Here is a 487,587-nt window from a genome sequence, read left to right on the forward strand (position 1 = left end):
TTTAAACAAGTATGACAAACAGATGAAACCAAAACCATTCTGGTTATTTAATAACTTACTGAATGATATGCTCTCGAATGTACATGGACTGTTTGAATTACAACTTAAGAGATTTTTTCACAGTTTGTTCTGTTTGAGTGGCGTTTTTGCATTACTTTTGTGAACATTATTGACTGTTTTTTCTTTCCTAGCGCAAAAATATTTAGTTTGAAACTACTGGATCTCTTCTGCAGACTATTTGACTTAAATAAACGGTCCTAAATCAATTGAATCCTGTCCTCGGGCACCGAGGTACGCTTAAGCAAATAACATTTTATTAGCTAGACACATTTAGGAGCGTACTCTCTCCAAATAAATTTTTTAGGTAGTTAATATGTGTATTTTTTCTGATTTCACACTTGGGATATAATAATTATTGCTTATAGGTTCACTTTAGTTCAAAACACAAATGGGCGTTTTGTGCACTCTGAACTCTGATGTTTCTCTGGGATAAAACTCAAGGTTCGCTCTCTCTTTTCTCTTATTTCTTTATAACTATCACCATCACACCCCAAAACAGAGATTTCCATCCTGGGGATCTTTCCCCAAATCACTTCCTTCACTAATTTGTAGCAGGACTAAGGTTTTATATGCTGGTTGTTGTCTTATAGATTCCTTTTTGTCAAATTATATATACCCTGTGACTAATTGAAATAATTGAGAATGAATAGTGGTCTTAAAATATGTGTTTCTTAAACCTACAGCCTTGAAAAAGTTGTCAAACAACGAAACACGTGTCGGCTGTTTGTTATGTTATGTTATGTTATGTTGTTTACATTTTTAATGCGCACAGATGCTCCAGCGAAGGAGCGTCCTGGCGTTTCAGTTTTGGATTTCAAACAAATCGAGTGCCTAAAGAAAAAAAAAGTCTGGGACTTTCAGATCCACACAGTTTCTTCATACTTTGGACTCTTATTCATTGAATATCACGCTCTGCAAGCCTATCAGTTCAAACCGAAACATCTTTGGTGCAGAGTTCCTCATGGGTCAGCTTTGAGTCCACTTTTATTTAATCTTTATTTGGCTCAGCTGTTCTCGCTGATAGCCAATTGGGGGGTGAAGGCGATTTCGTACGCCAATGACACCCAGTTGCTTTTTTCTTTTAAAGAGTAGACTGAGGACTCCTTCAAAAGTTTCAAGGGCTGCATGAGAGACATTGTGCTGTGGATGGCCAATAATGAACTCAAACTTAACGCAGGAAAAAAGGAGGTGATGTTTTTTGGGAAGAAGTCGCCCCCAGCACCTGATCTGCAGCGATTATCAAAAACTTAGGAATGAAATTGGAGGCTGATCTTTCATTTTTGGCTCAAATACGGCAGGTGACAGCCACCTGCTTTAGTAAACTGAAAAACTTGTGGAAATTTCTGCATCTGTTGCAGAGGAGTGCCGTAAAATCATAGTCCATGCCATGGTGACATCTAGGCTGGACTATGCAAATGGCCTCTTTTTGGGCCTGCCAAAGTACTTAATCAGATGACTGCAGATGGTCCAACAGGCGGCTGTGAGACTGATTAGGCGTGTATTATTCCGCCATCATGTCTCTCCGCATTAAAAAGAGCTCCACTGGTTACTGGTGGCGAAAAGATTTGAGTTCAAGGCTCTGACTATGGCTTTTTGAGCTATGCATGGTAACTGCCCCAACTACTTGAAACAGAGGTTATGCTGTTACAAGCAGACGCGCTCACTAAGGTCCAACTCACAAAAGCTGCTCTGCATCCCTTGCTTTAGGAAGGCTCATTGAAGTGGCAGATCCTTCATGGTCGGGCAGCCAAATTATGGAACTCTCTGCCAATTGACTTCCGCAACATTGATTCAGAACCGCATATTAGGAAAGTGATCAAGACTTGACACTTTAGGTCAGAGTAGGGGTGGGCCTTTGCTCTAAGCTTTCCATCTGTGTACTACCTTGCGCTAGACCGCCGGGACACCTCTGTTTGAGGTAGCTGTTGAGCTTTACAAGTGTCATTATTATTAATATTCTTTTGTTCTTTGGATGACAATTATTGGACCTGTCGAATTGACGGGGCTTGATATTTGAAATGTTTCTGGTGCTCTGGAAATGTTTATTACTCTCTCAAATGGTGTTCTAAACTAGCCCCCAGGTGTCACTTTTTAAAAAGAACTTGGTCTCCCATCTTGAAGATCAGATGCTGTGTCTTCCAACACTGTGGGTAGATTAATGTATTTTTTTCATCTTTCTGGATTTGCTCACATTCTTAGGTTTAACTGCATTTTTATTTTCAATCTTTGACACATACCATCACCTATAACCATCAAGCCAGTGAGGAAAGCTGTTTTGTACTGTAAAGCAAAACCCAACCCAAAAGAACATCCCCTGCATACTGCCCCCTTTCCCATGGTCAGCTTATGTAGTCAATTCCACATATCTGGAGTACTTTCTTTGTGGTGACGCTGCCCCTAGGGTCCAGATCCCATCTCCCAGATGAAATAATATTATTGGGCGAGAGTGGGCCTGTGGCCTACAGTTAATCGTTTGTGTGGTATCCTCTGGTACTTTAAGCAGTACATTAAGTTACTTTGAATAAAGAAGCTCTATGAATTCATATGCCAACAGCTTTATATATGTTTGCCATGTAGTGTTGTGAATTTTGAGTCTGTTGGCCACTGAAAGCATTAACTTTTCGATAGATATGGGCTCCATACTTTTTGCAATGCTGGCGGAATGTGAGGGTATCTTGTCCGTAGCCAAGAATGTCTGTATCATCTGCACCACCGTCACAAGGGCCATTACCAGCTGTATACCTCAGACTGATTTCGGTGATCTACTGGACAGAAATGGCCTGTCCAAAAGAATCACTCCCAGATCCAGTGGAACCTGCACTTTAAAGACTCTATTCCCATTGGCTATTACAGTTTCCCAGAATCTTCATCATCTGGGGTATTTTCATAAGAGGTATAGAAGGGTTTCCACTGCCCGGCCAACCTTCCGTCAGGATGCCCTCTTAGAAGTAATCCACCTACCCAGTCTTTCTGGGGTTTTAAGCTAATAGGTCATTATGTTGTTGTAAGTGGACATATGTAGCAAGCATGCACATCCTTTCACAGAGTTTTCCATGCTTTTTGTGGGCTAATTCCTCTCCTGGAATGTACTATCAGTTAAAAATATATACAAGAAGGACATGAAGGTTTCAATATGAGGTCTGTCTATAAACCATTTCTCTAGCAGTGTGACAGAGCCCTTCTTTCATAGCCGGATGAAGAATCTAATGTCTGTACAGGTCAATTTGTCGGTGTCTGGTAGGCCAAACTGTTGGCGTAGGACCTTAAATGAAAGCAGGGACATAACACAGGCCCCCGCAGCCCCTGCGGAGCAGGGAGGCCCCTGAGTCTGGGGCCCCCTCAGCACAATGCAGACTGGCTTTACTCTGGGGCCAAATAAATATTAACTTGCTTCAAGGCAGAGGGGCATTTTAATATTGATAATGACCTGCCGCCCATGAACCGCAAAGGCTGGCTCGGTGCACGGGCAGCAGGCCATTATTAAAACAGGCCTTCGACCTCAGAGACAGAGGTTGGGCTCACACTGCCGCGCGCAAGTTCACATGTAGTGCGCCGCCTGCGGGCCATTACGCATTGCTCTGCAGGGTGGGGCAGTGTGGGTAATGTTGTAGCAGGGATTTCGTTCTCCTACAGAACTGTGCATAGAGACTTGGAACCTCAGTGAATTAGGGTGTGCCAAAACTCACCTTAGTACCCAAAATCCCCTTACCGAGCTAGCTACAGTGTCTCATTGGTCATTACAAACTCCCAATGTTTAGACAAACCAGAACATGAACTTAGAATACCTCAGGTCACGTGGAACACATGAACACTCTTTCGTTATACAATCATTTCAATCCAGAACAAGGAGTAAATGAGGACGCGTGCACATTTGAAATATTTATTTACTAATGCAGAATTCTCAAAAGCAGTATCTTAGATAATACAAGCAAACATATTATAAGAATCAAAGTTATCAGCATAGTTACTAGTCCATAGAATGCAAAAGGTGACAACATGCTAAAATGCTGAAATGAATAGGGTTTAACAACACCTAATTCTCACCCTCCCTATCTAGTATATTATATTATATCTAGGAAGGTCTCTTTGGGTTTTAGCAGGGCGGCCCCATACCTCAAGATCCTAGTGGTTAGGGATCACATCATCTTCCACCAGCTCTCTGCATGCGAAGCACCTACAAGTGCGTGTTTTGTGTGTTCTATGCAAAGCAATATAAAACGCGCCTAAAGCTAGATTTTCGCAGCAGCTGCATTTATGTTATGTCTAGGAAGGTGCGACGATCAGACCTCACAACAATACTGTGTCGAGTTATCCTTGAAGGCTTCAGCACTCACTGTACAGACACAGTTTACCAAGCGAAGCTGATATCAGAGCAATAACATATTATTCTCGTGTAAATCACAACGCTCTTCTAGGCTGAAAGCTAAAACAACAATTATGTGTCGTGTGCAGAAGCAGCAAAAGGTAAAATGGCGTTTAAACATTTAATAACTTAACACGTTATATAGGCAAGCAGTAACTATATGACATACCCCCATGATCCGAGCATGGATAAGACAAGATAAGATACGATAAGGCAAGGGGGAGATCATGAAAACAGAGTTCAAGAACGATGAGCCAGGTCAAATTTTAAAATCGGTTGAAAAAACGTTTTCATAAGTCAAATTAAAAAAATTCCAACTTGCCAATCCATTTTTCACTTTTACTCAAGTCAATAGGTCTGGGTGGTGAAAACATTCACGCATAATTTAAAAAAAAAATTGTAAGTAGAACGGTTTGTCATGAAAACTTCAAAAAGCCTTTAGGACAAGACTGAATATGCAAAATATGCAGCAACAGCCTCCAGCAGGAAGTCACTGTCATCATCCGAGAACAGTTCAGCCATCCAATTTAATAGTGGGAAAGAACATACGTGCTCATCCAGTACCGGAGCCTCTAGCATCATCAGAGGACAACTCAGTGGGTTCTCAATGAAACTGTGTGCCATGAAATCTTGCGCTGCTGCAAGTATGTTCCAACGACCCATTAGTCCATGCATCGCTGCCAAGGCCATAATCCTTTTGTCAGAACAAAACAACTCATGAGTATCTAAGGGACTCATTAGTTGATTAAAATCGACGTCCGGAGACACCGTCTTGCAGAGACACAAATCAAGGGCCCACTCGAAATCGCAGCTCAGGCAATGAAACACAGGCTGGACACATGTGAAATAGGAAAATTGAAACAATAATCCATATGCCGCGCTTAAGGTCGCAAGCGGCAACGTGCCATAGTACTCAAGCATCCTGTTGCGAAACATTGCCAGGTGGGGCTGTGCGGCGTGTAACACAGGATGGGCATTCATTTTTAATAAAACAAAATATCACCAGAACGCCTGCAGCCAGCGCCAGCAAAACAGGAAATAAACCAAATAGGCTTGAAAATATAGAATGAAAGAAAGCAGGAATGACTCCAAATATATTTTCAAAGGAAGTCACAAGCCCGCTGCTAACTATCTTAAAAAAGTGTGCGAGGCCAGAAGTGGAGGACGCGTTAAAGATTGAATGAATCAGCTCACTGAAATGCAATGGCAAGTCAGTATTTAATAGTGCCTGCACCTCTGTGCGGGTGTTAGCAACGTGAAGGACAAATGTTTCACGAGCCGAACTCAGGGTCACTTCTTTTTGGGACAAAAGGGCTCTTATTCTACTCATTCCATTGAACTCTGCCGTCAAGGTTGGAATTCGCGGCCAGATGGAAACATCCGAGTTCTCATGCGTGGGTGGGTACAAAACATTTTTGCAGCAAACCACACGTTCAGATACAGTAACCACATAAGCAACACCTCTAATTAACCCTCAACAATCCTCATTATTTAAAAGTAAATAATTGCCATTTGCCAGTAATGTGAAAGTGGGGACGATTGCGGAAATGGGAGTTCCTTTCAAAACACAGGCTAAATTTGGCCGTTCTTGGTTACAAGAACAGTGTAATTGAATATGTCTACACATTAATGAGTGATCCGGTGTTTCTGTACACTCTTCACCTTTAAGATACACTTCTTGTCCATCTTTAAGGCATCTGTAAGTAAAAGGAAGCGACCAGGCTTCATGGAGAAACAAACTACCCAGTGGTTCATATCGGCATATCGGCCTATCGCAATATATCGCATACAATTTGTGAATTTAAACAAAGCAAATGGTAATGTGATTAACCCGTGGACAAGCCACGTTGCTGCAGAGGCTTCTGCCACAGAGAATGTGTAACATGGAAAAGGATGCATCTCGCATTGAAAGTAAGCGCTGCTTGTCAGTCAAATTAACAGGGGCAAAGAGGGAGGACACGTTCATGTAATTCCAAGGAACTTTTCCAGATTTAAGCGTCTGCAGGGTCCACGCAAATTGCATAATGGAACGCAATTGATTTTGACCATGGTACAACACAGACACCTCATCCTGCACAATATCAACAACAGATGACACAATATTATCTAATGTGTAAATGCGGGAAGAAAGCATGTTAATGCTATTATCAACAACTGCAAGCACTTTTTCTAAATTAGCCTGATCAATAGCCCTAAGGCGTGTAGCCGCTTCAATCTGTGATGTTTTCCAGATTTCATTGTAAATCGCATATATCCATCTTTTTGATCTACCACTAGCCGGACCTTTTATGAAATCGTTTAAATCCACATCATCAGTCAGCTTAGATAGATGCAGTTTAACCGATGCCAGGGCAGAATGTTTAAGCCAATTCTGACATAATTTGCCTACTGAATAAGTGGTGACAGAATGGTCAGACTCACATCGGGGTTCTGTCCTGACTTGTGTAAAGCCATCAGCTAAACCCAGAAACCGACACTGGCACGAATCAGCACTCCTGTGCCACATCAGCCAACCTTTTGGGTCCAAACTGGATTAAAGGAAGAATTTAGCAACAGAGATTGTAACTCTCTGATCGAAAATGTTGTAGTATTACCCCAACCTGAATATTCCCTCAAATCAGGGAAGGAAGGAGTATTTAATTTTTTAGAAGTAGCCAATCCAAAGCATCTTGTTTGAGTAACGGTAGAATTCAAAAACAACATATGATTTGGGATGAGACATGCACGGTGCAAAGCCTCAGTTCCTCGTGCCTGCCAATTTTTAGAACCCCAAACAGATTTCAAGTCAATAGTTTCCTTCCACAACTCGTAGCCTCCAACAGCCAGCTGGTCTAGAGAGGACTTCGAGTACACTAACTTAGTATCGGTAAGTCTAACTTTGGACACGGATTTCCATGTCATTTTAAAATAAAACGAAGCGGGATTAGATTGATTAAAGTCAGTAAAATAAGTGTACTTTTTAAAAAAAGTATTCGAACTGCCTTGAATAGGCGCTGGGCAATGCTCCCACTGTGTATAATTTACAGCACTCCTTCTGGAATTTTATTTATGTAAGTAGTGATTGCCAAAATGTTGGAAGCAAAATAAATCCCCATAATTAGCAGATTCTAAGTACAAATCTTCAGCATCAAAGGCAGCATAATATTTCAAATCAGAAAACAATGCCTCTACGGCCTGAACATCCCAATCATCAGAACGTATGTTTTGTTTTACTACATCCCCCATGTTAACTCTGAGCACACTAGGGACATTAACAACCTCAATAGGGCCATGGATTTGAAATTTAACGCCATTCCACACAATCCCATCAAGGACAGGCCAAGCAGTGGTGTTAACAAAAGTCAAGTCTCTTTTCAGTCTGTGTGCTGAATGCGATGAGGAAAGGGGGGCCAAAGTTCCATTTAAATGTCGAATGCATGTTTTCTCTTCGACATAGTGTCCATTGAAGATTCGAAAAAAATAAAACACAAAACCAATTGACATAAAAAGGTAAATTGAAAAAAGTACCAGCCAAATATATGTCCAAGGGGGAATCAAAAAAATGTTTCTTAAACAAACTTGTATAAACTGCCAAACGTGAGGGTTTTCCTGAGATATGTGAAACAGAGTCAAATGAAAATCTGGATTCTGTGGCCAAACGAGTTTGTAAATCAGGCATCGATAAGTCAGTAGGATAAGTGTAATCAAGTTCATCAACGTTAGTACCAGGCAAAGTACTTAATAAAGGACTGGAAACTGCAGGCATCTCGATGGCCACCTCTGTCTCAGGATTATAAGCAGTGGCCAAAACAGAATTTCTCACAATCGAAGGACAGGAGACTGCCGGTGTCATACTAAGAAGAATCGGCCACTCTGTGTATCTTGACATTGTCAATAGAGATAAACCTGTTTTCCTTACGACTTGGAAGTGGTGGTAAAATGACTGTTCTCATGCCCTTCACACCAAGCACAGGAACCGGAGCTCGATAGGAGGGACCAAATTCTTTCTTGTTCTCGATCTTCTCCCGAACCAGTTCTCCAACTTGGGGTAGCCAGCCAACTACCGGGATCTGCAACGCATCATCCGATGTGGAGGGCAAATGTTCCTTTGCAAGACTGCCTCTGGTCTTTTGTAGATCCTGTAAAACATTGCAATGTTCATCTACGTCAAAGGTTGTGGCTTGGGCCACGCAGTCGAGACCGTCAAGGTCCGGGACATACATCTTGATACCAAAGAGCATTTCGTATGGGGTCCGCCCACCCAGAGACCTTCTAGGGAGGATATTAAGAGCACGCTGCACGCCATTGAGATGGGCCAGCCAGTTTCTGCCAGTGCCTATAACTAGAGCTGTCAATGAGTGCTTTAAGTCACGGTTCATTCGCTCCACTACACTATTACCCCCAGGTCTGAATGGAGACGAAAACTTGACTTGGACCCCCAATGACATCATGGCATCCTTGTACGCCTTAGAGACGAAAGCCGGACCCTGATCCGAATGGAAGGTACCACTGGCAAAAATCCCTACAAAGACGTGCAAATCTCTTATGACAGTCCGTGAATCAGTGCTACGAGGGGGCCAGACCCAGACAAAGCGTGTGCATGAATCAACTGCGACTAAGATATACTTATATGCAGTATCAGAGGAAAAAGGACCGCACTGATCCAAATAAATGCATCCTAGTGGTTTATTAGATATGTACAACTGTGTCTGTGGTGGACGCACAGCAGTTGAAGGCTTAATCTGCTGGCAAATGTTACATTGAAGGACATAATCGCGCATCTGTTTGTACAGTCCCCGCCACCAGAAACGCTGTTGTAACTGAGATACAGTGGCCGAGACGCCCGCATGCGCAGACGCCACACCTTCATGGGCCGCCGTAATCAACTTATTCCTGCGGTCCGAGTTGGGAATCAACCTCTCCCCAACTCCAGGAATTTTCACATATGGAACCTTATCGGGACTTAAGTGGTATGTGTACTTCGAAGGGAATCCCGTAGGATATTTACTTCCCTTCTCAGTGGCAGCAACAGCCACCAAGATATCGTCATCAATCTTACTTTTGGACCGTGTAACTGCTGCAACTAAATATGTCGATACTGCAGATTTCGCCGCTTCATCAGCAAGCGAGTTACCCACAGCGTGAACTCCAACACGCTGATGGACGAGAGTATGAATTACAAACACAAGTGGCAGCTGCTATTTAAGCTCAGCCACTCGGACCCAGATCATTTTATGTTTTATTGTGCTACCCTTGGAATCACGAAAGTCATTTTGAATCCAAAAGAACAAGTTTTCATTGTAAGACTGGACACAGTAATAGGAATTACTCACAATAAGAGTTGTCACACTAGGATCTGCGTACTCCAATGCAAGCATCAGAGCACGAAGCTCTGCCAATTGTGCGGTGCAGTCCCCTAGAGTCTGCGTGTGCATGACCCTGGACTTGAACTCATCGTTCACCATGGCACCGACCACAATGGCTCATGCGGAAACGTAGGCGTGTTCAGAGCCATGCGCAACCTGCGCCGACCCATCAGTGTAAATGATGCAATGGAAATCCTCCAACGGTCGCATAGCTAAAGGAGCTGGATGAACGAATTCATACTGTAAGTACTCCTGAGACCGTAAGGAGGCGTCAAAAATAAAAGTGACATCCGGAGACGTCAATGACGCAGCCCATTGTATCCACCGAGGGTGCAAAGCTTTTGAATTCGGTACACTGGCTTTCATAACTGCCTCCAAAGCAGGACATGGGGTAACAACCAACATGCGTTTTCCCTGTGACACAGCACGTTCCTTAAGAATCGCCATCTGTACAGCCGTTAAAACTTTCTCCACAGTGGAAAATCGCATTTCAGCCGAAGTGTACAAGTGTGACTTGTAAGCAATAGGTACTGTGTCTCCTTCGTTAAAAGTTAGGTAAGTGAAACCCACCGTCCCAGGGATGATTCTTATCACCAGGTTGGTGTGGTTGTCACAAGTCAGTAAGAATTTAGAAGCGAGCAGATCAGCTTGCAAAGATTTCAAAATAGCAGAGTGCTCAGGCAGCCAGCATGATTTGGAAAAAGTTGTTTGTATCAAAGCATACAAAGGCTTGATACGCTGGGCATATTCCGGAATGTATGTTCTCCCGAAATTAAAAAAACCCAGTAAAGACTGTAATTTTTTCAGAGTTGTCGGAGCGCGCAATTGTGCGCACTTCTCCAGGAAGTGAGGAGCCAAACCTCTACCTTCATTGTTGAGCTCGTAGCCCAGGAACAACACTGTATACTCTGCAATGTGCGATTTTGCAAAGTTGAATTTGTAACCCATGTCTGCAAAGCTACAAATTAAGCGGTCAACACGACACAGATGCTCCCAAAGTTCGTAGCCTGTGAGATAAATGTCATCCACATACGAGCATGCATCCGCGTTGACTCTCTCTAAAAGAGAAACAATGCGGGCAGTGAACACCCCTGGACTGTTCTTATAGCCCATAGGCAAACGCCGAAATTGTTTTTAGACACCGCCACAAGTAAAGGAGGTCCATTGGGAACTTAAACCATCCAAATGGTGGGCATAAAAACCGTTGGAAATGTCAAGCGTGGTCTTAAAACGCTTACGCACAAGACCATCCACTAAGGCAGAGCCGTGTGTATTCTGTACTGCACAGGTACGGCAATGCGAGTTTAAATGGTAGTAATCCAATACCAAATGGTACGAACCGTCAGGCTTGGTCACAGTAAAAAGAGGGTTATTCATCGGTGACACACATGTTTCAATTACTCCTTGATATTCCAATTGTTCAAGGATTTCCGCAACGGAAGCCTTAGCTTCACGTCTAATGGGATATTGAGGTTGAGGCTGTGGTTGAGACCGTAAAGGAATCTCGTGGTGGGGGAAAATTTATCCTAACCACAGTGTGTACGGTACAGAGCCGGCGCTAGGGCCTTAGCCCACTCTTCTGCAAAATTCAGCGCATGCTCCTTCGAGACTGGGTGCGCGAAACTGGGGAGGATCACCTCCTCCTCTCGCGGAGCTGCGAGAACAAAAGGTGGGGGCCAGTCAGCCTCCGACAACAAAATGTCATAAGTAGATGAAAGATTTTCCCAAAATATCCTTTTTATGGTACGCTGTATGTCACCTTCGATCAACAGGACAATTTCATAAAGTCTGTCATGGGGAGCAACTCTAGTGTCCGCTGTTTCCACTACAACATAACGGTCAGTCGCTGTCACCTTCAGTAGTGGACGCAGGGCCTCTCGTACTATGGTAATCTCCGCCGCGCTGTCCAACAAGGTCAGAGCCCATGTCAGATTCCGAAGCCGCGTTCTCACTATCAGTGGCATATCTCGCTGGTGAAGCGGCGACTTTCTTCTTTTGAAACTGTGGCCTCTTAGGCATAGAGCCGTCCTGTTTTCCTGCACCGTCTTTTGGACGGGGCTGGTCGCATCCTTGCTGGCCACCCCGACCCCTGCCGCCTCCTTCACCACCGGTCGTCGGAGCCGACGAATCATGAAAAGAACGAGGAGAGCGTTGATCAGAAACCTGAAAATGATCAGGTGATTTAATCTTCGCGCGATCACGCAAGTCATAAACACGTTCTGTAGGCGCAGGCAACGGTGAAGCAGGACGTGACTCCTGTTTCTGTTGTTGTGGCTGTCCCTGTTTTTGTTTTTTAGGCCAATTTTGCTTTTTGGTCTTGGGTTGGACATCAGTCTCAGACTTCTGTCCTTGGGGTTGGTTTTTCTCTTTTACAGAAAAAGGCTTAAGACCCCTACTGTTGCGACCCACGGTTTTATAGGCCGCCACAATAATCCTCGCTAACTGCTGGGGTTTCTCGGCATCGGGAAGTGCCTGCAATGCATTGGCTACTTGAAAGTTCACTGCATCTCCCTTGACATTCGCAAGAGCGAGATCGCAAACCACATCAAAGGTGCCACAAAGGCGCATACCCAATTCAACCGCAGCCTCAGGTCCGTAGGCAGGACAGTCATAGACGGAGTGCCGTAGCACCTCGCATAGACCGCCGCAAAAGTTCTACCCCAGGTCTCACAGTCACAGATTTCAGGGGCTAAGTCTTTGGGTAAGCTTATCATTAGAATCCTGTGTTTTTCACCAGGAGTCGTGTTAGGAAATACTGCTTCCAGCTGGTCAAATTTCTCGGCAAGCCAGAAAGGAAAATCATCCTTATCCTGGGGTCGCTTGCCCATCACGGCATTGACCATTACGGAACGGAACTTCATTCCGCCCTGTCCAGCGGGAAGCGCCGCACCACCCGGGGCCCCACCCGGAAGATTACGGGTTATGTATTGCACCAACGCACGAATAACGCTAATAGAGACTACATGTAGTCGTCTTAGCTCAACAACGCCACAATTGCCGTGCTGAGGGTGAGGAGTAAATCCAGCCAAAACAGGCCAATTTGCGCCTGGAATGGACAAAGGACCTAACCTCGCAGCTGTTAAAGAATGGGGGAGGGCGCCAACAAACCAAATGGGATGCTGCCAAGTATCTATAGGTACCTCCTGTGCCCTGTACGGTGTATATTCATTCGGCACAGGGGCAGGAGTGTACGTGTGGAACACACCAGTAGTTCCGTCCACAGCCGGAAATGTCATCCACGAATAAAAGATTTCATAAGGGTAAGCTGTTTCCGCACTCACCACCATTATCACGGCCATGCCATTCACGGGGACATTGTACTGCTGCAAATGATTGCGCACCGCAATGCGACTATGCTGCGGAATGTCCACGGCAGCGGCCATGACATCACAGAAAGGTTAAAGGACAAAGTAAACTTTGTAGCACAACTGGGTAGTAATTTAAGGAAACTGTTTAGAAAGATTCAAGCTTGAAAAGACCTATTTCATAAATAGGTAGGTTTTTTTCCAACACCACAGTTTTCCGGAAACAACAGTGAAGGGGTTAAGGATCGAATGATATACTACTCAAGTGTCATGATATAAGACCACCAACGGTTGGGCGCCATGTAGCAGGGATTCCGTTCTCCTACAGAACTGTGCATAGAGACTTGGAACCTCAGTGAATTAGGGTGTGCCAAAACTCACCTTAGTACCCAAAATCCCCGTACCGAGCTAGCTACAGTGTCTCATTGGTCATTACAAACTCCCAATGTTTAGACAAACCAGAACATGAACTTAGAATACCTCAGGTCACGTGGAACACATGAACACTCTTTCGTTATACAATCATTTCAATCCAGAACAAGGAGTAAACGAGGACGCGTGCACATTTGAAATATTTATTTACTAATGCAGTGTTCTCAAAAGCAGTATCTTAGATAATACAAGCAAACATATTATAAGAATCAAAGTTATCAGCATAGTTACTAGTCCATAGAATGCAAAAGGTGACAACATGCTAAAATGCTGAAATGAATAGGGTTTAACAACACCTAATTCTCACCCTTCCTATCTAGTATATTATATTATATCTAAGAAGGTCTCTTTGGGTTTTAGCAGGGCGGCCCCATACCTCAAGATCCTAGTGGTTAGGGATCACATCATCTTCCACCAGCTCTCTGCATGCGAAGCACCATCAAGTGTGTGTTTCCTGTGTTCTATGCAAAGCAATATAAAACGCGCCTAAAGCCAGATTTTGGCAGCAGCTGCATTTATGTTATGTCTAGGAAGGTGCGAAGATCAGACCTCACAACAATACTTTGTCGAGTTATACTTGAAGGCTTCAGCACTCACTGTACAGACACAGTTTACCAAGCAAAGCTGATAACATATTATTCTCGTGTAAATCACAACACTCTTCTAGGCTGAAAGCTAAAACAACAATAATGTGTTGTGTGCAGAAGCAGCAAAAGGTAAAATAGCGTTTAAACATTTATTAAGCTCATGCTAACTTAACACGTTATATAGGCAAGCAGTAACTCTATGACAATGTGCGCAGAGTAAACTGCACACGTCAGCAGCAGTCATCTACACCTGCTCCTGTGGACACTACCGAAGCAGGCCTCTCGTCATTTTGCCCGCCGTACCCAGGCCTTCATTTAATAACAGTTTCAGGAGGCAGACTGTGGGTGCGGGTGTGGGTGGTAGTCAATCAGTGCGCCCTTGTCGTGTAATCACTGAATAATCACAGGTGGTCATCGAACTCCCTTTTCCTAACTCCAGGAACGTCCACCACAAATGAACTGTAGTCTCGTGCCTTTCCATCCTACGCAGACCCCTCCTCTGCCCCCTCATTCCATGCTCAGTGCAAGGAGGGCCCCCGGGTGATGGCTACACAATGTTATTGTTCCCAGGGCATTATCCAGGTCAGACTCTGCCTGCAGTGACTTGACGGATGCTTTTGCTGCTGTGGGTGAGCCTCTGCGGGAGAGCTGTGGACAACCTGAGGGGACTCTGGGTGCTCCTGTGCTTCTTTTGACACCAGCTGAGTCGGGGCGCGCTCGCTGGCTCTTCCAACAACCACGAGGCATTCCACACTCTGGTGGGACTTCTAGTTCCAGAGTGCAACGTGGGGACTTGATCACCACCAGCTGCGTGGGAGGCACGGCCTGAAGCATTTAAAAACACCACGTACATCCCGCGGCACCGGACGCTTTTGCTGCTGTGGGTGAGCTGCTGTGGGAAAGCTGTGGACAACCCGAGGGGGCTCTGGGTGCTCCTGTGCTCCTTTTGACACCAGCTGAGTCGGCGGCGCGCTCGCTGGCTCTTCCAACAACCACCAGGCATTCCACACTTTGGTGGTACTTCTAGTCCCAGAGTGCAACGGGGGACTTCATCACCACCAGCTGCGTGGGAGGTGCGGACGACTGGCTGAAGATGGCTGATAGCCAGAAACCGGTCCTAGGATGCTTGATTACGGTACAGGGAAGACATGGCTTGGCAGTTCGAGCTGGACTGTTCCCATGAGGCACAGGGTCAAGATGGATTTGCATATGGCCATGTCTGAACTGGGGTGGTGTGGTGAGCAAAATAACAATGGATTAAACCCAGATCTGTGACTGGGGGTGAATGTTTTGCCATTGTGCAACATTCCGTCCATCAATTGTTGTTTTTGCATTTGTCACCCCGAGTGGGACTGGTATGCTCAGACGTGAGTCCCATGCTCTCCATGCCACTGTAATCATGCTACCCTGGCTGAAAACGGCTGATAGCCAGAAACCGGTCCTAGGATACTTGATTCTGGTCCAGGGAAGACATGTCTTGGCAGTTCCGGCTGGACTGTTCCCATGAGCACAGGGTCAAGGCTGATTTGCATATGCCATGTCTGAACTGGGGTGATGTGGTGAGCAAAATAACAATGGATTAAACCCAGATCTGTGACTGGGGGTGAATGTTTTGCCATTGTGCAACATTTCGTCCATCAATTGTTGTTTTTGCAGGAGGCGCGGCCTGAAGCATTTAAAAACGCCGCTTACATCCCACGGCGCGGGACGTGCCCGGGCGAAGTCCGGGCCAAGGGTGGGCACGTCCTGCGACCGTCATTGCCAGGAAGAGGCAGAGCAGGCCACCCCCCCTTCATCTGCTTTCAAGGTTCTTCATAAAGTTACTGTTGTACTTTTGTGTTACTAACAGTATAGGTGTTGCCTTCTGATTGCAAATTTTGAATGTTTCCTATCCAGACGGACAAAGTGTGATCATCCTGTTATTTCTTATTCTTGTTCTTGGAAGACATGTTGGACTAAAGACTCCGTTCTGAGTGCCTGGACTTTTTACATTGCACCTTGCATTTTATTGATATTTTAACGTTTGATAGTTTTTACTTTTGTCGCCGATCAGAACATAAGCACCTAGCATTTTCTGAGGATTGCAACAGCAGCTCTGTGGAACTTTTTGCTAGTTATTATTAGTAACTTGTGTCCCAGCTTTGATTTGTATTTTTGCACATTGCTTGTTGCACATTTGTATATTGTACTAAGTAATTGGTCATCTATAGTAGGTTTGCATTTTAATAGGTGTTTACAGACCAACTAACATGAGTAAGCGGAAAACAATTCCGGGGAAAAGAGTGGTTGGTACACTAGATGCCTTCATTTTGAGGGCTGAATTGGCCCTCATCCATGAAATACAACTGACAGAACGTAGGTTATCCCTTGAGCCACAATAGGTAGACTTTCCGTAACTCCTGCACTCCCCGACTCCTTGCCAACAATATCCCAGGTTGCCCCCCTAGTCAGGTTGAGCCCCCTTTCAACTGCACCCTCTGGCATAACGATAAATTCTGGCTCTTGCCCCCCTAGGGAACATAAACCTACACCAGCGAAAACAAAGGCGACAACCAGAGGGTAGAAAGCTAAGCTCAAATCAGGTGGCAATAGTGAACACCCTATTACAAAAAGAAAGACTTGAGGGTGTACAAAATCCAAATCTGCCCAGGGAACCCCAGAAGGGACAATATCATTTATCCTCCTCATTAGTGATGATAACGAGGGCAATCCCATTTGACGGACTCAGACTATTCCAGGCATTTTATTGATAGTATTGAGGAGGGGAATTTTTGGAGAAGGTTAGAAATCATTGTTATCCACCTTGCTAGAGCCCATGTTCCAAAAAATAAGTGTGATAGAAGCTAGGTTGGCCAAGCTAGAGGGATCCATTAGCTGTAACCTCCCAGCAGTCCCGGTAGTGAGCCCACCCATAAACACAGACGACTCAGCCAGGAGGGGCAAAAAAGATGTGGAGGAAGGGCCGAGGGGTGGGTCCACTGCAAGGATTATGGTGAACAGTGAGGCACCAGATAAGATCAGTGCAAATAGCACTAGGACCAGAAGATATGACATCGGGACTGCTTCATGCCAGCCACCCAGCAGAGCAGGTTCACCCAGGTTGTACAGGGAAAGGGGGACAGCGGATAGGATCCACCAACCCTTGAGTCTTCCGGGTATAGATCTTCCACCAGAATCTACCCCATATGTAGTGATATTGGGAAATGTACCCCCTCTCCGTCCTAGGGTAAAAGAAGACTATGTGCAACTGAGAAACAAACTGTCACACTGGTTCTCACATAATACCACCCTGGGTCACCGTGTAGTTAAAAACATTCTAATGGCACGCAGGGTTAGCTTGATAGGGAGCTCAAATAAACCGGACATTGGTGATTGTATTATTGTTAATTTTGATAACCCTTTCACTGCTGGACGTATCTTATCTAGGGACATCAGTTTCACTCCTCTAACCGGATCCGTTATAAAGGCTCTACCCCTGGGCTAGTTTTATAAGCCAGCCCCCCAAAGGGAAATGCCAGAAAGCGATAACAGGGCACGCCAACTAGGAAGCTGGTTAAACAAACAAGCACCCACACAACAGCTTTCAGCTCTAGCCCATTCCGCTCCTGTATATGATGGGCAGTCTAATAGTACCCATGCTCTAGCTCTAGATAATAGATTCGAAGTTCTATCTGGGCTGGAGAATTGTGACTGACTGCACGCCCCAGTACCTCCAGGACCATACACAGATACACCCCCCAGACCTTAGCTGTGAGGCAGACAGCTGTGAGGCCCAACAATTTGATATCTTTGAATATTGCAGGGTTGGCCAGCAAACTCCAAGACCCTCGTGGGTAGGTTATGTGAAACAATATTCTGTAATTTGCCTACAAGAAACGTGGTCGGTGGATTGCAATATTTTGCTTGAAGGTTATAAGGCATTCTTTGTCCCGGCCACTCCATCGGTGAGTGGAAGATCAAGGGGTGGTTTAGTTACTTATATTTCGGTGGCAATAGATTGCAAGTTGCAGGTGCTCCCAACTACACACCCGGAAATTTTGGCACTGTCAGCATCGAGGGGAGATACCAGATGGGGAATTTTTAACTTCTACAGCTGGGTGGCTAGATCACAAGAGAAGTGTAACTTTACTAACCTGAGAGCAATCTTAAAACAATCGATCGGCGCTGGACTTTATAACTTTATGATTTCTGGTGACTTTAATATACACCCTTGTGGTAACCCTTTTACTTCTTGCATCTCGGAGCTGGGCTGCCCCCGTATGACGGGTTTTCATTTTGAACACCACTCTCAAGGGGACCAACTGAATAATCTGTTAAATGAATTAGACTTGGTGGTCATGATGTCCCTAACTGACACATCTACCCATTTCCTTATACCAACTTTCAAAGGAAATGGAAGAGCATCCTTTTTTTGATTTTATCCTAATCTCTTCGTCGTTGCAATCCTCTTTTAACACTTTTAACATTTTAGAAAGTGAATTTAGTGACCACAATCCTCTAACAGTCTATCTGTCGGGCCCATTTTCGACAACAATTGGAGAGGCCTCCAGAAGAGGTACCCTGAAACTGACAGATGGAAAGCGTAGATTAAAGTGGTCCCAGGTATCTCCTGACAGTTTCCACGACAATGTGAAATCGTCCTGTGCAGATGAACTGTCATTATGTACATCCAAGAGGTGCACCCCTAATGAGATCCTTGGCGCCAAGAGATAATAGCGCAAAAAGTGGGCAAATTGCTAAGTGTTCCAGCCAGAGGTACTGCACCACATGGCCCAAGATGGTTTGACTCCCATTGCTACAAATCAGCTAAGCGGCTGAGGGAAGCTCTGGCGGCCAAACCAAGAGTACAATCCGAGGTCAGTGCATGCCGCAGGGATTAGAAACTAGCTCTGGCCGAACGAAAGGGTGCCTTGAAGAATGACGCTTGGAAGGAGCTAATTGATTCTAGTATCCTGAGGAATAGTGCAAGGTTTTGGAGTGTCATGAACGGGCCCCCGTTCGACAAAGAAGGGGGAGGGTTGGCCTGGTGGCACACATCACTGAGGAGGAGTGGGTACTTCATTTTAAAAGCATGTTTGACTGTCCGCTGGAGCCTACCCATAGAGAACCCCGGAGCAGCGAGGATGCTGTGATAAGTTTTGACAGGAGTGAAATCATGGACGGAATCCTGGGGCTTACCATCAATAAAGCCCCAGGCCCAGATGGGATCCCCCTGATTTATTCAAGTCAGACCCCTTGTTCTGGACCCCGATTATTGCGTCACTATTTAATGCTGCAGCAAAAAATGGGTGTCCTCAGTCTTGGGCTTCCTCAACGATAGTCCCAGTTTTTAAAAAGGGCGATGGAAGAAGTACCCACTGCTATAGACCAATTTCACTTATTGACTCAGTGGTCAAAGTGGTGGGTAGGGTCCTCTTACAGAGATTAACTACCTGGGCAGATGAGAACAGGATTATGTCGGATGTCCAGTATGGTTTCCAGCCGGGGCGCTCCACCGTTACCCAGTGTCTCAATTTATATATGGTATTGAGCAAATACACTGTTGCTCGTCCCGGAACCATCCACCTTGCCTTCATGGATCTGTCATCCGCTTTTGACTGTGTAAACAGGGCAAAGTTGTGGCAGTCCATGAGGGCAATGGGGGGTGGAAGATAGTATTGTTAACTTAATTTAACACCTGCACTCATCGACCAAAGCCAATGTCAGATTCTCACGAGCTCTGCAGGTAACAAGGGACTTTGAGATTAAGAAGGGAGTCAGGCAAGGCTGCATTCTTGTGCCTTTTTTATTTAATTATTATATTAACGAATTCGAAAGTGTGCTCAGGGCAACTGGAGATGACTTCCCGTATGTAGGACAGTGGGGCATTCCCGTTTTGCTCTACGTGGATGACGCCGTCCTAATATTTAGAACTGAACTGGGCTTACAAACCCTTTTAACTGCATTCTCGGGTGCTATGTCAGCACAGGACTTGGCTATCAATAACTCGAAGTCCTATGTTATGAAAGTGGGGAAACACACAAAAAAGAGTGTTCAATTCAGAACTGGCAATGATAAGATTCTTCTCCTATTTAGGGGTCTTATTTGATGATCAACTTAAAAGGGACCCCTAATTCAGATAAAAAAGGGGATCTGAACCCGGGTTAACGCAGCTATTTTAAATTTTGCCTCTAAAGTGGGGAAGAAACCGAAAGGAGCCATGCTTCAAGTGTACCAAGCAAAAAGCTTAGCCATAGCAAGCTACGGTAGCGAGATCTGGGGACACTCGGCAATAGAACCCCTCCAGGTAGTGAAATAAGGGTTCCTAAAAAGATTATTATGTGTCCCGAAAGGAACCTCGAAAATGGCAGTACGTGACGATTTGAAGGTCTCCTACCTATGTGACACTCTTGCTCTGCGCCCCTTGACTTTTTGGTTAAAGTGTTAGCTTAATGATGATTTAATCCTTACCAAATTGACCTTAAAAGAATGTTTGTCCTTAGATAACATGGCCCGTATTTCCTGGCTCAATTACATCAAAAGAGGATTTGAGTGGATAGAGAGGGGCGATTTATTTTTTAAGCCAGATGTTATTGCGAAAAAAGGACGTGGAACTTACCAAGGTAGGCTTTTTGAACCGAAGGTATGCAGATCGAGAGGCAGTAGAGGCCCGGAAACCGATGTCCGGGCATATCTTCTTTTTAAATCGACGCCTCTATCAGAACCATATCTTATGGATCATTGACGTCATATGAAAAATTTCTTTTAACAAGGTTCCGGTTGAATCTTTTTCACCTTCTGCTAGCCAGACCCAAGGGGGCTTCAAGAGGTCAAGTGCTAGCTGCCTGTGGCTGCGACAGTAAGTCTCCTCAGGATCTGCTGCACTTCATGTTTTTCTGTAGATTGTATGAAGTCCCCAGGAGCCATTTTTTAGTTCCTATTTTAAAGAAATTTAGGGCCATATGTAGGAGCCCAAATACCGACCGGTATTTAGGAATTGGCATGTAGGGGGCCAATTTTACCGATTCAGTAAATTTACCGAATCGGTAAAATACCGAATTGGTGTTTCCGGTCCAGTGAAGACATGGCTTGGCAGTTCGGGCTGGACTGTTCCCATGAGGCACAGGGTCAGACTGATTTGCATATGGCCATGTCTGAACTGGGGTGGCTGAGTGAGCTAAAGAATGGTGATGGATTAAACCCAGATCAGTTGACTGGGGGTGAGTGTTTGATTTGCTCAATCGCTCCGTCTATCATCCCCTTTGATATCGCTTTGTTCGCCCTAAGTGTGGCAGGGTATGCTCAGACGTGAGTCCCTTGCTCACTTGGCCACTGGATTCAAGATAGCCTGGCTGATGAGGATTATGAATCCGAAACCGGTCCCAGGATGCTTGTTTCCGGTCCAGTGAAGACATGGCTTGGCAGTTCGGGCTGGACTGTTCCCATGAGGCACAGGGTCAGACTGATTTGCATATGGCCATGTCTGAACTGGGGTGGCTGAGTGAGCTAAAGAATGGTGATGGATTAAACCCAGATCAGTTGACTGGGGGTGAGTCTTTGATTTGCTCAAACGCTCCGTCCATCATCCCCTTTGATATCGCTTTGTTTCAACCTCAAACTGCAGAGCTGCTTATAAAAAAAGAGTAAAGAAAACATACAAAACAAACGGTTTTTTATTTTTTTATACACATCGCGGTGTCCTGTGCACTCTAGGACACGTTAGTTTTGCTGTTCCTAACTCACGATTTTATAAACCAATGTGTTTCTGGATTCTTGCTGTGAATTAAAGCCTGTAGTAATGTTACTGAAGCTGCCTCTGTCTTGTAGGGGTTTCCCTAAGGCCGTCCCTAAATGCTGTGTTTGTATGTGTGTGTTTTTTCTAATGCTCCATTTGATGAAGCGTGCTTACGTGTGAAGTGTTGTTGTGTATCCTGGTGCAGCTAAGTAACCCAAACAATATCATCTTCTGACTGACTGTTTTTCCCCCGACAGACCTATGCCCCATCACCCTCTGCCCCAGGTGCCTTTGGCCACGAGACATTGGTACCGGAGCTCGGCCTGCCCTCCCTGTTACGATAATTAATGTTAATTGAATTTAATATACTAGCACGTGACTCAACCCGCAGGATCATCTCAGCCTGCTAGTATTTAACAATCCCAGTCCATTTGAGCCACCCCCTGTAAAATCTGCCCCCTCTACCAATGCGGCCCTAGAGATCGGCGCATGCACACAGGAAAGCTTCTGCCCACAGCAGTGCACTATAGCTCCTGACTGAGGACTGGAGCGAACCAAGGCCATCAAAGTGACAATCATAGAGAGCAGCTTAGCCCAGTGGCAGTGAGTGTCAGTGCATCAACCAGAGAAGCCAACTCTCAGCAGTACAAACAGCCACCTACAGCCAGTCTACAGCACTACTGCGTGCAGCTTGAGTGACCCTCTTTCCAACAACCTAGTTAAAGATGCTCTCTGGACCACCCTGGTACTGCAGCAGCACACATCATGGTGGCACAGGTGAGAGCCAACAGTGCACTTAAGTAGTGCAATGGGATGACTACGATTGTCAGAGTGGGAGCAAAATATTATATATTGTTCAGGAGCAGGATTTATGGGTCTTGGATGCAGGGTGGGATTGGGAATTCAGGCATTGGGTGATGGGCCAGCAGATGAGGCCCAGCTATTAGTCGGTGTGTTTTTACCCTCAGTGACTCATTTGCAAACCCACCTACCAGGAACACCTCATACAAACTAAAGCTGTTGTAGCCTTGGAAAGTTGTCTGCCTGCTCGGCCTACTCTCACGCACAGAACAACAATGGACTGTCCTGATTGAGTACCAAATGAAAGGCCTTTACCTCCTCCGAAATGATCATGTGTTTGGGCCTCTGCATCCTCTAGAGATGCCAGGAAGGGCACTCACTATGTATGAGGAGGTGTGTGGAGTAGGGTACGAGGTGGAGTAAAGCAGTTTTATTCCTCCGGTGCCCTGAGAGGTCAGCTAATGTTAATTGGGCATATCGCAGCCCCCGCGGGCATCAATGCCTTCTTGCATTACACTGGCCTCTCGGATTTCAAGTAGCCCACAGGGTTGTAAAGACTGAGGCCAGAGGATGATGTGGGACGGGTCCAGTTAAAAACAGTAACGGTCCCTAATAACTCCTATATTCATCTCCTTAACGATAGAAGTAAAACACAAGAGTATGTACAAGAACTCAAAAAATATGTCCGCCATGCAGTCCCATTTACATTTTACTAGTTTGATCTCATGTTGTATAGTATATGCAGGCCTGTTTCCTAAGAGTATTAAATTTTCCCATATGTGTTTTTTTATTAATTTATTTTGTCATGCATCTTGAGTCTTGTGCAGCGCATCACGCAAGTTGAGTTACTTCTAAGGGTTAGGGCCAGGTCAGATTGTGGAAGGGGTTCTTGACGGGGCAACATTGAGGGCTCCAAAGTTAAGTGTGAAAGCAGTGTGAGTTTCACTTTGTCATAAAGGTTTTCTGACAACACACTCATCCAATCTTTGGTCTCTCTGCAGAGCACAGAACGAAGGACACATTCGTGCCACCTGGAATTACAATTATAGTTGCAAGTGACTGCAATGCTTAGTCTAAACTGTATGTTACTCTGATTATTTCAGTAGTGGAGGGGCCCCAGACTTTAGTGGAGTGCCTTGGCACAGCTAAGAGTGATTACCTGCACGGGAATAAGCAGGAGCTGCTGGAGTTGGTTTAAGTACTGTATTTCAGGCATAGCTTTAGTGGAAATGAACAGGTAAAGTTATTTGAAGGTTACACCATTGGAGCAAGAGTCAGCAGAACCAGACAATGAAAGCACCTGGAGTGTGAAGAGGAAGATCACAAAAAAGAGCGTAGATTTGCTTATTTACGAGTCGAGTCGTATGTTGCACACATGCATCAGTTGATGCTCAGTTGCTTTACAACAAACCATATTTTGTCTCAAGTGGAGGTTACACAACCGAGCAAGTGCAAAAAAAAAGAATAATATGCAAAACTGAAAAAAAGAGCTCGGATTCAAAAGCACCACTCTTGGCATACATTGGCTTTACATAATGTGTGCAGTGCAGCATGTGAACAGCTCACACTCCGTGGGGCAACAAATGCACCACATAAATACTCATTTGACATGAGTTATGTCTTCTGCCTTGGGGTGCAACATACAGTTCCATCGAGGTCAAGGTGCATCTTACATTTATAGGGGGGATGCAGTAAGTGCAGGCCTGCATTTGGGAAAAGTGCCTTAGGCCAAGACCTGCCCATACAGAGAGTTCAGGAAACACACATCCGCTATGGGGAATGTCCCAGAAGAATGGTTCTGTCAGTCTGGAGGATGCAGGAAGCACACTCTTGTCACTGAGGACACTGCAAGAAGCACAGTCATGTCCGGAGTGAAGGCTGCAGAAAGAAACAGGGCTATTTGGTTCCAGTGGGAGAAGAGTGAGCATAATGGTGGAGAAGGCACACGCCTGATCTACTGAGAACTCCTAGGTGTGAACTGGTACAAACAAGCAGTCCTTTCTACTTGAATGCTTCCCATTGTAATTGTTGTCCTGGAAAAAATTCCTACAGTGACAGGCCCTACAAGTTTTAACACACTGAAATTACCATAAATGTTTCCAAAACTTAGCCACTGACTCATATCAAGCAAGGTTTCATGATAGGTCATGATCCACGAACATGGCCTGCTTTTTACGCGTGTCCAGGCCCCTTTTTGGTCCCAATCCAACCACTGCTTGGAAGCGCGCTTGAAACCTGGTCCTATCGAATTCGTGGGGCCCGCAGAGTCTTGGTCACTGCAGGAGGCCCTAAGCCTGCTCAGGAATGTTTCAGGACACCATGTAACTGATCCTCCCACTACAGGGCGGCTGGAAGGTTTATAGGGGTCCTTCTGCAAACACCTCCTCCAACATGAACCAGGTGCATTCGCAAAACTGAATTCTATGAGGATTAGCTGTGAGTTACTGCTTTTTACTATGTTAATGCTCTTCTATTTCTGGTGCTTTACAGTAGTTTTAAGATCCTCTTAGAGTTTCTCATTTCTCAAATGGGTGTAATTTCTGATATTTATATGCTTCCCTCGTCTAAATTGCTTAATTTTGCTCACGAGAAAGTCACTTATAGTCATTGAATGTCACTCAGAATTACACTGAAATTATGAAAATGTCACACATAGCAATCTGCAACCTTGGCAGCTATGTGAGTGTTAAAACCCTGCTTAACAAGCAGCCACCAGTCACTGGGGCCCGGATGCTTCAGAATTCACTTTTATGGCCAAACAAACACCCGAAAGCTGTCTGAGGCTCAATTCTGACTTTGAAGATGCCAGACCTGGATTTTTCTCAACTTCAAACCACTTTTACCCCCCACAGTTTAAATGATTTTCCGCTGATTTCTGGAGAGGAGGTTTTCCACTTTTTTATGCCAATATGCCCTTGTTTGAAGGCATGCGCCTACTGATTTTGAGTCTAAAGGGAGAGGAATTGTTCTTCGGCGTTGATGCTACAAAACCAAGTAATCCTAATTTCAGGATCCATCCCCTCTCCTATTTAACCACATTGTGTGACTTTGTTCAAATTTCTTTTTATAAATATTCCCTTATCTTCTAACAGTTGGTGTCCTTCGAAGCACGTATAGTCTGTTTATACTTTAAAAAAACGCACCTTTACTGTTACCAACAGAAACATGCATTTGCTGCCCTTAATTAATTATCAACACAGGTCTTAAAACAGGGTAAGCACGGAGGCAGCACTCCCAGAGCCTGGATCGAGGTCTGTGGAGCTCTCTGAGCCAGAATCTCAGCTTGGAATCCACCTCCATCAGTATTAGGACAGGTGTGGAAAAATCATGGATCTGGCACTTGTCATTTGTTTCCCGCTAGTATCTACTTTCCTTTCTCTCATGCTCTCTGCTTTCCTTTCCAGTATGCTCCATTTGTTTTCATTTCTCCGTGGTCTCTGTTTTCCGTTCTGCTAAGCTCTAGACACATAGGTGAGCACAGATCATGTGGGTGCGCCATGACACAGGTCTATCTTACGGTATGCGGTCTTGTTGGACCAGGAGGGGCTCCCAAAGTGCTATCCGTATAATGGTGGATGGCAACAGCCTTCGCCAGGTGTTAAGTAGCACAAGCACAGTGGTGGCTGCATACTGTGTAGTGATCAGTATTAGTGAATAGGTCCTTTTTACCCTGTCACTGAGTGAGGCTAACAGGCTCACCGTGTGCTTGACTCACCCTTGGCCTACTTCAGCTAGATGTGCAGTGCTGCGCAGGAGCAGTGACTCTGTGCTAGATGTGTGTGCCTGGGAAGGGTACACTACAGGGATTTTTATATGCTGCTGCCTGCTGTACTTTTTATTGTTTAAACAGTGACTTTGAAATATCTGCACCTTCATGTACAAACCAAAGGGGCATTGGTTGACTAAACTAGTTTGATTTTTGTATGCTGCTGCCTGCTGTACTTCTTATTGTTTAAAAAGTCATTGTGAAATATTTGCTCCTTCATTCACAAACCAAAGGGCCTTAGTCTGATTAAACTGGTTAGATTTGATTTTTGTATTCTGATGTGCTGGGAGACATCCATTACACCACAGGCATTGCATCGCAATGCCTTTACATCGCGGTCATTACAACGCAAGTCGTTATAGCGACTTGCGCTGGATGGCGCTCTAACCTAAGGATTATTATGATTTACTGTTCCAACACCTTCCCTACTGTACGTAGACTAGAGTTGGAATAGTAACTCAATCAATTCCTAAGTTTAGTGCCCTCCAGCACAAGTCGTTGTAATGACTTGTGTTGTAATGAACGCGATGTAAAATACCACGTTGTAAATGTATGCGATGTAACTTCATACATTCTGTTGTGCTTGTTATTGTTTGACCAACCTGGCTTCATTCCTGCATACTGCTGGATTTGTTTTTATCACTCACTTTGAAAGTGTTTTCACCTTGATGCAAGAAGAAAGGGGGATTGCTTTACAAAATATGCTTGGGTTTTGTATATTGCTGGATTGCTGATTCTTTTATTATGCACTTTGAGAGTATTTGCACTTTTTCCTTTGTTTCACCAGTTACAGTTAGTATAGATTCTGTCATTAGGTACTTGCTAATATGGTTTGTTTTTATCCTACATGATGCGTTATTGATGGTATTGCTTGCACCTGTCTATAATATGTGCACCTGAAATTGTTTAATTAGCTTTGTGTACAATGCAGAAATGGTAAATACAGACACACATCAGCATCAATGTACTGAAGCATCCAAGCAGTTTTCATCTTCAGCCTTGTGTGCCTGCCTGTTTATGCCCTGCTTACTAATAAAGCCCTGATGGTAGATATTGAAATTGCATCCTCAGTTCATTTTAAATACTATAGAGTGGTTAATATGATACCAAATTCCTGACAGACACAAGCGTGTGGCATGCAGATAATTCACACCAGTTTATTTCTCCTGGAGCTGGCAGGATACTGAGTTATATCTTGTGTACTGCTCATGTTTCAAGTTATATTCCATCAATGTCAATGCTAATTCAGACCCTATGTAGTTGTTCTTCAGTGATAGCCAGGTTCTCAAACAGTAGGACCGCTCCTTGGCATTGCTCTAATTCCTGTCTCAGTTAAATAATCTGCTCTTGACAATAATGTTGCAAATGGTGTAGCTTATATGTTAAAAGTGTTTCTTACTTTCTTATTGGAACTTTGAGTACGTGAATATACGAGACATTTCTTTAAATGTTAGCGGTTTCAATTCAAAATATACCAGATTTTTGGGCGGTGGGGCAATGTGTTGGGCGGTGGCCCGCCATGTACTTTGCTGGGGGGGGGCCTCAGGTTTCGTTACGCCACTGAATGAAAGAAGCTGTTGGTTAGAGAATAGATATCCCACAATAAGGCAGCCAAGGGGGCTACCATTTAGGCACAGAAATGTGTTGGGTCTTTAACTGGTGTCAATTCGGTATCATGGAAAATAGGGGAGGTAAAGGAGGCAAACCACTCACACATTGCAACTTTATCCCACACAGCAATAGTTAGTCTAGTTACTAGAGATGAGTGGAGTCCGCAGGCTCTCTCTGCTTTTTTTTAAACTATGGAAGCTCACTATTGAGTGTTCTATAAAGAAATATTGTTTTGAGGTCTCCTTTTTCACCCATTTCCACAAAAATCACAATGGGCAGCCTGGAAATATGATGTACTGTGTGGGATTTCCAATCCCTCCTTTGCTATAGGTCTAAACATTGTAATATATTAGCCGCAATCAATGGGGCCTTCCCCCACCAAATATAGGAGTTTATTGAGGTTTGGATTTGTTTAAGCTTAGTGGGTGGGATTAGTAGCATGATTATTTGAAAGAGATCTAGTATCTGAGGTAGAATCCACATCTTAATACCTGCCACCCTCACTATCCAGGAGAATTGTTTTGCATACCATCGCTGAAAAGCACTATCACATCTCCCTCAGGAGCTTAGCATATTTCAAGGTGACAGTCTGAATGGTAGAGCGGGAGATTGGGACCCCAGACAGTGGACATAATCAGATATCCACGATATATGGAAGATTTGTTGGAGGGCTTCTGCTTGGTGTGGAGGGGGTTCAGTAAAAGGACTTCTAATTTAATTCTATTAATTTGAAAATTATAATCTCTCTCGAAGGCATGCAATACAAGAAGGATGGCTGGAATAGAGTCCAGAGAGGGTACATTAGCGAGAGCACCCCCTCATCTGCAAACATGATGAGTTTAAAAGTATCATACACATATTAACCCTTCTTTTCTATGTCTAATCTCATGTGCAAATGTTTCCAGAGCAAGTGCAAGTATGAGTGGCAAAAGGAGACATCCTTACCTTCTCCCAAATTCTATCATGATAGGCTGTGAGATTCCCCCATTGAATCTTATCCTAGCCCTGGGGCTTTAGAGCTTTACTGCATACATCAGAGGAATAGGAGCCACAGCCCCACTCCCCTCAATAATTCCATCATATATGTACAGCCAACCCTGTTAAATGACTTTTTGGTGTCTAAAAACAGTATCAAGACATTCTTTAATCTTGTGCATTTTCAATGAGGGTGAGCAAATGTTTGGAACTGTCTCCACATTGCAATCCTTGTATGAATCCAGATTGATCAGCCTCAACCAACTCTGGGAAAATAGGTCCTAGCCAAGCCACTAAAATCCCTGCGAGAAGTTTAACATCTATATTTAACAAAGAGATATACGAAACCCCATTTCTCTGATATCATTGAAGAGTCTAGTGAGAATATAAATGCTTAAAATAAATAAATAAATAGTGAGAATTGGTGCAAGATTAGTCAAATAAAGCTTATAAAGTGTGGCAGTATACCGATCCGGGCCTGGGGATTTCCCTGAAGTTTAGATATTGCAGTTATAACTTCCTCTGTAGATATCTCTAATGGCATGGTGAGCAAAAAAAGGATGTATTTAGGACCAGATCGCTGACTGGGGGTGAAGTGTTTGACAGTGTTCAGCATTCTGTCCATCAATTGTTCTTTTTGCATTTGTCACTCTGAGTGGGACAGGTATGCCCAGACGTGTGCCTCATGCTCGCCATGCCACTGGATTCAGGCTATCCTGGCTAATGTGGGGGTAATACCCAGAAACCGGTCCTAGGATGCTTGTTTCTGCCCCAGGGAGGACCTGGCAAGGCAGTTTGGGCTGGACTGTTCCCATGGAGAGCAGGGTCAAGACTGATTTGCATATATTAGGATCCAAACTGGAATGGCATGGTGAGCAAATAAAATGATGGATTTAGAACCACGTCTCTGACTGGGGTGTTAGTGTCTGACATTGTTCAGCATTCCGTCCATCAACTGTTCTTTTTCCTCATCCTTTTGTGACTTGCGAGGCAGCTCAACCAGTCTTCATGTCTGTTTATTGCCTCCGCATTTGGAAGATGTCAGTTGTCTTTTTTCGCCCTATGTCCTACATTGGGTGCTCTGGTGATGCCATAATTTCTTGTTTTTACTGGGGAACCCCCATGACTGAGAAGTGAGTCACTGTAGATTGTACTGCCAGGCTTCTCCAAAGAAGCTTTTAGAATGTCCAGCTCTTCAACTGTCTTGAGAGAGTCTGTCAATTCGTTATTAAATCAGTAATACCCCAATCTGTCAATCTTACCTGATTAATATGCCATTTTAATATGCTCTCTGCTCCAGCTCGGACTCTTTTATTTTCCATTTTGGGGACACCTCTGTCCAGGATACCGATCCTCTTGGGCTCTTCTGCTGTCCAGCTGGGCTTCCCCCCCTTCCTCATCCTCTGTGCTCCTTCAATAAATGTCACTGTTGTATTTGTGTCACCATGTGTCACTCCAGTCCCAACCTCCAAATATGCCTCCCAGATGTTTTGTTTTTCACTTGGGCCTTAAGCCAGGCCCATCATTGGCCTGGGTTCCACCGGGAGGCCTGAGGGCATGTTTAGTATTTTAATGCAGGCTACAATGTGCTGTAAGTACGGAGATGGACAGGAGCACCTGAGATCTGCCCCTAATCTCTTCCCCTGCTGATAATACCCCTTTGCTCCCTTGTTTGGAATCACTATTAACCATTGAGGTGCTGTTGGAATTATGTCATTGACTTGCAAAGCAAACTTGAGAGTTTCTGGACACAGTGGAAAGTGCAATGCGCAGTCTCAAAAAGTTCTGTAATGTCCATTCTATATCCTAATCTTGTTGTACTCCTATTATCTGACTTTAGAATGGTAGATTATGCAATTCTTCCTAAATTTCTGTCTTAGATTATGTTCTCCTCCTATAGTAGAAATTGTTGACTAACATTTCAAGTATATCATGCATGTGCAAGAATCACACTTTTACCCATAACTTTGCCTTTGCTATAGCTATCCCCGGTGTCCTTGGTAAGGGAGTCTTAATATTCTGTCTTGAAGGGTTTTGAGCACTACCAATTTACAGCCCCTTAGCAACAATCCATCATCAGTGACACTCTCCACAGGGCTATCATGGCGCATTAGCTTTCTGTTCTCAATTTTTATTTCCGGTAGGAATATCTTCCATGAATTGTCTAGCACCGTGCTAAAGGCAAGTTGAAGGAACACATCCTCCTTTGCGTGCTTTCTAATGTTCTTCAGTGGCCTCTCCAGTGAACATGCTGCTTGATCCTGTCAAGGACTGGACGATGTGAAGGTGAATTAAGTTTCAATCATGACTGCTAGAGGGGAGGGTGACTCCTGTCAGTAGTCATCATGCCACCCTCCCTTTAATAATACACTCTCAAAAAGCGATGAGAGGAATGCTAGCAAATACTCTTACAACTGACAATCGCTCGAGGTAACATTCCAACCCATCTTTCTTTTGCCCTTTATGCCATCTCATACTAGACCTAGCAATATGCAAATCAGTGTTGGTCCTACTCCAATAAGAACAGTCCAGCTTGACCTGCCAAACCAGATTCTGTCTGATCTGAAACACAAGCAGCCCAATACAGGTTTCATACAGGTTGAACCTCCTCAGTCGGGCCCCGCTTAGTTTCAGTGATACAGCTAGCACAGGACTCATGTCAAATGATGTTTTTCTTTTCTTCCACTGTATGAACAGAAAGAAAATTAGAAGATAACCACACTTTAATTCCAGAAGCAAAAGGAGCAGATCCTAATATTGACTTGTCAGCAAATTCTTTCATTGTTTGTTTAGAATGAGGTAAGCTTTCCAAAATGAATTGTCTTTGTTTTTGTAAATGATTCATAAAGTCAGTAGCAGCTCAAACCAAATGATGAATAAAAGGTGAAAAGGAAAAGCTCTTTGGTGGAATACTTGTAAGCAAAATAATAGTGAAATCCTGGTGGCACCATGAGTTGCGTTGTTATAAGAAAATTGTGCTATCGGTAGATAAGAGGCTCAGTTATCTTCACTACCATTACAGTAGCATTGAAGATACTATTCCACACTTTGATTATTACAATCTATTTGTACATTCGACTGAGGGGAATAACCAGAATAAAGAATGGGTATGATACCAAAGTGGTCAGTAAAGTACAAACAAATGTTGGCTATATTACCAAAATAACAACAACTATACCAAAATGACTTAATATGATTTGTCCCTCACAGCTTTCTGTAGCAAAGTCCAACATGGACTGCCCCTACTTCTTCTCCAGCAGGAGCATGGCTGCTGCTGCATTACAGAGCAAGTGCATCACTGGCAGATATGCTGCTAACACATACGATCTCCTCACTATGCTGAGGGGCATCTCTAACACCACCTGCTATTTGTGTGTTTTGTAGCACTTCAACTGCAGTCGTGATCTGTTCTAGGCCCCTGGCAACGTCACCACTAAAGTGTCCCATTTCACCATGCAGGGTGACTGTTCTCATGGATATGGTGGAAGTGGCATTGACCATATGACCAATGGAACGAGTTAGGCCACCCATTTTAGCCACAGCACTATGGTCTCAACTCCTTTGATAGGCATGGGTAGCCCTCACGTGCTAGCATAATTTCCATATGCCGGTGGTGACGCTGACCATATTTGTGTTAATGGTTGCCATTGTGCCCCAATGTTGTCAAAACTAAATGAAATGCATTGCTGTATTTTCTGCATCTCCCTGTTTATGAGTTTCATCTGCTGTGTTACAGACACTAAATTTGGATCATGGACACCTCAAGGCCTCCAAACAACTGTGGAGTGGCTTCAGGATCTACAACGTGATGTGCCTCATCGCTCCAACTACGCCCATGGAGTGGAACACGCTGATGTTGTTGCCTCACACATGGGTGCTGGACAGTACTGATAAGAAGAGTGACTTCATTGTCTTCCATTAATTCTGCCTAAGGTGACAATGAGGCAGCGGTACATTGGGCTGGAGCTTAGGTGACTGGTAGTGGGAATGGTTTCCTCAGCCGCCATGTTTGAGTCTTCCACTTCCTCCACATTGGTGTAATCACTATGTTTCTCAGAGAGATCTGTGGGAAATAATGAAAATCTTCTTACTCACTGATATGATGAGATATCAATATGTATGTTTTGATAGCAGTACCCCAATAAATGTATAAATGTGACGCCAATGCTCACTTTTTGACTCCATGTCCCATAATGCACTATAAAAGTACTTTTTGGCTAACTTGAGGAACAACGGTCTGATGTAAACTACAGTTCTATGTGGACTTGGACATAGATGTAAGGTATAAGATGTGACAATAGTAAAGGATTCATGCTTACTTTGTGATGTTCCAGGTGCTGAGGAGTCTATGTTCTTGATTCCCACAACAGCCTCATACTCCAGGGTGGTCTCAACCAAGGTCTCCAGTGCAGTGGGTAGGGGTACAGTTAGGGGCCTACCTCCTGTTCCATGGGATTTCGGGAGTCGCATTGCCACCTCTTCTTTTGTACGTGACCGAAGGTCATTCCACCTGTTACATATTTCATCAATGGAACGGTGGGTGACTCCTACGGTATTCATTTTTTGTTGTATTTCCATCCATGTATTTTTCTTTTGAGAGTCTAGGACTGTCATGGATGCCCTATCAAACAGTTCCTCATAGTTGTCACAACACTCTTGAGTCAGGATTTCCAACTCCTTCTCTGAGAACTTCATTTTTCTTTTTCGTCTACTGCATCCTTTTCTTTACATTGGCTGGCCATTGGTTCTGATGGTCCTTTTTTAGGGATTGTGATAGCTGTGCTGGAAATTGCAGTTGCATTCCTCCTCCAGTCCACATCCACATCCACTCAGGCAGGTACTGTGAGGCACTTCCTGGTTCAGAGATAATCATCCATGAGCAGTAAGTGTTTTTCTCTATCTGGGGTCTGTTTGCAATTTGCAACTCAAGTCGCAATGTTGGAAATCCTGAATAGTGATTTTCAAAACTGTGATGCGACTTAGGAGTGACTCAAAATTTGTAGCATAAAATGTATGTACATAAAGATTTGCAATTTCCTAATTGCAATTCACAGAGATTTGTAAATAGGAAATCGCAATTCTTTATGTTCGTACATCTTGCTCATTATCTCCATAATTCAATGCAAACTAATATTAATACAGATCAAAAGAAATTGAGTTCATAAAATGTTTAAAAAATAGCAAAAACAAAGGGGAGCTCCTGGGACTGTGATCCCGCTTTGCTTTGTTGCAGACATTGTGGACTAAATGTACTTAATCTAAACTCGAATAAAAAGATTTTAAAAATAAAAATAGGGAAAGCAATTCACAACCCAAATGGCATCACTAGATATTCAAAGTACATAAAACAAAGTGTGGAATTCCATTTTCAACTCTGTCCCCTCTTTTACATGCTGGAGATAATAGGTACCTCACATTTCAGGTTTGACAAATAGTGCTCATTGCATAGAATCAAAAATATATTTGATAAGAGGTAAAGGATATCAGTCTTTTATAGTAATTTGTTTTAAACCACTAGAATCAGGACAATGTCAAAGATCTCTTTCATTCTTCCGAACAGAAAACAGACATGCTCTTAACAAGTGGGGGAACTTACAATCTATCCATTTTGTAAGTTGTTCTGCAAATAGACTTTAAGTATTGCCTCCTCAATTTTGACAGAGAAGAGATACATCCAAAAGGTACAATAGCATCAGGTTTAATTCCAATAGCGTAATCACATTTTTTATACAGAGAAACTGTACAGACCCCAGGCAAGGTGGTACAAAACTAAGATTATCCACAGTTAAATGTGATGGATTTGTGTAGTTCTTCAATTGAGGACCAATGACCAAAAGCATAAATATTATCATGACAAAACTGCCTCTTTAGCCAAGACATTCTAAACATCATAGAACAATTAGGAGAAGTTATGATAGCAAATTATAGTACTTCCATGTAGTTTTCAAAATAAACCTAAAATGGTAAAATATTCTAGTACTGGACCTCAAGCCAATGGTGACTGTCAACAGTTTGAACTGCCACAGATGTCTTCTTAGCTCTTTTAAAAATATTGTTTTCAAAAGCACAATCAAGATCCAAAAATATTTCCCATGTATGACAATTCAACAGTACTGGAACATGAAAAGTATTTCCTTCTTCAATCTTGAAAAAGATAGACAAAATAGATATCTGGATAACTAGACCTCTCTTGGACAACCCAAAATAGGGTAACCAATACACAGCTTCTCTTTTTACTGAAACCTGAAATGTATGCATATCCTTTTGAGGATGAGTAGGGCAAGCATGAGGCATAGGTCCTGAATCGCCATAATATAGAATCTAACTTTACCTTAGGCAGTGTTCCTTTTTGTCCTCTGTCAAAGGACTCTTAATCAATTCTGTGCAACGTGAGAGATGGTCTCTAGTTACAAGATATACTAGAGAAATCTTTGTTTCATTGTGTCTTTCCTGAAGTCTGTATTCTATAACAAGGCACAGTCAATTAGTTCAGTTTATTTAGTAGACCAATGAGAACTTGTCAACTGATCCTGAATCTCTACTTTCAGTCAATGATGAAATAACATCTTTTGAGTTTTCTACAAGTAATCTCTGATGCCAACTGGAGAAAACAAATAACTTAAATCGATATGTCCATTCCACTGTGCTGGATATCACATATTGCTTCTTCAACAGAATTCTCCATATCTGGACATTCAAACATGTTAAACACAAATTGAAAGTCATCATAATTATCCAAATGTTGGGAAATACATCTTTTTGTATGCTCACCCCCACATATTGGGACTGATGCTGCTGTTTTTTGACTCTGAGAGCACACTAAGACCTGCCAACCAAACCTCACTTTGAGTATAATCCTATAAGAAGTTATGTCAAATTTGATACACCCAATTGACAGGCACTGGCTTACTTAAAAGTCCTTTGTATAAGGCACCCAGATGCCTAGGGCATCTAAGACAGATTGTTCATCCAGAGCTGCAGCACTATTTGTGCCGCCCTGCATGTAACAGAGACAAAATGGACCCCAGCCTGCCACTGCAGACTCACAATACAGTGCCAGTTCGACTTTGCCATTACACCCAATGGGAAAGCCACCACTTACCTTTAGTAATATATGTAAGTCTCCCCTCATGAAGGCCTAGACAGTTCTTTGGCAGGGAGCTATATACTGCTAAGTAAGATATATGATTTTCTATATGTCTTGAAAGCAACACTTCCAAATTGTCATTTTGCTGAGGAAGGGTTAGGAGGTCCATTGGCTAACAAAGAGTTACCGGCTGGCAAATGCTGAATGGGACCACCTAACCAAGTTGAGTAAGGTAACATAAGGGGAACATTAAACCTGACCGGATGCCCATGTTGGATTCAAAGCCACCATTAAAGTTAGGCAATATTTAGAGAGTTGCCACTCTGCACTCCATCTAGTCCAGTAGCCTCACAAAGGTACTGACACACAGACAGGTCTCTGACCACCTGGGGAGACATGTGAATGACTTCCAGGCTCGGGAGCAAAGGTAGTTGCCATAGAGCGAGGTGTTACCTCCTCTCCCAGGATCGCCACTCAGTGTGGTAGCCCAACAGGCAGGCTTCAAATGTGAAGCCGCCTTTGGAAGGCTACTGTGACAACATCCCGAGCAGGATGCCTTTTGTTCCTGCAGATATTTAGGAGAGAGAGCCAAGGAAGGGCAGACCAGTGCCCAAATTGGTTTTCCCCTTTAGCGTGTAGCCCAATATTTGCTACACCTCTAGGGTGTGCTACCCTGCTCCTGACAACCAAGGATGGGTTTTGCCATCTTGAAGAAGCAAGAATGGGGCTCTCTGGGATGCCAGATGCTATACATCACAGGAACGTTGTCACTAGAAAGGAGGGCACCCAGTAGCCAATTGGCTAGTGACCGTGTAGTCCCCTCTGGCACTTTCCTGGGATAAGTAGGAAACCCCTGGCACCCTGCTCCTCAGTTCATGTTGGAGAAGAAGAGAGTACAGAAGAAGGACTGCCTGATGCCCTTAGACCATGCAAAGAAAGGCTGCACCATCAATAGGACTGCACTTGCTGTACTTTTGGGCTAGTGAGATTGGTGGTGTGCCTGTGGCTCTTGACCCTTGGGAAAGTTGATTTTTCAACTTCACCAAGACCAGTGACTCCGAGAATCAGTTTGCTGATCTCCTGGAACCAGCTCCAGGACAACAAGAGCTGAAAGAGCCCAAACTGACAAAGCGGTAGCCAGCGCAGAGGTTTTGAGGCTACCTATTGCCATGCACAACCAAGGCCAAATCTGAATTAGCCAGAACGTGCACTCGAGTCTGGCGGACTCTGGAGTGTTGTCCAAATTTGGAATCATCGTTCACCAAAGAGATTGCATCCAAACGTGGTGCAGCGTGACCAGTAGTGCAGCAGCGGCTGTCTGACCACTGCAATCTAGAGGATTTTGAGGGACCCTGAGCTCCATGGCCAAAGTTTCCCCACATCACCTGTGGTGGGAGGAACCATCCCTGAGACACCCCAGTAGACCTCACCACAACCGGAGCATCCTTTTGAGCATCTCTGCCTGCATCCCTCAGCATCAGGACCACTCCATTGACTTCTATGGCAATCGTGCTGTAGAGTTTGGAACTTGCCCTAAAAAGACTTTGATGGATAGGTAACTGCCCAAAGCATCCACACTGGGCTCCTACACCTTGCCCATGTCGGATTTGGTCACCCACCTCAGGCCGGAGTACTCGCACTAATTTTTCCAAAGTTTTGAAAAGTTTACTAACTTTTTGTTGACCTATGCTTGTTAGTGTTTGACTTTAAAAGTGATAAAAACGTCTAAAGTCTGTATCTACGGAAACCTCTGGTGGAATTTAAAGATCAAGGTCTCTAAAAAATTATATAAATATGCTCTATGTTTATAAATTGTTGTCATGTCATTTTATTGGTGTGTGATTTTCTTATTTTGTTGTTTGGTGCTGCTAAGTGCAACACACCAAGTTCCTTTGCCAAACCTTACTGCTCGCAGCCACAACTACCTAGGGTTGAGCTATGGTTAAGTCAACAATACTGACTGGACCCAAGTCAGCATCCTTGACTGTATTCCATAATAAGTTCCCACAGCCATATCATATAGTACACCTAGATCCTCACACCAAACATTGATCAAAAGTCATCTGCTCGCATAAAAAATTTGTTTTTGTTCCTTGCAAGGTTCAAAGTATTTCATTATAGCATCTTGTCGTAAGGCATCTTTGATAGTTTGAAAGGCAGATTCTTGTGCCTCTGACCACTCCCATACTAAGAGCGTCTTGGTGAGTGATCAAAGTGGTTCATTTAGAGTGGCTAGATTTAAGATTAATCGTCCACAATAGTTTGCCAAGCTTAAGAAACTGCAAACTTCTTTGGATTTCTGGGAAGCTTCTGAATGAGTTCCTTTACCTGCTCTGGGATTCATATGTGCAAATTGGGGCAATTTCCCTGGTTTGTGTGGTCTCACATGTGATTCACAGTATGCTGGTGGGGCCAACTCTGCCTCATTCTCTCTTAGCCATGAATCTCGACACATAGCTCTAGTGTCTTTTCTTCCCACCTGAGGGTGTACATACCGAGTCTGGCTACACTGCCACGAGGGAGTGGTCTGCCCAGGCAAATGGGGAGCCTGCCAGGCACAGTAGCACATGTCACTGTGGAGCAGGGTCAGTCAGCTAAGATTGCAGTGCTTCAACAATGAGTATTCACAAGAGAAGAGGATTGTCACCATTTGCATGGAGCGGCTTGCAGTAAACAGACCTGTAGTATTCCTTGTTGCCAGTGTTGTGGTGTGAAGTGGGCCTAGATCTTGGGGCTCAGGCCTCCTTTGTTAATTATCAGTAACTCACCCTACTCCAATATTCATTATCTTAGAACTCACCTCAAACAGTTGTGTTCCCTTTTATTTTTCCCTCAACTTCACTTTGCCTATGGGGTGAGTGAACATGTAGTGAAGCTAGGGATGCCACCTTTCCCAGAGCAAAATACCAGCCACTTGATCACATTTTAAGAGCTGCAAAACGCAATGGACATAATACTTAATTAAAACTATTAACGTTTCATTCCGCTTTAATACCATATTGTTCAAGCCAGGACTGATATGTTTTTGGCTACAAGTGTTGCCACAAATGTGATATGAAATTTTTGTAAAACACATGTTTGCAATGGCTTTGTCACAGATATAAAGTGAATCTGTAAAGACAATTTCAAAGTAACGGAAATAAGACAGAATGTGGAACACAATAGATGATTTAATGAACATTACTATTGTTGTAATTTCATGTTAAAATGTCCGCCATGTTTACATTGAGCACAGTGGTGTTTCCACTTGTTTGTTAAATGGTATTTAAGATGGCGAATCGTAACATATGGTGAGCGTGAGCAAGCCGTAAAGGCGAATCGCGCCGTTTTCCACTTGCCAGAGAATAAAGTTATTTTGCAAGTCAACCCGGGTGTCCGAGCCTTATCTCTGTATTGGAGGTAGTTTGGAGAAAAGATATTGGTACACCGGTACCGGACTCGGACCGCCCGTGACAGCCCAGGATCTCGTTCCCGGTAATGGTGCAAAGAATTCAAGAAAATGTTATATCAAATTGTCTGTATTCATTTTTAACATGCTATTTCTGTCTTTGTTCACTTTAATTATCAGTCAGGGATCGAGTTGCCTCCTTTCCAAAAGAAAAATATTGGCTATTTGTTCATGTTTTAAGAGTTTGCAATGGTCAGAATGTAATACTTAAATGGAACTGCATATAAAATCATCTTTATTTGTATCTTGACTTTTCTGTATATGTTTACTTTATCAGTCAGGGTTCATTAAAGCAGCTCTAGAGCACATGTTAAAGTGCTTTCTTCTTATATTTTCTGTTTGAAGTATGTAGTGAAAAAATACCGGCTTTAGGTCATTTTCCTATTTTTTGTACTGGCTAGTGATTTTTTTGTACTTGCTCGCTCATTCAAATACAGGTCATGCCAATTAAAAAAACACATGTAATCACCAAAGAAGAGTCAAGAGGAAAAAGAACCTAAGTACATCCTCCTGATTACAACATCATAACACATAAGGTATCCAGTCCTGTCAAGTACCACGCATCAGTGGTTAGACTAAAGCATTTTAATGTGGTGATCTGCATCACCACATTGAAATGCATAGTCATGCATTATTAGTGTCTTGACACCACTTGCAGCAACGTGCCGCGAGGCACAAGCTATTAAAAACAACAATTGCCTACTCAACAAACAATTATACACATTCTATATACATTTCTACATTAAACCACAAATTGCAAAAAAACAATCAATAAATCTTTGCAAGGTTTTTCAAAAAATAATCACTATACATTACACCAATTCAGGACGATGTAAGAGTCAATCTAAAGAAAGAGAGGAGATTGGTCAATTTAATGATCATGCACTGGTCGGTTTTCACTAGATGTTCCTACTCTCTCTTTCTCTAGCCTGTTTTTTTGCAATTTGTGGTTTAATGTAGGAATGTATATAGAATATGTATAATTGTTTGTACAGATTTTGTATGTATATATGTCAGTTCGTGTAGAACGTATTAGTTTCTTTCTCACATATGAAAAATTAAAAACATGAATATGAAGTTATAAAAAAAGTCGAGAGGGTAAAATAAAGGTACCCAAACAAACTTAGAATTGTTATTTGTTTGTTTATAGCGACTGTAAGCAAAAGTGGAGTAGGCAATTGTTGTTGTTAATAGATATTCAAAGGGTCCAGCCTACCCCACGTCCCAGGACCTAGCTCCATAGTGTGACATAGCGAGGCACAAGCTGGCCTACTGAGAGTGACCATGACAGATGAGAGGACTAAGGAGATGGATTAATAAAGCAGCACAGTGAGGGCTACTGTACTGGAGTAATGAAACCCACACTCTGCTTACTGGCCTCTGTAAGTTTAATTTGGCAGACTATCAATACATGATAAAACAGCCGGAATCTGTGGCATGGTCGGACTGGGAACAGAAACCAGTACTGGCAATTCCGCTCCACCGGCCTGAGGAGGGCAGGAGACAGGCAGGCAGGGGGGTGCTAGTGTCAAGCACTGCTACCGTTTTTGTAGCATGTGGCCGATATTGCAGCATTACTGCAAAACCGGCCCCCAGTAACAAAACCGGCCACCAAAGGTCAACAAGCATTTACATTGCAACGGTCTCGACTTTGCAAAAGTTAGAGCTATTGGCATTGTAAATGACACATTTTTTATTTATGTGTTGGTTTTGAAAACAGATAAATAAATGGCTTTGTCATTTACATTGCCAATAGCTTTTCTGGCTGCCTAACTTAGTGAACTATGTCGCATAATTTGGTCCTCCTCCGCCACATAATTCAAGGAGGCCTTGCCTTAAACCAGTCACCTTCGTGCATTGATCTAATTTTGTGTCATTCCCATTTTTCTTTCATTCACTACTGGTACAGCATAGTGCAACGTGTCAGCCCACTTCAGCCATTGTCTAACTTCCCTGAGAGCTCCTGCACGATGTGCACTAATTTAGAAAAAGTAAGGTCCTGTAATCTCAGCGACTAGTGGCTCGGTGTAGGCTTTTTATTAACAAGATCGATGAAGCAAAAAGGGTTATCTAAATAAAGTTTTACAAAACCCAACAAAAAAAGTAAGCATTCGCAAAAACAAAAGGTTGGAAGCAATGCAGACCTATGGACTTTGCCAATGCTTGATTTTATTAACACGTTCTTCTCTAGTCGACGAGGAATAACCATGCCGGGGAGCAGCCAGTCTACTCCAGCTCTCTGCCTGCAGCACGTGCTGAAAATGCTGATACCACATTTCAGTGACTTTCTAATATCTTACAGGACTACACTTGAAGAGATATGCTAGCACTGCCACCTCTCAAATTAAATAACAAAATGGTGCTGCATCCACATCTTTTCAAAACATAAATGTGTGTACGTTAACCGAGGGCACAGTGGCTACGAGGAAGGAACTTTCTACTAGAGTACAATATGGCCTAATGTTTATGTTTAAAGTGGCAACGTAAGAACACTAATGTATTTTAGATGATAAAAGAGGCATGTGAACTGCAAGAACGAAACAATGGTGCATTTCTTCTTCGTACTGCCACGGGCTGAAAAATAATAAAAAAAGATCACATAAATCCCTAATGGGCATATGATTTGAATAAGCGTTATCATGTTTCGAATTAGCGACACCCAAGAAAGACTATTTCAATATGGCAGCCATGTTTATAGCGATTAGTACATATGGTATTTTTGACTCTCGCTCCGTTTTTGGCGCTGTGTGTTGGAGGGGCTCAGCTCCAGCATAAGTCTCTGTCTCAAATCTTCTGCACTGCCGGTCACAGCTCAGAGCTGAGGATGCAGCACAACCCGACAGTATTTTCAATTAGGCGCCAATAAATACATGAACACATTCACTGAATAAGAACCACAGAATGCCATGACGAAAAAAGGGGCGGGACTTAAAAAAACACAGAAACGCTCACGAATCGCCTCCAGCCGGTGTAAAATCTCAGCTCCCCCACTTCTACACATTGCGTGATCCTGAGAGCACCGTGAGCTCAAAAACAAACTAAATGCCGATTTGTACATGTTATCAGAGCAGGGCTCGGGCCGGTGCGGGCTGTACCACTCGCCCGGGCGGTGTCACCAATCGGGAGGCGAGGCAGGGGGGGAGCGGCCGTGTAGGGCCTGCCCACAGCGGGATTAAGAAGTTTACAAACGCCCACAGAATGCCATGACGAAAAAAGGGGCGGGACTTAAAAAAAGACACAGAAACGCCCACGAATCGCATCCAGCCGGGGGAAAGAGTAATTCAAACGCCCACGAATCACATCTAGCCGGTGTAAAATCTCTGCTCCCCCACTTCTACACATTGCGTGATCCTGAGAGCACCGCGAGCTCAAAAACAAACTAAATGCCGATTTGTACATATTATCAGACCAGGGCTCGGCCGGTGCGGGCTGTGCTACTCGCCCGGGCGGTGTCACCAATCGGGAGGCGAGGGGGGGGAGCGGCCGTGCAGGGCCTGCCCACAGCGGGATTAAGAAGCTTACAAACCCCCACAGAATGCCATGACGAAAAAAGGGGCGGGACTTAAAAAAAGACACAGAAACGCCCACAAATCGCATCCAGCCGGGGGAAAGAGTAATTGAAACGCCCACAAATCGCATCCAGCCAGTGTAAAATCTCGGCTCCCCCACTTCTACACATTGCGTGATCCTGAGAGCACCGCGAGATCAAAAACAAACTAAATGCCGATTTGTACATGTTATCAGACCAGGGCTCGGGCCGGTGCGGGCTGTGCTACTCGCCCGGGCGGTGTCACCAATCGGGAGGCGAGGGGGGGGGAGCGGCCGTGCAGGGCCTGCCCACAGCGGGATTAAGAAGCTTACAAACGTCCACAGAATGCCATGATGAAAAAAGGGGCGGGACTTAAAAAAAGACAGACACGCCCACGAATCGCATCCAGCCGGGGGAAAGAGTAATTGACACCCTTCTATTCCAATGGCTAGTCTCCATTTATGGAGCTAGCCAATGGAAGAAGGGGCGGGTTCAAGTACACAATATTGAGATAACATAAAATCTCGGCCTGCGCCAACACTGCTGCGCAGTGTATGCTAGGTCGAGACCTAAAAAGCGTCCGCACACTTCTGGCCCACCGGGAAAAGGAACTGATCTGCAGTCTACTCAGCAACTGAATGCATTGAAACGTTCAGACCCAATTGCAGCCTCAGAGGCCGTATCATTATGTCACATGCCTTGCCAATCACGACCTCATCATCCTTTCTGGTGGTTTCAGTGTTATAACCCTGACAGTGACTAGCCTTATGTGAATCCAGGGACAGCGCCTAGTTGCCCATGTGTTGTATTTCCGGCATCTGGTGCCACCCCACCGGTGTGTCACTTTCCTACTGTGGTGGGCATTAATGATCATGGGAAAAACTTTTGTTTCAGAGCGCCCACCGTCAGAGAATTGGGTTGGCACTGCTCTAAGGTCCACATGGTGCATCACATCTTTTTCTTATGGCAGCCAGTGCACCACTCTAAACAGTGTAGCTAGCTGATAGTTTTCAGGCTAGAATGAAGAGGTCCAGTGGGTGCAGGCAGGAAAGGGGGAAGGAGGTAGGGGACAGGGGGTCAGCTTTGTGTCTGGTCAAGAGAGCAGGCACTGAGACAGTGTCCTTAAAAGGCACACGCCACGGACCACTCACTAGTCTGACAGACCAGCATCATCTGTGCCAGCCTGCCAACTGAGCTGCCCTCATACTGGAACAGATCAGAGAGGCCAATGTAATTTGTTATCTCCATATGAGCAGCTTACTCCAGCACTTAAGTGTATGAGCAACAGTCAGCAGTGAGTGAGTGTGAGCCCACAGACACACTGAAGCTACAGAGACAGTCTGATGAAACAAGTATAATTTTTCCCACCATTGAGTGTTGGTAAGTCAAGTGGCAAGTTATAAACTACAGGTGGGACAAACACTAGAGAGTGCTGTGCAAGGCACGCTCTAGGGTGGCACAAGTGCTGCCTCATCTGGTTCTGAGCTGGGGACGCTACTGGGTTTATGAATAATTTATGGGAAACACCTGCTGAAGTTCCTTGTGTTGCTAGCAGTTTTGAGGCAACAACAAAAATGTTTAGATAACCCGAAAAACTGCTGAAGTTCCTTGTGTTGCTAGCAACAACAAAAATGTTTAGATAACCCTAGTGATTAATGTTCCTGCTGGAGAGAGTTTGGAGTTTTATCTAGTGGCCGTTTTGACTCATCATAAGGTAGCACAGAGGGTTAATTTGCCTGCTGCAAATAATTTGCACCATGCAGATCACTGAATTCTTTTTTTATGTAGATAGCCCAGTTAGTTAATGGTTTTGTCACACAGAGATCCTTTTGTTATTGTGCAGTTGATAAGTTACAATCCTAATAACGCACAGTGACCTATGAACTGCCATCAAAGAGTTGCATGCAAACTGCATGGTATAGGTTAGAACGTTAGGTTCTTTCTCCGTCTTTCATTATCCTAATGTTGCTAATTGGGATTCATTTGGGTGGAAATGATTTTTTATTAGTAAAGCCAAACCCGAACTCTGTTATATTTTAAATCCAGAGTCAGTGCTTCTCCAGAACAAACATCCATACTGTTTAGTATGCATGACATGTGACTCCTGCACCTTGTGAGCCTCATTGTCTCATGTAACATTTACTGTAGACTAATTTAAGCATGTATGATGCATTGTCTCTGTGTAATGTGTCTGCAATGTAAAGTGCTGTGTCACCCTACACTGCTATGAGTAGTGCTATAAAACAAATGAGATGGGTATTATAGATGAATTAAGGAGAGATATGGGGCTGTGTTGGAGAGTGGTAGTGAGGGAATCCCTGGAGAAGTAGGTCATTGTGATTCTTCTGAGTCATGATTCTATGAGCTTGTGAGTCTGGCCTAATGAGTAATTTCTCCCCTCTACACTTCCAAAGCAGGTACAAATGGTCCATTGACCGAGGGTTCCAGCGTACATTGAGGAGAGGGAACTTGGTTCCATCATAAGCAATCTGAAAATGTGGCAGCTATGCTTCTTAGAGTTTCTCGTTTCTCAAAAGGGTGTTATTTCTGATATTTATGTTTCCTGCGTCTTCATTGCTTGATTTTTGATTGCGAGAAAGTGTCACTCATAGTTGTTGAATGTCACTCATAATTACACTTAAATTATGAAAATGTCACACATAAGCAATCTGAAACTTTGGCAGCTCTTCGTATCTTAACATGAGCCTGTAGATCAAGACAGGTTTCTATTTTGAGACATAGGACAAAATGTACTTGTCTCCTCCAGTACTCAAGTACCTTGTGTGCCATGAAGTAATAAAACACGGACAGGCGGCAACCCCAGTGGTGTCATCTCTCGTAGATATTGAGTGTCATAATTTAATTTTTTTCTTTTTTATTATGAGACTTGCAACCCTGGTTTTAGAAGGGAATAAAATGAGATACAAGTACATAATGCAACCAAAAACCTACACTGGATGACCAACGCACAAATGGAATGAGAGGATGTGGTCTGACGGCTAGACTGCCGACCTTAGAGCTGGGAATCCAAGGTTCAAGCCTTTGGGTCGACTCCACCTCCTGTTATTCTGGGCAAATCACTTAATCTCCCTGTGCCTACCAACACAATAAAATAATGTGTCCTTGTGTAGTATAACCAGTGCTCATGTAAAGCGCTCCAATACCATCGGGTCGAGGTCGCGCTATATAAATCTGCCCCAATTTTTAGGTCTCGCGCCTGCGATGCATATGGCGAAGCCATATGCATCGCGCAGGCGCGATACTATAGTTGCGGAGTCTGCTTCCCAGGAGACAGAGACTGGCGCGCGCACGCTCAGGAAAGCGATCGGAGCCGGCCGCGCGCGTTCCCAATCTCCTGTCTCTCTGGTTATGTCTAGTTTTAATTGCCGTGGCGCACACTTCTCAGGCCGCCAGCTTATACGTTTAATATGCACAGCGCACGCTTTCCTTATTGATTTCTTTTTACGTCTAACTTATGTGCATAGGCGCCGTGATTTCTTTCAGCACGGCACCGCTTTCATAAATTTCCAGAAGCCGACTGCTCAGCCTGCTTGTTAAAAATGTGTGCACTCCCGGCTGATATGTGCACAGAGAACTCCAGCCGCTGATTCATTCACTTGCTTAAAAGGAGTGAGGGGGCAGGGCTCGCGCTCACAGCAGCAATCCCGGCTGCACCTCCCTCCGTGCGTGCTCCATGTGGGCTCGACCTCCCACAGCAATGCGAGGTAAGCAGGCAACTTTTCCGTTTTTCACAAGTTTTTTTTATTTCAAGGTTCTCGTTGCTGTTGGCACAGACAGTATTTTAATCTTCAATTTTATTTGGTGGGGTGAGAAAAATAATTTTAGACAATGAAAAAACATAATGGGAAACGCATCTGTTTAAGTAGCAGTTTTGCACTCTTTGCCCGGCGGTCGTTTAAGTAGCCACAGAGTTCAATTTGAACCCAAGTGATAGCTGAGAGATTTAGAAGCAACACTCTCGGGCCCCCAATCAAATGTTTTTAGTCCCACTGAATTAACACTCTTTCTCTGGCTTTAATTTTTTAACCACAGGACCGCACACAAAACTTCACAATTAAGCGAACATATCTACAAAATCCTAATTAACATTTTTGTGGGTCTCCATTCAAAAGCTCATTGGTGCTGTGTAAACCAGCTTGCATGTGCTTATTAATATCTGCCTGTATAGCTGAAATATTTAATAGGAAGCCGCATTTCATAAAGTAGAATTGGGTAGCTAACATTTGTCCTCAAACAGTAGGGTCCTCATGCAGATCTCCATCACGTGTCACTTTCCTTTTATTAAGAAGTGTTCGTTTTTTTATTGGCTACAACACACCTTTTACAAATAACCTTGGAGTGATCTTGAATTCTAACTTAGGAATTCGGACAGTGTTGCTGCCTATAGATCCACGGGTCACTGTCTGTATTGGGATAGATTTAACAATAAAAGAATAATGGCGACCATACATTTTTTGCTGTAAATATACGTTTAATAAAACATGTTAAGTTAACTTGTTTTAAAGATCTTTCCTGCCCCGTGCCCCTCAATCCACTCAAATTGGTTTGCTTGCATTACTTACATTTCTTACACATTGAGTTGTGTGTATTCTTATCATAAAGCTATTCACGCTGATAAGAGGCCTTACCAGTACCTGATAGTGTTACTCATTTTATCTTAGTTAACAACGGTTCTCATTTTATCAAGTATGAAAGTTTGCACAGCTAATAAGGCCTTCATTCCAGCCTTGACACACAGGCTTGAAGTATGTACTACAACCCACTGAGTTATAATCTGGGAATGCAGTTGCACTTCTGTGCCGGTACATAGTCTTGTTAGGGATGTTGCTGTTTACTACCAACTCATAACCATTAGTGAAGACGTGCCTCAAAGGACCCGGTTCACAAAAGAGCAGGTGTGACTGAAATAAAAAGTGCCAACCTTTTATTTCATATGATGCAATGACTGAAAGTATCATAAACGCTGACCCCCTGCAAAGACTTGGATGCCACCAGCGCAAGCCATAAGCAAATAGTAAAGCACCTCCCTCACGGTCATGTTGATGCCCCGAACTGGAGTGACTCTCTGCCTTGCCTTATGTTTGTACACCCCCTGCCCCTGCTTAACCCGCAACACAGACAAGTGCTGATGCATGGGAGGAGACAAGTTTCAGAGAAAAGAATGCACACCCCGCCAGCCAGCATGCATCCATTTATCAGTGGCTGCCGTCTCGAGCAACAGAACAGTGATTACTGTATGTAAAGATTAAACACCACGTGAGTGAAATAAATTGTAAATGATAGAAGCAAAGGCACATAATAATGGTACCCTATAATGAATAAGGTTGCAAAGTGTTTGTTTTTTTTAAACATAGAAAAATCAGCAGCTATAGATATCACGCTTTCAAAACCCTGCATAATTTATGCGGCACTCCTGATTTGGCATAATGGGGTGTATTAATCTTGCAGCTGCAGACGTTACTCTTTCAAAGTACTGTTTGTTTTTAAAAATAGAAGACTTTCGTATCTGTAGGCATCACACTTTCGACGATGTGCATAAGGTATGCGGCATTTGACCATGTGCCCTGTGTTTTTAAGCTAGTAGAATCCCGTAGCTGGACATGTTACGCCTTTGACGTTTTGAATAATTTGTGAATCCTAATTTGGGCTCTTTACACAATTTACAAAACCTCATTTTTGGGGTCCTCTAAACTGACGTGTTTTAAAAACTGAAGGCTCCTGTAGCTGAAGATGATATTCCATTCAAGATTTGCATAATTTAGAGCACTCCGGGATTGCCACCTCATGGTAGTAAAATTGGAAGTATCCTGTCGCTGCAGACGTTCATCCTTCACGATAATCATCATTTAATGGCATCTTAAGTTTGTGAGGTAAGGTGTAAAAAACAGAAGAGTATTGTAGCTGGAGATGTCACCCTTTCTAAGGTTTGCGCACTGAATGCAGGGTGCTGTGCATTATACATGACGGTGACTGATAGGAGTTGCTCTGGGCCTTCACGGAATCACTGTCCGTGCTGCCCTCAAGAGCGGAGCCACCGCAGGCGTGAGCTCTGTGTGCCCCGGATGCGGCCCAGCGCCAGAGCCTGCTGTCTCGTGAAGGTGAGTTCAAGTTGCATTCTGTGTGGCTGTGTGTGTGGCTCTTTGTGTGTCTCGCTCTGTGTGTGTGTGTGTCTCGCTCTGTGTGTGTGTCTCGCTCTGTGTGTGTGTGTGTGTGTTTGTACACATGCAATAGGTCTCACATTTGCGAGAGATTAAGCTATTGGCATTGTAAATGACAATACCATTTATTTATCTGTTTTCAAAACCAACACATAAATAAAAACATTGTCATTTACAATGAAAATAGCTCTAACTTTTGCAAAGGCGAGACCGTTGCATTGTAAATGCTTGTTTTTTTGAAGGAACTGGGTACTTTGAGAGAACTCCTAAATAAATGTGCATGGGTTGGGGGGTGTGCACATACCAAGATCATGCGATGTCTGTCTGTCTTTTAAAATATGTTGTATGAAGATCTTCAACCAACAAAATAATGTTTCTATGTGTTCCGATTTCTATCTTTAAGACCCAGTGGACGTTTAAGAGAAAAGCAGAACTGTAGTATTGAATTCCTGGTGACTGCTGACCACAGTCCACACGTGACTCTTGAATGTAGGCTCTGGCTGTGCTTTAACAGCGCTGACAGTGGGCGTATATTGACACTGCTCGGAATGCTGCGGGCATTGGCTGCTGTGCTGAGATGTGCCCAGGGGCATGCGGGGGTACCAATGCCCTCCTTGCTCAGCCTTCCCCTTTCAGTTGAAGAAGTTCCCGCCCCTCATTCCAGTTGACAACAACGCTGATCACGCGACCCAGGTGGATGACGTCACCCCGTCGGCAGTGTCGCGCTGCGTGGGGTTGCCGGCTGGTAGGAACAGCGGCGGCTGATGGTGCACGCGCACAGCTGAGCTTCCCACGTCCAACGGCCCCGTGCTGAACCCGCAAGATGAGCGAGGGTCGCAAGGGTCCCGTCGGAGGCCGGGGATCGCCGCTCCGGCAGGTGAACGGATCTGCTGCTCCTGCAGAGCAGCGAGCTGCGTACAGAGGAGAGTCTGAGGTGTTTGACGACGGGACTAATACCTTCTTCTGGTAAGATGCTGGGTTATGGAAGGCGCAGGAAGGGCAGTGGCACAGGCACTCGTTTGACCCGGTTTCGGGCACTGGTTGAGAAAAATCTTCAGGTGCAGGATGTTACTTGTGGTGCAAGATGTCCTCTTGTTACATCATGCTGCCGGTGGGGTAATATTTGACCAGTAGAGACAGACCCTCACGCCGGTGACAGCGAGCGCATGACCTGCCTAGACTCCTGCGCTCTTTAATGGAAGAAGATTGCAGTGCACTGGCAGGTTGTGGCCCTGCACTGTTAGCTCAATAGCGCAAGGCTGTGGTTGGACATTACAATCCGGTGCAGCTGCAGGCCCTTGTCTCTCGAATGTATAGTGCAAGTCTCGCCATTTCACGGAGTGAAGGACGGTGACAGCCTCTTGCTCTCCCATAGACAAGTAGAGCTACAGTACACTCCCTTGTAGTCTCAAATTGTGATGCATACTGACTCTGACTTGTGATTTCAAGGCCTCTCGCAGATAATGCTAGAGACACAGCTCATTTCCTCGTACAGTGAATGATGTTTAGTTTAGTGACAGCTTTTCATTCCACTCCGGTGTTTGGGCAGATTTAGAGTAGTGCATAGAATGATGTACAGTAACTGAGACTAATTGGCTGTTGGTCAACGTCTAAGGGAACGGTGCACATTAGTTTTTTGTGCTCTTTATGCAACCGCAAGTTACACTGTACTGTGGAACAATGCACAGCTGCTTTTCATTTTATAATAGTACAATGAGTGTCTCGCGGTGGTTATGCATAGCGACAGGCTGCAAACTTAATCACTTTCGGTGACAAATAAGTTTTCAGGGCGGTACCTCACTATAACTGCTCTCCTTGGTATCGCTGCGATAGGTTTGTGAGACTCCTCACATGTATCCCAACAGCCTTCAATATCTTAATTGCATAGCATTGTGCTGCCCTTAAAATGACATAGTCCAAGTCCCGCTAGAATATGGACCTGTCTTGTATGTAGGACAGACGTCACCTGTAATCTGCGCCCAAGGCATGTGAGCTAGGTTTATAGTTTGGCATGTCCTCCCTCTCTGCTCCTGTAAATCCGCTCTGCTCTCCTCCCAGTTCAGTTTTAAGATGTTCAGCACCTTAAAGCCTTCTCCCCCAGTGTCGCTGTGTGATTCTTTGTATTTAATTTTGAACTGTATAATTGTTCTCTAAAGTAAAAGCAAAGTTATAGTTTTAGCTTGCCCAATATGTTGATACAGGCGGCGACTTACAGAAACGTTGTTACTTTCATCGATGCTTTCTATAGTTTGCCTTTTTCTAATGCTATTAATAAAAACGCATGTGCTCCACGTTTTAAGTGTTTATTCTAAGATTGCACTCCTCACATTGGTGTATCATATAGAATGCTGAATTGCTCTAACGTGCCCGTGGTTGGGATAGGTTCAACAGAAGGTCTAGAAGCAGAGGTATGTGGGATACTGTCAAACCTAGAGTAACCACAATAAGCAATTCTGGACGACTCAAGCAATCCCGGATTTGGTTCCGTAAATGAGCCGCCCATCTACACTATTCCTCACAGCCCTCAGTAGTCCTCAATGTCTTCTGGTAATCGAGACCTGGGTGGGACATGGGTGCTTGTTCTTATGTTCTCTGTAGCTTCTGTAGTCCTTCCTCAGTTCATTATATACCAATGCTCTTCTCCATGTTTACTTTGTGCCTGTTCGTGCTCTTTATGTGCTGATGTAGTTAGTTTTCAGCTCTGACTCACTCGGTCCCCATCCCCTTTTATTTTTCTTGGTGTTCTCTTGAGCGAGGCTTTGATGTTTTTCAGTGACGTTACAGTGAGAACAGGTTGATGTTTTCAAGTGACTGAGTAGTTGGATCTTAACTGCATGATGTAGTCTTCTATAAATGCACTATTCGTCTTGAGTGGGGCATTTTTGTGCGGTATATACAGCCTATCCTTAAACAAACTGTCCTTCATCAGAGCCCATTTTATTTGTGATTACTGATTTGACTTCAAGACCATGTTCTCCCAAGATCCTCTTAGTTTCGGAAAAACTGTTAATTAATGAATATAAAATCCCAATTACTTGAATGAGACTTACTTTTTTTTGTACATCTACATTCCCCAGTTGTCATGGGAATAAGTGTGAATAATGCTAGCATAAGGGCACATCTCCATTTGCTTTCTTGCCATCCGCAGAGAATGTTTGTAGTTATTATTGCATCAACTACTGAAAAGTACATAGAGTTCCACAGAACTCTTCATGGCAGTGTTAGCTTTGTAATTGTGGAATCAACCGGTCACGATGATGCAACAGGCATTATATAGCAGTGCAGTTCAATAGCACGTGTTCCAACTTAGTAAGCCAGCGCACGCTTGGCAGAAGCATCCCGTAGAAAAGTAAAGAAACACTCTGTACGATAAACAACACACTGCCCAACATAGTTTATTAGCCTGCAAGTTTTATTTTTATACGGTAATCTTAGCCAACTGCAAAGATGTGAATTACAAGTTGTCCTTTTTTTGATCCAGTGGAAGTGCCCCGTTTTTATCCGGAGACACGTTTTTAAAAACATTACAAAGTTGGGAGATTTTTTAGGTCTATAAACAGTATTGAGATTCACCAACACGGACAACCACCTAAACTACCATGAACGAATCAGCTCGACTCTTATGCAAATCGATGTATGAATGATTTAAAATCCTCCGATTCCCAGCTCACTAGAGATGTGAGATGGTGTACAGCATACATATCCGCTTTAATCTCGTCATTCTGAGGGCTTTCCTCCCACAGAGTTCGGTTTTGTTTATTTATTCTTTGAGCTTGTACCAGACTAGGTAAGGCGCCAGCACTTTAGCATCTGCAGATTAAACGTGTATATACCTTTTTATTTTCCAATGATATCACAATAGGAATCGGGGTTAATGGTTTGCTCTAGACCGGTTTCTGAAAATATCAGAAGACTAAGAATTATTATTATTTTTTTTTTTATTCTTTCAAACCATGCAATATTATTTGGAAAAATGTTGTCCTGTAAATCGTAAAAACAGAAGTTATTACTTTTGTAACATTTATGTACATTTAAACTTTCAGAAATAGTTATTAACTCAAATGAAGAGTTTTGAAGAGAGAAAGCTTTGAAAAAAAAAAATAGACAGATACAAACATTAAACATTTGTAAAATGTCAGATTCGTTTGCAACTGATAGTCAGCACCCCCTGTGTTTTGGCCCACCAGTACCTTCCTGTGTTGTGCACCCCAATCCCCTGAGCCACCCTCCCACACAGTGTTCTGGAAAAGGAATCATCCGCCCCTGCTGTCTGTCATGGCCCCTGAAAGCCTCCCTTAAGTATCAGATATATAGCGAGTAGCGCAATATTAAACCCCCAAAGATACAGGGAAGAAAAGCAACGTAATGTCAGGGAAAAAAAGCAAGAGAAAAGATAGAAGTAACAGCTATGTTTAGTAAGTGCTAAATGTCTTTTTGATAGCAGAGGTAACTGAGTCGTGGAATATATCTGCTAATCTCTTGTAAAGAAAGAGTTCATCCTGCTCAGATCATTCTTTAGGCTATTGCTGCCATGTACAGAGTGAAAGTTTTGCATCCTGATCTGAATAATAGATGTGTGAGTGGCCGTCCTTGATAACCTTCAAGCGAGCTGGTTCCTGCAAGTAAACCTGAGCCCGACTGCTGTCCAAGGGGGATTGAGCTGCCGCGTCTTCCATCGGGATCTTGCAGAGATCTGATCTTGCAATGAGGGAAACTGATTCCACAACCACAGGTGTAGTAGGTGTGGCTTTGATGGCAATAGCCTGGCACAATAAGAAGTTGCTAACATAGATAAGGATTGGAAATGGCCGTTGTGAGTTGGACTGTTCTGTTTGGTTCCGAAAAATTGGCAGCCCGTGAGCCCTTTGAATTTAGGAGTCCCAGTCCCAGTCAGCTAGTTCGGGAAAGGCCTTCTGGAACAACTGGATATTAAAAGCCAGTGGATCTGAGCCCTCCTTGCCTTCCTGGACTCCAAACACTATTAAAATTGTTCTGGCGCTGCCGATTTTCTATGTCCTCAATTTTCCCCTGCTAGGCCACAAGTTGACTATCGTGATCCCGGACAAGACTAGTGGAGTGTGTTACTGCCTCTTTATGATCTGCCAGCCGTTGCTGTAATTCAATCATGTCGTTAGTAAGTGTGCCCACCTTGTTGGTTACTGCTGTTAGTGATTGTTGAATCATAGCATTGTCTGCTCTGAGCTGTATGTAGTGCTGCTGCGCCTCGGTTCTTTGTGCCTGCAGAATTGAACTTGGTGATGGTTTAAGTGGTTCTACAATCCCTGGTGTTGCTGCGACTGGACCTGGCACCTTGCTTGAAGATGAGAAAGCTTCATATTCTGTTGGATTAGAATTAGCAGAAAGTAGAGGAGGAGGAGAGCCCGCTGTCAACAGATGCGTGCGTCATGATGTTGTTTGCAGTTTGGGAGGGAGAGGGATTTTGACTGTTAGCGAGTCCAGCACCCTGTCCAGTGTTAGAAAGTCTTGAGATGATAGCTTGACCTCTCCTTTGAAATGACCCGTTTATGTAAGGGGCTGCACTCTCCTTGCCTTGGAATGTACTGAAGCAGTACCTTGAGGTTGTGCCCTACTAAAAAGTTGGAGTCAAGCTATCCTGGCTGAAGACGGCTGATCGCCAGAAACCGGTCCTAGGATGCTTGAATCCGGTCCAGGGAAGACATGGTTTGCAAGTTCGGGCTGGACTGTTCCCATGAAGCACAGGGTCAAGACTGATTCGCATATGGCCTTTTCTGAACTGGGGTGGCTTCGTGAGCAAAATAACGATGGATTAAACCCAGATCTGTGACTGGGGGTGAATGTTTTGCCATTGTGCAACATTCCGTCCATCATCTTGTGTGTTTTGCTACTAAAAAGTTAAGCAGACTTTTTAGGACATCTGGTAAACTTACCAGGTTTAAAATTGCGTTTTTTTGTTTTTTTTAGCGGAAGGAAGGCTAGCTGAGCTTTCTAAGAAATGTACTGATGAATCACCCGTGTTCGGGGAGGGGAAAAATGAGGATGGTGAAGTGTCAACTAGAACAGATTGCTCAGGAGAACGATCATTAGAGTTTTATTGTCCCCTAAATCTGGTACATCAGCATACAAGGGCCGCATCGGCTCCAAAAGAGAAGTGTCTACCCATGTTACTTTTGCGCAGCACCGGTCGTCTTCAGGCAGTAGTCTGGCTTCCTTGTTTCCTGCTATATCAGCCAGAGCCAGCATCTGTGCTGTTGTCTGTGTTTGCAGAGATTATAGCGAGTCAGCAGTATTCAGGTGAATATCAAAAGCGCCAGCACTCGCCTCTGTCTGGCATTCCTGCAAAACCGGTGGCTGTTGCGGAGTCAGGTGTATTGCAGGGGCTGGTCCCCCCATAGAAAGCGACCCCTCCAGATGCTCTGTATCCGACTGTGTAAGTGGAAGCAGTTCTTTGCACCTAGCAGAATCTCCATTAGGCCGCCCCCCAAGCCCAAGTTGTACTGCCTCCAATAACATCTCCGCCATGGCCGCTTCTGGGGCAGCTGTAAAAGTCAGCTGCTTTCCCAGAGTGTAGCAATTTAAAAACGGTCTTCCTATACGTGGTGCTTTCTTCTTACTCTCACCCCCCACCGCTGTCTGCAAGTGCGGCTCCGTGATGCCATTAACCGGTGGGGCAGGTTTGAGCGCCCGCTCCTTGGAGCACAAACCTTAGGCGGGGCCATAGCATACGTTGTTGTCAGCAGGCAGGGCCAGTGGAGAGTGGAGCAACCAAAGCCTGTTCAACGAAGGAAGCAGCTCTGGGTATTCCCGAAAAGGAAAAGAAGGTGGGCGTCCTGTCGTAACATTGAATGCTGGTGTCAAAAAAGCAAGAATGCAAGCTGTGCCTTCTGTCCCGCTCTGTGTTGAAAAGGTGAGTGGTAAGTAACATGCACAAATAGGATAGTTAGAGGAGCTCTTGGAGCCTGCTCCTCACGGCGGAGTTAATCCGCCATCTTCCTTCTCATCCCATCGGACAATGTTATGGGGAGTGGTAAAGAAGCTTTGCAAGGTGTAGCTTTTATTTCGTATTGTATTGTTTGAAATCTCATTTGCTTTATAATGGGGATAATTAGATGTATAGGCTGGAATGTAGCCGGGTTAAATGCGGCATCTAAGCGCCATGCTGGTCAGAGAGGAGCTTAAGCTCTACAAACCTCATGTGGTAATTCTTGAAGAAACCGACTTGGCCTACAAGGATAGAGGCTTGTTGGAACAGTTACGTTTTGAACTAGTTGAATGTACATTACAGGGAGTATCAATCAGAGGAGTAGAGATACTCAAGGACAAGTGATTAATCTGCAAAATAATTAAAACCTCTTCTGATCAACGAGGTAGATGGGTCTTCGCACATTTGAAAATCTATGTTAAAAAATTCGTCTTCTATGCACTGTATGGCCCAAATACGGATGACCCCCTCTTTTTAATAAATTAATGCTTGAACTGCTTGACTGGCATGGGGAACTGATTATTATGGGGGACTTCAATTGTACACTAAACTACAACATAGATTCTACTAATAGGAAGGCTCACCCGAGGATGCTGAGGGTTCGAGAATAGATTTAAGAACTGGCTCAGATTCACTGGTTATCTGATGTGTGGCTGGCTTTACACCCCACGTCACCGGGATACACATATTATTCCACCCATCATCAGGACTACTCTAGAATAGATCTGGCCATGGCTAACATTAATATCTTAACAGCAGCTAAAATTCGAGGTGTGTCCCTGGACCACCTCTGATAACAACTCAGTTTTGTTTTGCTTTCAGCTAGGAGAGGCAGATAAGACCAAGCTGTCTTTTTCATTTCCCAGGAACTTGTTGACGGACCCAGAATTTATATCATGTACTCATTCAGCACTTAAATAGTTCTTACAGTCTAACGTTGACATTGCATCTCCTATTATAGTCTGGGATACAATGAAAGCTTATATATGTGGCACCACTCAACAGCATATTTATCTCTTAAATAAAACTAATGAGAACAACACTAGGCTATCTTGTAACGCACTAATACAATTAGAGATTCAGCATGCTGAGGAACTTTGGGTAGGAGGGCCAAATCAAGATCAACTGTATGCCTCTTTAATAGAACTGCGTCTACTTCTGGGCAGGATATTAAAAGACAAAATAGCAGCTGCTTATCACAAGAATTGCTCTCAGCAATATGAATATGGGGGATCTGGTTGGGAGAATTCTGGCGTTCCAGGTAGCGGACAAAAAATCTAAAGGGCGGATTGACGCGATAAGGGGCAGAGATGGTAGACTACATACTTCCCCATACTCTATCTTAGAGCAATTCACTCAGTTTTACAAGGAACTTTACACCTCATCTTGTAATATCAACCAAACAAGACTTGAAGACTTTTTAAAGCACTGCGACCTTCCGTCCTTGAATAGCAAGGCAGCGGACCTTCATCAAGATATCACGAATTAAGAAATTGTAATTGCTTTCTGGCAAGGCCTCTGGGGGTGATATCTTGTCAATTGAGTTTTATAAAACTTTTAAACTCCATCCTGCCGCTGCTGAATGATCTCATGCATCAGATAGGGCATCAAATGGAAGTCCCCAAATCTTGGGATATGACTAATATTGTCTTTTTCCTTAAAAAGGGAAAACCAGCTTATGATTACGGCTCTTATTGCCCAATATCTCTCATTAATTCTGACGCTAAAATCTTTGCCAAGATACCGGTTAATCGCTTAGCGCCTGTTATGCCAGATCTGGTACCCAATCAACAGCATGGGTTCATAACAGGCAGAGACACTACGGCCCATGTTAATACTGCTATAACTGCGTTAAACATCGCTAATAAGACATCTTGCAAGTTGGGGATGGTCCTATTAGACACTGAAAAAGCAGTTGACTGCGTGGTATGGGACGCACTATGGGCAACACTAACTGCCAACGGTCTACAGGGCCGTTTTTTAAAATGTGTTTGCGCACTATATAGTTATCCACAGGCTAAACGTATATACATTAACTTCCATTCTGCCCCTTTCAGATACTTGGTACCCGGCAGGGGTGCCCACTCTCCTCTATGCTGTTTACATTATATATCGAGCTGTTTATTAAAGCACTAAATCGGAACACCCACATTATTCCATTCAGCAAAGAGACATGCAAACTGAAAGTTATTGCGTATGCTGATGATTATTGAGGTTTTTTCACCTGATCCAGTAACTGCACTGATCTCAATTCAGGAAGAGGTGGAACATTTTGGCCGCCTTTCAGGGTATAAACTGTATTCTCATAAAACCCAAATTCTCCATAATTTAGATTCAGCTACACCTATAAGAGGCAGCTGTACTATCACAACTTCGGTGTACCGATTTTCTCCTCTAGTCGAACAGGTATGGAAACTTAATTATGAGACATTACTTCACTCGGTTACTCAAAACTTGAAGAAATGGACCAAACTTCCGATAACTATAATTGGAAGATGCAACATAATTAAAATGACTATTTTGCCTAAGTTTTTATACCTGTTCCGAGCTATCCTCTGCCTCCCCAATTTCTTCTTCAAAAAACTGGAAGGCGCAATTAACAGCTTTATATGGGGATATAAGCAAGCACGCCGTGCGATGCGTTTTCTCTAATTCCCCTTTAAACAGGGTGGACTTCAGCTTCCCGATTTTAAACTTTACTTCTGGGCGGCATTTACTAGGCGCTTTCAAAGCTTACTAACTGACAAGAAACCATACTTTGGCCTCTCTCTTGCGCTGGGTGCAGGCAGCAATATGTTTCTCTACAGGATCAATGATCCTAATTACTATAAGAGAGTCCGATTTAAGACTGTTAGGGACATGGTACATATATGGTTTGAAATTCTCGATCACTGTTCACTCTCCCCCGCGGATCTCACGCAACACATTCATTTTCAGCCTTGGAATAATCCAACTCTCTGAGATCTATTCCATGATTGTACCGCCCGTGTGTGTGCAATCTGTGGCATTGAACTGCTTGGCAAGCTCCACGATTCTGATGGTATTACACTTTTGCATCTTTACAATCTGCGTACGATCTTCCACAGCAAATAAAAAAAAAATACTTACAAATTAGGGATTAGTTCCTTAAATGACAACTTATGCAATTACCACAAGCCCATGAATTACTTACATGTTGGCTAAACTTTACGCTGAAATTAAGAATTATTACAATATACCTACAACTTTGCCAATTCAGGAGTGATGACACTCAACGCCTGTCGCTTAAGTGGAGTCCGGCTTTGCACAATTACGGCTGCTTCAGAAATTGTCACCGCTTTAGACACTCTATATAATTCTATCCCCTCTATTAATTTAAAGCTTCAACAATTCCGAACCATCTGCATGCTCTATTACACTCCTGAAAGGATTGGGAAATGGGCACAAAGGGTACAGGGGAGGCAGGCAAGATAGGTCATGCTGTCCAAAATGTGGACTGATTGCAGCTAACATTCTTATGTTTTGTACTTGTCCCAAGTTGGGTACCTTCTGGGGGAAAATTCTTCAATTCATACGTTTGGGTTACGACTTTCTCCCTACTAACCAAGAGATCATGCTAGGTTTTAAAGAGTGCTGACCGAGGCACAACATTTTTTTTCTTCTATTATTTTAGTTGTTGCCCGCCTCTGTATTGCAAGAGCATGGATCTCGCCTACCTCCCCTGTTCTTTCTGAATGGCTTGCTCTTATGAAAGACATATATGAGAGGGAACGTGCACTTGCTAAAATTAGAGTCATGCGGTCACTGCAAAAACTTGCCCGTATATAGGACTACTTTGTTTGCTTTAAAAAATATTCTCTTGCTTTTCTCTCCTCTTTTGCTTGATGTGATTGTAATCTACATGCTTGTAATTAAGGATATCTTCTTTATGTACCCTCTGTAAAAAATAAAAAAATATAAATAAAAAAAAAAAATAGTTATTAACTAAACACACTTCTGGGGTGCTGGCTCTCTATACAGTACACTAAAATGAAGCACACTGTGCAGAGAGTCCAATGGATCCCCAATAGGTGTGCAGAGTCAAAAGCAGTAATGTTCTGTTTGTGGTAGTGTGGGCGAGCAGTTAGGCTTATCAAAGGCGTAGTGTTAAGTATTTCGTGCCAGAAGCAATAAATGAGACACACACGCTCGAATAAATCCGAGACCAATTAGGAAAGTTAAACTTGTATCTTTATATATATTTTTAGAAACCAAGAACTTCGTTCAACAGTTAATAATTGCTTGTTATGTCAATTGTTAACCAAATGCATCTACAAATAAGGTACAATAGCAGTGTGGGCCATAGGACGTCGCACTAGTATATAGTAGTATTCATATAAATCTAATTGATGCTCAACTTCACATGACCCCACTGCTCAGCAATCACAAATATTCAAAGACCCACAAAAATGAAAAGGAGCATAAAAATATATGATCAATTTCGCTCAATTAGCTGCAATACAACAAATTCCATATGGTGTCTGTCTCCAAACATTAGTAATTCAACATCAAATCGTTTTTCTCAGGAGTCTTGTGCATCGATTTCAATCCACTTTATTGAAGTTTTATTCATTATAACAGTTGCACATCAGCCCAGCCAATGTGTTTCGTCCTTGCGGACTTCATCAAGGTTGGGTTATTGCTCACTTCCTAATACTGTACGGAATGCAGAAATATAAAAAAAACAATGTCCGGTGCAAGTTCCAGGAAGTAGGTTGGGTGATATAGTACCCCCGTTCAATCTTATTCATTCCAGTCAGTTCCATGCCAGGCCGTCTTGCTCCCGACATGAAACTTTGACTGGAATGATTAAGATTGAATAGGGGATACTATACCACCCAACTTACTACCTGGATCTTGCACCAGACATTGGCTTTTTTGATATTTCTGTATTCCTTGCAGTATTAGAAATTGAGCAATCACCCAACCCTGATAAAGTCCGCAAGGACGAAACTCATTGACTGGACTGCAATTGTTAAAATGAATAAAAGTTCAATAAAGTGGCTTGAAGGGGAACGGTGCTGCCTGCAGCTTCTCCACTGAAGGACAGACTGCTAAATGACTACTTAGACAAAAAAAAAGTGATCTCCCTAGTGTACCGTAAAATAATGAACAACACACTAGATCCCCTGTCAGGTCTCCGAACTTGTTGGGAGGGGGACCTGGACGGCCTAGAGGAAGAGGATTGGTTGGAACCAACAGCCTCTTCTAGAGAGGTGACCAGAAGCTTACGTTTTAGATTAGTGCAATTTAAGATTTTACACAGAGCTTACTTTGCATGTACCACCCTGGTTAGGATGGGAATAATGGACTGCCACTCTTCCCTAGGGGATGTGGACGGGCTGGTACTTTCTTCCTCATGATATGGGATTTCCCACCTCTTCAGGAGTACTGGGCGGCAATACTGGCAAACATGGGAGAAGTATATAGGGTGGAGGAGACCAAGACACTGAGATGGTGTCTGCTGAATATATGGAGAGACTCGGACCTCATTAACGGCGAGCGTTTATGGGTAACACTGGGATTTATGGTTGCAAAGCCTAACCGCGCGAAAGTGGAGGGTAGTGTTGGTCCCAACTTTGAGTGAGTGCAAGGGAGATATGGACTGGCTTACGCTTGCGGAGAGAGCAGTCTATGAGAGTAGAGGCTGTCCACAGAAATGGACTAAGATTTGGGGGATATTGAATGACTATTTAGGGATGTTGTGCAGCAGACCGGTTGAGAGATTTAGACAAGATAAAGAAGCTGTATAGCTGGATGATTGAGAGAAGAGTTGGGGGGGAGGGGGATGAACTGAACGAAAGTAGCTACTGTATGATAAATGTGCATAATCCACCATTATACTGATGTCTCATCGTACTATTGTGATGTTAAATATCTCATGAGTGGTATGTTTGTGCTTAAAAAATAAATAAAGTGGCTTGAAACTGATAAACAAGATTCTGGAGGAAATTGATTTGATGTTGAATTACTAATGTTTGTGGACAGAACATCATATGGAATTTGTTGTAATGTAGCTAATTGAGCGAAATTGATCATACATTTTTATGCTCCTTTTCATTTTTGTGGGACTGTTAACCAAATGCAATTCAAGACACAAATGCTTACAGGTTTTAAGCAACAGCGGTCAATACCATCAGGCTGAGGCCGTCGCGGTCAAGGGGAAGAAAGTGTATGGTTAATACTAGAGTACCTCCAACACATTTACCATCGTAGTCGATGGAAGCAGTACGTCACCATCGAGTTTTGGGGGACAGCGGTCGCTCAAAGTTCAGGGGATGTTCTACTGCAGTGGAGTGAGAAGTTTGGAAGTCCCGAGGCTCGGGCACAGCAGGCAGTTCTGGGTTACCTTGATCGGAAGTGCTGGAGGTCTTGATATGCAGAGTTGATTCTTCACTAGCGGCGCTTAGCTACAGGTGTGGTGAGGGCAGGCCATTGAGGTTGGGCCAGTCATGCCCAAGTTGCTTCTTTCACACAGTTGAAGCCACCAGGGTGTGGTTACAAGCCTAAGTGCGCGGGGCTGTTTCTAGCATTGGTCGCAGGTACTGTGAGAATCCCTCAGGCTGGTGGTTGTGTTGAAGAAATTGGTCACTGGGCCGGTAGCCAATAAACCTTGGCTGCTGCAACTTTTGATTGGTGGGTGAATCGCACCAAAACGCTTTGTGCTAGTCTTCACACCAGCAGTGTGCTGGGGTCTGGTACCACTTGTCGAAAGGGAGGTCTCAGGGAAATGGCAAAGGCTGGCGCGGCTCTGGGGTTCTAGGCGGTTGCACAGGTTTCAGGTAGGGATGGCAGGCCGCAGTTGTCAAGTTATTCTGCAGTTGGCAGGGTTTGGTGTCTGTTTCTTCTGCAGCAGGGCTCAGTTCCTGGTTCAGCATTGGGTCTTCTTCCTTAGTCTTCGTTTGGTCGATGGAATCTAAAGTCAAGATTTCTGGGAACCACCTAAGTGCTAAATTTAGGGGCGTTACAAGGGGAGCCAGGCAGTCGGGCTACTTACCTTTTAGGGTGTTTACACACTCTAGTCAACACTTGCAGTGGGAAGAGGCACTGCTTCAAGCCCTGACTGGAGGTTTTCGCACCATCTCAAGATGGTGGAATTTCAGGAGAGGGGTTCACTCCGCCTGCCGCGCCCTGATGGTGGTGCAGGCTGATGGGGGACCCTCCCTCATCTAACTAATTCCACCTTTCCTCCACCAAAAGTGGAGCTGGAAAGGGGGCTTGGCCTCACCCAGTATCTGGGGGTCCCTGGGTTGGATTTAAAAGGCGGTATCACCTTTTGAAGCTTCTAGCCTGGGAAGGCCATTCTGTCCTGGAGAAGGTGAGAAACACTAATGCCCACAGCAGGTATTCATTCTGTCCTCTTGAGAGCGCTGGCACTCGCCACAGGAGGACAGAAACACATCTGGTGGTGGCAGACTGGTGGAAACTGGCCAGAGACCTAGTAATATTTTGTTAGGTTTCAGTGGACCCTCTAAAAGGGTCTCCTGTCTGAATTTACTAATAAATGTACCAGTGGCATCAGTGGGGATTTATTAAGACAATAGTTTGGTACTAAACAGCTTTGAAATCAGTGAAGCCATATGAATTCTTTAGGGTGTTCCTCTTAGGATTTTCTTGCACCAAGACTCTTAGCCTGCAGTGGCAGTGTGTAGCCTTGGTGAGGAGGCCCTGGGGTAGTGCAACCAGTGCTACGGCCCCAGAGACCCTCTTCAGTACCCATACCTTAGGTGCCAGGGATACCATTTTCTAGGGACATACAGGCTTAGCTAAAGTTCTGCCATTCGTGGTACAGTGTTTTGGGAAAGATCTCGCACTTGAGACCTGGTTAGCAGGGGCGCAGTGCACGTACAGGTCGAAATTACATCAGGTAAAAAGTGTCGGCTAACCATGCAAATCGAGACTTTTTCCTACAACACTCCTAACTTTTTATGTGATTGTGCAATAGGCCCACTTTTAAGTCGACCTAGGAGATAATTATTGAACACATTTTCTGTTTCCTTTAATTCACAAGAGACTGAAAAAATAATGTTCTCCTAGCCAAACCCTAACCAATAGGATAAAAGTTCCCAGGTGTAATCCTACCTATTTGTGCAGCAGTTCCTGTGCGCCCTACTGCATACAATCCAACAGTGTTCTTCAATCACTCAATCCAAGATGGAGAAACAATTCTTCCCCTATGCAGAGCTTGTGTGCCCATCCAAAAGTGTGGCAAAGGTAATTGCAGAGTCGCCCCCAAAGGGGGCCCGATGGCCGGCGCCATAACGGACGTCAAATCCTCAGAAGGATCTGGTTTGGGCTGCCGGTAAGCGCCCCCAAGTAAGAGGGGGGCTTCCTGCTTCGCTCTGAAACTCACGGCAGAGAGGCGCCGAGTCACCTAGCCTATGGTGGGGTGGTGGATCAGTTGATGTTTGAACCCCCAATGGCAAGCAACCACCTTCTCTGGTGGGAAAGCTGCTGGGAGGGTTATAAGGCGCACCTCCCCATGTTGAAGCTCATTATTGCACTGTGGAGCTGGTTGCTACCACATTATCTCTCTCCAATATACGTGCAAACTTTGAATATCCACAACTTGCTGTCTCATCTAGCTACGATTGTCACGGGAGGGTTGTTGAAATCATCTGCTGGGTTATGTGGTTTAGAGTGCGAGGCACGGTGCATGGACAAAGACCGCATCGCAATCCTGAACTGCAGCGTCCTACGCTGCTTTGTGGGAGAGACTTTGACTGTTTTTGTCATGTCCCTGTGACCAGGCTCGAGTCTCGGCATAGACGGCCACATCGGGTGAAACTGGGCAAATCACTTCACACGCCTGCCCTCACCCACAGTGTGTGGGGAGGCTAACCTCTTTGGTGCATTAACTAGGCGGATATATATATCTTCTCATCCAGAATGGCGGACCCCAACAGAGGGGACCAACCATCAGAGTTAGGCAACCTGTTGTGGCAGATCAGGTCAGCATCTCGGGCGCACGGGACTAGCTCGCTGCAGTCGCACATGGAGGAGGAGGCCGGGGGAGGATCCAGTAAGCAGCCACCCAAGGACAACAGCCGGCCAGCGCCTGAGAAGAGACAGAGAGCGGCCAAGAAAGGGTGCAAGATGGACGACCTGTGGCCATCCCGGCGATGGCAGGACCGAGCAGAAATACCAATGTAACGAGTGGTTAGCATATTGGTGCGATAGACCAAAAATGCTTGTCATTTATACTTTTGTTATTCAATGACTTGGGCGCGCAGTGGTGGGGCGCGGCGGGCACTCCGTCTCAAGGGGGAGATATCGGTGCTACCATGGCACCTGGTAGATCCAAGCAGCTGCAACCGGAACGTGTACGGCGGCAGCCGTCGGGACCAACTGATCCGGGCAGTCAGGGCACAAAGGAGGCGGGTTGGCGGCACCGTGCAAGACAGAAACCATTGGCCTACATGTATATGTACCATTGCCCAGTATATTTCTCTTCGGTTTCTGCCGCCTTTTATCTTTTTTATATATTTGGTTTGGCTGTGTATATAAATTGTTCAATTTTTTTGTGAGTGAGAATGTGGAGTGTATGTCTAGTAAGATGGATGGGAGTATATGTGTGTTAGAAATGGGATCCCTGGCTGGCCAAGGCTTGCGCCAAAGTCAGTCAGAGACCACCACTTCCACGTCAGGGCAAGGGAGTTACACGCCAAGATAACCCCTGCTCACCCCCTTGGTAACGTAGCACGAGCAGGAAGGCTAAACTCGGAGGCAATGTGAGTTAAGTGTTTGCGCACGCACCCCCAGCAACAACACCCAAGGCCCACCACAAAGGAAACTCCACACAAGGTTATGTATAAAAATAGCCTTTGTATTACACCAAAACACATTAGATAAAAACACACACTTTACAATGTGCCAACAGGCACGGGCAGACTTTACAGGGTGTAGTGTAGTTCCTATCTTCCCAATAGGCTCTGCGCATTGGAATAATACCTACAGCAGTAAAGGCCTAGGCCAGACGTTAACTAGGCTAACTAGTGTCGATACTAGACTTAAAGTTTTGGGATTGCCAGCTTAGCTCAGAGTTCACTAGAAACTTTCATCGAATGTTCAAGGAGGAATTAACTTCCCTGATTAGACAAGAAGGGATTTAGTTTCTGACAACCATAGAACATGACAACTTTGCTCTCCCCTAATCAAGAGTCAATCTCGAGAGTCGTGTGAACAAAAGGCAAATTATTTTACTCAGTCAGTACGTGCATTCTTAGTCTCATCAGAATGTAGAGAAAAGGAAGAGACGGGCGTGTTCAATAAAAAGGTGTTATTTATTGATCAGTCTCTTTTCTCATACAAGAGAAATGGATCAATATTATTGCAATACTTATAGTTAAGTAAAGTGCATACATTAAAAGCAATAGTATAAAATAATACTGTAAAAACATTGATATGGTTTCTAAGCCATAAGATGTTTTAAAATGAATAAAATATATTACATACACATATACATTTGACTAAACGTACTCAACTGGTGTTTCTAGATACGCCTACCCCGTGTACCTGACCTAAGTCTAATACGTGGGCGGGAATAGATAGTTACAGTTTAAGTTAAGTTTGTTTTTGCCAAGTGAATAACTAAAGAATTCTCTGTGAGGGGTTATTCAGTTCTGTACCTGGAATTTAGGATGAATGAGGAATGGTATCTCTTTCTCTGGTCTCGATATTCCAGGCTGCCTGCGAGGGCTACCCGGAAACGCCGGTGCTGGATTCTCGGCAGGAGAAAGCAGCTTCTCTCAGCGCGTCAGGAAGGCGGGGCTGCTGCCAGCGGGGTCTGCTCTGCTCTTCGCTTCGGCAAGTATGGCTGCTCCGTCTCGTCACCACGCGTGTGTTTTGCATATGGCAAGATCGGTAATATTTATACCTTTAAGGTGCCGAGATTGACGTAAGGATGGACATAGATACGTCAATAAAGATGTCATACGACTTGCTCGTTAGCACATTCTTTTACTAAAGTTCTCGGTGAAATCAAAACAATGGCCGCAGGGTTTTGCCAGGTTGTCATAGGTTTGATTTGTTATGAGAACTCCGTATGCCTTATCAGGGGCTGGAGGAATATCGCTTGTCTAATTAGATCGCAAGTGTTATGACCTAATCAGATAACACGTTCCTGTGCCGTAGTGTGACTGCGTCAGATAACGGTATCTGCATCATGGGGGTTTTCTGCCTCATGGGCTGACTGCTAGTTAACTTGTTGGTTTGTTTAACTAGAATAGGGTCAGGAATAGGGGGATCGATTCAGGACCTATAGGAATACATGACACCCACTCCACGCTAACTATGGACATATTTACTAATCTAGGCATAGTATAACATAGTACAACATACTATAGAGTAGTGTGTATACCTTACCACCCCAAAATACATAAATGCATTTTGAAATTTTCAAATATACTGAAAAAAATTGCAGATATATATATATATATGGTATGCACTCAAGCTGTAGAAAAATGCCAAAGTAATCGCATTTGTATACATTATTGCTTATTTGGTATATGAGAATTACACATGAAATGGTTTCTTACAGAAAAAAGTTTCGAGACCATTCCATCACAGAATAAAATATCTTTATGAACAAGCCAGCGGGCAGCTAATGTCTATAAGCTATCTAAAATTTAGAAACCTTAGTTCTCTAAGAATAGTTCTTACTTTAAGCAGAAGATAGTGTCCCGAAAAATATGCAAAAATATTTGGGGCTGCTGGAAAAACTGCTGTCCGTGAACTGGAGCGAAAATGTTCATGTGACTTTATTTTTAAAGTTGAAGGCCGAATTCAGGGAACGCCGTGTGCGAGCTTGCTCAAAAGTCTCTATTTCTGTTCGGGTGAGAACATCATATCATTTAGGGTTTCGAAAAAACTGTCAACAGCTTCCTGGGAAAGTTCCACTAACTCGGAAATAGGTGTAATCATGCATTCTTGCGCATGATTGTCTCCATTGACATTCTGATTTGTATTACTGACAGAAGGTCGTACCTGTTCGATGCTGCTTTCTTCTTGAACTTCACTACCCATCAATCGTAGTGGTGAAGCTTCCACGAATGCCGTCATCAGGATTGGTAGCCTTTGAGGGCAGCACAAAGCATGAACCTTGATCGGGCTCAACAATGTTTCTGCATCCATCGGCGCATCCGATTGTAGCGTCAGACAGGTGTCTAACACGCATTCTTCTCCGCATAGCAGACACCTCAATACAGGTAAAACACATCTTTGCCACATTGGTCGAAATGATAGAAACCAAGTCATGTTCAGGTCTCTAAGCCGGGAGAGTCCCAGGATTTTTGATATCTGGTCCCGGTATCCAATGGCTAGGATTGTTTCTTCCCTTGTCGCAAGAGTTTTGTCTGTGACATGGGTTGCCATAACGAAAAATAAGGACTAAGAATAGGATTCCTGCAATTAGTCCCAGGATCAGGGGAAGTCCGCCAAAAATCGAATGGACGAAATCTGGAAAAATACCCAGTATGGCTTTGAATGGTGTTAATGCCATCGAAAATACTGTCTTAAATACCTTTGAGACCCCAGTGGTATCAGAAATATTTAAGATTTCATTCAGGATTTCCGCGAAATGTACGGGGGAATTAGTTGATAATAATGTATGTATCTCTGCAGTCGTCCTTGCGACTTGTAGATCATACGTTTCTTTTGATGACGAGAGCCTGGTAGGCGTCTGAAGAAGGACGTTTTCATTCTGCTTAAAGTATCTATTCGAATAGAAGTAATTTTCAAATCGGGCCATGCCCTTGCCTCCCTGTCTGGGAAGGAGCTGGGGAACAATGTGCGTCCACAGCACTTGACCTTCGCAGTAGTAGTTACTAGATAAGGAGTCCCGGGCATAAGACTACAACATCTGCGGTCTACAATAAGAATGTAACTCCCATTATAGAGTCTTTGAAAGAATGGTTCTATTTCTGTTGCAGGTGCGCCTTGCTGGTGACATGAAAGGTTGTATGAATTCCCTTCACAGGCTCCATGCAAACTAATTCCGTTACACAGAAGTGTGCCACTTAGTGACATCGCACAATTGTTGCCACTAAGAAACACTTTCTGTCCTTTATTACTGACACATGCATGTGAATAGGGCAGGTTCCATGTTGTTTTAAGGTACCCCTTTCCCAATTTCTCGTACATGCCAGCCTGTATATATTTTTGGCAGTATTGAAACCTGAAGGTTGAGATTGGAATATTTACTATCCCATGTATTATCCATTCATTGACAGGTCGTTCTGACATTGTCATTGGTAATCTTTCTAGTTTTTCAATGCTCAAGATTGTATAATCAGCACCCTTTTGCGCCATACTGATTTGTCTATCAGTAAGGTTAAAGATTTGGAATAGTGACGTTGTGTTGATTAAACGCCAAGGCACATAGCCTGAACGCAGATTTTGTAACGTCCAGCCAAGCTGTACAATAGAACGCAATTGTGACTGACCGTGTTGTAATAGTAGTAAGTCTTGCGATAATATATCGATTGCTGACGACACAATGCTGTCCAAAGAAAAAATTCTGGAGGACAGAGTCATTAACCCATTGTCCACTACAGAAAGTGATTTTTCCAAATGAATACGGTCAATTTCCCGTATTCTCTCTGCTGTTTCAATTTGAGTAACCTTCCAGGCCTCATTGTATGCTGCATATACAGAGGCTGCTATGAAACGCTTTTGACGCTGTTTGCGTGGTCCCAAAGTGAAATCACGCAAGTCAGCACCATCAGTAAGTAAAGTTAGGTGTTGCTTAATTTCTGCCAGTGTGGAAGTTTGTAGCCATTGAAGGCATAATTTGCCCACACTGTAGGTGGTTATTATCCCTGGGTGATGTCTTTGAGGATATCCAGGGTCTGGCCTGGTCATTTTGAACCCCTGTGTTTTGTTCAGGAATCTGTCTTGACAGTTATTAGTATCTGTGGGCCAGATCAACCACTGTTTCCAATCAGGATGTGTTCTGTTTTGGTTTAATATATGGTTTACGTCTATCTCTTCATCTGTATCAGAGTTATTGCTAAACATTATTGGCTTTGGAATAGACGGTTTATTTAAATCTTTGATTTTGGCTAAGCCAAGACAGGTGGTCTGTTGAACAGTGTCATTTAAAAATATCATTTGTTCTGGGATCATGCAGGCTCTAAACAAAGCTTCTATACCCTGTACTTGCCATTCTTTTGTACCCCAAACACTTTTCAATTCAACATTTTTGTCCCAATAATCAAATCCAAAAGTATTCATTTGTTCAAAAAATGAGTCTGAATATAACAATTTTGTGTTGGTTATCATGGTTTTGGTTCCTGTCTTGTTTGACAATTTAAAATAAAATGCTCCAGCATTACTTGTGTTAAAACCTGAAAAATATGAATATTTGTCGTAAACGGTTCTTGAGCTCCCTTTTGGAGGTGTTGCACAATGTTCCCATTGATTATAATTTAAAACATTTCTAGGTTGTGCAGATCTATGTAGAAAGTGGTTACCATAGTGGTTATAGCAATACATACTGTCATAATTTGTAGAACCCTGCAAATAATCATGTTTGGTAAATTTAGCAGACATTACTAAGTCAGACATCATGTTATTAATGCTTTCGAAGTCCCAATCATCAGCAAATGAGTTTGGTTTTGCAAAGTCACTCAATGAGATCTTAATTTGGTGTGGATATTTCAGGATCTCGACCGGACCATAAATTTCATAGTCAGTGTTGTCCCAAGCTACCCCACCAGGTATCGGATTGGCTGTGAAGTTGGCTGAAGAAAGTTCTCTTTTCTCGACGTGTGAAGATGTGTGTGGTTTGAGGATCAAGTTGATTTTCTGACTTGCTGTGTCCATTTTAGCATATTTTCCCTCAATGAAGCGTCCCAAAGTAAGTACCATGATGAGCCAAAGTATGAGGATAAATGCACCAAAACCCACCCAAAATTCAATCCATGGAGAAATCAGATATGTTTCTTTCAGTTGTCTCAAAAGTTCCTTAGCTTTGTCTTTAAAGGTTTTTGATGATGGCTGTGTCTTTGATTCGCTGAAGCCCTCAGAGGAATCATCGAAGTTAATGAAGTAGCCGGATGCAGTTCTGTCAATTGTTCCAATTGGTTCAGGATTTCTGTTTCTTGCATTTTCACTTGGTACTTCATTATAGATTGGTGTGTCTCTGCTAAATGTTTTTATTTGGGTTTTCAGAGGTCTTAGTTCTATTGCATTGTTGCATAGTCCTTGTTGTTCTTCTGTAGGCGTTTCGAATGTGATGAGCCTCTTCGTTAGGACCTCTGTACTGGTAGCAAACCTTGGTGTTCTGCTACTTATTGGGAGTCCACTTGGCCTACTGTTTGTTATCGGCCACATGTTGTGGTTTTACCAGGTCGATTGATACAACTCGGTTCTCCTTTTTACCAGCAAGTGGCGGTAGTACAACTGATCTTGTCCCGTTGACAGACAAGACAGGAACTGCTTTTCTGTAAGAAGGCCCAAATTCCTTCTTTACCGCGATCTTTTCCCTGACTAGATCCCCGACTTTTGGAATCCAGACAGGTCTTGCTGGGACAGGTGGTGGTTCTTCAGTGGTTGTTGGCTGTTGTTTCAACTTTATGTTGCTCAGGTCTTTTCTTGTTTTGTTTAAGTCCTGCAAAATAGCCAAACGGTCTTTGATATCAAAGCTTTTTTCTTTCACCACTGAAGTCTGACTATCAATGTCAGAGATCATCATCCTAGTTCCAAATAATAATTCGTACGCACTGAATCCCTTCAGAGAATTTCTTGGCAAGTTATTGAGACTACGTTGGACACTTATTAGATGTTTGACCCACCCAGCTCCCAAACCCAATATCCTTTCCGCTATAGATTGCTTTATGCCTTGGTTTTTTCTTTACACCGTCCCGTACCCTCAGGAAGGAAGTGAGAAGATTCCCGCTGGGCTATGCTCATTTGGTCATGTTTCCCCCCAGGCAGGATGGCTTGAGTGAAAACAATAGTCAAACGTAGCATGCGCTTAGCGTATATGCCATTTAGACCCGCAAATCTTTGTATAACAGTCCGGACGTCAGCCGAGTGCTGGTGATCTACATTATAAGTGGAACTAGCCTGTATATGTTAATCGCAACCCTTCCTTTTTACTCCTGATTTTTCCAGGAGTAGAACGACGAGGTATTAAACTTTTTCTCTCCCCACTGCGATCTCTGTTGCAGTTTGGGCAGTTTTTTACAAACATGGTATGACGCAGGCTCATGCCTGGCCACCAGTACCGTGTTTGTAATTCTTCCAGAGAATCTTTTATTTTAAGGTGTCTGAGACCCTCGCCCATGTGTGTGTCTGCGATTAACAAGTTTCTCCTGTCCATGTTTGGAATCACTCTATCCCCCACTCCAGGGATTCGAGCAAAAGGGACGGAGTTTGCATCGATTATGTATGTATAATTGAGTGGATAGTTGATCGGTAACGCTGAGCAGTCGCCTTTTGATGACGTTTTCACTGCCAGCACTGTTTCACCGTCAATGTATTTTAATGTACGCTTTTTTCGATCTACGGGAGCCGATTTAGTGGCTGCCGCTGTGGCTGTCTCAGCCAATGAATTCCCTACAACGTGAACGCCATCACGCTGATGACTCAGTGAGTGAGTCACGTGAGTCTTTGGTAGTTCTTTTTGTAAAAGAGCTATTTGTTCCCAGAGCAGTTTCTGCTTTATTGGTGCATCTGTGTCATCCTTGTAACTGTTTTGAATCCATGTCTGCAAATCGCTGTTATATGATTTGACGCAGTAATATGAATCTGACACTATAAGTGTCGGGAATTCGCGATCCGCATTATCTAGCGCCATTTTTAAAGCTAATATTTCAGTTTGTTGTTCTGAATTACTTTCTACTGAGTGTGTCTTTGTTAATAGAGGTTTTAGTTTACCTCCGCGCCGCACTTCTTTTGTAATCTCACATGTGGGGTTGTATGCTTGTTCTCCCCAAACGGAGGGTTGAGCATGTCCGTCTGTATAGATTACACAGGCGTAATGTCGTAAAGGCAGAATGTCGATTGGCAGAGGGTATGTTTCTTCATATTCTAGATTTTTTAATTCTTCTAGTTCTGGATCAAAGTAGTAGTATACTTTGTCCGTTGTGATAGAATTCACCCATTGTATCCATTCCGGATTCAATGCTGTTGTTGGTAAATTCCACGGTGTGGTTAGTGCCTCAAAGGCTGATTTTGCTGTTCTGACTGTGATATGTCTACCGTCCGCTTGATCTTTCTCTCTAGCTATTGCGGTTTGAACTGCATGAACAATTTTTTCTTTGTTGCTGAATTTCTGTTCAGCTTCTGTGTACAAGTGTGATTTGAATGCAATCGGTACCTTTTCTCCCTCATTAGAGGTCAGGTATGTGAATCCGCATCTCCCTGGGATGACTCGAATCACAAGATTGCGTGTGTTATCACGTGTTTCTAATTTTGTTTTAATTAGCATGTCTGTTTGTAAGGATCTCAAAATTTCTGTGTGTATTTGAGTCCAATTGGATCTTTTAAAATCTGGTTTAATTAGATCATAAAGGGGTTTGACCCTTTCTGCGTAATTTGCAATGTATGTTCTTCCGAAATTTAGGAAGCCTAGAATCGACTGTAAGTTTTTTAGTGTTCTAGGTGCTTGGAGTACGGCACATTTCTCTAGGAAATTGTCAGCCAGGCTTTTGCCTTCGCTTGATAATTCATATCCTAAGAACAGGACTGTTAGATGGGCAATTCTGGATTTTTTAAAGTTGAATTTGTAACCCTCTGCAGCGAACCCAAGTATTATGGTGTTCACTCTTTTCAAGTGAGTCTCCAAGTCATCATCTGTTAAGTAAATGTCATCGACATAAGATAATGCTTCATCATCATATAGTTGAAGTAATTCTGTTACTCTCGCTGAGAATACCCCCGGGCTGTTCTTGTACCCCTGGGCTAACCGACAGAATTGTTTTTGAGTGCCATTTACTGAGAATGCAGTTAAATATCTGCTCTCTGGTGCTATGTTTTGACAAAAGAATCCATTAGAGATGTCTAATGTTGTTTTGTATTTTTTGCGCACTATGTTATTCATTAGTGCAGCACTGTGTGAGTTTTGCACTGCAAAAGTTTTGCAACATGTGTTAAGGTGTCGGTAATCCAAAACTAGACGATATGAATTGTCTGGTTTGGAGACCGGAAACAAAGGATTGTTCATTTGTGAGGTGCAAGTTTCAATCACCCCCTGGTATTCTAGCTGATTTAGTATTTCATTTACCTGTTTTTTAGCTTCTTGCTTAATTGGGTACTGCCTTTGTGCAGTAGGTTGTGTTTTTAACTGGATTTTGTGAGGAGGGGAGTCCTCATCCCATCCTACATGATTTTTATATAAAGCAGGTGCTAGAGCCACTGCCCACTTTCTAGCAAGTGTGTATTTTTTATGAATTGGAATTTGATTTGAGAAGGCAGGCATAATTACTTCTTCGCCATGATGGCACTCCCTGACAAACTCTGGTGGCCAGTCTTTTTCAGCTAGAAGGATGTCATAGCCCTTGGAGAGATTATCCCAAAATAGTCCCCTTATTTTCCTAGTCTTATCTCCCTCTATACGTAATGTTATCTCGTATATCTTGTGAGGTTTGCTAACCCTGGTGTCTGCAGTTTCCACTTGAAGATATTCATTCGTGTCCACTGTCTCCAGATGATTCATAAGGACTTTGCGAGCTATGCTCACTTCTGCTGCGCTGTCTAGCATTGTCTGAGCCCACTCTCCGTTTTTCAGTTGTGTCCTCAGTATTCTCGGCATTGTTAACTACCTTTATACTGGCTACCTTCTTTTTTGGAAATTGTAATTTCTTTTTTAGCTGAGCAGGTTCCTTGTCTTTGGACTTGGCGTGCTCTTCTTTGTTCTGATCGTCCTCTTCTTTCCGATTTCTGCGAGGAAGTCTGAAAAGATTGAGAGGGACGCGTATCAATGTCTTGATATCTATCAGGTTTTTTTTATATTATCCCTATTTCTAAGGTTATATCTTTTCCCAGAGGGGTCACTCTGGGGTGACCTGTGTCTTTGGTTCGGAGATTTCTCCCTTCGCCTAGGAGACCTTCCTCTGGACTGGAATTTCTTTTCTTTAGGATTGGATTGTTTGTTTCCATCCCAGTTCTTTTTTGGTGAATTATTATTAAAAAATATTTTTTCAGGACTTTCAGTCAGTTGCGGTTTTACTGGTATTCCACCTAAACTGTCCCTACCTAGTTCCTCATAGGATTTTTCTATGATTCTGGCAATTTCAGCTGGTTGGTCTGCTATATCTGTCTCTTTTAACCTCTGGCGGATCGCCACGTTGGCTGCTTCACCTTTTATGTTGGCTAATAATATAGCCGAGACCTGCTTGAAGTCTTTCAGTAATTTCATACCAAGAGTTAAAGCGGGTTCTGGACCGTATTCGTCTTGAATTTGTTTTAGCACATCTGGTATCACCGAAATGGATGGAACACCGTGCGTTTTTGTGTAGATGGAAGCAAAGACTGTACCCCAAGTGTCACAGTCCTCTATGTGTGGTGCGATTCCCATTGGGAGACAGATAGTCAGAATCCTGTGTTTTTCTAGCGGGGTGGTGTCAGGAAACACCGCCTCTATTTGGGTAATTTTCTGTGCTAACCAGAATGGTATTTGTTCCCGTTTAGTCGGTACTTTACCTAGGCAGGATTGGATGTTCTGTGGTGTAATTTTATTTGTGTTCCCTTGTTGAGGGGTCAGCTGTGGAAGTTTAATCGCTGGCTGAATTGTTGATGTCCGCATCACATACTGAACTAATTGTCTATGAATTTTTATTAATTGTTTTAGCTGTGTTAACAGTTCTGCTGCAGACATCCCATTGATGTCTGGATGTGGTGTGTATCCGGCTAGGACCGGCCACGTTGCTCCTGGTCTACCTAAAGGACCGAGTCTGGTGATGTGATTATTATGTTTTAGGGCGCCATCGAATAAGAGCAAATGCTCTTGGAACTTGAGTGGTACTTCCACCTCCTCGAAAGGAGTGTACTCATTAGGAGGTTCCTCTATTTTGTAATAGTGGAAGTACTTTGTTACAGCATTTGCTGCTGGAAAATGTATCCATGAATAATATACCTCTGTCTGCCGATATTCGTGTGCCTCAATTACGAATATGACTGTGCCACCTCTAGGTGTCAGTCCATTTTCTATAAGTTTCAAGGTTATAGATTTTCTTTTAATGACCGGGATGAGTATTATATCCGGGTCTGCATTTTGTAGTGCAGTGTCAGCTTCTGCTATGTCAGCTGCTAATCTAACTGCCTCTTTCTTCTTCATTTTCTGACATTTTACTGTCCTGAAGGTTATTTTGTTTGTTTGCAGATCAGGTTTCTTATGGAAATAAAGATTAGATGCACAATATGTTGGAACTGTTTATCCTTCAACGTTGACTATACCAAGAACCATACATAGGAGTTCCCTCCTGCGAGGTCTGGCGGATATAACCTTTCACCCACTCCAGACGTCTTTGGAGTATTTGGGAAAAGGGGTCTGAGTGAGAAAGCACGACTGAGTTACTCTAAATGTCTTACGTTAGTTTTATCGCCCTTTCCAAACGCGTTGGGCGCCATGTAGTGTAGTTCCTATCTTCCCAATAGGCTCTGCGCATTGGAATAATACCTACAGCAGTAAAGGCCTAGGCCAGACGTTAACTAGGTCTACTACTGTCTATACTAGACTTAAAGTTTTGGGTTTGCCAGCTTAGCTCAGAGTTCACTAGAAACTTTCTCGAATGTTCAAGGAGGAATTAACTTCCCTGATTAGACAAGAAGGGATTTAGTTTCTGACAACCATAGAACATGACAACTTTGCTCTCCCCTAATCAAGAGTCAATCTCGAAAGTCGTGTGAACAAAAGGCAAATTATTTTACTCAGTCAGTACGTGCATTCTTAGTCTCATCAGAATGTAGAGAAAAGGAAGAGACGGGCGTGTTCAATAAAAAGGTGTTATTTATTGATCAGTCTCTTTTCTCATACAAGAGAAATGGATCGATATTATTGCAATACTTATAGTTAAGTAAAGTGCATACATTAAAAGCAATAGTATAAAATAATACTGTAAAAACATTGATATGGTTTCTAAGCCATAAGATGTTTTAAAATGAATAAAATATATTACATACACATATACATTTGACTAAACGTACTCAACTGGTGTTTCTAGATACGCCTACCCCGTGTACCTGACCTAAGTCTAATACGTGGGCGGGAATAGATAGTTACAGTTTAAGTTAAGTTTGTTTTTGCCAAGTGAATAACTAAAGAATTCTCTGTGAGGGGTTATTCAGTTCTGTACCTGGAATTTAGGATGAATGAGGAATGGTATCTCTTTCTCTGGTCTCGATATTCCAGGCTGCCTGCGAGGGCTACCCGGAAACGCCGGTGCTGGATTCTCGGCAGGAGAAAGCAGCTTCTCTCAGCGCGTCAGGAAGGCGGGGCTGCTGCCAGCGGGGTCTGCTCTGCTCTTCGCTTCGGCAAGTATGGCTGCTCCGTCTCGTCACCACGCGTGTGTTTTGCATATGGCAAGATCGGTAATATTTATACCTTTAAGGTGCCGAGATTGACGTAAGGATGGACATAGATACGTCAATAAAGATGTCATACGACTCGTTAGCACATTCTTTTACTAAAGTTCTCGGTGAAATCAAAACAATGGCCGCAGGGTTTTGCCAGGTTGTCATAGGTTTGATTTGTTATGAGAACTCCGTATGCCTTATCAGGGGCTGGAGGAATATCGCTTGTCTAATTAGATCGCAAGTGTTATGACCTAATCAGATAACACGTTCCTGTGCCGTAGTGTGACTGCGTCAGATAACGGTATCTGCATCATGGGGGTTTTCTGCCTCATGGGCTGACTGCTAGTTAACTTGTTGGTTTGTTTAACTAGAATAGGGTCAGGAATAGGGGGATCGATTCAGGACCTATAGGAATACATGACAAGGGGATATGTACAAGACAGGGCCACCTGGACCACTGTCAGGAATCAGCACTTTTAGAAGTAACACTTTTAGAACATAGCCCATAGAATGTAAAATCACTGTAGCACAAATTAGCACACAACCAGTAATCACTGGTAATGGTAAAAGTACCACCTACCCAACCCTGACCACCTTAGGAAAATGTCACGCAGGGAACTAGGACCTCACTAGCACCACCTGTGCTAGCAAGAACAACCACCTAAGTATCACAATACCTGTAGGGGTATCAGCATAGGAACATTACACATGATGCATTAACATTCACAGGTGTAGGAAAGAAAAACACATGATGCATCAAAACACATTCAGAGGTGTAAGGAAGGAAAACACATGATGCATCAAAACACATTCAGAGGTGTGGGGAAGGAAAACACATGATGCATCAAAACACATTCAGAGGTGTAAGGACAAGCAATTGCACAAAACTCACATGAGCCACAGCCTGTGGCAGTCCCTAGGCCCTCTGGCCTTGTTGGGGCTAGGACGCCCTGTGTCCCAGTGTCAGGGGCCTAAACGTGGCAGCTGCCCACTAAGTGCTGGGCAACTGTAAGGAATGATGTGGCCAACACGGTGGATCCTCGCAGGCTCTGGCCAAAGGAAATTCCCCCTAGAGCCTCTCTGGGCTTGCAAAACAAAGATGCAGCCTCACTGGGCGGGGGGGTCCCTCACGGGGGACCCGGGAACATTTGGGGCGCCGTGAGCCTCTAGGGGCTCTGGAAACAAATAGCGTGCCTCTTTGCTGGAGTCCCCCTCCTGGGGACTCAAAAGGACAATGGCCCCCGGAGCCCTCGTGGGCTAAATCACCAGAACTGCCCCTGAAGCCCTCGTGGCTTCACAATAACAACTAGCACGAGGTCGCACTACTGGGGGGGGGGGGCGGACACCGACAATGTGTCCCGGCGCCCCTCCCTTCTCCTCTGCTGCCACACTCCCCGGGTCTGGCGGCGGCTGGGGACGGAGAGCTCCCGCTCCTCGGGACTCTCGTGGCGGCGTCTCTTCTCTTTTCCCCCGGGGCTCTCCCTTCGCTCAGGAGCCTCGGCAGGACGAGCCTCGGCAGGACACGGCAGGCTGCTTCCTGCTCCTTCACTCCTCCCCCGATGACGCGGTGGGAGGCTCGGCCGGCTGGGCCAATCCCAGCGCGGCCTTGGCTGGATGTCCTCGGCTTCCCCGAGCACCGGCGGCGCTTCGCTGGATGAGGGCTAGGTTCCCTTGGGAAGCGTAGAACAACGGGGCAAATGCCGGGTGGGCACCGGCTCGTTTAGAATAGACAATAAATCGAGGTGGGCACTCGATTGGAATCCAAAAATAGCACAAGGTCCCTGGCAGGGTGGGCACCTGCCAGGGGACTTTAAAATTGGCAAGAAGCGGCGTGGGCAGCCGCGAAAGGGAAAGTAAAGCGCTCCCAGCGCTCCAGGACAATTCACAGCGCTCCCAGCGCTAGGGGCATGAATCAAGCGCTCCCAGCGCTATGGACTCAAAATAAAGCGCTCTCAAGCGCTAAGGGCAAATACAGCGCTCCCAAGCGCTCCAAGCAAAAATAGAGCTCCAGCAAAGTTCTGGCGGCAGGCAGGGGGGCAAGGCTGGGCCCAGAGCCAGCTCACTGGGCCTCCAGGCAGGGAGGCAGTCCAAGTGGCGGTCCTCCTGGCGCCCAGCAACATCTACAGCCCCCCTCAGACAGGATCCTGGAAGAGAACAACATGTAAGGGGACACAGCCCCTTCTTATACTTGAAAACCCTTTGTCTGTAGGTGCAGGGTGGGGGAGAAACCAGTCGCAGCTGGTTTTGGAGCACCCTTGATGTGCTCAACCACCCTTTCTATTCACTAGGCAGGCTAGTGTCATTAGACGCACCACAGGGGGCGGAGCCAGCATTGTGTGGGGAAAGCCCAGCCCTATTCAGGACCCAGGTGCACTCCTCCCCAGCCATCAGCATGCTAATCTCCACACTCGCCACCGGGCAGACCCATCCAGACTCCTGGAGCCAGGCTTGCCAGCCAGCTCCAGCCAATCACATGCCAGCACTCTCACTGCACACGCACACCCATGTCTAGAAGTGGCACTTCCCCCCTAGACACATACACGCCGCATATCTCATTGCGCAGCATTCAATCTCACAAGTTCGCACATACCAAACTCGGGCCTGCACTCCCCACACATCAGGAATTAACATGGACACACACATTCCCCATGCATTCCTATGAGAGGGCAGGCCAACCTTACTCCACGCACGCACTTTACCCGGGACCCAGGGAAAAAGTGCGCCAAGCCAGAAATCATTAACGCCAGGTCGCCATCAAAAGCAAAAAGTTCAGGGGTGAACCAGCCAAAGAGGCCCGGGTCCAACAATGTGTATGTGTCTTAGGTTCATTTCACTGTGTAGAGCTCTGTTGTGGGGATATAAGAGTTTTTCTGTTAATTCAATCATTCATAATAGTTCAGATATTTCTGAAAAATCTTTTTTGATTTTTTTTGTTGTTGTTCATTGTATATATGCTTCTGTGTTTACTGTCTTCTTTACTTGCTCTGTGATGTATTTTTTGAAAATTAAATAATATGTATGTCTAATATCTTTAAATAAAGATTGTATTTGTACTACATTTTTGTTTATATTTAATTTGCTGTGTACCATATTCTCCCCTGATCTAAGCATAGTGTTTGTTTGTTATACTTTGGAGACGTGGTTACGCTCCATTACTATTGTGTGGCAGGTGACACCCTTCTCCCTTGTTCGAGGGAGTGGATCTTTCTGTATTGGCGTCCCCCATACAGGCAAGGGATGGCGCAAGCGGAACGAACGACCAAGGCAGAGCAGGTCAACCCCCAGACTCATACACTAGGCCCTCACCAGGCCCAGCATCACTGATCACAAGGGCCACTGGGCCAGCGAGCATCACCCCCTCCTCCCCCAAGCAGTTAAGAGGATATTGAGAAAAGAATTCCGATATTTTCTCCTTGTTGGAGATACAATTCGATGGGCTGGATCTTACGGTGTGTGATTTAAAAAAAAAAAAAGAGGATAGGAGATACAGAAGATGGGAGAGCAAAGAAAGGAATTTTGATAACTGGTTAGATGCCTTTAATATCATGGCCTGCATTATTTTTGAGAAATCCCACACAAGGCAGCAGATCTTTGGTGGTACGTTGCCAATATTTACGGGGCACACAGGCAGTTCCCTGGGATGCATGGTTGGAATACGACAAGGGCTTTAGATTAGACTTGCAGACCCACCCTGAAATGGAATGGAACAAGGAGGACGTGGCCGGTTTTATACATAAAATGATGGTAGCAAATGATGTCAAAACATAAGCAGGGAAGAGCAAGCAGCCCTTTTTGGGTTCCTTGGGCAACGGCAGGTCATTTCACAGGCCCAAAACATACATTTGGAAGCCGCCACCAACTAGCGGGCTGGCGGCCATCTGCTGGAAAAATGAGTCCAATGAGTGCACATGGGGGGCCTCTTGCAAGTTTCAGCACATATGCTCAATCTGCAGGGGACACACACCCAGCAGCAGGGTTCAGAAGCAAGGAGCAGCGAGGGGACAAGAAAGTAAAGAAGCAGCACTGGCACAGACACCAGGTGTGTGGGGGGACTGGAGGAATTGAGCAACTACCGGCTAGCCCTGTCCCCCATTATCGGGCACCAGCTCAGGCAGCTAGCTAACACATATCATGACTAGGAGTGCGCTAGTACACTAGTGAGAGGTTTTGAGGAAGGGTTTGTTATACCATTTGAAAGCCCCATACTCCAGGGCAGCGTCAACAATTTAAAATCAGCATTGTAGCACCCAGAGGTGGTGTCAGGAAATCGAAAAAGAGAAATCCCTAAGAAGGATTGACGTCTCCCTTCCCCTCCCAGTACCAAAGGGATTGGTGATCCCCAAAAAGAAGCAGGTCAGTTCAGACTCATTAATCATCTTGCCTTCACAGAGGGGGAGTGCGTTAACGATGGCATCAGCTCAGAGGCATGTTCAGTGGGCTATGCGACGGTGGATGATGAAATTGACCTAGTAAGGGCGGCAGGCCATGGTGCACTCATGGCAAAGGCTGATATTGAGTCTGCATTCTGTCTCCTCCCAGTTCATCCAGTCAGCTTTCACCTGTTGGGCTTTCAGTCGGACAGGGCAACTTACTTTGACGAAGCAATGTCCATGGGATGTACGGTGTCCTGCGCATATTTTGAGCAATTAAGAAACTTTTTTAATGGGCATTGCATGTCCTGCACTCCCTCGACAACTTCTGTTTGTACGTCCACCAGGACGGAGGAGTGTGGGGAGACCCTAGCGGCCTTTCAAGAGTTAGCAATGAGTTGGGGGGGGGGGGGAGGGGGGGGGGTTCCATTGGAAGCCAGAAAAAACAGTAGGTCCCACCACCCGACTCACATTTTTGGGGATTGAGCTAGACTCAGTTGCAGAAACAGCCAGGCTGCCAGAGGTGAAAGTAAAAGAATTCAGGGAGGAAATAAAACGCTTGTGCGGTATGGAGAAGGCAACTCTCCGCTAGCTACAAAGGCTGATTGACAAGCTCAACTTTGCAGCCAGAGTCCTACCCACTAGCAGGGTGTTTGCCAGGCGCCTAACACAGTTGACAGCCGGACTCGTGCACAAAGACCACAACGTTAGGTTGGGGGCAGGGGTCAAGCGCAACCTGATGATGTGGGACACATTCCTAGCGGATGTTAGCGGCCTAGTGATATGGAGAGAGGGTTGGATGACAGCCAGGCAGATAGCCTTGTTCACCGACGCTGCAGGTAGCAAGGCTTTGTGGGGGACAAATGGTGCGCAGGGCCATGGCCAGATAGCTGGTATAAACAGGGCATCACCAGCAACATCACATTCCTAGAACTCTTCTCCATTGTAGTGGCCTTGTCAGTCTGGAAACTGAATTTGAGGAACATGAACCTGACGCTTTGGTCAGACAACAAAGGGGTAGTACAGGCAATCAATAGAGGCACAGCTAGGTACCCTGACACATTGAGAATAATGCGTCGATTGGTTCAATTACAGTTGGAAGTGAACCTAAATCTGAAGGCGCATCACGTACTAGGGGTGGAGAATGCAGTAGCGGATGCCCAGATTCAGGGAGCTTGCACTGGGGGCAGAGAGGGAAATTACTCCCTTCCCAGAGTACTTATGGTCTCTGGCGGGAGAGACTTTTCGATACTGGTGAACCAGGCCCTTACCCCTGATGCGGCCAAGCACTACAAGAAATACGCAGGACAGTGATGCAAATAGGAAAAATCCAGATACTGGGCGATGTAGGCGTGACAAGCAGGGCTGTTGAGCAAGTTCATTCAGTGGGCATTTACAAACAAAAGGTCAAGATCATGTGCCCAGGCCCACCTGCCCGCAATAGTACACTTCTCCAAGTTAATCGCGGGACAGGAACACACTGCCTCTCACTACATGAAAGCAGCAATGAAGGGGTGGAAGCTCGCGGAAGGGGAGAAAACGGACAACCGACGACCCATAGACTTCACAAGATTGTCCCTGCTCATGGATACATTGGGGGAAATAGCAAAGGTCCATATGAACTAAACCTGTTAAAAGCTGCCTTTGCAACCGCATTCTTTGGGGCATTCAGACGTCGCAAGCTAGTGACCCCAGCTAAGACAGGCCCTGCGATGCATTGCCTACAAGCAGCTGACGTCAGACCTGGTGTGGCTGAGGTGGAACTGTGACTGTGGAGGTCAAAAACTGCCCAGGACGGCAAAGGGGCAGTAGTGCGGCTGAAGTGCATCAAGAACCCCAGATACTCTGCAGTATGCTTCCTACTAATTTAAATGGCATTTTGGTCAACTGGGGAAGGCCCCTTGTTCAAGCATAGAGATGGAACCTCTTAAGTAAATTCCCGTTCACAGCAGTGATGTGCCAAACCCTTAGTAGATCGGGGCTCCCACCAGTCTCCTTTGGCTCCCATTCATTTACGAATAGGGCAGCAACCACAGCAGCTCAGCATGGGTTGACCGAGGCAGAGATCAAGGCTATCAGCAGGTGGCAGGTGACGGTCCAAGGCACACAGAACTTGCGTGAGACCCTAGCTGCTGTAGGCAACCCAATAATGCTGTGGCAGTGGGGGGAGCATGTGGGGGCACGTCCTCAGGAGTGCTTGACATTGTGATTATTGCCTCCGCAGGAAAGCGCCCCAGCAGGTATGGGTGATGGGTCACTCATTTGTTTCCCGGATACAGTCATGGTGGCTGCGGGGAGGCCATTAGCGGATGGGCAGGCCGGTTAACACATGCGTCTGATGGTGTGGTCGCCCGGGGAGGAAATGGGACAACCTAACAGTGGTACTCGAGGAGCTACTGGCGGACACCGACTGGCACCCAGACGTCCTAATAATACATCTGGGTGGGAACGCCATGGCCCGGTTGGGGAGGAAAGAGCTACTTGAGGCCATCCAGACGGACCTAACAGAGGCGGCGCAGTTCATCGGGAACACCACCATCATCTGGTACGAGTTGATCATCAGGCTGGTGTGGCGAAGGGCAGAGTCACATAAGGTGGTTGAGAATTCAAGCTGAATACCCGCACAGCAAGTTTTGCAAGACCAGTGGCCTGGAGAGGAGCAGGCATGGCCTCGTCCACCCTGGTCGCCCGTAGCTTTTTGGACGGACGGGGTTCACCTGTCAGAAGAAGGGATGCATGTATTGTGGAGCAATCTGTGGAGCGCAATGACGTTAGCAGGCTGCACCTTTTTAAAAAAAAAAATGCCAACGTGTTGGTGGGGAGTTGCAGGAAGACGTGAGCTCCCCTGACAGCGTGAGGGATAAGATAAGAAGGTTACAGTGGTTGGTTATGGAGGCAAACCGACATGGCGGTGCGTAGAAAGTGCCATTCACTTTGGGATGCCTTACTGTAGGCCGAGCAGGCCTGACAAAAGGGGGTAGCAAACAGACTGCTCTCGCAGCCCAGACCCTGCCAGACAGCAGGGCACAAAAGAGACTGGCAAGGTAGAGAGTTGGTACTTTACTCCGGGGAGAGGCTACCTGCCACACGTAAAGGGGCGTGGAAACCAACAGAACAATTTTTACCCCAAAAATGACAAGAACGGAGATACGCCTGCAAAAGACCAGAATAATGAACTATGTGGGTGATTTACGATTCTATGATGTGCAAATGATTTATGACAAACAGATGATTTATGACAAGCCACTCTAATGATTTATGACACCTCATTTATGACCGTCCATGATCATGATTTATGATCCTGGCCAAAAAACGAAGACTAGGGGATTGTGAGAAAAGAGGGGTATGCATATGATGGTAATAAAACTGCGGCCAACATCGACCACAAAAACTACTACGTTTGTTGGCTGTCTTATGGTTATACATGTGTAAGAAAGTTTGCATGCCATCCTGGAGTGGCCACAGTGCGGGTGGTATGAACAGCCCTTCCTCTGAGGTCAGTGCAGAACAGTTCTGCTTGATGCCTGCCTGACCAGGAGGATAAATGAAGGGGGCTGTTCATGTATTATCCAACATCTGTTTGTGGCATACAAGGCCCCTTTGAAGTACATTAAGTTCTTTGCCAAACCGGTCTTCTGCCACGGAAATAAAAATACCTCCCCACATCCAGGCCATTGTCTGTGTTATGGGAGCACTTTCCACACCTCATCAGGCTATTCACCAGCAGGGTGACAGTTGGAGGGTGATGCAAATTAGCTTCCAGGAGCTTCACATGGGGAAAATGTAACTTAAAAAAAATAAATAAATCCTATTAACAATTCGACTTCACCATAACATTTAAAGGGGTGTCTTTCTCTTGCCAAAAAGGGTCATTCTGACAGCCGGGCACTGTTTTAAAGCTACAGCAGCCAGGATACAGTGGTAGGCATTGAGGCATATTTGACTTTGCACTGCAGTGGATGGTACAGTAGTGCTTTAGTCCAGAAGTGAAATTTAACTTTCTATGCCTTGGATCTATTTAGGGACACAATATAATATAACCTTATAGGGAGTTTAAATAAGCAATTTCCACAAGTATTGAGCAAGCCACTGTCAACATGCTTTAGAGGTCGGAGCACATACACTGGGGCTAGGCTAGAAGTGTCCCAGTCCACAGAGTTGAAGAAGCAGCACTGAAAGTCCACAAAAAAATGGAGGTGACAATACAAGAAGCTGCACTTTTTACACTGACTATCCGGTGTGCGTGGTTGGGGTGAGAGTATGATGTTCCTGTTTTGGTGTGAATAAAGGTATTGCATTTGTGAGTGCAGGGGCTACCTGTAGGGAGTCAGGACAGAGTGTGCCTGTAGCTGGTCTGTGCAGGAGGTGACTGAAGAAGGTCGCTGCATTGGTTGGCTGTAGGGATGAGCGGCTGGAGATGCCAGTATGGAGTGCCTGTAGAGAGTGAATGCAGGAGTGCCTAGGGGGTGAGTGCAGGTTGTGCCTGTGGGAGAGCGCAGGATATAGCTGTGCTTAGGTGCAGGTGTGTGTATGCAAGGGGTGCCTATGTGACCTGGAGATATGTGTGTGAATGTTTATGCAAGGAGTGCTGGTGTGTGTGTAAAGGTGGTTCCTGCTGGTTGTAGTTGGTGTAAGGATGCATGTAGAGGGTGTGCGTGGCATGAGCACTTTGGAAAATGTGGGGGTGTATACAGGAGTAGAGTTCAGGAGGTGCCGTGTCCTGCCCATGTGTGTATTCAGGTTGTGCCTCTTTATATAGGGTGTTCTTGTAGGATTGCCTTTGTGAGAGTGGAGGAGGGTTATGTGCAAGGGGAGAGATGTTTCTGTGTGCGCAGGGATTAGTAGGGCTGAGTGCAGGGGAGTTCTTGTGAGGGCCGCTGGGGAGCCTCTAAACTAGGATATGATGGGTACCTTTGAGGGAGACCCACTCTTTTTTTTGGCCAGGCCCTGGGGATGGGGTCTTCAGGTAGAAAATGGCCCATCGATGGGGGCTGTACAGCCTCCCTCCCTCTTTAGTAATTGACTGGGTTGCAGGGATGGGTTCCCCAGGGCTGCGCTCCCCCCACCCCATTAAAAATGGTGTTGAACCCGAAAGGATGGGCTCCCTGGGGCTGTTATCTTCCCGGGGAACGGAGCTGTGTGCCCCCTCCCCCTTTACAATATGGCCAGAGCATGGGAGATGGGATTCTCAGGGCTGAAATCGGCCTGGGGAGGGGTTCTGTTTGTCCTCCTCCATAAATATAGTGGTGGGCACAGGGGATGGGAGCCCTACGTCCAACCCCCCACCCGCTGCGCATGGCTGTGCACGGCATAGGGTTGGCTGCATACGGGGGTTGAATGCCAAAGGCTGTGCTCAGCAGCGGTTAGATCGACGTATGGTAAATAAAGGTTACTTTATGTTTGAAGAAAACCCTAAATATTTATTTAAGAAACGTGAGAAATGCCTCTCCATAATGCCTTAGAAGAATTTGTGTAAAATGCTCTGTTTCTGAATCACACCTGTCCAACCTCTTCAATCTTGTTTGCTAGTGGAGAATCATAGAATCATCGCATATATTCTGTTCAGAAGTATAATAATTACCATACAGTGGAGGTAGACAGACATAACATTACAATCTGTCATATAACCCTGATTACCCTTAGTCTATGCAGGAATCGTGTGTCTTTTGTCACTATCATGCAGGTGTGGTTCAAAGTCCCATTCTTAACTGTCCCTGTACTTAGGTAGGCTATTGTCAAATTCCATTCCTTCCATCTCTAAGCCATTGTGCCTCAGTCATGGTGCCCATATCTTAGTGAATTTTTTATGGTAACCTCTGGCTGCGTATGTTGTCTTTTCTGCCCCCATATAGCGGTCCATGCTGGCTCTCGACTCTTTTAGGGTGGGGATGTCCACTTTCCCCCAGTGCCTCGCCACTATCAATTCCAGATTATATAGTAACAGCTTATATCTAGGGATATCGACGTCTGTGGGGATTCCAAGTAACAGATACTTAGGTTCCCTAGCAACCTGTACTCCGAGCATATAATTTTCCTCTTTTTCTGTCTGATCCCAGTATCTTTGAATATTCTGAGAGTCCCATAACGTGTGTATAAATGTACCACAGAGGAGACAGTCAGGTGACTCCGCTCTTCCCATTGTGTGCAGTCGGGCCCTATCATAATAGAGCATGTGGAGGATTTTATATTGAATGAACCAAAGCCGTAGTTTAATAGCCACCTTCCTCCAATGCATCGGGCCCCTTCACAATCTGTGTCTTCCAATGGACCAGTGGTGTCTTCCCATTTGGAACGTAGAGGCTTCAAGTTATCCAGGATATTATTAATTAAGGTTCTATACTGTCATGAAACTACCTTGGAGGCGATTTCTTCTTGCGATCTCTTCCTCATTGTGTCCTGATGTGTCACTGTTGAGTGGCAACATTTGTCACATTGGGCTGCTTTTAATTACAGACCAGCACACATGCCCATCTAGTGATTAGCTTTAGCTATTGACCAGCTCCAGTGTGCTGGTTGCTGTGATCTGCTCATAATTTGACACAGACAATGCTTCTTCCAGCATTAGAGGATAATATTTGAGGTAGCATTGTCTAATCGTTCTATATATTGGGGGCACCATGTTTCCAGTTCTGGGTTTTCATTTAAATCATTGTCATCTGGTGTGTTAGGCTCCTTTGCTTCACTGAAGCAAACAAAGGCTAAAAGTCCAGATTACGCTAATTAGATGAACACCCCAAACTGGATACCTAGGTATCCTTTTGATATTGGGTGATGTGGCAATCACAGTGGGATTAAAAATAGCAGAACCCAGGTCCAATTATTATTGTTTTAAAAATCTTTTTATTAAACCATTGTCAGTTGAAGTTATAACTTCATTTGTACTGGTTCATTCTTAAAACTCTGAGTAATTACATGCACATTGTACATTTCATCTTTGCAGTCTAGCATCTGGGTAGAATCTGAAATGGTCATTCAACTACATTTAAACCACATGTTCTCTTCTAATGACCAGTGAATTATGGCCCCTTGCCAGGTCCAATTAGTGACTTGCAGTATGTATGTGTCGTGGCCAGGTTTAAGTATAGACCTTTTAGGTTTTGTCAATTTTTGCCATCCTGTGCCCCTCTATATGATCTACAGTAACGTTCCTAAATAGATCAACATTGAGCTTAGACCAACATGGCAATCTCCATCTTTATCTGAAATGTTTATTTAGTGATCCATAGGAAAATGAACCTCTAGAGGAATCCGAAAAATAGTGAATTGTCTCTAAAGTAAACGATTGCCTTTCTTGATTTAAATGTCCTGGGGATTGCTTCCTGTTTTCCCCTGGAATCTATAAATATATTCCTTCCAACCCCAGTGCACATGGAAAAGCAGCCATAGCCTGGTCACAAGTTTTTGTGGATGTCGTAGTGTGAAGTTGGATATTCGTTTACCAAATGTCATCCAATTTGAATATACAAGTCAGGAGAGACCAGAGATTGATCACGTTGAAATGGATCATTCTACTTTTATGGCAATGGATATCCTGCAAGATTTACGTTTGCAGGATGGGCCACATGTACAGGGTTGTCCATCTCAATTAACTGTTTTTAGGTCTCGCCTGTCGATGCGCATGCGCATCGAGCAAGCGAGACTATAGGGGCTCATCCACTCTTTATCCACACTGCAAGGAATCGTGGCGATTCCTTGCAGTGCCCGTGACTTTTAAGCTCAATGCGCATGCGCATTGAGCTTAAAAGCGCGTGCACAGCCGCCCGCATTCCTCCGACACCTTCGAAGTGAAGCTTAGCTTCACTTCAAAGGCCCGGCTTCCACGGCCGCCAGGCCACATCAAAGGCTTCCCCAGCACTGCCCCGCCCATCAATCACCCTCCCACTGCCACCCCCCTCCCTCTCCATATGGTGCGCTCTGCCTTGTTTCTCAAGCCGCCCCTCTTAGCACCCATATCAAGGCCACCGCACTGTCAGTAACTTTTAAAAACATTTTGCTTTCAGCATGGCACTCATCTAACGACCATCGCACTGTTCGGTAACTTTTAAGGATGGCGCCATGTGGAGCCACATGAGCAGTCATGCTGTAAAAGAAAATAAAGTGTGTGTACGTTTAACATACATACCAATATAAATTGTGCATGTTTAAAATACATAACGCAACTAAGTAGTGCAACTGATCTCTGATGCTGCTGGCTACACTCCTGTCTTTAGACGCTGCAGATGGTCTTACTCTGCTGACTGGTGTGGTTCTTCTAATGTGAATGTTATGAACCACCCTTTTCATGCAATTTCCCGTAAACAGCCTGCAGGCTCCTCTGCTGCTGGAATTTCCCCCTCCCTTCTCGCCCAGTACTTTGCGCGCAGACACCATCTGCCTTAAACAGCCTGCAGGCTCCTCTGCTATTGGCATTTCCCCCTCCCTTCTAGCACAGTCCTTCACCTCGGCGTGCACTCGCACCTCCTTTATCCCCTTTCGGCCGCTTAGATGTTCTCAGTTAGCCACGTGCTCTCAGCCTCCTCTATGCCTTTTAACTCCGTATTTCTTGCTCTAGGTCCATTCCGTTCTCCCCATTTTTTCCTTCCTCACTGACTTTATCTGCATCTTTCTCCCTATCCTTCCATCCTTCAACTTTCTCAAGCTTTCTTCCTCCGGATTTCTGCTCCTCCATCTCATGTGTGCTTTCTTCACGGGCTTCTGTCTCCTCCAGTGTTGATTTCCCACTCCATGCCTCTGACGCCTTCTGCTCGCAGCCAGACTGTCCGTTTCCTCTCTGACACTGTCTGATTGCTAAATATTGCATCTGCTGGTGTCATACCACCAGCCTGGCTGGGGCGCCTCCTGTGGAATATGACCGAGCCAACATTCCTCTACCAGGCTTGGAACTCGTCCTCACTCGTCCTCACACTACTTTATGACACACACACTGAGCCCACACACTACTTTAGGCCACACACACTGCGCCCTCACACTACTTTAGGCCACACACTCACTGCGCCCTCTCACTACTTTAGCCCACACACACACTGCAGCCTCAAATTACTTTAGGCCTCACACACTACGCCCACACACTCTGCACCCTCACACACCCTGCACCCTCACACATACTACACCCTCACACACACTGCACCCTCACACACTCAGTGCCACATAATTGATGTGCACGCCTGTGTGCACTGAGTAGACCTTCAAAACAATCCAAGTTCTCTACCGGAAAACTGCCAGTGAAAATTCATATACCAACTTCTAGCTCCGCTCCTAACCGTAGCAGACCTCACCTTGAACCGCTCCGCATCCCCACTGAAGCGTCGCACGTCAAACTTAGCCCCGGCTCCGAGCTTTCGGAACAGATCGAAGGCATCCATGTCGATCCCAGCATGCTCCGGGGCAGCCGCCGACCAGCCAGCATGCGAGCCACGGAAACTAAAGAAGGACTACAAGAACAGGCCAAACACTGTCTTAATTATTTGCATTTGGCACGCGACCTTCTAAATCTGCATCCTGTCAGGCAGTTCCATTTTCGGTGCGCCTTGCACCTTTTCCTGGAGTCTCCTGCGTGCATTGAAATGTACTTTATCCGTATTCTCTGAAGTTATCCAAGTTCTGGCAAGCACCATGCAGGAGTCCTGCAACACCGCCGCTGCTGCCGTGAGCAATTCACGGATTTCCGGCTATTTGCGCGTCCACAACACTGTACGCAGAACAAGAATATCTGGGGGCGCCGCCATGCTTTCAATAATCTCCAAATTCTCCACGGACCACCCTCTGGCGTTTTTCACAAAGCTGCTCCTATTTCACACTCCCCAGTCTCACGTGGTACACCCCTCCTACCAGCCTTAGTGGTACTCAACCCATACCAACCCCAGAGATCTTCTTGCCATTCCAGCTTCGCGCGGGTTCTCTGTCCTGCCACTGTCCCAGTGCGTTTCTACCCTGGGAATGCCCCACCGTGCGCCGGTCACAATATCTCACACAGTTCGCACCTTGCTGTCTCGCTGTGGTGCTCTCTCTGCCCTGCAAATCTCTGGCCGTTTTCCCGCTCTATCAACTCCCAGTGGTATTTATGCTATAGCCCCCTCCTGTGGTATTTCTGCCCCCCATAGCTTTGCGGTCCCTCACTCACCCTCAACCCCTCACCCTCACTCACCCTCACCCTCACTCACCCTCAACCCCTCACTCACCCTCAACCCCTCACCCTCACCCTCACCCTCACTCACCCTCACCCTCACTCACCCTCAACCCCTCACCCTCACTCACCCTCACTCACCCTCACTCACCCTCACTCACCCTCACCCTCACTCACCCTCACTCACCCTCACTCACCCTCAACCCATCACCCTCACTCACCCTCACTCACCCTCACCCTCAACCCCTCACCCTCACTCACCCTCAACCCCTCACCCTCACCCTCACTCACCCTCAACCCCTCACTCACCCTCAACCCCTCACCCTCACTCACCCTCACCCTCACTCACCCTCAACCCCTCACTCACCCTCACTCACCCTCAACCCCTCACCCTCAACATCAACCCCTCACCCTCACTCACCCTCACTCACCCTCACTCACCCTCACTCACCCTCACTCACCCTCACTCACCCTCACTCACCCTCACTCACACTCACCCTCACTCACCCTCACCCTCACTCACACTCACCCTCACTCACCCTCACCCTCACCCTTACTCACCCTCACTCACCCTCACCCTCACTCTCACTCACCCTCAACCCCTCACCCTCACTCACCCTCACCCACCCTCACTCACCCTCACTCACCCTCAACCCCTCACCCTCACACAGTGGAATAGGTCTCGGAGCATTTGAGTTCGAGCTTTTAGAAATGTTTATGTTTTTTTTTTTTTTAATTCTTTAGCATTGGCTACAGGAAACAAAAATGCTAAAGATTTACAAAAAAACCCATAAACAATTCTAAAAGCACTAACTCTAATGCTGCGAGACCTATTGCATTTCCAATGCTTGTTAAAAGGTAGCAAGTTTGTGTTCTGGCTTAAAAGTGTACCTTCGTAAGCAGCGGGATTCGTTCAAAGCCACTCATTGGATACTTGGGATTTTTTCCTTCCTTAATAGCATTCAACTGATAAAAACAGAGTTTGGGAGATGCTTGACAGAAGATCTGTGCTATCTTTCTACATTAAAATACATGAAGTGGCATAGCTCAGTTGTTTGCAAAACAGTGCCATTGCGCAAAGGCACAAGCATGTTTTCCCAGCTGTTTGACATAAATATGGGGAAAAGTATTTTTCATTTCTTCAAACTGGTGACATTTTAAGTTTTGCTAATTTAAAAACTGTTTTCCATTAAAAAAAATGGAAAAAAAATCCTAGAAACCGAATGTGTATGTTTAAGTTTTTAGTAACTACTTCTCTTTTATAAAACTTTTGCAGTGACATATTTGGGATGTCATATGCTGTGACAGTCCTGCCATCACATCAGGGGTAGCAAGCACTATATACATGCAAACCTTTTCCCCTCTTCTATCCCTCCACTATCCTTCTTAATCCAAATAACTGACTAACATATCCACCACTCGATTTACTTTAATATTTCACTATATTAATTCACCACTAATCCTTTATGGGTTCAGGAGTAGAGTGCAACTCACTGAAAAAGTGCTATAACACTTCGTCTGTGGTAATAAGCGCTATATAAATGCAATTACATTACAATACAATGAATAGCGCGGGCCGCTTTCACTTTAGCGACTGTGCTACAGCAGCTTTCTTCATTTATTTTTTTTGCTTTGGGTGAAAGCTCCGCATATGCGCTTTCACTTTAATGTTGACCGGGCCCCTTTCCTTATCCTCTGCACATTATAACCTTAATACGGCGAGCAGCGTCTAAAGAAAGGGGCACGGCCACCATTAAAGTGGTCTCGCATTTGCGTGATAGAGAGCTATTGGCATTATCCCAAAGATTGTTAATCCACAACAGCATGGATTTGTTTTGGGTAGGGACACAACGATACATATTAACACTGCCATTACTGTCTTTGACATGGCTGAGACGGAGTCCACCCCACTCGGCATGATCTTATTAGATGCTGAAAAGGCTTTTGACCGAGTGGGGTGGGACTATCTTTGGTCGGTAATGTCCTTCTTCGGATTTAAGGGCCAACTGGTTAGGTGGATAAAAGCCTTATATGATAGACCTAGTGCCAGTATAAGCTATGCTGGCCTGTCTTCTCCTATATTTTCTATCTCACGAGGCACCAGACAGGGGTGCCCGCTATCCCCCCTATTGTTTGCCCTCTCAATGGAACCCTTTTTAGCCGCTCTTCAATCTCAGGCACGAATAGTCCCATACACATCTGGATTACATACATTGAAAATTACAGCCTATGCGGACGACATAGCTATATATACCACTAATGTTGTAGAAGCACTGGTAGGTATAACTATAGAAGCGGACAGATTCAGTACTGTCTCAGGCTACAAGCTTAATATAAACAAAACTCAAATAGTGGCCAACTATAAATTACCGACCTCTGTTTCCGGAATTTGTCAAGCGGCTAATTATCTAGGGGTCAAAATCTCGGCTAAAATTAGAGACATTATCACAATAAATTACGATGTTCTAGTGAAATCCACAGTTTTATTACTTAAAAAATGGCATAAATTACCTTTAAACATTATAAGCAGAATCAACCTGATAAAAATGAAAATACTACCCAAATTTATTTACTTTTTTCGATCTATACCACTTGCTTTAAATAACCTTTTTTTCAAGAAACTTGATGGAATATTCAGCAGTTTCATATGGGGGTATCGGAAAGCACGTAGATCTTTAAAGCTGCTTAAAGGCACTTTAGATACAGGAGGCCTCAATTTCCCAGATTTTAAATTATACTTTTTGGCTACTTTTATTAGTCGTCTGCGCTCGTTGCTCATTCCAGAAATGCAACTCTTCTATCACATTATTTTGCTAAAATCAGACGCCAAAATGTTTCTGTTAAAACTGAATGATCCCAATTACTTTAAAAGGGTTAGATTTAAGACGGCAAGGGATATTGCGAAAATATGGTTTAATATCTTGTCTTTTTGTAAAACTTCTTTTTTTCACCCTAAATTACCTCTCTGGGGAAACCCTGGCTTTCCCGGGATCTTCAATGATGTTCAAGCAAAATCATGGTCTGTTTTTGGAATCACTACATTAGCGGATCTCTACGGTGCTCAGGGTTTTCTAGATTTTGTCACACTTAAAAAAATATATAATTTGAACGAGGAGATGAGGTTTAAATATATGCAGATCTATGATTTTTTGATTCGTAAGATGAAGATATTAGAGGTTTTAGACTCGGACATTTGGAATTATTTATACTCACTCAAAACAAAATCTCTTATTAGTGAAGGGTATAGTTGCTTTGTTTCATACGGAGTTGATGATTGCTCCAAATTGGCGGAGAAATGGAGCTCGAAACTGAGACTTTCGATTAACTCCAACCAGATTGCCCACTCTCTCTCTAATCTGAACAATCTGGTGCAGTCATCAAGTCTAAGATTGCAACAGTTTAAAACGACTTGTATGTTATACTATACCCCCGAAATAATTCTTAAATGGTCGGCAAATACTCTAACAAGTGATCGCACGAAATGTCCGAAATGTGCGTTGGTTGGTGCTAACATAGAGCATACGTAGTTTTCCTGTCCCATCTTAAATGATTTTTGGCTTGCCCTTGATCGAGCCCTGAAACTAAAATTGACTAGACCACCCTCTCTTTCTCCTTCTTTAATCTTATTAGACATACATGAAGTTTCTCTTCCCCAACAGTCCCTAATAACCATTCTGTTATCGTGTGCAAAACTGACTATCGCTCGTGCTTGGATTTCTACTCAGCCCCCACATATAATGGAATGGTGGGCCCTGGTCAACGAAATTTATAATATGGAGGCGGCTTTGGCTAAGCTTCGTGGGGTCCGATCTTTATGTAAATTTAACAAAATCTGGGGTAATTTTATTTAGAATGTTAGAATATCAAACTTTTTCTGATTTACAATGTAATATATCATTACGGCGTCCTGTAATATACATTTTTCTGTTTATTATATGCATTATATGTATTTTGTGCAAGAATACTCTTCCTTTTAAGTTTTGAAATGATTTGCTCCGTCTTTGTTTATGTATTCTTTTTTTTCACCTCTCTTGCTGTTAATAAAAAAAATAAAAAAATAAATAAAAAAAAAGAAATAACAATGCAAACGCAAGGAGATGATGGACGCAGTGCTTGAACTTTTCAGACACTCACTCCCAGTCACAGATCTAGGATGAACCCATCATCGTTCTTTAGAGCACTTCGCCACCCCAGTTCAGAAACAGCCATATGCAAATCAGTCTAGGCCTGTGCCTCATGGGAACAGTCCAGCTCGAATTGCCAAGCCATTTCTTCCCTGGACTGAAAACAACGATCGATTCAACCCAGATCGGTGACTGGGGGTCTGAAAAGTTTCAGTGCTCCGTCCATTATCTCCTTGTGTTTACTTTGATTAGAAATAACAATACCTTTTTATATATGTGTTGCTTTTAAAAACACAAAAATAAAAGGCATTGGCATTTACAATGCTAATAGCTTAAATGCTTGCAAATGCTAGACCTATTGCATTGAAAATGCTGTTTTGTAAAAGCGCCCCAGACCGCGATTTCACTTTAATGGCAGCCACGCCCCCTTCTTTAGTTGAGCAGGGCCTAAAGGAAGGGGTGCAGTCACCATTAATGTGAAAGCGCAGCATGGGACGAGTTTTCAGAAAATAGCATTTACAATGCAATATGTCTCGCATTTGTGAGCGTGAAAGCTATTGGCATTATCATTTACAATTTCAAAAAGAACAATTGATGGGCAGAATGCAGAACAATGTTATATATCTTCACCCCAGTACAGAGATCTGGGCCTAAGTCCATCGTTTTTTGCTCACCATGCCATTTCAGTTTTGACCCAGCCGTATGCAGATCAGTGTAGACCCTGCGCCAAATGGGAAAAGTCCAGCCCGAACTGCCAGGCCAGGTTTTCCCTGGACTGGAAACAAGCATCCTAGGATCGGTTTCGGTTTTCTTACCCAGATCTGTGACTGGGGGTGAGTGCCTGAAAAGTTTGTGCTCAGTCTATCATCTCCTTTTTTTTTTTTTCCTTTATCATTTACAATGCCAATAGCTCAAACTCTCCTAAGTGCGAGACCTATTGCATTGCAAATGCTGTATTTGGAAAATCGCCCCATGCCGCACTTTTGCGTTAATGGTGGCCGTGCCCCTTCCTTTAGACAAGCGGGGCCCAAAGAAAGGAGCGTGGCCACTGTTAATCTGATAGCGCGGCATGGGGTGCTTATCCAAAAATTGCATTTGCAATGCAATAGGTCTTGCATTTGCGTGAGTTTAAGCTATTTGCATTGTCATTTACAATGCCAATATCTCAAACTCTCATAAATGTGAGACCTATAGCATTGCAAATGCTTTTTTATGTATATCTATCTAGTTAACCGACGGTGAGTGGGTCTGCCATTGTTTGTAGTCCACGTCTGGCATAGTTTCAAAAAGCTAAATTTTACTTACAAAAACCTGCAGGGCAATGTGGTTCTGAAAACTAGAATTTCTTGTTTGGTGCCTGCCTTTGAGCATTTTACTGTTACCTTCATTTCACCGTACACCCATATTTTGCAAAACTATCTGTACATATCGATAAATACTTGAATGTAGCTGCAAAAGTCGTCGCCTAGCCAAAATTCCATTCGTTCCTTGATTGTATCCAAGTTCACAGACAGTCTACGCTCATATAGATGTATGGATATTCTCAGTCCCATCCGATGTGCAATAAGCTGTACTGCTCCTTCCACATCCTCAGTTCACTTGCTTTAGAAAGCAGTGGTTGCTCCTCCGCCTTGGCCCCTACTGCTTTCAAGCAGTGTAATACAAGGAAAAAAAAGTGAGAATAACTTGTTGTTGTGTTGCAGACTGTAAATTCACTGACCCAATGACTCCTGAGGCACATGAGAAGAGGTAGGTCATTGGTGAAGTTCTCCAATGGATGACCACGCTAGAATTTTTTTTTCGTTTTTCAAGGAGTTGATGACATCACCCTTATTGGGTCAGTGATTTTACATTCTGCAGGTTTACACTTGTAGGGTACTTAGTGTTTGGACACTACCTGTTGCAGACACTGTGTAGATTAGATATACATTTTTATGGTCCTGAAGAAATGCCCTAGATCACAGCTTGACTAATTGACGGCATGCAACATGGTGACCGTATAAGTCACCAGGGATCATTGTCCCCACTGGTGACATCATGTTTATAACAAGACAGGCATACTCTACGTTTCCTCAATCTACATGAAGGGCCCTTAACTTGCACTTCACATCACAGCTTTGGCACAAGATCACCGTTAAAGAGCCCCCTTAAGGATGCCCATCAGGCATTGAAGCGCCGACCCGACGAGGAGCAAGCCCGATGATGATGCATGACACCTGCAAGGGAGTGTGTGGGCCCCATTTCCAAACAAGCATTTGCAATGCAATAGGTCACACATTTACGAGAGTTAGAGCTATTAGCGTTGTAAATGGCAATGTCTTTTACCCATGTGTGTTTGTTTTGAGTGTTGTGGCTAGATGTGGTGAACTGTAATTGTAATTGCATTTATATATTGCACTAACAAGATGAGCCTGCAGTGTGCTTAGAAAAGAAGGAAGCAGGACGTGTTTTTTATTTAAAAGGGTGGAAGTGACCCAGGCCAGACGGAAAAAAACACATGCCAAAAAACGAAACCTTCTGAAAACTAAAATCAATTACAACAGCTTTTAGAATAAAACCACTTACTACCAGATTGGGTAACTTGACAGAGCTTTGGGTCAGTATACACAAACAGCATACATCCAAAAAAGTGTTTTAAAAACAGCTGGTGGGGGGGGGGGGGGGCACACCACGGTAGTAAAAGCAGGGGCACCGAAGACACTAGAAAAATAAAAAACACGATCTCGGTCTTTTAAGGAGCATCACTCCCGCCAATTGTTCGTTCGTGCATGATGCTCCTTTGCTGCTGGCAGGCAATGGAACATTATGCAGAGCAATTGCGGATTATGAGCCAAGTTATAGCGCCAAAGAGTACACTGTGAACCTGATAAGCAATCATCCATATTACTAACAGGAGTCTGGAGCAGTAGTGGAACTACAATATCCAACGTGCACCACAAAGAAGATGTGTAGCAATGATAGCACATACTGTGAAAGCGGAGCAAAAGAAATGCAAAGTAAAAAAATCCTGTCAGAAGTCAGCAACTCTATGGCTGCACATTAAACGACAAACCTTAAAAACAATAAGAGATAGGTTAGAGTTTGGTATCTGGGCATCGAGTCCATCTGACACACATGAAGTAAAATAAGAGTACCTGGAGAACAGGCTGTCTGTATGTGGCTGGGCGCATCCAGGAACCACGTGCAGAGAAGTCATCCCCACTGACCCTTGACCCGATGAGGTAGGTCTCTCCCTCTCCGCACAGCACCGCCTGCATCTCCCTGCCCCAGCTGCCGCTGCTGAGGAAGTTCAAGACCATCCACCACCTGTGCCTCATCCCAGGTGGCCAGTGGTAGGCTGTAGGTAGATTTGTTCATCCTCCGCTTTATTGCTTTTATTGTATTGCCTGTATTTTCATTGTTAAATGTAAATGTCATGGTACTTATAGAGTGCACTGTCACCAGACGGTCACCTTGCGGTGTCGCCTATTCGGCTTCCTGGCACTGATACTCATACCGCTGTGGAACCCCTCCTGACTTTCCCTGTGAAGTGCCCACTCCTGGGCACCCCCAGGGTGAAGCCAGGCATCGTTAGCGCTGTTGGGGCCAGTGTGGAGGCTAAGCAAGCTATTGCCCAGAGTTGCAGCGTGGGGCCCGTGATTGGAATAGGCACCGAGGCGAGAATTAACAGGTCCGAGGAAATTGAGCCCGAGACCCCGCCGAGGCGGGAATCGAACCCTGGTCCCTGGCCAGAACTCTGCATCAGGGTCTGCCGCTCTAACCATTGACATTCAAATTCAGGGTGAACCCGGTAAGCCACAGGCATCTGGGTAAATAATGTTATATATAAAGTGAAATGATGCCTTGGTCACTAATAATAGATTTTAGATTCATAGGTGAGATAGTGGAGTTATCTGACCTAACGACAACATAAATTGCCAGGAAAAACATCTATTTTTGTATTTATTTCAATAAAATAAAATTTCCCACCTCCACAGAGAGAACACCAAATCTTATTTTCCTTCTTGTTTTTCACTTTAATTGAAAAAGAATTAGAGTTAAATAGGGGCTTGTATAATTTGTCTGGCCACCTACTATAAACAAACACAACAACATATATATTTACATGTTACTATTTACATGGACATATACAAAACACATATATATACACATTAGTCAAAAAGATGTATCCTTATTCGAATATTGTGGCCCAATTTTTCTTACAAAAAAGATGCTTGTTATATGTACAGACTCCGCATTCCTTTCGAAGTAAGCTCCACCAGACCTAACACAAGAAGTATGAGTAGTCCATATCTATTTAGGCTCTCTTCAATCCTTTTGCTCCTTGTAAATAATACTTTTGCACAATCAATAATTTGGCTGGGGTCTCCTTCAAAAAATGTGTCGACGCGTTTCAGCCATCATAATTCTGGCCTCATCAGGACTAGGGCTAATAGATAATTCGGTCTTCAAAGATATATATTCTTGACCCAGTCTTATCTGGTAATTTTCATCAATTCAGGACTGTATATTTAACGGTGGTGAACTCTTTTAAATTCACAGTATGTCATCCTTCCTTATTAACGGTGATAGCGCATAAGTCACACTCCTAATTGCAGCCTTTCAATTCTCCCGGGTATTTAAATGTCGCCGCCATTTCGGAACTTTAAATGCCACGCCAAGAGCAGGATTACTCGGTTCGTTCACATCGGCGTCATAAACCCGACTTACACCGCTCGCATGATGCGGAAGTCATCTCTCCTGGCTAACCATTGAGCCACACTCCGCCACATTGTTGTGTCTGTGACTGCTGTTGTCTATCTTCCCCCGCTGCCTGAACGTGGTCTGTGCCCCTCTTTCTTCCCTCTGTTCCCCTCGCTGTCCCTGTACTCTCTCTGCCCAGTCTTTCCTTCTGTACCCCTCGCTGCCCCCATGTCTCTGCCCAGTTTTCCTTTCTGTTCCCCTCACTGCCCCCATGCCTCTCTGCCCGTCTGCCTTCTGTTCTTTGTTGCCCCTGTATTTCTGTGTTCTGTATTTTGCCTTTGTGCCACTCGTTTTCTGGTATTTCTGTGCCCTTCTGCCCTCTGTTCCACTCGTTTTTTTGTGCCCATCTGCCCTCTGTGCCACTTGTTTTTTCCTCGATTTTTGTACCCCTTTTTCCTTCTGTTCCCTTCGTTGTCCCTCTCCGCCCTCGCCGCTCAGTCCCCTGCGGGCCCGCATCCGCCACTACAATGCCAGCACTCTGCACGCTCTCAACTCCGGACGGAGCCACACCTGCTTCAAAGCCGCCCCGAAACATGCACACAGCCCCTTCACCTGCCGGAACTGCAGCTACACAAGCCTCGGAGCCGACAAACCAACAGCCAAGAAAGACCCCAGCCACCTCCGATGCATACTACTCAACACCCGCTCCGCACGCAGGCATGCCGTCGAGCTCTGGGACCTGCTCGACACAACATCCCCGGACATCGCCTTCCTGGTTTAACGACTCCTCCGCACCTGACATCGCCATAGCCATCCCAGACGGCTACAAGATCACCTGCAGAGAACGCACCAATGGAGTTGGAGGAGGAATCGCCATCGTCCACAAGAACAGCATCAGGGTCTCGACTAGCACCGACGACGCGCTCAGCACCGCCAAACACATGCATTTCCAGATCCACACAGACCTAAAATCCACCCTCGGAGGCACCCTCGTCTACCGGACCCCGCCCCCAGTTCAGCGACTCCATCGCCGACTTGATCAGCACGCACGCCCTAACCTCTATCGACTACATCCTCCACGGAGACCTGAACTTTCACCTTGAGAACAATAACGACAACAACTCCACATCCCTGATCGATAACCTCGCCAAACTCTGACTGAAGCAACTCGTCACAACGCCCACCCACTCCGCCGGCCACACGCTTGACCCCATCTTCTCCTCAAGCCCGCACATCTCCGTCAGCCACACCCCCGAACTCCTCTGGACCGAACACCGCTGCATCCACTTCGCCTTCCAGAAGCCCACCACACCCAACAGATACCCCGCCGCTGCTGGAGCAAAATCACCGAAGACTAACAACACGCAAGCCTCACTCTCAGCCCACCCACCGAACCCTCCAACACCGACGCTGCCCACCGCCTCAGACGCTGGATCGAGGACTGCGCCAACACCTTCGCCCCGATGAAGAAACCCCCCACAAACACCAGCAAGAGTGCTGGCTGGCTCACCCCAGAAGTTCTAGCCTCCAAGCAAGCCTGCCGGAAACTAGAGAAGAAATGGCACAGTGAACAAACTCCGGACAGCCACGCAGCGGCCAAGAGGACCTCCTTCAAAGACCGTCTCGACTACAACGCACACAATAGCAAGGAGCTCTTCAACATCGCGAAGAAACTCTCCAACTCCAACACCGACGACATCCCGCCATCTCAAGCTCTGTGCGACTCCCTCGTCACCTTCTTCCATCAAGATTGCAGACATCCACAACGGCTTCAACACCCAGACAGCCCCAACAGACAGCAACACAACAGACCCTGCGCACACCATCGACCACGACCCCCTGCTAGCCTGGGCCAGCGTGAGCATCGATGACACCATCAAGACCATGTGCACAATCCACTCCGGATCTCCGTCAGACCCATTCCCGCACCACGTCTTCAACAGAGCAGGCAGCTCCATCGGACCCCACCTGCGCAACGTCATCAATCTCTCCCTCGAGACCGCGACCTTACAAGAGATCAGGAAACACCCCGAGATCAACGCCCTACTCAAAAAACCTGAGGCAGACCCAAGAGACCTCAAGAACTTCCGGCCCATCTCTCTGTTCCCCTTCCCGGCCAAGGTCATCGAGAAAACAGTCAACAGACAGCTAACGCGATATCTAGATGAAAACAGAATCCTGGACCCTTCCCAGTCAGGGTTCCGCAGCAATCACAGCACCGAGACTGCACTCGTCGTCGCCACCGATGACATCAGGAACCTGCTGGACAACGGTGAGACCGCAGCACTCATCCTCCTAGACCTCTCTGCTGCCTTCGACACCGTCTGCCACCGCACACTACGCCCATGCCTCCACGTCGCAGGGATCCGAGACAGGGCTCTGGATTGGACCACCTCCTTCCTCTCTGGCAGAACCCAGAGCATCCGCCTCCCCCATTTTGGTCCAAATCCTCCGAGATCATCTGTGGCGTACCCCAGGGATCCTGCCTCAGCCCGACGCTGCTCAACATTTACATGACCCCGCTCGCACACGTAGCCTGACAGCACAACCTCAACATAATCTCCTACGCCGACGACACTCAGCTGATCCTCTCCCTCACCAAGGACCCCATCACCGCCAAAGCCATCCTCCACGAAGGAATGAAGGCCGTCGCCAACTGAATGAAGACTAGCCCTCTGAAGCTGAACTCGGACAAGACGGAGGTCCTCATTCTTGGCTCCAACCCTTCAGACTGGGACTCCTGGTGGTCGAAGGCACTGGGGGCAGCCCCGACACCCACCGACCACGCACGCAACCTGGGAATCATCCTCGACTCAACGCTCTCAATGACCAAGCAAGTCAACCCCGTCTCCTCCTCCTGCTTCAACACCCACAGCATGCTCCGCAAGATCTACAGATGGATCCCGATAGATACAAGAAAGACAGTCACCCAGGCCCTCGTCAGCAGCCGACTCGACTACAGAAACACGCTCTATGCGGGTGCCCCGACCAAGCTCATCAAACGACTACAACTCATCCAAAACACCTCGGCACGACTGATGTTCAATTTACCACGCCACATCACCCCCCCACCTGATAAACCTGCACTGGCTCCCCGTCAACAAGAGGATATCCTTCAAGCTCCTCATCCACGCACACAAGGCACTCCAGAAGACCGGCCCAGCCTACCTCAATAAACTGCTCTCCTTCTACATCCCCAACCGCCAGCTATGCTCCGCCGACCTCTCTCTCGCCACTGTCCCGTGCATCCGAAGAACAACCACCGGTGGGAGATCCTTCTCCCACCTCACCGCCAAGACCTAAAACACCCTCCCACTGAGCCTACGACAGACCCAAGACCTGCTGACCTTCAGGAGGATACTCAAGACCTGGCTGTTCGATCAGTAGCGCCCCCCCCCCTCCCAGCGTCTTGAGACCCTCGCGGGTATGTAGTGCGCTTTACAAATGATTGATTGATAACATTGAGAAATCCGGCTACCGGAGCGGCAGGCAATAATCCATTCGGACTGGCAAGTGGACATACAAGGAAATCCTAACAAATAAAGAACAAACGACAGACCAAGGTCCATCTTAACCAAAACACATGTACAATCCACAATCAAAGGCTGGTGCAAAACACTTCCTGCACCCGTCGTCCAAAGGTACAAATCAGGTCACAATTTTCATAGAAGAATGTAAGATGCACTCGTGGAAAGTAGACGCGTAAACAATGAGTCCAAAAAAAGTGCTTCTTTTTATTCAAGTTATCTTTAAAAACCGGCACACATCCAACGTGTTTCGTTCCCAGTTGTGCCAAAAGGGAACTTCGTCAGGGCTCTTAGGTTGATGGCCAAATAGGCATTGAGAGAAAGTGAAAGTTGCACGAGCAGCAAAATACCAATTGGTGCAGAGTCAGAGTAAGGGTGGGTTGATGGAAAGGAAAATATTCCTTGTGTATGATCAACCTCCCACAAATAATGGGATGTGGCCAGTGTGATGGAGTCTTGGTGGAACACAGTTTGGCAGAAACGAGATAAAAATTATTATCTTCGGAAAAGAATGGCGATCCCCAGCATGCTAACCAGCAGGATTCCATTCTTCTATGAAAATTGAGACAAGGAAATCTTGGTCAGACCTAGAGCGCTCTGTGAATACCAAACATTTAAGTGTGAATTAAGTTATTGAGGAAAGTAATAACTGAGCCGGTGAACCACAAGCATGACTGCATGCAACCGCGCATCAACGATAAGTGCATAAACTCTGTAATAACATAATGGTGAATGCAATTGTGGCACGCTATGGCCAGCAGCTGCTACGCTGGTGGTGCTATGAGGCAGCAGCGCTGTGCCCGAGTAGCGCAGGGAGTGGCGAAGCGTCGGTCCTGGGTAGAGTGTGTTGGAGCAAGGCCAACACGTGCACACTGAACTAGAGCTCAGCAATTTATGACGCGTCCTCATAGACTGAGATCCGGACACTGCGCTGGGGCACTGCACTGTGTCTACATCTTATAAGTGAATCAAATGACTGCTCACAGCAAAACACCTACACACTGCACACGGGCACTGCGCCTCAGTAATGAAAACTCTACTCACAACGTGAAAGCTACAAGCTGTGCTCAAGCGTTCGTGCCCATTAACTTCCAACCCGCTATGGAAATGCGAAGCGGCAATGAGAGTAGAAGGTTTTTACCTGGGGAGCTATTCCGGTACTCTGGACCCCGCTGGGGCGTTCAGCAGACGGGACTTCTCCTCCCTCGGAGGTGTCTCATGGAGGGGCCTGGCAGCATTCCCAACTTCGAGTGCAGCTCCTCTTCCAGTTGTTAACGTCTTGCTGGGCGGGGTGCAACGCTGCCGGCGCTTCCTTGCTGAGGTGTCCATGGTTACACAGCATCGACACGGCTTCTCCAGTGATGCGGTCCTCCTCCTGGAACTCTGGCCGGGGCGGTGATCGGCAGACAACAGCTGTGCGTCATGATGCGCACCAAGCCGCAGAGGTGATCCATGGTGACAATTAGGTGCAGGCAAAGCAGCCTCCATGACAGACACCAGCTGGGCTCAGGTTCAAACATACAACATCGCAGGGCCGCTTAGTACAGCACTAAATATGGTGTTGAGCGCGCATTCGCCGCTGCCATGTTTCCGTCGGGCAGAGATGCGTGAAGTGCGATATGGTGGACTACAACTGTAGTTAGTGGCTGCTGCTTCCGGACTACACGGAAGTCAATTTGACATGAACAGTCAGCTTGCTTTTTACTAACAGGAGCTGTGTCAACATTCAGCAAATGGCAAGTGGCAGGAGAAACTACCGGCTGCTTGCTACCATATACAGATTATTTGATGCCTCGCAGAGGCTGCGCATGCGCTGCCTATGCGAGACCTAAAAAGGAACTACTTCCCTTGTAGTGGCCCCTATTGCTGTTTTCAGCCAAACCTAAAAATTTATTTTTTTAATCTTGGTTCTGGCGAATGTGTGTCTTATAGTCTTTTCTTGCTAGGTTGGCATACATTATCTATTGACAACTAATTTCTGTAGTTGGGTGTAAACCTGAGGGAATAGTCTATTTCTAAACAGAATGTTGTCTCTCAAAGGGCTCAAAGAAGATCTGTTTGTGTGCCCTGGTCCTACTAGTGTGATTATGGTATAGCTTAGATTTAATGGGAACAGAGTTCACCGGAGTGATAATTTGTGTGCTTATCAGGTTTGGCATTACAGACACAGTTTGTGATTCATCTAAATACTTTATCTTCTTACCTACCCATGTAAGATATGTCAGTCCGTCAGCAAAGGGAGTTTAGCAGCTTGTGCGATGGCATATTTTATGACATTAAGATTTTCAAATGATTTGATGCTGTCTTATTTGTGTGATTTATTTCCTCATTTTAAAAATGAATGAGCACCTGTTGCATGTAGTAGGCCAATAAACAAAAACCCATAGAAGCATGCATACATATGTTGCATGGTGTGCCAGCGTCTGAAAGGTAGATTTATTTAACAGGGTGCAGCTTCAACCCGTACCCATCCATGTTTTTTAGGGAATGACACCCTGGGTAATGTTGTTTATTTGATTGTTAATTGGGATGTTATGTTCAGGAGAGTTGTAGTGCATAGCTTATTACCCATGAAGGTATCCAGACGCCAGATCAGGAGCGTTGGTCTGGAGATGCGCCTATTTGAACATGCAGGTCTTCGGCTTCTTGGGGAAGTTGAGGAGAGGAGTGGTGGTCTGGATATGTAGAGTGTGTTAGTTCCAGCTGTAGGTCGCAATGAAGGAACAAGCCCGTCCTCCTGTCTAGCTTCTAAGGATGCTCAGGATTAGTGCGAGGCAAACCTCACAAAATTGCCCAGGCAAAGCAGCCCACATTGGATTCCTCTCTGGGAATGCAGATATCTCTAAATTCCTTAGAAAACCTGCCAAACCTGCTAAGCCAGACCAAGGGTCCTCTCATATTGCACAAATCGACCAGGGCAAAGCCTAGGACAATGGAACCGATAATGCGGAGAAAAGTAACTGTTGTTTACAAAACATTAAAGTCTGCGACGGAAAGCCGACAAATGACACTACAACTCTAACATCTTTAACTTTAACTTCTGTGAAAGAAGAGGTTCGTCAAGGATTCGCTGACCTTTCTCTGAGTCCAAACGATCAAACGTCCTGTCAAATATTTTACTGTACCAGATATAAAATTTAACGAAAACGTATTCCAAATGGTTGATGAAGTAATAGCATAGACCCCGGGACCGTTAAATTGCACCCCTCAGAGATTATCCGCCTTAGAAGTGAATTACTCATCTCTCGGAACTACCATTTTAAAATAATATGCTATGATCTAATGGCCAAACCCCAGTGTCTGACTCATTATTGACCCTTCAAAAGATCTTGGAGTTAGTACTATATCTCCTAGGGAATATAATGGAAGATTCAGATCAAATGCTCGATACCCAAATTGGAATGCTCCAATTCCTTGTCAGTAAGAAAAATAAAAATCCACAATTGGACAAGCAAGTCTCACCTCTGAAAAGCAAAGGAGAGGTGGTAGGGAAATTGGACATCTCAAAAGAGAACCCTTTAACAGAAACTCCTACCCACCTAAAGAAAGAAAAGGCAACCCAAACCAACTGGAATTCTAAAGAAGGTAAGATAAAAAAAACTGAGAATGGAACAGTCTTTTTCCTTAGAAAGCTATTTGAAGATCCAATCAAGGAAAAAGTCTGTAACAAAGTAATTCCTCACTATCCAATCTCTTACCAACACGGACTAAAGGACCGACTCCAATCTCCTAAAACTGAGACAAGCAAAATACTCTCAACAAAGGATGAACGCCTCCTCAGCGCCCGACATCGCCATCGCCATCCCAGAAGGCTACAAGATCACACGGAGGGACCGCACCGCCAACCAGACGGGAGGAGGCATCACCATCATCCACAGAAACACCATCCGCATCACGACCAACACCGACGACACCCTAACCACCGCCGAACACCTGCACTTCCAGATCCACACCGACCCGAGGACCACCTTCAGAGGCACCCTGATCTACCGACCCCCGGGACCACGCACACGATTCAGCGAGGACATCGCCGACTTCATCAGCCCGCATGCCCTCCCCTCCGCCGACTACATCCTCCTGGGGGACCTCAACTTCCACCTGGAGAACAACAGCGACCGCAACACCATCACCCTGCTCGACAACCTCGCTAACCTCGGACTCAAGCAACTGGTGACCACCCCCACCCACCTCGCCGGACACACACTCGACGCCGTCTTCTCATCCAGCAAAGACATCGCCTTCAGCCACGCAACAGGACTCCACTGGACGGACCACAGCTGCGTCCACTTCACCTTCAAAAGAACGACGATCCACCACCACCAGCAACAGGTTGCCCGAAGAAGCTGGAACAAGATCACAGCCGACCAGCTCACCGCCTCCCTGAGCCAGCACCCTCCCGCCGGCTCAACGAACCCCAGCCAGGCCGCCGACAACCTCACGAAGTGGATCAGCAACTGCGCGGACGAACTCGCCCCTCTGAGGACCCCGCCCAGCAGACCCGGCAGCAAAAAAGCCCCATGGTTCACCGACGAACTCAAGAGCTCCAAGAAGAACTGCCGAGCCCTCGAGAAAGTGTGGAGAAGGGAACAAACAAGGGACAACATGGCTACCCTCAACCTCGCCACCCGGAAACACCACCAACTGATCCGCGCCACCAAGAAAAATGCATACAAGGACCGGCTTGACAACAACGCACACAACTGCAAGGAACTCTTCAGCATCGTAAAACAGCTCTCCAACCCCAACGCCGGAAACAACGACATCACCCCGTCGCAAGACCTCTGCAACTCCCTCGCCTCCTTCTTCCACAACAAGATCACGGACATACACAACAGCTTCAGCACCCAACCGACGCACGCCACGACCACAGCAACGCCACCCACCACCACTCTCCGCGCCTGGACTCCGATCAGCACCGAAGACACCATCCGCACAATGAACTCCATCCACTCCGGATCTCCAACCGACCCCTGCCCTCACCACGTCTTCAACAAGGCAGACGCGGTCATCGCACCCCACCTGCGGGACATTATCAACACTTCCTTCGACACCGCCACCTTCCCGGAGAGCTGGAAGCACGCAGAACTCAGCGCTCTACTCAAGAAACCCACAGCGGACCCCACCGAACTCAAGAATTACCGTCCCATCTCGCTCCTCCCGTTCCCGGCCAAAGTCATCGAAAAGACCGTCAACAAACAGCTGGCCGCCTTCCTCGAGACGAATGGATCCCTCGACCCCTCACAGTCTGGCTTCCGAGCCAACCACAGCACCGAGACCGCCCTCATCGCTGCCACCGACGACATCCGAACCCTGATGGACAACGGAGAAACAGCGGCCCTCATCCTCCTTGACCTCTCCGCGGCGTTCGACTCTGTCTGCCACCGCACCCTAATACAGCGCCTCGGCAACATCGGAATCCAGGAGAAGGCACTGGAATGGATCACCTCCTTCCTCGACGGAAGAACACAGAGAGTCCGCCTACCACCGTACAAGTCAGAGGCCACCGAAGTCATCTGCGGTAATTGCAAACACAACAGTGATGGACAGAATGTGGATCAATGTCACACATTCACCCCAGTCCAAAGATCTGGGCCCAAATCCATCGTTTTTCCACTCCACACCACCCTGGGTTAGACAATGGCGATATGCAAATCAGCGCTGACCCTGTGCCCCATGGGAACAGTCCAGTCCGAACTACAAAAGCCATGTCCTTCCCAGAACGGAATCAAGCATCCGAGGACCGGCCCGGTTTCGAGGTAACACCTCTCATCAGCCCGGCTAGCTTGACTCCAGTGGTGTGGAGTGCCTGGGACTCACGTCTGAGCATCCCCAGTACACTTAGAGCGGTAATTGCAAACACAACAGTGATGGACAGAATGTGGATCAATGTCACACATTCACCCCAGTCCAAAGATCTGGGCCCAAATCCATCGTTTTTCCACTCCACACCACCCTGGGTTAGACAATGGCGATATGCAAATCAGCGCTGACCCTGTGCCCCATGGGAACAGTCCAGTCCGAACTACAAAAGCCATGTCCTTCCCAGAACGGAATCAAGCATCCGAGGACCGGCCCGGTTTCGAGGTAACACCTCTCATCAGCCCGGCTAGCTTGACTCCAGTGGTGTGGAGTGCCTGGGACTCACGTCTGAGCATCCCCAGTACACTTAGAGCGGTAATTGCAAACACAACAGTGATGGACAGAATGTGGATCAATGTCACACATTCACCCCAGTCCAAAGATCTGGGCCCAAATCCATCGTTTTTCCACTCCACACCACCCTGGGTTAGACAATGGCGATATGCAAATCAGCGCTGACCCTGTGCCCCATGGGAACAGTCCAGTCCGAACTACAAAAGCCATGTCCTTCCCAGAACGGAATCAAGCATCCGAGGACCGGCCCGGTTTCGAGGTAACACCTCTCATCAGCCCGGCTAGCTTGACTCCAGTGGTGTGGAGTGCCTGGGACTCACGTCTGAGCATCCCCAGTACACTTAGAGCGGTAATTGCAAACACAACAGTGATGGACAGAATGTGGATCAATGTCACACATTCACCCCAGTCCAAAGATCTGGGCCCAAATCCATCGTTTTTCCACTCCACACCACCCTGGGTTAGACAATGGCGATATGCAAATCAGCGCTGACCCTGTGCCCCATGGGAACAGTCCAGTCCGAACTACAAAAGCCATGTCCTTCCCAGAACGGAATCAAGCATCCGAGGACCGGCCCGGTTTCGAGGTAACACCTCTCATCAGCCCGGCTAGCTTGACTCCAGTGGTGTGGAGTGCCTGGGACTCACGTCTGAGCATCCCCAGTACACTTAGAGCGGTAATTGCAAACACAACAGTGATGGACAGAATGTGGATCAATGTCACACATTCACCCCAGTCCAAAGATCTGGGCCCAAATCCATCGTTTTTCCACTCCACACCACCCTGGGTTAGACAATGGCGATATGCAAATCAGCGCTGACCCTGTGCCCCATGGGAACAGTCCAGTCCGAACTACAAAAGCCATGTCCTTCCCAGAACGGAATCAAGCATCCGAGGACCGGCCCGGTTTCGAGGTAACACCTCTCATCAGCCCGGCTAGCTTGACTCCAGTGGTGTGGAGTGCCTGGGACTCACGTCTGAGCATCCCCAGTACACTTAGAGCGGTAATTGCAAACACAACAGTGATGGACAGAATGTGGATCAATGTCACACATTCACCCCAGTCCAAAGATCTGGGCCCAAATCCATCGTTTTTCCACTCCACACCACCCTGGGTTAGACAATGGCGATATGCAAATCAGCGCTGACCCTGTGCCCCATGGGAACAGTCCAGTCCGAACTACAAAAGCCATGTCCTTCCCAGAACGGAATCAAGCATCCGAGGACCGGCCCGGTTTCGAGGTAACACCTCTCATCAGCCCGGCTAGCTTGACTCCAGTGGTGTGGAGTGCCTGGGACTCACGTCTGAGCATCCCCAGTACACTTAGAGCGGTAATTGCAAACACAACAGTGATGGACAGAATGTGGATCAATGTCACACATTCACCCCAGTCCAAAGATCTGGGCCCAAATCCATCGTTTTTCCACTCCACACCACCCTGGGTTAGACAATGGCGATATGCAAATCAGCGCTGACCCTGTGCCCCATGGGAACAGTCCAGTCCGAACTACAAAAGCCATGTCCTTCCCAGAACGGAATCAAGCATCCGAGGACCGGCCCGGTTTCGAGGTAACACCTCTCATCAGCCCGGCTAGCTTGACTCCAGTGGTGTGGAGTGCCTGGGACTCACGTCTGAGCATCCCCAGTACACTTAGAGCGGTAATTGCAAACACAACAGTGATGGACAGAATGTGGATCAATGTCACACATTCACCCCAGTCCAAAGATCTGGGCCCAAATCCATCGTTTTTCCACTCCACACCACCCTGGGTTAGACAATGGCGATATGCAAATCAGCGCTGACCCTGTGCCCCATGGGAACAGTCCAGTCCGAACTACAAAAGCCATGTCCTTCCCAGAACGGAATCAAGCATCCGAGGACCGGCCCGGTTTCGAGGTAACACCTCTCATCAGCCCGGCTAGCTTGACTCCAGTGGTGTGGAGTGCCTGGGACTCACGTCTGAGCATCCCCAGTACACTTAGAGCGGTAATTGCAAACACAACAGTGATGGACAGAATGTGGATCAATGTCACACATTCACCCCAGTCCAAAGATCTGGGCCCAAATCCATCGTTTTTCCACTCCACACCACCCTGGGTTAGACAATGGCGATATGCAAATCAGCGCTGACCCTGTGCCCCATGGGAACAGTCCAGTCCGAACTACAAAAGCCATGTCCTTCCCAGAACGGAATCAAGCATCCGAGGACCGGCCCGGTTTCGAGGTAACACCTCTCATCAGCCCGGCTAGCTTGACTCCAGTGGTGTGGAGTGCCTGGGACTCACGTCTGAGCATCCCCAGTACACTTAGAGCGGTAATTGCAAACACAACAGTGATGGACAGAATGTGGATCAATGTCACACATTCACCCCAGTCCAAAGATCTGGGCCCAAATCCATCGTTTTTCCACTCCACACCACCCTGGGTTAGACAATGGCGATATGCAAATCAGCGCTGACCCTGTGCCCCATGGGAACAGTCCAGTCCGAACTACAAAAGCCATGTCCTTCCCAGAACGGAATCAAGCATCCGAGGACCGGCCCGGTTTCGAGGTAACACCTCTCATCAGCCCGGCTAGCTTGACTCCGTCACTTGTTGTTTTTTGCAATTGCCGCCCTAAGTGCGCTGGGGATGCCCAGACGTGGGTCCCAGGCACTCCACACCACTTGGAGTCAAGCTAGCCGGGCTGAAGAGAGGTGTTACCTCGAAACCGGTCCGGTCCTCGGATGCTTGATTCCGGTCTGGGAAAGATATGGCTGTTGTAGTTCGGACTGGACTGTTCCCATGGGGCAACAGGGTCAGTGCTGATTTGCATAAAGCCATTATCTGACCCAGGGTGGTGTGGAGTGCAAAAAAACGATGGATTTGGGCCCAGATCTTTTGACTGGGGGAGTGTGTGACATTGATCCACATTCAGTCCATCACTTGTTGTTTTTTGCAATTGCCGCCCTAAGTGCGCTGGGGATGCCCAGACGTGGGTCCCAGGCACTCCACACCACTTGGAGTCAAGCTAGCCGGGCTGAAGAGAGGTGTTACCTCGAAACCGGTCCGGTCCTCGGATGCTTGATTCCGGTCTGGGAAAGATATGGCTGTTGTAGTTCGGACTGGACTGTTCCCATGGGGCAACAGGGTCAGTGCTGATTTGCATAAAGCCATTATCTGACCCAGGGTGGTGTGGAGTGCAAAAAAACGATGGATTTGGGCCCAGATCTTTTGACTGGGGGAGTGTGTGACATTGATCCACATTCAGTCCATCACTTGTTGTTTTTTGCAATTGCCGCCCTAAGTGCGCTGGGGATGCCCAGACGTGGGTCCCAGGCACTCCACACCACTTGGAGTCAAGCTAGCCGGGCTGAAGAGAGGTGTTACCTCGAAACCGGTCCGGTCCTCGGATGCTTGATTCCGGTCTGGGAAAGATATGGCTGTTGTAGTTCGGACTGGACTGTTCCCATGGGGCAACAGGGTCAGTGCTGATTTGCATAAAGCCATTATCTGACCCAGGGTGGTGTGGAGTGCAAAAAAACGATGGATTTGGGCCCAGATCTTTTGACTGGGGGAGTGTGTGACATTGATCCACATTCAGTCCATCACTTGTTGTTTTTTGCAATTGCCGCCCTAAGTGCGCTGGGGATGCCCAGACGTGGGTCCCAGGCACTCCACACCACTTGGAGTCAAGCTAGCCGGGCTGAAGAGAGGTGTTACCTCGAAACCGGTCCGGTCCTCGGATGCTTGATTCCGGTCTGGGAAAGATATGGCTGTTGTAGTTCGGACTGGACTGTTCCCATGGGGCAACAGGGTCAGTGCTGATTTGCATAAAGCCATTATCTGACCCAGGGTGGTGTGGAGTGCAAAAAAACGATGGATTTGGGCCCAGATCTTTTGACTGGGGGAGTGTGTGACATTGATCCACATTCAGTCCATCACTTGTTGTTTTTTGCAATTGCCGCCCTAAGTGCGCTGGGGATGCCCAGACGTGGGTCCCAGGCACTCCACACCACTTGGAGTCAAGCTAGCCGGGCTGAAGAGAGGTGTTACCTCGAAACCGGTCCGGTCCTCGGATGCTTGATTCCGGTCTGGGAAAGATATGGCTGTTGTAGTTCGGACTGGACTGTTCCCATGGGGCAACAGGGTCAGTGCTGATTTGCATAAAGCCATTATCTGACCCAGGGTGGTGTGGAGTGCAAAAAAACGATGGATTTGGGCCCAGATCTTTTGACTGGGGGAGTGTGTGACATTGATCCACATTCAGTCCATCACTTGTTGTTTTTTGCAATTGCCGCCCTAAGTGCGCTGGGGATGCCCAGACGTGGGTCCCAGGCACTCCACACCACTTGGAGTCAAGCTAGCCGGGCTGAAGAGAGGTGTTACCTCGAAACCGGTCCGGTCCTCGGATGCTTGATTCCGGTCTGGGAAAGATATGGCTGTTGTAGTTCGGACTGGACTGTTCCCATGGGGCAACAGGGTCAGTGCTGATTTGCATAAAGCCATTATCTGACCCAGGGTGGTGTGGAGTGCAAAAAAACGATGGATTTGGGCCCAGATCTTTTGACTGGGGGAGTGTGTGACATTGATCCACATTCAGTCCATCACTTGTTGTTTTTTGCAATTGCCGCCCTAAGTGCGCTGGGGATGCCCAGACGTGGGTCCCAGGCACTCCACACCACTTGGAGTCAAGCTAGCCGGGCTGAAGAGAGGTGTTACCTCGAAACCGGTCCGGTCCTCGGATGCTTGATTCCGGTCTGGGAAAGATATGGCTGTTGTAGTTCGGACTGGACTGTTCCCATGGGGCAACAGGGTCAGTGCTGATTTGCATAAAGCCATTATCTGACCCAGGGTGGTGTGGAGTGCAAAAAAACGATGGATTTGGGCCCAGATCTTTTGACTGGGGGAGTGTGTGACATTGATCCACATTCAGTCCATCACTTGTTGTTTTTTGCAATTGCCGCCCTAAGTGCGCTGGGGATGCCCAGACGTGGGTCCCAGGCACTCCACACCACTTGGAGTCAAGCTAGCCGGGCTGAAGAGAGGTGTTACCTCGAAACCGGTCCGGTCCTCGGATGCTTGATTCCGGTCTGGGAAAGATATGGCTGTTGTAGTTCGGACTGGACTGTTCCCATGGGGCAACAGGGTCAGTGCTGATTTGCATAAAGCCATTATCTGACCCAGGGTGGTGTGGAGTGCAAAAAAACGATGGATTTGGGCCCAGATCTTTTGACTGGGGGAGTGTGTGACATTGATCCACATTCAGTCCATCACTTGTTGTTTTTTGCAATTGCCGCCCTAAGTGCGCTGGGGATGCCCAGACGTGGGTCCCAGGCACTCCACACCACTTGGAGTCAAGCTAGCCGGGCTGAAGAGAGGTGTTACCTCGAAACCGGTCCGGTCCTCGGATGCTTGATTCCGGTCTGGGAAAGATATGGCTGTTGTAGTTCGGACTGGACTGTTCCCATGGGGCAACAGGGTCAGTGCTGATTTGCATAAAGCCATTATCTGACCCAGGGTGGTGTGGAGTGCAAAAAAACGATGGATTTGGGCCCAGATCTTTTGACTGGGGGAGTGTGTGACATTGATCCACATTCAGTCCATCACTTGTTGTTTTTTACCGAAGTCATCTGCGGCGTCCCCCAAGGATCCTCGCTGAGTCCCACCCTCTTCAACGTCTACATGAGCCCCCTCGCGGCCATCGCACGCAAACACAACCTCAGCATAATCTCCTACGCCGACGACACCCAGCTGATCCTCTCCCTGACCAACAACCCCGCCGCCGCCAGAACCAACCTGCACGAAGGGATGAGAGACGTAGCCGAGTGGATGACGACCAGCCGCCTGAAACTGAACTCGGACAAGACGGAGGTCCTCATCCTGGGCTCCTCGCCCTCCACCTGGGACGACTCCTGGTGGCCCCCCGCCCTGGGCACCGCACCCAAACCGACTGACCACGCACGTAACCTGGGATTCATCCTGGACTCCTCCCTCTCCATGACCAGACAAGTCAACGCCGTCTCCTCATCATGCTTCAACATCCTACGCATGCTACGGAAGATCTTCTGGTGGATCCCCACCGAGACCAGGAAGACCGTCACCCAGGCCCTCGTCACCAGCCGACTGGACTACGGGAACGCTCTCTACGCCGGAACCACCGCCAAGCTCCAGAAGAGACTCCAGCGGGTCCAGAACGCCTCAGCCAGACTCATCCTCGACCTCCCACGAAACAGCCACATCTCCGGACATCTGAGAGACCTGCACTGGCTCCCCGTCAAGAAAAGAATCACATTCCGTCTCCTCACCCACGCACACAAAGCCCTACACGACCAAGGCCCGAGCTACCTCAACAACCGAATCAACTTCTACGCTCCCAAGCACCATCTCAGATCAACCAGCCTTGCCCTCGCCGCCGTCCCCCGCATCCGAAGAGCGACAACAGGAGGAAGGTCCTTCTCCCACCTGGCCGCCAAGACCTGGAACTCCCTCCCGACTGACCTGCGCCTGACCCAAGACCACCTCGCCTTCAGGAAGAAGCTCAAGACCTGGCTGTTCGAGCAGTAACGGCAACCCCCCCCCAGCGCCTTGAGACCCTACGGGTGAGTAGTGCGCTCTAAAAATGTCGTGATTGAAGGTCAAATGCTGGCATGTCGCCAAGGATTCTTCAACTGACCTAATCATTTCCACCAGGTCCCTCGAACGACGCTCTTGTGGTCAAAGCTTTTGAAGAAATAGAAAGGGTGGTGGAAGAAAGAGCATTCCCATCTGTTTTCCTTATTGGAGACTTCAATGGGAAAATATCCAACAATCTCATAGAAAAATTGGAATATGAAGAACAAGTAGAAGCTTTATCAATCCCTACTCCATTATTCCCACCTGGGATCAAGGCAGACAAACGAGGGAAAATCCTATTATCTTCTCTCCCCACAATAAATGGTTTCATCCTAAATGGATGCACAGAAGGAGACATTCCGGCAACCTTCACAGGAAAAGGCAATTTCACCTCTTCTATTTTAGACTACATGATGAGCAGTCTAGAACTGTTCGGCAGAACGGCAAAATTAAGTACTAAATTTCATCATGGAAGGGATCACGCCACACCAAGACTCGAAACTGAAATAACATTGGAACGCACCTCTCCGGGGCCCATTATGCATTTACAAAGTTCGGTACTCGTGAATCAGGCCCAAAGGCAAATATTTTGGGCATCCACCGCTTTTAACAAAATCAATTACGCAATCGCACTGGCTCCCCTCCTTTTTAGGTCTCGGCTGGGCTCTACGAGAGATCTTGTAAATACAAGATTTGTAAAAGGGACTCTAAACCCCGCCCCTCTTTTCCATTGGGTAGCGACAGCGTTTATGGTAAACCCTGGCTTCCCATTGGACAAGAGGGTTTTTGGGTGCCACCCTGTCCGCTTTTCGTACTGCCCCTCCGGACACGATAGCCTGCTTGGCGACTGCCGTGAAGACTTTTCTTATCTGCTTGGTAGTTAATAAGCAGATAAAAAAATTCTTCTGTACAGCCTTGAAGCTGACGATCTGTGCACTCCCCCCCCCCTCTTCCACCCATCTCTGGAATTCCAGCACAGACGAGCCTCGGATCTGACCTCCCACGCCCGCCCCTCCCCTAGCCTGCTCAGCTGGCATGGAGTCCCGGGGCTAGTTATCAACCACTGTAGCCAACGTATTGTTTTCTGTCTGACACACATAGTTTATTGTCTAAAGCCCATATGATTTCCTACACCTGGATGAAATACATCATGAAGTCATCCACGATGTTCAGAAACACCCCGGAGAAACACGATACACAAATGTCATGGTGTTTTCTCTGATTTTTATGCACTTTGCTTGTACACAGTCACAGCTGTAATTATATATGTTTTATTATGTTTACATCGGAGTGAAGCACTCTGACATTAACAGTCAGTGGTCAACACTATATAAAACCTCAAATAAATAAAACCTGCTGCTGTGCGTTTTGCCTTTCTGTTTATGCAGTGTGTAATACTGCTTCCTGAGCCATGTCTCTGTTACACCTCGCACATATCTCTTTCTATTGGAAACATTTTGGAGACTTGAAGGCAGTAAGAAGCTAGGCTAGTTCCCAGTTTAGAGCAAGGCCTTGGGATAATCCTCACTGACTGTAATGTAGCATGTTAAACAGCTCAGTGTGCTAAGGCACATGCTGCAGGGAACTGTCACCCGAGTAATTTATGTATCGCAGGTTCCAGCCATAATGGCTGGGTCGAATTTACCAGCCATTCTTCAAGACCACACTGTCGGGTGGTAGTGGCATCCATTAACCCGATGCCTGCTTCCAAGTGTGGTCATGTATGAAAATGGAGTCTGTGGGGGAATAGTCCAGACGTCATAATACAAATCACTAAAGACAGGCTGGCCCCCCCACTCAAACATTCAATTATAGCAGGAAATGTGGTTCAGTGAGCTTAGACCTAAGGTCTAAAGTGACCCCGGATTTTTAGGTAGGAAAACATTTGTGTAATTCGGCCCAGGCTGCTTTTTCTCTCTGTTCTTTAGCTATAAATATGTCCAAGAAATGTACCTTTCCACTTATATGTTCCCAATCATCCGCAGCCTCACGCTCAGGCTTATGCAACTCAGATATGGCACACTACACTCACTATACAAAGGCATCAGTCAGAATTCGAAACGCTTTTTCTACAATATAAATACTATTTGGAAATCTGCTTTAAACATAGGTGCATTTTTAATCTGAGTCTTGTGTCCCCCCCCCCCATTTATCGTTGTATTCTTTCTGATTGCAAGTAACAAACAAATGATTTCCTCATTCCACGAGCATCCTCGTTGTAATCTGAAAATATGCTAGAAATGCAGTCGTAACTGTGATAATTATACATATCGTGTGGGAACAGTCTAAATTTACCCGACTGCTAGTGTGAAACAAGCCTGTGCCTCGAGGGGCCTCCAAATCCTAACTCACACCTCTGGCCAGTAGATTCAATAAACAAGCACGTGTTTTGTTTTGCGGATGACGCGGCCCTGGGTGTTGTGCACTACATGCTTCGCTGTTGGGACAAATGGTTGAAGTGACACCCGGGGAGGCCCGTGGGAACTTAAAGTGCACAGCCTTCTCTCTCCATCTGGCAAACAGCAACTGAAGACTCCGCCCTTGTGACTGACAGCTGACAGACCCGGGAAGCAGTGCCGTGGCGTGAGGTGTCAGAAAGGGTCACCCCCCCCCCACCACCACATCACACCTCCACACTACATACAAATGCTGCAGTTTACGTTGAAGTGGATGACTACCGCCAGGGTTGTGACATTAACGAGGTACCCGCCCCTTACATAGCAGAATAAACTCTTGCTGCACGTGGATTTCACAGATGATGCTGATACAATTATGTTATGCGCCATCCACCATCGAAGTGTTCTCTATTAACTCTTATGATAAATATGAAATCTCTGCGCTAGTGCCCATGTGTCTAGAGGGCAGGTCACATTATTCCAGATGGTGCCTTTTAGGTAAGATAGAAGTTTTCAACATGCACTTCAATCTCAAATTGTCCTCTTACTCTCTAATCCTGCAGGATAGACTACAAATTCTGAAAAATGGAAAAAGAAAAAAAACACCCCAACCATCCCCATTTGGCCGCCTTAAACCCAGGAATGGGAAGCCATTAAGAACATAAGCATCAAGCTGAACAGCATCAGTAAAAATAATAAATGCTTGTCTTCTTCTTATGAACGCCCCGCAGATCTGTTTTTGCTCCGAGTTGTTTTCTCCTCTGTTAAGCGTCCCCGTTCGTTAACCTGCACCAGCATCACTTTTGGAATTGCAAAAAAAATTCATCCTCATCCCATAAATTCGGTGTCCGTTGCAAGAGAGTGAAGTCGCACGGGGCAGTCATAAAAATCGGAGTCTGATCAATTTATACTTTCAAAACAAATTGGCAACAAGGGCAAAGGTGACAGAATCTGTTTTGGCTTACTTATTTGGTCACAAAGAGTGCATTTTAACATCTTAGGGTGTTAAAGCCCCAGCTGCGGAGATGTTTGTGTGCCCTGCAATTTTCAGGGAGCTACTGTGTTATGGCAACACTGGTATTTAATGTACTTGCTGGAGGGATCTGTGTTTTGTCTAGTAACAGTTTTGACTCAAAGGAGGACTATGGGCTAATGTGCCTGCTGCAAAGCATATTGTCTAACAGCAGATTGCACGTTCGTATTTTCTGTAGGTATGTAGAGGAAAAAGGGTGTGGGTCCCTGCCTTTGACCCAGAGGTTCTTATGTTACTTGCTCTTCATAATGTGCAACCCTTCGAATATAGCACAGTGAGCTATGACCCGGCTTCAAGGAGCTGCATGTAAACTGCAGGCCTTGGTTTAGAACATTGTTTTTTCCTCAGTCTGTAGGTATTCATATTTACCGGGCCCCGGGCAGAGATTCTGCATTTAAGGCCACTATGTGAACGAGAAAGGACACCCTATGATAACCAGGCCTGATAAATTTACACTTTATCATCTGCCTTTTGCAGGTTGTGATCAATATTGGAATTGCCGCGAGCAGCTGTGTTTACTGTCACTATTTAAACCTGCAGGAACGATAACTAATGTTTATACAATTACTGCACACTTTTACTGTTCTGCGCTGCTGTCATTTGGGGTACGTGCGTGCAGGGGCGTAGGAGACACTAAAATTCTGGGGGGGACAGGGACAACCTTGTGGACTTCCCAGTGACCTTATACAAATCACCGCCCGTTAAACAAATACAATCGCATACTTTCGAAGTGAAATTTTGAGAAAAGCAGGCATGTTGTCACAGTTTGCATGTATGCTTCTTTGTTATTTCATATAGTAATCAGACCAAATGTTAAAAAAACATGTATATGAATCTTGCATCTTCATGCACCAAGCAAACAAAGGTCGCAGACTTAGGGTGTGGACATCGTGTTTGCAAGTGCATTATGGTTTGAAAAATACCTGCTGCTGCATTCCTGGTATCCAGAAATTTTCAGGCAACAATAAAAATGTGAAGATAACTTTGGTGATTAATAACCTTTATTGAGAGAGATCGGAGGTTTGTCTAGTGGAAGTTTTGACTCTTGGTAAGGTAGCCAAAGTGGTGTAATATGCCTGCAGCAAAGAACGTGTACCACGCAGATCACAACATGCATATCATGTAAATAGGTTAGTGAGTTACTGCTTTTGTCTGAAAGATTCTTTTGGTATTTGCAGTTTATAAGTTAAAATCCTAACATAGAACAGTGAGCTATTAACCATCATCAAAGAGCTGCATGAAAACTTCAAGGTATAGATTAGAACGTTATGATTTTTCCCCAGTTAGAATGTTGATGTATGAATCACACAGTTGGGGAAGGGCTGAGCACCTTGCTGGCTGCTCCTGGTGGGGCTGAATACTAGTGTACTTCTGATCTCCCTCTTAACTTCAATAAATCCTCATGAAACTCATCTATCTGCGTGGAGTCAGTTACTACACACTGCTGAAGCCTGAGGTCCGTTTACAAGTAGCCCTGTGTTGTAGGACTGCTTTTAAAATGCTAATTGTGCCCAAACCTGACTTTTGGGTTTGGGGAACTTGCAAATTGATCAACTAAAATGCTGGGGCAAAATTAAGTTAAGTGGAAAAATATTTTCCACTTAACTATGGCTGTATCATATTTGCCACATAATACATCATCTGCTGCATAATCTAACAATTTCACCCAAAACAGTTTTGTTGCTCAAACGGATCAAAAATAACCAAGAGAAATGTGACTTATGTTGCTGTGAAGTGTAGGGCCCATTGCAAAGGTTGACTGGTCACCTTTCCCACTGCTGCATTTGTATGTTATACAGTTACTAATGAGGCAAAAGCTTTTCAGAGGCTGTTAGTATGTATAAATATGTCAAAATAATAAAGTATCATAAAATGCACTGCATTACGCTGCAGCCTTTTTATTGTTGCATAATTTAGTCAACACTGCAACATCTTTTTGCCCTGCATTGCTGCTTAACTCCAGTGGCCCGAAAGCAGGCTGCACATGTTAAAAGTGTTTGTGCATGAAGCAGATACCATGAAGTTTGCAAACTTAGGGGCTGACTACGATGGCAGGCGGACTTCAGTCCGTCCGCCATCGAATCGGGGAATGGGACAGCTGGCCTTCAAGGTGGCGGCCTCACGATAGGCATTACAATGCGACCGCCACTATGGCATTCGCAAGTGCCTATCTTTTACATTGTAGCAGGTACTGCTGGCTGCATCATCTGCCGCAATGTAAACAAGCATTTACAATGCAATGGTCTCTGCATTCTTAAAGTTAGAGCTATTGGCATTGCTCATGACATTATTTTTATTTATGTTTTTGTTTTTAAAACATAAATAAATGGCATTGTCATTTACAATGCCAAGAGCTTAATTGCTCGCAAATGCGAGACCTATTGCATTTGCACCCACACAGAACCGCACACAAAGCCACCCACACACATACAGAGCCACCTACACCGAGTCATTCACACAGAGCCACCCACACACAGAGCCACCCACACAGAGCCACCCACACACACACAGAGCCACCCACACATAGAGCCACCTACACATAGAGCCACCTACAAAAAAAGCTACCCACACAGAGCCACACACACACACACAGACAGACACAGCCACACACACAGACAGACAGAGCCACACACACACACAGACACACACAGACAGAGGCACAGACAGACAGAGCCACACATACACAGCCACACACACACACAGAGCCAGACACACACAGAGCCAGACACACACAGAGCCAGACACACACAGAGCCAGACACACACAGAGCCACACACACAGAGCCATACACACAGGGGACAGAGGCCAGAAAAAACGCTCACAACGAGGGAACAGGGGGCAGGAGAGCAAGCACAACCAGGTGGTAGGAGAGAAAGCACAATCAGGGGGCAGGAGAGAAAGCACAGCCACGGGGCAGGAGAGCAAGCCCAATGAACGAGGGGGCAGGAGAGCAAGCACAACCAACTAGGGGGCAGGAGAGCAAGCACAACCAACGAGGGGGCGGGAGAGCAAGCACAAAGAACAAGGAGGCAAGAGAAAACAATGACAAGCAAGGAACAGAAGCAAGAAAAAACGATGACAGGCTGAGAACAGAGGCAAGAAAAAACGATGACAAGCAGAGAACAGAGGCAAGACAAGTGGTGGTGTTGGGGGGGGGTCTGGAGGGGAAAGGGTGGCCTGACGCTGATGGAGGGAGTAGCTCACCTCGGAGCTCCTCGCGACAAGCCTGATCCAGCGACATCCAGAACCCCCTCCCTCGCCCCATAGAACTGCGGGGGCAGAGCGTTGTTGAGTGCAGCACAACCAATTAGAAGGTGCTCCGTGGCCTGGAATCCGCCCCACCAAATTGATTCACCCGTAGCTTCGCGTCCCAAGATGGCGGAGCCTGGAAGACCTAACAGAGTCTGGCAGAGGGAGTCAGAGTGCAGTGGGGACTGAAAGCGGCCTGAAACAAGATCAGGGACCGACCCACCCTGCCGCCGCAGTGAAGTGAGGCTGCCGGGGCTGACTGTGACCCCGAGGCGGAAGGGAAGGTGACCCGTGAATTCTAAGCAACCCATCTGCGCGGCGAGATCCTGCTGCAGGGGTGGCCACCGGGTGGGGGCCCCTGCGCTGGCTTGGGCACCGGAGAGATCGGGCCCAGCAGGGGTAACGTGCAGCGGCTTTGAGCTGATGCGAGCAGAGCTTATGTACAGGGGGGGCTGCGCTGCATACGCCTGGGACTTGTGTAGGGGGCAGAGCTGCTGTCAGGAGGTGAGCGAGGGCCCCTGCCACCATGAGGACAGCGGGGTCTTGCGGGCTCGCACGGGTGCCTGAGGCCTCACTTGACTAGTGACCCGAGAGGGAAGGACTGGGCTGTATATCGCCTGCCGAGTTGACCCACCTGGCGCGACGACTAGCATTAACCGCCTCAAGAACTGAGAGGCCAGCGGAGAGATGCCTACATTGCCCTGGGGGTATGGGAATGGGCCTGCGCGGCTGAGCGGCGCTGTCTGGATAAGTGGAACTCATGTGGCTGCCGCTCTAAGAGAGAGGGAGAGAGATCGTAGAGCGAAGCTACCCCTAGCCTGTGGGAGCTAAAAAAAAAAAAGCCGTCAGATTCACACGATGCCGTGAGCACAAGAGTCAAACACCACCACATTTCTCCGAGGCGAGGCAGAAATGCCTCGGAGAACCCAGCGTCATTTTTGGGATTGAGGGGCGTGTTTTCTTTCTCTCCTCTTCCCATTGGCTGGAATGTAAAATTCCAGCCAATGGGACGAGGAGAGAAAGAAAATAGAAAGAAATTAAAAAAAAACACCCCTCAATCCCAAAATGACGGGGCTTAAAAGGACAGATGCCCCTCTCGCCCAATGGCTGGCCTCTGTTTAGGAAGCCAGCCAATGGAGAGGAGGGGCAGGTTCAAGCCCCCATACTGTAAACAAAATTTCTCACCAGTGGGACTGCGCAAGCGCAGCCTACGCAGGCCGAGACCTAAAAAGGACATGTTCCATATAACACTGCACTACGTGGCAGGCACAATGAGGTGCCTGCCACATGGTGCAGTGATATGTAGGGGGGCATCTTAGAAACCCCCCCCACCGAGTTCCATGTCTGGGGGTTGGAGGGACAGGGGCCTGCTACGGGCCCCCAATGTCCCTTTCCACCAACTTTTCCATGGGGGGTGAACAGCCATGGATAGACTGGCGGGTAAAGGGTATCATTATCCCTACTGTGGTGGCTGGTAGGCACCACCAGTATTGTAGGAACCACGAGCCCTTCCGCCGCACTGGTGGGCTCAAGGCACCAGTTGGATGTGTGGCGGGGGTCTTTCCGACCGCCAGGGAACCACCCGCCATTGTAATATGGCTGGCGGTAATGCAGTCACCGATGGTGGTGGAACTGCCACTGACGGGGTGACGTGGCAGTCCCACCTCCATTATAATCACCCCCTAAGTTTGGTGTGCATGCAAATCCTTCATTGCTGATCCCTGGTGAGTTGCACACCTACTGCTGAAAGAGGCGAATGGAGGTACCAATGGGTGCGGTGGACTGGCCTCAAGGATCTTGTGACCTCAGTGACAGTCACTGTCGATGGTGTGTCTAGGGTGTGCTTCTTTGTATGCCTGCTCGCAAGACTGGAGGTGAACTGTGGTGGACAGGCCTTCAAGGTTAACACACACTTGCCGCCGTTAGGGTCCACCTGCGGGTGCTAAGACACCAGGGCTTCTAAGGTCTTGCGAAGCCTTCTAAGGTGTAGCATCAGAATGAGTTCTGTCAGGAGTGTGGTCTGGTGGACTGGTCATGAAGGCTGAAAATGGTGCTCACGTTCCAAATTCAGCAGCTCTGGCCAGAGTGCCACATCCTTTCCCACACTGAACACCATAGTGCCCCACTGAGAGAAACTTGCACTGCCTTAAGCTACAACTCAATTGTGCTGCGACTAAATTCAAATTATGCATTGGACAAGAGTAAAATGCTGCCTGAAAAAAACGAATAACACCCTGGAAAAAGCAAACGCTCATTAGGAATGCAAGAGTAAGCAAAGCATGTGAAATATTTTCAGGAACAACATGGTTACCTTAACAGTTTTAAACTCATTATTCAGAAATCAGTAAGTGATTTTTCCTGTAAAATTCAGGACATGGCTACAGGACCAGGCAGGAAGGGACCTGTTTCAATGTCCATTGCTTATATCCTTTCAAAATGTAAGCAGTTTGGTTTAAAAAACACCACATCCACGAACAGAGAGCCGCAGTACACATTTTATAAGCAAAAATAATTAAAACAGTTGAAAACGATCATATGAAACGTTTCTACTCCACTCAACCAGGTATTGCAGTCCCTTTAGGAATGGAGCACTTCCCCGCCCTGGAAAAACAATGTTGTTCAAAGAAAGAAGAAAAAAAGAAAGTAGCGCTTTCACTGGCAAACTCTGTAAAGTGGTGCTAATGGGTGTAAATAACAATCTGGCATGTCTGCTGACCACTCTGTATCGCTTTATTTAGGTATTTCATAATTGTTTCTCTCCGTTCCGAGGTTTTTCTTTGGAATTATAAAATCAGCAAATGAGGACATTTCCAGCCAGTGTTCTTCCTATTTTGGATCCATTTCACAAGGAAACAAATAAAGACTAGGAGAGGCAAGAGAGAGAACGTAAGAGCTGTCTCTTGAAATCAGAACGTAACTAGGAGGGAGACAGAGACGGAACGAGATAGAGGTAAAAGAAAGAGAGAGGGGGGGGGGAGGGTCGCGACGCGGCCAGAGGAAGATCAGGAGAAGGTGACACTCTGCTTGCCTTCTCTGGGTATGAAGGAAAAGAATCAGAGTTTTTTTCCTTCTCTGCCCTGAGGATGCCGAGCCTTCCTGCAGCATAACAAAGGGCAGAGGGCGGGTGGCCTCTCTGACTCCAGGCAGGTCAAGTGCAGGGCCATTAGAGAGCGCTTTTGCGCGCTAATGGCCCTGTGAATAACAGAAGGGCGAGGGGAAATTCTTTTGTCCCCTCGCCCCTCCCCATGCTTGTCCACCGTGTCCCCCCCACTTTAAAATCTGGGGGGGATATATCCCCCGCGTCCCCCACAGTTCCTACGCCCATGCGTGCGTGGTTTGAGCCCATGGAACGGTGCTGCCCTGCTTTCTCGTGAGAGTCCACGTCTTTGGGTGGTTAGATAGGCTCAAACTTTGGTCCTGGTGTGCAGACCACGATCCTCTCGACTGTATTCCCTTTACATACGGGAAACTCTGATTTGGGTGTCGTGACTTCATCTGATACTATATGTAGCAGGTGTGTTTTTTTTTCTTTTTGGTTTTTTGAGACGGGGAGAGTGAGAAAGTATAGACATTAAAATAATGTGTTCTTGTATTTCCTCAGCTCAATGGCTGCTATCCGACTCTCGTGTTTGCCGTACAGAAAAAGCAAAAAGTAAATAAAAAACTATTCCCCTAAGCACCTGTGTCGCTCTTTAATCACATAAATGCCTCTGACAGCGTTAATTTCATTGTTTGGGTCGAACATATTTGACGTTATAGAAGTGGACCAGTCCTATTCAAGTCAGTATTGGCCTCGCCTCAAAAGGAGGGGCTTTGCGGCCCCCCTGTAACTCATTCTTGAGTCTGGCTATACAATTACCAACTCTGTCCTAACCAGGGCACTAATCCTAAAACGAGCATTAAAAACGCAATAGATCTCGCCTTTTATTAAGTTAAAGCCATTTGCTTTGCTATACAATACCATTAGTAAAGCAAATGGCTTTAACTTAATCAAAGGCGGGACCTATTGCATTTTCAATGCTTGTTTCATTATACCTCGGTGACCTCCCGGAGAGTTTTCTGCAGGTTGTCAATTTTTCCTCCGAAGATTGCATCATGTAACATACACATAATGATGTATGCCGACGATGTAGTAATTCTCGATCTTAACCCTTTCGAATTTCAAAGGAACTTAGACGTGATAACAAGATATACAAAAGAAAATGTCTTTGTTTCAAATTCAACTAAAACAAAAGTAGTCCCATTCAGAGGGAAAACCCATTATACAAAATACAAATGGACATTGGGAGGAGAAACGTAAGAAGTGGTAAAAGAATATACCTATCTGGGACGGATTTTTAACCAAACACTACAACACTCTCCTCACCTGCAGCATTTGAGTCATAAAGCAGATTTTCACATGAGGGCGCTCTAACAGTTATATATTTCTCCCGGGCAAAGGCACTTCTATTCCTTGCTACAGGTTTACAGCTCTAAGATTCCCCCAATCTTATCGTATGCTCTGGAATACATTTCAATTACCCAGTGGCATCAAATACAAACTAAGGAAGGGAAAATCCTCAGCAAATTCGCTAATGTCCAACAAGCTGTTCCTGCCCAAGCACTGCGTTTGGAATTCTCTTTAGTCCGTTCCATTGCCAGAGCAATCACCAATATACTAAATGGGCGTACAATCTTTTACATGCAGGTCAAGGCACCTTAAGATTCTTACAAAAAATAGAGACATTTGAACCAGATTCTACAAAATATACTTTAAGCCAGAGTCTGATTATTGCTTTTAAATGATCAAAATGCACTACTGCACTCTTGTAATCATGGACTCTCACCCAATTGAAGCTTTTCCTGAAACATCTGACGCCAAGGATCAGCTAAGTCCTGGACATTTTGCATTGCTCCAAATTACACCATTATGAATAATATGCAGAATCGATTACATACAAACCGGCCCAACAATATATTAGTTCTACCTTCAGGCATGGAATTCGGAGGTGTATAATTTTACTGCGGATTGGGCTACTCCCTTTTAATTCACTGACTTTTTTAAATGGACCTACAAAGAAAATTATCTTTTTTTTTTTTTTTTTACTTCAAGATGAAGTAATGGCCAATGTACCCTAGTTGGTTAGGCTGCAATATTCAATCAATCAATCATTTATAGAGCTTGCTACTCACCCGAGAGGGTCTCAAGGCGATAGGGGGGGGGGGGGCGCTGCTACTGCTCGAAGAGCCATCTTTTGAGGTGCTTCCTGAATCCGAGATGGTCCTGGGTCAGTCGTAGGTAAGTGGGGAGGGAGTTCCAGGTCTTCGCTGCTAGGTAAGAGAATGATCTTCCTCCGGAGGTGGTTTTGCGAATTCGTTGGACGATGGCGAGGGCGAGGCTGGTGGAGCGAAGCTGGCGGGTGGGGGTGTATAACGAGAGTCGGCTGTTGAGGTAGTCGGGGCCCGTGTTGTGGAGCCCTTTGTATATTTGGGTGAGCAGTCTGAACGTGATCCTTTTGTTGACGGGGAGCCAGTGGAGGTTTCTTAGGTGGGTGGATATGTGGCTGTGACGAGGGATGTTGAGGATGAGACGTGCGGAGGCGTTTTGTATGCGCTGGGGCCGAGTCTGAAGTTTGGCGGTGGTTCCTGCGTATAGGGTGTTCCTGTAGTCCAGTCGGCTGGTGACGAGGGCATGGGTGACTGTTCTTCTGGTTTCAGTGGGGATCCATCAGAAGATCTTTCGGAGCATTCGCAGGGTGTTGAAGCATGAGGATGAGACGGCGTTGACTTGTTTGGTCATCGTGAGGGAGGAGTCCAGGATGAAGCCCAGATTGCGTGCATGGTCCGTGGGTGTTGGTGCGGTTGCTAGCGCCGAGGGCCACCTTGAGTCGTCCCAGGCAGATGAGGATTGCCCGAGGATGAGGACCCTCCGTCTTGTCTGAGTTGAGCTTGAGACGGCTGCGCTTCATCCAGTCTGCTACCTCTTTCATTCCTTCCTGGAAGTTGGTTTTAGCGGTGGCTGGGTCCTTGGTGAGGGAGAGTATCAGCTGGGTGTCGTCGGCGTAGGAGATGATGTTGATGTTGTGTTTTCGTGCGATGGTGGCGAGGGGGCTCATGTAGATATTGAAGAGTGTTGGACTGAGTGAAGATCCTTGAGGTATGCCGCAGATGATCTCTGTGGCCGCGGACCGGAAGGGAGGGAGGCGGACTCTTTTGGTTCTGTCGGAGAGGAACGAGGTGATCCATTCCAGGGCCTTTCCTTGGATTCCAGTGTTGCTGAAACGGTGTATTAGGGTGCGGTGGCATACAGTGTCAAAGGCGGCTGAGAGGTCCTGAAGGATGAGGGCAGCTGTTTACCCGTTGTCTATCAGGGTTCTGATGTCGTCGGTGGCTGCGATGAGGGCGGTCTCGGTGCTGTGGTTGGCTCGGAATCTGGACTGGGAAGGGTCGAGTGAGTTGTTGTCCTCGAGGAAAGCAGTCAGCTGTTTGTTGACGGTCTTCTCGATGACTTTAGCCGGGAAGGGGAGAAGAGAGATGGGACGGAAGTTCTTGAGGTCCTTGGGGTCTGCTGTGGGTTTCTTCAGGAGGGCGTTGATCTCTGCATGTTTCCAGCTCTCAGGGAAGGTTGCTGACGTGAAGGAGCTGTTTATGACGATCCGCAGGTGGGGTGCGATGGTTGTGCCGGCTTTGTTGAAGATGTGATGGGGGCATGGGTCGGAGAGGGAGCCGGAGTGGATGGTGCTCATGACATGGATGGTGTCTTCACTGCTGATGGGGGTCCAGGAGTTGATGGTGATGCTGGGGGTCGCTGGTTTGGTGTCCGGAAGTGGAGTTTGGGGTCGGAAGCTGTCATGTATGTCTGTGATTTTGCGGTGGAAGAACGTGGCGAGAGAGTTGCAGAGGTCTTGCGAAGGGGTGATGTCGTTGTTGCTGGCGATGGGGTTGGGGAGCTCTTTGACGATGCTGAAGATTTTCTTGCTGTTATGGGTGTTGTTGTCCAGTCGCTCTTTGAACGATGTCCTCTTGGTGGTCCGGATCTGCTGATGGTATTCGCGGGTGGCGGCTTTGAGGGCTGTCCAGTTTTCAGTCGTCCGTTCTTGGCGCCAGGTCTTCTCGAGTGTTCGGCAGGATCGCTTTGGGCTTTGAGGGCGTCTGTGAACCAAGAGGGTCTTCTGGTGTTGGTCTTGCTGTGGGGGTTTTTCAATGGAGCGAGGTGGTGATCCACTGTGCGAAGTTGAGAGCTGCATCGTTGGTGTCGGGTATATTAGTGTCGGCAGGGGGGTTTTGGCTCAGTGATGTGGTGAGCTGGTCAGTGGTGATTTTGCTCCAGCATCTGCGGGGGATCTGATGCGTGTTGTGGTGAGATGTAGTCTTCTTGAAAGTGAAGTGTATGCAGCTGTGGTCGGTCCAGTGTAGTCCTGTGGAGTGGTTGAAGGCGACGTCGTTACTGGCGGAGAAGATGGCGTCGAGGGTGTGGTCAGCGAGGTGAGTGGGGGTGTCCACCAGTTGCTTGAGTCCGAGGTTGTCGAGCAGAATGGTGGTGGTGTTGTCGTTGCTATTCTCTAGGTGAAAGTTCAGGTCTCCTAGGAGGATGTATGACGTTATAACGCATACTTTTACTCCGCAGACCATTACAACGCGACTTTTACTCCGCATACCGTTACAACGCATAGCGCCTTGGGGCGCTGGATAGTGGTAAGTATAATTTACTATTCTAACTCCAGTCCCCGTGGACCCTAGGGAAGGTGTTGGATAGTAAATTATACTTATTCCCTATCCTAGAGCGCCCCCCAGCGCAATGCGTTGTAATGGTATGCGGAGTAATGGTCGCGTTGTAATGGTAGTGCGGAGTAAAAGATCCGTTGTAACGGGTGTATACCCTCCTAGGAGGATGTATTCTGGTGAGGCTAGGGCGTGAGGGCTGATGAGGTCGGCGATGGTTTCACTGAATTGTGTGCGTGGGCCCGGGGTCTGTAGATGAGTGTTCCTCTGAGGGTGGTCTGGGTGTCGGTGTGGATCTGGAAGTGTAGGTGCTCGGCGGCGGAGTTGGTGTCTTCGGTATTGTCTTTTTATCTCGTAAGTGTCTATGCAGGCCTTCCTGAAGAAAGGCAGAAGATGACAACTTAGGTAGATATATCTAATGAAGTGCTCCAGGATCCATGCACACGGGCGGGACTATTCGCATGATTATGACTATCACGAAAATACCCCTACAAGAGAACTGGAGTTACAGGTAAGAAACTACTCCATCTTTCGTATATTAAAAATAAACCGAAATCATTAGCTTAAACAAGCATACTGTTGAATGTAAGACCACGTGTTGCTGAAATTTGTCCTCTTTTTCCACATCATCAGTTGTCTTACTGTATTTATCTTTACACTCTTTCTCAAAATACTTTAGCATTTTTTGTACCAATACGAATTTTCCTTGTCCCCCAAATATTTTTTATCAGTCTTTTATATTGCCAAGCATCCGGGGTTCTTGTAACCTTTTACTGTGATTTCTGCATAACAACCATGTTCCTCTTCCTTTTACCATTCCATACCTCTGAGGTAGTCTCTACCTTGTATGTAAGCATCTGAACGAGGAACTGTAAGACTAGGAATAATTACAATTACCTGTGAGAATCCATTGGTTTTTCATACGACTCCTCTTTAGGTTCTCTCTCCGCTCTCCGCAGCTCTCTCCGCTCTCCGCAGCTCTCTCCGCTCTCCGCAGCTCTCTCCGCTCTCCGCAGCTCTCTCCGCTCTCCGCAGCTCTCTCCGCTCTCCGCAGCTCTCTCCGCTCTCCGCAGCTCTCTCCGCTCTCCGCAGCTCTCTCCGCTCTCCGCAGCTCTCTGCTCTCCGCAGCTCTCTCTGCTCTCCGCAGCTCTCTCTGCTCTCCGCAGCTCTCTCTGCTCTCCGCAGCTCTCTCTGCTCTCCGCAGCTCTCTCTGCTCTCCGCAGCTCTCTCTGCTCTCCGCAGCTCTCTCTGCTCTCCGCAGCTCTCTCTGCTCTCCGCAGCTCTCTCTGCTCTCCGCAGCTCTCTGCTCTCCGCAGCTCTCTGCTCTCCGCAACGCTTTATGCCACTCTTTCTGCAACGCTTTATGCCACTCTTTCTGCAACGCTTTATGCCACTCTTTCTGCAACGCTTTATGCCACTCTTTCTGCAACGCTTTATGCCACTCTTTCTGCAACGCTTTATGCCACTCTTTCTGCAACGCTTTATGCCACTCTTTCTGCAACGCTTTATGCCACTCTTCCTGCAACGCTTTATGCCACTCTTCCTGCAACGCTTTATGCCACTCTTTCTGCAACGCTTTATGCCACTCTTTCTGCAACGCTTTATGCCACTCTTTCTGCAACGCTTTATGCCACTCTCTCTGCAACTTACTCTGCTCTCTCTCTGCAACTCTGTCCGCTCCCCTCTATGCTGCGCCTCTTGACGCTGCGCTGCTTTAGAACACGGCACTTTGTTATGACACTCACTTTGTTTTGACGCTCCACTCCACAACACGTCACACCACACTCCTCTTACATTGCCCTTTTTTTTGGAGGACTGATGATAAGGGTGGCCTTCCCCAAGTGTCTTATCACAGTCCTCCACAAGGCAATAAGCATGACTAAGGCAACATTCTCAAAGCGTTGTGATGCACAGAGAAAAATGAGTTGCTCCTTTAAGCAACAGCTGGTACGATAACCCCCACAATGACCCAGAGGAACATTACCACCATCTTACATTAATAACTGCCATACCACCATCTTACATTAAAACTGCCATGCCAAGAAATGTTACTTCCCTTACGAATATCCTTATGATTCAGATGTCAGGTGTCATCTTAGCAGATAATCCGGTAAATGATTTTGTCTACTCCTCCACCTCCATTTACCAAAAACCATAGAACAGAGATGTACAGGCATCTTTCTAAAAGATGGGGGGGTATTGTTCCTTATTTATTTGTAGAATGCATGCCCATTACATTCGTATTGCATTCTTGCAACATGCAAAACACCCAGGCTGCAGCCACTTGAAAACAAGGTGGCTTGTGAAGAAGTCATGCTGAGAAGCAATGTATGTGGAAGAACAAGCCTGCGGTGTCTCCACTCAGTCCTCTTTCCTTTTTAGGTCTCGCCTGAGCTAGCGAATGCGCTGCTCTGGCAAGACTTTTAGTAAGTGGGCTTTAAAAAGCTCACTACACTCTTTTGCTTGTGGCCTAAAGCTTGCGGTTACGCTCAGTTACACGCAGAGGCGCCATCTGGCTTTCCTCTCTTCAATCAATCAATCAATCACGGCATTTGTAAAGCGCGCTACTCACCCGGGAGGGTCTCAAGGCGCTGGGGGAGAGGGGTATGTTACTGCTCGAACAGCCAGGTCTTGAGCTGCTTCCTGAAGGAGAGATGGTCTTGGGTTCGCCGAAGGTGGGTGGGGAGGGAGTTCCAAGTCTTGGCTGCCAGGTAGGAGAAGGATCTTCCTCCGGCGGTGGCTCTGCGGATGCGTGGTACGGTGGCGAGGGCGTGGCTGGTCGATCGTAGTTGGCGGGTGGGCGTGTAGAAGGTCATGCGGTCGTTGAAGTACTTGGGGCCCAGGTCGTGGAGAGCCTTGTGTGCGTGGGTGAGGAGTCTGAACGTGATTCTCTTGCTGACAAGGAGCCAGTGCAGGTCTCTCAGGTGTCCGGTGATGTGGCTGTGTCGGGGGATGTCCAGGATGAGTCGTGCGGAGGCATTCTGGATGCGTTGGAGTCTTTTTTTAAGTTTGGCTGTGGTTCCGGCATAGAGGGTGTTCCCGTAGTCCATTCGGCTGGTGACGAGTGCCTGGGTGACGGTCTTCCTGGTTTCAATGGGGATCCATCTGAAGATTTTGCGGAGCATGCGCAGGGTGTTGAAGCACGAGGATGAGACAGCGTTGACTTGTCTGGTCATTGACAGGTAGGAGTCCAGGATGAAGCCCAGGTTGCGTGCGTGGTCCGTTGGCTTGGGAGCGGTGCCCATGGCCGGGGGCCACCAGGAGTCATCCCAGGCAGAGGGTGATGATCCCAGGATGAGGACTTCCGTCTTGTCAGAGTTCAGTTTAAGGCGGCTGTTCCTCATCCAGAAGGCGACGTCCTTCATCCCTTCGTGTAGGTTGGCTCTGGCGGTGGTGGGGTCGTTGGTGAGGGAGAGGATCAGCTGGGTGTCGTCGGCTTAGGAGATGATGTCTTGTCATGATGATGTCTTGTCATGGCTCACTAAGCGCATCGTTCGCCACTCACCAGACATGGGTTTCCTATGCGCACGCCTAATTAGTATTTATTTTTGCAAGCATACACAGACCCATTTGATGTCCCTTTCTATGCCTTACACACACACACACACACACACACATCTACATTACTTTGCACACTGTGTTTCCTTGTACCTACAGGTGTACACACGTGCAGCTCTTTAAGCTTAGAGCAACAACATATTTAGAGTACTGGTTTGTGCGCACGCCCCTTCTCTTTGGCACTGTTGGGGCTTATGGACACCTCTCGGCGCATGCACAAGCTTTTATGTGCTGTGTGCACACACTCTCTTGTGCCTCTGTTGTGCGCACATACAGGTGAGGTTTGTTTGCGTGCACGCACACATTTTTGGTACTCCTGTTGACCCATGGCCCTGCTCCCGTATACGCACACTAACGCCGTTGACCTGCCGGCCTGTCTCCACGCATCTCACAGCCACTGCAAGCCTTGCGTCCGACGACCCCAGATAAGCGCCTTGTAAACAGAGCTGTAATATTTCTATTCAAATAATCTCGCCCCCGTCCTGGCCAGAAGCAGCATTTTAACTCTTCCCAGTCAGGGAAAGTAAACACCCGCTGGCCTGCCTTGTATATGCCTCGGGCAACCAACCCGAGCCCGGCTTAGCACCTGCTTTGCATCAGGTATTGCGGCCTCCGAAGGTGGGCTGCGAGTTCGCCTGAAAGGGGCGGAAGGTTACACCTAACAGGTGCCTAAGCCCGGGACGGTAAAGAGGGACCTGCTACCCTTTTCCTTGTGTCCCAACCAACTCCAAATCTACCTCATCCATTTGGCAGTTACCAATTAACTTCAGCTCACTTCCCAGGTTAATGTTTTCATATAAGAAACATGTGCATTCTGGGACTTGTGGCTGTGGCTAATTTGAACTGAAGTAATACACCTGCAGACAATAATATGTAGAAAACAAGTATTGGCATAGCCAATAGGTCTCGCCTTTGGGACCTCATAAGTATTTAGCTATGCAGCACAATATCCTCAGTGCAACAACATTAACTGTTGCATGGCTAAACACTTATAAGATCCCAAAGGCGAGACCTATTGGCTATGCCAATGCTTGTTATGTTCTAGTTGTTTGGTAACTAGATAAGTGCTGTACTTAGAATATATTCATTGGAATGGAATTCTTAGAATTCAGGCAGTTAGATCGAAGAGAGAGAGAGAGAGAAGACAACCCATAGGAGGACTGGCATTGGCAGCTGTCCAGAGCTGAATAGAGTTTAAAGAGTGTACTCGCATTTGCTGATGTGTCCTGTGGTTTGGTACACAACAGTGCCCACTGCGTTCAACCACAGCAGAAGTGCAGTAGACAGCATGGTCACGAGTGCATGGAACAACAGTGTGAGGCCTTTGTGCAGCAGTTTAGCCAGCCTTATTATGGTATACCCCTCTTTAGCTTTTCAAATGCCTTAATTCCAATTCTCTTTAGTCTCTCCCCCTCCCCACACCCAGGTTCATGGCGAGCGCATAGCGTTATACTTTGTATATTTTAGTTTTTATGCCTGTGTTGTATTGGTATGAAACCAGTTTAGGGTTGTTTTTAAGAACCTGCTGCAGTGCATGGCGCCCAATCATTAGTTAGCTTGAACTGATTGTTGTCGGGGAAGAGGGGTGAATTGAGACCTCATGTACACAAATGTGTGAGAGAAGGCAATCCAAGCAAAACTAAGGTAGAGTATTGATTTGAATCTGTTGATATTTTCAAATTGATGGTATAGTAAATTTGTTTCAACTTTGTAGATCAACATGGTATTGCTTATTTATACTGAAACTAAGGTGGTAAAAATCTTGTTTTCACAAAAAACGATGCAGTTGCATATAACTACATTTTGCGTTTCTTTTATTCCATTTGTAGGCAAGCTCACACCTTAACAGTATTGTTCATCCTGACCTGTGCACTTGGATATGTTACCTTGTTTGAAGAAACACCACAAGATACAGTGTACAACACAAAAAGGTAATACGACCTCTAACGTGTTATCATTTTTTTTATAATGTTGAATAGTCCGTAATTATGCATTTTTTTTTTGTTTAGTTTTGTTTTATTTACCCAACTACAAAAAGCAAGAACGACTAGTTAATTAAGAAAGCAAGGCCATAAACGTTACATTAACTGGTCACCCATACTGTTTGCTTAGATTTATACTTACGAATTCTCAGAACCATAGCTGCCTAATTGGAATTGGCCCACTCATAATAGGGACATTTATAGAGCGCAAACAGCTACCTCAAACAGAGATGTCCCGGTGCTGTGCGGAAGTCGGGTGTGAAAACTGAAACCTAGGAGCTATCCTTGTCTAAAGAGCCATGCCTTCAAGATCTTCCTGAATTTGGGTTCTGTTTCCACCATGCGCAGTTACGATCAGGAATTCCATAGCATGGCGGTCCTTACTGTGAAGGACCTTCCTCCCATTCGGGCTTTAGCGAAGCAAGGTACACAAAGTAGATGCAGGGCGTTAGATCTCAACGTTCGTTTAGGTTGGTAAGGGCAAAGCCTATGTCTGAGGTATCTCGGTCCTTTGTTGTGCATGGCACGAAAAGCTAATGTCCAGGACTTCAACTCAATCTATTTTACTATCGGGAGCCAATGAAGAAGCCTAATATGCAGGGAGATGTGATGGCGGAATGGCACCCATTGGATGAGTCTCGTCGCATTTGTAACCATCTGAAGTCTGTGGATTAGGTGCATTGATAGCCCCAAGTACAGACTGTTTGCATAGTCCAGCTGGGAGGGCACAGTAGCATGAACTACTACCCTGCGGCTGTCCTCCCGCAAGAGGTGCAGGAATTTCTTTAAACTTTTCAGGACGAAGAGATGTGACGGATTTGAACTTCAAGGGATAGGTCAGAGTCCCACTTGATGCCCAGATTCCTTGCCGTCTATGCTGGAATTGGAGGTGGTCCAAGCTCAGCTGGCCACCATAATCCTGTGGGTAGGGGAGAGGCCTAGTAAAAGAATAGGCCTTTCATCTTATCCACATTCAGTTTGTTTGTTATTGTCCATCAAGCAGGCGATGTCCTTTAGGCACGCCCTTAATCTAGCAAACGTGTACTTAAAGTGGTTTTTGAATGAGAACACCAGTTGGTTGTCATCTGCATACAAGACTGCCTTCACTCCCCAGGTGGCAATGAGAGTGAAAAGTGGCACCAGGGAGAGTAGGGAGCTTGGGGCCGAGCCTTGTTGCACACCACACTGCAGAGGCTTTGGGGCAGATTGATGCGGTTCGAGAAACTCTTTGAGAGTGGTCTGTGAGGTAGGACTGGATTCATGCAAGAACTGCTCCCCGCAATCCCAGCTGTTTGAGTTGGTCAAAAAGAATAGGGTGTGCAAGGCTGTCGACAGATCCAAAAGGATCCAGTAAATGTCTATAGTTCTGAATCGTTGGATCGTCGTTGATGGTCTTGAACGTTGAATAATAATCCCTTGCTTGCATGAACCCCGGAACCCATTTTCTAATCCTGGTTTCGAAATAGTAAAACAGGCACTGACTCCATGGGATTTGTTGTTAAAAGAAAATCTTTATTCCATTCGATGAAACCCAGACGCGTTTCAGCGGACGAGTCCGCCTTGCTCACTACATCTGGATTCACTCAGGTAAGTTAGCATTTTATCATGTTACACTCGTGATCCAAAACAGAAGTGAATTGTCATAGCAACCGGACAGGGGGTGAAGTACATAGAGTTCGGGAAAAATGCAAGTCATACTTCAGTGTTGTACGAACAGACAAAAAAAATATAAATGATAATTAAATGGGATTGACCTCCTCCAGCTGCATACCAAATGTGGAAAACGTATTTGTTATATAGTCGCAATAAAAGGAACGAATAATAAAGAATAAATAAACCTGAATGAAATACACTCAACATAGAAAATGTTAGCAATGCATACTGCGTGCGCATCACAGTTTGAGGTTATGTGAAATTGGACCCATTTTGACATATTGCCTGTTTAGTCCTTCACTAGCCGTGTCGGTCATAGGTTCCGCCCCATATGTAATATATGCCTAGTGCCAGTATTATGTGCACTAAGGAAGAAACGCTAGTGCGTGTTTCACTATGTTTTTGGCCTGGTGTGGGGTTTACGGGGTCTAACGCGCTTGCATGTTAGTTAAGCCCAAGTGGGCCCTAATGTGGGTGTTAATAAATTCTGTATTAGTACACACTATGTGTAATTTCCATTTTCCTGGCGCTTGGTGGATGCGTGTGTGGTTGCTAATGTTGTGTTTAGAAGAGTCTAAGAGTCATGTGTAAAGTATTTACAAAAGAAAATGATGTGTGTGTGAATTACACGATTGGAGATTAAAACATTGTGAAAAGAGTGAGTCGGGTGTTACGAGGATTGGGTTTGGGAACAGAGTAGACAACTGCAGCAATCCCAGCACTATTACATCCTATCATTACAGATGTACGCTCATGGCCTCATCAGCATTCATGCCATTAGGCGTTTTGCAATCTAACAATTATATACCTGGATTCAAGTCGTCTTAATGCTAACTGTCTGTTTCCCCCTCTGATAATCTTTTTTCCACTATGACCAAATAGGTCAAGTCGTCTGCTTTGCCGTTATGTTGTGCGTTTATGTGGCGAGCCACAGGATACGTAGAGTCGTCGTTCCCGATGGCCCTAAGATGTTGTAGTATCCTCACATGTATGGGATGGATAGTGCTGCCCACATACATTTTGCAACGCAGCACATACACTGCAAAAACAGTTTTACAGGTGTAGTTCTCCCTGATTTCAAGCGGAGTCTTTCTAAGAGGGATGGTGACTGTTATGGTGTTAGTTCCGTGTTTGCAGGCGTTGCATTTTGTGCATTTATAGAAGCCTTTTTGGGATTTGAGCCAACTTCCACCTTTGTCCTGTGTGGGTGCATTGGACACTAGCTCTTGTTTTATGGATTCTTCTGAAGGTTAGCAGTGGCAGCTTGGTGCAAGATGGGCCTATGGTGGGATCACAAGGAACTAATGGCCAGTGCCTGTACATGATTTTTTTGTAGGTTGGAGTGGTATGTGCTGTACCCTATGATTAGCATGGGTGCGTTGTTTGTTGATTCCACTGTGGATTTCTTGCTATCTTTGCTTTTGAAGAGCAGATCCTCCCTAGTGGTGGCTGCACTCTTAAGTTTTGCTTTCCCTAGGGTTTTTGTCTTGTAGCCTCTGTTGCTGAGTCTCTTAAAGAGGCTCTCAGTGGATTCTTGCAGATCCTCTTGGGTGCTGCAGTTTCTCTTATTCGTAAAAATTCTGCGTAGGGAATGCTTTCAATAAGACTGGTAGGGTGAAAACTTTGGGCATGAAGAATGGCATTCCCTGATGTCGGCTTACTTAATGTTCTAGACTGTACTTTGTTGTCCCTGGTGTACAGTTCTAAGTCAAGAAACACTATTGACTTGTTGCTGGTGGTGCAGGTAAATTTAAGATTGAGGGCATTGATGTTAATACTGTCAGCAAATTCTAAGGCACTCTGTTCAGTGCCTCACCATAGAATAAAAATGTTGTCTATGTAGCGCTGGTACATTACTTCATTGTTAGTCATTTGTGTGGTGTATGTCTTCATGAGTACTTGCTCCTCCCACCAGCCCATATGCAAATTCGCATAGCTGGGGGCGAAGCAAAAACCCATAGCTGTGCCCTGTGTCTGTTTGTGTAGTAGCCTATCAAACATAAAAACGTTGTTGTCCAAGCACCATTCAGCCATATGTAATCACATCAGAGTGTGATAGTAAAATCCTATGTCCCTTGTGCTCAAATAGTGTTTCAGCGCATTCAGGCCATCCTGGTGCCTTATACTTGTGTACAGGCTCTGTACATCTAATGTTACAAATACATACTCATCGTACCAATTACAATCAAAGATTTTGGTCAAAAAGTCTCCAGTGTCTCTTTTGTAGGCAGGTAAGGCTTGGACAAGTGGTTAGAGAAAATAATCGATAAATTTACTTGTGTTTTCAAACCAGCCTCCAATGGCAGATCTAATCGGTCTGCCCGGTGGGCACTCCGCATTCCTGTGCACCTTTGGGATTAGGTATAGTTGCGGTGTCACAGGGTAGTCATTTTTCAAGAAATCTAGCTCTTGTCTAGTGATAAGGCCTTTCCCTCTCCATTCGTACGGACACGTGTGGTATCTCTCCTTGATGCTGATAATGTAGGTGGCACTGATGCGGGTAGAACAGTCTTTGTCCTGTAGTTGTATCATTGCTTCTTTGTTGTACATTTCAAGGGGCCAGAGCACAACGTTGCCCCCTTTATCTGACCACCGCACAACTATGTCAGGACGCTCTTTGATTTTCTGCATGACCTCTAACTTGGTTCTTTGGTTGTGGTTAGATTTGTTGACGTCATTACTGCTGTTTAGAGCGAATTCCTTAAGGTCTTTGATCACCTTGTGCGCAAATATGTTGATGTTGTCTTTAGACATTAGCGGGTTAAACAGAGATTTTGGTCTGAACGGTGTGTTTGAAGTTGCGTAGATATTAATGTCTGATCTCGCTTCTGTTTGGCCACTGTTTAATACACCTGTTTCATCACCAATGTCTAGCTCTGTCATGTCTTTTAGAAAAGTCATGTCTGCTACACTTTAAGAGTTTGGTGTTGCAGGCACTATCCCCCCTAAATCTCCTTCATTGGTTTTCTCTTTCATGTTGAAGAAGTATTTACGTAGTTTTAATTTGCGTGTAAAGTGGTACAGATCTATCCTGGTCTGCGTATAATCAAAGTTTGTTTCTCTGCAGAACGATAAACCTAGAGCAAGTGTTTGTTCCTCCTCATGTGATAAAGCCATGGTTGTTAGATTTATGACTGTGTTAGCTGTCCCTGTCAGATCTATTGTCTCCTTCTGTTCCTTCTGTATGTAGGTTTTGTTCTTTGTGCCATGTTAGCGCCATCGTCTGTTCTTCCTCCTTCTGCTCCTTGAGACGGAGTCCTGTTTTGCATTTGTTCCTGTCTTTGGGGTCTTGGGCGTAGACTCATCAGGCGTTCAACACATAAAAAAAAGAAGTCTTGGACCGGTGTGGGTACCTTGAGTGGTTGATTCCCACTTCCACTTGCTTCAGGGTCTGACTCTATTTCTGAGCTTAATTCAGATTCACTAGGCTCACGATATCCCTGTTGGTTGCTGGTAGTTGCTGACAGCTGCTGGTGATGGATATTTTTGAATTTTCGTTAGAAGGTATAGATTCTTCCATATAGGTAGTCATTCCTGTCACGCTGGAATTTGCTCGCTTTCCTTTCTTTGATCGTTTGCTCATATTTAAGAACCCAGCTTTTTATGTCAGCTAAACCTTTCTTTACGTCTTCTTGGTTGTTAATTTTTCCAAGCTTCCTGCATTTTAGATATATATAGATATAGATATACATATATATATATATATATATATATATATATATCAACCTTTCCCTTCGAGGAGAAATACGAGACGCACACACAACAAATTTGTTTGTAGCAGGTTTAATTTTCAGCGCTTGCAGTCCTGATGCATTTCGGTCTCCTGAACTTTTTCAAAGGAAAAGCCCAGCATCTTGCTAAACACGCAGCCTCAAGGTGATTACTTGCAGTTTATATTGTTCAACCCTCTGGTGGGCGGCCCTTGTTGAGCCTTCTTGTTGAAGCATTCTGGTCCCTGTGGTACGTGAGTAGTTATTTATTAACCCTCCAGTGGGTTGTGCTGTTAATGTTTTCTCTGCTTTTCTGCTTATCGTTGTTTCCTCGCAAATGCCCATTTATCAGCTGCAGGAAACCTGAGCCAAAGACAGTCCTTGGCGGCGTACTGCTGTCCCTTGCCGTTTTATCGGGAAAAACACAGGTCCTTTTTGTTAAATGGTGTAAATCCGTTGAGTAGTTCCTGAGAAAATCAAAAATAAAATCATAGCGAGATCTAGAGATGAAGTACAGCACGCGTACGGAAATCCGTACAATTATGAGCACGAGCTGCATGCTGATTGGATGTCAACTGTCTGTCAACACTCCAAACCAGGAAGTGTTGGCAGCCATATTGTGCCTCGGTAGCACCGAGTCACAAGGAAACAGTAAAACAAAGTTGAAAAATAAGGAAAGGGGGTAGGGTATAAACATGTTGACCCTCTAGGCCTGCTGGGGGGTCTCACATGGATGTTTAGGCGCAAATTTTATTATTTTTTTTAAAATGAAAAAACGCGTTGTACGCGTATTGTACTTGTACGCGGTGGAAAAGGAAAAAAAAACGACGTTTGTTTTATTCCTAATTAGCTCCCGGGGGGGGGTGGCAAATCCCGGGGGCAATTTTTTTCTATAATGGGGGGCTTGGTAGTGTCCAACAGGAAGAAAAGAATGAAGAAAAAAAAATAATGCCGAGGACAGTGATGCTACTGCTTCCTGCGTTTTATCAGGTCAATAGACTGTTTCCCATAACACAAAAGTTTATTGCAATAAATGTATAGAATTTGAACTTGAGCAAAATCAGGATGAATTTGTGTGCGTGGACTGTTTGCTGAAAATGCTGGTGCAAAAGTTGTTGGGGTGTAAGTTCTTTACGTGTCGCTCCATATTTGCTGTGCTAAAGAAGTATATTTGAGATGGATCACCCCTTGAAAGAGTTTGGAAAATTTTACAGGTTACTTTTGGAGCATTAACCTTTTTTTGCCCTTCTGGAAAAGTAAAAAACTGCCAAATTAGATCTTCTTTCCTCTTCTTTGGAGTTTCTACAGGAATGAAATATTCTTCTGAAGAATGGCTGGAAGATGAGTCCATTGCTGTTAATATGGTAAACTTCGTTCTATTTGACAAGATTCTCAGAAGAGATGTTTCTTTTTAGAAAATCAAAGTAGAATTTTTAAAATGGGACGGAAGTTTCAACAGTTGTAATAGTAAGTGTTATGAACCAATGAAATTTCTTCTTTTAAAGTCACATGGCTTTTCGTACGGTTACGCTGTTATTACAATGTTCTTAGGATGCGAGTACGCATGACTTTTCACCGCGATTGGTGTAATTGCTTTTAAAAGTAATGTACGATTATTGGAACTTAAAAAAAAAAAATTTTCATAATTATCCTAGATAATGTGTTCTGTTAGTATGTTCAATAAATACATGAATATATGTTTTTAAACAATTAAAAACATTCGCGTCTTTGCGTTCGGGGCGCCGTACATGATGTCACACGGAAGCTTTGATGCGACGCATAAGGTGAAAGCGTATTCGAAGCATGTGGTGAGAATGATTATCAGTACAAACTATGGTGCGATCACTCTCTCACTGTCAAATCAGAGCACAGGGAGCGCTATGAGAATGGCTAGAAGTGGTCACTCATTGGAAATCCGATTCAGCTGTGTGGCTTATCCACGGTATCATAACGTCACTTTTTAACCTGTTTAAGTTTGAGGTTTGCATGTAATACCATGGTATAGGCAGATAAGGATGTTTAGGCAGCGCTTATCTCCATTAAGCTTGGTTATTATCATTTACATATAGGTGTCTGAGGAAGGGAAAAGAAGTCTATGTGAATAGCGAGGATTGCACAATAGCACCAGATCACTCCTTAATTTGTAGACACATACAATTGCATGGCTCTTGTAATCAAGATGCGCCTAATTTGGTGTGAGTTGAAAGGCACTGCGACACCTGCTATCGTACCAACGTTCAGTTTACTGGAAACGTGAGTTATTTAATTTGAAATAATGCAGATTGTTGTGCAATGTTGCAATGCATCGGTTACATGATTACGGTAACTGAGCGTGTGGTTTGCTATAAAAAAGTTGTTTACTCCTCTGCATGGGAAGCTGGATGTTTCCATCTGGCCGTCGATTTCGACCTTGAAAGCAGAGTCAACCAAGTGAGCCGTATAAGAGCGCTTTTGTCTCAAAAAGAGGTCGCTGTTAGAGAAACATTTGTCCTTCATGTAGTAAACACCCGCATAGAAGTGTATGATTTATTAAATACAGACGTGCCTTTGTATTTTGGGGAGTTAATTCAGAGTATCTTTAATGCGTCCTTGACAATGGGGCTCTTACTTTTTTAAAGTTAGAAGCAGTGGTCTTGTGAGTTCTTTTCAAACTATAATTGGTGTCTTTTCGGCGTTTTTCCATTCGATGTTTTCCAGCATCTTTGGTGGATTCCCCTTAATAGTCGCATTAGTTGCCGGTGTGCTTCTATTAATTTGTTTATTTAAATATGGATGCACATCCTCCAGCACCCGACAATATGTACCGGCTGTTGCTGCAGAGGAACCGAATGCTTAGTTATTACGGAGCGCTGCCTCTGGCTACATTGAGTGCAGCTTATGGATTATCGTTTCGATTCTCCTTTTTTACATGCGTTCATCCTGTCTTCCATTGCCTGAGTTGCAATTTCGACTGGGCCCTGGATTTGTGTCTCTGCAGTACGGTGTCTCCCAACGCGGATTATGACCAGCTGATGAGCCCCTTAGTGGTTCATGACTAGCTCTGTTCTGGCGGCGGGATTATGGCCTTAGCAGCGATACATGGAATATTGGGACGTTGGAATTTTTTTGCAGCGGCGCATGACTTCTTGGCACGCAGTTACATTAAAGGTGACCCGAGTTTTCCTCCGATGGTGATAGAGGCTCCGGTCGTTGAGGAACATATATGTTCATTCTCACTATTGAATTGGACGGCTGAAATGTTTTCAGATGAGAACAATTACTTCCTCTTGGAGGCTGTTGCTACATACTGTGCTTTTAAGCTGTCGGATTAAGACTCTTTGATTTTTCTACCTATTCTTTATGATTTAGTTACTGTTTTGTATCAAACAGCAAATAATCTTTTATGCAAATTTGAACTTGACTCGGCTTTTCAGGCTTTGACTCTGCGTTCCTAGTTCGCCCACGTTTATATCACGTGGTTCTATCGAGGGAGGGCGTCGTGGGCTGAGCCTTGCACTCACACTGTGTTAACTTAGCATGGGTTCATTAGAAGCTTAAATGACATTTTTGCTTTCCTGCTCGGCTTTGCACATGACACACAATTTTGATATTGTTTAGAGAAGGCAGAGTATTTTGTTTCACATGAGAATAATTTGTCATGCTACATTTCTCGACTGCCCCACTAGTTTAGTGTGTATAGTGAGAGCATGGAACATCAAGGTTATCTTGGATACTGTGTTTGTTATTTGGAATGATCGTTGCACGTTCGACCTATAACACATATGCAGGTGTGGCCACGTCTGATACTGGCGCGTTTAATAATGCATTGTGGAGGCATAATTATCCAGTATTAGGGTATCTTTCATAGATTCACATGCCTGAATCACTCCCCGTCGTCGAGGCGGGAGTCCCACGGTAAATAAAATATATAATAGCAGTGCCTAAAATTTCTTGTAGTAGGCTGGAAAAGCCTAAAGGCCTAACTAGGCCTCAAAACTTAGCAGCCTATCTACATCATTATGTAAGAAGACCTGAAATATTAGCCTCAGCCAATCAGCTGTCCTCACCCTCTAGAACCTTCCCTGCTCAGGCAGTTCTCCTCAGATTTTCACCGCACTTTGTGTGTAAGGGAGTCTCCCTGAGTGCCTACTCAGTTTTTTGGATTTTCAAGCTTAAAATGTCTGAAAAGAAAGCTCTTTTCAAACCCTGTGGAACCTGCTTCAAGAAGAGAGTCCATGTGGATGACAAGCACTCGGATTGTATTTATTGCCTACATCCTTCTCATGTGGTGAAGGACTGTAGAATTTGCCGTACCTTCCCTCAGAAAACCATCAGGGATAGAGAGGCAAGGGTTCTTTTGTGGCTAAAGTCTTCATCTGCTGATGAGGAGGACAAAGCCTCAACTTCTAGCAAGAGAGCTAGATCCACGGACAATGCTTCTCCTGAGAGAAAGAAATTGTTGAAATCCTCTCAGAAAGCTTCAGAACCCTCTCAGAGTGCATCGGCTTCTTCACATGTGAGTACTACCCAGACCAAAACTTTAACTCTGGTGTCTGTACCAACTACTACTTGGACTTCTACCTCCTCTTCTACTTCTGTGGTTACCACTTCGGCTATCACGTCACCTTTGATGTCTGTTCCACCTTTAGTATCAAAAACCAAGTCACAGTCTGTGAAATCCTTCTCTGCGAAGGCTCCATCGACTAAAACGTCTGCTCCGTCGACGACCGCACGGCCGTCGTCGACGAAAACAATGTCTCCAAAGGATTCGTCGTCAAAGACATCATCGACGACCTCGTCGACGAAGATCTCGTCGACGAAGACGACACCATCAGACACGTCGACGACGGCGTCGTCGACGAGAACATCATCGACGACCCCGACGACGAAGGGATCGTCGTCGAAGACACCATCGACGGCCCCGTCGACGAGGGACCCGTCGACGAAGACACCATCGACGGCCCCGTCGACGAGGGACTCGTCGACAAAGACACCGTCGACGGCTCCGTCGACGAGGGGCCCGTCGACGAAGATACCATCGACGGTCCCGTCGACTAGGGACCCGTCGACGAAGACGCCGGCGACGGTCTCGACGACGAGGGATCCGCCGATAACTGCCTCGTCGATGACGGCGTTATCGACACTTTCAACAGCGAAGGACTCGTCATTGACGATACCTTTGACGGCCTCGTCGACGACAAAATCTTTGGCGTTGGCAGCGCCGTCGACGGAGAATCCGTTTACTGGGGCTTCTGCTCATCGGCTGCACGGTTCCCCACCTGCAAAGATACAATTCACTCATTTCCAAATGAAAACTTACAAAAGGCAGGATTATTCACATATATCTCCGCTTTTGCCATCACACATTTTGGAAACATACATGCAAGGAGAGTCAGAAGAAGGAGAAGAGGATGATGACCCCTTTGGGATTGCCTGTCACCCTTCTCAATTGCATATTAAACTTCAAGAGGATGATGATGAAGAGTTTCAGGAGCAATACACGCATGACGTCTACTCCACTCCATATCAATCACCTCGTTCTAGACTTCCTCGGTCTGAGGACACAACACATTTACCTACTTCCTTAATACAGGACTTGCAAGCTATGTTGGCAGATTATCGACAGAGATTTCCTCCAACTGAGGGTGCGCCCGCTGGTTCATCTGCTCCGGCGCCTGTGCCTCGACCTCCGTCGCCAAGAGCTCCTTTGTCTCCACAACCACGTACTTCACCAATTCCTCAGGTTTTGGACAGTTCGTCCTCTGATGGTGACGAAAGTAGAGAGGAGGGAGAATTACCGGATAACACTCCAGTTGACCCTTGGGAGGATTATGTCATCCCTACACCTTCTCCGCCTCCTCCCCGTCCTTCAGACTCTCCACCTGAAGATATTGGGGGTTTTCACAATATTATGCAGAGAGCTGCTAATAGATTTCAATTGGTTGTCACAGTTGAGCAGTCGGACTGCTTCTTACATGACTTTAAGGAAGGGTATCGGAGAGTGATCAGAGCCATACCTATTATTGACTATATCTGGAAGGAAGGCCTCAATATTATGAAAACACCAGCCTCCATTCCAGCAGTTCTACAAAGGATTGATAAAAAGTATCGAGCGCCATCCGATACACCTGCTTGCTTGATCGGCCATCCTCGACCGGATTCGGTCATTTCCCAGGCGGCGCAGCAAAAGTCCAAGAATCCTTCTGCTCCCATCTCAACGCCACCTGACAAGGAGGGAAGAAGGCTTGACGCCATTGGGAAGAAATTTTCTGCAAACGCAGCAGCATCCATTAAAGCAGCTAATTCCTTAGCTATCCTGGCTCGATATGACAGGCAGATGTGGTCGGAGCTTTCGGAATATCTTGAGCTGATCCCGGAGGATCATCAGATGGATGTACGCAGAATTGTGCAGGAAGGTGAAAGGGCGGCCTCAGAAATTATTGATTGCGCCCTAGACATTTCTAATACCAACTTTCGACAACTGGCTGGAGCAATTGTCCTTAGACGTCAAGGTTGGCTCAAGGCTACCACCTTTAGACCTGAGGTCCAAACCAAGATCTTGGACATGTCCTTCGATGGTGAGTCCTTGTTTGGGAAGCACATTGATGACGCTTTATTGGCTATTAAAACCGATACCGATACAGCGAAATCTCTAGGAACCCTGCAATACAAGAGAGGGTCCTTTAGAGGTGCAAGAGGTCGTGGTTACTCCTCCAGAGGAAATTATTCAAACCAACAAAATCGCCAGTATCAATCGTCCTACAACAAACCATACTATCAATCTTCTAACAGGCAGCCTGCCTCTGGTTCTTTCTCTCGGCAGGGAGGACAACGGCGCTCAGGTAATCAAAGGAGAGATTCTAACAAGCGCCAATGAGCTTTGCCGGATGTCGACCACTCCTCTTTCCCTTCCCGTGGGCGCCAAGATTTCCGCCTTTTACCATCACTGGAGGAAAATAACTTCAGATCAGTGGGTCCTGGATTTAGTCAGCAAGGGACACACTTTGGAGTTCTTACAGAAACCTCCCACAACGCCGCCCAGGGGTCCCCCTCCCCCTCGTCTGCGCTTACTCTTCAAAGAAGCCTTAAAGATGCTACACAAGAACGCTATAGAACTAGTCCATCCTTCTCAGAAAGGGCTGGGCTTTTATTCACGTTTCTTCCTTGTGGAAAAGAATTCAGAAGAGTGGCGTCCAATATTGGACCTGCGCAAACTCAACAAATATCTAAAGAAACAGAGTTTCCGCATGGTAACGTTGAAGGACATTCTGAATTGTTTGAACGAAGGAGACTTTCTGGCTTCTCTGGATATGCAAGACGCATATTTCCACATCCCTATTCACCCCAACCACCGCAAATTCCTAAGATTTCAAGTGGCCGGCGTCCATTTCCAATTCAAAGTCCTCCCATTCGGCCTCAAATCGGCCCCCAGAATCTTCACGAAATGTCTAGCCCCAGTGGCTGCAATGTTGAGGTCCCTGGGACTCCAGGTGTTCCCATACCTCGATGATTGGCTGTTGAAGGGTCCCACCAGTCATTCGACCATGGAGGCAGTCAACAAAACACTTTCACTGTTCTCGAACCTAGGATTGACCCTCAATTCTCAAAAATCTCAGCTCCACCCTCATCAACGACTAACTTTTCTGGGTGCAGTCTTGGACACATGCCAGTGCAAGGCATACTTGACACAGGAGCGTCAAAACAAGCTCGTCAAACTGGCAAAACAAATATCCGCAAAAAAGTCACTTTCAGTTCGGATGTATGCTTCCCTTCTGGGGATGTGTTCAGCTGCGATCAATCTCATTCCTCTGGCAAGACTCAGAATGAGACCGTTGCAGGAAGAGTTGCTTCGTCAGTGGAAGCAGATCGAAGGATCATTCGACGACCGCATCAAAGTCACGGTCAAAATGAAACAGGCTCTTCTCTGGTGGTCGAAGACACACAACTTGTCGCAGGGTCTCACCTTCCTCCAAGAGATTCCGGACTACACTTTGACTACGGATGCGTCCATGGAAGGTTGGGGAGGTCACCTTCAGGATCTTCAAATCCAAGGAAGATGGTCTCATCAGTACCAACAGATGCACATCAACATATTGGAACTCAGGGCCATTTTTCTTTCCCCTGCAAGCTTTCCTACCAAGGATAGTGAATTCGTCCGTCCTGATGCGCACGGACAATACCACCAGCATGTTCTACATAAACAAACAGGGAGGAACGAAATCTCTTACCCTGTCACTGCAAGCTCAGGAAATGTGGGAATGGGCCTTACAGCACAACATATCCCTCAAAGCGGAGCATGTTCAAGGGATTCGAAACTCTCTTGCAGACAGTCTCAGCAGAACTTTTGTGGACTGTCACGAATGGGAGCTCGAACAACATCAAGTAGACACAGTCTTTCGCCTTTGGGGGAGACCAACGCTGGATTTGTTTGCCACGCAACAAAACAGCAAGTGCCTGTTTTATGCCAGCAGGTTCCCAGAACGGGGGTCAAGAGGAAACGCCCTCCTCATGAGATGGACCGGAATGTTTGCGTACGCTTATCCTCCGATTCCGCTCATTCCGAAAGTCCTGCAAAAGATGAAGAGAGAACACTGCACTCTCATTCTCATTGCTCCACGTTGGCCGAGACAATATTGGTTTCAAGAACTTCTCCTGCTGTCTCAACAGCCTCCGTTTCGGCTCAAACCGACTATGTCGATGCTGACAAGAGACAACGGTCAGATTCAACATCCAGATCCTCAATCGCTGCACTTGCACGCTTGGCTCCTGATTTCCTAGAGTTCAAAGACCTAAACATTCCCTCGGAATGCAGGAAAATATTGTCACAAGCACGTGCACAAAGTACCATCAAAACATACCGTTTCAAGTGGAAGAGGTTTTGTTCATGGTGTGGAGATAATGATGTTCATCCGCTGCAAGCTCCTCCTGAAGCCATTCTTCCATACCTGCTTTCTCTGGCTAAATCAGGTCTAGCTTTTTCTTCCATTAAAGTACATTTGGCAGCAATCTCCAGATTCAGGAAGCACTCTAACAAACCATCCTTATGTTCTTCCTCTTTGATTAAGCAATTCCTTAAAGGTCTCTTCAGAGTTTTTCCGCCAGTTCGTCCTCCTCCTCCGGAATGGGATCTTAATGTAGTCCTTTCCCAACTTCTTAAAAGGCCCTTTGAACCAATCCATAAAGCGGAACTGAAATTTCTGACTTGGAAAGTTGCAATTCTGTTGGCTCTTACTTCTGCTCGCAGAGTTAGTGAAATACAGGCGTTCACTATTGCTCCACCTTTTCTGCAGTTTTCTAAGGACTTTGTTACACTTAGGACCAACCCTAAATTCATTCCTAAAGTGCCGACTCAATTCCACATTAATCAACCGGTCAAGCTTAGAACTTTTTTCCCGGATCCGAAAACTCCTGCAGAAAGGGTTTTACATTCTCTAGATGTCAAAAGATGTCTGAAATTCTATCTGCAAAAGACAAAAGACATGCGTAAATCTACACAACTGTTTGTTGCCTATGGAAGACCCACCTTCGGTCAAGCTGTCACAAAAGCAACTATTGCCAGGTGGTTGTCCTCCACAATTACCTTCTGTCACGACAAGGCCAATAGACCTTTATCAAGGAAGGTTAAAGCTCATTCCACGAGAACAGTGTCGACCTCTACGGCCCTTTTCGCTGGAGTGACTCTAGAGAACATTTGCCGAGCTGCTACTTGGAAAAGTGTGCACACTTTTACCGAACATTACTGTCTGCAGTCGGCAGTTCAAGATGACACAGCTGTTGGTGATGCAGTGCTGCAGCATCTTCTTCACTAAGGTTGGAAAGATTATATATTTTATACTTTACATTTTATAATGCTGTCCTATCTGTTATATTCGAAGGTTTTGATGCATATGTTATGTTGACATGTTTTGTACTCTATTACCTTCCTGGTTGTGTGGGGATTGATTTCTATTTTATTTGTCTCCCACCTTCCTCTATCGACAGACATGATGTTACTGCTTGCTATTCTGATTCAGGCATGTGAATCTATGAAAGATACCCTAATACTGGATAAGAAAACGAGTTACTTACCTGTAACTACGGTTATCCAGTATTGGTATCTTTCATAGATTCACATGCACCCACCCTCCTCCCCGGTAGGGCAGTTCTGACTATGGATACTACTTCTCACTTGTGCTGGGAAAATCTGAGGAGAACTGCCTGAGCAGGGAAGGTTCTAGAGGGTGAGGACAGCTGATTGGCTGAGGCTAATATTTCAGGTCTTCTTACATAATGATGTAGATAGGCTGCTAAGTTTTGAGGCCTAGTTAGGCCTTTAGGCTTTTCCAGCCTACTACAAGAAATTTTAGGCACTGCTATTATATATTTTATTTACCGTGGGACTCCCGCCTCGACGACGGGGAGTGATTCAGGCATGTGAATCTATGAAAGATACCAATACTGGATAACCGTAGTTACAGGTAAGTAACTCGTTTTCTTATACACTGTTGGAGAACATTGGTATCCTGACAGTTTGTGCTGAACTCAATGTGATCCACTACTGCTGAGTACCAGAGGTATGGGACCGTCCATGTAATCCTATGACACCTTCTGTAGTTATAAACTAACCTGGTAGGTAGGGAGGGTGAAATGTAGGTATATTTTAAACCTGTTTCCCGTTAGCAATATAAGATGCTTTCTCACTTTGTATTTTATGGAATAGTAACAATGCTGACAACCTTGTTTCTGATAATGTTTGGTTGTATTATCCAAGGTACTGTGCATGAGATTACGGCGTTAGAAATAAATATTTAAAACTTGCACGTGTCTTTATTTACTCCTTGTTTTGGACTGGTGTAAGATTATAACGAAAGAGTGGTCTTTTTATCTACCTTACTTGAGGTAATCTAAGTTGCATGTTCTGGGTTGACTAGTCATTGGTGTTTTTGCTATAGGACGAAGAACCAATGAGTCCCTGATTGCTAGTCTGGTAGGGGGTTTGGGTACTAAGGTGGGTTTTAGTGCACCGTAATTCACTGAGGTCCTAAGTCTTTATGCACAGTTCCGTGTAGGAGCAGAATTCTTGCAACAGTAGTTACAACAAAAAGGCTCGATAAAGTTTGAATCAGAACATGAAATTGAAGAATAATTGATAATCCCAGCCAAGAAAGGAAGCAAGTGTGCAAATTTACAATGTCTTCGGCTGGGGTACTTGTTACAAAAAAAATGTTCGATAATGGCCTGCACTTTGAATAGGTATATGAAGTAGAAGAATAGTTGATAATCAAAGCTAATGTATGCAGCAAGTAGTTCTGTGTGTGTGTGTGGATGATGTGTTGATTGAGCGGAAAATGAATAAGGTGAAAAATAAGAGAGGCTGCAGAGATGCAAACTTTCCATTTCTTTGTATGGGAAGTGGGTGTTTAGTTTTCCAGTGTGTGTGTATATATATATATATATATATATATATATATATAGATAGATAGATAGATAGATAGATAGATAGATAGATAGATAGATAGATATATATCTTCACTGAAAAAAACTTGGGTTTTAGGTATCTTACAGTTAGGAATTAGTATATAAAAACCTTGCAAATTCACTGAAAAAAAAACATAGGTTTCACACGTTATAGTTAGGAATTAGCATTTAAACACCTTTGAAATTCACTGAAAAAACCATAGGTTTCAGACACGTTATAGTTAGGAATTAGCATTAAAAAACCTTAGAAATTCACTGAAAAAAACATAGGTTTCACACATGTTATAGTTAGCTGGGCATTTCTCTATTTGTGAATGAGATGTGTATGTAGATTTTGGAATTACTGAATAGGTTGTTCGAACTGGTATTGGTATCTCCATTTTTTTGAAAATGTAAGGTTCTATTTTTGAATGTGGGTATCTAAAGTTATATTAGGGTGAGAGGAGGTCTGCCATTCTTTCACAAGGATGATGTCATCAGTGATGTCATACGTGATGTCACTGACCATGTCATGAGTGATGTAATATGTGACGTCATCAGCAGTGCATTGTGGGCGCGCGAGTTATAGTTAGCTGAACTAACTATAACGGGGGAATTTCAATGGTTTTGTATGAGAGAAATGTCCAGCTAACTATAACGTGTGTGAAACCTATGGTTTTTTCAGTGAAATATATAAATATATAAATATATATATATATATCCACAAAAACAGTTCGCACCATTAGGAGAGAGCCACACTGGTGAGTTAACCTTTCCTCTAGGAGAATGCAGTGAGAGGAACAGCGCTTCGTGCAAGGAAATGTTCAGCTGTACGCGTTTCAGGCTTGCGCCCTTGTTCACCAGCAACAGAGTGAAAACACGGTAAACAGTCACCACCTATTTTATTTTGAATAAGCCACGCCTTCTCAGGTCTCAAAGCATTCTGTTCTTTGTAGTGCTGTTGGTTATTCACTCTGCATTAAAAGGAAATAAAACCCCAGTGGGTTTGCAACAAAGTCTGCTACCTTTTCGCTGCCAGTAACAATGTCTCAAAGAGGCAGCCCACCAGTCAAAGTTTCACGATGTCGTGGCTTCCTGATCTGCCTTTTCGCAGCGGGCCTTCTCCACGACCGGGCAGGCCGTATTAAATCCACTAAAACAGTTCGCACCATTAGGAGAGAGCCACACTGGTGAGTTAACCTTTCCTCTAGGAGAATGCAGTGAGAGGAACAGCGCTTCGTGCAAGGAAATGTTCAGCTGTACGCGTTTCAGGCTTGCGCCCTTGTTCACCAGCAACAGAGTGAAAACAAGGTAAACAGTCACCACCTATTTTATTTTGAATAAGCCACGCCTTCTCAGGTCTCAAAGCATTCTGTTCTTTGTAGTGCTGTTGGTTATTCACCCTGCATTAAAAGAAAATAAAACCCCAGTGGGTTTGCAACAAAGTCTGCTACCTTTTCGCTGCTAGTAACAATGTCTCAAAGAGGCAGCCCACCAGTCAAAGTTTCACAATGTCGTGGCTTCCTGATCTGCCTTTATATATATATATAGTTAAAAAGTTAGCATTGAAGAGTGTTCCACATTCAAGCTAGGCTGTCAGTGATGTAATTTTTCTTTCCGAATGCTGTAAAAAAATTGACACGGAGTAGCTTTGTAAATGTACTTCATCTGCTATGGAAAAAAAAAAACTTTATTAGAAAGAACATGAAGGAAAAATGCAGCCCGTGAGGCTTACATTTGAGAGAAAATGAAGAAGGAGAATGTTCCTTTAAGGTCCTGAGAGGTACCCCTACCCACAATGCCTTGTGGTGGCAGTTTGCCTGCGAGCCTGTTCTTCTTTTCTATTTTTTTTTCCAGCTCCTTCAGGCACGATCCCTGAACACACCTCTGGTGTTTTCTTCACACCTTTAAAACCACTTATTCTAGCTAAAGCTTTTTTCAAAACCAATTTACTTTACGTTTTAACATCCCTTTAGCTGAGCAAAACTACTTTTACATTGATCCAACATTTTTTTCTAGTCGTAATGTCTTTCGTTTTCAATAACTGCCTTTCTTGTGGAAGAAAGAAAACAAGTTCTGAAGCGCATACGATTTGTGTGATTTTTCCTGTCACCATTACATTAGTCAAAACAATGAGACATTTATAGTAGAATGCCAAAAAGGACTCTTAAGTACGGGGTTGACATCAGATTAAGATGCAGGACATGGGAGCAGAGGAAGAGAAAAAGAAGATTGGAAAGATCTTAGTCTGTTCCTTCCTCTGAAAAAACATGTACATTTGACAGAGTCCCACAGAGGGATACCTACTGATTAAAGACCACCTCCCAGACATTGGCATTGACTTCATTCTTATCGAGACAGCAAGACCACAGATGTCACAGTCGAGAGGCTCAGAGCGACATGGTCCCCCCTTGATAGAAGGGTTATTGTCTAGACATCACTGTCCTCTCTCAATGCCAAGACTCTCATAGCTGTCGACTCAGAAGATCACGATGATGCCAACTCCACTGCCATCAAGCACTGTATTGATGTCAGCACACCCTACAACGTTGAAAAGGCATCTATCACCGGCGCAACTACAGTTATCGGCTAAAAGTCCTTGTACAACATTGATTCCATCTATCTCTGGGTCGAGGATCGCTCAGGTTAGACTTTCTTCTTCTCTAGAGTGAGCTGGCTTTCTTTCTGCCCACTCCACACAGCTTCTCAATTATCTGAAGATGCAGTGGCTCAAACAAATGAACCACTTAATCCACTGAGAGCAATAATACCTCCAGATCCTCTACAGACACCTTTAGAGTCCTTCTTTTTTTTTTCCTCCAGTCAGAACGGCCTCATGGGCAACCTCCATGTCTCCTATTAGAAAATGGAAGCCTCCTTCACCTATTAAAATAACACCACCCAGAACGCCTTCTAACATGAGGGATATGTCCAATTCTCATTCTAGATCAAGGTCTAGATCACCCTTTGCTGTTTCCATGCACTCATCTTATACTCCAACGTCTCCACCACAGTCAGAATCTAGAATATCACCAGTAGATGATATTCATATTTTTCAGGATGCTTTGATTAGAGGTGCTGCCAAATAAATATCAAATGTACTCCTCAGCCGACTGTTTCAGTCATTCTTGAAGCTCTACAACGAAAGGAAGCTCTGAAACCTCTCCTACCTCTACTACCAGGGACACTATACATTGTAAAAGAAACATTTCTTAACCTGGCTACTGTTAAAGCTGCTACGCCAAGACTACTTAAGAAATAAAAACCACCCCAACAGGATCCTGATTTTCTCAAAAGCATCCCAAATCAGATTCAATTATATTTACGGCTGTTGGATGAAAACATGCTTCTGCCCCATAATCCACAGCTTCACTTGACAGAGAAAGTAAAAAATTGGACACTATGGGAAAGGGAAAAAGATCTGCTGTACAGCTTTATTTTTAGTTTAAAAGGCTTTATTTGAAAATTTAGAACCATTGCGGAGAAAAAAAAATAAAAATAAAAAGATCAAATGGAACCGAACGAAAAATAATCGTAAGATAGTCCAAAGAGATATAAGACCTAAATAAATGTGAAATACAGTACATTAAATTCTCAAAGAGCATGCACAGGAATGAATCTGCATATGTAAAAAGTAGCATTTTAAAAACTAGGGTGCCAGGGAGAAAAGAGAGAGAGAGAAAACAAGCAGTAGAAGTACAAATTAGAGAAAATGAGGTGTGACGCATTGTTTCATGGAGGATTTAGAACCTCAACAGTTCTAGTGGCAAGTGTGTTATGCTGAGAGATGTCATAGGAGACCATTACCGGTCCTTTTTATGGCTTTGTGGGCGAATAGGCGGTATCCAATTTATGATTGACAAATCAAGTTTCACCAGGTAAGGAATGAAACGTTGTTAGAATTTTTCCAATTAGAAGTAATTACATGAAAAGCCATCACCAAGAGAAGATCAACCAACATACCCTGAAACTTATCACCCAACCAAATATACGAACAACCTCTGAGAAAGACATGAGTGGTATAAGGAGCAGTAATAGAAAACAATTGGGACAATTTGTGCAAAATGTGTTTTTCCAAAAGGTCACAAGAAGAACATATGAAGAAGACCTGCATGAGAGGCATGGCAAGTCCAACAATTGTCGTTGGGCAGTAATTCCATTTTAAAAAGAGAGCACGGAGTTGAAAAAACAGCCTGTTATATATAAAAATAAATACATGGTCTGAGTGGTAGAAGTATGATGAATTTTGTACCATATTTTGTTCCATAAGGGTATGAAGAAGCAAGACTGAAAATCGTGCTCTCTAGATTCCTCAATTTTAGATTTAATCCTGTAGTCTGAGGATGAAAACTGCTTGTATATAAAAGAAGCTTTAACCTCAACAGAAAAATCATGAAGGACAAGTGGGAGAGTTGATGATTGATAAGAAATTAAAGAAGCGTCAATGACACCTTGTCAAAGAATATCCAAGAGAGACATATTTAGCACGGAAAGACAAAGGAATGTGAAAACTGGAATGTTAATCATCTAAAGAGAGGAATCAATTGTCATGAATGATCTGGTAAAGTTAAATGGGACCATTAGTCAAAAAAGGAGACCATTTAGGACCCCTATGTGCCATATGTTAGGATTATACCAAATAGGAGTGAAAAGCAACAGTTGAGAGGAGGTCAATGTTTGAGAAATAGATCTTTTAAGCACTTTACTAGAGTGTTTCGGTAAGGGAGAAGATATAGATCTGGGTTTCTGAGCCATGAGAGAGAACTGGAGAAAAGAAAAAGGTGAAATTAGCGAAAGTTCAGGAGAATGCCAAAGTGGATGAGAAGTGCAAGGAGAACTATCCAATGAAGACCAAATCTGTCTAAGGGTGAAAGCAGAATGATATTGAGTGTAATTAGGGAAATTAAAACCACCAGAAGATTTAGAATGTTAAAGTTTGGAAAGTGAAATTCTAGTCGTTCACTTGTTACATAAGAATTTGGAAAGAAGACTGTCAATGGATCTGAAAAACAAAATAGGTAACCGAAGAGTAAGCATTTGCAAGTCAAAATTGATAGGTAACAACATCATTTTAATTGTATCCAATCTACCCCACAAGGAGAGGTATAGGGGTGACCATTGAGCAGATAAAGTGAGGATCTTATGTTTTAAAGTGACCAATCAATCAATCAATCAACAAAATTTGTAAAGCGCGCTACTCACCTGCTAGGGTCTCAAGGCGCTGGGAGGAGGAGGAGGAGACGCTACTGCTCGAAAAGCCAGGTCTTTAGTTGCTTCCTGAAGGAGAGATGGTCCTGGGTCAGCCGAAGGTGGGTGGGGAGGAAGTTCCATGTCTTGGCCGCCAGGTAGTCGAAGGATCTTCCTCCGGTTCTGCGGATTCGTGGGACGGAGGCGAGGGCGAGGCTGGCGGATTGAAGCTGGCGGGTGGGTGTGTAGAATGTGAAGCAGCTGTTGAGGTATTTGGGGCCCGTGTCGTGGAGAGCCTTGTGTGCGTGGGTGAGGAGCCTGAACATGATCCTCTTGCTGACTGGTAGCCAGTGCAGGTCTCTCAGATGGGCAGAGATGTGGTCGTGGCGGGGGATGTCCAGGATGAGTCGTGCAGAAGCGTTCTGTATGCGCTGGAGTCTTTTCTGGAGTTTGGCTGTGGTTCCTGCGTAGAGGTTGTTCCCATAGTCCAGTCGGTTGGTGACGAGGGCCTGGGTGACCGTCTTCCTGGTTTCGGAGGGTATCTACCCGAAGATCTTACGGAGCATGCGCAGGGTGTTGAAACAGGATGACGAGACAGCGTTAACTTGTTTGGTCATTGTGAGCGAGGAGTCCAGGATGAAGCCCAGGTTGTGTGCATGGTGCTTTGGCTTGGGGGCGGAGCCACCAGGAGTCGTCCCAGGAATAGGGGGGGAAGGTCCCAGGATGAGGACTTCCGTCTTGTCTGAGTTCCGTTTCAGACGGCTGAGCTTCATCCATTCCGGGACGCCTTTCATTCCTTCCAGGAGGCTGGTTCTGGAGGTGGTGGGGTCGTTGGTGAGCAAGTTAGCTTGTATAGTAGAGGGGGGAGTAAAGAATTCCCAAACATTTAATTTTAGAGTTCCACAGAAAACCAGTATTATTAAACATATCCTTGAGACAAAATTTGTTGAGTGCCATTACTTCTGACTTATCAATATTGAGACGATAGCCAGAGACTGCAGAATTGCAGGATAGACGCTGAAGAAACTTCGGAACAGAAACATGAGGATTGGAATTATAAAGTAAAATATAGTCGGCATATGCAGTGAATTTAATATGGAATTGATTAGGAATGTAACCAGTGAAAGCCTGGGATCTTATAATAGATTCTAAAAATAGCTCTAAAGCAAGAATAAAAAGTGATGGTAATAATGGGCATCCCTGTCTTGTTATTGTAGAAAGGGAAAACTAACATGGCTGTAAGCCATTGGTAAATACTGAAGTAGAAGGAGAGGCGTAAAGAATTTTAACATATTTAAGAAATTTCTGTCTGAAGCCATGCCATTTAAGGGCTCAGAACATGAAGTCCCAGTTAACACAATCAAACACCTTTTCAGCATCCAAGGTGACCACAGCTAAAGGAGTTTTGCAACTGAATGCCCCATATATAATACTTAAAAATGTGCTGGAGTTGGATATTGGCCTAAAATTATTACGTTCGGCCAATTCCTTATCCTTTTTTGGAATGAAACAGATGATAGCTTTAGAAAAAGAACCAACCGGGGAATCGGAAACCAAAAAATGCCGAATATGGGAAAGAAGTTTAGGGAGTAGTAGATGAAGTTTAGGGAGCAGTAGATGAGAAAATTTTAAATAAAATTAAATGGTAAAACCTTCAGGTCCTAGAGCCTTGTCCTTTGAAAGTTTGGAAATAGCAGCCACAGAGATATCTGCCTCAAGACCGGAGAATCAATCTGTGAAGATTGAGATTTAGGAATAGTACTGAAAAATGTGTCTAGAGAATCTTGATTAGGAAGAATGTCTTCATTATAAAGATTGGTATAGAACTCTGCGAAACGAGTGATAATATCCTGATCCTTAACTAATTGTTGATAACTTCAATTTTGGATTTCGTTTTTTTATTCTTGAGATAGTTTGCTAAAAATGTGCCAGTCTTATTGGAACCAGCGTAACATTTTCAATTGATTTTCAAGAGAGCATTATCAGGGCTCGAAAAATCTCCTCGTCTTTGCGAGCCAGATTCAATCCGGGTGATCTATTTTTAGGTCCTACTCTCCCTTTCTGGTGAGTAGAAAGGAAGACTGACATTTGACCTCTGTCTCTGAAAGCAGAGCAAATGTGATAAGATAGCAAGATTTAAAGGCATCTTTATTGCTCACAAAGCGAAGGGGCAATAAAAATGCCTTTAAATCTTGTTAAATTGTCACATTTCCTCCGCTTCCAGAAACTGAGGTCAAGTGCTTTTCAGTTAGGTCGAGTAAATTTTTTAGGTACTAGACCTGCAGGTCTACTAAAAATGTAATGATTTTTCGAGCCCTGATTACAAGCATTATTTATAGAAGATTTGTTAGAGCTGGGCTTAGCTTAAATGAGTCGGTCCAAAACCGATATATTGGATGAGGAATAGTATTCATGTTCTAATTTTTTTATGTGTTGCAAAAGAAATGAGGATTCTTTGGCGCAACCTTTTTCGTTTAGGAAACATAATCAATAATGTGTCCTCTTGCAGAGGCTTTAAAGGAATCCCAAACGTGGTGGAACTTGACGTCGAGTGGTATTATGAAATAATTCAATGATATACTGTTCAAAGCCTGTAACAAAATATTGATCTAGCAACAACAAATTATTAAAACGCCATCTGCAGAAACGTGTGGGGGAGTGAAGGAGCTCAAGGCCTACAATCACCGGGGCATGATCGAATATCAAGATGGGGCCAAATTCAGCATGGAGAAGATGTTGTGTAAGGTCTTTATCGAGAAACATATAGTCTATTCTGGAAGAGGTGTAATGAGTGGGAGAAAAAAATAACTATTCTTAGAGATCTGGGCTAAAAGAAACACGCCAAGCATCAACAAGACCTCTATCGAAATTGTTCTATGAAATGCCTTTTGCATATTAATAGGAATATACTTGTTAGCTGACTTCCTATCCAAGAATGGATCATACAACTGGTTGCAATACCTTCCAACAATAAAGTTTGCACTTTAGAGAGAACAATTTGGTAGAAAATAAAGCCCAAAACAGAGCATCCACATCAGTTGGTCCATGAACATTAATACTAGAATGAGGGCAATTATTAATACTAACATCCAAATGAAGAAATCGACCATTAGAATCACTGAGGTGACCCAGAACATTAACTGAGACTTTTATGGAATAATATATTCACACCAATTTTATGAGAAACAGTAGGACAGTAAACCGAACCAACCCAATTTTTTTTAAGCATGTGAATCTTTTTTCCAAAAGATGGGTCTGCAACAAAGGAACATGACAAAGTTTAGAAAGGTGTGTTAGAACTCTGTCTTTTAACAGAGCTGCGGAGACCCTTGACATTCCAAGAAATATAACACTTATGTCTACTTATTAAAACAATTGTAAAATGTGATCCATAACATTAACCTCCAAAAAGACCTAAATAAGCCAGTAAAAAAAGGTATGCAAACCAAATGTGCTATTTGTTATATGTTATGTCTCATATTGTAATGTGTAAATACCAATAAAAATATTTTTTTTTAAAAAAAGAAAAACAAGTCTAATATGGACAAAAGAAATAGAAAAGACAGATAAGGCTAGAGGAGTAGGAAAGAAACAAAAGGAAAAAAAGAGAAGGGGACACAGAAAAACAAAAAGGGAAATGGGTCTGGAAAAGACCCAAAAGATAAGATACCAGAAGAAATTGCCTGAGAATCCACAGGACTTGAGCCAAATGTAAAGGGACTGTCGGGCTGTCTTTTTATTTTTTCTACTAAAGGTAGCTTTTTCCATGGCAGATGATGTACATTTAAAAAGTCACTTAGTGACATAAATTTTTTTCCCCAGCATTCAGAAAGAAAATGACTTAACTGACAAGACTACACTGAGGATCCATAGGATATTAACTTGAATGTAGTACATTCTTTAATGCTAATTTGCCAAGGTATATATATATATATATATTAAAAAGGTGTTCTAGGGGCCATGCAAGCAGCGGGGAATTATTCAACATTTATGACTTCATTGAAGGTACGTACCATTCATAACTAGGACCACAGGTATGTAACGTTTTCTTATAAAAGATGGGAATTACAATCTACCTTGGTTTCTGCCATTACGTGCTTTTTGTACACTGTAGCTTTTCCAAGACTTATAGCTTGGAGCTGTATTTACTGTCAAGTTGGTACAATATTGGTAAATGGTAAGTAGCTATGCAGCCTTTTAGGAGTAAAGAATTTAGGTAGGTTTCTACACAGCCACTGCCCCACCTGCTAGACATCTAGCCGCAGATTCCTTACCTTAGAATTCATTTCACAGTAGTACCTCTGCGCGTTGGTATAGAGCGGCTCCGTAGCGATGTCGACCACTGGATGTGACGTTGATGGAGTCCATATAAGCACTCCCATGAGGCACTGATGTCCGTTTCTTTTTCTAGCTTCAAGGTTGATCTGGTAGCGATACCATTTTTCGGCCTACTTTGACTTCTTGTCAACAAAACAGTGTGCCGTTTCTAAATATGTCTTCAGGCTTCAAGCCTTGTGGGTCCTGTGGTTGACAAATGTTGTCTACACAATGGTGGCTAAAGTTCCTCTGGATTCAAGAAAGGTAAACCAACATTTTTTGGTACAGGAGGGGAAGGAATGGTTTAAGAAAGAAGAATAGCTTGTTAGTCACACTCTTGGATGGTTGGGATGCGGTGTAGTGGGAGAATTTCTCCTTGTGTCTCAAGTGCCCTCAGACAACCTTGAGAGTGTCAAATATCATCATTGGGCGTTGCTCCTCGTGTGGGTGGCACTGCAGTCCTTCACGGGCCCCGCAAGAGGGCTCTTTGATGGAGATCTTTTTAAGGAGATGCCGCAGTTGTGCTTGTGGGGGCCTGAGAGAAACGTGGTGAGTTAAAATGATCATACGGTGCCCAGAACCTGTTTATTCAAGGGTCCGGATGACCAACTAAAAAAGGAGTGGATCCTGAAGAAAACCTCTGAAAACAAATGAGAGGGGCGGTTGTGTAACTAGCCGCTACTCACAGGACAAGTGTTCTAGTGAAAAAAAGGGTAAAGTAGTACTCTGTCAACATGTTTCGCGCTCTTGTGGTCCCTACCAGATCCAAAGGCACTTCGTCAGGACCAGAAAATATATGTGAGTATCACTAAAGTAGTGATGAGTTAAATAGAGTGGCAGGTACCTGGCAGAGAGCCCGTGGACCTGTAGTACCTTATTCTTAAAGGTGTGTAGCGTCTGAGCGCTGATGGGTACCCTTATTCTTGGTACTCATCCCAAACCCCTTAATTGTTAAGGTGGGGGCTCCTTCGACAGCTGCTCGGTGGAGGCTTGGAAAAGTTTCCGCTGCTCCTGCTGCCGTGCGACCTACCCTTCCATGTCAGTGTCGGGACCATCCCGTGCCATGGCGACTCCTGCCATCATCTTCATCTAAAGTTGCTGAAGGAAATGATGGCTGAAGCTCCTGGTGGCACTTCTGTTGAAGCCTTCCAAGTACTACCGTCGTTCTGGGTCTCCCTCTTGCTTCACAGCCCGATCTTGGGCCTGTTCCCGGAACCGGAACTGTTCATATGGTGCCCTTTTCTATCTATGTCCCGAAGTACGTTTGAGCACTGGTGGTCGAAGGTGTGGTCTCTTCAGCCTTCACCGCTTTAGGCCTCTTCCTCTATGGTCAACGGTTAACCTAGTTGCCAGTTGGCTATATCAACAGTGCTTTTGTAGCCTATTTATTAGTCATACACTGCTTTTCCGCTACATCAATGTGATGGCGTGATGGCTCCTTAGTCATCGCCATAATTTCTTGAACTGGCAAAAAACTTTACCAGACTCTCAGCCTCTGGTTCCTTAAGACCAGAATTGTGTTTTGCTGATGAGGCTGCCATGTTCTGTTCCATGGTGAAATGATACCCTCTCTTACACCTGAATCTCCATTACATTACCCTCCGGTGGATAGTGGAGGATCAAACCTCCTCATGGAGAGAACGGCTGCTCGCTTTCATCTCCCCTCGTCACGAGGAAAGAAGCAGACCGTTTTTCTCTTTGATTTTACAATTCACTACATACACAAATTTTTTCAGTTCCTCTGATACCTTTTATTTGACAAGAGGTCTTTGACTCCTCCTGAGCCCAAGATCTGCGCTGGCGGTTCTTTCACGCCTCGAACACAAATTTAAAACGCCAGACAATTCACCAGCATTGTCTTGTCTCTCAACCACAACCTGACAATGGCTGTAACCACAGTTTCAGCAGGCAATTCTTTAGCCATTTTGGGCAGGTACCTCTGCCTGAGGTAGTCTGGCATGTTGGCGCAGGTAGCCCTTATTCCAGAATCCTCCTCGGCTGAAGCTTCAAGGATCCTGCAGAAGAATGGAAGGAGTGCATCAGAAACAATAAACCGTGCAGTGCACATTGCGTCTCTGAGTTTTTAGACAGCTCGCAGCAGTGGCAGTATAGCATAGACCAGGTTGGCAGAACGCTCGTTTTTTTCGACCTGAGGTTGAGATATAAATTAATGGATGTACCTTTTATGGGTATTCCCTCTTTGGCCAACATTTTGAGCGGACACTGCAGACACTGCCCGCGCCATTGGTTCTCTCCAGTACAGAAAGCAGCCCTTTCGTGGTGCCCGAGGTTGCAGCTCCACATCCTCTTTTCCAAGGAGCTCCACCCAGTATCACTCCTACAATCAGAACCAACTGCATTATTCGACTCCAACTCGTATACAGGAGGTAATTCTTCCAGGAAACAACGACTTGCCTTAGAACCCACCCTTAATCCATCCCAAAAGGGCTGACGGTGGAATTTCTCTCTTTTATTCCATTTGGTCAACGATGCCATTTGTCTGTTGGGGGTTCTAATAGTTGTGTCGGAAGGGCACGCTCTAGAATTTGGCAAATTCCCTCTTGCTACACCTTCAAAGGGGGAACTCTACCTCATCCTTTACGTGAGTCGTTTGCACAAGTGTCTATATTGATACACACCGGGACCGTCGGAGTGGTTCCGAATCTCCAACAACAGAGTTAGGGTTTACTCTCAGTTCCTCATCAGCAAGCAAGTCAGGAAGGAGGTGCCTGATTTTTGATCTTTGCGCAAACTTTTCAAAGGTTGTACCTCCAGAAGGTCCTGAAGTACTACTGCCAGAACGACTTTATAATTACACTAGACTTCCAGGATGTCTATTTTCATGTGCCAATCCTTCCACAGCACAGGAAGTGGCTACACTTTACAATAGGTACAAACCTTTTCAATTCAAGGTCCTACCTTTTGGACTTCTGTCCGCTCCACGTGTCTTTACATGGATCCTGGCACCAGTGGCAGCCTGTCTACGTCTGCAAGGCATACAAATGTATCATTACTTAGACGACTGTATCATAAGGGCATGCTCTTATCAACAGGCAATCAAGCACACCCAGACTTGTCAGTCACTGTTTCAAAACCTAATTTTCAAAAAATCATGACTAGTCCCTACTAGTCCTAGCTCCAATATGAACATTTCTTGGAGCATCAATCAATACAAGACTAGCAAAGGTGTTTGTCTCACACGAACAACAGGCCTGCATCTCCCACATGGTGGTTCTTCTACGTACAAAAAAGGTCCGTTTCAGTAGATCCTCAAAGTCATTCCTGGCCACGGCCTCGACCTGCATCCAGTTGGTTCCCAACTGCAGATTACACATGAGAAAATGCTAGAGGAGCTAGCCAGCTATCTGGCTCATTCGCCGACATCTTATTTGCCTTTCGAATGAGGACACCGCTAGGCTGGTTGGCCCACACTCCCAGTGTCGCAGCAGACCGCTCCCTCCTCGGACGCTCCACTGCTTACCCTTACCAACGATGCCTCTCCGGAAGGTTAGGGAGCGCACCTTCTGGGTTTTTTCCATCAAAGGCCGATGGATGCCTTTACAATGCACGTCACACACCAACCGCTTGGAGCTGTTATCCAGTTTCCTGGCTCTGAAAGCTTTCCGCTTCCTAGTGCGAGAGGAATCCGTGTTAGCGTGTACAGACAATACTATCACTATACACTATCTCAACAAGCAAGGACGTACGCGATCACTGTCGCCCAAACAAGCACAACACATTTGCAAATAGGCCATTCACCATCGCGTTGATATTTCTGCAATATATGTTCCGAGGGTCTCGAACGTCATGACTGACACCCTCAGCGGATCCGCCTAGGACAACCACGGGTGGGATCTCCACCAACGGACCCTGGACCACATCTTATGCCTGGGGGACAACCAGACCTGGATCTGTTTGCAACGCCACTCAACCGCAAATGCCTATACTATGCAATCTGCCTTCCCCACAAAAGATCGTGCGGAACTGCATTCGGTGAACTTGTCAACAGTATTTGCATTTGCTTTTCCGCCGATTCTGTTTGTGCCTCATCTCCAGCGGAAAATGAGGTTCTAACCATGTCACATCCCACTCTTTGTGCTCAGATGGCCTCGCCGACCGTGGTGCATGGGTCTCCTCCTACCACCTTGCTGCGAACCTATCACGCTTCGCCCTCTGCCGCACCTTCTGACAGTACAGTACAGACGGATTCACCATCCGCATTCCTCAGGCCTCCAGCTTGTGGTTTCAACCTGTGCAATCTGAATTTGCTCTCTTGTGCATTGCCGCAGACTGAAGGGAGGTTTCTCGCGAACGCAAGAGCCCTTCCACTACTTAGAAATATAAACTAAAATGTAAACGCTTTGGTATCTGGTGTGAGCAAGTCTGTCTGCATCAATTCTGTGCACGCTACACCAGAGCAAACCATACCTGTTTTCCTCCTTATGGCAAAGTCAGCCCTTTTCTCATTTCGACTTGAAAAGTACTGGCTGCACTTCTCGTTTTCGCCATGATGGATTCAGGTCTCTCTATTCCTCCCGGATTATTCGCAAGTTCTTTAATGGCCTCTACAGGATGTGTCCGCCCATCGGGCGTTCCCCGCCTACTCGGCGCCTCAACGTCGTATTAGCCCAGCTTCTCTAAGCTTCTTTTTAACCAATCCATTCCAATCCATTTTCGGATTCGACATTTCTCACAGGGAAAGTTTCCCTCCTACTCGCTCTCACGTCTTCTCGACGTGTGAGTCCTATTCAAGCTTTTACCATCAAATATATTTACCTTCAACTTCCAAGTGACTCTCTGGTGCCGCGCACCAATCCATTATTTATACCACAGGTCCTATCTGACTTTGACCTTTATGAACCAGTCATCCTATGAAACTTTCTTTCCAAACTCTCCGTCTTCAGCTGAGCGCACTCTACATTCTTTAGATTTCGAACGATGTATTACATTCTACATGCAACGGACAGCTGCATTCGCAAGCTAGACCACCTTTCCTGTCTATCAGCGGATGCGTTTAGTGCATCCAGTGACCAAACAAACCATTGCCCCATAGTTTGACATCAGCTATCTTTTTGTCATACAAAGATGGGCAAGCCCTTACTTACTCCGGTAAGGGCCCACTCGACAAGGGCAGTTTTCATACTTCACTGCCCTATTCGCTTGAGTGCCTCTTCTTCAGATCTGCTGAGTGGCAACGTGGTCCAATAGACATATGTTTCACAAGGCACTACTGTCTGGAAGTAATTGACAGCGCAGACACTGCAGTGGGTCAAGCGGTGCTTCTGAATTTTTTCAAGTAAGGTGAGCCTCTGTTGCTTCCCTCCTCCTGCCATAAAAGGTTTTTGCATTTTTGGATCAGTGTACCATTAATAGTCTTTGTTAAATATGCGATATGTTATCGCGTTCGGCCCCAGAGGTTGTAGGCCCTAAGCTGTGTTCGGATGATAATGTGCAATAAAGGTCTTCCAAAAAAAAAAAATATGCGATATGTTCATGCATTACAGTTGTAACCTTTTATGGATATATTGGCAAGTGCTTGCTATTCTATTCAAGCATGTGAATCTATGAAAGACACCCCAATACTGGAGAAGAACAAAAGTTACTTACCTGTAAACTGTGGTTCTCCAGTATTGGTGTCTTTCATAGATTCACATGCGATCCACCCTTCCTCCCCTCAGAGGCTCTCTTCTCCTCATCCACTCTTTTGTCACTCTTGTGCTACGAAAATCTGAGGGCCTGAGCTTCTGAGGAGAAGGTTCTAGAGGGTGCGACAGCCTGATTGGCTGGAATTTGGACTATCATAACGACATGGATATGCCAGTAAAGTGATTCTCCCTCAATGCTTCCTTATGTGTTAATAATATTCTATGGTACTTTCAAGCATTCTATTATTAAATTCTACTTTATTATTATTATTACTATGACATATATTTTTATATATGTGATTTTTTTTACTACTATTTTATGTACCGTGGGACTCCCACTCGGACGGGGAATATTCAAGCATGTGAATCTATGAAAGACACCAATACTGGAGAACCACAGTTTACAGGTAAGTAACTTTTGTTCTTCCCCTGGAGTGCCTAAGGGCCCCAATGAGGTAAGGAGTGCCTTTCCTGTATCCGTGCCGACTGGATCGCCTGCAGCCTCAGCTGGGCCTTCTGATTCGATTATCGAATCCGTTCTGGCGTCCGTGCACAGTCCTTCGGGGTTCACACCTACGGCACCTGTGCCCCTTCAGCCAACAATGCTGTTGGCAGCACACTACTTTCTTCTCCCAATGTGGCTTCAGTGCAACTCGGAGTTTGGCACGGCGTTGGTAATGCCGTCTAACTTAGACACCCTCCCTCTGCTCTCTGCGGTGCCCCCTCTGGTTTTTCCTACGGAGAAATGTCAAAGGAAGTTGCCACACAGTTGGGTCTCTCCACCACATGGCTGACACTATCCCCTGCAGAACAGCTGGTTAAACCACTGGCTTCACGCAATGCAGATAGTCTTCCCCTGTCTCGGGCCTCCTTTCCCCCCTGGCCTTGACTTGGAGTTGAGCTCCTCATTAGCGGACATGCTCAAGCATGTTTCTGTGGTGTGGGATTTATCTCTTCCATCTGTGGCATTGACTACTTAGCCCCTCATTGAGGTCCCCCCATCAGGGCCAAACGGTGGTGGAGCAAGCACTCCTTTATAGTGATGCTCTATATGATATCTTGTTGGGGGCTTAGACTGATTCACAGGGGCCACCACATAAGGTTTAGCCTATTTCGGATAGAGTCGTGCCCCGGTGATCCCCCAGTGATCCAGTTTATTTCTGTAGTAGGGGATCTCTGTGTATAGTCATAATCTAGTGAATAGTCCCGCCCATGTGCGTGGACCCCGGAGCAATCATAAAATAATCTCTTAAGGTGTCGAAAAATGCAGAACTGCACAGACACTTAAGAGAGAATTAAAGACAGATAATGCAGCCTATATCCACAGGCTACACTGTCCAGTACTTCAACTAGAAATTCCACCAAAAATCCACAAACAGCAAAGCCTGTCCAGATTTCCCTTGCTTTAACAGCAAAAACGCTCTGGAGTGATATAGAGGAAGACATGGACAGACAAGCCCCATAGGCTGCCATTATGTGGCTCAGAACAGGATACTGTGCCTTTAAGTGAACTTTCCAGAACTTCACAGTATCCCAGAATGCACTGCAGGTCCCTTTTACTTTCATTTCTTTTTTCCGGCTCCTGCAAACAGGACCCTGGAGCATTGAGCTCTCCCTTTTCAAGGGTTTATTTGGTGATTTGTTCACTATTTTCACTTTTTTGAGTACTTTTCTGAAGTACTTTGAGGCTTTGCTTCCTGGTGTGTGTGTTTTGGTGCACTCTTCAAAGTCAATATGCCTGCATTATTCGACAAATGCCCTGAGGGCTCCAGGAAGAAGGCCAAGTCGGACCCACACGAGGTGTGTATCATCTGCCTTCCTTCATCTCATGTCTCAGAGGAGTGTGACATCTGCCAGGGTTTCTCTAGCAGGACCCTGAGGGATAGGATGAAGATCAGGCTTCAGGGCCTCGAAGACAGAAGACAGAAGGCACAAGGTGGGTCTGGAGGGGCTTCCTCTGCCCCTGCTGAGGACTCTGGGGGGCTCCCCAGGGGCAGGAAGACCAGAAAACGTCCCCATTCTCCGTCTGTGTCAATTGCACCGACTACGGCGTCAAGAGGGATGACTGCAGTCTGCTCCCCGTCTCCCCAGGGCTCTGGGTCGAAGCGACGTCGACGTTCGGCGTCGAGGGAACTGAACAGACCGCTGTCGAGGTCTCTGGTGACTATTTCGTCGTCGTCGTCGAGTATTCGACGTCGAGAGGTGGCCCGGCGTCGGTGCTTGCTGTCATGGCGACACCGCCGTTCGCCGTCGTTGAAGAGGAGAAGGTCATCGTCGAGGGGATCCTCGGCGTCGAGGAGAAGGTCGTCGTCGAGGGGATCCTCGGCGTCGAGGAGAAGATCGCCATCGAGGCGAGGGTCGCCGTCGAGGCGCAGGAGGTGGCGTTGAGGCGTAAGAGATCGCCATTGAGGCGTAAGAGATAGCCGTCGAGGCGTAGGAGGTCGCCGTCGAGGCTTAGGCATTCGGCGTCGAGGGACAGGCGCTTGCCGTCAAGGAGACGAAGCTCGCCGTCGAGGGGCTGACGCTCGCCGTCGGGTCGCCGTTCTTCGACGCCGAGCAGGCGCAGAAGGAGTTCTGGCGCCAGGAGTCAGTCTGGCAGGCGTCAAGTGCCTATGAGAGACTCCATCGTCCCAGCCTAGTAAGGAGGGACGGCTCGCCGGGATCGGTGTACTCCGTTGTGTATACCCCTGCTAGGCTTAAGCTAGTTACGCCTCCTCCTCCTCCATTACCGAGAGGCCTTCCTCCGCGGGCTCCCACCCCACCTCCACTTCCACCACTTCCTCCTCAACCTCAGCTGCCGGCTGACACGCCTCCTCCGGTTCCTCCGAGGTCAGGTTCACTGCCGCGGTTTCCGACTCCTCCTAAGGGAACCCCTCGGCCGAGGGCCCCAGCCAAGCCGAAGTCGCCCGCCCCGGTGGAACCGGCGGGACGGCCGAAGCCAAGGAGGTCACGATACCGCTCCGGACAGAGGGGGAGATCGCGAAGTCGTCACAGGTCCTCCACAAGGTCGAGACGGCGCCACAGGAGGCACGGATCACGGTCCCTCACGGACTCTTCCAGGACCTACTCCCCGACTTTATCGGAATCCCCGAGGACGAGAGTGTCTCCTGTAGACGACATCAGCACGTTCCAGGATGTTCTCCTGAGGGGTGCAGCGAGATTGGGAATCACGGTCACGGCTCCAACACCTACGACGTCCGTGATTTTTGAGACACTTCATAAGAAGCACTTGTCTCGCCCTTTACTACCGAGACAAGAAGAAGGATTTCCAGGAGATCCTGAAGGAGGGGATGCTGGTTTCGAACCAGGTCACTTTTGACGGCCCATGGGTCCTGTCATGGGATCAACCAGCGGCGCCATGCTTGGCTCAGGCTCACATCACTCAAGCCGGAGGCCCAGCAGCGGGTAGCCAATCTGCCCTTCTCGGGGGAAACCCTGTTCGGCAAGCATGCGGACGATGAGATGGCCCGCATGAAAGCACAGGCCGAGACCCTGACGGCGGTTGGGTTGGAGAAGCCCAAAGAAAAGAAGGCCTACCGCCCGTTCCAGAGGTGGTTCGGGGCAGAGGGCAGAGGGCAAGGGCAGGCTTCGGGACAGCAGCAGCAACAACAGCAGCAGTTCTGGACGCCCTTCCAGAAGCGCCAGAAGGGTAGAGGAGGCCAGCAGTCCTCTACAGCGAACAAAGGCGCAGCCGGGTCTCGACCCTGAGCGGTTACTTTCCCTACATCCGTTACCCGCTCCGGTGGGGGGATGCGTTCAATTTTTTCTGGCAGAGTGGAGAAAAATTACTCCGGACAAGTGGGTGCTGAATATTGTTTGCAATGGATACAGTCTTCGGTTCACCCGCCCGCCTCCATCGATTCCACCGGTCAGCTCGCAGTTTCAACTGCGCGAGCTCCAGGCGGAGGCAGATATCCTGTTAAGGAAAAGGGCGATAGAAGACGTACCTCTGTCTCAAAGAGGAAGAGGTCTGTACTCCCGGTTCTTTCTGGTTCGCAAGAAGGACAAGAACGAGTTCAGGCCCATTCTGGATTTGCGACAAGCGAACAAGTGGATTCGCAGAGAGAAGTTTCGCATGCTGTCGATGCATCAGATTTATCCTCAGCTGCAACAGGGAGACTAGCTATGTGCTATAGACCTACAGGATGCGTACTTCCATGTGCCCATTCCACACAAACACAGGAAGTTCCTGCGATTCCAAGTCGGCGCCAATCATTATCAGTACACAGTACTGCCATTCGGGCTAAAGTCTGCGCCCAGAACATCCTCGAAGTGCATGGCAGTGGTAGCTGCACACCTAAGGAAGAACACGGTGTTTGTCTACCCGTACCTGGACGATTGGTTGATCAAGGCCTCCTCCTTCTCGGATGCTCAAGCGCACTTCCGGAAGACTTGCGTTCTCTTGAACAAGCTGTGGTTGCACATCAACATGTCCAAGTCTGTCCCTACTCCGGTCCAGTGCATACAGTACTTGGGAGCCTCCATCAATACGCTGTCGGCAAGCGTGTCTCCTTCGGAGGAGAGACGATTATCACTCCTTCGGAAGGCTCAGGCTCTTATGACCGCTCCATCTACAACAGTGAGGACGGTGTCTTCTCTACTGGGGTCGATGGCCTCTTGTATCTTCCTCACGCCACATGCACGACTGCACATGAGACCATTGCAGGAGTGCTTGGAGGATCAGTGGGATCAGAGGAAAGGATCTTGGGACGACAGGATATGACTGTCTCTGCATGCTCTTCAGTCTCTGAATTGGTGTTCAGCGGAGAATCTCCTCAGAGGGGTTCCCTTCCAGAAGGACATTCCCATGCAGACTATCGTGACGGATGCGTCGCTCCACGGCTGGGGGGCGCACTCCGGAGACTTACAGATTCAAGGGGCGTGGTCCCCGACGGAGTCCACGTACCACATCAATTTCCTGGAACTCAGAGCTGTTCACTTGGCACTGAAGGCCTTTCATCCGTCCTTCTGGACCAACTCTCTGCTTGTTCAGACGGACAATACGACCACAATGTATTACCTCAACAAGCAGGGGGGGTCGAGATCGCGCACTCTGTCGCAGGAGGCGCAGGCAATCTGGCACTGGCTCCTGGCCAGAGGACTGACGATAACGGCTACTCATCCACCAGGTGTGCAGAAAGTTCAGGCAGACGCACTGAGCAGACTGATTCACCGGGGCGCGTACCGGGGAGCGTCCCGAGAGCGCTATTCCCGCGAACGAAAACAACATCATGACGTTTCGCGTAGTCGCGTGATGCGTCATATGACGCACTGCGTAAGCGCACCCGGAATCACGTGATCGCATACGATCGCGCAACGTCATGACGCGCTTACGCGGCGCGCCCCGGGGCGCGTAGCGTAAGCGCATCGGGTCATGTGATCTGAAAATACCACTTTTCATTGGTGCAGATCAGTTTTGGTTTCCAAATGATGAAAGCTTGGATCATGTGACTTGAAAATAACACTTTTCATTGGTCCAGAACACTTTTTTTTCCCAAATGATGAAAACCCCACCTTTTTTCCTCACTCTGACTTTCATCTTTGTGAGAGGAAGACCTGTTTCTGCTTGTTCAGTCATGGCATCTGTAGTAGCTGCAGCTAGTGGACCCCCACCACCACCACAACGACCTAGGACAGTTCCTTCCAAACCCAGAGGAAGAGGAAGAAGAAGAGGAAGAGGAGGTAGAGCCGAGGCAGTTCTTGCGTGAAGAGCCCCGGCAATCCCACCACATAGACCATTTTATATGGCAATTTTTTTCTTACCCTCGAGAGCAAAAAAAGGTCAATGCCCGGTACGTGACATGCCTCATTTGCAATGCAGTTCTGTCCCGAGGCACAGACAAAAAGTATAGTTTTGGAAACTATACTATGCACCGCCACATGCAGAGGTGGCATCCAATCAATTATAGCGTTGCTGAGGTGCGTCACCTCCAGGATAACCCACCAACTCCTGTGGACAGTATATCGTCACAGGAAACTCTATCGGGACCAGAGGCGAGGGAGACGGTCCCAAGTATTCAAAAGAATTTTGTGCACATGAAGCTAGTGTGCATTTATTGTGGTGCACTAATTTCTTATGGGGAGAGGAGTATCATTTTAATTAATATTTTAATTAATAGAGCATTTGAAAACTACAAGTGCTCAAAACACCCCAAGAAGTAATTTTTATTTTTTTTTGCTCCTGTTGAGCCCTTTCTAATGCCTGTTTTTCGTTGTTCCGCCCAAACAAAACACCAAAAAAATATAAAATTGTTCAAAAAATAAAAAATAAAAATGTTCAGAAAAATATAAAACAACAAAAACAATAAAAGAAAAAGTTCTTTTCAGAACTACCTCCCATTTATAAAAAATTGCTAAAATGTTTAGCACTCTGGCAATCTTTTTTTTTTTATTCGCTCCCCGGTACGCTCCCCGGTGCGCGTACCGGGCGCTCCCCCCGCGAAAATCGAAAAAAAACATTTTTTTTTTTTTTTACCCGAGGGACCCTTTTATGGCCCCCACATCAAACCTAGAGGGTCAGGGGGGGTGTACCCTGCCCCCTTTTCATTATTTTCCCTTTTGTTTTTACCACCTCTGTGTCTCGATCCTACCGAGACACAAGATGGGGGCCGCTGCGAACTGTTTCGAATGTTTACAGACACCCGAGAGCCAATCCGCTTCCCGTGCGCAGGTCGCGTGGCGCGCCCGGAGCGCTCCCCGGTACGCGCACCGGGGCGCGCTTACAGATATATACATTTTTTTTTACCTAAATTACTCAAAATCCTCTGAACCACATATCTTGAGACATAGCAAAGGCACATCGGGCTACCAGTTCCTACAATTTTGCCAAGTTTGGTGAAAATCCATTCAGCCGTTCGAGCTAAAAGTGCGACAGACCGCCCTATGGAAATTAACATGGGGAAAACACGTTTTGGGACCCCCTTTTATCTCGGCCCCCGCTTGACGAATCCCCCCCAAACTTTCAGGGAAGGCGCGGAGCCCCGCGAGGAAAAGTTGCTGAAAGATTCAGGCAGATTCCTCAACCGGCGCCAAAGTTATTCCAAATAGAATGTTGCGATTTCCCTATGGAAATCGATACTAACTATAACTACCTACTGGCGACCGCCAGTAGGTAATATGTATGTATGTATGTGTGTGTATATATATATATTCGCTTCTGTTTGCCTTCTGTATCAATCGCCTCCACCTGAACGAGAGTTGCTTCGCCTGTCCTGACCCTACAAGACTCGGGTCCTAATTATTCTGAATTTCTTTCAGCAGAATGACGAAGCTGTGTGCGGTTCCATTAGATTTAATTATCGGCCGCTCCCAGACGCGTTTCAACTGCGTGGCAGTCTTGGTCACTGGTCACAGAGCCAAGGAACGCTACCATTTTAAAAATTATTCGTGATAACCCGTGACATGTTTCTGAACTACAACAAGTGATAGTGAAGACAGACTAGTATGGCCATGATATGTGAAACCAGTAGTTTGGAACTAATACGTAAAATACATTTATAAAATCATTTTAAACAACCAAGTGATTGCGTAAATCAAACTATATTTGAGCCCAAATTAATTTAGTGGCGTCACTTGCAGCGTATGGTACTCTAGCATGCAAATCTTATACTATGGGATTGCGCCCCAGTGGGCTCACAGACTTACATTATTCATAAATAATTCATACAAATAAGTGCCCAATGTATAACTTTTCCTTTTCACCTAATGTATTCTCTCATCACGCCCTAGTGGGCATATGTACATACGACATGACACTGTCTATGGAACTTCCCCTCATTGAATCTTACCATTTCTGTCTATAAAATATACCTAGAAATATATATACAATTATATTATACATGTATTACTGTTTTACTTTTTTAGCTCTTCTTACTGACTTCACAAGTGTGTGTATAAATCTTCTTCATTATTAAAATCTTCTGGCTGTTTGGATTTCAGTTCTATTATGTAGCGAGATTCCAACCTTGTTAGTCTCTTCTTACTAGGGTCATTCTCCACTGCATCAATTACATAATAGGTCAACCCGGGGGACTACTATGCCAAGGATGGGATCATTTTTTATTATGGGCCAGTGTTTATTCAGAATGCCTCTTATTGTATCTTTCTGTTTGCTAAATGTTATGAACCTGCACTGACTTGTTGTTTTCTTTGGTTTGTTTCATCTCCCTGTTAAATAGTATTTCCTGTCTTTTCTTTTTTAACACTGTTAATGGCCGTCTCGATCCATTGCTTTGGGTAACCTCTACTACTAAATCTGCACTTCAAGGTAGTGAGTTCTAAATTAGTTTGGGCGCAAATAGAGTTTGATTTACGCAATCAGTTGTTTGTTTAAAATCGTTTTATAATGTATTTTATGTATTATGTCCATGATACGCGAAACCTGTAGTTTGGAACTACTAGTCTGTCTTCCCTATCACTTGTTGTAGTTCAGAAACATGTCACGTGTTATCACGAATAATTAAAAAAATTGTAGCGTTCCTTGGCTCTGTGACCAGTGACCACGACTGCAACGAAACACGGACGAAAATAAAATCTAATGGAACTGCACATGGCTTCGTCATTCTTGTGAAAGAAATTCAGAATGTAATGGGAGTGAATCTGTTGAAGACGATCCCTTTCCCAAAGTGGAAACGCCTGGCTTAACGCAATTTAAACCCAAGTCTACCTTCAACCCGATTATGTTGCATGACAGCACCGACATTTATAATGAATTGGTGACCAGCCAACTAAAAAAAACTACACAGGTCCACTACACACATGCGGCGAAAATATAATAAACAAAAGTTATGGGCAACTCATAAAGAAATTGCAGGATGATGACAATGTAATCATCCGCCAATCGGATAAGGGTGGGAATGTTGTCCTGTGGCCGCGTAAGATGTACTTTTCCATTTAAATGATTGCCAGTGCTACAAACGTAAAACGTAGTGACTGGCAAACTGTTAAAGCAGCATGCTTGTTATCATGCTTGTTATCATGGAAAAGTGCTGGAGTACTGAGCATCGATGAATTTAAGTTTCTTAAGGTGAATCATCCCGTGATCTATCTAATCCACTAGATACACAAGGACTCAACCATGCCCCCCGGTAGGCCGATAATCCATCAGCAAGGAACAGTATTATGGACAATACCTTGCGATACATCGACTACTTTTTACAGGAGCATGTCAAGCGATTGCCATCTTACCTGCAGGATACAGGGGACTTTCTGAGGAAAATTGAGAACATAACTTGGCAGGATGGTTACTTGTTGATTACCCTTGAAGTCACTGCTTTATATACAAGCATACTTCACTTGGATGACATCAAGGCAGTTGAGCACTTTTTAAGGAGTAAATCCCTGTGCATGATGAACCGCAGCAACATGAAAATGATTTCTACTTGTCTAAACAATAATTATTTTTTGTTTGTTTCAGAGGAAAGTATTTCAACAAATGAGAGGTGTGGCAATGGGGGCTTGCTTCTCCCCCAGTTATGCTTGTTTGCATATAGGGATGTGGGAGGAGCAAGTCGTCAGCACCAGATACAAGCAAGTTCTTAATGATAACATTGTTGTCTGGTATCGTTACATCGACGATCTATTTCTCATTTGGAAAGGGTCTGAGATGGCAGCGTCTATTTTCATTCAAGAAATCAATGTTAACAGCCTCAATTTGCGGTTCACAGCACCAGCCAGCCAGATGTCTGTAAATTTCCAGGATGTGGAGATGTATGTCCAGAACAGTCAACTTGAAACTAAATTGCACCGCAAAGTTATGGCGGGCAATATGGTGCTTCACGCCTACAGTCACTATCCAGACCATCTGATACGCAGCATACCTTATGATGAGATGCTGTGCATCAGACGCATTTGTAGTGTGGATGAGGACTGTTTCTCAGCCCAAATTGACAGCAAGAAAAGGTTTTTGGCTAGGGTTTTTTTTGCAGAAATTATAGATAAGGTGATTATGAAAATTAGGTCTATTTCTAGGTCCACAGCCTTATGTCCTAGTGCTAGAGCTGATGTAGAAGCTACTGTACCTTCAACCTCTGCTTATCCCCCGAGATTGATAATAACCTACAGCCGCCAACATCGTGTGTTGCGCAAAATCTTTAACAAAAATTGGTCAGTAATTCGTAATGACCCTGTGATTGGTGAATCCCTGACAGAAGCTCCTAAAGTCACTTTCTGGAAAGCACGGTCTACGAGTGACACATGCTCGTAAAAAGCTGTCCGGAGGTAGTAACCAAAAATACCTGGTTACAGCCAACTAAAGGATTTATCAAATGCACTTGCAAACTAGGAAAGAGTACAGCATCATGCAGAACTCCCTTTTATGATGCTCCACAAACTATATCCAAAAAACTGACTTGCAAAACTGATTTTGCTGTTTATGTGCTGGAGTGTTCGTGTGGCCTGCGATATGTTGGTAGTACCAAGTTGCAGGTCCACAAACGTATACTCCAGCACATGAGGGCAATCAGGAATCAGAATGCAACATATCCAGTAGTCCGGCATTTTAAGGAGGTCCATGGCAGCCGCCGGTAATACCTTAGTTATTTTGTGGTCGATATGGTCCCGCCACTTAGACGTGGTGGCGACCTAGAAGCCCTGTTGAGGAAATTAGAAACCAGATATATCTTCGAGCTGGACACTAAGACGCCCAATTGGTTAACCTCGAGCGAAGATTTCTTTACATGCCTGTAATCCAGTTCCTTATCAGTTTTTTTCAACTTTAGCACTAGTTCCACAACATTAATGCATATGCCTGACCACCTCGATCTAACCAAAGGCAGTTTTATAATGATATTTTTAACACCCTCTTTTATTTTTTAGGCACAAGCACTTTTCCAGGCAGAGTACATAGAATAGCCTATCCGGCATGTATTTGGTGCTATATACAGCACGATGATGGGCAGTGATTGATCCACATAATTGGCAAATTCAACATTGAATCTGATTTCAGATATTTATGAGGCAATACATATTCGCGCTTTAGGTTCCTATTTATTCAATTGAACATGAATTGGATTATATTTTAAATATTTATGGGGCAATAAATATTGATTAGGAATTTAGGCCCCTACACATTTAATAGGTTTTAAGATTAATAGGATAGTAATAATAATCTATTTGTTTTCTATATATTTATGAATTAATAAATATAGGATGCAGTTTGTAAAATGATGTAAAGGCCATCACTGCCATTTCTTTTCTTTCCATTTTGGATATACTCGTGTATGATCTTATTATAGTACTTTACTTTAGACAGTACACTTCTATTTAATGGTAATTACCAACAAATTGGACCCACTAGGGTGGTATCGGAAGCATTAAATGCATGTACACAACGCAATGTCCAAGGTGTATCGCAGTCGACATGTGTCGAAAAGAACTCTGCCATTTTTTTATAATCCTGCACTAGGGCCCACTAGGGCTTTACCAGTGGACCCACAGTTTTTTCCAGATAGCTTCTGTTTTTTGCTAAGCACATCCAAATTGTCTTTTTGTGTACCATTGTCTTTCACATTGATAGGTCTATGCTGTGCTCTTTTTTGCCTCTGTACTGTGCTTAACATTAATGCTATCTAAATAGACTTAAAATGAACATAGCCTGTCTGTATGTACCTATGCACACCCTCGTTCATTCATCCAATTTTTCCATCCGTGTATTTTAATCACTTATTGACCCATCACATTCACCCTCTCATATATACTGCCACAAGCACAAACTTGACAGTTAATGAAGAATGACTTTCATTTCGCCAGACATGTTGGCCTTGCCAATGCTTTTTTGGATTATGAAGTAGTTGTTTAATTTCAGACCTTTGCCATGTATATTTCTCTTTTAGATGATTTTACTTCAAAAAGAAAACTGTTATTATTATATAGTGTCTGTCTAAGAGACATGTAGAGCAACTGATGCACCTAATAGTGTCATTTTACGTTTCAGAGGCATTGTTGCAAGTATATTGGTGTTCTTATGCTTTGGTGTCACACAAGCTAAAGATGGGCCGTTTTCAAGACCTCACCCAGGTAATTTCAAATAGAATTGTAATCTTTGCATTAGATCACATTGGCTTGTGAACACTAAAGGACAATATTGAAGTGGCGTTGTGTATATTGTTACATTTAGCAACTTTTCCTTCGATTTAGTCTGATCCTGGGGCAAAAGTGTATACTGTCATGTTAATCTTGATCAGTCAAGGCTAACTCATGTTTCTGATACTGATCATAAAGTAAACCAATTTAGAGCAATATATCAGAGTATGGTTGGAAATGCAAATACTACAAATTTACTTGGAGCCTCTATACATCTTTGCTACTGCATCAAATTACTTAAACGTGCATTTTATACCCCAATGGGAAGTTGTAGAGATGTTGTTTTAGGTTGATTTGCTATGGTAGGCTTTGTGCTGCCTTCAAATTCAACTGCTATCTTAGCACAAACCAAACGTGTTGAAACTCTAGGTTTTTTTTCTTTACTGATTTGTCCCTTTTACAACTGGATTTGAATCACAAATTGGACTTTAGCATTGGTTGCTGTATAAATTTTAATGTGTTTGAATTATACCAGATTGGCAGACTAGAAATTGTCATTATAGTCCTAACTGAAATTAGAATGGCATATTATTTGTGCCTGTTTTGTGTCCATGGATGTTGATAATCTTAAACAAGCCAGATTCCCCGCGAGGTGTCTGCATCATCATTTTGATGGAAGTACTTATGAAGAGCTTTATCCATGAAGATATTATTCTACTCCTTGACAAGGGAAATTCAACCAAAACCCACTTCAACCATCATCCGCACATGGCAGATATGATATTTTGCAAGGGAGAGACTTATTTTCTACTTGATCTGTTTCTACTCAATCTATATACCCCTTTAAAGTTTCTCCCCTTTTGACCTTTTCATGCGTGGGGAAAGCAGAAGGATAACTTCTCTGTGACTGGCTTTAGAAAATCTTTGCAAAATGTAGCTATTGTAGATTCACATTCTTTGTACTCTACTGTCATCTACTGTTGTGGGGATTTATTACACCAATCTGTTTTTCACATTCATTCTTTTCAGCTTCAGATATTGACTAGAATGATTTGTGTGTGCTCTGAGTGTAACCTATATGCAGCTCAAATTTAAGTGCACACTTGTCAGAGTCACTACCTTTGATCTGGTTTAACATGAGACTGACACTGGTTGGGGGTTGGTAAGGAGAAAACCCTGGTTAAATTTTGCATGTTCACCCGCTTTACCTCCAAAGACCTCCAGCCATATCGCATGGAGTGTTCGGTATGCCAGACAATCAGTGGAAAAGAAACCCCTATAAAATTCCTGAAAGAATGGCTGAGGTGTTATTACACCATGTTGGTGAAGAAGTGCTTCATGAGTCACCTTAAGCAAGCTTTATTATTTATTATTATTATTATTGAGTCTTGTATAGCGCATGGTTACCCTTGGGCATCCCAGCGCTCGTCCAGAGTATGCACCAAAACAGCAGAGCACTAAGCAGGGAACAGAGGAGTCTTTAAAAGTTTGCGAAATCGCAAGGTGCCAGTTTCAGAGCGAAGGGCATGCGGAAGAGAGTTCCATAACGCTGCCACGTTGACGGAAAATCTTCTGCCGCCAGTCCTGGCTTTTTTTACTTTCGCGACTTGCAAGAGATGTTGGTGGTCTGAGCGGAGGGCGCGAGAGGCCTTATAAGGTTGGACCATGCTCCGCAGGATAGGGGGCCCTTTTCCCTGCAAGATTTTGTGAGCCATGCAGAGTGCTTTAAACTTCACCCTCTCTCTCTCACAGGGAGCCAGTGGAGCGCCTTCAGCGCAGGTCGGGCTGACTGCCGCCTGGGAAAGTCCGTCAAAAGCCTGGCGGCAGCATTTTGCACTTGTTGCAATTTGTTTAGAGTGGATTCTGGAGCCCCCAGAAACAGCGCATTGCTGTAGTCCAGCCGTGAAATGATGAGACCCTGGATTAGTAACCTCCTAGTGGCCATCGGGAGGAGGGGTAGGATCTTCCGGGCTGACCGGAGCAGGCCGAAACACACGCCTGTGGTCTTTTTTGCGTGTGTCTTGAAGGATAAATCCTGCTCCAGCCACACCCCCAAGCTCTTAATCTCCTGTTTTGGGGTAGGTGGCTCTCCCAAACAGCTAGGCCAGCTACTAGGGGACAGGGAGGGAGGGGAGTTCCCCAGCATAATCAGTTCGGTTTTTGAACCGTTAAGTTTAAGTGCTGAGTTGCACATCCAGGTGAAGACCCTGGCTAAACATGTGTGCAGCAAGTCGGGTTGGTTCGCCGGCTGGGGGAGCCCAACCACCAACTGGGTATCATCCGCATAGCTAATGATCTTGATACCCAGTGGCAGTACCACACTCTCCAGTGGGGCCATATAGATATTAAATAGTGTGGGGCTCAACGATGAGCCCTGTGGCACACCACACTGGAGGGGAACCGATGTCGACTTCTCGTGGCCTTCCCAAACCTCAAACGTCCGATCTTCTAAAAAGGACGCGAGCCATTTCAGGGCTAACCCGGAGACCCCCACCCCCGACAGCCGCTGGAGTAACACCTGATGGTCTACGGTGTCAAATGCCGCACTAAGGTCCAGGAGGATCACTGCCTCCGATCCCCCTGAATCCAAAATGCTCCTGGCATTCTCCACGACTGCCAGCAGGGCAGTGTCCGTCCCCTGGCCAGGGCGAAAACCCGTTTGGGAGTCACCCAAGAGAGAGTTGGATTCCAAAAAACCCGAAAGGTGCCTATTCACAAGTTTCTCCGCCACCTTGCTAAGGCCGGGAAGCAGGGAGATAGGCCTAAAATTAGCAAGGTCAGCGGGATCCAGGCTAGGCTTCTTCAGGAGGGCCTTAACTACCGCTCCTTTCCAGCTGGGAGGCACAACTCCTTGGGTGAAGGATAGGTTCAAAAGGTCCGTCACTGGGCCGCCGATGGTAGAAGCTACCTTCTTCAGGTATTTCATCGGTACCGGATCTCTCGGAGACCCACTCTTCAGGGTCACCAAGACCCCAAGAGCCTCGTCCACAGTGACTGGACCCAAGGAGTCCAGTTCTGCTGTCCTCACCCCAGGCTGAGACCCAGGGTAGCATTCAGAGGATTGCTCCTGCGCTAACCGAGGGAGGGACGCCAAGATGTTTTCAATCTTAGATTTAAAGAACGAGGCTAATTCTGAGCATTTTTCACGCGGGTTGTCATGAGTGACCGGAGGTTAGGGGGTTCGCAGAAGTTCTCTGATGACCTTAAACGACTCTTTCGGGGAATTAGAAGAGAGTCCTATTCTCTCCTCAAAGAACTTGGATTTCGCTACCCGGATGGCGGATTTGTAGATGTTAAGTGCTGCCCGGTATTCTCTCCGGCTCACTTCGCCCCAGTCCCTTCTTCAGATCCGCTCCTGCCTCTTGAAACCCTTCCTCAAAGCTCTGAGCTCTGGCGTGTACCAGGAAGCTGAGCCCACTCTCTCACCCCTGGTGAGTAGTCTTTTTTTAGGGAGGATAGCATCGAGCGAGTTGGTCAACCAGGTGTGTAAGTTCGCATCAGCGACTAGCGGGTCAGGCCCGGGGGGGGGACATGTCGCCTCCAAGTGTACTGCCCAGGTGTCCACTGGGAGCCTAGACCAGGCTCTTTCCACCGTGTATACTCTAGGTGTAGATACCACTGGGACATCAAACTGCCACAGGGCCGGAACCATAAAATGATCTGTCCAGGGCAGAACCAGCGCGGGCAGTACTTTAAGGCGTTCCGAGTTCGAAAAAATGGGGTCGAGCAAGTGTCCCTTCCCGTGTGTTGCACCTGAATTGACCAGGTTAATCTCGAACGCTTTCATATCACCCTGAAGATCTACTGCCAGAGAGTCAGAGGGGTCATCAAAATGGATATTAAAGTCGCCTAGTGCTTTAAGAACGAGTTTGGGAAAAGCATTGATTGGACCAGGGAAAGTGTACATGTAGTTCATGCAGTTTAGATGAAGGACACTGAGGCCAATCTCACAGCAGAACTTCAGAGCTTTGGTCGAATGGTGTTTTATGCAGATAAAGTCTAAAGAAACCCACAGTGTGCGATTGGGAGTCAGCTTTCAAGCCACACCCGAAAACGAGCACAATGAGTCCTATTGATGCCATATTCCCCCATGCAAATTGATGTCTTGTATATCTGTATCAAAAGCTATATATGAAAAAATTTAGCTTGACTTGATTTGAATGGAGGACCACCCTCATAATGTGAACTGCCTTTGGAGGGGGGTGTACTGGTAGACACTGAGAAATATTAGGTTGATCCCCTGCACATAAAGGACAAGGAGCATTTTACATTCACCCTCATAGTGACCACAGAGCAGCCTGACAACCATTAAAATAGGAATGTGGCATTTTGAAGATTCCCCCATCATCAGAGCTGTGTACTTTACAATTTCTACATAAAGGAAAGTGGTTCAAAGTTGTCCATGAAAAGTCTCTTTCTTGACTCTCTTCCTTGACTTTGAGAACGTAGACGTCGAAGGCAAGAACACTGATGCATCACTGTCAATCTCTATTACTGTTGTCACTCCTGTATCACCAAATAAAAGTCAACTCACCAATGCCGTCACAACACAAATGTTCAAAGTCGATCGTGCCGGAGATCCCATGAAAACATTGACTCTCGTGTTCAGAATCACCCTGGGAGTCGAGGCAATGCGGTCATGAAGATTCGCCATGCATCACAATGGGTTCCTGTCTTCATCAATGGTGTGTTTTTTGATTTTTGCCAACCACTCCTTTGTAGACACACTGATGGAAAGCTTGTCACTATCGTCAATTTTATCTAGGAAGAAAAAAAAATCTAAAACACCATCCAAATACCTGACAAAAGATGGGGCCTCCCCTATCACCGAACCCTCATTTGATACTTTTCAAACAAATCACTCCACTTTTTGACTATACCATTCTCGAAAGGCTGTGTCCACTACAGTTCTCTCCTCTGAGAATAGTATCAAAAATAACTTCAATATTTCCACCATGTCTTCTTCCATCTAGAAGTACGCCAGAAAGAAAAATGCATAGATAGCCATTATGATTTTCATTCTCCAGTGATATCCATTCTTTATACACTCACAAACTTCACTGGCAGCATCCCCATCTTCTACATCTGGTGGATGACATTATTACTTTCTAAAATGTTCTGGCGAGTAGTGCTTCCAAGCTAAATATTCTGCTTGAAATTTCAAAAATGGTCCCTCAATTAAGAGCAGCTCCAAAATCAGATCTTTTGGAACATTTTTTGTTACCAGCATTGATAACATTTGCCTCACCAAGGTTTTTAAAAGAAATAGGACATCCCACAGCTAGTCTCTATTGTTTTTAGGTTTAACTTTGTTTTTATTGACATCTTTAGCATCAAAACAATTCTTATACCCGTTTCACAATCCGCACTGTTTCCCAGTGACCAAAACATACATAATTGCATTTGATATGATCTGCGAAAATACAAGCCAACATATTCCCCAAAAAGCCTGTGAGGCTTGCCCAATAGCGGTTTATGTGCTACATAGTGATAAGAAAGGCAATAGTACTCAACATTGTCAAAAAATATTCAAACCAACCTCACCCCCCCGCCTACTGATGTGCACTATGCCTAATTCAGCTTTCGCAGTATTACTCAAAGTTAATTCCGTAGCCGGTCTCACAGTCCAGTGGGAGGCCCTTCCGGTACCGTGAGTCGGAGAAGGCGGAGGTATTTTGGGCATGTGATTTCTTTAAATTTGATGGACAAAAGAGACCGCAGTGGCTGCCAGACTTCCTCAAATCCAGATGTTTACCAAATGTGAGCCCCCAAAGGGCTCACATTTGGTAAACATCATCAATGTGGGGTAGCACACCTATTCTTTCCACCATTTTCTATCTCTGCCTATAGTTATCAAAGTTCAACGAAGGACCGCTCAGGTCTGAACTGCATTGAGTTTTAATAAACTGCTTTTGGACCTGGCTCTTGTACGTGTTCTTGGGAGAGGTTCGGATGGCCCCGCAAGAGCATGAGAAACTTTGGAAATGGCCGTCCTTTGTATGAGGATGTCAAATTGGAATGAACTTTTGAAAAAGTGGGAAAATGAAAACAGGATAAAAGGATGAATATAAATTATAAGCAGTAAAGGATGAAATATATTGCAAATGCAGTTGCAAAATAATGCTGTGCCACGAGTTGGGGCCCGACGGTGCCCCCTTATGATGATGATTAGTTCAATTACGTGCTAGTTGGGGGTTAGCACGTCGTTATTGAGCACGCGATGTTGAACTTTGATAACTACAGGCAGGGATTGAAAATGGTGGAAAGAATAGGTGTGCTACCCCACATTGATGATGTTTACCAAAGTTGCTTCAGCTTTGGCATGGAAGCTGCCCTACATTACCCTGCACTTCCGTGTGCAACAGATTTTTCTGAAAGACTGTGACCTCTTCTGGTTTGCATGCACTGTAAGCACTGTGATCATTTGTAAATGTTCTGCACAAGATATGGATGTGGGCTTTTCAGCATCGTAATGTGCTCTGAAACAAGACAACAAAACACACAAGATGATGGATGGAATGTTGCACAATGGCAAAACATTCACCCCAGTCACAGATCTGGGTTTAATCCATCATTATTTTGCTCACTACACCACCCCAGTTCAGACATGGCCATATGCAAATCACTCTTCACCCTGTGCCTCATGGGAACAGGCCAGCCCGAACTGCCAAGCCATGTCTTCCCTGGACCGGAATCAAGCATCCTAGGACCGGTTTCTGGCTATCAGCCGTCATCAGCCAGGATAGCTTGACTCCAGTGGCGTAGTGAGCACGGGACCCACGTCTTGGCATACCCTTCCCACATAGGGCGAACAGCAAAACACACAAGATGATGGATGGAATGTTGCACACTGGCAAAACATTCACCCCCAGTCAAAGATCTGGGTTTAATCTATCATTATTTTGCTCACCACGCCACTCCAGTTCAGACATGGCCATATGCAGATCAGTCTTGACCCTATGCCTCATGGGAACAGTACAGCCTTCTGTATTGCTGCTGCTAATTTCAGCCTCTTAGTAAGGTTATACTTCAGGCCCAACCAGTAAAGAAGATAGCCACTAAACGCTTCCTGTTATAATTCACAGCTGGTAACACTTCATCAGGTGCTTGGGAGGCAAGCCTGAAAACGTGGTTTGGTTTGTTACTGTTACTGTTTTTAAATCCATGCTCTCACAAATGTATTTACTAATCTACTCGTCCATTAACTCGGGTGATTACTCATCGATGCGATGAGACACTCATCCATTCATACATCTAATCAGGCAGATATCCATCCATCAACCTGTTGTCCCTTTGAGCCGCACACATAAACATCGATATTCATAAGAATCTCTCTGTGTTATTTCAAAAGTGAAGCCTATTGGTTTTGGTAGTGCTTGTTAATTAAAGGCAGTCACTGTCTGAGCTCAGTGACATGCAGAGCAGAAACCCCACGAAGAATGTGGGAAAATACAAAAAAAGGCTCGCGCATCCAAAGCACAGTCCGGGGGCTTTCATGTTGCCGCGTCACCAAACCGGTGAGACGCTGTTCGTTCTTTTATGAACCCTCTGTGATTTCTCCCATATGGCTTTCATCAGACCCCGAGGAGAGTGCTGGCAGCCTGAGCTTGAGGCAGCTAGAGCGGAGGCTGACTGTCCCACACTCCAAGATTCCAGGGAATGGAAACAGCCCCTGACTGTTTAAACACGACTTAACTTCACTCACTCGTGTGAGGACGTGGTGGGCGGGCAGCAGCGGGGTAAAGCTATCAACAGTGCAGCAGGTAAAGTGGCACCGTGTTCTAGGATGCTAAGGCGCGCACTGCACCCCAATTGTGGCAGTGCTTATAACGGTCAGTCAAACCAAGGAACGCTGGATGGGTGCCCAGCAGCAAGTCGCTGGACTCTGATCTGGAACCCTGGCCTACTAAAGCCGTATGTGACAGCCTCAACTTTCTGACAGTGGCGTGCCTAGCCAGTGTGTCATGGGCCCGAGTGCCAGGGAGGAAACGATACCCCTGGTTGCTGCCTGAACTGTGAATCATAGCAATGACCAGGGTTCAGTTGGACCCGCAGGACTCTGGGCCCCGGTGGCACTGCACCTGCTGCATCAATGGAAGCCACTCCCAGCTTTCTGACGCTTCCATCTGGGCATCAACGTGTAAGTGGCTTCGGTCTCCCTCTCCCTCCGCACAGAACAAGTTGATACAGCTCTGGGAGGGAGGGGTGTGTCCCAGAAGCCCCTCCCTCCCAGAGCCAGAGGCTCTAGGAGCTGAGCTCTCACTACCCCAACCCCCACCCCCTGCCACGGCAGACACGCCCGGTGGCAGTACAACCAGAGCATTTATCTCAGAGGGAGCTTTAAATAGCTCCGCTGCACATGCAACTCCCTGTGCTGTATTTTTAACTGCCCGCGACATGGGGCTGTGACACCTCCCAAGCGGAGTGACTGGGAGACCACAGGGGACGACGCCGTCTCCAGGAATAGCGGCGCATTAACACCTCATCTACAAACTGAGTGTGACCCACACTGGCCTTTTCTCAAATGTACTGCATGCACTGTGGAAAAAGTGGAAGCAGCCGGTCAAAAGTGCTTTTAACTTAAAAAGTATTCCGCGTCGAATGCGCATCTGTCAGACTGCCCCAGAGGGCATTTTCTGCTTCACGGGAGCCAGCGCTCCTGTCGGAGGGGGGCTCCGGAAGTCCGAGTCTCTGTCATCCTGCTCTGCAGCCACCTCAGGCCCCGTGCCTCCCCCACATGATGTCTTTACATGACCACGCTGATAAAAGCACTGACACAACTCTCTCCCACTGGAAAGTTACTCGGGGAGGAGCGATGCTACAGAAAGTTTATTAACACACAACAGCTACCTGGCAGATGGTGAACAAATACATTGGCACCGGAGGTGCGGGATAAACCTCTGCTCAGCCAAGCATGTGCCACATTTTTGCATACTCACGTCTCTGATGTGGGAGAGATGTTTCCACTCCTTGTCCTTTGGGCTCCTAAATGCATTTGTATGCATTTGTCCAAGCAGCGAGGTTCAAAACGAAAACAGAAGCCGCGAGTGGTGCGCGCGCTGCCATATGCTTTCAATTATCGCGCCCGTGTCTGGGCACGATAATTGAAAGCATATGTCAGAAAATGCGCGTAATAGACACCAATAGGCCAGGGCCGGAGCTATGCGCCCGCCTCTGGCCTATTAGTGTCTCTTTCACAAAACAACACGCCGTGAAAAGCCAATAACAGGCTGGAAATGGAAATTCACACTCACAAGCGTGTGGAATTTCCAGGTCCATTTGCAGAACCCTGTTAAAAGGACTCTGGCTGCGCAAACACTGCTGCGCAGCTTATCGCTAGGCCGAGACTGAAAAAGTGGTCACAAGATAGTTAAAAATGCATGTGAATCTAGAGGGGAACATGTTGGAGAACGATTTCACTGCTAAGTAACTATTCTGTAATGTTCGTACGAACAACCTTATTTATTTTTTTCTTTCAGCTTACTGGAGATTTTGGTTGTGTGTCAGCGTGGTTTATGAGCTATTCCTCATCTTTATACTATTTCAAGTAAGTACGCTTGATTATCAAATACAAATGTGCTAAGTATTATGTTCATGTTTATTAATGTAAGGAATCTAGTGTACCAACAGGAAAAACCTTCATACTTAAGCATATTTGAATTTATCAGTCCCACACCTCAACAACTAATAACACCAGTAAATCTCTCTTGCTTCCTCCTTCCCTCTTTGAATCCACTTTCCACTGAGAAGTTCCCATTCTTTCACCCTCTGCTAAAGGAAAGCATGATCTGTGTAATCACCATTTGAACCTTCAGACCTTCATTTGGTGAATTCCCTCTGCGATCCCAAGTCAAGTCGTTCATCCGGATCGGGTGTTGGGCTTTGAATTCTGTTACTGCACTTGTCGTCCTGGATTTTGAGCAAAACGACAAGAATCCGAGCACAAAAAAAGCAGACTGGATGTGGTTCTCTCGGTGGAGAGTGGGCAGCTTGAGAGCTGCTTAAATATCGTGGTTGTTGTGTCCAGATCAGTTATGAAATTGAACCCCATGGCTGATGGGAAGCGGTGCATTTTGTAATTCTTTGAGCGTCATGGACTGGAGGAGTCAAAGAGCTGTTTTGGCGTCTGAAGTTTGACTGTGGCATGAGTTGGTTTGGCGCTTTGCAGCTGGGTGAGTGCTGATTTAACCCAAGGAATGAAGGTAATCAGTATCATTGTCTGATGCCATATTTGGTTGGAATGCTCATCGTAGCAGTAAACTACTTGAGAAGAAGTACTTCCCCGCATTGGCACCTGAAAGGTTTACAAAATAGCAAAATGTCTCAGTAATTTATTCTTATAGTCCAAAGAACCCTAAATTCAGGAAAGTTGTGGTTTGGGGCCCACGTTCTTAAATTCCTACCATGCATATTTAGTTAATTTACAAGTTAATATTGATGGAATCTGTAGTATGCTCAAGTGATAGGAAATTGTGGATGTGACCAGAGATGGGAACATCTGGAAAAAAAGCATTCCAAATATGCCCTGAATAAAGCATGAAGAGCTTCGGGATGATAAGGCTTCCATGTTTTCCAGTGTAGGGATGCTCAGACCTGGTTAATGGCATGTGGTGGCAGATAAGAACTTAAGAATATGACTGTGTGCTGCCTAGAACTATCTGGGGTGTGAGAGCCATTCAACTAATTCACAGAAACGGTTACAGTTAAAGCCCTGTATGTAACGTAAGCAACATTTGGTATTGAAGGGTTTTTTTCTCTGCCCACAAGTATATCATGTCTAATACTGGACATATGCGTAGCCATGATGACTTTAGAGCTTCTCTCTAGGTAAGATGCCAGAGATCCAGTAGGCTGGGTCCTCAGAACACCTGCAGCTCTTGTGATACATCTTCTGGAAAGCTCTCTGTCACTGTTATGACAAGCATGCAACATTCTCATCATAGGATTGAGTTGACCTCTGACCTCACACCTTTGTAGCTGGCACCCGAAGTCCTCGGCTATAACCCCTGTTAAAAACATTCTTGGTAAGGTGCGGCTGCTATTATTGGAACTAGTAGAGGGATTCTCACCCCAGCAACAAAACCCGTTAACATCTGAAACCCAGAGTTGAGTGTGTTCAGTCTACCCCTCGCCTCCTTGTTACACCACCCATCACCTACCCTCATGTCCCTTCGTCATAACAAATTAATCAACAGTGCCCTACCTCCCTGCGCCCTGTGTGCTTGGTGCACAGCATCTGAAAAGGGGAGAAGCGGGGGTTACCATTTGGAGCTCTTCTTTACATACTTTGCGACTGTTTAATACACTATTCAGCTAATGTAGAATTTAAAGGTGACTTAATATATGCGCTGTGATCTCAAACTACCCAGTAACTAGTACGTTACTGTGAGAATGACTTATAATGCTAAACTACCTTCAACTGCATAGGATACCTTCTAGAAGGGTGGGTAAAGTTTTAAACTATGCCCTCGTGGTTAAGCAAAGTTGGCAAACGTCTTTCAGTTCCCAAAATGTAGCAAGTTTGCTGAATTTATTCAACTTTTGAGATTTTCCACCCCTCAATAAGTTTGTGTGAGAATTCTCTTACAAAACCTTTTGGGGATAGAATTCTCCACAAAGCTTACCTCTAGTGAAAGATTTTTCCCTGGTTTGTTTAAAAAAATCAGCAAAATGTTGCACTCACAAATATTGTGAAGTTTAAATAAATTCACCAAGTTGCAGAGGAAAGTATTCTACATCTTCACTTCGCACACCTACAGTTGGTATTTGTTCATTTCTGAAGCTTGCCTATTCAAGATAAGGTCTTATCAAAGAGAGATAAATGGCTATTAGAGAAACCGGGAATTTCTTACCTCGTTTCGCATTAAGGGGTACAGCTTATCAAAAACGCTAATACTTTTTCCGTTTTAAGAAAAATAACTCGTGAGTCCCAGATGGCCAGGACTTCCTGTGGAGGATGCGGTCAACCCGAGTAACGGAAAGGGCTCCATTAGGTCTGCAGCACTGCTAGCACTGTGAAATACATAGGACCAAGGTGAGTGTATACAGTGCATTGTTGCACTCGTGTGTCTATTCAGGAAAACTACAGCAACAGAGAGTTAACATGAACTAGAATGCAGAAGAAACAAACCTTTGCAATGCAATAGATCTCGCAATTATGATATTTTGAGCTATTGGCATTGTAAATGGCAATACCTTTCTTAATAATAAGACATTGCCATTTACAATACCAATAGGTCAAAGTTTGGCAAAACCGAGACCTATTGTTTTGCAGAGTGCGGTGTCCTTAAATTTGTGCTGCGCTCACCATTGAAGTTAAAATAAATAAATGAAACGGAGAGCGGTGTCCTTGAAGCGGGCGCCACGCTCACCGTTAAAGTTTAAAAAAAAACAGAGTACGGTGTCCCTGAAGCTATGTGTTATGGAATGTATGTATGTGGTGTGTAGTGGAATTGTGTTTATCCAGTATTAGGGTATCTTTCATAGATTCACATGCCTGAATCATTCCCCGTCGTCGAGGCGGGAGTCCCACGGTAAATAAAATATATAATAGCAGTGCCTAAAATTTCTTGTAGTAGGCTGGAAAAGCCTGAAGGCCTAACTAGGCCTCAAAACTTAGCAGCCTATCTACATCATTATGTAAAAAGACCTGAAATAGTAGCCTCAGCCAATCAGCTGTCCTCACCCTCTAGAACCTTCCCAGCTCAGGCAGTTCTCCTCAGATTTTCACCGCACTTCGTGTGTAAGGGAGTTTCCCTGAGTGCCTACTCAGTTTTTGGATTTTCAAGCTTTAAAATGTCTGAAAGGAAAGCTCTTTTCAAACCTTGTGGAACCTGCTTCAAGAAGAGAGTCCATGTGGATGACAAGCACTCGGATTGTATTTATTGCCTGCACCCTTCACATGTGGTGAAGGACTGTCGAATTTGCCGTACCTTCCCTCAGAAAACCATCAGGGATAGGGAGGCAAGGGTTCTTTTGTGGCTGAAGTCTTCATCCACTGATGAGGAGGACAAAGCCTCTACTTCTAGCAAGAGAGCTAGATCCACGGACAATGCTTCTCCTGAGAGAAAGAAAATGTTAAAAACCTCTCAGAAAGCTTCAGAACCCTCTAAGAGTGCATCGGCTTCTTCACATGTGAGTACAACCCAGGCTAAGACTATCTCTCTGGTGTCTGTACCTACTACTACTTGGACTTCTACCTCCTCTTCTACTTCTGTGGTTACCACTTCAGCTATCACGTCACCTTTGATGTCTGTACCACCTTTGCTGTCAAAAACCAAGTTACCGTCGTCGAAATCCTTCTCAACGAAGGCTCCGTCGACTAAATCGTCTGCTCCGTCGACGACCGCAAGGCCGTCGTCGACGAAGGCATTGTCACCAAAGGACTCGTCGTCGAAGCCACCATCGACGGCCTCGTCGTCAACGAAGACGTCATCGACGGCCTCGTCGACGAAGATTTCGTCGACGAAGACACCAACGTCGGACCCGTCGACGAAGGCATCGTCGACGAAGACACCATCGACGACCCCGACGACGAGGGGTTCGTCGACGAAGATACCATCGACGGTCCCGTCGACGAAGGCATCGTCGACGAAGACACCGTCGACGACCCCGGCGACGAGGGACTCGTCGACGACGGCATTGTCGACGGTCCCGACGACGAAGGACTCGTCGACGAAAATACCATTGACGGCCTCGTCGACGGCAAGATCTTTAGCATTGACAGCACCGTCGACGGAGAATCCGTTTACTGGGACTTCTGCTCATCGGCTGCACGGTTCCCCGCCAGCAAAGATACAATTCACTCATTTTCAAATGAAAACGTATAAAAGGCAGGATTATTCACATATTTCTCCACTTTTGCCATCGCACATTTTGGAGACATACATGCAAGGGGAGTCAGATGAAGTGGAAGAGGATGATGATCCTTTTGGGATTGCCTGTCACCCTTCTCAGTTGCATATTAAACTTCAAGAGGATGATGAAGAGGAGGTTCAGGAGCAATATACGCATGACGTTTATTCCACACCATATCAGTCACCTCATACTAGACTTCCTCGGTCTGAGGACACAACACATTTACCAACTTCCTTAATACAGGATTTGCAAGCTATGTTGGCAGATTATCGCCAGAGATTTCCACCCAATGTAGGTGCGCCCGCTGGGTCACCTGCTCCAGTTCCTGTGCCACGACCTCCGTCGCCAAGAGCTCCATTGTCACCACAACCACATACTTCTCCAATTCCTCAGGTTGTAGACAGTTCTTCCACTGATGGTGACGAAAGTAGAGAAGAGGGAGAGTTACCGGATAACACTCCAGTGGACCCTTGGGAGGATTATGTCATCCCTACACCTTCTCCACCTCCTCCCCGTCCTTCAGACTCTCCACCTGAAGATATTGGGGGTTTTCACAATATTATGCAGAGAGCTGCTAATAGATTTGAATTAGTTGTCACAGTTGAGCAGCCGGACTGCTTTTTACATGACTTTAAAGAGGGATATCGGAGAGTGGTCAGAGCCATACCTATTATCGATTATATATGGAAGGAAGGCCTCAATATAATGAAAACACCAGCTTCCATTCCGGCAGTTTTGCCAAGGATAGACAAAAAGTATCGAGCACCATCCGATACTCCTGCTTGTTTAATCGGTCATCCTCGACCGGATTCGGTCATTTCTCAGGCTGCGCAGCAGAAGTCCAAAAATCCTTCTGCTCCCATTTCAACGCCACCTGACAAGGAGGGAAGAAGGCTTGATGCAATTGGAAAAATGTTTTCAGCAAACGCAGCAGCATCCATTAAAGCGGCTAATTCTTTAGCTATCCTGGCTCGTTATGATAGACAAATGTGGTCTGAGATCACGGAATATCTTGAGCTGATCCCGGAGGATCAACAGATGGAGGTCCTCAGAATTGTGCAGGAAGGCGAAAGGGCGGCCTCAGAAATTATTGATTGCGCCCTAGACATTTCTAATACCAACTTTAGACAATTGGCTGGGGCAATTGTGCTTAGACGTCAAGGTTGGCTCAAGGCTACCACTTTTAGACCTGAGGTCCAAACCAAGATCTTGGACATGTCATTCGATGGTGAGTCATTGTTTGGGAAGCACATTGATGACGCTTTATTGGCTATTAAAACTGATACCGATACAGCGAAATCTCTTGGGACCCTGCAATACAAGAGGGGGTCCTTTAGAGGTGCAAGAGGTCGTGGATACTCCTTCAGAGGCAATTATTCAAACCAACAAAATCGACAGTATCAATCTACCTACAACAAGCCCTACTACCAATCTTCTAACAGGCAGCCTGCTTCTGGTTCTTTCTCTCGGCAAGGAGGGAAACGGCGCTCAGGCAATCAAGGGCGAGATTCTAACAAGCGCCAATGAGCTTTGCCGGATGTCGGCCACCCCTCTTTCCCTTCCCGTGGGCGCCAAGATTTCCGCCTTTTACCATCAATGGCGGAAGATAACTTCAGATCAGTGGGTCCTGGATTTGGTCAGCAAGGGACACACTTTGGAGTTTTTGCAGAAGCCTCCAACAACGCCGCCCAGGGGTCCCCCTCCCCCTCGCCTGCGCTTACTCTTCAAAGAAGCCTTAAAGATGCTACGCAAGAATGCGATAGAACGAGTCCATCCTTCTCAGAAAGGGATGGGCTTTTATTCTCGCTTCTTCCTTGTGGAGAAAAATTCGGAAGAGTGGCGTCCAATATTGGATCTGCGCAAACTCAACAAATATCTAAAGAAACAGAGTTTCTGCATGGTGACATTGAAGGACATTCTGAATTGTCTCAACGAAGGAGACTTTCTGGCTTCTCTGGATATGCAAGACGCATATTTTCACATCCCTATTCACCCGAACCACCGCAAATTCCTAAGGTTTCAAGTGGCCGGCGTCCATTTTCAATTCAAAGTCCTCCCGTTCGGCCTCAAATCGGCCCCCAGAATCTTCACAAAATGCCTGGCTCCAGTGGCTGCAATGTTGAGGTCCCTGGGACTCCAGGTGTTCCCATACCTCGACGACTGGCTGTTAAAGGGTCCAACCAGAAACTCGACAATGGAGGCGGTCAGCAGGACACTTTCACTATTCTCGAATCTAGGGCTGACCCTCAATGCACAGAAATCTCAGCTCCAACCTCGTCAACGATTGACTTTTCTGGGAGCAGTCTTGGACACATGCCAGTGCAAGGCATACCTGACACAGGAGCGACAAAACAAGCTCGTCAAACTAGCAAAACAGATATCCGCAAAAAAGTCGCTTTCAGTTCGGATATATGCTTCCCTTCTGGGGATGTGTTCATCTGCGATCAACCTCATTCCTATGGCAAGACTCAGAATGAGACCGTTGCAAGAGGAGTTACTTCGTCAGTGGAAGCAGGTCGAGGGATCATTCGACGACCGCATCAAAGTCACTGTCAAAATGAAACAGGCTCTTCTCTGGTGGTCAAAGGCGCACAACTTGTCGCCGGGCCTCACCTTCCTCCAAGAGATTCCGGAGTTCACCCTGACTACGGATGCGTCCATGGAAGGTTGGGGAGGTCACCTTCTGGACCTTCAGATCCAGGGAAGATGGTCTCATCAGTACCAACAGATGCACATCAACATCTTGGAACTCAGGGCCATTTTTCTTTCCCTACAAGCTTTTGTACCAAGGATCGTGAATTCGTCCGTGCTGGTGCGTACGGACAATACCACCAGCATGTTCTACATAAACAAACAGGGAGGAACGAAATCTCTTACCCTGTCACTACAAGCTCAGGAGATGTGGGAATGGGCCTTAAGTCACGGCATATCCCTCAAAGCAGAGCATGTACAAGGGGTTCGCAACTCTCTAGCAGACAGTCTCAGCAGAACATTTGTGGGCTGTCACGAATGGGAACTCGAACAACATCAAGTAGAGACAATTTTTCGACTTTGGGGGAGACCAACGCTGGATTTGTTTGCCACGCAGCAAAACAGCAAGTGCCTGTTTTATGCCAGCAGGTTTCCAGGAAGGGGGTCAAGAGGAAACGCCCTCCTCATGAGATGGACCGGAATGTTTGCGTACGCTTATCCTCCGATTCCGCTCATTCCGAAGGTCCTGCAAAAGATGAAGAGGGAACACTGCACTCTCATCCTCATTGCTCCACGTTGGCCAAGACAATATTGGTTTCAGGAGCTTCTCCTGCTGTCTCAACAGCCTCCGTTTCGGCTCAAACCGACAGTGTCGATGCTGACAAGAGAGGGAGGTCAAATCCATCATCCAGATCCTCAATCGCTGCACTTGCACGCTTGGCTCCTGATTTCCTAGAGTTCAAAGACCTAAACATCTCCTCGGACTGCAGGGAGATATTGTCGCAAGCACGTGCGCTAAGTACCATCAAAACATATCGTTTCAAGTGGAAGAGGTTCTGTTCATGGTGTGGAGATAATGAGGTTCATCCACTTCAGGCTCCTCCTGAAGCCATCCTTCCATACCTGCTTTCTTTGGCTAAATCAGGTCTAGCCTTTTCTTCTATTAAAGTACATCTGGCAGCAATATCCAGATTCAGCAAGAATTCCAACAAACCATCCTTATGTTCATCCTCCTTGATCAAACAATTCCTTAAAGGACTATTCCGAGCTTTCCCTCCAGTTCGTCCTCCTCCTCCGGAATGGGATCTTAATGTAGTTCTTTCCCAACTTCTCAAAAGGCCTTTTGAACCAATCCATAAAGCAGAACTGAAGTTTCTGACTTGGAAAGTTGCAATCTTGTTGGCTCTTACTTCTGCTCGCAGAGTTAGTGAAATACAGGCGTTCACTATTACTCACCCTTTTCTGCAATTCTCTAAGGACTTTGTTACACTTAGGACCAATCCTAAATTCATTCCTAAAGTGCCAACTCAGTTCCACATTAATCAACCGGTCAAACTCAGAACCTTTTTCCCGGATCCAAAAACTCCTGCAGAGAGGGTTTTACATTCTCTGGATGTGAAAAGGTGTCTGAAATTCTATCTGCAAAAAACGAAGGACATCCGTAAATCTACACAACTGTTTGTTGCCTATGGAAGGCCCACCTTCGGTCAAGCTGTCACAAAAGCAACTATTGCCAGGTGGTTGTCTTCTACAATTACCTTCTGTCATGACAAGGCCAATAGACCTTTATCAAGGAAGGTCAAAGCTCATTCCACAAGAACAGTGTCGACATCTACGGCCCTTTTCGCTGGAGTGACGCTGGAGAACATTTGCCGAGCTGCTACTTGGAAAAGTGTGCACACTTTTACCGAACATTACTGTCTGCAGTCGGCAGTTCAAGATGACACAGCTGTTGGTGATGCAGTGCTGCAGCATCTTCTTCACTAAGGTTGGAAAGCTTATATATTTTTTCTTATACTGCTTTAAACTTTACATATTTATAATGCTGTCCTATCTGTTATATTTGAAGGTTTTGATGCATATGTTATATTAACAAGTTTTGTACTCTATTACCTTCCTGGTTGTGTGGGGATTGATTTATGTTTTCTTTGTCTCCCACCTTCCTCTATCGACAGGCATGATGTTACTGCTTGCTATTCTGATTCAGGCATGTGAATCTATGAAAGATACCCTAATACTGGATAAGAAAACGAGTTACTTACCTGTAACTACGGTTATCCAGTATTGGTATCTTTCATAGATTCACATGCACCCACCCTCCTCCCCGGTAGGGCAGTTCTGTCTATGGATACTAATTCTCAGTTGTGCTGGGAAAATCTGAGGAGAACTGCCTGAGCTGGGAAGGTTCTAGAGGGTGAGGACAGCTGATTGGCTGAGGCTACTATTTCAGGTCTTTTTACATAATGATGTAGATAGGCTGCTAAGTTTTGAGGCCTAGTTAGGCCTTCAGGCTTTTCCAGCCTACTACAAGAAATTTTAGGCACTGCTATTATATATTTTATTTACCGTGGGACTCCCGCCTCGACGACGGGGAATGATTCAGGCATGTGAATCTATGAAAGATACCAATACTGGATAACCGTAGTTACAGGTAAGTAACTCGTTTTCGTGTTGGACTGGATTAGTTAGTTGTGTGGCATTGAATTGTGTGGCGTTGCTTGGATTTGAGTAGTGGAATTATGTGGCATGGCGTGCACTGGAATGATATGGATAATAAATATGTGGTGTTGAGTGTACTGGAATTATGTGGAGTGGGATTGTGTGTTATGGAGTGTAATTATGTGGAATGATATTTTGTGTAGTGGAGTGGTATGTTCTGGAGTTTAATTTTATTATGTGCTGTTGAATCTTTTGTGGCATGATATGGAATTTTGTGGTGTGGAATGGTTGTATGTGTAACTGTTTTGTTGAGTTGTATTATGTGGTTTGGGGTCGAAATATGTGGTGTGGATTGCAAGTGTGTGGAATTGAATTGTGTGGTGTGGAACGAACGGTATGCATAGGATTTCCCGTTTGGTGACTAAAAAGAAGAAATAGATAGTAGCTAAGCTTCAAATCTGTGTGTTTGGGTGTAAAAAAAAAAGAAAGTTAGAGCTATTGGGATTGTAAATGTTTCCCTATATTTTATGGGCTGGAGTGGATGTATATGGTGTGTAGTTGAATTTTGTGGGTTGTGTTGGAATTGTTAGTTGTGGCATTGTGTAGCATGGAATTGTCTGCCATAGAGTTGATTTGTGTAGTGGAATTATGTGGCATGGTGTGCAGTTGTATTATGTGGATAGTTTTTGTCTTTGAGTGTATTGGAATTATGTGAAGTGGGATTGTGTGTAATGAAGTATAATTATGATGAATGCAATTTTGTGTTCTATAGTGGAGTTTAATTCTGTGGTGTGCTGGTGAATTTTATGGTATGATGTTGAATTGTGTGTTGTAAATTGGCTATATGTGGTGTATAGTGTAATTGTGTTGTGGGGTGGTATAGTGTTTTTTTCTTTTAAATTTGTGGTGTCGAATGGATTTGTGTGGAGTTGAATAGTCTGGCATGGAACAGTGAGGTATAGAGTGAAATTGTGTTGAGTGGAATTATGTGGCATGGTGTGGAGTGTTTTATGTGGATTGTTATGTGGTATAGAGTGGATGTATGTGTGGGTGTACTTATGTGGCATTGAGTAGTGTATAATCAGGTGGAGTTGAATTATGTGGTGCTGAGTAGTATGTGGATTGTAAATGTTGTGTGGTGTGGTTGTATGGATTGGCATTGTATTGAGTGGTTTTACGTAGAGGCATTGCGTAGAGTAGAGTGGTTTGGCGTGGAGTGGCGTAAAGTGGAGTGCAGATGTGTAGCTTTGTGTTCAGTGCAGTAGGTTGGAGTGGTGTTTCATAGAGGAGGGGGGTAGTGGTGCTGCATGGAGGAGGGGTGCTGCGTCGAGTGGTGCTGCGTCGAGTGGCATTGTGTGGGTGGCGCTGCATTGATTGACGCTGCATGGAGTGCAGTTGTGTAGAGTGGGGCGGCATCTTGAAAAGTAAGTTCCACTGCTGTGGAAATTGTCAACAAAACACAGATATGACAGTTTTAGCATTGATAATCTCAACAGTTATGCTAATGTCGTCTTTTATATAGTGTATCCATCGCCTGTTTAGTATACAATGTTCTTCCGGGACTGAAGACTCCTTGTCGCATCCTTTTCGCTTTGAATAAATCTAAGGTGCAAGTACTTTACAAAGTGATAGCGTGCTAAAAATAGTTTAAAGGCTTTAAAATACAGAATTGACTGGATGAGCACCTTTAGAAAGTTTGTAATCGCTGAAGAGTAAAGTAGCAAAATAGAAAGTCTGTAATGGTAGGAGACTGAAGAATCCTTTGTAGCTGTGCTTAGCTATTTATTTTATTTAGCTCATTTATATTGCGCAATGGTTACACTAGGAACAGTGTGTCCCCGCGCTGCGGTACAGTAGCCAAAGAGGTGCTAGCCGCCCCCACTGCCCTACATGTCACAAGGGAAGAGGTGCGTTTTTAAATTTTTCCTCAAGCGGCTCTCCTGGACCTCCGTCCGGAGATCCACCGGGAGCACATTCCATTGTTTGGTTGCCAATAGGCGGAAGGACCGACCCGCCCCCTCCCCATCCTCGCTTTCTTGGTGGCAGGTACACACACCAGACCCACCCCACCTGATCTTAACTGACGAATAGGGACATAGGGGATCAGAAGCTCAGATAGATAAGGTGGAGCGCTCCCCTGAAGGATTCGGTGACAGACACACAGTGCCTTAAATGTGACTCTCTCTTTAATTGGGAGCCAGTGTAGTGCAGCCCGAGCTACCCTTGCAGAGGACTTTCTAGGTCGTCTCAGAATTAAGCGGGCTGCCGCATTCTGAACTCCCTGCAGGCGGAGGATACTCTTGGTCGTCGCACCTAGATAGAGAATGTTGCCATAATCCAGGCGCGACGTCACCAGGGCATGGACCATGGTCTTCTGGCTGCCGCGGGTAGAAGGTTGAGCGTTTTCCTCAATACCTTCAAAACCCCAAAACAAGCGCCTGCTACCCGCCAGGTATGATAGTCAAAAGAGAGGTCTGAGTCTAGCCAGACTCCCAGATTTCTTGCCTGGACACAGGGCGTAGATGTTGGTCCCAGATCCTGGGGCCACCATGCTGAGGACCACACTGTCGGAGCCCTACCCACCACCAGTACCTCTGTTTTGCTGCCATTCATCTTCAGATAATTCATTGCCATCCATGTGGCCAGTTCTTGCAGACCGGGCATGAAGTTGGATGCCGGCATCTCAGGAGCCTGAGTCAGCGAGACCACCATCTGAGTATCGTTCGCATAGGACACGACCCTGATCCCAAACCCATCAGCAATCTCCGCTACAGGGGCGACATAGAGATTGAACAAAGTCGGGGACAGGGTCGATCCCTGCGGCACTCCCTGCCTCAGCCTGATGACTCTGGAATAGTGATCTTCCTGTCTCACCTGGAAGCAGCGACCAGACAGAAAGGATTTTAACCAGCTCAGGGCATTCCCTGTCACCCCTCCCTTTCTTAGGGGCTTGACCAGCGTGTGGTGGGCAACCGTGTCAAAGGCGGCACTCAGATCCAACAGGATCAAGGCCGCCGTTTGACCTGCATCCACCAGCAGCCTGATGGATTCGGTGGCAAAGAGCAGCGCGGATTCAGTGGAATACCGTGCTCGGAACCCAGACTGAGTAGGGTGGAGCAGGCCGCCTTCAATGTGCGCCGTTAATTGGCCATTCACCTCTTTTTCTGCCACCATCGCAAAGTAAGACAGCAGTGAAATTGGTCGTAGATTGTCTAATTAATCTAGACCAATATGCGGTTTCTTGGGGAGCGGCAGAACCACAGCTTCCTTCCAGTAGCTGGGGACTCTGCATGTCCTAAAAGATGTCTCCACCAGATGTCTTATGTAGGGTTCCAGGCACTCCAGACTCCCTCTCAGCCTTTTCGGCGGTGCCGGGTCCCTGGGAGAGCCAGACTTAATACTGAGGCAGATCTTAATAAGGTTCTCGGGGATGGGCATCAGAAATTACTTCAGCCCTTCTCCCTCCTCCTCCGGTTCGCTCTCCTCATTCCCTTCAACTCCTATTCTGGACGATTCCGGGAAGGTGGCATGTATTTTTTCCACTTTATCGGTAAAGAACTCCGCTATCCGATTACAGAGCTCCTCCGAGCCCACAGCCGGTGTCGTTAAGGCGGTAAGGGAGGATACCTCCTTATGAACCTTAAATAGCTCCCGAGTAGAGTTACTGGCTGAGTCAATTCTCTCCAGATAGTGAGCAGCTTTGGCCCTTCTGATAAGTGTATGATATTTCCTAAGTTCCACTTTATAACACTCTTTCCTCTGTTCAGAGAAGTCAACCCTCCACTGCCTTTCCAGCCGTTTACACCCAGCTTTTGCTACTCGCAAGGCATCCGAGTACCACGGTGCAGATCTCTGAGCTCTGCCTGATTTCCTCTGAGCCCGGGGGCGGTACAATCCAAGGACTGCGTAATCCTTCTCTCTAGATTCATGCATGCCACTTCAGCGTAAGTGCCACCCGGATTGCCTCCCTGAACTAGGTCTTTACTAAAAAGATCCTGCGAAAACCTCCCCCATCTCCGACTAACTGTAGTCTTATTTCCAGTGTTTTTATACTTCGATCCAGATCGTAATATAGCAAAAGGAACCAAGAAATGGTCTGTCCAGATGACCGGGACAGGGGCATGCACCACAATGCCTTCCCAGTTAGAAAACAGGGCGTCCAACATATGTCCCTTTATGTGGGATGGGGTGTTTGATCTGAGCCTGAGTTGCAATGTATCCAACTCTTGACATAACTCAGAGGCTGTGGTACAGGCACTATCCTCAAAGTGTAAGTTGAGGTCTCCAAGCACTATGAATTGCTCGTATCGCAGGGGTGGTTGAATAAGGTAGTCCATCAGGTTCACCGCGAAGCCCTTCGAGGTACCGGGTGGTCTATAAATTAGGACCCCCTTAACTGTGTATCTCTGGTCCACCTTAATCGTGAAAACCCCAACCTCACAGTCAGTCAGGTTAATATCTTCCAACGTACACTGAATGGGAAGTTTGTAAATAATTGCTACCCACCCCCCCTACCGATCCGTCTGTCGATTCGGCTAATAGCATAGCCCTTGGGGACCGCCTCTAAGATATCAGGGGCCGACTCCTCATCCAGCCAGGTCTCCGTGAGGAACATTAAGTCACATTGGGTGTTTACCAGCTGGTCCCAAACTTCCAATATATGTTTCCTGAGGGACCAGCAATTCAGTAAACAGCAGGTGAGCTACCTAGCCGCCTCCACCTCCTCCTCCCTTCTCCTAAAATAAATGGGCAGAAGCTACAGCCCCCACTTATGCTGTTACCCGCAATACTATGTTTGCAGCCATCTTGGATATGTGGGCGAAGATTGTATAGTTCCTGGCGGTCATAATGGTAGCTGACTCCGCCATGACCAGGGGTTCTGTCCCCGGGCCCCGTTCGGCCGCGGACAGGCGCAGACGGGCTTTCCTTTGGCGCGCCTTCGGATGCTGATACATTTCTGTAAATAGCTGTCTATTCCAGCAGCTAGACCGCTAACCGGACCCCCCCCCACCCCACCCCCCCGGAAGTGCCTGGCTCTCCCTACTCCGCCCTCTGCGCAACGGTACTGGTTACCGCGTCGGACCAGGGCGGGTAGGAGTGAAGATTGAGCCCAGGACAATTAAGCACCACTGTTTTAGCACAATATTCCCCAGTTCTAAAAGTGCACAGGTTTTAGAATGGTTAAAATACAGCAGTAATAGCAATAATAGCGCGAACAACGGCAACAGGGCTCTGCCACCACCCTACTCACCGCAACGCACCCTCGGCGCCACCTTCCTTTATTCCTGCCTATTCCAGCAGCTAGACCGCTAACCCCCCCCCCCCGAAGTGCCTGGCTCTCCCTATCCTGCCTTCCGCGCAACTGTACTGGTTACCGCGTCGGACCAGGGTGGGTAGGAGTGAAGATTGAGCCCAGGACACATGCCTCCAGGTAAGAATGTCCCCAGACTGCGATAGCAGTAAAGTCTAAAAATAACTATGTGCCGCAATTAAGCACTACTGTTTTAGCACAATCTTCCCCAGTTCTAAAAGTGCACAGGTTTTAAAATGGTTAAAATACAGCAGTGACAGCAATAATAGTGCGAACAACGGAAACAGGGCTCTGCCCCACCCTACTCACAGCTGTAAAGATTGTTACCATCTTTCTAACCTGCATATGATTTATTTATCGCCACATTTGTCTGTAAAGGTTCTCAACCACAAACACGTGCCAGGGTTGGGTGGAAGGGGGGTGTAGGGGTGTAACAGGGAAGGAAATTACAAAGATGCAAGAGTTTTTAATAATAAAAGTAGTTACTGTGCAAAGAATAAATAAACCAACCTGGCATGTTTTCTGGTGTAGCAGCAGCAGTGTTTTCTTTTAAAAGGTTTACAAAAGGGGGTGGTGATGGACGGTGCATCTGAACCAATCAAACACTCACACCCAGTCAACAGATCTGGGTTTAATCCATCACCGTTCTTTAGCCCACTCTGCCACCCCAGTTCAGACATGGCCATATGCAAATCACTCTGACCCTGTGCCTCATGGGAATAGTCCAGCCCGAACTGCCAAGCCATGCCTTCCCTGGACCGGAAACAAGCTTCCGAGGACCGATTTCTGGCATTTCAGCCGTATTCAGCCCGGGTTGCTTGAATCCAGTGGCACAGTGAGCAAGGGACTCACGTCTGAGCATACCCTGTCAGCTTATGGCGTACAAAGTGGTACAAAAGGGGGTGTGATGGAAGGAGCATCTGAACCAATCAAACACTCACACCCAGTCAACAGATCTGGGTTTAATCCATCACCTTTCTTTAGCCCATCACCACCCCCTTTTGTACCGCTTTGTTCACCATAAGTTGGCAGGGTATGCTCAGACGTGAGTCCCTTTCTCACTTTGCCACTGGATTCAAGCAAGCCTGGCTGAAGACTGCTGCAATACCAGAAACCGGTCCTAGGAAGCATGAATCTGGTCCAGGGAAGGCATGGCTTGGCAGTTCGGGCTGGACTGTTACCATGAGGCACAGGGTCAGACTGATTTGCATATGGCCATGTCTGAACTGGGGTGTCAGAGTGGGCTAAAGAACGGTGATGGATTAAACCCAGATCTGTTGACTGGGTGTGAGTGTTTGATTGGTTCAGATGCTCTGTCCATCACTAGGCAAGAGATGCAGCGGCAAGCACTGGAACCGGAGAATATCTTCGATGACAAACACGACCTCCCGGATGCAGTAGACTCGGATCTAGAAATCGTCACCGTCGAGGATCAGTCGGACTCCCATGACCAGATCACGCCGGGGCAAAAAGTGAGTACTCAGCTCCCAACCCCGCTCATTCCAAAACAAAAGGCTCCGGTCGACGCATCGCCTAAAGGCCTTAGCCGAGATCGACAAGTTACTTCAGAAGCCCCGCCTTCTGGCCCGGCTCCAAAGCCCAAGACTTTCGGTACACCCGGCCCAAGTAACACTCTCCCTAAAAAGGTTGTCGACCCGAAAAAGGTTGTCGAACCGACGGGCATCGAACCAAAGGAGGGTGTCGTCCCCAAAATCGTCGAACCGAAGAAGATTCTCGAACAAAAGAAAGTCGGCCAACCCAAGAAAGCTATCGAACCGAAAGCTCTCGAGCCGAAAAAGAGCTCTAAGCCACAGAAGGTCGTTGATCCAAAGAAGGTACTCAACCCGAAGAAAAAGCCCATCGACACGGAAAAAGCCGTTGACTCAAACAATAAACATTGAGTCGAATAAAGTCTTCGAGCACAAAAAAAAGACAAACGTATCGAACCAAAGACTTCGGTCGATCCGAAACAGGTTGTCGATCCAAAGAAAATCGCCGAACCAAAAAAGACTGTTAAAAACTTCGACCAGGACAAAGTCGTCGAACCGAAAAAGGCCTACGACCCTAAGGCAACAGTCGAACCAGACACAGCTCCTCGACCAAAGGCTCTCGAGCCAAAAAGTCACAGACTTGTCACCAAGCCAAAAACATCGGCACCAAGGCCACGGACAGTTGAGGAAGAACTCTTCCATCCTGATCCAGTGTGTGAGGAACAATCTAAACTGTACATAAACCCTGAAACAGGAAATTTTACAGTTTATCATCGGAAAAAGACCATTGTACACGGACACTCCTTCCCCTGTTCCTCCAAAGAAGAAAGACTTCGGGACATCTCTCTCTAGACCTTTCACTCCTCCTCCTCTCTATCCTAATATGCCTTTTGTGCCTTACTCTCCTACACATTCACAGTATGATGAGGAAGAGAACATGGGGGTAGATCCTCATTACGATTTTGATGACCCACAGGATCCAGACGCACAAGATCCTGATACACAAAATAACCCATGGGATGACCAAAACGATCCATATGATCCACAGCCCATCCCAGACACCTCCACATACCCTACAAAACCGTCGCCTACTGACGACACCATTCTTTTCAACCAACTGCTAGATAGGGCAGCAAAATATCACAATGTGGACATGCACACTGACCCCATAGAAGAGGACTTTTTATTTGACACCTTTCCTACTTCTGAGAAAAATGTCAGGACACTACCTATGTTAAAAGGGGTACTCAAACATGCGCCAGACATATTCAAAGATCCAGCCAGAGCACGTGTACTCAATCCCAGAGTAGAGCAGAAATAAAAGGCGGCCCCTTCCGACCCCGCCTATATCAAATCACAATTGCCTTTAGACTCACTAGTAGTGGCAAACGCCCGGAAGAGAGCCAACTCACAAACAGGAGATGCTCCCCCTCCTGACAAGGAGTCTAAGATCCTAGAAGCTTCAGGCAAAAGGGTGGCCTCACAAGCTGCAAATTCATGGAGGATTGCAAACACACAGGCTTTATTAGCACGCTATGATAGAGCGCACTACGATGAACTTGAAGGTCTGCTGCAACACTTGCCAGAACCTTTTAAAGCTAAAGCTAACGACCTCATTCAGGAAGGCAAATTTATAACTAATGCTTCCATTCAATGTGCGCTTGACGCAGCTGATACAGCAGCAAGATCCATTAATACTAGTGTATTACTACGCAGGCATGCGTGGTTACGCATCTCTGGTTTTAAGAACGAGGTGCAATCCACAATCCTCAACCAACCAGTCAACCCAGATTTCCTGTTTGGTCCTGTTTGGTCCAGCAATCTTAGACAAAATGAAAAAAGATACTGCAACTGCTAAGTCTATGGGCGCACTTCAGTTTCAACAACACAGAGGTTCCTTTCGTCGCTCCTCCTACAGAGGCTCCGCAAGAGGCAACACATCACAAGCTTCCTCTACATTCAAAAGTAACACCCAGAGCACCTTTAATAAAGGCTCCAACATAGGGGGTTATAGGGGAAACCATAACAAGGGCAGGGGACGCGGAGGCAACACCAGAGCCTCCACTGCCACCAAACAGTGACTTTATCACACTCCCTCCGGACCACCCAACACCGGTCGGAGGCAGAATAAAACGATTCCTACCAGTCTGGAATACCATTACCACAGACAGGTGGGTGAGACAAATTATCCAGTATGGTTACTGCCTTGAACTCACCTCTACTCCACCCAACATACCACCCAAACATCGTCCTATGTCCAAAGAACACATCACACTGTTACAACAAGAGGTCGCGTCCATGCTAGAAAAGGGAGCCATAGAGCCACTCCCTTTTCAACACCAGGGGACAGGAGTATACTCTCTATAGTTCCTAATTCCCAAAATGTATGGGTCTCTCAGACCCATTCTAGACCTCATACCGCTAAATCAATACATACTCTCAGAGCATTTCCATATGATTACTCTACAGCAAGTACTCCCGTTACTCCAGCAAAATGACTTTCTTGCTACGTTAGACCTCAAAGACGCATACTTTCACATACCTATACATCCAGCTCACAGAAAATACCTCAGGTTCACAATAGAAGGGCAACATTATCAATTCAAAGTTCTCCCCTTCGCGGTAACTACGGCCCCAAGAGTTTTCACAAAATGCCTAGCAGTTGTAGCAGCACACCTCAGAAGGCAACACATCCATGTGTTTCCATACCTCGACGACTGGCTAATAAAGGACAACTCGTACGCGCAGTGTGCAAGCCATACGTCTCAAACACTCCAGCTTCTGCACAGTCTGGGGTTTTCCATAAATTACCCAAAATGACATCTACAACGCTCCCACATACAGCAAAATCTGGGAGCCACAATAGATACCTCGGTAGCAAAAGCATATCCAAATCTAGCCAGGATAGCCAATATGCAGACTGTCATTCAAAGGTTTCAGCCACAACACTCCTTACCAGCTCGAGTGTTCATGCAGCTCATAGGCATGATGGCCTCCTGTATATTCATTGTCCCTCATTCCCGCCTTCAAATGCGTCCACTGCAAGTATGCCTAGCAAGGCAGTGGAACCAAGCACAAGGACAATTAAAAGACCTAGTGTTGGTAGACAGTCGCGCTTACAACTCTCTGCAGTGTTGGAACCCACAAAACCTTTCCAAGGGGCGTCTGTTCCAGGAGCCGGTCCCACAAATAGTAACAGCGGACGCATCACTGACAGGTTGGGGAGCCCACTTACTTCAATTCCCAGTTCAAGGGCTCTGGACAATCAAACAAAAAACACTGCACATCAACCACTTTTAAGTTGCTCGCAGTATTTCTAGCACTGAAAGCTTTTCAGAAGTACTTGTACAACAAGACTGTGTTGATCCGAACTGACAACATGACTGCCATGTATTACATACAAAAGCAGGGAGGGACACACTCTCCACATCTATCTCACCTAGCACAGAGCATATGGAGGTGGGCAATTCCAAAAAACATCTTTCTCCTAGCAGAACACCTACCGGGGAAAGACAATCAAGTAGCAGATCTGCTAAGCAGGCACAGCCAACAGCTACACGAATGGGAGATTCACCCTCAGGTTCTCAAACCATTCTTTCAGCAATGGGGGCATCCAGAGATAGACCTGTTTGCCACAAACGAAAACTCAAAATGCCAGTACTTTGTCGCCAGGTTCCCACATCCGTTGTCACAGGGCAATGCGATATGGATGAACTGGTCAGGCAGATTTGCGTACGCTTTTCCACCAGCCCCCTGATTCCGCTGGTGGCACGTAAACTATGACAGCAGTCACTCACAATGATCCTGGTTGCTCCCACATGGGCAAGACAACCATGGTACACAACGTTCCTAGAACTTTCAGTAGTTCCCCACCAAAGACTGCGCCTCTCGCCACATCTTCTAACTCAGAACCATGGAGAAATCAGGCACCCAGATCCCAATCGGATGAACCTAGCGATCTCGCTCCTGAAGTCTTAGAGTTTGGGAACCTTAATTTGCCTCCTGATTGCATGAACATTATCAAGGAGGCAAGACGTCCAACTACTAGAGCATGCTATGCAGCCAAATGGAAGAGATTTGTAATTTATTGCAAAAATTACCAAATCAACCCATTAGATGCTTCCATCCAAAACATTATCTGTTACCTATTGCACCTTCCAAGATGCAATTTGGCATACTCTACTATAATTAAAAAAAAAAAAAATTATTATGAAGTTTTCTATAGCGCTGTCAAGACCCAGAGGTAACAGAGCGCTTTACAGTAGAGAATAGCATATAATCAACAAAAGCATGACATATGAAGGGTTTTCGACAATCCATGAGTGTCACAATGAGCGCTGCATATGTGTACTGCAGAGCTTATTTGGTTTCAAGGGTTCAATACACTTTACAGAATCGCATATAATCACCAAAGGCAGGACATAGGAAAGGTATTGACAATCCACGAGTAATAGTAGGAGCTGCATAAATGTACTGCAGAGCTTCTTTGCTATCAAGGTTCCATGCGGGCACAAAGTTCTGGTGTTGCAGTCTGTTACATCTTATCCACAGCCAAGAGAACGGATGAGGAACAAGGACTTGAGGTGTGTTTTAAATTCCACAAAGGACGGTATGGTTCTGATGTGCGTGGGGATGGAGTTCCAAATATTAGGGGCGTTTCCCGTGAAAGAGCAGTCCGCTGTACTTTTCTTTCTGGTTTTAGGTATGATGAGCAGGAGGGAGTTAGAGCTTCTCAGATTCCTGGCTTGACCAGCTTTTTTGATTTTTTTTGCCAGGTATTCGGGTTTGCCGGTATGGAGGGCTTTGTGGGTTAGGCAGGCCGTCCTGAAGTTACTTCGCATTTCTACTGGTAGCCATTTGAGTTCTTTGAGTGCCGGGGAGATGTGATCAGATTTTTTGATGCTGGTGATCATTCTGGCTGCCGCAGGTAATGTTCTTTTGATCGGTGCCAGGTGTGATTTAGGAATACCTGTTAGAATTGCGTTCCCATAGTCCAGTCTTGACAGTACCAGGGATTGAGTGGCCAGTTTGAGATCCTTGTTATGAATGTAGGGTTTGATTTTGTTCAGAAGTTTGAGGTTAAAGAATGCGCTTTTGGCAGAGCTCTTAATGTGTTTCATCATGTTTAGTTTTGGGTCCAGGGTGACACCAAGAGATTTAACAGAGTCTGCTAGAGTAAGATTCCCTTTGAGTGCATCGATTGCCTTTAGCCATTCAGTGATTTGAGGGTTGTCATCCTTGTTCGAGATGAGGAGTGTCTCGGTCTTGTCTGGATTTAGTTTCAGATGGTTGTTTGTTAGCCATTCTTGAACATCTTTCAGGACATCATTTAGTCTTTGGATGTCAGTGAGAGAGGAGGTTTCCAGATAGATCTGCGTGTCATCCGCGTAGAGGTGGAAGCGGATGTTGGTTTTATTGAGTAGTTTGGCGAGCGGTTCCATATAGATGTTAAAAAGCTGTGGAGAGAGCACCGATCCTTGGGGGACGCCCTTGTTAACTTGCTGGGTTTCGGAGGTGAAGTTCTTGATTTTTATTAATTGGGTGCGGTTGTGTATAAAGGAGGAGAACCACTTGAGAACTACCTCGCCGAGGCCAGCTCTTTCTTGGAGAGCCTTGATGAGGAGTTTGTGGTCCACTGTATCAAATGCTGCCGAGAGGTCAAGGAGAATGAGGAGGCAGTATTGTCTGAGTCTAGAGAACCATGGATATGATGTTCAGCATCGCGGTTTCTGTGCTGCAGCCCTTTCTAAAGCCAGACTTGTGGGGGTCTAGAAGGTTGATGTTGTCCAGGTGCTGTGTCAGTTGATGAAGAACGCAGCGTTCAAGTGTTTTTGAGAGCAAGGGGAGGTTGGATATAGGTCTGAAATTGTTCAGATCTGTCGAGTCTAGACTGGGTTTTTTCAGCAGGGGGGTGACTTGTCCCGTTTTTAGGCAATCAGGAACCACTCCATTTTTAGGTCGAGCAGACCTGCATTCAATGCGAAGCATTGATTGCTGTTGTCTGCTTCTAGACCTATTGTCAGCAGTATTTGGGAATGTGGACACGAGAGGGGCACAAGCGCAGATTTCACCTCGTGGGCGCGCACGGCGCCGTGCCCCTCTCGTGCCTCATATTCCCATGCGCAAACACACTCACACAGCCACACTCACGCGTGCGCACACACATACAAACAAGCACACACACACACACGCGCAGGCACACATGCAGGCAAACACACACACACACGCAGGCACACACACACACACACGCTGGCATACACACACGCGCACACAGACACACATACTGCCGCCGCCCCCCACCCCACTTACCGGGTCAGCGGCCTCAGCCGCCACTCCTGACTTCTGCTGTGCGTCACGACTGCTCCTGGGCCATCCACTCCGTGGGCGCGGGCTTCGGGGAAGTCGGAAGCCCTGCCCCACGACAGGCGTGACGCTCCCGAACTTCCGGTTTCGGGATGCGCACGCTCACGGCTTGTTTTTGTTTTGTTGCTGGCTTGTTTTTCCTGTCTGCGCACTTGGCGTTTGGGGAGTTTATGACCCGTCTGACGTGTCGGGGAAGCAGCCATCTCAAACTCTCTGATTTGTAGGTGGCTTCAAAGACGGTTCATGAGGAGAGATAGGTGGAGCCAGGCCAGAAAACGAAGCTCCTCTTCCTGCAAGAAATTAATTCTTATTTCCCATTATTTTTTTTTTTTAAAGCACGCTCGCAGCTTCATTGTTTTAATTATGGTGTATTTTAATAGTGGCGGCGGTTGTTTTGGAATGTGTTTGTGGTCATGATTTTCTGCGGCCGTATTTGCAAAGTCAATAGGACCGGTATTGGGAGGCGGGAGATATTACTTTGTAAAAATGTTTTTGCATGCCTTGAACAAGTATTAGGAAGTGGAGGAGAGGCAAGATGGCTGCCAGGCTGCTGTAGAGTGAAGTCGCACCTATTCCTTCTCCTGGACCCAGGGAATAAATGGCTGGATACGGATTAAAAGCATGCTGATCCTACGGGGTTCACTCTGGACTGAAGGCGGCATTAGCATCAAGGCGCTACAAAAGGTGATTACAACCTGGGGGTGCTATTATCGTGAGCACTTTATGAAGGCGATTGCGGACAGTATCAATACAGCCTTAAGGATGTCGCAGCGCTCAGGTGCTGTACCAAAGGTCACACTGAGTAAACGCACAACATCTATGGCTACAAGCGGCACTTCCCAGAAAGCGCAGTTCAAGAAGAGCGAGAGATCTGTCAAGGATAAAGACAAAGAAAAGGCCGACTCCAAAGCGGAGATGAAGGCAGCCTCGCAAGCAACACAACCGGAGACTCCTGGAGGTAAAGCGCAGGCACAACAGAGGCGCTCTCACTCCGAAAGTGGAACAGCTAAGCATGTAATTACTGTACCTGTCGCTGGCAAGGATCGGCGGCAGCCCACTGTGACAGAGGCTTTCGCTGGAAGAAATCAGCAGCTAACCCTGGCCGCTGGAGGTGCCTCTGGTGCCTCGGGTCCAAACCCAAGTCTGAACGCGGAAACTCTCCTCGCTGACCGCGAGGACGCAAGCACGGCGGTTGCTAAGCAACCGGGGCCTGAAGCGCACACACCTCTAGCGGGAGACGCACAGGGGCTTGAGAATGCAGCGGAGGTTGCCGAGGAGGCTGTCGAGGACGCCAGTATGAACAAAGACGGTAATGCAGGCGGAGAAGCAGGATCAAAGACGGCGATTAACACAAGTAAGCTTAGTACTACCCAATCAAAGGAAATACTTGAAACAAACATTAACACTGCCCAAATGCTCGAAGCTCTGAATGAAGTAAATCTAGTGCCAACGCCCGCGGACAGTAGTGTAATGATACAGTCTACCTGGGGCAGTATGAAAAGTATTCAGAGCCATACAACAAAGGGGGCAAAAGGGAGGAGAGTATGCTCCCCGGAGAGGGAAAAGTTCTACTCCGTGACTGAGGGGTCAGACTCTTCATTGCTGGGATCAGAGGAAGAGGACTCTAATACAGACCTATCATCTGGGACAGAGTCTGAAAGATCCCTCTCTGGTGAGCACAGAAATAGGGAAACACAAAAGAGAAGAAGAAGAACAATGATAAGGCGGGACAGAGAGATGGACAGAGCAGCAACAAGTACAAACAGAAAGCTGTTATGGGACTATGGTAGTGCTTCCAAAATTTTCCAGGATCAAGATCTGGGAGTGGCACCCGAGACCTATTCCTTAAATGCCCCTAACGAGTTAAATGATATCCCGCCTCAAGCAACTTTGGATGGTATGTTCTCTATGCTGAAGCAAATGCACTTAGAAGCTCGCGTAGAAAGCAGACGAGCAAGGCAGGATTCAAAGAAAATACAAGCGAGCATCAGGAAAATGAACAGAAAATATCAGGAAGTTGAAAGCAGAGTGGAACAAGTAGAAGAAAGGACTGGGAAATTAGAGGACGAGGTTACAGATTGGCAGAATGCAAGAGCAGAACAAGGGAAGGCGATCGAAGACGTGCAGTGGAAGCTGGAAGCTTTTGAGAATCGCCAAAGACGGAACAATCTTCGCTTTCTAGGCATAGAGGAAGGACTGGAAGGGAAGGACCCAAGGGGGTTTATGGTTAAACTGTTAAAAGAGGCATACCCGGAGGCGCATTGGCAGTGGGAAGTCGAAGTGCAGCGAGCGCATAGATTTCCATTAACGCAGAAGGGGGGAAGTGGCAGTAACCAATACAGCAGTAATCAGAATAGATTGCCTAGGGCAATGCTGGTCTTTTTTGGTAATTTTTTGGCTAGGCAGGAAATCTTTGAGACTGCAAGGCCAGAGAGGAAAAAATCAGCTGAGGGGGTTACCTTTTTTACGAGGCCCGACTTCTGCCATATTACCGTGGAAAGGAGGTGGAAACTGAGACAGCTTATCACTCCTTTTCAACGACAGGGCTCAGAAGCATACTTGATGTATCCATCTAAGCTAAAAGTGGTTACAAGGGGCCGCACCAGAATGTTTTTCTCGGAAGTAAAGGCAGGAGAATACCTTGCAGAGATTACAGAGCTTCAGAAAGGCAGGATGAGCAAGGAATCAGAACCAGCATAGGTTAAATAAGGAAAATATTAGGCATATTGTATATATTGGGTTTCACGATGGTAATATGGTTAACTAGGGTGGGAGAAGGAAAGCGACACTACAGTAGCGCGCAGCCACACATAGGTCAAAATTGACCTATTTGCCTGTGACAGGGGTGGGGTTAGCAAGGGGAGGGGGGGAAAGGGGGGGCTGGGGGAGGGGGGGCAGGAAGGGGGTGGTAAAGAGATAAGGTTTTGTACAGCACAAAATAAAAAGGTATGTAGACACACAAAGGTGGCAGAAAAATATCTTGAGGATTTGTTTTTTGGTCTTTTTTATGAAAGCAGATGGCATTAAGAATTACTACAATCAATATATGCGGGTTAAATGATGGGGGTAAAAGGCAGAGAGTAGCGGCCATGTGCAGAAGGTTAAAATTGGATATCATATGTCTGCAGGAAACACATGTGAGGGGGAAGGATAGGTATCTTATGGATCAGCTGGGGTTTGATGTATTAGCACACACGCACCAGGATACCAAAACAAAAGGAGCGGCCATACTGGCAAAAAAAGGTTTGATGAAAGTAGAGAGAAAGAAGGAAGATGTGGATGGTAGATGGGTGATGATAGAAGGAGAAATAGCCGGTTGCCGCTACACAATTGTTTCTGTATATGGTTCCAATGAAGATGAGCCTGATTTATTTGAGTATCTAGACACCGAATTGCCGTTATGGACCGAGCCTATAATTATGTGTGGAGATTTCAACATCAATGGGCTAACAGGGTTGGGTTTGTGGGGAGGGGGGATGAAGGGCGAGCGTAAGAAGAGAGTAAGAAAAGCCATAGTCAATCTAATGAATAATAATGCGTTGGTAGACGTTTGGGCGGCTTACAATCCTATAGGGACAGGTAGTACTTTTTATTCGGCCCCTCATAAAAGTATAGCCAGATTAGACTACTTCTTAGTCTCCAGTCCATTAGTATCAGAACTGAAAATAGAAATATTACCCCGAGTTTCCTCAGATCATAATCCACTGGTGTTGACTATCTCCCGGAACCACAATATTAGTCACAAAGAGTACCTTTGGACATTTGAAAGAGGGTTGCTCAAAGAAGATGACTATGTTTGCAGAATGAAGGTATGGATTACACAGTTCTGGGAGGTAAACAGAGGTACGGCAACCGCAGGCATGGTTTGGGATGCATTCAAAGCAGGGGTAAGGGGGGAAACACTGGCTTATACTCTACATAGGAGTAAAAAGGAGAAAACGGAGTTAGCCAGTAGGCTACAGGATTTAAGGAACCTTGAACAACAGCTTATCCAGCATGTTATAAATCAAGAACCTCTTGAGCAGGTCTTACTAGAAATAGAACTGAAGAAGGCAGAAACTGGGGAAAGTTTAGCTAACAAATCTGCGGCTAATTATTTGGCAAGAAAAGTGTTACGAGTTCAACGAGAGGGTTGGACACATGCTCGCAGTGCGTATTAGGCAAGACCTGGCAGCTGGGAAAATTAAAGAAATTAAGAATAAATGTGGAAAGGTGGTAACCAAGGTGGAAGAGGTGAGGGAGGTGTTTAGAGAGTTTTATTCGGAATTATACGATCAAGACGTGGGTAGTAAGGGAGACGAGATAGAGGACTATTTGGCTGGCATCCCACACAAGGAACTGTCCTTGGAAGATAAAGAGACTCTAGAGGCACCACTAAGGTTGAGTGAAATACATAATGTGGTATCAAAACTCCCCCCGGGGAAGGCCGCAGGACCTGACCAGATACCGGCAGAATTTTATAGGACGTTTTGGGATACACTAGGGATAGATATGTTGGAAACTTTAAGGCATGCACAGTTAGGGGATAATACACCACAGTCATGGGCTGGTGCAAGTATAGTAGTTATTTTAAAGAAGAATAAAACACATCTGGATCCCTGCTCTTATAGGCCGATTACGCTTATGAACGCAGATGCAAAAATATACTCTAAGGCTTTATCACAAAGACTTAGTAGAGTAATTGAGGGGCTGGTATACACAACACAGCATGGTTTCATACCAGGTAAAGGCACTACGGAACACACAAGTAGAATGATCACCATATTGGATGTCACGGGAGCTGCAGGAGACCCTGCCTCAGCCATCTTTTTGGATGCAGAGAAGGCCTTTGACAGGGTCTCCTGGTGCTATTTGTGGAAAGCCTTGGAGTGGTTTGGGATTGGCACAGGCTATATACAGGCTATAAAGGCATTATATGCGGCACCAACAGCGAAAGTGAGGATTAATAGAGGGTATACAGAGGATATTCATATAAAGCGGGGTACAAGACAGGGTTGCCCGGCCTCACCACTGTTATTCGCCCTATATCTAGACCCTTTTTTGCGAAGGTTAGAAGGTAATTCGAACATCCTCCCGATTGGTCTACATGGCTATGCATACAAGTCACTTGCATACGCGGATGACGTGGCAGTGGTCACACCGGATCCAGGGTCAGCCATTATTGAAATTGAACAGGAGGCTACACTTTTCGGCACATTTTCAGGGTACTCATTAAATAAAGGAAAAACACAAATAATTAAAAATAACTGGGTAAACTATCATGACATAAGAATAGCACCTGAAGTCACTTATTTAGGGGTGAAGATTACATCCGAGTTAGATAGTTTAGTTGAAACCAATATGAGACCACTGTTGGAGAAAATTAAAACAAACACAGAAAGAATGAATAACCTGCATTTGACCTTAATGGGTCGAATAAATGTCATAAAAATGATAACATTTCCTAAAGTGCTGTATTTACTTAGATCCATTCCCCTATATTTTGAAAATGGTTGGTTTAGCAAATTAGAATTGATTTTGAATAAATTCATCTGGGTGAAAGGGAAAACAAGAAGAGCATACAGACACTTGACGGTAGATAGGGAAAAAGGGGGCTGGGGAGCACCAGACTTTAGACTCTATTATTGGGCTGCGGTATTACAATACAGTAAGGTGTTAATAGGAGGGGGAGGTCTGGAGCAAACAACGGACAGTGAGGTGGGCTTACCTAATGTGTATACCGTATTGATGGGGGAGGAAGCTGAGAATGGTTTTTTCAATACTACTGAATTTACGTATTTCAAACACACGAGATTTAAGACGTTGAATGCAGTATACAGGGTGTGGAAAGGAGTGGCTAAAAAATTAGGGCTAGGCAGATTTAATATCTATACAAGTTTGTACACAAATAACTCATTGCCGAGGGAGATCTTTAAGGATGCCACTATGTCTGATTGGTACAATAAAGGTATAATGCAGATAGGGAACTTATTGGATGTGCAGGGCAATATCATGCAGTTTGGAGCACTCAAAGCAAAATTTGGTTTAGAGCACAATAGTTTTTATAAATACTTACAAGTGAGGAGTTTTCTAACACAAAAACAAGGTGGTCCGCTTGGGATGCAGCACTGCAAGATTATGGATTATATAAAAATAACCACCAAATGTACAATAAGATATCTCTATGCAGAACTGAAAGGAACTAAGTCAGATGAAAGGGCAAAATTTTCACAAAAATGGATGGAAAAATTGGGCTCAGGCTCAGAAATTTTTCAGGAGTCACTAGATCTGGGTAGAACGGTGCTATGCTCGGCAACCCTTCAATCGCAACATTACAAAACATTATTTTCACTTTACCATACACCGGCTAGAATTGCCCAGTGGGGTGGAACAACAGGAATAACTTGCCCACGTTGTAATGCGAGCGGTGCAGATATTGTACATATGTTTGCGCAGTGCCCACAACTATTTACTTTGAAAATGGCGATTGAAGAATTTTTTGACAAAACGCTTAGGATTAAGATTAAGCTGCTAGATGAATTAATCATTTTAGGGGTGATAGGCATGAGGGAAGCTATGCCAGTAGAGTTTATTTTTGTTTCAATAGCAGTGTTTCGCATCTGTATAGCAAGAAATTGGCTGAATAAGGCTCCTCCACTATTTGCAGACTGGATTGCTAGTCTCCTCACTATATATAATTTAGAAAAGGCAATATACGACAGGAAAGGTAGAAGGGCTAAGGCCTTAGGCAAAAAAATATGGCAACCAATTATGACTTGGAAATCTAGCAGGGTAAATCTAGATTAGTGCAACAGAAGTTTGATTTGATTTGTTTTGGAGGACTGTCTTTTGGTTTATTATATCTGTTTATGATATGAAAATTTGTATAAAAACAATGAAATGTTTATGTACTATATATCCACCTGAGAAATTGGTATGTGCTGTAATACATATGCTGGAATATGTGGAAAAGTTGTGGGGGGAAAAAAATGTTTAAAAAAAAAAAAAAAAAAATATGTTTTTGCATGCGTGGAGCAAATAAAATACACTGGTGCCTAAACGTGGCTGCTATAGTCTTTCAATAACAATTTTAAAAAGTCACATTCCTCTTTTACGCGTGGTATTTTTAAAACGCATCGTTTATAGCAGTTGCACACCTTTTATTGTTCACGTTTGCAGAGCTTGAATGAAAATATAAAAGTGTGGATTTCCGGTTTGCTACTGAGAAGTGCTCGTACTCGCCATTTAGAAGTACACCATGCTTGAGCACTGCACACTCTTTTGAATTAAAGTGCATGTAATCAGTACCTGCTATAAGAGACAATAATAGGACACCACATGAAAGTATTTAAATTGCAGATTATTGAAACGTTGTTGCCTATTTTAGAACACCAACTTTAAACAAGATGTAACATAAACCACTATCTAACTGGGCTCCAAAAATACGCCCGAAATAGCCACTATTTGATTGCGATATATATATATATATATATATATATATATATATATATATATATATATATATATATATATATATATATGGTTGCACGTTTCTGTGTCCAAATGTAGGTTCCAGAACAAAAATTGGCTGGCACGCAGGTATCCGATTTTATAAATTTATTAACACCAAACCCCCCTCACCCCTTACAGACGCGTTTCGCCTTAGCAGGCTTCGTCAGTGTAACATAAGTGCATGGTTAATGTCGCCATTTAAAGCCTTTTGCCAAAAAACATTTCATAAACATGAAGAAAGGACATATATTGTGCAAAAATTCGGCGGCCATCTTGTAGTGTACAAATAACATTATAATCACAGGCTAAAAAGTGGCGAGTGCCGTGAAAGTGCATAGTGCTCATTAAAAACATACAGTGTAACCATTTTTTATGCATATATTAACTATATTTGTTACACACAGCAAAATTTCATTCATCCGTTATTGGATTGTTTGCACAGAGGAAATACTTTTTCTCTTTTTACTCGATGTGCAAGATGTTCGTTATTCAGCCCTGGATGGGCGATTTTATAAACAGTGCAGTTTATTCTGGTAAGGACTAACAGATTTGAAAAAAGAATATATATATATTCTGGGCATGTTTTTATTCCCACCTCTAGTGATTGCACAGGACCTATAGATGAACCCACAGTTCTTCATTATTGTTCAGCCCCCACGGAGTCATGGTTTTTGAACTGATGATGTGCTTTGACTCCAGGATACGTAGGGACTTTTCCCTATCACCACCCTGTTCTAGTTTTGGTACCTGATCCATGCAGTAAAAACTGAGTTTTTCCCACTTGCTTTGATGGTATTCAGCAAAGTGGCGGGCAACAGGATAAGATTTATCTTTATTTGTAATTGCCCGCATATGTTCAAGGATTCTCAGTTTTGCTGGTTTTATAGTGCTGCCGATGTATCGCAGCTTGCAGGGACAGGTCAGGCAGTATACAGTATACTCTGAATTACAATTGAGCAACTGTTTTATTTTTATATTGGGTTTTTTCTCTCCTGTGGGATTGGGATATTCCAACATTTTGCCACTGAATCTGCATGCCTTACATTTAAGACAAGGAAAAAAGCCAACTATATTTGATACTTTGATGGGTTGGACCGATGTCTTGAAATGGCTAAAAAATATATATATATATATATATATATATATATATATATATATATATATATATATATATATATATATATATATATACACAATACATAAAAAAAAGCACACTTTGAATCTGTTTTCTCACTGATAAATGTTGAATTATTTTTAGACGGATGTGCCCAGTGTACGCAAGTGTCTGGCAATTCCGGCTGGGTTGCCGGTGTTGGTGTAGGGTACTGGGTGTCCCAGAATCCAGAGGAATCCATGACCTGTTTTTCCTGTGCCACACGATTGAAGACACCCTCCTTCCACCAAAGCGTGAGCTGTGCATGGGCAAAGGGTGGGCCCATCCAAGCCCGGAAGACGCTGGGCAGGCCTCCCCTCTTGATTCTGGGCTCTGGCCATGAGTTTGCTGACCGGAGTCCTTATATTGTGATGCAGGATCTCTTCTCTTACCGTCCCCAGGCTGTCTGTTCGATATGGTAGAACCTGCACCATCTTACATTGTATATACTGCTGCCTAACTTACTGGATATTTACATTGGTCCTCTTGGCCACTCATAATTGGATATTTTTTAGTGGATAAGGAGTGATACCACGGAGTGGAACCATGCTTGCTCTATCCTAGTTGAAACATATTGGGGGAGCAATAAACAGGCCTGTTAAGGTTGGCTGACTTTCTCGACCATTCAGACGGGAGCTGTGTGAAAAATCTGGTCCCAGGGGTAGTACTTGGGTTTGTACTTGGCTAAACTCTGGTACACATGGGACAACACAAGCCCTGGTGGTTGCCACTAAGGCATGCACAAGCACGGTTGCCACCATGGATGCTTTACTGCATGACAGAGGGGTGGTGGGCAAGGAAATAGACCTGGTTACCTGTCGCCTTTCCTGTTCTCCCCTTTATACTCTGTCAGGCAATACTGCCCCATTGGTTATGGCAAAGGCTGACATGTTTACTTTGATGAATTCTTTCCATGATTTTTTAGGTCGAGCTGGAGCACAATGCGAAGCATTGTCCAGCTCGACAACTATAGTTGCCCGTCTCCTGGGAATCTGAGACAGGGTTCGGACATGCACGCCGATTGGTGTCTGTGGACGTGCACGTCCAGGCCGGCGCCGTGCACATCCCCTGCCTCAGATTCTCTGAGGCGCGCAAACACACACATACATACACGCAGGCACACAGACAGACACACACACACACTCGAGCGCACACATACAGACGCGCGCAGACACACAGGCGCTTCCACCCACCCCCCACTCACCGGGTCTGTCGGACTACTCGCGGTGACCGTCCACCCACTCACTCGGGCTGTGGAAGGAGCGAAGACCTCGGCGCTGCCCGGGTGTAACTTGGCAGCCTCTCTCGGCAGGTAATCTCCTCAGGCAGCCTCTATTCGCGGGAGGGAGTCTGTTGCAGTCAGAGCGACCACCACGGCTGATAAGAGCGCGCACAGGAATCCGGGGAGATGAGACTGTGCGCGCGTGGTCACGGGACCGCAGCGAACCAGAGCGCGACGTGACGTGGTAGAGGCCGGGTGGCTCTTAACCCACGGGTTGCGCAACAGAGAAGGTGCTGTGTAGTGAAGTTATTTTACTTGTTCTACATGAGGTGGGTGTGGAGGACCAGGTGTAGCGTTGGATCTGTGAGGCGCTTAGAAAAGTGGGCACTTGGAGCTGAGCCCTGTGTCAGCCACGGGATTAAGCGCAACTTCATCCTTCTTTCGGTGTCTTTAAACCTAGTATTATTAGAGGAACAAAAAGAGTGTGGTAATGAAGCCACGTATTTAATTCAGCAGAGGACTTGCAATGCTAAGCGGTGCCTACACGTGTGAGAAATTAATGCAGAAGGCTCGTGGCAGGGTCTCCCGAGGCTGTGAGTAAATGTATGATCAATGAGAATAAAATCTTGCAGAACTGCACCCCTGCCTTTCAGATCTTCCTGCGAGTATTGCATTGCGTCTAGGTGCTTGGCCGGCAGTCTGAAGCTCTCCTAGCATGCCAAGAGGAATGCCTCTGGCCTGCTTATGATCGCTCATACCCCGTCTCCCGTGTTTAGAATTCATTACCTGTGGCCCAATGATGAAGTCGATTTCATCCATATTGCAAAGCTTTAATGTCCTGTTGCCTCGAGCTGTTGTCACGATGGGATCCGGTTTAAGGGGAGAGGGGGCATCCACAGCGATCTAAGGGGATGGAGTAACAGTGTATGTACTACGGGGTAAAAAAAACAACAAACAATTAAACCGTACATGTCTTGTGCAATGTGCCCGACCGGGCGTGGGGAATTCCTGGTGCCTGTCCCCGAGCAAGTGTGTTATCCTGGGCAGTGGGGCGCACCTCGAGCGCTCTAGCGGAGGTGTAGGGAGCCCAGACCAGGCCCTCCGGATGAAGATGTGCCGGGCGGACCCTGGCACCCCCGCCCTGATGGAATATTTATTTGTCAGAGTGGAACTTTTCACTGGGCGCCTCGGAGGCGCCGCCCTCGGAGTGGGGTCAATACTCGCATTCTCCTCCACGCTGTGTGATTCGATATGGCGCCTTCCGCCTGATCCTCTACCACCGCTGTCTTCACAGCGAGTTCTTGGGTAAAGCCACTTCAATGCGCTATACCCAGATTATACAACTTCGGACAGGCATTGATTATTTTATGTTAATCCTAACCAGCGGGTTGTGTGTGTGATGCTGCTACTGGTGTGTATCACTTACAACGCAACTTTTACGTCGTAATGCTGTTACAACGCAGCTATTACAACGCAGGATCCATTACAACGCATGGCATTACAACGCATGGCATTACATCGCAGATGCTATTACAACGCATACCATTACATCGTAAGTATTGGTAAGTATATAATTTATTTTAATTTTATTTAATATTATATAAATGATTTAATTAATATTAATTATAAATAAAAATATTTATTTATGTTTTTAAATATTATAAATTAAATTTATTAATTTAAGTAATTTTTTAAATAAATATGAGTATAGGAGTATATGTATAAGTGTACTGAGGTTTGGGTTTTGGGGTACAGGGGTGTTTTTAGGTTTCTGGGTAGGGTTTGGGTTTTGGGGTACAGGGGTGTTTTTAGGTTTCTGGGTAGGGTTTGGGTTTTGGGGTACAGGGGTGTTTTTAGGTTTCAGGGTAGGGTTTGGGTTTTGGGGTACAGGGGTGTTTTTAGGTTTCAGGGTAGGGTTTGGTTTTTGGGGTACAGGGGTGTTTTTAGGTTTCAGGGCAGGGTTTGGGTTTTGGGGTACAGGGGTGTTTTTAGGTTTCAGGGCAGGGTTTGGGTTTTGGGGTACAGGGGTGTTTTTAGGTTTCAGGGCAGGGTTTGGGTTTTGGGATACAGGGGTGTTTTTAGGTTTCAGGGCAGGGTTTGGGTTTTGGGGTACAGGGGTGTTTTTAGGTTTCAGGGCAGGGTTTGGGTTTTGGGGTACAGGGGTGTTTTTAGGTTTCAGGGTTTGGGTTTTGGGGTACAGGGGTGTTTTTAAGTTAAATAAAATTAATTATATTATATTAATTACATTTCTTAATTAAAATAATTAAATTAAATACATTATTTTAAATTTATTTTAATTACAATCAAAAAAATATTTAAATTAAATTAATTTAATTATATTAATTAAATAAAATTAATTACATTTTTTATTAAAATTAATTTAAATAAATAATTACTATTATTTTGATTAAAATAATTTAATTAAATTAAAATAATTACATTTTTTTTAAAAAGGTATACTTACCTATACTTACGATGTAATGCCATGCGTTGTAATGCCATGCGTTGTAATGGATCCTGCGTTGTAAAAATTGCGATGTAACGGTCTGCGTTGTAAAATAACGCGTTGTAACATCATAGATCCGCAGCTACTGCACACCCTCCCTCGCATCAATATTGGAGAATGTCGATGAACCAGAGGCTGGTCTGGTTTTGCGACCTTGTGCTCCCACTTGAATTGAATTCCAAAGGAACGTTCCAAACGCTGCCATCAGCACTTAACGTGTTGACATTCTTGAAGCCCGAGCCGAAGTAATAAGCAGAGACTCCCACGGAAGAGGAATGTGCCTACATGGTACCTGATCGGCGCTTACACACCGCGCTTAGTGGCACGCATTCTATCAACCACTTACGGGTGAAAGGAGGCGCTGCTCTAGCCGGCTTGAAACTCGTGCACTTACTGCTTTGGAGGGCGCACAAATGCTTTTTTTTTTTTGCGATTTTATATAGCGCGAACTGGACCCGAAGGTATTGGAGCACTTTATATGAGCACCATCTACGTTAGTATACATTATAATTTTTTTAGTAGGCACGGGGAGATAAAGTGATTTGCCCAGAATCACAGGATGTTGAGCCCACACTCTGACTCGAACCTAGTTCCCCAGGTCCAAAGTCGGAGGCTCTGACCATTACTCCACATCCTCCCACAGGTTTGATTTTATTTGGCCTTCTTTGTGAACCACTTGTGCAGAACCAGCCCTCCCACGTTTGTGATGAGGGCGGGCAGCTCTCCATTATCATATTTGTGTGACACTTTGCACGCCCAGAGACATTTGAAGACATTTTAGGGGTTTTATCCTAAACCCCCTTTGAATCAGTGCACCTGAAAAGATATTTATCAGCCGCACACTGAGTGAGTTTGAGTGTGATCACACGATTGTCACTGAATGCGAGCTCCAATTCCCTTACCACCCCCTGGAGTAAGTCCCGACTGCTCTGTATGCAACTTCTGAGCGACAGCTTAGAATAACAAGCCTAGTTTTCACGTGGATTTAATTAGTCTTAAGCTTTGAAACGCCAGTGGTAAAAATCATTATCCACCAGGCATACTGCTATCTATCGCCCTCCCTCTATCTATCTATCGCCCTCCCTCCCTCTATCTATTGCATCACTCAGCACCACCACGGCATCACTCAGGGGCACCACAACATCACTATGCGCTACCACAGCATCACTCGTCGCCGCCACAGCATCACTCGTCGCCACCACAGCATCAATATGTGCAACTATTCAACAACAACTGGTTCAAATATGTTCTCTCAATGTTTCAAGATTTATTACAAATGTCACAAAAAGATGTTAATATTTCACTTCTGTTCTTAGATTTTCGTCACAATAAAATACACTGAACATAATCTTCACAAAAGTTATTTACAAAAGTTTAAGCTATTGCCAATATAAATTACAATAACTTTTATTTAAGTATTAATTATAAAAAAAAAAGCCATTGTTATTTGTTATATCAATACATCTGTCACGTAAAGACAACACATATTGCATTACAAATGTTCTAGGTGTCACATTTGCAAAAGTTAAAACTATTGGAATTGTACATGACAAAGCTATTAATTTAGCTATTTTCAAAACCAACACATAAATACAAAATTTGTCATTTACAATACCAATATCTCAAACTTTCCTAATGCGAGACCTATTGCATTGCAAATGCTTGTTTAAGGAGCTGTTTATGATTTTGCCCCAAATAGGTGCAAAAGCGTGTTTCAATTTCTTGATTAGTAGGGGAGGAATGGGATTAGAGATGTGGGCTGATGGTTTGGAGGACGCGATCAGCGAGATTATCTCTGATTCTAGAACGGGACGAAAGCTGAGCCAGGGGTTGAGAGAAGAGCCAGGAGAGAGGGCAGGGGGTACAGCCGAGCTGCTCTTCTTAGGGAGTGATTCATTGATGTCTAGTGATAGTTCGATTCTTGCTATCTTATCGTTGAAGAAATGAGCAAAGTTATCACAGAGTTCTTTGGACGCCTGTACAGATGAGGACACTGGTTTGGAGGTTTGTTGTCTGATGATGCTGTAGAGTTCCTTCTGTCTATTTTTGGCCTTGTCCAGTGCCTCGCGGAAGAAGTTGGATTTCTTATTTTTGATGTGGTTGTTGTACTTCCTACGGGCTGATTTCAGTTGGTCACGAAGGATGGCAGTCGGGTTATTTCTCCATTTTCTTTCTTTGGCTCTTAGGATTCTCCTTTCTGTGTTGAGGTCATCGTTGAACCAAGTTCTAGAAGGAGTGGTTCTGCTTCTTTTGAGCTTTAGTGGAGCTAGCTTGTCGAGAATGGACCCTAGCTCGGAATTGTACCGATCAGTGAGATCTTTGGTGGAGAGGTGGGCTTTGTTGTCCGGGAGGAGTGAGCTTAACTGCGCTGCCAGGGTATCCAGGGGTACTTGGGAGATGTTTCTCATCCATTTTGGGGGGTCGTGTGGAGGTTGGTAGGAGATAGTGGGGTGATTGATATGAAATAGGATCATGTGGTGGTCTGACCAGTCGACGGGAAGTATGTGGTTGATCGTGATAGTTCTTTTGCGAAATGATGGCATCCAATGTGGCTCCTTTGTAATGAGTTTCCGGAATGCAGTGTTGTTTAAGGTTGTTATCCTCGAGGAGGCTAGATAGCGATTGGATTAGAGGGTTGTGTGTCTCGTTCCATCGTAGATTTAGGTCCCCAAGAATTAGGCTATTGGAGTCGCCGAGTGCACCTTGTGTTATCAGGTCGGATAGTTGTTCTCCAAAAGCGTTGTTTCTGCCTGGGGGGTGGTAGAGCAGGTGACATGGTAAAGAATCATTGTCTTTGGTCTTGATGATGGCGGATAGACATTCAAAGGAATCGTAGTCGAACGAGGTGGTTTCCGAGATGGCCAAACTATCCTTGTGGATGATAGCTACCCCTCCTCCTCGCTGCTCTTGTAGTGTAGTTCCTATTATCCCAATAGGCTCTGCGCATTGGAATAATACCTTCAATAGTATAGGCCTAGACCAGACGTTAACTAGGTCTACTACTGTCGATATTAGACTTAAAGTTTTGGGTTTGCCAGCTAGCTCAGAGTTCACTAGAAACTTTCTCGAATAGGCAAGGAGGAGTTGAACCTCCCTGGATAGACAAGAAGGGATTTAGTTTCTGACAACCATAGAACATGACAACTTTCCTCTCCCCTAATCAAGAGTGTATCTCGAGAGTCGTGTGAAAACAAAAGACGACTTATTTTACTCAGTCAGTACGTGCATTCTTAGTCTCACCAGATTGTAGAGAAAAGGAAGAGACGGGCGTGTTCAATAAAAGATGTTATTTATTGATCAGTCTCTTTTCTCATACAAGAGAAATGGATCGATATTATTGCAATACTTATGGTTAAGTAAAGTGCATACAATAAAAGCAGAAGTATAAAATAATACTGTAAAAACATTGATATGGTTTCTAAGCCATATGAAGGTTTAAAATGGATAAAATGAATACATACACATTTACATTTGACTAATCGTACTCAACTGGTGTTTCTAACTACGCCTACCCCGTGTACCTGACCTAAGCCTAATACGTGGGCGGGAATAGAAAGTTACAGTTTAAGTTAAGTTTGTTTTGCCAAGTGACTGACTAAAGAATTCTCTGCAAGGGGTTATTCAGTTCTGTACCTGGAATCTAGGATGAATGAGGGATGGTATCTCTCGTCTCTGGTCTCGATATCCCAGGCTGCCTGCGAGGGCTACCCGGAAGCGCCGGAGCTGGATTTCTCGGCCGGAGAAAGGCAGCGTCTCGTTCTCAGCGCGTCAGGAAGGCGGGGCTGCGCCAGCGGGGTCTGCTCTGCTCTGGGCTTCGGCAAGTCTGGCTGCTCCGATCTCGTCACCACCGCGTGTGTTTGCATAGGGCAATATCGGTAATATTTATACCTTTAAGGTGCCGAGATTGACGTAAGGATGGACATAGATACGTCAATAAGGATGTCAAACGACCTGGTCGTTAGCACATTCTTTTGCTGAAGTTCTCGGTGAAATCAAAACAATGGCCGCAGGGTTTTTCCCAGGTCTGTCATAGGTTTGATTTGTTTTGAGAACTCCGTATGCCTTATCAGGGGCTGGAGGAATATCGCTTGTCTAATTAGATGGCAAGCGTTATGACCTAATCAGATAACACGTTCCTGTGCCGTAGTGTGGCTTTATCAGATAACGGTTCCTGCATCATGGGGGTTTTCGGTCTCATGGGATGGCTGCTAGTTAACTTGTTAACCAGAATAGGGTCAGGAATAGGGGGATCGATACAGAACCTATAGGAATACATCACACCCACTCCACGCTAACTATGGACATATTTACGAATCTATGCATAGTAAAACATACTGTAGAGTATCGTGTATACCGTACCACCCCAAAATACATAAATGCATTTTGAAATTATCAAATATACGGAAAAAACAGTCACATGTAATATATGCACTCAAGCTGTAGAATAATGCTAAAGTAATCATGCATATCTATACATTATCACTAATTTGTATATGAGAATTTACACATGAAATGGCTCTTAATACAGAAAAAAGTTTCGAGACCATTCCATCACAGAATAAAATAATTATGAACATACCAGCGGGCAGCTAATGTCTATAAAGTATCTAAAAATAGAAATTTTAGTTCTCTAAGAATAGTTCTTACTTTAAGCAGAAAATAAGTGTCCCGAAAAATTCCTAAAAATATTTTGGGGCTGCTGAAAAAATTGCTGTCCGTGAACTGGAGGGAAAATTGTTCATGGTATTTTGCTATTCTAGTATTTTGCTATTCTAGTTGAAGGCCAAATTCAGGGAACGCCGTGTGCGAGCTTGCTCAAAAGTCTCTATTTCTGCTCTGGTGAGAACATCATATCATTTAGACTGTCGAAAAAGCTATCAACAGCTTCCTGGGAGAGTTCCACTAACTCGGAAAAAGATGTAACCATGCATTTGTGCGCATGATTGTCTCCATTGACGTTTTGATTAGTATTGCTGACAGAAGGTCGTACCTGATCAATGCTGCTTTCATCTTGAACTTCACTACCCCTCAATCGTAGCGGTGAAGCTTCCACGAATGCAGTCATCAGGATTGGTAGCCGTTGAGGGCAGCACAAAGTATGAGCCTTTATTGGACTCAACAATGTTTCTGCATCCATTGGCGCATCTGATTGTAGAGTCAGACAGGTGTCTAACACGCATTCTTCTCCGCATAGCAAGCACCTTAATACAGGTAAAACACATCGATGCCACATTGGTCGAAATGAAAGAAACCAAGTCATGTTCAGGTCTCTAAGCCGGGATAGTCCCAGGATTTTTGATATCCGGTCCCGGTATCCAATGGCTAGGATTGTTTCTTCCCTTGTCGCAGGTGTTTTGTCTGTGACACGGTTTGCCATAACGAAATATAAGGACCAGGAATAGGATTCCTGCAATTAGTGGAAGGTACAGAAGGTCTCAGAAATACAGAGGGAGAGAAAAGAAAATAGCAAATCTCTCTATTGGGACCTAATAGTGTCCTCTTTACATGCCCAGAATACACAGTTAAACTGGAAACAGCCAAGAAAACAAAAACAAGAGAAGATACACAAGGAGAGGAAAAAGATACCCATCAGCCCACTCATAAGTGGAATCTCGTCATCTGGGTATATGTTGGTAAATGGTGTCCTCTAGGGTCTGCCTTGGAAACAATCCATAGGACTGCCTAGTGATGGACCCAGAACATTTCACCAACAGATGACAGTATATGAGCGGGAGGGGTTGAGGTTGCAGTGCTCAAAGAAAAGGAAGAAGAAAAGGAAAATAATCCAAGTGATTCTAAAAATACCTACGATGATGTCATGCAATACTTTATTAGGGCTGACCATCAAAGTGGTATGGTTAAAAACAGTATGCTGATAGCATGTAAGGAATTGCTACCCACCAATGTTGTTATTCGGTCAACATGTTTCAGCCTCAAGGGCTTTCGTCAGGACCTATGGTGCTACTGCAACACTTACTTAAGTGATGTGAAAGTGGGATCTACATCTGCTTTCCAAACTGAAAACAGTGTATCTTCTCCTGCATAGACACAATACAAAAGACAGAAACAGAGACATGGACAAATTATGTCAACAAAAAGAAGTGCACAGACTGCAAACTCTCGTTTCTATGGTCTTTATAATATGGCTATGAACACTTGAAAGACACTCACCCTTATTGTGGGGAGAGAAGTGTTCATGTCTCTGTTTCTGTCTTTTGTATTGTGTCTATGCAGGAGAAGATACACTGTTTTCAGTTTGGAAAGCAGATGTAGATCCCACTTTCACATCACTTAAGTAAGTGTTGCAGTAGCACCATAGGTCCTGACGAAAGCCCTTGAGGCTGAAACATGTTGACCGAATAACAACATTGGTGGGTAGCAATTCCTTACATGCTATCAGCATACTGTTTTTAACCATACCACTTTGATGGTCAGCCCTAATAAAGTATTTCATGACATCATCGTAGGTATTTTTAGAATCACTTGGATTATTTTCCTTTTCTTCTTCCTTTTCTTTGAGCACTGCAACCTCAACCCCTCCCGCTCATATACTGTCATCTGTTGGTGAAATGTTCTGGGTCCATCACTAGGCAGTCCTATGGATTGTTTCCAAGGCAGACCCTAGAGGACACCATTTACCAACATATACCCAGATGACGAGATTCCACTTATGAGTGGGCTGATGGGTATCTTTTTCCTCTCCTTGTGTATCTTCTCTTGTTTTTGTTTTATTGGCTGTTTCCAGTTTAACTGTGTATTCTGGGCATGTAAAGAGGACACTATTAGGTCCCAATAGAGAGATTTGCTATTTTCTTTTCTCTCCCTCTGTATTTCTGAGACCTTCTGTACCTTCCGTGTGTTTTAGTGTCTAGTTGGGGGACTAGGTACCAGTAGGTCTATAATAATTTTTTTCCCCTCGGACCCCCCCTTAACCGTTTATCTCTCTGTTCCTGCAATTAGTCCCAAAATGAGGGGAAGTCCGCCAAAAATCGAATGGACGAAATCTGGAAAAATACCCAGTATGGCTTTGAATGGTGTTAATGCCATCGAAAATACTGTCTTAAATACTTTTGAGACTCCACTGGTATCAGAAATATTTAAGATTTCATTCAGGATTTCTGCGAAATGTATGGGGGAATTAGTTGATAATAAGGAGTGAATCTCTGCAGTCGTCCTTGCGACTAGGAGATCATACGTTTCTTTTGATGACGTGAGTCTGGTCGGCGTCTGAAGAAGCACTGTTTTCATTCTGCTTAAAGTATCTATTCGAATAGAAGTAATTTTCAAGTTGGGCCATGCCCTTGCCTCCCTGTCTGAAAGGGAGCTGGGGAACAATAAGCGTCCACAGCACTTGACCTTCGCAGTCGTAGTTGCGAGATAAGGAGTCCCGGGCATAAGACTACAGCATCTGCGATCTACAATTAGAATGTAACTCCCATTATAGAGTCTTTGAAAGAATGGTTCTATCTCTGTTGCAGGTGCGCCTAGCTGGTGACATGAAAGGTTATTTGAGTTCCCTTCACAGGCTCCATGCAAACTAATTCCATTACACAGAAGTGTACCGCTCAGTGACATTGCACAATTATTGCCACTAAGAAACTCTTTCTGTCCTTTATTACTGACACATGCATGTGAATAGGGCAGGTTCCATGTTGTTTTAATGTACCCCTTTCCCAATTTTTCGTACATGCCAGCCTGTATATATTTTTGGCAGTATTGAAACCTGAAGGTTGATATTGGAATATTAATTATCCCATGTATTATCTATTCACTGACAGGTCGTTCTGACATTGTCACTGGTAATCTCTCGAGTTTCTCAATGCTCAGGATTGTATAATCAGCACCCTTTTGTGCCATACTGATTTGTTTATCAGTAAGGTTAAAGATATTGAATAGTGACGTTGTGTTGATTAAACGCCAAGGCACATAGCCTGAACGCAGATTTTGTAACGTCCAGCCAAGCTGTACAATAGAACGCAATTGAGACTGACCGTGTTGTAACAACAGTAAGTCTTGCGATATTATGTCGATTGCTGAAGACACAATGCTGTCCAGAGAAAAAATTCTGGAGGACAGAGTCATTAACCCATTGTCCACTACAGAAAGTGATTTTTCCAAATTAATACGGTCAATTTCCCGTATTCGTTCCGCTGTCTCAATTTGAGTCACCTTCCAGGCCTCGTTGTATGCTGCATATACAGAGGCTGCTATGAAACGTTTCTGACGCTGTTTGCGCGGTCCCATAATGAAATCACGCAAGTCAGCACCATCAGTAAGTAAAGTTAGGTGTTGCTTAATTTCTGCCAGTGTGGAAGTCTGTAGCCACTGAAGGCATAATTTACCCACACTGTAGGTGGTTATTATTCCTGGGTGTTGTCTTTGGGAATATCTAGGGTCTGGCCTGGTCATTTTGAACCCCTGTGTTTTGTTCAGGAATCTGTTTTGACAGTTATTAGTATCTGTGGGCCAGATCAACCACTGTTTCCAATCAGGATGTGTTCTGTTTTGGTTTAATACATAATTTACGTCTATCTCTTCATCTGTAGAGCTATTGCTGTTCATTGTTGGTTTTGGAATAGACGGTTTATTTAAGTCTTTGATTTTGGCTAAGCCAAGACAGGTAGTTTGTTGAACAGTGTCATTTAAAAATATAATTTGTTCTGGGATCATGCAGGCTCTAAACAAAGATTCTATACCCTGTACTTGCCATTCTTTTGTACCCCAAACACTTTTTACTTCAACATTTTTGTCCCAATAATCAAAACCAAAAGTATTCATTTGTTCAAAGAATGAGTCTGAATATATCAATTTCGTGTTTGTTATCATGGTCTTTGTCCCTGTCTTATTTGACAATTTGAAATAAAATGTTTCGGCATTACTTGTGTTAAAACCTGAAAAGTATGAATATTTGTCATAAACGGTTCTTGAGCTTCCTTTTGGGGGGGTTGCACAATGTTCCCATTGATCATAATTTAAAACATTTCTAGGTTGTGCAGATCTATGTAGAAAATGGTTACCATAGTGGTTATAACAGTACATACTATCATAATTTGTCGAACCCTGCAAATAATCATGTTTGGTAATTTTAGCAGACATTACTAAATCAGACATCATATTATTTATACTTTCAAAGTCCCAATCATCAGCAAATGAGCTTGGTTTTACAAAGTCACTCAACGAGATCTTAATTTGGTGTGGATATTTCAGGATTTCAACCGGACCATAAATTTCGTAGTCAGTTTTGTCCCATGCTACCCCACCCGGTATAGGATTGGCTGTGAAGTTGACTGAAGAAAGTTCTCTTTTCTCGACGTGTGAAGATGTGTGTGGTTTGAGGATCAAGTTGATTTTCTGACTTGCTGTGTCCATTTTAGCATATTTTCCCTCAATGAAGCGTCCCAAAGTTAGTACCATGATGAGCCAAAGTATGAGGATAAATGCACCAAAACCCACCCAAAATATAATCCATGGAGAAATTAGATATGTTTCTTTCAGTTGTTTCAAAAGTACTTTAACTTTATCTTTAAAGGTTTTTGTTGATGGCTGTGTTTTTGATTCAGTGAAGCCTTCAGAGGAATCATCGAAGTTTATGAAGTAGCCAGATGCAGTTCTGTCAATTGTTCCGATTGCTTCAGGATTACTGTTTCTTGCATAGTCGTTTGTTACTTCATTATAGATTGGTGTGTCTCTGCTAAATGTTTTTATTTGGGTTTTCAGAGGTCTAAGTTCCATTGCATTGTTGCATAGTCCTTGTTGTAGTTCTGTAGGCGTTTCGAATGTGATTAGCCTCTTAGATTGAACCTCTGTGTTAGTAGTAAATCTTGGTGTTCTACTACTTCTCGGGAGTCCACTTGGCCTACTATTTGTTATCGGCCACATGTTGTGGTTTTACCAGGTCGATGGATACAACTCGGTTCTCCTTTTTACCAGCAAGCGGTGGTAGTACAACTGATCTTGTCCCGTTGACAGACAAGACAGGAACTGCTTTTCTGTAAGAAGGCCCAAATTCCTTCTTTACCGCGATCTTTTCTCTGACTAGATCCCCGACTTTTGGAATCCAGACAGGTCTTGCTGGGACAGGTGGTGGTTCTTCAGTGGTTGTTGGCTGCTGTTTCAATTTTATGTTGCTCAGGTCTTTTCTTGTTTCGTTTAGGTCCTGCAAAACAGCCAAACGATCTTTGATATCAAGGCTTTTTTCCTTCACCACTGAAGTCTGACTGTCGAGATCTAAGACTAACATCCTAGTTCCAAACAATAATTCGTACGGACTGAATCCCCTCAGAGAATTTCTTGGCAAGTTATTTAGACTACGTTGGACACTTATTAGATGTTTGACCCACCCAGCTCCCGAACCTAATATCCTTTCTGTTATAGATAGCTTTATGCCTTGGTTTTTTCTTTACACCATCCCGTATCCCTCAGGAAGGAAGTGAGAAGAGTCCCGCTGTGCTATGCTCATTTGGCCATGCTTCCCCTCAGGCTGGAGGGCCAGATTGAAAACAATGGTCAAACGTAGCATGCTCTTAGCGTATATGCCATTTAGACTCGCAAATATTTTATAACAGTTCTGGCGTCAGCCGTTCGCTGGGGCCACATTATAAGTGGAAATTAGCCTGTATATGTTAATCGGACGCTTTGCTTTTTACTGTTGATCTTTTCTGGAGTGAAACGACACGGTATTACACCGTTTCTCTCACCACTGCGATTTCTGTTACAGTTTGGGCAGTTCTTTACAAAAATGGTATCATGCAGGCTCATGCCTGGCCACCAGTACCTTGATTGTAATTCTTCCAGAGAATCTTTTAGTTTGAGGTGTCTGAGACCCTCGCCCATATGTGCGTCTGCTATTAACAAGTTTCTCCTGTCCATGTTTGGAATCACTCTATCCCCCACTCCAGGGATTCGAGCAAAGGGGACGGAGTTTGCATCGATTATGTATGTATAATTGAGTGGATAGTTGATCGGTAGCGCTGAGCAGTCGCCTTTTGATGACGTTTTCACCGCCAGCACTGTTTCACCGTCAATATACTTCACTGTACGCTTTTTTCGAGCTACGGAAGCCGATTTAGATGCTACCGCTGTGGCTGTTTCAGCCAATGAATTCCCTGCAACGTGAACGCCATCACGCTGATGACTCAGTGAGTGTGTCACGTGAGTCTTTGGTAGTTCTTTTTGTAAAAGAGCTATTTGTTCCCAAAGCAGTTTTTGCTTTATTGTTGCACCTGTGTCATCTTTGTAACCGTTTTGAATCCATGTCTGCAAATCGTTGTTATATGATTTGACGCAGTAATATGAATCGGACACTATAAGTGTCGGGAATTCGCGATCCGCATTATCTAGCGCCATTTTCAATGCTATTATTTCAGTCTGTTGTTCTGAATTAGTTTCTACTGAGTGTGTTTTTGTTAATAGAGGTCTTAGTTTACCTCCGCGCCACACTTCTTTTGTAATCTCACATGTTGGGTTGTATGCTTGTTCTCCCCAAACGGAGGGTTGAGCATGTCCGTCTATATAGATTACACCAGCGTATTGTCTTAAGGGCAGAATGTCGATAGGCAGAGGGAATGTTCTCTCATATTCTAGATTTTTCAATTCCTTTAGTTCTGGATCAAAGTAGTAGTATACTTTGTCCGTTGTAATTGAATTCACCCATTGTATCCATTCCGGATTCAATGTTGTTGTTGGTAAATTACACGGTGTTGTTAATGCCTCAAAGGCTGATTCTGCTGTTCTGACTGTGATACGTCTACCGTCCGCTTGATCTTTTTCTCTAGCTATTGCGGTTTGAACTGCATGAACAATGTTTTCTTTAATGCTGAATTTCTTTTCAGCTTCTGTGTACAAGTGTGATTTGAATGCAATCGGTACCTTTTCTCCCTCATTAGAGGTCAGGTATGTGAATCCGCATCTTCCTGGGATGACTCTAATCACAAGATTGCGTGTGTTATCACGTGTTTCTAATTTTGTTTTAATTAACATGTCTGTTTGTAAGGATCTCAAAATTTCTGTGTGTATTTGAGTCCAATTGGTTCTTTTAAAATCTGGTTTAATTAGATCATAAAGGGGTTTGACCCTTTCTGCGTAATTTGCAATGTATGTTCTTCCGAAATTTAGGAAGCCTAGAATTGACTGTAGGTTTTTTAGTGTTCTAGGTGCTTGGAGTACGGCACATTTCTCTAGGAAATTCTCAGCCAGGCTTTTGCCTTCACTTGATAATTCATATCCTAAGAACAGGACTGTTAGATGGGCAATTCTGGATTTTTTAAAGTTGAATTTGTAACCCTCTGCTGCGAACCCAAGTATTATGGTGTTCACTCTCTTCAAGTGAGTATCCAAGTCATCATCTGTTAAGTATATGTCGTCGACATAAGATAATGCTTCGTCATCATATGTTTGTAGTAATTCTGTTACTCTCGCTGAGAATACCCCTGGGCTATTCTTGTACCCCTGGGCTAACCGACAGAATTGTTTATCAGTGCCATTTATTGAGAATGCAGACAAATATCTGCTCTCTGGTGCTATGTTTTGACAAAAGAATCCATTAGAGATGTCTAATGTTGTTTTGTATTTTTTGCGCACTATGTTATTTATTAGTGCAGCACTATGCGAGTTTTGCACTGCAAAAGTTTTGCAACATGAGTTAAGGTGTCGGTAATCCAAAACTAGACGATATGAATTGTCTGGTTTGGAGACCGGAAACAAAGGGTTGTTCATTTGTGAGGTGCAAGTTTCAATCACCCCCTGGTATTCTAGTTGATCTAGGATTTCTTTTACCTGTTTTTTAGCTTCTTGCTTAATTGGGTACTGTCTTTGTGCAGTAGGTTGTGATTTTAACTGGATTTTGTGAGGAGGAGAGTCCTCATCCCATCCTACATGATTTTTATATAAAGCAGGAGCTTGAGCTACTGCCCACTTTCTGGCAAGTGTGTATTTTTTATGAATTGGGATATGATTTGAGAAGGCAGGCATGATTATTTCTTCGCCATGAGGGCACTCCCTGACAAACTCTGGTGGCCAGTCTTTTTCAGCTAGAAGGATGTCATAGCCCTTGGAGAGATTATCCCAAAATAGTCCCCTTATTTTTCTAGTCTTATCCCCTTCTATACGTAAAGTTATTTCATATATTTTGTGAGGTTTGCTAACTCTGGTGTCTGCAGTTTCCACTTGAAGATATTCATTCGTGTCCACTGTCTCCAGAAGATTCATAAGGACTTTGCGAGCTATGCTCACTTCTGCTGCGCTGTCTAGCATTGTCTGAGCCCATTCTCCGTTTTTCAGTTTTGTCCTCAGTATTCTCGGCATTGTTAACTACCTTGATACTGGCTACCTTCTTTTTTGGAAATTGTAATTTCTTTTTTAGATGAGCAGGTTCCTTGTCTTTGGACTTGGCGTGCTCTTCTCTTTGTTCTGATCGTCCTCTTCTTTCCGATTTCTGCGAGGAAGTCTGACAAGATTGAGAGGGACGTGTATCAAAATCTTGATATCTATCAGGCTTCTTTATATTATCCCTATTTCTAAGGTTATATCTATTCCCAGAGGGGTCACTTTGGGGTGACCTGTGTCTCTGGTTCGGAGATTTTTCTCTCCGCCGAGGAGACCTTCCTCTGGACTGGAATTTCTTTTCTTTAGGATTGGATTGTTTGTTTCCATCCCAGCTCTTTTTTTGTGATGTTGAATTATTATTAAAAAATATTTTTTCAGGACTTTCAATCAGTTGTGGTTTTACTGGTATTCCACCTAAACTATCTCTACCTAGTTCCTCATAGGATTTTTCTATGATTCTGGCAATTTCAGCTGGTTGGTCTGCTATATCTGTCTCCTTTAACCTCTGGCGGATCGCCACGTTTGCTGCTTCTCCCTTTATGTTGGCTAATAATATAGCCGAGACCTGCTTGAAGTCTTTTAGTAATTTCATACCAAGAGTTAAAGCGGGTTCTGGACCGTATTCATCTTGAATTTGTTTTAGCACATCTGGTATTACCGAAATGGATGGAACACCGTGCGTTTTTGTGTAGATGGAAGCAAAGACTGTACCCCAAGTGTCACAGTCCTCCAAGTGTGGTGCTATTCCCATTGGAAGACAGATAGTCAGAATCCTGTGTTTTTCTAACGGGGTGGTGTCTGGAAACACCGCCTCTATTTGGGTGATTTTTTGTGCTAACCAGAATGGTATTTGTTCCCGTTTAGCTGGCACTTTACCTAGGCAGGATTGTATGTTCTGTGGTGTAATTTTATTTGTGTTCCCCTGGTGAGGGGTCAGCTGTGGAATTTTAATTGCTGGTTGAATTGTTGAAGTCCGCATCACATATTGGACTAATTGTCTATGTAATTTTATTAATTGTTTTAGCTGTGTTAAAAGCTCTGGTGCAGGCATTCTTTCGATGTCTGGATGTGGTGTGTATCCGGCTAGGACCGGCCACGTTGCTCCTGGTCTCCCTAAGGGACCGAGCCTGGTGATGTGATTATTATGTTTTAGGGCGCCATTAAATAAGAGCAGATGCTCTTGAAATTTAAGTGGTACTTCCACCTCCTCGAAAGGAGTGTACTCATTAGGAGGGTCCTCTGTTTTGTAATAGTGGAAGTACTTTGTTACAGCATTTGCTGCTGGAAAATGTATCCATGAATAATATACCTCTGTCTGCCGATATTCGTGTGCCTCAATTACGAATATGACTGTGCCACCTCTAGGTGTCAGTCCATTTTCTATAAGTTTTAAAGTTATAGATTTCCTCTTGATGACCGGGATTAGTATTTTATCCGGGTCTGTGTCTTGCAGTGCATTATCAGCTGCTGCGAGTTCAGTTGCTATTCTAACTGTCTCTCTTTCTTCATCACTGTCTACCATTTTACCGACAGGAAGGTTATTTAGTTTGTTTGCAGATCAGGTTTCTTATGGAAACAAAGATTAGATGCACAATATTTTGGAACAGTGTATCCTTCAACGTTGACTAAACCAAGGCCCATACATAGGAGTTTCCTCCTGCGAGGTCTGGCTGATATTACCTTTTACCCACTCCAGACGTCTTTGGGGTATTATGGGAAAAAAGGGGTCTGAGTGAAAAAGCACGACTGAGTTACTCTAAATGTCTTACGTTAGTTTTATCGCCCTTCCAAACGCGTTGGGCTCCATGTAGTGTAGTTCCTATTATCCCAATAGGCTCTGCGCATTGGAATAATACCTTCAATAGTATAGGCCTAGACCAGACGTTAACTAGGTCTACTACTGTCGATATTAGACTTAAAGTTTTGGGTTTGCCGGCTAGCTCAGAGTTCACTAGAAACTTTCTCGAATAGGCAAGGAGGAGTTGAACCTCCCTGGATAGACAAGAAGGGATTTAGTTTCTGACAACCATAGAACATGACAACTTTGCTCTCCCCTAATCAAGAGTGTATCTCGAGAGTCGTGTGAAAACAAAAGACGACTTATTTTACTCAGTCAGTACGTGCATTCTTAGTCTCACCAGATTGTAGAGAAAAGGAAGAGACGGGCGTGTTCAATAAAAGATGTTATTTATTGATCAGTCTCTTTTCTCATACAAGAGAAATGGATCGATATTATTGCAATACTTATGGTTAAGTAAAGTGCATACAATAAAAGCAGAAGTATAAAATAATACTGTAAAAACATTGATATGGTTTCTAAGCCATATGAAGGTTTAAAATGGATAAAATGAATACATACACATTTACATTTGACTAATCGTACTCAACTGGTGTTTCTAACTACGCCTACCCCGTGTACCTGACCTAAGCCTAATACGTGGGCGGGAATAGAAAGTTACAGTTTAAGTTAAGTTTGTTTTGCCAAGTGACTGACTAAAGAATTCTCTGCAAGGGGTTATTCAGTTCTGTACCTGGAATCTAGGATGAATGAGGGATGGTATCTCTCGTCTCTGGTCTCGATATCCCAGGCTGCCTGCGAGGGCTACCCGGAAGCGCCGGAGCTGGATTTCTCGGCCGGAGAAAGGCAGCGTCTCGTTCTCAGCGCGTCAGGAAGGCGGGGCTGCGCCAGCGGGGTCTGCTCTACTCTGGGCTTCGGCAAGTCTGGCTGCTCCGATCTCGTCACCACCGCGTGTGTTTGCATAGGGCAATATCGGTAATATTTATACCTTTAAGGTGCCGAGATTGACGTAAGGATGGACATAGATACGTCAATAAGGATGTCATACGACCTGGTCGTTAGCACATTCTTTTGCTGAAGTTCTCTGTGAAATCAAAACAATGGCCGCAGGGTTTTTCCCAGGTCTGTCATAGGTTTGATTTGTTTTGAGAACTCCGTATGCCTTATCAGGGGCTGGAGGAATATCGCTTGTCTAATTAGATGGCAAGCGTTATGACCTAATCAGATAACACGTTCCTGTGCCGTAGTGTGGCTTTATCAGATAACGGTTCCTGCATCATGGGGGTTTTCTGTCTCATGGGATGGCTGCTAGTTAACTTGTTAACCAGAATAGGGTCAGGAATAGGGGGATCGATACAGAACCTATAGGAATACATCTTTGGTGATGAGGGAGAAGCCAGGTGGTACGAGCATGTCTAGACAGGGAGAAGATAACTTATTCAACCAGGTCTCCGTGAGGAACGCAATGTCAATATCATGAGTGGGGATAGCCTCGGCTAGTTCCGTTGCGTGTAGTGAGGTCGATCTGCAGTTGATTAGTAGGCAGTTAGTGAAATGTATCTGATTTCTGGTAGTTCTATCTTTAGTCGCCCTTGGTATGGCGGTCAGGACAGGATGTCTCAGTGATTTGGTGCAGGGAAGGTCTTTCTGGTGTCCTGTGATCACTTGAATTTTGGATTTAGGAGAGTCTGAGGCGGGAGTGTGGTATGCAGCAGCTAGAAGGGCTGCTTCACAGTCTGACACTGGTGCTTCCGTTCTGGAGGGCCTTGAGGTCGGGAGTTTTGTATCTGATAGAGTATGGATCTTGGTCTTAGGGAAGGGGGCTCCGGTTTTTGGGGCCTTAAGTGCATATGATTCCGGGACCCAGTTAGGGGGACCTTGCAGATGGGTACTAGTGGATTCTGAGAGCCCAGGGGGGCGGTTGGTGCTGATGGCGTGGGGAGACCCGGATGGGGGTTTCAGGTGTTTACGTGCTATACCTAGGTTGGAGAGGATTTCCATTAGGCCCGGGAGATTACGTCTATCTGGCTTTCAAGAGCCGCGAGACGCTGTGACACGGAATCGAGGGAGGAGTTGGGGGCATCTAGGGTGTTGTCGTTTAGGTTGAGGAGTTGAGGTCTCTTAATGGTGGAACAAGTCAGGTTATCCTTTTTCGGGAACGAGTGAGAGGTCGGAGATAGAGGAGGGGAAGGGACAGTGAAAGGTTTTGAGTGTCTGAGAGCTGGGATGAGGCTCGTGGGGAGGGTGGTCCCTGTCGGCATATCGCATCTGTGGGTTTGCTGGGGAGGGATCCCATACGGAGGCAGGGTATCGTTATCCGTACGGAGCTGAGGGATATGGTAGGTGTGGGAAGTAGGATGGCTGGCATGGGGAATTGAGGATGTGGTTAGGGTTTTCTGTTGTGGTCGGTTGGCTGTGAGCGTGCATTGGGATGTGGTGGGGAGAGGAGGAGCGTGAAGGGCCGTGTCGGTATTGCGGAAGGGAGGGACAAAGGCTTCTCTGTTGGTAGTGGATGTGGGCGAGGTGCGGATAGGGGCGGGTGCGGTAGGGATGGGAGGGCTGATCTTAATGTGGGAAATAGGGAGTCGAAGCCTTCAAGGTTCTTATTGTTAGCCTGAATGAGGACCATGCCGTTCGTGTAGATGGTCACGGAAGTGTACCCTCTTCCAACCGAGCTCATAGGGAGTATAGAGGTTAGTTTGCAACTGTGGGAAGTGGATGTGGTTTTGGCGATATACAGTTGCCTTCTGATCAAGGAGATTCAGTCTTCCGGTCTCTCAGTGTGGAATATCAGGTCCATCTTAGTCGGGCCATTGGAGGCCGAGTGGTAGATGTCTGTGATTAGGGTTTCTTTGTGTTGGCGGATAAGTTTCTGTTTGAAGAGGCGTCTCATTTTTGTAGAGAGGTGAGGGGGGAAGAAGATGGTGAAAGAGTTCCGGCTGTGGGGTATTAGGTGGGGAGTTAGGGCTTGGGTGGGAAGGGAAGGCGCGTCACGAGCAATCGTGACGCTATAGTGACCGGCGGGGTGCACGTGTGGGGGGAGGTGACGGGATGAGAACGGGGGGTGGCAAGATGAGATGGGGGGGGGGCTGCTAGGGGTGGAGGGAGAGAGTAGAGTTCCAGTCGCCAGGGCTGAACGCCGGCGCGGCTCGCCTGTATCTGTGCTGCGGAGTCCTGTGGATCAGTATAGCTGGAATCCTCGGGCTGGACAGTCCTTATTGGTCCGCCATTATAGGTCGGGTGCGGGAGGGTGGAGGTGTAGTTCTTAGGAAGGGGCTGCTGGGTGGCCGGAGAAGGCAAGAGTCAGGTCGCCAGGGATTAGCGCCGGTGCAGCTCACCTGTGCCTGTGAGGCGGACACCAGCGTAGGTCGATCTAGGGTGCTCCAGTGAGGCTCCGATCAGGAAGAGTCCATGCGATCCGCCATTTTGAGGCCAGGCGTGGAGGTGTTGAGCTGCAGGACTTGGGAAGCTTAGGGGAAGTGCAGTGTGTGTGGAGGACAACAGCGTAGGTGGCTCCAGGGTGGCTCTGGTGAGGCTCAGGTAGGCTCCGGTCAAGTAGAGGTTGAACCAGGCGGCTCCAGTGAGGCTCCGATCAGGAGGAGTCCTCACGAACCGCCATTTTGAGGTCAGGCATGGAGGAATCGAGCTGCGAGATTCGAGCAGCTTAAAGAAAGTTCGTCGTGTGTGGCGGACAACAGCGCAGGTTGACCCAGGGTGACTCCGGTGTGGTTCTGGTCAAGAAGTGACGTTTCAGGCGGCTACAGTGAGGCTCCGATCAGGCGGAGTCCTCACGATCTGCCATTTTTGGTCCAGGCGAGGCGGAGCCGAGCTGTGCGACGCGGGCAGCTTGGGGGAAGAGAATCCGTCTATGCGGATTTCCTTTCACTGCGTGGTGGATATCCCGGTGGTATCGAGGAACGGGGAGAGGTCAGGGCGGCTCCGGTATGGTGAGGCTCCGATCCGGTGGTGTCCTGGGGTTGCGCGAGAACAGGCGAGTGTTGATCCCCAGAGGGGGAGATCCGGCGAGCAGACCCTGTTCTCCGTAGCGCGAGTCAGGCGGCACTTCTTGAGTCAGAGGATCCGTTGCGGGGCCAGGAGCTGGGCGGTGGGCATCGTAGGGGTGGGCCAGCTTGGGGGGGGGGGGGGGGGGGGGGGGGGCACTGCTAGAATAGTAATAGTAATTGTTCGTGTCCGTGCCCGGAGCTCGAATTCGGAGCTCTTGACCCAGCGGCCATCTTACTGTATCTTCTATAAGATTACATCTTGCTGCTATTGCAGCTTACCTCCAAAATAGACAACACATGTCTTTGTTTAAAGTACCCCCAATCAAAGCTTTTATGGAAGGACTTAAAAGGATAATCCCTCCTAAGCACCCACCTTCACCAGTCTGGAACTTAAATATAGTACTTACCAGACTTATGGGACCTCTGTTTGAACCACTACATTCATGCGAATTACAATTTCTAACTTGGAAGGTGGCATTTTTGATTGCCATTACCTCCCTTAGGAGGGTAAGTGAGCTACAAGCATTAACCATTCAAGAACCTTTCATGCAAATACATAACAATAAGGTAGTGCTTCGTACTAACCCTAAGTTTATGCCAAAAGTAATATCCACTTTCCATATCAATCAGTCCATAGAATTGCCAGTTTTCTTCCAAAACCCGCAGTCAGTGGCTGAGAGAGCCCTACACACACTAGATGTAAGAAGGGCTCTGCTATATTACGTTGACAGAACCAAATCATTCAGGATAACAAAGCAACTATTCGTTGCTTTTGCACCACAACATAAAGGGAATCCCATCTCAAAATCAGGAATAGCCAGATGGATAGTTAAATGCCTTCAGATATGCTACCAAAAAGCTAAATGCACTCTAACAGTTCCCCCAAAAGCACATTCAACGCGTAAAATGGGGGCATCCATGGCATTCTTAGGAAACATTCTCCTAGAAGAGATATGTAAGGCAGCTACATGGTCTACCATACACACTTTCACTAAACACTACTGTGTAGATGTGCAATCAAAGCAGCAAGCTGCTGTAGGCCAGGCTGTCCTTAAAACTCTTTTCCAAACTACTGCAGCTGGTACAGGTGACCACCGCTAAAGGAGATACTGCTATACAGTCTATGCACAGATATGAATTCAGCAGCCCACATGCCTCGAACGGAATATGCTACTTACCAGTATGCATCTGTTCTTGGCATGTAGGGCTGCTGACATTCATATCGCCCACCCTCCACCCCGGTGCCTGTCACAGCTGCAGTACTTTTCTACATACATTTACATGGACATCTCTTACTTTTCTATACTCCATCTTTGCCACAGTGGCGAAAAACAATTTTAGGATGGAGAAGATGCCCATGCGCATTGTAGTCCAGGGGAGGAGTCCCCTATCTCGTGATACTTCGAAGACTCTTCCAGGACAACAAAGTGCAATCATCTGGACCCAACACTAGGCGGCGATCTATGCACAGATATCAATGTCAGCAGCCCTACATGCCAAGAACAGATGCATACTGGTAAGTAGTATATTCCTTTTGCAGCCCCCCTCGAACATCAACAGAGTAGCAAATGATTCTAATGAAGCTGCAACACTCAAAGAAGTGGGCTTCTACCATAGGGTTTAAAAACCTAGTTGACCCTATCCATATTTAGAACAATGACTGGCTCAAAGGCCATTTCAGAGCCGATACCAGAGGAGACGATAACTCACCACATAAGCCCTTGTAGACCAAGGGACAAAAATCTCGGTCAAAACTATGAGGATCGCATACCTCTTCCACAGTGTCCCACTCCGGTGGGGGGCACAGTCAAATTTTACCTGGAAAAGTGGAAGAATATAACAGACAAATGGGTCCTAAATATTATTCAGAATGGCTGTGTACTCAGTTTCACAAGCATTCCACCACCAGTCTCTCCACAGCAAGTCATGACGGCCTATTTACGTGACCTTAGACAAGAAACAGCTCTCCTACTGCCGAACAAAGGAATACAAAAGTACCTCAACATCAAAAGAACAAACAGCCAGATGCATCAACAGATGGAATTGCGATTCCTAAATAGCGATTTTTAAGGAATCGCTATTTAGGAATCTCAAAAGCCTATGCATGTAGGAATCGCTATCAAAATAGCGATTCCTACACTTTCCTTAATTGTGACTCGCAAATTGCGACTTGCAATTAAAGAATACCTCCCCATTCACTCCTATGGGCCTAGAGGCCCATAGGAATGAATGGGAAGACATTCTCAATTTGCGATTAGCAATTAGCGAATCGCAAATTGAGAATGCAATTTCAAGGGTGCAGGGGTGTCCAAAGGACACCCTGTTGCACCCCTGAAATCTGCATATGGGTACATCTTGCACACACACATGCCCTAAGGGCATGTGTGTGTGTAAAATGGAACTTTGAAAAATGCCCTTTAGGGCATTTTTCAATGTTTTTGCAAATTACCATGAAGTTCAACTTCATGGTAATTTTCTACTCTTATTTGCGAAATCGCTATTTTTTTTTGTATGATACATTGCATTTAAGGAATCTCAATTTGGGATTCCTTAAATGCAATTGCAATTTAAGGAATCTCAATTTAGAAATTCCTTAATTGCGATTTTTGCATTTGGGATGATGCATCCCAAATGCAAAAATACCGGTCGCAAAGGGGAAGATTCTGAGAATCTGCCCGTTTGCGACCGGTTTTAAGGTTGATGCATCTGGCTGAAAGTGATTTACTTGAGGTATTTTCTTGTCATAAAGAAAAATCAGCTCAGTCAGTTCTGGCCAATTCTGTATCTCAGGTCCCTCAACAAATGTCTAAAGAAAGAGAAATGTTACTGCTCCCAAGAAACGATTGGCTCTGTGCAGTAGACTTTCAGGACATGTACTTTCACATTCCTTTACTACCTCATCACAGACTGTTTGAGGTTTGTAGTAGGTGCGCACCACTATCAGTATGTAGCACTTCCTTTTGGTCTAGTGTCCTCTCCACTGACTCTTTTCAAGTGCATGACAATGGTAGCAGCACAACTAAGAAATAAATTATTTTCGAATATTCATACCTGGACGACTGGCTCATAAGAACAGATTCTACTCACAAAGCGAAAGAAGGCTATACAACAACAACATTTCTTCTTTCAAAACTGTGTCTCCAGGTCAATGTAGAAAAGTCCATCTTTGGCTAATGACTCCAGACACTCAAAACGAAAGTGCGTATCCTTCGGAGGAGAGCAAGTTATCAATTCAAACGAAATGTATTCAAATCTTGCTGCGGACCAAATCAACGGTTCGCAAGGAAGCATCTCTTCTAGGATCAATGGCATCCTGCATCACTTTAGTCCCGAACACACGGCTGCATATGAGGCATCTCCAAATGTGCCTAGAATATCAGTGGTCTCAGAGGACCATTCTCTGGGGAAGATTGTATTCTCCTGAGAATCCATGCATATCTTTCTTTTGGTGGGCCGACTCTTAGTCTACTGATGGGGGTACAGTTTCAGAAAATAACATCTCAGTCTAACATTACAGATGCACCACTGACTGGGTGGGATACCTACATGAGCAATCTGGCTATTCAAGGTCTATAGTCTCAAATAGAAAAAAAACATGTATAAATCTGTTAGCACTGAAAGCAGTTCTTCAGGCTCTCAAAGCTTTCCTTCTGTCTCTACAATCAAAGGACCTTATGATTCAAACAGACAACACCTCCACCATGTTTTACATCAACAAACAAGGTGCACCAAGGTGATGTCTGTGCTTAAGAGGACCTAGTTGAGGGGGATAGTCCTTAAAATTCATATTGTATTGCCCACTGGTCAAGAAACTGCCCCAGAAGATCTGATAGCCTGTTCCACTAGGGCTAAGGCCTCTCTCAATGGGCAGGCACAAGGAGTGTCTGCCCTTGATAGTTGATAAGCTGCGTAGTGGATGTCTGTGCATATGCTGACAACCTGTTCCATCCAGAAGGACACTTAGATTGCAAGACATTCTGGTATGATCCCACTGCACAAACCCTCCGCCTTTGGGAGGTGCTGCTTTGATAGCTATTTCTATCTGCAAAGTCCTCAACTTAAAACAGTTATCAGAAAAACAAGTTAGTTACCTTCAGTAATGCTGTTTCTGGTGGGTACTCTGCCATCTGAAGATTCCTCACTGCTCTCTCTCGTCTCCCCCTTCTGTGGATTGTCCTCTTTTTAAGATCTAAAAAGATCACAACTTAGTACTTTCTCCCTTACTAACAATTTATCTCACTCAGCATCTGAATGTGCAGAAAGGGTGAGCACAAGAAACTGATATCAGCGTGAGTCAGTGCTGAGCTGTACGATGCCACCCATAGTCACGTATGACTGCCGCTGCAAAGTTTCCCTAAATCCTGTCTGGTGCTTTGGCTCTATTCTAAGGTGAGGAATCTATTTTTAGATAGATTATCCACCGGAAATAGTATTACCAGAGATAAGTAAGTTGTTCTTTGAAACTTTTGCCAGCTTCTAGTTTATTAAGCATCCTTCAAAAATCTATTTCTTTAATGAAAGGTTTCATCAAAAACTCTTAAGGCAGATACGTACTGCTTTTAGTCAGGTTAAGTGTACAAGGAATATTACTTAATGGGATTTTGTTCCCGGGTATATATATTTTTTTGCATACATAGAAACATCTTTTTCATGGTTGTGGATTCTGATTGATATAAAAAAGCATTTACAGATTTCCACAAACCACTTAGTGCTGGGAAAAACATTTTATTACGGTTCTGATCCTGTTGAGCATTTTTTCTGTTAGCAACCAATAACGTAGCAACCAGTCAAGATTTAGGAAAAGAACAACTTAATTTATTGCTCAAGTATGGGGCATACAAAATTTCCTTTTAATACATACCTCAATTATACCTTTTATAATGCAGTGAAATAACAATACATTATAAAATGCAAACATATGCTTCATTGTGCTTAGCAGTAGCTAGCTATTTCTGTTGAATTAAGTCCAAAATTAAGAACTAATACTTGTTAATAACCTTTGGTTGATTTTTGCTTTGTGAAACACAGAGTGGTATATTTCTTTTACAAAGAGGCAGTTTTTATACTATCTACCACTAACACAACTTACTTTTTCAGACTGTTCATGATGGAAGACAATTTATGAAGTTTATTGATCCAAAATTAGGTGTTGCCCTACCAGAAAGAGACTATGGAGGAAATTGTCTCATATATGATCCTGGCAATAAAACGGATCCATATCACAATCTGTGGGTAAGAATCTATATTCTTGTTCAGGTCTTAACAGATGCATTCACATTTCAATGTTGGGCACCTTGCTGATGATACTGGGAGAGTCTTTTTGCTTCCAGTTCAAGTGTTAAAATGATGACCTTAATACAACGTTTGTATGAGTAGCAATAATTGTTCATGAAATGAATATATGATCCAAAGGAATGCATCCTAAAACCCTGATCACTAATGCCTTTTTATGCGGTAGTGCTATATAAAACTGTTAAATACATTAAATGTTCACATCCCATTCTTCACATAAAATCTTAACCATTCTGCTTAAAAAAGTTAATAAGGAGCTGGGGAGGTAGTAAATTTGTGACTCAAGATCCTGCACGGAAATCCAAGAACCTCTGTGTGAGGGGGTGGGCGGTGGAGCCTGGTCTGACACAGGTACAACTAGTGGGCCCAAGAGGGTATCAAGGGAAGCAGAGTCGGCATAGGCAGGAATCCTTTTCAAAGAGGGTTTTATTTTAATTGGCACAGTATATGTTTTCCGTTGGCGGCTGGTTAGCCTTTCCCTCGCGAAGGCGGCAGGGTCGTAGGTGGTCCGGGCAGGATCCAGGGTGTCAGGGCTGGTGGTCCGGTCGTCCCCAGAAGGCAGCTCCGGCCGCAGCGAGGAAGGAAAGGAAACCGGAGGTTAGTGGCTGCTTTCTCAATGCTATGCAAGGACCAGGGGTGAGGGACACCAGTGCACTCGTGTGTTATTTTCAAAAGGCAGACAAGTGCTTAGTCGGTGCTCGTGAGGTCGGGGTTTGGGGATGCGGTAACAGGGACACGCGTGCAGGATTCTTTACGTGCTAGGGGGTAGCGGACTTTGTCCCAGCCAACCCGCCATACGCCCCCGTACCTGTTTGAGCCACACTCCTCCCGTGGGCGTGTGGCAGGGCGGAACGTGTCTCCTCGGCTCTCCTGGCCGCTGGCTTGCTTCTCCTGGGCTCCTCGAGGACTCGTCTTGTGGGCTCGTCAGGGAAGGTACAGCTGGGCTCGTCCGTGGTTCTCCTCCGCCGGGGTTACTCCTGGGAAACGCCTCGCGTCCTCTCGACTCGGGGCTCGCGTTCTCCGCCTCTTCCTCCGTCCAGGGCGCTTTTGAAGTTGCCTCTTCCTGTGCAGGGGGCGGGGCTACCGCGCCGGTCTCCCAGGCCTTAAAGGAGACGTGCTCAGCCTCCGGGTTCATAGGCCACCAGTATTCCGGGTCACCCGTCCTCCATTCCTCGGGGTCCAGATCGTCCTGGGGCTGCATGGGGGCAAGGGAAGAACGTAAACCAGGTGCGGTGGTCCACCAAGGGGTCATCGGCTCACCGTCCACGGGGTCAGTTGCCCCCGCCCCGTGACACACCTCCCCCCCTGGACTCTCCCGATCGGGGAGAGGCTGAACCCTTGACAAGAAGTCCGCATTCCCATTGTCCGTCCCCTTGCGGTGTACCACTGTAAAAGCATAGGGCTGGAGGGAGAGGAACCATCTGAGGACCCTGGGGTTGTGACTACCTTGTTGGTGCATCCAACGGAGAGGGGCGTGGTCAGTATGAAGGATGAATGGCCGGCCCTCAAGGTAATATCTTAGCTTCTCTATCGCCCACTTGATGGCGAGACATTCCCTTTCAATGGTGGAATATTTTGTCTCCCTGGGGAATAGCTTGCGGCTGATGTACACTACCGGATGTTCCCTCCCGTCGTCCCCTGTTTGTGACAATACTGCTCCCACTCCGGTGTTAGAGGCATCAGTGGCCAATGAAAAAGGTTTGTCGAACTTAGGGGATATCAAGAGGGGGGCCGTGGTCATGGATCTTTTGAGCATGTGGAAGGCCTGTTGAGCCTCAGGGGAGGGAGAGGCTATGTCCCTGGGCCGGACGTCCTTCCTTAGCAAATCGGTAAGCGGAGCGGCCACTTCCGCGAAGTTGGGTATGAACCGCCTGTAATACCCTATGAGCCCTAAAAAGGCTCTCAGCTCCCTTTTTGTGGTTGGGTAGGTCACCGCTGTTATGGCTTGTACCTTGGCCTCTTGGGGGGCTATCTGGCCGTCACCCAGAACGTATCCCAGATAATTCACCTTTGTGAACGCCACTCTGGATTTCCGGGAGTTGACATGTAGTCCGGCTTTCTGTAGAGCCGCTAGCACTGCTCTTAGATGTTCAAGGTGCTCTTCCCAACTACCACTGAATATCACTATATCATCCAGATAGGCGGAACAGTAACGAAGGTGGGGCCTTAGGACTTGGTTCATCAGGCGCTGGAAGGTTGCGGGGGCCCCGTGGAGGCCGAAGGGTAGGACGGTGAACTCATACAACCCCTGATCCGTTACGAACGCCGTCTTCTTCCGGTCTTCCTCACGGAGGGGCACCTGCCAATACCCCTTCGTGAGGTCCAGGGTGGTTATGTAGACGGCGTCCCCGATCTTCTCGATCAGTTCGTCCACCCTTGGTATGGGGTATGTGTCAAAGGTGGATATGGTGTTCAATGCCCGAAAGTCCATGCAGAACCTCTTCGTCCCGTCCGGTTTGGGTATCATCACGATGGGCGAGGACCACTCGCTGGTCGAATGCCGAATCACCCCCAAGTCCAGCATGGCTTGGACTTCCTTGTTCACCGCGGTTCTTCTTGCCTCGGGGATCCTGTAGGGTCTCTGTTTTACAGTCTTCCCGGGTTCGGTATTGATGTGGTGCTCTACCAGCGAGGTTTTACCGGGGAGGTCCGAAAATATGTCCGAATAAGAATGTAGGGCTTGCCTCAGCGAGACTTCCTCTTCTTTTGTCAATGCGGGGTTCACCACCAGTTGGGGAATGGTCGACGTCTCCGCATGGAGGACTCCCCGGGGAGCCGGTCCCAACCACTCCTTCAGCATGTTGATGTGGTAGCTCTGGGTCTTCCTGGGGGTCAGTTGTAGGCGATACGTGGTGTCGCCGAGGGCTTCCACCACTTTGTAGGGACCCTGCCACTCCCCCTTGGATTTCCCGCTCATGGAGGGCATCAGGACCAGGGCCCATTTCCCCACCGCTATGCTTCTCAGTCTTTTTCCCCGATCGTAGTACCTTTTTTGTTCATGTTGTTTCTGTTCGAGGTTCGAGGAGGCGAGACCGCGTAGTTTCCCCAGTCTGCTCTTTAGGTGCCTGGTGTATTCGAGGACGGATTGCTGTTCCTGTATTTCCTCGGCTTCCCAAAGGTCCTTTGTGATCTCCAATAAGGTTCTGGGGTGCCTTCCATACAACAGTTCAAACGAAGAACACCCCAAACTGCTCTGTTTTTGGGACCGTAAGACATAAAGGGCCAGGGGTAGCAGGCGATCCCAATCCGGTCCTTCTGCTGTCATCATCTTCTTCAAGACGTTCTTTAGGGACTGGTTATATCGCTCCACCAGTCCGTCGGTCTGGGGGTGATAAACCGACGTTTTCAGATGTTTAATGTTTAAGGCCTTGCAGACTTCCCTCATAAGCTTGGAGGTGAAGGGAGTCCCTTGATCGGTCAGCACCTCTTTCGGGAAACCCACTCTAGCAAACAACTCCACAAACCGATCTGAGATGGCTGCGGTGGTGGGGGCCCTCAGGGGAAATGCCTCCACGAACCTAGTGGCATAATCCACGATGACCAAGGCGTAGACGTGTCCTTTTGCTGTTTTGGGCAGGGGCCCTATGAGGTCCATGCCGACTCTCTCAAAGGGAGTGCCCACGATGGGCAAGGGTCTAAGGGGCGCGGCACTCGGCCGGTTGGTGTTCCTTCGTTGACACACTTCGCAGTGGGAGCAGTATTCCTGGACCTCTTTGTATATGCCGGGCCAGAAGAAATACCTCAGGATGGTCTCTGTGGTTTTCTCCTTGCCCGTGTGTCCGGCAGTGAGGTGGGTGTGCGCATAAAAAAGAACTTGTTCCCGGAAGGAGCGGGGTACGACCAACTGGGGTTGGCAGTCCTCCCGGGGAAGTCGGTACAGGAGCCCGTTCCGTATGCTGAAAGTCGGGTACTCGGGGCGGTCTGGGCTTTGGGGGGCGTGAGCGCTTTCCCAGGCGTTAAACAGGGTCCTGTCTTCGGCATGCGCGAAGCGGAAACTGTGGTCCGTGGTCCAGGGCTCAGGAGCAATGTAATGCGAAAGGGGGTTAGTCCCTGACCCAGGGGACCGGTTTAGAGAGTCCCTGAACATCGAGAGGAAGTCGGGGTTATCCACTCCCACAATCACGTCTTCGGGTAGGGTGTCCACTACTCCCACCCTTACTGTGCAGGGGGCTTTCCCCTTGGGGGTGAGGGTGATGGTGGCCAGGGGGTAGGGCTTGACGTCGCCGTGAACACACCTGATGTGGACTACGGCGTCGGGGATGTACTGCCGTGGAGTGACCAGATGTTTCTGCACTACGGACTGTCTGCACCCTGAGTCTAACAGGGCCCTTATGCGCAAGCCATTCATCCACATACTCACATAAAATGAGGAGCCCATCTCCGAGGAATAGAGCACCGCTCGGGGCAAGTATCCGACCTCCATCGGTTCTTCCGGGGGCGGACGTTTCCGGGGACACAGCCTAGCGATATGGCCCCACTCGCCGCAGTCGTAACACTGAGGTCCTCTCATCAGGGGGGCTATCGGCCCCGGTGTTTTCATCCGACCGTAATCCCCACCGGTTTTCGGTTTCTTCTCCGTCTTCCCCGCCAAGGGTGATTTCAGGGCCTTCTCGTGTTCCCACGGGAGAGCCTTGGGTTGGGCTCTAGCGAAGTTGGCGGCCATGTTGATGGCCTGTTCTATCCCCAGTCCGGAATGTTGCCTCAGCCACCTTTGTGAGGCATATGGAAGAGCTTCCATAAACTGCTCCAAGTACACCTTGTGTAGGATCTCCTCTTTGGTGCAAGTGTCTGGGGTGAGCCACTTGTCTGCGGCCATCTTGAGGCGGTAGAACAGGGTCTTTGGGTTTTCTCCCGGGATGCCACGCTCTTTCCTGAATTTGACTCGGTAGGCCTCCTGGTCCAGCCCCAAGTGGTCCAAGATCACCCCCTTTATAGCCGCATAGGGAGTGTTCCCCAAGGGATTCGCGGCCTGGTAGGCGGACTGTGCCTCCCCAGTCAGCAACGGGGCCAGGAAAAACGGCCATTTGTCTTCGGGCCATCCCAACGCCCTCGCGGCCCTTTCAAAATTCATTAGAAATGCATCAGGGTCTTCCCCCTGCAGGTATTTCTGTAGGGCGATACCTGAGGGGTGGGGACTATGGATCCTTGGTTCGCTCGTAGGGGTCAAAGAAGGGGGGGGCCCACTCTTCATGCTCTCTAGCTGGGCGGAGAAGGTGGACTTAAACAGGTCTCTGTCTGCCTGTGCGGAGGTCAGCTGCCTCTCCACTGCCCATTCCAGTTTTTCTTGTCCCTTGATGAGATGCTGGATGAGGGCGTCCATCTCGGTGTCACAGATGGACTGGTCTACCGATCCCACTTCTGACACCACTTGTGAGGGGGTGGGCGGTGGAGCCTGGTCTGACACAGGTACAACTAGTGGGCCCAAGAGGGTATCAAGGGAAGCAGAGTCGGCATAGGCAGGAATCCTTTTCAAAGAGGGTTTTATTTTAATTGGCACAGTATATGTTTTCCGTTGGCGGCTGGTTAGCCTTTCCCTCGCGAAGGCGGCAGGGTCGTAGGTGGTCCGGGCAGGATCCAGGGTGTCAGGGCTGGTGGTCCGGTCGTCCCCAGAAGGCAGCTCCGGCCGCAGCGAGGAAGGAAAGGAAACCGGAGGTTAGTGGCTGCTTTCTCAATGCTATGCAAGGACCAGGGGTGAGGGACACCAGTGCACTCGTGTGTTATTTTCAAAAGGCAGACAAGTGCTTAGTCGGTGCTCGTGAGGTCGGGGTTTGGGGATGCGGTAACAGGGACACGCGTGCAGGATTCTTTACGTGCTAGGGGGTAGCGGACTTTGTCCCAGCCAACCCGCCATACGCCCCCGTACCTGTTTGAGCCACACTCCTCCCGTGGGCGTGTGGCAGGGCGGAACGTGTCTCCTCGGCTCTCCTGGCCGCTGGCTTGCTTCTCCTGGGCTCCTCGAGGACTCGTCTTGTGGGCTCGTCAGGGAAGGTACAGCTGGGCTCGTCCGTGGTTCTCCTCCGCCGGGGTTACTCCTGGGAAACGCCTCGCGTCCTCTCGACTCGGGGCTCGTGTTCTCCGCCTCTTCCTCCGTCCAGGGCGCTTTTGAAGTTGCCTCTTCCTGTGCAGGGGGCGGGGCTACCGCGCCGGTCTCCCAGGCCTTAAAGGAGACGTGCTCAGCCTCCGGGTTCATAGGCCACCAGTATTCCGGGTCACCCGTCCTCCATTCCTCGGGGCCCAGATCGTCCTGGGGCTGCATGGGGGCAAGGGAAGAACGTAAACCAGGTGCGGTGGTCCACCAAGGGGTCATCGGCTCACCGTCCACGGGGTCAGTTGCCCCCGCCCCGTGACACTCTGTTTGAATCTTTCATATTCATCTCAAAATGCACAGCCATCCTGGGAAACCTTAATCTGAATATCAATCCCATTCCTAGGTTAAAGGTATCCTCCGCAGTGTAGAAAGTTTAAGCGATATGCAGCTATCAAGGTAATAAACCACATATGTGGCCACAACTAAGTTCTTCTGTTGTTTTCAATCCCAGAATCACAGAGGTGATTCATACAAATGATTTCCTGAGGAAAGGTAATGTCAAACCAAATGCGCTTCTAAAATAGAGCAAGTTTCTCTCAAGGGTGAAGTAAATTAAATGGGATTGCAACACCGTCAATCAAAATTTAGTGGTATTCGTATATCATCCATTTGAGTCACTGACAGACATAGCCGACCACCTCAGATTAAAAGCCACAATTGACCAGCTGGTTTCTGTCTGAACCTACACATACAAAATAAATGTAATGAAAGGAAAAGAGAAAACTGATTCACTAGCGAGCATGACAAATTAAACTCATGGACTAATAAATGGTGGAACACCTTACAGTTGCTCTCTAGATTGGCTTTCATAGCTAGAAGACATCCTGTACCAAAGCAAGAAGGGCAGACTGTTGCACAAGGATTGCAGATCCACCAGTTCTGCTTGATAAATGATTACAGTTTGCAGAGACGTGATTATGCAAAACGCTCAACTACAACACCTACTCCATTTAGTGGCAATTATCACAACCATATTACCTGTCATGGCTCAGCCTCATCCATTTGCTTTGCCACGAAATGTCAGCTATGATGATGCTTCTATTAATTTACATTTGCCAAGGACTAAGAAATTGACAATGTGATGGCTTTCTTAACCTTTTTCATGCTAATGACAAGGTGAACTCGTCATGAGGCACACTGGAGCTGTGCTCATGACAAGGTCCTAATGATGTGTGCACACAACTTGTGTGCACATCCCAGTGTATGGGCACACCCTCTGGTTCTACGAATATAAGTAGACTCCTTTGACTTTCACAGTTTTTTTATTGTTTCATAATTTGAAAATAGATTCTTTTCATCAAATTCAATTTATATTCTCCATGATTCAATCAAATAAACATGGCTCCAATGCATTTCGGGCCAGGTGCCCTTTTTCAAGGAGCTCTAGAGATAAAGAACGAGCATCATTGTATTAAAGACATACACAATATGGTAATTAGCATGGTTGAGTACAATGATTCATCAAATCACAGTATGCCAATTTAAACGGACAGTAACAACGTGATGCAGGTACCAGTGAATGTATACATACGTGCATGTGTAGGAGTGATGAAAGCCCGAGTGTTTAGAAAAATATCAAGTGTTTACAGATACAGACGGGAACACCCGAGTGAGACAACGGCTTACGGTCATGCCAAAAGTAAAAACAGCTGAAAGCTGAGCTCACGTTTATTGCCAGCGTTCGTTGAAGCTAAATGGAGTGAAACGGGGATGTTAGAACCAAGAGCAGTGAAATACGGGTCGCATTTAAATTCAGGAGCTCGAAAGAGTCTCCGTTAAGCTTACCGGCATTTGATTGGAAGTCGGGACTGAAGGGTCTCCGTACGTGTGGCTGGACGCGGCTAACCGCGGGGGGAGTGTGGTTATATTACGCGTTAGCGTGATATTCACATAGTGGTAGGACTAGGGTTCTAACAAGTAAAAATAAACGACGGACATCAAGTAAGGAGGAAAACGGGTCGGACATCTTGGAAAAGAAGGTGTGAGGAAAGAAGGTGTAAGATAGTGTCAAATGGTGACAAATGCTGGTGTAAATAATGTATTCAAAAAGAAACATAAATAACATAGTAGTCAAGTCACATGACAAATGTGTATAACGTGGAACATGAATATTAATAACATTTGTAATGGTGTCGCACAATGAGATAAGTGTCCTTATGTACCACAAAGGTATTTTAAAGAAAGCAACTCAGTTCAATACGGTCGTTAAGGCCAAATGGTTTATAAGACTGAAGACGATAAATCCAGGTTGTTTCTTTTTGTAAAAGAAGTTTATTATTGTCTCTTCCTTCTTTTTTTTCTATGGTTTCTAACACCATGAACTTTAACTGTGCCACGTTGTGGTTGTGTTCCATGAAGTGCGTAGCCACACTGGATTTTAACTGTTTCGTTCTTATGTTTGATTTGTGTTCATTTAGTCGTACCTTGATCTTTCTCTCGGTTTTTCCTATGTATATTTTCCCGCAGGGACATTTGAGAAGATATATAAGGTTAGATGAATCACATGTGGCGTTGGTGTTTACTTTTATTTCTGTGCCCTTCATTGGGTGGTTGATTTTGTTGCCTGGAATAATATTGTTACAACTATTGCAGTTGAAGCACGGCCTCGTGCCTTTGTAAGTGGTTTCTTGGGGTGTTTCTCTCGATAAGATCTCTTTTATGTTGTTGGCTCTCGTGTATGCAAAGATCGGTGGATCCTTGAAAAGGTCTTTAAAATCCGGTTCTGATGTCAGGATTCTCCAGTGTCCCTGTATAATTTTTTTGTATCGTCCACTCAATGTGGAGAATCTAGATACGACAACCGTTCTGTTGTTTTCACATTTAGTTGATTTTTTTAGAGCCCTTTCACGTTGGATTAAGGATACTTTATTCATAGCCTCGCTTGTCATTTCAGGTGGATAACCTCTCTCGATGAATCTTGCGTTCATTTCATTAATGCGTTTGGTATAAACTTCAGGGTCAGAAACTATACGTTTGACTCGCAGCATTTGGCTAAACGGAAGGGATCGTTTGAGAGAGTTCTGATGGAAGCTTGAAAAATGCAACGTATTGTTGCGATCCGTTGATTTTCTATAGAGATCTGTTGCTAGGCCTGTGCTTGACCTAGTGATGGACACGTCCAAAAAGTTAATGTTTTGTTCATTCAGATTCCAGGTCAATTGGATACGATGGTCTTTAGTATTGAGGATGTTTAATTCATTTTCTAGCTCATTTTGTGTGCCTTTCCACAAGAAAAAAAGATCATCGATGTATCGAACGTACATCAGTAAATTGTTGGTCCAATTAGAATTGTCGTAGATATGCGTTTGTTCAAAATCCGCCATGTATGTGTTAGCGTATGCCGGCGCGGCGCAATTGCCCATGGACATCCCAGAGAGCTGTTGAAACCATTTACCATCGTGGGTGAAGTAACTATGATAGAGAGTAAAAATCATTAGTTCCATGAGTAGGACTTGTAAGGGTTCAGAAATGTCGCTGTTCAACAAAGTTTTTTCAATAGCGTCGATTCCACCATCATGAGGAATGGATGTGTATAAACTATTTACATCGGCTGTGCAGAATATCAATATGTCATTTTCATGAATAGTAATTTCAGACAGTTTCAGTAAGAAGTCGGTGGTATCCTTAATGTAACTTTTAAGTAGTTTAACTGAAGGTTGGAGGTACCGGTCAAGAAATTTTCCCACCGGTTCATGCAGAGAGCCTTTAGTTGATACGATCGGCCTCATTGGAGGATCCATTAGACATTTATGAATTTTTGGAAGTAAGGTAATAGTTGGACTTCTTGGAAATTCAATCAGTAGATACTTTTTGGTGCGTTCGTCAATGATACCTGAATCGTATGCTTTGGTGACAATTGTTGTTAGAATGGCCTTGTATTGGCTAGTTGGGTTGGCTTCTAATAAAGAATACGTATCAGATGTCCAAATGTGTTCATGCATTTTAGATTCGTACATGTTAGAGCTCATTACAACGAGGGCGCCCCCTTTGTCCGCTTTGATGCATTTGATCGTCTTATTGTCAGCAATCTTTCTTAATGTATATTTGTCTTTTTGTGTTATGTTCAGAGATTTTGGTTTTTTCTTGAAGTTGATTTTTTCAAGGTCCTGTTTCACTAATGTCTCGAAGGTATCAATGCTTTTGTGGCTTACAGGTGGTATATATGAACTTGGTGGGCGCAAGCCGCGCAGGAGATCCGGTTTTTTATCCACAGTTGGTGGGAGCACATTTTCAAAAAAATGGCGTAGCCTTAACTTCCTTGTGAGTTTGAATGTACTAGTCTCCAATTCAAGTTGAGTTGTAGGAGTGGTCGGGATAAATGATGTACCTTTTTGTAATAGGTTAGTTTCATAGTCAGATAGTTTGATGTTGGAAATGTTGATAACTAGCGATTTGTTTTCTTTTTGTCCTTCTTGGCACCTCTTGTAATTGGTGCTTCTGATTCTTTTTCTCTTACTCCGCCTGAGTCGTCGGTTTCTGATGGGCCTTTCTCTAAAAAAGGACCAGAAGTAGTTGCATTCTCTTCAGGTTGTGTTCTAGCCTGGTCTTGATCCCTATTGGTACCGGGAGTTGTTTTTCTCGGTGGTCGATTAGAGGTGTCGCTCCCAGAGGAGGAGGTATCTGTGTGCTGGCTAAATGGTTTGTTCCGTCGACGTTGAGCGTAAATGTCAGCCCAGGTATATACCTCATCCAGTTGGTAGTCTAGTGTGTCACGTCGAAATTTTCTGAGTTTTCTATCATTAATGTCTTTGGTATGCTTGTCTAATTGTACTTTAACATCCTCTAACATTTTTGATAATTCTTCAGATGACGTAAATTCTTCAATTTCCTTTTCTACTTCTTGTATTTCATTGGTTAGGTCAGTCAAGATGGTAGACAATTCCTCTATGATGAGTAAGATTAAGTCAAGGCTGCATTTGTTTAAGATGGCGTTCCATTTAGCTTGAAAGTTTTTGGAATTCTTGCATAGGGAAGGCTTAAGCGCGATTCTGAGCCCACGGGGAATACGCAGTGCTTGATGATATTTCACAAGTGTTTTGGCGTGTAGTTGCTGGTTAATGCGGCGTTTCGACAGATATAAGAGATGTTTGACACATTGTTCTCTAGTGCGACTGGTGGATTCATGGGATACGTCGTCTTTAATTAATGCATAGATGCGTTCTTTTTCATCATCTCCGTATGCCAGAAGATCAGCTCTTGCATCAGTTGATTTGGAGATTGCTTCGTATTGCATTTTGAATGCGTGCTATTGCCTTGAGGGCGGTGAAGGTATTTAGAAACAAATGGTATGGGCAATGCACAGCGTTTTGTAGAGAAACGAAGTTTGGTAAGAACGTTTTTGAATTGTAAATAGATTAGAGGTGCTCCTACTGGTGGCGTAACCGTCCGTGTAGCGCCAAGTGTATGAGTCCTAATGATGTGTGCACACAACTTGTGTGCACATCCCAGTGTATGGGCACACTCTCTGGTTCTACGAATATAAGTAGACTCCTTTGACTTTCACAGTTTTTTTATTGTTTCATAATTTGAAAATAGATTCTTTTCATCAAATTCAATTTATATTCTCCATGATTCAATCAAATAAACATGGCTCCAATGCATTTCGGGCCAGGTGCCCTTTTTCAAGGAGCTCTAGAGATAAAGAACGAGCATCATTGTATTAAAGACATACACAATATGGTAATTAGCATGGTTGAGTACAATGATTCATCAAATCACAGTATGCCAATTTAAACGGACAGTAACAACGTGATGCAGGTACCAGTGAATGTATACATACGTGCATGTGTAGGAGCAATCTCCAAATCAACTGATGCAAGAGCTGATCTTCTGGCATACGGAGATGATGAAAAAGAACGCATCTATGCATTAATTAAAGACGACGTATCCCATGAATCCACCAGTCGCACTAGAGAACAATGTGTCAAACATCTCTTATATCTGTCGAAACGCCGCATTAACCAGCAACTACACGCCAAAACACTTGTGAAATATCATCAAGCACTGCGTATTCCCCGTGGGCTCAGAATCGCGCTTAAGCCTTCCCTATGCAAGAATTCCAAAAACTTTCAAGCTAAATGGAACGCCATCTTAAACAAATGCAGCCTTGACTTAATCTTACTCATCATAGAGGAATTGTCTACCATCTTGACTGACCTAACCAATGAAATACAAGAAGTAGAAAAGGAAATTGAAGAATTTACGTCATCTGAAGAATTATCAAAAATGTTAGAGGATGTTAAAGTACAATTAGACAAGCATACCAAAGACATTAATGATAGAAAACTCAGAAAATTTCGACGTGACACACTAGACTACCAACTGGATGAGGTATATACCTGGGCTGACATTTACGCTCAACGTCGACGGAACAAACCATTTAGCCAGCACACAGATACCTCCTCCTCTGGGAGCGACACCTCTAATCGACCACCGAGAAAAACAACTCCCGGTACCAATAGGGATCAAGACCAGGCTAGAACACAACCTGAAGAGAATGCAACTACTTCTGGTCCTTTTTTAGAGAAAGGCCCATCAGAAACCGACGACTCAGGCGGAGTAAGAGAAAAAGAATCAGAAGCACCAATTACAAGAGGTGCCAAGAAGGACAAAAAGAAAACAAATCGCTAGTTATCAACATTTCCAACATCAAACTATCTGACTATGAAACTAACCTATTACAAAAGGTACATCATTTATCCCGACCACTCCTACAACTCAACTTGAATTGGAGACTAGTACATTCAAACTCACAAGGAAGTTAAGGCTACGCCATTTTTTTGAAAATGTGCTCCCACCAACTGTGGATAAAAAACCGGATCTCCTGCGCGGCTTGCGCCCACCAAGTTCATATATACCACCTGTAAGCCACAAAAGCATTGATACCTTCGAGACATTAGTGAAACAGGACCTTGAAAAAATCAACTTCAAGAAAAAAACAAAATCTCTGAACATAACACAAAAAGACAAAGATACATTAAGAAAGATTGCTGACAATAAGACGATCAAATGCATCAAAGCGGACAAAGGGGGCGCCCTCGTTGTAATGAGCTCTAACATGTACGAATCTAAAATGCATGAACACATTTGGACATCTGATACGTATTCTTTATTAGAAGCCAACCCAACTAGCCAATACAAGGCCATTCTAACAACAATTGTCACCAAAGCATACGATTCAGGTATCATTACTGGAGTAGTGTGGCTCACTGGTTAGAGGCGGCAGACCCGAGAGCAGAGGACGGCCCGGGACCAGGGTTCGATTCCCGACGCGGCAGGTTTCTGGACCAGGGTCAGCGGACTCGATAATTCTCTCGCCTCGGTGCCCACTCTGATCAGCGATCACACTCGGCAACTCTGGGCACTAGCTTGCCTCATCTTCACTAACGGCCCCACCAGACCGCCGGGGATGCCTGGTCTCACCCTGGAGATACCCATTAAGGGACCTTCTCTCAGGGAAGCCAGGAAGGGTTTCGCAGCGGTCGAAGCGCGGAGGTACCCCTTCGGGAGTGATTCCAGCGCTATATAAGCACATAATTAATTAATTAATTAATTGACGAACGCACCAAAAAGTATCTACTGATTGAATTTCCAAGAAGTCCAACTATTACCTTACTTCCAAAAATTCATAAATGTCTAATGGATCCTCCAATGAGGCCGATCGTATCAACTAAAGGCTCTCTGCATGAACCGGTGGGAAAATTTCTTGACCGGTACCTCCAACCTTCAGTTAAACTACTTAAAAGTTACATTAAGGATACCACCGACTTCTTACTGAAACTGTCTGAAATTACTATTCATGAAAATGACATATTGATATTCTGCACAGCCGATGTAAATAGTTTATACACATCCATTCCTCATGATGGTGGAATCGACGCTATTGAAAAAACTTTGTTGAACAGCGACATTTCTGAACCCTTACAAGTCCTACTCATGGAACTAATGATTTTTACTCTCTATCATAGTTACTTCACCCACGATGGTAAATGGTTTCAACAGCTCTCTGGGATGTCCATGGGCAATTGCGCCGCGCCGGCATACGCTAACACATACATGGCGGATTTTGAACAAACGCATATCTACGACAATTCTAATTGGACCAACAATTTACTGATGTACGTTCGATACATCGATGATCTTTTTTTCTTGTGGAAAGGCACACAAAATGAGCTAGAAAATGAATTAAACATCCTCAATACTAAAGACCATCGTATCCAATTGACCTGGAATCTGAATGAACAAAACATTAACTTTTTGGACGTGTCCATCACTAGGTCAAGCACAGGCCTAGCAACAGATCTCTATAGAAAATCAACGGATCGCAACAATACGTTGCATTTTTCAAGCTTCCATCAGAACTCTCTCAAACGACACCTTCCGTTTAGCCAAATGCTGCGAGTCAAACGTATAGTTTCTGACCCTGAAGTTTATACCAAACGCATTAATGAAATGAACGCAAGATTCATCGAGAGAGGTTATCCACCTGAAATGACAAGCGAGGCTATGAATAAAGTATCCTTAATCCAACGTGAAAGGGCTCTAAAAAAATCAACTAAATGTGAAAACAACAGAACGGTTGTCGTATCTAGATTCTCCACATTGAGTGGACGATACAAAAAAATTATACAGGGACACTGGAGAATCCTGACATCAGAACCGGATTTTAAAGACCTTTTCAAGGATCCACCGATCTTTGCATACACGAGAGCCAACAACATAAAAGAGATCTTATCGAGAGAAACACCCCAAGAAACCACTTACAAAGGCACGAGGCCGTGCTTCAACTGCAATAGTTGTAACAATATTATTCCAGGCAACAAAATCAACCACCCAATGAAGGGCACAGAAATAAAAGTAAACACCAACGCCACATGTGATTCATCTAACCTTATATATCTTCTCAAATGTCCCTGCGGGAAAATATACATAGGAAAAACCGAGAGAAAGATCAAGGTACGACTAAATGAACACAAATCAAACATAAGAACGAAACAGTTAAAATCCAGTGTGGCTACGCACTTCATGGAACACAACCACAACGTGGCACAGTTAAAGTTCATGGTGTTAGAAACCATAGAAAAAAAAGAAGGAAGAGACAATAATAAACTTCTTTTACAAAAAGAAACAACCTGGATTTATCGTCTTCAGTCTTATAAACCATTTGGCCATAACGACCGTATTGAACTGAGTTGCTTTCTTTAAAATACCTTTGTGGTACATAAGGACACTTATCTCATTGTGCGACACCATTACAAATGTTATTAATATTCATGTTCCACGTTATACACATTTGTCATGTGACTTGACTACTATGTTATTTATGTTTCTTTTTGAATACATTATTTACACCAGCATTTGTCACCATTTGACACTATCTTACACCTTCTTTCCTCACACCTTCTTTTCCAAGATGTCCGACCCGTTTTCCTCCTTACTTGATGTCCGTCGTTTATTTTTACTTGTTAGAACCCTAGTCCTACCACTATGTGAATATCACGCCAACGCGTAATATAACCACACTCCCCCCGCGGTTAGCCGCGTCCAGCCACACGTACGGAGACCCTTCAGTCCCGACTTCCAATCAAATGCCGGTAAGCTTAACGGAGACTCTTTCGAGCTCCTGAATTTAAATGCGACCCGTATTTCACTGCTCTTGGTTCTAACATCCCCGTTTCACTCCATTTAGCTTCAACGAACGCTGGCAATAAACGTGAGCTCAGCTTTCAGCTGTTTTTACTTTTGGCATGACCGTAAGCCGTTGTCTCACTCGGGTGTTCCCGTCTGTATCTGTAAACACTTGATATTTTTCTAAACACTCGGGCTTTCATCACTCCTACACATGCACGTATGTATACATTCACTGGTACCTGCATCACGTTGTTACTGTCCGTTTAAATTGGCATACTGTGATTTGATGAATCATTGTACTCAACCATGCTAATTACCATATTGTGTATGTCTTTAATACAATGATGCTCGTTCTTTATCTCTAGAGCTCCTTGAAAAAGGGCACCTGGCCCGAAATGCATTGGAGCCATGTTTATTTGATTGAATCATGGAGAATATAAATTGAATTTGATGAAAAGAATCTATTTTCAAATTATGAAACAATAAAAAAACTGTGAAAGTCAAAGGAGTCTACTTATATTCGTAGAACCAGAGGGTGTGCCCATACACTGGGATGTGCACACAAGTTGTGTGCACACATCATTAGGACTCATACACTTGGCGCTACACGGACGGTTACGCCACCAGTAGGAGCACCTCTAATCTATTTACAATTCAAAAACGTTCTTACCAAACTTCGTTTCTCTACAAAACGCTGTGCATTGCCCATACCATTTGTTTCTCATGACAAGGTCAACTCGTCATGTATAATGGGAAACATAAATCTCCAGCACAGGAGGGGAAAGCCTTAGCAGCCAAGGTGTTAAAAGAAATCTCCTTTCCCTTCTGACAGATATTTAAGAATTCCTCATCCTGGCCTTCCACCACTTCCCCTTTTCATAACAATGGCCATGAGAGCCTCTCTATTCATATTGAAGTCCTCCAAAAATTCAATCATGTTATCACCACGTCCCTCCTCAAAAATACCAATGGTAGGTCCAGAAATACTGTTTTACTACAGCTCTATCAGCCCTTCCAGGAGCTGTATAAGAAGTGGTGACTGGTTAAATGTCTTGCCATTCTAAATCCAATAACGCGCTAAGTGCTATAGTTGCTTTTGTTCTTGTCTTAGGGATGATCTACTTACCACTGAGATAGATATTACTGAACCTGTCTGCATCATTCAGCAGTATTGATCACAAAGTACTGCTTTAATTCCATTTTGTGGTTTCTGGCAACAGAATTCAGGAGCACTGAGCTCGCCTTTTTTGTGAAAAAATCTTTCCAAACCTGAACTTAAAGCCTTTTGCTTGATGTTTTTTGACATTAGTATTTATTTACTATTTGCTGATGGGATGTTTCTTTTCATAGAGATATGCCATATCCCTTTGTGAAATGTTCCTTCTGTGGTAGGAAGACAGCACAGGTTTATTCACACAGTGTCTGTTTAGTATGTCTTACTGATTCACATCTTCAGAGAAGTATCTCTACTATTAGATGTCTGGGAGAATTCTTGAGGACAGAGAGAGGATTCACAGTTTGGAAACACCATCCAAAGCAGTTCATACTATACAGCAACAGAAATACAAGAGCCAGATTCGATTATTATTTCTGCAGCTAGGGAATACCATTGTACTTCATTATCCTCTACAGTTCCTATAAAAAAAAAAGATATTAAATTCCTAGGTCCTGTAGGAAGTAAGATGTGTGGCACATATGCTACTGTTTTGAAAATTGTCAGTGCAACAGCTTAAATGGTAGATATAATAGATCTCTGTGCAAATCATGCTTTTTTCCTCACACTTTGGTTTCCACCTTCAATGCATTGGAAAAACAAACCTCAAAGAATGCGGATAAAGTAAAATGTAAATAAGAGGTAAGCTTAGTGATCAAGAAAAGAGAGAATAATTTTACAGTCTCTTGCAATCAAAATATATTATGTGCTCCTATAATTCTTGGATTCCTGGAGGTTATTGTTGCAAGTGTCGTGTAAACTATTTGTAACTAGTAAATGAGTTGCATGGATGGGGGGGATACAATACAACGATCTGCAAGGAGCCTCTCTGTGATTGTGACCGAGAATGCATCAGTGAGGGACTGAATCTGAATTATTTGTGTTGTAAGTCTGTAAATCTCTTCTCCTTTCTCCTCTAAAAGCTCAGTGGGGAATCTTGTGCTATAAGGATTGAATACAGCAACATTTGGAGGGTTCTTGTAGGGGAAAGAAAGTTGCTGTTATAAATCTCCCCTCAACTATTCAACATCTACATGCAACCCCTCACTACCCTACTCAAAGAAGCCAACCTACCCTTCCATCAGTATGCCGATGATACGCGATCTACTTAGAAATCTCATCTGCGTAGGACATTCAAAGACTCAATGGCATACTGAAGGAAGTGCAACTTTGGTTGACCAGCAATCACCTAAAACTGAATCCTGACAAAACTGAACTACTCTTCATATCAAACAAAGCAGAGAACCCCCAAATGGTAGATTGGCTAAAAACTATAGATGCGCTCAATGGAAACCTCACCCTGGTGGACTCTGTTAAATCACTAGGTATCACGCTAGACCCGAAACTGGACATGACCAATCATATAAAGAACTCCGCTAAGAGCGCCTTCCTCAACCTAAAGTTATTGAACAAAATTAAACCTTTCATCCCACCCAAAGATCTCAAACAACCACTCAATCTTTGGTGCTGTCAAGACTAGACTACAGTAATGCAGCCCTCACAGAAATTCCAAAAGCACATCTTTCTCCCCTTTAAACCACTCTCAACGCGGCTGCCAGAATGGTCACTGGACTCAAGAAATACGAGCACATCTCACCGGCACTCAGAGAACTCAAATGGCTCCCTGTCGAAATGAGGGCTAATTTCAGAACAGCATGCCTTACTCACAAAGCCCTACACACAGGCAAACCTGAATACCTAACTGTCAAACTCAAAAAAGCAGGTCCGAACAGGAACCTCAGAAGCTCAAACACCCTTCTTCCCATTCCACTGAAAGCTCGGAAACAAAAAATATCGTCCAGATCATTTGCAGGAAACGCACCCAAAATATGGAACTCTATTCCTCCCCACATCAGAACTAACCCCTCCTTTACGAGCTTCAAAAGCCAGCTCAAAATCCTGTTCCTCAATAGATCCCTAGTGAACAGATAGGAGCTCCTGGAGCGCTAAATAATCTACTCCGCACTGGGGGGGCGGAGCTAGCAGCCGCGGAAAATGGCCGCATAGTCCCGGAGCTCCGTCGACACCATCTCTCTATCCTTCACTATCCTGCAGCAACCCACGATCTACGACCCCCCTTCCCCCCCGCAGTGTCGCGGAACACCTGGGGGCCTGGCCGCCCGACTTGAAACGGATCCATTCAGCTCCGGCGGAGCGGGCGGGCTGCTCCCGCTGGGACTCCTGGAAGGCCCGTGATCCGCGGCCTCAAGTTGCGACGTGCCCGCGTTGCGTGCGGTGACGTGCGGCAGAGTCTGGGCAGCAGCACCGCCAGTTGCCGGGACCCTCCGCCGGGCTCGGAGAGGTGTCAGAGGCGTGGCCGCGGGGAGCGCGGCCATCATCACCTACACAGCGGACCCGGCCCTCGCTTTACCCTACGGTGAGAAGTCGGGTGGGGACGGGGCGCAGGTGCGGCCTTCCGCGGTCCGGGGGCGCCAGGGGCACACTCAGCAGTCGTCGCGGACTTTGTCTGCGGAGGGGGGAGTGAAGGAACTTGCTGTCTCCCCCCCTCCTACCCACCCAGGGTGCCTTGGACAGCTTGCACGGCCCGAGATCGGCCCATCTCCTGGGGCCTGCGCACCTCCCCCGCTCTCCTGCTGCTTATCCACCGTGAGGCCTGGGCCCCACAGCATTGCCAGCGGCGGTTGGACTATCTGGTGGTTGCGGTCCTGCTGCTTCGCCGAACAAGCGATACCAAGCTGGTCTGGGTGCCCATATCCGGCGCCGGACGATCTCCTGAAACTCCCAGTAGGGCTGCTCTTGTGGCTTGCAGGCGGCGGACTTTTGCTTGGTGGCCAGCTTCCCCTTCGTGCAAAGGCGGGGGCATAACAGGAACAAACGCGGCATGGGGAAGGGAGACAGGACCCAGAGCAAACTCCCCTTTTCGCAGCGGAGGGTCCAGGTGCTGAGCCCACAGGCGCCTCAGGATGAGGTCTTGCCCGCGGGTGAACGCCCAGAGGACAATTCGGAGATAAAATCGATGCTCCGCTCCATGGAATCGAATATCCAAACAAACATCACGGCGCTGGGGACCAAGATGGACGCCATGTCATATAGGATGGACCGCATGGCGGAGCGTCTCGACAAACACACAGAGAGGCACGACATGGCGGAAAGGCGCATCACGGAGGTGGAGGAGGCCCAGACAGACTTGGATACCGCGAGACGCCGGGCGGAAACGTTGATCAAGACTCTGCAAGACAAGACGGAGGATTTAGAGGCACGGTCACGTCGTTGCAACCTTCGCATCCTTGGCCTGCCGGAGACCACTCAGACCGGGAGAATGGAGCTGTTTGTGGAAACCCTGCTTACTAACCTGCTCGGAGCAGGAGTGTTCTCGTCCATGTTTGTGGTCGAACGTGCTCATCGGTCGCTAGGCCCACGTCCTAACCCGGGTCTCCCTCCGCGACCAATTATTGCGAAGCTGTTGAATTACAGAGACAGGGACACGGCACTTCGGTTGGCACGTTCCAAGGGTGTTCTACACTTCGAGGGCTCAGTGATTTCCATCTTCCCCGACTTCACGGCCCGGGTACAGGAGGCGCGCAAACACTTTGCGCCACACAAGAAACGACTCAGAGATATGGGCCTTGATTACGCCATGCTGTACCCAGCCAAGCTGCGTGTGAATAGGCAGGGCCACTCGCACATCTTCACTGATCCTGCGGAGTTGCAAAAAGCATTGAAGAAATGGGCTCGAGACAAGCCGGAAGAGCAGGCGGATAATCAGGAAGAAGACGGTCAGCAACGTGGGGACAATCATGAGTGACCTGGCGATGGCCGCACTGTGGTACTGTGTTCTACCATCTGATCCTTTTTTGAGGTTGTGTTTGCTTGGAGTGATCTGGATCCGGAGGGACTATTCACTGCCGAGATGTCACAGATAAGAGGGCGTGGGAGGCGGGTACGATTATTGCTCACTGTTGTGTATAGACTGCACCCACTGTGACTGTTGCTCTCTCTGCTCATTATTGTTGGATGGGTGATGGTTGCGACGTTGGGGGCGTGGGTGGGGGGGGGGGGGAGTTGTCCCCGGCACAGCTGGGGGATATGTAGAAGTTATATCTGCGGTTTGATGGGGTGATCCATACTTGATGGTGTACGGCGGGGGGTGGGGACTCAGGACAACAGCGTTGAGACTTCCTAGGTAAGCCTGTAGTGGCTGGCTACCTTTTGCCCACGAGCCGTCGGCTATGGGGTTTCTGGACTGGTGGCTGGGGAGGGGCGGGTGGGATGGGGACCTGAGTGACCGAGTTGGGGGGGGTCAGCTGTGGGAGGAGGGTGGAATGTTGGGGTTTGTTTTTGTACTTGTACTGTTCTTTTTGTTACTGATTGAAAATGTGCTTTGCCAATCTGTGCGGGGACCTCCCAATATGCAAGCAGCCGTTGCTCCCCTTCCGTTTCTCCTGCTTGACTGTGTAGCCGCAGTAAACGCAAATCTATTCCGCAACTTTATTATCTTCTGCCATGGCGGGTGGGACTGATACTTCCGAGCTCACGGCACTGAGGGAGCCGGAACCTACACACTTAAGAGTCTTGACTTGGAATGTACGGGGATTAAATGACTTCAGGAAGCTTCGTAAAGTCCTCAGCTACCTGCGCAGACATCACATAGATCTTGCACTGTTACAGGAAACACACTTGCCTTTGACCAGCAAAATGCTTCTTCACAAGGGTCTGGTGGATTGCAGTGTAGCTTCTGGGTTCACAACACACTCTAGGGGAACTCTCATTTGGGTTAGCCCTGGCTCCAAACTAACACTGACGCCCCTGGAAGCTGACACTGAGGGCAGGTATGTACTCTGCAGATGTCAGGGCAGAGGTCTTGATTGCATGGTGGTGAATGTGTATGGCCCAAACTTTGACTCCCCGGAGTTCTATACGACATTGGCTCAGAAATGCGAGCTGTATGAATGTACAGGGATGCTCTGGGGTGGGGATTTCAATCTGGTTCTTGACCCGATGTTGGACAGGTCAGCGGGACCGCATAGGAGTCCGTCGGCAGCGGCAGAGGTGCTACAGACTGCAATGGCGCGTCTGGATTTACTTGATGTTTGGCGGAATAGGCACCAAACCAGAGGGGGCTACACGCACTATTCCTCATACCACGAAATACACACAAGAATTGATTACTGGCTAGCGTCGCGGCCTCTGGCTAGCAGAGTAAGGGACTGTCTGATTCTGCCCCGCACACTTTCAGATCATTCTCCTCTCCTCATGCTTCTCGAACTGCCGACGCCTCGTCTCCCCCCATTCACGTGGCGCTTTCCCCCATATTCTTTACTAGACGAAGTGTTTAGGGGCGAACTCGCAGAGGAGATCCAGAACTTCTTTGACATCAACTTGGGCTCTGTGGATGACTTCCAAACGCTGTGGGAGACATTCAAGGTATATGTGCGCGGTGTTGCTATGGCCAAACACTCCAGCGTCCTTAAGTCCATTAGGCAGCGGCTTCAACACCTGGAGTCGCGCCTGGCAGAGCTGGAGCAGAAGCTGCAGGCTGGCCCTGACGGGGACACACTAGTTACTATTAAACAGCTAGTAACAGAATACAATGTGGAAGCTGATAGGGAGGTCCAACACATGGGCAAATATGCTACAGCACGCACTTATGGCGAAGGTGGGAGACCTGGATCCCTACTGGCCAACATGGTTCGCAGCGAAAGGCGACAGCTTGTAGTTGGCGAATTGGTGTCGAGTACGGGAGAGCTCCTGACCGACGAAGAGCGAATTCTAGAAGAGTTTCGACTGTTCTACTCCACTCTTTATGAGGCTAAATCTACCGGCATGGAAGGGGCAATAGATGATTATTTAGACTTTATTGAAATGCCACAGCTATCAAACGCACAGAGGGAGTTCCTGATGATGCCTATTCAGAGGGAAGAGATAGTTGATGCCCTGAACAGCATGAGCGCGGGCAGTGCTCCGGGAGCCGACGGGCTGACGGTTGGCTTCTACAAGGCCTTCGGGGACCAGTTGGTTCCCTACCTGTCGACTCTGTTCGACGGCATATGTCAGGATGGCTGTATGCCGCCGACCATGCGAGAGGCGCTCATTATTACTCTCCTTAAGCCGGGAAAGCCCCCGACAGAACGGAGTTCATACCGGCCACTCTCGTTAATAAACGTCGATGCCAAACTATACGCCAAAGTCCTGGCGACACGTCTGGCTCTCTTAACCCCGGAACTGGTCGCTCCGGAGCAGGCTGGCTTCATCCCTACCAGGAGCCTTACCTACAACATACGCACAGTGCTGGGGACAATGCAACATGTTAAACCGGAGTGTAAGGCGCTAGCTGTATTTCTGGACATGGAAAAGGCGTTCGACTCCGTCGAGTGGCCCTTCATGTCCAGAGTGCTACGGAAGCTGGGCCTGGGAGAACCCTTCCTGCAGATGATAGGTGCGTTATATTATGAACCATCGGCTAGAATTCGCCTGGGCAACAGAGTGTCGGACGCCTTCGCAATATGCAGGGGCACCAGGCAGGGCTGCCCTCTCTCGCCGCTGCTGTATGCGCTCGTGGCTGAACCTCTGGCGTGCGCGCTGAGAGAATACCATAGTCTCGAGGGAATCAGTTTCCCTACGTACAAGATCTGCATATCCACGTATGCTGACGATACCCTCCTCTATGTTAGAGACCCAGAGCTCAATCTCTCCTCTGTGCTGCGGGAAGTAGTGCAGTTTGGAGCGTTATCAGGACTGAAAGTAAACTGGAGCAAATCAGTCGCGTTCCCGCTGACCCCGGCAACGAGTAAGTTTGAGATGGATTATCCGCTACAGTGGTCGGACGACCCGGTTCGGTATCTGGGCATACAGTTGCACCCGGACCCAGACGTTCTGGTGAGGGAGAACTATGGGGTGGCCTATTCCAGACTGTCTGACGACATTGACAGGTGGTGCAGGTTGCCGTTCTCCCTATCAGATCGCATTGCCCTGATGAAAATGATTGTCCTGCCCCGGTTCCTGTTTTTGTTCAACACCATCCCGGTGACTTTACCGAAGGTTTTCTTCAAGACGCTGACCCAGGCTCTCACGCGGTTGGCCTGGGGGGGCAAGCAACCGAGGATACAGTGGCAAATCCTAACGCTCCCATATGAGCAAGGAGGATTAGGGGCACCCGACTTAGAGAGATACTACAGGGTTGCGCAAGCAACACATTTGCATACATGGACTCACGGGGATCGCAACATCCCCCACGTGATACTTGAAACCCTTTTCGCCGCCCCTCTCCCCCCGCCGGCCACGGTGTTTGAACCGGCCTCGCGTCGGGTTGGTACATTGGACTCCATAACGGCGACTAATCATGCGTGGCATTCTTTGGCTCGGAGACACGGACAGGACCTATTGTATTCCCCACTAGTCCCTATAGACTGGGCTGTGTGGCTCTCACCGCTACGGGAGAAGGGGGTCCTGTGTGCGCTTCGACAATTGGGCATACTCAAGCTGGGAGACCTGTTCAAAGAGGGTACAGCGATCACCTGGACACAGCTGGCACAATCCAGGCCGTCTGCCACGCTAATGCAGCGCTTCCATTTCCACAGGATCCGCGCGGCGTTACGGGACTCGTTGGGCACGACCATGCAGGAGCCTCCTGAAACCCCGGAACTGACGTACGTTATCAAGACGCCATCCCCTAGCCACCTTGTATCCCGGTTGTATCGGATAGGCCAGCGTAGCGGCCAACACACTATCTCCAAAGCTCGATCGGCATGGCAACGGGATCTGCAGGCAGAAATAAGCGATTCTATGTGGGAATACTGCTGCCGCAATACTAGAAGGGTTTCCATTAATGCTCGACATAGACTCATCCATTTTAAATTCCTGCAAAGAGTGTATTACACCCCTGAACGCCTACATAGGTATGGCCTCCGACAATCAGCGGAGTGCGAGCGCTGCCACTCTCCAGTGGCGGATTTCATGCATCTTGCGTGGACATGCCCGGGCATCAACAGATTCTGGGCGGACATTTTTGAGGAGCTGGGCTCCATACTGGAGACCGAGTTACCGGTTGACCCGGCGCTGGCGCTCCTGGGACACTCCAGAATTCTCCCACCGGCGATGCGTCGCCTTGCAGACCTGGGACTCATAATGGCCCGACGGTTGGTGGCGCGATGTTGGATGCGAGGTCCTCTCCCGACTAAAGATGGATGGTCCAGAGATATGCTATATGGGTGCACTCAGTCGCAGCTCTATAGCGAGCTTCTACCCCCTCGCAGCAGACCGAAAAATTTCTGGGACCAGTACCTGACGTATGCTACCAAAAAGTCTGACACGGATTCGGAGCATGAGGAAGAGGAGAACCAGATCGGGGAGGAGGACACTGAGGCTCGGGGCTCTATTCTTTTGGATTAAGTGCTTAGTGGAGGCCTGGGTGCGTCACTGGATGAGTCTCCAGGGGTGGTGGGAAGTATGTGATAGCATGTCCTTTGACCGCTATTTCCAGTGTGTTACTTGCAGGGCGGGTCGTCACAGTACACAGGGGGCACTGAGATTTGGAGTGGGTGGAGGGTAGGTCACGGATTGGGAGGACGGGTAGGGAGGAGGCATAGGTTTGGGACTCACGCAGAGGCAAGCACGGGGGTAGTTAAGGGGGGGAAGGGGGTAAGTTCGAGAGGGGTGGTTGTAAGAGAGGTTATAAGCTGGGTTTCAGGGGATAGACAGACATTACACACCAACACACATAACCACACAGTGGGGCTGGGTGGGCACCAAAAAGGGGGGGGCGAGGTTAGGATGGGTAGGCCATGGAACCTAGGATATGTGTGCTCAACAGTGGAGAAGGGGCAGGACGTCCACTGTTCCCTGTGGGGCTCCCGCTCCGTAGATCTGCCGGTCCTACCATGATGATCTTGAAGTTCACTTACATTGCTGCCGGCCTCAGGGTTGTAGGCATAGAGCTGTGTGTATGTACTGTCACTGAATAAAAGTTTATAACCAAAAAAAAAAAAAAAAAAAATAAATAATAATCTACTCCGCACTCGGTCTGACTCTACGCCAGCCAGCCCTTCTCTGGCACTGTTTTTGTACTCCGAGATTGTCTCCATCATTGTATTTGTGTTTTTACATGTCCTATAACTGTTGTAAAGCGCTCCGATTCCCACCGGTCAGGTCAGCGCTATATAAAACACCGCAAAAAAAATACAATTCGAATCCTTGATTGAGTACTTGCTATTTTGTTTCTTTGCAGTAACCAGATGAGTCCACGTTCTATGATGCAGTCTTTCAGGGGTCTCCATTATTGAATAGAGAGCCTTTCTAGCTTCAGCGGGTCAGATCCTGGATTTTCCCTGGGTGCATGTCTCTCATCCAGGTTAAGCCTTACTTCTTTGGAATTTATTTTGGGACATTCAGCAGATTAATATTTTAGCATTTTTTCTACCTGTTCTCTAGTTTGTTTATTCTTGACAGGAGGTATATATTCATGAGATTTTAGACATTTGAGCAAAAGGAGGTTTTAGCATGGAGAAATTCTGAAAGCCTTGGCATTGAGAGGGTAAGTACACTGGTTTAGCCTTTCCCCTGAAGACCATTGAAGTTGAGAATAGAAGTCTGATACTGATGATCACTCCCTAGCATGATTTCCTTTTTCTTGCACAATTTGCCGGTTGCACGCATGTCCGTTGTTAACAGTAATCCTTACTGTCTCAATCTGGGGCAGCTTGTGCTCTTGATTCAACATTCCCTCTCTTGCCAGCCCGAGCCATCTCATGCAGGAATTGTTCTGATAACTGAAAGTTAGTCTTGGGAGCCCTGGTAGTCCTTCTCACAGCTCTCTTGAACAGTCTGTAGATTGGTTGCGGTCTAATCAGTTGAGACCTGGAGCTAAACTCACCCATCCTACACCTATACCTTTTGGGAACCTCTTTCCAAGATCAGCCTTATTCTCTCCGAGCAACCTCCTCTCCTTATTCTGTTTCGATCTACAATGGGCTGCAATGATTTGAGTTGTTACAAAGGAGGCCTGGAGGATTTGTGAAAGGGACTGCCAGGGGGACTAAAGTGACTGTGAACTGCCTGGCTAATTTCTCAGGGGGCTTGTGAGGGTATATATGCAGGGAATTCTCAGTTGTTGCTTCTTGAGGTTCTGTACCCATTTAGAGGGGCTTTCTAGGTCTTTACCTGAAGGCACTACAGGATCTACTTAATAGACCTGCAGCAGAGGTTGGGGGTTTTAACACCTTGGCTGCTAAGGCAATTCCCGCTGGGTGCTGAGCATCCTGAATCCCCATTGTTCATGACAAGGTCAGCTCGTCATAAGCACAGCTCCAGTGTACTGCATGACGAGCTGGCCTTGTCATGAGCATCCAAAAGGTTAAGGAGCAGCTGAATGTTTTCTGGCCTCTGATCCACTTGATGTTGTGGAGTACCCCTCTCCGGTTGACTACAATGAGAACTTTAAAGATGTTAGGCTAGCTTGGAAGGAATGTCTCCGTTTTGCACACTGTGCCCCACTTTCCCAATCTTGTTAGTGCACATTTGATATTTGGAGGAAGTTGAGGATTAAAAAGGAAGCAAAAGCAGATGAAAGGTATGGAATTGTAAACTATCTTGCAGATACATTTTTCAACCCCAAGTGATAAAGTGGGATGTACCAGTTTGGTGCAGTCTTTTTCCCAGCAGAGAAAGGGGTGGAGTGGGCAAAGACGGCGTCTAGCATGTTTGCCCACTCAGTGCCACAGTGTGCCTTTTCACCTCACTGTTGGGCCTCCCCCTCCTTCACCTCAATGTTTTCTGTCCCACTTTGACCATTTCCAGAGCCCAAACTCCACCCCAAAAGAGGATTCAGAAGAGGACTGGTTATGAGCAATTTAAAGGTGTAACTCTGGGTGATACAGCAGCTTCTCCAGTATTGGATCTTTCATAGATTCACATGCTTGAATCATCCCCTGTCATCGTAGTGGAAGTCCCACACTCTATTATAACAAAGAAAGTATATAAGTAGCAAAGGCTAAGGAAGCACTAGGCCATGAATTTAAAAGCCTATCTATGACCTTTTTAGATAGAGCACCCTCTAGAATCTTCCTACAGGGCTAGTTACCTCAGATTTTTTACTGCTCCTCGTGTGAAGGGCGTCTCCCCTGAGCTCTGCTCAGTTATTTCTTCTGGTTTCAAGCAGCTTCTATCAGGTCAGATATATATTACTTTCTCTGTCCCATGGGACTTTCTGAACATGTCGGACCATTCAAAAAGGGGATTATTCAGGTCATGTAACACCTGTGGCAAAAAGAGACTTTACATTGATGATCCTCATAAAAAGTGCATTTATTGCCTCTACACTGACCACATCATCGAAGACTGTAAGATATGTCTCACTTTCTTACTGAAGACCCTCAAGGATAGAGAGGGAACAATTCTATTGTTGTTGCAGAGGCTTAAATCTAAAGACCATCCTGTGTCTGAGGCAGAGAGAGATGAATCCCTTACTTCTGCCAATTCACAAAAAAAGAGAGCTCATCGGAAAAGGAGCCTTCTGAACACCCAAAAAGTCCCTTAAAAATCACATTATGAAACTGACCATGTCATTCCAGAAAATATCATGAAAAGTCTCACCGCAGACCTTCTTCAAAGATTCCTTCTGAGCCTTCTATGTCATCTGAGAAACCTGTTATCAGCAAAAGGTCTTCCAAATCCCTCCTGTCCAAGACTGGATCTTCTCAGGCTGAGAAAATTAGGAGTTCCACGTCTTTTTCTCTGTCAACGACACATCATCGACGACATCAACACTGACCTCTACATTCACTACAACATGATCCCCTTTGATAATATCGTCTGACAACGTCGATTACTATGGTTACTGGTAGACTGTTATCGTCAACGGCTTCTAAGTCTCCACAATCGTTGACAAAGCGTTCTTCTAAGTGCTCGTCATCCACGGCTAAGGATTCTGCACTGTTGACTAAGACATCCATGTCGACGGATATCCCGAAGAGACCACCGTTGACGGAACATTCGTCGACGACATTACTGTCATCAAGTTCAAGTTCAGAAATTTGTATAGGGCAATACTCACCCAGAGAGTCTCAAGGCGCTTGGGGGAGGGGGGGTACATTACTTATCGAATATCCAAGTTTTTAAGTTGCTTTCTGAAGGAGAGGTGGTTCTGTGTAAGGCGGAGGTGGGTGGGGAGAGAGTTCCAGGTTTTGGCCGCTAAGTAGGAGAAGAATCTCCCCCCCCCCCATGGTGGATCTATGGATGCGCGGAATTGCGGTGAGGGCTTGATTGGACGATCGTAGTTGGCGGGTGGGGATGTAGAAGGACAGTCGCGTGTTGAGGCATTCGGGTCCTAGGTCGTAGAGGGCTTTGTGTGCGTGGGTGAGGAGACAGAACGTTATTCTCTTGTTGACGGGGAGGCAGTGAAGGTCTTTCAGGTGACCGGAAATGTGAGCTTGGCGGGGGATGTCGAGTAGGAGTCTTGCTGAGGCGTTTTGGATGCGTTGGAGTTTTTTCTGTAGTTTGGCTGTGGTTCCGGCGTAAAGGGTGTTTCCGTAATCCAGTCGGCTTGTGACCAGTGCGTGGGTGACCGTCTTTCTTGTTTCGGTGGGGATCCAGCGGAAGATTTTTTTGAGCATGCGTAGGGTGTTGAAGCATGATGATGAGACGGCGTTGACTTGTCTGGTCATCGAGAGGGAGGAGTCCAGGATGAAGCCCAGGTTACGTGCGTGGTCCGTAGTTATGGGTGCGGTTCCCAGGGCCGGTGGTCACCATGAGTCGTCCCAGGCAGCGGGGGATGAGCCTAAGATGAGGACTTCCGTTTTGTCAGAGTTCAGTTTTAAACGGCTGTTCTTCATCCACTCGGCTACTTATTTCATTCCTTCGTGTAAGTTGGTTTTGGCGGTGTTTGGGTCTTTGGTGAGGGAGAGGATCAGCTGGGTGTCGTCTGCGTAGGAGATGATGTTGAGGTTGTGTTGGCGTGCGATGGATGCGAGGGGACTCATGTATATGTTGAAGAGGGTGGGACTGAATGATGATCCTTGTGGTACGCCGCAGATGACTTCGGTAGCCTCTGATCTGAAAAGGGGGAGGCGGACTCTCTGGGTTCTTCCGGCGAGGAACGAGATGATCCAGTCCAATGCTTTTCCTTGTATTCCGACGTTGTTAAGGCGTTGTATGAGGGTGCTATGACAGACTGTGTCGAAGGCTGCGGAGAGGTCTAGTAGGATGAGGGCCGCTGTTTCTCCGTTGTCCAGTAGAGTTCGGATGTCGTCTGTTGCTGCGATGAGGGCGGTTTCGGTGCTGTTTGGCTCGGAAGCCGGACTGTGAGGGGTTGAGGGATTTGTTGGATTCGAGGAAGGCGGCGAGCTGACTGTTGACCGCTTTCTCAATGACTTTGGCAGGGAATGGGAGGAGCGAGATGGGGCGGTAGTTCTTAAGTTCAGTGGGGTCTGCTGTGGGTTTCTTCAGAAGGGCGCTGAGTTCGGCATGTTTCCAGCTTTCCGGGAAGGTGGCGGAGTTGAAGGAGCAGTTGATTACGTCACGGAGATGGGGTGCGATAATGGAGTCTGCTTTGTTGAAAATGTGATGGGGACATGGGTCGGTTGGCGATCCCGAGTGAATGGAGTTCATCAGGCGGACGGTGTCTTCAGTGGTGATTGGGTTCCAGGCGCAAAGGTTGTTAGAGGGCGTTTTTGGTTCGGAGGTGGGTGGAGTGGACTGGTCTTCGGACTGGATTCCAAAGCTGTTATATATGTCGGCGATTTTGTTGTGGAAGAATGAGGTCAGGGAGTCGCAAAGGTCTTGGGAAGGAGTGATGTCGTTGGAGCCGGCGGTGGGGTTGGTAAATTCTTTGACGATGTTGAATAGTTCTTTGCTGTTTTGGGCGTTGTTGTCAAGGCGATCCTGTATTGCTGATTTCTTGGTGGATCGGATCAGTTGGTGGTGTTTGCGGGTGGCGTTCTTGAAGGTGGCCAGGTTGTCAGTGGTTGGGTTTTTTCTCCAGGTTTTCTCGAGGGTACGACAGAGTTTCTTGGATCTCTTAAGGTTATCGTTGAACCAGGTGGCTTTTTTGCTACCTTGCTTGATTTTATGGTTTTTCAAGGGTGCTAGTTCTTCAGCGCTGTGGGTGATCGAATGTGTGAGGTTGGTGGCTGCTTGGTTTGGGTCCGATGATTTGGCGGGAGGGTTTTGGTGAAGCGATGTGATGAGCTGGTCAGTAGTAATTTTGTTCCAGTTTCTTCGGGGAATAGGTTGTGGGGGGTTGTGGGTCGTGATCTTTTTGTAGTTGAACGCAGCTGTGGTCCATCCAGTGGAGAGCTGTGGTGTGATTGAAGGAGATGTGCTTGCTGGAGGTGAAGATTGGGTCGAGCGTGTGTCCGGCATAGTGGGTGGGGGCATTGACAAGTTGTTCGAGTCCGAGGTTGGTCAGGTTGTTCAGAAGGGTGGTGGTGTTGCTGTCGTTTTTCTTTTCCAGGTGGAAGTTGAGGTCTCCCAGTAGAATGTAGTCCTCGGAGGGGAGGGCGTGTGGGCTGATGAAGTCAGTGATGTCTTCGCTGAATTGTGTGCGGGGTCCTGGTGGTCTGTAGATGAGGGTGCCTCTGAGTGTGGTCTTGGGGTCGGTGTGGATCTGGAAGTGAAGGTGTTCGGCGGTAACGAGGTAATCGTCGGAACTGGTCGTGATGCGGATGGTGTTCTTATGGACGATGGCAATGCCTCCTCCTGTTTGGTTGGTGCGGTCCTTTCGGATGATCTTGTAGCCGTCCGGGATGGCAATGGCGATGTCGGGAGCTGATGAGGCGTTCATCCAGGTTTCTGTGAGGAAGGCGACGTCCGGCGATGTAGTGTCGAGTAGGTTCCAGAGTTCAATGGCGTGTCTGTGGACCGAGCGGGTGTTGAGCAGGATGCACTTTAGGTGGTTAGTGTCGGAGCTCTGTTTGGAGTTTGTGGATTTGGTGTGGGTCCTGATGCAGTCAAATTTGCAGGAGTGGAAGGTGAAGGGTCCATGTGTGTGTCCTGGGGCGGCTTGGTAGCAGTTTGGTGGGCGGACGGGGTTAAGGGCTGAGAGGGTTGCCGCGTCGTATGTTATGTGGGCGGAGTGGATTTTGTGGGGGCCAGGGGGTCTGGCCAAGGGCGCGGACGGGCGTAGACGGGCTTACCTTTGGCGCGCATGGGGCACGTCCGCTGCGCGTGAACGCTGCGCGTAATAGCATCTGTCATAAGTGGATAGTGGAGGGGGGAGGGGCGAGGGAGGAGCAGCTGGGAGGCGAAAGCGGGGTGGAGGGACGGGCTGGGAGGCAACCAAACAACAAAATGGCAGAAACAAAAGCAAAACCAGGCGAATCAATCACTCAGGCAATGCGATATAGCGCTACGATATAGCGCTACGATGTGGAACAATTTAAATGCAGCCAATGAAGCAGTCCAGCGCAGTGCTACGATATCAATTTGGCACAATATGTATGCAGGCAATGTAAACAGTTCAGCGCAGTACTACGATCTCAATCTGGCACAATTTGAATGCAATCAATGTAATAGTCCAGCGTAGCGCTACGATACCAATCTGCCTCGATATTAAAGCAGGCAATGTAGAAGACCAGCGCTGCGATAGCAGGGAGCGTGGGGCGCGACCTCCTCTGCAGGAGTCAGGATGGTCACAGCGCTAGGGCAGGCAGGGCGATTCCTATGCTATCTGTGGGAGGGAGGAGCAGCTAGGAGGCGGGAGCGGGGTGGAGGGACGGGCTGGGAGGCAAACAAACAACAAAATGGCAGAAACAAAAGCGAAACCAGGCGAATCAATCACTCAGGCAATGCGATATAGCGCTACGATATAGCGCTACAATGTGGAACAATTGAAATGCAGCCAATGAAGCAGTCCAGCGCAGTGCTACGATATCAATTTGGCACAATATGTATGCAGGCAATGTAAACAGTTAAGCGCAGTACTACGATCTCAATCTGGCACAATTTGAATGCAATCAATGTAATAGTCCAGCGCAGCGCTACGATACCAATCTGCCTCGATATTAAAGCAGGCAATGTAGAAGACCAGCGCTGCGATAGCAGGGAGCGCGGGGAGCGACCTCCTCTGCAGGAGTCAGGATGGTCACAGCGCTAGGGCAGGCAGGGCGATTCCTATGCTATCTGTGGGAGGGAGGAGCAGCTGGGAGGCTGGAGCGGGGTGGAGGGACGAGCTAGGAGGCAAACAAACAACAAAATGGCAGAAACAAAAGCAAAACCAGGCGAATCAATCACTCAGGCAATGCGATATAGCGCTACGATGTGGAACAATTTAAATGCAGCCAATGAAGCAGTCCAGCGCAGTGCTACGATATCAATTTGGCACAATATGTATGCAGGCAATGTAAACAGTTCAGCGCAGTACTACGATCTCAATCTGGCACAATTTGAATGCAATCAATGTAATAATCCAGCGCAGCGCTACGATACCAATCTGCCTCGATATTAAAGCAGGCAATGTAAAAGACCAGCGCTGCGATAGCATGGAGCGTGGGGAGCGACCTCCTCTGCAGGAGTCAGGATGGTCACCATCAACATAGTCTATGACGACGACAACCTCGTCAACGATACTTCCATCAGAAAATCTGGTTTTACCTGCGAAAATATTTAAATGTCAGTCGACGACGGAGTTACTGTGAACGGAGGCCCAGAATCTGTCTTCCGCAGAACTGTTGGCTCCTCTGGTGCCAGTGTAGCATCTTTCATATTGTGATAAGTCTAAAGCTGATGTACTTCTACCACTTAACTCATTTCCAAGCAGGGTATTGCATTACCCACCAGCTATCCTACTGGAGGAAGAATCTGAAAAAGTTTTTGTAGAACGGCTCTTAGCCCTTGAGAATTGAATGTAAAATGCCAAGACTTCGATGACGAGGATTGTTATGAGGAGGAATACCAACAGTATCCTCAATATATTCCTCAAGAGCGCTCAATACAAATGCTCTTTGATTTGGTAACCAGTCTACAGGGAATGTTGCAGGACTACTATAAACGTTTTCCAGAACCTGTTTACTCTACTCCTACTCCTCTACTTCCACCTTCAGCACCGTCCGAACACAAAACGCGGCCTCCTAGACCGTGCACTCTGCAAATTCCAGGAACCCCTCTATCTATATAACCTCTTGTGGAGCCCCAGATACATGCCCATGATGTGTGCGGGGAACAGGGAGAGCTCAGGGATTGTGCTTCCACTAGCAACAAGTGGGATGATTATTTAATAACTACATCATTTCCTTCGAATGATATTGGAGGTTTCCATAATATCTTGGAAAGGGTGCGAAACACTTCTGAATGCCTTTCTCAACCAAACAGACTGCTTTCTGTATGATTTTAAGGAACCAATTAATAAATCGATGAGGGCCATCTTTATTATAAATTTCTTTGGGTAAGAAGGGTTGTGTATAATGAAGAGCCCGGCCACAGTCACAGCTGTTATGTCCAGGTTGGTTAAAAAATGCAAGGCACCAGATGACGCCCCTGCATGCCTCATTGGACAACCAAGGCCAGATTCGGTCATAAGGAGCTCAGACACTCTCTATGAACCCTACTACCCCTATCACAACACCACCAGAGAGGGAAGGACATCGGTTGGACACGATAGCCAAACGTTTCTCCAGCATGGCTGCATTGACCGAGCAGCAAGTTCTCTGGAAATTCTAGTAAGGTTTGACAGACAAATGTGGTCAGATATGGCACAGTTCATCTATCTTCTACCAGATTATATTATACCCGATGCCAGAGAAAATTCTCCTAGAGGGAGAGAGAGCTTCTTCAGAGATGATAGACTGTGCTGTTGATCATGCTTCTACAGGATTGCTGGAGCAGTTGTCCTCTGCAGGCAAGGTTGAAAGCGACAACTTTTAGACCAGAAGTCGAGAGAAAAATCCTGGACATGACATATGACAGAGAAGCATTATTCGGAAAACATATTAATTAAGCACTACAATCCATTAAGGCGGTTTCTGATATCGCAAAGGCCTTAGGAACATTGCAATTTCGAAAGCAACCCTTTCAAGGAGCTAGAGGACAAAGTACTTCTTCCTTCAGAGGAGGATTCCAAAACTACAGGCAACCATACCAGCCTTATCAAGATCAATATAGGCCACGATATGGGCAACCATACAGTCAGCCAACAGCAGCAGCTTACAAGCAACCGCCCATAGGAAAGCAACCCACCAGGGGGTGAGATGTCAACAGAAAGCAATGATCTTGCTTTACTGCCAGCTACCTTCCCCAAATTCACAAAATTAGGGCGATGCATTTCGCATTACACCCACAAGTGGGTCCTCGACATCAGACATCAAGGGCATACCCTGGAATTTTTCACCAAACCCCCGAACTCACCTCCAAAGAGGTTGTTTACTCCCCATCTGAAACAACTATTGAAAGAAGTCGCTATCATGTTGCAAAAAGGGGGGAAAGGGAAGGTTTCAATGGGGTACAGGCTTCTGTTCCCGTTTCTTCCTGATCAGGAAAAAGTCAGGAGACTGGTGCACAGTTTTTGATCTTCAAAAATTAAACAAATACCAGAAAAAACAGTCATTTCGAATGGTCACCCTACAGGATATCTTAAACTTTCTCAACCATGGGGACTACATGACCACTTTGGACCTTTATGACGCATACTTTCATGTCCCAATTTATCGTAGCAACCAGAGGTTTCTTCGTTTTCAGGTAGCTAGCGCACATTTTCAGTTCAAAGTGCTCCCCTTTGGACTACATTCAGCTCCAAGAATATTCACCAACTGCATGGCCCCAGTGGCAGCATGTCTGAGGCTAAACTGAGTTCATGTTTTTCTGTACTTAGCCAATTGGCTCATAAAAGCTCTGTCACACCATCAAGCCAAAGTGGATACTGCAAAATGCCTGTTATTCAAACAGTTGGATCTCAAACCAAACCTACAGAAATCAACTCTCGAACTGACAACATCATTAATGTTCCTGGGAGCAGTCTTAAACACCCAGTCAGACAAGGCCTTTGTGTCTCCAGAACAGCAGGACAAAATCAGACAACTGTCCCTAAAGCTCTGCAAAAGACTGTAGAAGTCATTCCTAGGAATGTGCTCCTGCATACCTCTAATTCCAAACTGCAGACTTTATATGCGTCCTCTACAGGAGCAGTTAAACAAATGATGGTAGGTTCTGGGCTCATTTGGTGAAGTGATTCAAATTACCCCTAAAATAAGAAGAGCTTTGCAGTGGTGGATGCGTTTCTCCAAGGTATGATGTTTGTCTCAAGCAACAGACCTTGTCATTAACATGGATGCATACCTGGAGGGCAGGGGTGCTCCTCATTAGGAGCAATCAGTCGGTGGCAAATGGACGACTGTCAAGAAAACATTGCAAATCAATCTATTAGAATTGAAGGCCATAGCTCTGGCGTTGTACTCATTCCTTCCCAGAATTGCAGGCTCGTCGGTTCTTATATGTAAGGGCAATACCACCAACACGCACTACTTAAACAGGGAGGGACAATATCTGTGGCTCTATCCCATCCGGCACAAACAATTTGGAATTGGGCCTCACGACAAAAGATAAAACAGCAGAACATGTGCCAGGAGTGTCCAGTGTACTAGCTGACATATTCAGCAGATTGACAACAGATTGCCTTGAGTGAGAGCTCGATTCTACTGTCCTACTGGAAGCCGAAGCTCGATCTTTTTGCAACACATACAAACTAGAAATGCGATTATATTATGCAAGCTGGCATCCTCAAAGAGGATCGTGGGGAAATATCTTTTTGATCTGATGGTCGAAAATATTTGCTTATACTGTTCTCCCAATTCCTCTGATATTAAGGTTCTAAAGAAAATCAAGAGGGAACCATGCAGATTAAGCCTCATTGCCCCAAAATGGCAAAGGCAGTTCTGGTACACTGAACTTCTCGTCACTGAACAACATCACATTCCTTCTATCCATGGGCAAGGACCAAGCACTGCATCCCAACCTTCATTTGTTGGCCTGGAGCCTGACTGCAATGAGCTTGGAGAATTGAATATACCTAAAGAGTGAAGAGAAATTCTCTCCAAAGCGCGAGCAGAATCCACAAATAAATCGTACCAATTTACGTGGAAACGTTTCTGTATGTGGTATCAAGAAAAGGAATTGCAACCATTATTTGCAACGCCGGTGCAGATTCTGCCTTCTCATTTAGACAGGACTGGCTATGCAAATTCATCAATAAAGATACACCTGGCAGCAATATCCCATTTTAGATCAGGGAGTTTAGTGTTCCTATGGTCGGCAAGATTAATTAAACAGTTCCTCAAAGGATTTTTCCAACAGTGAAACAACCTCCCCATTCTGGCATTTAAATGTGCATTGAGTCCGTTAATGAAAAGCTCATCTGAACCTAACCGCAAAACACTACTGAAATTCCTGTCATGGAAGACGGCTCTGTTACTTGCACTAACCTCTGCAAGAAGTGTTAGCGAATTGCAAGCATTCACTATTAGAGAACCTTTCATGCAATTCAAAAAGTACAAAGTAATATTAAGGACTTACCCTAAATTTATACCAAAAAGTCCCTTTGCAATTTCATTTTAACGAGCCTACTGTTCGGAGAATTTGGTTTCAAAATCCACTCACTGTGGCTGAGAAATCCCTACATACTTTGGATGTTAAGAGGTGTATTAAATTCTATTTCCACAGAACAAAACAATTTCGGAAATCTGAGTAATTGTTCATTGCTTATGGCAAAAAGTATAAAAGACTTCCAGTCTCTAAATCTTCAATTGCAAGATGGATTGCAACAGTCTTTCAATTTTGCCATAACGCTGCACGACGGCCATTATCTGCTAGAGTCGAGGCTCGCTCAACAAGAGCTGATTCTATGTCCACTGCATTATTCCCTGGGGTTCCAAAACAGCAAATGGGCAGTGCGACCACATGGCCCACCAGGCATACCTTTACCCAGCATTATTGCCTGGATGCTACGGATAAAGCCGATCTAGCAGTGGGACAGGCAGTGTTGCTGCATCTATTTCAGTAAGGTGAGCCTCTTTGCATGTATGCCTTTTTCTATCCTGCCATCCTGTATGATTATGTTATTAATGTAATTTATTGATTTTTGCAGCAATTTTGATATCTTTGCAATATTATATAAGTATTAATATGACTGCTGACTAATCTGATTCATGCATGTTAATCTATTAAAGATCTAATACTGGATAAGAAAATAAGTTACTTACCTGTAACTGTAGTTCTCCAGTATTGGTATCTTTCATAGATTTGCACGCGGCCCACCCACCTCCCCTAGAGGCTCTCCCTTACTTTTGGGACTATATTTGTTCCCACTTGTGCTTGAAAATCTGAGGGAACTAGCCTCTGTAGGGAAGGTTCTAGAGGGTGCTATAGCCTGATTAGCTGGTGTGTAAGTTTGGTCCTTTGTTTTAAAAAAAAGGTTATAGATATGCTATTAAATTCATGGTCTAGTGCCATCTCAGCCTATTCTACTTATATAATTGCTTTGTTATAATACCGTGGGAATCCCACTTCAACTGGCAATGATTCAAGCATGTGAATCTATGAAAGATACCAATACTGGAGAACTACACTTACAGGTTAGTAACTTATTTTTTTCTGGACAGCTCCAAATTGCCCCAGCCTTGTAAGTGCTTTACATCCATCCCTTCATGCTCCTAGAAGGCCTCCAAATTTGTAACTCTGGACAGAGCATAGACAAAATTTGGGCACTGTGCCAACAGAAGATGCCAAGGCATAGCTCTGGGTCCTGTGGAAGGAAACCACCAGCTTCTGGATGGCCTCAAAGTTCCAACCTGCACAGGTGCTTTTCATCCTTTCGTCGTGCTCCCAGAGGTCCTCCAAATTTGGAACTCTGGATACACCAGACACAATCCTGGGAGTGCCAACTGACGGTGCCAAGCAGAGAATTTCTTTAATAACTGTTCTAAATTAAAATTGAGTTTTTTTTTTTTAAATCTATTTTTTTCCAACCCCTCCCACCTCCCCCCCCCCCCCAAAAACAGGCAGTCAGGAAAAACCTGAATGATGGTGAGCATGTGTGAGCTCCAATCGCCAGGCCACATATTAATTTATTAATTGGTTGGCGGACTCTTTCTTCCTTTTTTTCCCCCCTTTTTTCCCCCCTTTTTATTCTATTTTTTCTTTTCTTTTTTCCTCTCCCTCTTCTTTTCTCTTTTGTTTCTCTTTACGCAAAAATGATCCGCAATTTTTGAGAGAGAGACAAAAAAAAGGGAGTGTATAGTATTTAATGTATAGCGACTACAGCAACTATAAGAGAAAAAAGGAGTGACAATTAAAGCCCGTACTGGGATAGTTCAAATAAGCTTAGTTCCATTTTTTTCTTCCCATAATGTCTTTTAGATATTCCTCACCCTTAATCTCAGACAAAAAAAACCTGTGTAGTGCCTTTGAGTATCACTTTTAAACTTGCCGGGTTCATAAGGTATACTTGGGCACCTTGCTGTTGAAATGGTGTAATCAGTTGGCGTAATCTCCATCAGCGTTCAACTGGCCGAAGTCAGGCTTAGAAAAAAAATTATGCCGTTGGCTTCCTTTAGAGAATTTGGTCTGGCTTGATCGTATACCAACTGCCTCAAAAGGAAGTTCCCAAAAAAGACAAAGACCCTGGGTTTCTCGTTTCTGGGACGACCGCCGTCTCTTCGCAGCTTCAATTTGAACGGGAAACCATATGCCCTCTGGACCTCTTGATCCCAATTCCAGCTGGACTCTGATGGAAAGGCAGCACGGAACAGCTTAATAATATACCCTCTGGGGTCGTCCCCCTCAACGCCTTCAGGGATCCCAAGCAGCCTTAGATTATTTCTCTGCATTCTGTTTTCCTGCTCCTCTAACTTGGACATCAGGTCAGTTAGGCAAGCCGCATGAGATGTACCTTGCTCTTTCACAATGGTCATATCAGTTTCCAAGGACTCCGATCGGGTTTCAACCACTGAAACTCGATCACCAATATCTGTGCAGATTTTATTTAGTTTCCTGATGCCACCCTGGAGTTTTTTAGAGGCCCCTTTGGAGGCAAGGCTTCAGATCTTGCTTCGTCTCAGAATTGTTTGATAGAATCCAATATCAAGGCCAGGGAAGGCTCGGCCGGACAGCCAATGATTGTATGTGGACTCTCTTCAACCTGGAGATTAGGGGAATCCCTCAAGGGCAATGACCCATGCGAATCTGAATAGTCCCATTTCAGCTGACTCCATCTTTTACTCCTAGATTTCTTTTTTTGCTGAATAGTTCTAGTTGTTGGATCGGATTCATTATCCTCTTGTTTGCTACTCTCAGAAGTGCTGACCAGGGCATCTTCCTTCTCAGTACCAGACAATGACCCATCAGAGACTGAAGTTTTTTTCCGGAGAAAGTGGGTCTATTTGTCTAGGGCAGACATTCTCTTCGTGGTGATCACTCCCCTCGGCTTCCTTATTCTCCCGGGGGGGGGGGGAGAAGGTTCAACACTGATGGCGATTTCCGGAACGGCCGGGGTACAGCTTAATGCCTCTGCAGCGACCGGGACACAGTTTAATGCCCCAGGGGCTAGTGTTAATGCTAACATATTCTCCCCAATCCCCTCATTCCTGGTATTGTCTGAGGCAGGTTGCAAAATTTGTTGTATGGCATCCAGCTGCTCGGTCCCCTCGGTCACCTGGTTAGCCCTGCTTGGGTTAATGAGCCCCCTCCCTGTGGGTGTACTAGAGTCTGTGGAAGTAAGGGGGGATTACCGACAACAGGGAAATGTTTGGCAATGGAAGGAGATATCCCAGTCCCTTCCACTGCACTTTCTTTTAACACATTTAGTCCTGCTATCTTCCCCGCGTTCTTTTTAATATCCCCCCCATCCCATTTACCTTTATAGAGGGAATCCATTTTTTCAGGCAGTCTCTCTGCTGGTCTCTCTACATTGTCTCTTTTTGTGCCTCCTGGGTTCAAGGCCATTTTCAATTTAATGGTCTTCTTCCCCGTGTCGTCATATTGAAATTCCTCCAGCGATAGTGTGTTACAAGCGGCACCACAGCTTCCAGACTGTAGCCCCTTCCCAGCAGACCGGCTCTAGGCCGGTTCGCTCCCGCAGCCGCCGTTCGTCTTTTGATGATATTGAAAGTGTAGCACTTCAAATGTAGCAAAGCGGTGGCTCCGGTCCGCGAGCCCTTGATACTTAAAGGTAAAATGAAACAGCCGGGCGTTTGAACCTCCAGCTTAGATGCCTGCACCAGCACGGACTTCAGCCTCCGATCGCGGCGGGGAAATTGCAGGTCAGCACGTCGATCGCCGACCATCAGAACTCCGGCGTGAGTGTTTTTGTTTGAAGACTAGCACATTTGCCTGTTGTAGCCTACTGTAGCTTGTTAAGTATGGGTTTGTTTAAAAATGAAAAAAAAAGGTTTTTTCAGCAAAAAATATATATTTTGTAAAATTCTCTGGGATCCTTTACATGTGTGGGACATTTCATTTGTTAAGATTTTAATTGAGACTCCCCTGATGCAGAATTAGGATTACAGGTAAACAACTTTTCCTAGTATTTTGAAATGCTATTTGAACATCTTTTTAGGAGGTGTCTTTTGCGCCAGATCTTTGTACCACTGTTCCCTTCTTTTAAGAGCCTTTATTTGAGAAGAAAATGTCTGCTTTGAAATGCAATGAGTTTGACAATACACAGTAGCTGAGTCAGCAGTCATGAGACTCTTTGAAATAAAATTGTTAGAGAGACTTCACTAGAAAAGTGGTAAAGAAGGCAGAGGAGGCTTTTAGTAGGTTCTTGAAAGAGCCAGAAAACAAGCTTAGCGGTCTTGCATATAACCTATACAAGAAATGTTGAGTGGGGTTAAGGGAAAGGTAGTTTCCACAAGGTATAAACCAGAGTCTTATGATAGACTAATATTCAATATTTTAAATGGTGTAATCAGTTTTTTGTAAAATGAATTTGAGACTGGGCCCTGAAGAGTGAGAGGGGGAGCTGTCCATTATGGCTAAGTCACTGAAGGGGAGTGTTGGAGAATTAATAGCCAGCGGTGGGAGTATAGCCAGAAACTAAAGTCACGAGTAATAATAATCTATTAAGTAGAAGTAGACCTTGAAGTCGAAAAGTTATGCAAAAGCCCTGGGCAAGGATCAGGGATGAAAATACAAAGCAAAAAAGATTTTAGCAACCGGTATTTAGCAAAAGGTTTAAGAAGAGAATGATGGGGTGAGATAGTGTAAAAGAGCGACCCCCTTGTCTTGGCTGTATAGTCTGAATGTGTTTTGAGTAAAAACTCCTGACAACTTGTGCAAAAGTGGAAATGTTGAAGGACTTAACATTGTTTATGAGATCAAGAATAAAATGGCTGTGTAGAATTCTGGAAAGTGCATTTTGTATGATGCGCTTTAGTCGCCAATGAAGAGCTTAGGGTATAAAATGTGATCAAAAGCGGTGACCTTTAGCAATGAGAAGATCCAAGATGGAGAGGGATAGATCAACATTTACATGTGTTTATTTTATATTTTTTCTATGTATCTTGCCCTTGTTTGCTAAATAAAGAAAGGGATTCTTCTGATTGCACTGTGTTGTCAGTGTCACACAAATTCTATTTCAAATCTTTAGTAAAGTTCATTGATATTGTGACTCTTGTCTGTTGTAAATCTTGCCTAGTTTGGTCTAAAAATGGAAATGCTTTGAAGTACCCATCAACTTGAGGATCACAAATTTGTACTTGCAAGCATGTAATTTGTCCGACAGGTGGCTAATATGAAAGAAAGGTTGCTCTTGAAACGATAAGTTTTTAATTTGATTTAATATTATAATAATGTAAACACTTTTTGTGATGTTTGAATCTTCTTTTGTTACATGCCTTTATCTGATTTTGTTTCCATATTTAGGATAAATTTGATGGATTTGTTCCTGCTCATTTTCTTGGTTGGTATATTAAGGTGTGTATTTTTACTTGCTTACTTTTTCTTTAATAATGGAACCTTTTTGTTGCTATTGCTACAGATGCTGTGTCCTATGCCCAGCATGGCTGACCTCTTAGCTCTTGGAAAGGATCAGATATTGATTTTTAAAGTGCAGTGCTGCTACCATGCCTGCATGACCCTTTCCTTCCTGTGCATCTGTCTTAGTTTTATTTTACCTCAATACTGATTTTCTTTATCTGGGCTATAGTGCCCTATTTTTTTCATGGTTTATTTTCTGTTTTTTATTGCCATGTTCCTCTATACATTTGAAGGCAGCTAAAGTAATTGTTCAACTCTCTATTTGTTTCTCTTTGTGAATGCTTGATTTGATGCATGTTCCCGCAACCTTGCTTCATCCAGGGCATAATCTGTAACTGAAAACCTACCATGCTGGTGCTGTGGAGATATGCTTTATAAACTGTGTTAAACATTCATTCAACCTATCATGCTTCTGCTGTAGTAGCTTGAGTTTTTTCAGTAGATATTTGGCAAGTATGAGGTACCATTTCACAGAGTTGCAGATGTAGATAAGTGAGACCTTATAAAAAGCTCAGCTTGTGGTCCGGGATAATCTCTCATCCTTATTGGATGGTGAGTCCCCTCCCGAAATACAGTGCTTGTCTCTTACATGCCCCTGGGCCTATTGATGTGAATAGGAAAAATCTACTAATTAATATTCCTCCAAGTACCACTCTTATTCCTATCACAGTTCGAAAGCTGGTTATGGGCGACCAGGGTTAATCATCCTATAGCTGTGTGCCACATGAACATAAAATTAGCCATGACACAATAGATACTTATTTGTATAAATGAGAATCTTTAGTATGCGTTGAGAGATCTCTTGCCTGTAAGCTTAGCTTACCAGCGGTCTTGGAGATTAGGCTGAAGCGACCATGTTGTTCAAGAGTTCTTAAATAATGAGGTTAACACATGTTCTTAAACTGGAAAGGTGTGGTTTAAAAGTAATCACTTATGACAACAAATAAACAGCTCAATTTTAAATTCTAGCCAAATTTAAGAGTAGGTGTCTTTTTAGCAAAAAAGACTTTAGGGCAGACAGACAGCACAGATGTATAGGTCATTTAGACATTGCGTTCTGTCTCATTCGTGCCACTGAATGATCTCATTCACTCTTCCCCTTTCATGAAATGAGAAGCAAAATGTTAGATATTGCTGTTATCCACAAAGCTAAAACTGTGATTTAGGTATTTTGTGCGCTTCTTCGAGCTTGTGGTATGGCCAGTGTTTATCATTTTCTTGATCTAGTCTCATCATTTTCTATGAAAAATATTGCCTTATGCTAAACTAATTCTAGAACCTATTTCTGTACTTTTATTATGTTTGAACATCTCCATCTCCTAGTCGGTTACTGTGTAACTTCATTCCCTTCTTATCTGAGACATACAGGTCCATTCCTTCAGGGGTAAAGAGAAAACTGGGTTGTGGCATTGCCCCGTCTGTTAAGTGGTGATCCTTTGCTGGTTAATGCAGTGGTGTTCATCCTGAAGTCTTTTTTAAAGCAAATTTGTGCTGAAGCTCTTAGTGAATAACTTGATGGCAGCATTTGTGCATTTTGATAACAGCTCATGCTGATCTCAATTGGAGCCTCGAGTCTCTTTAGTTTAATCTGTGGTTTCAATGTCTGTGGGTACAATGACTATGGTTACAAGTCAGGGCTCGAAAAATCCAAAAAATGGTACTAGTCCTGCAGGACTAGTACCTTAAAAAATGTCCTCGACCTAACTGCAACCTCCTTGACCTCCGTGTCTGAAAGCGGAGCAAATGTGACAAGATAACAAGATTTAAAGGCATCTTTATTGCTCATTAACTTTGTGAGCAATAAAAATGCCTTTAAATCTTGTTAACTTGTCACATGTGCTCTGTTTTCACAGACAGGGGACAAAAGTTGGTTTGTTTTCCTACTCGCCGGACCCAAAAAGAGCTCGACCTTGTTAAATTTAGTTCGACTATGTGAGCGGTCGAGTGGAATTTTCGAGCCCTGCAAGAAAAGCTGTTTTGATGGATCTGACTCCAGTTGGCTGTTAGGGCTCAATTATTTTCTTTTTTAATTTAAATTGAGATGCATTGTAAAACCGTGCAATCTTTTTTTTAAACCTGTCTGAGCTTCTTGGTTACCGCTAAGTAAATGGGTTAGAGCCCTTGATCTTGACACCAACTATGTCTTCAAGGATTTGCATTAAGGTGTTTGTAGCCCCCTTTTTCCCAATAAGATGCAAGTCAATAAATTGTGTGGCAAAATGCAGTCCTGCTCGGATTTAGACTTGTGGTTAGGTACAAATGATCCCCTTTTGTGAGTCTTGGGAGTACGCAGGAGGAGGTCTGTGACGGAGCTCATTGCCCAAGGGCCATGGTTTGGAAAAATAGCTTTTTTTTTAAAGAACGTTTTCAAATAATATTTTACAACAGTGCTCCTGAATCCCTTGTTTGGGACTATGATTTCAATGTAGATTCCCTTGTAGGAGGTCTATTATTACAGATAAGTAACGTTACCTTATTCTTCATCTTCCACACTCATTTGGTATTTAAATTTCAAGATTGACTAGTTTCGGCCGAAATGGTATGTCTACTCGTGTTAAGCTCCCACTGAAATGCTCTTGGTGGAGTAAGTACTAATACTCCTGATTGAAGGAGCACTATTGAGGGACCCACTTCACAACCACTGGCAATTTTCTTATACACCAATGTACTTCCTGGGTCCTAAAAAGAAAGGATAAGAATTTTCAAAGAAAGAGAAAGTAATATTATTAAGTTTACTATTGATATTTCTTGCCCTGGATCTTCAGTTCTCACGGTCATGTTAGAGCATCTGGCTGCATTTTTGGGCATTCCAGTGATAACCTAAACACAGACACCTTTTTTAGGGCTGTTTTTTGTACCACGGTTATTGGGCCAAGGTGGTAGAAGTGGTGGGCCTCATTCAGGTAAGAACAGGATTAATTTGTATCCATAACTATACGATTGTCTTCTGAAAGCGGGATGTGTGCCCTTCTATTGGACCTTAGACTATATTGACAGTGTCATTGATACCACTGCATTACTAATAATTCATTGAAGAAGTGATGAACACAAGTTAGAGTAGCAGAAATGTTGGGTATGATTCGGTGTTTCAGCCCGCAGAAAGTGTTCAAGCAGTTCAATTCCTGCTTTTGGCAGGGCTAATATTGCGGTGTTCATTTACCTGATTCTTCACTCCAGGTTACGAAGGAGAATGCTTCACTGGTGCCTCAGGAGTCCGTATTATAGAACATTATCCAACAAGGTAATTGTAACCTAAACACTGCATGCCTAGTGCAATGCTGCACCAGGATAAACAAGCTGATGACCGGTCAACCCTCTCATCTTAAGATTCCTCATTTAAACATAGTAACAAAACTATCTTTGATGTGGTGAGGTGCCCATCTTCTGAATCATATCATGCATGGTTTGTAGTCTCATTAACATTGACAGTTATCTATCTGATAATGAGCACTCACTTTTTGTCTTTTCCAGTACAGGAAGAAATTCAAGTACTCCTATTCTATACAGCAGCAATGTTTACCTAACTAAGCAAGGAGACGTAGATTCATGGCACCTCTGTGCAGAGGCGAGATATAGCATTTGCATTCAACAAAGCACAAAAACAAAAGTCGTTATCGACGTATTGGAGTTACTAGGTGCTATTTATGTTTCCTGGTTTTTATATATAAAAAAATGCTGATCAAATTGGGCCTGGTAAATTGAGTAATTCAGAGGCGCTGCCATCTAATGCCAAGCTAGAGTTTAAAGAAAATACTAACCAACATTGACAAATACTAACTCAAATTAAAACCAGTTGGACGCATGGAAGTTGTTGGTGAAAGAATAACTTCTGCATACCTGGAGCTTAAGTTGTACGAAGGAAATTAATTTTCCTTTAATGTGATTGGTTCCTTCTACTATCTTAAGTTTTACAGTACATTCAGGTTCGGGATTTTGACTATGGAAGCATTTTGTGCAAATGGTGAAATAGTTGCGTAAATTCAGAAAATAGCCCATTTTGTATGACAAAAAGAAAACAAAGGAGCAGGCTGGTACGTCCTTTACTGGTTTTAAAGAGGATCGGAGTTCAGTCCTATCCTTAAGTACAGCGCTCATAGATTGTTGGATAATGCATTGTTAAGGTGCAAAATGACAAGAGACAACAGTAGTGTAAGTCTCTAAATGTATTGGCATCAGCTGGCAGAAGCACAAGTGCTTTAAAATAACAGCATCATTTATGCACTCTTTTCTGCTTAGTTTTGTAAAGTGTTGTGACATAGCCACTATGGACTGATTAGGAAATGTTAGTGATAATGATAAAGATAAAGTTACATTAACCTAATATATAGCTATAATAGAAAGTTGTGCTTTGGCGCTGTGTAATTTTGTGTATAATTGTATTAATTTTAAATACATTTTAATTGCGTAAGATTTTATGGATTTGTATATTTTAATCCGAATACACATTTAGGATGTGAATGAGAATTTATAAAGCACTCTGTCGCACTCGAAAAGGTCTCTCAGTGGTGGAATGTCACTACTAAAAGCTTAACACTGCACATTAGCAGCTAAACAAATAGGTTTTACATTTGTTCTGAAGACTAGGTGAGTGGATATTAATGCAGTTCAAGAAGAATACTGTACCAAAGAGATGGCGCCATGACTTTCAAAGGCACAACCTAGAAGTCTGGCACATCTGAAGCTAGGAATGTTGGGAAGCATTTTCTATCAAGAGTGTAGAGCTTAAGGAACATAGTATTTGGAAAGTCTATTGCTAAGGAAGAGTGCTGCTTGTCATAGAATTTATGGAAAAGTCATGCCACTTTAAAGGTAATGCAGTGATGTATTGGTAGCCAATGTAGGGTGCTTAACATATTCTGTGTATGACTTCTGTGAGTAGCAACCAAAAACAGGTGTGCTGCTTGATTCTAAAGGATTTGGAGATGATGAAGAAAGGTGTGCTTCATATATAGGTAGATAGAATTTCAGAACTCTAACCTTGAGCCTGTCATAGCCAGAAATGTACATGGGATTTCAATAGTGAGAATATAGCCAAACAGGTCGGGAGTGCTATAGAGGGCCAAAAATAAGCAAAGAGATAGCTGGGTTGTGGCTAGTTATTGCTTTGTGGTGTGGTGTTTTTTAAAGGGGAAAATCTTAAACTTCTTCTTTAATTCGGTCATTGTTGGTGCAGGCCAGAAGAATACATGGATGTGTCCAGATCCTGGGATCGTACATGAAAAATGTCTGCTTCCTTGTTTTGTTTCTTTTTTCTGTGCCTGCTGTCTTATGGTATCCTATCTGCGGGTGTGCTGAGAACCTTCAGAGATGGTGCGCTTTTCTGCAAGAGAAGCGGGGGTGCAGGTTGTGACTAGCTTGCAGCTGTTGATAGGACAACATTTGATTCTGTAGTAGGGGATCTCTGTGTATAGTCATAATCATGTGAATAGTCCCGCCCATGTGCGTGGACCCCGGAGCACTTCAATAGATATAGTCTCTTAAGTTGTCCTCTTCTGCAGTCCTGCATAGACACTTAAGAGATAACAAAAGACAATAATGCAGCCTGAAAACAACTAGGCTACACTGGCCATTATTTCATCCTGAAGTGAAAAAGCTAGCCAGGTAACAGTTAAATGTAACTATTTTACTAAGTTTCACACATAGAGAAACTCCCCTTCACAAAGATCCCTTTTTCATGATCGAGACAAAGGGTTGGACAGACAAGCCCCATAGGCTGCCATTATGTGTCTGTAAATGGATACCATAACTTTAAGAATCCTTCCAGAGACCCTCTGTATCCCATGATGCACAGCCAAAAGCCAGTTACTTTCAGTTCTTTTTGTCCGGATCCTGCTAGCAGGACCCTGGAGCATTGAGCTCTACCTTTGGTGGTATATCTTTCAATTATTAAGCTTGAAAGTTAGTTTGAGTGTTTTACTCAACGTCTTTGGCCTTTCCCTTCCTTTTGCTGTCTTTTTTGGGCAGTTAGCCCACATTTTTCTTGTCAAAATACCATCTTTGTTTGACAAGTGCCCTGAATGTGGCAGGAAGAAGGCCAAATTGACTCCCACAGAGTTTGTATTCTCTGTCTACCTACTTCATATGTTCCTGAATCCTGCGCCCTCTGTAATTCCTTCTCCAGGAGGACCCGGCTTGACAGGGAGTGACTGGGAGAAGATTTGTCTTCAAGGCCTGGAGCAGAGAAGACAACAGGCTGCAGGTGGGACATCTGGGCAAGGAGAGAGCCTTTCCTCCTCCACAACCCATGCGTCGGCCTCTGGCGGGCTCCCTAGTCGACAAAAGGCTCAAAAACTACGCTGGTCCCGGTCGACGTCGAAGGCGACAACATCAACGTCGAAACCAGGTATGACGACGATATGCTCCCCGTCGACTCAGTGCTCTGGGTCTAAGCAACGTCGAAGATCAACGTCGACGGGACGGACGTCGAGAACTCTGCTGAGGTCGACGTCTAGGACATCCCAGTCCACGTCGACACATAATCACCGTCGATCTGGGTCTAGGAGACATCAGCGCTCGCCTTTGAGGCGACACCGGCGCTCACCGTCGACATCGACGCAAAGGTCGGCGTCGCGGAGAAGATGGACTTCGAGGAGAAGCTTGACGTCACGAAGAGGATCGACAGCGAGAAGTGGACGGTCGACGTCGGAGGTACCATCGTAGCTCGACGTCAAGAGACCAGTCGCCCTCTGTGGTCAGCCTCTCAACGTCTGCAAGTTCTAGATAATGACATCGTCGGCGCTCTCAGTCAAGGGCCACTGCATCCATGGCTCCTTCTTCAAGGCCAGCCTGAAAATGGAGAAGGGTAGTAGCTACCTTGAACTCTGAGTATTCCAGGACCTATTCTCCCACTAGGACACTGGAACTTGCTCAGCCTGTGGCTCCTGGTCAGTTGCCTTTGTGGCCCAGGACTCCTACTCCTCCGCCGCCTCCTAAAACTCCGCCGCCTCCTCCTCCGCTTCCTCCACCTCTGCCTCCTCCTCATCCTCCGGCAGCTCCACCTGTGCCCGTGATCTCTGCAGAACCTAGAAGGCCAAGATAACGGTCCCGGCCAAGGCATCTTTCTCGCAGCCGGCACCGTTCTTCTACCAGGTCTCACCGGTGCCGTTGTCACGGGAGATCACGTTCTCGATATACTAGGGACATGGCGTCCTCTAGTGGAGGGAGATACTCGCCCACATTGCCGGATTCTCCACCTCCGAGAGTGTCACCTGTCGATGACATTGCCACACTTTGTGAGGGGAGCAGCAAAACAGGGCATTTTGCTGTCTGTGCCTACTCCTACTACATCAGTGATTTTCGAAACGCTAAAACAGAGGCAAACCTCTCATCCTCTGCTTCCTTTGGTACCCTGGTTGGAAGAACCGGGGATGGAATTGTTCCTTACGCCTACCTTGGTGAAACCAGCTCTAGAAGAATTACTGTCCCGCGGACTCTGACCCTGCATTCCCCAGCCCCCCCTTCAACCTCCCCTGAGTCAGTCATCGTGGTGGCGGCAAAGAAGCAGCATGCTACGGCCCTTTTGACTACAGTCCCTCTGGATAAGGAAAGCCGTAAGCTCGACTCTGCGGGGAGGAAAGTCTGCAACACTGCAGCCACATCGATGAAGGCGGCTAGTTCTACTGCCCTGCTGTTACGACGATCCTTGTGGGAGTCTCTTCACCAGTTTATGGACCTCCTACCTAGGGACAAATGTGAGGATTTTCAGGAGGTACTCAATGAGGGACTGATGGTCTCTAAACAGATTATCAGCGCGGCAGCGGACACCCCTCTCCTTGCCTCTATTGCCATGGTGTTGCTCTCCGACGGCATTCCTGGTGCGTCTCACCTCCTTAAAACCGGACGCTCAGCAGCGCAAACCTCCCTTTTTGGTTCCCATGCGGGCGAGAAGATGGCCCGCATGAAGGCTGAGGTTGAGACCCTCAAAGCCGTTGGCTTGGAAAAGCCTAAGTGGCAGCATAGGAATTTCCGCCCTTTCCAACTGCGTTATTCCTCTCAGCGATTCCAGCGCGGGCAGGACCGTCGGTCTGGACAGCAACAACAGCAACAGTTTCAATGGCCTTTTCAGCCGTTTCAGAGACGCCAGTCGAGAGGAAGGGCTAACCTGCAGTCAACACCAGGGAACAAGACCCCTGTGGTTTCCAAGCCCGGAAAGGTTACTTCCCCCTCTTCTGTTGCCCACTCCGGTGGGGGGAAACATTCATTACTCCAGACAATTGGGTGCTGAATATTGTTCGCAATGGATACTGTCTACGTTCACCAGCCCTCCTCCATCGATACCACCAGTTTGCTCACAACACCTGTTGCGCAAACTTCAGGTGGAGGCCGATACCCTGTTAAGAAAAAGGGCAATAGAACTGGTTCCTCCTACCCAGAGGGGACAAGTTCTATATTCCAGGTTCTTTCTCGTACGCAAGAAGGACCATAACGAATTCAGACTCATTCTCGATTTGCGACAAGCGAACAAATGGATCAGCAGAGAAAAGTTCTACATGTTTTCCCTGCACCAGATCTACCCTCAGTTGCATCAGGGGGACTGGCTATGTGCAATAAAGAGAAAATCTTCGGAAGATGGGGCACTCCAGAGATCGATCTGTTTGCCACAGCAGAAAATAGCAAATGCCGAGACTTCGCCTCCAGGTTCTACCAACCAGGGACGCTGGGAATGCACTGTGGATCAACTGGTCGAACAGCTTTCTCTATGCTTTTCCACCCATTCCCCTGATCCTGACAATGTTGATCAAACTTTCCCAATCACGGGCCAAGATGATACTCATTGCTCCGGAGTGGCCTTGTCAGTGGTGGTACACCGATCTACTACACCGGTCTCTCCTGCCGCACCTTCGACTTCCGTGTCGGCCGGACCTTCTCACGAAGTTCGGAGGGCAGATGGTGCATCCCAACCTCTCGTCGTTGAATTTGGCAGCATCGCTTCTGAGCTAGTGCAGTATGGACATTTAAATCTCCCTCAGAACTGCAGAGAGATATTAAAAGAAGCGAAAAAACCATCTACACTGACTTTCTACGCATATAAATGGAAGAGATTTTGCATTTGGTGTGACTCTAAGGAGGCGGATCCTACCTCCTGCAAGGAAGATGTCATTATTCCTTACTTGCTGCATTTGGCTCAATCTAGCCTCAATTTCCATTCCATTAAAGTTCACCTAGCAGCTTTAACTGCATATAGGAAATGCCCTTCACAAACTTCCATTTTGCAAATCCCAGTCATCAAAGATTTTCTGGAAGGTTTGAAGAAGGTGTTTCCTCCCATTAGGCGTCCTTCACCCCCGTGGGAGCTTAATGTGGTGATTTCTAGACTGATGAGGGAGCCTTTTGATCCTATTCATAAGGCTTCTCTCCAGCATCTGTCCTGGAAAGCAGCTTTGCTTGTAGCCATACCATCAGCTTGCAGGGTGAGTTAAATCCAGGGGCTCTGTTCTCAAGAGCCCTACACTGTGTTTTATTCTTCTAAGGTATTCATGAGAACTCGCCCTAAATGCCTTCCTAAAGTGGTGTCAGAGTTTCATGTAAATCAAACGATTTCTTTACCCACATTTTTTCAGCATCCTGCCTCTCCTGCTGAGTGGTCCCTTCATTCTTTCGATGTTAGAAGGGTGTTAAATTTCTACTTAGATAAGACTAAGGAGATTCGTAGATCGGATCAGTTGTTTGTTAACTATGGCTCTGTTAGGACTGGTCTTGCTACCTCCAAGCAATCCATCTCTACGTGGATTGTGTCCTGTATTCAGTTGTGTTATCAGAAAGCCAACAAGACTCTAGTTAGTAAGCCTAAGGCTCACTCTACCGGAGGTAAAGCTGCTGCAGCGACTTTACTCCGTAAAGTCCCTATTGCAGAAATCTGTAAAGCTCAAACCTGGTAGTCAGTCCATACCTTTGCTAAACACTACCGCCTGGACTCTGATGCCAGGGCAGATGCTCAGGTTGGGCAGGCTTCCCTGAGGAATCTATTTGCGCAATAGTGGGTATGTTGGTTTCTTCCACCGCTGGGATTGTTTTTTGGGGATAGTCTTGTCATTCTATTGACATGATTATGGCTATACACAGAGATCCCCCACTACAGAAGGAGTAGTTTCTTACCTGTAACTACAGTTCTGTAGTAGGGATATCTATGTGATAAAATAAGCAACCCACCCTCCTCCCCGTGGATGAAACTGTGATATCCTGAATGCAGCAGGCCTTGCTTTATACACCTTCAAAAAGAACTGAAAGTAACTGGCCTTTGGCTGTGCATCATGGGATACCGAGGGTCTCTGGAAGGTTTCTTAAAGGCATGGTATCCATTTACAGACACATAATGGTAACCTATGGGGCTTGTCTGTCCAACCCTTCATCTCTATCATGAAAAAGGGATCTTTGTGAAGGGGAGTTTCTCAATGTGTGTAACTTAGTCAAAAAGTTACATTTAACTGTTACCTGGCTATCTTTTTCACTTCAGGATGAAGTAATGGCCAGAGTAGCCTAATTGTTTTCAGGCTGCATTAATGTCTTTTGTTATCACTTAAGTGTCTATGCAGGACTGCAGAAGAGTACAACTTAAGAGACTATATCTATTGAAGTGCTCCGGGGTCCATGCACATTGGCGGGACTATTAAAATGATTATAACTATCACAGAGATACCCCTACTACATAACTGGAGTTACAGGTAAGAAACTACTCCTTATATGTAATGGAGATGGAGTTTGAGGCCCGTCAGTATAAGATATATAATGAGCATCTTAAATGCAGCTCTGTGAAAAACATCTGTGATGACTAATACAATATTTTATAACTACACTTCTTCACTATAACTAATATGTATGATTATATGCACTGTTGAGTTGCAGTCTATGAAAAAGACAAATAACAATCTCAATGTCCCCAGAATTTTTTTTTTTTTCGTGACACATTTTCGCTTTACCTCTCCAGACATTGGTGATTCGAGACTGGTGGATGTGCATGATCATCAGTGTGATGTTTGAGTTCCTTGAATATAGTCTGGAACATCAGCTACCAAACTTTAGTGAATGTTGGTGGGATCATGTAAGTACAGCGTTATGGAAACATCTTATATTTTTTAGTATGCTGACAGTGAATGCTCTAATAATGTACTGTAAGACAAAAGGCTTAATGTTATGACCAGTTATGTTGGTGTTTCCGTAGTGCTTTGAACCATTGTTAAGGGACTAGAACTCATTTTACCCTTTTGTATCAGACCACAGAGAAAATCTTTTGTTAAATGTGTGCAGTTAGCAGAGGTTTGTCCGTATAAAGGACAATTAGCTTCATTTAGGAACATCTGGTGGTGTTTTATGTGCATATGGGAATGTGCCAGATGGACTTTCTGTTTTTCCCCCAATTGGGCATGGGATGGCCGATTCTCCATTTTTCAGCAACAGCATAGTGCTTTCGATGTATGTATTTTGACCTAGGTTGTTGTCTTAAAGTGCTGTGCTGTAAGTGTTCTGTTTAAACTGTTTCTTTTTCATGTTTCTATGGCGTATAATTTAGTACTGGATAGCAGGTTTTTAACTTCCCTTGCTTTCCGTGTATATATATATATATCGTGTTTATTTGCGTTTATTTGCCTTCCCCACTGAACACTCAACAGAGAGCGGTGCTTTCTGGGAACTGTAGTGAAATCCTGACTACTTGGGGTGTACAAGCATGTGACCTGGGGATGCAATATCCCATCCAATAGGATCAACACAGGATACTTAAAGGCGTGGGTGGAGTTTCATCTCTGCAGCCATGGCATCTGAGGAAGGCTATTTTTGTCGAAATGCATTATGCCTGCACTGTCTAAATAAACGGCTTCCAAGGTTTCTCCAAGTGGCCTCTTATCTTTCTCATCGGAGGCGTGTTTGTTGGATATATATATATATATATATATATATATATATATTAAAGGTGACTATTGTGGAAGGGAAGCCCAGGATGTCTCTGTATCGCAAACCGACAGCGGGCAATTCTATATTGCACGCCAAGAGTAATCGCCCCCCTAGACTAATAAAAAGCATTCCATATGGAGAGTTTTTAAGATTAAAATGGAACAGCACAGAGGAGGCAGATTACAAGCTTGCAGTAAAAGACAGTTATGACAGATTTTTAATGAGAGGATATGATGCAAATCTATTGGAATCGACCTTAAAGAGAGTAGAAGGCATTCCAAGAAAGGATTTACTGAAGGAGAAGGACAAGGTCAAACGCAATGCAAACCCATCACAATTTAGGATGATAACAACATACTCGGATGCCAATGATCTGAGATTAATTCTCAGAAAGAACTGGCATATCCTGACAACGTGATAGGTTCTGTTATTCTCACATCACCCCAACTCCCATTCAAGAAAGCAAGGTCTTTACGAGACTGTTTGGTGCATAGTCACTTAGGCCTGGAATCTAAATCCACAGGGACCTTAAAAGGTACGAAGGAATTTTATCCCTGTGGAAAGTGCAAGGCGTGTGCCTTTAGTAAAAGAACACTAACATACAATGTACCAGGCCTATAGAAGAGTAAAAACATAACCAAGTTCATTAATTGCAATACTCCATACGTAGTGCAATGCTTGGTGTGCCCCTGTGGGCTTAAGTACATTGGTAGCACCATTCATCAAGTCAAAGTACGCATCTTGGAGCACATGCGGCCCATCACTAAGAAATATGTAACACACCCAGTGGCCAGGCATTTCCTAGAGAAACATCGTAGCAATAGGGATCTATTGCGGTACTTTGGCATTGATTCGGGCCCTTTGAATGTAAGAGGCGGTGACAGAGTGATGCGCATATGGAGATTAGAAAGTAGGTACATTATTGACCTCCAAACTAAAATCCCTAATGGGATGAATAGTGGTGAGGAACTTACAGTACACCTAGGTGATCTTAGATAAATTGTAGGGAGAATAATTGTTGAGAAGCTAACTTAAAATAGTTAATTGAAAATGTTTTTATCTTGTTTTTATTATGTTTTGTTCCTGTGTTACAAAGTTTTTTCATCCAGAAACTTGTCGTTTTTAAATGCATTATTTGCAGATACATGGCTTTATAAACTAGGAAGGTATCAAATTTGAAGGCCAATACATGGTGTGATGCATGCATATAAAACATGGTCGATGGTATACATTGTATGAAAAAACTTTGCTGCCATTGCGGAATTATTGATACTAATGCGTCTCAAAGTGACGATCAAATGTAATTAATTGAAACATGCCAACTGTTAGGTTTGTGTGAATTACTAGCTGTATCGATACTAAGATGGCGCTGTATTTTCGGCAACAAACAGATCACGGGTTGGTCCGCTTTCTATATTCATGTAATGAATTGTGTCACATGACTCACAAGGTAGAAATGAACGCAATGTCAATGGCGCGCGATTCAAACATCAGACTAAGGCAGATGCCGAAACGCGTCATGTTTGTCTCACTGAATAAACATAAATGGATTTTGTAAAAAGGAACCCCCGTGAGTGCTCTTTCTTCTAACAGATGGGTTGATGAACCTTTGCGAAATTTTCAAAACTAATGGCCAGCTCCGTTCTGCTCCTTTCCTGAAAGGGGGTGATTAGTCAAGTGGGGGCCGAGGGAAAAAAAGGGGTTCCAAAACATGTTTCCCCCAAGCACTTTCCCATAGGGCCTTTAGCCACAGCTACAGCCCGAACTGCTTAACGGAATTATGCTAAATTTGGCAGAGATGTAGTCCTCAGTTCAGACTCGTGCCTTTTTCTTAAATGGTGTCAATCTGTTCAGTAGTTCCTGAGAAAATTACAGTTAAAAGCATGCATATATATATATATATATATATATATATATATATATATATATATATATATATATATATATATATAGTTAGGGGAGGAGATTGCCTACGACGATTACGTAGGCTAGAATCACGTTACATTATAGATCTTTCCACAAAATGGCCCAAAGGCATGAATAGCGGAGAGGAGATGGTATTTCACTTAGGCAAATGATGTACGTACTGTCTATATATCTACGTATAGGACAGGCTTCAGTTTGTTGAACTTTTGTGGATCTACTGTATGAATTGCATATACTGTATATATTGTATGGACCTAAGACAATTGACAGAACCACCAATATGATGAACTTAGATTGGATAACTGTGGCCACACTGAATCTAGGCACATGAATGCGGACTTTTGGTTCGTAGCAATTGTAATGGTAACCTATAGGTTCAAAGGGCTCTTTGATTCCTAAATAGCACTTGAGCTGTGTATTTCAGTCAATCTAGATATGGCACTTTCTCTATGTTGACCTTCTCTTAGTTTATACATGCTGACATAGACTCCTTCTTTTTATTATTTTGGTTATACATCCATTCAAATGTATGAGCTTGACCCACCTCTAATGAGCTAGAGTATCTCTGGAGGACAATTGCCGATCCATGGCTTTATCTTTCAATGCAACCCCAGCATAGTGATATATGTTACCTTTTCCACTATAGCGCGTAGACCTATCTACAGGTTATGTAATGTCTCATTGCATCCATCATGAGTAGTGTATATGGTAGATTCTGACCATTACAAGATGGAGTCCGCACTTGTGGGGAAGGATGTAGTCCTCTTTCTATGCTCACCAAGGGGTGTATACCTTACATGATTTGAATGTTTACTAAGATATATGTACCTGGTTGTGCGTGTGCATACACACACTGATGAAGGCAAATCGCCGAAACGCGTCTGTGGTGTAGCTTGTAATCTAATAAACTAAACTCCGTGAGAAGGAACCTCCCGAGTGCTGTTTTCTTTCCTGGGGATTTGAATATATATATATATATATATATATATATATATATATATATATATATATATATATATATATATATATATATATATATATATATATATATATATATATATATATATATATATATTCTCTCTGTGGACTCTGTGTGCACCCTTCCGATCAGGCGCTGAACACTAATTTGGTGTCAAGTGGCTGTCAACATTCGAAATCAAGAACTGTTGGCAGCCATTTTGTGCCTTAGTAGAAGCAAGGCTGAAGAAGTCAGTGGAATAAATGTGCAAACGGTATAAAGGGGGAAGGGTAGAAATACTTTGACCCTCTAGACCTGCTTAGGGGGTCCCAGAAGGACCCCCAGGGTCCACAAATTGTAATTGTTACTATCTTAATGTGAAGTAGAATTACATCGCCCTTTCACACACCTTCCCTTCCGCATTTAAAAACAACTATTTGTACAGTTCCAACTTGTTTAATAGGCTTCGATTTTTGAAAAATTACTATAGTAGTAATGTTTATATTCTGTTGTGAAAGCAAGTGATGCGAAGTGATATACGTGGTTTCGATCATCACGAGCGTCGGACATTTGACCGATTTAAAAAACTTTCCTGCTATTGGAAAAAAATATATAAATGCAATAAGATACGGTATATAGGACTGCGTACGCCTAAATCGCTGCGCCGCCTTTTTGTATCCTGTCTGCTGCAACCCATCGGCTCCCTCCGTTGCGCACCCAGGCCTCATTGCTCACCTTTTCGTGGACAGGACACCTTCTACAATGTCATGCAGTCCCGCTCTGCCACCAAGAAGTCTGACATATGGTGCAGAGTCTTGATATCGTTATAGGAAAGGACATATTCGTGCACCTATCTTCATCGCAGGTTCATCACCCGCTCAGTCCTTGCGGTACCACTAACTCAGTGACCTAAGAGGCCACTCACGTAGTGGTGGACCGTTGTACTCGGTGGTTCGGGCCTACATGAGGCGTCCGAACCACTAGGACGGGCCATCACAGCGCTTGCGATGGGAGCAACTCTAAAATGGCGTAGAGCACGTGCGACTCGTCTTTTTTATTGGTAGGGTCACGTTTGTAGTGACACATGTGCTGGATGGGTGTGGAGTGGGTGTATACCAGGCATGAGGGAGGGAGTGTGTGTGTGTGTGTGTAGGTGCCGTTCTGACAACTAGACCTGGAACTAAGAAATCAGTACAATAGAAATCTGGACAATGTTGTATTGTTGTGTTTTCCTGGAAGCGTAAGCGAAGTGTGCTGGACTGACGTATGCCAGTGCTGCGCGAGGCTCTGAACCATGATTCCGTCGCTGTGGGCGTTATTCCGTCATGAGCTATGTAAGAAATCAAGTGATTTGGGTGTCCGTTTTGTAGTGCCGACGTCACCTGGGTCTTAAACGCAAATGTGTCATATCTGTAAAGTTCCAGAACATGGCCAACATGGAAGGTACGGGGTATCACTGATCCTATATGTTATGTTATGTTATTTGCGATTTATACAGCGCCAAATCACCGACAGGTCTCTTAGCGCTTGGAACCAGGGGAGAAGAACAGCTGACTGCAAGGATGGTGAAGGGCACTGAACATCAAGGAGCTAGCCTGTGTTTAATGCTTCTTTAAACAGGAGAGTTTTGAGTGATTTCCGAAAGTGGAGCAAGTTGGATTCTTTACGGAGATGCTCAGGTAGCTTGTTCCAAAGCTGCGGAACCAGCACTGAGAAAGATCTCCCACCTTTTGACAAGAGGTTGTACCGAGGGCATGACAGCAGTTGTGCCTCGGAAGAGCGTAATGAGCGTCCAGGGGTATAAACCTCAAGGCGTTCTTTTATGTAGACCGGTGCTAGGCCGTGTATAGCTTTATGGGCTATGCAGAGGCTCTAAATTTCACTCTCTGTTTTATAGGGAGCCAATGCAGTTTGTACAGCAACGGCGTGGCATGGTCCCGTCTAGGTAATCTGAAGATCAACCTGGCTGCATCGTTTAGGACTACTTGTAGTCTACTTACCAATGTCTGGGGAAGACCCAGGTAAAGGGCATTCCCGTAATCCAGCCTTGAGATTATGATGGCTGAAACAATCGTACGTGTGGAAGTAGAATGAAGGGGGACCAGTTTACGAAGCTGTCTAATTAGTCCCGTGCACGTACCCACCACAGATGAAATTTGGTTGGCCATTGAGAGTTCGTGATCGATTTTTATGCCAAGACTTTTAACGGTTGAGCTTGGTCTAGGGGTTGGACCTAGGTCCTGGGGCCAGGACAGATCACTCCAGGGAGATTCAGTTGCAGGGATAACCAGGACCTCTGTTTTGAGTTGGTAGTCCTCCAACTCACTGTAAAATTGAGGATATTTTGGGCTTGGGTCTGGGCAGATTCTGTGTTGTCGATGCTGAGTAACAGCTGGGTATCGTCCGCGTAATTAAAGATTTTGCAGCCCATATTTGCAAGAGCTGTTATTAATGGTTGCAAGTAGACATTAACAAGCATTTGCAATGCAATAGGTCTCACATTAGGAAAGTTTGAGCTATTGGTATTGTAAATGGCAAAGTTTTTATTTATGTTTCTTTTTTTTTTAAATAGCTAAATTAATAGCTTCGTCATTTACAATGCCAATAGTTATAACTTTCGCAAATGTGATACCTATAGCATTTGTAATGCAATATGTTTTGTATTTACAAACCGCGAGAGGACAAAAAAAAGCTCCGGACCACCGCCTCCTCCCAGGCCTTCAAAAGGGACCTCAAAGTTCTCCTCCTCCAGAGACACCTCCAAAAGTAATTCACGTCCTCTTGCTATTTTTGAGGAAGACTTCCCACTACTGATAATTTCTACTTTCCATGACCATGGAAGTGCCTTCCCAGTGTATGCCTGTGATTGGAGGGTCTGCCTTTTTGCAGTATTTTCCATGTACTGGTGTTCGGTGCCCTTTTGTAACATGCACACACCACTCTGCCCTTGCAACACATGGCTGCTACCTCTCACATGTCTTTACCTTTGATACTTGCACAAGTGCCACCTTGCCCATGTAACGCTTGTTCCTGAGCCTGAGTGTCTAGCACTTATTGCAGGACTATACCTCTAATTATACTCTGTTTTCTCTTATAACTGCACACTTGTCACTTTCATTTCCTCTTGTGCACTTTTGACTACCTCATGTATTTTGGTTGCTCACAATTTTTACTCAAGTATTTTGTTTGCTCACGATTGTCACTATTACCTTTACTACCTCATGTATTTTGGTTGCTCACAATTTTTCCTCTTGTGCACTTTTGACTACCTCATGTATTTTGGTTGCTCACAATTTTTACTCAAGTATTTTGTTTGCTCACGATTGTCACTATTACCTTTACTACCTCATGTATTTTGATTGCTCACAATTTTTACTCAAGTATTTTGTTTGCTCACCATTGTCACTATTACCTTTACTACCTCATGTATTTTTGGTTGCTCATAGTTTTTACTACCTCATGTATTTTGTTTGCTCACCATTGTCACTATTACCTTATGTAAGTAATGTATGTTTTTGCAACCTGTTCTTTTGTAATGTTTCTCATTATGTTTCATTTCTGTTCCTAATGTGAAGCGCTCTGACGCCTTCGGGTAAAGTCCGCGCTATATAAAAATGCATAAATACATGAATACATAAATACCGCCTTCGGGTAAAGTCCGCGCTATATAAAAATGCATAAATACATAAATAAATAAATACCGCCTTCGGGTAAAGTCCGCGCTATATAAAAATGCATAAATAACTAAATAAATAAATACCGCAAATCACCGCCGTCACTCTGCCAGCCTGCGACCAGGAAGTCAGGCAGGCTGGCGCGGCAACCGGAAACAGGAAGTAGGAGGGCGGGAGCCTACCCCGCCTCCCACGGAAGAGCCGCGATTGGAGCCGTGTTTGGAGCACCGGAGCAGGCAGGAGCCTACCCTGCGCCCCGGTGCCGAAGGAGGGAAGAAGAGTCCTGCTGCCGGGCCCTGCAGCTGAGGAGAGCCGCCGCACGAAGGAAGCCGGTGAGTGGGTTGCTGAGCTGCGGGGGGGGGAGGGGGAGAGAGCATGTGTGTGTGGGCGCGCGCGTGGGGGGGGCCGCGGGTTGTGTATGTGTGTGTGCGTGCGTGCGTGTGTGCGTGTGTGTATGTGTCTTGGAGTGTGTGTGTGACTGTGGGGGAGGGGGTGTGTGTGTGTGAGCGAGTGTCTGTCTGCGCGCGCATGTGTATGGCGCGGGACGCGACGTGCGCGTTCGCGCACACGAATCCAAGCAATCCAAGCTCGTACACCCTCTTGTCCTCCTTCCCCCCACACTGATCGCTATTGGTCTCCAGCTGGACAAATGCATCCTTGCGGATGCATTGCCAGCGAGACCCAAAAAGGAGTGGCGACAGCGCGGATCCCTGAGGGACTCCGCAGTCGAGTGGACCTAGGTCAGATGTTGCATCACCCAGTTGGATTCTTTGCGACCTACCAGACAGAAAGGATTCAAGCCATTGGTGAGCTAGGTCTTGAATGCCTAAGGTAGTAAGTCTCTCCAGTAGAAGAGTATGGCTGACAGTATCAAATGCCGCTGATAGATCTAATAATATTAGGGCGCAGGGTCTTTTACTGTCAGCCATAACTCTAAGCTCATCAAGCACTGAGAGCATGACCAGCTCAGTGCTATGATGTGCTCGAAACCCAGCTTGGCGTCCCTGGAGAAGGTGGTTAACCTCCAGGAACGATGAAAGTGTTTTCAGGACATGCTGTTCTAGAACTTTGGCCAGGAAAGGTAACTGGGAAATCGGTCTGTAGTTGTTTAAATTAGTCATATCTGCCCCTGGCTTTTTAGTAGGGGCTTAAATCTCGCCTCTTTGAGGCTGGATGGCAGGTATCCGGTCTCTAGAGAGTTGTTTAACAGGGAGATCACATGCCCCTCTAGACCCGGAAGGGCCATTCGGAAAATTCCGGGGGGTCATCGATCTGATGGGGAACCTGTTTCAATTAGGTTCATAAGCATCCTAAGGGAAGCTATGTCCAGTTTTGGAAAACTAGAGAGTGTGAGGTCCGAAAGGGAAATTTGAGGACACAGCGGTAGAGAATAACTAGTAGGGGTGTTTTTAATGTCTGAAAGAATAATACTAACTTTTTCAAGGAAGAAAGATTGAAAAGTATTACAGTCAATAAGGGTTTCTACTGGTGTACCATCTATTTTTCTTTTTTGCTGAGCTCAGTCAGAATTCTAAAAGTTTCTTTCTGTTTATTTCCAGAATTATTTATTCTGGCTTCATAATATTCAGCTTTAGTTATCAAGATGTGTTTTTTGTAGGAATTGAGCAATGACTTATAATTTTCTCGATCTATGGGATCATTGGTTTTACGCCACCGTCTTTCTGTATGGCGAAGCTTTCTTTTGGATTCTCTCAGTGAGGAGTTAAACCAGGGGGCCCCTTTTGCTTCTTCTTTGATCTTATGTTTCCGTTCGGGTGCTAACTGGTCGATAACCGAGCATAGATTTTTAGTGAATGCTTCGTATTCTTGATCTATATTCCTTAGTTTACTAGTAGGCGGGGCATAAGTAAGGAGAAGGTCTGTCAAGGTTACTGGATCAATTTTTTTCCATTGGCGTACCATTTTCCATATTTGGGGTGAATGAGTCAGGTGGCCATCTATTGGAATACAACAATTTATTAAGGAATGATCAGACCATAAGCACGGTACAATATCTGTGAGAGTAACCTCCGGGTGGGTGGTCCAAACAAGGTCCAGAGTGTGACCTTTAATATGTGTGGGGACGTCTACTAGTTGTTGAAAATCTAGTGTGGTCATAAGAATCTCCAGCTGTAAAGCTGCCGTATCTTTAGTTTTTTTTATCCCAGTGTACGTTAAAATCCCCCACTACTAAAACTCTCCGAAAGCGTGTACGAATGTCAGAGATGATGGTCGTGAAAAGATCGCTAAACTGCGCGGTTGATTTTGGGGGGCGATATACCGTCAAAAGAGCGAGACAGGAATTGTTAAAGGTAATTTTTACCCCCGGTATGTCGGCTGAATCAACGTTCTCTGCCATTATTTTAGCGACAGACAGATGTTTTTAAAAGAGAATTGCCACGCCCCCCCCCCCTCTGATGTTGTCACTACGATTATGCCACATGGCATCATATTCATTGGGAAGGGAAGCAATGATATCTGGTATTGAGCTATCTCCTAACCAAGTTTCTGTAAGCGCCAGTATGTCTATGTCCTCATCCTGGAGAAGAGAACAGATTTCCAGGTGGTGTTTTTGTAGGGATCGTGTATTCAGGGTTGTGACTTTCAGTTCAGTCTGAGTTTTGGTGGCTGAGCTGGTTTTATGTTGGGAGGATTTTTGGGAGGATGGATGGAGGCAGTTTTGTTGAATATTTAATTCCTTTATTTTACTGAGTGTAGCCTTACTGATGGTATAGGTTATGGAGTCGAATGAGTGTAACTCTTTAGCTGATTACTCCAATCGTTGAACAGGGAGCCTGGCCCCTGGGCCCGGTCGTGCGCGGACGGGCGCAGACGGGCTTACCTTTGGCGCACCTTCGGTGCGCCCGCTGCGCGCATCTGCTGCGCGTCCACTAGTACATCGATCTAAATAGGGATCGGAGCAGAAACGCGGCTCCGCCCCCTTTGGTCAGAAGTGCAGCGCGGGGGTCAGTCTGCTGCTAACACGCCCTCCACTCAAACAGCTAGTGCATATGCAATTGCAGGTAGGATTAGAGTTTAAAAAGCCTTAATCGCTAAAAATAAACTTTAAAATCAGTGCAGAGACGCCCTGAGCGTTAGCCCAGTTAACTCAGTGTGACCGCGCGTGAGGTCAGGCAGCCGCCTACTCACCACAGTCCCTTCAGCGCCCACTGGCCCAGCGATCTAAATAGGGATCGAAGCGGAAACGCGGAAACGCAACCCTTTGGTCGGAAGTACAGCGCATCCATAGATGCACACATAAAAGATGGTGGACATGACGCATTTCTGCGGTTATGAATGTTTGTTGTACATTCAGTGGAGTGTTGAAGCTGTAGTAATACAGGGCTGTGAAAGGTTTAAGTTGCAGTTTTTGGCACATGAAAGGCAGATAATATATATACGTATTAGGTAATTCAGGAATACTGTTGAACTTGGTGCTGGAAATCAGTGTTCGATGCCCGGAGTGGCGTCCACATCCTGTTATTGTAGAGTAATGACGTAATCTACGCGTGCCTGAAAATATATTGTAAATACGGTGCTCATGTAAATTGCTGATATAGTTTTGGGTTGATTTTGCGCTATATAAATATGCTATTAAAAAAAAAAGGAGGAATAGCCCGCACTTACTGTCAGAGGTAAGATGGTTGCATACGCTATTTATAGCACAATATAATATGGTACGGCGCAGGAGCAGCATTTTACAAACCTAATAAATACACAGACACAGATAGATAGTTGAAGTGGGTACGGACACGTGTGCTCGACTCCATTTTATTACGTTGCTGTCGGTAACAAGTAGAATAGTAATCATGATATCATACACAGATATTCAATCATAAACGATTTTTGACTTCTGCTGTACAAAGGTAGGAGCAATATATGTGAAATAATACACAGAAGATTCTATCGTAAAGGGTTCATGAGTTGTGGTGCACTGAGGTAGGGGTGGTTTGTGTGGAGCCTGCGATGATGCGTGGTCCAGCCAGACCGCACTGGTAAGAATGTCTTTTGGCAACTGATTTTTTTTTGGCCACGTGGCGATTATTTATGGTGCACTGAGTAAGTGGTACGTGTGGTGCTCAGCGGGTGCTCACCCTGCCATGATGCGTGGTTCGAACGGTCTGTACTCAAAATATTGAGTGTTGCATACTGCTTCGCATGAATTTTGAGGATAAAAAATAAACTACCATCAATGGTTATCAATTGCTCTGCAAACTAGGTCTACTGATTGCTCTTCATAACAAATTCAACAATTGCATTTCACGCAGTGCATTCTACCTTTCTCAAAATGGGGACGTATGTCTGGTGGCGATGTTGAAGGTGATACCCCAGCGGTTCTTGGTATTGCCGGTGGTGGAGGTACATTTTGGCGCTGTGTTTTACTTTCTTGGTATTCAGAGGATGTAGCGATTAAAGGTGCTTGCACATACTTGCACATACTAGCAGTGCTACAGGAGTATTTTTTGTCTGTGACTTAAATAAATCAAGGCTAAATGCCCTACTGTCTGTAGTGTAGATGCAAAGCTGAATTCAAGTTGTGAATCCTTCTGTCCGCAGTGTACATTGAAGCCACTATTCAGCACAGTTATAGAAGAATGCTTTTTTTCACTTATTTTAACAAAATCTGAATACATACATACAGTATAATTGTCTCTGCATTAAGTAAATCAAAGCTGAATTCCCTACTGTCAATAGTGTAGATCCAAAGCTGAATTAAAGTTGTAAACCCTGCTGTCTGCAGTGTAGATTTTAGGGTGGACTGTATCATCCGTAATCCTGATTGAAGTGAAAGATAGAACTTGTATGCAGCGTAAATTTTATTATTCAACTAAATCTATAAGTGATATAAAAGAAGTTTTTTGAAGGATATTGTGTAGGGTTTGATAGGTGTTATACTTAGTTTGGTTTGCACTGAGTTAGTGGTATCTGTAACAACAAGGTTCTGTGGAGTCTGCGATGATGCGCGGTTCGGGCAGGCCGTACTGATAGTAATATTTTTTGTCTTGTGATTTCTGCCTTAGTGATAATGATTTTTGGTTCACTGACTTACTAGTACCTTTGGCGCTTAGCGTATACGTATCCTGCGATGATGCGTGTTCGGTGGGGGGGTACAATAATTGGACTAATGTGTTTTGTCGATTGAATTTTGCATGACTTCCATTTAAAAGGGACAGTATGTCTCACTGTGACCTAAAACTGTTCACTCTTCTTTGCGATGATTTATGGTGCACTGAGTTAGTAGTATCTTTGGCGGTGAGCTTGTACGTATCTTGCGATAATGCGTAGTGCAGGGGGGCCGCAATGTTTTTTACCTAGTGAATTCTGCTTTAATAAGGCTACGGGGAGATGTCTTGTGGTGCAGTGAGTTAGTGGTACCGAAAGAACTCAGTGTGTGCGTAACCTGCGATGATTCGTGGTTTGGTGGTCGCAGTGGTATAATATCACTTGTCTACTGGAATACGTCATGTACAATCATCATTCTACCTGAATGGTGAGCCCTCACAATGTAGATCGGAGGCAGTAGTCATCACTGACATCAAGAAATTCTTTTTGTCGTATCTTTTAACAAAATCTGAGGACATCCAGTACAATTAACTGTACCTTAAAAAAACAAGGCAAAATTTCATGCTGTTCGAAGTATAGATTCAAAGGTGAATTCAAGATGTGAACCCTGCTGTCTGCACTGTAGATCGAAGGCAGTAGTCAGCAGAGATATCAACGAATGATTGTTGTCACTTATTTTAACAAAATCAGAACACATACAGTACAATTGTCTCTGCATTAAAAAAATCAAGGTTGAATTCCCTATTGTCCGTAGTGTAGATGCAAAGTTGAATTCAAGTTGTGAACCCTGCTGTCCGCAGTGTACATCGAAGGCAGTAGTCGACACAAAAATCGATGAATTAATGCTTTTTTGTCACAGTTAACAAAATCTGAGGACGCAGTACAATTGTCTCTGCCTGAAATAAATCGAGACTGAATTAAATGTTGTCTGTAGTGCTGATGCGCTTCTAGTATCAAGTGGTGAACTCTGATGATCGCAGTATGCATTTGAAGAAAGTACTCAGTACAGACATTGAAGGAATGTTTTTTTTGTCAAATAATTTAACAAAATTGTCTCTGCCTTACTTAAATGAAGGCTAACTTGAATGCGGTCCGTAGTGTAGATGGAAAGGTGAATTGAAGTTGTGAACCCTGCTGTCCGCAGTGTAGATCGAAGGCAGTAGTTTACACAGACATAGAGGAATGCTTTTTGTCACTTATTTTAACAAAACCTGAAGACATATAGTAGAATTGTCTCTGCATTAAATAAATTAAGGCTGAATTTCCTACTGTTCATACTTTAACAAAATCTGAGGACATAGTGCAATTGTCTCTGCTTTAAAGAAATCGAGACTGAATTCAATGTTCTCTGTAGTGCTGATGCACCACTGGTACTAAGTTGTAAACTCTACTGACCGCACTGTAGATCGAAGGCAGTAGTCAGCACAGATATCGACAAAGAATTGTTATCACTTATTTTAACAAAGACTGAGGATATAGAGTAGAATTGTCTCTGCCTTACACAATTGAAGGATAACTTGTATGCTGTGCGTAGTGTAGATCCAAAGCTGAATTCAAGTTGTGAACTCTGCGCTGTCCGCAGTGTAGATCGAAGGCAGTAGTTGACACAGACATGGAGGAATTCTTTTTGTCACTTATGTAAACAAAATCTGAAGACATCTAGTTTAATTGTCTTTGCATTAAATACATTTCCTACTGTTCATACTTTAAGAAAATTGTCTCTGCTTTACATAAATAAAGGATAACTTGTATGCTGTGCTTAGTGTAGATCCAAAGCTGAATTCAAGTTGTGAACCCTGCCGTCCGCAGTGTAGATCGAAGGCAGTAGTCGCTAAGACCTAAGTCTGCGGTTCAGTGGTACTGAGTTCGCAATCAGCCTGTATCGAGGAGGCACGTGCTTATGGCGGCAGCCACGTGGCAGGGTGAGGACCTTCGCTGTGGCAGTCTTTTCTCTTTGCAGAAGTGAACCATGCCCAGACCTAGGCTAATTATTTATACTCTTACGCTGATGGTGCGTACGTTGGATCAGTCCACTTCAGTTCTGCTCGAAGGTGGGGGAGACAACACAGAACCATGAGGGAGATATTCCCCAGAGTTTGAGATAATATGGTTGCATCCACTGTGCAGTACACACGTATCAATGGTATATCTACACACGGAAAAGTTTTTGGTTTGTATAGTGAGTTGTGTATAGCATATCACCGGTAGTATTAGCATTGTGTACATTGTTGTTGATGTGCAAGTTCCATTCCTTATACATAGTTGATTGCCACACCTCTGAACATTGAGCTAGTATGCTGTTGAGGGGATATATTATTTTGGGAAGGTCCGTTGTCCTGTTTTGCGCTGCCTATGAGGTAGTAGAGGGGGAGGGGTTAGGAGGGGTGGTTGTAGTGGTAGTGGCGCTGGGTATTGTGATTTTGTTGGGTGTTGGAAGTGTAAAATTAGTACCTCTATCACATATTGCTCTTTAAATATGGGTGTGAGTTGGATGTAATTCACGCAGTACATAGTCGACGTCATTACACTAGTTAAATGTTGATGTTAATTTGTTAGTGGTAAGTGGAACTATTGACTGTTTTTTTTAGGTAGCATTTCAGATTTGGTTTCTTGTTGAAGATATGGGGAAGTGGTCAACATTATAATTAGGAATTGTCATTTAAAAAACCTTTCAAATTCACTAACAAAACATAGATTTCAGGCAGGTTATAGTTGGGAATTATCATTTAAAAAACCTTTGAAATTCACTAAAAAAACATAGGTTTCATGCAGGTCATAGTTCGGAATTATCATTTAAAAAAACCTTAGAAATTCACTGAAAAAACCATAGGTTTCAGGGGTGTTATAGTTAGCTGGATATTTCACTCATACAAAACCATTGAAATTCCTCAGTTATAGTTAGTTGTAGTAACCACATAAGAGAGTGGCGCAAGGTCACAGGAACTCAATGGATATTAAGCACTTTTTAAAACGATTACTCTCTACGGTTTTGTCATCCACCTTCGGCTATCGCCCCAGTGAAAAAGGCATGCCGCCAACTACAACTGCTGCAGCTCGAAATATCCACTGTTCTATGAAAGTCAGCCATAGAAGAGTCTCCTATTCTCAACGCCGACTAAGGTTACTTCCTGGTCAAAAAGAAAGGTCATAAAGCTGAATTCAGGCCTATTTTAGACCTGCGCACTCAACAAATCCATCCGGAGGGAAAGTTTTGCATGTTGGATCTCCACCAAATATATCCTCCCCTCCTGCAAGGGGACTGAATGTGTTCGATAGTTATGCAAGATGCCTACTCCATGTTCCAATCACTAAAAGTTCCTATGCTTCTTTGGTAGGTTCCCGGCATTATGTAGTTTACAAAATGTGAGGCACACCTCTTTTTATACAAAGTATTTAGGGAAATGTTTTATAGAGTTTGTTGTTTTTTAGTTTTTTTAAAAAACCATGCGTGCAGCAAAAGTGGCAGGTTCCCGGCATTACCAGTTAAAAGTTCTCCCCTTCGGGCTGAAATCAGCTCGGCAAGTGTTTATAAAATGCATGGCAGTAGTGGGAGCTGCTCTACGACGCCAGGGACTTTTTGTATACCCATACCTCGATGACTGGCTTCTGAATGGCCCTTCCCCTCAGTGTGAGGATTCACTACCAAAACTAAAACTGTTGCAGTGACTCAGTTTTCATGTCAACTTCGCGAAGGCAGAGCTGCAACCTACCCAATGAATTCACTATATTGGTGCAACAATAGACTCCGCAGTAGGGAAAGCATTTCCTTTCGAGGAGAGACTATGTCTATGATCTATCACTCTAAAGTGCAGGTGGATTCTTCAAACCCCTTTTTCTTCGGTTGCCTCTCTCCTAGGGTCAATGGCATCCTGCAGCTTCATCGTCCCCAATGCCAAGCTGAGGATGCAGCCTTTGCAGCAGGATCTGGAAGACAAGTGGGATGAGCAGATGGCTTGATGAGATGAAAAGGTTCACCTCTCACAGGCTGTGAAAGTTTCTATCCCATGGTCGACACGTCTGAATAATTTACTATCGGGAGCACCTTTCCATCGACCTCCACCAACGCAAACCCGGATCACGAATGCTTCCCTCCAGGGCTGGGGAGCACACATGGGGTCCCTCCAAACTCAAGGTCGGTTGTCAACAAAGGAACAGGCTTATCACATCAACATGTTGGAGCTACGGGCTGTGCAACCAGCCCTCAAGGCTTTTCTTCCCTCCATTCAAACCAGCTACATACTAGTACTGATGGAAAATACGACCACCATGTACTATCTAAACAAACAAGGGGGACCTGATCTCTTTCTCTATCCCTACAGACTCTAGCAATCTGGCATTGGCTCCTGGCAAGGCAACTGTCAATCACAGCAATTCACCTACCAAGGGACCAAACTGCTCAAGCAGATTCTCTCAGCCGTCACTTCGACGATTGACAAGACTGGATTATACATGATGTGGAGGTGGAGGAAATCTTCAGAGAATGGGGTCGTCCAAGCATTGATCTCTTTGTAGACTAAACAAACAAAAAAATGTCACACCTTCGCGTCCAGGTTTTATCAGCCAGGGTCAAAAGGGAATGCCCTTTTGATCAACTGGTATGGGGACTTTGTGTACGCTTCCCCCCCCTCTTCTTTTCATCCTGAAGGTCATCACCAAGCTCTCCCTCTCCAGAACGAAAATAATACTATCTGAAAGAAACACGTAGTGATAGATTCCTTATCTTAGAATTACCCCCAGGCGTCAGACTGGATCCGGAAAAATTTTCGTCAGCAGTACCCCTGCGCGTCGGTAGGCGTCGTCGTGCGGCTCTGCGTGTGTCGTTGGCGTCGTGATGACCTCGACGGAGCTACTTAGACGCGCGCCCACACGCGCTGACGTCAGTTCTTTCTTTTTCAACGCAAGCAAGCGCAGATCTGGGAAGAGCAAGTACCCCCAGTGATTTTCGGACTGACTTTTTCGAGGCCTTTTATCTCATCTTTTTGAGACGATCGAGTCCTGGTGTCTTAACCCCTTGCATGCTGCCGCGATTTTGCGCCTGTGCGGTAAAATCGCGAGTGGGCGGGTTCATGACGGCCCCCAGCCGTCATCAGCACACGAGCACCATAGTGCATGACGGATGGGGGCCGTCATCAGCATGCAAGGGGTTAAGGATGCCCGGTTTCAAGAACTGTGGGGACTGTCATCGCATGATGTCGGTGACTGACCCCCACCGCGTGTGTCTCTACTGCCTGGGGCGCGGCCATGGCGCCGAAGACTTTTCGGGAGCCGTCCTGAAAGTTCCGTGAAGCCCGGCAGTCTGCTCCGCGCCGCTCAAGGTCCCGGTCCCGTGGGAGGTTGAGGGACTGGTTGCGGAGACGTCATCACCACTCTTCTGGATCTAAGTCTTTGCACTTAGGGTCAGGTAAGTCGAAGCATTCCAAGAAGAAGTCGAAGAAGCACCGTCGCTCTTCCACTTACCCTCGCCCGTCATGGCTGAGGGTGCGGGTGGTGCCACCGCTGCGGCTCCAGCGGAGCCTGCGACGTCACCTCCAGTCAACCCCCCCTTTCCGGGTGCAAGGGCGACGCCTGCCCAGGTGCAAGAGTTTCTTGCTGCCATGGCCCGACTCGTTGGGCCGTGTGGCCCCGCCGGTGCGCCTACGGGCCCCGCAGGCCCGACGGGGGGTCCTGCTTTACCATCTCCGGTGCCGCTCCCTTTGAGCCACTTCATAATTGCCCTCTTCGTCTTCTAACTCTAAAGACTGCTTTCCTGGTTGCCATCACCTCTACCAGAACAGTGAGTAAGCTCCAGGCTCTTTCTTCAAAATCTCCTTTTCTTTCTGTCCACCGGACAAAGTTTTTCTGAGGACTCGTCCTTCCTTTTTGCCAAAGGTTGTCACTGCCTTTCACATTGGGCAGACCATCACTTTGCCCACCTTCTTTCCACCTCCGCATCCTTCTAAAGAGGCAGAGAGTCTCCATCGTCTGGACCCAAAACGTGTGCTCTCTTTCTATCTGAGCCACACACAACAGTTTCGGGTGGATGATCAGCTCTTTGTTGGCGCTAAGAAAGGCCGGGCTGTGCACAAACGGACCATTTCTCGGTGGGTAGTTCTGTGCATAAAGGCTTGTGATTCATTGGCTTAAAAGGAGCTTCCGGGGGGCTGCGCGCCCATTCTACCATGACGAAGGCAGCCACGACTGCTCTGGGACGTGGCGTTTCCTTGCAGGACATTTGTCAGGCAGCCATGTGGGCCTCGCTGCACACCTTTACCACGCACTACTGCCTGGGCAACCAAGTCCGGAGAGACGGCTTCTTTGGCCGTTCTGTTTACCAAGGCTTTCTGGTGTGATCTTGGTTTGCAGACCCATCACCAGGATTGCTATTCTAAGGTAAAGAATCTATCAGTCTGTGTTTCTTTCAGATGCACAAGTTACTTACCTTCGGTAAGGCTATATCTGTAAAACATTAGTAGTGATAGATTCCTTACCGCCCCACCCATCCTCCCCATTCTGCGAACTGATTTCTAGGGTTAAGGTCATCCCTTTCAGGGCCCTAGTATCATGGCACCAGTGGTCAGTATCTTGGATGGCTCTGCGTTCCTGGCGCGAAAGGCGTGTACAGAACTCGGGTACTGCTGACGAAAAACTTTCCAGATCCAGTCTCACGCCTGGGGGTAATTCTAAGGTAAGGAATCTATCACTACTAATGTGTCTTACAGATATATTGTTACCGAAGGTAAGTAACTTGTGCGATAGCACCAGACTGGCCATGGCAGTGGTGGTACCCGGACCTTCTGCATCTTTTGGAGTGTCCACACAGGAAGCTTCAGTGTAGACCGGACCTACTGTCCAAGAGGAACAGGAGTATCTATTACTCCAACCTTCCATCGCTGAATTTAGCAGCATGGCTCCTATGGTCCTCCAGTATGGACATCTAGGTCTTCCTCAGGACTACATGAACATCTTGAAAGAGTCAAGAAGGCCTTCTACAAGGAATTCTTATTTGTTTAAATGAAAAAAAATTATTTGTGGTGCGTGAGCAACAGTTTCCTACCGACCAAGGTTCAAGAGGAGGTGATTCTACCATTATCTCTTCCACTTGCCCAAATCTGGTGTAAAGTTAAATTCCGTAAAGGTACATCTTGCTGCCATTACAGCATATAGAAAGTCTCAACCATCTGTCTTCCAGCTTCATGTGATCAAGGATTTCATTCAGGGATTAAAGAAAGTTTTCCCTCCCTTACGTCCTTTATCTCTTCTCTTCAGCACCTTAAATGGAAAACCGCCTTTTTGGTGGCATTCACCTCTGCTCGTAGATTCAAGCGAGATTCAAGCATTCTGTTCCAAGGAACCATACACTGTTTTTCATCACAACAGTCATACTGAGAACCCACTCCTCCTTCCTTCCGAAGGTGGTGTTGGATTTTCATGTTAACCACACTATCTCTCTACCTACCTTTTTAGGTCTCGCCTACGCAGCGTGCATGCACTGCATCGGAGAAAGTCCTTTAGCCATCAATGCGCCTTTTCAGCCAAGAACGTGCCTGCATTCCATTGCTTTTAATGGCTACACGTGCACGTCTGGAGATTCCCTTGCGGGAGCGAGCTTGGACACCATATGTTTGTAATTAACTTGCACACATATGGTGCCTCTGCTCGTTCCGGGAAGGGTAACAGGGGCCGGCCCCCTCTTCTCTCAACTCCGTCTGCTGCCTCGTCCTCTACTCCTCTTTTCCTCTTTTTTCCCCTTCAGTGCGAGGTGCTTTGTGACTGACATCGGCTGTGTCATGAACTTGTTTAATTTCGCACGGGCTCTGGCGGGACCGCATGCGCTGCTTTCAATGGAGTAAATGTCTCGAGGGCTTCCTGTAAGTCTGGAGAATATTCACTTTCACTGTAGATTCTAATCATGTTCTGCACGAACCATTGTGGGCTCAGGCAACCGCTCTCTGCAACGCCTCAAGCCACTAGTGATCTTGCTTTATATGATCACATTCATGATGTGCCTAATGCTAGACTTATGGAACTAAATGCCTAGTTTTCTTTCCACAAGAGGCCATGGATTGAATGGGCAATAATAGGTGTGGGCTCTCTTCTGACTCCTGAGCAGGAAGTGTGCAATCCAATGTCTAGCTTGAGCTGGTGGCATTGTGAAGTTGGCAGTTGTGAGGAGCAGTGTAAAAAGGTAAAATTTCTCTTGGGAAATGACAATTGATTTATGGGTCCGGATTTAGTGTATTTGTGAGCCTAAGGCTGAGTGTCTGATAACTAAGTGGTGGCATTTCCTTTTTACACTATCTATATTGGTACCCCGTCTCTTGGTGAGTGGGGCCACTCCCGTTTTGTTTTAAATAAGTTGTGAGGAGCAGACCCGGGTGAGGGTCGTGCACGGCTCTGGACAAGGGAGAACCGTACTGTTGACGGTGATGCAGTGCACCACCAATGTATCCACGCTATTGTGTGAGGTAGCATGTCCTGCTTCTGTCTTGGCTCACTTGGAGGTCTTCTTTGGGTTAATAGGCCTACAATATGTATAACCGGCTAACATTTTAACTATGGCGCCTGCTGCAAAGATGAGTGCGTAATTTGCTAGTCACATGTCTCCATATCCTCATGATCACAGTGAATTAGAGCAAGAAAGCCCATCGATGCATCTTCAGAAATCGCTGTTATCGTTACGTGTAATTTTCAGTGTATTTTGTGCAACCTACTCTCAGCAAGTTAGGAATTGGAGCAATGGGATATAAACGCGCGTTATCCACAATTACTGTTTTGGGTCAAGTGAAATAAAAAGTGCATGCTTTTCTCGTTGTGCGCCTCACTGTCGTCAAAGTGCCACAGAGATGAGATTAACCAAGCGTGCTGAAGGGGGCGAGAGCATGCAGGGTTTTTGAGTATACTTCTGTGAAGTTGTCAGTAACCAGAAGTAAGGCAAATGTTCTGGTCTGTGGTTAGTAATTTCCTCATTAGTGGTAGTTGAGTTGGGGGCGTTATTATTGCTCCAGTTGATAATTAATGTTCTTGTACAGCATTACATCATGTAGGATAACGTGTTTCAGAAATTTCAGGAATAGTTTTTGCCAATGACCTGTGCCAGAGGGTTTGCAGTTATTCGGGAATGGAGAGGACCCCTTTCCTCAAATCGTGAGGCCTGTGGAGTGAAAGGTAGATCTGGTTCATCCTTGGGGAGGGGATGTGGTCTCACGGCTAGACTGCCGTCTTTGGAACTGGGAAACCCACATCTGTGATTCTGGGCAACCCCAGGTTTTTGGGGTTTTTTTGGAGATTTTATATAGCGCTCTAATACCTTCGGGTCAAGTTCGCTATATAAATCTGCAAACGTTTTTTTTTTTTTTTTTTTAAACCTGGGGTGTCTAGTGAGGTTTGCCCAGGACTGATTCCAGAGTCTGGGTGTTTGGGGAAAATGTAGGCGCTTGAGCACAGTGGCACGTTTTTCATTTTATTCATTCATTTACCCAGGTCTGCAAAGCCGAATAAACCTGTTAAGAGGTTAGATGTTTGGCCATGGGGCACTGTTGATGAACTATGAGGCGTGATTCTAGGCTGGAGCAAGGACGATCTGGATTCATAAAAGTTGATGCAGAAATAAACAAGCATTGAAAATGCAATGGGTCTTGCCTTTAAGTTAAAGCCATTTGCTTTGCTAATGGTATTGTATAGCAAAGCAAATGGCTTTAACTTAATAAAAGGCGAGACCTATTGCATTTTTAATGCTTATGCTTCATTATGCCCCCCCTTAACTCCCGGCTTTGATACTGAGCTCCCACCCTCTCCTTTCTTCCCTAAACCATCACATTTGCTTTATTTTTTTGTGATTATTTGAAAATGGCTGGTAGCTTTTTGGGAGCACTGTGACAGGAAGCAGCGCCCCTTCCCCTTCGCCAAGGGTTCCCTTTTAAAGGGGATCACACCTTTTATTCGGCGTCCGCCCTGTGCATGACGGTTCTTCTTAAATTCCTGAGTACGGCCACAGATAAAAGGATCAACACTTCAAAGGGAAGTGCTCAGAGTTTAACCCCGCAGCTAGGAAGAGTAGACAGCAATGGTATTTGAGGGTAATACCCCGCGCAGGCCTCGCTTTGAAAAGGGATACGCGGATCTCAGATGGCTGTACTTTTATTAACGTTTTGTGGAGGGGATGGGGGCTCTGGGGACTCTATAGAGAGGTGACACTCCAAATGTGCAGTAAAAAACATGTAACCGGCAGAATTGCCTTTCAGTCCAGAGGGCCTCGTGGGACACCACTGAGTAGCAAAGGCAGATTTCTATTTTTAAATAGCTTGTTTTATTATTTTGTGGGGTTACATAAAGTGTGACACTGCGAATTACATCGCCCGCGGCCAATGGAACAGACCAGTATTATAATACCAGCATCCGTTACCCTAAGAGCTAGAGGCTCTGAAGTCTGTGAGGACTATTCAAAATAAATGCAATAAAAGAATACATAGAAAGACCACGTCTACTGTAAAAATGATCGCAGGCAGTTGCATAGCTCGCATCACGTGCTGAAGTGGCGCTTATCTTTCCAGCGTCATTGTTGTGGCCATCGGTTCTTCAGTTGTCACCCGAGTCAACTGTTCGATCCCAAGATCTGCACATCACACAGCAAAGCTTTTCAGCAGGAACTGCATCCACTGGGCTACCCCTCAGCTGCTTTGGATTCAGAGGCACGGCCTGTTGTGTACCCCCAGCTGTCTCCCATCCGGGGTGGATGAAATGAGTGCCGTAGTCGTACCAGCGTCTTCTTGTTGGGAGTTAGGAGTTGATGAAGTCACGGCACAAGCACCAATTGTTAAACCGGTGTGAAGTCAAAGTCGAGGGGTGCACATTTTACTGCTCCTCTGTTTTTGGGTGGTGGGTCGACTTATAAGCATTTTTTAAGAATGAAAGGCTGAACTAGTTCTTATCTCATTCGAGCCTGTGACTCAAAAGGCAGCACCTGCCCCAGTTGCGAATGCTTAACCTGCTGAGCTATCTTGCTTGTTTGGCAATGATATTTGATTTGAGAGCCAGTAAGTCAGTCAAAGAAATGTTTATTTAGTCAGGTCTTTAAACAACACAATTAAGTTTGATTTGATCGCACTGCTTTTCTTTTCCCTATAGCGCCAATACATTGAACGACTGCCTGGCGCATGGTCCAGACAAGCGCATCATGGTTCTCGTTCGCCTGCAGCCTGGCTCCAGCGGGAGGGGGGGCCCTCTGCTGTTTAAAGTGCCATACTGCTCACTGGCCTGGGGTGTCGGGGTGCTAGTGCACACCCTGAGCGTGGATCTTGGGCGCTGTGATGGCTGGGGCGCAAGCAGTGGGGAGAGCCACTAGGGGTTTACGGAGCAGCACAGTGTAACCAGTAGCGAAGCACACTTACCCCGCCTTCCACAATTTCCACACCCAATGTTTTCCAGGCAGCATTTAGACCCTCTATCTACCTATCTAATCCATATTATCTATTCTATGTATTCTGTCTATTCTGTCTGGTCTGTCTATCTATATATCGTTCTGCCTGCCTCCCTGTCTGTTCCTCTATTTACAATTATTTTGGTAAAATCGAAAGGTATTAGCTAAGGACAGCTATATGTATACAGCGCTATATAAATACAATGACAAAATAACAAATGATCTCCATTGACTGCAGTGGTTGATCCTTCAGCGAGTGGACATCAGCCATACAACAATACCCCCACCCGCCAACTGGCTTTAGTGCGTTATCAGTATCCCAACTATCCCACCAAAGGGGTTTCTGACCCCACCTTCGACAGGAGAGTGGTGGATAAAGAGCTGTGACGTACAGGGCCCTCTTTCCCCTTTGCGAGGCGGATTGAAGGAGCTAGTGTCCGCACCACTGCATGGACTGCATGCCTCTTTGTAGTGCCGCCTGCTGGCTGGGCCTCATCGAAGCACACACAGTGCTTTTTTCGTCCACCTATTTGAGGTTTTCTATGGCACCACTCCAGACGTTATTAGGTTGACATTAGAATGCTTTTCAATTTGGTAGAGAAAACAACATAATTGTGAAAAAACTGAAACCAAGTGCATTGGGTGACAGAAACCGGCATTTGGAATAACCTGGACTTTATGATGGGATCTGGTGATCAAGATCTGAGCAGGGTGCATTTGCACAGAGGCAGCGGGACCGGGACGAACTGGGGACAGGTGGTGAGGCTGGGAGATTTGCTCAACATGTCTGTAGCGTGAGGAGAGAGATGGGCATCTCCTAGTATCAAAAGCAGTCATAGAGTCAGTTTACGGGGGATCACAGGGTTGGATTGAAATCAAAAATCGGACCATGCAACCTAAAAAAAAAAAAAAAAGTGCCCCACATTTACTGATTGCACATTTTCGCAAAACACTGCATCAGTGTTTTAAGTATTATGAAAAGGAGAGGGGTTCCTCTAAAAGAGGCAGGTTTTCTTAACTTCACTAAGATAAAATAAGCATTGGCATAACCAATAGGTCTAACTTTTGGGACCTTATAAGTATTTAGTTATGCAGCACAATATCCTTGGTGCAACAACATCAACTGTTGCATCATGGCTAAACACTTATAAGGTCCCAAAGGCAAGACCTATTGGCTATGCCAATGCTTGTTTCTTAATCCCTCTATGCCAGCTGAGAGGTCCCTTCATTCTCTAGACCTTAAAAGGGTCTCAAAGTTTTATTTGGACAAGTCTAAATAGGTTAGGAAATCTGATAAACTATTTATAAGCTATGGTTCTACCAGAACCGGTTTCCCAGCCTTTAAGCGCTCCTTCTCAAGATGGATAGGGTCATGTATCAAACTAACATACCAATTGTCAAATTAGCCCCTCTTTTCAACCCCCAAGGCTCAATCCACTAGAGAGAACGCAGCAGCATTAGCTTTTCTACATAATGTACCGATTGCTGAGATCTGCAAAGCAGCTACTTGGCAACAGTTACATACGTTCACAAGACATTGTCTCGACTCTGATGCCAGAGTAGACACAAGTCGGCCAGGCCTCCTTGAGTAATCTATTTCAATACTGAAATCATTTTATATATATTTTTTTGTCTATTGAGAAGGGTAAGTTTGGTACCTGTAATCCTAGTTCTCTTCTAGGGGTATCCTCACCAAAGTCATAAGCAACCCACCCACTTCCCCAGGCAAAAGAGACATTTTTAAAGTAATATCTTTGTGCCCTAATCCTTGGGTCTCTGCAAAGAACTACTGACCTAACTGTCATCCCTGAAGCATGATGGGAAGTTGGGGGTCATAGCTGCCTCGAAGTCACTGTGCCAGTTTATGCTAACAAGTGCTTTCATTTTCTATGTTATTGAGTTTACAATGCAGCCTATGGGCTATCAATGCCTGCTGTTTTACAGTTTAATTTTCTTCTGCTCATTAAAGAGTTCAAGTGATTCTTGCCCTTCCTTTTTTTACCTTTTTTATACAATATATAATTGCCCAAAACAGATGTCTTTCAGAGCAATGATTAGCCTCTAATGTATGACGGGAGGCTGCATTGGTTTGGTGAAAAAAATTATATATATATATATATATATATATATATATATATATATATATATATGTCAGGAACTCCGAAAATTCAGCTAACACAGCATGCATGCCAAATAACGGAACGGACCCATACGAATGATTTTAACGCTTTATTTTCTGTGCTCCCTCTTGGTCGCCATGACGCGTTTCGGGCCCTGAAGCCCTTGATCACATGACATGGTCAAAACACACCCAGTGATTTGTAGTGCTGGATCGGTCACATGATTCCAAGCCTATAGAAATGAAAAAAATACTTCAGCCTAGACCGGATTTTTGTGACAAACCAATATTTACATTGTTTTCATGTTATTTTCAAACCTCGTTTCAACATTATGATAGTACAACCCTTGGATTTGTGCAAAATTCCGCAATAAATACAATAAATATTTAAAATAAATATTCATACATGTGCAAAATTGCAATACACCTATATACAAGAGATCATAAATAATCACTGTGCAAAAATACTCTCTGTGCAAAATAGCAAGACAATAAAGTGCATTGTGCAAATTTCCAAAGGGGAAGTCTATTGTTTTTATGAGGTTTAAAAATAATTCCGCCCAAGTGGGCATTGTCAATGAAATTCCGGACCACTGCTACTACATTGCCTGCAATTATATCTCGTTCTATCCAAGCACCACTAGAAGAAAAAAATAATGTGATTGTTACCTAGTTAAGTGTCCTTACTATTGTTATTTTAAAAATCTGGCAGACTTGATATTACAGCTTGTTACGATTTTCCCCATATCTTGATGTATTTGTGCATTATTACCAACTGATTTACCACACTCGCTCCTGTTGTTATTACAAATGTAAGCAAGTATACAAATCTTCAGTCGCGTTGAGACCCGACGGTGTCTTAGTGTCAAGTTCAAGAATATACCGGGTTTCCAGAACTCTCAATTTTGCCTCTCTGTTTCCACCCCGGCGTGCTGGCAGCACCATATCTATTGCAAAATATCTCAGGCAGTTCATATCTCCCTTGTGGCATAAATTAACATGCCTAGCCACAGGATAAGCTTCGTCCTTGTTAGTGACTGCCCTCATATGCTGCAATATGCGCCTGTGGACTTGTAATTTCGTGCTACCAACGTAGCAAAGTCCACAAATGCATTCTAAGACATAGATGACATAATCTGACTTGCAGGTTATCTTCTTAGAAATAGGAATTTCCGTTTCACTGAACGGAGAACTGTATGATGTTTTGTTCTTTCCTATGGTGCACGCCTTACATACGGCACATTTGAGGAACCCCCTACTTTTACCCAACCAGTTGCTTTTAGTTGGTATTTCCGGGCTACTGCTGACTAACATGTCGTTCATAGACCTTGCACGGCTATACGTAATAGCCGGAAAGGCTGCTATTGTTCTACCAATCACAGGGTCCTCTGTGACTATGTGCCAGTTCTTTTTAACAATGTTCTTTATCAGTCTATGCTGGCTACTAAAGCCCAGAATTAGTCTTGGTTGTCCCTCTGCTTTTCTTGACACTATAGATTCTACCCCCATTGATGTTATCTGGGATATTGTGGCCGCATTAGACCTTTCAATTGCTCTAGACACCACACTAGTTGTGTAGCCCCTCTGTAGGAACCTTTCCTTGCTTTCTTTCTGTGCTTCATGGCAGGCTACATCTGTACTGCAAATACGTCTAATCCTCAGCATCTCCCCGTAGGGGATACTGCGGATTAGATGGTTGGGGTGTTGACTCGAGGCATGGAGGATTGTATTCCCTGCAGTTTTTTTGCGATGTAATTTAGTCTGCAGTTCGCCTTCCTCTACATAGACCTCTACATCAAGAAAATTTACTTTACTTTCACTGATGGTGCCTGTGAAGTGTAAATTCAATTCATTTTGATTGATATTGCTGATGAATTGTTCCACCTCACTTACTGTCCCCTTCCAGATTATAAACAAATCGTCTATAAATCTGTACCAAGATATTATCTTACTGGACATGATTTCACTAAATGCATTGCCTAGGACCTGCTCCTCCCACAGCCCCATGTGCAAACATGAGTAACTGGGAGAGAAGCAGGCCCCCATTGCCACTCCTCGCAATTGCTGGAACATTTGGTTTTGGAATAAAAAGTAGTTGTTATTAAGACACATTTCCAACATCTCCACCAACATATTATTATGTTCAAGCATACACATTGGTCTTTTACTCAAAAAATGTTTCACTGCCCTCACTCCGTCTACATGGTTGATACTTGTGTAGAGGGCAGTGACATCCAATGTCACCAATAAGTATTCTGTAGTCCACTTCACAGATTTAATCTTTTGTAAAAAATCCATGGTGTCTCTGATATATGATGGTAGGGATTTCACAAAGTCTTGGAGGAAATGGTCAATATACCTCGACACTTTTTCAAATGTCCCCCCACATGCTGAGATTATGGGCCTCCCAGGTGGCTTAGCACTGTCCTTATGGATCTTGGGGATCAGATAAAACACTGGAGTTATCGGATGGTTAGTTTTCAAAAATTTAAGCTCATCCCCACTTAGAAGACCTTGTCCTCTCCACGTGTATAATTTTGAGTTCAACCTCTCCCATGCCTGTTTGAATACTGACCGATCACACCTGCCATAGCATAGTCTGTCACCCAATTGTTTTAGAGCCTCCTCCAGATACGAGGACAAGGGCCAAGGAACCTGACTCCAAAAGGAAAAATCCCCCGAGGTTAATAACTGGGTATAACAGATACCACACTAATCTCCGAAAAATCCTGAGGAGACACTGGCCTCTAGTCCGCTGTGATGCAAGCATAGGCGAGACAGTGGGAAAAAATCCTTTGACATTTAGAAAGGCAAAGTCAATGAGAAATGAAATTGTCTGCAACGCACCAGCACTCAAAAAGACTAAAAATTGGCTAGATTCCCAAAAAAGTTTCAAAAAGTGCAACAAATGTAAGGCGTGTACACACGGCGTGAACACCACCAAGGTTCATGTTCCGTTTAGAAACAAACCATACATGCTGAGGGACTCGTTCTCATGCAAAACAGACTTTGCAGTATATGTTTTGGTTTGTACATGTGGTAAGAGATATGTAGGATCCACAATCCATCCAGCCCATGTGCGTATTTTACAGCACTTGCGAGCGATTGCTAATAATGACCCAGCGTACCCAGTAGCTAGGCACATTCATGAGTCACACAAGGGGAATGCAGACAATATCCAATACTTTGTCATTGACAGCATTCCGAAAAACATAAGAGGAGGTAACCGCCCTTTGGCGTTACGCCGCTTGGAGTCAAGGTACATCATACTTTTGAATTCCAAGATCCCATTCGGCCTGAATGCGGACGAAGCCTTAAGTGTTCACCTCTAAGATCATCTGTCTGTCTCCTTTCCCCGTGTACCATTCGTTAACATCTGCAGTTCACGTACTAGACAACTCACGGGTTATACACATGGGGCACAAGGAGCACGCAAAGCACATGACAATACGTCATAGGAGCACATCACCTCATAATAAATTTAATCACATTCACCACCACAATACACAAGACTACACCCAGTTCCCTGAACCACTTACTCCACTTGGAGTACAGGTACATGCACGAGCTTGTTCACAAGGGTCCCCCATAACCCAACGGCCAAAATCCCACTAATATAATGGCTTTCTAGAACTACTGAGTCATTTTAGTTACCAAATCTGAGCGATACGGAACACTTCCGTGTGACACGCGCTCTAAAATATGCCTGGGCAGTTATCTACAATATGCCACTCACTCAGGGGCAGCTAATCTGGCCTGGCCGTGATACTCTGGTGGGGCCAACACTAGATTCGGACACCCGCAATTATATTAGCGTAAGGAGCAACGCACACACAGGAGAGATCGTGCACATTAACATGTGACTGATGTCCCACAGAGCGAGAGAGACTGCACTTTGCGTGTCTCGTATCCTGTCAACAACTGCGGCGCCACACATAACATATACTTACCCAAGGGCATATGACACGATTGAATGCATGTCCCACGCACGCAACCCCCAAGGGGAAACTGTCAGGATCCCTCTGCACATGACAACGGCTTCCCTAAACAATCCTGAGCAGGGAAGTAGCATACAGGCAAACCTTACGGCCAACTATAGTAGGACCTGTAGATTGGAACTACAATGGCAGGGACTGATGGGGCTATGTAGAACATTGTGTAAACACCTTTTTCACTGTTTGGACTATAATTGTTTAAATATGACTTTAATGCGGCTGTGATAATTTTAACATGCTGCATGGCGAGAAGGTCATAAATACAAAAACACGTTTGTTTGGTGAGAAAATAAGTGCAAAATGTTTTCTAAACATGCCTTGTAATTATATAAAAAAAGTGTGAAAAGACTAAACGTTACAGGTCTAAAGTGCAAGTCATGCACTTGTTTATGTCTATGAACCAAATGCCAAAATGTAACCATGGCAACATCTGGTTCTAACCTGTAAACACGAAGACAATGACACACCCATGTTTCTGTATATATGTATGCCCTTAACAGAACGGCAGATGTAGTGAACAAGGCGGGAACGCCGAAACGCGTCTAAGCAGAAACTGATCTAGAATAAAAGTTTGGATTAAGATTCACGGAGTCAGCGCCGTCTTTTATCGTGAAGCATGGTATGAAAGAATATCTATACATATATATATGTATATATATATATATATGTGTGTTTTCATATATAATTCGTTTATAGATTCCGAGGTCCCTGCACAGGACCTGGAATATTCAGTACTTATGACTTTGAGGATACCCCTGGAAGAGAACTAGGATTACAGGTAAGTAACTTATCCTTATGGGCCCTATATTGCATCTGTTTGCCACAGGTAAGTAACATATCCTTATGGGCCCTATATTGCATCTGTTTGCCATTGAAAGCATGAGGAAGTGTTTTTTCAAGGCATAGTTATGATATGTGAAAGGCATTCTGGGTTACAGCCATGGATTCACACAAGCCACGCCCCCCTAAATTCCACTTAGTCTTTAGTTTTCAGAGAAAGCTAGGCATGTTTGGGTTCTGTTAGTGGTGACTGACCCCGGGCCTGGTTACTGCTGTCATTCCCATGGATAGTGAGAGGAATGTGGGTGTTTCTAGTCATAGATATGACTTTTTCAGTGCATTTTCTTTAGGAGACCCTAGTGGGATCCTTGCAAGAAACTCAACCCTGGTAGATCATGTGTCAGCTCCTGCATATTCTATTCCTTTTCCTCATAGAATTGTAAGGTAAATCTGTGAGGTTCGCCAACGTTGCAGGGCATTCTGGGGAAGGAAATGTAGTTCGAATCATGCAAGCCACACCACCCTGGACTCCCCCAGGTGTTTAGATGTCAGAAATGTTATGGGTGGTAGGTTTCCATGGGTGCTGACCTGCTCCGGGCTTATATACCATAACTATTCCTTCCCAAGAATTGATGTGACTCAAAGCAAACATCTTGACATTGCCATGGTGTGCTTTTGGCCTTTTCATGTCCTGTTGAATAGTTCTTCTTAAACATTTGGTTTTTTTTCTATCGGGAGAAGTATGGGAATGCAGCATAGTGGAGTATTATTTCTATTGAATTTCTCTCTTACTTTAGCTGCCATTTTGTACATTCTGAAAACGTCCATAAACTCCTTATGCAATGAGTAATTCCAAATTCAGTGTGGTAGGAATAATCCCTATTCCTAAACTCCAGTTTCTTAGGCCTCCTTTAAAAATGCATAGCTTTTCTTCATACCCATTTTGTCGGTTTTGCCTCAGTGCAGCCTCATAGCTGCAGCATCACTGAAACAAAGCCTCATTGGATTAATATAGAAAAGGGTTGGTTGTATGTCTTTAGGCATAAGGCACATTCAAAGATTCCCTGTGCATCAGTGCCTGCACTGCCTCTCCCTTGCATTTAAGATGAAATGACAGAGGGCAGCATATTGTTCCACCATTGCCCCCATTGTACTTGTTTTGGAAGCAGTAGTAGTTGTTGAGCAGACTTGTTCATTGTGACTAGGAGGCTAACCGGCTTCTTGGGGGGGGGCTCAGAACAGTGCTGCGACTGTCCATCCGTGTGTGATGGTGCTGCAGTGAGCAGAATAACTATTATGGATTAAACCCAGATCTGTGACTGGGGGTGAGTATCTGAAAAGTTTCATCACTCTGTCCATCATCTTAATGTGTTTGCTGTGTTCACCCTAAGTGGCCAGGGTATGCTCAGATGTGGGTCACTTTCTCTCTTTGCCACTGGGCTCAAGCTAGCCTGGTTGATGAGGAATGAAACCAGGAAAACGGTCCCACGATGCTTCTTTCCAGACCAGGGAGGACCAGGCAGTTTGGGCTGGACTGTTCCCATTAGGAACAGGGTCAGGACTGATTTGCATATGGCTGGGTCCACACTAGGTGAGCAGCAGAACAATGATGGATTAAACCCGGATCTGTGACTTGGGGCGAGTGTCTGAAAAGTTCCAGCACTCCGTCCATCATCTTATCTGTGTTTGCTGCAGCCCCATGTGCCATCCCAGTTGCCTCCACTCCATGATGTGTCGCCTGTGAGTGCTGCACGACAGAGCCCAGAAGAGAGAAAGCCCCCCTGTCTGGGATGGGGAAGAATGGGAGCCAGACTGTCCTGCTGCTGCAGGCTGTGGAGCTGTTTGTGTCTGCAATAAATTACCAATCCAAGGGTGACCTAGACCCCGGTTCCAGAATATATTAATGACAGTAGCTCTAGAGGATGGACAAGGACTAGGTATAAATCAAGTTTGGATAGGATGCTTCTCAGGTTGGGCTGCGTGGTTTATGTGACAACAGATCGCCCAACTCTCTCATCGTCACTGAACCTGTATTTAACCCCTCGGCTGCGCTGCCCGTTTTGCGGCAGTGCTGCACTTCCGCAAAACAGGCGGGCCGCGTCGGCCATTGGCCGACGGCAGCTCCTGCGAGGTAGTGCTGCCGTCGGCCAATGGCCGACGGCAGAATGGAAGGGGTTAATGTATAATCCACCCACCTCACTTTGACTGGCAGAGCACGGAGGTTGTTGTGGTTATCCAAGGTCACGTTCAGGGCTTTGCAGAAGTGCTGTTGTGGTAATGGCGGTGATTTGTCTCTGGTTCCCGTGACACTTGGCACCATGGCCTTACTGATGCTACTGCTCCTGCATATCACCCTGCTGCTGTCTTGATCCCTCCTAGGAAACGTGCCCCATCAAAAGTTAAGTGCCCTAGGAACTCTAACTCTCCCCTGAAACATAAGCCTTCCTAAAAATTAATCTGCACAACTCAGGAAACATAAGCATTTAGGCAAAAGCCCCCCCTTCCTGATTCCCCCAGATAATAGACAGCACCCAAGAAAAATGAAACTATGTTCGGACCCCTAAAAATATCACCCATGGGTGAGAGTCTCGCAGCAGGATTTCCCAAGAAGTTAAACCCGCCCCACCCACCCCCTCCCACCTCCCCCCAATGTAAAAAGAAACACCAAAAGTCTGACCCTCACTCCGGGAAGCATGCATAATACTTGCAGCCTTTGTAAATTCTGAGGCAGTTGAAAATGTAAATATTGCTCATTACCCTGGCACAATAGTGTAAATCTCCAACAACATGCAGGCCTTGGCATGATGGTTGTAATCCCTGCAATATGTTCACCGTGACACAAATAAGGAAATCCCAAGCATGTTGTGGGTAATCCTGGTTTCATGGTGCCAAAACAAGATTATTTTGAATGCACTTTGTTAGGCAGGTTAGAGAAGACCCACTGCAAGTGAACGTATGTAATGGGTGTGGTAGTGTACATGTTTAGCTAACCTCTTATTAAACCCAGATCAATAGCTTCATTTTCCCAATTGTGGATAGGCGAATGGACGAGGCAAAACAGATGCCATTTTTTAAATGGTTTTCATGAACTAGATTTTACCTCCTGAATCGATGCATGGTCTAAAAAAAAAAAGAAGAAAAATCATTATAAGCCACAGGTCAGTTAATCACTATGCCTATCACATCTTTTTGAACAACTGACAAACACTGCCTATAGCTTTGTAACCAGAAAAATCTGATGATCATAGTGGCATAATACTTTTATTACTTTGATCAGTCGCCAGTACAAAAGAAAAGTGTTCATCAATTTCTTCGGGAAAACAATGGATAATCTATTCGAGACCCCTTACTAAATTAAAACTTTAGTCTACTTTTCAGAAATGTGCAGGTTTCTGGGGTCACACCTCTGTTCCCCACAAATGTCAAGTAGAGAGAATCCACAAAAACAAATATTGACCTCCACTTACAAAATTTCAAACAGTATGGGTAATAACGTTTTATTTTTTTTATTTTTTTACAACTTTGCTTGTTCTGAAAGCTGGGTAGAAAGTCATCTTAGCACAGAAAATATTTTGTTGATGCCATTTTTATAAATGTCCCAGAACTGACCATGTTCTTCCAGGAGGAGCCACACACCGTGGATACCTTAAAATGTTGGAGGGCAGAGAGAAGGATATTTTATGGGGAAAATATTATGAAGGCTTACATGCGAACTGCTGCAAATAACATAAGAAAGCTTGACACGTTTTTGGGAGTGAGGAGTGTTAAGAGGTTGTGAATGTCACTTATTTGAATATAGCTTATGATTCGTGGTCTTAATTCAATTCTGGAACAAATTTGTAATGGAGCTAATGCTATGAAGTGAGTGATTGTGTCTTGGCTATAAAGATAGATCACAATACCAAGCAGGAGTTAGCCAAATGTTCACCAAACTTGTTTCATGATTTGAGGAGATATGCCCAGGAGTACCTGATTGTGTAAACCAGATGGACAGCTCTTATGGCTTTTGTGATGCGATCAGAGGGTTCGTATGAAATAAGGTCTGCAGATGCATTTCATACCTTCTTCCATCTCTAAATTAGTTAGAACGCCGAAATATAAACCATTTGCTTAATCCATTCTGGAAAGGTCGAGGGTCATAACTGCAATTCATTTTTTGTTGGGCATTTATTAACAGGAAGAGTCATCTCAACTATCTAATTTGAAAAATGTTATTTAACCATTCTGTTTACTTAAGGCATCGAAGTGGACCTTCGGAGGTTTTAGCCATGTTACTCGGCAGGGACTTTCCTGTTTCCATGGGATGGTGTTAGGAATTGGATTTATATCCACATATCTCTTAACCTTTACCTAGTTAAAGGTTTAAGTGGTTATCAGCCATCCTCTTTCTATTTTATCTAAGCAGTCCAAGATTAAATTTCGGCCATCATGGTTATTTTTATTTATACTAATTATCATTTGGGCACCTTCTACATACATGTGGCATATGTGTGCAAAAGATTTAATTTGTGAGGCAAGATGGATTAAGTTGTTGTTAGAAGTGGAGGAATTGTCGATCCTTGGAGGAGGACTCATTGTACCTTCCGTAGTTTGGAGTAGAAATAATAGATCTATCTTTATGTCTGAGGTAAGGGGTTTGAGCCAGTTAGTCTTTCGTACTTGAGCTAAGGTGTTCTGCCCTTTTGAGTTTCCCTTCATTGACTGTCTCAAAGGCTTCTGAAAGGTGTAGGAGGATGAAGATGCAGGTACGTCAGAAGATTCTCTGTCTTGTTAGGTCTTCTCAGATGGAGGATTAAGTAACCTATTTCTACTGAAACCTGTTTGTGCGTGCTTGTAGTGGTTGATAAGCAGCATAGCGGCATATTTGAACTGGCTTGAAGTGATTGTCCAGGGCCTGTATATTTATGAGAAGACTCTGCCCTTTTAAATTCTATTTCTCCATCATTTCAGTGTCACATAAGTTAAAGTGTTACTCTTTGTTTGGTGGAGAATCCCCAATACTTGAATCGGCTGTTTTAAAACAGCATTACTCTGGAGCCCATACACATGACTTTTTTCAAATGTAGACCATATTCGTAAAATGTACCTTTAGGCTCTACCCATGCGTGTGAGAGGTATATATTTTACAAAGAGGAATCACAACCCCGGACCACCACGCAAATTTGTGAACTTTGGCAAGATATTTGGACTTAATTCAGATCAGGCATCTAGATGCCTCAAGTAGTGTCCAGTGATGACAAGAAGAGCAGTGAGGCGGAGAATGTGCTGCCCCCTTCAATTTCAGACACTGCTGATTTCCTGGCCTTCTGAGAAAGAGTGCCCCTTCTACCGCTCCCGACAATTGATGCCAGGTCTAGCATACATACCAACTGTGATCTTGCAGCCTGCTTCGGCAGCGCCGGAACTGCTGCTGCACAGCTCGGAAGCTTTGTGGCTTCTCCAAGAGGGTTGACTTTCACCAACGTCAACCCTCCCATCCCATTCAACATCCAAATACGTTTCTGTAAAACAGGGGTATAGGTAAAGGAAAAGGCTGACAACTCCAGCAACCCTCCTCCACTTTTTCCTCTTCCTTGACTTCACAATACCTGGAAAAACACTTTAACTTCCCCTTAGATGAGTATGTGCAGCCAGTGGGAGGAAAAGTGTCTTCCTTTCTGCATTCCTGGAAGGCCTTCACATCAGATCAGTGAGTCTTACAGATCTTAGAAAAAGTTATGCCCTTCCCTTCTAACAGACACCTCCCAAGATCCCTTACTACCAGTCTTCATTACAGCCTAGATCTCAGGCTCTTGAGCTTTTATCTTTGCCAAAGAAATTTCAGGAGGCAGTCTCGGGTATTTCTGGTACTAGAAGCGAAAAACTGAATGTTGTCCTATAACCTACAGGATGCTATTTCACTTACTGATCCTACAGTTAGACAGAAAATTACCTACTAGGTTATACCCATTACCAGGTCTCGGTCTTCCATTCAGTTTGCCTTCAGCACCCTGAGTCTTTACAAATGTGAAGGTTGTGGGTGCGGTACGTCTGCATAGATCTGGAATCGTGGTGTTCCCATACCTCTAACATTGGCTGCTCAGGCGGGCTTGTTGCCGCTGGTTTCTAAACCAATGCAAAAAGAACAATTGATGGACAGAATGCAGAACAATGTCATACATTCACCCCAGCACAGAGATATGGGCCTAAATCCATAGTTTATTTGCTCACCATGCCATTCCAGCTTGGACCCAGCCATATGCAAATCAGTCTTGACTCTGCTCCCAATGGGAACAGTCCAGCCCGAACTGTCAGTCCAATTCCTCTCTGGACTGGAAACAAGCATCCTGGAACCGGTTTCGGGGTTTCACCCCTCTTCAGCCAGGATAGGCTTGGCAGTTCGGGTTGGACTGTTCCTACAAGGAACAGGGTCAAGACTGATTTGGATATGGCTGGGTCCGAACTGGGGTGGTGTGGTGAGCAAAAGAATGATGGATTAAACCCAGATCCTTGTGATTGGGGGTGAATGTTTGCATTGTACAGCATTCCGTATATCAATTGTTTCTTTTGCATAGGTCTCCCTAAGTGGGAAGGGTATGCCCAGTTGTGGTTCCCATGCGCACTACACCACTGGATTCAAGCTAGCCTGGCTGATGAAGGGTGATGCCCTAAAACCGGTCCCAGGATGCTTGTTTCCGGTCCAGGGAGGACCTGGCTTGGGAGTTTAGGCTGGACTGTTTCCACAAGGAACAGGGTCTAGACTGATTTGGATATGGCTGGGTCCAAACTGGTGTGGTGAGCAAAAGAATGATGGATTAAACTCAGATCCTTGTGACTGGGGGTGAAAGTTTGCATTGTCCAGCATTCCGTCCATCAATTGTTTCTTTTGCATATGTCACCCTAAATGGGAAAGGTATTGCCCAGACGTGGGTCCCGCGCTCACTACACCTTTGGATACAAGCTAGCCTGGCTGATGAAGGGTGATGCCCTGAAACCAGTCCCAGGATGCTTTGTTTCTGGTCCAGGGAGGACCTGGCTTGGCAGTTCGGGCTGGACTGTTCCCACAAAGAACAGGGTCAAGACTGATTTGGATATGGCTGGGTCCAAACTTGGGTGGTGTGGTGAGCAAAAGAATGATTGATTAAACCCAGATCCTTGTGACTTGGGGTGAATTTTGCATTGTCCAGCATTCCATCCATCAATTGTTTCTTTTGCGCAGGTTTCTAAACCAAAGCTGCTTTCCTCCCTAATGTGGTGGCCCCTTTATATCTGGGAAAGTTGCAAAATGATACTTGGAGCTTTGGCCTGCCCACATTTTGTACCAATGGTTTCTTCAAATGACTCCACAATCTCCCATTACTTCAAGAGTATATCTTCATTTATGGACTTAAAACATACTGACTTAACTTGACTCCTCCAATCTTATATTTAAACTTTTGAGGTAAATATATGAAGATCCTAAAGCAAGTTAGAATGTATTCCTTGAGAGAAACATAAAATGTAAATATATTTGCATTGGTGTGAGCATGCAGGTACATCCATTCCATGTTTTCCAACAAAATATATAGCCATAGTAGTAGTGGCCAAGAGTGAACCTGCAATATGAGTGCACGTGTGGACAATTTCAAGGTAGATAAGATTGTCAGAACAATTCATCTTGGGTCTTCAAAGATTTTTCATAACGCTAAAATTGTTCCAATCCCAGAACATAAGAAGATGGGTAAGTTGTGGAATTTTACATGGATGGCTTTCTCTGGCGAAAAGTAGGATGCTATTTCTGGGAAAGGGGCTGTGAATACTATGTAAATTATTTAATGATGTCCGCACAGGATACTGTTGGGAGGTGGGGAGAGAAACTGATGTTTGACGAATAGCCCTAAACAAAATTAAATATCTATTGATAGATGTATCGTAAAGTTGATGTATAATACTATTTTGACTATTGTGACACTTTCCAAATGTGTTTGTCTTCTGAGGATTGCCTTCTAGTTCTGCTACTAAAGATCTTGTCCACGGGTGTTTGGGAAAAGTCTACAGTGTTGTTTGGTGTATATAAAATGTTTAATAAAATGTCAAATCTATTTTAAGAAACTGCTTTCATATGTCCTATGTAAATAAATAAAAATACAATGAATTAGAAACTAAAAAGGTACTGAAATCTTGAGTTGTAAACAAATTTGTAGGGGAGGAGACAGTTGAACGGCCGCTTGTCTCCCGTCATGTCTGTCTGGACTCTTCTGTGTAGTGAACATGACTGAAGGAGCATTAGTGATTGAGTTTATAAGTTTGTTTCATCGCTTTAAGATTTTGTGACTGACTTTGAAATATGTGGTGCTGTGTTGGCTGAGCTGTTCAAGCTGCTCTTAGCTGGCCTGTGGACGTTTTAGAGCATCTGGATTATCCAGTATTGGGTATCGTTCGTAGATACACATGCCTGAATCATTCCCATCTTCGAGATGGGAGTCCCACTGTAACAGAATCAAGCAGTATTTAAATAATGCCATAGGCTATAATGGCCTTGAGACATGTTTTACATTGCCTATATGTTGAACGCAGCTAATCGGCTGCCAGCACCCTGTAGAACCTTCCCAGCAGAGGCTGTTTCCCTCAGATTTTCACCACACAGTGTGTGAAGGGAGTCTCTAAGTTCTACTCCGTTTCTTATGGAATTTTCCTGATGATTGATCTTTTCAGCCTGTTGCATAGGAAAGGCCTCTTCCGCCCAGGTAGGGCCTGTGGCCGGAAGAGAGTCCATTTGGATGATCCACATAAGGACTGTATTTACTGCTTCCATACCTCTCATGAGGTAAGACAATGCAAGATCTGTCGGAACTATTCTTCTAAAACTCAGAGGGACAGAAAGGAGGCTGCTTATGTGGCACCAGTCCACCAAGCAACAGAAGTCTTCTGAAGAAGACAGTTTTAGCTCATCCAGACCACACAAAAGATCCAGGTCACAGGATGATACCCCTAGTGAGGGCAGGAAATAAACTCAATTCCTCCCAGAAAAGCAAAGACCATAGGAAGGAAAAACACCTTTAAGTCTCCTAGGAGCCTGCAACATCCGTCCCCACCTCTCCGGTGGGAAAGGAAAAGGAACGTCCTAGAGACTCATCTACAGATTCTACAGGGGAAAAAACCAAAACCCCATCGTCAACGACAACTAGATCGGCGACAGGTACCACAGTTACGTCGTCCGCTCCGTCTACGGTAGGAATGGTGATGACGATGAGCATTTCTGGACCCATACAGTCGATCATCGTCAACGTCCTCAACGGCAAAGCGTTAGTCGATGAAGAAGGTGCCATTGACCAGCACTTCGCCATCAACAAGCACCCTTTCGAGCACCCAGTCATATCTTCAGAATGTTTGAAATGACATGCAAGCATATGCGTCTTTTAGATCACTGAAAAAGCATTGCAAAAATCTGGTGATAAATGAGACCGAACAAATCACTCCCGTTTTAGGATTGCAGTAATTATTTTCATTTTCAAGCTTATGCATTCCCTCTGAGTTTGAAATCCCAGAGTTTGTTAAGGACTTGTTTGTATGGCAAAGGTTATTCTACCCCTACACAAAATTAGTACGAGAAAGGATTGTGGATGTAAAATTAAGCAGAAGTACCTTGATATTTTCTACAGCTTTTTAAACTTTGTGTCTGTGTGATTCAAGGCGTTTCTTCATTATTTCACTCTGTTTAGACATTCAAACATCAGTTTTTGTAAACCTTTCTCTTTAATGATGTTCATGGGATTAAAATTGGTATCTTTTTGTTGTTTTGATGCGTATCAAGAGAATTTGTGTTGGTCAACACGGACTACATTTAATTACATCTTTAGACATGTTTATTTTACCTGTATTTTCTAACTTGCAGTGGATAATGGATGTGCTGGTATGTAACGGATTGGGAATTTACTGTGGGATGAAGACTTTGAAGTGGCTTTCAATGAAACCTTATAAATGGCAAGGACTTTGGCACATTCATACATATAGGTAGGTGACTTCCTAATATTGCTCATAAGTGACTATTAGTTCTTGTGCTTGTCTTTGCATAAAATATGAATTGTGTTCATGCCCACTACACCCTAGTGAACAAGAAGCTGGACCAGCAGAGAAAATATTCCCCTCAAAAGTTGTTCAACACCTTTTTACCTCTATTGTGCCAGTGCAGAAAGTAGCTCATTTTGCACATGGGTCAGTCCCCTGGCGAACATCGAGTCTCTGTAGTTGCATCACAACACTGCTGGTTTCCTACTCTCCTGGCAGGACTCAGGCCCACCTCTATTGATTTGACCACTGTAAATACCCATCCTATATAATAAGTGACTGTTCCAGTCTCTGTAAAATATTGATTAAAGAAGTCTAGCATCAGGTCGGAATACCGAGGTAAAAACATTACCAACATTTAAATACTGTTTGGTGCCTGGAGAAATATGATTTCATTTGAGATATAAAGTATAAGGGCCTGATTATATGTTGAGGCATTATTTATCGCCCCTGAAAAATAACTATATCACAGGGTACGTTATGTATTGGGTACAATAAATAACAGTTAACATGGGCATTTGGGGTATAATAACATGTTGATTTTGGTGTTTAATAAACCAAATATGCATGTACTGTAAATGCCGTATGTTTTCCCCTGTTAAATTTAGGCAGGTTTGACCTGCCGAAGTTTAACTAATGTTCGGTTATTTATCGCACCCAATAATTATCGGCTGCGTTAACTAAAACCAAACTCATAGTTCCGTCTTGTAGGTCGGAACTAACCACCCAACTTGTAATAGGGCCCCTATTGTTTATTCTCCAGTGTTATGGTTTATCCTCCATCAATATTTTTGTCTGGATCTATTAGTGTGTGATCTTTTAGGATGACCTAAACATTTGTTTTTTGGTTACTTAGTGGAAGGGTTTTTCTGTAGACAGTTAAACACGTCTCTTTGCACTATGGGCCTTATTACGACTTTGGCTGTCCTCCAGCGCCGCCGCCACTGCTCTGTTGTGCTGTCCACTGGAGGAGCGCCAAAGCTGTGGTATGCCCGCCGGGCGGGCGGTGCTGCGGCAGTGCCACTGCGGTGGGCTTCTAGGTTCATAGGAGAGCCTAGCATGTAGGCAGCCGCCGTGACAGCACTTGCAGCATGTTCCTGCACTGTGTGGCATACATGCCACACCGTGCAGGAACTGGGATGCAATTACAGGGGGCACAACATGCCACTCCCTGCATGCACCCCCAGGACCAAATCCGGCAGCGGGCCCTGATAGGACCCCCTTAGTTCTCCGCAACCCTTTTCATGGCAGGCTCACCACCATCAAAATTGCTGTGAAAAGGCAAATCAAAATATGCATGGTCGTGCCGGCAGCAGCACTGCCAGCATATTCATGGTGGTTGCAGAGTGGCTGCTCAGCGAGATACTTGATCCTGGCGGAGCTGGTGGTCCGACTGCCCCACTCATAATACTGTGGGCCTACCTGCAGTATGGCGGTGATCGGACCTCCACCACAAGTACGGCGGTCCTATGGACCGCCGTACGTGCAGTAAGGCCCTAAGTCTTCAGAGCATACATTCTGATATGACACAAATGCAGTGTCTTGTTAAAAGATCGTTGCCAAAGTTAGGCTTTAATGTGCTAACGCATTGAACTCTAGGCGAGCACAAGGGCACACTTGTACGTCCCTACGTTTAGTTTATGTTGACATATTATAGTAAGACTTTGCTTTGCCAGTGCTTGTTTATAATGGATGATTTTCAATTAGTTTTGTCCTTTATGTGGAAAATATTTCCCTATCATGTTTAAAAGGGTTTCAGGACCCCATGCATTGATGAGACTATTTAGTTTTTATGAACTTAATGAAGGTACGCATTATAGAGAACTGGTGTTTCAGGTAATTAACTGCTTCATGTGATCGTCTACCGTCAATAAATAAAATAAAATTTTAATAGAAATATGTTATTGTCAGTAAAATGAAACAAAAAACTTTAATTTTGTGATTAAGGCTGTCAAGAACTTCATTTTTCTGGTTTAAAGTGAGGGCTTTCATCTACATATTTTGTATTAACAGCTACAGCTGAACGGGATTACTCAGGTTTTTGAAATTTCATTAACATATGTACCACGATTGCACTGGAATCTTCCATTTGCATCTGAAAAAGCAACATAGATAGTGTGTGTGTCTCTCTCTCTCTGTGTGTTGTGTGTCTCTGTGTGTGTCTCTTTGTGTGTCTGTTTCTCCACCAGTAGTGCCAGAGGGTTGAGAATCTACCCTGCATTCACTTTGCACTTTGAAGTCTCCATGTCGCAATAGGTTTTTAATTCCCAAAGCGGTTTTCTTTTTGTCCTGTTGAATTATGTACACTACTGCAAGTCCATGTTGTACTCTGAACTAACAAAGCAAATGCAATGTTCACATACTTTGTTGTGTTTTGTTTGCAGGGGAAAAATGAAGAGAATCGCCTTTCAGTTCACACCGTACAGCTGGGTTAAATTTGAATGGAAACCTGCATCTAACCTTCGTAGATGGTTAGCCGTCTGTGGCATCATTTTTGTAGTAAGGAATGTTACTAAATAATATTGACATGTTTATCATTACTGGGCAGTACTTTTAGTGTGATCGTTTGAAAAGTGCAATGTTTCTGTACCTTTCCATTTACTTTTATAACAAAATTATTTGTAGCAAAAATCGCCATGGGATATACTCCTACTATGGGTGCATCATGTTTTGGTTTAAAGATCGTAAAGAGACAAAATGTGTGCTCTACTGTCCTTATTTACCAGCCAAAGTTGGCCAACGTGTACAGAAAGAGAACCTAATCTTGAAGAGCACAGTGCATGGTATATAGAGTGAGAAAGAGTAAAGCTGGAAGACCTCGGTACTGTTGCCGGTGAACAGATCACATTTGGGAGTGTTTATGCCCCTCCACAGCTGGGCCAGACGTTTATAAATAAAATCACGGAGCTCTGGGAGGACCTCCCAGGCAGCCTGATGATACTGGGTAGAAACTGGAAGAACACCATGACCCGCATGACAGATGGCGTACGATGTCGCTCGATAGATCCCCCCACCTTCTTCAAATTGTATAGGCTTGTACATACACTGGGTTGGTCGGATTCATGGCCGGCATTTCATTCTACTGAGTCGGGATTCACATATGCAACGGCGGTCCACCCTACACTTTCACGTCTTGATTATACTTTCCTCCCACATAGCTATATACATAGAGTGGCACACACATCCATTTTGCCCAGAGGCCTCTCGGATCATTCGCCTGTTTAACTCAAGCTGCTCCTGCGGATCCACTGGGCCCCATATAGGTGGCGCATGTCCCCATGGCTCCTCCGGGATGCCTATTATCAGGAGACATTACATCTTGCGATCACTGTCTATATCAGTTTCAATGTGAGCACCTCACCGTCTCATATCACTATCTGGGAGGCTCTTAAGCCTACGATAAGTGGGGCGGACATTCGTTTTCGCACCGGGGGAAAAGTGGCGGCGCTTGGCACAGGTGAGGGAACTAGAGAACCGTCCGATCCAACTGCAGTCCCAACTGATGGAGGGATCTGATCCCAGTTACCACCAGAATCTCCTGCAGCTCCACCAGCTACATACGGACAGTGCCAAAGACGCGTAGCTGGCGACCGAGCACAGAATTTATCAATGGGCGACAAGTCCAGTCAAATGCTTCACAGGTCGTGCTAGGTCCGGTTCACCCCAGCACATGTTCCCCTATTGAAGGCCCTGGATGGCACTATGTGTACCTCCCCCGAGGCCGTGGTCCAAGCCTTTGTTTCCTTCTACACCGCTCTGTACGAGGCGCAAGAGGTGAGAGCTGAGCCCCTTATAGACTACTTCCTTTCTGACATTCCCCCTAGCCGGTTGTCCGATGAAATGCGTGACTTGCTGGATAGCCCTATCACGTTAGACGAACTGCAGGCGGCATTGAATAATTTCCACCCAGGCCGGTCTCCTGGTCTGAACGGGTTCCCTTGCGATTTCTTTTGCCCACACATGGCGACCCTGGGGTCCCACTTACTTAAGGCATTGCACAAGGCCCTGGAACAGCGCCTTTTGCCTCTTGACTAGCGACACACCAAAATTGTTGTTTTCCTTAAACCCGGGCGTCCCCCGGAACACCCAGGCTCACACCGCCTCATTTCACAGTTGAATTTTGAACCCAAGCTTCTGGGGAAGGTTCTGGCCGACAGCCTTCGTGCCTGTATTCAAGACCTGGTACACCCAGAAGAAGTTGAAGTTAGGGAAATTTATAGAGCGCACGTATACCAAAAAGGTTTCCTGGCGCTAAGGCAGTCGGCAACAGACAGGGTGACAATTAGACCGCAAGAGCACGAGTGAATAACCAGGTCTTCAAACCTTTGCGAAACTCCAATTAGGATTGAGAAAGTCGAAGATTGTCAGGGAGAGAGTTCCAAAATTTGGGAGCCTGAAAGGAGAAACTCGACCCCCGTGTTTCTTCCTAATAAAACGAGGAACAACCAGGAGATTCTTGGAGGAAGACTGTAAATTCCTAGAAGGGGAATCGGTTAAAAGCCTAGAAGCAACATAGAAGGGAGCTAAGCCCGCTAATGATTTAAAAATAAGATACCCTAATTTAAATAGGCATCTATGACCCACCGGTACCCAATGCAGTTGCCTTGACAGCGGGAGGGCATGATTGAATCTGGACCTGTTATAAATCAGCCTAGCCGCCTGATTTTGAATGAGCTGGAGTCTGCGTAGTTCATAGGCCGGAATACCAATATAGAGAGAATTGGCATAATTAGGCTGTGGGGTTTTAGGTTTAAACCTATAATAACTGATAAAACCCCACTGAAAGAAAAATAGCCCTCACCGGTGAAAACATATAAACACTGAAAAAACCCCTGCACAACCACAAACTAAATGCCATTCAAAGAAAGGAAAAAGAAAATGAAAGAGTCATTTTGTTCTTACTGAAGGGGTCAATAAAATTTAACTTTGTTATACAAGCTAGCAGTAAGAAAGACTGGCTAACATTATTCTGCTTGAGTGTTGTTCTTTAGGGATGCCACAAAAATATTGTTTCTTCTTCCTTTTACTTTTCTCAGTTTTATGGCCTTTGGTCTAAAGATGCAGGGTTTAGTTTCACGTTTTAGGTTTAGTTTAATTATTTTATAAACTGTAGAGAATCAGGACATATCAATCTCACATTTGATATTTTGGCTGCATTAGATTCTTTCACTGATAGGTAAAATGGCTAGTTTAATATAAATCTTTCCTAATATGTGTCGTCACATTTACCCACAGAGAATTGGTAAAAACCCTTAGTACATCAGACCATAGTTTCTAGTGGGTCAGTATTGATAGCAGGTGAATTGCCAACACCTCAGGCTTTAAACATTAAATGCAAGGTATAGTGACAAGTATATATATCACCAAGCATCTGGGATAGTGGTGAAAGCGTGACACCAGACTTTTAGAAAACATGGAACGCAGTGTCACTTGTTATGCTCTGCAAAAAAGGTTCTTCCAAAGTTCAACAAAGATTGGAGAGAAATTGTTTGTATTTGCAGTGATTCAGCTACGTATATAAAACATGTGTGTGATGACCTGTCAAAATTGATACCCGAGCTGAATTGATTCCCTGTAGGAGATCCTTGCCACTTGTTAGATGGTATGCTGAAAGCATCTTCACAATCTTCAAAGTTAATGAGGGATGCTATTGACTTTTTAGTCCATTCTGGTGCAATGTTTTCTTATGCCCAGGAACTAAAACGCAAATATTTATCATTTTGTGCTTTATGTGGCATCAAAGAAAGAGTCATCCCAACTGTGTTCCTTAGCTGACGGTTCTCAACCCAAGGGGCTATGAATGCTGAGAGGGCCTTTTCACACAAGTTTACATGGAAAGGAAAGCACGAGCGCACATGACCAAAGACTCACTGAAGAAGTATTGTATGGTGTACTACAATAAGATTGCATTTGCAAAAATCTCTTTACACTATACCTACACTGTCTATATACCATGTTCTTTCAGTGCAGAAAGCAAGCAATGATAAAAGCAAAACGTGCCATAAACACCGGAAAAACACTTTTCTGTTATTTTTAGTGGCGTGAAAATGTGTAACCACTGATAACAACTGTTTTTTAAGATATTGAAAACACTGAAAAAACCCCACCAGAATTTACCAAAAATAGAAACTGAAAACAGGACAGCCTAGGCATAATTGACCCGGGAAATAACCAGGGCAAGGAGAATAGCCTTAAGAGCCTAAATGGTGAAAAAACGTAAGACCTTGCGAATAGTGCGGAGGCATAAAAAGCAAGAAGAGACAATCATACTAATCTGGGTGTGCATTAAAAGATCGTCACTGATTTTATTGCCCAGACTCTTCACCGACTTAACAGGAAAGGGGCCAGGTCCAAGGGAAGGGGGACAAAAATTAGAAGACCAGGGATTGGATGAGCCTCCGAACAAGAATAACTCAGTCTTGTCGGGATTTAACTTTAGATGGTTTAAGCTCATCCAGTCCTGGATAAAAATCATTATGTTTTGAAAATGGGAGATAGAGTGAGGAGAGGAAGAAAAGGAAAAAATAAGTTGAAGGTCATCAGCGTAATTAAACACTGTGACCTCCCGATTACGTAAAGCCAAAATTAAAGGAGAAATGTAAAGATTGAAGAGAAGAGGGGAAAGAGCAGAACCTTGGGGGACACCACAAGAGACTGTGCGAAAAGTAGGAAAAAGGGGAAAGCTGAACCGCCTGTTGGCGGTTCTCCAGGAATGAAGAAACCAGCTCAAGGCCACATCGGAGATGCCAGCTGCCTGGACACGGCCGACCAAAAAATGATGGTCGACCGTGTCAAAGGCCGCAGAGAGATCGAGAAGTACAAGTGCCTGAGTAGATCCACGGTCCGCACTGACTCTCAGCTCGTCCAGCACTGTGAGAGTGACCGTTTCCGTAGAGTGAGTGGGACCGAAACCAGCCTGATAAGGGTTTAAGTAGTTAGTGGCCTCTATAAAAGAGCTAAGGCAGTTGGTGACATGTTTCTCCAAAACCTTACCCAAAAAGGGAAGTAGGGAGATGGGTCGAAAGTTGGAAGAAATAGTCGGATCAGCTCCCACCTTTTTCAACACTGGAACGATCATGGCTGATTTAAAAAGATTAGGGACGACGCCCAAGGCCAGAGATTTATTAAGGTGAGCAAGTGGTGGATCGACACAGATCGAGAAGACCTTACGAAGGATATGGGAAGGACAACTATCAGTAGGGGAGCCAGATTTAGTGGAGCTCACCAAACTGAGAAAATTCTCTGTCAGTATGGGTGGAAAATTGTGTGTAGGAATGTCGACTAGGAGGGGGATAGGGAGAAACGAAAAAGGAGGATGGAGGAGAAATGTGGATTGAATACTGGAAATTTTGGTGAAAAAATAATCATGGAGGGAATCACACAAATCCTGAGAGGGAAGAGTTTAGCGGTTACTCGGTCAAGTTTAGAAAGACTGTTGAGAACGGAGAAAATTTCCTTGGGCTTATTAGGGGATGATAAAATCATTGCAGAAAAATATTGGGTTTTAGCAGTAAGGATGTTGTTTTTATATTCCCTAAGAATGGTGGAATAGATGGTTTTATCAGTGGGGTCATAGTGCCGGCACCACTTTTGTTCAGCCTGTCTAAGCTGAAGTTTCTTGGCTTGTAGGGAGGGGGTAAACCAGCTTTGTGCGTCATGAGGACGCTTAAACCGAATCGATCTCCAAGGGACCAGATCATCACAGGATGAAAGAGCCAAGAGTTAATGGCCAGGGCCAGGTCGTGGAGAGAGGAGTCTGGGTTATCAGCATAAGCCGGGCTGAGGGTGGAAAGCGAGGAACAGAGGGAGTCAATATTAACTCTACCCCAGTTTCTCACTTTAACATTGATGGGTAAACGGGAACTCGTCACAGGTTTTAATAGAAGGGAAAAAGAGACCAAGTAATGGTCAGACCAAAAACAAGGAGAGACTGAAAGTGAAGAGATATCCAAATTGGCCGACCAAATTTGGTCCAAAATATGGCCAAGCTTGTGAGTAGGTGAATGAACCAGTTGTATCAAATTCAGATTAGTAAGCAGATCAGAAAACGCCTTAGAATGAGAGTCCTCCATGGGATCACCAGGCCAATAGTTAAAGTCACCCAGAATCACAATACGCGAGTTGTTAACTATTAGGTTGGCCAAGATCTCGCTCACTAACGAAGGAAAGGCGGGCATAGATTGGGGAGGACGGTAAAACCAAACACAAACCAACGAAGGAGAAACAGATAAAGTTTTCATCACTAAGTAATCAACAGCAGGGTTCGTCGGGGAAGGCATTAAGGAGAAAGACCATCTGGAATGGATGATGGCAGCCACCCCGCCCTCACTTTTACCTGTTGCACGATCTGAGCACAGGAGTTAGTAGTTTTCAGGAGGAGCCGCTAGAATATCTGCAGAAGATGCAGGGGAGAGCCAAGTCTCGGTAAGAAATAGACAATCCGGTTGGACTTGATCAAGAAAACAGAAAGTCTCAAGCTGGTGCTTGACTAATGACCGGGTATTAAGCAGGCATGCCAAAAATGCCACGGGAGGACCAACAGGGGAGGGACCTGTAGGCAAGTTATCACTATCTTTGGGGACAGGAACTTCACCAGCTACAGGGGTCGGATGAGAAAGGTCAGAAGGACAATAAAGGCCCAAGGCGACTAGCTTGGCCTCTATAGATTTAGAAATAGGCCATCCGCCCTGACACGCCTTTAGTTCTGAGAGAGAGTAGGTAAAAATCTGGGCAGCATCCCGGGCCCCTGGCCTCGGACGGGCGCAGACGGGCTTGCCTTTGGCGCGCCGCTGGCGCGCCCGATGCGCGACCAGAATGACATGTGGGCTTTGTAGTCCACCAACGTGACGCCTACGGTGAAGCTCCACCCCCCAGGACCAGATGTAGGGAGGTCATGTGACTCGTATCCCCACAGGCCCTCTGCTCGAACGGGAGACCCGGTGTCGGATCGGGCTGTGGAGATGAGGCACCGGCAGTGAGGGGAGGCTGCACACAGCGAGAGAGGAAGGTAAGACTAACCGTTTAAGAGCACCAGGGCAGCTGAGCAGATAACACCGAGCTCGGACCAAAGCCCTCAAGATAAAAAACAATTGAGCAGGGGCAGCTGGGTAGGTGAAGGAAAACTCCAGACTAATGCACCGCCTCAAACGAAAGACTAACTAAAAACAGTACAACTGTAATTAAAAAGGTTGCCACACTGCTTGGCAGAAGATCCCAGAAAAGCCAAGTCTTAAGTGCAGTAGCAGCACTAAAATTCACCCGTGGTCTGCGCACGTCCGCCACTTTACATTCATTCAGCTGACCTAATTAGCGGGTACAGGGCAGACGGAGGAACAGCACCCAGACTTTATGCCACAGACCTCTACCAGACACAATATCAGACGAGCCCACAATGCTATTGCAGAGGCCCCCAGCCTGGGTCGTCCTGCGGCGCTTCTACTGGCTGAAATTGATAAGGCGTTCGACTCGCTGAGCTGGACTTACCTTTTTAAACTCCTGGAGGCCGTCAACCTGGGTCCCTGGTTCATAGCATATGCGACGCTACTGTATATGGATTTAACAGCCTCGGTTTGTGCGGCCTGATGCTGCTCTGCCCCCTTTCCTATCTGTAGCGGTGCGTGCCCGGGGTGCCCCCTATCCCGCTCCTATTCGCCTTAGCGATAGAGCCTCTAGCTGCATGGTTGCGCCAAGAGCTCCTCATTAGGGGACTGGATTGGTCGCCGCAGCATTCCTACAGAATTGCCCTTTACGCAGATGACGCCCTGTTCTTCATCTCAGACCCGTGTGCCTCGGGGCCTCGTGTCCTCCCAATTCTCCGTATCTTTTAGGAGACCTCCGGTCTCTTTGTCAACCCACCAAAATCTATGCTGTTTCCTATCCACGGCGAACAGAGGAGCCAAGCCTGGGCCTCGGAGCTGATTATCGCAAAAACGGGCTTTAAGTACCTGGGTGTCCCACCGTTGCATGGACGCACAACATTGCTCCACTACTCCCGGCCGTTTGCGATGAAACGACATTTGGTCCCAACTATCCCTATCATTGTACGGCTGATCTGAAATTTTTAAAATGGTGTCCCTACCGCGACTACTCTATCCATACCCTATCCCTCCTACCTCAACCCCCCCCCCACCGTAGTGGTTTACCCAACTCAATGCACTTTTGAATAGATTCCCGATATTGTGGGGGTATCGCGGCTGCAGACGTTCGCGCGTACTACTGTGCCTCGCACCTTCTGGTGATTAACGAGTGGTGGTACAGTTCCCAGACAGACCCGGCCTGCGCCGTGGAACGGATTGCCATGGCGGGTACTCCTTTGCTCCATTTCTTATACATCAGCGCTTCCCTGGATGCACTTGCTCCGGCTTGTCGGATAGTCATCCAGACATGGAGGCAGGTGGTTAGGTCCAGGGCTGGTGACGTAAGCTGACGGGCGCCACTCCCCTCTGACAGGGTACTCATCTACGGCCAGGCTCGGCACTCGGGGGATTCCTTATTGGTATATCTACGCTTGGGGACATTATGCAAGGGACCACTCTGATCGTAGATGGGCGCAGATGGCAGGACCAAAGCATATAGAGAAGGTCTGCATCAAAAAAAGAACTTAGGCGGCATCCTGCGCTGGGGCCTAGAAAGATTTTGTTTATCCAGGCTGTTGTGAGATAGGCTTTGTTTAGAATATTAAATTGAATGTATTTAAATTTGGACCCTCTAGACACTTTAGGAGGACATTCTTGTATTTTATTTATTCCAGTATTTAGCTAGGTCTGCCAGGCATGTGTTTCTGGGGGGTAACCTTGCGCCAGATACAGGAAGTGTCTAGTATACTTCATGTGTTGAGGATAGTGCAGAAAAGGGTGTGCAAAGAGTGTATGATGTATTAATTTGTGAGAAATTACCCGGGAGGAAGATCATAATCCGCTACCAGGGTGTACTAGTCCATTAGCTTGCCATTAAAAAATATGCCAGTTGTAGAGAGTCCAGTAGCATGCCAGAGTCACAAGTGTCCTGGTCACAAGCATCCTGTGTTGGTTGCTATTTCCAGCTGGTGGATAGCGGGAGCAAAGGAAATCACTGTGCCAGTCAGTCTGTTAGTCCGAGCTAGACAGGCCACCACTGTGTGGAGCAAACTCTTAGCCTGAGAATCCAAGCAAGTAGAGGGGAAGAGAAGGTCATTTTATAAACCTTCCTTAAAGTCAGCCATCAAGAGCCCTGTTTCTTATTGGGGAGTAATCCAAGCGTTAGCTTGTTGTCCATTGCTGCTATGCAGCTAAGTATTGGCGTTCAAAATGTGGGAGGGATAGACTTCCTGCATCTACCAGACGTTTCAGTAAGGAGAGGGACACACTGTGTCGCCCTGTCCCCCAGAGCAATGTGATCAAGAATGAATCCAGTAATTTAAAAAAAGAATGCGGGATAAGGTGGGGAAGACTAGTAAAATAATAGAGAAAACTAGGTAAAACTACAATTTTCACCAAAGCCGCGCAATCACTGACATCGGTAAAGATGACCAAAACATTATATGGCCTTGAAGCACTTGGACCGCTTTGCCCAGATTAGCATTGTGCAGATCTATAGGAGAATTATATTTGTTGATTCCTAAATATCGAAGTGTGACCATTTTGAACAACAATTTGGGGTCTATCAGTGAATGGAGAAGATGCCTGCAAGTTTGTTGTAGAGGAATAATACAGGACTTGCCATATTCACCTTGAGGCCTGAGAGGGTCTCAAATTTGGTGAGAACCTGTATTATGGTGGATAAGTTGAGGTTTGTGTTGCAAGCAAACAAAAGACAGTTGTCACTGTATAAGCATACCTCGAATACCTCGAATCTGTATACCCCAGGTTACCCCTTAGATGCACAGACAGACTGCCAAGGACGCTATAGTCATGGCGAATCCCAGATATGAAGGGGGGCTACTCTGTCAGGGCAGAGATACATTTCCTGGTCAATACCTGAACGGGGGGGGGGTGATCAGAATATGAAATTCAAATCCATTTACTCCAATAGATGCCTATACCAAATAGTCACAGCACCCCATGCATATAAACCGAATAGAAGGAATCAAACAATTTCTCTAGATCCACTGCTAATTCAGAAGGCTTTGTGAAATTGAGAAGCCGATTCGCCCCGAACATGCCACAATCTGTGAAGATTGAGGGAAGCGTTACAATCCAGTACAAAGCCAGCCTGGTCTTCATGGTTTGTTCAGTAATTCTGGTAGTAGGCGATAGAAGTTTAGTTAAGATCTCATAGTTTGTGGGTAAAATGGACAGTGGGCGGTAGGTGTTAAATCAGGTCTTTATGTGGCTTCAGTAATTTGAAGAGAAGTGCTCCATTGAGGGTTGGGGAAGAGAACATCATGAATAAATGGCGTTATATAGAGTTGCTAATTTGGGAGCTTGGGTGGGGTCAAATTGGGGGTAAAATTTGCAGGCCATCAGTCCCAAGGACCTTTGCCAGAGCAAGTCCTTCTGGAGCGGTAGGATCTCTTGAGTTGTGATAAGAGCATCAAGGGATGTTTGGGCCTCCTGAGATAAACGGGGCAGGAAGATATGAGCAACAACCATATAAAATGACTTTTAAGAAGCCTCATATGCATCCATTCCCTTTATCCAATCCACAATTGTTGGAGGAGTAGGTGTTCTCCATTGTCTTGCAATGTCTGTGTTTGCCACAAGCAGGCCGATGACTATGAAGTGTTTGAGACTAACTTAGGCACCCCCAGACTCCTCAGGACACGTATAGCAGGGGTTATGGTATATCCTATGATTTTACTGAGTTTGTTGTGTATTCTTGTCCAATATTTTGTAATGATACATCAGCTCTAAACTTTTCCAAGAAGCCAGCACCTTTGGTAGAGCATCTCGGACAGTGATTGTTAGGTTTGCATCCGATTTGGCACAGATTTTGAGGGTCATATGTTCAGTGGAAGCATTTAAATTGTATTATAGAAGCCTGTCTTATATTTCTAGACATCTGTCCACCATTCAAATCTTTCCATGAAGCCCCAAGTAACCCAGGTTGTCTCCTCGTGCTTTGTACCATGAGGTGGCTTGAAAAGATCCTATGGGTACTTCCTTCCCAGGCTATGATTCTGACTAGGCAGGATTATGGAAACATCCTTTCTCTGGTAGATAAGACTGTGATTAAACGTATTCAGGTGGTTCAGAATTCCGCGATAGACTCTTGTTTTGGCTCCCTAAACACTTGTGTGTGTCCGGCCTTCTTCATGACCTGCACTGGCTCACAGTGGACAAGCGGATTGAGTTTAAGGCACTGTGCTCTATGTATAAATCCAATCGTGCTCAGGTCCTCAGTATCTGCAAAACCTTGTCGGCCCATCCCATTCTTCCCGCACCCTGAACTCAAGCAACACTGTATTTCCAGTTCCTGGAGTCAATCGAGTCCGGATGGGCAGCCGCTGCTTCTCGGCATGTGGTACCAGATTGTAGAACTCTCTTCTGGAATCCCTAGGACTCTGCACTTCCCCACTGGCCTTCCTCAGGAAGCTAAAAACGTGGTTGTTTTAATCCTCCACTTCATGCCGATGAGCTTAAACCTGGCTAATTCCAGTATCACTCCTGTAGCTGATTAGTCCTTCAGCTAAGCGCTTGGAACCCCTATTGGCAGCTACACGCTATATATAACTGCAATAATAATGGGTGCAATAGACCTTCAGAATACCTACTTCCACATTCACACAATAAGGATTCATCCTCTATTCTGACATTTTGTAGTAGGCGGCAACCATTTCCAGTACAAAGTCCTACCAGTCGGGCTAAAATCAGCTCCTCGAACATTTGCAAAGTGTGTGGCTGTCATTACAGCACATATGAGCCAGATGATCTTTAACTAATCTTATTCAGATGATTGGTTAATAAAGGCTATATGTAACAAGCATTTACAATGCAATGGTCTCGGCATCATTAAAAGTAGAGCTATTGGCATTGCTCATGACATTTCTTTTTTTTTTCCTTAAATCATAAATAACAGCACTCACTGCTCTGCGCACTCACTGCTCTGCGCACTCACTACTCTGCGCACTCACTACTCTGCGCACTCACTACTCTGCACTCACTACTCTGCACTCTGCACTCACTACTCTGCACTCACTACTCTGCACTCACTACTCTGCACTCTGCACTCACTACTCTGCACTCACTACTCTGCACTCTGCACTCTGCACTCACTACTCTGCACTCACTACTCTGCACTCTGCACTCACTACTCTGCACTCACTACTCTGCACTCTGCACTCACTACTCTGCACTCTGCACTCACTACTCTGCACTCTGCACTCACTACTCTGCACTCTGCACTCACTACTCTGCACTCTGCACTCACTACTCTGCACTCACTACTCTGCACTCTGCACTCACTACTCTGCACTCTGCACTCTGCACTCTGCACTCACTACTCTGCACTCACTACTCTGCACTCACTACTCTGCACTCACTACTCTGCACTCTGCACTCTGCACTCACTACTCTGCACTCTGCATTCACTACTCTGCATTCACTACTCTGCACTCACTACTCTGCACTCACTACTCTGCACTCTGCACTCACTACTCTGCACTCACTACTCTGCACTCACTACTCTGCGCTCACTACTCTGCACTCACTACTCTGCACTCTGCACTCACTACTCTGCACTCACTACTCTGCACTCTGCACTCACTACTCTGCACTCACTACTCTGCACTCACTACTCTGCACTCTGCACTCACTACTCTGCACTCTGCACTCACTACTCTGCACTCTGCACTCACTACTCTGCACTCTGCACTCACTACTCTGCACTCTGCACTCACTACTCTGCACTCACTACTCTGCACTCACTACTCTGCACTCACTACTCTGCACTCTGCACTCACTACTCTGCACTCTGCACTCACTACTCTGCACTCTGCACTCACTACTCTGCACTCACTACTCTGCACTCACTACTCTGCACTCACTACTCTGCACTCACTACTCTGCACTCACTACTCTGCACTCACTACTCTGCACTCTGCACTCACTACTCTGCACTCACTACTCTGCACTCACTACTCTGCACTCACTACTCTGCACTCACTACTCTGCACTCTGCACTCACTACTCTGCACTCTGCACTCACTACTCTGCACTCACTACTCTGCACTCTGCACTCTGCACTCACTACTCTGCACTCTGCACTCACTACTCTACACTCTGCACTCACTACTCTGCACTCTGCACTCTGCACTCACTACTCTGCACTCTGCACTCTGCACTCACTACTCTGCACTCTGCACTCACTACTCTGCACTCTGCACTCACTACTCTGCACTCACTACTCTGCACTCACTACTCTGCACTCACTACTCTGCACTCACTACTCTGCACTCACTACTCTGCACTCTGCACTCACTACTCTGCACTCTGCACTCTGCACTCACTACTCTGCACTCACTACTCTGCACTCACTACTCTGCACTCACTACTCTGCACTCACTACTCTGCACTCTGCACTCACTACTCTGCACTCACTACTCTGCACTCACTACTCTGCACTCACTACTCTGCACTCTGCACTCACTACTCTGCACTCACTACTCTGCACTCACTACTCTGCACTCACTACTCTGCACTCTGCACTCACTACTCTGCACTCACTACTCTGCACTCTGCACTCACTACTCTGCACTCACTACTCTGCACTCTGCACTCACTACTCTGCACTCTGCACTCACTACTCTGCACTCTGCACTCACTACTCTGCACTCTGCACTCACTACTCTGCACTCACTACTCTGCACTCACTACTCTGCACTCACTACTCTGCACTCACTACTCTGCACTCACTACTCTGCACTCACTACTCTGCACTCTGCACTCACTACTCTGCACTCTGCACTCACTACTCTGCACTCTGCACTCACTACTCTGCACTCACTACTCTGCACTCACTACTCTGCACTCTGCACTCACTACTCTGCACTCTGCACTCACTACTCTGCACTCTGCACTCACTACTCTGCACTCTGCACTCTGCACTCACTACTCTGCACTCTGCACTCACTACTCTACACTCTGCACTCACTACTCTGCACTCTGCACTCACTACTCTGCACTCTGCACTCACTACTCTGCACTCTGCACTCACTACTCTGCACTCTGCACTCACTACTCTGCACTCTGCACTCACTACTCTGCACTCTCTGCACTCACTACTCTGCACTCTGCACTCACTACTCTGCACTCTGCACTCACTACTCTGCACTCTGCACTCACTACTCTGCACTCTGCACTCTGCACTCACTACTCTGCACTCTGCACCCACTACTCTGCACTCTGCACTCACTACTCTGCACTCACTACTCTGCACTCTGCACTCACTACTCTGCACTCTGCACTCTGCACTCACTACTCTGCACTCTGCACTCTGCACTCACTACTCTGCACTCTGCACTCACTACTCTGCACTCTGCACTCTGCACTCACTACTCTGCACTCTGCACCCACTACTCTGCACTCTGCACCCACTACTCTGCACTCTGCACCCACTACTCTGCACTCTGCACTCACTACTCTGCACTCTGCACTCTGCACTCACTACTCTGCACTCACTACTCTGCACTCTGCACTCACTACTCTGCACTCACTACTCTGCACTCTGCACTCTGCACTCACTACTCTGCACTCACTACTCTGCACTCACTACTCTGCACTCTGCACTCACTACTCTGCACTCACTACTCTGCACTCACTACTCTGCACTCTGCACTCTGCACTCACTACTCTGCACTCTGCACTCTGCACTCACTACTCTGCACTCTGCACTCTGCACTCTGCACTCTGCACTCTGCACTCTGCACTCACTACTCTGCACTCTGCACTCACTACTCTGCACTCACTACTCTGCACTCACTACTCTGCACTCTGCACTCACTACTCTGCACTCTGCACTCTGCACTCTGCACTCTGCACTCACTACTCTGCACTCTGCACTCTGCACTCTGCACTCTGCACTCTGCACTCTGCACTCTGCACTCACTACTCTGCACTCACTACTCTGCACTCACTACTCTGCACTCTGCACTCACTACTCTGCACTCTGCACTCTGCACTCACTACTCTGCACTCTGCACTCTGCACTCTGCACTCTGCACTCTGCACTCTGCACTCACTACTCTGCACTCACTACTCTGCACTCACTACTCTGCACTCACTACTCTGCACTCTGCACTCTGCACTCTGCACTCTGCACTCTGCACTCTGCACTCTGCACTCTGCACTCTGCACTCTGCACTCTGCACTCTGCACTCTGCACTCTGCACTCTGCACTCTGCACTCACTACTCTGCACTCACTACTCTGCACTCTGCACTCTGCACTCTGCACTCTGCACTCTGCACTCTGCACTCTGCACTCTGCACTCTGCACTCTGCACTCTGCACTCTGCACTCACTACTCTGCACTCTGCACTCACTACTCTGCACTCTGCACTCTGCACTCTGCACTCTGCACTCTGCACTCTGCACTCTGCACTCTGCACTCTGCACTCACTACTCTGCACTCTGCACTCACTACTCTGCACTCTGCACTCACTACTCTGCACTCTGCACTCACTACTCTGCACTCTGCACTCTGCACTCTGCACTCTGCACTCTGCACTCTGCACTCTGCACTCTGCACTCTGCACTCACTACTCTGCACTCACTACTCTGCACTCACTACTCTGCACTCACTACTCTGCACTCTGCACTCTGCACTCTGCACTCTGCACTCTGCACTCTGCACTCTGCACTCTGCACTCTGCACTCTGCACTCTGCACTCTGCACTCTGCACTCACTACTCTGCACTCACTACTCTGCACTCTGCACTCTGCACTCTGCACTCTGCACTCTGCACTCTGCACTCTGCACTCTGCACTCTGCACTCTGCACTCACTACTCTGCACTCACTACTCTGCACTCACTACTCTGCACTCTGCACTCACTACTCTGCACTCACTACTCTGCACTCTGCACTCTGCACTCTGCACTCTGCACTCTGCACTCTGCACTCTGCACTCTGCACTCTGCACTCACTACTCTGCACTCACTACTCTGCACTCTGCACTCACTACTCTGCACTCTGCACTCTGCACTCACTACTCTGCACTCTGCACTCTGCACTCACTACTCTGCACTCACTACTCTGCACTCTGCACTCTGCACTCTGCACTCTGCACTCTGCACTCTGCACTCTGCACTCTGCACTCTGCACTCACTACTCTGCACTCACTACTCTGCACTCACTACTCTGCACTCTGCACTCACTACTCTGCACTCTGCACTCTGCACTCACTACTCTGCACTCTGCACTCTGCACTCTGCACTCTGCACTCTGCACTCTGCACTCTGCACTCTGCACTCACTACTCTGCACTCTGCACTCTGCACTCTGCACTCTGCACTCTGCACTCTGCACTCTGCACTCTGCACTCTGCACTCTGCACTCTGCACTCTGCACTCTGCACTCTGCACTCACTACTCTGCACTCTGCACTCTGCACTCACTACTCTGCACTCTGCACTCTGCACTCTGCACTCTGCACTCTGCACTCTGCACTCTGCACTCTGCACTCTGCACTCTGCACTCACTACTCTGCACTCACTACTCTGCACTCTGCACTCTGCACTCTGCACTCTGCACTCTGCACTCTGCACTCTGCACTCTGCACTCTGCACTCTGCACTCTGCACTCTGCACTCTGCACTCTGCACTCTGCACTCTGCACTCACTACTCTGCACTCACTACTCTGCACTCTGCACTCTGCACTCTGCACTCTGCACTCTGCACTCTGCACTCTGCACTCTGCACTCTGCACTCTGCACTCACTACTCTGCACTCACTACTCTGCACTCTGCACTCTGCACTCACTACTCTGCACTCTGCACTCTGCACTCTGCACTCTGCACTCTGCACTCTGCACTCTGCACTCTGCACTCTGCACTCACTACTCTGCACTCACTACTCTGCACTCTGCACTCACTACTCTGCACTCTGCACTCTGCACTCACTACTCTGCACTCTGCACTCTGCACTCTGCACTCTGCACTCTGCACTCTGCACTCACTACTCTGCACTCTGCACTCACTACTCTGCACTCACTACTCTGCACTCACTACTCTGCACTCTGCACTCACTACTCTGCACTCTGCACTCTGCACTCACTACTCTGCACTCACTACTCTGCACTCTGCACTCTGCACTCTGCACTCTGCACTCTGCACTCTGCACTCTGCACTCTGCACTCTGCACTCTGCACTCTGCACTCTGCACTCTGCACTCACTACTCTGCACTCTGCACTCGCTACTCTGCACTCTGCACTCTGCACTCTGCACTCTGCACTCTGCACTCTGCACTCTGCACTCTGCACTCTGCACTCTGCACTCACTACTCTGCACTCACTACTCTGCACTCTGCACTCACTACTCTGCACTCTGCACTCACTACTCTGCACTCTGCACTCACTACTCTGCACTCTGCACTCACTACTCTGCACTCTGCACTCACTACTCTGCACTCTGCACTCACTACTCTGCACTCTGCACTCACTACTCTGCACTCACTACTCTGCACTCACTACTCTGCACTCACTACTCTGCACTCACTACTCTGCACTCACTACTCTGCACTCACTACTCTGCACTCACTACTCTGCACTCACTACTCTGCACTCACTACTCTGCACTCTGCACTCACTACTCTGCACTCTGCACTCTGCACTCACTACTCTGCACTCACTACTCTGCACTCTGCACTCACTACTCTGCACTCACTACTCTGCACTCTGCACTCACTACTCTGCACTCTGCACTCACTACTCTGCACTCTGCACTCACTACTCTGCACTCTGCACTCACTACTCTGCACTCACTACTCTGCACTCTGCACTCACTACTCTGCACTCTGCACTCACTACTCTGCACTCACTACTCTGCACTCTGCACTCACTACTCTGCACTCTGCACTCACTACTCTGCACTCTGCACTCACTACTCTGCACTCTGCACTCACTACTCTGCACTCACTACTCTGCACTCACTACTCTGCACTCACTACTCTGCACTCTGCACTCACTACTCTGCACTCTGCACTCACTACTCTGCACTCTGCACTCACTACTCTGCACTCTGCACTCACTACTCTGCACTCACTACTCTGCACTCACTACTCTGCACTCACTACTCTGCACTCTGCACTCACTACTCTGCACTCTGCACTCACTACTCTGCACTCACTACTCTGCACTCTGCACTCTGCACTCACTACTCTGCACTCTGCACTCACTACTCTACACTCTGCACTCACTACTCTGCACTCTGCACTCTGCACTCTGCACTCACTACTCTGCACTCTGCACTCTGCACTCACTACTCTGCACTCTGCACTCACTACTCTGCACTCTGCACTCACTACTCTGCACTCTGCACTCACTACTCTGCACTCTGCACTCACTACTCTGCACTCTGCACTCACTACTCTGCACTCTGCACTCACTACTCTGCACTCACTACTCTGCACTCACTACTCTGCACTCACTACTCTGCACTCACTACTCTGCACTCTGCACTCACTACTCTGCACTCTGCACTCTGCACTCACTACTCTGCACTCACTACTCTGCACTCACTACTCTGCACTCACTACTCTGCACTCACTACTCTGCACTCTGCACTCACTACTCTGCACTCACTACTCTGCACTCACTACTCTGCACTCTGCACTCACTACTCTGCACTCACTACTCTGCACTCACTACTCTGCACTCACTACTCTGCACTCTGCACTCACTACTCTGCACTCTGCACTCACTACTCTGCACTCACTACTCTGCACTCACTACTCTGCACTCTGCACTCACTACTCTGCACTCTGCACTCTGCACTCACTACTCTGCACTCTGCACTCACTACTCTGCACTCTGCACTCACTACTCTGCACTCACTACTCTGCACTCACTACTCTGCACTCACTACTCTGCACTCACTACTCTGCACTCACTACTCTGCACTCTGCACTCACTACTCTGCACTCTGCACTCACTACTCTGCACTCTGCACTCACTACTCTGCACTCACTACTCTGCACTCACTACTCTGCACTCTGCACTCACTACTCTGCACTCTGCACTCACTACTCTGCACTCTGCACTCACTACTCTGCACTCTGCACTCTGCACTCACTACTCTGCACTCTGCACTCTGCACTCACTACTCTGCACTCTGCACTCACTACTCTACACTCTGCACTCACTACTCTGCACTCTGCACTCACTACTCTGCACTCTGCACTCACTACTCTGCACTCTGCACTCACTACTCTGCACTCTGCACTCACTACTCTGCACTCTGCACTCACTACTCTGCACTCTGCACTCACTACTCTGCACTCTGCACTCACTACTCTGCACTCTGCACTCACTACTCTGCACTCTGCACTCACTACTCTGCACTCTGCACTCACTACTCTGCACTCTGCACTCTGCACTCACTACTCTGCACTCTGCACCCACTACTCTGCACTCTGCACTCACTACTCTGCACTCACTACTCTGCACTCTGCACTCACTACTCTGCACTCTGCACTCTGCACTCACTACTCTGCACTCTGCACTCTGCACTCACTACTCTGCACTCTGCACTCACTACTCTGCACTCTGCACTCACTACTCTGCACTCTGCACTCACTACTCTGCACTCTGCACCCACTACTCTGCACTCTGCACCCACTACTCTGCACTCTGCACTCACTACTCTGCACTCTGCACTCTGCACTCACTACTCTGCACTCACTACTCTGCACTCTGCACTCACTACTCTGCACTCACTACTCTGCACTCTGCACTCACTACTCTGCACTCACTACTCTGCACTCACTACTCTGCACTCTGCACTCACTACTCTGCACTCACTACTCTGCACTCACTACTCTGCACTCTGCACTCTGCACTCACTACTCTGCACTCTGCACTCACTACTCTGCACTCACTACTCTGCACTCTGCACTCTGCACTCACTACTCTGCACTCACTACTCTGCACTCACTACTCTGCACTCACTACTCTGCACTCACTACTCTGCACTCACTACTCTGCACTCACTACTCTGCACTCTGCACTCTGCACTCACTACTCTGCACTCACTACTCTGCACTCTGCACTCACTACTCTGCACTCACTACTCTGCACTCACTACTCTGCACTCTGCACTCTGCACTCACTACTCTGCACTCTGCACTCACTACTCTGCACTCTGCACTCTGCACTCACTACTCTGCACTCTGCACTCACTACTCTGCACTCACTACTCTGCACTCACTACTCTGCACTCACTACTCTGCACTCACTACTCTGCACTCTGCACTCACTACTCTGCACTCTGCACTCTGCACTCACTACTCTGCACTCTGCACTCTGCACTCTGCACTCACTACTCTGCACTCTGCACTCTGCACTCACTACTCTGCACTCTGCACTCTGCACTCTGCACTCACTACTCTGCACTCACTACTCTGCACTCTGCACTCACTACTCTGCACTCTGCACTCACTACTCTGCACTCACTACTCTGCACTCTGCACTCACTACTCTGCACTCACTACTCTGCACTCACTACTCTGCACTCACTACTCTGCACTCACTACTCTGCACTCACTACTCTGCACTCACTACTCTGCACTCACTACTCTGCACTCTGCACTCACTACTCTGCACTCTGCACTCTGCACTCACTACTCTGCACTCACTACTCTGCACTCTGCACTCACTACTCTGCACTCACTACTCTGCACTCACTACTCTGCACTCACTACTCTGCACTCACTACTCTGCACTCACTACTCTGCACTCACTACTCTGCACTCTGCACTCACTACTCTGCACTCTGCACTCTGCACTCACTACTCTGCACTCTGCACTCTGCACTCTGCACTCACTACTCTGCACTCTGCACTCTGCACTCACTACTCTGCACTCTGCACTCTGCACTCTGCACTCACTACTCTGCACTCACTACTCTGCACTCTGCACTCACTACTCTGCACTCTGCACTCACTACTCTGCACTCACTACTCTGCACTCTGCACTCACTACTCTGCACTCACTACTCTGCACTCACTACTCTGCACTCACTACTCTGCACTCACTACTCTGCACTCACTACTCTGCACTCACTACTCTGCACTCACTACTCTGCACTCTGCACTCACTACTCTGCACTCTGCACTCTGCACTCACTACTCTGCACTCACTACTCTGCACTCTGCACTCACTACTCTGCACTCACTACTCTGCACTCTGCACTCACTACTCTGCACTCTGCACTCACTACTCTGCACTCTGCACTCACTACTCTGCACTCTGCACTCACTACTCTGCACTCACTACTCTGCACTCTGCACTCACTACTCTGCACTCTGCACTCACTACTCTGCACTCACTACTCTGCACTCTGCACTCACTACTCTGCACTCTGCACTCACTACTCTGCACTCTGCATTCACTACTCTGCACTCACTACTCTGCACTCTGCACTCACTACTCTGCACTCACTACTCTGCACTCTGCACTCACTACTCTGCACTCACTACTCTGCACTCTGCACTCACTACTCTGCACTCTGCACTCACTACTCTGCACTCTGCACTCTGCACTCACTACTCTGCACTCTGCACTCACTAATCTGCACTCTGCACTCACTACTCTGCACTCACTACTCTGCACTCTGCACTCACTACTCTGCACTCTGCACTCACTACTCTGCACTCACTACTCTGCACTCACTACTCTGCACTCTGCACTCACTACTCTGCACTCTGCACTCACTACTCTGCACTCTGCACTCACTACTCTGCACTCTGCACTCACTACTCTGCACTCTGCACTCACTACTCTGCACTCTGCACTCACTACTCTGCACTCTGCACTCACTACTCTGCACTCTGCACTCACTACTCTGCACTCTGCACTCACTACTCTGCACTCTGCACTCACTACTCTGCACTCTGCACTCACTACTCTGCACTCTGCACTCTGCACTCTGCACTCTGCACTCACTACTCTGCACTCACTACTCTGCACTCTGCACTCACTACTCTGCACTCTGCACTCACTACTCTGCACCATTGCGAAGATTCAGCCTTAATGTATGGACATTCGTACTGTCCAGCATATGTGTAAATGATGCTCCACTTACACGGTCACGGGTATAGATAACCAGCACTACACTTGCATAGAATACTATGAGAAGTCGAACATTCCACAAGGGTTTTAAGCCACTTCTGAGGTACCAGCCAAGTATTTCTGCCTCTTCAGAATCACCAGTGGCACTTTTTGTACATGGTGTGAGGTAAGGGTTACTCTTTTGCTGAGATACAGAATCGCAGAGGCCTCCTAAAAGCAAAGTCGTTCCCCTGTGCAAAACAATTATCTTATCAGGCAGCCCGTGAGACAGTAAGCATGTGCGCAATACGAAGAAAGTGGAACGCGAAAGAACGCTAAATTGAATCGTTTCCCCCGATTTCTGTCGTTTCCCTCAATTTCTGCTTAGGGTCGTGTGACCGAGACTCGAACCCGGGTCCTCTCGGTCCGAGGTCGAGCGCCCTAGCCGTTAGGCCACCTCCTCTCCGCTATTAAAGCGGCATGCGGGGAGCATCTTGTGGTTTTCAAAACCCATTTGTGCGGCCTACTCTCCGCCTCCGTATCCCGTGTAATCGGAAATGTGTGGCACCGTCACAAGCCTCTCCGTAATTAGCACCGGGGCTGAGTAACGAGAGAAAGGATTACTCCCTTATAAAGTGCTTGAAACCCGGCTATCGGTATAAAGCGCCACTTAGATAAACAAGGCCACAGTTAATTGAATGCCCTCCATTTTTTAGGTCTAAATTCAATCGCGGGCCCTATGCTTTATCCCGTTCTCAAAGAAAGGGAACTTCGTATCCTTTAATGTAAGTTCTTGAACTGAAAAGCTTATTATTCTTTCAACAGTAGCATGTCTCCCTCTTGTTTAACTCCACCGAGAGTTTCATTTGCAAGAGAGTACCCAAAGCGCTACTGAGAAACTAGGGGCTGTTGCATTTAAATATCCGCAAGCCCAACACCAAGGCTGCCTAGTCTTGAATTTGTCTTGTGCTTTTTTACTACGGAGGCCGCTAGCAACCCTTCCGCCTTCCGGCCATGTCGGAGGCAGCCCCAAGTATTGCATTATTTATCTTGGCGCTGTGCAATGGAGTTTCTTGTTACCCATCTCAACGAGCGTCATGTTATCGACCTTAGACGAATGATAGGCAGGGCAGCCCTACAGGATCGGTGCCTTCTGGTCCTCGTGGTGTCCAGCTGGAGGGCCTACTCTTCAGGGTGCAATTGAGAGACCTGAACTTGCCATCACAACTGTCAGTCGAAATAGGGGGCGGGTTATGCCTCTCACCGTGGCCTCGGTGGCCTGCGCAGTGCCTACCTCCCGGTGCTGGAAGGTATTTCGTGCGTAATAAATTGGACATAAGCTGGGCAGTCTTTAATAAGAGGACGTGCAAGATTATCCCTTTCACCGGCCAAAGCTTATCTCTCAATGGATGGCTGAGGGCCATTGCTCTACAGTTAATTAGCAGCAGAGGTAAATCAGGCTCTGGAAGGAGACGATCTCCACACATCTATCTTTGGAGGGCTTCTTAGGTCAGAGGTCACAAAGGACCGATGTGTGAGGCGGGAGGAGGCCCGAGAAATGAAAGAGCAAACGGCTGGAAAGGATCCCAGTGCATCTGAGAAAATACAGCGCTGAACACTGTGTATTTCAATATAAACAAGAAATCACTGAGGTCCGTTTTTTTTTGGCCGAGTTTTATATAGCGCAAACTTGACCCGAATCGGGTATCAGAGCGATTTACAGTTACGTTACATGAGGACACAACACTCACCTTTAAAGTTGCTGGGGACGGCCGCCGGTGGAATCTGCAGACTGCAGAGTTCACAGGAGAGGAGGGGCTGGGGCCGGGAGGAGCAGCTCAGGCTCGCAGTCCGTAGTCGCAGGCTCCGCTCAGCTCGAAAGGAATTTGAAAAGGAGGAAGTGGGGTGGGGGCCAAAGATAAAGGGCAAGATTACGGTGTCACTGTTCTGTTGCATGCAATGGTGTACGCGCTCGCACCATCTGGATTGCATTACACGGGCACTCTGACAGCTCGTAATTAAGATTAATCACTCTGCCGTGCTCGTTCTCGCACACAATATGCCACATCGGGCACGCGTAAATTACTTACATCCTATCACGGCAACGCTACTACATACACAGCGAAGACAAATCACTAGGCAGATGACAAAATACACTAAGGAATGTGTCTGTTCAGACCCCTAGAGATCCTTTCTTTCTTCTTTAGCATTAGGAGCTCGAAGCTCCACCCCCTTCGTGGGCGGAGGCCGAGCCCTAAAAATGGGCAACCCAAAAAACCCTTGTGGGCTTTAGGTAGATAAGTCTTGGGTAATAGTGCCAACAAGGGATATATTTAAAGATATGTTTAAATGAAGTTAATAGTTACTTCTGAGACATCTATTCATGATATCCAAAATCAATGAAAGACACAATTATCTATATAAATGAAATGAAAACGAATGAATCAATATAACCATGTGTATTTCTTCATTTATATTGTATTCAGAGAATGAAAGTAACAATGGGGGTTCAAAAATAAGTATGTACTTCAAAGGTATTGATAACAGAACTGAAGTTTCTAGACGTTGAGGTTTCTCTAGTCATCAGTGCACAAATACCCTTATCCAAAATAAACAATATGGAGAACAAAGTCTCCCAGATGCAGTCTTGGCAAACTATAAGGAGAATGGGTTAGGGTGTTCATGTTTTGGTCTTTTCTGAAGTAAATCTAAGAGGCGATCATCAGGACAAGATGTTTTCTGTAAAAATCTAAGATCCCTAGATACAAGATTTAAAATAATTCTGAAGAAAAAAACGCAGTTGAATTGCAGAATTTGTCGCCTTAAATAAAACACACAATAGAATCTGTGTTGATGAATTTGAAAAAGGCTATGGCTGCAATACCACTCTTTGGTCCCGTATGCTTTCCACCCAGAGTTGGAAGGTTAATTAAAGAAGTATCATCCGTAGAAATTCTTAAACATTTTCAAAATGTCTGAGCACCCTATCTCGATTGGGTCATCAAGCCAACCTGAAAAAGTGGATGGTCACTTTGATACAAAGGATACACTTTCTGGGCGCTGTCTTGGATACTCTGGTCTTTTGGAGGAGAAACTGTAGTCTAGCAGTCTTAAGAGTCTCTATATATTACAAACTCCTCATCTGACAGCACAACAGATATTAATCCGCCTAGGATCAATGGATTATCCTGCTTGTGGTACTGGATTCCTGCATTTTTCTGGTTATTTATTCTAGGTTTCATATGAAGCCCCTACAGCAATGCCTACAGGACCAGTGAAATCTGTTATTAAGCAGCTGGGTCAAGAGGTTGATGATGGATGGGTGGAACTACTGAACTCCTTAAAGGAGCGGCGACTCCTCAAAGCCTGGAAGGATGCTATGGTGCTATCCCTACTGAAAAAAACCCACTTGGACCATGCAGCTGGTCCAATTACAGGCCCAAATATTTGCTTCCTATTTACTCCAAAATACTGGAGAAGCATGTCAACACCCAGCTCACCTTGTTTGTGGAAACCCAGATTGCCCTTCACCATTCCCAATCCAGATTCCGGGGTGTGCATAGCACTGTGTGTGCATCAATTCAATCAAGTCCATGGTAGGGCCATTCAAAATATTTACTGAAAGGAATCCAATTCCATCAAGGTCTTCCAGTTCAAACAATTACAGATGTGTCTCCCCTTTTGTATCTTCATATCACAATGGAGCTCACATGTTTCACCTAAAGGCTCAAGACAGGAGGAGAAGACCTATCTTCTCAACCTGTTCGTAACTAAGAGTGGTCTGCCTGGATTTGAATAGTTCCTTATGTCGTTCATGACAAACTCCCTTCTTGTTCAGATAGACAATATAAAGGCAATGTATTACCTGAGCAAGCAAGGAGGGAATCATTTCAGAGCTCTAGAATCACAAGCCACCTGTAAGTGGTTAATAGTAAGAGATATGCACATCACTTCTGTTCTCCTGCCATGTATTCCAAATACAAAAGTAGTCCTGTTCAGTTATTCGTTGAAAGAAAAACACGAGTGAGTTCTCGGCTATGGCATCCTGCAAAGCATCTTCCAAGATTGGGGTTATGCCCAAATAGATATATTTTCTGAAGCAGGAAACAAAAAATGCCCAAATTATGCCTCCAAGATCTAGCAGCCGGGGCAAAAAGATTTGCCATTTTGGTAGACTGAACTAAAACATTTCTGTACTACTTTCCTCCCATTCTACTGATACCCAGTGTTCTGATGAGGCTGTATTATTCCAAAACCAGAATGGTGGATGCTGGACTACTGTGCCGACCGCATCCCCTGTACAAGTTTGAGGGCCAGGTCCTGTATCCCAAACTTACATCATTGTACTTAGCAGTCTGGCCCCTGAATTCTTATAGTATGGACATCTGAACCTGCTGCAAGATTGTAGGGCTGGGCTGTGAGCTAAATGCCTTTCTACCAGAACTTCCTATCCCTTTAAGGGAAAGAGGTTCTACAATAAGTGCATTCAAAACCACTGTGAATCCTCCAGATGTCAGGAAGATGTGGTGATTCCTTATTTACTTAGTGGAGAAGTGTGGCTCAATGGTTAGAGCGGCAGACCCTGATTCAGAGGTCTGGCCCGGACCAGGGTTCAATTTCCGCCTCGGCGGGTCTTGGGCTCAATTTCCCCGAACCTGATAATTCTCGCCTCGGTGCCTATTCTAAGCATGGGTACCACTCTGCAACTCTGGGCAATAGCTTGCTTAATCTCCACAACGGCCCCCAACAGCGCTAGGATGCCTGGCTTCACCTTGGGAGTGCCCAGGAGTGGGCACTTCACAGGGAAAGGCCAGGAAGGGTTACACAGCAGTATGTGTACAGAGCCTTGAGACCCCTTCGGGGGTGATATGTGCGCTATATAAACATTACATTTACATTTTACTTCATCTAGCTAGGCCAGGCTTACGATTTTCACCTATTAAGTACACGTTGTGGCAGTTACTGCCTATAGGAAATCTTTTTCAGTCTTCTTTATTTACATTGCCTGTAATTATAGATTATTTTAGAAGTTTTTAGGAAAGTGTTCCCTCTCACAGGAGTCCTTTCTCCTCCAAGTTAATCGGTTCTTCGTTAAAACCTATTCATTAATCTTTATTACAACATCGTACTTTGAAGGCTGCCTTCTTGGTAGCCATGGCTATGACCCATTCACATGAACCTTATCCTGCCTTTCGTAACAATAGATTAGTCATTAGAACTCATCTTAGTTTCCTTCCAAAGTTGTTCTAGTACTTTCATGTCAACAACGCAATTTGCTTACCAACTTTTCCCCCAAATCCTCTGACTTTGGTACAAAGAGTTCTTGATACACAGGATGAGAATAGGGTTTGGAAATCGAATTATGGATTGTGCCCATGCAGCAGAGTGTGGCTTGTGCCATGATTTTAAATACCATCTGGAAAACTCCCTCGATAAAGAAGTTAGCTTCCCAATAGATAAGATGACCTCGTTTGGTCTTAATCAAATTGTTAACAACTCCATCACACTCTGCAGGTCACATCCGGGATCTTTACAGGTCACCCTCTTCTTAAATTCCGCCAAGCAGTACCTCTTGTTTGGTCTGACCACTCGGCACGACTATTTCACATCATGCCCCTTGGCAAACATCCCACCGCTCTATCATCTCCTTTAGCCATAAGCATGCACCCATGGCACAAAACAGACACTGAGAGATTAAGCTGATGCTAAAATACGCCATGCAAGGCCAATCCGAGATATGGGAATTCTGCGGTAGGATCCAGACGCCACGGACTGAAAAAACGACCATAGGCATATGATTTTACCAAAACCAAGGGTACAATTGGGAGAAAGAAAAAAACTCCAAAGAAAAACAACTCGATTGTAAGAAATTATATAACTGAAAAGTACAATCCCCGGCAGTGAAAACCTTTGACATTAGATGAAAAAACATCTAGGAAAGGAAAAAAAGGATATTTTATACTTGGAACTCCATATGAAGTTCTATAGTTGCCTAATAATAATTTCCAAATGAAAACCGCATTTGCACTGCAAATTGATCTTGCATTTGTGAAAGTTAGGGGTATTGACAGCATTTTTTCCCAAGTGTTTTGGATTGGAGTGTAGTGGATGTATGTGGCGTGGAGTGGAATTAGGTGGGTTGGATTGGAATTGTTATCTGTGGAATTGAGTGTGGTGAAATTGTGTGGAGTAGATGTGTGTACTGAAATTATGCTGCATGGAGTGCAGTGGAAATATGTGGGTAGTAATTATGTGGTATTGAGTGTACTGGAATTATGTGAAGTGGCATTTTGTGTTGTGGAGTAGTATGTTGTAGAGTTTAAATATGTAGTGTGCTGATGATTTTTTTTGCGTGGTTTGGATTGGATGTATGTGGTGTGTTGTGTAATTGTGTTTTTGAGTTGAAATATATGGTTTGTAGTCAAACTATGTGGTGTGGAATGGAAACTTATGTAGTTAAATGGTGTGACTTGTAAGTGGGTGCCGTAGAGTGAAATTATGCTAACTGAAATTATGTAGCATGGTGTGGCATGCCAAAACTGAGGTCCCATGGTGGGAAAAAGAACAACCGGTTGAAATACTATTCCGAGCAATTGGCATTGGTTAGACTTCTTGCAAGCAAGACCTCCTATCACATTTTACGTGCATGAAAACTTTTATGTGCCTGCAGTCAGTGGCACCACACGCAATAAACCAGTAAGTCTAAGGATTTTCGTACTGAAGCACATAGCATATTACAGCAAAGGGGTAACTGAATATTTTTTGCTGTGCACACAGGCCTTCTTTTTTTTCCCACCATACCCAACTACTCTGTTGTTCTCCTATCTGTCCTACCCCCATTCTTCCCATCTCTCCTCAGCTTTTATTTGAACCCCTATGTGCTCAACCGCTGACACCCTATCTCTCGCTCCTTCCCATGGTGTTGTTTTCTGCATTTTTTTTTATCTTCAATTTCATTTTTGAGTTCTCAATTCCTGTAATTTATGAAAGGGTGCTCCTTTCTAAATAGGGCACTTCTGCAAATTTTTTATAGTTTTCAAATTTACTGCTGCAAGATGTGGTTCCACCATCTTGAAACCGCAATTTGTATATAAGTATAAGTGCAAATGTTCATATGTCATGAAGCATGTGCGATAGTCTGATGATGTATGCCTTCATATACATCTCTGTGCTGCTTTTTTTGCTGATGAAGTTTAGCGTCAACAATAACCATTTTATTTTTTATTCCATGATGACGGTTTGCTTCTGAACAATACAGTGTGAAACCCAAACGGTACATGGGTAACAAAAGGGACAGGAAATATGTAACCCTTGAACATGAGAGCACTAAACACATGGTGAAGCACAATAAAAAAAAACACTGATATATTTGCAGCTGTTTTGAAACTTAGCCCTTGCCCTTTTAGAGCGTAGATCAGTTTACTTTTAGCTTAAACACCAGATCATAAGGATTTATTGGCTTGCAGGTGAAGTGCCATACCGCAGTGGTGAAATGTGTAAGGGCTACAGTGATAGGAGCATGTTCTTAGAGTGTCCTTGTCAAACAGCGATGGCAGTTTGTGCTGTGCGGCTGCACTTTCCTAAACTGTTCCTAGCTCAGTGTGATATTACAGATGAATAGCTTCCACCCCACAACGGCATCAAATGTACTACGGCCAGCATGATGGTGCTTTAACTTCCTGTGTGAAGTAAGATTGGTGCTAAGTAGGTATGCAACAGATGCTTTGGCAACAGTTGTGTGCGCAGTGAATGCATTTTGGATGCAATTACCCGAAATATACCAGCTATGCAATGGTTTGGGGGCATTTACAGTGTCTTGCAACTCTGGTATGAATTTATTGTGCCCTGTAGTATGAATAGGGAATTTACACTGGATATAGTGAATATAGGTTACTGCTGCAGTGGGTGCTATGACGGGAATGATTGCAGTGTATTTCAACCTGGAGTTAAGTGTGCAGTGTGAACATTGCGGGGTATTCAGCTGAGATGCTACTACGCGGTGTGTAATGGATGAAGTGTGGAGACTGTAGGAACCACTGCATGGAGCTTGAGGTGTGCTGCTTGCTTGTTGCACTTTTAACATCATGGCTGTTAGTGTGGTAGCAAAGGGCATGCCATGGGAGTGTTCACGGGAGCCATACTCATCATAACCTGCATTGCCCAGCAGGGAATGCAGTCCGGAGCATGCAGTGTAGCGGTGTGCTGGATCCTAAACCATCTGAAGCCCTTCTACCAGGTGGATGTAGTGAGTGCCTCTTGATCTTTGGCCAGTCCTACCTGTGGGGTGTGCATACCTGTTGGGAAAGGAGTATCAGTGGCAGCTAGTAGCGATCTCTGGTATCTGCTGGGATCGCCTTGCCATTCAGCAATCACCACATCATATGGCGGGCATTCTTTACATTGGCCATCCAAGTTTAGACCTTGCATGGTATACTAGGAGTGTGCAAAACAGCAACTTGATGACTTATCAGAAAGCCCTCTAGTCTGTGTCCCAGGAACCTGTTGTTCTCTTCCAAGGGTTCCTCATCAATAGTCGGAAGCATTAAAATATTCCCGCCCATGCGCGGGACCCCGGAAACACCATATTATATGTGCCCCACATATATATAAATATATATATATATATGTATATATATATATCACTATCACTGAAAAAAACATAGGTTTCAGGAGTTATATAGTTAGGAATTAGTTTTTAAAAAACCTTTGAAATTCACTCAAAAAACTATAAATTTTAGTGGTGTTATAGTTAGCTGGACATTTTACTCATACAAAACCAATGAAATTGCTCCTATATAGTTAATTGTACTAACTATATTTCGCGCACCCGCAATCCACTGCTGATGATGTCACATATTAGATCATTCATGACATGGTCAGTGACATCACTGATGACATCTCAAATGACATCACTGATGACATCACGGATGACATCATCCAGTGAATGTGGTTTGCTTCGTTATTTAAATATGCATTATATATATAGCAATTTACATTGAAGAATGAGTGGATATATATAAATAAATATTTGGATGGAGGATTTAGTAGCAGTGTAATTGACTGTTTACTTGACCAATTTATAATGTCTCACTAAATATAGTGGATAGTGACTAAACTGTGTGAATATCTGTATCACTTTGTCAGTTGTGTAAACTGATTCTACAGTTGGTTACTAGCTATGTGAAAGTCTATATTAGTTATTGATTAGTTAACTGAGTATTTGTATGGGAGTGTGAAAGTGTGTGTGGTTCGGTGGGGGGGGTGTGACTGTCCAAAGATGTGTGAATAGTTGATTCAGTAGATATATGAAGTTAAAACTACATGTTCTAACAGTTTGGGTGAGGGAATCTCTTTATGGGTGTGGTGATGAGCAAATATATTTCTCAAAGGTACAGGTCCAACAAACTAGAAAAATGAAAGGCAGTGTATGTGTCTGTTGTTGTATATAAATAAGTATACAAAAGACACAATGATTGTGTGAGTGACTGTATGGATAACTGTATACTTGTAATAATGATTTTATAATTCACTAAGTATGACTTACTATCTAAATGAATAGAAGAAGTGGTGTTTGTATAAGTGTTTTGCTAAGTAAATATGTAAGTATGATCCATTGTTTGCATAAGTGAGTAGGATGACTTCATATGTGAATAGGATGCGTGCTGTTGTTTAATGTCGATATAGATGTATAAGTATTTTTGATAGTGTTCTATTGTTCATTGACAGCATGTATGTGTGAATCCATAGGTAAGTGATTAGATGTGTGTATACATCTATGAATCACTGAGTGGATTTTTAGATACTTGTATTGCAGTGACAATGGATTTAAATATGATACTCTGTATTTTACAAACAGTGATGAAAAATTGTAATAGTGTATGAAAAGGTGTATGTGATTGTCACGTGGATGATGTCATCAGTGATGTCATCAGTGATGTCATCAGTGATGTCATCAGTGATGTCATTTGAGATGTCATCAGTGATGTCACTGACCATGTCATGAATGATCTAATATGTGACATCATCAGCAGTGGATTGCGGGTGCGCGAAATATAGTTAGTACAACTAACTATATAGGAGCAATTTCATTTGTTTTGTATGAGTAAAATGTCCAGCTAACTATAACACCACTAAAACGTATAGATTTTTGAGTGAATTTCAAAGGTTTTTTAAAAACTAATTCCTAACTATATAACTCCTGAAACCTATGTTTTTTTCAGTGAATTTCAAAGGTTTTTTTAAATGCTAATTCCTAACTATATAAGGCCTGAAACCTATGGTTTTTTCAGTGAATTTCAAAGGTTTTTTAAATGCTGATTCCTAACTATATAAGGCCTGAAACATATATATATATACAGCCAAAACCTTCTCCTCGGTAAGAAAAGCAATCCGGGCCACTTGGAGATGAAAAGCCATTTAATAAACACGCTTTTCATCTCCAAGTGGCCCGGATTGCTTTTCTTACCGAGGAGAAGGTTTTGGCTGTATATATCGGGACTCGCTATCCCATCCGGGGCCCGCCTTTGTAAAAGCGGCAGGGTTCTTAAAGCGACTCGTCTGGTTGGAATATATATATATAAAATTTCTATGGCAAAATGAACCCCCTCATTTTGTTCCTTTGCAAATTAAATGTTTTAAGTGTTAACACTTTATTCCAATCAAGATGACTTCAGGTGTGCCATACTTTTGTCATAAGTAAGACTGTTAGCGTTCTAGTTGTTCTTTAGAACACTCTGGGACATTCTGTCATTGGGCTATAGTTAGGCTACATCTGGCTGATATTTGGGCTACATTTGTTTTTTTTTTGTCTCTGGTGGCCATCTTTGGGCTACATTGGGCTACATTTGGGCTCTAACATATATATAGCCCAATGTAGCCCAATATATATTTTTTCAAAGTTAATTTTCGTAAAAACCACTGGAGCACATATCTTGAGACATAGCAAAGGCACACCGGGCTACCAGTCCCTACAATTTTGCCAAGTTTGGTGGAAAACCATTCAGCCGTTCGGGCTAAAAGTGAGTCCAACCGCCCTATGGAAATTAACATGGGGAAAACACGTTTTGGGACCCCCTTTTATCTCGGCCCCGCTTGACGAATCCCCCCCAAGCTTTCAGGGAAGGAGCGGAGCGCCGCGAGGCTAAGTTAAGGAAAATTTCAGGAAGATTCCTCAACCGGCGCCAAAGTTATTCCCAATAGAATGTTGCGATTTCCCTATGGAAAACAATCCTAGCTATATATACCTACTGGCTATCGCCAGTAGGTAATAAAATTTCTATGGCAAAATGAAACCCCTCATTTTGTTCCTTTTCAAATTAAATGTATGAAGTGTTACCACTTTATTCCAATCAAGATGACTTCAGGTGTGCCATACTTTTGTCATAAGTAAGACTGTTAGCGTTCTAGTTGTTCTTTAGAACACTCTGGGACATTCTGTCATTGGGCTATAGTTGGGCTACATCTGGCTGATATTTGGGCTACATTTGGGCTCTTTTGTCTCTGGTGGCCATCTTGGGAGACTGCATATCAGAATTTTCTTAATGAAATATAAGAGGATTTGAGAAGTCACTCAAAATGTGCCCTAATTTTTCTTTCTTCAGCACTAATCATAATTTCTATGGCAAAATGAACCCCCTCATTTTGTTCCTTTGCAAATTAAATGTTTTACGTGTTAACACTTTATTCCAATCAAGATGACTTCAGGTGTGCCATACTTTTGTCATAAGTAAGACTGTTAGCGCTCTAGTTGTTCTTTAGAACACTCTGGGACATTCTGTCATTGGGCTATAGTTGGGCTACATCTGGCTGATATTTGGGCTACATTTGGTTTTTTTTTGTCTCTGGTGGCCATCTTTGGGCTACATTGGGCTACATTGGGCTACATTTGGGCTCTAAAATATTTATAGTCCAATGTAGCCCAATATATATTTTTTCAAAGTTAATTTTCGTAAAAACCACTGGAGCACATATCTTGAGACATAGCAAAGGCACATCGGGCTACCAGTCCCTACAATTTTGCCAAGTTTGGTGGAAAACCATTCAGCCGTTCGGGCTAAAAGTGAGTCCAACCGCCCTATGGAAATTAACATGGGGAAAACACGTTTTGGGACCCCCTTTTATCTCGGCCCCCGCTTGACGAATCCCCCCCCAACTTTCAGGGAAGGAGCGCCGCGAGGCAAAGTTAAGGAAAATTTCAGGAAGATTCCTCAACCGGCGCCAAAGTTATTCCCAATAGAATGTTGCGATTTCCCTATGGAAAACAATCCTAACTATATATACCTACTGGCTATCGCCAGTAGGTAATAAAATTTCTATGGCAAAATGAAACCCCTCATTTTGTTCCTTTTCAAATTAAATGTATTAAGTGTTACCACTTTATTCCAATCAAGATGACTTCAAGTGTGCCATACTTTTGTCATAAGTAAGACTGTTAGCGTTCTAGTTGTTCTTTAGAACACTCTGGGACATTCTGTCATTGGGCTATAGTTGGGCTACATCTGGCTGATATTTGGGCTACATTTGGGTTTTTTTTGTCTCTGGTGGCCATCTTTAGGCTACATTGGGCTACATTTGGGCTCTAACATATATATAGCCCAATGTAGCCCAATATATATTTTTTCAAAGTTAATTTTCGTAAAAACCACTGGAGCACATATCTTGAGACATAGCAAAGGCACATCGGGCTACCAGTCCCTACAATTTTGCCAAGTTTGGTGGAAAACCATTCAGCCGTTCGGGCTAAAAGTGAGTCCAACCGCCCTATGGAAATTAACATGGGGAAAACACGTTTTGGGACCCCCCTTTTATCTCGGCCCCCGCTTGACGAATCCCCCCCAAACTTTCAGGGAAGGAGCGGAGCGCCACACGGCAAAGTTAAGGAAAATTTCAGGAAGATTCCTCAACCGGCACCAAAGTTATTCCCAATAGAATGTTGCGATTTCCCTATGGAAAACAATCCTAACTATATATACCTACTGGCTATCGCCAGTAGGTAATATATATATATATATATATATATATATATATATATATATATATATATATATATATATATATATATATATATATATATATATATTACCTACTGGCGGTCGCCAGTAGGTATATATAGTTAGGATTTTTTCTCTATGGGTTTTTTGAAAATTCTATGTCTAATAACTTTGGCGTTTGTGGACGGAATTGGCTGAAATTTTCAGGAAAATGGCACATTTTGTTTCTGAGCAGCTCTTGAAAATTTGGGGGGGGTTCGTCCAGTGGGGGCCGAGAAAAAAGGGGGGTCCCAAAACGTGTTTTTAACATTGAGTTTTCCATAGGGCGGTTGGCCTCACTTTTAGCCCGAACGGCTGAATGGATTTGCACGAAACTTGGCAAAATTGTAGGGACTGGTAGCCCGATGTGCCTTTTGTAGGTCTCAATATATGTGCTCCAGTGGATTTTGAGAAATTAACGTTTAAAAAAAGATATATATCTGTAACAGCGGACCAGTTAGCGCACTGGTTCGCGGACTTTTCGCGCAACGGAGCTTTGTGAAGCGAAGCTGATTGGTTCTCTGGCGTCTGTCAACATTCCAAAAAGTCCGTAGCGGCCGCCATCTTGTCTCTCGGTAGGATCGAGAGACAAGAGGAGGCCAAAGCGAAGGGGCAAATGACCATAAGGGGGAATAGTAGATCCTCGCTGACCCCCTAGGTTTGATGTGGAGGTTTTAAAAGGGCCCCGCGGGGCAAAAAAAAAAAATTATAATAATAATCTTACGGCTGAATGGATTTGCACGAAACTTGGCAAAATTGTAGGGACTGGTAGCCCGATGTGCCTTTGCTAGGTCTCAATATATGTGCTTCAGTGGATTTTGAGAAATTAACGTTCAAAAAAAGATATATATCTGTAACAGCGGACCGCTTCGCGTACTTTTCGCGTTACGGAGCTTTGCGAAGCGAAGCTGATTGGCTCTCCGGTGTCTGTAAACATTCCAAACAGTCCGTAGCGGCCGCCATCTTGTCTCTCGGTAGGATCGAGAGACAAGAGGAGGCCAAAGCGAAGGGGCAAATGACCATAAGGGGGCATAGTAGATCCTCGCTGATCCCCTAGGTTTGATGTGGAGGTTTTAAAAGGGCCCCGCGGGGCAAAAAAAAAAAATTATAATAATAATCGAACGGCTGAATGGATTTGCACGAAACTTGGTAAAATATTAGGGACTGGTAGCCCGATGTGCCTTTGCTAGGTCTCAATATATGTGCTTCAGTGCATTTTGAGAAATTAACGTTCAAAAACAAGATATATATCTGTAACAGCGCTCCGCTTCGCGGAGATAAAATTATATCTGTATTACGTAGCTGTTGCTAACACCAGCTAGCGACGGCTAGTAGGAGATAGCGACCATCTTGGGCCCCACTTTGCATGTGAGTGATATTTATCACTAATGACATGCAAAGTGGGCATGCCAAGATGTTAGCGACTGGAAACAGTCGCTAACATCGCTATCTCCTATTATCAACTTTTGGAAATATTCGAGATAAGCGCGAATATCTCCAAAAAGTAACAGCTGCCCTGAGCAGTTCTTAGCCATGTTATCCAATGGGAGGTGGATAACATGGCTAAGAGCATTAGCTCGGTAATGCATGAATATCGCGGAGTTTTCAGCGATATTAATGCATTGCGCTCGTTTTTTATCGTATTTGCGATAAACCTTGATAATAGCAAGGTTTATCTGCGATAATTTCTGACGGTAAAAAAATCTTTGCAATGCATCGTTAGGGATAAATATCGCTTAACTTTGGTAATATGCCCCAACGTCTGTTAACGTTCGATTCGAAGGAAATCAGGAATTGTTGAAAAACATTGTGTGCGCCATCTTGTCTTTTTTCAAATGCCACACTTTTGTCGTGCACGGCAGCCATTTTAGATGCCTTGACCAGATCCACTCTGTGCACGCTGTCGATCCTTAGCATGGCTCCCCACCCTCGCAAGCATCTCCCCCAGGCAGTGGTCACCCCCGCTCTCTGTTTTATGCATGGGTAATAAACCTCCCCCCATCTGCGCTGTTCTTCCCTGAGAATCACACCCTGTGCCCGCCCGACACCTCCCTTTCGCCCTATTCACTACCGCACCCTCTGACACTCCTTTTCCTCTGTGTCCGATTGTCCAGGCCGGTCCTAGGCTATCAGCTAGCCCTGCAGATGTAGTTTATGGCCACAGCTGTAAAGAATCACCCGTCTTCAAAGGAGTTATAGTAGATCAAGGCCCACACTCGATGAGATCCGTCACAGCAGAAGCGTTGCTATTATCTGAAAACCATCCTGTATTGTGATTGGGGAGGGGACCGAGCGTGAAGCGGAAGATTCCAGGGATGACTCTTTGTACATCAAAGTTTTTACAATTATGTGTCACATTAAAAATATATAGCACTCCGACAAAGTAGTAAGATTATAAAACTTTAATAATTTATAAATATATACAAGAAAACAAAAATAGTAATAACATATAAACATTTTTAGAGAAAAACAACGAAGTAGCGGTCGGCTGTGCGAATAGTCCCAACGCAGCACAACGTCCAGATTTCCGGCGTGGGGCGTCGCGGGGGGTGGGTGATCAGTAGCAAACTGTTGTGCGAATAGTTCCAAGGCAGCAGAACGCGCCGAAATCTAGATGACACAAAAGTGATGTCTAGTAAGTTGCCACCCAGCAAATAACGGCGTGGGGCGTCGCGGGGGGTGGGTCATCAGTAGCAAACTGTTGTGCGAATAGTTCCAAGGCAGCAGAACGATGGCACCAAGGTGATGTCCAGTAAGTTGCCGCACTGGTTTTGGTATCCTACAATGCTGCTCCGAATAACGGCGTGGAGCGCCCCGGGGGAGGCGGCGTGAACGGGCCTCTCCAGGTGGAGTCTCGTCTGTTGTAGTGGGGCGCCCCTTTACCGTTTCAGTTGCCATTGCGTCCGCTTTTGGTCCACTGTGTCAAAATCCGCCATTCAGCTGAGTTGCGCCCACTCTTGCGGTGCAGCGATAGGCGGCTGTCACAGGACTCTCAAAATGGCGGCAGGCTGTTTCCTTTTTGGGCCTGGTCCACTGAAATGGCCCTGGGACACCTTGGAAATCGGACGCTTGTCTGCTAGGTCTTGGACCCCATTCTCGAAAGCGTCCCCTCCGCCTTGAGAATTCATCAAAAGTTTTGGGGGCCCCGACTCCTGCAGGCTTCTGGTGGGGAGCGGCTGCCATGATTGCTCGCGGAATGACCACGACGGAGCTACGAGATGGTGGTGCTCTCATGGTGACGCCAGCTTCAGTCTGAAACATCCAGAAACAAGGTGGGGCTTTCATCGTTTGGGGGAAAAAAAAAGTTTTCATCCAATGAAAAGTGTTGTTTTTAGGTCATATGATCAAGCCTTCCATCATTAGGAAACCAAAAGTAAAATGAACCAATGAAAAGTTTTATAAACAAGTCACATGACCTGTTATGCGGCATAGGGTATAAAATGCGGAGAAAATACGTTGGCACGTGAGGCGGCGTCAGTAGCGGACCGATGTGCGAATAGGCCGAAGGCAACACAACGCGCCAAGATCCGGATGGCATCGAGGTGGTGTCATAGTTGAGAGTTCTGAGCAGCGGTTGTAACACTGTCTGAAGCTTATTTGCAGCTGCTGCAGGTTCACTACGCGCCAAGATCCGGATGGCACCGAGGTGGTGTGTAGGAAGTTGCCGCACTGGTGTGGCCATCCTACAATGCTGAAAGTCGGCGTGGGGCGCCCCGTTGGCCTGTGAGTTTGCGTCAGTAGCGGACCGATGTGCGAATAGGCCGAAGGCAGCACAACGCGCCAAGATCCGGATGGCACCGAGGTGGTGTCTAGTAAGTTGTCGCACTTCTGTGGCCATCCTACAATGTTGAAAGTCGGCGTGGGGCGCCCCGTTGGCCTGTGAGATGGTGTCAGTAGCGGACCGATGTGTGAATGGGGCCGAAGGCAGCGCAACAATATTTTCTACTATATTTCCGGTGTAGAAGAGACCACAAGGCGCTGAGATGCCAAGATCCGGATGGCACCGAGGTGGTGTGTAGCATGTTGCCGCACTGGTGTGGCCATCCTACAATGCTGAAAGTCGGCGTGGGGCGCCCCGTTGGCCTGTGAGATGGCGTCAGTAGCAGACCGATGTGCGAATAGGCCGAAGGCAGCACAACAATATTTTCTGACTGACACCACAAGGCGCTGAGATGCCAAGATCCGGATGGCACCGAGGTGATGTCTAAGTTGCGGACTGATGTGCGAATGGGGCCAAAGGCAGCGTAACAATATTTTTTGTATGGAAGATACCACTAGGCGTTGAGATGCCAAGATTCGGATGGCACTGAGGTGATGTCTAGCAAGTTGGTGTGGTCATCCTACAATGCTGAAACTCGGCGTGGGTCACCCCATTAGCCTGTGAGATGGCGTCAGTAGCGGACCGATGTGCGAATAGGCCGAAGGCAGCACAACGCGCCAAGATCCGGATGTCACCGTGGTGGTTTCATAGTTGAGAGGCACTTCATCTGCAGTGGGGCGCCGAGATCCGGATGGCACCGAGGTGATGTCTAGCAAGTTGCTGTACTGGTGTGGTCATCCTACAATGCTGAAAGTCGGCGTGGGTCGCCCCATTAGCCTGTGAGATGGCGTCAGTAGCGGACCGATGTGCGAATAGGCCGAAGGCAGCACAACGCGCCAAGATCCGGATGTCACCGTGGTGGTTTCATAGTTGAGAGGCACTTCATCTGCAGTGGGGCGCCGAGATCCGGATGGCACCGAGGTGATGTCTAGCAAGTTGCTGTACTTGTGTGGTCATCCTACAATGCTGAAACTCGGCGTGGGTCGCCCCATTAGCCTGTGAGATAGCTGTTCTTTGGATTTGGGCCTGGCTCGTCTGCTGTAGTGGGGCGCCCCTTTACCGTTTCAGTTGCCATTCAGCTGAGTTTCGGCTGCTCTTGATGCTACAGCGACAGGCGGCTGCAACAGGACTCTCAAAATGGCGGCCTGTTCTTTGGATTTGGGCCTGGTCCACTAAAATGGCCCTGGGACACCTTAGAACTCGGACGCTCGATTTTTTTTTCCTTTCCTGTACATGCAAAAAAAGGTAAATGCCCGGTACGTTACACGCTTCATCTGCCACGATGAACTCTCCAGAGGAACCGAAAAAAAATATAGTTGTGGTAACTATACCATGCATCGTCATATGGAGAGGTGGCACCAATTAATTATAGTGCTGCATAAAAGAGAGATTTGGAGGAGAACCCCTGACCTGCTAGTACATTCATCAAAGAAGTGGCACTGAGAGCTTCAGAGGCAAGGGAAACGGTCCCAAATATTTAGAAGAACTTTGGAAAGATTAAAATGACATGTTTAGATTGTGGCAAATTAATTTCATGTGGACAGATGAGTGTTACTCTAATAAATACAGCATATGAACATCATCATAGTCGATGGTTGGTAGAGACATTTTGACTATATCCTGGACCTGCCCGTCCTCGCCCAAAATGGCGCCAGAATAAATGGGACTCGTAACTCCTTGTTGTGTACTGGTTGCAGAACCTTGAAATCACGAGATACGTATGCAGTTTTGAAGCAAATGGCGGGCGGGGACGAGAATTGATTGAATATTTCGACATCCCTATTGATATTAAGTTCTGATGTGTTATTGATTACTGTACTGTTGAAAGTTCGAATTAACGTCACCCATGGTACTTGCCCGCAAATGTATATCTAGATAATTTTATTGTAACTGGCCCTGTCGTATTTTAATTATAAAATGTACGTCCACCGATTCCGTAACTGTTAGACACCTTAGTTCTTGCAACGTAATGGCCCGCCCGTTACGTTCCTCTACAGTGTAAATGTCTATTCATCATATACGATTACAGTTTGCTCCGTGGCCGGCCCACGTGGTTATAGGCTCGTATTTGTATAATGAAATTTTCACAATAAAGGTTTTTAAAAGAAAACATGGTAGTAGTATATACATTGGTAAAGTTTTTAATAATAGTCACTGTTTTAGAATCATTAAAAGGCAAGTGAAATAAAGCAGACCAATTACATGAAGGGTAAAAGGTATAATACGAAGGAACGCAGTAAAGATAAATGGTCAAGGGCTGTTGTGTTTTCTATTCCTGCAACATAAAGTGATCGATAAGAATCTCATATTCAGGCGTATCGGCGACTAAGACAGCAGGTCGACCCTCTTTTGCTCAACGGCTCCGTCATGGGACGAAGAAACGCTCTTTTTCTCGAAAAAAGAATATATTTTACTTGCAGGACAGTTGTAAAATTTCCGGGAAAGTACATTAGCCTGGAACATTATAACATATATTTAAGAAAAAATAATGTTCGGAAGTAATGAAAAGCGTAATTTTTAGGTCATATGACCAAGCCTTTCATCATTACAATAAGAAAAGTAAAATGAACCAATGAAAAGTTTTATTAACAAGTCACATGACTTGTTATGCTTACGTTACGCGCTGCGCGCCCCGGATGACTTCCGGATGCGCTAACGCGGCGCGTCATATGACGCATTACGCGACAACGCAGGTACAGAATATAGTCAAAATGTCTCCACCAACCAGCGGTCGGAACACAACCCCTTTCAGCAGGCTAAATAGTTCTGTTAAATGACAACAGAAGGGACAGGCAACAAGAACCATCAGTCAAAGAGGGGAGGGCTAGTTCTTCTCTACCGGGTTACATTGGGGCGCTACCGGAACTGATCGAATTGGTAGTCTACAGTGTTTCTGGATGTTTCAGACTGAAGCTGGGGTTAGCATGAGAGCAGCACCATTTCGTAGCTCCGTCGTGGTCATTCCGCAACCAATCATGGCAGCCGTTCTTTATCGTTATTTTAGGCGGGGTGGGTGGCGGAGCCGAGCTGTTTTGCAGCCATCATTGTGTGGAGTTCAGTTCATCTCACTAGTTTTGTATTTGTCATGAGGGGTTGTTCCTAATGTTTCTATTTTAGCGAGGTCAAAAAGAGATCCCATTAGTGGCCTACTGATTTTGCTCGATTCCTTTTCTTTTTTTTTACACGATTTTTCGTTATCTGCAAAGACTAAACAGAGTATTGCGACTCTGTGTTTGTTTGTAAATAGAGAATGAACCAAAGAGAACTAATTCTAAAACAGTAAATACTTGGATAACAATGAATCAAATGGAGAGAGAAGCAGGCACGACGGATTACAATGGGGGCAAAGACCTGCGTTAACTACCTTTCACTATCTGCAAAGAGAGAGTACTCCTAATAGAAATGAGGGGGGGGGGGGGCACCATTCAAAGCAGATCAGTGTGCATAAACACGAAAATGTTTTCACTTACCACGTACTTGACATTCGACAGCTTATGATATTTGCTATTAAAAAACCATTGAAATTCACTGAAAAAACCATAGGTTATAGACCATATATAGTTAGGAATTAGCATTTACAAAACCTTGAAAATTCACTGAAAAAACCATAGGTTATAGACCATATATAGTTAGGAATTAGCATTTAAAAAACCTTATTTTACTCACACAAAACCATTGAAATTCCATATATAGTTAGTTGCACTAACTATATATCGCGCACCTGCAATCCACTGCTGATGATGTCACATATTACATCATTCATGACATGGTCAGTGACATCACTGATGACATCACTGATGACATCTCAAATGACATCACTGATGACATCACTGATGACAACATCCAGTGACTGTATGTTTCTGTAAAGTTAAAATGTGTCTTACATATTGAAGAATGAGTGGAAGTATAAGTGTCTGGACAAAGGATTTAGTAGGTGCATGACTGAATGCATGAGTGAGTGATTAAATGTGTCTCACTGAGTGCATGGGTTAGTGACTAAAGTGTCTTAATTTGTGCATCATTATGTCTGTTGTTCTGTAAACTGCTGCATGTTTTGATCAGTAGCTATATGATTAACTATATGGGTTACTGATTGATTGTCCAAGTATTTGTATGGGAGACTGAGTGTGTGTGTGGCTGGCTGGGAGGTGTGTGACTCTGTGCAGATCAATGTGTACTTGTATCAATGATTGTATAACAAGGTAAGTATGTGTTAGTATATGTTTGAAAATGTAAGGTGCTGTATGTTTAACTGTATAGACAAGAAAATGGAAGTGTCATTGATTCTTTACAGGACTGACTAGGTGTGTGAGTAACTCCATGGATGAGTGGCAGACTGTGAGTGTCTGTATAGGTGTATGAGTGCATATGATAGTGTTGTAAAGATGAGTGATTGTATGTATGAATGATAGTATGGGTGAATGAGTGAAGGTGTGTGTAGACGTAGGAATCAGTGAGTGCGTATGTAGTAACTAGTATTGGTGTGTCAATGGTTTCAAAAATTATATTCTGTATTTAACACTGGGTGAAACAGAGGTTATATTAAAATGTGAGGAGATGCATTGTATTGTCACATGAATGATATCATCAGTGATGTGGTCATTGATGTCAAATGAGATGTCATCAGTGATGTCATCAGTGATGTCATTTGAGATGTCATCAGTGATGTCATCAGTGATGTCACTGACCATGTCATGAATGATGTAATATGTGACATCATCAGCAGTGGATTGCAGGTGCGCGATATATAGTTAGTGCAACTAACTATATATGGAATTTCAATGGTTTTGTGTGAGTAAAATAAGGTTTTTTAAATGCTAATTCCTAACTATATATGGTCTATAACCTATGGTTTTTTCAGTGAATATATATATATATATGCAATTGCAGCCCAATAAACACTAGAGCTGAATCATGCTGTAAAGAATTTCCACCATACAACGAATAACATGCATTAAAAACATGAGAAACACAAAGTATGTTTAGAAACTGTTTTAATGCTCCGAAAGCAGTACAAATTCTCATAAAACACAAAGCATAGAAAGCTCCCAGGCTGCATTGCAAATACACAGTCTAAAAAGACTGAAAAGCTAACCTGTAGCTGCATAGCAATAAACTGACACCGTGCCTTTAAGGCACTCCTGACCCCCAGCTTCCCATCATGCCTCAGGGGTGACAGTTAGGTCAGTTGTTCTTTGCGGAGACTGAATAAACCATGGAACAAAGAGGTTAACAAGATCTCAAAACCTTTGCCCGGGGAGGCGGGAGGGTTGCTTATGACTTTGATGAGGATACGCCTGGAAGAGAACAAGGATTACAGGTAAGTAACTAATCCTTCTCTTCCAGGGGATCCACATCAATAGTCATAAGCATTAGAATAGAATAGCAAGCCTCACCTCATCTCCCTGTGGGCAAAGGAGAACACAGAAATGTGATCAGTAAGCTTAGAAAAACCAAGCTAGGATAGAACAAAAAAAAAATCTATCCAAACAGATTCCTCAAGGAGGCTTGGCCTACTTGAGCAACAGCCCTGGAATCAGATTCTAGGCGGTAGTGCCTCGTAAAGATATGAACTGATTTCCAGGTGGCAGCCTTGCAAATCTCTGACATTGGGACGTCATGTAAGAAAGCAACTGTGGCTGCTTTCCCCCTAGTGGAATGTGCCTTAGGAGGTAAAGGCCTTTTCGCCAGCGGCTGGGAAGCCTGTTCTCATGGCGCCATAATTGACAAATAATTGATCTGTCTTCCTAATGCCCCTGGTACTTTCCAGACAGAACTTAAGGATCCTGGTAACACAGCTCCACTCGTTTCTGATTTCTGTCAGAAATTCACTTCATTTTTCACAACTTTTTTGTCTTACTTCGACGTTTTACATCTTGTCAAATAAGATTCTGTCTTTAGTGACTTTTTTGGCATTTTCTACCTCACAATGCCTTCTCTTTTTGATACCTGCCCTTCTTGTGGTAACAAGAAGGCCAAGACAGACAACCATGAAGTCTGTATACTGTGTCTACCTGAAGAACATGATCCAAGGACCTGTCCTCACTGCAAAACCCTGTCAGGAAGAACTCTGAAGGACAGGGAGAGAATTCGCATTTATGGCCTAGCTCACAGGTCATCCAGAGGAAGGTCTCCGGTAAAGAAGGGCTCCAAGAGGTCTAGAACACCTTCTAAGGACAAGACTTCACACCCTTCAGCTTCGGGCTCGGCGCTGAGAAAAGAACTACCGGTGGGTAATTTATCTAAAAAACGACCTTCGACAGCGGGCTCGCCGTGGAGGAGAAGAGAATCCGGTACGTCATCGACTACGAGAATTCAAGACCCTCCGCCGTCGTCAACTCGGCGATGATCGTCATCGAGAACTGAGACCCCTCCGCCATCGTCAACCCGGCGACGATCGGCGTTGAGGAGCATCACACCTCCGCCGTCGTTAACCAGGCGACGATCGGCGTCGAGAAGTGTGACACCTCCGGCATCGTCAACCCGGCGACAATCGGCGTCGAGGAGCAGAGACTCTCCGCCGTCGTCGACATGACGTTCGGCGTAGAGGGCAGGCTCACCTCCGTCGTTGCAGATACAGCGATCGACGTCGAGAGCCCAGAGTCCTCCGCCGTCGACAACCAGGCGTCGATCGGCATCGAGAATGAGAACTCCGTCGTCGAGATTGGCTGCTCTGCCGTCATCCCAGCGACGTTCGGCATCTAGAGAGAGACACGCTCCGTCGGCGGCTGCACACCGCCGTTCGACGTCGAGGGATCACCGATCTTCATCAGCCTCTCACCGGCATCGCTCGCATTCAAGGCTGTCGACGTCAGAGCACCCGACGTTGAGGCGACAAGACTCGCGGAAGCAAGGATCGACATCGAGGGACTTCCGACGTCGAGGCCCGCTTCAGAGAGATCCAGAGAAGGGTCGGTGATTCTGGTGACAGTCAGCATCCCGCCACTCATCCTCGCCTTGGTCCAAACGAGCTTCTTCAAAGTCAGCCTCTCCGGAGGCTAGAAACCCTGTCCGCAAATCACCTTCACGACGGAGGGAGCCTTCTTCTACTGAGGTGCGGTTGTCCCGAGATGGAATCAGCCATTACATCACTGGCGGGATTCAGGGGCTACGAGGCGGATGCAGGAGTATGCCAGTCCTCTGCACAGGTCTCCTCTTCAAAGACTGGTTGAATAAGCGGATAGACACAGCCCTCCCAGGCACAGAGTCCAAGCTGAGAGTTCACCTGTGAGGAGGCCTGCTAGGTCCCGTTTCCCCAGAAGGGAGGACCGCCCAAGCAGATCACGGGATAGGAGGCACAGTGCTCATCGCAGAAGTAGGAGAACACCGTCTACTTCTTCTACCTCCTCTGACCACTCTTCAAAGAGGGATTATTCCCCCACGCTTTCGGATAGCCCCATCTCTAGGGTCTCACCGATTGATGACATTAATACATACCATGATGTCCTGCAGAGGGGTGCTCAGAAACTCAACATTGCAATGTCTGTTCCCCAGGTCACCACGATAGTGATTTTTGAGACGCTTCACCAGAAGTCTGCGTCTCGTCTACTGCTTCCATTGGTTCCAGGGATTGTGGAACCTGTCGTGGACGTATTCCTGTCTCCAGCGACCATTAGGGCGGTGCCGGCTCGCATCCAAAAGAAATACAAGCCTGCTACCTCTGACCCGGTCTTTAAGTCTGATCCCCCTGCAGACTCTGTGATCGTAGCACAGCACGTAAGACACATGCGGTCACTGCTACCTCTTCAGTTCCTCCAGATAAAGACAGCAGATCCCTGGACTCGTGGGGTCGCAAGGTCTGCAACTCTGCCGCTTCTACACTGACGGTCTCCAGTGCGGCCGCACTTTTAGGCAGATATGATAGAGCCTTATGGGATTCCATGGAGCTCTTCAAATCTAAACTGCCAAAAGAAGACCAGAAAGACTTTGAAGAGACACTGACAGAGGGCTGTCTGGTAGCGAACCAGATGATTAGCACGGCGGCGGACGGTGCAGTGCTGTCGGGGCATTCGTATGCGCATAGAATATGCGCCAGAAGGTCGTCTTGGTTACGATTGACAGGACTTAAACCCGATGCTCAGCAACGCTTTTTGAATCTTCCATTCTCTGGTTCCTCTCTCTTCGGCACGCACGCTGACGAAGAGATGACTAGGATGAAAACCGAGTTGGACACTGTCAAGGCGGTTGGGTTGGAGAAGAAGAAAGAATTTAAGCGCCGCTACAAATCCAACCAACACAAGGGGCCTCAACAGTGGGTTCAAACCCCTCAGTGGTCCCAGAACAAGAACCAGGGGAAAACCCAGTTTCGAGGAGGAAAGTCCAACAGGGGTAGAGGTGGTCACCAACAGCAGTCCTCTACCACGGCGAGAGGTGGAAAGTCCTGAACAGTGGCTTCCTCCGCCTCCGTTGAACACTCCAGTGGGAGGAAGTGCTTCTCAACATCTAGCAGAGTGGGCCAGCATCACAGGAGATCGCTGGGTGCTGAATATACTACGCAATGGATATGCGCTACGTTTCCGTGCGCTGCCAAAGAACATTCCACCAAAGAAGTCTCGTCCTCATCATTTAAAGCTGCTTCGAAAAGCGGTGAGAGCTCTTCTCCAAAAGCAAGCAATAGAGGAGGTTCCACCCTCTCAAAGAGGAAAAGGAGTTTACTCCATGTAGACAGGTGGATACCTGGCTATGGTTACCCCAGATGTTTTACCTTGTGTTTAGCTGGTTTTCGACTTAGTTGGCCTGGGATCCTGCTATTTAGGACCCCAGGCTATCTGCTCTCTCTGTAAAATGGACTCCATGTACTGTAGGTACATACCAAATTGGATATTGGGTCACCTTTGTGAGTCCCTGTATAGTGTACCATACGTACCCAGGGCATTGGGGCACCCAATGCCTACCAGGGGCTGCAGCATATATTATGCCACCCCTGGCTGGCCACCTAAATTGACACAACTGGCTGATCACTCAGCTGGGGCAAGGTCGTGTAATCACCCCTTGCTTAGGTATAGTATCCCTATACCTACCTTATATATAGACACATAGTAACCTATAAGTCACTCCTATGGCAGGCCTTAACAATCCTGGAGGCAGAGTGCTTGGTTATGTGTGAGATGGTGCTCTAGCATGAGCTGAGCCTGTCTGCAGCTTACGGAACCATGTCCTTATAGCTGTTCTATGATATTGCCATACCATATACTCATAAGTGCATTATAATCCTCGCGGTTGAATGCTAACTTTGGTTTGGCTTTATCTAAACATGTCATGTAAGGTGTCATACGCTTTAGAATACTACCCCCTCGCCAATTCTGGCGATGGGGGTAGCATACCACCCTTCTAGAGGGAGAAGACATGTTAGTTCTGACTATCCCGGTTAAAGTTAACCCGAGCCCCAGCATCACAAAATGGATGCTGCTGCCACAGACACAAGTCTGACCTCCTGCTGCTGGGAGTCCTTCCAGCGAGGGAGGCCTGGACAATAGGTTTCCTGCCTGGAGAGGTGCGAGCACCACCCCAGACAGGATTTTGTGTATTGGGACAGGGAGGGATGAATAGAATGAGACATGCCTGTGGCACACTAGGTGCTCCATGCATACCCCAGTTCAAACCGGTTGCTGGGGCACTCCAGCCCCAGCTCTGGTGCGAAACTGCACAAAGGAAAGGGGGTGTAACCACCCCCCTTCCTGGTCCCACCCATAGGAGGGACCTAGTGAGTAAACCAGCCCCCTTTAGTTGTATAAAGATAGGAGCTGACCCAGGAGACTTTAGATTTGATCCTGAACTGAAACTTGAAACGAAACTCTGGACCCTTGGACATTCAACCGACTTGAAGACTGAAGAATCTCCCTTGTGGCCAAGGAGTGACCACCCTGGGAAATCAGGCACCATCCAGCAACTCGACGGCTTGCTTTGTCCCCGTTCCCGCCGGAACCCGAGCACAGAGCCTGACAAGACCTCGACTCCCGGACCTATCTGACCCCACTGCACGACTCCAGCAGAGCTGAGCCCCGTGGAAGGCCTCGGAACCCGTGGACCCAGGCAACTTGGAAAGTCTTCAACTTGCTAACAGCGCAGCTCCTGAGGCATCCTCGAAGCTGTGCACTGGGGACTGAGACACCCCGACACAGAGCTCCACCTGCACCGAAGACCAGCCCTCCACACTTCACGAAATCTGCGTGGGGCCCTTCTGCTTGTGTTCTGCTCGACGCCTTGTCCCGGTTGCTGGCCAGTTGGCTAGTAGCCCTGTGACGATGATTCCTTTGAAAATCCAACGCTTGTCTGGTTGCTCCAGACTGGCACTTGCTTCCCTGAAAAGGTGAAGCACCTCAGACCCTCCTGGTCTGCATCAGAAGCTCTTTGTGTATCCTGCGTGGGTTGCCTTTGCTTAGGCTTGTTGGCTCCAATCTTGAAGTCATCCCCTCCATCTGCGAGAACCTTCGTGGGACAGCGCCTCTCTAGAACCTGGTCGTCCTCGACGCCTCCTGGTCTGCGTGGCTGCAAAGACAAGCTTCCCGACAGCACCTGATTGCTCCTCGACGACATTTGGTTCCTTCCTGGTTCCACCCGGTCACTGGCTAGTGACCTAGACTCTGTCCCCTCTGCTTTTAGGTCTTCTTCAACTTCGATCCACCCTTGGATCCAACCGGACATCTTCCTCCTGGTCACCTGCAGCATCTTCTTCCAAGGCTCCATAGGAATCAACGAGAAAACCCGACACACTTTGACACCTATGCACCCGCAGCCCGTGGGTGAGGTAACGCGAGTACTTTGGTGCTCCTGTAGGGATTGACTATCCTAGTGTCTAGTTTTGTTAGTTGTATATTCCTAGTTAGGCCGGAAGTGTCCTAAATCTTCGATTACTTACCTTTTAAGTTCCTATTGACTTTCTATTGACTCTCGCTTGAGTGTACTGACACTGCACGCGCCGCCTGTGGGCCTCCTACTCCTAACCTAAGGGTCAGATAGTGTAGCCCCAGCCATGCCCTAGGCCTTCTCCTTTCACAAGTCGTGGTTCTTATACCACTTACTTAGTATATGGTCTTACGCGCCCCTAGGGCTTAACTGTAAATTGTGCTATTTAAAGTATTTCTAAGTGTAACTTGTTATGTGCTTTTGCCTCTGACCTCATAAAGAGTTCAGAGGAGTGTCTTAGTGAATAAATACATATATATTTTATATAAATCCTGTGTGGGGTCCTTTCATTTGGTATTCAAGGGGTTACATATGGTAAAACAGCTGGCTTTACACGCCCTCAAGAGTATTTTAGTCTAAGACTGTTCTGTCCACGCTACCACTAGGATAGCTGGTCTATAAGGTTGATTTACAACCATCACCATAAGAGATGTTTGGACTGGTGCAAGGTGCTCACTAGAATAGTGAACATCATATACCAGGCCATCTTCTCACACTCCAGATATTTTCTTGTCCCCAAGAAAGAACAAGAGGGCAAGTTTCGACCAATCCTGGACCTTCGACTTCTGAACAAAGTCATACTCAGGGAGAAGTTTCGCATGTTGGCCCTTCACCAAATATGTCCACATCTGCAAGCAGGCGATTGGATGTGTTTGGTGGACCTCCAAGATGCGTACTTCCACATCTCCATTGCAAAACGTCATCAGAAGTCGGCCACAAACATTATCAATACAAGGTCCTGCCCTTCGGGCTGAAGTCGGCTCCTCGAGTCTTCACCAAATGCAAGGCGGTGGTGGCAGCTTTTCTTCACAGAAAAGGTCTCTTCGTCTATCCATACCTGGACGACTGGCTGCTGAAAGGTCCATCCCCACTGCAAGTGAGGAGCGACTTCCAGTTTTGCCTGCGACAGCTGCACGACCTCGGGCTGCATGTCAACATGGAGAAGTCAGTGCAGCAGCCCACCCAGTCTACCCACTACCTTGGCTCCGTTCTGGACACACGCCTGGGAAGAGCGTATCCTCCCGAGGAGAGACTCTCTTCCATGAAGCAGAGGTGCAGGCTTCTGCTCCAGGTGCAGTATCTGAAAGTCCGACAGGTGGCATCCCTGCTAGGATCAATGGCTTCCTGCATCTTCCTCATTCCCAATGCCAGGCTGAGGATGCGTCCTTTGCAGCAGACGCTAGAGGACCAGTAGGATCAGTCAACGGGTCGCTGGGAGGATCAGATCTCTCTCTCTGCCAGGCGGCGAGATCCTCCCTTTCATGGTGGACTCAGCAGCGGAATCTGATGGTGGGAGTCCCTTTTCACCAGCCACTACCAGCACAATCGGTGGTGACAGACGCGTCTCTGCAAGGCTGGGGGGCACACATGGGGTGCCTTCAGATACAAGGGCGTTGGTCAGCAAAAGAACGGACCTACCATATCAACATGCTGGAGCTATGAACAGTCCATCTAGCTCTGAAGGCTTTCCTACCAGCAATAGAGTCCGATTCGGTCCTGGTCCAAACCGACAATACGACGACCATGTTCTACCTGAACAAGCTGGGTGGGACTCGGTCGCGTCCTCTCTCCCTGGAGTGACAAGCGATCTGGCACTGGCTACTCGCCCGGAACCTCTCGGTGGTGGCGGTGCATCTTCCGGGAGAGCTAAAAGTCAAGGCAGACGCACTCAGCAGGCACTTCGAAGATCAGCCAGACTGGGTGCTACACGACGACGTGGTGGCAGATCTTTTCCATTGTTGGGGTCGTCCGGATATAGATTTATTCACGGACGAAGAAAACACGAAATGCCACACCTTCGCGTCCAGATTCCACTGTCCAGGGACAAGGGGAATGCTCATTTGATGGACTGGTCAGGGACATTTGCCTATGCCTTTCCTCCTCTGCCCCTGATCCCGAAGGTGGTGTCCAAGCTACTCAGATCCAGCATAACCATGATTCTGATAGCTCCAGACTGGCCACGGCAGTGGTGGTACCCGGACCTTCTTCATCTGTCGGTACTTCCACACAGGAGACTACCTTGCAGGCCGGACCTGCTGACCAAGTTGGGAGGGAGGATTCTGCACCCCAACCTTCCCTCACTGAACTTGACAGCATGGCTCCTGAGGTCCTGCAATACGGACATTTAAAACTGCCTCCTGATTGCATGCACATTTTAAAAGAAGCCAAGAGAGATTCCACAAGAACGTCTTACGCGTTTAAGTGGAAGAGGTTTTTTCTGTGGTGTAGAGAGAATCAATTTGATCCTACGAAGGGGCAGGAGGATGTCATTCTCCTTTACCTTCTGTACTTAGCAAGATCTGGTTTAAAGTATGCTTCTATCAGAGTGCATTTATCTGCCATTACAGCTTACAGGAAGTCACCTAGTCAGCCCTCGCTTTTTCAGATGCAGGTGGTCAAGGACTTCTTACAGGGGTTGAAGAAAGTCTATCCCCCTGTTCGAAACCCTTCTTCTCCTTGGGAGTTGAGCCTGGTGTTATCAAATTGATGGGCCCTCCTTTTGAGCCAATCCACAGAGCTTCCTTGCAGCATTTGTCTTGGAAGGCCGCTTTTCTAGTAGCCATTACTTCTGCGTGCAGAGTAAGCGAGATCCAAGCACTTTGTACCAATGAGCCTTACACTGTTTTCCACCATAACAGAGTAGTCTTGAGTGTGCATCTTTTCTCCCTAAGGTGGTGTCTGATTTCCATATCGATCAGTCCATTTCCCTGCCATCTTTTTTCCCTAATCCAGCGACCTCGGCTGAGCGGTCGCTTCATTCCTTAGACCTTAAGAGGGGTGCTTACGTTCTGTCTGGAAAGTACCAAGGGCATTAGGAAGACAGATGAATTATTTGTCAATTATGGCGCCATGAGAACAGGCTTCCCAGCCGCTGGCGAAAAGGCCTTTACCTTTACCTCCTAAGGCACATTCCACTAGGGGAAAAGCAGCCACAGTTGCTTTCTTACATGACGTTCCAATGTCAGAGATTTGCAAGGCTGCCACCTGGAAATCAGTTCATATCTTTATGAGGCACTCCCGCCTAGAATCTGATTCCAGGGCTGTTGCTCAAGTAGGCCAAGCCTCCTTGAGGAATCTGTTTGGATAATTATTTTTTTGTTCTATCCTAGCTTGGATTTTCTAAGCTTACTGATCACATTTCTGTGTTCTCCTTTGCCCACAGGGAGATGAGGTGAGGCTTGCTATTCTATTCTAATGCTTATGACTATTGATGAGGATCCCCTGGAAGAGAAGGATTAGTTACTTACCTGTAATCCTTGTTCTCTTCCAGGCGTATCCTCATCAAAGTCATAAGCAACCCTCCCGCCTCCCCGGGCAAAGGTTTTGAGATCTTGTTAACCTCTTTGTTCCATGGTTTATTCAGTCTCCGCAAAGAACAACTGACCTAACTGTCACCCCTGAGGCATGATGGGAAGCTGGGGGTCAGGAGTGCCTTAAAGGCACGGTGTCAGTTTATTGCTATGCAGCTACAGGTTAGCTTTTCAATCTTTTTAGACTGTGTATTTGCATTGCAGCCTGGGAGCTTTCTATGCTTTCAGTGTGTGTATATCCAAGAAACGAACGGCCTGGACACTGATCAGCAGGAGAAGCAATAAGTGGAAAACACTTGCAGTGTATATGTATTAAGGTTAAACACGTTTCTGCTTTAAAAACAAAAAAAAAAGAAAGGTCATCATAAAATAAGCCTCCTTCCAGTCAACACTGCTCAATAGAATTCACTTAAAATAAATGAAAATGTTCTTATGTCTCTGATCCAGTGATCGCGGAAGAGTCCCTGACAGCTGCAGATTGCATTCAATTATTGTTCTACTCGCCTACGCTTGATAGCTTTGAACAGACAAGAGCCTGACCACACATTTACACATTAATACTTAGAATATTTTTTTTTTTGCACTTTGGTATTTACCCCCCTGTACCACTCACTTGTGACAAATTGCTTTATTTCTGTCACTTCAGATGTGTGACAAATAAAAAAGGAATCTATTAAAATCCGGCTTCCCTTTCAAGTCACTCCAGAAAAAACGCACGGGTGTGCCAGCTTTCTCCAAAGTGTTACAGAAACACATGATATGTTCTGTTTTGAGCATATTTACTTTGATGTGGTATTGTCATACAATAGAGCGCTATGACAGGGTAACGAATAAAGCACAACTTGTTATGGTGGGAAAAAAAACCCTAGGTGGTGACGCGAGTTGGGCACACACGCGCGCGCCGGGAAAAAGTGAGGTGTACGTCGAGCCCGCGTGTGCGCGTTCTAGCAAGCTGGTCGCCTGCGAGCCTGTAGTGGGTAACACTTTTGAAACCCGCTTACTAAATGTCTTGCCGACAGCGCATGCGCGCTGGCTCAGCGAGACCTAAAAACCAATGGCAATTGGTGGGTTTACTAAAGCCCATAGAAGAGGATACAACAGTTAGATTGAGGCATGACCTAAAAAGAGAACTATTGCTGTGGTCTTGAAAAAGATGGTGTAAATGAAAGGGATACCATCGAAATGCGTTGATGCATTAAAGCTTAATTTATGGAACGTTTGGCACAATAGATGAAAAATTAGGAATTGATCATGTGGCTATGCTGAGTGAATTTCTACATAGATTGGGGATCTTTAATGACAAAGTGTATTTTCTTATGCGCTCTCTGTCATTTATTGTGTAATATATTGGTATCATTGATGAATTGGTGTAATCTTAACTTGTGATTGTTAGATAAACTTGTTTACAAACCAGGGCAGGGGTCTATTGAGTTGTTTTTAATAATTGTTTAACAGTTTTACTAACATATTTTTGCACACCGGTATTTGCGTAGTGGCACTATATACATACAAATACATACATACATATATGTGGGTCTACATTTGAGCAGGAGTGGAAGAATAATAAATACGCATTAGGGTGAATACATTTGCCAGAGGGAATATGTATATTTTTTCACTCTAACACATAGGAGTAAAACAAATCAAAACACTTTACTTGGTGATGTGCAAATGAGAAGTATTTGCAGAAACCTGATTCAAAACCTTTTTTGTGCAGTGTAGTTATATCTGTAAATCCGGATGTCCGTGGAGAATTATGTGGCAACTTCAACGGAAAATGTGCTGACTGCAAATGATGGTGTGCTATCACCCCATGCATTAGTTATGTATTTATAAAATATGAGTTTGTAAACATGATTTGAGCAACATTCCTGTCGCAACTCTGATGGCAATGATGTTACTGAACTAAAAGGCAAGTTCGGGGTCATGTGTATTCCATATGTGGCTAGATTTGTGCTATATATGGAGCAAGTGTTTAGTCTATTAAATCACACAAGTTCGTTTTTGTACAGCAGATATGCTGAACACTCTTATTTAAAGGTGCTCTAATATGTGACAGTGAAGACAATGGGGGCTCAGTGAATTCTAATATTTGCCCCATATCATGTAATTTGAAACCAGTTTATGGATCAAGAGCAATACAGTTAGGTGAAGTAGAATATTTAAGCCACTAGACCTGCAGTTCTGCACAGTAGAAACTAAGCCTGCATATTCACCCTTGTACCAGACCTGGAGAGAACCGCTGACTCATTCTACTGACCACCCACAAACAAACACAATGTGGCGGTTATCACTGTCCTACAAGCGAAACACTTGTAAGTCTGTTTGGCAACTTAATTTCAAATGCTATGAAGTCACAAATCTGAAAGAGACACGTTGGTGATAGATTCCTTACCTTAGAATATCCCCAGGCGTCAGACTGGATCCGGAAAATTTTGCGTAGCAATACCCCTGCGCGCTGGCAGGCATCGTCCGCGGCTTCACGTCCGTCGTCGGCGTCGTTAGCGCCGGAAGTTCAAGATGCTGACTTTGGCTCAGGTTCTAGCTACCCTAGACCCGGGAGACTGGATGGTAGCGTTGGACTTGCAGGACGCCTATTTCCACGTCCCTGTCCTGCCGGCCCACCCACGTTACCTGCGGTTCACGGTAGGCCACGAGCACTTTCAGTTTACCGTGCTCCCCTTCGGCCTTACCAGCGCTCCATGGGTGTTCACAAAAGTGATGGCGGTGGTCGCAGCTCATCTGCGCAGGTTAGGGGTTTCAGTCTTCCCCTACCTCGACGACTGGTTGTTGAAGGCGGACTCGCCCCAGACAGTCGTCAGCCACCTCCAGACTACGGCCGATCTCCGGCACCTGCTGGGGTTCTCCACCAATGTGCCGGAGTCACACCTGTGCCCCTCTCAGAAGCTCCTCTGCATCGGAGCGGTTCTAGACTCGGCGCAGTTTCGGGTTTATCCTCCCGAACAGCGAGTTCGGGATATTCAGGCTCTGATTCTGATCTTTCAGCCTTTATCCAGAGTCTCGGTCAGGTTGACGCTGCGGCTTCTGGGGCTGATGGCCTCCTGCATCCTTCTGGTGCATCGCACCCGGTGGCGGATGCCGGCTCTGCAGTGGGACCTGAAGTTTCAGTGGGCCCAGCATCAGGGCAACTTGTCCAACCATGTCTTGATCTCGGAGGGCACTGCAAGACAGTTGCAGTGGTGGCTCACGGACCGCGATTGGGTCAGCGGCAGATCCCTCTCACTACCCAACTGGACCACATAGTTGTGACGGACGCGTCCCTCCAGGGCTGGGGGGGCCCCATGGGAGAGGCGGAGATCAGAGACCTCTGGTCTCCGGCGGAGTCCCAGCTCCACATCAACCTTCTGGAGCTGTGGGCGATCCGACTTGCACTGAAGGCATTCCTCCCCTCGGTCCGGGGGAGTGTAGTGCAGGTGTTCACGGACAACACCATCGCCATGTGGTACTGCAACAAACAGGGCGGGATGGGGTCGTGGACCCTATGCCAGGAGGCTCTGTGCCTCTGGCAATGGCTGGAACATCAGGGCGTGACCCTGGTGGTTCAACACCTGGCAGGTTCTCTGAAGGACTCATTCTCTCATGGCTCAGCTCTCTAAGTATAGTGGTCCAAGGAAATGACACTCGCTGAAAATAGACTAATTGACCTAGAAGACCCCACCTTTCCCTATAAAAGTGCTCTCCAGACATGGCTACAACAATTGCCAATTTGTCCAAGGATGTATGTGAGCTGGTGGAGCAAAACCACTGCGGTAATCTACGGATCATTGGCCTGTCGGAAGACTCAGGGAAGTTCTCTGGTCCACAGATTTTCTGGAAACTTGGATACCAAAGGTTCTCAATCTTACATTTGACAAAGAATTTGAGATCGAAAGATCTCGAGATCGAAAGATCTCACAGAAATCCATTAAGAAGACAATCTCAACCCTGCATAATCTAATAATTGTGCTCTGAAACTGATCTTCCGCCCTCTACGTTACCGTCACACAGAAATTATTCTGCGCACAGATGAGGATACCACAGCATATACTGTAGAATGGCTGCAAAATCAACCTAGCACAAGACTATTGCAAAGACACGGTAACCTGCATACCTGAAAGACTATATTAACAACTCTATACAAAGTGGAATGAGCACTTGAAATCCTCCATGATTCCTTCTCGGTGGAATAAATCCTGTTCCTTTATAGTTTGTACCGCTTGATTTGGGTTCCTGACGATGGTTTTGATATTATACATTATTGTGTTGTCATACACTACTTTATTATTGCTGCTGCTGCTGCAGCTATTGCAAAAATACTTCTCTTGTTCCGATTGCTTAATTTGCTAGTCAATTAGTCCTGAAAGTGTAGTGTCCAGTCACCAAGTTAATCTCATATAGTTACACAACTAGGGTCTTCCTGTCATAGCTTGTTTTGAACTTTAAGGTTCTAACTATATTGTTACTTAAGCTTTAGGGTAACCCTCTACTGTGTGGCGTAAAATATAAAACTGTTACATGGTTACATTGTGTACTTACTTATTGGTGTTTAACTCTCCAATTCCTAACCTTGGAAAATTACACAATAACTTCAAGGCATTACTCACTAATAATGCTTGTAGATTGCATTTATACCTGGAATGCTGAAATGATGATGTATTTACTTGTCCTCTACTGGGGCACATATGTCTCCGTTTAGGCTGTGCCATCCTAAGGAGTGAAATGTATTATGTGGGGTGGGGAGACTGATGCTTGAATCACCTCCCACCCCCACATTCTTCCCTATTGTGTCTCCCAGAGTACTATCTGGTCACCTGGCCCCCAGTCTCAGAACCCACAAACTCAGGGTCTCCCATGCACTTGGAGTTTAAATAGAACACAACTCCAAAAAAAGAACACTAGTTCCGGCCCCTAACACCCCATCAACCCAGACCACCAGGTCGTCCAGTCAAACATCTGCCACCAACATAAACTTCAAACTATGGCACTAATAAATCAAAACATTAAAATACTATTGCTAAACACCAAGGGTCTAAATCACCCTGACACAAGAAAAACAGTTCTGAACTATTGTCACCTACTAAAAGGTGATATCGTATTACTCCAAGAAACCAGACTGAATTAACGCTAATTGGATCTCTGATGACTTGTGATCCCCTGCTCTACTCAAGAAGAATGGAGTCCTTACAATCATAGACCAGTAATTAGGAATCTCTGCATGTATACACTCACATAACTCTTGGGTACTTTATCTCTTACTCAGAATACAGAAAAACAGCAAAGATCTATAGGTCATAAACATATACGCTCTCACTGACAACTCTATCTCCTGCTTGAAAAATCTAGACAAAACTATATCTGAGATCCCTGAGGACACACCTATAATTCTGGGTGGTGACTTTAACCTCCCTGTGGATGGTAACCTAGATAGGCTATTCATAAGTAAATTCCTATACTGTGACTCACACACTCAAATGAAAAACCTTATTAACAACCATAACCTAATTAACACTGAGACTCCATAATCCGAGAGGTGGGTCACTTCACATTCTAGTCAAATACCCACTACACCCTATCCAGAATCTATTACATCTTAACTGATAAAAACCTTGTCCCTTTTTGCTCTTATCCAACGATTGAGCCAATTGTCGTGTCTGATCAAGCATGCATCTCTTTGGAGACTCAGCCCCCTCCAAAGACTTGGAAATTCAGTGAAGCCCTACCAAACAACTAGAGATAAGCTATCCCGAGACATACAAATCTTTCTAAAAGAAAATAATTCTCAAGATACTGCATCCACAATAAGATTAGATGCTCAAAAAGCTACACTACATGGCTCCATAATGAACCTGATGTCATCCAAAAGCAAATCCATAGACAAAAACTTGCTAGACTTAGAAACCGAAATCAAAAAACTATAACATACTCTACAACACACTAAAGGCTCAGAGGCTCTTCCAGCACATCTTAAAAACAATACCAATATAACAACATATTGACCGAGAAAGCTCAGAAATGGATAGAAATAAAACTGAAAAAACATTTTGTAGAAACAAAGTGGGGAAAGCATTGCCTCAGTACTTGAAGTACTCCAAATCAAAAACTATCGATCCTGCATTTAAAGACAAAAATGACACCGTATGCACTTTGACACAAAAAATCCTAGGCGCTTTTCAATATTTCTTCTACAAACTGTACAACTCCAATAAAAAAAAATCTATACAAGAATGCAGCGAGTACTTGGACTTAAGTAATCTTTTCAGCCTCAAAGAAGAAGATAGAGCTCTTATGAATAAAGCAATATAAATTAAGGCGATCCTAAACACCAACCACTCCCTGAAGTTAGGGAAATCTCCGGGACCAGGCGGGGTCACCAGTCTTTTCTACAAAGCCTTAGCCCAAACACTAGTTGATCCACTACGAGGGAACACTGTCCGGCACATCCACTAACACAGACATTGTTGTTATCCCTAAAGAAGAGAAAGATCACCTGCATCTCAAAAGCTATGGACCTATATCATTAATCAACATCAATATTAAGCATTACGCAAAAATATTTAGATTTCAAACTTGAAAAAAGTAATATCTAAAATAATTCTACAGACATTAAGAGACAATCCGAACAACTGCCATATATCCTTTGAATCAGGTAGGGAAAGTGTGGTTGCTTATGCGGACAAATTACTGAATTTCACAGAGGTCACGGAAAGAGCCATTGCCAATATTCGGCATTTAATGGAAAACTAAAAATATTCTGCAGGGTCTGGGTATTTCCTCAACAAGGAGCATACTGAGGTATTCTCCCCTTAATTTTCACTGTAATTCCAGGATCGTTGATAATACCGGTCTGAAATGACAAAATAAATCAATAAAGAACCTAGGTGTCCATTTTACCAGTGATCTATCAGAATCACTATTCATCAACTAGGTGGAAACGCTCTCCAAAATCAAAGAGCTCCCCGAGGGGTGGTCCCCAAAACACATTACATGGTGGGGTAGAACTGAATGTATTAAAATGATTGCACCAAAAGTAAAATTCCTAGCTATTGTGTCCCCTGTCTCTTCTCACACTCTTTTCTAAAATCCATTTACAATGTAATAAGTAAATTTATTTGGAGTGGGGAAAAACATGACTTTTTCTTAGACTTTAACCTTAATTTAAAGAAGAGTGGTCATAACCTACCTGAATTAGCACATTATCAGCATGCCTTTTAAGTTGCTCAAGGGGCTTGATGATTCTCACAAGATAATATACAACTCCCACGCTGGACCAGCATTGAATCGCAATTACTACACCCAATTCCCTTACACTCACTCATGACAATGGACCATACCCATCTTCCAAATGTCCCTCACTCCGTGACTACTCTCCACAGTACACTGTACACACTAAAACAACTTGACAAAACAATACAGTACAAAACACACAACTCCATGCTTGCCTCACTCTGGCATATTAAACAGTTTTAAATACTACACAATTTCTGTGACGACTGGCCCAGGAAGGTATCAATTTGATCAACGATCTGGCACAAAGACCAACCCAATCCCATTCTCTACCTTTAAAAGAGAAATTCAGCCTCCAAAAGATAGATTTCTATAGCCTTTTGAAAATAAAACATATCTCTAGATTGCGAAGCCACGCACACAAACCACACCTACCTCTTTCTCCTTAGGAAACTCAAGAAAGTAGGTCATATAGCCCTACAACTCCTTAAAAACAAAAGCCTGGTGGAAAAGTACCTTAAAGATGGTCCACACAAGATTCTACACTGCCAGACCTATCAGATGAAACTGTCAGAACATTTTCCAATCACTTACTATAGGGGCAGTATCTCTTGCACGAACACACATTCACTTCTGGACCATTCACTGATTACATTGAACATCCGAAAAAAGACACTTGTTGGAATTGTAATGATTTTCCTGGAGGCCTCACTCATATGTTAAACCATTGCAACCCTGTAAGTTCCTTATGGGACAAAATAATTACCTTTTTACAGGAAATGCTCTGCACAAACATCTCTCTAGATTTACCCATCATAACTATGGGTCTAACCTTCTGAAAGCCTCTGTTCCACCTTCTTTACCAAGGTCTGATTCTCTGTCCCCGAGAAGGACCATACCCCCAGAAATAAGCTTTAGTTCTATTTCTTCACCTTCAATGACTGTTCAACCTCCGGTGCCAGTAGTGTCAAACACACCTGTGGCCTAGGGTTTTTTGTGATCCCTAATGCTGACAGACACAGTCCAACGGGGAAAGAAACTGCTTTCAAATCACAAACGACACCAGACCTCTATGTTTTTTCCACCCAGAAGAAATTAAGAGAGAGACCTAACCGATACTGATTCTTCATTGTGCATGCCAACATCTTCTCTGGTTTTTCATCTACAGTGCCTCCAGTGGTTGACATTGCCATCTTTTAAAATGTCTTGACCGCTAAATTGAATAACCTATTCGAGATCTACCAATAAAAGCACCAATGTTATTTAGGACACTATACCGAAGAGTCCTTTAGGCATTCCCTTCTATTTCTTCCAGGCTAGATGGAAGTGGTCAGTGCAAATTCCACACACCAGCATCTGCTAAGGTAGCTGCTCCAATGTTGCTGAACAAATATAAACCTACAGCTTAACCTTCTTTGAGAAGTGAACAGTCATATTTGAGGCAAGTTTCTGTTTTGAGGTATATTGTATTTGCTGCGGCTAAGTTCAGTGCAACTTGAGAAAGACATTTAAAACCGATGAGTTGTCTGCAGCAAGATCTATGGGTAATGGCACTCAGAGCAACCGGCGATATGACACATTTAGAATGCTATTATAGATCATTGTACGAGTCAAAGAAGCCTTTCTCTGAAGGCGTCCCAAAGGACAAGACACCAAACTTACAATATGTTTTAAAAGAAGAATTGTTGGTGTCAAATCAAGTTGTTACTGCATCAATTGATTTGTCTTATCTGCCAGTCTCAGAATATCTATTTCAGCCTTGTGTTTGAGGTGAAGTTTGAGTTTGAGTTCCTAAGGTACCTCTTCCAATGGAAGTATAAGCCTGTGAAATACTTGCTCAATTCTTGTTCCATTGTTGCTGGGGTACAAAGCCAAGTATCTAGCGTTTGCTAAGAAATCACCTTAACTGTTTATATTATGGAGAATAATGTTACAAATTATTTTGTAATTCCCAATACCATACTTACCAATATACCTGGGAGGAGATAGCATGTGTTGTACTTGGAATTGTTTCAAGATGTTTGGAATCCCAGCAGTAGATGGGAAGCCATCTTTGGTAGTATTGATGTTAGCAAATATGCTCCCCCATTTCTGCGGTCTGTATTTTCAGTGGTATTGCACCTCATTTGACGCTTTTTGCAAATACACAGTACAGATTCTACCTCTCCCTTCTCAGATTAAGCACTTCCCTCTACTGGGCACCTGGTTTCTACAACTTCCTATCTGCACTTGTGGCCTCAAAGCACTCATCAATTTATGCACTTCTGCACCGTCTACATATATCCCCACAGGCTGTCCTTAGTACCCTGTCTACATGCTGCTAAGATTAGACCCTACCATGCTGCTCATCTTTTTTACAACCACTCGCAATGCCTGAAGTATGTTTTTTGGTTTTAACTTTTATTAAAGTGACTTTAAGCATTAGGAAACTATACAACTCATGAACAGCCTCCACTACACATTGCCAGACCCCGGCTTGGAGCGTTTCTCACCCTATCCGAAGAACCACCCGCAGCAGCATCCACTGCTCGGCGTCGGGACGTTGCAGCTTTTACACTAGCTGACGTCGACCTTTTCATTTCAGTTGTTCCGAACACTGTCCCCGATTTTCGTTACGCCTCTCAGCCCTGATGAGTCACAGGTTGTACCCTGATGACGAAACACGTGTCGGCTGGCGTTTGCTTTAATAACAAGACTAAGAAATAAAGAATCAACACTGAACCCAACAACTGACCATTCTTAAATCATTTAACGATATTCATGTTCCTCTTTGTTTTCTGAATTTTCTATCACCGAATACGACTTTACCATACGTGTGCACAGTACCTGTTGTTCATTGTTTTCAAGTGTCTAGACGTCTCTACGTCTTATCACCTTTGAGAGGCTCTTAGGTTTCCCTCTATACTGTATGCACCGTTCAAACCTTCTCTAATTCTATTCATCATCATTGCTCCAGTTAGCACTGTGTGAGCGCCTGACACTGTACGACCGAAACCTATAGCTGAACTCTCACAACTATACAACTCATGGCAGCGTTCCCATGAACTTAAAAATCTAATTTCAGTGGATTGTTTGTCACACTGTCAAGTATTAATGTTCCCTGCGTGGTCATCGAAATAAAGAATTTCTAAATTTATTTTAATTGACAAGCATCCATTCTAAAAAATCCTCTGGTTCACTTATTTGGTTAGGGCTGGTCCCCGCTATGTGAGGCACCTCATTATGCCCACCCAGAACTTTGCGATCCTTTAACCTAAGGTTGGAATCTGTACCTCAGAATAATTAAGTAAGACGAGGGGCTGGTCCTTCAGGTTCCTGCCTTCTAACTTCTGGACCACCCTCCCCCTCTATCTGCGCCTGAGACCCTCAAAGAAATCTTCTGCAAGCAGCTTAAGGCCTGGCTTTTTCCGTGCATTGTTGTTAAGTGCATTGTCCTACTATCGTTTCTTGAGTCGTTTGACTTTTAGCACAGGAAAGCACTCTGGGGGCAGTCATGTGCTCTATGAATCACCAAACACCACATGTTGTTCAAATTCAGGGCCCTTCGCCCACTCAGGTAACCTATGACTTATTTGTGTAGATAGGCTGTGTGGGTCTCACGTGGCTGTCGGATTCCACGACTGCATTGAAATCTCCTCCTATTATGAGTTTACCCTGGAAAGTACGGAACACAATGGAAGGTATTGTCCAGGAGGGTAGGTGTGGCATAGGTCGAAAGAAGATTTAAATCTTGTCCATGCATCTTAACCGATATTTGCAAATATTTACCAAAACTATTCAGGTCCCTGTCCACTATCAGGGGAAAGGACCTATGGAGGAGTATGGCCACTTCCTTGGAAATGTAAGTAAATCCAGCATGATGCACCCTGTAGAAGTCATTCCTTCCCTGAATAGCAGACCTATTCCCCAAGAGGTCTGTCTTTGGCAAGAATAATACCTGTGACTTGTTTTTTAACAGATTACATGACCGCTCCCTTAATTCAATAGTTTGGATTAATTATATTCCAGGATAAAATCTTGCTCTCTGTATGGTTTAACCTGTTACTCGGGTCTGGCATGTAGTATGTGACTTGCGTGAGTTATGTGATGTCTGCAGTACTATGCCTAATAAACAAATCTTGAACCGAAGTCCCTTCCTCCATGCCCCATACTTCACCCTCCAAGAATGTCAAAATATTGATGAATCTCAAAAAAGTTACCCTTGAATGATAAAAATAACAATTAAAATAAAGATTACATTTGGGTGTGAATAACCAGTCGTAATAATCATTCCTTCTTTTATAGTTCACTAGCGTACAGATGTCTACTTAATTTCAGATAACAGTCCTGTGTGCCACTGGGCTAATGCATCTTCATCATGTGTATCCTCACCTACCAAAAGGGAGAGATGTAGCATAGTTCTTCTCCATGTTGAATCGTCCGAGTGATGCCTCTATCTCCCTAGGTGTCCACTTCTTTGGAGTAGTGGTTTCTGTTCAGTTTCCTCCCTCATATTTCGGGGGGGGGGGGAGGGGGGAGGTGGATCCTCGACATGGGGCTTTCTCATTTTCGATATAGGTTGTTCCTCCACCCAGTACTGGCACTCTCAGATGTATCAAAGACATAAGTCCTGGAGGATATGGATGGGTAGATCATGCCTATAATAAGAAGCAGCCCCTATATTGATGACCACCGCTAAGATACAGGGGATCTCAGGATCTGTGGCTGAAGTCCCTCTCACAGAACCCCTCACTCAAACTGGAAATAGGAGGAAGTAAGATCAGAGAACAGTTATTCTATCCATCCTCCCAGGCCAGTATACTAGGGTGGGACCTATTGCTCAAACTGAGGATGTCCATCCAGTTACCGGAGGATGGGAGTATAGCTGCTGCTTTCCCGAAGCTTAATTTCCCCCTCCCCTCCCCCAGAGCACAGACCAATATCATCCGCCCACACCTCAAGAATATTAGTCCGGACAATCCTGGACCGTCGAGCCATCCTCAAAGGAGCTGTCCGGGAGACTGCCTAAACTTGTATAAACTAGCACGTCAGTGGACCAAACGTGCACACCATTGCTTGGTAGAAACAGCTGAAGCAGTAGCATGTAGGCAACAAAGGGAACCAGTGATCATGACGCACATGACCATTACCCCCACCCTCCACCTCCTCCTCCCCTCCCCCTCTGCCCCCCTCCCACCCCCTCTTCCCACACACACACACACTGAGGCTAGTTTGGAGTCTGGCTTGGGGCTACACGTTTCAGCCTCTACCCCCACCCTGGCGCATTATCGAAGGAAGAGGCATCCCAGTCAAAGCAGCACCTGGCCAGGGGGCGCGTTTCCTGCACTGGAAGCCCCTACTTTTTACCTGATACAGTGTTGAGACAAATGACCGCTAGAGGGAAAGCCACATGTCTAACTATCAGGACACTGCCTCAGTGAATTGTACCTGCCCGCTGCATGGGTAAAATCCCTGGGCCTATGGACGACAGGACACCGCCTACATTCACCACCCTGTGTTTCTGCTTGAGTGACCAAGAAACTGACCAGATCACCCGCAAAGGGGTTGGGTAACCACAAACTTACAGGAGGCTCCTGATTGGGAAGGGACTCCAAAGAAGCCCTCACACCAGCGAGACAAAAGGCAGGAGGCCTCAAGCGATCATAGAGTGCCACTACTGTCTCTGATGAAACCACAAGGTCGCCCATTGCGAAATAAAAGTATATCTCAAACAGAATAGACTATTATCAGGGCTATCAAAGTCAAAGGAAATCCCTGGAAAAGCAATCCTATTCTCAATGTTACTGCATCTCATACATCCAGAAAGTCTTAGTAGAAAAGAAAATGTTTTATGTATAACACCCACACTGAAATGTAACCTTTACACTCTTTTTATTTTGCATATAAAATGAAGAGGAATCTTTCCTTACATCACAGATAAAAATTTCAGAAAAACCTTCTGAAAGCATACATTAAAAACATGTACAGTATATCACATTAAAATAAATATTCCCAATATCTCATTAGACACAAAAAAATCAACTTCTTTTTTGTAAAAAAATTCTATATATCGACACAACCTATTTCTCACTTAATCACAATATATTATATAATCACAGTACATTATGAAATCACAAACATTACCCCTTCTCTCAATAGCTTCAAATGTTCTCGCTACACATTATATTGATCCAATAGCTTACAGTATTTTCTAAGAGGAACTATAGTATTCAAATTTTTGTATATCTGTTATTCCCTTGGGCTCTATTTGGAATCTATTTTTCAATGCGTCGACGCGTTTCGGTGTTGTACCACTAATATAGTAACACCTTCTTCAGGACAGGACAATTCAAGGGGGTGACCGTTTCCAATTTAGGTATTCTTTTCGTCTTATTCTGGAAAAAGGGGATTACTATCCCACCCAGGAGTGAGCTCTTCTCCTAATGGGCTTTGACGAGGATATTCGTTTTCTAGATAAAGGATTGACCTTTAGATTAGATATGTGGCCCAGATTGATATTCCTGTCTCACTTTTCTTTCAATCCAGTTGTTGTTTTTATCCAGGGCGAACCTTTGAGTAAAGCACATAGATCGGACTGGACGTCTTGTTTTGCTATTCTTTTTTTTTCTTTCTTTTTTTTCCTTTTTGGTAGGAGATGTGGACTGCTTTGTATCCGCTACCGAAATCTTTGTATTTTGCAATTCTTGTATAACGAGGGATAATGTGGTCAGGCGCTATTCACAGTTCCGTAGTCCCACTTTTCTTGAACCGGATATGTTGTGATTTCTCGTGGGTCCATACTTCTGCCTCGTTTTTTCTTTCTCAACAAAACAATATTATCAGGGCTATCCCCACAGAATCCCAACACACGCAACAAACCTTGTATCCCCCCAGGCATGCAGTGTATCTAGACCTTTAGCCCAAGCACACCCACTACAGGATTCCCTCCACAAATGCAAGAGAAAGCATGACAACAGTAGGGAACACTCTGACCCTTTAATTCAACAGCAACAGTAGGCAACATTCAAAACCTTTAATTCAACACCTGGGATAATTCAAAACCTTTAAGTTCACACAGGGAAACCTCAGGACGACCATGCTATGTTGAACGGGAATCCACACTAGAGTTCTCCATCCGGGTGCCCACAGGAGGACCAGGGCCCCATCGACTATTGATTCCCCCTCAGCGGATTAGTTGCCACGACCCCCCGGAGGAGGAAGACAGTCTGACAAGGGAGCAGGACGGCACCCACCAGTGCATGAAAGCAGGCACCCAGATCCTTATGCCCATACCACCAGTGCGCGCCACAGCTCAAATGGACCCCACTCTCTAGTGTCTTTCAGGCCTCCTCCAAATGGTGGCCAGCCTATTGTTCCAAAAGTGGGCGAATGCACCAGTGGTGGACGCTAGATCTTTCAGGTGGTTTGAGGAAGGGAGTTAAAAAAAACACTAGAGCTCCACAGGTCTCACACTACTCCAGCACTGTCAGTTGATAAATCCATCAATTGCACACCGGACTCCCCGCTGGGGGAGAGCATTTAGCTCCATTCTCTGCTCCATTAAAATGCTTTCAAAACCTTCTGAGGTCGAACCATTGGATCACACCTCGCTAGAAGCAATAGATCTGGAACATCCAGGGTCGGGGGGAAAGGGGAGCTGCGGGAGGTAAATGGTCTCCACAGCCTTCTCAGCCCACGTGTGGGGGTGGGCACGTCAGCCATACCTAGCTGGTCAAAATGACACAGGGACCCAGGAGGCAGCATCCAAAGAGGTACATGGCACGATCACAGCCATATGCGCATTCCATCTACAGGGTCCATAGAACAGCATCCCAGCACCGATCCTCAAAGCGCCGGAAAAAAGAGCCTAGCTCGTAGGCCCCATTGTGTCGGAAAGTCCCACCAAGTTCATTTAAGCCACCTCCATCAGGCCGGACACCTAAAGTCAAACAGGACCCTTGACTTATGCTGCGAAAACACTGCAAGCAAACATATTCCCGCCTATTTTTCCCGCTGCAGGTCCCCAACAAGTAGTCCAAACATGACCCTCCAACCACCTCCAGTATACTAGTTAGAAGTGGCAAAACCCAAGAATGGGGGAACAGCCCACCAGGACCCACACAAAAGAGCCCAAAGTTTCTTGACTCTTCCCGAAAAAGTGTGGTACCTGAAAATTCGGCCAAATGAGAGGCACCTTATTTCACAACATGCCCAAAGACCTAAGGGGCATGCACATGTCAACGGAAACTTAAAACCTACAAAGTAAACATCCACTTCTCCTCACGATCGCATGCAGCCCAGATAGGTCAAAAAGAATAGCCTGCAGAGAAAACACTCCCCCCACTGTAGAAAGGAGAAAGGGTGGGGTGGGGGTCTAATATGAATCTCAATAAAATTAGTTTGCACCATCGAACTGTAAGTGCACCAACGTCGCTTCAGCCCACCATTCCTCTAATCATAGCTTACGAGAGGCCAATTGCTCAAGTACTTCAGAATTCAATGGACTTTCTACCTTAGTTTTTAAGGGACACTGTTTCTGCAATGTACCAAGACGAAAAACACCCATGGGTGCCCAGGCAACAGCCACCAGACACAAGTCCAAGCAACAGCCACCAGACACCAGACATCGAGCAACAAAAGACAGGCCCGGACCACAGACATCTCTCTCAAAGACTATCTTTCATCCTACTAATGCTTCCTAAGTTATGTTCTCTTATATTTTTATACAGGCTCTCCTTAGCTGGGGTGCTCTCGAGCCCCTCCAGAATAAAAAATATACATGATTTTGGAAGCTCTACGTTCTTGCAACGCCAGCGCAGAAACCGCTTTCACTTCACATACACTGAACCAAAAGCTAATATTCCTCACGCATTACACAGCGCACTCCTACACAGCACTTGGCACCAACGTATGTCTGAGGTAGGGGCACAAACTACGAACAGATCATGTTTCATCTGTTCATTGATGCCTCACGCCGTAGGCGCAGACAGACTTTGTTTAGGGCAAGAGATAGCCCCTGAAAGAGTAAAATGCCTTATCCATCTGTACCGCTGTAGGATCAAGGCAAAAATCCAACCCAATAGAGTAGACCCCTTTAGGACATTAGTAAACATCAACTGGTATGAGACCAACCACACTGCATTATATCTCGTCACTGAGCCGAGTGAAATCCAATCTGTGGTACACAGAATGTGCTGAAAGGGCTCCTTAGGGGGGGGGGGGGGAACACTGTTTGGCCCTGGGACTTTGTAGAGAAAAGGTTCTTGGAGGCATCACAACCACCACACCAGTGCACTAACACATCAGGTCTCTCCGTGTGCGGTCCCAGGGCGGCCCTTAACATCTTTGGGGCCACCTTCTTTAACGATTAATGGACACGGGACATAAAGTTCTAGTGCAGGGACGCTCATCTTAATTACACGGGGACATTAGTCCCATAGGAGGGAGTCCAATGCCAGCATAGATACCCAGTGCCAGGAAATATGGGATAGCGAGATCAATAGGTACACCTGGTTGGAGGTTAAGGGGCAACCCCTAATTGTATGGAAACTTACATTGTACGCTTTGTTTTCATACAAGAAGGAACCATGCCATTGGTCAGCAAAGAGAATTGTGGCACAATACTATACGTACCAGACATGCTATGGGGTACCTCCACGTTGATGGATATCTACTGGCAATCCAGTGACCTTGCCTACACCCAGCTCTTCCCTGGATGGCAGGGCCTTAGAGCCCTCATGACCATACACACCCCAACCCTGGTCATCCCTAGAGAAGATCTGTCCAAGTTGTCTCAACATCCGTTACAAAAGAAAACAACTCTGATGCATCGGGCTCAAAGAAAAACTGCTGATTATTGTGGCTGGGCACAGTACAAGGACATTTCATAAGAATTTAGACTGTTCACAGAAACTCAAGTAAACGCCAGAGGGTCAATCCCTTTTTTTTTTTTTGTAATTTATTTTATTTGATTTTCATCATATACATTTAGGTTGCAATACGACAGAATAAATTATTTGAGATCATCATATAGAGCTGTCTCAAACATTGGTACATACAGTAAAATAGCGTAACATTGACATTTCCAGCGTTATAAAGCATTTAACTATCTACAAATGTTACGGCTCTAGGTGCCCAATGCAAGGCCTATCGTTCATATGTTGTGTGTCTGAATCCTGGTAGAGAACTAATGGATGATGATGCACAGTCAGTGCAGAACTGAGTGGGGGGATTCAATTTCATTGAACCTGGGTGGGTGGAGATGAACTGGGATGTGCTGTACGGAGGATATCCTTGGAGATGACATAGATGGTGGAGCAGTGTGTAGATTAGAGCTATTAAAGTTCAGGGAGCTGTGGCCTGTGTCTGGTGTGGGGTTTTAGGTGATGGGGGACCTGGCAATAGGGAGGGGAGGGGGTATCCGTTGGTTCTGGGGGTGTGGGTAGCAGTGTGGTACTGGTGCGTTTGAAGTTGTGCCGGGGTATTGTCCACTGCATGGAGATTGGTTGTTTGCAGAAACCCCTAACCTCTTTGTATCAGAGAGTGTCTTCTTCAGAGGCTCCCCATTTGATGACTGCTCCTATCCAGGCAGCTAGCGGGGGGCCCGCTGGCGCACACCAGTGCATGGCTATTCTGCGTTTAGCCAGGAGGGGAATGAAGGAGGAAAATCTCATCTGAACTTGATGTTTACGACGTCGGCAGTCATCCCAAGTGTTCATGTCTGTGAGGCCTGTTACGTCACGCAGCATGGTATGGACGGTGTTCCAGTATGATTGTAGTGCTGGGCCATTCCAGAATGTGATAAAAAGTTGCATTAGAGGTATGACATCTGGGGCATGAAAATTGTGTGTTTGCTTAATAGCGTTGGTAGCGGTCCGGTGTGAGGTAGGCACGATGCAATATATAGAATTGAATATTCTTGAAGCAAGCATTACGGGAGACCTATTTTGGGAATTCCAATGTGTGTTCCCATTCTTTATCATGTGATGGTCTTTGTTATTCCTATTCCCACTGGTGGCGTAGGTGGGAGAGGGTGGCTACTGTGAGCTCGCATATGGCTTTATACAGCCAGGTGATGATATGATGTCCGGGCCCCATTTGCAGGATAGCGTGTATGACCGGGTGTGTCTCTGGTTCATTTTCCACTATATGCCAGAAGCAGCGACTGTCTGAGACTATTTGTCTATGCAGGAGAAATTGTCCCCAAGGGAGTTCATGGTCTTCTGCTAGGTCGTCAAAGGGGAAAAGATAGCAGTCTGCGAACAGGGAACCCACCTCTGTGAGTGGTCCGTTCAGGACTTGAGGGCACGGGAGGTGTAGTGTTCGGGGCCTTTAGGTGGGCATACGAGGGGCAATAGCGGGTATATGATGGGGTTCCTCAGGAGAGTCAATGGATACGGGACATCAATACTCTTTTTTACCGTACAAAGAAAAGCAAACACCCACTGGTTACAAATAATCCAATGGGAACTGATGCAGATGATAAATAATTCGGAGATAAGCCTAAAGTCTATCAAGGAAGAACTGCAAGCCGTCTGCCCTATGTTGATGCAACATTGGTACGTATTGGACTTGATGACTACAATGGAGGCTGGGATGTCTGCCAAAGTTGGTGCTTCCTGTTGTATTTTTATCACCGGAGATGACCTGAACAATGGGACATTATCCCATGCCATATAAGATCTACATAATCTACAAGCCAATATGAAGGAGGGAGGTGCCCCGGACCAGGACTCGTTGCGTAGTAACTTCATGGATCCCCTTTTGGGTGTGATCCTTGTTCTCCTTGCTGTACTTCTGTTATGCGGTTTCCTACACGTGGGGGTTTCTTGCTGTAAAAAAGGAGTCCTCAAATTGGGTAGCATGTACTTAGTTAGGGAAAAAGCAACCAGCAAAAAAAAAAAAAAACACACGCGCACACACCCACGTGCGTACACAAACACGCGCACACACACACACTCTCACACTCTTTCAAATAACATAACTGTCATGACATATGAGGAGGGTAGAGTGGTACATGATTCAACTAGAGGGAGAAATGTTGGGATGGGTAAATAAGATGTCCATGAATGTCATGATCTGTGCAAGCCCGACAAAGGCAATATCAGTAAATGCAGTGTGAATATATGCCACAGCCTGTGCCCACATAACCTTGAAAATGCCCATCAAGGCAATGCCAATGTATACCATAGCTTGTTCCCGCACAGCAGCACCAACTTCAGCAATTTTGATACCAATGTATGTCATGATCCATGCTTGTCCGATAATATTATTGTTGCCGATAATAGCAATGTCAATGTACCTTCAGACCAAAGCAAATATCCCTTTGGCAACACCAGTAAGAACAATGTCAATGTGCAAAATTACAACTGAATTCAGCCTGTTGGTAATGTCGATTAAAAATGATACTAGTGGCTGCCATATTATGTTTAGGAGTTCCAATGAACTCACATCATTGCTATTGAATTTACCCAAGGTGACCACCGCATTAACCCAGTGTCAGAAATACATGGTCAGGCAGGTCCTGCGACCCATGCTCACACTTATCGAGTAACGAGTAACTTGTGGGATCCCCCATTAATTACGGGAAAACACACAGACAGGGAAAACCCTGATTGATTCCACAGATAGTTGCACCACAAACCAGTCAGAGGTAATTGGGCCCAATAAAACCAGTTTGGCCAAATGCCCGTGTTTCACAGAAATACCACTTGTAGATATGCGCACTCAGAAAATCAGGACACGATGTTCATACCACACTTGCCGATCACTCCCTCCAAACACCATACATCTGGACACACACACTGGCCTACTAGCTCTTACCGAGCTTGAGAGCCATCTGTGTCCTTATCAGATCTACACATGTGATTGATTTATGACTAAGATGCTCTTTTGGAATGTAGAGAACATGTCATTGTACCTTGTGAACTGTATAAATTGACAGGCAAAACTTTGTAGAGATTTTGTGATTTCTGTATAGGCTCTCCCAGCCACAGCGTTTAATTAAATCACCTTGTTCCTGTTTTGCCAAACGTTGCCTAATGTCTTTATTTATTTAAGGGAAATTCATATTCGGGCAACAGAAGTTGACATTTTTTAGGTTCTCTCTGGTGCCCAGATTGAATGCATTAGACAGATCTTTGTTTCAGAGATTTGGTTTGTCCAGGATGAAAGTCCTCTTTTAGAGTTGTTAGTTGTTCAAGCTTTAGTATGACTAGTTATCCCACTCCTCCTAAAAAAAAAAAAAACAGAACACACGAAGGAACTAAAGAACTGTCTGTTTTATCAGCTGTCATGCAATTGATGCATATAAAGAGACCTTGATTTTCATTATGTACAAAAATATCTTACTACGTGAACTTAACTTGTCTGCCTCCTAACTTATCTTGGTTTCCGAAGACAATGTTTGTTAGCCACGATTTAGTCTGCCATGTCTAATGTGGACCTAACTATGCTTATTTACATGCCAGGATGGCCTTTTCAGAGCCAGAATGCCCTTGCCCCACTTTACAAATGCACGTAACATAACACACAAAGATTTTCCATTCCATCTTCTAATATATTCTAGACTAGACCACTAGCAGCGAAACATTACAAGAGTGCAGCCACAAGAGATGTAGTTTTTATGAGAGATGATTTTAATTGGTGCTTTCAAACGCAGGGGGTAACCAATTTCAACTCCATATATTCTATCGTTCATAGGTTGTGTGTCTGAATCCTGGTAGAGAACTAATGGCTGATGATGCACAGTGCACAACTGAGTGGGGGGAATAAATTTCATTGAACCTGGGTGGGTGGAGATGACCTGGGATGTGCTGTACAGAGGATATCCTTGGAGATGACGTAGATGGTGGAGCAGTGTGTATATTAGAGCTATTAAAGTTCAGGGAGCTGTGGCCTGTGTCTGGTGTGGGGTGGTGGGGGGGTAAACATATTAATGCACAGTATTTGGGCAAGTAGGCAAGAACTAAAAATCGCAGTTACAAAGATACTGTCTCACAGGTAACAGTTATCAGAGTAAGAATGACATGCTTTCCTTTAAAAAAGACATACCATCTAAATGGCACTTCAGCAGCTGTTGAGGTTCTAATTTGTGAGCCGTATGTTCCACAATCAGCAATTAAAGAATTAGGATTAATATTTCCACAAGCGTGTAGGGTGGGTTAGGTACGGCAATAATAAAGGAAGGAAAAAATGTTGCCTCTGGATTTTCATTAGAATTTAATGATACAAAAAACAGTTCCCTTTAAGTTGAGCCAAACCCGTATAGTAAAGACAGTAGTCCAGGAGGAAGAAAAAAAAATCTTGCATGCTGTAAGAGATACAAATGCTAGTCATGCAAAAAACAATAAGCACATAAAGAAACCTGCACTGGATTGATCTAGCAATACAGATTATGAGGTCAGCACATGTGTTCTCAAGTCTGAATGACACACTGTGAGAAATTGGGTTTCTGGTTGGCAGAGGTATGCACCCTGTCCAAGCAGGAACCACAACCTTAGTTAGTGTAGGTCAGATACACACCCTAAATTAACCTGTGCTCTCCCACTGGTAGCTTGTCACAGAGCAGGCAGGCTTAACTTAAGAGACAATGTGTAACGTATTTGTGCAACACTTCAAACAGTAACTCCTCACCAGCTGACAACTGACAGTAGCCACTGTGGCTCGCTGTCCTAGTGGACATAGTGGCCCCTGGGGGAGGGGCTGAAGTCACACCACTGTGTACATGCCCAGGTCTAGGAACCTTGAGGTGATTTTAGTGTTTGGTGTCCTACATAGTAGGTGTAGCAAGTATGTTGGCCAGTCAAAGGGCATCTCTCCACCATTAAAGGCGCGGGGCGTGGTCGCCACCCCCTCCCAGTATCCGTTCAGACTGGCACAGCCCCAGTGCATGTGCACCAAGTCTGCATCCACAGCAGCACACCTGGGGCCGACTGAGTCGGCACGGTGAGAGTATCTGTTGCTATTGGCTGGTGTGAGGTACGCCCTCTGCGTTCTTGGATTTGTCTAAATCTAGTTTTCCGGGGGATCTAAACTGTACTGGCCAGTGCCCGCTCCCATTCTTTATCTGTGAATTGTCGTCCCAGGTCGTGCTCCCACTTGTGGCGGAGGGGATTCAGATTTACTGCTGTATGTTGAGGCAGCGAAGCCGCGAACCTCCGCATCAGGTGCCTATCACGTCCCATGACATGTATATACTGTACAGGAGATGTGTTGGCAGGTCTGTTGTGAGGTCTCCCCATTTCACAGAGAGTGTCACCATTAATGAACAGTGTAGGAGGAAGTGCTCTGCAGGGCGTCCGTCGTCGGTCACTATTGTGGTGTAGGGAATAAGCAAGCCTTCCCGATAGAGATCACCCAGGGTTTATGAACCTGTGTCATGCCAATGCAGCAGTTCGGCAACTGTAAGTTTTGTCCGGCTCGTAGGAGCACCTTCCAGGGGGAGCGCAGGGGCATAGGGCGTTATGCCTCGAGTGCGGTAGAGGCGTCTGCGGTAGCACCTGTACGCTACATTCAGAAATTGGGGTTCAGGAAGTCGCACTCGCATGCCAGGATGAAAGAGCGTGAGGTTCTGGGGGAGTGTGTAGGGAGGGAGGGCGGGCGTGTGGTCGATGTGTGGTCAAGCTGACGCACTGCCATCCATCTGGCGATCCATTAAAGTTGGGCTGCCATGTAGTAATGTTCAAAGCAAGGCACCGCCAAGCCTCCCTGGTCGACAGGCAGACATCGTTTTTTAATCGCCACCCTGTGCCGATTGGGACCCCAGATAAGTCCCAGGTCATCATTTCCAGTGTGGCAAAAAACGAGGCAGGGACATAGATGGGCAGATTGGTGAAGTAGTACAGGAATCTCGGCATGGCCACCATTTTGAGCAGTGCCACTCAACAAGCGACTGCGAGAGGAAGCGTACTCCAGAATTGCACCTGGGATCTCACCAACATCCGTGCCCTGCCCAGGTTTCCGTCGAAAAGGTCCAGCTGCTGGCGATACACGCATATGCCCCGATATCGTAAGGTGTCAAGGCTCCACTGCACTCACACGTCGTTGAGTAGAAGGCCTGGGTCACGACAATCCCCTTTAAAGGCACTGAAAATTCTCGGAGGAGTTTGGCTAGACGTTCTGGTACCTGAGTGATGTCACGTAGGTGCCCATGGGACAGCTATGATACAAACCCACCTGCAGACACAAACCCAGATCTGTATCCAGCAAACCTTCCCCTCCAGACGATACCACCACCTATCACGACATTATAGGTAGGGACATTATAGGAAGGGTGTTTTTTTTTTTTATTTGAATCAAATTCCTCTAGCCAACGCTCTCCGCAAAGCTTGCCAATGCTCAAAGACATGCTACGACATACACCTGATATTTTCAAGGACCAGTCAAAGCCTGGGCCATCACACCAAGGGTCGTTTTTTTTTCTTTAAAAAAAATATTAAATTTACAAACCATCCTTTGCTGACCTTCATGCATAAAGGACGAATTCCCAAGTATATGGTGAGGCACCCCCTCCAGATAAATAAAGTAAGAAGATAGACACTGTGGGTAAGAAAGTGACTGCCCAGTCTTCCAACCACTGGAGAATTGCCAACTACTTTGGCCTACTCTCTTGCTATGAGAGAGCCCACTGGTATGAGATGGAGGGGTCCACCAAAGTATTTGAGAGGAATACAAAAAGCAGGCTTATCAGATTGCCTCAGAGGTGAAACTAATTGCAAATATTTATATCAACTGTGCTCTCAAATCTTTTGATAGTCCCTTGACTGGGGATGAATGTTTTGACTTGTTCTGCATTCCGTCCATCAACTGTGTCTTTGGCATTAACTCCAGCATTTGCCTTAGACAACATTTGTGGCTTAGTATCTCCGGTTTCAAGCCTGAAGTACAGCAAAACATCCTTGCATTTCCCTTTGACTGGGAACACCTCTTAAAGTCCCCAGTTAGATAGTCTACTTAAAATGTAAAAAGACAACGAAACAGCCAAAGTCATCGGAGCTTTGCAAACACATATGCCAAGTAGTTCCTTTCATCGCTCCCCTCATCATGGAGGAATGAAACCCACCTCTATAAACACCTCCTATCGAGGTCCCCAGCCACAAACCACATGGGGATACTACAAAGGCTCTTAGAGGTAACCATTCTAGAAGAAGAGGTAAAGGCGAATTTGCTACACCTTCCGCCGCCACCACAAAACATTGGCTCACCAACCAGCCCTCCTCCCCCAACATACAACACTTTAGGGGGCCCGAATACAAGAGTTTCTTCCCACCTGGCAGAGCATCACACTCAACCAGTGGGTGTTGGATATTATCCATCATGGTTATTGTCTGGTGCCAAACTTCCAAACATTCCACCTGGCAAATTCAAACTTTTACCACTAAATGTACAGTTACTCGTGGAAGATGTTCAGACACTTCTCACCAAAGGAGCCATCGAACCAGTACCATTACACCACCAAGAGTCTGGAGTTTATTCACTCTACTTCCTTATTTCCAAAAAAGGCAGATCAATGAGACCCATCATGGATCTCAGAACCCTAAACCATTCGCTCAGAGCACTTTTTTTATATGGTCACGCTTCAAGATGCCATTCCATTATAACAAGGCGACTTAGACCTCAAGGACGCCTACTTTCACATTCCTATTCATCCGGCACATCACCGGTATCTCAGGTTTGTAATCAAAGGTCAGCATTTCCAGTGCAAAGTGCTTCCTTTCTTGGTCACAAACACCCCCAGAGTCTTCACCAAATGTCTGGCAGTAGCTGCTGCTCACCTGCGCAGGCAAAACATAAATGTCTTTCCATATATAGACAACTGGCTCATCAAAAATGCAACTTGTCAAAAGTGCTTACAATACACTTAAGCCACCATAAACCTACTTCATCAACTGGGCTTTACCATCAACGCAGTCAAACCCACCCCACCTCCAAGCCCTTCAAATACAACTATACCTGGTAGTTATCCTTGACTCACACATTGGGATAGCTTACCCTAATGCTGCCCAAATTAAATCCTTCCAGGTGCTTATTCCCCAGTTCTAGCCTGAAAGTAACAGTAAGAACAGTCATGCATCTCCTTGGTATGATGGCTTCATGCATAGCTAAGGTACCTCATGCCAGAGTAAACATGTGTCCGTTGCAAGAGTTCTTAGCACACCAATGGTCACAAGCGAAGGGTCAATGGTAAGATCTAGTGTTGGTTGGCTGTCAATTTTTTATCACTCTCTGCAATGCTGAAATACCAACAATCTTCAAAGGACCGCCTTTCCTAGACCCAGTCCCGCAGACAACCATAGCAACAAACCCCTCCCTCACGGGTTGGGGAGCATATTTTCAATATCTTACTGTCCAGGGACATTGAACACTCAAACACACACATCTCCATATGAATCATCTTGAGCTGCTAGCTGTTCATCTAGCAATCAGAGCCTTCCTTCCTCACCTCATTGGCAAGGTAGTCCTGATCAAGACCGACAACATGACTGCCATATATTATCGCCAAAAGTGGGGAGGGGGCACCAGATCTCCTCAGCTTTCTTATCTAGCGCAAAACATTTGGAGATGGGCCCTCTGGTACAACATTCATCTGTTAGCGTAATACCTCCCAGAAATTACATCGACTTCGTAAATCTCCTCAGCTGGTGGCACCAAAAAGTCCACGAGTGGGAACTCCACCCGCAAGTCCTCTTCTCATTCTTTCAGACATGGGGTCAACCAAGCATAGTCCTTTTCGCCACAGCAGAAAATGCCAAATGCCCAAACTTCACCTCCAGGTTCCCACAGGCCAGGGGTAACGCACTGTGGATGAGCTGGTGCAGGATGTTTGCTTACGCTTTTCCACCTGTCCCACTACTTCTATTTGTGGTCCGCAAACTTCAACACATCTCTCACCCTTATTCTAGTGGCTTCCACATAGGCACGGCAAACATGGTTCACCTCTCTCGTAGAACTCTTAGTGGTTCCCATGGGATACTTCAGAACAGGCCAGACTTCCACACGCAGAGCCATGGAAAAATAAGACACCCAGATCCCAGGTCTCTCAGTCTGCAACAGTTTGGCTATTTAAATCTGCCACAACCCTTTATTTTTTTTTATTTTTTTTTAAACTCTTTATTCGTGACTGTTTCAGGATGACATACATTTCTGTTCAATTGCATCTCATATCCCTCAGCAGTCTTTTCCATTTTCTTAACCAGTAATTGTGGGGGTATATCATTTCAGTTGTGAGGTACGTATCATAACATTCCCCGGATGCGTCCCAAGTATGTGTTTCAAACACCATAATCAAGGTTCTCATTATTGGCAAACCCCAACTGTCCCCCCCTCCCCGCCCGCCCCCCTCTGTCTCCTGGTTGGCCTCTCTCCTGCACTCGACATCCCAGGCCAAGGTGGCTCTGTCTATCTGGAATTTGTGTAGGGTCCTAGGTCTGGTCTAACCCCGGTGAGTTGCCCCATTGCTCTTGAACCTCAGCCCCCCCCTGCCATCTGTGTAAGGTCATCCTACCGGGTCTCCTGGGCTGTCCAGGTCTGTCTCTTCCAGGTCTATCAGCATTTGGTCCCAATCCTGTGCTATGGGGTATTTGCGAAGACCCTTGCTCTCCTCCCCCCTCAAAGCTGCAGATTCTGCTTTACCCCATTTCAGCATGTCGCTGCGCCACACTGCTGCCACAACCCTTTATGAACATTATCAAAAAAGCACCCAGGCCCAATATTCATGCCTGTTACTCTGCACAATGAAAAAGATGTGCTCACTATTATCTTTCCAAACACATTGATCCTTTAGGGGCAAAGGGTCAAGGCATTGTTAATCATTCCATTTATACACCTCTGGTTTAGCTTTTATATGTATACGGCTAGATTTAACGGCCATTGCCCAATATCTACAAAACGGGCAACACACTTCACTCTTTAGAATTCCAGTCATGCGGGTCTTCATTGGAGGTCCTAGAATAGTCATTCCTCCTACCATACCACCAGCCCCCACTTAGAAAATGAATGGGCTCTCCATTCGAGCCATTCCATTCCTGCCCCCTTCAGTTTTTATCCTGGAAAGTTTCATTCTTTATTGCAATCACTTCAGTCAGACGTGTCGGTGAGCTCCAGGCATTAACTTTAGAAGAACCCTTCTTCCAGCTACATAGAGAAAGGGTGGTAATACGTACAAGTCCTAAATTTCTGCCAAAGATGGTGTCTCAGTTGCACCATAATCTGTCTTTTGATTTACCAGTCTTTTTCCCCCAACCTGATTTGGTTGCTGAAAGGGCCCTACATATTAAACGAGCCCTTATGTACTACATGGACAGAACCAAAACATTTAGAATGACACAACAGCTGTTTGTTGCTTTTTCAAAACCACAAAGTCAAGGCCATATCTAAAGTAGATATTGCAATTTGGATTGTTAAATATATACAAACCTACTACGCTAAGGCAAAAATAACTCTGCCTATCCCTCCTAGAGCTCACTCCACAAAAAAAAGAGCATTAATGGTTTTGTAGAGTAAATACCTATAGCTGTCATAAATAAGGTGGCTACATGGTTTACATCTCATACATTTACAAAGCATTACTGTCTAGATGTGCTGGCTCGTCAACAAACCAATGTGGGCCAAGCGGTTCTACGTACATTATTTCAAACAAATGTTACCCCCACAGGTTAAACACCACGTCTAGAGGGGGACTGCTTTACAGTCTAGGATAAGCATGTGTAGTACAGCAGAAATGTAGTTCTTCCAGAGCAGCAGTACAGCAGAGTGCCAGTCCTCCTAGCAACACAGCAGTCCTTCCTGCCGAGTTCTTCACAGGTCTGGTAGAGTCTGATTTGGTGGGTTCAGGGACCCAGTACTTATACCCTTGTGCCTTTGAAGTGGAGGTGACTTCAAAGAAGGGCTTTGAAGTACACAGGACATGCAAAACTTGAAAGCACATAGCCTACTTTCTAGTTGCACAGCGTCCTGCCCTATGCTACCTAGGGCCTACCTGAGGGGTGACTTATATGCAACAAAAGGGGTTCTTAAGGCTTGGCAAGAGGTTTGAAATGCCAAGTCGACTTGGCAGTACAACTGCACATGCAGGCTCTGCAGTGGCAGGCCTGAGGCATGTTTAAAGTGCAATCGGGGTGGGTGGCACGATCAGTGCTGCAGGCCCACTAGTAGAATTTATTTTACAGGCCCAAGGCACATGTAGTGCACTTTACTAGGGTCTTATAAGTAAATTAAACATGCCAATTGTAGGCAAGTCAACTGAACCATGTTTTGGGGGAGAAGTACATGCACTTCAGTACTGGTTAGCAGTGGTAAAGGGCTCAGAAAATAAATCAGCAAAAAGTAAGTAGGCAAAACGTTTGAGGAAGACCACCCTATGGCTATCAGGTCTAACACGTCATGATTCTGTGGTTCTCTTCAGGACTGGTATGCACATACTATGTCTAAATGATTCATTTTGTGGGCCACCCAGAGCAGATTTATGTAGTTTTTTGTTAGGCATTTTACCATTACAACGTGTATGGTCTGTGGGTCAATCTGGTGTGGACCATCTTGACCTACATGCTATTTTTATTTGTTAAGCCTAACGAAAATTTGTCAGTCTTCCTATACAAAGGCAAACATCTCCACCATAAGTATGATTATCTTAATTAATCAAGACTGTGGTCCACTAAAGTGAGCCAATATCCCCCCCCTCCCAACTACCTACTTCCCTTCCCCTGTTTGATTTCCTTTGTCCTTTGCAGGCTGTGGACCTAGCCTCTTAATCTACAGAGATTGGAGGCCAGCCCTCCCCTGAAAGTAGTTCATAGGCTGGACTAATATAGAGACCCCCTTCGAAATGCCAGAGATTCTTCAGGGTACTTTCTAAACATGGAATCCCTCTCTTTGATCGGAAGCCAAATTCAATTACAATTGTGTTTTTTAGACTGTTTTAACTAAAATAGGAGTTGTTTTGAATTTGTGTGGATTGGCAGATAGACCAGAAAAGTTTGCCAGGAAGGAGTAGTTTTACTGTAGCCAGCTGATTTTTCTTGATTAGTTTTCTTCCTTTATTTACATTGGGCTGCTAATACCCCTTACCAAAAATTTAATTCAGAATAAAGCTCATGGTTCGGAGGATTAAAGATTTTAGAAAGGGCCTCAGAAAAAGTTGGACCTTCATCCCAAAGTAAATATTCAAGAATTCTTTCTAAATGAGTATGAGAAACTTTAAGCCTTCACACAAGATGGATATCAATCTTGATTAGTAGCTATCACCCAAGCTCATTGTATCTTAGACCCCAGAATGTTCTTTCACAGCAATAAGATCTACTTAAGGCCCATTTCTTCCTTTGTAAGTAACTTGCTTTCGAGTGCCATGTAAATTAGTCTATATCGCTTCTTCCAAAATATATTCCAGATCCTTCCACAGAAATAACTTTTTCCCACCCCCACCTTAGTTGTGAAGAGAGGCATTTTGACTGAGACAAAGAAATATGTAATGATGACTCTTTGGCAACTGTTTTTTTTTTATTTGTTTTTTACACATATCTGCTAATCTCGAAACAGTTGATATTGAAGCAGATTATATCTTACATTGTAAGATGCTATCAGAAGGCGTGGAAAGTTTTGACAGGTAAACAAAAGCTCATTCCATAAGGAGTAAAAGTTGCTTTTATGGGCAATGTTTCTGGACCAGAGGTTTGCAGAGCATCCACCCTTGATCAGTCCAAATGATTTTCTAAGCATTACTGCATGCAGACACGTTCACCTTGCATGTCCACAAAGTTATTTTCGGTTCAACAACACAATTAAATTCTATGTGCAAGTAAAACACTGATGGATAATGACTTCAGATGATGTGGAAATAATTTAGTTAAATAGATGTCAGCATAAAAATTCCAATGTAATTTCAAGGTGCGATGTGGCCATATTTTCCAAATGCTCACAAAAAGCACAAGGATGTTGACTATGAGACAATGGGTGAAGTCTTATGACACGCGGTTCAGATATCTAAAAAAAAGAAGTCACTTGCCTTTAAAAAAATAGGGAAAAAAAGGTTTCCCTCGGTACAATTTCAATTACGCAAAGCCAACTCACTTCTTAATATTGCAAGTTGTACATTAGTACTTGCTGAGCCTTCCTAGCCTTTTGCACAATAAATGGAGACAGAAAATAATTTACGTTTTCTTGCGACACCAACAGTTACAAGATATCACTATGTGTTGTCACGTAGTGGGATAATTCTTAATTGTCTTAAAAGGTCTCTTTTAAGGTCTCGCCTAGGGCAGCGCGCATGCGCTGCTCTAGGAGAGGGCCTCTTGTAATCACTCCAGACACTGAGAAAGCTTTCATAAAGCTTGTGCGTCTGGTTGTGAAATCCTGTGCGTGTGGCTTTCAGAAAATGAAAGCCCTTAACTGGCTCAAGGCGGGTGCATGTCCAACCTCTTTGTTTACTGGTCACTCCCACAGTGTGTTGCTGTTGGGAGTGCGCAGGGGCAGCTGCATTCCTCGCATCCCACTGCTTTTTGCCAGCAGGATCAAGCAGTGCCGCTTTCACTTTCGTGGCCGCGCGGCCACGCTTGTTTTATTAGTCTTGTGACTGTATAAAAGTAACGGTCTCTGAGAATTGAATGTAGTCTGACCAGGGCTAGTTACACTGTTTTGCCAGTGTTTTCTTTTAAATGTAACATCATAGACCCAGGGGTATATGTGTTTTATTGATTTTTCATGCTAACGGTACCTAGCCCACTGCCATGCAAGTGCCCGATTCTTTAACGTTCCAGACGTTGATGGCTGTTATTGTGGTTAATGCCCCTTTCCACTGTTTTTCCTTTGTTGTTTTTCATTCTCGTTCTTTCCTTCACTTCCTCCTTTCTTTCTTCTTTCCTCATAACTCTCCCCATTCTTATTTTCTTCAGTCTTTTGATTTTTTCCCTTTCTTTGCTCTTTTTAACGATGTATAGCTTTTCTAGCTCATTCTTACTCGTTTACAACTACTACTTTCCTATAAAATATCATGTGCTTGTTAAATCACTTTTTTTTACTTTGACTTTTTAATTAGTCTTCCGTTTTAGTCCTTTTTTCTCATCCCTTTTTTTCATTTTCATTCTTTCCTTCTCTCTTTTAATTTCTTCCCTAAAAATTCCAATAATGTCTTTCTTGAATCTGTCTTTCTGTTCCCAACATCCTTTCCATCACGCGTTTTCTTTCATTCACGCACCGGTGACATTTCTCACCCAGCTCCTCCCTCGTTTTTTTCTGTAGAGCGGCCAATTACTGCATTCTAAAATGGTCATTTTCCTGCGATTCGTTCGCTCTCGCTTAAAATGTATAGTAATCATAGCAGTTTGCAGCAATCCAGGAGACATCGTAAAATATAGGCTGGTGGGGCCAGGACACCAACTTTCCGAATGCTTCGATGTGATGAGATTGGAGGGCTGTGCCTTTTACTTGGGCACAAAAAGATCACGCTTGTTTTCTTGGGAAACTCTTAATGGAATGGGCTTTGCCATTTGCTGCCGCCTCCCTTTCATCTGTATTTATGGCTTCTAAACTGCCAAGGCTTCCCTTGACTTTCAATATACAAGTTTGGGCACTTTTTCTTTTCTTCACTTCTTCTCGGCTCCCTTTGTCCTGAAGAAAGACATTGTGTTAGGTTTGCATATAATTCTCTTAAAAAGCAAATGATTGAGGGTTCTACACCCAAACCTTGTAAAATTTCCCAGAGTTTCACATGTGACACACAATCGAATGCTGACGTAAGGTCAACAAACGTAAGATACAAGCGTTCGCCCTTTACCCTTGTATATTTTTGTTGGACAATCATTAAATTTAAACATTGTTCTATTGTCCCTATGCCCTTCTGAAATCCAAACTGTAGATCACTCATTATCTCATTCTCTTCAGCCCAGCTTTGGAGTCTTGCCAGGATAACTCTGCCAAGGATTTTTATGGAGGAGTCCAAGAGGGAGATTGGTCTATAGCAAGCGCAATCTTGCCTATCTCCCTTCTTGTAAATCGGTACAATGACCGAAATAAACCAAGACTGGTTCAGTCCCCTCACTAGTGCCGCATTGAAGAGTTGTACCAGCATAGGGCCCCAGATCTCGCAGTTGGCTTTGTATAGGTCTGCTGGGATCCCATCAGGACCTGCTGCCTTGCCTCCTTTAGTTGCTTTCAGGGCCGACATAACTTCCTCCAATGTTATCACCAGTTTCTCAGCCCCTGGCACTGTAACATCCATTTTAGTTGGGTCTATTATAGGACTGTCATCTTGGCACCTATAAAGGTTAGAGAAATGTTTCACCCAGTCCTCCTCCGCAATAGCAATCTCTATTCGTGCCTTACAATTGTCATAAAGAAGAGGAGCATTTACGGCCCTCCAAAAAGCAGATACATCATTTGATTGTGATGCTACGCATAGCGCTTCTAGGGCCTCCTTCTTTATAACCTCTTTCCTTTTCTTTAGGGCCTCATTATATGTTTTCCTAAGGGCTCTTATTTGTAGGGATCTCAGGGTGTGCTATGAATAGCATGTTTCAAGTCAGTTAGTGCCCTTGTACATGCTTTATCAAACCAACTTTTATTACCCTTCACCTTGTTTTTTGCCTCCACCCACAGGCATTTTCTAATTGTGGTAGCTATAATGTTGAAATGCTTCATAATCTGTTCGCTATTAGACTGCTCATTCAAGCATATTCGTACAGGCATTCAACAATTTTTCTAGGAGCGTTTCTGGGACCACCTTTCCCCAATTTAGAGTATACCCATTTTGTCTCCCAAGAACTAAATCTGGAATTATACATGGAGGGTGCATATCATCATGTTGCTCCAGAAACGGGTTTTCAACCTCCATTATTTGGGGCAAATGGTCACTTAAAGGTACCTCCATTATCTTTAGCCCCTTAATATTATGACTATAGCTATTTGAGGCAATGATAAAATCAATTGTAGTCAAAGCTCCTCTACCTATAAATGTGGGTGCAAAAGGGGTTGGTTTTTGGGCAATTTCATTAGTGTATCCCATATTATACATAAACAGTATTTCATTTAAACTATCCCCTAACAAAGAGTGATCAAAATGCGTTAAGTTAATATCCTGTTCTAGCATTAGTCCACAGATGCCCCGTTTGCCCCTTTCACAGAGTGGGCAATTAAAATCCCCCCCCCCATAAGATTGTTACTTCCCTGTCCTTTTTGTCAAGTTCATGTTGTATATCATCCCTCAGCATTTTTAAAGTGCTGGTGATATCGTTTTTGGGGATATTATTATAAAAATTTATCAAGACCAGGTTAATTCCCTTATTGTTCAACCTGATTACATAATAACTGAATTTGGACGTAAAATGTACCTGCTCATACTTAAGCCGATTCGAAAGGAACGTGATTAAACCGCCCTTTGCTCTTCCAATTTGACCCCTTATGGCCGGAGTAAAAAATGTTCTATACCCATTTAGGAATACTGGTTCAGTGGTCCAGGTTTCTTGTAAAGCCAGGATGTCTGATCCATTTATAACACTTTCCCAGGTTGGGTTACTAATTTTCTGCCTCAATCCTGCCACATTCCAAAATAAATATGTACAGGATTTTTTATTCTCTTTTACTGGACGATCACCCACTAGTGCATTAGTCAAATCCCTGCCTCCTATCAAGTGGCAAGCTGTTCTGCACTTCCCCCCATCTTTTAAATCATGGTTAGTGGATATCATACATCCTTCCTCCTCATTGTGACCATGAATCACAGTGGGAACTATGGCAGGTTGAATAATATTTTCGTCGCCCTCCCTTGCCTCCTGAAGTCTTCTCTTCTCCTTAGGTTCATCACTATTCTCCCCTAATCCTAATATATTGGTGGGAGAAATGCCCTGTTTTTGTCAATCCACATAGTCAAGACCCGAGAATATATCAAACTGATTGTGGACAGGAATGTTATAAACACATGGAGCTATGCCTCTGTTATCCCACAAGTGATTGTTCCTAATATTAAGCTTAGGAGTTAGTGGATAATGCTGCCTGGGATAGAAATTGGGTAATCTCTGAGGTTGGAACGAAAGATTCTGAGTGTATCCAGGATGATTGAAACCAAACCTTTTTGTAAACTGCCTTTCTGATTCATGAGTTTTAGGATATTGGGCTGAAACATATGGATAGAAGTAGCTAAGATAGTGTGTAGAAATAGAATCGCTACTTCTTGACTCATAATGAAATAGATGGCATTTTAAAAAAAGTTAAAGCTGATGCTCCTCAGATAATCGGTGTACCAGTGCCGGTATTATTATATGCCGATGACGCTGTTTTACTTTCTAGGACCCCGATGGTTTTACAGCGGCTAATGGATAGTTTTTCCTCTTTCATTAAAGACTGAAAACTGGTAATTAACAAAGGGAAAACTTACACCATGACTTGTGGAGCCAAAGCTAGAGTTTTAAATAACTTTTTTATAGATAGAGAGAAGGTGCAACAGGTAGGAAAATTCTGTTACCTAGGTATTACTTTTTCAAATGATAGGAAATGGAAAAATGAATTTATCAATATCCGGAATAAAATGGCTAAAAATGCCCATGGTATTTATAGATTTGCTGCTAAAATAGGGGATCGACGACAAGGGGACATGTTAAAAATGTATCAGGCTAGATGTGCTACTATAGCTGTATGGGGCAGGAGTATGGGGTCACAGCTGTGTCTCTGAATTACAGCTGGAGGAAAATGTATTTTTGAAAAGACTCCTCTTTTTCCCCAGGTCTGTCTCAAATGAGTTAATTCATCGAGAGTTAGCTGTTAATCACCTAGCTGATCTATTATGCCTCAGGCCATTAATGACTTGGGCGGTCTATTTGGCTAGAGGAAGACAAGCAGTTTAATAGATCTATTGCTGAGGATTGTCTACGCCTGGATAAATATCAAAATATACCCTGGTTGAAATATGTTGTTACTTGTTTTTCAGACATATTCAATTTTAATCTTTTAGATAACCCCGATGCAGCGTCTATGATCCCAAAACTTGAAATGAAAAATATCTTCTTGACTTACATGAGGAGAAAGCGGGCAATTGCAGCCGGATCTTTGTCCACTGTCCTTTTTTACAATAGATATATTACAAGGGAAGGTTTCCCTTCATACTTAACTATGGTAACTAGGAATTCGCACAAATTTGTGTTAACTAGGCTTCGGTTTGGGATGGTCCATCATCTAGTTGCCCATCCTAATATTAAACAACATCCGTATGGGCCCTGCAGATGTGATGATGTATCTACCCAGAGCACTGTGCACTTCCTGTTGTTATGTAAACTGTACACACAATTCCGTATTGCTTTTTTGAAACCTTCATTTGTTAAATATGGTGTATGCACAGTTACACATGCCATGAATTTAATTTTTAATATGGAGTCGGCAGACATTTGTTTTTATACTGCGACGTTCTTAAATCAATGCATCAACGCTAGGAAAAGTATGATTTTTTAATTGTAATATTTATTGATTAAGACATGTACATTTATTTTAACATTTATAACTACCTTTGATGATATGATGAGATGAAATACGTCATAACTGTTTTAACATTGTATCTTGTTTGTGCTTTTATGGTCATCTACTTGAACCGAATAAAGCTTCATGAAATGAAATGAATGAAATGATAAGCCAAACAGGGGAGGCTGGGCTCAGTGAGGGGGGCTTCAGGGCACCAGGAAAACTCTAGTAACAATGCTTGCACTTTCTAAATTGGACTACGAAAATGCTCTGTATACAGGGCTTCAAAAACAGCTACTAGTAAAGTTCAAACGCCTACAGAATACGGTGGCCAGGCTTGTCTTGGATATACCCAGATTTGAGCCGGTGGCTCACAGACTGAATAGTCTCCATTTGTTAACAATGGAAAAGAGAATCCAGTTTAAGTCAGCATGCCTGGCTTATAAGGCCTTGCATGGTTCAGGGCCCCAGTTTTTGAAGCAAAACTTAAGACAATATGATCCACAGAGGACCCTTAGGTCTAGTAGTGCCACGTTACTTAAAACCCCCAGATTTAATCAGCTTAGATGGGGGGGAGGGGGAGAAGCTTTGTTTTGCATACAGCAAAGATCTGGAATCAGATACCGATAGCAATAAAAAATAGCTCCTCATTGCTATCTTTCCGAAAGTCTTTAAAGACTTGGCTCTTCTCGAAATAATTCAGTTCAACTAATTCACGATGTCTTGATACACCTCCCCTCTCACTCTGCGAGCAGTCTTCAGTCATTTTTAGTGCCAAGACGCCCTTGGGCATTCGTTGCGCTCTATAAATCTGATAATCAAATCAAATCAGGGAGGGGCAGAACCCCTTCCAATTCTATTAGCTTCCTGAATGGCTATTTTACATAATTGCATGTGGAAACCTCAAAGGGCCCTCTCCACTTGGAACCACATGGTGTCTGTTTGAGAGCCTTTCAGCCAGTGCTATAAAAGGGCATGAATAAAATGGGTGGGAAAAAGACGCGGTTTCAGCAGTTTTCCCTTGTTGCAAATTGGTGTGTCTGAGAGGCGAAATTGTGTTTTTGTGCTCACAAGGGGCGCTTTGTGAGCGCATCCGTAGCCCTATTTCGGGTGAGAGAGGTGTCAAGACACACTCCCCAGCCTCCCAAATAAAAACACCACAGTGCCACCCCAGCCTATTTCCTTAATTACTACCAGCAGCATCGATCAATCAAGGAGTGTCCGTGAAACTAAAGAGGCTCCTGTCACGGAGAAGTGCAGTCAGTATGCCACCGTAGGAGCCCACCAGAAGCCACCCTTTCTGCACAGATGTTGTGTAATTTCAATAGTTGTTATCCATCCTAAATATTTCTCCCTCCATTGAGCCATCTATTTTCATCCATAAATATAAATACATACATGTGTTAAAGTCAACCACCCTCTCAACTTCTCTCGATCTCCATCCATTCATCCACCCAATTTCCATCCATCCTTCTCACCCTCATTGTCTCCCTCTCTCCAGTTTTGCGTTAATCACACCACTCACACTCCATCCATCCATCCAGTCCTTATGTTATCCATCCATCAGTCATCCAGCCACAACCCCATTATTTATCTTGCAGTTACGTTCATCCCGCCTTTCCCCGCCCATCAGTCACACCCTCATCCTCTTCCATTTCCATTCATCCGTCTATCTTTGCATACAACCACCCAGTCCTCCCATTACCACGCTCCATTTAACAACCAATTTACTCCCACAACTATTTTCTATTTTATGTTTTTAGCAGGCTAAACATATTACCTTCCTGTTATGTCCTTCCTTAAATATTCGCTTTTCTTCCATCCATCTCTCCATCATTGAGTCTTTCTATCCATCTATCCATTCACATTGTCCTTCAGCACATATTAAAAACGTTCAAGCCAATAGCTTTGTCTTAACACTTATAACCCCCAAAGGCGAGACCTATTGGCTTTGCCAATGCGTGTTTTAATTGCTTCCAACCAAGATTCTTTGGCAAATCATTTAAATCTGTTTATGCACGTCTCCCGGGATAGAGAATTATAGCACCCATAAAACAATAACGTGTTGAGAGGAACTGGTCCATTTCTACTATAAGCCATTCTTCTTTGCCTTGGCTTTAAGCTTCAGTGGGCTGGTGGGTAGATGGTGATGGGCAGATGTATGGTTATGGTTTCATTCTATTTTTAGATAATTTAATTTAATAAGTATTTTAGCTGTGTATTATGTGCATAATGCTAAATCAAAACCCTTGTGTTTTTCAGTTTTTGCTAGCAGAGATGAACACGTTTTACCTGAAGTTCGTCCTTTGGATGCCTCCTGAACACTATCTTGTACTGTTGCGTCTTGTCTTTTTTGTCAACGTTGGAGGGGTGGCTATGCGAGAGGTATACGACTTCATGGATGATCCGTAAGCAACATGTTTACTATATTTTTATTAATTAATACTTTCAACATTTGTTTACGTACTTTCTCTAATATAGATGTTACATAACTGGTAACTATGTTATATATACCTATGCTACCATTGATGGTTTATGGTGACATTGTTGACCACGGGATAAATGTCTGTAAATGTCAAGACAATATGGAATTTTCATTTTACGTGGTTGGCTTGAAAAGGATGTTTTTCAAATAGGCAATGGTTTATTAATTCTATATCTGAAATACTGGACTGTACTAAAGTCTGCTGTAAAAAGTAGGGGACAAACCATATTTATGTAGTTCAGGAAGTAGAATTTTTAAAACAACTAAGTTACAGCTAACAATAGGTACTGATTGGAATTAGAATTTCTGATTCTACATCTAAAAGCAGATTACTCAAAGGTGAATTCCTCCAGGCGCCACAGTGTTTCTGGAAATCTTTAAACAATTGCTTCCATGTGCCAACTAGGGATGTCGTCAGACACCGCAGTGACACTGAAGTCTCGACACAGAGCTACCTTTAGGTGCCAATCCTGTGCACTGTCAGATCCTTTCTTTCCGCACCCTTAAATGCAGATCTGAAGCTCTGCTCTCAATCTTTTACTCTGTGTTTTTATGGACTCCATAATCATTCTCCTCACAATAGCTTGCTAGGGAACGTCGCCCCTGAAGCCTAAACCGTGCTGTGACTTCAGAATGCAGATGTCAATCATGGATCTCTACAAGGTTTGCCTGTGGTGTCTAGAATGTAAGATAGACTCAAAGTCCTGTGACAAACTCTCCTTGACAAACTTGAAGGTCATCATGGAGGTAATACTGTACATCACAGCGCACACGAAATGGAGCGCGTTGCATTTCAGTTTCTGAACTAGCACCTGATCCAAGTCGTGGGTCTGCTCTTCCAGCCCTTATTACTGTTTGAAGTTGCTGTTACCTGATAAATTGAAGGCTGAGGACAGTTATCCTGCTATAAACACAAGACGTCCTAGCACAATTCGACTGAACCCCATCACTCCCGTTCTGGGAAGACATGTGTTTGGTACTTCAAGGACCCAAAGCCGCCCCCCTCTTCCTTTGCAGAATGTATTTGCAGGCTGTTCCTGGCACACCCAGAGTTCCCTTGGACTGTCGTCATTCCACTGCAGGTGGAGATGCTCAAGGAGATCATGCTGCAACTTGTCCCAAACAATGCTAATTCCCTCTATTGCACCTTCCGGCCCCATGGACGTGCAGGGGTCCTTAGTGGGATTTTCACTGGCGGGTCCTAGATCAGTTTCATATATTCCATCCCAAAGGATCGTAATCTGAAGTTAATTGGATCATATGAACGTTCATAAAGTTATATACATTTTCAAAGACAGACAAACGCTGTATAGTAAATCATTCAAATACAATGACAACTCCACCTTTCCACACTTCATGCATTCCAACAACTCTCATACTACACATATCACAACACCATAAAACAATAAGACCCCGATTTATGCAAATCCCAATCTCATAGTATGTATACATTTTTTATCTGTTATTTCAGCACGTTTGGCTAACTTCATGGGTTTATAACCGCATTCGATGCATGTGTCAGTGGCCATTTTATTTTGGCTGCCACCTTCCCTAGGACCAAATAACCACTGTTCAATTAATTGAATAATAAAGCTGATGGGGCTAGACAAGACTGTAAAAAGATATTTCAGTATGTTGACCATAGACGTAATCAAAATGGTGCCAAGCATTTTGCAATGTCGGGTCTTTTTATGCTGATAGTAAGAGCTCTTTAACAAAACACCCTAATGCATGCATGGTAACTATGTCACATTTATTTCATGCATGACGTCTTTTTCACACTCTTTATTTCATGCATAAAATTATGAGCTTCCATGTAATCTCATGCAGTACTCCTGCATAGTGCACGAAAAGGAAAGTGCTAAAAACAACCCTCGCCATATTATGCACTGCGAATTGCCTCATCCCTTGTTGCTACTTACTGGTTCCTGCTAAAATACCAGGTACAGAATCATTTAGGAGACCTGGTGGTGCCTGACTCACTTTTTCCTCCTTTCATGTTTTTTTTTTTCTTCAATACGATTTCACACCTCATCAGTAACTTCACTTGCCAGACATAACTCATATCATACAAGAGGCCTTTCAGATGTGCAGACAAGTACATCTAGGGTCTAATCCAACGCATTTTCTATTTAAAATCCAGCTATCCTCTAGTTAAAATCTACACTTAATATACAATAAATCTACATCCAAATAGCCATATGCTTTCGTCTGATTATGTCTTAATGGTAAGTTAAGTACCCAAGAATGAACAGGTTAAGTACATGATGCAGTCACAAAAACGTACATATCCAAAGTGAAGGGCAAACTTGCCACAATTCTCCAATGCAGGATAAACTCCCTTAAATCAAATTAAACTATCCAAGCCAGATTAAGATATATGGATTGTTGTACAAATTGAAACACCTGTCAATGTAAGAATTCAGCACATTTGAAGCTGCACTCATATCTTAATCTGATCCAGATAGTTTAGTTTGCTCCTCCAGTAAGTTGCTCTGTGGCAAGGTATCGTAGGGACCTGGCCCTTCTTACCCACACCCTCCTGAGAGCTTGTTCGTTCAAGATTCCACCAGCAGGGTCAACCCCAATACATTCCCCACTGTTCTGCCCTAAAAGACATTGAAGCGAATAGGCTTTTTCTGGAAGAGGTTCTTCTTATTTGCCAGTGTGACTGTGAGATCCCAGAATGATATCGGTCTGCTTGGGTGATGCACATATGCTCTCTAGGATGGGGCCACCGTGATATTGCCTGCCATTCCAGAAGAAGAAATACTTTTACTCAAACAACTGAAGTCGAACAGGGCACGGCAAAGTATGTGCTTAGAGCCGGTCTAGATGCTACTGACTGTGTAGATCATACCATTCTAACCAGTCTGATAGATGCCTCAGGTTTTTCTGGTGTCATGTAGGTGTCCCTTGTGGGCATGCGATGTAATAGCTCCAGATTTTAGGAGAGACAGCGAATTCTGCACTGACTCACTTGAAAGACAGCCAGGCTATGGCTGCTCCTTAGACTTGCTATTCTCAGTCCATTCATTTAACTAGAAATGCAGAATATTCAGAGGATACTCATAGGGTCTCACTTGTTACCAAAGGCAGCCCGTCCTTATTGCTTTTTTTGGCTCCTGAGGACATGATTGCAGAGGCTGTAGTCACAAGGAATGACAGCAGCAGTCCTCTTCGTTGGTTGCGCTGACTACAGCCAAACCACTTTGAACGTGCAGCAGTGAAGGGGCAGAATCTGGGTCTCCAACATTGAATCTTTTATTTATTCACACCCTTGAATCATTCGTCATCGTCATGCTGGAAATCTCTGCTAACTTTAAACAGCAGCGAAGTGTTAAAATGGCAGTAGACCTCAACAGTGTTTGTTTAGTAGCCTGCACACCTCATTTGAATCAACCAAAGCTTAGCCAATTAGGTGAAAGTGCTAAACTATCCCTAGAGGCTACCATAGCTCCTATTTCTATTGCATGTCGTGTGAGGGAGTACCAAAGGGAAGCTCTGCTGCTACCTCTCAGGCACCTTACCTTGTCACTTTTATTACCTACCCAGGAACTGAATCAGCCATACCTTCAGCTTTCAGAGTACTGTGAGTTGTTTTTAAGATACATTTTGTAGATAATCTCGATTTGTTTCTACGAGGGAGACCTCTGCTCTGTCTCTGTCTATATGACGGACAGAAAAAATAAAATAAAATCCTAATATTACCTGTGGACAAAAAAAAGGTCTCTTCTGATTATCCACATGAGCAATGTATTTATTGCCTCTATCCAGCACACAAGGCTTCATGGTGTGACATCTGTAAGCCCATGAAGGATGGGGAGAGAAGGTTGAGACTATGTTTTGAAAAGGAAGAAATACCCTCCTCTGGGGCTGATTTAGTGAAAATTTCTCCATCCAGCTTTTCCATGAATGCAGCCCCAACAAGGTAACAAGTAGGGTTTCCAGAGCTGTACTTGCAATCTAAAGCACCTGCAGCCTCCTCCTTCTAGCAACAAAAATAGAATTTACTTTGTAAAACATTCTAGGAAGGACAAAAAACAATCTGCAGAACAAAACCAGCATGAAAATCCAATTTCTTTGACATCCTACTTAAACTGTCATCCACACTCATATCGTTGAAGTCGTTCTCCTTGATGAGGAAAAAAAAACATTGTCATCAACTGCATTCCCATTTTCAGTTATTGGACAAGCCATATCGACAAAAGTGGGGAGATTGTCGACGATGACAGTACAAACGATGGTGAGACCACCGTCTGCAATGACACCGTCGATAACCGCTCCAAGTCCTCTGCTCCTTCCACCATTGACAGCAAGTTCAGGAATGAGGCCTACCAGCATAGCAACACCATTGTTGATGATGAATTATTCTATACCAACTACCTTTTCATCCTGATTCTGAACTCTGAACTGGAGGCCGATTTCAGTGACCAAGAAGGTTCAGAGAATGCCTACAGTCCTATGCAACTGGATCTGTTACATCCGAGTTGGAAAAAGCCGACCTATATAAAGAGGAAACCTACCAGGATTACATCAATGAGCTATACATTTTTGTAGCAGACAATCCTCCTTTTTTGGAAATCTTCATGTAGGTGCCAGTAGCGTTTGTCAATATTGCAAGCAATGGACACCTTAAAAAAGTACTACCTCTTCAACCTACACTCTCCCGCCCTCAGTACTTACCTTAATTAGTCTACCTCTACTAACACCACCTATGGTTCCTCCGTCACCCCCACCTTCAACAGATACACCTCAGAGAGTTGTCAAACAACTGGTGGTCCCACCAACCCTTACGGACATGGGGGAAGAAGCCTCATTGGATTATATGTATTCAGGTTAGGACAAAGAACGTTAACTCCCACAGAGAGGTGACAGAAATAATAAAGATGCGATGGCTACATCATACCCTAGAAGGCTGAAAAATCACCCATCCAACAAGAGTCCCTCCTGACGACATAGCCTGGGTCCATGCTCTGAGAGTGCGCAGCTAGGATGTTCAATGTCCCAATGGATTCGGGAAAGAGCAGTGCTTTCTTTTGGACTTTAAGGAGTAGCCACGCAAATCCATAATATATATACCTGTAGTAAACTTTTCTGATTAGGCGTAAAATTAATGAAGATGCCTGCTACTGTTCCAGCGGTGGTATCACGTCTGGAGAGAAAGTACAGTACTGCCTGCCTCACATACATTCCAAAGCCAGACTCTGTTAGAGCTTTGGCGGACAAACGCAAATCAAATAACCCAATCATGCCATTATCATTATCTCCAGAGAGAAACAACTGGCAGATATCTTGGGCTGTAATGTCAGTTCAGTGGCTGCAACATCAATGAAAGGTGAAAATTACTACTTAAAAAACTACTTCGTCTCATCCTGGAAGACGAGCATGAAACTGGAAAGGCAATGCTGCATTGGACATCTGCAACTCAGGCTTCTGTCGGCTAGCAGGAGCAGCTGCTTTGAGAAGGTATGGAAGGCTGAGGTGGGCTACTTTGCATCAAGAGATCCAAGCAAAGATCCTCAATATGCCATTTAACAGACTCACCCGGTTTGAAAACATGTGGATGATGACCTGCAAAATATCCAGACGGACATGGATACTGAAGAGTCCCTAAGAGTTCTGCAGAATTGGTGTCCTAGTGCAGCCAATTTCCGACGCTCTCCGTCTTCCCAGGGCTACAGGAGAGATTTGAATCAGTATGGAGGTCAAAGATGAACATATTACCCCCACAACAAAACGGATATGAGTGAGATATACACCATACTCAAATCAAAGACAAGGATATGGCAGATCATCCAGATGGAAGAGGAGCACCTGTCAAACATATGACAACCAAATAAGGGTTTGACTTGCCATAGCTGCCCTCCTTGCATCTCAGTCTCTGCAAGTGCCATGACATTTTCTGTTCTGCTTCTGCATGGGAGTCCATAACATCAGACTGACGAGTTTGCTAAATGGTACTCTCAGGACATATATTAAAGTCTGTACAGAAACCACGTCTCTGCCTGCCCAAGAAAGAACATAATCTTCACTTTAGGGAGTGATAGAGACTGTCTGAAGATCCCAAGGAACCAGGGATTCCTTATACTCCAAAAGCACCGGAATACCTCCACTTTTGAGTGGCACTTCAGCACTACCCATTCAAGACACTTCCATTCAGCTTTAGATCAGCTCAACAGATTTTTAGCAAGTGCTTAGTGCCAGTTGCTGCCTTCTTCAGACGACAGGAATACCAAGTATACCCATACTTGGGCTACTGGCTCATCAAGGCTCAGTTAAGGGAAGAGGCACAAGCTTCTATGGCTTCCTGCATAAGTCTGTTTCACGGGGTGGGACTGATGCTAAACATCAACAGACCCTTTATGGAGCCGCAAACTAAGCTTCAGTTCTTGGTCACTGTAATGGGGTGTATTATATGATGTGATTGGGACCTTACTGTGTAATACAGTGCCAACCTCTTCGCACCAGGTTAGCTGTGTCTCTGAGCAGTAAGCTTTACATAATGGAACAATTTTAAAGTATTTAAACAGCACCAAAACAATTGAACAATAAATACATGAGACACTCAAGAAGTTTGGCACTACTTCATAAAAATAGTTTACAATTTCATATAATATTTTACACCAGAGTGAAAAAGATCCACAGGAGTGTTCCGAATTTTCAGAATGTACTAGGTATTCTAAATCAGTGCTTTTTACTTTGAACTAACCGGCATTGGCAAATTCAACGAATTTGAAATGTAAAAATCTTTTTCAAGAAAAAGTTTGATGAGTATCAATGTGGTTACTTACTGTTACTTTAGGCATCCAACTCTGGCATGAAGCCAGTTAGAGGGGTCGAGCAAGGTCCACAGAAACAGTTACCTCAAAGAAAGACTGTCTCCAATCCAGTTCTGGCATCAGCGGCTCCTTGCCATTGACTAAAATGGGGTGGTCCTGATCCAAGGGATACTGGATGCGGAAGATGCTGTCTGGTCTACAGGGGTCTTCCTGGGGTTGCTCCTCAGTCCACAGCCTTGGAGAGGTAATCCTGGCCACAGTGCTTGATGTCCCTCGAGTAATTTTTCAGCTTGCAGAGGTCCGGCTGCCACTGGGCTACTAATCACCCGGTATAATGGTTTTAGCGGTTCCTTTCTTTTGGTGGTAACTTGCCTTTTGGCCAACCAAGCTGCACTCTGATGACTCTCTTGTGTCCATTTGACTCGCAGCAACTTTATAGTGCTGGGTTCTGGTCCCTGGTCCTGCATGGCGGTGTGGAGCGGCTATCTGTTCCGGGCCATCAACTCACCCCAGCAGGCTTCATCAGCTTCCGGCCAGCAGGTAGACCGAGGAGGCTGCGGTCGCCCCTGTCTCTCTCTTCCGCTGGGCGATTGGGCCGTTCTGTACAAACCTACACATTTTCCTTCACTTGAGGGGAAGCACCAAGACATGCCTGGGGCTTAAACAGCAGTACGTTTCATTCTCCTGCTTAGTCGCTGTTCCGACCCAAAAGATTACTTTGTATTCTGTATCAGGATTAAAGACAACGATAATGCTTTACGTTCTTCACTATGAAATCCGCAGTCGTTTTAAAGGTCAACACTTATAAGTGAGGAGGAGCCAGCCCACATCATGGCCGCTCAGAGCAGTTGCTCCGTGGTAAAACCTCCTTCCAACTTCCAGAGCGACATTCCGCCGCACTGCTTTTCCACCTAGAACAACGATTCCGCCACCGGAATGCAGGCAGATCACCTGGAGATAAATCTCACCCTTCTCCGATCTAGCATCGCGGAGATATCAGAGCAGAAGGCGAAGATGGTCTGAGACTGATTGAGCAGCGGGTGCCGCCAGCCTAAAGTCATCTGTCAGAATCCGGCCAAATTTAGGGAGCCGACCTACCGACAGCAGTGGAGGGTCATTGGGCCCTTAGGACAGGAGAGATTTGTCCCTGGCGACAGGCTGCACAGAGTTGCACAAGGTAGAGAAGCAGGGAAGCCAAAAGACAAGATGGCGGCTCCCGTGTGCTGAATACGGAAGGAAAGCCCACCAGTGGCATGGCTTCAACTGCATCTCCCTATGCTTGGCTGCCCTTGAAAGAAATCTGCTGTGCATCATTTTCCCCTGACCGGCGATGCGGACCTCACTTGCTGAGTGATTACGGCGGAGGTGAGCAGCAAAAAGAAATTAGGAATTCCGGGAGAGCAAGAGGTGAATTGACTTTGCGACTGTTGGCGCCCGCGTGAAGCCTCGTGACCACTGCCAGCAGGACTCTCGATTCGTCAGTGAAAGCGGCCCCCTTGCAATCCAGACGTCAGCCTGGGGGGGGCAAAACGCGCCTAATCAAAGCATGGGGGCCTAGGGGGGCTGAGATGTGTAGCGGAGGTGACCTCATAAGATCTGCCTGATCTCAACATGACGCCTAGGCAAGACTTGCCTGACCTTGACATGGCGCCCGCTGCTCAGAAGAGAAGCAGCATGCAGGAATGAATGCTTACTGCCCGGCTGGAAGTCTTCCTTTAGGAGTGCTCTGAGAGGCTGGCTAACGGCCCTAACCACATGGCCGATTCCCGGTGGAGCTGCACCGACAGCTATAGGGCAGATTGGCCCTGGCACACCACTTTGGCCGTCACCTACCCAGCCGGACTTCGGACAGATGTCTCGCCTTTTTCTCCCCCGCAATCTCCTTCTAATGGACTCGCAGCTCCACCTGTTTTTTTTTTATATCCTGACACTCTTCTTGCCAATAACTCCCGTATTGAATTTGTAATTTTTCTATAATTAATGTGAAATTTCTGTAACTGGTGACACTGTTTCCTTATATAAAGCGCTCTGATACCTCTGGGTCAAGCTAGCACTATATAAAACTCTAAATAAATCCGCTGTTGTGGCCCTGTGCTTTGACAGAAGGTACCCTGGTGCAAAACATAGCAGTAAGAACAGTAAAAGATGCAAAAAGGGGTAGTTAAGAGGGGCAAAGGATGCAAAAACGAACCCTTACATGAGACGGGCAGATAGAACAGACTGCACAAAGAAAGAAAGAGCAGTTGCTGGGTCAGGGGCAGAACTAGCATCTAACAGGAAAAACAGCATACACCAACAAGAGTCAGAAGTGCAAGTCAAGGTCAAAGTCGCACTGAAGCGGATGAGAGATGTCGGTTCACCTATTCTGTTTCCCATAGTACCAAATGAAGAGCCTTTAAGGCTGCAGAAAGGGGGATGGTCCTTGGCATGAATATGAAGTTGACCCAGAAGATGAACCGGATCCCGAGCCATAACCTGTTAAACCATCCTACTGCGCATCCTGTAATAATACAGCAGGCTGCTCAACACCACCAGGTCAATCTCCATACTGTAGAGTACATAGTCCTTCGCTAAATGCCAGCTATCCAAGTTCACTTCCCGTTCTAAGGGCACTGGAACAAAAGTGTAAGCATGCCCATAAATACCCGACTTAAATTCGAGAGAACCTCATCTCAGATTAACTTATAAGTCATGCTGCCTGTTAGAGGACCTAGAAAATTGAAGCAGCAGGTAAGAGTGATATTTGGGGGCAGCCATTCATTGGCAAATTGCCAACTCGATATGCCTCTTCACCAGGTACTATTGATCCCACTGGTAAGTTGTGGAGGAGCTCATAAAGCATCTTCCTGAGACTCCTCAAAAGAGGGGACATGAGCTCAATGCAGAGAGAAAAACCTTATCAGTTCCTGTGAGGCAGATACAGCAGCTAGAGGGATATGTGCCAGCGATCCCCTTCACAGCCATGCTTGGTTAGAATGTTTGGGTGTAGGCCAGAGGTGTAACCACACCTCCTAAATGCACCTTTTGATGGCGACCATCTTTTCAGCCCTAAGGTTAATCAGATGCTCAGGAAAATCAAAAAAGATTCGGGTTGCCAAATCTATGGTTGCCCCACTCCAAAGCCTGGTTTTCGCAAGCAGCACAACAGGGGAGGTAACAAGCAAGGTGCTTGGGTCAGAGGACCCTTTTACTTCATGATCTTCTGCCTTTTCAGGACCCCCAGCAAAGTAAGTTCTTTCAAAGCGGGTCCTACAGAGGAAACAGGCAGGTGAACTATGGGTCTGCAAAGGACTACTATGCTACAAAATAGTAACTCCACTTAACTTTATCTGATCCCACTTCATCTGTCTGGTAAAGGATAACACACTTCCTGTGACACTGGGAGAGCATTACATTGGATCACTGCAGGAAGGGTATTGCCTCGAATTTCACACACCACTTCCACTTGTCCAACCCCACCTCTTTTTGTTAAGTTTCAATTCAGCAGTTTAGTGCAAGGTACCATGGTCTTTACATGGAGGTCTGGCAATTGGGAGATGCAAGATGTTAAAGCCACAAGAGAGGACAAGACTACAAAAACATTGCCTTCCTTCACCAATAAAGTAACATACAATTCATAAAGATAAAGCAACTTGTGGATGGTCTCCCCTTGTCGGCAGTGATCAGTGGTCTTGCGTAATCCTGTTGCACATCCACCAGTCTCGCTGTCTCCTGCGAGCATCCCACTTTGTGAGTGTGCGGATCGCTTGCTTTCCTGCAATACGTATACAGAATGAGGCATGGTAGTGCCCCCTTCAGTGGTGTGTACCAAAATGCCTCCCTCACCCCACGGCCTGTAGGTGAACAGGAAGCAGGAAGAGCGTGCCTATACCTCAGGAAGGTCTGTCATCTGTTTTGGATGATACTGCCTTGAGATATGTGTTCCATAATGTCACTTGGTGGGGCCTCTAACACCCAGTGCATGTAGTTTTGCCCAAATGTTGCTCTCTGCTGTTGCCTACTTGTGAAGCTCCTGCCATTGCCTCCACACCATTGCGACTTGCTTCTTAACAAAGCCCTGTGCTAAGGTAATGAATTGCGTGACCTATTTATCGCTTTTCATGGGTTGGAGGAGTCCCAGTAGGGATTGCGCCAGGTTCCTCTCAGTAAACTTGTTCGGGAGCTCTTCTGTGGTTACCACTATTGCCGCCCAAAAACGGGCAGGCTCAGACCATGTGTTAGAATTCCACTTCTTGCGAATTTCATCTGGGGCATTTCGGCACCATGTCTGAAAACACAGCCAATTTGGGCAGGGTGAGGTATACCTAATGAACATAATTGAAGTGGATGTACTTAAGCCTCTGGTTCCTAGATGCTGTCTTAGCAAGTTCTAGTGTGGCAGTCCACTTCTTATGATGATATGATATGATAAATGAATTTGTTGAGCGCACGTTCACCGGCGGTTTCTTGGCGCTAAGGCAGAGGGGCGTTGACAGAGGTGGAGGGAGGGGAATTAGTTGTAGGCCTGAGAAAAAAGCCATGTTTTTAGTGATTTCCTAAACTGGGGGTAGGAAGGGATTTGTCGCAGTCCCAGGGGGAGGGAGTTCCAAAAAAAGAGGTGCCAGGGACGAGACTCTGAGGCCACCGTGTTTTTTCCGTTTAAATGGGCAGGGGGTCAAAAGGTTCAGGCCGGAAGAGCGTTGGTTGCGGGATAGAACGCAGTGCTGTATTCTGGAGGCGATAAAGACGGGTCCGTGGGAGGACATGGCTCTGTGAATCAGGCTGCCGAGTTTAAAGAGACTACGCTGAGTCACCGGGAGCCAGTGTAAGCTCTTGAGCAGGGGTTTTGTGTGGCTGAACTTTGGTTGGTCATGGACAAGTCTGCCGGCCTGATTCTGGACCATTTTAAGCTGGTGCGTTTGATACGCAGGGATTCCGACATAAAGTGAGTTAGCGTAGTCAATGCGCGACATGACTAGGGCCGGGGTGACTTGAATGAGAGCCTCGATAGATAGGAATCTGCTGATTTTCCTGATTCTTCGAAGGTGGAAGAAGCAGGCAGAGACCACAGAGTTAATTTGGGCCTTTACGGTGAGATCGCTTCTGATAGTGACACCTAGGCTCTTAACCGAGCTGACTGGGGAAGGCGGGCAGCCCAGGGAGTGTGGCCAGAAGTTGGAGTTCCACAGGTTACCTGGGGAAACTGTAAGGATCAGATCGGTCTTGTCGGGATTGAGCTTTATCTGATTTGTGTTCATCCAGTTGCTGATGAAAGTCATGGTGGATTGGAAATTCTCCCTCAAAGAGGGAGAGGAGTCGATATTAAAAATAAGCTGGAAGTCATCAGCATAATTGAATGTGACTACATCTCTCTTATGAAGGTCAGAGATAAGGGGGAGGATGTAGAGATTGAACAACAAGGGGGAGAGGGAGGACCCCTAGGGAACCCCACAGGTCAGTCCTTTTTCTTCCGACGAGAAGCTAGAGAGACGGACCGCTTGGTAGTGGTCGTGTGAGAAAGGAGGTGAGCCATCTCAGCGGGGTGCCCCAGATGCCGGCACTCTTGACCCGGTCGAGCAGCAGGCTGTGGTCGACGGTATTAAAAGCCGCCGACAAATCCAAGAGCACCAGTACCTGGGTGATGTTTTGGCCCGCTCCCTTTCTGAGTTCGCCTTGGACGGCCAGGGCAATAGACTCCGTGGAGTGTAGGGGCCTGAAACCAGCCTGGTGAGGGTCTAAGAACTGGGAGTTTTCCACAAATGCGCTGAGACAATTTGCGACAAAGGCCTCCAGGATTTTGCCAAGGAAGGGTAGCAGCGATATTGGGCGGAAGTTGCTGAGTACCTGGTGGTCAGCTCCAGCTTTTTTGAGGATAGGTGCGACTACCGCTGTCTTGAAGAGATTGGGGACGATGCCCGAGGTGAGGGAGTTGTTGAGGAGCGAAAAGGGGGGTTCAGGTATGTTGCGAAAGATCTCACGGGCAACTGTCCCTCGGAGAACCAGAGCGGACTTTTTTGAGGAGAGAGAAGAAGGCCTCCTGAGAGATAAGGGGGAAGTGGTCGAGGAGGGAAGGGTTACAATGAGCGTGGCTGGGAGTAGAGGGTGCGGTGGCTTTAGGGATACTTGATTTGATACAGGAGATTTTGTCAATGAAGTAAGAGTTTAGAGAGTCGCAAAGAGTTTGTGAGGGGGAGGGTTTGACCGTGACACGGTCGGGTTTCATGAGTTCGTCCACGATGGAGAAGATGTCTTTGGATTTGTTGGAAGATTCCAGGATCTTCAAGAAGTATTCTGATTTAGCTGTAAGAATGGCCGTTATGTAGTTTTTTAGGGCTGAGATAAAAATGTTTTTTTAGTGGGGCAGTAATCAAGTCTCCACTTGCTCTCGATTTGGCGTAAGGCAAGTTTCTTGTCCTTGAGGTCCTTGGTGAACCAACGCTGGGCGTCGTGGGGCCTCTTGTTTTTGATTTTTTTCAGGGGGGCGAAGCAATCTGTTGCCGAGGCCAACCAAGCACTGATGTTTTCTGCTTGAGTATGTGGCGAAGAAGGAAGGCCCGTAGGCAAAGAGGAGCAGGGCATTGAGGTGGAGAGGAAGGTGCAGAGGGATGTGATGTCGGCCCGGTTCTGATTCCTGGTCATGGAGGAGACAAGGGAGGGGACTTTGGTGGAAGGAGTGGTGGGGATAGAGAAGGAGATAAGGTGGTGGTCCGACAAGGTGCAGGGAGAAATCTGTAGGTCGTAGATGTCGAGGTTGGAGGTCCAGACTTGGTCCAAGATGTGCCCTCTTATGTGGGTGGCCGTTTTGATGTGAGGGGGGAAGTTCATACCAGTGAGCAAGGCAGAGAACTCCACTAAGCTGGGGCTTTCTCGCGGGTCGTGTGGCAAGTAGTTAGTCGCTGATGGTCATAATTCTGGCGTGATTTATTGCCAGCTCAGCTGTCAGGTTGCCGAATAGTTGTGGGAATTTAGGCATGTGGGCAGGCGGCCTGTAAACTAACGCACATGTGAACGAGGAGGCGTTGGATTCAAACTTAAAGAGAAGGCTATCAACAGTGGAGATTGTTGGGGTGGTGAGAGAAGTGAAATTATGCGACTGGGAAATAATTGCTGCGGCTCCGCCACCCGCTTTCCCTTCAGGCCTGTTAGCCTGGAGGTCGTAGTAGTAGTAGTCCGGAGTAGCGGCCAGAATGTCCGGGGTAGAGTCGTCAGTTAGCCATGTTTCTGATAGGAGTAGTAGGTCAGGCTTGATGGAGTCAAGAAGGTGAAAGATCTCTAGTTGATGCTTGACCATCGAGCGGGTTTTAAGGTACCAAATAGACAGATGATCCTGACTAGGCCTGGAGGAGGGGGGAAAAGTTTTGGGGAGGGCGTCCCTAGGGTTAGTGAGGGCGTCCCTAGGGTTAGTGAGTGGAAGGTGGGCTGGGAGATAGGGGGTGGGGGGGACTGCAAGTGGTGTTTGTACGGGACAGTATCCCCAGTGAGTCAAGAGTTCTCCTGGTGTTGGAATTGATGGGCCATTCCCCCTGAAGGGCGTTAAGCTCTGCTGAGGAGTAGCAGAGGGAGGGACGGACATAGTGCGTGGCCCCTGGCTCCAGCTGGCCGCGGACGGGCGCAGACGGGCTTGCCTTTGGTGCGCCCCCTGCGCGACGGGAAGCACATTGGCAGATATAGGCGGGAGCACGGCACTGATTGCGGTGCTCCGCCCCAACTACCACTGACGAAAGACTAGCTGCCGTTGTGAGCTAGCACCCTCCACAACAATCGGGAGAGCCCAGTGGTGGACCGGGGTGCAGGCTGGATGTGGAGAAAGAAGGCTGTGTAAGTAAAGGTTAGTTTTAAACAGAGCAAAATGTGCAAATAAGCAAGGTAATTAAATTAAAAATTAAGTGTCCTAGCGAGGTGCATTCGGCACACTATTGTGAATGCTGAGCTTAAAATCGCCAAGCCTTACATAAAATAGTTACTGCTGCAGTCTGTTAACGTGCATCCACAGCGCGAGAGATGAACACTTGGCAGATATAGGTGGGAGCACGGCGCTGATCGCGGTGCTCTGCCCCAACTGCCACTGACGAAAGACTGGCTGCCTTTGTGAGCCTGCACCCTCCACAACCATCGGGAGAGCCCCGTGGTGGACCGGGGTGTAGGCTGGATGTGGAGAAAGAAGGCTGGTTATCTGTCAGTGCTTGCCTTACTATTGTGCTCTACTTATCTCTCTCTTTTGGATACCTGGTGTACATTAGAGTTACGGCTTTCCACCTGCCACCACTCCTCTCAAGTCCCCATCACCCCTCGTGCTCCAGTAGGAGCACCAGGGTGTCAGAGGGTTGCATCTTAGCCCAGTCCTGCTTCAATGATTGCATGCATTAGAGTATTGTATGGCAAAAAATGTACCCGGCCTATGCCACAGTTCTCAGGCACCTCCTGGAATGGAAACAAGATACTATGTGTGTACATATTAACCAGCATGGTCAGACCATTTACTGCCCAGTGTTTACTGTTGTGATGAAGGGTTATTTCGTAAAAAGCTGAAAGCATCCATAGCGGTAGGTTGGGAAATATGGCATGGAGGGGGAACTGGTAAGCATATATCTATGCAAACAATATTTCGCCAGCATATTCATAGGAGCATGTCTGATTCAGGCCCCATTAACCATTCCAGTATTGGGCATTTGTGCAGTGCTCCAGTTATGTCTGACAGCCACTTCATGGGCCACTGCAGCTGTGCCTCTGCATATAAAAACTGTTAGTTCGTGCCTCCAATTCGACCCTGCCCAGTGGATTGGTCAGTTTGTGTAGATGTCCCACCCTACCTTCAAATAAGTTAAGACAAGCTTTGTCGCCTAAAGTAGGAAGTACTGGCTGTCCTAAGAATGAACGTAGTAGAATCTGTCCCCTAACACCTAAGCAGGGTAGGGGTGTACTCCCTTTATTTTTTCATCCTCAAAAAGGAAGTCTCACTCTGGCTGCTCATCGACCTCCTAACAGGTATGGTCTGGAAATAGGCCATTCAGTCTCTGAGATAATGTTACCCAAGGGTGCACAATGGCACTCCATGTATACACCCTAAGAAGAAATTTGGCACACTAAGAACACATACAACGAACAGCTTTTGGGAGTTTATCTTCAAGGAGCTGGCAGATGCGGGGCCCAGGTCGAAGGTTCCAAGGAGTGCCTCATGAGAATCCCCTGAGTTATAGCAGGAGAGCGGGACTAAGGAACACTTGCTGGTACACCACTTCGAGGGGTGGGGGGGGCGCATCTGGATGAAGGCAGTAGAAAGGGACTTCAAAGGAAGTCTGCGGTCTCCCCAAAAAGGAAGGAGGTCACAAGGGTAGCAAGACCTCAGTGCCGCCGAAGGTTTCTAGAGATCCTGGACATATGGGCAGGGAGCAGCACAAACAGGACAGTTTAGCACCGTGCACAAAGGTGAGCCTTGCGGTCAGTGCTGGCACGATTCTCATCAGGATTCCGGGCCACTTAGGCAGTGAGTCTCCGGTGGCTGGAAGTTCCTGAAGGGATGCTGGCAAGGTGGAGCCCTCTAGGACTCGTTTCACTTGGTTTTTGGCATAAGTGGCCCGGTACCCAAGGTATTCGTGCTGGGCGCGCTATGAAGGTCCTGGGAATACCAAATTTGGTGTGGTGGTCGATCTGGCCCTCCTGAGGGCTGATCAAAAACGCAGTACCGGACTTTAGGGATTTCTGGCGCATGCAACTGCTGGTGGGACAGTACCTTTGCAGTTCACGGTATGCTGTCCTGAGGGAGATATTTGGATATCCTTGAAAGCTGGCAACACTCTGGGTTTTCTAAAGCCCACACTTCTGCAAGAGTTCCAGAGTGGTAGGCAGGGGCGCCAGAATTCCTCGCAAGTTCTTCTGTTCTTGCTCCAGCAGCAGCTCCTCCTCTTCTTTGGTGTCTTGTCTGTGGAATCTGGCTTCCTGGTTTGAGGAGGACCCTAAATACGACCTTTACAAGCACTTCAGGAAGTAGAGGGCAAAGGCCAATGGGTCCCTGACCTTGATGTGGCTACACTCCCAAAATGCTAGCCTTCAGTGGTAGGGGGATTTCCCTATACCCTGTTGACTATCTTTTCCCATCTTCAAGATGGTGGAGAGTGAATTGCGTGCTTTACCTTGCTTCCCACACCAGAAGGGTGGGGGTTGGCAGAGGTGGTTTTCCGCCTTTCTTCCCCCCAAAAGAGGCATGGATAGGAAGGGGGGGGGCTTCTCCTGCTACTGGAAAGGCTGGGAGAGGTAACCAAATGTCGCTGAGCCCTTTGAAGCTCACCGCCTTGGATTACCCATCCTTGCGTGGAGGGGGGTGAAGCCCTCCGCCCAGCACAGGCTTTGTTCTGGCTTCTGAGAGCCCGGGCTCTCACCCCAGGTGTTCAGAACAGTGTCTCAGGGCAGCAGACTGGTTCAGACCAGTCAAGAAACAGACTACAGTTGTTGGTTTATTTAAGGGACCCCCTCTAAGGGGACCCCTGAGTGCCTATTTTAATCAATACCACCCTGGTATCAGGGTGTGTTTATTATTAGGAGTAGTTTGATATCAAACATGCCTAGGTTCCGTGAAATCATCCTGGTTCTGTGATACTAGCGTTGGTGGAGTCAACAGCTGATGACTCTATATGGCTTCCCTGTCACTTACAATACTAAGAATAGACTTAATATTCCAGGGTCATTTGTGCTCATGCAGATATCTCCTCACAATAGATATATTGCACCATGCCCTGGGGCTGAGAGGCCTTCCAGAGGGGTGACTTTCATTTACCAGTGCCGTTTGCGCTCATGGATATCTGTATGGCTACTTTCGGATTGGTACTTCTAACTACTGATTCTTTACTTTTTGAATATCACCAGGCACCTTACAAACTGAAAATTCAAAAAGCTGTGTTCCTCCATGCTGGTATGTGGCACTGTTCGCCTCAGCATTGACATAGTTATGCTGAAGAAGTGTCGAACTGAGCCACATATGTGTCACTTACATGTACTGATATCAATTCCTTTCCTTCCACACCTTGAAACACTGTTCCAGATCTCTGCTTCTCTCCTTTTCTTTACTTTGTGAAGTAATATTTCCTTAAAAAATGTTTACCAATGTGCAGGGGAATGTCACCCCTAGGATCACAGGGTTTAAGCCCAGGACTGTTGCACACAGATGTTTGTGACTGATTCCTATGAGGGGCATCTCTGGTGTTTGGGTTCAGCGCACAATCCCAGGGCCTGCGACAACTGCCCCCAGATGACTTTGAAGGCCATTTGTTAACTCCAGGTGAAGCTCCTTAAGGCAAAGCCCTGCAAGACTCCATGTAGGTCCTGCCCCAGGTTAAAGTTGAAAGGGCAGACCCACGCGCAAAGCTGACCAGGCGGTAGATCGTCTTTACTTTTGAAGTCTTCAGGGAAGTCGAAGAAAAAACATAAGAAGTTCAAGTAGGACTCAGCCCCTTCTTACTACTCTCCGTTGAAGGCACAAGGGTGTTACTAAGCCTATAGGTCTCACTTCCAATCTGCTGAGGAGCAGGTTCAATCGTTGGTCCCAATCTACTGAGTGTTTGTGTCTTTAGGCGACACTGCAGCAGATGGAAGCCTTTCAGACAGCCAAGCTGTGCATTATTAGGATGCTGCTGGTTCCCTCTGGTGTGCCTTTAGGGTCCAGGGCTCCTCAGGGGATACCAGTAGTTTTTGTCATGATTCGCTCCCTGTGCTCTTGTGCCCACCACCAGGGGGATGAGGTGTGGGACTTTCCACCTTCATAATAAGCTTCTGGGCCCTCCCTTCATGCATATAGTGACTTCCAGCCATTTGGACGCTACTTGAAAATTGCCATCCATTCCCAATCCATGCTGGGTTTTGTGGAAGTCTGCCTGCTCATGCCTGAAACTCCATTACCTAGAATTACCTGCTCACTGCTTCTTCACCCCTGCAGGCCAAGGATGGGTGGAGGAGTTTAACTCGCCTGTGGCTGGCTGCTGATAGCCTGCTCACACCTGATGCATGTGATTACTGTGAGCTCTTTTAAGCCCCAGCTCGCTTCAGTCCAGGGTTGGTCATTGTAGCTGTGGACCGGTGAGACCAACCATTGTTTCCTGAACTTTGGTTATCCTCGTTTACATAATTCCTATGCTACAGCTATTCCTTGTGCCATTAATTATCACTGACTGTAGTGCTACCTTGTTTCCGGAGTTACTGAGCTATAGTTTTTCTTTGTTTCTGTTCCTGAGCTGCAGCTATTTCTTGTTTCTGATTTGCACTGCTGGCTGTGCTCTCTTGAGTTTCCTGAGCTGTAGCTATTTCCTGTTTCCTGACCTAGCACTGCCTGCCAGTGCTACTGAGATTCCAGAGCTATAGCTATTCATTGTACGTGAATTAGCACTGCGTACAGGGCTTTCCAGATTACTTTATTCCAGAGCTATTGCTATTCCTTAGCCATCTTGTTCATGTGTGCAGGCTTCCCCTTTGGATCCCTTTTTGGGTCTCACCTACGCCTTTAGCCATTGCTCTGTTCATTTTCAAGCACACACCCGTGCTTGTGGCAGCATTCACCTTGCGGGAGCGAGCAGGGGCGCACCACAAGCACGAGTGCAATGTTTGAAAATGAGCAGACCGTGCACGCACACCTGCCGGGCACTCTCTCGCTCCCTCTCTCTCGCTCCCTCTCTCTCTACTCTCGCTTTCTCTCTCTCTCTGTCTTTCTCTCTTTCTGTCTCTCTTTCCCTCTCTCGCTCTCTCTCCCCCCTCTCTTTCTCACTTTCCCTTTCTCTCTCTCCCTCTCTCTCTCGCTCCCTCCCTCGCTCTCTTTCTCTATCTTTTTCTCTATCTTTATCTCTCGTTTTGAGAAGATGATTTAATTGCAAGTATATCCAAAGATAAAACCAACTATGTAAGTTGTTCGAAGAAGGACAAAACCAGCGTAGGTATACAGGTTTTTGGATTTGATTGTGTGATTCATATTTAAATTGTTAACTGAGTTCCAGTTTTAGTAAACTCAGGTCAGAGTTGACACCAAAAGGAAGTTCTGCAAATTATTAACACTGGGAGCATTCCCGGACGACTTTGTTATGCTGGCTCCTTCGCACGCACATAGAGCCAGGCTGACACGCGAAAGCCATATCAATGTCTGTCTCGCAAACAACACTTAGTTGTCTGGCACAGCACATGCTGTTGCCTGGAGCGAAAATGAATAAGGGAGGCTTTTTTTATGCAATCATAGTCTGTAGAGATGCCGCCCAGAACAAGACATAAAGCTGACCATGCTCGTCGGTGATCAAAGGAGTCATATTACTGTACAAACCAGTCCTTTCACAATGTTCCCCAGTCATTTAATTATTTGTTTGCTGCCAGAAAATTAACAAGAGAGAAGATTAAAACCTAAATGCTCAACTAGAGAAGGCAGTGTTCGGGCATTCTCCAAATATAAATGATGATTTTTAAAAGTTCAAGAATTATGCATGTTTTAAAGAAATTATATCTGAAACCCCAGCATAGATCAGGCGTGCAAGTAAAGGAAAAGTTAGTCACTTGTGGTAACTCAGGTAATTTACGTTTTTAAGTCCCTCTGCTGGTATCAACCATTGCGAACCTCTGCCACCTCGTTGCAGAATGAAAGCAATTCTCTCCTGGGGCCTGAATGCAAGTTGCATCATACTGGGTAAGAGTAAAGTCGCATGTGATTTTACAATTACCAACTCGCAATCTGCAACAGTATCATGCAATTGTAGGTAAAATCCCATAACATGGGGGACTGATCTTTCCAGACGTAAAACCACATGGAATGGGTTTTAACACATGCATGTGCCCCCTGGTCTGAGCAGGTGTTAAGTGTGGACCTGTGGGTGGGATAATAGGGGAAGGAGGATAGGCGAATGAAGGTTTATTTTCTCATTTAAAAAAAGGCAAATTACAACTACACGGGCCTTGGATAGGAAGGGGTATAGTATGGTCGCCCATTCTGAATTCACGAAGCGATCCCGTGGCACAGGAATCCTCATGCACCGTTCCTCAGGGTTCATTGTTCAATCCACAAAAACAGACACACAAGGGCGTTTTGCAGCTGCATATGGTCAGTGGGAAGGGAGGCCGCTAAATGTGGTCTCGGTATATGTTCCGCCGGCCCTGCATGCAGTGGCCCTCCCTGACCTGGGGAGGTTTCTGTTGGAGTTACCGGAAGGGGATCTTGTTCTGGGGGGGGACTTTAACACTGTGGCACACAGCGCACAAGATAGATTCCCGGTACGCACTCAAGCACCTGGGCCCTCACGCCTACATGGCTTCCTGGAGGCACAGGGTTTAGTGGACTTATGGAGACATTTACACCCAGAGGATAGGCAGTATACCTACCACTCGGCGGTCCATGACAGTCTGTCACGGATTGATTACTTTTTAACTCTAGGAACCGGCCTCCTCACTATCGAGGACGTCCAAATTAGGCACAGGGGTATCTCGGACCACTCTCCGCTGACACTGACTCTCTCCAGCCCTGAAAGAACGAGGAAACGTATCTTCCCGATACACCCGGGTTACCTTCAAATCCCACAGATATCCAAAGCACTGAAGGAAGGGACTAGGTCATATTTTAGCGAAAATGAGGGGACGGTTGAGTCTCCTTCCATCCTATGGGAGGCGTACAAAACGGTTCTTAGAGGGCTAGCTATCTCAGCGATTACAAGACACAAACACACACAACACCAGGAACTTGTAGACCTCGAAAACAAATTGGAAATAGCCACTAGAGATCATGAGGCCGATCCGACGCCGAATACACGGCATGCACTCCAACTATGCCAGCGGAGGCACTCGAGTCATGTGCGCAGCAGGGTGGTGAACGTCATGACGTCCACGCAACAAAGACTGTATGACGTGGGCGATAAGGCAGGCAGACTTCTAGCCTGGTTAGATAGGAAAGGGGAGGGGCAAAGGGCCATTCTACATCTGAGAGACCACACGGGCGTGTTGCAGTCCCACCCTTCACAGATAGTTGGGCTACTAGCGGACCATTTTCAGGCGGTGTACACCCCCGATACTGAGGTGACTCGCGAGATGGCGGAAACATCCCTCGTTGACGTACCCACACGCGCCTTGTCACAGGCCAGCATCGACGACCTAGAAGGGGACATAACCGCTGATGAGATTCAAATAGCCATTACAGCATTACACTCGGGGCGGGCTGCAGGACCTAACGGTATTCCGATAGAGTGGTACAAGGTGATGTCCGACCAGCTTTCCACACCCTTATGCATTATGTTTCGGGATAGCCTGGAGCGGGGTCAACTGCCGCCCGACCAACGTGCGGCGACTATAGTGACAATTCCGAAACCCGGCAAGCCGCCGGAGGAGTTCAACTCGTACCGCCCGATCTCCCTCCTCAACGCTGAGAACAAAATCTTAGCTAAACTACTGGCGAATAGGCTACTGCCGCATTTGGTGCATCTAATACACCCGGACCAGTCAGGCTTTATGCCACATAGGAGCACGGCGATGAACCTCAGGTGGCTGCATGGGGTGATGGCGCTGGCTCCACTGTTGACGGAGCAGGCGGCGATCCTTTCTCTGGACGCCAAAATGGCATTTGATTTAGTGGAGTGGCAATATCTTTTCGCAGTTCTGAAACACATGGGTTTCGGCCCGAAATTCGTGGCTTGGATTAAACTGTTGTACCAAAACCCGACGGCGCGAGTAACGGCTAATGGTCGTATCTCCAGAGAAATATTGTTGGGGAGGGGTACGAGGCAGGGCTGCCCGCTCTCGCCGCTGTTGTTCGCTCTGGTCCTGGAGCCTTTGGCCACTGTCCTTAGGACTACTCGGCTGCTGAGAGGTGTGCGGTGGGGGGAGGATTGGGAAGACAGAGTCTCATTGTACGCGGATGACATGTTAATTTACCTGATGGACCTATCGACGGGGATACCGGCGTTGCTGGCAGTGTGTGAGAGACACGGACTGGCCTCGGGTTACAAAATAAACTGGGCAAAATCAGTGCTATATATGTTACACGGCGCGCCGCCGGCTCTGCCCACTGACTGTCCATTGTTGGTGAGCGACGTTTCTTTCAAGTATTTGGGGATAAATATTACGCGAAGCCACGACACCTTTCTGGAATTGAACTTACAGCCACTGCTCAGGAGACTGAGAACAGACGTGGGACATTGGAAGACTCTCCCCCTGACTTTGTTGGGCAGGGCAGCGTTGTTTAAAATGATGGCGCTGCCCCGCTTCCTTTACGTCCTGGAAAACACCCCAGTGACGGTTCCGCCACCATTTTTCAGACGCGTCTCGGCACTGTTGTCGGGCCTCATATGGGGAGACAAACCAGCGAGAGTAGCGCATCAAAAATTGGTCAGGGATTGGTATAGTGGGGGGATAGCTCTCCCCAACCTGGAATTGTACTACTGGGTGGCACACCTTAAGGTGATTAACCAGTGGATACATGGGCCGAATGATGACCCGGCGTTCATGGCGGATCGGCAACAGTTGGGTGCTGCCACCCTTTTGGCTCCACTTTATAATAAGGGGATGGTTAAGAAACTGAGAGGACCCACTAGGCATACCGTATCACTATGGCATAGAGCCCAGACGCGAATGAGATGGGGAGGGGTGATTACACGTATGACGCCGCTGTGGGACTCCAAAGTCCTGGGTAATCTAAGGCGTAGTAAGGGCTTTGACCAGTGGGACGTCATAGGAATTTCCACGGTTGGGGACTTGTGGACAAGGGAGGGAGTGGTGCCATTTGAGACCCTCAGGATACAATACGACTTGAGAGTTACGGAGACGTACCGTTACATACAGATCCGACACGCCTTGCTGACAGTGCTGGAGCCTGGGACGACGGTCCCGGAGTCGGCTCCGTTAGAAGACCGGCTTCTGACGGAATACATGGAAAGTAAGGCTACCTCCCTCACTTATCGTAAATTGATAAATAACATGCCAGACCCGTTGCAAAAACTGAAAGTAGCCTGGGAGGAGGAGCTGGGTGAATTGAATGAGGAGGAGTGGAATGCCGCATTGGCGTCACCCAGGGAGGCGGGCATATCGACAAGATTTCGGTTAGTACAGCTTAAAATACTGCACCGAGTATACTACACACGTGTTCTGCTCCATAAAATTCATAGAGCTGATCACCCACACTGTCTGAGACAATGCGGAGCACAGGGTACACTGATACATACTTTGTGGGAATGCCCGACATCGTGGTTTACTGGCGGAGAATAACACGCACACTGGCCCAGGTGTTACATGTCCCCATCACACCTGACCCTAGAATCTGTTTGTTAAATGTGTGGGGCCCAACCGACCTTACGACCTATGGGAGGCTTTGGGTAATAATCGGCATGATGCTTGCTAAAAGAGATATAGCGCAGAAATGGGGGGCACGGGAAACACCTACCCTAACGCAATGGTGTAGGAATATGGATATGGCGATGGTAACGGAGAGGGCGGTGTATCAACAAAGGTGTAATCCACGTAAATGGAATAAAATCTGGCTCCCATGGAACACTTATAGGGGAGACATATGTGAGCCCTTACCGGAAGGAGAAGACCTGGATAGCGGGGAGGAGGACGAGGACCTAGAATAAGGGGGGGAAGAGGAGGGAGCTGATACATGGTGAGGGGATGATGTACATGGTTGGGATCTAGTGGAGGGGCCGCAGACTGCACAAACCGTGATGTGTTGTATTTATGATGAAAGGTAGCCGATAATTATAAGGAGGATGCTTATGATGGTCATTGCCATATACTCGATCATTTTCGTTTTCAGTTAATCGTTAATGTATTAAAATAAAAGTTGCAATATCGAAGGAATGTGGCTGAATGTTGAGGCCGCACTCGAGAATGTGTATTATTGTGACTGAGTTTTTCAACATGCAACGACAATAAAATATATTTTAAAAATTTTTAAAAAAAAGGCGAATTAGGCTGCTTTGTACCATTTTTTCAGCCAGAATCACCATCCAAAAAAACTGGGTATTGTTCTCTACCCCACCCAGAATAAGAACTGGTCAATAGGTCTCACCTTTGGGACCTTATAAGTGTTTATCCATGCAACAGTTGATGTTGTTGCACCAAGGATATTGTGCTGGATAACTAAACACTTATAAGGTCCCAAAGGCGAAACCTATTGGCTATGCCAATGCTTGTTTCCTCTTTGTTTCTGTGTTTATCCTGGGCAGTGCTGTACTCCTCTTTCTGCTTACGTTTTCTACACAGTCCCCAGTCCTTGCCCAAGTACCTGACTGTGTTCCAGACATAGTCCCGGACACTCCCTGACAGTTTTACCCCAATGGGTCCACACTTGGTGCTGGCTGTACTCCTAGAATCTGCTTCAGGTTCTGCAACAGTGTTGGTGCTGAAATCGGGCTTGTCGTGGAACTCACATACTTCTGCACTAACACCATCTATGCCAGAAAGGGAGCTACAGCCCTTCTTGGTCTCGGACTTTGAGTCAAATTCATGTTGACAGAGACCATGCCTACATTCTAATGTGTTACAGCCAATACAATTCAATTTCAAAAGCTTTATTCGACAGCATGTCATAAAAGCAAAATTATACTTACAATCATTAGACATAATCATTAGAAATACTAACCAAAGTAAAAATGCAATGTTAAAAAGTTATTAAATCTTGAGGCTGTCATTTACAAGTTAAAAAACGATTGTTCTAAAAAGATGTTTTTTTTAAAAACTGATGTATACAAAAACATGATCAATCATCTTATTGAGAGTCTTTAAAAATCATTGGCTAGAATCTAAGGATTTTAAAGTGCGGGTGCGAATGATCCAGGCCCACCTTAAGAATTTGGCAAAGGCAATCGCTAGGCAAGGTGAACAGTCAGTCTCCAATATCCGTAGCGCCTCAATGTATCTCCGGGTGCCCATGTTAATACATATTGGTTTTAACCACTTGCTACAAGGGCATATATAGAGGGGACATACAAACAGCATATGGGGTACATTCTCAATCAAATTTTTACAGTTATGGCATTTGTCATCCCAATTTGCCGACCACTTATAACTGAAGGCTTTTACAGGTAGGGTTCCAGTTCTAAACTGGAAAAACAGCTTTCGGTCAAGCGGACTCTCTATAATATCCCAGTAGGCTTCACAGAGTGGGCGAGATTTAAAATCAAGGAACCGTCCTGTTAAATTAGTGTTTATACAGGTTCTATGGGTGGACATCCAAATCATTTCCCAATACATTTTTTTCAGAGTTGTTTTTGACGGGAAACTTGGGACGTCTGCATCTACCCATAGATGATCAAGCTCCAACTTTGTTAACAAGCCCCTTATCTCTTTAAGCCATTGGATATGGTGAAAACGGTCAGCCCTGATAATATCCTTTAGTGCAAGGGCGTAATGCGCTAGCACGGGAGTTGTCCAGATACGCCTCCAGTACAATAGGGGCCGTAACCGTGCTATATCCTCAATTTTTTTCCTGCCGAGATCATATAAAAGCGGAATGCTAGGAGTACTTTGGGGTACCCCAACTAGACAACGTAGGAATTTATTCTCTGCCGTTGTCAGTTGGGTTAAATGATTGAATCCCCAAAGTTCAGAACCATACAAAGTGGCAATTATGACCTTCATATTATAAATCTCTAGGGCAGGTGTAATTGGCTTTGTAAAGGAAGCTTTATGCTTTGTGGCTAAGGCACCCGCTAGCTGATGGAATTTTAAAACAGCCATGTCAATATGGCTTTTTCAGCCCATATTGCTCTGGAGAGATATTCCCAAATACGTGAATGCCTCTACCTGTTCTAGTGGAGTTCCATTAAAATTAATTGTACCTTTGAAGGTTTTCCGCTGACTCAGGGACATGAACTTGGTTTTTGAGGTGTTTATCTCAAGTCCACGCAGTTGACAAAATTCTCCGAACGCATTCACAGCCTTCTGAAGCCCACTCGGGGTCCGGGAAACTATCAACGTATCGTCCGCGAACATGAGGACAGGCACGCGGGCCCCAGCCATAATCGGGGCGTCAGTGGGGGAACGGTTAAGATAGTCCACAATACCGTTGATGTATAATGAAAACCGCGTGGGCGCCAATACACACCCCTGCCGAACACCACGCTCGACAGGAAATGAGTCGGTCACCTCACCCTGCATCCCCCATTTGATTCTGGCGTAGTTGTTCTCATGCAGGCGGACGAGAAGGGTCAATAGTTCCGGAGATATCCCTGACTCAACGAGAACCCTCAAGTTTGGAACGGGGGACTAAATCGAAGGCCGATTTTAGGTCTACGAAGACCACGTAAAGGGTCCCCTTGGTCAGGGTCACATTCCTCCAGTAGAGTGCAATAAAATAAAAAACCTGGTCAATTGAGCTCGTACATGGCCGAAAGCCGGATTGGTATGGGGACAAAATATTGTGTTCTTCTATCCATTGTTGCAGTTTATTTTGTACTAAACGACCCATAAGTTTTTGAGCTGAGTCTATAAGACTGATCGGTCTATAGTTACTGGGTAGAGATTTGTCTCCCTTTTAAAGACCGGTATTATTTCGGCGCCTTTCCATGAGGGTGGGATTGGCGCACCCCTAGCCACCGAGTTAGCTAGACACTCAAAATACCTACACCAAGATGATCTATCACTTAAAAACACGTCAGCAGGAATGCCATCCATACCTGGGGCTCTTCCCCCAGTCACGCAATCTAGCGCTATGCTAACGTCCTTGGTTATAAAAAGCTGATTCTGGTAAAAAATAGTTGGGGGAAGTTGGCAGTCTTCTTCAGTTGAGTTTCGTGCATATTGTGGTCTAAAGAAATCTACCCACTCTTGTTTGGCAACATTATTTTGGGGGGCCTCAGCTACACCTCCTCTGTCCCATTTCACAATAGCCCAAAACTGTTTTGAATTCCTTGCTCCACAGGCCAGTTTCAAGTCACGCCATTGATCCTCATCCCACTGTTTCTTAGCTGCCTTCTGGGCGAGTCTATAGATCTCCCTAGCCTTCCTTACTTCTATGGGGTTCTTGCTCCTTATTTCTATACACAGATTTTGGCGGGCTACTTTACATGCGTTGCTGTACCACCTCTCCTTCGGTAGTTTATTATTTCCCTTATCTGGTTTTATAGTTTTCCTAAAAAATAATTGAAGTTTTGCGAATAAGTGGTTATGTACCTTAAACATTATTTGGGGAAAGTCTAGCCTATTAATGTGAGTATTTAAATTAGCCACTTCTTCAATAACCATGTTTTTAAGGGCCACCAGTTTCTCAGGCTTCTCTATGAAACTACCCCATTTAATATGACGCATATTATTGGAAGCGACTATGTCCAAGGTGACCTTCCCACACCCCGGATTCAATTCTTCAGTACCCATCTGCGCTCGGTAATCCATGCAGAGTGGGTTATGGTCGCTTTCCATCCTAGTTTTAACAGTCATGTCTATCAGACTGTACCACCCCCTTATATCCACCAGGATGTAATCTATGCGACTGGAATATCTACCATTGTCAAAGGTGTTTTTCCCCATGCGATCAGATGGGGTGCAACAATTTGCTGCTCTAAGCCCTCTACTTAAACATAGGGCCTTCAGCTGTATTGCTACAGCTGACCATCTTTTTACAGCAGGTAATTCGAGCTGGGGGACACCCCATTTACTGTCCTCCTCTACAGCGAGAAACTGATCCTCTTGGCCAAGGGGTTCAAAAGCGGTGTTAAAATCTCCACCTACTATAATAGACACCTGTGTTGGAAGTACCTCAAGTTGCTGATCAAGAGCAGAGATTACCTCAGATGTTTGGTTCCCTCCTGTCACCCTCGATTAAATGTTAAATATGGCCACCTGTTGGCCGTTTTCCCATGTGATATTAACTGACAGGATATCATTTGACGGGGAACTAATTTGGTGTACCTTGCAACATAGGGCTTGTCAGACCCAAATAATCAGGCCCCCAGCTGGGCGACCTTTAGATTTTTTAGTTGCTAACGCATGGAAATTGAGAAACCCCACACGATAAACTGGAGCCATAGACCAGGTTTCCTGAAAAAGGATGACGTTGTGCTGGTCAACAAAACTACACCATTCAGGGGAAGATATTTTATTATCAATACCAGCCAGGTTCCAAGAAAGAAAAGCAACCCCTGGCAGAGTACTCGATGGATCCCGCAGGTTTTCGGCTGCTAAACTCGCGCCCTCAATCACTCGTTGATGTTCGGTGATTGTAGGCACGAGGCAGCAGTTCTCTAGGGAGGCCCCATCTGTTTCGGGGCAGTCATGTTCCCCAACTGGGTCCGAACAGGTTAGTTGGCCAAGGTTCCTGCTCTCTATACACTGCCCAGTGGAGTGGGATCTTTCCTTTGAGATTGTATGTGGTATAGGGACCGTGTTAATTTGTGACTCACTCCTATCCTTGGGACCGTGCTTTTTACCAATCTCTGTTGCCACCATGGTTCTAGATCTAACGGTCCTCAAGGGTCAATCACATTCATTCAGATCGGACAGGGCCCCAAAGCGATTTTCCAATCTAATACCACCATCTCTGATTTGGGCATCCCTCCCCTCTGTCCTCAACACCATGATCTACTATGATTAACTACACTCCATCTTCTACTGTAGAAGAAATCAAGGGTTAATGGGATCATATCAGAGTCCCTACGTTGCGGGGGGGAACAAGTTTGCCAATATATTTGGAAGTACCTCAGGACTAGAAAAATTCAAGGCTATACAGTCACCCTTGAATTTTTTTGGGTAATCCCCAAGCCATGCTACCCTTCTGGCCATAATAATTTCCCCTGCCAACTGCTGTTTTCCCCATGGTGATATCTTTGTTTTTTGGCAGCCAGTGGAGTGCTTTATCAATTAAAGAAGTTGTTGTCTCGACCTGCCCAGGTGTTAAAGAAGGAGCGTTTGCCAGCACCAAAACTAAAGGAGAAGCTTCAACTACAAATTGAAACGAGTCACGCTCTTTCCGTGGTTCTTTATGTGTTGTCGGAGGGGCCTTTATGACTACAGTTTGACCCTCCTCACCTACTGGTGGCTGGGTGGGCGGGGGTTGCTGAACTACGTTCCCACTATCTCCCTCCCCTCCTCCAGGGTGAGCCTCGTGATTTTCACAGCCATTTGACACCAATGCTGATAAGCCACCTAGTTCTTCCAGAGTCTTGTTGAGGAGGGCACCCAGTCTGTTGACCTCTGCAGTTAGCTGGTCGACTTTAACCACAAGGGGTTTAACAATGCCCTTGATCTTCAAGTCGAGCATGCTTGCTAATTTTTTAATTAGGTCATCCTCCAGTTTCTCAATAACACCCTTCCCTAGAGTAGCCTCATCAATATCTGCGGTTTTGGGTGGAGAAGCTAATCTTCTTCTAGCTGGGCGTGATCCCCCTCGTTTAGACTGCACTTTCCTGCATGCTCTAACTGGTCTAGGCTTAGGAGTCGGTCGATTATGTTCCCTAGTATCCAATGATAAATCTAGATCAGTTATAGGCGCAGTGTTTAACTCAGGGGAATCACTAGCAGATAAATCAGGATTCACAATAACGCTACTATCTTCCCGTGCCGTTAATTCAGGTGAGGGTTGCGCATTAGGCAGAGTGAGGGATGTAGGAGATATAGGGGAACAACTTAACCCTAATGACTGCCGTCTCTCACTATTGATTTTGCTCACTACCTTCACCAGATAATTGTCCAATGTATTTAGCACTAGGGAACCCTTTTGATTAGACATGGCAGGGATAATAATAAGGATAGTGCAGTTAAAAATAAGCGTTACCTCAGTACACAAAATAGGGCACAGTACCTTATACAGATACTTAAAAGGTATTTAGATTTAAGTCTCACTGTGTAAGAGTCACGGAGGTCCTCCACAAAAGGATCAAAGTCCCTGGCCCAGCCCAGTCAAGCCCAGTCACGTCCGCCCTTTGTCCGGGCTTCGTCCGGCGCGTCCCGCGGGACGAGGGAGCATTTATGCGCCTCCTGGCGCTTGCCTCTGACGCCCACTGCTGGTCACGGGGGTGGGAGGGGCCCGGCGGAGCCAAGCCCTGCCGGGGAACAAGCGGAGCAAAGCCCGGCCCTTAGCTGCTGGTGCAGCGGAGATCGGCAGAGCCAAGCCCGGCCCTCTGGAGCACTGAAAACGGCAACTGCAGCACAAGAAAGACCTCCCTCGGACTCCGCACCGAGGGAGCCTTTATGCGCCTCCTGGCGCTTGCCTCAGACCCCCACTGCTGGTCACGGGGGTGGGAGGGGCCCGGTGGAGCCAAGCCCGGCCGGGGAACAAGCGGAGCAAAGCCCGGCCCTTAGCTGCTGGTGCAGCGGAGATCGGCGGAGCCAAGCCCGGCCCTCTGGAGCACTGAAAACGGCAACTGCAGCACAAGAAAGACCCCCCTCGGACTCAGCACCGAGGGAGCCTTTATGCGCCTCCTGGCGCTTGCCTCTGACGCCCACTGCTGGTCACGGGGGTGGGAGGAGCCCGGCGGAGCCAAGCCCGGCCGGGGAACAAGCGGAGCAAAGCCCGGCCCTTAGCTGCTGGTGCAGCGGAGATCGGCGGAGCCAAGCCCGGCCCTCTGGAGCACTGAAAACGGCAACTGCAGCACAAGAAAGACCCCCCTCGGACTCAGCACCGAGGGAGCCTTTATGCGCCTCCCGGCGCTTGCCTCTGACGCCCACTGCTGGTCACGGGGGTGGGAGGGGCCCGGCGGAGCCAAGCCCGGCCGGGGAACAAGCGGAGCAAAGCCCGGCCCTTAGCTTCTGGTGCAGCGGAGATCGGCGGAGCCAAGCCCGGCCCTCTGGAGCACTGAAAACGGCAACTGCAGCACAAGAAAGACCCCTCTCGGACTCAGCACCGAGGGAGCCTTTATGCGCCTCCTGGCGCTTGCCTCTGACACCCACTGCTGGTCATGGGGGTGGGAGGGGCCCGGCGGAGCCAAGCCCGGCCGGGGAACAAGCGGAGCAAAGCCCAGCCCTTAGCTGCTGTTGCAGCGGAGATCGGCGGAGCCAAGCCCGGCCCTCTGGAGCACTGAAAACGGTAACTACAGCACAAGAAAGACCCCCCTCGGACTCAGCACCGAGGGAGCCTTTATGCGCCTCCTGGCGCTTGCCTCTGACGCCCACTGCTGGTCACGGGGGTGGGAGGGGCCCGGCGGAGCCAAGCCCGGCCGGGGAACAAGCGGAGCAAAGCCCGGCCCTTAGCTGCTGGTGCAGCGGAGATCGGCAGAGCCAAGCCCGGCCCTCTGGAGCACTGAAAACGGCAACTGCAGCACAAGAAAGACCCCCCTCGGACTCAGCACCGAGGGAGCCTTTATGCGCCTCCTGGCGCTTGTCTCTGACGCCCACTGCTGGTCACGGGGGTGGGAGGGGCCCGGCGGAGCCAAGCCCGGCCGGGGAACAAGCGGAGCAAAGCCCGGCCCTTAGCTGCTGGTGCAGCGGAGATCGGCAGAGCCAAGCCCGGCCCTCTGGAGCACTGAAAACGGCAACTGCAGCACAAGAAAGACCCCCCTCGGACTCAGCACCGAGGGAGCCTTTATGCGCCTCCTGGCGCTTGCCTCTGACGCCCACTGCTGGTCACGGGGGTGGGAGGGGCCCGGCGGAGGCAAGCCCGGCCGGGAAACAAGCGGAGCAAAGCCCGGCCCTTAGCTGCTGGTGCAACACAAAACCTCAGATTCACACTATTTTCCTCTGCTGCGAGATTGCTGACAGATGGTACCCCAAATTAGCTCGAACTCTGACCAGACCCAGCCATATATAGATGACAATGTAGGGGATGAGCGGGAGTTTGCACCCTCACCCTTATGATGCTAACAGTTGGTACATGGATTTTACAGGATGGCAGTGGGTTGAAAACCACGCCCTTTACTGAGTTGGTGTCTCCCCCGGACCAGCTACAGAAAAGAGTGCATCTTTTGCCAGAGTGATTCGCAGGACTGGTGAGGTCTGTGACCTTCACCTCCACACTATGGAGGTGAAAGCAAATGTCCTCACAGAGATCCTTCAGCCACGTCCGGCACCTACAAATCCTCTTCTGTCCTACACCAAAGCCCTCATGAATACGCTACTGGACAATTGGGCAAAACAGTGCACTGGCCATTCAGTCAATCAACAGGTCTCCCATCTCCATAGACCTGCTCCAGCTGACCTGGACTTTTTAACTCAACACCCAGTCTGTGAGTGTTTGGTGATGCTATGTCCACCAGCAGGGTCAAGCAGAATGCCTTTTTAATGATGACTCCTGACAGTCCAAATGCATGAAAACATTTGACAGATGTATCTTTTCCTCAGCCAGCCTTGCCTTGAGGTAGGTAAACACCAGCATCCTTATTAGATATTACAGAATTAATCTGTCTCTCTCTCTCTCCCTCTCTCTCTCTCTCCCTCTCTCTCCCTCTCTCTCCCTCTCTCCTCCTCTCTCTCCCTCTCTCTCCCTCTCTCCTCCTCTCTCCTCCTCTCTCTCCCTCTCTCCTCCTCTCTCCTCCTCTCTCCTCCTCTCCCCCCCCCCTTTTGGGAGATGGTGGGTGAGACCTTAACATAAGTCCCAGAAGACCTAGTGGCTTCCCTGGTCTAAAATATTCACAATGACTAGGATGCAGCTAACTTAGTTATCCGCTCAGGCCTAGTCCCCATGAATTGTCTAAGAAGGGCCCCTAGAAAGTGTGTTGCTTCAGTGCCACGCATGGATGAGATCCACAGGCTTCTCAAGGGACTTTCAGGCATTGGTGGATATGCACTTCAGCGGTACCAGTCTGTTTGTCAAAAAGGTGAACTCAGCCCAGGAGGTTTTTAAGGAGACCCGAGCTTCTTCAGACTCCTTGGCTTTTCTGCATCCATCCAGAAATTTCCCCTACAATGTTGCCCTTTTTGGGGTTATGTGAGGGTTTTAGCTCATCAACAGCATCATTCCTGCAGACAATGACCAAGCCATCAGGGGCACATTCCAAGCCCCGCCAGACCTATTTTGTGCATCCTTAGTGGCATGCAGCCACCTTGTAGGAGGTACGGTTAGCCACTTCTGTCAGGGTGACAGCACATTATGTCCAACAAGTGAGTCCTCCAAAATGTGCAACAAGGCTATACCCTGCCATTCCTTTTCGACCGTTCACACCTGCCACCTACATCACAGCGGCATCTGTCCATTTAGCGTCAGGAGGAACAGGCTCCTAAAGCAAAACAAGGCATGGAGAGGATTGCGGCCTCAGAAGTAGGGACTGGATGTTATTCCTGTAACTTTCTAGTATCGAAGAATTGATGCCTTTATCCTAACTTAGACCTTCACCTTCTCAATGTCTTCCTGCGCAAGGACAAATTCAAAATGTTTGTGCTGGCCCAAGCTCTTTCTACCCGGGATCCCAGAAGCTGGATGGTGTCACTGGACCTACAGGATGCCTATTTTCACATCCCTGTTCAGCAGGGCCTGTTCAGGGTGAACTACAACATTTTTAATTTGCTGTGCTCCGTTTGAGCTTCACCAGTGCCCGCTAGGTGATAACGGTAATCGCTACCAGTCTTTGGGGGTAACTGTCTTCCCCTAACTCAGCAAACCGCTGTTGAAGGCTACAGTCAGTCATAGACCATCTTCACATGATAGCGAATCTCTTGACATCCTTGAGGTTTTCAAACAACTTGGTGAACTCACAAGTGGCTGCTTTGTAGAGGCTTCCCTTCATTGAACCCAACCTGGAAATGATGCATTTTCCCACCTTTCCTCCTGGCCAACGAGTCCAGGACATTTGGGCTATGATCCTGATGTTTCAACCTCTGTCCTGGGTCTCAGTGAGGATGACTCTGGGTCTTATTGGCCTGCTTGCCAGGCATGCCCAATGGCATTTGCAGGCTCTGCAGTAGGCTCTGAAGTTACAGTGGGCCAGCACCTAGGAAGCCTGTTGGGTGCCATCCAAGGTGACGAAGGAGACTGAAAAAGATCTGCAGTGGTAGCTGCACATCTGCAATTAGACAAGCAGCAGACACCTCTCCCTACCCCATCTAGACTTGACACTGGTGACGCACGCATCACCACTGTTTGAGGACATCTTCTGGAAAGCGGTGGAGATCAGAGAACTCTAGTCTCTGGTGGAGTCCTGCCGCCTCATAAATCTTTTTGAGCTGCAGGTGATTTGGTTCACATTGAAGACCTTATTGCTAACCATTAAGGGCAGGCTAATTCAGGTTATCATGGATGACCCCACCGCCATTTGGTACTGTAGTACACAGGGTGGGTGGGGTCTCCGGTCCTGTGGCAGAAGGCTCAGCACCTCTGGAGCTGTCTGAGCTACTTCTGCACTTACCTTGTGGCACACCAACTGGCGAGATCTTTAACTGCCAGGGCAGACAAGTTCAGCTGCCACACAAGCTGATCGTGAATAATGGTTACACCCAGAGGTGGCATGGGGTGTATTCCAGCAATTGGGAGAATCCTGGCTTGAGCTCTTTGCCATCACCCAGAATGTTTAATGTCAACAATGATGCAAATTGAAGGTCCCAAGAAGGCTGTCCCTTGGAGGTGCATCCCTTGTGCAGTGGAGCACTGGACTCCTGTACGCCTTCCTACTGCTCCCTCTCCTGCCCTGAGTTCTGAAGAGTCTCAGGAACAACAGGCACAAGTTATCCTCATATTGGGAATGTCTGGGCATGAACGTATGTACTCTGAACAGGCTGCTGCTCTACTCCTCCATGCGTAGGGAATGAGCAGCAGCAGTTGATGCCTTTCTTCTTAAGTTGTTGATGTGAATCTGCAGTTAGAAGTATTCATCAGAAGAACAACTTATCTTTTATGCATCTCCTTTCATCACTACTGAAGCAGAACAACTTTGGTGCGGAGCCACATGGCACCACCTACCGGTGCGTAGGAGCACTATTTTTTAAGTGTCTGGATCCAGTCTGCCGCCTGGAGATATTCACAAGGTGAGGAATCTGCAGTTAGATCAAGTCTCCACCAGAAAAACTATTACCAAAGATAAACCACTCGTTCACTTGGTCAACACTTCACACTTTTACAAAGCACTACTCTGTAGGCTTATTAGCACATTGTCACGCTTTAGTTGGCCAAGTTGTATTCAGTACTATTTTTCATACATTTTCTTCATCTTCTAGCTATTCCTCCACTTTGGAGAGGTACTGATTTATAATCTACGCAGAGCATTTGTGCTGCCACCAGAAAATATTACACTGTAACAACTTGTGCAGGGTCTTGCCGAAGGCTATGCACTTCGGAATGGTAATATGGCAGGTAAACGCTGTACATTTCGGCCATTCTCAGTACACCTAACATTCCATGGCATGCTATAATAAAAAAAAAACAGAGCAAAACATTGTGTGGTGTACATTGTGTATTGCATGCCATAACTGGTGATTTCAGTAAAACAGACATCTACACTAAAGTGTGGCTGGATGAGAACACGTTTATAGTACATATATTGTTTAGTGCATGTATTTGCAATCTGTAGAAGGTGATCATCCCAATCAGGAAAATAAAGGTAGGGTAGCAGTTCTGTTTCTTCACAGGTTTCATGGCTTTGATACTGGGATGGGTGTCATTTTTCGGTTAATTAAAGCACCTTGATGCTTTCTTAAGGGTTATCCAGGCACACACAATAATATTTTTATCTTTAAAATTGAGACCGCCTTTTGAGAAATTAAGTTCTATTTGATTATTAAAAGCAGCATCAGCTCAATATTCATTAAAGCCGAATGACACATTTTATGTTTCCCTGTTTCTGAGCATGGAGTTATCAAGTCTATAGCATTCCAGTGAATGCTCATTTTTAAAGAATCCATCCATCACCTAGGCAAAGACAGCATTACCCTTCTTTGGAATTCACTGGCTGCGCTCATGTTTTCATCAGAAAAAAAGTATATATTCAACAGAAACTGTAATAGTTGTAACATAGAAGTACAGGACCAGAAATAAATGGCTTGAAGTGTGCTATTCAGTGACACTTACATTCTCATATTTGCATCAGTTATGAATTACGAAAGTTATATTTTTGTCCTCTACTTTAAGAAAGAAACCCAATTTTTCATCACCACAAAGAAAGGCAGTTATACCAAAGGAAACAGACCTATATATCATAACCTTTGAGACAAGCACGACATCTGATAGAGACATCTAGCCGCAGATTCCTTAACTTAAAATATCCCCAGGCGTCAGAGTGGATCCGGAAAACTCTCCGCAGCAGCACTTCGGCGCGCCGGGGGAGGCGCCGCACGCGCCCTGACGTCGCTCACGGATGTGACGTCAGCAGAGCCATATATGCCCCTCACGGCACGCTGACGTCAGTTTTCTTCTTTTCCGCATCCCAAAGCGGACGCCTGTCAACGAATAAAACAAAAGTCCTTATGGGAGCGTCGTATGAAATTGCTGGCCGCACATCTGTCCGGTCCTGCACCTTCGCGTCGACGCTCTCCCTCTCGGGATTGAGCCCTTTCCCGAGGTCGATCCCGTGGACGTCGTTCGGAGGCGGGTAAACACAAGCGTAAGTTGCAGAGGTCTTCATCCCATACGCATAATGCTGGCGCCTGTTCGTCTCGCTCACCTGCCAGGCACCGGCGTCTGGCAGTCGCCTCCTCCGTACCCTCCCTTTTCCGGGTGTCGTAGCGATGCAGGCCCAAATGGAGGCTTATTCCAAAGCACTCCACTCTTCATTTGGATCACCCCATCCCCTGGTGCACCTTCGGGTTCCATTAAGAGGTGGCAGGCACTCATGTCGGGTCCTCGCCGGCGGATTCGTCCTCGACGCCGGCTGTGTGCATCGACTCCGGTTCCAGAGTCGATAGGACGCTGATAGGACACGTCCCAGAGGGCTCTCCCAGTCGCCTGTCCAGCCCACCCCTATAGTCACCGCATAGCCGTGAGTGGCTTCCTGCGCTGACATCGGAGGCGGCGCTGGGCTCGACGCTCTGTCAATGTATTTCCTCCCCACATGTTGCAGTGGGGGCGATGTCGGCTGTCGCCCAGGCCAAGTCCCCTTTGGAGGTCGTCGACGTCCAGACAACTCCGACTTGGCGTCGACGCCAGTTCTGACGTCCATGCTTTCTCTTTTGCTTGAGGTTGGTGTCCCACCCGACTCCTCGGACGTCCATGCGACTCACACACGGCGTTGGTCGACGCCGGTGCCTGTGCCTATGCCTCCTCTTATGCAAGAGGTTGACGCTCCTCTGGACTCCCCAGGTCGCCTCGGTCCATGGTGCAGGTACCTTGTGTTGCGTGACCGTCGCATCAGCCTCCGGCTTCTCCACTTCTGCTGTCTAGTGGTCGGGTTAGTCTCCAACTGTCTCCTACTGATGGTTTATTGTCACCTCCCCGGATGGCAACTGAGGCTAGTGCTGCCTACGCACGGGCTATTCACAGGGCGGCAGCTATTCTTCGTTTTCAGGCCACTGGGGTTTTCCTGCCTTCTGATCCTTTGTTGGATCTTCTCCACATGGAGCCGGTTGAGGTGGAGCCCTTGCTGCCCCTTGGGGCATCTTTGTTTGACATCATGCTTGGCACATGGGCGAGGCAAACTTCCTCTGGTGACCCTGTTGATCGGGCCATTGCTTGTCGACACCGTCCTGCCCCGGATGATCCCCTCTGCCTTTCACTTCACCCTAGAGCTCAGAGCTCAAACGGCTTTTGATTTGCAGTCTTCCTCCGCCTTGCCATTGTTACCTCCCACCAGGGAGTCCCGGTGGTTGGACACGTGTAGTCGCCAGCTTTTCACCTCTGCCAGTGCTGGCATCCGCGCATTAAATACTGCTTGCATGTTCACACCCACATCCTATGCCCTTTGGGACTTGGTTGAGAACCTCCTTCCTTCTATTCCAGAAAGGCCGTGGGTAGAATTGCTTCGCCTTCTGTATGATGGCAGGGGAATGGCGCAATTTTCTCTCCGCTCTTCCCTTGACACCACTGACTTGGTGGGACAAGCTCTTGCTCGGTCTGCGGGTTTACACCGCCATGCATGTCTGGACGACAGTCGTTTCCCAGACAATGTTCAGGATGCTCTTAGGGGTCTGCCATTCAATGGCGAGGACCTTTTTGACCACCGCGCGGATTTGACAGTCTTCCGCCTCTTGTCTGGGCTACCATAAATCTTGCGGCACGATTTCCTGCCTTATGTTTGTCTTCGGCATAGGCGATGTTGCCCTGTTGGTTTTATTTTATTTTTGTTTTTATTTAAAACAAACAAAAAAACACAAACCCGGGTTCTTGCATAGTGCCTGGATAGTGTAAGCGGTTGTTCCGACATTTCAGTATTCGTTCAGTACAGCCGGATGGCTGGTTCTGTTGTCCTTCCGCTCCTCTGAATGTGGGTTTTACCAAAGAGGACCCCCCTCGCAGGGGTTGAGACTTACCCTATGTGGGGTATTTGCTGACTATGGGGTGACTGCCTTAGCCTTGGTATGTTCCTATGGAGTCTTCCTCACGTACATCCTTTTGGGGATCAGGCTGTCCTGTTTTTCTGCTGGGATCCTCCCGTTCGCATCGCTTTATTGCACTTTGGTTGCAATTGACTCCAGTTGTCTGTAGTGCTTCTAGGCCTAGGTATAAGTTCCTTGCCGTGCGGCCTCTCCCTCGCCTGCCTTGATGAGGTCTTCTGTTTTTTCAGCGTTGCAGTGATCCTCTTGTCTATAATGGCTGCTCTTCTTTTGACGGCCACTGTCTCTCGAGGCCCTTGTTCCCTTCACTTCAGGCGCAGTTGCTTCACAGCTGACACCCTGTCCTCGTTTTGTGCCAGGGACAAAAAAGCCGCTGTGCGGCACGCTTATTACTATTTGCGTAAACTTGGGTACACGCTGGCATTGTTGTTTCTCTGATCAGCCCTTACTGGGCTTGTCTTTAAAGCTAGCAGATTTTCCATGCCTGTGTCTGCTGTACATTGTCTTATAGCCTCATTTTCTGACCACTTTCCCAAAAGCATTTTTTTCACATTCCCTGCTGCTTCTGCACAGGTGTTTTCCACGCTTCTGCTTTGGGTTCATTTTGTGACACTTTCAGGGGGAGTGTTCTCTTCAGAATACTCGCTTCTTGGGTCCTGGGACCTTGTTGCCTTGTTCATGCGTTGTTCCTCCTGGGCGCGGGCGGATGTCGCTTATGGGCCCGGACCTTGTCTTGTCCAATTCTACTTCCACCTGTCTGTTGGTACTTTTTGCGTGCCTCAGTCTATTGTTGTGTTGCACTTCATCTTTAAGAGTCTTTTTCCTTATTTGATATCTGCTGTGCTCTTACACAGTAGAATCTTGCGGGCAACGTTCCTTCATGTGGTGTCTGTGGTCCATGACCCGGTCTGCTTGTGCTACGAGTTCTGATATGGGTGTCCGGCTTGCCTGGTCCCCTTTTTGCTGGTTGCCTTCTTGCTGTTGCTTCTCTCGTATCTCGGCTGCTCTCGCTAACTTACAGGAGGGTCTTTGCTATACTTCGTGTGGTTCTAACGTCCACACGGTCTGCTTATGTACCTTCCAGTCTTCCGCTTGACTATCATTCTTACTATAAGTTCTGTTTTGGGCGCATCTGCTGGTTGCCTTCGGCCCTTTCACATGTCTGTGGCAGACCGACTATATACTGGCGTCTTATGTTTCTCGTACCACCAATATTTTCTGGCCGTGGGTTGCCATTCTGCCACAGCTTTCACATGTATTTTTGCTGGTGCGGGTTTTAACAGTGCTCCTTCCTGCTGTTGTGCATACTGCACCGCTATGCGCTAACTCTGTCATACCAGTTGCCATCTCTCTGGGGCTTACTTACGGTCGGCACGCCGCATCCTGTGGATCTATCAGACCCTAGGTTCAGTTCCACTTCTTGCGAAGTCATGCACTTTCATTTTCACACCTACATATCTAGTATGTGTTTTCTTTCTCTCACCCGGTATACATACGGGTTTTTTCATGCTGTTCTTGGACGGCTTGTGGTGCCTTTGTCTCCCCATGTTTTCCGCTCTTTTATGACCTTCATGGTCTTGTGTGGCTGCGCTGGCTTGCGGTCCCCACTGTGTTTTGTCACCTTGTTCACGACCACGTTCCTTCGGGAACTTCATGGGGTTCAGTCGCAGACCTGCCTCCTCTATGGGTATGGCGTTAGTATCTATTCTAAGTTAAGGAATCTGCGGCTAGATGTCTCTATGAGATGGACAAGTTACTTACCTTCGGTAACGATGTATCTGATAGAGACACAGTCTAGCCGCAGATTCCTTAATGCCCGCCCGTCCTCCCCGTTCTGCGAGGACCTTTTCAGGTGGGGTTTTCTATACTCACCTCCCTCCGGGTGGCTTTCCTTTCTACAGTGTGACTTTTTCACTTCACTACGACCCAAAGTGTTCATTCTGTTTTATTACTCTGCTCAGCCCATTCATGTGATTTGGCAGTATGCTAATATGTCATGTGTCCTTTCCAACCCTGTACCTGGATTGTACATTGTAGGATCTGTTCAGGTTTTTTCCCACCCTCCGGTCTCCCCTTCTCTGTCGCTTTGGGTCTCTTACCACCCCTGCGACACATTCGTTCAAGTCTACCGGCTCTGCCACATTCTATCGGTCTTTTATTGGGGTTGCGACGTCTCTTCTGGTGACGTCTTTTGGTGAAAGTGTCCTTGATCCTATGTTCTGGACTTGTGGTGCTTCACGGTTATACATTATAGTTGCAGGCTTCTGTCGTCTGCCATGCTTTTTTTTCACATCTTCCTCTACCTACACAGGTGGTTTGGCCTTTGCATTTGTGGGGGTGCTTCTCAGAGTGGTGCTCTGCTCTTCCTTCTACTAGTTTTCAGGATACAGTGCCTTGCACTGTCCTTTGTGATTCTATTTTTCTTCATTTTTTTGCACACTGTTCCCATATTCTCATAGTTTTTGTTGGTGGCTCTGCGTTGTGGCACAGGAAGGTTTCCCCAACGAAAACTGACATCAGCGCATATATGGCTCCGCTGACGTCGCATCAATGGACGACGTCCGGGCAGAGCCGTGCGGCGCCACCCCCGGCGCGCAGAAGTGCTGCTGCGGAAAGGTATCCGGATCCAGTCTGCCGCTTGTGGATATTCGAAGTTAAGGACTCTGCGGCTAGACTGTGTCTCTACCAGATACATCGTTACCGAAGGTAAGTGACTCGTCCATCTTGGTGTCATCAGTTCTAATAGCCGTAAAGAAGTAACATGATGGTTTAAGGAAGCACAAAGATGTAGATGCCATTTAAATGTAAAGGCTTTTATTGGCCCAACCCAGTGCTGAAAAGCCGTAGCTCACAAGAGTTTCCTGTCGCTGCAGTAAGTAAATCACCAAAAAGCAGTTTGGACTGGAAAAGGCTCACTACATATGAAAGAATCGGAAGGGTTGCTCTGCATGTGTTTTTGGGACTTGTAGTTGCCAAACCTAAAATTAATTTTCAATGTATTCAAGCAATGCCATTAGTAAATCTGGCACAAGAATAACAAGCCGGTTAAAATGCTAAAGCAGCTTAATGAAAAGCTTGTTAAGATATACGTAAATGAGCAACCTCACTATCTTGATGAATTGCTTTGGGGCAGACAGTGTCAACTATTCAATTTTTTGCTATAATGTGTATCCTCTATGTATATCTTGTGCTGCAAGATGTCTTAGGGTAGAGAAGGTTTGTCAACCACAAAAAGCAGTAAGATGAGTTGCCCTGATTCACCTTTCTGTCTTCAATTAAGCTCTGTCAAATTCCTTTCATAGAAAGAAACTTCATGATTTGTGCCAAAGAGCCTATTTCAGAGTTGGAATTCAATGATGAATTTTGTTTGGTGTGGACAAGAAATCCGGGGTCTTTATGCACTTATGGGCTGCGTCCGCTCTGTACATGTTTCTGTTGTACCTTTAAAGATTTTCACAATGGCACACATAATTAACTGAGTTCAGCACGATTATTATCAGCAGTGGACATGCAGAATACCTGCGTTATAATGCTAATTAGGTCACACTATTGCCTTTTATCTCCGCTTTATTATGGGGATTATCCTCTACAAAAGCAAGATTTTCTTTCAGCATTAGTTGGCTTCCAGATAATGAATATGTAATGATAGCCCTTTCCTTTTGAGGAAAGAGTTATTCACATACCTCAACCATTTGCTGGCCATGAAGACTCTTGCCTGAGTCGGTTTTTCAACTCTGCTGTTTCTTGCATTATATAAAACAAAAGCCTGCCAGTGAATGAGAAAACATTAGTCTACAGAAATAAGTTCTTGTTAGCAATCTTGAAGACTTGGGAGGTTACAGTGCCCTTTATATCAGTTCTGAAGCTGTTTGTTCAGTTACCTGTTTTCTTTTACGAAGTATGCTTTGATTGTAAGATAATAATGAACATTGCTGTTCTAACCACACACAAAGCGCGTTAAGTTTTCCTGCAAAATGTATTTCAAATTTGATCCCAACGTATCCTCAAATTATGCCTGTCGTTATTTTAGAATGGCCATCATTCATCCTGCAATGTATGTGTACTAATACCTTATTTTCATTTGTTTCAGAAAATTCCATAAGAAGCTTGGGCAGCAAGCATGGATGGTTGCTGCTATTACAGTTACAGAGTTTCTTATTGTTGTGAAATATGATCCTTATACAATAACCCTCCCCCTTCCTTTCTACGTCACTCAGTGTTGGATACTTGGAATCATACTTTTATTCACCTGGACTTTGTGGCGTTTCTTCATAAGGTAAGTTGAAGCATTAATTTTGTAATTGTTCATTGTAAGTTATGGTTTCTTCTGATCATGAGATAATACATATTTAAAAAAACTTCAAAATCACTTAAAATAACAGTTGAGGTGAAATTAAATTAAATTTTAGCTGGGCATGGCTCGCACTCTTTCGGTACAAGCCACAATCATGCCAAATGTACTCCCAAATGCTTGTCGACTGTTGTAGAATCAGTGCTCCACACTGAGTCAGTAAGTGTATATTAGTTTAGTACATGAACCAAATCGAAGACTTCATGCACCTGTAGTAAGTATCCTTTGGTAGTATTTTCAATATGAGGCTTTACCCAAATAGGGCTTCATCGGCACTGAAGCCTAAACAGAACCGTAGGTCATAGACTTACTCCATATTTGACTCTTACACCTTCAGTACTCGCTAAAGAGAGCATACTTTTACTAATATAGACAGCAACAACACTAATGGAACTCTTATATTGACATTTTCTGGTGGCTATTTCTACCTGCAGATTCCTTTCCTTTGATTATCTCAGGTGCAAGACTTTCACTAAGTAAACTTGTGTTCCAAAGACAGTCGTAGGAGTGGTCGACAACCTAGATTTTGGTCCTGGTTGAGGTCGCAAATGAAGTGCAGGTCTTGAGGGATGTAAAAGGTATTCACAAGGAAAATAACCACTCTACTTTTCCAAAACAATTAAACAAAATGCAGGTAAAACATCTCGAGCTCCACCTTCACCGGAGTTGGTGGAGATATCACTAATGCCATCCATGGTAGTTCTGAAACCGGTGCCATACCCCCTACCCCATAACCACCACCTCCTATTCTTCAACTGGCATCAGTGACCATCTGCCCATAGTATCCTCTGAATACATGCGAATCATGCACTAGCCCCCTCCCGCCCAGCACTGTCCCCCTCCCTCCCTCCTGCCCATCCCCCTTCCCTCCCTCCTGCCCGGGCCTGGCCCATTTCCTCCCTCCTGCCTAGGCCTGGCCCCTTCCCTCCCTCCTGCCCAGCCCTTGCCCCTTCCCTCCCTCCTGCCCAGCCCTGGCCCCTTCCCTCCCTCCTGCCCGGTCCTGGCCCCTTCCCTCCCTCCTGCCGGTCCTGGCCCCTTCCCTCCCTCCTGCCCGGTTCAGGCCCCTTCCCTCACTCCTGCCCCGCCCTGGCCCCTTCCCTCCCTCCTGCCCAGCCCCCTTCCCTCCCTCCTGCCCAGCCCTGGCCCCTTCCTTCCCTCCTGCCCAGCCCTGGCCACTTCCCTCCCTCCCACCTAGCGCTGGTCCACCTCCCTCCCTCCCAGCACTGGCCGCCTCCCTCCCGCCCAGTGCTAGCCCCCTCCCATCCAGGGCTAACCCCCTCCCTCCCTCCCCACAAGTGCCAGTCCCCTCCCTCCTGCCCAGCGCTGGCCCCTTCCCTCCCGCCCAGCGATGGCCCCTTCCCTCCTGCCCAGCACTGGCCCCCTCTCTCCCTCCTGCCCAGCACTAGCCCTCTTCCTCCCTCCCACCCATCGCTGGCCCCCATGGTGCTGGTGTCCTGGGCGCTCGCCAGGTCCAAGATTGCGACCGTTGTGTTAGCATGCTGAGTCCCGGTTCTAGACATCTACCAGACAGTATAGTCGATTTACTTGCACATGTTCACAAAACACTACTGCCTGCACAGTCCGGTCTGTCGGGATGGGCACTTTGGCCGTTCGGTCCTCCACTACTTTTTGGTAGGAAATTGCTTTGCAGAACCACCTCCCTGGTAGTATTGCATAAGTATCTATTCTAAGGTAAGGAATGTGCTGCTAGAAGTCTCTATCAGATGGACAAGATACGTACCTTCGGTAACACCTTATCTGGGATGGACTCTACCTAGCCGCAAATTGCCTACCGATGCACCTATCCTTCCCGCTTTGCAATCGGGTTGCTAGGGACAGATCTTTCCCCCGTTTAAGGCCCTAGTTTTCCACTCCAGTGGTCAGTGTTCTTTGTGACTCTGTGCTAGTGGAGTGGAAAGACGTCAGTGCTTTCCAGTGGTGCCTATATATGCAACACGTAAGTCACTTCCACTGCGGATGACAATGCCTCGACGAGCCAAACGAGGCTACCTACCGGCTCGCAGGGGTACTGCTCACAAAATTTTCCAGATTCAATCTGACGCCTGGTGATAATTCTAAAGTAAGGAATCTGTGGCTTGATAGTCTCCATCAGATAAAGCATTATAGAAGGTAAGTAACATGTCTTTAATGGCATATTTGATAGACATGTAGCCACTGCATGTGAGTACAAAGTATTAAATCTGGTCCTCATACCTTATGCATAGCACAACATAGCTGTTTAGTGTTACCTTGCAAAAGCCTACATCATATGGTGAATTATGTTTTTGTTTATTAACTTTCCAGTAAACACTTTAAAATTCACAGAAATAATTAACATTTTTTTATTTATTTTTATTCTAGAGATATCACATTGCGATATAAAGAAATCAGAAGACAGAAGCAAGAAAGCACACACATTAAAGGGACGCAGTTGTGTAATGGAGATGCAGATTGTGACATTTTTGATAGTGAAAGTATAAACAGTATGAAAAAAAAGATTCTCTGAAAAATAAATAACGGACTAAATGCCACCAGATCCAAATATATTGTCAGAGGTCAATTGGCTGCAGAGCCAAATACATGGTCATCTGCTCCTGCTCAGACTTTTGGGACTAATTCAGTTTGACTCGCTTCTCTGCTTTCACTTTATCTCTTGAACTTACACTGGAATGGGGCTAAGAACAGAGGAAAAGCACTACAAATGACAGTCAGAAGCAAGATGAACATTACTCAGTATTTTCTAAACAAGTAATACGTTTCCCTCTGCAATTTAGAACTTATTTTACTTGAACTAGAATATTCTATGAATTGTTTCATTTGTATATTTTGATTGTATATCTTCCTGTTGTAGTTTTGATAAGGGCTTGATTTATCATAGATCAAGATTGCACCTTTTATGTACTTTACTGAACAAAGAAAGATAATAATGCACTACACTTCTTTTATGTGCTACCATCCGTACTAATTCCTATATGTGAAACTCCCCCCCTAGTACGAAGCACAGACCTCAGGATATTAAAATGTTTTTAAAGTAAAAACCATTGTTAAATTGGTTGTTTCTCTAACCCAGCTCATTCTGTCTTCATTAGCAGTTTTGAATGCCATGCTCTGTTCTGTTTATTGAATTGCGTTACCACTCATATCCTACTCCCAATTCTATGTTGATCTCAATGGGTAGATACCATTTTCTACAGAACTTTGTTTATATACCCAATCCAACAGTGAACATAGTGCATGAGAGTGGACCAATAAAGAGTAAATCAGGTTTGCCAGAGAGACTACAGAATACATTTGGTATCGCTCTCTTTGTTCTGAGAAGTCAAAGTATTTTTTAAGTATTACTTAACATTAAAGTGGTCCATAAAAGATGTAACGCTTTTCTAGTTAACTGGTAAAAAGAATGCACAGGCAAGAATTGAAAATATTTTTTTTATTGTAAGTTGTAGCTTGGTGAGAAGTTGTGCAATATAAGTTACTGAAACTTTGTTAAAGTGTTATGACTTACAATTACAATTGCCTAATGGAAATAATAGGCAGTGGCCTATATATATAAAATATATATATATATATATATATTTAAAGCATATACGCTTTACTGTGTTTAACAAGAGAAAGGCACATGGTAAAGGCTTCATAAGAAATGTGTAAATGACAGATGGATCAGGGACAGCGCTTGCAGTGAGGTTGGCATAGAAAGAGATGTGTTGGCTCTAGGTGATGGAGTGATATTCCTTCACGATGATGTGTCATATTAGGGAAACCAGTTGGTCAATGGTGTGAGTATGTCAGTCCAGAGACCACTTGAATCAAGTTGACAGCAAATATTTAAGGATTCACAGATGCAGAGGTTGTTGTGTGTTTTGATGATGTTGGTGGTAGTGTTAAGGAGGCATTTGCAAATGCTCTGAGATTTGAGTTTAAATCATGATCAATGAAAATGTGATAGTCTGGGTAAATAAGCAGCTGACAAAAAATTATTCTTATTCGAGATTTGCAAGCTTGTGGTCCTAAAGGAGTGCTGAAAAACAACTGCTAGTGCCTGTCCAGTCTTCTTGGAGGTGAGGATTCCCTGTGTGGGTGTAAAATTCTTTGTAAAGTATGGATAATGAATAGACTTTGAGCCAGATTTTAGTAATGACGGCTGGTCAAACCCAGTTCAGGTGATTTGTTATTCAAAGATTATGCGTTTATAGAACACCGCTCTGCTTGGGGTTGTGAGGGTTCAGTAAGGGGGGAACTGAGGATGAGGTAAGTTGGTCAGTAGGCCAGGAAGCAGAAGGGGAAGAAGGAAAGGAGAGGCCCTCCTTCTGACTCATTGGTAAGAATGGTTATATGCATTCACAGGAGAATGACAATAGCAGTGGCGGTGCGTCCATTGGGGCGCTGCCCCAATAATGCCATGCCACAGCCCTAAATTCTTCGTTCTACTTCTCCGACGCTAATTACACTCAGGAATCCAGTCCTGATTGGAATTAGCGGCTCTGCGTCGGAGAAGTAGAACGAGGGACGGTGGGGTGGGGGCGGGGCTGCGGCAGAACTCAGGCAGGGAGTTGAGTGACAGGCAAGTAGCGCAGTTGCAGTCCCAGCAATAGTGCGCATGTTTATTTTTGGGCTGATCATTTTTTAGGTCTCGGCTAGTAACGCGCTGAAAGCGCGTTCTCGCCAGAGAACTATTGTCGGCGTCTCAGCAGTCAGAGAACACCGAAGTGAGACAAGACCTGGCCACGCGCAGCGTTTTCCCATAGGATAATGTTGTGCGCGCGGCCAGGTCTTGTCTCCACAGCATGGCAATGCAGAGCGGATCGCGTTGCGCGCCTCTCTGGAATGCAGGGGGAGTCTGCAGAGGGGCGCGCGGCGCTGTTCTGGCTTCCTCTTCTCTCACCTGCGCAGTTCCTACCAGTCAAGCAGTAAAGAGCAGTCCCAGAAACTGTGCTGAAAGTCAAACTTTACCGCACTCTGCAGTCGGCAATCTCCACAGCTTTTCTCCTCAAGCTGATATCAATAATTCAAGGCGGCTCCTCCTCGCAACTTAACCCGATGCTTGCTTCCCCACTACCCGTCAGCAGAAGCGTCCAACAGGTTTATGTGGGCAGTCTTCGACCGGAGCGATGGCAAAGCTCTACGGCCACGTCAGTCCACACTGCTCGAGACGGCACAAACTCCCCTCTAGTAGCCATGGAGCGGAGCCCCGGTCAGACAAGCACCTCCTAGGGAGCACGCCGTCGCAGCCTTCAGAGCAACAGCAAACGCTGGCATGCAGGAATCGGAAAGCCCCACTGACGCCGATACACCAAGGAGGCAGCAGAACAGCGGGATAACACGAGCAGGTCAGCAACAGGTAGGAGCTCCGCACAACCTCACTCGGCCGCTGAAGCGGCCGCCATCTTGCCTCCCCAGCCTAGGGCCCTTTTCTGATTGTTGAAAGAGTGGCCTTTCCGATTGCTAATCAAGCCACCAACTGCATGTACACTTTAGCACCGATTAACCACAACTGAAATAATGGCTGACACTGCAAGAGTGCAATGGTCCACGACACTTAATTAAATTCGTAGTTGCCAACATTTGAAACACAGCGTCTCCTATCTAAAATGTGAAAATGCTGTACTGTAACACTGCACAATCCTTTACTATAGTACCACAACCTCGACGCTGCGGTACAGTGCGTACTTGCGTGTCCGGAGTAGGGCAGCCCCAATTCTGTTTGTCCTGTCCCCACCACCACAGCTGCCAAATGTGTCACAAGGCACCATAAAAATAAAACAGGCGCTGCACCTTGCCATAAACATGAACTTTCCCAACTCCCTTTTACTGCACAGCAACGCTACTTGCTTACAATGTTTAGATCTGGCATTGTATGCATGTATATACACACATATATACAAAGTCACATTTAAACATTGCTTATTGAATCTTGACTTTGTACGATGCATAATACACGCACAAATATATATATATATATATATATATATATATATATATATATATATATATATACAGTCATCTGTGGCTCAGCATGTGTCCGCGGTAAAATTTGCTTCTAGAGACGCTACTGCGTAAGCTGTGCCATGCCCGAATGCCACCGCA

At 45.5% G+C, this 487,587-nt stretch overlaps 1 protein-coding gene across 1 annotated transcript; it reads left to right on the forward strand.

Moving 5' to 3' along the window:
• The first annotated feature begins 49,913 nt into the window (after positions 1-49,913).
• On the forward strand, positions 49,914-484,541 carry PTDSS2 (phosphatidylserine synthase 2). The gene is made up of 12 exons (XM_078682890.1): positions 49,914-50,168; positions 137,044-137,145; positions 181,056-181,138; positions 190,624-190,691; positions 249,890-250,024; positions 292,813-292,863; positions 303,851-303,964; positions 344,577-344,695; positions 347,134-347,248; positions 437,889-438,034; positions 481,243-481,428; positions 483,865-484,541. Exons 1-12 carry the CDS (start codon positions 50,026-50,028, stop codon positions 484,007-484,009), a joined length of 1,407 nt encoding a protein of 468 aa, XP_078539016.1. The 5' UTR covers positions 49,914-50,025; the 3' UTR covers positions 484,010-484,541.
• Positions 484,542-487,587: the final 3,046 nt, after the last annotated feature.

This window comes from Lissotriton helveticus, chromosome 3_1 (genome assembly GCF_964261635.1).
Source record: "Lissotriton helveticus chromosome 3_1, aLisHel1.1, whole genome shotgun sequence".
Lineage (NCBI taxonomy): Eukaryota > Metazoa > Chordata > Amphibia > Caudata > Salamandridae > Lissotriton > Lissotriton helveticus.

What these genes read in the sequence shown, in the direction of transcription:
- PTDSS2 (XM_078682890.1), top strand. Translation starts at nt 50,026, where the DNA reads ATGAGCGAGGGTCGCAAGGGTCCCGTCGGAGGCCGGGGATCGCCGCTC. An exon ending in GGGACTAATACCTTCTTCTG is followed by an intron (nt 50,169 to 137,043) that starts GTAAGATGCTGG and finishes TTCCATTTGTAG; the next exon opens with GCAAGCTCACACCTTAACAG. An exon ending in ATCCATATCACAATCTGTGG is followed by an intron (nt 250,025 to 292,812) that starts GTAAGAATCTAT and finishes TTCCATATTTAG; the next exon opens with GATAAATTTGATGGATTTGT.